Source organism: Hyperolius riggenbachi, chromosome 6, assembly GCF_040937935.1.
Source record: "Hyperolius riggenbachi isolate aHypRig1 chromosome 6, aHypRig1.pri, whole genome shotgun sequence".
Classification (NCBI taxonomy): domain Eukaryota; kingdom Metazoa; phylum Chordata; class Amphibia; order Anura; family Hyperoliidae; genus Hyperolius; species Hyperolius riggenbachi.
Window position 1 is genome coordinate 3,754,526 of NC_090651.1, and position 576,716 is coordinate 4,331,241.

The 576,716-nt window shown below is 49.0% G+C and overlaps 5 protein-coding genes across 11 annotated transcripts; 3 read left to right on the plus strand and 2 right to left on the minus strand.

Moving 5' to 3' along the window:
* Nucleotides 1–4,228: 4,228 nt before the first annotated feature.
* UBIAD1 (UbiA prenyltransferase domain containing 1) lies at nucleotides 4,229–18,002 on the minus strand. The gene is made up of 3 exons (XM_068238764.1): nucleotides 17,793–18,002; nucleotides 9,840–10,459; nucleotides 4,229–6,991 (listed from the first exon to the last, which is right to left on the minus strand). Exons 2-3 carry the CDS (start codon nucleotides 10,393–10,395, stop codon nucleotides 6,504–6,506), a joined length of 1,044 nt encoding a protein of 347 aa, XP_068094865.1. The 5' UTR covers nucleotides 10,396–10,459; nucleotides 17,793–18,002; the 3' UTR covers nucleotides 4,229–6,503.
* On the plus strand, nucleotides 17,948–365,890 carry MTOR (mechanistic target of rapamycin kinase). 6 transcript variants are annotated; one of them, XM_068238758.1, is made up of 61 exons: nucleotides 17,948–18,022; nucleotides 26,663–26,781; nucleotides 81,796–81,980; nucleotides 84,753–84,861; nucleotides 123,909–124,168; nucleotides 126,040–126,240; nucleotides 126,716–126,850; nucleotides 127,921–128,196; nucleotides 128,284–128,392; nucleotides 131,199–131,382; nucleotides 135,107–135,235; nucleotides 135,309–135,553; nucleotides 137,471–137,683; nucleotides 138,877–139,082; nucleotides 139,163–139,285; nucleotides 140,955–141,038; nucleotides 141,531–141,623; nucleotides 141,700–141,834; nucleotides 143,322–143,451; nucleotides 147,993–148,243; nucleotides 148,331–148,351; nucleotides 160,896–160,919; nucleotides 161,781–161,867; nucleotides 164,770–164,937; nucleotides 165,022–165,134; nucleotides 166,177–166,339; nucleotides 166,761–166,853; nucleotides 168,131–168,277; nucleotides 169,895–170,037; nucleotides 170,115–170,277; nucleotides 175,284–175,429; nucleotides 227,129–227,204; nucleotides 229,405–229,544; nucleotides 259,367–259,467; nucleotides 262,542–262,657; nucleotides 274,763–274,840; nucleotides 276,152–276,259; nucleotides 287,306–287,431; nucleotides 289,385–289,516; nucleotides 290,595–290,722; nucleotides 291,013–291,130; nucleotides 300,244–300,438; nucleotides 301,880–301,980; nucleotides 303,025–303,121; nucleotides 305,549–305,647; nucleotides 325,223–325,345; nucleotides 325,588–325,770; nucleotides 326,913–327,047; nucleotides 327,131–327,305; nucleotides 328,170–328,305; nucleotides 328,384–328,531; nucleotides 328,609–328,731; nucleotides 331,113–331,195; nucleotides 332,911–332,983; nucleotides 340,646–340,720; nucleotides 340,804–340,987; nucleotides 348,371–348,436; nucleotides 354,121–354,201; nucleotides 357,366–357,446; nucleotides 358,205–358,310; nucleotides 363,072–365,890. In XM_068238758.1, the coding sequence occupies exons 2-61, from the start codon at nucleotides 26,769–26,771 to the stop codon at nucleotides 363,085–363,087; spliced, it is 7,752 nt and encodes a 2,583-aa protein (XP_068094859.1). In that variant the 5' UTR covers nucleotides 17,948–18,022; nucleotides 26,663–26,768; the 3' UTR covers nucleotides 363,088–365,890. The 6 variants fall into 6 exon arrangements, with proteins under 6 accessions (XP_068094859.1, XP_068094862.1, XP_068094863.1 ...); XM_068238761.1 differs by lacking the exon at nucleotides 26,663–26,781 and having other exon boundaries at nucleotides 17,953–18,022; XM_068238762.1 differs by lacking the exon at nucleotides 26,663–26,781 and having other exon boundaries at nucleotides 17,955–18,022; nucleotides 81,793–81,980.
* ANGPTL7 (angiopoietin like 7) lies at nucleotides 181,367–190,116 on the minus strand. The gene is made up of 5 exons (XM_068242372.1): nucleotides 189,653–190,116; nucleotides 186,169–186,269; nucleotides 184,292–184,486; nucleotides 183,068–183,266; nucleotides 181,367–182,176 (listed from the first exon to the last, which is right to left on the minus strand). Exons 1-5 carry the CDS (start codon nucleotides 190,020–190,022, stop codon nucleotides 182,007–182,009), a joined length of 1,035 nt encoding a protein of 344 aa, XP_068098473.1. The 5' UTR covers nucleotides 190,023–190,116; the 3' UTR covers nucleotides 181,367–182,006.
* A 9,200-nt stretch (nucleotides 365,891–375,090) lies between the features above and the next one.
* On the plus strand, nucleotides 375,091–433,000 carry EXOSC10 (exosome component 10). 2 transcript variants are annotated; one of them, XM_068238765.1, is made up of 25 exons: nucleotides 375,091–375,213; nucleotides 376,722–376,858; nucleotides 378,042–378,165; nucleotides 381,070–381,174; nucleotides 381,365–381,530; nucleotides 383,777–383,885; nucleotides 388,532–388,607; nucleotides 398,583–398,693; nucleotides 402,028–402,171; nucleotides 409,152–409,342; nucleotides 409,420–409,576; nucleotides 412,251–412,399; nucleotides 412,515–412,565; nucleotides 414,939–415,050; nucleotides 416,754–416,801; nucleotides 416,883–416,958; nucleotides 421,353–421,462; nucleotides 421,568–421,663; nucleotides 425,600–425,674; nucleotides 427,650–427,743; nucleotides 428,192–428,265; nucleotides 428,359–428,530; nucleotides 428,664–428,725; nucleotides 430,786–430,862; nucleotides 432,890–433,000. In XM_068238765.1, the coding sequence occupies exons 1-25, from the start codon at nucleotides 375,112–375,114 to the stop codon at nucleotides 432,918–432,920; spliced, it is 2,649 nt and encodes an 882-aa protein (XP_068094866.1). In that variant the 5' UTR covers nucleotides 375,091–375,111; the 3' UTR covers nucleotides 432,921–433,000. The 2 variants fall into 2 exon arrangements, with proteins under 2 accessions (XP_068094866.1, XP_068094867.1); XM_068238766.1 differs by lacking the exon at nucleotides 375,091–375,213 and adding an exon at nucleotides 376,155–376,259.
* Nucleotides 433,001–453,579: 20,579 nt separating this feature from the next.
* Nucleotides 453,580–467,254, plus strand: SRM (spermidine synthase). Its single transcript, XM_068238767.1, has 8 exons — nucleotides 453,580–453,747; nucleotides 455,537–455,657; nucleotides 456,564–456,656; nucleotides 456,839–456,992; nucleotides 458,438–458,521; nucleotides 459,127–459,272; nucleotides 460,413–460,535; nucleotides 462,788–467,254. The coding sequence occupies exons 1-8, from the start codon at nucleotides 453,614–453,616 to the stop codon at nucleotides 462,803–462,805; spliced, it is 873 nt and encodes a 290-aa protein (XP_068094868.1). The 5' UTR covers nucleotides 453,580–453,613; the 3' UTR covers nucleotides 462,806–467,254.
* The last annotated feature ends 109,462 nt before the right edge of the window (nucleotides 467,255–576,716 follow it).

Below are 576,716 nucleotides of genomic sequence, written 5' to 3' on the forward strand. Positions count from 1 at the left end.
CGATTGGGAGGCATTGTGCGGTCCGGCCACTAGGGGCCCTGTGACATTGTACACCAGATACCGCTGCAGTGACACATATGTTACCCAACAGAGGTTGCAGACATCTGTGTTCCTCCGCTGCAGGGCGTGGCATATAATCACCACCACACACAATCCGTGTCTATCTGCTGCAGGGCGTGCCACAGAATCTCCACCACACACAATACGTGTCCATCTACTATGGGACGTGGCACAGAATCTCCACCACACACAATTCGTATCCATCCACTATAGGGCGTGGCACAGAATCTCCACCACACACAATCCGTGTCCATCTACTACGGGGCGTGGCACAGAATTTCCACCACACACAACCCATGTCTATCCACTACAGGGCGTTGCACAGAATCTCCACCACACACAATCCATGTCTATCCACTACAGGGCGTGGCACAGAATCTCCACCACACACACAATCCATGTCCATCCACTACAGGGCGTGGCACAGAATCTCCACCACACACAATCCATGTCCATCCACTACAGGGCGTGGCACAGAATCTCCACCGCACACCATCCCTGTCCATTCACTACAGGGTGTGCCACAGAATCTCCACCACACACAATCCATGTCCATCCACTACGGGGCGTGGCACAGAATCTCCACCACACACAATCCATGTCCATCCACTACAGGGCGTGGCACAGAATCTCCCCCACACACAATCCGTGTCCATCCACTACAGGGCGTGCCACAGAATCTCCACCACACACACAATCCATGTCCATCCACTACAGGACGTGGCACAGAATCTCCACCACACACACAATCCATGTCCATCCACTACGGGGCGTGGCACAGAATCTCCACCACACACAATCCATGTCCATCCACTACGGGGCGTGGCACAGAATCTCCACTACACACAATCCGTGTCCATCCACTACAGGGCGTGGCACAGAATCTCCACCACACACAATCCATGTCCATTCGCTGCAAGGCGTGGCACAGAACCTCCACCACACACAATCCATGTCCATCCACTACAGGGCGTGGCACAGAATCTCCCCCACACACAATCGGTGTCCATCCACTACAGGGCGTGGCACAGAATCTCCACCACACACAATACGTGTCCATCCACTACAGGGTGTGGCACAGAATCTCCACCACACACAATCAGTGTCCATCTACTACAGGGCGTGGCACAGAATCTCCACCACACACAATACGTGTCCATCCACTACAGGGTGTGGCACAGAATCTCCACCACACACAATCAGTGTCCATCCACGACAGGGCAAGCCACACATTCTCCCCCACACACAATGACCACACACAGACACGAGAACCATGGGAAAAAGCCTCTATTTATTTAGACTGTCTCTGGGCTTCAATGCCAACAAGAAAATACAAATTCATTTTGTATAAAGGTTATTCAAACGTGTTGAAAATGCAGCATAGATACAAGTTTTACAGAAAAACTCCAGTCTGGGCCGCGGCCTCTAGTCAATCCACGTAATGTGTGTGCATAAATTGTCTGCACAGCAGCGTGTACTGACATGTGGACAGCGGGTCTATGAATCAACCTGCAGTCACTGCGCGATGCTAGCGAGATATCAGAGAAAACGGGGAAGTCTAATGACTCAATGAGGGGAGGTCCATAACGTGTGTGCACAGCAGTGTGTACTGACATGTGGACAGCGAGTCTATGGATCAACCTGCAGTCACTGCGTGATGCTAGTGAGATAGAGACAACGGGTCAGTCTAATGACTCCATGAGGAGAGGTCCATAACGTGTGTGCACAGAAGATCGCCTGCACAGCAGTGTGTACTGACATGGGGACACCGTGTGATGGCAGCGGAGAGAGCAGGGCATTCTAATAACTAAATGAGAATTACACCGCGTACGTAGGCCCGATGCTTCTCAACCAATCAGACAGGGCCGTCACTGCTGACACTCTGCCTTGTGTATGGTGGCCGATCATGCCCGGTGTCTCCTTTAAGATATCCAGAATGCCAGATATACAGCACCACGGAACATGTTGCGCTTTATAAATGAATAATAATAATAATGATAATAAACTTTCAGCACAGACTGAGGGCACTGCTCCCCACCTTACCCCTCCCACTCTAGGGTGCAGCACATTGCTCCTCCCCCTCCTGTAGACTAGCGAGGCGTCTGCGCCTAACTCTGCCCCGAATTGTTCCCTGAGGTCTGGTTTCCCGATCCTGCAGGCGACAGTCATTGTGTGTGGAGACAGTCAGTGAGTCGGTCATTACTCAGCTTGCACGTTTAACGGAAACCGATAAGCAACAACTGGAGTTGGGAAAATCACATGCTCCTCCTCCTAACTGTGATTGGCCCAGTTCCAATCTGTAAATAGTTTGCATGTAAGCCTGAATTGCTGGCCTCTCATTGGTTCAGCTGATAGTCAGACAGAAGCTGAGCGTTGCGGTGGAACAGTTCCCTGAGGAGTCGCACTATGAGTCCTGGCTCCAGTTACTTCTCAGAGTAACCTGTTTTTTACCTACAGGTTTTCTCTTGGCTAAGTCCTCGTTCACACCACTAGCGCAAAATGGCTGTGCGATCGGATAGCTGCGCCGCTATGACACGATTTTTCCCCAAAAATGCGTGCAGCAGTGCGATAGTGTATCACAATACTGCGCAGCGCATATGATGTGAACGGCAGAAGTGCTTTCTATGCAGTTCTTGCGCTTCGTACACCATACACACTGCCGAGATGTGCACGGCAGTCTGTTCGAGGTGAACAATGTCAACAAGGCCTAATACTGAGTGCAGCAAACTACTTCAGGGTGAGGGAGGAGACACTAACTACTGCAGGGAAAGGAAGGGGAGGAGACACAAACTACTGCAGGTAGGAGGAGGAGACACTAACTACTGCAGGGTGAAGAAGGAGACACAAACTACTGCAGGTAGAAGGAGGAGACACTAACTACTGCAGGGAGAGGGAGGAGACACTAACTACTACAGGGAGAGGGAGGAGACACTAACTACTGCAGGGAGAGGAAGGGGAGGAGACACTAACTACTGCAGGTAGAGGGAGGAGACACTAACTACTGCAGGGAGCGTAAGGGGAGGAGACACTAACTACTGCAGGGAGCGGGAGAGGAGGACAAGTTTGAATAAGCTCGATCCAGGGAAAGCCCAATCCTGGTTAGGAGAGCTGGTGCCGGAGGCAATCCTCCTGGTAGGTACACCACTCCTACCGTCACACTGTGAATAACAACAAAGTAGAAGGAGGCACTCCACTACCTGGAACTTGCGCTCAGTTTATTGCATGTCATGCACACTACACGTTACGGGCTCCGTCCTTCGTCGTGACATAACATGTAGTGTGCATGACATGCAATAAACTAAATGCAAGTTCAAGCCAGTAGAGTGTCTCCTTCTACTTTGTTGCTATTCACAGTGGGAGAGGAGGAGACAAACTACTGAAGGCAGCGGGAGGAGACACTAACTACTGCAGGAAGTGTGAGGGGAGAAGACACAAATTACTGCAGGGAGTGTGTGGAGATGGAGACACAACCCCATGCAGGAAGTGGAAGTGAGGAGACATAAATTACTGCAGCGAGTGGGAGGAAACACAAACTACTGCAGGGAGTGTGAAGGGACGAGACACAAACCACTGCAGGGAGTGTGATGGGAGGAGACACAAACTCCTGCAGGGAGTGGGAGGAGACACTAACTACTGCAATGAGTGGGAGGAGACACAAACTACTGCAGGAGTGGGAAGGGACACAAACTACTGCAGGAGTGGGAAGGGACACAAACTACTGCAGGAGTGGGAAAGGACACAAACTACTGCAGGGAGTGGGAGGAGACACAAATTACTGCAGGGAGTGTGTGGAGATGGAGACACAACCCCATGCAGGAAGTGGAAGTGAGGAGACATAAATTACTGCAGCGAGTGGGAGGAAACACAAACTACTGCAGGGAGTGTGAAGGGAGGAGACACAAACCACTGCAGGGAGTGTGATGGGAGGAGACACAAACTCCTGCAGGGAGTGGGAGGAGACACTAACTACTGCAATGAGTGGGAGGAGACACAAACTACTGCAGGAGTGGGAAGGGACACAAACTACTGCAGGGAGTGGGAGGAGACACAAATTACTGCAGGGAGTGGGAGGAGACACAAACTACTGCAGGGTGTGTGTGTGTGGGGGGGGGGGGGGAGACATAAATTACTGCAGCGAGTGGGAGGAGAAATGATAAGTACTGTATAGGAGAGGCACCATTGGTCCGGGGATGAAGCAATCGCTGCTGCTGCTGCTGTGAAAGAGGCACATGCTATGGCTGTAGGAATGCTGTACGGTGTTGGTGTCACCGGTGGTTGTGATGCCTTGTGGTTTTCCCATCACGGCATTGTCTATCGTCTCTGACGGACGCCGGTACTCATACTGATGGGAGTACCACCCTGGATCCCTCTATCTGCGCCATGCACAGCTATGGGGATTCCGCTGCGTCATCTGACAGAATGCTGCCTCCTCCCCTGGGAATTCAGACACAGACTATTGATTTCAGCAAGCTGTGAGTCCCTGCATGGATTCGAGTGCAGAGAAACACAGAGAGTCGTCCCTGGTGGATACGAGCCCTCTGTGTGACTGTAGTGTGAACACGGCATGTATTTCCCCCCTGCGGTCTGTGTACAGAGACCCGCCTTTCATCTTCCTATACGCATCATTTCCTGTGCAGCACAGGATGTGCAGATTAATCATCACTATATAAGATTCTCGGGTTCAGCACTTCCCCTCGCATGTCCATTCTAGGTAACATTCTATAATACTGGCAAGATGGCTGAACCCAGCAGGAAGTGCCTCCCTTCACTTCCTGTTCACAGCAAGACCACAGGAAGTGCCTCCCTTCACTTCCTGTTCACAGCAAGACCGCAGGAAGTGATGGAATCTGACCAATGGGACCCGAGAGAGCAATTTAAACTGCCTGAACTGTCCCGTTAAATAGAAATGTTTATCACACTTATATAACAACACATTTTTTTTCTAAGTGCTTTATAAAGATCACTGAATCAAGGAGCTCACAATCTAATGCTTCTACTACATTCTAAAGCCTTGCACTGACAACAGAGGTTTACTGGTCATGCATGATTATTTCAGCTGACACTCTGCTGACAGTGACACCTCATGCTTGGCTGTGTGGCCCTATAGAAGCAGGAGGCTCCCCAAAGTGTCTCCCTGCCTGGTGCACGTGCCTGCCGCCTGCCTCAAGTGTAAATCCATCCCCCCTCTGGTGCCTGTGCAGTGTAAAATCTCACCTGTCCCTCTGCTACGACTCCTGGTGGCCTTCTCTGCCATCACCCCGGAGTGGCACCAGGAGTGAGTGTGACATCACACATGCCACGTGGTATTGGGGCTTGGTGCGATGGCAGACATGGGGGTGTGAGTCGAGGCAGCAGGACAGGTGAGATTTTACACCGTGGAGGGGGACATTTACATTGGGGGGGGGGGAAGGCATCGGAAGCGTGGTAGCCAGGACTATTATATTCCAATATAAATTTTATGCTGAGATCTTTTGGGAATCGGCCTGCAGTGTATGGCCAGACAGCAGATCTCTCTTCCATCAGATAGATCTACCTCAGATTTGATCTGCCGACACATCAATAGATCTATGGACACCTTAAGCTGGTTATACGCTATACAGCCAAGATTACATTTACCGCACCTTTGCAGTGGGCAGTGCTGGCTGAAGGGGTATTCCACCTGCTCCCCTCATACTGCAAAGACGACTGTACAATGGATCTTGTATCGCGCATGGCTTGTCCTGGACACCATTCAAGGTCCAGCTGGTGATCTTTGAGGTCGGTGGCACCCCAGGAAACCGGTGATAATCTCCACACTGGGGTGGCAGACAGCAATAAAATCCCAACACCCGAATGCTGCAAACTAGATCTGTCCCACACACGCTGCAATGTGGCTTCAGCAACCGACTACTGCAGTGCCCAAGAGGCATCTGGATTACGTGTACAGATTGTGTACAGCTCATTCTAAATGTCAGTTTTACCACATATTGGTAGTAGTATGCGGGTCTACCTAAACAATCCTTCCAATAAATATGAATAAATACATAAATAAAGGAAAACGTAAGATTGTACAATGCAGATTGTAACGTGTGTGGACATTACACAAGAAGCGGTTCCAGCTCTGTAGTAAGACCAGCAGCGTTTGGTTTAAGGCATTAGGTCGGGGCTTTAGTAGCGCACAGAATACAGGCAGACTGATGGGAAATATAACAAAGAAATGATAGCAGACTCAGAAAGAGGCGGAACACTGAAGGACGCGAGGGAGACTGCGGCTCGGTACTGACCCAGATATCGGAAAACACGCCAATACGCTCTTACGCTGGAGTTTCCTTTCACTATGGACTCAACATGGCTCTCGTTAAGACAAAACAAACCACTGGAAAGACGCAAACACTCATTTAGTGCAACTTGTTAGGTAAGAGTCTTGGACCATCCGCCGTGGTCTACAAAGGGTCAGTTCTGTACTAGAGTTTGGGAAGAGATCCTTGCGGCGACAGCAAGATGCCAAACACATAGAAAAGTCCTACAAACAGGTTGAGCTTGGCAGTCTTCTGACAAATCTTGTTGAAGTTCTGGCTGCGGAACTGGCGCTCTAGAGAGAATGCCATGGGGACGGTGAGGAGAGGCAGCGCCATGCTGATGGTGTAACGGGTGGCCAGGATGCAGAAGAGGACATATGGGAGGAACACCAGCAGATTGTACAGGATGTAGGACAGGGTGGGGCCTATCAGGATGGCCATAGTGACGATGCCGGCTTGCTTGTCGGATTCCATGTCCCGAGTGTTGTTGCTGTGCAGAATGGCTTCGGTGCTGAGAGCCAGGGGCACCGCGTACAGCAAGGGGGTGAGGGACAGATATCCCACCTGCACCGCATGGGCAAACATCACTGCCAACGGCCCAAACGTGATGAGGATGACCAAGTCGCCCAGTGCCACGTACTTGAATCCGATTCCTGTAGGGAGAGAAAAGAGGAGATCTGTAGTAACAATGGCACACAACACTCAATATTCAGAGATTCGGCAGTTATACAGATGCCACAGTCAGAACATTGCACCTGGCCGGACATCTCAGATCGGGAGTGACGCCACGCGGCAGTCTGGGAGGGACGCCACACGGCAGCCCGGGAGGGACGCCACACGGCAGCCCAGGAGGGACGCCACATGACAACCCGGGAGGGACGCCACACGGAAGCCCGGGAGTGACGCCACACGGCAGTGACGCCGCAGGGCAGCCCGGGAGTGACGCCACACGGCAGCCCGGTAGGGATGCCACATGACAACCCGGGAGGGACGCTACATGACAACCCGGGAGGGACGCCACACGGCAGCTCGGTGGGACGCTACACGTAAGCCCGGGAAGTGACGTCACGCGGCAGCCCGGGAGGGATGCCACGTACACATAGTCCGGTCACATGGTACAGGTGCCAGCGGTGATGACAAGAAGACACAGGAAGAGCGCCGGCAGCTAGCTGAGCTTAAAGTGTACCAGAGATCTGGCTATCTAAAGATTTGATACTTACCCGGGGCTTCCTCCTGCCCCATAAACACGTGTGAGTCCCTCGCCGTTCTTTCGCGGACTCCTGGTCAGCCGCGATCAGCTCTGGTAAAAGCTCAGTCACACCAGTCTATGTCTGCTGCGAATGCGCAGCCCCTCACCCACACGCAGGAGACCCAGACTGGATGTGACTGAGCCAGTTACCGGAGCTGATCGCGGCTGTCCAGGAGACTGCGAGAGAACGGCGAGGGACTCACACGTGTTTATTGGGCAGGAGGAAGCCCCGAGTAAGTATTAAATCTGTAGAAAACCAGATCTCTGGTTTAAAAAAGTGATGTATAGTGTTGCGCCTTATGGATTTGGCAGCTGCTCAACCTAGAATGGAGTAATCCCAGACCCCTGGATAGTAAATTGATAAATAAATAGTACTTGGTTGGCGCTCAGGACAGTTAAGCAACAAATTTTAATAAAAACAATATAAATGGTACAGTGGATCTAGAATGTATAACCTTTCATGCAAATGCAAATAGAATTAATGCAACCCACCAATAGATGGGATTCATACAACACACATACTCAAACCCGCATCCACTGCCCTGCTGCAGCAGAAAAATCTAAAAAATATATAAAAAAAACAAGATATGGATAAGCACTAAAAAATCTTGAAAAATATGAACTTCAAATGCTCAAAGATAGTAGCAGATAGTCCTCCTAAGATAGAGTAATAATTGAAGTAATGCAATGAATTTTGCTGGTTGGTAGAACTCTATAGATAGTTCAAATGGAGAACTGGATTCATCAAATGTTAGATCTCTGGTTTACTTTAAGCTCAGCTATCTGCCGGCGCTCTTCCTGTGTATTTTCTTCATCACCGCTGGCGTCTGTACCATGTGACCAAACAATGTGTACGAGGTTACCCACGTACCACCGGGTCACAGGGAGCAAGCGCCCCCGGCAGGCATGGAGAAAGATGCTGGGATACAGGAGAAGGCTCGCCAGCAGACAGGATAGCCTGCACCACTCAGGACAGGCCCGGGGGAGTACACATTACATGGGGGACATGGAGACGCGGGATACAGGAGAAGACACGCCAGCAGGGGGTGGGTGTGCTTGTAACACATTACACGGAGGGCACGGCAGGAATGGAGAAAGACGCAGGATTTCAAATTCAATTAGAGATAAATGTGTCTCTTTGTTGAATCTGTACATAATCGCCAGGTCTATCGGTACCTTTAGAGATTGCAGATTGGTTTGGATAAATTTGCATTGTCAGATATCCAATATCAATCCCCCCTACCCCCGCATGGAGACAGGTCTAGTTGCCCACAGTATAGTTAGCCAGCTATAGGTGCCTCCAGTATAGGTGAGATAGGTAGGTAGGTGCCTCCAGTATGGGTGAGATAGGTAGGTAGGTGCCTCCAGTATGGGTGAGATAGGTAGGTAGGTGCCTCCAGTATGGGTGAGATAGGTAGGTAGGTGCCTCCAGTATGGGTGAGATAGGTAGGTTCCTCCAGTATAAGTTAGATAGGTACAAGTGCTGCCCATAATTATTCATACCTCTGGCAAATTTTGACTTAAAGTTACTTTTATTCAACCAGCAAGTAATTATTTGATGGGAAATGACATAGGTGTCTCCCACAAGATAATAATGAATAATTCTGGACTGGACACTTTTTGCTCAAATGTAAATAAAAGCTGAGAAATGTTATGTATTTTGCCCCCACAATAATGCCTCTTGTACATCGTCCTATTATCCTTTGGGAGACACCCATGTCATTTCCTGTCAAAAAATTACTTGCTGGTTGAATAAAAGTAACTTAAGTTACGTAAAGTAACGTAAGTAAGTTTCCAGGGGTATGAATAATTAATTATGGGCAGCACTGTATGTGCCCCGAGTATAGGCGAGATTGGTAGGTGCCTCCGGTATAGGCACAGCGGTGGGGGAGCAGGTATAGCATAGTTACAACTCACCTTCCTTCTGCAATCCCCCGCAGCCTCCATCTCCTTCCTGTCCCCAGCTTCTGTAGCACTGGTAGCAGCGCCCCCTGTGATTACATGCGGTCATGTCATCACAGGGGGGCGCTGTTAACATTGCGACGGATGCCTAGGAAAGGAAGAAGGTAGAGGCTGCGGGGGATCATGGCAGGTGAGTTGTAACTAGCTATGCCTGCTGCCCCCGCCGCTGCGCCCCGGGCGACTGATCTATTTGCACGCCCATAGAAAGGGGCTGGACGTCCAACAGGAGCTCATCTCACACAAACACCCCAGGAGACACACTGCAGAAAGCAGCATCTTATCATGCCTACCTCCCGTGTAGAGGAAGGAGCCCGACAGCCCCCCAAAGTATATAAGTGCCAAATGCTCCAGCTTCAGCTTGGACAGGAAGTACATGCAGGCAGCTGAAAAACACCCCACCGTGTAGAGGACCACCCCAAACCGCACCACGTCTTGTGGCTCCAGGATGCGGTCCACCAGCGTCCGATCGTCGCTCTTCTTGTGGTCGATGCCTTTGGTGAAGTCGTAATACGTGTTCACCAGATTGCCGGCTCCGTGTACTGCCACGACCGCCACAGCGCAGGCCAGGAACACCACAAAGTCCACTGTGCCTTCAGCCCGATAGGCCAGGGCGGTGCCCAGCACCACGGGGGTGAGAGAGGCGCTGAAGCTCCACGGGCGAAGGGCGAGCACATAGCTCGCACACTTGCGTCTCCAGCCTGCGGTCTGCACCAAAAGTCTGTCGCTGGCGGGCTGGGCGGGGCCATTGCAGAGCGGGGCGATATCTTTGGGTAACTCTGCCATCCCCAAGTCGCTGAATGCCTCTGCGCTGATGCTGACATTATTGATGCAGTTGTCGGACTCCATGATCCAGACCTCAGAATCCGTGGATGGAAAAGGGCTGGAATGTCTGCCGAGGCAAAACTAACACCTGCAAATAACAGAATGTTTCATCAAAAAAGTGGGAAGCAAAATGTCAAAGATTTATAAGACAAAGGAGAACTATAGCGAAAAATTATACATTTAAAATACATATATACTGTATATATCCTCTATAATAAATCCCCTGTGTCCCTGCGTCACACTGCCCCTGTGTTGCTGGGTCCGTGCTTCTTGCTACCGCGCGTGTGCGCAGCACGGACCCAGCTACACAGAGACAGGAGGGCGGGGCCAGGGAGCTAGGCGGGCATTTCAGCGGGCAGCCGGGTGTGTGGCGCGTGCGCAGTACATGCGGCAGCGATAAACACAGACCCTAGACCCCCTTTTTTTTTAAATCGGGCTTGGGTCTGCTAGTGTATATATAAGATGTACATTTGTTCCAGAGTAAAGTGAACTATAAATAACTTTTCTCTTATGTTGCTGTCACTTACAGTAAACAGTAAGTCTGACAGATTTTGTATTAGTCCATCTCCTCATGGAGGATTCTCAGTATTCCTTTTATCCTTTAAAAGAAACACTCCCTGAAAAGTATGTATAAAAAGATGCCAACTGGTTTCCCAAATTGTCTGCACATGATATTGGCAGTTAGACTGAGCAGCTGCCATTCAATACATGCTTTTGAAAACAAAGAAGAAAAACGAACATTCCCCCATGAGGAGATGGACTAATACAAAATCTGTCAGACTTTTAGGGCTGGTGCACACCGAGCGGCTTTTTCAGCGTTTCTGCAGCCGCTTGCGGCTGCGGATCCGCTTGGTCAATGTATCTCAATGGGGTGGTGCACACCAGAGCGGGAGGCATTTTGCAGAAACGAAAAATGCCTGGGTGAGGCATTTTTTGGATTTCGGATGCGTTTCTGCCTCCAATGTTAAGTATAGGAAAAACGCAAACCGCTCTGAAAAACGGCAGTTTAGTAACAGCTTTACTGTAACAATATATGAAATCTACTATACAGAAAATCGCAGCAGCAATCCGCAAAACGCTAGCAAAACGCCATAGAAAAATAAAAAAAAACGTTTCAAAATCTGCTAGCATTTTGCGGATCTGCTAGCGGTTTTTGGTGTGCACCGGCCCTTAGTGCCCTTAACATAGTAGAAAAGTAATGTATAGCTCATTTTACTTTGGAACAAATGTATATTTAATATCACACACATGGATTTTAAATTTTACCATTTTTCGTGAGTTCCTTTAAGCAAACCTGAGCCAGTGTCTCTTATGTCTTATCTCTGGCATGCTGTGTGTACCTGAATGACATTGCTTTTCACACACGGCCATACACACACAAGCCAACCTGCAGGATAGTTGGGCAGGTTGATCCCCCGGTTGGATCTGGCAAACAACCTGTTATCAGTTGGTTGTCTTGTTGTTTGCCCGTTGTACACACACCCAACTGCCGTCCAACAGATCAGGTTTAGAAGATAGTTGGGCAGATTGTTAAAGAGACTCTGTAACAACGAAAACCTCCCCTGGGGGGTACTCACCTTGGGTGGGGGAAGCCTCCGGATCCTAATGAGGCTTCCCACGCCGTCCTCTGTCCCACGGGGGTCTCGCCGCAGCCCTCCGAACAGCCGGCGACAGAGCCGACTGTAACTTCAATATTTACCTTTGCTGGCTCCAGCGGGGGCGCTGTGGCTGCGTTCGGCACGGAAATAGACGGAAATACCCGATCTCCGTCGGGTCCGCTCCACTGCGCAGGCGCTGGAAACTTGCGCCTGCGCAGTAGAGCGGACCCGACGGCGATCGGGTATTTCCGCCTACTTCGGAACCGACAGCCGTCAGAGCGCCTGCGCAGGAGCCGGGAAGGTAAATATTATGTCACCGCTGCACGGAGGGCTGCAGCGAGACCCCTGACGGATGGAGGACAGCGTGGGAAGCCTCATTAGGATCCTGAGGCTTCCCCCACCCGAGGTGAGTACCCCCCAGGGGAGGTTTTGTCGTTACAGTTCCTCTTTAAAGGGAACCTAAACTGAGAAGGATGTGGATTTTTCCTTTTAAAATAATACCAGTTGCCTGACTCTCCTGCTGATCCTGTGTCTCTAATACTTTCAGCCACAGCCCCTGAACAAGCATGCAGCAGATCAGGTGCTCTGACTGAAGTCAGACTGGATTAGCTGCATGCTTGTTTCAGATGTGTGATTCAGCTACTACTGCAGCCAAAGAGATCAGCAGGACTGCCAGGCAACTGGTATTGTTTAAAAAGGAAACATCCATATCCCTCTCAGTTTAGGTTCCCTTTAAGACGTGTGTAGGAGCCTTTAGGATGTCCACACATTACTAGATGTTGTGGATCAATTGACCTTTCCATCTGATAATTTTATTGAATTGGAGGAGACATTATGCTGCATCATGGCCACCAGATCCAGCTTTTGATTGATTTCTGGCCAAAATAGGTCCAAAGGATTGATTGAGAACGCTGAAAAATCTTGGTTGCAATGGCTCAATGAGGTGTGCGGTGGTAACAGCGTTCAATCTCCCGATGACCACCAGAGCCCTGGCTGGTGTCTCTTCCAAGTGTGTGTTCCTCATTGCCCGTGGTGAGTGCTGAAAGCCCCACCCCCTATCCCTGCATGGTGACAGTCTGCACAGCCTCAGCCCTGCAATGTCACTCGAGGGATCTGATCCCTGCCGGGTGACAAGTCTCATGAGTGCGAGGCTTAGGAGTACATACACTAATGCTGGGCATACACGGGTCGATCCGCGGCCGATTAGCCGCCGGATCGACACCCGCCGCGTCCCTGCTCGTCCGCCCGGATCGATTCCCGCTCGTCCCCGCCGGCGCTTCTTATCCTACGCTCGATTCGCCGCTATTGTTCGCCCGCGGTTATCGAGCGCGGAATCGATCCCCGCGGTGATCGGACACGTCGGATATTATAAATCGAGCCATCAGGCTCGATTGATAAGCCTCCCTCGACGCCGTGTATGCCCAGCATTATAGATGGCCAGCAGATTCACTCATTAGATAGATCCCTCTCTGATCTAGATCGGATTGTTCAGTTATCTATTGCCTGTCTACACAATGCACATTGATTTCCAAAATATTCTGGCATGAAATGTATGGACCTCCATGCAGTGCACCCATCTGATCTGATAGTGACCCCCCCAATGCACAGTGGGGGCAGCAGAGTTATGCTGCGCTGATCGGTGTCCATCTTTACTGCACATCAATATTTTCCGACCCACCAATTTTCAGACAAAACCACTGAATTATGAATTGGGCAGCACGTTGGGCATTGATCTCTAAGGCTAATTTCACACCAGGACGTTGCGTTAGAGGGGGCGTTAAGGTCGCATAACGTCCCCCTAATGCAACGCCTGGTGGTGCTGGATCTGGACGTCAGAGTGAGCCGCGTTGTGCAGCTCACTCTGGCGTCAGTGATGCTGTGATGAGCACTCTTGTGCGCATGCGGCATCACGTGGTCCCGCCGGCCAATCGCCGCACAGAGCGGCCGCTCCAGGAAGTAAACACTGCACGTCACAACGTGCAGTGCATATTAATTAGCCATGTGCCCGGCCGCTCTCCGCTCCTCCACAAGATTACTGAGCATGTGCAAGCAGTCTAACGCGGCTCAGCCGCGTCCAAAGTACTGCATGCAGTACGTTGTCTTGTGACGCAGCGTTACAATGTAACGCAACGTCCGCACTGTGAACAGCCCCATTGATTTTTCATTACTGTGCGGTGGGCTGCGTTACAGGCTGCTCTAACGTGCGCCTGTAACGTCCCACTGTGAAAGCAGCCTAAGAGATTGGATGATAATGATCAGTACATGTCCAGCCATATTAATGCCACATGGAAGAGGTAAGATTGTCCAATGTAAATGGGCTGTATGGAGCTATTCTGACATTAATTGTCTTCCTTCACTGAGAGGGGCGGGGGAGAGGCGGAGATCCGCCGCTGACAGACGCGTGTGAGGCAGGGCTGCAGCTCATAGCCCCGCCTCACATGGAAGCGCTCCCCGGAGGTAGCAGGGGGGATCTGCTGAATATAAGCTAAAAAGCCATTTTTAATCCAGGGCTGTGGAGTCGGAGTCGGGCAATTTTGGGTGCCTGGAGTCGGAGTCGGGAAAAAATGCACCGACTCCGACTCCTAATGAATTTGTAACTGTAATTAAAATAGAAAATATGATAAAATGTTCTATTTCTCAGATAATAGTCATTAAAAATAATATATATATACAGTATATATACAGTAATAGCTGTGCATTGATGCTGATTTATGCAAATGTATGCACTCCCTTTGCTGATGAAACCAAATAATTTGATATGTTGTTAAAATTTGGTTTGGTGACTACAAATTAAAGGGTAACTGAGACAGATGAAAAGTAAAGTTTTATACATACCTGGGGCTTCCTCCAGCCCCCTTCAGGCTAATCAGTCCCTCGCTGTCCTCCACCACCCGGATCTTCTGCTATGAGTCCTGGTTTTTCAGCCAGTCAGCGCTGTCCGGCCACATGCCGCTCCCACAGCCAGGAACATTCTGCACCTGCGCAATAGTGCTGCACAGGTGTAGTATGCTCCTGGCGGCGGAGTGTGTGCATGCGCACTACGCCTGACTGGCTCAAGTACCTGGACTCATAGCAGAAGATCCAGGTGGTGGAGGAGGACAACGAGGGACTGATTATCCTGAAGGGGGCTGGAGGAAGCCCCAGGTATGTATAAAACTTTAATTTCATCTGTCTCAGGTTTACTTTGTTACACAGTAGTACTATACTCTACATATGCACCCCCCACAGAGCTTCAGGGAATCCACTGAGAATGCTGTGCACATTGAACACAGAGGTGTTGTCTGTTTACAATCTCCTCATTCCCCTGCACATCACTCTTACATGTTCCCACACTTACATTGCCTAGGGCCTGATCCATGTTCAGATTGTGCATGAAGAATGTGTAATAGTGGAAGAATCCCCCCATTCTCCTGCAGAGTACCTGCACATCATTCTTACATGTACCCACACTTACATTGCCTAGGGCCTGATAGATGTTCTTTGTTCCGGTTTGTACCTTTTACAAGTACTCTTACCAAGGACTAGTTTTAGTCTAAAGGGAATAAATATAGTAGTCTACATATCCTTCTCACTTCAGTTGTCTTGTAAAATTCCTAAGCGTTGGCAGTTAAGAGACGAATTTCAGGTTACATACTTTTAATCAACAAAATTGTAATATGCAAATTAGAGGAGTCGGAGTCGAGGAGTCGGAGGAATCCTAAACTAAGGAGTCGGAGTCGGTGGATTTTTGGACCGACTCCACAGCCCTGTTTTAACCTCCTTGGCGGTAATCCCGAGCTGAGCTCGGGGTATGCCGCCGGAGGTCGCCGCTCAGGCCCTGCTGGGCCGATTTTGTTTCTGAAAAAAGCAGCACACGCAGCCGGCACTTTGCCAGCCGCGTGTGCTGCCCGATCGCCGCCACTCCGCGGCGATCCGCCGCGTGCAGCGGCGAAAGAGGGTCCCCCCAGCCGCCCGAGCCCAGCGCAGCCGGAACAAACAGTTCCGGCCGGCGCTAGGGGCTGGATCGGGCGGCTCTGACGTCAGGACGTCGACTGACGTCCATGACGTCACTCCGCTCGTCGCCATGGCGACGAGGAAAGCGAAACAAGATAGGCCGCTCATTGCGGCCTATTTTGTTACTTTCGATTGCCGGAGGCGATCGAAAGTACGCTTCCGGAGCGCCCTCTAGTGGGCTTTCATGCAGCCAACTTTCAGTTGGCTGCATGAAATATTTTTTTTTTAATTAAAAAAAAACCACATTGCAGCCTCCCTGGCAAAATAAATAAACCGCCAGGGAGGTTAATCTGGCTTCAGACTCTCTTTAAAATACATATAAACACATACAAATAAGAAGGACGTTTCTTCCTGAGTAAAATGAGCCACAAATGACTTTTCTCCTATGTTGCTGTCACTTACAGTAGGCAGAAATCTGACAGAACTGACAGGTTTTTGAGTAGGCCAGTGATCTGAAAAGTTGGCTCTCCAACTGTTAACGAGTCATCAGGGGATATAATGAAAATAAGTGCTACTTACTCGGCTTTGTCCAGCCCCAAGTTCCCAGTATGTCCCTCACAGTCAGCCGTTCGCTGCAGCTGCCTCCCGGTCCCCGGTGATGACGGCAGCTGCGCCTGCGTGAGCGCCGATGTCAATCACCGCCACATGGCTCAGAGCATTCTGCACAGGCGCATTTGTTCTGCACCTGCGCAATACGCTCCGGTCCATGGGGCGGCGATCGACATCACCACTCGTGCAGGCGCAGTACAGGCCGACCTCTAGGTTGGCCTGACGTCATCGCCGGGGACCGGGAGGCTTCACAGGTGAACGGCTGCGGGCAGAGCTGCGGCGAGGGACATGCTGGGAGCTTGGGCCTGGACGAAGCCCCGGGTAAGTAGCACTTATTGTCCTAATATTCCCTGATGACTCTACAAGTCCCACAATGCATTTGCCTTTATGAATCATGACTGTGGCTGTCAGACTCCCACAATGCATCGTGGGACTTGTAGTTCCTTAACAGCTGGAGAGCCAACTTTGCAGATCACTGGAGTAGCCCATCTCCCCATGGGGGTTTTCTTTAATATATTTTAAGTTCAGGTTCTCTTTGAAGGGAAACAGAGAGGAATGCACTGTGAAAATAGAAAAAGATTTTATACATACCTGGGGCTTCCTCCAGCCCCATAAGCCTGGATCGCTCCCACGCCGCCATCCTACGCTTCCTGGATCCGCCGGTACCGGGCCCGTCACTTCCGGCGGGAGTGGCTCCCTCCATACCCCTACGCATGCGGCTTGCGCAGTAGGCAGCCACACGTGTAAGTGTATGGAGGGAGCCCCCTGTAATGCGGAGAATTGGCCGCGTCCGCCGGCCGACTGGCGGTAATGACGGGACCCGGCACATCCAGGCAGCGGAGGACGGCGTGGAAGCGATCCGTGCGTATGGGGCTGGAGGAAGCCCCAGGTATGTATAAAAGCTTTTCTTGATCCTCTCTGGTTCTCTTTAAGCCACACCCCTAATCACGCCCCCATCACACCTCTAGTCACGCATACCATAAAGATTTCATAAGAAAAATATGTTGTTTTATAATTCAAACCACACTGGTTCTTTCTATCCTGGTTCATTTTCCTTCATAGTAATAACATTTTATAATCAGTAATGTATCAATTCAAAGGTTGGGAATAACGTTTAGAGTCAATCACATTTTTAGAAAGAGGGACAGTTGGGAGTTCTGCTGCTCTGCACCCCCCTCCCCCCTGTATGTGGCCAGAGCTGTGATTGGCCGGGGTGTGATGACGTCACAGGGTGCTGCACCACGGCCCGGGCTGCTGAGCCATGTAGTGCTCCTCACTCACCTCCCCTCCTCCTCTTTTCTCTGGACGTGTCCTCCGGAGGCCGCCATCTTCCCGGACACCTCACTTCCGGTCCCCGCCTCAGCCGGAACTGCCTGTCCGCGCTCTGTTCCCGGAGGAAGAAGGGGAAGGGCTACGTCACCGGAAGTGCGGGGCGCGGAGAGGAAGAGGAGGGGGAGGGGAGAGCGATGGCGGAGAGGTGACCGGAGAGGAGGCCGGAGCACCGGGAGGAGGTGAGAGGAGGGCCGGGGAGACCCGCCCACTGACCGGACACACACACAACCCCGCCCACCCCCGGCGCGTGCACCCCTCAAATATACCCTGCAGCCCCCCCCCCCATTCGCCCTGTCCTCCATTATAACCCCCCTCCCCCAACATGCCCCTCACTGACCTCCAGCAATACACCCTGCACCCCCCCCCCCAATCTGCGCTGTGTCCTCTCCATTATCCCCCCCCAGAGATCCCCCGCTGTGCACCCCCCCACTGACCTCCCCTCCCCCTCCGAATATACCCAGCAGCCCCTCCCCCCATATTCACTGTCCTCTCCATAATACACACTGCATGCTGATATCCTACACTGCCCCCTGCACTGATCACACTACTACTGCCCCTGCACTGATCACACATTTCTGCTGCCCCCTGCACTGATCACACTACTGCTGCCCCCTGCACTGATCACACTTCTGCTGCCCCCTGCACTGATCACACTACTGCTGCCCCCTGCACTGATCACACTTCTGCTGCCCCCTGCACTGATCACACTACTACTGCCCCCTGCACTGATCACACTACTGCTGCCCCCTGCACTGATCACACACTACTACTGCCCCTGCACTGATCACACTACTACTGCCCCTGCACTGATCACACATTTCTGCTGCCCCCTGCACTGATCACACTACTACTGCCCCCTGCACTGATCACACTACTACTGCCCCCTGCACTGATCACACACTTCTGCTGCCCCCTGCACTGATCACACTACTGCTGCCCCCTGCACTGATCACACTACTACTGCCCCCTGCACTGATCACACTACTACTGCCCCCTGCACTGATCACACACTTCTGCTGCCCCCTGCACTGATCACACTACTGCTGCCCCCTGCACTGATCACACTACTGCTGCCCCCTGCACTGATCACACTACTGCTGCCCCCTGCACTGATCACACTACTACTGCCCCCTGCACTGATCACACACTTCTGCTGCCCCCTGCACTGATCACACTACTGCTGCCCCCTGCACTGATCACACTACTGCTGCCCCCTGCACTGGTCACACTACTGCTGCCCCCTGCACTGGTCACACTACTGCTGCCCCCTGCACTGATCACACTACTGCTGCCCCCTGCACTGATCACACTACTACTGCCCCCTGCACTGATCACACTACTACTGCCCCCTGCACTGATCACACTACTACTGCCCCCTGCACTGATCACACTACTACTGCCCCCTGCACTGATCACACTACTGCTGCCCCCTGCACTGATCACACACTACTGCTGCCCCCTGCACTGATCACACTACTGCTGCCCCCTGCACTGATCACACTACTGCTGCCCCCTGCACTGATCACACACTACTGCTGCCCCCTGCACTGATCACACTACTGCTGCCCCCTGCACTGATCACACTACTGCTGCCCCCTGCACTGATCACACTACTGCTGCCCCCTGCACTGATCACACTACTGCTGCCCCCTGCACTGATCACACTACTGCTGCCCCCTGCACTGATCACACTACTGCTGCCCCCTGCACTGATCACACTACTACTGCCCCCTGCACTGATCACACTACTGCTGCCCCCTGCACTGATCACACACTACTACTGCCCCTGCACTGATCACACTACTGCTGCCCCCTGCACTGATCACACTACTGCTGCCCCCTGCACTGATCACACTACTGCTGCCCCCTGCACTGATCACACTACTGCTGCCCCCTGCACTGATCACACACTACTACTGCCCCTGCACTGATCACACTACTGCTGCCCCCTGCACTGATCACACTACTGCTGCCCCCTGCACTGATCACACTACTGCTGCCCCCTGCACTGATCACACTACTGCTGCCCCCTGCACTGATCACACTACTGCTGCCCCCTGCACTGATCACACTACTGCTGCCCCCTGCACTGATCACACTACTGCTGCCCCCTGCACTGATCACACTACTGCTGCCCCCTGCACTGATCACACTACTGCTGCCCCCTGCACTGATCACACTACTGCTGCCCCCTGCACTGATCACACTACTACTGCCCCCTGCACTGATCACACTACTACTGCCCCCTGCACTGATCACACTACTACTGCCCCCTGCACTGATCACACTACTGCTGCCCCCTGCACTGATCACACACTACTGCTGCCCCCTGCACTGATCACACTACTGCTGCCCCCTGCACTGATCACACTACTGCTGCCCCCTGCACTGATCACACACTACTGCTGCCCCCTGCACTGATCACACTACTGCTGCCCCCTGCACTGATCACACTACTGCTGCCCCCTGCACTGATCACACTACTGCTGCCCCCTGCACTGATCACACTACTGCTGCCCCCTGCACTGATCACACTACTGCTGCCCCCTGCACTGATCACACTACTACTGCCCCCTGCACTGATCACACTACTGCTGCCCCCTGCACTGATCACACACTACTACTGCCCCTGCACTGATCACACTACTGCTGCCCCCTGCACTGATCACACTACTGCTGCCCCCTGCACTGATCACACTACTGCTGCCCCCTGCACTGATCACACTACTGCTGCCCCCTGCACTGATCACACACTACTACTGCCCCTGCACTGATCACACTACTGCTGCCCCCTGCACTGATCACACTACTGCTGCCCCCTGCACTGATCACACTACTGCTGCCCCCTGCACTGATCACACTACTGCTGCCCCCTGCACTGATCACACTACTGCTGCCCCCTGCACTGATCACACTACTGCTGCCCCCTGCACTGATCACACTACTGCTGCCCCCTGCACTGATCACACTACTGCTGCCCCCTGCACTGATCACACACTACTACTGCCCCTGCACTGATCACACTACTGCTGCCCCCTGCACTGATCACACTACTGCTGCCCCCTGCACTGATCACACTACTGCTGCCCCCTGCACTGATCACACTACTGCTGCCCCCTGCACTGATCACACTACTGCTGCCCCCTGCACTGATCACACTACTGCTGCCCCCTGCACTGATCACACTACTGCTGCCCCCTGCACTGATCACACTACTGCTGCCCCCTGCACTGATCACACTACTGCTGCCCCCTGCACTGATCACACACTACTACTGCCCCTGCACTGATCACACTACTGCTGCCCCCTGCACTGATCACACTACTGCTGCCCCCTGCACTGATCACACTACTGCTGCCCCCTGCACTGATCACACACTACTACTGCCCCTGCACTGATCACACACTACTACTGCCCCTGCACTGATCACACACTACTACTGCCCCTGCACTGATCACACACTACTACTGCCCCTGCACTGATCACACACTACTACTGCCCCTGCACTGATCACACTACTGCTGCCCCCTGCACTGATCACACTACTGCTGCCCCCTGCACTGCTCACACTACTGCTGCCCCCTGCACTGATCACACACTACTACTGCCCCTGCACTGATCACACTACTGCTGCCCCCTGCACTGATCACACTACTGCTGCCCCCTGCACTGATCACACTACTGCTGACCCCTGCACTGATCGCACTACTGCTGCCCCCTGCACTGATCACACTACTGCTGCCCCCTGCACTGATCACACTACTGCTGCCCCCTGCACTGATCACACTACTGCTGACCCCTGCACTGATCGCACTACTGCTGCCCCCTGCACTGCTCACACTACTGCTGCCCCCTGCACTGATCACACTACTACTGCCTCCTGCACTGATCACACTACTGCTGCCCCCTGCACTGATCGCACTACTGCAGCCCCTGCACTGATCGCACTACTGTTGCCTCCTGCACTGATCACACTACTGCTGCCCCCTGCACTGATCACACTACTGCTGCCCCCTGCACTGATCACACTACTGCTGCCCCCTGCACTGATCACACTACTGCTGCCCCCTGCACTGATCACACTACTACTGCCCCCTGCACTGATCACACTTCTACAGTCCCCTGCACTGATCACACTACTGCTACCCCCTGCACTGATCACACTACTGCTGCCCCCTGCACTGATCACACTACTGCTGCCCCCTGCACTGATCACACTACTGCTGCCCCCTGCACTGATCACACTACTGCTGCCCCCTGCACTGATCGCACTACTGCTGCCCCCTGCACTGATCGCACTACTGCTGCCCCCTGCACTGATCGCACTACTGCTGCCCCCTGCACTGATCGCACTACTGCTGCCCCCTGCACTGATCGCACTACTGCTGCCCCCTGCACTGATCGCACTACTGCTGCCCCCTGCACTGATCGCACTACTGCTGCCCCCTGCACTGATCGCACTACTGCTGCCCCCTGCACTGATCGCACTACTGCTGCCCCCTGCACTGATCGCACTACTGCTGCCCTTGCACTGATCACACTACTGCTGCCCCTGCCACAACCCCTGCACTGATCACACTACTGCCCCTGCCACAACCCCTGCACTGATCACACTACTGCCCCTGCCACAACCCCTGCGCTGATCACACTACTGCCCCCTACACTGGTCACACTACTGCACTGCCAAAACCCCTGCACTGATCACACACTGCAGTGTCACAACCCCTGCACTGATCACACACTGCACTGCTATCCTATACTGCCCCCAGCACTGATCACACACTGCATGCTGTTATCCTATACTGCCCCCTGCACTGATCACACACTGCACTGCTATCCTATACTGCCCCCAGCACTGATCACACACTGCACTGCTATCCTATACTGCCCCCAGCACTGATCACACACTGCATGCTGTTATCCTATACTGCCCCCTGCACTGATCACACACTGCACTACCACAACCCCTGCACTGATCACACACTGCACTGCTATCCTATACTGCCCCCAGCACTGATCACACACTGCACTGTTATCCTATACTGTCCCCTGCACTGATCACACACTGCACTGCTATCCTATACTGCCCCCTGCACTGATCACACACTGCACTGCTATCCTATACTGCCCCCTGCACTGATCACACACTGCACTGCTATCCTATACTGCCCCCAGCACTGATCACACACTGCATGCTGTTATCCTATACTGCCCCCTGCACTGATCACACACTGCATGCTGTTATCCTATACTGCCCCCTGCACTGATCACACACTGCACTGCTATCCTATACTGCCCCCAGCACTGATCACACACTGCATGCTGTTATCCTATACTGCCCCCTGCACTGATCACACACTGCATGCTGTTATCCTATACTGCCCCCTGCACTGATCACACACTGCACTACCACAACCCCTGCACTGATCACACACTGCACTGCTATCCTATACTGCCCCCAGCACTGATCACACACTGCACTGTTATCCTATACTGTCCCCTGCACTGATCACACACTGCACTGCTATCCTATACTGCCCCCTGCACTGATCACACACTGCACTGCTATCCTATACTGCCCCCTGCACTGATCACACACTGCACTGCTATCCTATACTGCCCCCAGCACTGATCACACACTGCACTGCTATCCTATACTGCCCCCTGCACTGATCACACACTGCACTGCTATCCTATACTGCCCCCTGCACTGATCACACACTGCACTGCTATCCTATACTGCCCCCTGCACTGATCACACACTGCACTGCTATCCTATACTGCCCCCTGCTCTGATCACACACTGCATGCTGTTATCCTATACTGTCCCCTGCACTGATCACACACTGCACTGTTATCCTATACTGCCCCCTGCACTGATCACACACTGCACTGCTATCCTATACTGCCCCCTGCACTGATCACACACTGCATGCTGTTATCCTATACTGTCCCCTGCACTGATCACACACTGCACTGTTATCCTATACTGCCCCCTGCACTGATCACACACTGCACTGCTATCCTATACTGCCCCCTGCACTGATCACACACTGCACTGCTATCCTATACTGCCCCCTGCACTGATCACACACTGCACTGTTATCCTATACTGCCCCCTGCACTGATCACACACTGCACTGCTATCCTATACTGCCCCCTGCACTGATCACACACTGCACTGCTATCCTATACTGCCCCCTGCACTGATCACACACTGCACTGTTATCCTATACTGTCCCCTGCACTGATCACACACTGCACTGCTATCCTATACTGCCCCCAGCACTGATCACACACTGCACTGCTATCCTATACTGCCCCCTGCACTGATCACACACTGCATGCTGTTATCCTATACTGCCCCCTGCACTGATCACACACTGCACTACCACAACCCCTGCACTGATCACACACTGCACTGCTATCCTATACTGCCCCCAGCACTGATCACACACTGCACTGTTATCCTATACTGTCCCCTGCACTGATCACACACTGCACTGCTATCCTATACTGCCCCCAGCACTGATCACACACTGCACTGTTATCCTATACTGTCCCCTGCACTGATCACACACTGCATGCTGTTATCCTATACTGCACTCTGCACTGATCACACACTGCACTGCTATCCTATACTGTCCCCTGCACTGATCACACACTGCACTGTTATCCTATACTGCCCCCAGCACTGATCACACACTGCACTGTTATCCTATACTGCCCCCAGCACTGATCACACACTGCACTGCTATCCTATACTGCCCCCAGCACTGATCACACACTGCACTGTTATCCTATACTGTCCCCTGCACTGATCACACACTGCATGCTGTTATCCTATACTGCACTCTGCACTGATCACACACTGCACTGCTATCCTATACTGTCCCCAGCACTGATCACACACTGCACTGCTATCCTATACTGTCCCCAGCACTGATCACACACTGCACTGCTATCCTATACTGTCCCCAGCACTGATCACACACTGCACTGCTATCCTATACTGTCCCCAGCACTGATCACACACTGCACTGCTATCCTATACTGCCCCCAGCACTGATCACACACTGCATGCTGTTATCCTATACTGTCCCCTGCACTGATCACACACTGCACTGTTATCCTATACTGCCCCCTGCACTGATCACACACTGCACTGTTATCCTATACTGCCCCCAGCACTGATCACACACTGCACTGTTATCCTATACTGCCCCCTGCACTGATCACACACTGCACTGCTATCCTATACTGCCCCCTGCTCTGATCACACACTGCACTGCTATCCTATACTGCCCCCAGCACTGATCACACACTGCACTGTTATCCTATACTGCCCCCTGCTCTGATCACACACTGCATGCTGTTATCCTATACTGCCCCCTGCACTGATCACACACTGCACTACCACAACCCCTGCACTGATCACACACTGCACTACCACAACCCCTGCACTGATCACACACTGCACTACCACAACCCCTGCACTGATCACACACTGCACTACCACAACCCCTGCACTGATCACACACTGCACTGCTATCCTATACTGCCCCCAGCACTGATCACACACTGCACTGCTATCCTATACTGCCCCCAGCACTGATCACACACTGCATGCTGTTATCCTATACTGCCCCCTGCACTGATCACACACTGCACTGCTATCCTATACTGCCCCCTGCACTGATCACACACTGCACTGCTATCCTATACTGCCCCAAGCACTGATCGCACACTGCACTGCTATCCTATACTGCCCCCTGCACTGATCACACTACTGCTGCCCCCTGCACTGATCACACTACTACTGCCCCCTGCACTGATCACACACTACTGCTGCCCCCTGCACTGATCGCACCACTGCTGCCCCTGCCACAACCCCTGCTCTGATCACACACTGCACTGCTATCCTATACTGCCCCCTGCACTGATCACACACTGCACTGCTATCCTATACTGCCCCCTGCACTGATCACACACTGCACTGCTATCCTATACTGCCCCCTGCACTGATCACACACTGCACTGCTATCCTATACTGCCCCCTGCACTGATCACACACTGCACTGCTATCCTATACTGCCCCCTGCACTGATCACACACTGCACTGCTATCCTATACTGCCCCCTGCACTGATCACACACTGCACTGCTATCCTATACTGCCCCCAGCACTGATCACACACTGCACTGCTATCCTATACTGCCCCCAGCACTGATCACACACTGCACTGCTATCCTATACTGCCCCCAGCACTGATCACACACTGCACTGCTATCCTATACTGCCCCCAGCACTGATCGCACACTGCACTGCTATCCTATACTGCCCCCAGCACTGATCACACACTGCACTGCTATCCTATACTGCCCCCTGCTCTGATCACACACTGCACTGCTATCCTATACTGCCCCCTGCTCTGATCACACACTGCATGCTGTTATCCTATACTGCCCCCAGCACTGATCACACACTCCCCCCACATTGCTTCCATGCCTCATACGTTTGGTTTGTGTTTGGATGAATGTCTCCTGGTTGCAGTCTATTTCTTGTTGATGGTGGAGTGTGTGGTGTTATTGGTGCTGTGTGTGCAGCAGATGAGAGCGGCAGCAGTGGTGGTGTCTCCGGGTCATCACTACAGACGTCACCGCCGGTGTCACAGATCACTAGCCCTGTGTTTTCTCCTGGAATTCTGGTAATGCAGGGTGTTGTGTCAGATCTCAGTGACCCCGGACCAGCCAGCCATGACATCAGCCTCCAGTAAGTCCGGAGTCCTCACTAATGCCTCTTCTGTCTCTTCCTCCAAGGATAAGCACAGTAGACTCGTCGCCCTCTGATCAGGTCCAACCCCCCAGTGGTGGGAACCGCAGCCAATCGCTTCGCCCTGCCAGGTTGATTCAAAACGCCGGCAAAATGACTTCTACAGGTACTCCAGAACCTCGCAGACCAAAGCAGCCGATCTGCTGACTCAATATGCAGCGCATGCCCTGGAGCACCTGTGATTTGTGCTAGCGGGGGGCAGCGCTGCACAAGGATGATGCCGTGTCAGGGAGCCGGTGCAGGGATGCTTCTCTGTGCGTTCCCCTGGCTGTGTGCCCTGACCTGGTTATGTGATACTAGTCATAGATTGTCTGTTATAACCGGAACTGCACCAGCACTGGATTGCCAGTTTCCACAATTTAACACCACCTTTATTTTCCTACAGGTTCCTTCTTTCGCCATTATGAGTTATAATAGGTGATGGAATATATATCCTTCCTCCATGACACAGACGGCAATAAAATCTTTATTTTATCTTTTTGAAAAGTGCAGATGGGTAAAGTCCTATAGACTTTTTTTTTTTTTGTAACTATTATAAGTCTACGGTGGTCCCTGGCCTTTGTAGTCCGCCAGATTGGATATTTTCCGGTGGTTTCTATTGTATTCCCTGGCAGTGGAAACATTCTGCCTATCTCTTCACGTTCCTTAGGACATAATATCCGACTTTGGTACCTTGATCTCTTGCAACTCATTCCGTGATAGATCAGTGATTCGTGGTGGCGATTGTCAAGTTCCTGGAGGAAGATGAGTCGCTTGTGCTGTATAGCGGGGAGCACAACACTGCTGCAGCCAGATACAGTAGTGTGCCCCCTACTGGTCATTACTCTGCACCCCAATACCCCTGAGTTCCCGCCTCTGCACCCTGGTACCCCTGAGTTTACTTCCTTGCCGCCCGGTACCCTCTGTCACCCACTCTGCACCCTGGTACCCCTGAGTTTACTTCCTTGCCTCCAGTACACTCTAAGTCACCCACTCTGCACCCCGAGTTCCCCTATTTGCACCCTGTTACACCCCGAGTTCCCTTCTTTGCACCCCAGAGGAGAAGCAGTCGGTACAAAGCACATCTCCAGACATTTATTGGAAATTATTTTAGGTTTATGTTGTGTTTTATATCTGAATTCCTGGCATACCGCAGATAAACCCTCCCAATTTTTATTGCTGATTGATCGCACATTTATTGAACGTACAAGCACGATTAGATGTTACATTTTATAACTTTACCTCTAGCAAGCCTAAAAAAATAGGTCTCTCCATATTTGTTTTTTTGATTGAAATATTGATGGAAAATTGATTAGGGTTGCATGGACGGATGACGGTTTCTGTTGGCAGAGTGCGATAGATTAGAACGCGGCTAGCGGTCACGAAGCTGTGAAAACTATTAAGCGGTACGCAGCACAGAGGTAGCAGTGCGGTGAATTTTGGATCAGATTTCTGCTTAGTGCAAGGAGGTTGAACATTCAGTGTTTCCCAATCGATTTACAACAAGGGATATCAGCTGTGTACGCATAGCTTTGCTTCATGTAGACCGGACTTCAGGCAAAACCAGTGCAAGTGCAGCTCGATATCTTTGTCTGACCGAGCCAATCGATTAGACGGGCAGGATGATGTGATCATCTCTGAACTCTGTACAGTGTCCTCCCCGATGGGTGGAGCCATAACTCAGTCGGCAGAAAGTAGGTGTGTCTGATAGCGGGCGCTGCAAAGTATTTAGTGTCCCCAATGCCCCCATCTGTGTCGCAAATCCTTCCTGTGCCCCCCCAAACTTCACTAGAGTTTTCTGAGGATGTCCCAACATTCCAGTGCCCCGAGTTGTGTCCGCGGACCACCAGATAACTTCCTGCCTTGCAGAAACAAACTGAAGTGTGACTATTAGCTACATGCTTGTTTCAGGGGTGTGATTCAGACCCTACTGCAGCCAAAGAGATCAGCAGGGATGCCTGGTATTGTTTATAAGGAAATAAATATGGCAACCTCCATATCTCTATCACTCTAGGTGTCTTATTAGTCAGCATTCCGCAAAGGATGTGGTCCTGTTCGGTACCAGGTGTCCTGCAGAGCAGCCTGACACCCCTCTCTGCACACTTTGCTATCAGAATCGGCACAGCAGGGAGTGTGCGGAGGCTGCATGGAAGTTACAGGCATGTGTGCTGGAAGAGTTTTGTACGCAGGCGCGTGTGCTGGAAGAGTTTTGTACGCAGGCATGTGTGCTGGAAGAGTTTTGTACGCAGGCGTGTGTGTGCTGGAAGAGTTTTGTACGCAGGCGTGTGTGTGCTGGAAGAGTTTTGTACGCAGGCGTGTGTGCTGGAAGAGTTTTGTACGCAGGCGTGTGTGCTGGAAGAGTTTTGTACGCAGGCGTGTGTGTGCTGGAAGAGTTTTGTACGCAGGCGTGTGTGCTGGAAGAGTTTTGTACGCAGACGTGTGTGTGCTGGAAGAGTTTTGTACGCAGGCGTGTGTGCTGGAAGAGTTTTGTACACAGGGCAGTGTGTGCTGCAAGGGTTTTGTACGCACGTGTGTGTGCTGGAAGAGTTTTGTACGCAGGCGTGTGTGTGCTGGAAGAGTTTTGTACACAGGCGTGTGTGTGCTGGAAGAGTTTTGTACACAGGCGTGTGTGTGCTGGAAGAGTTTTGTACGCAGGCGCGTGTGCTGGAAGAGTTTTGTACGCAGGCGTCTGTGTGCTGGAAGAGTTTTGTACGCAGGTGTGTGTGTGCTGGAACAGTTTTGTACGCAGGCGTGTGTGCTGGAAGAGTTTTGTACGCAGGCGTGTGTGTGCTGGAAGAGTTTTGTACACAGGCGTGTGTGCTGGAAGAGTTTTTTGTACGCAGGTGCGTGTGCTGGAAGAGTTTTGTACGCAGGCGTCTGTGCTGGAAGAGTTTTGTACACAGGAGTGTGTGTGCTGGAAGAGTTTTGTACGCAGGCGTCTGTGTGCTGGAAGAGTTTTGTACACAGGAGTGTGTGTGCTGGAAGAGTTTTGTACGCAGACGTGTGTGTGCTGGAGGAGTTTTGTACACAGGCGTGTGTGCTGGAGGAGTTTTGTACACAGGCGTGTGTGCTGGAAGAGTTTTGTACGCAGGCGTCTGTGTGCTGGAAGAGTTTTGTACACAGGCGTGTGTGTGCTGGAAGAGTTTTGTACGCAGGCGTGTGTGGGCTGGAAGAGTTTTGTACACAGGCGTGTGTGCTGGAGGAGTTTTGTACACAGGCGTGTGTGCTGGAAGAGTTTTGTACGCAGGCGTCTGTGTGCTGGAAGAGTTTTGTACACAGGCGTGTGTGTGCTGGAGGAGTTTTGTACGCAGGCGTGTGTGTGCTGGAGGAGTTTTGTACGCAGGCATGTGTGCTGGAAGAGTTTTGTACGCAGGCGTGTGTGCTGGAAGAGTTTTGTACGCAGGCGTGTGTGTGCTGGAAGAGTTTTGTACGCAGGCGTCTGTGTGCTGGAAGAGTTTTGTACGCAGGCGTGTGTGTGCTGGAAGAGTTTTGTACGCAGGCGTGTGTGTGCTGGAGGAGTTTTGTACGCAGGCGTGTGTGTGCTGGAAGAGTTTTGTACGCAGGCGTGTGTGTGCTGGAAGAGTTTTGTACACAGGCGTGTGTGTGCTGGAAGAGTTTTGTACGCAGGCGCGTGTGTGCTGGAAGAGTTTTGTACGCAGGCGCGTGTGTGCTGGAAGAGTTTTGTACACAGGCGTGTGTGTGCTGGAAGAGTTTTGTACGCAGGCGTGTGTGTGCTGGAAGAGTTTTGTACGCAGGCGTGTGTGCTGGAAGAGTTTTGTACGCAGGCGTGTGTGCTGGAAGAGTTTTGTACGCAGACGTGTGTGTGCTGGAAGAGTTTTGTACGCAGGCGTCTGTGTGCTGGAAGAGTTTTGTACGCAGGCGTCTGTGTGCTGGAAGAGTTTTGTACGCAGGCGTGTGTGCTGGAAGAGTTTAGTACGCAGGCGTGTGTGTGCTGGAAGAGTTTTGTACGCAGGCGTCTGTGTGCTGGAAGAGTTTTGTACACAGGCGTGTGTGCTGGAAGAGTTTTGTACACAGGCGTGTGTGTGCTGGAGGAGTTTTGTACACAGGCGTGTGTGTGCTGGAGGAGTTTTGTACGCAGGCGTGTGTGTTGGAAGAGTTTTGTACGCAGGCGTGTGTGTGCTGGAAGAGTTTTGTACACAGGCGTGTGTGTGCTGGAAGCGTTTTGTACGCAGGCGTGTGTGCTGGAGGAGTTTTGTACACAGGCGCGTGTGTGCTGGAAGAGTTTTGTACGCAGACGTGTGTGTGCTGGAAGAGTTTTGTACGCAGGCGTTTGTGTGCTGGAAGAGTTTTGTACGCAGGCGTGTGTGCTGGAAGAGTTTTGTACGCAGGCGTGTGTGCTGGGAGAGTTTTGTACGCAGGCGTCTGTGTGCTGGAAGAGTTTTGTACGCAGGCGTCTGTGTGCTGGAAGAGTTTTGTACGCAGGCGTGTGTGCTGGAAGAGTTTTGTACGCAGGCGTGTGTGCTGGGAGAGTTTTGTGCGCAGGCGTCTGTGTGCTGGAAGAGTTTTGTACGCAGGCGTGTGTGTGCTGGAAGAGTTTTGTACGCAGGCGTGTGTGTGCTGGAAGAGTTTTGTACGCAGGCGTGTGTGCTGGAAGAGTTTTGTACACAGACGTGTGTGTGCTGGAAGAGTTTTGTACGCAGGCGTGTGTGTGCTGGAAGAGTTTTGTACGCAGGCGTGTGTGCTGGAAGAGTTTTGTACACAGACGTGTGTGTGCTGGAAGAGTTTTGTACGCAGGCGTGTGTGTGCTGGAAGAGTTTTGTACGCAGGCGTGTGTGCTGGAAGAGTTTTGTACGCAGGCGTGTGTGCTGGAGGAGTTTTGTACACAGACGTGTGTGTGCTGGAAGAGTTTTGTACGCAGGTGTGTGTGCTGGAAGAGTTTTGTACGCAGGTGTGTGTGCTGGAAGAGTTTTGTACGCAGGCGTGGGTGCTGGAAGAGTTTTGTACGCAGGCGTCTGTGTGCTGGAAGAGTTTTGTACGCAGGCGCGTGTGTGCTGGAAGAGTTTTGTACGCAGACGTGTGTGTGTTGGAAGAGTTTTGTACGCAGGCGCGTGTGTGCTGGAAGAGTTTTGTACGCAGACGTGTGTGTGCTGGAAGAGTTTTGTACGCAGGCGTGTGTGCTGGAAGAGTTTTGTACGCAGGCGTGTGTGCTGGAGGAGTTTTGTACACAGGCGTGTGTGCTGGAAGAGTTTTGTACGCAGGCGTGTGTGCTGGAAGAGTTTTGTACGCAGGCGCGTGTGTGCTGGAAGAGTTTTGTACGCAGACGTGTGTGTGCTGGAAGAGTTTTGTACGCAGGCGTGTGTGTGCTGGAAGAGTTTTGTACGCAGGCGTGTGTGCTGGAGGAGTTTTGTACGCAGGCGTGTGTGCTGGAGGAGTTTTGTACGCAGGCGTGTGTGTGCTGGAGGAGTTTTGTACGCAGGCGTGTGTGTGCTGGAAGAGTTTTGTACACAGGCGTGTGTGCTGGAAGAGTTTTGTACGCAGGCGTGTGTGCTGGAGGAGTTTTGTACACAGACGTGTGTGTGCTGGAAGAGTTTTGTACGCAGGCGTGTGTGCTGGAGGAGTTTTGTACACAGACGTGTGTGCTGGAAGAGTTTTGTACGCAGCATGTGTGCTGGAAGAGTTTTGTACGCAGGCACGTTTGTGCTGGAAGAGTTTTGTACGCAGACGTGTGTGTGCTGGAGGAGTTTTGTACACAGGCGTGTGTGCTGGAAGAGTTTTGTACGCAGGCGTGTGTGTTGGAAGAGTTTTGTACGCAGGCGTGTGTGTGCTGGAAGAGTTTTGTGCGCAGGCGTGTGTGTGCTGGAGGAGTTTTGTACGCAGACGTGTGTGTGCTGGAAGAGTTTTGTACGCAGGCGTGTGTGTGCTGGAGGAGTTTTGTACGCAGGCGTGTGTGTGCTGGAAGAGTTTTGTACGCAGCATGTGTGCTGGAAGAGTTTTGTACGCAGCATGTGTGCTGGAAGAGTTTTGTACGCAGGCACGTTTGTGCTGGAAGAGTTTTGTACGCAGGCGTGTGTGCTGGAGGAGTTTTGTACACAGGCGTGTGTGCTGGAAGAGTTTTGTACGCAGGCGTGTGTGTTGGAAGAGTTTTGTACACAGGCGTGTGTGTGCTGGAGGAGTTTTGTACACAGGCGTGTGTGCTGGAAGAGTTTTGTACGCAGGCGTGTGTGTTGGAAGAGTTTTGTACGCAGGCGTGTGTGTGCTGGAAGAGTTTTGTACGCAGGCGTGTGTGTGCTGGAAGAGTTTTGTACGCAGGCGTCTGTGTGCTGGAAGAGTTTTGTACGCAGGCGTCTGTGTGCTGGAAGAGTTTTGAACGCAGGCGTGTGTGCTGGAAGAGTTTTGTACGCAGGCGTGTGTGTGCTGGAGGAGTTTTGTACGCAGGCGTGTGTGTGCTGGAAGAGTTTTGTACGCAGGCGTGTGTGCTGGAAGAGTTTTGTACGCAGACGTGTGTGTGCTGGAAGAGTTTTGTACGCAGGCGTGTGTGTGCTGGAGGAGTTTTGTACGCAAGCGTGTGTGTGCTGGAAGACTTTTGTACGCAGGCGTGTGTGCTGGAAGAGTTTTGTACACAGGCGTGTGTGCTGGAAGACTTTTGTACGCAGGCGTGTGTGCTGGAAGAGTTTTGTACGCAGCATGTGTGCTGGAAGAGTTTTGTACGCAGGCACGTTTGTGCTGGAAGAGTTTTGTACGCAGACGTGTGTGTTGGAAGAGTTTTGTACGCAGACGTGTGTGTTGGAAGAGTTTTGTACGCAGGCGTGTGTGCTGGAAGAGTTTTGTACGCAGGCGTGTGTGTTGGAAGAGTTTTGTACGCAGGCGTGTGTGTTGGAAGAGTTTTGTACGTAGGCGTGTGTGTGCTGGAAGAGTTTTGTACGCAGGCGTGTGTGTGCTGGAAGAGTTTTGTACGCAGGCGTGTGTGCTGGAAGAGTTTTGTACGCAGGCGTGTGTGCTGGAAGAGTTTTGTACGCAGGCGTGTGTGTGCTGGAAGAGTTTTGTACGCAGGCGTCTGTGTGCTGGAAGAGTTTTGTACGCAGCATGTGTGCTGGAAGAGTTTTGTACGCAGGCGTGTGTGCTGGAAGAGTTTTGTACGCAGGCGTGTGTGCTGGAAGAGTTTTGTACGCAGACGTGTGTGTGCTGGAAGAGTTTTGTACGCAGGCGTCTGTGTGCTGGAAGAGTTTTGTACGCAGGCGTGTGTGCTGGAAGAGTTTAGTACGCAGGCGTGTGTGTGCTGGAAGAGTTTTGTACGCAGGCGTCTGTGTGCTGGAAGAGTTTTGTACACAGGCGTGTGTGCTGGAAGAGTTTTGTACACAGGCGTGTGTGTGCTGGAGGAGTTTTGTACACAGGCGTGTGTGTGCTGGAGGAGTTTTGTACGCAGGCGTGTGTGTTGGAAGAGTTTTGTACGCAGGCGTGTGTGTGCTGGAAGAGTTTTGTACACAGGCGTGTGTGTGCTGGAAGCGTTTTGTACGCAGGCGTGTGTGCTGGAGGAGTTTTGTACACAGGCGCGTGTGTGCTGGAAGAGTTTTGTACGCAGACGTGTGTGTGCTGGAAGAGTTTTGTACGCAGGCGTTTGTGTGCTGGAAGAGTTTTGTACGCAGGCGTGTGTGCTGGAAGAGTTTTGTACGCAGGCGTGTGTGCTGGGAGAGTTTTGTACGCAGGCGTCTGTGTGCTGGAAGAGTTTTGTACGCAGGCGTCTGTGTGCTGGAAGAGTTTTGTACGCAGGCGTGTGTGCTGGAAGAGTTTTGTACGCAGGCGTGTGTGCTGGGAGAGTTTTGTGCGCAGGCGTCTGTGTGCTGGAAGAGTTTTGTACGCAGGCGTGTGTGTGCTGGAAGAGTTTTGTACGCAGGCGTGTGTGTGCTGGAAGAGTTTTGTACGCAGGCGTGTGTGCTGGAAGAGTTTTGTACACAGACGTGTGTGTGCTGGAAGAGTTTTGTACGCAGGCGTGTGTGTGCTGGAAGAGTTTTGTACGCAGGCGTGTGTGCTGGAAGAGTTTTGTACACAGACGTGTGTGTGCTGGAAGAGTTTTGTACGCAGGCGTGTGTGTGCTGGAAGAGTTTTGTACGCAGGCGTGTGTGCTGGAAGAGTTTTGTACGCAGGCGTGTGTGCTGGAGGAGTTTTGTACACAGACGTGTGTGTGCTGGAAGAGTTTTGTACGCAGGTGTGTGTGCTGGAAGAGTTTTGTACGCAGGTGTGTGTGCTGGAAGAGTTTTGTACGCAGGCGTGGGTGCTGGAAGAGTTTTGTACGCAGGCGTCTGTGTGCTGGAAGAGTTTTGTACGCAGGCGCGTGTGTGCTGGAAGAGTTTTGTACGCAGACGTGTGTGTGTTGGAAGAGTTTTGTACGCAGGCGCGTGTGTGCTGGAAGAGTTTTGTACGCAGACGTGTGTGTGCTGGAAGAGTTTTGTACGCAGGCGTGTGTGCTGGAAGAGTTTTGTACGCAGGCGTGTGTGCTGGAGGAGTTTTGTACACAGGCGTGTGTGCTGGAAGAGTTTTGTACGCAGGCGTGTGTGCTGGAAGAGTTTTGTACGCAGGCGCGTGTGTGCTGGAAGAGTTTTGTACGCAGACGTGTGTGTGCTGGAAGAGTTTTGTACGCAGGCGTGTGTGTGCTGGAAGAGTTTTGTACGCAGGCGTGTGTGCTGGAGGAGTTTTGTACGCAGGCGTGTGTGCTGGAGGAGTTTTGTACGCAGGCGTGTGTGTGCTGGAGGAGTTTTGTACGCAGGCGTGTGTGTGCTGGAAGAGTTTTGTACACAGGCGTGTGTGCTGGAAGAGTTTTGTACGCAGGCGTGTGTGCTGGAGGAGTTTTGTACACAGACGTGTGTGTGCTGGAAGAGTTTTGTACGCAGGCGTGTGTGCTGGAGGAGTTTTGTACACAGACGTGTGTGCTGGAAGAGTTTTGTACGCAGCATGTGTGCTGGAAGAGTTTTGTACGCAGGCACGTTTGTGCTGGAAGAGTTTTGTACGCAGACGTGTGTGTGCTGGAGGAGTTTTGTACACAGGCGTGTGTGCTGGAAGAGTTTTGTACGCAGGCGTGTGTGTTGGAAGAGTTTTGTACGCAGGCGTGTGTGTGCTGGAAGAGTTTTGTGCGCAGGCGTGTGTGTGCTGGAGGAGTTTTGTACGCAGACGTGTGTGTGCTGGAAGAGTTTTGTACGCAGGCGTGTGTGTGCTGGAGGAGTTTTGTACGCAGGCGTGTGTGTGCTGGAAGAGTTTTGTACGCAGCATGTGTGCTGGAAGAGTTTTGTACGCAGCATGTGTGCTGGAAGAGTTTTGTACGCAGGCACGTTTGTGCTGGAAGAGTTTTGTACGCAGGCGTGTGTGCTGGAGGAGTTTTGTACACAGGCGTGTGTGCTGGAAGAGTTTTGTACGCAGGCGTGTGTGTTGGAAGAGTTTTGTACACAGGCGTGTGTGTGCTGGAGGAGTTTTGTACACAGGCGTGTGTGCTGGAAGAGTTTTGTACGCAGGCGTGTGTGTTGGAAGAGTTTTGTACGCAGGCGTGTGTGTGCTGGAAGAGTTTTGTACGCAGGCGTGTGTGCTGGAAGAGTTTTGTACGCAGGCGTGTGTGTGCTGGAAGAGTTTTGTACGCAGGCGTCTGTGTGCTGGAAGAGTTTTGTACGCAGGCGTCTGTGTGCTGGAAGAGTTTTGAACGCAGGCGTGTGTGCTGGAAGAGTTTTGTACGCAGGCGTGTGTGTGCTGGAGGAGTTTTGTACGCAGGCGTGTGTGTGCTGGAAGAGTTTTGTACGCAGGCGTGTGTGCTGGAAGAGTTTTGTACGCAGACGTGTGTGTGCTGGAAGAGTTTTGTACGCAGGCGTGTGTGTGCTGGAGGAGTTTTGTACGCAAGCGTGTGTGTGCTGGAAGACTTTTGTACGCAGGCGTGTGTGCTGGAAGAGTTTTGTACACAGGCGTGTGTGCTGGAAGACTTTTGTACGCAGGCGTGTGTGCTGGAAGAGTTTTGTACGCAGCATGTGTGCTGGAAGAGTTTTGTACGCAGCATGTGTGCTGGAAGAGTTTTGTACGCAGGCACGTTTGTGCTGGAAGAGTTTTGTACGCAGACGTGTGTGTTGGAAGAGTTTTGTACGCAGACGTGTGTGTTGGAAGAGTTTTGTACGCAGGCGTGTGTGCTGGAAGAGTTTTGTACGCAGGCGTGTGTGTTGGAAGAGTTTTGTACGCAGGCGTGTGTGTTGGAAGAGTTTTGTACGTAGGCGTGTGTGTGCTGGAGGAGTTTTGTACGTAGGCGTGTGTGTGCTGGAGGAGTTTTGTACGTAGGCGTGTGTGTGCTGGAGGAGTTTTGTACGCAGGCGTGTGTGTGCTGGAAGAGTTTTGTACGCAGGCGTGTGTGCTGGAAGAGTTTTGTACGCAGGCGTGTGTGCTGGAAGAGTTTTGTACGCTGGCGTGTGTGCTGGAAGAGTTTTGTACGCAGGCGTGTGTGTGCTGGAAGAGTTTTGTACGCAGGCGTGTGTGCTGGAAGAGTTTTGTACGCAGGCGTGTGTGCTGGAAGAGTTTTGTACGCAGGCGTGTGTGTGCTGGAAGAGTTTTGTACGCAGGCGTGTGTGTGCTGGAAGAGTTTTGTACACAGGCGTGTGTGCTGGAAGAGTTTTGTACGCAGGCGTGTGTGCTGGAGGAGTTTTGTACACAGACGTGTGTGTGCTGGAGGAGTTTTGTACACAGACGTGTGTGTGCTGGAAGAGTTTTGTACGCAGGCGTCTGTGTGCTGGAAGAGTTTTGTACGCAGGCGTGTGTGTGCTGGAAGAGTTTTGTACACAGGCGTGTGTGCTGGAAGAGTTTTGTACGCAGGCGTGTGTGTGCTGGAGGAGTTTTGTACGCAGGCGTGTGTGCTGGAGGAGTTTTGTACACAGACGTGTGTGTGCTGGAAGAGTTTTGTACGCAGGCGTCTGTGTGCTGGAAGAGTTTTGTACGCAGGCGTCTGTGTGCTGGAAGAGTTTTGTACGCAGGCGTGTGTGCTGGAGGAGTTTTGTACACAGGCGTGTGTGCTGGAAGAGTTTTGTACGCAGGCGTGTGTGGGCTGGAAGAGTTTTGTACACAGGCGTGTGTGCTGGAAGAGTTTTGTACGCAGGCGTGTGTGTGCTGGAGGAGTTTTGTACGCAGGCGTGTGTGCTGGAGGAGTTTTGTACACAGACGTGTGTGTGCTGGAAGAGTTTTGTACGCAGGCGTCTGTGTGCTGGAAGAGTTTTGTACGCAGGCGTGTGTGCTGGAAGAGTTTTGTACGCAGGCGTGTGTGCTGGAAGAGTTTTGTACGCAGGCGTGTGTGCTGGAGGAGTTTTGTACGCAGGTGTGTGTGCTGGAAGAGTTTTGTACGCAGACGTGTGTGTTGGAAGAGTTTTGTACACAGGCGTGTGTGCTGGAAGAGTTTTGTACGCAGACGTGTGTGTTGGAAGAGTTTTGTACGCAGGCGTGTGTGCTGGAAGAGTTTTGTACGCAGACGTGTGTGCTGGAGGAGTTTTGTACGCAGGCGTGTGTGTGCTGGAAGAGTTTTGTACGCAGGCGTGTGTGCTGGAAGAGTTTTGTACGCAGGCGTCTGTGTGCTGGAAGAGTTTTGTACGCAGGCACGTTTGTGCTGGAAGAGTTTTGTACGCAGACGTGTGTGTTGGAAGAGTTTTGTACGCAGGCGTGTGTGCTGGAGGAGTTTTGTACGCTGGCGCGTGTGTGCTGGAAGAGTTTTGTACGCAGGCGCGTGTGTGCTGGAAGAGTTTTGTACGCAGGCGTGTGTGCTGGAAGAGTTTTGTACGCAGGCGTGTGTGCTGGAAGAGTTTTGTACGCAGGCGTGTGTGCTGGAAGAGTTTTGTACGCAGGCGTGTGTGTGCTGGAAGAGTTTTGTACGCAGGCGTGTGTGTGCTGGAAGAGTTTTGTACGCAGACGTGTGTGTGCTGGAAGAGTTTTGTACGCAGACGTGTGTGTGCTGGAAGAGTTTTGTACGCAGGCGTGTGTGTGCTGGAAGAGTTTTGTACGCAGGCGTGTGTGCTGGAAGAGTTTTGTACACAGGCGTGTGTGTGCTGGAGGAGTTTTGTACGCAGGCGCGTGTGTGCTGGAAGAGTTTTGTACGCAGGCGTGTGTGCTGGAGGAGTTTTGTACGCAGACGTGTGTGTGCTGGAGGAGTTTTGTACGCAGACGTGTGTGTGCTGGAAGAGTTTTGTACGCAGACGTGTGTGTGCTGGAAGAGTTTTGTACACAGGCGTGTGTGTGCTGGAAGAGTTTTGTACGCAGGCGTGTGTGTGCTGGAGGAGTTTTGTACGCAGGCGTGTGTGTGCTGGAGGAGTTTTGTACGCAGACGTGTGTGTGCTGGAAGAGTTTTGTACGCAGACGTGTGTGTGCTGGAAGAGTTTTGTACACAGGCGTGTGTGTGCTGGAAGAGTTTTGTACGCAGGCGTGTGTGTGCTGGAGGAGTTTTGTACGCAGGCGTGTGTGTGCTGGAGGAGTTTTGTACGCAGACGTGTGTGTGCTGGAAGAGTTTTGTACGCAGACGTGTGTGTGCTGGAAGAGTTTTGTACACAGGCGTGTGTGTGCTGGAAGAGTTTTGTACACAGGCGTGTGTGTGCTGGAAGAGTTTTGTACGCAGGCGTGTGTGCTGGAAGAGTTTTGTACGCAGGCGTGTGTGCTGGAGGAGTTTTGTACACAGACGTGTGTGTGCTGGAAGAGTTTTGTACGCAGGTGTGTGTGCTGGAAGAGTTTTGTACGCAGGTGTGTGTGCTGGAAGAGTTTTGTACGCAGGCGTGGGTGCTGGAAGAGTTTTGTACGCAGGCGTCTGTGTGCTGGAAGAGTTTTGTACGCAGGCGCGTGTGTGCTGGAAGAGTTTTGTACGCAGACGTGTGTGTGTTGGAAGAGTTTTGTACGCAGGCGCGTGTGTGCTGGAAGAGTTTTGTACGCAGACGTGTGTGTGCTGGAAGAGTTTTGTACGCAGGCGTGTGTGCTGGAAGAGTTTTGTACGCAGGCGTGTGTGCTGGAGGAGTTTTGTACACAGGCGTGTGTGCTGGAAGAGTTTTGTACGCAGGCGTGTGTGCTGGAAGAGTTTTGTACGCAGGCGCGTGTGTGCTGGAAGAGTTTTGTACGCAGACGTGTGTGTGCTGGAAGAGTTTTGTACGCAGGCGTGTGTGTGCTGGAAGAGTTTTGTACGCAGGCGTGTGTGCTGGAGGAGTTTTGTACGCAGGCGTGTGTGCTGGAGGAGTTTTGTACGCAGGCGTGTGTGTGCTGGAGGAGTTTTGTACGCAGGCGTGTGTGTGCTGGAAGAGTTTTGTACACAGGCGTGTGTGCTGGAAGAGTTTTGTACGCAGGCGTGTGTGCTGGAGGAGTTTTGTACACAGACGTGTGTGTGCTGGAAGAGTTTTGTACGCAGGCGTGTGTGCTGGAGGAGTTTTGTACACAGACGTGTGTGCTGGAAGAGTTTTGTACGCAGCATGTGTGCTGGAAGAGTTTTGTACGCAGGCACGTTTGTGCTGGAAGAGTTTTGTACGCAGACGTGTGTGTGCTGGAGGAGTTTTGTACACAGGCGTGTGTGCTGGAAGAGTTTTGTACGCAGGCGTGTGTGTTGGAAGAGTTTTGTACGCAGGCGTGTGTGTGCTGGAAGAGTTTTGTGCGCAGGCGTGTGTGTGCTGGAGGAGTTTTGTACGCAGACGTGTGTGTGCTGGAAGAGTTTTGTACGCAGGCGTGTGTGTGCTGGAGGAGTTTTGTACGCAGGCGTGTGTGTGCTGGAAGAGTTTTGTACGCAGCATGTGTGCTGGAAGAGTTTTGTACGCAGCATGTGTGCTGGAAGAGTTTTGTACGCAGGCACGTTTGTGCTGGAAGAGTTTTGTACGCAGGCGTGTGTGCTGGAGGAGTTTTGTACACAGGCGTGTGTGCTGGAAGAGTTTTGTACGCAGGCGTGTGTGTTGGAAGAGTTTTGTACACAGGCGTGTGTGTGCTGGAGGAGTTTTGTACACAGGCGTGTGTGCTGGAAGAGTTTTGTACGCAGGCGTGTGTGTTGGAAGAGTTTTGTACGCAGGCGTGTGTGTGCTGGAAGAGTTTTGTACGCAGGCGTGTGTGCTGGAAGAGTTTTGTACGCAGGCGTGTGTGTGCTGGAAGAGTTTTGTACGCAGGCGTCTGTGTGCTGGAAGAGTTTTGTACGCAGGCGTCTGTGTGCTGGAAGAGTTTTGAACGCAGGCGTGTGTGCTGGAAGAGTTTTGTACGCAGGCGTGTGTGTGCTGGAGGAGTTTTGTACGCAGGCGTGTGTGTGCTGGAAGAGTTTTGTACGCAGGCGTGTGTGCTGGAAGAGTTTTGTACGCAGACGTGTGTGTGCTGGAAGAGTTTTGTACGCAGGCGTGTGTGTGCTGGAGGAGTTTTGTACGCAAGCGTGTGTGTGCTGGAAGACTTTTGTACGCAGGCGTGTGTGCTGGAAGAGTTTTGTACACAGGCGTGTGTGCTGGAAGACTTTTGTACGCAGGCGTGTGTGCTGGAAGAGTTTTGTACGCAGCATGTGTGCTGGAAGAGTTTTGTACGCAGCATGTGTGCTGGAAGAGTTTTGTACGCAGGCACGTTTGTGCTGGAAGAGTTTTGTACGCAGACGTGTGTGTTGGAAGAGTTTTGTACGCAGACGTGTGTGTTGGAAGAGTTTTGTACGCAGGCGTGTGTGCTGGAAGAGTTTTGTACGCAGGCGTGTGTGTTGGAAGAGTTTTGTACGCAGGCGTGTGTGTTGGAAGAGTTTTGTACGTAGGCGTGTGTGTGCTGGAGGAGTTTTGTACGTAGGCGTGTGTGTGCTGGAGGAGTTTTGTACGTAGGCGTGTGTGTGCTGGAGGAGTTTTGTACGCAGGCGTGTGTGTGCTGGAAGAGTTTTGTACGCAGGCGTGTGTGCTGGAAGAGTTTTGTACGCAGGCGTGTGTGCTGGAAGAGTTTTGTACGCTGGCGTGTGTGCTGGAAGAGTTTTGTACGCAGGCGTGTGTGTGCTGGAAGAGTTTTGTACGCAGGCGTCTGTGTGCTGGAAGAGTTTTGGACGCAGGCGTGTGTGCTGGAAGAGTTTTGTACGCAGGCGTGTGTGCTGGAAGAGTTTTGTACGCAGGCGTGTGTGCTGGAGGAGTTTTGTACGCAGGCGTGTGTGCTGGAAGAGTTTTGTACGCAGGCGTGTGTGCTGGAAGAGTTTTGTACGCAGGCGTGTGTGTGCTGGAAGAGTTTTGTACGCAGGCGTGTGTGTGCTGGAAGAGTTTTGTACACAGGCGTGTGTGCTGGAAGAGTTTTGTACGCAGGCGTGTGTGCTGGAGGAGTTTTGTACACAGACGTGTGTGTGCTGGAGGAGTTTTGTACACAGACGTGTGTGTGCTGGAAGAGTTTTGTACGCAGGCGTCTGTGTGCTGGAAGAGTTTTGTACGCAGGCGTGTGTGTGCTGGAAGAGTTTTGTACACAGGCGTGTGTGCTGGAAGAGTTTTGTACGCAGGCGTGTGTGTGCTGGAGGAGTTTTGTACGCAGGCGTGTGTGCTGGAGGAGTTTTGTACACAGACGTGTGTGTGCTGGAAGAGTTTTGTACGCAGGCGTCTGTGTGCTGGAAGAGTTTTGTACGCAGGCGTCTGTGTGCTGGAAGAGTTTTGTACGCAGGCGTGTGTGCTGGAGGAGTTTTGTACACAGGCGTGTGTGCTGGAAGAGTTTTGTACGCAGGCGTGTGTGGGCTGGAAGAGTTTTGTACACAGGCGTGTGTGCTGGAAGAGTTTTGTACGCAGGCGTGTGTGTGCTGGAGGAGTTTTGTACGCAGGCGTGTGTGCTGGAGGAGTTTTGTACACAGACGTGTGTGTGCTGGAAGAGTTTTGTACGCAGGCGTCTGTGTGCTGGAAGAGTTTTGTACGCAGGCGTGTGTGCTGGAAGAGTTTTGTACGCAGGCGTGTGTGCTGGAAGAGTTTTGTACGCAGGCGTGTGTGCTGGAGGAGTTTTGTACGCAGGTGTGTGTGCTGGAAGAGTTTTGTACGCAGACGTGTGTGTTGGAAGAGTTTTGTACACAGGCGTGTGTGCTGGAAGAGTTTTGTACGCAGACGTGTGTGTTGGAAGAGTTTTGTACGCAGGCGTGTGTGCTGGAAGAGTTTTGTACGCAGACGTGTGTGCTGGAGGAGTTTTGTACGCAGGCGTGTGTGTGCTGGAAGAGTTTTGTACGCAGGCGTGTGTGCTGGAAGAGTTTTGTACGCAGGCGTCTGTGTGCTGGAAGAGTTTTGTACGCAGGCACGTTTGTGCTGGAAGAGTTTTGTACGCAGACGTGTGTGTTGGAAGAGTTTTGTACGCAGGCGTGTGTGCTGGAGGAGTTTTGTACGCTGGCGCGTGTGTGCTGGAAGAGTTTTGTACGCAGGCGCGTGTGTGCTGGAAGAGTTTTGTACGCAGGCGTGTGTGCTGGAAGAGTTTTGTACGCAGGCGTGTGTGCTGGAAGAGTTTTGTACGCAGGCGTGTGTGCTGGAAGAGTTTTGTACGCAGGCGTGTGTGTGCTGGAAGAGTTTTGTACGCAGGCGTGTGTGTGCTGGAAGAGTTTTGTACGCAGACGTGTGTGTGCTGGAAGAGTTTTGTACGCAGACGTGTGTGTGCTGGAAGAGTTTTGTACGCAGGCGTGTGTGTGCTGGAAGAGTTTTGTACGCAGGCGTGTGTGCTGGAAGAGTTTTGTACACAGGCGTGTGTGTGCTGGAGGAGTTTTGTACGCAGGCGCGTGTGTGCTGGAAGAGTTTTGTACGCAGGCGTGTGTGCTGGAGGAGTTTTGTACGCAGACGTGTGTGTGCTGGAGGAGTTTTGTACGCAGACGTGTGTGTGCTGGAAGAGTTTTGTACGCAGACGTGTGTGTGCTGGAAGAGTTTTGTACACAGGCGTGTGTGTGCTGGAAGAGTTTTGTACGCAGGCGTGTGTGTGCTGGAGGAGTTTTGTACGCAGGCGTGTGTGTGCTGGAGGAGTTTTGTACGCAGACGTGTGTGTGCTGGAAGAGTTTTGTACGCAGACGTGTGTGTGCTGGAAGAGTTTTGTACACAGGCGTGTGTGTGCTGGAAGAGTTTTGTACGCAGGCGTGTGTGTGCTGGAGGAGTTTTGTACGCAGGCGTGTGTGTGCTGGAGGAGTTTTGTACGCAGACGTGTGTGTGCTGGAAGAGTTTTGTACGCAGACGTGTGTGTGCTGGAAGAGTTTTGTACACAGGCGTGTGTGTGCTGGAAGAGTTTTGTACACAGGCGTGTGTGTGCTGGAAGAGTTTTGTACGCAGGCGTGTGTGTGCTGGAGGAGTTTTGTACGCAGACGTGTGTGTGCTGGAAGAGTTTTGTACGCAGACGTGTGTGTGCTGGAAGAGTTTTGTACGCAGGCGTGTGTGTGCTGGAAGAGTTTTGTACGCAGGCGTGTGTGTGCTGGAAGAGTTTTGTACGCAGGCGTGTGTGTGCTGGAAGAGTTTTGTACGCAGCATGTGTGCTGGAAGAGTTTTGTACGCAGGCGTGTGTGCTGGAAGAGTTTTGTACGCAGGCGTGTGTGCTGGAAGAGTTTTGTACGCAGGCGTGTGTGCTGGAAGAGTTTTGTACGCAGGCGTCTGTGTGTTGGAAGAGTTTTGTACGCAGGCGTCTGTGTGCTGGAAGAGTTTTGTACGCAGGCGTGTGTGTGCTGGAAGAGTTTTGTACGCAGGTGCGTGTGTGCTGGAAGAGTTTTGTACGCAGGCGCGTGTGTGCTGGAAGAGTTTTGTACGCAGGCGCGTGTGTGCTGGAAGAGTTTTGTACACAGGCGTGTGTGCTGGAAGAGTTTTGTACGCAGGCGTGTGTGCTGGAAGAGTTTTGTACGCAGGCGTGTGTGCTGGAAGAGTTTTGTACGCAGGCGTGTGTGCTGGAAGAGTTTTGTACGCAGGCGTCTGTGTGCTGGAAGAGTTTTGTACACAGGCGTGTGTGCTGGAAGAGTTTTGTACGCAGGCGTGTGTGTGCTGGAAGAGTTTTGTACGCAGGCGCGTGTGTGCTGGAAGAGTTTTGTACGCAGGCGTGTGTTTGCTGGAGGAGTTTTGTACACAGGCGTGTGTGTGCTGGAGGAGTTTTGTACGCAGGCGCGTGTGTGCTGGAGGAGTTTTGTACGTAGGCGTCTGTGTGCTGCAAGGGTTTTGTACGCAGGCGCGTGTGTGCTGGAGGAGTTTTGTACGCAGGCGTGTGTGTGCTGGAGGAGTTTTGTACACAGGCGTGTGTGTGCTGGAAGAGTTTTGTACGCAGGCGTGTGTGCTGGAAGAGTTTTGTACGCAGGCGTCTGTGTGCTGGAAGAGTTTTGTGCGCAGATGTGTGTGTGTTGGAAGAGTTTTGTACGCAGGCGTCTGTGTGCTGGAAGAGTTTTGTACGCAGGTGTGTGTGCTGGAAGAGTTTTGTACGCAGGCGTGTGTGCTGGAAGAGTTTTGTACGCAGGCGTGTGTGTGCTGGAAGAGTTTTGTACGCAGGCGCGTGTGTGTGCTGGAAGAGTTTTGTACGCAGGCGTGTGTGCTGGAAGAGTTTTGTACGCAGGCGCGTGTGTGTGCTGGAAGAGTTTTGTACGCAGATGTGTGTGTGCTGGAAGAGTTTTGTACGCAGGCGTGTGTGCTGGAAGAGTTTTGTACACAGGCGTCTGTGTGCTGGAAGAGTTTTGTACGCAGGCGTGTGTGCTGGAAGAGTTTTGTACACAAGCGTGTGGGTGCTGGAAGAGTTTTGTACGCAGGCGCGTGTGTGTGCTGGAAAAGTTTTGTACGCAGGCGTTTGTGTGCTGGAAGCGTTTTGTACGCAGGCGTGTGTGTGCTGGAAGAGTTTTGTACGCAGACGTGTGTGTGCTGGAAGAGTTTTGTACGCAGGCGTGTGTGTGCTGGAAGAGTTTTGTACGCAGGCGCGTGTGCTGGAGGAGTTTTGTACGCAGGCGTCTGTGTGCTGGAGGAGTTTTGTACGCAGGCGTGTGTGTGCTGGAGGAGTTTTGTACGCAGGCGTGTGTGTGCTGGAGGAGTTTTGTACGCAGGCGTCTGTGTGCTGGAGGAGTTTTGTACGCAGGCGTGTGTGTGCTGGAGGAGTTTTGTACGCAGGCGTGTGTGTGCTGGAAGAGTTTTGTACGCAGGCGTGTGTGCTGGAAGAGTTTTGTACGCAGGCGTGTGTGCTGGAAGAGTTTTGTACGCAGGCGTCTGTGTGTTGGAAGAGTTTTGTACGCAGGCGTCTGTGTGCTGGAAGAGTTTTGTACGCAGGCGTGTGTGTGCTGGAAGAGTTTTGTACGCAGGTGCGTGTGTGCTGGAAGAGTTTTGTACGCAGGCGCGTGTGTGCTGGAAGAGTTTTGTACGCAGGCGCGTGTGTGCTGAAAGAGTTTTGTACACAGGCGTGTGTGCTGGAAGAGTTTTGTACGCAGGCGTGTGTGCTGGAAGAGTTTTGTACGCAGGCGTGTGTGCTGGAAGAGTTTTGTACGCAGGCGTGTGTGCTGGAAGAGTTTTGTACGCAGGCGTCTGTGTGCTGGAAGAGTTTTGTACACAGGCGTGTGTGCTGGAAGAGTTTTGTACGCAGGCGTGTGTGTGCTGGAAGAGTTTTGTACGCAGGCGCGTGTGTGCTGGAAGAGTTTTGTACGCAGGCGTGTGTGCTGGAGGAGTTTTGTACACACGCGTGTGTGTGCTGGAAGAGTTTTGTACACAGGCGTTTGTGTGCTGGAGGAGTTTTGTACGCAGGCGCGTGTGTGCTGGAGGAGTTTTGTACGTAGGCGTGTGTGTGCTGGAGGAGTTTTGTACGTAGGCGTGTGTGTGCTGGAGGAGTTTTGTACGCAGGCGCGTGTGTGCTGGAAGAGTTTTGTACACAGGCGTGTGTGTGCTAGAAGAGTTTTGTACGCAGGCGTGTGTGTTGGAAGAGTTTTGTACGCAGGCGTGTGTGCTGGAAGCGTTTTGTACGCAGGCGTCTGTGTGTTGGAAGAGTTTTGTACGCAGGCGTGTGTGTGCTGGAAGAGTTTTGTACGCAGGCGTGTGTGTGCTGGAAGAGTTTTGTACGCAGGTGCGTGTGTGCTGGAAGAGTTTTGTACGCAGGCGCGTGTGTGCTGGAAGAGTTTTGTACGCAGGCGTGTGTGTGCTGGAAGAGTTTTGTACGCAGGCGTGTGTGTGCTGGAAGAGTTTTGTACGCAGGCGCGTGTGTGCTGGAGGAGTTTTGTACGCAGGCGTGTGTGCTGGAAGAGTTTTGTACGCAGGCGTGTGTGCTGGAAGAGTTTTGTACGCAGGCGTCTGTGTGTTGGAAGAGTTTTGTACGCAGGCGTCTGTGTGCTGGAAGAGTTTTGTACGCAGGTGCGTGTGTGCTGGAAGAGTTTTGTACGCAGGCGCGTGTGTGCTGGAAGAGTTTTGTACGCAGGCGTGTGTGTGCTGGAAGAGTTTTGTACACAGGCGTGTGTGCTGGAAGAGTTTTGTACGCAGGCGTGTGTGTGCTGGAAGAGTTTTGTACGCAGGCGTGTGTGTGCTAGAAGAGTTTTGTACGCAGGCGTGTGTGTTGGAAGAGTTTTGTACGCAGGCGTGTGTGCTGGAAGCGTTTTGTACGCAGGCGTCTGTGTGTTGGAAGAGTTTTGTACGCAGGCGTCTGTGTGCTGGAAGAGTTTTGTACGCAGGCGTGTGTGTGCTGGAAGAGTTTTGTACGCAGGTGCGTGTGTGCTGGAAGAGTTTTGTACGCAGGCGCGTGTGTGCTGGAAGAGTTTTGTACGCAGGCGTGTGTGTGCTGGAAGAGTTTTGTACGCAGGCGTGTGTGTGCTGGAAGAGTTTTGTACGCAGGCGCGTGTGTGCTGGAGGAGTTTTGTACGCAGGCGTGTGTGCTGGAAGAGTTTTGTACGCAGGCGTGTGTGCTGGAAGAGTTTTGTACGCAGGCGTCTGTGTGTTGGAAGAGTTTTGTACGCAGGCGTCTGTGTGCTGGAAGAGTTTTGTACGCAGGTGCGTGTGTGCTGGAAGAGTTTTGTACGCAGGCGCGTGTGTGCTGGAAGAGTTTTGTACGCAGGCGTGTGTGTGCTGGAAGAGTTTTGTACGCAGGCGTGTGTGTGCTGGAAGAGTTTTGTACGCAGGCGCGTGTGTGCTGGAGGAGTTTTGTACGCAGGCGTGTGTGCTGGAAGAGTTTTGTACGCAGGCGTGTGTGCTGGAAGAGTTTTGTACGCAGGCGTCTGTGTGCTGCAAGGGTTTTGTACGCAGGCGCGTGTGTGCTGGAAGAGTTTTGTACGCAGGCGTGTGTGTGCTGGAAGAGTTTTGTACGCAGGCGCGTGTGTGCTGCAAGAGTTTTGTACGCAGGCGTGTGTGTGCTGGAGGAGTTTTGTACACAGGCGTGTGTGTGCTGGAGGAGTTTTGTACGCAGGCGTGTGTGTGCTGGAGGAGTTTTGTACACAGGCGTGTGTGTGCTGGAAGAGTTTTGTACACAGGCGTTTGTGTGCTGGAGGAGTTTTGTACGCAGGCGCGTGTGTGCTGGAGGAGTTTTGTACGTAGGCGTGTGTGTGCTGGAGGAGTTTTGTACGTAGGCGTGTGTGTGCTGGAGGAGTTTTGTACGCAGGCGCGTGTGTGCTGGAAGAGTTTTGTACACAGGCGTGTGTGTGCTAGAAAAGTTTTGTACGCAGGCGTGTGTGTTGGAAGAGTTTTGTACGCAGGCGTGTGTGCTGGAAGCGTTTTGTACGCAGGTGTCTGTGTGTTGGAAGAGTTTTGTACGCAGGCGTGTGTGTGCTGGAAGAGTTTTGTACGCAGGTGCGTGTGTGCTGGAAGAGTTTTGTACGCAGGCGCGTGTGTGTTGGAAGAGTTTTGTACGCAGGCGTGTGTGCTGGAAGCGTTTTGTACGCAGGTGTCTGTGTGCTGGAAGAGTTTTGTACGCAGGCGTGTGTGTGCTGGAAGAGTTTTGTACGCAGGTGCGTGTGTGCTGGAAGAGTTTTGTACGCAGGCGCGTGTGTGCTGGAAGAGTTTTGTACGCAGGCGTGTGTGTGCTGGAAGAGTTTTGTACGCAGGCGTGTGTGTGCTGGAAGAGTTTTGTACGCAGGCGCGTGTGTGCTGGAGGAGTTTTGTACGCAGGCGTGTGTGCTGGAAGAGTTTTGTACGCAGGCGTCTGTGTGTTGGAAGAGTTTTGTACGCAGGCGTCTGTGTGCTGGAAGAGTTTTGTACGCAGGCGTGTGTGTGCTGGAAGAGTTTTGTACGCAGGTGCGTGTGTGCTGGAAGAGTTTTGTACGCAGGCGCGTGTGTGCTGGAAGAGTTTTGTACGCAGGCGCGTGTGTGCTGGAAGAGTTTTGTACGCAGGCGTGTGTGTGCTGGAAGAGTTTTCTACGCAGGCGTGTGTGCTGGAAGAGTTTTGTACGCAGACGTGTGTGTGCTGGAAGAGTTTTGTACGCAGACGTGTGTGTGCTGGAAGAGTTTTGTACGCAGGCGTGTGTGCTGGAAGAGTTTTGTACGCAGGCGTGTGTGCTGGAAGAGTTTTGTACGCAGGCGTGTGTGCTGGAAGAGTTTTGTACGCAGGGGTGTGTGTGCTGGAAGAGTTTTGTACGCAGGCGCGTGTGCTGGAAGAGTTTTGTACACAGGCGTGTGTGTGCTGGAAGAGTTTTGTACGCAGGCGCGTGTGTGCTGGAAGAGTTTTGTACGCAGGCGCGTGTGCTGGAAGAGTTTTGTACGCAGGCGCGTGTGCTGGAAGAGTTTTGTACGCAGGCGCGTGTGCTGGAAGAGTTTTGTACGCAGGCGCGTGTGCTGGAAGAGTTTTGTACGCTGGCGCGTGTGCTGGAAGAGTTTTGTACGCAGCATGTGTGCTGGAAGAGTTTTGTACGCTGGCGCGTGTGCTGGAAGAGTTTTGTACGCAGGCGCGTGTGCTGGAAGAGTTTTGTACGTTGGCGCGTGTGCTGGAAGAGTTTTGTACGCTGGCGCGTGTGCTGGAGGAGTTTTGTACGCAGGCGTGTGTGCTGGAAGAGTTTTGTACGCAGACGTGTGTGTGCTGGAAGAGTTTTGTACGCAGGCGTGTGTGTGCTGGAAGAGTTTTGTACGCTGGCGCGTGTGCTGGAGGAGTTTTGTACGCAGATGTGTGTGTGTGCTGGAAGAGTTTTGTACGCAGGCGTGTGTGTGCTGGAAGAGTTTTGTACGCAGGCGTGTGTGTGCTGGAAGAGTTTTGTACGCAGGCGCGTGTGTGCTGGAGGAGTTTTGTACGCAGGCGTGTGTGCTGGAAGAGTTTTGTACGCAGGCGTCTGTGTGTTGGAAGAGTTTTGTACGCAGGCGTGTGTGGGCTGGAAGAGTTTTGTACACAGGCGTGTGTGCTGGAAGAGTTTTGTACGCAGGCGTGTGTGTGCTGGAGGAGTTTTGTACGCAGGCGTGTGTGCTGGAGGAGTTTTGTACACAGACGTGTGTGTGCTGGAAGAGTTTTGTACGCAGGCGTCTGTGTGCTGGAAGAGTTTTGTACGCAGGCGTGTGTGCTGGAAGAGTTTTGTACGCAGGCGTGTGTGCTGGAAGAGTTTTGTACGCAGGCGTGTGTGCTGGAGGAGTTTTGTACGCAGGTGTGTGTGCTGGAAGAGTTTTGTACGCAGACGTGTGTGTTGGAAGAGTTTTGTACACAGGCGTGTGTGCTGGAAGAGTTTTGTACGCAGACGTGTGTGTTGGAAGAGTTTTGTACGCAGGCGTGTGTGCTGGAAGAGTTTTGTACGCAGACGTGTGTGCTGGAGGAGTTTTGTACGCAGGCGTGTGTGTGCTGGAAGAGTTTTGTACGCAGGCGTGTGTGCTGGAAGAGTTTTGTACGCAGGCGTCTGTGTGCTGGAAGAGTTTTGTACGCAGGCACGTTTGTGCTGGAAGAGTTTTGTACGCAGACGTGTGTGTTGGAAGAGTTTTGTACGCAGGCGTGTGTGCTGGAGGAGTTTTGTACGCTGGCGCGTGTGTGCTGGAAGAGTTTTGTACGCAGGCGCGTGTGTGCTGGAAGAGTTTTGTACGCAGGCGTGTGTGCTGGAAGAGTTTTGTACGCAGGCGTGTGTGCTGGAAGAGTTTTGTACGCAGGCGTGTGTGCTGGAAGAGTTTTGTACGCAGGCGTGTGTGTGCTGGAAGAGTTTTGTACGCAGGCGTGTGTGTGCTGGAAGAGTTTTGTACGCAGACGTGTGTGTGCTGGAAGAGTTTTGTACGCAGACGTGTGTGTGCTGGAAGAGTTTTGTACGCAGGCGTGTGTGTGCTGGAAGAGTTTTGTACGCAGGCGTGTGTGCTGGAAGAGTTTTGTACACAGGCGTGTGTGTGCTGGAGGAGTTTTGTACGCAGGCGCGTGTGTGCTGGAAGAGTTTTGTACGCAGGCGTGTGTGCTGGAGGAGTTTTGTACGCAGACGTGTGTGTGCTGGAGGAGTTTTGTACGCAGACGTGTGTGTGCTGGAAGAGTTTTGTACGCAGACGTGTGTGTGCTGGAAGAGTTTTGTACACAGGCGTGTGTGTGCTGGAAGAGTTTTGTACGCAGGCGTGTGTGTGCTGGAGGAGTTTTGTACGCAGGCGTGTGTGTGCTGGAGGAGTTTTGTACGCAGACGTGTGTGTGCTGGAAGAGTTTTGTACGCAGACGTGTGTGTGCTGGAAGAGTTTTGTACACAGGCGTGTGTGTGCTGGAAGAGTTTTGTACGCAGGCGTGTGTGTGCTGGAGGAGTTTTGTACGCAGGCGTGTGTGTGCTGGAGGAGTTTTGTACGCAGACGTGTGTGTGCTGGAAGAGTTTTGTACGCAGACGTGTGTGTGCTGGAAGAGTTTTGTACACAGGCGTGTGTGTGCTGGAAGAGTTTTGTACACAGGCGTGTGTGTGCTGGAAGAGTTTTGTACGCAGGCGTGTGTGCTGGAAGAGTTTTGTACGCAGGCGTGTGTGCTGGAGGAGTTTTGTACACAGACGTGTGTGTGCTGGAAGAGTTTTGTACGCAGGTGTGTGTGCTGGAAGAGTTTTGTACGCAGGTGTGTGTGCTGGAAGAGTTTTGTACGCAGGCGTGGGTGCTGGAAGAGTTTTGTACGCAGGCGTCTGTGTGCTGGAAGAGTTTTGTACGCAGGCGCGTGTGTGCTGGAAGAGTTTTGTACGCAGACGTGTGTGTGTTGGAAGAGTTTTGTACGCAGGCGCGTGTGTGCTGGAAGAGTTTTGTACGCAGACGTGTGTGTGCTGGAAGAGTTTTGTACGCAGGCGTGTGTGCTGGAAGAGTTTTGTACGCAGGCGTGTGTGCTGGAGGAGTTTTGTACACAGGCGTGTGTGCTGGAAGAGTTTTGTACGCAGGCGTGTGTGCTGGAAGAGTTTTGTACGCAGGCGCGTGTGTGCTGGAAGAGTTTTGTACGCAGACGTGTGTGTGCTGGAAGAGTTTTGTACGCAGGCGTGTGTGTGCTGGAAGAGTTTTGTACGCAGGCGTGTGTGCTGGAGGAGTTTTGTACGCAGGCGTGTGTGCTGGAGGAGTTTTGTACGCAGGCGTGTGTGTGCTGGAGGAGTTTTGTACGCAGGCGTGTGTGTGCTGGAAGAGTTTTGTACACAGGCGTGTGTGCTGGAAGAGTTTTGTACGCAGGCGTGTGTGCTGGAGGAGTTTTGTACACAGACGTGTGTGTGCTGGAAGAGTTTTGTACGCAGGCGTGTGTGCTGGAGGAGTTTTGTACACAGACGTGTGTGCTGGAAGAGTTTTGTACGCAGCATGTGTGCTGGAAGAGTTTTGTACGCAGGCACGTTTGTGCTGGAAGAGTTTTGTACGCAGACGTGTGTGTGCTGGAGGAGTTTTGTACACAGGCGTGTGTGCTGGAAGAGTTTTGTACGCAGGCGTGTGTGTTGGAAGAGTTTTGTACGCAGGCGTGTGTGTGCTGGAAGAGTTTTGTGCGCAGGCGTGTGTGTGCTGGAGGAGTTTTGTACGCAGACGTGTGTGTGCTGGAAGAGTTTTGTACGCAGGCGTGTGTGTGCTGGAGGAGTTTTGTACGCAGGCGTGTGTGTGCTGGAAGAGTTTTGTACGCAGCATGTGTGCTGGAAGAGTTTTGTACGCAGCATGTGTGCTGGAAGAGTTTTGTACGCAGGCACGTTTGTGCTGGAAGAGTTTTGTACGCAGGCGTGTGTGCTGGAGGAGTTTTGTACACAGGCGTGTGTGCTGGAAGAGTTTTGTACGCAGGCGTGTGTGTTGGAAGAGTTTTGTACACAGGCGTGTGTGTGCTGGAGGAGTTTTGTACACAGGCGTGTGTGCTGGAAGAGTTTTGTACGCAGGCGTGTGTGTTGGAAGAGTTTTGTACGCAGGCGTGTGTGTGCTGGAAGAGTTTTGTACGCAGGCGTGTGTGCTGGAAGAGTTTTGTACGCAGGCGTGTGTGTGCTGGAAGAGTTTTGTACGCAGGCGTCTGTGTGCTGGAAGAGTTTTGTACGCAGGCGTCTGTGTGCTGGAAGAGTTTTGAACGCAGGCGTGTGTGCTGGAAGAGTTTTGTACGCAGGCGTGTGTGTGCTGGAGGAGTTTTGTACGCAGGCGTGTGTGTGCTGGAAGAGTTTTGTACGCAGGCGTGTGTGCTGGAAGAGTTTTGTACGCAGACGTGTGTGTGCTGGAAGAGTTTTGTACGCAGGCGTGTGTGTGCTGGAGGAGTTTTGTACGCAAGCGTGTGTGTGCTGGAAGACTTTTGTACGCAGGCGTGTGTGCTGGAAGAGTTTTGTACACAGGCGTGTGTGCTGGAAGACTTTTGTACGCAGGCGTGTGTGCTGGAAGAGTTTTGTACGCAGCATGTGTGCTGGAAGAGTTTTGTACGCAGCATGTGTGCTGGAAGAGTTTTGTACGCAGGCACGTTTGTGCTGGAAGAGTTTTGTACGCAGACGTGTGTGTTGGAAGAGTTTTGTACGCAGACGTGTGTGTTGGAAGAGTTTTGTACGCAGGCGTGTGTGCTGGAAGAGTTTTGTACGCAGGCGTGTGTGTTGGAAGAGTTTTGTACGCAGGCGTGTGTGTTGGAAGAGTTTTGTACGTAGGCGTGTGTGTGCTGGAGGAGTTTTGTACGTAGGCGTGTGTGTGCTGGAGGAGTTTTGTACGTAGGCGTGTGTGTGCTGGAGGAGTTTTGTACGCAGGCGTGTGTGTGCTGGAAGAGTTTTGTACGCAGGCGTGTGTGCTGGAAGAGTTTTGTACGCAGGCGTGTGTGCTGGAAGAGTTTTGTACGCTGGCGTGTGTGCTGGAAGAGTTTTGTACGCAGGCGTGTGTGTGCTGGAAGAGTTTTGTACGCAGGCGTCTGTGTGCTGGAAGAGTTTTGGACGCAGGCGTGTGTGCTGGAAGAGTTTTGTACGCAGGCGTGTGTGCTGGAAGAGTTTTGTACGCAGGCGTGTGTGCTGGAGGAGTTTTGTACGCAGGCGTGTGTGCTGGAAGAGTTTTGTACGCAGGCGTGTGTGCTGGAAGAGTTTTGTACGCAGGCGTGTGTGTGCTGGAAGAGTTTTGTACGCAGGCGTGTGTGTGCTGGAAGAGTTTTGTACACAGGCGTGTGTGCTGGAAGAGTTTTGTACGCAGGCGTGTGTGCTGGAGGAGTTTTGTACACAGACGTGTGTGTGCTGGAGGAGTTTTGTACACAGACGTGTGTGTGCTGGAAGAGTTTTGTACGCAGGCGTCTGTGTGCTGGAAGAGTTTTGTACGCAGGCGTGTGTGTGCTGGAAGAGTTTTGTACACAGGCGTGTGTGCTGGAAGAGTTTTGTACGCAGGCGTGTGTGTGCTGGAGGAGTTTTGTACGCAGGCGTGTGTGCTGGAGGAGTTTTGTACACAGACGTGTGTGTGCTGGAAGAGTTTTGTACGCAGGCGTCTGTGTGCTGGAAGAGTTTTGTACGCAGGCGTCTGTGTGCTGGAAGAGTTTTGTACGCAGGCGTGTGTGCTGGAGGAGTTTTGTACACAGGCGTGTGTGCTGGAAGAGTTTTGTACGCAGGCGTGTGTGGGCTGGAAGAGTTTTGTACACAGGCGTGTGTGCTGGAAGAGTTTTGTACGCAGGCGTGTGTGTGCTGGAGGAGTTTTGTACGCAGGCGTGTGTGCTGGAGGAGTTTTGTACACAGACGTGTGTGTGCTGGAAGAGTTTTGTACGCAGGCGTCTGTGTGCTGGAAGAGTTTTGTACGCAGGCGTGTGTGCTGGAAGAGTTTTGTACGCAGGCGTGTGTGCTGGAAGAGTTTTGTACGCAGGCGTGTGTGCTGGAGGAGTTTTGTACGCAGGTGTGTGTGCTGGAAGAGTTTTGTACGCAGACGTGTGTGTTGGAAGAGTTTTGTACACAGGCGTGTGTGCTGGAAGAGTTTTGTACGCAGACGTGTGTGTTGGAAGAGTTTTGTACGCAGGCGTGTGTGCTGGAAGAGTTTTGTACGCAGACGTGTGTGCTGGAGGAGTTTTGTACGCAGGCGTGTGTGTGCTGGAAGAGTTTTGTACGCAGGCGTGTGTGCTGGAAGAGTTTTGTACGCAGGCGTCTGTGTGCTGGAAGAGTTTTGTACGCAGGCACGTTTGTGCTGGAAGAGTTTTGTACGCAGACGTGTGTGTTGGAAGAGTTTTGTACGCAGGCGTGTGTGCTGGAGGAGTTTTGTACGCTGGCGCGTGTGTGCTGGAAGAGTTTTGTACGCAGGCGCGTGTGTGCTGGAAGAGTTTTGTACGCAGGCGTGTGTGCTGGAAGAGTTTTGTACGCAGGCGTGTGTGCTGGAAGAGTTTTGTACGCAGGCGTGTGTGCTGGAAGAGTTTTGTACGCAGGCGTGTGTGTGCTGGAAGAGTTTTGTACGCAGGCGTGTGTGTGCTGGAAGAGTTTTGTACGCAGACGTGTGTGTGCTGGAAGAGTTTTGTACGCAGACGTGTGTGTGCTGGAAGAGTTTTGTACGCAGGCGTGTGTGTGCTGGAAGAGTTTTGTACGCAGGCGTGTGTGCTGGAAGAGTTTTGTACACAGGCGTGTGTGTGCTGGAGGAGTTTTGTACGCAGGCGCGTGTGTGCTGGAAGAGTTTTGTACGCAGGCGTGTGTGCTGGAGGAGTTTTGTACGCAGACGTGTGTGTGCTGGAGGAGTTTTGTACGCAGACGTGTGTGTGCTGGAAGAGTTTTGTACGCAGACGTGTGTGTGCTGGAAGAGTTTTGTACACAGGCGTGTGTGTGCTGGAAGAGTTTTGTACGCAGGCGTGTGTGTGCTGGAGGAGTTTTGTACGCAGGCGTGTGTGTGCTGGAGGAGTTTTGTACGCAGACGTGTGTGTGCTGGAAGAGTTTTGTACGCAGACGTGTGTGTGCTGGAAGAGTTTTGTACACAGGCGTGTGTGTGCTGGAAGAGTTTTGTACGCAGGCGTGTGTGTGCTGGAGGAGTTTTGTACGCAGGCGTGTGTGTGCTGGAGGAGTTTTGTACGCAGACGTGTGTGTGCTGGAAGAGTTTTGTACGCAGACGTGTGTGTGCTGGAAGAGTTTTGTACACAGGCGTGTGTGTGCTGGAAGAGTTTTGTACACAGGCGTGTGTGTGCTGGAAGAGTTTTGTACGCAGGCGTGTGTGTGCTGGAGGAGTTTTGTACGCAGACGTGTGTGTGCTGGAAGAGTTTTGTACGCAGACGTGTGTGTGCTGGAAGAGTTTTGTACGCAGGCGTGTGTGTGCTGGAAGAGTTTTGTACGCAGGCGTGTGTGTGCTGGAAGAGTTTTGTACGCAGGCGTGTGTGTGCTGGAAGAGTTTTGTACGCAGCATGTGTGCTGGAAGAGTTTTGTACGCAGGCGTGTGTGCTGGAAGAGTTTTGTACGCAGGCGTGTGTGCTGGAAGAGTTTTGTACGCAGGCGTGTGTGCTGGAAGAGTTTTGTACGCAGGCGTCTGTGTGTTGGAAGAGTTTTGTACGCAGGCGTCTGTGTGCTGGAAGAGTTTTGTACGCAGGCGTGTGTGTGCTGGAAGAGTTTTGTACGCAGGTGCGTGTGTGCTGGAAGAGTTTTGTACGCAGGCGCGTGTGTGCTGGAAGAGTTTTGTACGCAGGCGCGTGTGTGCTGGAAGAGTTTTGTACACAGGCGTGTGTGCTGGAAGAGTTTTGTACGCAGGCGTGTGTGCTGGAAGAGTTTTGTACGCAGGCGTGTGTGCTGGAAGAGTTTTGTACGCAGGCGTGTGTGCTGGAAGAGTTTTGTACGCAGGCGTCTGTGTGCTGGAAGAGTTTTGTACACAGGCGTGTGTGCTGGAAGAGTTTTGTACGCAGGCGTGTGTGTGCTGGAAGAGTTTTGTACGCAGGCGCGTGTGTGCTGGAAGAGTTTTGTACGCAGGCGTGTGTTTGCTGGAGGAGTTTTGTACACAGGCGTGTGTGTGCTGGAGGAGTTTTGTACGCAGGCGCGTGTGTGCTGGAGGAGTTTTGTACGTAGGCGTCTGTGTGCTGCAAGGGTTTTGTACGCAGGCGCGTGTGTGCTGGAGGAGTTTTGTACGCAGGCGTGTGTGTGCTGGAGGAGTTTTGTACACAGGCGTGTGTGTGCTGGAAGAGTTTTGTACGCAGGCGTGTGTGCTGGAAGAGTTTTGTACGCAGGCGTCTGTGTGCTGGAAGAGTTTTGTGCGCAGATGTGTGTGTGTTGGAAGAGTTTTGTACGCAGGCGTCTGTGTGCTGGAAGAGTTTTGTACGCAGGTGTGTGTGCTGGAAGAGTTTTGTACGCAGGCGTGTGTGCTGGAAGAGTTTTGTACGCAGGCGTGTGTGTGCTGGAAGAGTTTTGTACGCAGGCGCGTGTGTGTGCTGGAAGAGTTTTGTACGCAGGCGTGTGTGCTGGAAGAGTTTTGTACGCAGGCGCGTGTGTGTGCTGGAAGAGTTTTGTACGCAGATGTGTGTGTGCTGGAAGAGTTTTGTACGCAGGCGTGTGTGCTGGAAGAGTTTTGTACACAGGCGTCTGTGTGCTGGAAGAGTTTTGTACGCAGGCGTGTGTGCTGGAAGAGTTTTGTACACAAGCGTGTGGGTGCTGGAAGAGTTTTGTACGCAGGCGCGTGTGTGTGCTGGAAAAGTTTTGTACGCAGGCGTTTGTGTGCTGGAAGCGTTTTGTACGCAGGCGTGTGTGTGCTGGAAGAGTTTTGTACGCAGACGTGTGTGTGCTGGAAGAGTTTTGTACGCAGGCGTGTGTGTGCTGGAAGAGTTTTGTACGCAGGCGCGTGTGCTGGAGGAGTTTTGTACGCAGGCGTCTGTGTGCTGGAGGAGTTTTGTACGCAGGCGTGTGTGTGCTGGAGGAGTTTTGTACGCAGGCGTGTGTGTGCTGGAGGAGTTTTGTATGCAGGCGTCTGTGTGCTGGAGGAGTTTTGTACGCAGGCGTGTGTGTGCTGGAGGAGTTTTGTACGCAGGCGTGTGTGTGCTGGAAGAGTTTTGTACGCAGGCGTGTGTGCTGGAAGAGTTTTGTACGCAGGCGTGTGTGCTGGAAGAGTTTTGTACGCAGGCGTCTGTGTGTTGGAAGAGTTTTGTACGCAGGCGTCTGTGTGCTGGAAGAGTTTTGTACGCAGGCGTGTGTGTGCTGGAAGAGTTTTGTACGCAGGTGCGTGTGTGCTGGAAGAGTTTTGTACGCAGGCGCGTGTGTGCTGGAAGAGTTTTGTACGCAGGCGCGTGTGTGCTGAAAGAGTTTTGTACACAGGCGTGTGTGCTGGAAGAGTTTTGTACGCAGGCGTGTGTGCTGGAAGAGTTTTGTACGCAGGCGTGTGTGCTGGAAGAGTTTTGTACGCAGGCGTGTGTGCTGGAAGAGTTTTGTACGCAGGCGTCTGTGTGCTGGAAGAGTTTTGTACACAGGCGTGTGTGCTGGAAGAGTTTTGTACGCAGGCGTGTGTGTGCTGGAAGAGTTTTGTACGCAGGCGCGTGTGTGCTGGAAGAGTTTTGTACGCAGGCGTGTGTGCTGGAGGAGTTTTGTACACACGCGTGTGTGTGCTGGAAGAGTTTTGTACACAGGCGTTTGTGTGCTGGAGGAGTTTTGTACGCAGGCGCGTGTGTGCTGGAGGAGTTTTGTACGTAGGCGTGTGTGTGCTGGAGGAGTTTTGTACGTAGGCGTGTGTGTGCTGGAGGAGTTTTGTACGCAGGCGCGTGTGTGCTGGAAGAGTTTTGTACACAGGCGTGTGTGTGCTAGAAGAGTTTTGTACGCAGGCGTGTGTGTTGGAAGAGTTTTGTACGCAGGCGTGTGTGCTGGAAGCGTTTTGTACGCAGGCGTCTGTGTGTTGGAAGAGTTTTGTACGCAGGCGTGTGTGTGCTGGAAGAGTTTTGTACGCAGGCGTGTGTGTGCTGGAAGAGTTTTGTACGCAGGTGCGTGTGTGCTGGAAGAGTTTTGTACGCAGGCGCGTGTGTGCTGGAAGAGTTTTGTACGCAGGCGTGTGTGTGCTGGAAGAGTTTTGTACGCAGGCGTGTGTGTGCTGGAAGAGTTTTGTACGCAGGCGCGTGTGTGCTGGAGGAGTTTTGTACGCAGGCGTGTGTGCTGGAAGAGTTTTGTACGCAGGCGTGTGTGCTGGAAGAGTTTTGTACGCAGGCGTCTGTGTGTTGGAAGAGTTTTGTACGCAGGCGTCTGTGTGCTGGAAGAGTTTTGTACGCAGGTGCGTGTGTGCTGGAAGAGTTTTGTACGCAGGCGCGTGTGTGCTGGAAGAGTTTTGTACGCAGGCGTGTGTGTGCTGGAAGAGTTTTGTACACAGGCGTGTGTGCTGGAAGAGTTTTGTACGCAGGCGTGTGTGTGCTGGAAGAGTTTTGTACGCAGGCGTGTGTGTGCTAGAAGAGTTTTGTACGCAGGCGTGTGTGTTGGAAGAGTTTTGTACGCAGGCGTGTGTGCTGGAAGCGTTTTGTACGCAGGCGTCTGTGTGTTGGAAGAGTTTTGTACGCAGGCGTCTGTGTGCTGGAAGAGTTTTGTACGCAGGCGTGTGTGTGCTGGAAGAGTTTTGTACGCAGGTGCGTGTGTGCTGGAAGAGTTTTGTACGCAGGCGCGTGTGTGCTGGAAGAGTTTTGTACGCAGGCGTGTGTGTGCTGGAAGAGTTTTGTACGCAGGCGTGTGTGTGCTGGAAGAGTTTTGTACGCAGGCGCGTGTGTGCTGGAGGAGTTTTGTACGCAGGCGTGTGTGCTGGAAGAGTTTTGTACGCAGGCGTGTGTGCTGGAAGAGTTTTGTACGCAGGCGTCTGTGTGCTGCAAGGGTTTTGTACGCAGGCGCGTGTGTGCTGGAAGAGTTTTGTACGCAGGCGTGTGTGTGCTGGAAGAGTTTTGTACGCAGGCGCGTGTGTGCTGCAAGAGTTTTGTACGCAGGCGTGTGTGTGCTGGAGGAGTTTTGTACACAGGCGTGTGTGTGCTGGAGGAGTTTTGTACGCAGGCGTGTGTGTGCTGGAGGAGTTTTGTACACAGGCGTGTGTGTGCTGGAAGAGTTTTGTACACAGGCGTTTGTGTGCTGGAGGAGTTTTGTACGCAGGCGCGTGTGTGCTGGAGGAGTTTTGTACGTAGGCGTGTGTGTGCTGGAGGAGTTTTGTACGTAGGCGTGTGTGTGCTGGAGGAGTTTTGTACGCAGGCGCGTGTGTGCTGGAAGAGTTTTGTACACAGGCGTGTGTGTGCTAGAAAAGTTTTGTACGCAGGCGTGTGTGTTGGAAGAGTTTTGTACGCAGGCGTGTGTGCTGGAAGCGTTTTGTACGCAGGTGTCTGTGTGTTGGAAGAGTTTTGTACGCAGGCGTGTGTGTGCTGGAAGAGTTTTGTACGCAGGTGCGTGTGTGCTGGAAGAGTTTTGTACGCAGGCGCGTGTGTGTTGGAAGAGTTTTGTACGCAGGCGTGTGTGCTGGAAGCGTTTTGTACGCAGGTGTCTGTGTGCTGGAAGAGTTTTGTACGCAGGCGTGTGTGTGCTGGAAGAGTTTTGTACGCAGGTGCGTGTGTGCTGGAAGAGTTTTGTACGCAGGCGCGTGTGTGCTGGAAGAGTTTTGTACGCAGGCGTGTGTGTGCTGGAAGAGTTTTGTACGCAGGCGTGTGTGTGCTGGAAGAGTTTTGTACGCAGGCGCGTGTGTGCTGGAGGAGTTTTGTACGCAGGCGTGTGTGCTGGAAGAGTTTTGTACGCAGGCGTCTGTGTGTTGGAAGAGTTTTGTACGCAGGCGTCTGTGTGCTGGAAGAGTTTTGTACGCAGGCGTGTGTGTGCTGGAAGAGTTTTGTACGCAGGTGCGTGTGTGCTGGAAGAGTTTTGTACGCAGGCGCGTGTGTGCTGGAAGAGTTTTGTACGCAGGCGCGTGTGTGCTGGAAGAGTTTTGTACGCAGGCGTGTGTGTGCTGGAAGAGTTTTCTACGCAGGCGTGTGTGCTGGAAGAGTTTTGTACGCAGACGTGTGTGTGCTGGAAGAGTTTTGTACGCAGACGTGTGTGTGCTGGAAGAGTTTTGTACGCAGGCGTGTGTGCTGGAAGAGTTTTGTACGCAGGCGTGTGTGCTGGAAGAGTTTTGTACGCAGGCGTGTGTGCTGGAAGAGTTTTGTACGCAGGGGTGTGTGTGCTGGAAGAGTTTTGTACGCAGGCGCGTGTGCTGGAAGAGTTTTGTACACAGGCGTGTGTGTGCTGGAAGAGTTTTGTACGCAGGCGCGTGTGTGCTGGAAGAGTTTTGTACGCAGGCGCGTGTGCTGGAAGAGTTTTGTACGCAGGCGCGTGTGCTGGAAGAGTTTTGTACGCAGGCGCGTGTGCTGGAAGAGTTTTGTACGCAGGCGCGTGTGCTGGAAGAGTTTTGTACGCTGGCGCGTGTGCTGGAAGAGTTTTGTACGCAGCATGTGTGCTGGAAGAGTTTTGTACGCTGGCGCGTGTGCTGGAAGAGTTTTGTACGCAGGCGCGTGTGCTGGAAGAGTTTTGTACGTTGGCGCGTGTGCTGGAAGAGTTTTGTACGCTGGCGCGTGTGCTGGAGGAGTTTTGTACGCAGGCGTGTGTGCTGGAAGAGTTTTGTACGCAGACGTGTGTGTGCTGGAAGAGTTTTGTACGCAGGCGTGTGTGTGCTGGAAGAGTTTTGTACGCTGGCGCGTGTGCTGGAGGAGTTTTGTACGCAGATGTGTGTGTGTGCTGGAAGAGTTTTGTACGCAGGCGTGTGTGTGCTGGAAGAGTTTTGTACGCAGGCGTGTGTGTGCTGGAAGAGTTTTGTACGCAGGCGCGTGTGTGCTGGAGGAGTTTTGTACGCAGGCGTGTGTGCTGGAAGAGTTTTGTACGCAGGCGTCTGTGTGTTGGAAGAGTTTTGTACGCAGGCGTCTGTGTGCTGGAAGAGTTTTGTACGCAGGCGTGTGTGTGCTGGAAGAGTTTTGTACGCAGGTGCGTGTGTGCTGGAAGAGTTTTGTACGCAGGCGCGTGTGTGCTGGAAGAGTTTTGTACGCAGGCGCGTGTGTGCTGGAAGAGTTTTGTACGCAGGCGTGTGTGTGCTGGAAGAGTTTTCTACGCAGGCGTGTGTGCTGGAAGAGTTTTGTACGCAGACGTGTGTGTGCTGGAAGAGTTTTGTACGCAGGCGTGTGTGCTGGAAGAGTTTTGTACGCAGGCGTGTGTGCTGGAAGAGTTTTGTACGCAGGCGTGTGTGCTGGAAGAGTTTTGTACGCAGGGGTGTGTGTGCTGGAAGAGTTTTGTACGCAGGCGCGTGTGCTGGAAGAGTTTTGTACACAGGCGTGTGTGTGCTGGAAGAGTTTTGTACACAGGCGTGTGTGTGGTGGAAGAGTTTTGTACGCAGGCGCGTGTGTGCTGGAAGAGTTTTGTACGCAGGCGCGTGTGCTGGAAGAGTTTTGTACGCAGGCGCGTGTGCTGGAAGAGTTTTGTACGCAGGCGCGTGTGCTGGAAGAGTTTTGTACGCAGGCGCGTGTGCTGGAAGAGTTTTGTACGCTGGCGCGTGTGCTGGAAGAGTTTTGTACGCAGCATGTGTGCTGGAAGAGTTTTGTACGCTGGCGCGTGTGCTGGAAGAGTTTTGTACGCAGGCGCGTGTGCTGGAAGAGTTTTGTACGTTGGCGCGTGTGCTGGAAGAGTTTTGTACGCTGGCGCGTGTGCTGGAGGAGTTTTGTACGCAGGCGTGTGTGCTGGAAGAGTTTTGTACGCAGACGTGTGTGTGCTGGAAGAGTTTTGTACGCAGGCGTGTGTGTGCTGGAAGAGTTTTGTACGCTGGCGTGTGTGCTGGAGGAGTTTTGTACGCAGGCGTGTGTGCTGGAAGAGTTTTGTACGCAGGCGTGTGTGTGCTGGAAGAGTTTTGTACGCAGGCGTGTGTGCTGGAGGAGTTTTGTACGCAGGCGTGTGTGCTGGAAGAGTTTTGTACGCAGGCGTGTGTGCTGGAAGAGTTTTGTACGCAGGCGTGTGTGTGCTGGAAGAGTTTTGTACGCAGGCGTGTGTGTGCTGGAGGAGTTTTGTACACAGGCGTGTGTGCTGGAAGAGTTTTGTACGCAGGCGCGTGTGCTGGAGGAGTTTTGTACGCAGGCGCGTGTGCTGGAGGAGTTTTGTACGCAGATGTGTGTGCTGGAAGAGTTTTGTACGCAGGCGCGTGTGTGCTGGAGGAGTTTTGTACGCAGGCGTCTGTGTGCTGGAAGAGTTTTGTACACAGGCGTGTGTGTGCTGGAAGAGTTTTGTACGCAGGCGTGTGTGCTGGAAGAGTTTTGTACGCAGATGTGTGTGCTGGACGAGTTTTGTGCGCAGATGTGTGTGTGCTGGAAGAGTTGTGTATGCAGGCGTGTGTGCTGGAAGAGTTTTGTACGCAGGCGCGTGTGTGCTGGAAGAGTTTTGTACGCAGGCGTGTGTGCTGGAAGAGTTTTGTACGCAGGCGTGTGTGCTGGAAGAGTTTTGTACGCAGGCGTCTGTGTGCTGGAAGAGTTTTGTACGCAGGCGCGTGTGTGCTGGAAGAGTTTTGTACGCAGGCGCGTGTGTGCTGGAAGAGTTTTGTACGCAGGCGTGTGTGCTGGAAGAGTTTTGTACGCAGGCGTGTGGGTGCTGGAAGAGTTTTGTACGCAGGCGCGTGTGTGCTGGAAGAGTTTTGTACGCAGGCGCGTGTGTGCTGGAAGAGTTTTGTACGCAGGCGTGTGTGCTGGAAGAGTTTTGTACGCAGGCGTGTGGGTGCTGGAAGAGTTTTGTACGCAGGCGCGTGTGTGTGCTGGAAGCGTTTTGTACGCAGGCGTTTGTGTGCTGGAAGCGTGTGTTTGGTTCTTCTGACATGTCTCTGAAAAAGTTTTGAAGAATATTTAGTGCAGGATTTGAATTTGGGAGTGGATCTGGATCTAGAGCTGTGTTAATCTAAGTTAAGTTCTGTGGCTTAGCTTCCCATTACATTTTAGTGATTGTTGCCTCCCCCGCTACATTTTCTATTTTAGTGATTGTTGCCTACCCCGCTACATTTTCTATTTTAGTGATTGTTGCCTCCCCCGCTACATTTTCTATTTTAGTGATTGTTGCCTCCCCCGCTACATTTTCTATTTTAGTGATTGTTGCCTCCCCGCTACATTTTCTATTTTAGTGATTGTTGCCTCCCCCGCTACATTTTCTATTTTAGTGATTGTTGCCTCCCCCGCTGCATTTTCTATTTTAGTGATTGTTGCCTCCCCCCCCCCCCCCCCCGCTACATTTTTAATTTTAGTGATTGTTGCCTCCCCCGCTACATTTTCTATTTCAGTGATTGTTGCCTCCCCCGCTACATTTTCTATTTTAGTGATTGTTGCCTCCCCCGCTACATTTTCTATTTTAGTGATTGTTGCCTCCCCGCTACATTTTCTATTTTAGTGATTGTTGCCTCCCCCGCTATATTTTCTATTTCAGTGATTGTTGCCTCCCCCGCTACATTTTCTGTTTTAGTGATTGTTGCCTCACCCGCTACATTTTCTATTTTAGTGATTGTTGCCTCCCCCGCTGCATTTTCTATTTTAGTGATTGTTGCCTCCCCCGCTACATTTTCTATTTTAGTGATTGTTGCCTCCCCTGCTACATTTTCTTTTTTAGTGATTGTTGCCTCCCCCGCTACATTTTCTATTTTAGTGATTGTTGCCTCCCCCGCTACATTTTCTATTTTAGTGATTGTTGCCTCCCCTGCTACATTTTCTATTTTAGTGATTGTTGCCTCCCCTGCTACATTTTCTATTTTAGTGATTGTTGCCCCCCCCCCGCTACATTTTTAATTTTAGTGATTGTTGCCTCCCCCGCTACATGTTCTATTTCAGTGATTGTTGCCTCCCCCGCTACATGTTCTATTTCAGTGATTGTTGCCTCCCCCGCTACATTTTCTATTTTAGTGATTGTTGCCTCCCCCGCTACATTTTCTATTTTAGTGATTGTTGCCTCCCCCGCTGCATTTTCTATTTTAGTGATTGTTGCCCCCCCCGCTACATTTTCTATTTTAGTGATTGTGGCCTCCCCCGCTGCATTTTCTATTTTAGTGATTGTTGCCTCCCCCGCTACATTTTCGATTTTAGTGATTGTTGCCTCCCCCGCTACATTTTCTATTTTAGTGATTGTTGCCTCCCCCGCTGCATTTTCTATTTTAGTGATTGTTGCCTCCCCGCTACATTTTCTATTTTAGTGATTGTTGCCTCCCCGCTACATTTTCTATTTTAGTGATTGTTGCCTCCCCCGCTACATTTTCTATTTTAGTGATTGTTGCCTCCCCCGCTACATTTTCTATTTTAGTGATTGTTGCCTCCCCCGCTGCATTTTCTATTTTAGTGATTGTTGCCTCCCCGCTACATTTTCTATTTTAGTGATTGTTGCCTCCCCGCTACATTTTCTATTTTAGTGATTGTTGCCTCCCCCGCTACATTTTCTGTTTTAGTGATTGTTGCCCCCCCGCTGCATTTTCTATTTTAGTGATTGTTGCCTCCCCGCTACATTTTCTATTTTAGTGATTGTTGCCTCCCCCGCTGCATTTTCTATATTAGTGATCGTTGAACCCCCCCCCGCTGCATTTTTTATTTTAGTGATTGTTGCCTCCCCCGTAGGGCTGCACGGTTTTTCGGTTCAAAACCGAAACCGCGGTTCGTGCCAAGACAATCTGGTAATCGTCAGTATCCTCGGTTTTTACTGAGTGCTCGCCCGCTGCATGCACGCTTGCCTGGCCCGCCTTCCGCTGTGCGCCGATTGGCCAGAGCCGCCAGAAGCAGTGAATATGCATTATGGTTAATGAGCGGGGAGGGCGGGTCCACTCGAGCGAGCGGCACACCGGTTTACCAATCGCTGGATAGCGATGGAATGACGGCAGCGTTAGGTGGAGCTTTACGCTCTGTACACCTCCGCCTTCCGCTGCCGTCATTCCAGCGCTACCCAGCGATTGGTAAAGCTGTGTGCCACTCTCTCGAGTGGACCCGCCCTCCCCGCTCATTAACCATAATGCATATTCACTGCTTCTGGCGGCTCTGGCCAATCGGCGCACAGCGGTGCAGCCAGACAAGCGTGCAGGCAGCGGGCGGGCACTCTGAAAACTGCAGATAGTGACGATAACTTTATCGTCTTCACGTGAACCACCCCCCGCTGCCCGGCTCTTAAAAAGGAACACCAGTGAACACTGCTGACAGTAGCTGCTGCATGGTTTTTGACAGTTGGTAACAGCGATTTCCCACAATGCAGCAAGGTTCACAGAGAGAAAACTGCCAGGAGTACGTTCTTTTCTTGTTTGAAGGGTTTCACCACAATATCAGCCATATAGAGCCCCCTGATGATCCATTTGTGATGGGGTATCAGCTACTGATTGGGATAGAGTTCAAGAGTCGGAGTTTCTCTGAAAGCAATCGTCCGCCCGCAGTATCTGGCTAAACTATACTGGGGGCATAGTAAATTTAGTGCCAAAGCTTGATTTGAAGAAAAATCGTGAAAAAAATCGAAATCGCAATTTTTGAGAGAAAAATCGCAATTTCAGTTTTTACCTAAAATCGTGCAGCCCTACTCCCCCGCTACATTTTCTATTTCAGTGATTGTTGCCTCCCCCGCTACATTTTCTATTTCAGTGATTGTTGCCTCCCCCGCTACATTTTCTATTTCAGTGATTGTTGCCTCCCCGCTGCATTTTCTATTTCAGTGATTGTTGCCTCCCCGCTACATTTTCTATTTCAGTGATTGTTGCCTCCCCCGCTACATTTTCTATTTTAGTGATTGTTGCCTCCCCGCTACATTTTCTATTTTAGTGATTGTTGCCTCCCCCGCTACATTTTCTATTTTAGTGATTGTTGCCTCCCCGCTACATTTTCTATTTTAGTGATTGTTGCCTCCCCGCTACATTTTCTATTTCAGTGATTGTTGCCTCCCCCGCTACATTTTCTATTTTAGTGATTGTTGCCTCCCCGCTACATTTTCTATTTCAGTGATTGTTGCCTCCCCCGCTACATTTTCTATTTTAGTGATTGTTGCCTCCCCGCTGCATTTTCTATTTTAGTGATTGTTGCCTCCCCCGCTACATTTTCTATTTTAGTGATTGTTGCCTCCCCCGCTACATTTTCTATTTTAGTGATTGTTGCCTCCCCGCTGCATTTTCTATTTTAGTGATTGTTGCCTCTCCCGCTACATTTTCTATTTTAGTGATTGTTGCCTCCCCCGCTACATTTTCTATTTTAGTGATTGTTGCCCCCCGCTGCATTTTCTATTTTAGTGATTGTTGCCTCCCCGCTACATTTTCTATTTCAGTGATTGTTGCCTCCCCGCTGCATTTTCTATTTCAGTGATTGTTGCCTCCCCGCTACATTTTCTATTTTAGTGATTGTTGCCTCCCCCAGCTACATTTTCTATTTTAGTGATTGTTGCCTCCCCGCTACATTTTCTATTTTAGTGATTGTTGCCTCCCCCGCTACATTTTCTATTTTAGTGATTGTTGCCTCCCCCGCTACATTTTCTATTTTAGTGATTGTTGCCTCCCCCAGCTACATTTTCTATTTTAGTGATTGTTGCCTCCCCGCTACATTTTCTATTTTAGTGATTGTTGCCTCCCCCGCTACATTTTCTATTTTAGTGATTGTTGCCTCCCCGCTACATTTTCTATTTTAGTGATTGTTGCCTCCCCCGCTACATTTTCTATCTTAGTGATTGTTGCCTCCCCCGCTACATTTTCTATTTCAGTGATTGTTGCCTCCCCCGCTACATTTTCTATTTTAGTGATTGTTGCCTCCCCCGCTACATTTTCTATTTTAGTGATTGTTGCCTCCCCGCTACATTTTCTATTTTAGTGATTGTTGCCTCCCCTGCTGCATTTTCTATTTTAGTGATTGTTGCCTCCCCCGCTACATTTTCTATTTTAGTGATTGTTGCCTCCCCCGCTACATTTTCTATTTTAGTGATTGCTGCCTCCCCCGCTACATTTTCTATTTTAGTGATTGTTGCCTCCCCCGCTACATTTTCTATTTTAGTGATTGTTGCCTCCCCGCTACATTTTCTATTTCAGTGATTGTTGCCTCCCCCGCTACATTTTCTATTTTAGTGATTGTTGCCTCCCCCGCTACATTTTCTATTTTAGTGATTGTTGCCTCCCCCGCTGCATTTTCTATTTTAGTGATTGTTGCCTCCCCCGCTACATTTTCTATTTTAGTGATTGTTGCCTCCCCCGCTACATTTTCTATTTTAGTGATTGTTGCCTCCCCCGCTACATTTTCTATTTTAGTGATTGTTGCCTCCCCCGCTACATTTTCTATTTTAGTGATTGTTGCCTCCCCCGCTACATTTTCTATTTTAGTGATTGTTGCCTCCCCCGCTACATTTTCTATTTTAGTGATTGTTGCCTCCCCGCTACATTTTCTATTTTAGTGATTGTTGCCTCCCCTGCTGCATTTTCTATTTTAGTGATTGTTGCCTCCCCCGCTACATTTTCTATTTTAGTGATTGTTGCCTCCCCAGCTACATTTTCTATTTTAGTGATTGTTGCCTCCCCGCTACATTTTCTATTTTAGTGATTGTTGCCTCCCCGCTACATTTACTATTTTAGTGATTGTTGCCTCCCCCGCTACATTTTCTATTTTAGTGATTGTTGCCCCCCCCCCCCCCGCTACATTTTCTATTTCAGTGATTGTTGCCTCCCCCGCTACATTTTCTATTTTAGTGATTGTTGCCTCCCCCGCTACATTTTCTATTTTAGTGATTGTTGCCTCCCCCGCTGCATTTTCTATTTTAGTGATTGTTGCCTCCCCCGCTACATTTTCTATTTTAGTGATTGTTGCCTCCCCCGCTACATTTTCTATTTTAGTGATTGTTGCCTCCTCCCCGCTACATTTTCTATTTTAGTGATTGTTGCCTCCCCGCTACATTTTCTATTTTAGTGATTGTTGCCTCCCTCGCTACATTTTCTATTTTAGTGATTGTTGCCTCCCCCCCCCCCCCCCCCCCCCGCTACATTTTCTATTTTAGTGATTGTTGCCTCCCCCGCTACATTTTCTATTATAGTGATTGTTGCCTCCCCCGCTACATTTCCTATTTTAGTTATTGTTGCCTACCCCGCTACATTTTCTATATTAGTGATTGTTGCCTCCCCCGCTACATTTTCTATATTAGTGATTGTTGCCCCCCCCCGCTACATTTTCTATATTAGTGATTGTTGCCTCCCTCGCTACATTTTCTATTTTAGTGATTGTTGCCTCCCCGCTACATTTTCTATTTTAGTGATTGTTGCCTCCCCCGCTACATTTTCTATTTTAGTGATTGTTGCTTCCCCCGCTACATTTTCTATTTTAGTGATTGTTGCCCCCACGCTACATTTTCTATTTTAGTGATTGTTGCCTCCCCCGCTGAATTTTCTATTTTAGTGATTGTTGCCCCCCCCCCCCGCTACATTTTCTATTTTAGTGATTGTTGCCTCCCCCGCTGCATTTTCTATTTTAGTGATTGTTGCCTCCCCCGCTGCATTTTCTATTTTAGTGATTGTTGCCTCCCCTGCTGCATTTTCTATTTTAGTGATTGTTGCCCCCCCCCCCCCCCCCCCGCTACATTTTCTATTTTAGTGATTGTTGCCTCCCCCGCTGCATTTTCTATTTTAGTGATTGTTGCCTCCCCCGCTACATTTTCTATTTTAGTGATTGTTGCCTCCCCCACTACATTTTCTATTTTAGTGATTGTTGCCTCCCCGCTACATTTTCTATTTTAGTGATTGTTGCCTTCTCCGCTACATTTTCTATTTTAGTGATTGTTGCCCCCCCCCCCCCCCCCCGCTACATTTTTTATTTTAGTGATTGTTGCCTCCCCCGCTGCATTTTCTATTTTAGTGATTGTTGCCTCCCCCGCTACATTTTCTATTTTAGTGATTGTTGCCTCCCCCGCTACATTTTCTATTTTAGTGATTGTTGCCTCCCCGCTACGTTTTCTATTTTAGTGATTGTTGCCTCCCCCGCTACATTTTCTATTTTAGTGATTGTTGCCTCCCCGCTACATTTTCTATTTTAGTGATTGTTGCCTCCCCGCTACATTTTCTATTTTAGTGATTGTTGCCTCCCCCCCCGCTACATTTTCTATTTTAGTGATTGTTGCCTCCCCGCTACATTTTCTATTTTAGTGATTGTTGCCTCCCCCGCTACATTTTCTATTTTAGTGATTGTTGCCTCCCCGCTACATTTTCTATTTTAGTGATTGTTGCCTCCCCGCTACATTTTCTATTTTAGTGATTGTTGCCTCCCCCGCTACATTTTCTATTTTAGTGATTGTTGCCTCCCCCGCTACATTCTCTATTTTAGTGATTGTTGCCTCCCCGCTACATTTTCTATTTTAGTGATTGTTGCCTCCCCCGCTGCATTTTCTATTTTAGTGATTGTTGCCTCCCCCGCTACATTTTCTATTTTAGTGATTGTTGCCTCCCCGCTGCATTTTCTATTTTAGTGATTGTTGCCTCCCCTGCTACATTTTCTATTTTAGTGATTGTTGCCTCCCCCGCTACATTCTCTATTTTAGTGATTGTTGCCTCCCCCGCTACATTTTCTATTTTAGTGATTGTTGCCTCCCCCGCTACATTCTCTATTTTAGTGATTGTTGCCTCCCCTGCTACATTTTCTATTTTAGTGATTGTTGCCTCCCCCGCTGCATTTTCTATTTTAGTGATTGTTGCCTCCCCCGCTGCATTTTCTATTTTAGTGATTGTTGCCTCCCCGCTGCATTTTCTATTTTAGTGATTGTTGCCTCCCCTGCTACATTTTCTATTTTAGTGATTGTTGCCTCCCCCGCTACATTCTCTATTTTAGTGATTGTTGCCTCCCCCGCTACATTTTCTATTTTAGTGATTGTTGCCTCCCCGCTACATTTTCTATTTTAGTGATTGTTGCCTCCCCCGCTACATTTTCTATTTTAGTGATTGTTGCCTCCCCGCTACATTTTCTATTTTAGTGATTGTTGCCTCCCCCCGCTTTATTTTTTATTTCAGTAATTTTTGCCTCCCCTGCTACATTTTTTTTTATTGCTGTCTGTGCAAACGCTTTGCATCTACATGGGAAGCACATAGCAGATACACCGAGCTTTACATATAAAGGTTCTTCCTGTCTGCATGGCATCTAAGAACACAAATGATCCAGCAGAAACTGGAACAATCCCCTGCTCTCGGGGTCATATCCGACCATAGCGCGGGATACTGGAAGGTTATTGGCCCACTGGTTGTTCTGTCTCCATCCCACACAGACAACTAGTCCCAGACATCCGGGATTAATGAATAAACCTCTCAATACTCACTTCAGTGGCATTTTTTGCTAATTCTCGCCATGGCCGGATATGACCCGGGTGAACCCAGCAGGTGATTTTTGGTGAATCCAGGTCCATGTTTGCTGGATAACGTCACTGACACGTGGTAAAGCAAAGCATTTCCCTGCGCATCAATCTGTAGGTCTCTCCTCCCACCTTCAGGCACAGAAATCTCACGAATATAACTCAATTCAAATATTACAAACTTCTGATGTGCATATTCCTGTTGTATAACATGTGGCTGAAGCAGCTGAGCTGAAGTACTTCATAGCAGGCTCTGTAAGCAGGAGTGCTGTATGGGAGAGGGCAGAGCACTGATGGACCCCCTCTGAGATTCATCGCAGCCTGCAGTAATGGAGGTTGTGTCTGGAATTGGGAATTAGAAAGACTTCATTCTTATTCTGCTTATTCTTAAGTGTGCTTAAAAATGCTCAAAATTAGTCTCTGGTCTGTAATGCATTTTACCTGCAGTGTTGATTTTAATTATGGTTTAAAACACGAGCTTGTCACTACCATTGTTTACATTATGAGAAACAGTACATACTGGAGGAAGCAGAGATCAGCACACGCTGCAGCTAGTTTGCGATCAGTACAGGCACAGAGTAACGGCTTATACTGTACATACTGGAGGGTAGCAGAGATCAACACACACTGCAGCTTGTTTTCTATTAGTACAGGCACAGAGTGACAGCTTATACTGTACATACTGGAGGCGGCAGAGATTAGCACACACTGCAGCTAGTTTACTATCAGTACAGGCACAGAGTAACAGCTTATACTGTACATACTGGAGGCAGCAGAGATCAACACACACTGCAGCTTGTTTACTATCAGTACAGGTACAGAGTAACAGTTTATACTGTACATACTGGAGGCAGCAGAGATCAGTACACACTGCAGCTAGTTTACTATCAGTACAGGCACAGAGTAACAGCTTATACTGTACATACTGGAGGTAGCAGAGATCAGCACACACTGCAGCTAGTTTACTATCAGTACAGGCACAGAGTAACAGCTTATACTGGACATACTGGAGGGTAGCAGAGATCAGCACACACTGCAGCTAGTTTACCATCAGTACAGGCACAGATTAACAGCTTATACTGTACATACTGGAGGTAGCAGAGATCAGCACACACTGCAGCTAGTTTACTATCAGTACAAGCACAGAGTAACAGCGTACACTGTACATACTGGGGGTAACAGAGATCAGTACACACTGCAGCTAGTTTACTATCAGTACAGGCACAGAGTAACAGCTTATACTGTATATACTGGAGGCAACAGAGATCGCACACTGCAGCTTGTTTACTATCAGTACAGGCACAGAGTAACAGCATATACTGTACATACTGGAGGTAGCAGAGATCAGCACACACTGCAGCTAGATTACTATCAGTACAGGCACAGAGTAACAGCTTATACTGTACATACTGGAGATAGCAGAGATCAGCACACACTGCAGCGAGTTTACTATCAGTACAGGCACAAATTAGCAGCTTATACTGTACATACTGGAGGCAGCAGAGATCACACACTGCAGCTTGTTTACTATCAGTACAGGTACAGAGTAACAGCTTATACTGTATATAATGGGGGTAGCAGAGATCAGCACACACTGCAGCTAGTTTACTATCAGTACAGGCATAGAGTAACAGCTTATGCTGTACATACTGGAGGCAGCAGAGATCAGTGCACACTGCAGCTAGTTTACTATCAGTACAGGCACAGAGTAACAGCTTATACTGTACATACTGGAGGCAGCAGAGATCAGCACACACTGCAGCTAGTTTACTATCAGTACAGGCACATAGTAACAGCATATACTGTACATACTGGAGGCAGCAGAGATCATCACACACTGCAGCTATTTACTATCAGTACATGCATAGAGTAACAGCTTGTACTGTACATACTGGAGGCAGCAGAGATCAGCACACACTACAGCTAGCATACTATCAGTACAGGAACAGAGTAACAGCTTATACTGTACATACTGGAGGCAGCAGAGATCAGCACACACTGCAGCTAGTTTACTATCAGTACAGGCACAGAGTAACTGCTTATACTGTATATAATGGGGGTAGCAGAGATCAGCACACACTGCAGCTAGTTTACTATCAGTACAGGCATAGAGTAACAGCTTATGCTGTACATACTGGAGGCAGCAGAGATCAGCACACACTGCAGCTAGTTTACTATCAGTACAGGCACAGAGTAACAGCTTATGCTGTACATACTGGAGGTAGCAGATATCAGCACACACTGCAGCTTGTTTACTATCAGTACAGGCACAGAGTAACAGCTCACACTGTACATACTGGAGGCAGCAGAGATCAGCACACACTGCAGCTAGTTTACTATTAGTACAGGCACAGAGTTTCAGCTTATACTGTACATACTGGAGGCAGCAGAGATCAGCACACGCTGCAGCTAGTTTACTATCAGTACAGGCACAGAGTAACAGCTTATACTGGAGGCAGCAGAGATCAGCACACGCTGCAGCTAGTTTACTATCAGTACAGGCACAGAGTAACAGCTCACACTGTACATACTGGAGGCAGCATACATCTGAGCACACTGCGGCTAGTTTACTATCAGTACAGACACAGAGTAACAGCTTATACTATACATACTGGAGGTAGCAGAGGTCAGCACACACTGCAGCTAGTTTACTATTAGTACAGGCACAGAGTAACAGCTTATACTGTACATACTGGAGGCAGCAGAGATCAGCACGCACTGTAGCTAGTTTACTATTAGTACAGGCACAGAGTAACTGCTTATACTGTATATAATGGGGGTGACCTCTCAATATTTTAAGGGAGCAAAATTAATTTCTCATACACTGTTCTCCCCAGGCTCTTTTAACCGGGTGCTCCACCCGGCTAATTTTGGTGACCACCCGGCTGACATCCGTTCGCCTCCTCATCCTCTTCCTATGCTGTAAGCAGAGTTGTAACGGCCCTACATTCCCCCGGCCGTGCCCCACCCAGCTACTTTTTCATGCCACCCGGCTGGAAAACATTTCTGGGGAGAACACTGTCATACATTGCTTTTTAGTTCAAGGCCTAGTATTGAGACATTCTAAGCACACTTAATCATAAATACACTGTTGATTTAAATATAGATTATGCAAACCATAAACCCCAACCTGAAAGTGTACCTGAAGTGATGTGGTGTGATGAGATAAACATGTATGTACTGTGCCATGCATACATAGAAGTGGGCTGTGCTCTTTTATCCTCACTGTAAGGGTTAAGAATTCAGAGCTTGACAGTCGTGACATTACTCTTCCTGATAACTAATTAGTGCTCATAAATCTCCTGTGCTGCTCAGAAACAGTCCCAGGAACAGATGAAAATCCAGCTGAAAAACATTCCTATAATTCTTCTCATTCACCAGAGGCAGTAACAACTGTATAACAGGATCTTCAGCTTGTATTCAGAATTAGACTGCGGGATTAGGATACCGTCTGCAGATATACAATTGTTTCTCTCATGCGTTTACTTTCACTTCAGGTTTGCTTTCAGTACCCTGTAATTGGCTTAAATGTTGGTTGATTATAAGCGGGATAAGCTGCACCTTATGCATTAAAGTGTGAGACCTCTGCAGTGCTGCCCACTTACATGGAGGTCTGGAGTGGAAAGGGAGGGGCTTACATGGTCACATGACCAGGGTGGGAGTGGATAAAGCTTTTGTAAGAATTTTTTATTTAAACTATTTGCAGGGTGTTTGGGGGTTTGTGGTATAAATGTGCTGATAAGTCATTGCTTCATGCATTATTCATATTGCTTGTGTTTGTCCTGCTGCTTATGTCTTGTCTAATGATCTCATCCTGTTCTGTAATTCCTCTGTGTGCTTCCTGTGTGGTGAGGAGAGACAGCTGCTCGGTGTGTTCGGTTATATCCTGCAGTCTGTGTGCTTCCTGTGTGGTGAGGAGAGACAGCTGCTCGGTGTGTTCAGTTATATCCTGCAGTCTCTGTGCTTCCTGTGTGGTGAGGAGAGACAGCTGCTCGGTGTGTTCAGTTATATCCTCAGTCTGTGTGCTTCCTGTGTGGTGAGGAGAGACAGCTGCTCGGTGTGGTCGGTTATATCCTCAGTCTGTGCTTCCTGTGTGGTGAGGAGAGACAGCTGCTCGGTGTGTTCGGTTATATCCTCAGTCTCTGTGCTTCCTGTGTGGTGAGGAGAGAAAGCTGCTCGGTGTGTTCGGTTATATCCTCAGTCTGTGCTTCCTGTGTGGTGAGGAGAGACAGCTGCTCGGTGTGTTCGGTTATATCCTCAGTCTGTGTGCTTCCTGTGTGGTGAGGAGAGACAGCTGCTCGGTGTGTTCGGTTATATCCTCAGTCTGTGTGCTTCCTGTGTGGTGAGGAGAGACAGCTGCTCGGTGTGTTCGGTTATATCCGTCAGTCTGTGTGCTTCCTGTGTGGTGAGGAGAGACAGCTGCTCGGTGTGTTCGGTTATATCCTCAGTCTGTGTGCTTCCTGTGTGGTGAGGAGAGACAGCTGCTCGGTGTGTTCGGTTATATCCTCAGTCTGTGTGCTTCCTGTGTGGTGAGGAGAGACAGCTGCTCGGTGTGGTCGGTTATATCCTCAGTCTGTGTGCTTCCTGTGTGGTGAGGAGAGACAGCTGCTCGGTGTGTTCGGTTATATCCTCAGTCTGTGCTTCCTGTGGGGTGAGGAGAGACAGCTGCTCGGTGTGTTCGGTTATATCCTGCAGTCTGTGTGCTTCCTGTGTGGTGAGGAGAGACAGCTGCTCGGTGTGTTCGGTTATATCCTCAGTCTGTGTGCTTCCTGTGTGCTGAGGAGAGACAGCTGCTCGGTGTGTTCGGTTATATCCTGCAGTCTGTGTGCTTCCTGTGTGGTGAGGAGAGACAGCTGCTCGGTGTGTTCGGTTATATCCTCAGTCTGTGTGCTTCCTGTGTGGTGAGGAGAGACAGCTGCTCGGTGTGTTCGGTTATATCCCTCAGTCTGTGTGCTTCCTGTGTGGTGAGGAGAGACAGCTGCTCGGTGTGTTCGGTTATATCCTCAGTCTGTGTGCTTCCTGTGTGGTGAGGAGAGACAGCTGCTCGGTGTGTTCGGTTATATCCCTCAGTCTCTGTGCTTCCTGTGTGGTGAGGAGAGACAGCTGCTCGGTGTGTTCGGTTATATCCTGCAGTCTGTGTGCTTCCTGTGTGGTGAGGAGAGACAGCTGCTCGGTGTGTTCGGTTATATCCTCAGTCTCTGTGCTTCCTGTGTGGTGAGGAGAGACAGCTGCTCGGTGTGTTCGGTTATATCCCTCAGTCTGTGTGCTTCCTGTGTGGTGAGGAGAGACAGCTGCTCGGTGTGTTCGGTTATATCCTCAGTCTGCGCTTCCTGTGTGCTGAGGAGAGACAGCTGCTCGGTGTGTTCGGTTATATCCTCAGTCTGTGTGCTTCCTGTGTGGTGAGGAGAGACAGCTGCTCGGTGTGTTCGGTTATATCCTCAGTCTGTGTGCTTCCTGTGTGGTGAGGAGAGACAGCTGCTCGGTGTGTTCGGTTATATCCTCAGTCTGTGTGCTTCCTGTGTGGTGAGGAGAGACAGCTGCTCGGTGTGTTCGGTTATATCCTCAGTCTGTGTGCTTCCTGTGTGGTGAGGAGAGACAGCTGCTCGGTGTGTTCAGTTATATCCTCAGTCTGTGTGCTTCCTGTGTGGTGAGGAGAGACAGCTGCTCGGTGTGTTCGGTTATATCCTCAGTCTCTGTGCTTCCTGTGTGGTGAGGAGAGACAGCTGCTCGGTGTGTTCGGTTATATCCTCAGTCTCTGTGCTTCCTGTGTGGTGAGGAGAGACAGCTGCTCGGTGTGTTCAGTTATATCCTCAGTCTGTGCTTCCTGTGTGGTGAGGAGAGACAGCTGCTCGGTGTGTTCGGTTATATCCTCAGTCTCTGTGCTTCCTGTGTGGTGAGGAGAGACAGCTGCTCGGTGTGTTCGGTTATATCCTCAGTCTCTGTGCTTCCTTTGTGGTGAGGAGAGACAGCTGCTCGGTGTGTTCGGTTATATCCTCAGTCTGTGTGCTTCCTGTGTGGTGAGGAGAGACAGCTGCTCGGTGTGTTCGGTTATATCCTCAGTCTGTGCGCTTCCTGTGTGGTGAGGAGAGACAGCTGCTCGGTGTGTTCGGTTATATCCTCAGTCTGTGTGCTTCCTGTGTGGTGAGGAGAGACAGCTGCTCGGTGTGTTCGGTTATATCCTCAGTCTGTGTGCTTCCTGTGTGGTGAGGAGAGACAGCTGCTCGGTGTGTTCGGTTATATCCTCAGTCTGTGTGCTTCCTGTGTGGTGAGGAGAGACAGCTGCTCGGTGTGTTCGGTTATATCCTCAGTCTGTGCTTCCTGTGTGGTGAGGAGAGACAGCTGCTCGGTGTGTTCGGTTATATCCCTCAGTCTGTGTGCTTCCTGTGTGGTGAGGAGAGACAGCTGCTCGGTGTGTTCGGTTATATCCTCAGTCTGTGTGCTTCCTGTGTGGTGAGGAGAGACAGCTGCTCGGTGTGTTCGGTTATATCCTCAGTCTGTGTGCTTCCTGTGTGGTGAGGAGAGACAGCTGCTCGGTGTGGTCGGTTATATCCCTCAGTCTGTGTGCTTCCTGTGTGGTGAGGAGAGACAGCTGCTCGGTGTGGTCGGTTATATCCTCAGTCTGTGCTTCCTGTGTGCTGAGGAGAGACAGCTGCTCGGTGTGTTCGGTTATATCCTCAGTCTGTGTGCTTCCTGTGTGGTGAGGAGAGACAGCTGCTCGGTGTGTTCGGTTATATCCTCAGTCTGTGCTTCCTGTGGGGTGAGGAGAGACAGCTGCTCGGTGTGTTCGGTTATATCCTCAGTCTGTGCTTCCTGTGTGCTGAGGAGAGACAGCTGCTCGGTGTGTTCGGTTATATCTTCAGTCTGTGCTTCCTGTGTGCTGAGGAGAGACAGCTGCTCGGTGTGTTCGGTTATATCCTCAGTCTGTGTGCGTCCTGTGTGGTGAGGAGAGACAGCTGCTCGGTGTGTTCGGTTATATCCTCAGTCTGTGTGCGTCCTGTGTGGTGAGGAGAGACAGCTGCTCGGTGTGTTCGGTTATATCTTCAGTCTGTGCTTCCTGTGTGCTGAGGAGAGACAGCTGCTCGGTGTGTTCGGTTATATCCTCAGTCTGTGTGCTTCCTGTGTGGTGAGGAGAGACAGCTGCTCGGTGTGTTCGGTTATATCTTCAGTCTGTGCTTCCTGTGTGCTGAGGAGAGACAGCTGCTCGGTGTGTTCGGTTATATCCTCAGTCTGTGTGCTTCCTGTGTGCTGAGGAGAGACAGCTGCTCGGTGTGTTCGGTTATATCTTCAGTCTGTGCTTCCTGTGTGCTGAGGAGAGACAGCTGCTCGGTGTGTTCGGTTATATCCTCAGTCTGTGTGCTTCCTGTGTGGTGAGGAGAGACAGCTGCTCGGTGTGTTCGGTTATATCCTCAGTCTGTGTGCTTCCTGTGTGGTGAGGAGAGACAGCTGCTCGGTGTGTTCGGTTATATCCTCAGTCTGTGCTTCCTGTGTGCTGAGGAGAGACAGCTGCTCGGTGTGTTCGGTTATATCTTCAGTCTGTGTGCTTCCTGTGTGGTGAGGAGAGACAGCTGCTCGGTGTGTTCGGTTATATCCTCAGTCTGTGCTTCCTGTGGGGTGAGGAGAGACAGCTGCTCGGTGTGTTCGGTTATATCCTCAGTCTGTGCTTCCTGTGTGGTGAGGAGAGACAGCTGCTCGGTGTGTTCAGTTATATCCTCAGTCTCTGTGCTTCCTGTGTGGTGAGGAGAGACAGCTGCTCGGTGTGGTCGGTTATATCCTCAGTCTGTGTGCTTCCTGTGTGGTGAGGAGAGACAGCTGCTCGGTGTGTTCGGTTATATCCTTCAGTCTGTGTGCTTCCTGTGTGGTGAGGAGAGACAGCTGCTCGGTGTGTTCGGTTATATCCTCAGTCTGTGTGCTTCCTGTGTGGTGAGGAGAGACAGCTGCTCGGTGTGGTCGGTTATATCCTCAGTCTGTGTGCTTCCTGTGTGGTGAGGAGAGACAGCTGCTCGGTGTGTTCGGTTATATCCTCAGTCTCTGTGCTTCCTGTGTGCTGAGGAGAGACAGCTGCTCGGTGTGTTCGGTTATATCCTGCAGTCTGTGTGCTTCCTGTGTGGTGAGGAGAGACAGCTGCTCGGTGTGTTCGGTTATATCCTCAGTCTGTGTGCTTCCTGTGTGGTGAGGAGAGACAGCTGCTCGGTGTGTTCGGTTATATCCTTCAGTCTGTGTGCTTCCTGTGTGGTGAGGAGAGACAGCTGCTCGGTGTGTTCGGTTATATCCTCAGTCTGTGTGCTTCCTGTGTGGTGAGGAGAGACAGCTGCTCGGTGTGTTCGGTTATATCCCTCAGTCTGTGTGCTTCCTGTGTGGTGAGGAGAGACAGCTGCTCGGTGTGTTCGGTTATATCCTCAGTCTCTGTGCTTCCTGTGTGGTGAGGAGAGACAGCTGCTCGGTGTGGTCGGTTATATCCTCAGTCTCTGTGCTTCCTGTGTGGTGAGGAGAGACAGCTGCTCGGTGTGTTCAGTTATATGCCTCAGTCTGTGTGCTTCCTGTGTGGTGAGGAGAGACAGCTGCTCGGTGTGTTCAGTTATATCCTCAGTCTGTGTGCTTCCTGTGTGGTGAGGAGAGAAAGCTGCTCGGTGCGTTCGGTTATATCCTGCAGTCTGTGTGCTTCCTGTGTGGTGAGGAGAGACAGCTGCTCGGTGTGGTCGGTTATATCCTCAGTCTGTGTGCTTCCTGTGTGGTGAGGAGAGACAGCTGCTCGGTGTGTTCGGTTATATCCTGCAGTCTCTGTGCTTCCTGTGTGGTGAGGAGAGACAGCTGCTCGGTGTGTTCGGTTAAATCCTCAGTCTCTGTGCTTCCTGTGTGGTGAGGAGAGACAGCTGCTCGGTGCGTTCGGTTATATCCTGCAGTCTGTGTGCTTCCTGTGTGGTGAGGAGAGACAGCTGCTCGGTGTGGTCGGTTATATCCTCAGTCTGTGTGCTTCCTGTGTGGTGAGGAGAGACAGCTGCTCGGTGTGTTCGGTTATATCCTCAGTCTGTGTGCTTCCTGTGTGGTGAGGAGAGACAGCTGCTCGGTGTGTTCGGTTATATCCGTCAGTCTCTGTGCTTCCTGTGTTGTGAGGAGAGACAGCTGCTCGGTGTGTTCGGTTATATCCTCAGTCTGTGCTTCCTGTGGGGTGAGGAGAGACAGCTGCTCGGTGTGTTCGGTTATATCCCTCAGTCTGTGCGCTTCCTGTGTGGTGAGGAGAGACAGCTGCTCGGTGTGTTCGGTTATATCCTCAGTCTGTGTGCTTCCTGTGTGGTGAGGAGAGACAGCTGCTCGGTGTGTTCGGTTATATCCTCAGTCTGTGCGCTTCCTGTGTGGTGAGGAGAGACAGCTGCTCGGTGTGTTCGGTTATATCCTCAGTCTGTGTGCTTCCTGTGTGGTGAGGAGAGACAGCTGCTCGGTGTGTTCAGTTATATCCTTCAGTCTGTGTGCTTCCTGTGTGCTGAGGAGAGACAGCTGCTCGGTGTGGTCGGTTATATCCCTCAGTCTCTGTGCTTCCTGTGTGGTGAGGAGAGACAGCTGCTCGGTGTGTTCGGTTATATCCTCAGTCTCTGTGCTTCCTGTGTGGTGAGGAGAGACAGCTGCTCGGTGTGGTCGGTTATATCCTCAGTCTGTGTGCTTCCTGTGTGGTGAGGAGAGACAGCTGCTCGGTGTGTTCGGTTATATCCTGCAGTCTCTGTGCTTCCTGTGTGGTGAGGAGAGACAGCTGCTCGGTGTGTTCGGTTAAATCCTCAGTCTCTGTGCTTCCTGTGTGGTGAGGAGAGACAGCTGCTCGGTGTGTTCGGTTATATCCTCAGTCTGTGTGCTTCCTGTGTGGTGAGGAGAGACAGCTGCTCGGTGTGGTCGGTTATATCCCTCAGTCTGTGTGCTTCCTGTGTGGTGAGGAGAGACAGCTGCTCGGTGTGTTCAGTTATATCCTGCAGTCTCTGTGCTTCCTGTGTGGTGAGGAGAGACAGCTGCTCGGTGTGTTCGGTTATATCCTCAGTCTGTGTGCTTCCTGTGTGGTGAGGAGAGACAGCTGCTCGGTGTGGTCGGTTATATCCCTCAGTCTGTGTGCTTCCTGTGTGGTGAGGAGAGACAGCTGCTCGGTGTGTTCGGTTATATCCTCAGTCTGTGTGCTTCCTGTGTGGTGAGGAGAGACAGCTGCTCGGTGTGTTCGGTTATATCCTGCAGTCTGTGTGCTTCCTGTGTGGTGAGGAGAGACAGCTGCTCGGTGTGTTCGGTTATATCCTCAGTCTGTGCTTCCTGTGTGGTGAGGAGAGACAGCTGCTCGGTGTGTTCAGTTATATCCTCAGTCTGTGTGCTTCCTGTGTGGTGAGGAGAGACAGCTGCTCGGTGTGTTCGGTTATATCCTCAGTCTCTGTGCTTCCTGTGTGGTGAGGAGAGACAGCTGCTCGGTGTGTTCGGTTATATCCTCAGTCTGTGTGCTTCCTGTGTGGTGAGGAGAGACAGCTGCTCGGTGTGTTCGGTTATATCCTCAGTCTGTGCTTCCTGTGTGGTGAGGAGAGACAGCTGCTCGGTGTGTTCGGTTATATCCTTCAGTCTGTGTGCTTCCTGTGTGCTGAGGAGAGACAGCTGCTCGGTGTGTTCGGTTATATCCTCAGTCTGTGTGCGTCCTGTGTGGTGAGGAGAGACAGCTGCTCGGTGTGTTCGGTTATATCCTCAGTCTGTGTGCTTCCTGCTCAGACACAGATAGACTTGCCTTTTCTTTCTTGTCAGCAGAAGGGGCCCAGGAGGCCACCACTCCCAATACTACCGCCCACACCGAGCCGGAACTCAACTCCAAGATGTCCAGCATTATGACTATGCTGCAGCAATTTGCCAGTGGCCTGAGGAGCCGAAATGAGGAGATCCGAACGAAGGCCGCTAAAGACCTCCAGCATTATGTCACCACCGAGCTGCGGGAGGTAAGTTGTGGTCTGCACCTCATCTGCTAGTTACACTGTAAAGGAGGGGGGACACTGAGCTGAGGGAGGGTTGTCATTGTCTGTACCTCATCTGCCGATCAGGCAGTACAGAGCTGGGGGAGGGGTGCACTCAGCTGCGGGAGGTAAGTTGTGATCTGGGCCTCGTCTGCCTGTCACACCATGCAGGGGGGGGGGGGGGGGGGGGGGGACACGTAGCTCCTAGTGCCTAACACTAAGGCCCGGTTCACACTTGCGGTTGTCTGCCAAACGGACCGGATGACCTGACCGGATCCGGACCGGATCCGGATCGGAACCGTACGGTTCTGATCCGGATCCGATCCGGATCCGGTCAGGTTGCATCAGGTGTCCATCAGGATGCGATCCGGATCCGTTTGGCAGAAGTAACGTAAAACACCAAAAAAAAGTTGGGGTCTGGGAGGTCAGCAGAAGGGGGACCTGTGGAATCAGGCCCTCTGCTGTTTAGCACTCACCTCCACCTGCGACATGCTGCCAACATCTCCGGATCCGGATCCAGCTGTGCTGCTCCACTCCAAAATGCTTGCCCATGTGTCCCCAGCCAATATCGCCGCAAAAATCCGCATAGGAAGTGGGGTAGAACATCCGGATTTCTCAGCCAGTGTGTTGTGCGGCCTCCGGTTCCCATTTGTTTGTATTGGCCGGATGGTGCAGTCCGGCTCCGCCCCGGATACGGCTGCCGGAGGGGCCGGATGAAAAAATAGCGCATGTTGGAACGGAGGCCGGAGTCCGGATCCGGTCCGGCTCCGGTTCTGCAGAACGGACCCATGTGAACGGACGCATAGGCTTTAATTGCTATGCCGTGCGTCCGTTCCGTCCGTTCTGCAGGCGGTGCGGCTCCGGCACGGCGATTCCGGAGGGCCACCGCTAATGTGAACCGGGCCTAACCCCACGCCTCCTAGCGCCTAACACTAACCCCTCGCCTCCTAGCGCCTAACACTAACCCCTCGCCTCCTAGCGCCAAACACTAACCCCTCGCCTCCTAGCGCCAAACACTAACCCCTCGCCTCCTAGTGCCTAACACTAACCTCTCGCCTCCTAGTGCCTAACACTAACCCCTCGCCTCCTAGCGCCTAACACTAACCCCACGCCTCCTAGCGCCTAACACTAACCCCTTGCCTCCTAGCGCCTAACACTAACCCCACGCCTCCTAGCGCCTAACACTAACCCCTCGCCTCCTAGCGCCCAACACTAACCCCTCGCCTCCTAGCGCCTAACACTAACCCCTCGCCTCCTAGCGCCTAACACTAACCCCACGCCTTCTAGCGCCTAACACTAACCCCTCGCCTCCTAGCGCCTAACACTAACCCAACGCCTCCTAGCGCCAAACACTAACCCCTCGCCTCCTAGCGCCAAACACTAACCCCTCGCCTCCTAGTGCCCAACACTAACCCCTCGCCTCCTAGTGCCTAACACTAACCCCACGCCTGCTAGCGCCTAACACTAACCCCTCGCCTCCTAGTGCCTAACACTAACCCCACGCCTCCTAGCGCCTAACACTAACCCCTCGCCTCCTAGCGCCAAACACTAACCCCACGCCTCCTAGCACCTAACACTAACCCCTCGCCTCCTAGCGCCTAACACTAACCCCACGCCTCCTAGCGCCTAACACTAACCCCTTGCCTCCTAGCGCCTAACACTAACCCCTTGCCTCCTAGCGCCTAACACTAACCTCTCGCCTCCTAGCGCCCAACACTAACCCCTCGCCTCCTAGCGCCTAACACTAACCCCTCGCCTCCTAGCGCCTAACACTAACCCCACGCCTTCTAGCGCCTAACACTAACCCCTCGCCTCCTAGCGCCTAACACTAACCCCACGCCTCCTAGCGCCAAACACTAACCCCTCGCCTCCTAGCGCCAAACACTAACCCCTCGCCTCCTAGTGCCCAACACTAACCCCTCGCCTCCTAGTGCCTAACACTAACCCCTCGCCTCCTAGCGCCTAACACTAACCCCTCGCCTCCTAGCGCCTAACACTAACCCCTCGCCTCCTAGTGCCTAACACTAACCCCTCGCCTCCTAGTGCCTAACACTAACCCCTCGCCTCCTAGCGCCTAACACTAACCCCTCGCCTCCTAGCGCCTAACACTAACCCCTCCTACTGCCGAACACCTACCCCTCGCCTCCTAGTGCCTAACACTAACCCCTCGCCTCCTAGTGCCTAACACTAACCCCACGCCTCCTAGTGCCTAACACTAACCCCTCGCCTCCTAGCGCCTAACACTAACCCCACGCCTCCTAGTGCCTAACACTAACCCCACGCCTCCTAGTGCCTAACACTAACCCCATGCCTCCTAGCGCCTAACACTAACCCCGCGCCTCCTAGCGCATAACACTAACCCCTCGCCTCCTAGCGCATAACACTAACCACTCGCCTCCTAGCGCCTAACACTTACCCCTCCTACTGCCGAACACCTACCCCTCGCCTCCTAGCGCCTAACACTATACACCCCACGCCTCCTAGTGCCTAACACCCCTCGCCTCCTAGCGCCTAACACTAACCCCACGCCTCCTAGTGCCTAACCCTAATCCCACGCCTCCTAGTGCCTAACACTAACCCCTCGCCTCCTAGCGCCTAACACTAACCCCTCGCCTCCTAGTGCCTAACACTAACCCTTTTCTCCTCGTGCCTTACACTAATCGCAATGAGGCAGGAAATCCACAGATCTCATTGCAGCCACAGAGGCAAGTGTGGATTATTTCTGAAGTATTGCTTATTCTCGTGTGTCATTCCCAGGTCAGCCAGGAGGAGGCGACACAGTTCTACGATGAGCTCAACCACTTTATCTTTGAGTTTGTTTCCAGCTCCGACGGGAGCGAGAAGAAGGGAGGGATCCTAGCGATAGGTATGTGAGGTTACCTGTCTCGTGTACCCGGCGATTGCCGCGGCTTTCACGCTATTACTCCATGCTGTTACTGTGTGCTTCTCTGCCCAATATTATTATTACTCCATGCTGTCACCATGTGCTTCTCTGCCCCAATATTATTATTACTCCATGCTGTCACCATGTGCTTCTCTGCCCAATATTATTATTACTTCATGCTGTCACCGTGTGCTTCTCTGCCCAATATTATTATTACTCCATGCTGTCACCGTGTGCTTCTCTGCCCAATATTATTATTGCTCCATGCTGTCACCGTGTGCTTCTCTGCCTAATATTATTATTACTCCATGCTGTCACCGTGTGCTTCTCTGCCCAATATTATTATTACTCCATGCTGTCACCATGTGCTTCTCTGCCTCAATATTATTATTACTCCATGCTGTCACCGTGTGCTTCTCTGCCTAATATTATTACTCCATGCTGTCACCATGTGCTTCTCTGCCCCAATACTATTATTACTCCGTGCTGTCACAGTGTGCTTCTCTGCCCAATATTATTATTACTCCATGCTGTCACCATGTGCTTCTCTGCCCCAATATTATTATTACTCCGTGCTGTCACCATGTGCTTCTCTGCCCCAATATTATTATTACTCCATGCTGTCACCGTGTGCTTCTCTGCCCAATATTATTATTGCTCCATGCTGTCACCGTGTGCTTCTCTGCCTAATATTATTATTACTCCATGCTGTCACCGTGTGCTTCTCTGCCCAATATTATTATTACTCCATGCTGTCACCGTGTGCTTCTCTGCCCAATATTATTATTGCTCCATGCTGTCACCGTGTGCTTCTCTGCCTAATATTATTATTACTCCATGCTGTCACCGTGTGCTTCTCTGCCCAATATTATTATTACTCCATGCTGTCACCGTGTGCTTCTCTGCCCAATATTATTATTGCTCCATGCTGTCACCGTGTGCTTCTCTGCCTAATATTATTATTACTCCATGCTGTCACCGTGTGCTTCTCTGCCCAATATTATTATTACTCCATGCTGTCACCGTGTGCTTCTCTGCCCAATATTATTATTACTCCATGCTGTCACCGTGTGCTTCTCTGCCTAATATTATTATTACTCCATGCTGTCACCGTGTGCTTCTCTGCCCAATATTATTATTACTCCATGCTGTCACCGTGTGCTTCTCTGCCCAATATTATTATTACTCCATGCTGTCACCGTGTGCTTCTCTGCCCAATATTATTATTACTTCATGCTGTCACCGTGTGCTTCTCTGCCCAATATTATTATTACTCCATGCTGTCACCGTGTGCTTCTCTGCCCCACTATTATTATTACTCCATGCTGTCACCGTGTGCTTCTCTGCCCCAATATTATTATTGCTCCATGCTGTCACCGTGTGCTTCTCTGCCCAATATTATTATTACTCCATGCTGTCACCATGTGCTTCTCTGCCACAATATTATTATTACTCCATGCTGTCACCGTGTGCTTCTCTGCCCAATATTATTATTGCTCCATGCTGTCACCGTGTGCTTCTCTGCCCCAATATTATTATTGCTCCATGCTGTCACCGTGTGCTTCTCTGCCCAATATTATTATTACTCCATGCTGTCACCGTGTGCTTCTCTGCCCAATATTATTATTACTCCATGCTGTCACCGTGTGCTTCTCTGCCCAATATTATTACTCCATGCTGTCACCGTGTGCTTCTCTGCCCAATATTATTATTACTCCATGCTGTCACCATGTGCTTCTCTGCCACAATATTATTATTACTCCATGCTGTCACCGTGTGCTTCTCTGCCCAATATTATTATTGCTCCATGCTGTCACCGTGTGCTTCTCTGCCCCAATATTATTATTGCTCCATGCTGTCACCGTGTGCTTCTCTGCCCAATATTATTATTACTCCATGCTGTCACCGTGTGCTTCTCTGCCCAATATTATTATTACTCCATGCTGTCGCCGTGTGCTTCTCTGCCCAATATTATTATTACTCCATGCTGTCACCGTGTGCTTCTCTGCCCCAATATTATTATTACTCCATGCTGTCACCGTGTGCTTCTCTGCCCCAATATTATTATTGCTCCATGCTGTCACCGTGTGCTTCTCTGCCCCAATATTATTATTGCTCCATGCTGTCACCGTGTGCTTCTCTGCCCAATATTATTATTACTCCATGCTGTCGCCGTGTGCTTCTCTGCCCAATATTATTATTACTCCATGCTGTCACCGTGTGCTTCTCTGCCCAATATTATTATTACTCCATGCTGTCACCGTGTGCTTCTCTGCCCCAATATTATTATTACTCCATGCTGTCACCATGTGCTTCTCTGCCCAATATTATTACTCCATGCTGTCACCATGTGCTTCTCTGCCCAATATTATTATTACTCCATGCTGTCGCCGTGTGCTTCTCTGCCCAATATTATTATTACTCCATGCTGTCACCATGTGCTTCTCTGCCCAATATTATTACTCCATGCTGTCACCATGTGCTTCTCTGCCCAATATTATTATTACTCCATGCTGTCGCCGTGTGCTTCTCTGCCCAATATTATTATTACTCCATGCTGTCACCATGTGCTTCTCTGCCCAATATTACTACTCCATGCTGTCACCGTGTGCTTCTCTGCCCAATATTGTTACTCCATGCTGTCACCTTGTGCTTCTCTGCCCAATATTATTATTGCTCCATGCTGTCACCGTGTGCTTCTCTGCCCAATATTATTACTCCATGCTGTCGCCGTGTGCTTCTCTGCCCAATATTATTATTACTCCATGCTGTCACCATGTGCTTCTCTGCCCAATATTATTACTCCATGCTGTCACCATGTGCTTCTCTGCCACAATATTATTATTACTCCATGCTTTCACCGTGTGCTTCTCTGCCTAATATTATTATTACTCCATGCTGTCACCATGTGCTTCTCTGCCCAATATTATTATTACTCCATGCTGTCACCATGTGCTTCTCTGCCCAATATTATTATTACTCCATGCTGTCACCGTGTGCTTCTCTGCCCAATATTATTACTCCATGCTGTCGCCGTGTGCTTCTCTGCCCAATATTATTATTACTCCATGCTGTCACCATGTGCTTCTCTGCCCAATATTATTACTCCATGCTGTCACCATGTGCTTCTCTGCCACAATATTATTATTACTCCATGCTTTCACCGTGTGCTTCTCTGCCTAATATTATTATTACTCCATGCTGTCACCATGTGCTTCTCTGCCCAATATTATTATTACTCCATGCTGTCACCGTGTGCTTCTCTGCCCAATATTATTACTCCATGCTGTCGCCGTGTGCTTCTCTGCCCAATATTATTATTACTCCATGCTGTCACCATGTGCTTCTCTGCCCAATATTATTACTCCATGCTGTCACCATGTGCTTCTCTGCCACAATATTATTATTACTCCATGCTGTCACCGTGTGCTTCTCTGCCCAATATTATTATTACTCCATGCTGTCGCCGTGTGCTTCTCTGCCCAATATTATTATTACTCCATGCTGTCACCATGTGCTTCTCTGCCCAATATTATTACTCCATGCTGTCACCATGTGCTTCTCTGCCACAATATTATTATTACTCCATGCTGTCACCGTGTGCTTCTCTGCCCAATATTATTATTACTCCATGCTTTCACTGTGTGCTTCTCTGCCCAATATTATTATTACTCCATGCTGTCACCTTGTGCTTCTCTGCACAATATTGATGAATGTCATTTGTATCCCTGAACAGGGCGAGATGTTTAATGTCCTATAAACCGGACTTTACCAGCAGCATGATCTGTTGTGGGAAAATATCTGCCCTGTGATTGGGTGTTAGGGACGAAAGGTTCAGGTGAAAGTATTACATGTTTGCAGATAATGGTCTGCACCACATCCAAGTATAAATCCGCTTTATTGAAGATCCATAAAATGCTGTGTAGCAGCTACAGCCCGCTGTTTTGGGTTACAATCCCTTTTACAAGCTGCTCAGATTATTATACTGAGCGTCTTGTAAAAGGGGCATGTAACCCGAAACAGCGGGCTGTAGCTGCTACACAGCATTTTATGGATCTTCAATAAAGCTGATTTATACTTGGATGTGGTGCAGACCATTATCTGCAAACATGTAATACTTTCACTAACCCCGTCCTCCCATATCCCCAGCAGTGCATGTTCATCCAGCATTCCTGAGACACCGATTACCCCACCTGGGAATGACTGAGGTTTTCTGCAGAACGTGCACTGTTTTGGACGGGCGGGGAAGCCCTGAACTAATGCTACATACACACTCGAAAGATTAATGAAAGATCACAGACCAATTTTACCCCATCTTTTGCAGGAACTGATCTTTTGCAGATACTGATCTTTTGAATGTGTACAGCATGTTTGTGTGCAGCATCTTGCAAAGATTTCTGTCTGATGGGGAGTGCAGCTCCATAGACTAGACTGTGTAGGTGTGGCTCTCATACTACATGGAAGGGGGTAAGATTTCTGTCTGATGGGGAGTGCAGCTCCATAGAATAGACTGTAGGTGTGGCTCTCATACTACATGGAAGGGGGTAAGATTTCTGTCTGATGGGGAGTGCAGCTCCATAGAATAGACTGTGTAGGTGTGGCTCTCATACTACATGGAAGGGGGTAAGATTTCTGTCTGATGGGGAGTGCAGCTCCATAGAATAGACTGTGTAGGTGTGGCTCTCATACTACATGGAAGGGGGTAAGATCTCTGTCTGATGGGGAGTGCAGCTCCATAGAATAGACTGTGTAGGTGTGGCTCTCATACTACATGGAAGGGGGTAAGATTTCTGTCTGATGGGGAGTGCAGCTCCATAGAATAGACTGTGTAGGTGTGGCTCTCATACTACATGGAAGGGGGTAAGATTTCTGTCTGATGGGGAGTGCAGCTCCATAGAATAGACTGTGTAGGTGTGGCTCTCATACTACATGGAAGGGGGTAAGATTTCTGTCTGATGGGGAGTGCAGCTCCATAGAATAGACTGTGTAGGTGTGGCTCTCATACTACATGGAAGGGGGTAAGATTTCTGTCTGATGGGGAGTGCAGCTCCATAGAATAGACTGTGTAGGTGTGGCTCTCATACTACATGGAAGGGGGTAAGATTTCTGTCTGATGGGGAGTGCAGCTCCATAGAATAGACTGTGTAGGTGTGGCTCTCATACTACATGGAAGGTGGTAAGATTTCTGTCTGATGGGGAGTGCAGCTCCATAGAATAGACTGTGTAGGTATGGCTCTCATACTACATGGAAGGGGGTAAGATTTCTGTCTGATGGGGAGCTCAGCTCCATAGAATAGACTGTGTAGAGTATGGCTCTCATACTACATGGAAGGGGGTAAGATTTCTGTCTGATGGGGAGTGCAGCTCCATAGAATAGACTGTGTAGGTGTGGCTCTCATACTACATGGAAGGGGGTAAGATTTCTGTCTGATGGGGAGCTCAGCTCCATAGAATAGACTGTGTAGAGTATGGCTCTCATACTACATGGAAGGGGGTAAAATTGGTCTGATATCTTTCATTTATCTTTCCAGTGTGTACACAGTGTAACGCACTAGCTTGGGGCAACCTGCTGGTCAGGTGATCAATCTCCCCTCCTCTCCTGATCTCTGTGTGTTTTCCACGCGAATAAATCAGAAAGTATTAGTCTGTTGTCTGTCTAGGCTTCTCGGCATGTAGTGGGCAGCCATGGCATCCTCCATCTATTTCTTTACAGGAACACAATAACACTTCCCTCCACCCCCCAGGACATGAAGCATGGAACGGTGACATCACTCTGCCACAAGACACGCCTGGTGTCTGCACTGCACAACTGGCTCTTGCAGTACTGATCAGCGATGTGTATTAGGGATTTGCTCATTGGCTGGGGAGGAGCAGTGTGTGTGAAGGGTGATCACTGACAGCTGGGCACAGTGTGGCGTACAGACCCCTCTATACCGCCCTCACCCCACCCATACCTGCCTGGTGTTTGATAGTCAGGAGTAGATAAGGTACCCAAACATTACTTGATTTTCCATTGTGTGATAAAGCGGTCGACTTTATTGGGTTGATTGACAGTCGATGGACTGGTAACCCACACACTGCAAGCGATATCCCAGCGATACTCGTCCGCTAATCGAGCTGGCCGACGTTGTGCCTCCGCGCTCTGACACCAAATATCCATTCTGTATCGATCGATGTGTACAGTAGCCAATTCCTTCACGATCTACCGAAGTCTCGCGGATGGAATAGTTGTAACGCTAAATTACCTGCTGATTGGAGACAATATAATTTGTCAAAAATGCTTAGTAGACTGAGAAGCACACGATTCTACAAAGATTGATAACGATTTCCTTTAGGACAGAAATGCAGTCCACGTTTCAGGCTTTAAAGAGAACCAGAGATGAAGCACCCTCTTGTATTTTACCTTATAAATCAGTGGGAACATGACAGTAAACACCTAATCTGCTCTTTGTTTCATTGTTCTCTGTTTAATCTGACTGTTATCACCTCTGATAAGAATCCCCGACTGAGCACTCAGTCTAGCTTTGCTACTGAAGGCTTATAGCTGAGTCTGTCTTCTCTGGTGTCTTTTCAAGCCCAAGCCTGCCCCCTTGTGGCTCTGCTATAATGACTCAGCTATAATTATTCCCTGCAAAGCCAGACTGAATGCTCAGTCCGGGATTCTTATCACAGCTGATAACAGACACTTTTAGCAGTGAGGATGAAACAGAGAGCAGGGTAAGTGTTTTCTCTAATGTTCTTACTGATATATATGGTAAAATACACAAGGGTGCTTTGTCTCTGGTTCACTTTAAGGGGAGCTATGACTGAGAAACCAGCTGTAACAGCACATCCTACTGATGTAAATCCTGGTTCCTCTGCTGGAGTTGATAGAGGTGAATTGGAGGAAACTTCATCTGATGATTCTGGAGCAGGGGTTGAAGAGAACCTGTCCCAACAAGATTCAGATCAAGTTTCCAAAGAGAACAAGATAACAAGATTTTTGTTTAGTGCTGAAGAGGTTACTGAATTGTTAAAGGCTACTGTATCTGAGAGTGAGAGAATTCCGGAAAGCGTGTCGGCAGTATCCATTCAAGGCAAAATATATAAAGGGTTAGGAGCCCCGATGACTAGAGCTGGCCATAGATCCTTAGTGGGTATTATTGATGAACAGTGGGGAAAACCCAGAAAACAATGCTTTATAATTCCAAAACCGTTGAAGAAAAGATTCCTGTGTCACGAGGAGGAAATAGAAAGACGGGACAAATTTCTAAAGCCCCATCTACACGATATGATTCGATTATGATTCTATTCACTATACGATTAAATTCGACATGTCCGATCTGGATTCGATTCAATTTGATTTGCCATTGCAAAACAATGGCAAATCTAATTGAATCGAATCCTGATCGGACATGTTGGATTTAATTGGATCGTAAATAGAATCGTAATCGAATCGTATAAAGAATCGTATCGTGTAGATGGGGCTTAAAGAGAATCTGTATTGTTAAAATCGCACAAAAGTAAACATACCAGTGCGTTAGGGGACATCTCCTATTACCCTCTGTCACAATTTCGCCGCTCCTCGCCGCATTAAAAGTGGTTAAAAACTGTTTTAAAAAGTTTGTTTATAAACAAACAAAATGGCCACCAAAACAGGAAGTAGGTTGATGTACAGTATGTCCACACATAGAAAATACATTCATACACAAGCAGGCTGTATACACCCTTCCTTTTGAATCTCAAGAGATCATTTGTGTGTTTCTTTCCCCCTGCAGCTATCTTCCACTGAAGTGTCAGGCTGTTTCTTCCTGCAGAGTGCAGACAGCTGTGCCTGTATGTAATTCCTCAGTATGTGAAAGCCCAGCCAGCTCAGAGGAGGATTTATCCAGCTTGTAAAAGATAAGAGAGAAGAGAGAAGCTGCCCTAATCTAAATAATACACAGGCAGTGTGCAGAGAGGGGCCTGGAGGGGGGAGATGCATCATAGAACCACAACACTGAAGAACTTGGCAGCCTTCCAGACACAGGCTGACAAGTCTGACAGGGGAAAGATACATTGATTTATTACAGAGATGGTGATAGCAGAAAGTGCTGCAGTAAGCCAGAACACATTAGAATAGCTTTTGGAACTTGTAGGATGATAAAAAACAGGATGCAATTTTTGTTACGGAGTCTCTTTAAGGCCACATACACACATCAGACCATAGTCTTTTGAAAATGTAAGATCACAGACCAATCTTACCACCCTTCATGTAGTATGAGAGCCATACTCTAACCAGTCTTTTCTATGGAGCTGAACTCCACATCAGAAAAAAATCTTTGCAAGATGCTGCACACACAGATGCTGTACAGACACAAAAGATCAGTATCTGCAAAAGATCTGTTCCTGACAAAAATCCATTCCTGCAAATTGCAATGATAGTCTGAGATCTGCAGATCATCATACACACATGATTTAACTGGCATTCATCTGCAGATCAGATCTACCAGGATGGATTTTCAGATCTGCAGATGATTGCTTGATCTGCAGATGAATGTCAGTTAAATCATGTGTGTATGATGATCTGCAGATATCATAGACTATGAATGCAATTTGCAGGAATGGATTTTTGGCAGGAACAGATCTTTTGCAGATACTGATCTTTTGTGTCTGTACAGCATCTGTGTGTGCAGCATCTTGCAAATATTTTTTTCTGATGGGTAGTTCAGCTCCATAGAATAGACTGTGTAGGTGTGGCTCTCATACTACATGGAAGGGGGTAAGATTTCTGTCTGATGGGGAGTTCAGCTCCATAGGATAGACTGTGTAGGTGTGGTTCTCATACTACATGGAAGGGGGTAAGATTTCTGTCTGATGGGGAGTGCAGCTCCATAGAATAGACTGTGTAGGTGTGGCTCTCATACTACATGGAAGGGTGGTAAGATTTCTGTCTGATGGGGAGTTCAGCTCCATAGGATAGACTGTGTAGGTGTGGCTCTCATACTACATGGAAGGGGGTAAGATTTATGTCTGATGGGGAGTGCAGCTCCATAGAATAGACTGTGTAGGTGTGGCTCTCATACTACATGAAGGGGGTAAGATCTCTGTCTGATGGGGAGTGCAGCTCCATAGAATAGACTGTGTAGGTGTGGCTCTCATACTACATGGAAGGGGGTAAGATTTCTGTCTGATGGGGAGTGTAGCTCCATAGAATAGACTGTGTAGGTGTGGCTCTCATACTACATGAAAGGGGGTAAGATTTCTGTCTGATGGGGAGTGCAGCTCCATAGAATAGACTGTGTAGGTATGGCTCTCATACTACATCGAGGGTGGTAAGATTTCTGTCTGATGGGGAGTGCAGCTCCATAGAATAGACTGTGTAGGTGTGGCTCTCATACTACATGGAAGGGGGTAAGATCTCTGTCTGATGGGGAGTGCAGCTCCATAGAATAGACTGTGTAGGTGTGGCTCTCATACTACATGGAAGGGGGTAAGATCTCTGTCTGATGGGGAGTGCAGCTCCATAGAATAGACTGTGTAGGTGTGGCTCTCATACTACATGGAAGGGGGTAAGATTTCTGTCTGATGGAGAGTGCAGCTCCATAGAATAGACTGTGTAGGTGTGGCTCTCATACTACATGGAAGGGGGTAAGATTTCTGTCTGATGGGGAGTGCAGCTCCATAGAATAGACTGTGTAGGTGTGGCTCTGATACTACATGGAAGGGGGTAAGATTTCTGTCTGATAGGGAGTGCAGCTCCATAGAATAGACTGTGTAGGTGTGGCTCTCATACTACATGAAGGGTGGTAAGATTTCTGTCTGATGGGGAGTTCAGCTCCATAGAATAGACTGTGTAGGTAGGGCTCTCATACTACATGGAAGGGGGTAAGATTTCTGTCTGATGGGGAGTGCAGCTCCATAGAATAGACTGTGTAGGTATGGCTCTCATACTACATGGAAGGGGGTAAGATTTCTGTCTGATGGGGAGTGCAGCTCCATAGAATAGACTGTGTAGGTGTGGCTCTCATACTACATGTAAGGGGGTAAGATTTCTGTCTGATGGGGAGTGCAGCTCCATAGAATAGACTGTGTAGGTGTGGCTCTCATACTACATGGAAGGGGGTAAGATTTCTGTCTGATGGGGAGTGCAGCTCCATAGAATAGACTGTGTAGGTATGGCTCTCATACTACATGGAAGGGGGTAAGATCCCTGTCTGATGGGGAGTGCAGCTCCATAGAATAGACTGTGTAGGTGTGGCTCTGATACTACATGGAAGGGGGTAAGATTTCTGTCTGATAGGGAGTGCAGCTCCATAGAATAGACTGTGTAGGTGTGGCTCTCATACTACATGGAAGGGGGTAAGATTTCTGTCTGATGGGGAGTGCAGCTCCATAGAATAGACTGTGTAGGTATGGCTCTCATACTACATGGAAGGGGGTAAGATTTCTGTCTGATGGGGAGTGCAGCTCCATAGAATAGACTGTGTAGGTATGGCTCTCATACTACATGGAAGGGGGTAAGATTTCTGTCTGATGGGGAGTGCAGCTCCATAGAATAGACTGTGTAGGTATGGCTCTCATACTACATGGAAGGGGGTAAGATCTCTGTCTGATGGGGAGTGCAGCTCCATAGAATAGACTGTGTAGGTGTGGCTCTGATACTACATGGAAGGGGGTAAGATTTCTGTCTGATAGGGAGTGCAGCTCCATAGAATAGACTGTGTAGGTGTGGCTCTCATACTACATGTAAGGGGGTAAGATTTCTGTCTGATGGGGAGTGCAGCTCCATAGAATAGACTGTGTAGGTGTGGCTCTCATACTACATGGAGGGGGTAAGATTTCTGTCTGATGGGGAGCGCAGCTCCATAGAATAGACTGTGTAGGCGTGGCTCTCATACTACATGGAAGGGGGTAAGATCTCTGTCTGATGGGGAGTGCAGCTCCATAGAATAGACTGTGTAGAGTGTGGCTCTCATACTACATGGAAGGGGGTAAGATCTCTGTCTGATGGGGAGTGCAGCTCCATAGAATAGACTGTGTAGGTGTGGCTCTCATACTACATGGAAGGGGGTAAGATTTCTGTCTGATGGGGAGTGCAGCTCCATAGAATAGACTGTGTAGGTGTGGCTCTCATACTACATGGAAGGGGGTAAGATCTCTGTCTGATGGGGAGCTCAGCTCCATAGAATAGACTGTGTAGGTGTGGCTCTCATACTACACGGAAGGGGGTAAGATCTCTGTCTGATGGGGAGTGCAGCTCCATAGAATAGACTGTGTAGGTGTGGCTCTCATACTACATGGAAGGGGGTAAGATTTCTGTCTGATGGGGAGCTCAGCTCCATAGAATAGACTGTGTAGGTGTGGCTCTCATACTACATGGAAGGGGGTAAGATTTCTGTCTGATGGGGAGCGCAGCTCCATAGAATAGACTGTGTAGGTGTGGCTCTCATACTACATGGAAGGGGGTAAGATCTCTGTCTGATGGGGAGCTCAGCTCCATAGAATAGACTGTGTAGGTGTGGCTCTCATACTACACGGAAGGGGGTAAGATCTCTGTCTGATGGGGAGCTCAGCTCCATAGAATAGACTGTGTAGGTGTGGCTCTCATACTACATGGAAGGGGGTAAGATTTCTGTCTGATGGGGAGCTCAGCTCCATAGAATAGACTGTGTAGGTGTGGCTCTCATACTACATGGAAGGGGGTAAGATTTCTGTCTGATGGGGAGCGCAGCTCCATAGAATAGACTGTGTAGGTGTGGCTCTCATACTACATGGAAGGGGGTAAGATCTCTGTCTGATGGGGAGTGCAGCTCCATAGAATAGACTGTGTAGGTGTGGCTCTCATACTACATGGAAGGGGGTAAGATTTCTGTCTGATGGGGAGTGCAGCTCCATAGAATAGACTGTGTAGGTGTGGCTCTCATACTACATGGAAGGGGGTAAGATCTCTGTCTGATGGGGAGCTCAGCTCCATAGAATAGACTGTGTAGGTGTGGCTCTCATACTACACGGAAGGGGGTAAGATCTCTGTCTGATGGGGAGTGCAGCTCCATAGAATAGACTGTGTAGGTGTGGCTCTCATACTACATGGAAGGGGGTAAGATTTCTGTCTGATGGGGAGCTCAGCTCCATAGAATAGACTGTGTAGGTGTGGCTCTCATACTACATGGAAGGGGGTAAGATTTCTGTCTGATGGGGAGTGCAGCTCCATAGAATAGACTGTGTAGGTGTGGCTCTCATACTACATGGAGGGGGTAAGATTTCTGGCTGATGGGGAGTGCAGCTCCATAGAATAGACTGTGTAGGTGTGGCTCTCATACTACATGGAAGGGGGTAAGATTTCTATCTGATGGGGAGTGCAGCTCCATAGAATAGACTGTGTAGGTGTGGCTCTCATACTACATGGAAGGGGGTAAGATCTCTGTCTGATGGGGAGTGCAGCTCCATAGAATAGACTGTGTAGGTGTGGCACTCATACTACATGGAAGGGGGTGAGATTTCTGTCTGATGGGGAGTGCAGCTCCATAGAATAGACTGTGTAGGTGTGGCTCTCATACTACATGGAAGGGGGTAAGATTTCTATCTGATGGGGAGTGCAGCTCCATAGAATAGACTGTGTAGGTATGGCTCTCATACTACATGGAAGGGGGTAAGATCTCTGTCTGATGGGGAGTGCAGCTCCATAGAATAGACTGTGTAGGTGTGGCTCTCATACTACATGGAAGGGGGTAAGATCTCTGTCTGATGGGGAGTGCAGCTCCATAGAATAGACTGTGTAGGTGTGGCTCTCATACTACATGTAAGGGGGTAAGATCTCTGTCTGATGGGGAGTGCAGCTCCATAGAATAGACTGTGTAGGTGTGGCTCTCATACTACATGGAAGGGGGTAAGATCTCTGTCTGATGGGGAGTGCAGCTCCATAGAATAGACTGTGTAGGTGTGGCTCTCATACTACATGTAAGGGGGTAAGATTTCTGTCTGATGGGGAGTGCAGCTCCATAGAATAGACTGTGTAGGTGTGGCTCTCATACTACATGGAAGGGGGTAAGATCTCTGTCTGATGGGGAGTGCAGCTCCATAGAATAGACTGTGTAGAGTATGGCTCTCAGTCATACTACATGGAAGGGGGTAAGATTTCTGTCTGATGGGGAGTGCAGCTCCATAGAATAGACTGTGTAGGTGTGGCTCTCATACTACATGGAAGGGGGTAAGATTTCTGTCTGATGGGGAGTGCAGCTCCATAGAATAGACTGTGTAGGTGTGGCTCTCATACTACATGGAAGGGGGTAAGATTTCTGTCTGATGGGGAGTGCAGCTCCATAGAATAGACTGTGTAGGTATGGCTCTCATACTACATGGAAGGGGGTAAGATTTCTGTCTGATGGGGAGTGCAGCTCCGTAGAATAGACTGTGTAGGTGTGGCTCTCATACTACATGGAAGGGGGTAAGATTTCTGTCTGATGGGGAGTGCAGCTCCATAGAATAGACTGTGTAGGTGTGGCTCTCATACTACATGGAAGGGGGTAAGATTTCTGTCTGATGGGGAGTGCAGCTCCATAGAATAGACTATGTAGAGTATGGCTCTCATACTACATGGAAGGGGGTAAGATTTTTATCTGATGGGGAGTGCAGCTCAATAGAATAGACTGTGTAGGTATGGCTCTCATACTACATGGAAGGTGGTAAGATTTCTGTCTGATGGGGAGTGCAGCTCAATAGAATAGACTGTGTAGAGTATGGCTCTCATACTACATGGAAGGGGGTAAGATCTCTGTCTGATGGGGAGTGCAGCTCCATAGAATAGACTGTGTAGGTGTGGCTCTCATACTACATGGAAGGTGGTAAGATTTCTGTCTGATGGGGAGTGCAGCTCCATAGAATAGACTGTGTAGGTGTGGCTCTCATACTACATGGAAGGGGGTAAGATTTCTGTCTGATGGGGAGTGCAGCTCCATAGAATAGACTGTGTAGGTGTGGCTCTCATACTACATGGAAGGGGGTAAGATTTCTGTCTGATGGGGAGTTCAGCTCCATAGAATAGACTGTGTAGGTGTGGCTCTCATACTACATGGAAGGGGGTAAGATTTCTGTCTGATGGGGAGTGCAGCTCCATAGAATAGACTGTGTAGGTGTGGCTCTCATACTACATGGAAGGGGGTAAGATTTCTGTCTGATGGGGAGAGCAGCTCCATAGAATAGACTGTGTAGGTGTGGCTCTCATACTACATGGAAGGGGGTAAGATTTCTGTCTGATGGGGAGTGCAGCTCCATAGAATAGACTGTGTAGGTGTGGCTCTCATACTACATGGAAGGGGGTAAGATCTCTGTCTGATGGGGAGAGCAGCTCCATAGAATAGACTGTGTAGGTGTGGCTCTCATACTACATGGAAGGGGGTAAGATTTCTGTCTGATGGGGAGTGCAGCTCCATAGAATAGACTGTGTAGGTGTGGCTCTCATACTACATGGAAGGGGGTAAGATTTCTGTCTGATGGGGAGTGCAGCTCCATAGAATAGACTGTGTAGGTATGGCTCTCATACTACATGGAAGGGGGTAAGATTTCTGTCTGATGGGGAGTGCAGCTCCGTAGAATAGACTGTGTAGGTGTGGCTCTCATACTACATGGAAGGGGGTAAGATTTCTGTCTGATGGGGAGTGCAGCTCCATAGAATAGACTGTGTAGGTGTGGCTCTCATACTACATGGAAGGGGGTAAGATTTCTGTCTGATGGGGAGTGCAGCTCCATAGAATAGACTATGTAGAGTATGGCTCTCATACTACATGGAAGGGGGTAAGATTTTTATCTGATGGGGAGTGCAGCTCAATAGAATAGACTGTGTAGGTATGGCTCTCATACTACATGGAAGGTGGTAAGATTTCTGTCTGATGGGGAGTGCAGCTCAATAGAATAGACTGTGTAGAGTATGGCTCTCATACTACATGGAAGGGGGTAAGATCTCTGTCTGATGGGGAGTGCAGCTCCATAGAATAGACTGTGTAGGTGTGGCTCTCATACTACATGGAAGGTGGTAAGATTTCTGTCTGATGGGGAGTGCAGCTCCATAGAATAGACTGTGTAGGTGTGGCTCTCATACTACATGGAAGGGGGTAAGATTTCTGTCTGATGGGGAGTGCAGCTCCATAGAATAGACTGTGTAGGTGTGGCTCTCATACTACATGGAAGGGGGTAAGATTTCTGTCTGATGGGGAGTTCAGCTCCATAGAATAGACTGTGTAGGTGTGGCTCTCATACTACATGGAAGGGGGTAAGATTTCTGTCTGATGGGGAGTGCAGCTCCATAGAATAGACTGTGTAGGTGTGGCTCTCATACTACATGGAAGGGGGTAAGATCTCTGTCTGATGGGGAGAGCAGCTCCATAGAATAGACTGTGTAGGTGTGGCTCTCATACTACATGGAAGGGGGTAAGATTTCTGTCTGATGGGGAGTTCAGCTCCATAGAATAGACTGTGTAGGTGTGGCTCTCATACTACATGGAAGGGGGTAAGATTTCTGTCTGATGGGGAGTGCAGCTCCATAGAATAGACTGTGTAGGTGTGGCTCTCATACTACATGGAAGGGGGTAAGATCTCTGTCTGATGGGGAGAGCAGCTCCATAGAATAGACTGTGTAGGTGTGGCTCTCATACTACATGGAAGGGGGTAAGATTTCTGTCTGATGGGGAGTGCAGCTCAATAGAATAGACTGTGTAGGTGTGGCTCTCATACTACATGGAAGGGGGTAAGATTTCTGTCTGATGGGGAGTGCAGCTCCGTAGAATAGACTGTGTAGGTGTGGCTCTCATACTACATGGAAGGGGGTAAGATTTCTGTCTGATGGGGAGTGCAGCTCCATAGAATAGACTGTGTAGGTGTGGCTCTCATACTACATGGAAGGGGGTAAGATTTCTGTCTGATGGGGAGTGCAGCTCCATAGAATAGACTATGTAGAGTATGGCTCTCATACTACATGGAAGGGGGTAAGATTTTTATCTGATGGGGAGTGCAGCTCAATAGAATAGACTGTGTAGGTATGGCTCTCATACTACATGGAAGGTGGTAAGATTTCTGTCTGATGGGGAGTGCAGCTCAATAGAATAGACTGTGTAGAGTATGGCTCTCATACTACATGGAAGGGGGTAAGATCTCTGTCTGATGGGGAGTGCAGCTCCATAGAATAGACTGTGTAGGTGTGGCTCTCATACTACATGGAAGGTGGTAAGATTTCTGTCTGATGGGGAGTGCAGCTCCATAGAATAGACTGTGTAGGTGTGGCTCTCATACTACATGGAAGGGGGTAAGATTTCTGTCTGATGGGGAGTGCAGCTCCATAGAATAGACTGTGTAGGTGTGGCTCTCATACTACATGGAAGGGGGTAAGATTTCTGTCTGATGGGGAGTGCAGCTCCATAGAATAGACTGTGTAGGTATGGCTCTCATACTACATGGAAGGGGGTAAGATTTCTGTCTGATGGGGAGTGCAGCTCCATAGAATAGACTGTGTAGGTGTGGCTCTCATACTACATGGAAAGGGGTAAGATTTCTGTCTGATGGGGAGTGCAGCTCCATAGAATAGACTGTGTAGGTGTGGCTCTCATACTACATGGAAGGGGGTAAGATTTCTGTCTGATGTGGAGTGCAGCTCCATAGAATAGACTGTGTAGGTGTGGCTCTCATACTACATGGAAGGGGGTAAGATTTCTGTCTGATGGGGAGTGCAGCTCAATAGAATAGACTGTGTGTGGCTCTCATACTACATGGAAGGGGGCAAGATTTCTGTCTGATGGGGAGTGCAGCTCAATAGAATAGACTGTGTGTGGCTCTCATACTACATGGAAGGGGGCAAGATCTCTGTCTGATGGGGAGTGCAGCTCCATAGAATAGACTGTGTAGGTGTGGCTCTCATACTACATGGAAGGGGGTAAGATTTCTGTCTGATGGGGAGTGCAGCTCCATAGAATAGACTGTGTAGGTGTGGCTCTCATACTACATGGAGGGGGTAAGATTTCTGTCTGATGGGGAGTGCAGCTCCATAGAATAGACTGTGTAGGTGTGGCTCTCATACTACATGGAAGGGGGTAAGATTTCTGTCTGATGGGGAGTGCAGCTCCATAGAATAGACTGTGTAGAGTATGGCTCTCATACTACATGGAAGGGGGTAAGATTTCTGTCTGATGGGGAGCTCAGCTCCATAGAATAGACTGTGTAGGTGTGGCTCTCATACTACATGGAAGGGGGTAAGATTTCTGTCTGATGGGGAGTGCAGCTCCATAGAATAGACTGTGTAGGTGTGGCTCTCATACTACATGGAAGGGGGTAAGATTTCTGTCTGATGGGGAGTGCAGCTCCATAGAATAGACTGTGTAGGTGTGGCTCTCATACTACATGGAAGGGGGTAAGATCTCTGTCTGATGGGGAGTGCAGCTCCATAGAATAGACTGTGTAGGTGTGGCTCTCATACTACATGGAGGGGGTAAGATTTCTGTCTGATGGGGAGTGCAGCTCCATAGAATAGACTGTGTAGGTGTGGCTCTCATACTACATGGAAGGGGGTAAGATTTCTGTCTGATGGGGAGCGCAGCTCCATAGAATAGACTGTGTAGGTGTGGCTCTCATACTACATGGAAGGGGGTAAGATTTCTGTCTGATGGGGAGTGCAGCTCCATAGAATAGACTGTGTAGGTGTGACTCTCATACTACATGGAAGGGGGTAAGATCTCTGTCTGATGGGGAGTGCAGCTCCATAGAATAGACTGTGTAGGTGTGGCTCTCATACTACATGGAAGGGGGTAAGATTTCTGTCTGATGGGGAGTGCAGCTCCATAGAATAGACTGTGTAGGTGTGGCTCTCATACTACATGGAAGGGGGTAAGATTTCTGTCTGATGGGGAGTGCAGCTCCATAGAATAGACTGTGTAGGTGTGGCTCTCATACTACATGGAAGGGGGTAAGATTTCTGTCTGATGGGGAGTGCAGCTCCATAGAATAGACTGTGTAGGTGTGGCTCTCATACTACATGGAAGGGGGTAAGATTTCTGTCTGAGGGGGAGTGCAGCTCCATAGAATAGACTGTGTAGGTGTGGCTCTCATACTACATGGAAGGGGGTAAGATTTCTGTCTGATGGGGAGTGCAGCTCCATAGAATAGACTGTGTAGGTGTGGCTCTCATACTACATGAAGGGTGGTAAGATTGGTCTGTGATCTTTCATTTTCCAAAGACTATAGTCTGATGTGTGTATGAGCCTTAAGGCTGGACTCCGCTTTATCCCAATACTCTAAAGATGCAGACTTGTCCTTCGAGTACACACGGGCATTAAAGGATCCCCTTGACAAAAAGGTTGATATTTTATCTAAATTACCCCGGGAAACAATATTAATTAATATTTTCTATTTAGACCTAATATTTACTCAATGTGTTTATCTAGAAACATTATCTCTCGGGTAGATGATTTTCAGGAGTTACTAGCAGCAGGTACCTCTCCAGAACTGTTGCTGCAATCAATCTTAATAGTTTCCATGGCCTTAGTCTTTGTCTGCGAAGCTTTGCTGGAATCCCTTAGAGCTACTGCTAAAAGTGCAGCCGTAATGAACTCTTCTCGACGGGTCATTTGGCTTAGACCTCGTTCATATCATTTAGCGCAGATGGATGTGCGATCGGAACGCAACGCGTCCGATCGCACGCCATCTGCGCTACTATGAGCTGCGCTGTAGATCCCATTCATTACAATGAATGGGATCTGCGCTGCGATTACCAAAAATGCGTGCAGCACGCGATAGCGCAATTGCGCTGCCACGCAGCGCATATGATGGGAACGGTAGAAGGGCTGTCTATGCCCTTCTACCGTTCTTGCGCGTCCCACACTATACGCGCTGCCAAAATGCGCACGGCAGCACGTATAGTCTGAGCGAGGCCTTAGAACCTGGGAGGGGATCTGACATCAAAGAACAGGTTATGCGCGATGGAATTTGAAGGAAAATTACTGTTCAGAAAGGACCTGGATAATATATTATCCAGATCCACCGACAAAGGGAAAACGTTTACAGAAAAATGTAAAAAGTTGACCAGAGAAAGTTCTTTCAGTTTACTCCCAAAAGTAATCAGAAAGATAAGGTTAGAAGAGGCAGAGGTTATCCTAGTCCCCCGTGGTGGCCGGGCAGGGCTTGGCTCCCAATAGTCCAATCCCTGGCAGTTCAGGACCTGTGGGTACTTCCTCTCAGACCGCACCTGCTCTCTCAGAGGGGATTCTACCTTCCAGATCCACAGAGGCCACGGCATTTTTACTAGCAATGAAGAATTACCCGGACAAGTGAACGGCACTCGACATCCCAGGCACAAAGGGCTGAAGCATCTGTAGCTCAGATATGAAGAACAGCAACCTGGTTGAATCAGTCAACCTTTATAAGGGGCAGCGTGGTGGCGCAGTGGTGTAGTGGTTAGCGCTCTCGCCTTGCAGCGTTTGGTCCATAGTTCAAATCCCAGCCGGGTCAACATCTGCAAGGAGGTTGTATGTTCTCCACGTGTCTGTGCAGGTTTCCTCCGGCACTCTGGTTTCCTCCCACATCCCAAAAACATACAGATAAGTTTAATTGGCTTCCCCCTAAATTGGCCCTAGACTACGATACATACACTACACTATACATACTGTACATAGACATGACTATGGTAGGGATTAGAGTGTGAGCTCCTCTGAGGGACAGTTAGTGACAATGTACTCTGTACAGCGCTGCGGAAGATGTCAGCACTATATAAATACTAAAGAATAATAATAAAATAGGCCCAACAGGATTGAGCTGCTGTCTAACCAGGACATGTCCTTACGGAGGAAGGTCCTGCAAGTAGTCGTCCCACCCTGAATTGTAACAGCGAGTTCTCTGTGGTCTCTCAATTCCGGGGGCCGGGCTGAAGGATGGGAAGAGAAAATAACTGGTAATAAGTACCGTGTTCCCTCAAAATAAGACCGTGTCTTGCATTGATGTTTGCTCTAAATGTTGTGCTAGGGCTTAAAGGGATACTGTAGGGGGGTCGGGGGAAAATGAGTTGAACTTGCCCGGTGCTTCTAATGGTCCCCCGCAGACATCCTGTGCCCGCGCAGCCACTCACCGATGCTCCGGCCCCCGCAGACATCCTGCGCCCATGCAGCCACTCACCGATGCACCGGCCCCGCCTCCGGTTCACCTCTGGAATTTCAGACTTTAAAGTCTGAAAACCTTTGCGCCTGCATTGCTGTGTCCTCCTTCCTGCTGATGTCACCAGGAGCGTACTGCGCAGGCAGAGACCATACTGGGCCTGCGCAGTCCGCTCCTGGTGACATCAGCGAGAGCGAGGACACAGCAACTCAAGCGCAGTGGTTTTCAGACTTTAAAGTCTGAAATTCCAGAGGTGAACGGGAGGCGGGGCCGGAGCATCGGTGAGTGGCTGCGCGGGCACAGGATGTCTGCGGGGGACCATTAGAAGCACCGGGTAAGTTCAATTCATTTCCCCTACAGTGTCCCTTTAAGTTCCTTTGCTGTGTGTCCCCCCTGCCTTCCCCACAGTGCTGCCTCTGCTGGATCCACCTCTTGTGTGTCCCCGTGTACCTTTAGTGTCCTCCTATCCCCTGAACTCCTTTCCACCCCCCCCCCCCCTCCATGGCCTCCTGGTGTCTTCCGGCGTCCCTCTGCATCCTCCTCTTACCCCTAGCTCCATTTTGCGCTCTCTCCCATGTCCTGCAATGTCCCCTAATCCTCTTCTTCCCCCAGCTCCATGCTTTTGTGTCCCCGAGCTTCAGCCTATGGGGAAGAAGTATAGCAACTTGTGGTTCTGCTGAAGCCGATGATCTCATAGGTTGGACCATGGCTCTGTTATTGGGCTGAGTAGCAGCGAGTGCAGTGATTGGCCCAATGACGGAGCCTTGGAACTGCCCGTGAGACCATCGGCTCTAATAGAAGCACAGGTTGCCGTACTTTTCCCCTTACTGCAGCTAGGGCTTACTTTCAGGGGATGTCTTCATTTCAGGGAAACAGGGTATTTCTCATAATCCTTTACTTCGGCACACTCTATACCCTAACCCTAAGAAATCACTATCAATGGTGAAGGGGCTATTTCAATTTACAATACTATGTGAGTGCGCACCTGGGACAGAATGGTTACTCTGTGTAGGCATGGCTTGGATAAGGGGAGGTACACTTATAGGTGGGGGGAGTATATGCTAATGATTAATCACTAATAGGTCTGTGTTTCCTAATAGGCAGGCGCCAGTGTACTCTCAATTCCGGGTGCTGCAATGAATGGACGGAAGAATTAGCAGAAATACCTATTCCCGGATATGAAACAGGTACCGTATATACTCGTGTATAAGCCGACTTTTTGGGACAAAAAAAGTGGCCCAGAAGTGGGGGCGTCGGCTTATACATGAGTCACTTAAAATTGTCACACACCCCCATGAGTGCCCCCTACCACATGTATCGCAGTGGTGTAGTCCTGCATGCATACTTACTCCCCAAATGCCCCCGGCTCTATAGGAATACTCACAAGTGAGCCAGCAGAAGCCCTATGCAGGAATGCTCACAGCTGAAGCATCCAGTGCCCTTCCGGCAGCACTACAGTTACTGGAGGGAACAGTCTGGACTGAATCCTCCTCCTTAGCTGCAGCGCACAGCCAAAACCCCCAGCCCAGCTCTGGCCGCAGCTCCAGGCCACCCTCTGCAGGATGACAGCGAGCCGCAGCCGCTCTGCCCCAGGAAGCCACCATGATGACAGCACACAGTAATGCTGCTGGATAAGAAAGTAGGCGCCGAGCTGCTCTCCGTACTGCTAGGGAATAGCACCCCCTGCCTCTGTGGTGTCACAAAGTAGCTGCTCTCAGCACTGCGAGGGAACGGCACGCCCCCTGCCTCTGTGGCGTCCCAAAGTAGCTGCTCTCCGCACTGCGAGGGAACGGCACGCCCCCTGCCTCTGTGGCGTCACAAAGTAGCTGCTCTCCACACTGCGAGGGAACGGCACGCCCCTTGCCTCTGTGGCGTCACAAAGTAACTGCTCTTCGCACTCCGAGGGAACAACACGCCCCCTGCCTCTGTGGCGTAATAAAGTAGCTGCTCTCCACACTGCGAGGGAACGACACACCCCCTGCCTCTGTGGCGTCACAAAGTAACTGCTCTCCGCACTGCCAGGGAACGGCACGCCCCCTGCCTCTGTGGCGTCACAAAGTAACTGCTCTCCGCACTGCCAGGGAACGGCACGCCCCCTTTCTCTGTGGCACCACAAAGTAGCTGCTCTCCACACTGCGAGGGAACGGCATGCCTCCTGCCTCTGTGGCACCACAAAGTAGCTGCTCTCCACACTGCGAGGGAACGGCATGCCTCCTGCCTCTGTGGAGCCACAGAGTAGCTGCTCTCTGCACTGCGAGGGAACGGCATGCCCTCTGCCTCTGTGGAGTCACAAAGTAGCTGCTCTCTTCACTGCTAGGGAACGGCATGCCCCCTGCCTCTGTGGCGCCACAAAGTAGCTGCTCTCCACACTGCGAGGGAACGGCACGCCCCCTGCCTCTGTGGCGCCACAAAGTAGCTGCTCTCCACCCTGCGCGGGAACGGCAAACCCCCTGCCTCAGTGGCGCAAAAGTAGCTGCTCTCCACACTGCGAGGAAACTGCGCCCCGTGCCTCTGTGGCGTCACAAAGTAGCTGCTCTCCACACTGTGAGGGAACGGCACACCCCCTGCCTCTCTGGCGTCACAAAGTAGCTGCTCTCCGCACTGCGAGGGAACGGCACGCCCCCTGCCTCTGTGGCGTCACAAAGTAGCTGCTCTCCGCACTGCTAGGGAACAGCACACCCCCTGCCTCTGTGGCGCCACAAAGTAGCTGCTCTCCACACTGCAAGGGAACTGTGCCCCCTGCCTCTGTGGCCTCACAAAGTAGCTGCTCTCCACACTGCGAGGAAACGGCACGCCCCCTGCCTCTCTGGCGTCACAAAGTACCTGCTCTCCACACTGCGAGGGAACAGCACGCCCTCTGCCTCTGTGGTGTCACAAATTAGCTGCAGTCTGCACTGCGAGGGAACGGTGCCCCCTGCCTCTGTGGCATTACAAAGTAGCTGCTCTCCGCACTGCGAGGAAATTGCACGCCCCCTGCCTCTGTGGCCTCACAAAGTAGCTGCTCTCCGCAATGCGAGAGGAACGGCACGCTCCCTGCCTCTGTGGCCTCACAAAGTAGCTGCTCTCCGCACTGCGAGGGAACAGCACGCCCCCTGCCTCTGTGGCATCACAAAGTAGCTGCTCTCCGCACTGCGAGGAAATGGTACGCCCCCTGCCTCTGTGGCCTCACAAAGTAGCTGCTCTCCGCAATGCGAGGGAACGACACGCCACCTGCCTCTGTGGCATCACAAAGTAGCTGCTCTCCACACTGCGAGGGAACGGCACGCCCCCTGCCTCTGTGGCGCCACAAAGTAGTTGCTCTCCACACTGCGAGGGAACGGCACGCCCCCTGCCTCTGTGGCGCCACAAAGTAGTTGCTCTCCACACTGCGAGGGAACGGCACGCCCCCTGCCTCTGTGGCATCACAAAGTAGCTGCTCTCCGCACTGCGAGGGAACGGCACGCCCCCTGCCTCTGTGGCGTCACAAAGTAGCTGCTCTCTGCACTGCGAGGGAACAGCACACCCCCTGCCTCTATGGCGCCACAAAGTAGCTTCTCTCCACACTGCGAGGGAACGGCACGCCCCCTGCCTTTGTGGAGCCACAAAGTAGCTGCACTACGCACTGCGAGGGAGCGGCACGCCCCCTGCCTCTGTGGCCTCACAAAGTAGCTGCTCTTCGCACTACGAGAGAACGGCACGCCCCCTGCCTCTGTGGCGCCACAAAGTAGCTGCTCTCCGCACTGCGAGGGAACAGCGCCCCCTGCCTCTGTGGAACCACAAAGTAGCTGCTCTCCGCACTGCGGGGGAACGGCACACCCCCTGCCTCTGTGGCGTCACAAAGTAGCTGCTCTCCGCACTACGAGAGAACGGCACGCCCCCTGCCTCTGTGGCGCCACAAAGTAGCTGCTCTCCGCACTGCGAGGGAACAGCGCCCCCTGCCTCTGTGGCATCATAAAGTAGCTGCTCTCCACACTGCAAGGGAATGACACGCCCCCTGCCTCTGTGGCATCACAAAGTAGCTGCTCTCCACACTGCCAGGGAACGGCACGCCCCCTGCCTCTGTGGCGTCACAAAGTAGCTGCTCTCTTCACTGCGTGGGAACAGCACACCCCCTGCCTCTGTGGTGCCACAAAGTAGCTGCTCTCCACACTGCGAGGGAACGGCATGCCCCCTGCCTCTGTGGCGTCACAAAGTAGCTGCTCTCTGCACTACGAGGGAACGGCGCCCCCTGCCTCCGTGGCGTCACAAAGTAGCTGCTCTCTTCACTGCGAGGGAACAGCACACCCCCTGCCTCTGTGGCACCACAAAATCGCTGCTCTCCGCACTGCGAGGGAACGCCATGCCCCCTGCCTCTGTGGAGCCACAAAGTAGCTGCTCTCCGCACTACGAGAGAACGGCACGCCCCCTGCCTCTGTGGCGCCACAAAGTAGCTGCTCTCCGCACTGCGAGGGAACAGCGCCCCCTGCCTCTGTGGCATCATAAAGTAGCTGCTCTCCACACTGCAAGGGAATGACACGCCCCTGCCTCTGTGGCATCACAAAGTAGCTGCTCTCCACACTGCCAGGGAACGGCACGCCCCCTGCCTCTGTGGCGTCACAAAGTAGCTGCTCTCTTCACTGCGTGGGAACAGCACACCCCCTGCCTCTGTGGTGCCACAAAGTAGCTGCTCTCCACACTGCGAGGGAACGGCATGCCCCCTGCCTCTGTGGCGTCACAAAGTAGCTGCTCTCTGCACTACGAGGGAACGGCGCCCCCTGCCTCCGTGGCGTCACAAAGTAGCTGCTCTCTTCACTGCGAGGGAACAGCACACCCCCTGCCTCTGTGGCACCACAAAATCGCTGCTCTCCGCACTGCGAGGGAACGGCACGCCCCCTGCCTCTGTGGCGCCACAAAGTAGCTGCTCTCCGCACTGTGAGGGAACAGCACACCCCCTGCCTCTGTGGCATCACAAAGTAGCTGCTCTCCGCACTGCGAGGGAACAGCACAACCCCCTGCCTCTGTGGCGCCACAAACTAGCTGCTTTCCGCACTACAGCACGTCCCCTGCCTCTGTGGCGCCACAAAGTAGCTGCTCTCCACACTGCGAAGGGAACGGCATGCCCCCTGCCTCTGTGGCATCACAAAGTAGCTGCTCTCCGCACTGCGAGGGAACAGCACAACCCCCTGCCTCTGTGGCGCCACAAACTAGCTGCTTTCCGCACTACAGCACGTCCCCTGCCTCTGTGGCGCCACAAAGTAGCTGCTCTCCACACTGCGAAGGGAACGGCATGCCCCCTGCCTCTGTGCCGCCGCAAAGTAGCTGCTCTCCACACTGCGAAGGGAACGGCATGCTCCCTGCCTCTGTGCCGCCGCAAAGTAGCTGCTCTCCGCACTGTGAGGGAACAGCACACCCACTGCCTCTGTGCCGCCTCAAAGTAGCTGCTCTCCGCGCTGCGAGGGAATGGCATGTCCTCTGCCTCTGTGAAGCCACAAAGTAGCTGCTCTCCGAACTGCGGGGGAACGGCACGCTCCCTGCCTCTATGGCGTCACAAAGTAGCTGCTCTCCACACTGCGAGGGAACGGCACGCCCCTTGCCTCTGTGGCATCACAAAGTAGCTGCTCTCCGCACTGCGGGGGAACGGCACACCCCCTGCCTCTGTGGCATCATAAAGTAGCTGCTCTCCGCACTGCCAGGGAACGGCACGCCCCCTGCCTCTCTGGCGTCACAAAGTAGCTGCTCTCCACACTGCGAGATAACAGCGCCCCCTGCCTCTTTGGCGTCACAAAGTAGCTGCTCTCCGCACTGCGAGGTAACAGCACGCCCCCTGCCTCTGTGGAGGCACAAAGTAGCTGCTCCTTTCACTGAGAGGGAACAGCACACCCTCTGCCTCTGTGGCGCCATAAAGTAGCTGCTCTCCGCACTGCTAGGGAACGGCACGCTCTCTGCCTCTGTGGAGCCACAAAGTAGCTGCTCTCCACACTGCGAGGGCACCGCACGCTCCCTGCCTCTGTGGCGTCACAAAGTAGCTGCTCTCCGAACTGCGAGGAAACTGCACGCCCTCTGCCTCTTTGGCGTCACAAAGTAGCTGCTCTCCGTACTGTGATGGAACAGCGCCCCCTGCCTCTGTGGCGCCACAGAATAGCTGCTATTCACACTGCGCGGGAATGGCAGGCCCCCTGCTTTTGTGGCGGCACAAAGTAGCTGCTCTCAGCACTGCAAGGGAACGGCACGCCCTCTGCCTTTGTGGAGCCACAAAGTAGCTGCTCTCCGAACTGCGGGGGAACGGCACGCCCCCTGCCTCTGTGGCGCCACAAAGTAGCTGCTCTCCGCACTGCGTGGGAACGGCATGCCCCCTGCCTCTGTGGCCTCACAAAGTAGCTGCTCTCCACACTGCAAGGGAACGGCATGCCCCCTGCCTCTGTGGCCTCACAAAGTAGCTGCTCTCCACACTGCGAGGGAACGGCACGCCCCCTGCCTCTGTGGCGCCACAAAGTAGCTGCTCTCCGCACTGCGTGGGAACGGCATGCCCCCTGCCTCTGTGGCCTCACAAAGTAGCTGCTCTCCACACTGCGAGGGAACGGCACGCCCCCTGCCTCTGTGGCATCACAAAGTAGCTGCTCTCCGCACTGCGAGGGAACGGCATGCCCTCTGCCTCTGTGGCGCCACAAAGTAGCTGCTCTCCGCACTGCGTGGGAACGGCATGCCCCCTGCCTCTGTGGCGCCACAAAGTAGCTGCTCTCCGCACTGCGAGGGAACAACACACCACCTGCCTCTGTGGCATCACAAAGTAGCTGCTCTCCGCACTGCGAGGAAATGGCACGCCCCCTGCCTCTGTGGCGTCACAAAGTAGCTGCTCTCCGCACTGCGAGGGAACAGCGCCCCCTGCCTCTGTGGCATCATAAAGTAGCTGCTCTCAGCACTGCGAGGGAACGGCACACCCCCTGCCTCTGTGGCGTCACAAAGTAGCTGATCTCCGCACTGCGAGGGAACAGCGCCCCCTGCCTCTGTGGCATCATAAAGTAGCTGCTCTCCACACTGCGAGGGAACAGCACACCCCCTGCCTCTGTGACGTCACAAAGTAGCTGCTCTCCACACTGCGAGGGAACTGTGCCCCCTGCCTCTTTGGCGTCACAAAGTAGCTGCTCTCCACACTGCGAGGGAACAGCACGCCCCCTGCCTCTGTGGCGTCACAAAGTAGCTGCTCTCCACACTGCGAGGGAACTGTGCCCCCTGCCTCTTTGGCGTCACAAAGTAGCTGCTCTCCACACTGCGAGGGAACAGCACGCCCCCTGCCTCTGTGGCGTCACAAAGTAGCTGCTCTCCACACTGCGAGGGAACTGCGCCCCCTGCCTCTTTGGCGTCACAAAGTAGCTGCTCTCCACACTGCGAGGGAACGGCACGCCCCCTGCCTCTGTGGCCTTTTTGTCTCTTTATGGCGGAAGGAGGTTTAAGTCTTTTTTTTAATCAAGAAAATACACATATATTTCTATGCAAGACACGTTTGGACTCAGAATCTGGTAATACCCCAAATAGCAATGAATGAAAGTGGATATGAACTGAGGCAAGCCTTCCAAGGTCTGTGCTGTGATTCGCTGCAAATGGCGGGGGGAGGGGGGGCTCTCTAGGAATGGAAGATGCACGCACAGCTGCGGGGTACTGGGGTAAGTGAGAGAGGCACACACCCATGGATCGCTCTGCCGATGCTGGACTATACTATGCAGGACTACACTACCGCACCATTGCTCAATACATGTGGCGGGGGGGGGGTGCAATCATGGAGCACAGGCTTGAACATGCCTTTAGGCACAGGCCTGCAGGGAGTCTATGCGCTGCCTGCTCTGGTGTGTGTGTTGTGCAGTGTATAGAGTCACTTGTGACTGTTTGGCAGCCCTGGTTCTGCTTTGCTGCCTTAACTGCATTTCACTCTTATACTCCAGTCTATAAACGTTACCTGTTTCTTTTTTTATGGAAATAGTTGGGGGTCGGCTTATACTTGAGATGGCTTATACACGAGTATATGCGGAATTATCTTCCATCCTGTCCAATCATGTAAATTGGTCGATTTTACCAGATATAAGGCAGTTTCCATCAATCGGTCAGAAAGGGACATAATGGATTCGCCTTCGATCAGATACAATGATTGAATGGCCGATTGCACTGGAAAATCCTGTAATGTATGGGCATCTTTAGACAATGTGAGGTGACGAATTGTTGAAGTCCTCAAACCACCCCCAGCAGGCATAATCACAGTCCTCACCCAGGCAATATAATCCATAGCGAGGGGGCGGGACTGGTGATTATACATGGTGACAGGCCCCTCCCCCCAGCAGGCATAATCACAGTCCTCACCCAGGCAATATAATCCATACCGAGGGGGCGGGACTGGTGATTATACATGGTGACAGCCCCTCCCCCCAGCAGACATAATCACAGTCCTCACCCAGGCAATAGAAACCATAGCGAGGGGCGGGACTGGAGATTATATGCGGTGACAGCCCCTCCCCCCAGCAGATATAATCACAGTCCTCACCCAGGCAATATAATCCATAGCGAGGGAGGAGGGCGGGACTGGAGATTATACATGGTGACAGCCCCTCCCCCCAGCAGGCATAATCACAGTCCTCACCCAGGCAATATAAACCATAGCGAGGGGCAGGACTGGAGATTATATGCGGTGACAGCCCCTCCCCCCAGCAGATATAATCACAGTCCTCACCCAGGCAATATAATCCATAGCGAGGGAGGAGGGCGGGACTGGTGATTATACATGGTGACAGCCCCTCCCCCCAGCAGACATAATCACAGTCCTCACCCAGGCAATAGAAACCATAGCGAGGGGCAGGACTGGAGATTATATGCGGTGACAGCCCCTCCCCCCAGCAGATATAATCACAGTCCTCACCCAGGCAATATAATCCATAGCGAGGGAGGAGGGCGGGACTGGAGATTATACACGGTGACAGCCCCTCCCCCCAGCAGGCATAATCACAGTCCTCACCCAGGCAATATAAACCATAGCGAGGGGCGGGGCTGAAGATTATACATGGTGACAGCCCCTCCCCCCCAGCAGATATAATCACAGTCCTCACCCAGGCAATATAAACCATAGCGAGGGGCGGGACTGGAGATTATACACGGTGACAGCCCCTCCCCCCAGCAGGCATAATCACAGTCCTCACCCAGGCAATATAAACCATAGCGAGGGGCGGGACTGGAGATTATACACGGTGACAGCCCCTCCCCCCAGCAGACATAATCGCAGTCCTCACCCAGGCAATATAAACCATAGCGAGGAGGGCGGGACTGGAGATTATACACGGTGACAGCCCCTCCCCCCAGCAGACATAATCGCAGTCCTCACCCAGGCAATATAAACCATAGCGAGGGGGCGGGACTGGAGATTATACACGGTGACAGCCCCTCCCCCCAGCAGGCATAATCACAGTCCTCACCCAGGCAATATAATCCATAGCGAGGGAGGAGGGCGGGACTGGAGATTATACACGGTGACAGCACCTCCCCCCAGCAGGCATAATCACAGTCCTCACCCAGGCAATATAAACCATAGCGAGGGGGCGGGACTGGAGATTATACACGGTGACAGCACCTCCCCCCAGCAGGCATAATCACAGTCCTCACCCAGGCAATATAAACCATAGCGAGGGGGCGGGACTGGAGATTATACACGGTGACAGCCCCTCCCCCCAGCAGACATAATCACAGTCCTCCCCCAGGCAATATAAACCATAGCGAGGGGGCGGGACTGGAGATTATACACGGTGACAGCCCCTCCCACCAGCAGACATAATCACAGTCCTCACCCAGGCAATATAATCCATAGCGAGGGAGGAGGGCGGGACTAGAGATTATACACGGTGACAGCCCCTCCCCCCAGCAGGAATAATCACAGTCCTCACCCAGGCAATATAATCCATAGCGAGGGAGGAGGGCGGGACTGGTGATTATACACGGTGACAGCCCCTCCCCCCAGCAGGCATAATCACAGTCCTCACCCTGGCAATATAAACCATAGCGAGGGAGGGGGGCGGGACTGGAGATTATACATGGTGACAGCCCCTCCCCCCAGCAGACATAATCACAGTCCTCACCCTGGCAATATAAACCATAGCGAGGGAGGGGGGCGGGACTGGAGATTATACACGGTGACAGCACCTCCCCCCACCAGGCATAACCACAGTCCTCACCCTGGCAATATAAACCATAGCGAGGGAGGGGGCGGGACTGGAGATTATACATGGTGACAGCCCCTCCCCCCAGCAGGCATAACCACAGTCCTCACCCTGGCAATATAAACCATAGCGAGGGAGGGGGGCGGGACTGGAGATTATACATGGTGACAGCCCCTCCCCCCAGCAGGCATAACCACAGTCCTCACCCTGGCAATATAAACCATAGCGAGGGAGGGGGGCGGGACTGGAGATTATACACGGTGACAGCACCTCCCCCCACCAGGCATAACCACAGTCCTCACCCTGGCAATATAAACCATAGCGAGGGAGGGGGCGGGACTGGAGATTATACATGGTGACAGCCCCTCCCCCCAGCAGACATAATCACAGTCCTAACCCAGGCAATATAAACCATAGCGAGGGGCGGGACTGGAGATTATACACGGTGACAGCCCCTCCCCCCAGCAGGCATAATCACAGTCCTCACCCAGGCTATATAAACCATAGTGAGGGGGCGGGACTGGAGATTATACACGGTGACAGCCCCTCCCCCAGCAGACATAATCACAGTCCTCATCCAGGCAACATAAACCATAGCGAGGGGGCGGGACTGGAGATTATACACGGTGACAGCCCCTCCCCCCAGCAGATATAATCACAGTCCTCACCCAGGCAATATAAACCATAGCGAGGGCGCGGGACTGGAGATTATACACGGTGACAGCCCCTCCCCCCAGCAGGCATAATCACAGTCCTCACCCAGGCAATATAAACCATAGCGAGGGGCGGGACTGGAGATTATACACGGTGACAGCCCCTCCCACCAGCAGATATAATCACAGTCCTCACCCAGGCAATATAAACCATAGCGAGGGGGCGGGACTGGAGATTATACACGGTGACAGCCCCTCCCCCCAGCAGGCATAATCACAGTCCTCACCCAGGCAATATAAACCATAGCGAGGGGGCGGGACTGGAGATTATACACGGTGACAGCCCCTCCCCCCAGCAGGCATAATCACAGTCCTCACCCAGGCAATATAAACCATAGCGAGGGGCGGGACTGGTGATTATACATGGTGACAGCCCCTCCCCCAGCAGACATAATCACAGTCCTCACCCAGGCAATATAAACCATAGCGAGGGGGCGGGACTGGAGATTATACATGGTGACAGCCCCTCCCACCAGCAGACATAATCACAGTCCTCACCCAGGCAATATAAACCATAGCGAGGGGCGGGACTGGAGATTATACACGGTGACAGCCCCTCCCCCCAGCAGGCATAATCACAGTCCTCCCCCAGGCAATATAAGCCTCTGAATCCATAATAATTTCTCCGATCTCAGGGAATCTGCCGTAGTCAGGCCCGCCGGTTTCTACGATCTTCCCTGATCTCCGGAGTACGGAGGATTATGAGAAACGTAGCCGGGTGGGATAAACAATCCCTTTACAGGATAATGTTAGAATTTCCCAGCCAGAACTCCTGACACCATTTTGCTGGAGTTATAAATGCTTACAGATGTTTCAACAAGTCCTCCGCACTCCTTCCATGAATTAAAAACATCAATCCTTTATTAATAACATCATGGAAAAGTAGCAAATAAGGCAGCATGCAAGCTGACGCGTTTCTGACCCAAGCGGGCCCTTAGTCGTAGCCAGTATAAATGCTTGCAGCTCTCTTGTCACTGTTGTCTTGGAGAGAAGGTGTGTGATTTGGTAAATCATGCTAAAGGGAACCTAAACTGAGGATATGGATTTTTCCTTTTAAAATAAAACCAGTTGCCTGACTCTCCTGCTGATCCTGTGTCTCTAATACTTTTAGTCACAGCCCCTGAACAAGCATGCAGATCAGGTGCTCTGACTGAAGTCAGACTGGATTAGCTGCATGCTTGTTTCAGGTGTGTGATTCAGCCACTACTGCAGTCAAAGAGATCAGCAGGGCTGCCAGGCAACTGGTATTGTTTAAAAGGAAACCTCCATATCCCTCTCAGTTTAGGTTCCCTTTAAGATGGTCAGAATGTTTCTTTATTTGCTAACCGTTGTATTTCCTCCCCTTGATTTGTGAGAAGCCACACGCTGATCTTATGCACAGTGTCATACATAGATCACGTTTTATAGACGTTATACATTCGCCATGCCAGGAGCTCTGCACAATCTCTGCATCTGCACATTTCATTTGCATGTTTATACTAATTTTTTCCATTGACATTTATTTGTATAGTTTTTTTCTTGTAATATTTTATTTGTATATTCTGTATTTTTCATTATTGTTGTATATTCGAAGAATAGAATGCCCAGATTTGGGCCGAGGCAATGTTTACAAACAATGTCACATGATCACTGGGGGCCGCTGTGATTGGCTCTGTACGGAAGCTCCTGGATTCAGCCTGATGCAGATAAGGCAGTGTTTACAAACAATGTCACGTGATCACTAGGAGCTGCTGTCATTGGCTCTGCAGCGGCTCCCGTATTCAGGCTGATGCAGATAAGACAATGTTTACAAACAGGCATGGGCTCAAATTCTGCTTCGGGTGATCCGGATAGTTACTATCCGGATTTCACCCAGTAATGCTGGGTGGGGGGGGTCAAGCTTACCTATCTGACGTCTTCTACGCTCGTCCTTCGGCGCCTCCCACGATGCGTTCCAATCCGCCGTCACGTGATTACAAATAGAAAATGTGGCTGGACTACAGGGCGTGGCACAGAATCTCCACCACACACAATCCATGTCCATCCACTACAGAGCGTGCCACAGAATCTCCACCACACACAATCCATGTCCATCCACTACAGGGCGTGGCACAGAATCTCCACCACACACAATCAGTGTCCATCCACTACAGGGTGGGCACAGAATCTCCCCCACACACAATCCGTGTCCATCTACTACAGGGCGTGGCACAGAATCTCCCCCACACACAATCCGTGTCCATCTACTACAGGGCGTGGCACAGATTCTCCACCACACACAATACGTGTCCACCCACTACAGGGCGTGCCACAGAATCTCCACCACACACAATCCGTGTCCATCCACTACAGGGCGTGGCACAGAATCTCCTCCACACACAATACGTGTCCATCCACTACAGGGTGTGGCACAGAATCTCCACCACACACAATACGTGTCCATCCACTACAGGGCGTGGCACAGAATCTCCACCACACACAATCTGTGTCCATCCACTACAGGGCGTGGCACAGAATCTCCACCACACACAATACGTGTCCATCCACTACAGGGCGTGGCACAGAATCTCCACCACACACAATACGTGTCCATCCACTACAGGGCGTGGCACAGAATCTCCACCACACACAATACGTGTCCATCCACTACAGGGCGTGGCACAGAATCTCCACCACACACAATAGGTGTCCATCCACTACAGGGCATGGCACAGAATCTCCACCACACACAATACGTGTCCATCTGCTACGGGGCGTGCCACAGAATCTCCACCACACACAATACGTGTCCATCCACTACAGGGCGTGGCACAGAATCTCCACCGCACACCATCCCTGTCCATCCACTACAGGGCGTGGAACAGAATCTCCACCACACACAATCTGTGTCCATCCAGTACAGAGCGCGGCATATAATCTACCCCACACTCAATACGTGTCCACCCACTACAGGGTGTGGCACAGAATCTCCACCACACACAATACGTGTCCATCCACTACAGGGCGTGCCACAGAATCTCCTCCACACACAATCCATGTCCATCCACTACAGAGCGTGCCACAGAATCTCCACCACACACAATCCTTGCCCATTTACTACAGGGCGTGGCACAAAATCTCCACCACACACAATCCGTGTCCATCCACTACAGGGCGTGCCACAGAATCTCCACCACACACAATCAGTGTCCATCCACTACAGGGTGGGCACAGAATCTCCCCCACACACAATCCGTGTCCATCTACTACAGGGCGTGGCACAGAATCTCCCCCACACACAATCCGTGTCCATCTACTACAGGGCGTGGCACAGATTCTCCACCACACACAATACGTGTCCACCCACTACAGGGCGTGCCACAGAATCTCCACCACACACAATCCGTGTCCATCCACTACAGGGCGTGGCACAGAATCTCCTCCACACACAATACGTGTCCATCCACTACAGGGTGTGGCACAGAATCTCCACCACACACAATACGTGTCCATCCACTACAGGGCGTGGCACAGAATCTCCACCACACACAATCTGTGTCCATCCACTACAGGGCGTGGCACAGAATCTCCACCACACACAATACGTGTCCATCCACTACAGGGCGTGGCACAGAATCTCCACCACACACAATACGTGTCCATCCACTACAGGGCGTGGCACAGAATCTCCACCACACACAATACGTGTCCATCCACTACAGGGCGTGGCACAGAATCTCCACCACACACAATAGGTGTCCATCCACTACAGGGCATGGCACAGAATCTCCACCACACACAATACGTGTCCATCTGCTACGGGGCGTGCCACAGAATCTCCACCACACACAATACGTGTCCATCCACTACAGGGCGTGGCACAGAATCTCCACCGCACACCATCCCTGTCCATCCACTACAGGGCGTGGAACAGAATCTCCACCACACACAATCTGTGTCCATCCAGTACAGAGCGCGGCATATAATCTACCCCACACTCAATACGTGTCCACCCACTACAGGGTGTGGCACAGAATCTCCACCACACACAATACGTGTCCATCCACTACAGGGCGTGCCACAGAATCTCCTCCACACACAATCCATGTCCATCCACTACAGAGCGTGCCACAGAATCTCCACCACACACAATCCTTGCCCATTTACTACAGGGCGTGGCACAAAATCTCCACCACACACAATCCGTGTCCATCCACTACAGGGCGTGCCACAGAATCTCCACCACACACAATCAGTGTCCATCCACTACAGGGTGGGCACAGATTCTCCACCACACACAATCCGTGTCCATCCACTACAGGACGTGGCATATAATCTCCCCCACACACAATCCGTGTCCATCTACTACAGGGCGTGGCACAGATTCTCCACGTGACGGCGGATTGGAACGCATCGTGGGTGGCGCCGAGGAACGACCGAAGAAGACGTCACGCAGATAAGCTTGACCCCCCCCCCAGCCCGCACAGCATTACTGGGGGAAATCCGGATAGTAATTATCCGGATCACCCAAAGCCGAATTTGAGCCCATGCCTGTTTACAAACAATGTCACGTGATCACTAGGAGCTGCTGTGATTGGCTCTATGCAGCGGCTCCCGGATAATGCTGTGGCAGTGTCTATAAGCAATGTCACGTGATCACTAGGAGCTGCTGTGATTGGCTCTGTGCAGCGGCTCCCGGATAATGCTGTGGCAGTGTTTATAGGCAATGTCACGTGATCACTAGGAGCTGCTGTGATTGGCTCTGTGCAGCGGCTCCCGGATAATGCTGTGGCAGTGTTTATAGGCAATGTCACGTGATCACTAGGAGCTGCTGTGATTGGCTCTCTGCAGCGGCTCCCGGATAATGCTGTGGCAGTGTTTATAGGCAATGTCACGTGATCACTAGGAGCTGCTGTGATTGGCTCTCTGCAGCGGCTCCCGGATAATGCTGTGGCAGTGTCTATAAGCAATGTCACGTGATCACTGGAAGCTGCTGTGATTGGCTCTGTGCAGCGGCTCCCGGATAATGCTGTGGCAGTGTTTATAGGCAATGTCACGTGATCACTAGAAGCTGCTGTGATTGGCTCTGTGCAGCGGCTCCCGGATAATGCTGTGGCAGTGTCTATAAGCAATGTCAGGTGATCACTAGGAGCTGCTGTGATTGGCTCTGTGCAGCGGCTCCCGGATGATGCTGTGGCAGTGTTTATAGGCAATGTCACGTGATCACTAGGAGCTGCTGTGATTGGCTCTGTGCAGCGGCTCCCGGATAATGCTGTGGCAGTGTCTATAAGCAATGTCACGTGATCACTAGGAGCTGCTGTGATTGGCTCTGTGCAGCGGCTCCCGGATAATGCTGTGGCAGTGTCTATAAGCAATGTCACGTGATCACTGGAAGCTGCTGTGATTGGCTCTGTGCAGCGGCTCCCGGATAATGCTGTGGCAGTGTCTATAAGCAATGTCACGTGATCACTAGGAGCTGCTGTGATTGGCTCTGTGCAGCGGCTCCCGGATAATGCTGTGGCAGTGTCTATAAGCAATGTCACGTGATCACTAGGAGCTGCTGTGATTGGCTCTGTGCAGCGGCTCCCGGATAATGCTGTGGCAGTGTTTATAGGCAATGTCACGTGATCACTGGAAGCTGCTGTAATTGGCTCTGTGCAGCGGCTCCCGGATAATGCTGTGGCAGTGTCTATAAGCAATGTCACGTGATCACTAGGAGCTGCTGTGATTGGCTCTGTGCAGCGGCTCCCGGATAATGCTGTGGCAATGTCTATAAGCAATGTCACGTGATCACTAGGAGCTGCTGTGATTGGCTCTGTGCAGCGGCTCCCGGATAATGCTGTGGCAGTGTCTATAAGCAATGTCACGTGATCACTAGGAGCTGCTGTGATTGGCTCTGTGCAGCGGCTCCCGGATAATGCTGTGGCAGTGTCTATAAGCAATGTCACGTGATCACTGGAAGCTGCTGTGATTGGCTCTGTGCAGCGGCTCCCGGATAATGCTGTGGCAGTGTCTATAAGCAATGTCACGTGATCACTAGGAGCTGCTGTGATTGGCTCTGTGCAGCGGCTCCCGGATAATGCTGTGGCAGTGTCTATAAGCAATGTCACGTGATCACTAGGAGCTGCTGTGATTGGCTCTGTGCAGCGGCTCCCGGATAATGCTGTGGCAGTGTTTATAGGCAATGTCACGTGATCACTGGAAGCTGCTGTAATTGGCTCTGTGCAGCGGCTCCCGGATAATGCTGTGGCAGTGTCTATAAGCAATGTCACGTGATCACTAGGAGCTGCTGTGATTGGCTCTGTGCAGCGGCTCCCGGATAATGCTGTGGCAATGTCTATAAGCAATGTCACGTGATCACTAGGAGCTGCTGTGATTGGCTCTCTGCAGCGGCTCCCGGATAATGCTGTGGCAATGTCTATAAGCAATGTCACGTGATCACTAGGAGCTGCTGTGATTGGCTCTGTGCAGCAGCTCCCGGATGATGCTGTGGCAGTGTTTATAGGCAATGTCACGTGATCACTAGGAGCTGCTGTGATTGGCTCTCTGCAGCGGCTCCCGGATAATGCTGTGGCAGTGTTTATAGGCAATGTCACGTGATCACTAGGAGCTGCTGTGATTGGCTCTGTGCAGCGGCTCCCGGATAATGCTGTGGCAATGTCTATAAGCAATGTCACGTGATCACTAGGAGCTGCTGTGATTGGCTCTCTGCAGCGGCTCCCGGATAATGCTGTGGCAATGTCTATAAGCAATGTCACGTGATCACTAGGAGCTGCTGTGATTGGCTCTGTGCAGCAGCTCCCGGATGATGCTGTGGCAGTGTTTATAGGCAATGTCACGTGATCACTAGGAGCTGCTGTGATTGGCTCTCTGCAGCGGCTCCCGGATAATGCTGTGGCAGTGTTTATAGGCAATGTCACGTGATCACTAGGAGCTGCTGTGATTGGCTCTGTGCAGCGGCTCCCGGATAATGCTGTGGCAGTGTCTATAAGCAATGTCACGTGATCACTAGGAGCTGCTGTGATTGGCTCTGTGCAGCGGCTCCCGGATGATGCTGTGGCAGTGTTTATAGGCAATGTCACGTGATCACTGGAAGCTGCTGTGATTGACTCTCTGCAGCGGCTCCCGGATAATGCTGTGGCAGTGTCTATAAGCAATGTCACGTGATCACTAGGAGCTGCTGTGATTGGCTCTGTGCAGCGGCTCCCGGATAATGCTGTGGCAGTGTCTATAAGCAATGTCACGTGATCACTAGGAGCTGCTGTGATTGGCTCTGTGCAGCGGCTCCCGGATGATGCTGTGGCAGTGTTTATAGGCAATGTCACGTGATCACTAGGAGCTGCTGTGATTGGCTCTGTGCAGCGGCTCCCGGATAATGCTGTGGCAGTGTCTATAAGCAATGTCACGTGATCACTAGGAGCTGCTGTGATTGGCTCTGTGCAGCGGCTCCCGGATGATGCTGTGGCAGTGTTTATAGGCAATGTCACGTGATCACTAGGAGCTGCTGTAATTGGCTCTCTGCAGCGGCTCCCGGATAATGCTGTGGCAGTGTCTATAAGCAATGTCACGTGATCACTAGGAGCTGCTGTGATTGGCTCTGTGCAGCGGCTCCCGGATGATGCTGTGGCAGTGTTTATAGGCAATGTCACGTGATCACTAGGAGCTGCTGTAATTGGCTCTCTGCAGCGGCTCCCGGATAATGCTGTGGCAGTGTCTATAAGCAATGTCACGTGATCACTGGAAGCTGCTGTGATTGGCTCTGTGCAGCGGCTCCCGGATAATGCTGTGGCAGTGTTTATAGGCAATGTCACGTGATCACTGGAAGCTGCTGTGATTGGCTCTGTGCAGCGGCTCCCGTATTCAGGCTGATGCAGATAAGGCAGTGTTTACAAACAGTGTGATGAGTGGGTCCCGAGTTTGGGCTGCTCCTGGCGTGTGTGGGGGCTTTTAGCTGTGAATTAAGAGGTTAATTTATATTGCAGCCACTGGAAATGGGTTAAGTGGTTATTCTGACCGTATTATAAGTAAATTCAATTTATTTTCATTTTGTTTTTTGTTTTTCTTTTTGTTTTGAATTCATAACCAGACTAAAGGGTGTTTTTTTTTCTTCTATATATTTGCCTAGAGTTGCACTTTTTTCTGTCCCTCACAGTCAGTCTGCTTGGAGTCGAAGGGGGAAATGCCACCCGAATTAGCAGATTTGCCAACTATTTACGTAACCTCCTGCCCTCCAGTGACCCCGCCGTCATGGAGATGGCCTCCAAAGCCATGGGGCGCCTTGCTATGGCGGGGGACACCTTCACGGCAGAGTATGTGGAGTTTGAGGTGAAGCGGGCTTTGGAGTGGCTTGGAGCGGACAGGAACGAGGGACGCAGACATGCGGCAGTGAGTATAATTCTAGTTGCGCTTTGTGGGCGGGGCTTTCTGGCGTCTGATGGCTCTGGCTGACGGCGAATCCATTGGCTCCTCCTCTTCAGCGCCGGCAGGTACACCTGTGAGTGGACAGCGAGGGTCATGTGCCCACACGGGTTACTGTAGGTTGTAGAGTGGAAGAGCTCCTGTTTATAAATAGAATAGTCACTAAGGTTCTGAATTGGTAGGAAGTGTAACACAAAGAACATGCAGGACATCTCTGGGGTGGATTTAATGATGAACGCTGGGGGGGAGGGAGGGGGGTTGTTTGCACCAATCCATTTCCTCATGGGGGTTTCTCAGGGTTGTGCAAGAGGCTCCTAGGCATAGGCCTGAAGAGAGGTGTGGCCCCAATGTGCAGGAGTCTCCTGGGCAGAGGCCTGATGAGGGGTGTGGCCCCAATGTGCAGGAGTGTCCCGGGCAGAGGCCTGACGAGGGGTGTGGCCCCAATGTGCAGGAGTCTCCCGCGCAGAGGCCGGACGAGTTGTGTGGCCCCAATGTGCAGGAGTGTCCCGGGCAGAGGCCTGATGAGGGAGTGGCCCCAATGTGCAGGAGTGTCCCGGGCAGGAGCAGAGACCTGATGATGGGTGGGGCCCCAATGTGCAGGAGTGTCCCGGGCGGAGCATAGCGTGGGAAGTCTCTGGAGGATCCTCAGGTAAGTGTTTGACTTTTGGCCCAAGGTTCACCTCAGGATTTCTTCTAACACCGGCCAAGTAGAGTGCTGACATGAGGATTTCTCCACTACAAGACTTTGCTGTCCACACATTGTGTCATCTGTAGGGCGACATTTCCATGCATGGGTGCGTACAGGCACGTCCCCTCAGCCACAGCCGAGCCATGCGTTCTATTGCTATGGGGAGGGGCGACAGCCGAGCGATGCCTTCTGTTGCTATGGGGAAGGGGTCAGCCAAGCGATGTGTTCTGTTGCTATGGGGAGGAGGGGCAGCTGAGTGGTGCGTTGTGTTGCTATGGGGAGGAGAGGCAGCTGAGTGATGCGTTCTGTTGCTATGGGGATGGGGTCAGCCGAGGAATGCGTTCTGTTGCTATGGGGAGGGGGTCAGCCAAGCGATGCCTTCTGTTGCTATGGGAAGGGGTCAGCCAAGCGATGCCTTCTGTTGCTATGGGGAGGGGGACAGCCGAGCGATGCCTTCTGTTGCTATGGGGGGGGCAGCTGAGCGATGCGTTCTTTCGCTATGGGGAGGGGGTCAGCTAAGCGATTCCTTCTGTTGCTATAGGGAGGAGAGGCAGCTGAGTGATGCGTTCTGTTGCTATGGGGATGGGGTCAGCCGAGGAATGCGTTCTGTTGCTATGGGGAGGGGGTCAGCCAAGCGATGCCTTCTGTTGCTATGGGAAGGGGTCAGCCAAGCGATGCCTTCTGTTGCTATGGGGAGGGGGACAGCCGAGCGATGCCTTCTGTTGCTATGGGGGGGGCAGCTGAGCGATGCGTTCTTTCGCTATGGGGAGGGGGTCAGCTAAGCGATTCCTTCTGTTGCTATAGGGAGGAGGGGCAGCTGAGCGATGCGTTCTGTTGTTATGGGGAAGGGGTCAGCTAAGTGATTCTGTTGCTATTGGGGAGGCAACTGAGTGATGCGTTCTGTTGCTATAGGGAGGAGGGGCAGCTGAGCGGTGCGTTCTGTTGCTATGGGGAGGGGTGGTAGCTGAGCGATGCCTTCTGTTGCTATGGGGAGGGGTGGTAGCTGAGCGATGCCTTCTGTTGCTATGGCGAGGGGGGACAGCGCTTTTAGTTTAGTGTCTCTTGGGATTTGTCCGTCGTGTGGTATTAGTAGGGCTGCCGTGTGATCTGGCATTCCTCGGTAATCGTTTCTCTGGATCTCTCTCCGCAGGTCCTTGTGCTGAAGGAGTTGGCGGTCAGCGCACCAACATTTTTCTTCCAGCAAGTTCAGCCGTTCTTTGACAGCATTTTCTATGGCGTCTGGGATCCAAAGCAGGCCATCCGAGAGGGGGCAGTGGCTGCCCTTCGAGCCTGTTTGATACTGACCACACAGCGTGAGCCCAAGGAGCTGCAGAGACCGCTGTGGTATCGGGTAAGAGCCTACAAGACCGGGAGAAATGCCGTATCCAGGCCAGTGTATGGGTTCACCCCGCATTCCTGGTATTTAGAGCTGCCGGTCCAACATCTCTGCTCTGTAATGTGATCTTCTATCTGAGTGGAGCAGGTCAGAGGAGCTGCCCTCCAGCTTTCCCAGAGATCTCATATCATAGTGTTTACATAATTACCTTGTGAAATTCAGGTACCTCCCCTTCCCTGACCTGCATACAAACCTGCTTCCTTGGAAACGGCAGCCTGTTAGCCTGGGAGAGGGGAAACCTGCCTTGTCTCCCTGTGTGCTGCTATCATGAAGCCACACCCCACAAACTGTCTCTTGTCTAGTGGCATGCTGGGTGCGGGTCACATGACTGATGTTCTGGGAGTTTATAAAGGTGTTCAGCTTTTGTCACGCCCTCTGCAGGCTGATAACTGATGAAACTTTCCATGCGCTTTAATTGTTCTTCCTGCAGCAAACGTTCGAGGAAGCGGAGCGGGGCTTTGACGAGACGCTGTCCAAGGAGAAGGGGATGAACCGAGACGATCGGCTGCACGGGGCTCTGCTCATCATTAATGAACTGGTGCGGATCAGCAGCATGGAGGGAGAGGTAATACTGGAGAAGTGTCCGTCCTTAAAGCAGAAATCTCTGCAAGCTAAACTAATAACACCGCATACAAGGGATGCGTCAGAGGAGTGCTGGGGACAGAGGAGGTAGTAGGGTCATGTGACACACCTCATACTAGTGTTGCGTCAGAGGAGTGCTGGGGACGGGCGGTACTAGGGTCATGTGACACACCTCATACTAGGGTTGCGTCAGAGGAGTGCTGGGGACAGAGGAGGTAGTAGGGTCATGTAATAGTAGCTTTATGCTGATCATACATCTCTCGATTTATGGCCGGACCAACCATCAGATCAATCCTTCTCTGATCGAATCTGACCGGTACACTGTATGAAATCTATTGGAAATTGTCCTTGTGCTACCAGCCCCCCCCCCCCCCCCCCCCCCTTAAAGGGGCACTATGGCGAAATATTGTAAAGTTTAAAATATGTGCAAACATAGACAAATAAAAAGTACATTTTCTCCAGAGTAAAATGAGCCATAAATAACTTTTCTCCTATGTTGCTGTCACTTACAGTAGGTAGTAAAAATCTAACAGAACTGACAGGTTTTGGACTAGTCCATCTCTTCATAGGGGATTCTCAGCCCGGCTTTTATTCTTTATAAAGATCTTCCCTAAAAAGGATTTAAACCATAATCATGCCCCGCTTCCCTGCTCCCTGCACAGTTTTTTGGCAGTTGTTTCGATTAATGACACCAACAATCTCATTGACGCCGGTGATCATTTGGATTGGTGAATGGGAACTGTGTTCCCTTCACTGATCTGTACAGTAACGGGCGGCGACAAGCGGGAGCGCGCGAGAGCGCACACAGCGACGGTAGACGAATATCTATGTCCCTGAGACTTCAGATGAAGTCCTGCATGGCGTAGATATATTGCGCGCAGTGCAGTAACTATTTAAAAATCGAGTAATGTACTCGAATAGAAAATCTACAGACCCGTCAGTCAGCAGAGAAGTCCTGGTAGTATCTGCACATGAATTCAGCTTAATAACTGTTGCTTTATGTCTGGTGCTGCTTTGTGCAGGCTGACGCTTTACCGTTGTCTCATCCTTCAGCGTCTGAGAGAGGAGATGGAGGAGATCACCCAGCAGCAGCTGGTGCACGACAAGCACTGTAAGGACCTCATGAGCTACGGCCTGAAGCCTCGACACATCACCCCCTTCGCCAGCTTCCAGTCCGTGCAGCCACAGCCCTCCAACGCATTGCTGAGCCTCTTGGGATACACTGGACAGCAGGGGATTCTGGGATACGGGGCCGCGCCCATGCCTGACAGGTCTACTCTAGTGGAGAGCCGGGCCTGCCGGGAACTGGTGGAGGAGAAGTATGATCAGGTGGGCTAGCGTGAGTCGGTGCTTCTCTTGTACAGTTGCAGCCTTTCCGTATGCCGTGCCTTATATTCCTGGGTTTTGTTTTTTTAGATTTGTCGTTGGGTCTTAAAGTGTCGAAGCAGCAAAAATCCTTTAATCCAGATGACGATCCTGAATGTTCTGCCGCGCCTTGCCACATTCAAGCCTTACGCTTTTACTGGTAAATATTGCATCTCGCATAGCCTGCCGTCTGGAGAGGGAAAGTCTACCTCTCACCAGTTCCTCTCAGTTCCAGGCTTTATAGGGAAGGGTTAATAACAGGTCTGTCTCATTGTAGAGAATTCCTCTTATCTCCTGATTTTCACAGCAGATCAGGAACTGAGGAAACCCCTTCAGTGGGGGGAACCAACGACAAAAATAAATACCGTATAATAATTTTTGGGCTTCCTTTTCTTTAATTGCCAGAGCTCTAACTTGCTGAGCCTAGTGTTTATAAAGACATCAAAACCATTGTAAACAGGAACTTTAACCCCCAATAACCCCTTTCCCTTCAGGAAATCTTTACCTTTTCTCTAATTGATCATGGGGGGGGGGGGGGGGGGGATCTGTGTGGCTGATATTGGGGTGAAACCTCTCTTATAAAGCAATCGATCAAATAATCGTCCACTATCGATTGCCTTCACAGAAGGTAAATTTTCTATACAATTCGATTGGAAAAATCGCATTGAGGAAAAAATTGTACCGTTAATGGGCACCTAAAGTGTGATGTCATGACCATGGTCCTGACAGTTTCCTGTCTGTGAACCTTGTTGCGTTGTGGGAAATAACTGCTGTTTCCAACTGCCAAGCAAGCAGCATCTCCCTTTATGTGCGCGTTTGCACACATATATATTTATTAAAAAAACGACCTTTTAGCATATACATTGACCCCAATCACTAAGTTCATCTCATGTCTTTGATAACATTTCTGAGCTGTTTTAACTGTCATCACCGTGGTGATAAAGTATTTATTATTTACGAAAAGCAGTTTACCTCAGGCAAATCTTAAAATAAGGAGTGATTTCAAAAGTTAAGGTTTCAATCCTTAAAATAAGGACACAATTCAAGAGTTAAATGCAGGATGTTAATTCACAGAGAGGAATGCAAGTGTAAAATGTGGGAGGAGTTATTACCTGGAGTATTACTATAGACTGCAGTGTAAAGTGAAGCACTCCGAGCTGTCTGCTTAATTTTTTACTAGTTTATGCAGAAGGGAGAGAAATATACACAGCAGGCACTCGGAGTGGGAGGAAGAGAGAGAGACAACAAATATAAATATATAGACACACACAGCCTATCTCTCTTCTTCCCTGGCTGTCTTACACAGACTAACTGTAATTGTCCTGGCAGGAGAGGCGGTGCTACAAACCTGCCTATGTGTGCTCCCCCCCTCCCTATCTACTACATGTGAGAATAACTACAGAGGTGATAAATTAAGGACTGGATAAGACAACACTCTCACTATGAAAACGTATCACTATACCATATTTATGCAAGCTTCTTTAAGGTGCATGCACACACCATATTACTGCAAACGATGGGTCTGCCAGACCCTCCCGCTGGGCGGACGTTCTGCCGACAGTAGCACATGAGTACGCGCTGTCGGCAGACTGATAAGGCTGTTTCTGAGCAATCCGCTCGTTCTGCCGACAGTAGCACATGTGTACGCACTGTCGGCAGACTGATGAGGCTGTTTCTGAGCAATCCGCTTGTTCTGCCGACAGTAGCACATGTGTACGCGCTGTCGGCAGACTGATGAGGCTGTTTCTAAACAATCCGCTTGTTCTGCCGACAGTAGCACATGTGTACGCGCTGTCGGCAGACTGATGAGGCTGTTTTTTGAGCGATCCGCTCGTTCTGCCGACAGTAGTACGTGTGTACACGCTGTCGGCGGACTGAAAAGGCTGTTTCTGAGCGATCCGCGCAACGGATCGTGCAGAAACAGCCTTATCAGTCTGCCGACAGCACGTACACACGTGCTACTGTCGGCAGAACATTCACCCAGCGGGAGGGTCTGGCGGACCAGTCATTTGCAGAAATATGTTGTGTGTATGCGCCTTTAGTGAATTAGCACTTAAAATAATGATTGCTGAGTGGTAAGTTTTCACTTGCCTTATTATCACCAGCATGTTCTTAGTGAATTGAAGCCATTGTTAGTGGATGTATCTTAGATAAGGGCAGTTAGTGCTGGCTTCTTTGTTGTATGCCAGCAGGAAAGATGACAATGCTCAAGGTGGATTAAACACAAACGAATTATGTAGCGAATATCAACTATTTCTTGATCTCTCTTCTATTTAACTTTGCGATGGACTGATACACTTTTCCCCTACTGAAGGGCTCCGCCCGAAACGTGTGTGTATCCTTATACTCCAATACAGCTTGTTGCTGTTTACAGCCCTCTGAGTGCTGTGTCTTTTGTTCGCATTGTTGCCATTACTGAACAGGAGGGGTGTACCTGTTGGATGCAGAGCACCGGCTGGCCGGTGAACCCGAGTTTGGGAAACGTCTCTATTTTTCCCCTAGTACAATCTTTTGGCAAGGTGCCTCTGTGATTGGTCCGTAGCTAAGAATGGCTCGTTTTTCAGGGCAGCACAAGTTGTGAGTGAATTTTGAGTGTTTGAACCTTTGTAGCAGTCAGAGGAGTTATTCGGCCACCATGAATGTCTGTAGAGCTCTGGTCATCCTGGCAGCACAGCTGGGAAGTACAGAGGCCCGGTGTCTCCTCCGGCAGTCTGTGGCGCTGCTCTCTGGGGAAGATGTGTTGTGTTCTATGTTCTGTTAGTAAGCCTCTTGCCTAGAAGGAATCAGGCTGGTCAGGTTAGTGAGTTGTGGAAACAGACCCGGACACAGTACATATGGACCGGTAAATGTGTAAAGCCCGGTACACACATCCAGCTTTGATTGGCCAATCGTTTAACACTTCGTTAGTATGAGAGCCCTCTGTACCTGCAGCTGATACAGGTTGTTGCTTGCCTTTGTCCCTACAGAGCAGTACCTCCCGGACACCATGGCCCACCTGCTAAGCTGTGTGCGCAAGGAGAAGGAGCGCACTGTGGCCTTCCAAGCTCTGGGACTGATTTCTGTGGCTGTGAGGTCAGAGATTCGCCCTTACCTGCCCAAAATCCTGGAACACGTCAAATCTGCCCTGCCCCCGAAGGACTTCGCCCACAAGTAAGAGTCTGACACATGGACAGCGCTCCATAGTCGTGTGTTCTGTATTATTACTGCATGTAACCCTGTGTGAACAAAATATATATGTTGTGTGTCCCTGGCTGGGGAGGGGATTCTGAGAAGTACTGCAAAGGTTATAGGTATGGGTGTGGCATCCTGCTGCCCCACCCCTTTCCCATTCCTTGTCATAGGAAGAGGTGTGACAGCCTGCTGCCCCACCCCTCTCCCATTCCTTCGCATGGGAAGAGGTGTGGCATCCTGCTGCCCCACCCCTCTCCCATTCCTTGTCATAGGAAGAGGTGTGACAGCCTACTGCCCCACCCCTCTCCCATTCCTTCGCATGGGAAGAGGTGTGGCATCCTGCTACCCCACCCCTCTCCTATTCCTTGTCATAGGAAGAGGTGTGACAGCCTGCTGCCCCACCCCTCTCCCATTCCTTCGCATGAGAAGAGGTGTGGCAGTCTGATGCTCCTCCCCTCTCCCATTCCTTGTAGGAAGTGGTCTGGCAGCCAGACCCTCCACCTCTTTCCTATTCTTTGTTCTAGGAAGGGGTGTGGCAGCCTGCTGCTCCACCCTTTTCCTATTCCTTGTGTTAGCAAGTTGTGTGGCAGCCTTTTGCTCCTCCCCTCTCCCACTCCTTGTTATAGGGAGAGGTGTGGCAGCCTGCTGCTCCACCCCTTTCCTATTCTTTGTTCTAGGAAGGTATGCGGCAGCCTGCTGCTCCTCCCCTCTCCCATTCCTTGTAGGAAGTGGTCTGGCAGCCAGATGCTCCACCTCTTTCCTATTCTTTGTTCTAGGAAGGGGTGTGGCAGCCTGCTGCTCCACCCTTTTCCTATTCCTTGTGTTAGCAAGTTGTGTGGCAGCCTTTTGCTCCTCCCCTCTCCCACTCCTTGTTATAGGGAGAGGTGTGGCAGCCTGCTGCTCCACCCCTTTCCTATTCTTTGTTCTAGGAAGGTATGCGGCAGCCTGCTGCTCCTCCCCTCTCCCATTCCTTGTAGGAAGTGGTCTGGCAGCCTGCTGCTCCTCCCCTCTCCCATTCCTTGTAGGAAGTGGTCTGGCAGCCAGATGCTCCACCTCTTTCCTATTCTTTGTTCTAGGAAGGGGTGCGGCAGCCTGCTGCTCCACCCCTTTCCTATTCCTTGTGTTAGCAAGTTGTGTGGCAGCCTTTTGCTCCTCCCCTCTCCCACTCCTTGTTATAGGGAGTGGTGTGGCAGCCTGCTGCTCCGCCCCTCTCCCATTCCTTCCATTTGGTAGGAGGTGTGGCCCAGGAGCTAGGGGGCAGCAGGGTGGCTTCATCTTGGCTTGAAGAAGAGATGCACACTTTATTCATATGAGGGGTCACATGATCCCGAGTCCCCAGATGACTGGGGGAGGGGAGGGGGGGCAGGGCATTTATTCTTGTAGTTGGAGGCGCACCATTAGAAGAAGAAATGAGCTGATAAACCAATATTTTTTTAAAAAAGTACCTGAACTCATCGAAGGCAGCTGCAGCATGTGAGGAAAGAATCTGAGGGTAAAGTTAAGTTTTGTAAAGAGCAGTTATTACAGCATTTACAGTGTACCTGAGACAAGACATGATTTATACTTGCCTGGGGCTTCCTCCAGCCTCATGAGGACTGTGGGCTCCATCACCATCCTCCCCGGCCGATCCCTTCTACTGTTACTGCTAACATTGTTAGTTTGGCCAGCCGTGCTCTTCTGCGCGTGCAGCCTGGACGTGTGTCGTAGTACTGCGCAGAATGCTGGCTGGAAGAGCTAGCGGCTCGGGGCGCGCATGCGTGGAGCAGCACAACTGGCCAAACTTACGGAGCAGCCAGGGAGGGCGGGGCTGGAGGATGCCTGAGGTTAGTATCAATCATGCAGTTAAGTCTGGTCTCAGGTTTCCTTTAAAGAGGAGCTGTCAGCCATACTGTCTCAGGAAAAAAAACCCACATATATAAGTACTTACTTTTATTTTAGTGATTTTTCTACTGTAAAAAAAAAGAGAAAATCATTCTTAGCATTTCCCATTTTAAGTGTGGCTATTTTGAAGCCAATCTTGATGTAATTTCCTCCCTTACTCTCCTCTGCCTGATTTGCCCGCCCTTCACTATAGAAAGTGCATTGTCTCCGCATGAGAAATATTGGCCAATCAGAGAGGAACAGAGGTGTGGGAGGGGAAAACAGGAGGGAAAGAGGCTTCAGCCAATCAGGCTGCATTAGTTAAGTCTGAGGGGAAATAGAGAAGCAAAAAAAGGACAACCCAGAATGCCCTGCAACTTCCTTTTTGTGTACCAAATTTTGTGTGTACCAAATAAGTCAAGTAAATTTGGGAATGAAAATTTATCAATAAGGAAAGTAATAGTGATTTTATCTTTTGGATTGCCTGGTTAGCATCCTTATTACTTGTTTACCAGATAAAAATAAAGAAGTGATTTTTGATTTTATGCATGACAGTTACAGGATAGTTCTGTGCATTGATTTCTGGTTTGCAGAGAGGCAGAATGATGTGTTAGTGTTGGGTGTTTGTTAGGAAGAAAGGCGCTGTTAAGCTCCATCTACACCATACAATTTTTTTTGTCCGATTCGATTCATTGATTCAATTCAATCCGACATGTCTGATCGGGATTCAATTCAATTTGCCATTGCAAAACAATGGCAAATCGAATCGTGATCAGACATGTCGGATTGAATCGAATCAATGAATCGCACAAAACATTGCAGGGGTCTCCAAACTTTTTCGGTCAAGGGTGGAGTCAACACACTTCAAACTAATGGGGGGGCCAGAGTATACATAATATGATGCAGAAAACATTACATTGAACCTAGGTAGTGTAAGGGCCTGTTTCCACTACACGTAGATTGGATGCAGAAAAACTGGCTCCAATTAATTTCTATGGGCCTGTTTCCACTAAATCCAATTTTTCTGATGCAGATTTTCCCATACGCATTCATTAGAGTCAGTTTGTCTGCATCCAATCTGCATGTAGACAAGACAAGACAAATAACATTTATATTGCGCTTTTCTCCTTGCGGACTCAAAGCGCCAGAGCAGAGCAGCAGCCACTAGGGCGCGCTCTATTGGCAGTAGCAGAGTTTGGGAGACTTGCCAAAGGTCTCCTACTGAATTAGTGCTGGCTTACTGAACAGGCAGAGCCGAGATTCGAACCCTGGTCTCCTGTGTCATAGGCAGAGCCCTTAACCATTACACCTTCAGCCAACTGTAGTGGAAACAGGCCCTAATCTATTACCTGTTAACACACTCAGCCCTTTTGTTCCCATTTAATTAAAGCAGATATTATGTCGCCAGACAGTGAAGCATACTCAGGGGGCAACCTGTCGTCCAATTGGCCAGCAGTGTCACCTGATGCAGAATTGGATTGGAAGCCAGTGAATGACTGCTCGCTGGCTTCTGCAGTATCTGGATGGGTGATGCCAGCGCTGCTGTTCTATATGCGAGACACCAATATTTAAAGATGTAGTGGACCGCATCTATAAATAATACATTTGTGAGTGGGGGGGCCAGTGAAAAAGCCTTGGGGGGCCGCATTCGGCCCGTGGGCCTTAGTTTGAGGACCACTGTTGTATAGTGTAGATGGGGCTTTACAGCACACCAAGTGCTTCATGCAATGATACAAGGACAGAGCATAGATGACGGGCTGGTGACTGCTGCATGTCGCACTCTGCTCTCTACAGAATACTGAATCCTCCTCCCCCCATAACGATCTGTCCCTTCTCTCCACAGGAGGCAGAAGGCTGTGCAGGTGGATGCCACAGTCTTCACCTGTATCAGTATGTTGGCGCGAGCCATGGGCCCCTCTATCCAGCAGGATGTGAAGGAGCTGTTGGAGCCCATGCTGTCGGTGGGGCTGAGGTGAGTATTGTGGCAGTGATCGGTGAGTAATAGGTGATGAGCCAGTAGTAATGTATGCTGCTCCTCTCCCTAGTCCTGCACTGACTGCCGTCCTGTATGACCTGAGCCGTCACATCCCACAGCTGAAGAAGGATATCCAGGACGGGCTGCTGAAGATGCTGTCTCTGGTTCTCATGCACAAACCTCTGCGGCATCCAGGAATGCCCAAAGGCCTGGCACAGCAGCTGTCCTCACCCAGCCTCACCAATATCCCCGAGTCCAGCGACGTGGGCAGCATCACTCTAGCCCTCCGCACCTTGGGAACCTTTGAGTTTGAAGGTAATCGGGCTTTATTCAAATGATTAAACCAGCCCCGCCTTCTCTGTACCCCACTCCTCTCTGTACCCCATTCCTCTCTGTGCCTCCTACCTCAGTGTACCCCACTCCTCTCTGTACCCCACTCCTCTCTGTGCCTCCTACCTCAGTGTACCCCACTCTTCTCTGTACCCCATTCCTCTCTGTGCCTCCTACCTCAGTGTACCCCACTCTTCTCTGTACCCCATTCCTCTCTGTGCCTCCTACCTCAGTGTACCCCACTCTTCTCTGTACCCCATTCCTCTCTGTGCCTCCTACCTCAGTGTACCCCACTCCTCTCTGTACCCCACTCCTCTCTGTGCCTCCTACCTCAGTGTACCCCACTCCTCTCTGTACCTCCTACCTCAGTGTACCCCACTCCTCTCTGTACCCCACTCCTCTCTGTGCCTCCTACCTCAGTGTACCCCACTCTTCTCTGTACCCCATTCCTCTCTGTGCCTCCTACCTCGTACCCCACTCTTCTCTGTACCCCATTCCTCTCTGCACCTCCTACCTCAGTGTACCCCACTCTTCTCTGTACCCCATTCCTCTCTGTACCCCATTCCTCTCTGTGCCTCCTACCTCAGTGTACCCCACTCTTCTCTGTACCCCATTCCTCTCTGTGCCTCCTACCTCGTACCCCACTCCTCTCTGTGCCTCCTACCTCAGTGTACCCCACTCCTCTCTGTACCTCCTACCTCAGTGTACCCCACTCCTCTCTGTACCCCACTCCTCTCTGTGCCTCCTACCTCAGTGTACCCCACTCCTCTCTGTACCTCCTACCTCAGTGTACCCCACTCCTCTCTGTACCCCACTCCTCTCTGTGCCTCCTACCTCAGTGTACCCCACTCTTCTCTGTACCCCATTCCTCTCTGTGCCTCCTACCTCGTACCCCACTCCTCTCTGTGCCTCCTACCTCAGTGTACCCCACTCCTCTCTGTACCTCCTACCTCAGTGTACCCCACTCCTCTCTGTACCCCACTCCTCTCTGTACCCCATTCCTCTCTGTGCCTCCTACCTCGTACCCCACTCCTCTCTGTGCCTCCTACCTCAGTGTACCCCACTCCTCTCTGTACCTCCTACCTCAGTGTACCCCACTCCTCTCTGTACCCCACTCCTCTCTGTACCCCACTCCTCTCTGTACCTCCTACCTCAGTGTACCCCACTCCTCTCTGTACCCCATTCCTCTCTGTGCCTCCTACCTCGTACCCCACTCCTCTCTGTACCTCCTACCTCAGTGTGCCCCACTCCTCTCTGTACCCCCAGCCTCAGTGTACCCCACTTCTCTCTGTGCCTCCTACCTCAGTGTACCCCACTCCTCTCTGTACCTCCTACCTCGGTGTACCCCACTCTTCTCTGTGCCTCCTACCTCAGTGTGCCCCACTCCTCTCTGTGCCCCACTCCTCTCTGTACCCCATCCTCATTATACCTCTCTCTGTACCCCCTTCTCTATCTGTGCCTCTTACCTCAGTGTACCCCATTCCTCTCTGTACCCCCTATCTGATTATACCCATCTCTGTACCCCCAGCCTCAGTATACCCCATTTCTGCCACGTCGCAGAAGCAATGATAGCCCTGTGAGGTTATCGCATTAATCATGGCGCGGTATGTCCTGGCTCCGCTGCATGTGCGTTATCAGCACACCAAGTCTGTGCACATTCATTGTCACCGAGGCATATGGCAGTTGCGCTGTGTGCCTCCCTGTACGGTCGCAGCGTGCAGCACGAAGTTCCGGGACTGTCGCGTTATGATTGCAGAATAAGCAAACCGCAACGGAATGTAGCAAGTGTGGGAGGAGCCTTACGGTGCGTCAGTGAGGACAAATGATCTGTGTAAAGAGTTTGTCAGACGTGTAATGACCGTATACAGATGTGAGGCGCTAATATTCCCGCTGTCCTTCCAGGTCACTCTCTGACGCAGTTTGTACGGCACTGCGCGGACCACTTTCTGAACAGTGAGCACAAGGAGGTCCGCATGGAGGCGGCACGCACCTGTTCCCGTCTGCTCACCCCCTCCATCCAGCTGCTTAGCGGACATGGGCACGTCAGTCAGACCGCCATCCAAGTCGTGGCGGACGTACTGAGCAAACTCCTGGTGGTGGGAATCACAGACCCAGGTAAGGCTGAGCGGCACGGACCGCCATGCTGATTTATTATTTCCTGCTCTGTCCTGTAGACCCCGATATCAGTTACTGTGCGTTGGCGTCCCTGGATGAACGCTTCCACACGCACCTGCTGTTATTTCTCTGATTTTCCTGCTCTGTCCTGTAGACCCTAATATCCGTTACTGTGTGTTGGCGTCCCTGGATGAATGCTTTGACACGCACCTGCTGTTATCGTTATTTCTCTGATTTTCCTGCTCTGTCCTGTAGACCCCGATATCTGTTACTGTGTGTTTGCTTTCTTGGATGAACGCTTCCACGTGCACCTGCTGTTGTTGTTTCTCTGATTGTTGTCCTGTAGACCCTGATATCCGTTACTGTGTGTTGGCTTCCCTGGATGAACGCTTCCACACACACCTGCTGTTATTGCTATTTCTCTGTTTTTCTTCTCTGTCCTGTAGACCCTGATATCCGTTACTGTGTGTTTGCTGCCCTGGATGAACGATTTGAAACACACATTATTCCTCTGATTTTCCTGCTCTGTCCTGTAGACCCTGATATCCGTTACTGTGTGTTGGCTTCCCTGGATGAACGATTTGACACACACATTATTCCTCTGATTTTCCTGCTCTGTCCTGTAGATCCCGATATCAGTTACTGTGCGTTGGCGTCCCTGGATGAACGCTTCCACACGCACCTGCTGTTATTTCTCTGATTTTCCTGCTCTGTCCTGTAGACCCTAATATCCGTTACTGTGTGTTGGCGTCCCTGGATGAACGCTTTGACACGCACCTGCTGTTATCGTTATTTCTCTGATTTTCCTGCTCTGTCCTGTAGACCCCGATATCTGTTACTGTGTGTTTGCTTTCCTGGATGAACGCTTCCACGTGCACCTGCTGTTGTTGTTTCTCTGATTGTTGTCCTGTAGACCCTGATATCCGTTACTGTGTGTTGGCTTCCCTGGATGAACGCTTCCACACACACCTGCTGTTATTGCTATTTCTCTGTTTTTCTTCTCTGTCCTGTAGACCCTGATATCCGTTACTGTGTGTTTGCTGCCCTGGATGAACGATTTGAAACACACATTATTCCTCTGATTTTCCTGCTCTGTCCTGTAGACCCTGATATCCGTTACTGTGTGTTGGCTTCCCTGGATGAACGATTTGACACACACATTATTCCTCTGATTTTCCTGCTCTGTCCTGTAGATCCCGATATCCGTTACTGTGTGTTGGCTTCCCTGGATGAACGCTTCGACACGCACCTGGCGCAGGCGGAGAACCTGCAGGCCTTGTTTGTGGCGCTGAACGATGAGGTATTTGAGATCCGGGAGCTTGCGATCTGTACCATCGGTCGTTTGAGCAGCATGAACCCGGCGTTCGTCATGCCTTTCCTACGCAAGATGCTCATCCAGGTAGGTGATGCTTCGCGATGTTGTGTCTTGGGATCTCTTCTATCTGCTGATCACAATGTAATCCTCTCGGATGTGTTTAGATCCTGACAGAGCTGGAGCACAGCGGGGTGGGAAGGAACAAGGAGCAGAGCGCCCGTATGCTGGGGCATCTCGTATCCAATGCACCACGTCTGATCCGCCCCTACATGGAACCCATACTGAAGGTATACTCACCTCTCCTGCTCTCTCTCTATGGCTACTTCCTCTGTCTCCCAGGCTGCTCATTATCTCAGACTCTTCTGCAAACTGAAATACTGTGTAACTTTATTTATTTTTACTTTTACTGGCACAGTTTGGGACGGCGTGGTCGGTGCTGGCACAGTTTGGGACGGCGTGGTCGGGGCCGTGCTGGCACAGTTTGGGACGGCGTTGTCGGGGCCGTGCTGGCACAGTTTGGGACGGCGTGGTCGGGGCCGTGCTGGCACAGTTTGGGACGGCGTGGTCGGGGCCGTGCTGGCACAGTTTGGGACGGCGTGGTCGGGGCCGTGCTGGCACAGTTTGGGACGGCGTGGTCGGGGCCGTGCTGGCACAGTTTTGGACGGCGTGGTCGGGGCCGTGCTGGCACAGTTTGGGACGGCGTGGTCGGGGCCGTGCTGGCACAGTTTGGGACGGCGTGGTCAGGGCCGTGCTGGCACAGTTTGGGACGGCGTGGTCGGGGCCGTGCTGGCTCAGTTTGGGACGGCGTGGTGGGGGCCGTGCTGGCACAGTTTGGGATGGCATGGTGGGGGCCGTGCTGGCACAGTGTGGGACGGCATGGTGGGGGCCGTGCTGGCACAGTTTGGGACGGCGTGGTCGGTGCCGTGCTGGCGCAGTTTGGGACGGCGTGGTCGGGGCCGTACTGGCACAGTTTGGGTCGGTGTGGCGGGTGCTGTGCTGGCGCAGTTTGGGTCGTTGTGGCGCGTGCTGCGCTAGCACAGTTTGGGATGGCGTGGTCGGGGCAGTGCTGGCACAGTTTGGGTCGGTGTGGCTGGTGCTGTGCTGGCACAGCTTGGGACAGCGTGGTCGGTGCCGTGCTGGCACAGTGTGGGACGGTGTGGTCGGTGCTGTGCTGGCGCAGTTTGGGTCGTTGTGGCGCGTGCTGCGCTAGCACAGTTTGGGATGGCGTGGTCGGGGCCGTGCTGGCACAGTTTGGGACGGCGTGGTCGGGGCCGTGCTGGCACAGTTTGGGACGGCGTGGTCGGGGCCGTGCTGGCACAGTTTGGGACGGCGTGGTCGGGGCCGTGCTGGTACAGTTTGGGTCGGTGTGGCGGGTGCTGTGCTGGCACAGCTTGGGACAGCGTGGTCGGTGCCGTTCTGACTCAGTTTGGGACGGCGTGGTCGGTGCTGTGCTGGCACAGTTTGGGACGGCGTGGTCGGGCCCATACTGGCACAGTTTGGGACGGCGTGGTCGGTGCTGTGCTGGCACAGTTTGGGACGGCGTGGTCGGGCCCATACTGGCACAGTTTGGGTCGGTGTGGCGGGTGCTGTGCTGGCACAGTTTGGGTCGTTGTGGCGGGTGCTGCGCTGGCACAGTTTGGGATGGCGTGGTCGGGGCAGTGCTGGCACAGTTTGGATCGGTGTGGCGGGTGCTGTGCTGGCACAGTTTGGGATGGCGTGGTCGGGACAGTGCTGGCACAGTTTGGGACAGCGTGGTCGGGGCAGTGCTAGCACAGTTTGCGTCGGTGTGGCGGGTGCTGTGCTGGCACGGTTTGGGTTTTTCATGTTTTTTCAGCATCTAGGTGTCATAGAAATATCTGCTTTCATAGCACGAAGAATGAATAGTGATGATATCGGCTGATTGCATTTCCAGCATGCAGATTGTGTCTCACTCTCTGATCTCTGTGTATCTCTCAGGCTCTCATCCTGAAGCTGCGAGACCCGGACCCCAACCCTGGAGTGGTGACCAATGTCCTGGCAACGATCGGAGAGCTCGCTCAGGTAGGGCTTCTGTCCATTTCCTTCCCTTAGTGGGGAGCCGTGATGTTGTGAAACCGACCGATGCATATTGTGTGTGCTCCATGTATGGTTATACAGTATATTCTGTGTATTTTGTGTGTATTCCGTGTATTGTTGTACGATATATTCCATGTATGGTTGTATGGTATATTCCATGTATTTTGTGTGTGTTCCGTGTATTGTTGTACGATATATTCCATGTATGGTTGTACGGTATATTCAATGTATATTGTGTGTATTCCATGTATTGGTTGTACAGTATATTCCGTGTATTGTTGTACGATATATTCCATGTATGGTATATTCCATGTATATTGTGTGTACGCCATGTATGGTTGTATGGTATATTCCATGTATATTGTGTGTATTCCGTGTATTGTTGTACGATATATTCCATGTATGGTTGTATGGTATATTCCATGTATATTGTGTGTACTCCATGTATGTGCTCAGTCTTGCCTCTGCTTTCTGCAGGTCAGCGGGATGGAGATGAGGAAGTGGATGGATGAGTTGTTTCCGATCATTATGGACATGTTACAGGATTCCTCTCTGCTGGCTAAGAGACAGGTCCGCACCATTACCTCACAAGCTCACTGCTAGAATGCATTGAGGCGCAGCGTCTGACTTCTGTTTTGTACTCTAGGTGGCGCTGTGGACACTGGGGCAGCTGGTTGCCAGCACGGGGTATGTAGTGGAACCGTACCGCAAGTATCCCTCTCTGCTGGAAGTGCTGCTAAACTTCCTGAAAACAGAACAGAACCAGGGAATCCGGCGAGAGGTGAGTGATGATGTCACACTCTGGGGGGAGTTCCTGTATAATGACCACATGGCCGCCCTCTTGGGGGAGTTCCTGTATAATGAGCACATGGCTACCCTCTGGGGGGAGCTCCTGTGTTGTGACCACATGGCTGCACCCTGGGGGGAGTTCCTGTATAATGACCACATGGCTGCCCTGTGGGGGGAGTTCCTGTATAATGACCACATGGCTGCCCTGTGGGGGGGAGTTCCTGTATAATGACCACATGGCTGCCCTGTGGGTGGAGTTCCTGTATAATGACCACATGGCTGCACCCTGGGGGGAGTTTCTGTATAATGACCACATGGCTGCCCTGTGGGTGGAGTTCCTGTATAATGACCACATGGCTGCACCCTGTAGGGAGTTTCTGTATAATGACCACATGGCTGCCCTGTGGGGGGAGTTCCTGTATTGACCACATGGCTGCACCCTGGGGGGAGTTTCTGTATAATGACCACATGGCTGCACCCTGGGGGGAGTTCCTGTATTGTGACCACATGGCTGCCCTGTGGGGGGAGTTCCTGTATTGTGACCACATGGCTGCCCTGTGGGTGGAGTTCCTGTATTGTGACCACATGGCTGCCCTGTGGGGGGAGTTCCTGTATAATGACCACATGGCTGCCCTGTGGGGGGACTTCCTGTATAATGACCACATGGCTGCCCTGTGGGTGGAGTTCCTGTATAATGACCACATGGCTGCACCCTGGGGGGAGTTTCTGTATAATGACCACATGGCTGCCCTGTGGGTGGAGTTCCTGTATAATGACCACATGGCTGCACCCTGGGGGGAGTTTCTGTATAATGACCACATGGCTGCCCTGTGGGGGGAGTTCCTGTATTGTGACCACATGGCTGCCCTGTGGGTGGAGTTCCTGTATTGTGACCACATGGCTGCCCTGTGGGTGGAGTTCCTGTATTGTGACCACATGGCTGCCCTGTGGGGGGAGTTCCTGTATTGTGACCACATGGCTGCCCTGTGGGTGGAGTTCCTGTATTGTGACCACATGGCTGCCCTGTGGGGGGAGTTCCTGTATAATGACCACATGGCTGCCCTGTGGGGGGACTTGTATAATGACCACATGGCTGCCCTGTGGGTGGAGTTCCTGTATAATGACCACATGGCTGCACCCTGGGGGGAGTTTCTGTATAATGACCACATGGCTGCCCTGTGGGTGGAGTTCCTGTATAATGACCACATGGCTGCACCCTGGGGGGAGTTTCTGTATAATGACCACATGGCTGCCCTGTGGGTGGAGTTCCTGTATTGTGACCACATGGCTGCCCTGTGGGTGGAGTTCCTGTATTGTGACCACATGGCTGCCCTGTGGGTGGAGTTCTTGTATTGTGACCATATGGCTGCCCTGTGGGTGGAGTTCCTGTATTGTGACCACATGGCTGCCCTGTGGGTGGAGTTCCTGTATTGTGACCACATGGGCCGCACTGAGCAATGTCCTCCTCCCGTCTTCCAGGCTATTCGGGTGCTCGGACTTCTAGGAGCTCTGGATCCATACAAGCACAAAGTGAATATTGGGATGATTGACCAGTCCAGAGATGCCTCGGCACTTAGTATGTCTGAATCGAAGACCAGCCCGGACTCTGGTAAGGATGAAGCTAGCCGTGGCTATTAGTCTAACATCTAAAGAGAATCTGTAAGGAAAAGTGCCTCCATGGAGTACTTACCTGGGGAGGCGGGCCTCTGGATCCTAATGAGGCTTTGCCCGTCCTCCTCCGTCCCTCCGTTCCAGCGCTGCCAGCCTCCGAATATCTGGGCTCCAGGATCGGGACAGTCCTGTGTCAGCCTCGCGCAGTAGTGTTTTTTCTTTGGGTTGAGGCAGAAATAGCCGAGCCTGATCGGATCCGCTCTACCGCGCAGGCACCGTACGGGCTCGTCTACTTCTGCCTGAACCTGAAGGAAAGGCGCGACTGTGCGAGGCACACACAGGATTGCTGTGATCCTGGAGCCCAGCACCGTGGGGATAGCTTGTGGGCAGATCTTCGGTGGCTGACCGTGCTGGGACGCAGGAGGACAGGGGAAGCTTCATTAGGATCCAGAGGTAAGTACCCCCCAGGGGCTCTTTAAGAACCTCTTTAGTGCCAGGTGGTGCCAGTATCCCGCATCTTCACCTTGACCAGTGATAGCGGCCCCTGGACTGGAACAAGGCTAGTGTCTATGCTTTCATTGAAGCCCACCCAGCTTTGGGGACCGCTATTGCAAACTGTTCCTCATCCATCTTCGATGTTTGGTTTTCCTGGGACCCTCCGCATTATGTTATGAGCAGGGGCATGAGCAGCATTATCTGGGTGGACTCTGGAGCATCTTCTGGTCTCCCAGGTGATAAAAAGGGATGAGCCAGAAGCGGTATGCTACCGGCTTGTGTCTGAGGAGACAGTTAATGTACAAATGTACCTCCATCCTTCTGATACTTCCTCCTTCACAGCCAGACTTCTTCCATCCTCCTGATACTTCCTCCTTAACAGCCAGACTTCCTCCATCCTCCTGATACTTCCTCCTTCACAGCCAGACTTCCTCCATCCTCCTGATACTTCCTCCTTTACAGCCAGACTTCTTCCATCCTCCTGATACTTCCTCCTTCACAGCCAGACTTACTCCATCCTCCTGATACTTCCTCCTTAACAGCCAGACTTCCTCCATCCTCCTGATACTTCCTCCTTCACAGCCAGACTTCCTCCATCCTCCTGATACTTCCTCCTTTACAGCCAGACTTCTTCCATCCTCCTGATACTTCCTCCTTTACAGCCAGACTTACTCCATCCTCCTGATACTTCCTCCTTAACAGCCAGACTTCCTCCATCCTCCTGATACTTCCTCCTTCACAGCCAGACTTCCTCCATCCTCCTGATACTTCCTCCTTTACAGCCAGACTTCTTCCATCCTCCTGATACTTCCTCCTTTACAGCCAGACTTACTCCATCCTCCTGATACTTCCTCCTTAACAGCCAGACTTCCTCCATCCTCCTGATACTTCCTCCTTCACAGCCAGACTTCCTCCTTCACAGCCAGACTTACTCCATCCTCCTGATACTTCCTCCTTAACAGCCAGACTTCCTCCATCCTCCTGATACTTCCTCCTTCACAGCCAGACTTCCTCCATCCTCCTGATACTTCCTCCTTCACAGCCAGACTTCCTCCATCCTCCTGGTACTTCCTCCTTCACAGCCAGACCTCCTCCATCCTCCTGATACTTCCTCCTTCACACCCAGACTTCCTCCTTCACAGCCAGACTTCCTCCATCCTCCTGATACTTCCTCCTTCACAGCCAGACTTCCTCCTTCACAGCCAGACTTAAAACTAACCCTCTCTGCCACAACCCCCTCCTCACACACAAGTGGGTAATTTTGTTTCTCGCTCATCCCTACTTGTCATCCAGGAGACCTAAAGGAGAGCGACCTGTCACCTGGGAAGAACTGTGACCACACCTCTCTGTTGATAAGTCCCTCCTCCTCTAGTCTGTCAGGTGATGCATCCCTCTGTCTCCCGCCTCACTTGCACTGCACCTCTCTCTGTTCCTCTCTGCAGTCCCTCCCTCTGTCTCACACCTTCTTGGGACTGGATTAGCTGCATGCTTGTTTCTGGTGTGATTCAGACACTACTGCAGCCACATAGATCAACAGGACAGCCAGGGAACTGGTATTGTTTAACAGGAAATAAATATAGCAGCCTCCATATCCCTCTCAGTTCAGGTGCCCATTAACCATTTCAGCCCGCGGGGATTTTTCACCTTATGCATCAGAGCAATTTTCACCTCCCATTTATTCGCTAATAACTTTATCACTACTTATCACAATTTATTGATCTATATCTTTTTTTTCCGCCACTAATTAGGCTTTCTTTAGGTGGTACATTTTGCTAAGAATGATTTTTTTTATAAATGCATTTTAACAGGAATATTAACCACTTTACCACCGCAGGTGCGTATATCTCCGTCCCTTTGCACAACCTTTAACCATCAGGTGCGGAGATATACGCACCTCCCGCCGCTACGTGCACTCCCGCTCGCTCACTCGCTCGTGCACGCCGCCGCCCGCTCGCCCGGAGATCAATGAACGGGAATAACCATTCCTGTTCGTTGATCTAAGCCCGCCAGCAATGATCGGCTGCTTCTATGAGAAGCGCGCTGCTTCATTGTGAAAAAAAAAAAGTTTCCCAGCCTCCCTGAACTTCCTGCAAGCGTACTTCCTACGCTTGCAGGACGCATTCACAAAAAGTTACTGTGGCCATCTTGTGGCCAAATAGTAAAACTACACCCGAAAGCATTTTTCATATAAATATACATAGTTTTACATTATAAATTAACTCATTACCTCCCACACTCCCCAATTTTTTTTTTTTTTTTGTAATAAAAAAAAAATTACAATAAAAAACATAAATAGTTACCTTAGGGACTGAACTCTTTAAATATATGTCAAGAGGGTATAACACTGTTACTTTATAAACTACGGGCTTGTAATTAGGGATGGACACAAAACTGAAAAAAATGCACTTTTATTTCCAAATAAAATATTGGCGACAAACATTGTGATAGGGACTTAATTTAAACGGTGTAATAACCGGGACAAATATGCAAATAAATTTCATGGGTTTTAATTACAGTAGCATGCATTATTTAAAAACTATAAAGGCAGAAAACTGAAAAATTATTTTTTTCCCAAATTGTTTCCTATTTTCCCATTAAAACACATTTAGAATAAAATAATTCTTGGCATAATGTCCCACCTAAAGAAAGCCTAATTGATGGTGAAAAAACAAGATATAATTCATTTCATTGCGATAAGTAATAATAAAGTTATAGACAAATAAATGGAAGGAGCGCTGAAAGGTGAAAATTGCTCTGGTGCTGAAGGGGTAAAACCCCTCAGTGGTCAAGTGGTTAAGAAAAAATGGAAAAAACAACATTTCTTAGTTTTCAGCCATTATAGCTTTAAAATAATACATGCTACCATAGTTAAAACCTATGTATTTTATTTGCCCGTTTGTCTCGGTTATGACACTATTTAAACTTTGTCCCTATCACAATGTATGGCACCAATATTTTATTTGGAAATAAAGGTGCATTTTTTCAGCTTTGCGTCCATCACTATTTACAAGCTTATAATTTAAAAAATGTTCGTTGTATACCCCCTTCAAATGCATATTTAAAAAGTTCAGACCCTTAGGTAACTATTTTGGTTTTTTTTTTTATTTATTGCAAAAAAAATTTTCATAAAAATTTTTATTTGGGTAATTTTTTGGTGTTGGGAAATAAACAGTTAATTTTTAATGTATGTGTATGTGTAAAATGGCATGAAAAATGTATGTAGATGTAGTTTTACCATTTTGCCACAAGATGGCCACCTTGAGTTGTTTTTTTTTTCCTTGTGCTGATTGGAAGCACAAGGAGGACAGGGACATTTTTTTTTAGAAAAACTGCAGCCTCTGATTAGGGACCGTCGTTTTTTCTGCTGGCAACTTAGATCAGTGAATGGGAACCATTTTCCCGTTCACTGATCCCAGGGCTACTAAGGGACACCACGGGGGCGCGATCGTGAGGATCACGTCCGGGCAGCTGAAATCGTTAAAGAAAAACTGTAATCAAGGATTGAACTTCAGTAGTTGATGCCTCCTTTTCCATGAGAGATCTTTACCATTTCTCGAGTAGATTATTGGGGGGGGGGGGGGGGGGGGATCCTGTATGGCGGATATTTTGGTGAAACCCCTCCCACAGTGTGATGTCAGGACCACGGTCCTGACAGTTTCCTGTCTGTGAACCTCGTTGTATTGTGGGAAATAACAGCTGTTTGCAACTGCCAAGCAACCAGTATCTTGCACTTCTGTGCATTTGTATGTCTATAAAAAAACAACCTTTCAGCCTATCGCAATGTTAGGGGTTGTGGTTATGGATAATGGCAGCTGGTGCTTTCTTGTCTGCCAGTAGTAAAGATGATGCAGGCTCATTGTGGCTCAGACAATATGAACAGACTACATGGCGGATAGCAATCATTTCTTGATCTCTCTTCTATTTTTGTGACTTCTCAGGTTGCAATGTAATGATTTATTTTTCCCCCTTCGGTAACGTTCCTGTTTAAGGCGCGGTAATGCATTACGCGTGGTCTCACTTGTGTCCCCACCTGCTCTCTCTCAGCTGATTACAGCACCAGTGAGATGCTGGTGAACATGGGGAACCTCCCCTTGGATGAATTCTACCCGGCGGTGTCGGTGGTGACGCTGATGCGGATCCTGCGGGATCAGTCCCTCTCTGCGCACCACACCATGGTGGTCCAGGCCATCACCTTCATCTTCAAGTCGCTGGGACTGAAGTGTGTCCAGTTCCTGCCGCAGGTGATGCCGACGTTCCTGAGTGTCATCCGCCTCTGTGACAACAACGTGAGGGAGGTGAGTCCCGCTCTGCTGCTTCTCATAGGGAAATCACACAAATCACATTACTTGTGCTAATAACGGCTTCATATCCTCTCTCCACAGTCTCACCAGCCTTCTCCTCAAGTAAGTCTAATAAAGCGTATATATTCTGGGGGATATGGAGGATGTGTAATGACAAGAGGGGCTCCATACTGACCACAAACTGCAGCATCCTCTGATGGAGGCGGCAGCAAATGGGGAGCGACCCGCCCACAACAGGGCTGTGAAGGAATAACTCTAGTGATGGTCATGTCTACGAGAACTTATGGAGAGCCATGTGATGTTTGATCAGCTGATAGATTTTCAAAACCATGACTTCTCCTAAACCTGACCATCACTAATCAGAGACTTACATATCTTATCAAACTAACTTGCATATCCATCACCTGTCCAGACTGATCACATGCTTCTCCATGATTTCTCCTAGACATGATCATCACTAATCAGAGACTTACATATTATCCCCTGACCAGTGTGGTCAGATGATAAATATGTAAGTCTCTGATTAGTGATGGTCATGTCTAGGAGAAGTCATGGAGAAGCACGTGATCAGTCTGGTCAGGTGATAGCTATGTAAGTCTCTGATTAATGATGGTCCTATCACCTGACCACACTAATCACATGCTTCTTCATGACTTCTCCTAGACAGGACCATCTCTAATAATATGAACTGAAAGTCAAATCTGGCAATTAATTGCTACAATTTTTCTTTATTGGAATACAAGTCATGTTAGGCCTGGTGCACACCAAAAACCGCTAGCAGATCCGCAAAATGCTAGCAGATTTTGAAACGCTTTTTGTTATTTTTCTGTAGCGTTTCAGCTAGCGTTTTGCGGTTTTGTGTAGCGGTTTTGGTGTAGTAGATTTCCTGTATTGTTACAGTAAAGCTGTTACTGAACAGCTACTGTAACAAAAAACGCCTGGCAAACCGCTCTGAAGTGCCGTTTTTCAGAGCGGTTTGCGTTTTTCCTATACTTAACATTGAGGCAGAAACGCATCTGCAATCCAAAATCTGCTGCAGCCCGGGAGTATGCGTTTCTGCAAAACGCCTCCCGCTCTGGTGTGCACCAGCCCATTGAAATACATTACCCTAGCGGATCCGTACCCGCAGGCGGATCGCAAACCGCAGCGGAAACGCTCTGGTGTGCACTAGGCCTTAGTGAACATAATGGGCTTACCTAAACCATGAAGATGGAGTTTCCCTGTGTAGGTTCTGACATACGATCATTGGTTTAACATGTGTTATGCATCCATACATACAGGGTTATCAGCATATTGTCTCTGCTGGTAAATGATGACATGAGCAGGAGGTCTGATGGCGATGAGGCCAGGCTGAACATAATAGAAGTACGTGGATAGGATTGTATGGTCTGTAAATGAGCTGTACAGGGACGGGTGATAAGCTGTACAATGCTGCAGTAACGAGGAGCCTGGAGCAAAACATAACTGCCATGTACCTCCAGATGTAACAACAAGGTAATCCGTATACAGGGGAAACCGCAATATAATGTCCATGCCAGGTAATGCTGTTTCTTCAGAGACTTCAGCTAATCACAATGGGAAGTCTTCAGCTCTTGAAGGAATGACTTAATCAGACAACACAGGAAAAGACGGACAGGTGGAAGACCACGCTGATAACTGTGGGGATATCCGGAGTGCGTGGTTTAGCATGAGGATGTGGTGGGCGTGTCAGTGAGAGACCAGAATGACCAATCAAAAGTCCTTTTGGCAAAATTCAAAGAATGAAAATACCCCTCAAAAAAAACAGATGATGCCCAAGCTAGAGAAGGTAAAATACAAACCAGACCACCAGCAGCGGAGAAGCAGCCCACCAGCAGCAGAGAAGCAGCCCACCAGCGGCAGAGAAGCAGCCCACCAGCTGCAGGGAAGCAGCCCACCAGCGGCAGGGAAGCAGCCCACCAGCGGCAGGGAAGCAGCCCACCAGCGGCAGGGAAGCAGCCCACCAGCGGCAGGGAAGCAGCCCACCAGCGGCAGAGAAGCAGCCCACCAGCGGCAGAGAAGCAGCCCACCAGCGGCAGAGAAGCAGCCCACCAGCGGCAGAGAAGCAGCCCACCAGCGGCAGAGAAGCAGCCCACCAGCCGCAGAGAAGCAGCCCACCAGCCGCAGAGAAGCAGCCCACCAGCCGCAGAGAAGCAGCCCACCAGCCGCAGAGAAGCAGCCCACCAGCAGCAGAGAAGCAGCCCACCAGCAGCAGAGAAGCAGCCCACCCCCACAGACCATCAGACTTCTGTTACATTGATTACCAAATACAACCACCAACATATCGAAATCAGCCCCATCCGCCCCACACAAGGAAGGATCTCTATCTGAAGCCCCTCTTGCCTCAGAAACCAGCACTTAGGTGTCCACACATCAGGAGATTATGGGCAGATTCGACAAAAAGACACATTTATCTGTAATCTGATTATATAAATGTGTCTGTTCGTCAAAGCTGCCTATATTCTGCAGCCCAATTCCTGTCCAATTCCAGCATGAAATCTTCTGCATCGCCGTCGCCCCCGAATGTATAAATGTCCCCCCCAGTGTGTGCATTATACATTACCTGTCCTGTGGCAGCCTTCAACGCGGTGCCCGTAACCTCCGGGAGGCCTCCGTACACACCACTGACGCATAGAAGCGGACGTCAGACGCTATGCGCCAACGTTAGACACTATGCCCAAGTGGCGTGTACGGAGGCCGCCCGGAGGTTACCGACACTGCGCAGCGGCTGACACGGGACAGGTAATGTATAATGCACACACGGGGGGGGGCACATTTATACATTACGGCGGGGTGGGGTTCGTCGTCTCGTCGCTTATTCCGAAATCGGACGCCGTACCTTAGCACATCCGAGCAACCAACTTCGGCCCGACATCTTGAACCATCGACTAACCCAACCAATTTCAGCCTGAAATTGGTCGCATCGCCGATCGGGTCTGCACTTGGCGGCACCGATTTTCAACCAATTCAATAATCGAATTGGATGGTCGATTGGCCACCAAAGTCACCTGATGTATGGGCACCTTAACTGTTATGGTGGCCACTAATGATCCAATCTTTTTCATCCAATCTTACCATTTCTATCTAATACAAGGGAACTGCCTATAGTATCCAATTAAAGGGAAGGTTCAGGCACAGGCATAAAAAAAAAAATCCAAATCCACTTACCTGGGGCTTCCTCCAGCCCGTGGAAGGCCGGAGGTGCCCTCGGCGCCGCTCCGCAGGCTCCCGGTTGCCGACCCGACCTGGCCAGGCCGGCGACCAGGTCGGGCTTCTTGTGCGCTCCAATCTGCGTTTCACGCGGGCGCGATGACATCATCAGGCGTCCTCCGGGCTGTACTGCGCAGGCTCAGTAGTACTGAGCCTGCGCAGTACAGCCCGGAGGACGTCCGATGACGTCAGCGCGCACCAGTGAGACGCAGATTGGAGCGCAGAAGAAGCCCGACCTGGTCGCCGGCCTGGCCAGGTCGGGTCGGCCACCGGAGACCACCGGGAGCCTGCAGAGCGGCGCCGAGGGCACCTTCTGCCTGCCACGGGCTGGAGGAAGCCCCAGGTAAGTGGATTTGGATTTATTTTTTTTTGCCTGTGCCTGAACCTTCCCTTTAATATATTCCATCAGTTTACTCTTTTACAACATAAATCTGGTAAGATTGGATCATTAGTGGCCACCCTTAGAAGGGCCTCCAAACTACATGACACCCTTGTTTATACTGAACACTGACCAGCCCTGGTGGCCACACAATGTATTGAATCCAGGCCTGATGCCATAAAGGTCACAGTGACCTCTTTGAAGGAGATGCTTAGCTTATCCATTTCTGACTAACAAGACCACCTTCATATCCACCTCTACAGGAGTCCGACTTTCCACAAGGGCAATATTTATTGCCAAACTTCCTAAATGTCCTTACCAATCGTCCCTCCAGGGCTCCCGATCTCTGATGTACTGTGAGACCTCTTATAATGGTATTCATTTCATGCTCTGTTCCTATAGACCGGCCTCACATTATAGCTTCTTACAGGCTTTCTCTGTACATCATTATATCCCGGGACAGGGGGTGTGCGCATAGTGCTGTAAGTCACACGTATGTTAAATCGATGATCGTACGGCGGAACCTACTCAGGGAAACAGCACATTTCATGATATATTCCATGATCTGCACTAATATTTGACATATGGATTTGTTTTCAATAAAGAATTGTTTTTTTTAGAAATTCACTTGGAGATTAGAATGACATCCTTGCTGTTTTTAATATTTATTCGCTCTCTTAAAGTCCTGTATGTGGGTTGATGGCCCACGCATTTCCAGTCGCCTCCACTAGAGGGCAGTGATGTTTCTTGTACTAATACACCTGAAATAATATGCTTTGCCTCTGTGTATGTATTTCTTTCTGTGATCTTCTAGCTTTTATAGCTACATCTCTGATCCAGGTTGTTCGTTTGTCTCGATAATTGAGAGCTGGGCGGTTAGCAGTTTGAATTGTAAACAGTTCACCCATTTTTGCGGTGTAAATTGCGTTATTTTGCCTTTGCTACGTTCTGTGGTTCGGGGTTAGATTTTTTTAATCCCTGTTTCCACCAAGTACCTTTTTTATCAACTGAAAAGCCCTTCCTTGTCATCCACACAAGGGCGCAGAATCCCAATTTCATTTGCCAGGTCATTATAGCCACGGAAGGTACTGTTGCTATATAAATCCATAATAATAATGATAGTCACCTTAAAAATATTTGTATGCTAATTAAGTTGGTTTTTTTTGTGTGTTTAGTTTGTAACTGCAGAAGTGAGACTTTGTGCGGGTGTGTTCATTTCCCCTGCTCATCTGTAAAGGAGTTGGTTTTTCTTATGAATTTAGTTATAACTGCAGCATCTTCCGTTGTTTACATGCAGCAGTCTGCACAGAATCCTCATTCCTGCACACCAGCCATTCCCTGCTCTCTGCTCCTGTCAGGCCTCTTTTTCACGAACTGTTTCTAGGCAGTGAAATGCCTCTCAAACTCTCATAACTGCTCACTGCTGCCTGCTATCTGCTCGCTGCTGCCTGGTAACTGCTTGTTGCTGCCTGGTAACTGCTCACTGCTGCCTAGCAACTGCTTGCTGAGCACAAAGCTCAACAGTTGGTGGAAAAGAGGCCTTAGACACCCCGCCGCTCCTGCAGGTTTACAGGACTTAGGAAAAAATTAAATGATTCATATTTTTTATTGTCCTTCATAGCCTTATGGCGCGACTCCGCTGACTGGAGTGGGCTGTGCTTAACTGCCCCTCCCAGTGAGGAGATTTGTGAAGATAAGCTACTGTTTGCTAAGTAAAGGAGGAGGTTCCTGACCTGCAGTGCCACTCATCATGGGCAACACGTTTCCTTCCTTCTCCTCACGTGGGCAAAATATGACCCAACAATGCATAATGTTACCTACAGCCATTAACTATACTGCGATGTAAAGTACACTGCCTTTTACTTAGATTGTTATTTTGTTACAAAGGCAGGTAGGACAACTATATGTTCAGTAAGCAGTTGGGAGTTGTGTTGTTTTTAATGCCAAACAGTAATTCTATATTAGGCATCACTCAAAGCTTGAAATGAAGTCTAGGTAATTCCAGTGCATTCTGGGAAAGGTTTTCAGGAGCGTGATAGAGTGGGGGTGTGGCCTGTGTAGGAATATGAGTTTATGGGTAATGAACACATTTTTATAAAATCTCTCTTATAACTGCAGTTATACTTTATATCAGGATTCTCGGGATAATGTAAGAAGAGCTTGTGGGAAGAGTGGTTTATATTCCCCTGTGCAGAAATGGCGGATACCTCAGTGTCTGTTTCCCAGACCTCCTCTTGTCCGCAGGGCCTCCTCTTGTCCGCAGGACCTCCTCTTGTCCGCAGGACCTCCCATCCCTTATGTTGCTATTATAAGTAGTTTCTCATGTTGGTTTCTTTCCCTGGTGAGACTTGTATGCTAACATTTCCACCCTCGTGACATTCTTCTGGATCCACTCCAGGCAGACGCCAATGACAGTGGCAATTTGGGTTTAGAATCTGACTGGAATTACGAAATCGTGGACGAAAACGTATCAAACTCGTGGCGGCAGAGCAATTCCATGTATTTGCTGTTCCTGGTAGGAGCCGTATGTTGTCTCTGGTCTTCCACCTCTTCATGTCTCTATTCACCAGCACAGAACACGGTTATTACTTCCTGTCTATACTCACCATCACAGGAAGTGGTTATTACTTCCTGTCTATACTCACCATCACAGGAAGCGGTTATTACTTCCTGTCTATACTCACCATCACAGGAAGCGGTTATTCTCTCTGGTATTTGGGATGTGTGTCTGTTGCTTATTCACCTCTAACTGCAAAAAGGCTCAACAACAGATCAAACGTTTGTTTTTAAACCTCTTTTATTTGTTTGTGTTGTCTAAAAAAATACATTTTCTAGGACAACCAACTTTGTTCTTCATGGTAGGTATTACACTGCAAATTCCTAACAAAAAAAAACATTGTATAGTCATACAGGCACATGGCCAGGACCCAGGGACTGAGATTACTATATCAGGATTGGTCATACATTGTATAGTCATACAGGCACATGGCCGGGGACTGAGATTACTATATCAGGATTGGCCATACATTGTATAGTCATACAAGGCACATGGTCTGGACCCGGAGACTGAGATTACTATATCAGGATTGGCCATACATTGTATAGTCATACAGGCACATGGTCTGGACCTGGGGACTGAGATTACTATATCAGGATTGGCCATACATTGTATAGTCATACAGGCACATGGCCGGGACCCGGGGACTGAGATTACTATATCAGGATTGGTCATACATTGTATAGTCATACAGGCACATGGCCGGGACCTGGGGACTGAGATTACTATATCAGGATTGGCCATACATTGTATAGTCATACAGGCACATGGCCGGGACCCGGGGACTGAGATTACTATATCAGGATTGGCCATACATTGTATAGTCATACAGGCACATGGCCGGGACCCGGGGACTGAGATTACTATATCAGGATTGGCCATACATTGTATAGTCATACAGGCACATGGCCGGGACCCGGGGACTGAGATTACTATATCAGGATTGGCCATACATTGTATAGTCATACAGGCACATTGCCAGGGACCCGGGGACTGAGATTACTATATCAGAATTGGCCATACATTGTATAGTCATACAGGCACATGGCCAGGACCCGGGGACTGAGATTACTATATCAGGATTGGCCATACATTTTATAGTCATACAGGCACATGGCCAGGACCCGGGGACTGAGATTACTATATCAGGATTGGCCATACATTTTATAGTCATACAGGCACATGGCCAGGACCCAGGGACTGAGATTACTATATCAGGATTGGCCATACATTGTATAGTCATACAGGCACATGGCCGGGACCCGGGGACTGAGATTACTATATCAGGATTGGCCATACATTGTATAGTCATACAGGCACATGGCTGGGACCCGGGGACTGAGATTACTATATCAGGATTGGCCATACATTGTATAGTCATACAGGCACATGGCCGGGACCCAGGGACTGAGATTACTATATCAGGATTGGCCATACATTGTATAGTCATACAGGCACATGGCTGGGACCCGGGGACTGAGATTACTATATCAGGATTGGCCATACATTATATAGTCATACAGGCACATGGCCGGGACCCGGGGACTGAGATTACTATATCAGGATTGGCCATACATTTTATAGTCATACAGGCACATGAGAGGGACCCGGGGACTGAGATTACTATATCAGGATTGGCCATACATTGTATAGTCATACAGACACATGGCCAGGACCCGGGGACTGAGATTACTATATCAGGATTGGCCATACATTGTATAGTCATACAGGCACATGGCCGGGACTCGGGGACTGAGATTACTATATCAGGATTGGCCATACATTGTATAGTCATACAGGCACATGGCCGGGACCCAGGGACTGAGATTACTATATCAGGATTGGCCATACATTTTATAGTCATTCAGGCACATGGCCAGGACCCAGGGACTGAGATTACTATATCAGGATTGGCCATACATTTTATAGTCATACAGGCACATGGCCGGGACCCGGGGACTGAGATTACTATATCAGGATTGGCCATACATTTTATAGTCATACAGGCACATGAGAGGGACCCGGGGACTGAGATTACTATATCAGGATTGGCCATACATTGTATAATCATACAGGCACATGGCCGGGACCCGGGGACTGAGATTACTATATCAGGATTGGCCATATATTGTATAGTCATACAGGCACATGGCCGGGACCCGGGGACTGAGATTACTATATCAGGATTGGCCATACATTGTATAGTCATACAGGCACATGGTCAGGACCCGGGGACTGAGATTACTATATCAGGATTGGCCATACATTGTATAGTCATACAGGCACATGGCCGGGACCCGGGGACTGAGATTACTATATCAGGATTGGCCATACATTTTATAGTCATACAGGTACATGGCCGGGACCCGGGGACTGAGATTACTATATCAGGATTGGCCATACATTGTATAGTCATACAGGTACATGACCGGGACCCGGGGACTGAGATTACTATATCAGGATTGGCCATACATTGTATAGTCATACAAGCACATGGTCAGGACTCGGGGACTGAGATTACTATATCAGGATTGGCCATACATTGTATAGTCATACAGGCACATGGCTGGGACCCGGGGACTGAGATTACTATATCAGGATTGGCCATACATTGTATAGTCATACAGGCACATGGCCGGGACCCGGGGACTGAGATTACTATATCAGGATTGGTCATACATTGTATAGTCATACAGGCACATGGCCGGGGACTGAGATTACTATATCAGGATTGGCCATACATTGTATAGTCATACAAGCACATGGTCAGGACCCGGGGACTGAGATTACTATATCAGGATTGGCCATACATTGTATAGTCATACAGACACATGGCCAGGACCCGGGGACTGAGATTACTATATCAGGATTGGCCATACATTGTATAGTCATACAGGCACATGGCCGGGACCCGGGGACTGAGATTACTATATCAGGATTGGCCATACATTGTATAGTCATACAGGCACATGGCCAGGACCCAGGGACTGAGATTACTATATCAGGATTGGCCATACATTGTATAGTCATACAGGCACATGGCTGGGACCCGGGGACTGAGATTACTATATCAGGATTGGCCATACATTGTATAGTCATACAGGCACATGGCCGGGGACTGAGATTACTATATCAGGATTGGCCATACATTGTATAGTCATACAGGCACATGGCCGAGGACTGAGATTACTATATCAGGATTGGCCATACATTGTATAGTCATACAGGCACATGGCCGGGGACTGAGATTACTATATCAGGATTGGCCATACATTGTATAGTCATACAGGCACATGGGCAGGACCCGGGGACTGAGATTACTATATCAGGATTGGCCATACATTGTATAGTCATACAGGCACATGGCCGGGGACTGAGATTACTATATCAGGATTGGCCATACATTGTATAGTCATACAGGCACATGGCCAGGACCCGGGGACTGAGATTACTATATCAGGATTGGTCATACATTGTATAGTCATACAGGCACATGGCCAGGACCCGGGGACTGAGATTACTATATCAGGATTGGCCATACATTGTATAGTCATACAGGCACATGGCTGGGACCCGGGGACTGAGATTACTATATCAGGATTGGCCATACATTGTATAGTCATACAGGCACATGGCTGGGACCCGGGGACTGAGATTACTATATCAGGATTGGTCATACATTGTATAGTCATACAGGCACATGGCCGGGACCTGGGGACTGAGATTACTATATCAGGATTGGCCATACATTGTATAGTCATACAGACACATGGCCGGGACCAGGGGACTGAGATTACTATATCAGGATTGGCCATACATTGTATAGTCATACAGACACATGGCCGGGACCCGGGGACTGAGATTACTATATCAGGATTGGCCATACATTGTATAGTCATACAGGCACATGGCTGGGACCCGGGGACTGAGATTACTATATCAGGATTGGCCATACATTGTATAGTCATACAGGCACATGGCCGGGACCCGGGGACTGAGATTACTATATCAGGATTGGCCATACATTATATAGTCATACAGGCACATGGTCAGGACCCGGGGACTGAGATTACTATATCAGGATTGGCCATACATTGTATAGTCATACAGGCACATGGCTGGGACCCGGGGACTGAGATTACTATATCAGGATTGGTCATACATTGTATAGTCATACAGGCACATGGCCGGGACCCAGGGACTGAGATTACTATATCAGGATTGGCCATACATTGTATAGTCATACAGGCACATGGCCGGGACCCGGGGACTGAGATTACTATATCAGGATTGGCCATACATTGTATAGTCATACAGGCACATGGCCGGGACCCGGGGACTGAGATTACTATATCAGGATTGGCCATACATTGTATAGTCATACAGGCACATGGCCGGGACCCGGGGACTGAGATTACTATATCAGGATTGGCCATACATTGTATAGTCATACAGGCACATGGCCGGGACCCGGGGACTGAGATTACTATATCAGGATTGGCCATACATTGTATAGTCATACAGGCACATGGCTGGGACCCGGGGACTGAGATTACTATATCAGGATTGGCCATACATTGTATAGTCATACAGGCACATGGCTGGGACCCGGGGACTGAGATTACTATATCAGGATTGGCCATACATTGTATAGTCATACAGGCACATGGCTGGGACCCGGGGACTGAGATTACTATATCAGGATTGGCCATACATTGTATAGTCATACAGGCACATGGCCAGGACCCGGGGACTGAGATTACTATATCAGGATTGGCCATACATTGTATAGTCATACAGGCACATGGCTGGGACCCGGGGACTGAGATTACTATATCAGGATTGGCCATACATTGTATAGTCATACAGGCACATGGCTGGGACCCGGGGACTGAGATTACTATATCAGGATTGGCCATACATTGTATAGTCATACAGACACATGGCCAGGACCCGGGGACTGAGATTACTATATCAGGATTGGCCATACATTGTATAGTCATACAGGCACATGGTCAGGACCCGGGGACTGAGATTACTATATCAGGATTGGCCATACATTGTATAGTCATACAGGCACATGGCCGGGACCCGGGGACTGAGATTACTATATCAGGATTGGTCATACATTGTATAGTCATACAGGCACATGGCCGGGACCCGGGGACTGAGATTACTATATCAGGATTGGCCATACATTGTATAGTCATACAGGCACATGGCTGGGACCCGGGGACTGAGATTACTATATCAGGATTGGCCATACATTGTATAGTCATACAGGCACATGGCCAGGAACCGGGGACTGAGATTACTATATCAGGATTGGCCATACATTGTATAGTCATACAGGCACATGGCTGGGACCCGGGCACTGAGATTGCTATATCAGGATTGGCCATACATTGTATAGTCATACAGGCACATGGTCAGGACCCGGGGACTGAGATTACTATATCAGGATTGGCCATACATTGTATAGTCATACAGGCGCATGGTCAGGACCCGGGGACTGAGATTACTATATCAGGATTGGCCATACATTGTATAATCATACAGGCACATGGCCGGGACCCGGGGACTGAGATTACTATATCAGGATTGGCCATACATTGTATAGTCATACAGACACATGGCCAGGACCCAGGGACTGAGATTACTATATCAGGATTGGCCATACATTGTATAGTCATACAGGCACATGGCTGGGACCCGGGGACTGAGATTACTATATCAGGATTGGCCATACATTGTATAGTCATACAGGCACATGGCCGGGGACTGAGATTACTATATCAGGATTGGCCATACATTGTATAGTCATACAGGCACATGGGCAGGACCCAGGGACTGAGATTACTATATCAGGATTGGCCATACATTGTATAGTCATACAGGCACATGGCCGGGGACTGAGATTACTATATCAGGATTGGCCATACATTGTATAGTCATACAGGCACATGACCCGGGGACTGAGATTACTATATCAGGATTGGCCATACATTGTATAGTCATACAGGCACATGGCCGGGGACTGAGATTACTATATCAGGATTGGCCATACATTGTATAGTCATACAGGCACATGGGCAGGACCCGGGGACTGAGATTACTATATCAGGATTGGCCATACATTGTATAGTCATACAGGCACATGGCCGGGGACTGAGATTACTATATCAGGATTGGCCATACATTGTATAGTCATACAGGCACATGGGCAGGACCCGGGGACTGAGATTACTATATCAGGATTGGCCATACATTGTATAGTCATACAGGCACATGGGCAGGACCCAGGGACTGAGATTACTATATCAGGATTGGCCATACATTGTATAGTTAGACAGTACGGTGTACAAATTTTTGCTTTTGATCTGTTGCAGCACTTTTTGAAGTTGTTACTTTTGATTTTCATGACACTAATGGAATGTTTTTGCTACTTTTTTCCCCCTCCCCATCGTGATTTCGGCCTGAAGAGGACGGGATTAATGTCGCCTCAGGTAAGCACCCGGAGATCTGTCCATGTGGTCATTCCTGCGTGTGGTGTAGTCTGTCAATGTGGTCAATGTCTTATGCATGTGTGGGGTAGTCTGTCCATTTGTCCCGGTTATTACACCGTTTAAATTATGTCCCTATCACAATCTATGAAGACGATATTTTATTTGGAAATAAAGGTGTATTTTTTTTTCAGTTTTGCATCTGTCACTAATTACAAGCCCTTTTTTGCAAAACTAATAGTAATATACCCTCATGACATACTTATTAAAAAAGTTGAGTCCCTAAGGTAATTTTTTATGTATTTTTTTTTACATAAAGTGTTTTATTTTAGTAACTATGGGAGGGTGGAGGTAAGGGGTTAATTAATGTGTATTTTATTGTAATGGGATTTGAATGTAGGTGTAATTTTACTATTTGGCCACTAGATGGCCTCTCCCAGTTTATTTGGATTGTGTGTGTATTACTGCATACACGCATTACCAGACTCAACGCGTATATACTTTCCCTTTCTGTTTTAATGAACACAGCCTTTCATTGATCAGGGGCAGTCAGATCAATGAATGGGAGCTGTGTTTCCATTCATTGATCGCTGTACTACCGAGCAGCGGGCGGGAGCGCGCGCTGCGGCAGTTGCAGCGGCGATACGTACATATCCTTATCCCTGAAGAAAAGCTGAAGTCTCCGGGGGCGTAGACATACTGTAGCGTATACAGTAATTGGTTAAAAAGTATTAATCATTATGTGCAAACTTTATTTTTTGAACGTTAGCGAGCTCCCAGAATGTATGCTGGGAATGTTGTTTGATGCGCTGTAATGCTCGCTGTGTCATCGCTGTTGTCATTGTCACTCTCGTGTCTCCGCAGTTCATGTTCCAGCAGCTGGGGATGTTGGTGTCCTTTGTCCGCAGTCACATCCGCCCGTATATGGACGAGATCTTTGCCTTGATAAAGGTGAGTTCTGATGATGTCGTCGGCTGACAGCTGTGTGTGCCGCCAGTGTTTGGAATAATGCTGCTCCAAGTAATCCGACTTAAAAGCAGCAGAAAAGGTCGTCTCATTGTCAGCGTGAAGTTCCCGGAAAACTTGTCTGTGGGAAAAGGAGAAGTTGTGACGGTTTTCGGTTCTGGATGTGAATTTCAGTGTGTAACACAAAGCAGAGCCCCCGACTCTTGTGTGACGGATCGCAGATCGGGAAACGCAAACACTGAGCCTTCTGAATACGCATTTCACAGATATGCCACCTGCTCACAGTCTTATTCTACCATAGTCCTACAAGCAGACCTGAACTCTTGCACAGGACTTTGTGACTAATCACCACTGTAATTTGATCTCTCAGCTGTGTCAGCTCAGGAATCTCCTCTGCCATGGCAGAACACCTAATATGTAAACACAGGATGTTAACAATATGCCTGCTTCCATAAAAGCAGGAAGTAGGCACTCTGCAGATTAATTGCAGGATTTCTATCAGCTTTTTCTTTAAACGTTATTATGCCGTTGCTCATCTTTTAGAGCAGAAAGGAAGTTCTGTGTTCAGGTCTGCTTTAAGTTAGCAATATATATTTAAGATTTTGGAGGAAAGCGGGGGGCTTGGGGGAACCCCACCCCAACACAGAGAAAGCACGCAGACTCCATGTAGATAGTGTCCTGCCCCAGATTTGTCATGAAAAGAACCACACACCTGGTAAGTGTGGATGCTGGTGTTGGGTCCTTAAGCACCACTACAATCCAATTCCAATGGAAGGGTCCGCACACAGATTGCTTAAACTCATGCAGATTTATTGTCCCATCATACACACACGTAAAGACATCTGATCGTTTTGGGGCCAACCTGGAATTTGCCCAGATTTGAGCCTTAGACCCAGCTCTGCCCAGATTTGAGCCTCAGACCCAGCTCTGCCCAGATTTGAGCCTCAGACCCAGCTCTGCCCAGATTTGAGCCTTAGACCCAGCTCTGCCCAGATTTGAGCCTCAGACCCAGCTCTGCCCAGATTTGAGCCTTAGACCCAGCTCTGCCCAGATTTGAGCCTTAGACCCAGCTCTGCCCAGATTTGAGCCTTAGACCCAGCTCTGCCCAGATTTGAGCCTTAGACCCAGCTCTGCCCAGATTTGAGCCTTAGACCCAGCTCTGCCCAGATTTGAGCCTCAGACCCAGCTCTGCCCAGATTTGAGCCTCAGACCCAGCTCTGCCCAGATTTGAGCCTCAGACCCAGCTCTGCCCATATTTAAGCCTCAGACCCAGCTCTGCCCAGATTTGAGCCTCAGACCCAGCTCTGCCCAGATTTGAGCCTTAGACCCAGCTCTGCCCAGATTTCAGCCTCAGACCCAGCTCTGCCCAGATTTGAGCCTCAGACCCAGCTCTGCCCAGATTTGAGCCTCAGACCCAGCTCTGCCCATATTTGAGCCTCAGACCCAGCTCTGCCCATATTTGAGCCTCAGACCCAGCTCTGCCCAGATTTGAGCTCTAGACCCAGCTCTGCCCATATTTGAGCCTTAGACCCAGCTCTGCCCATATTTGAGCCTTAGACCCAGCTCTGCCCATATTTGAGCCTCAGACCCAGCTCTGCCCATATTTGAGCCTCAGACCCAGCTCTGCCCATATTTGAGCCTTAGACCCAGCTCTGCCCATATTTGAGCCTTAGACCCAGCTCTGCCCATATTTGAGCCTCAGACCCAGCTCTGCCCAGATTTGAGCCTCAGACCCAGCTCTGCCCAGATTTGAGCCTCAGACCCAGCTCTGCCCAGATTTGAGCCTCAGACCCAGCTCTGCCCAGATTTGAGCCTCAGACCCAGCTCTGCCCAGATTTGAGCCTTAGACCCAGCTCTGCCCAGATTTGAGCCTTAGACCCAGCTCTGCCCAGATTTGAGCCTTAGACCCAGCTCTGCCCAGATTTGAGCCTTAGACCCAGCTCTGCCCAGATTTGAGCCTTAGACCCAGCTCTGCCCAGATTTGAGCCTTAGACCCAGCTCTGCCCATATTTGAGCCTCAGACCCAGCTCTGCCCATATTTGAGCCTCAGACCCAGCTCTGCCCATATTTGAGCCTCAGACCCAGCTCTGCCCTGATTTGAGCCTCAGACCCAGCTCTGCCCTGATTTGAGCCTCAGACCCAGCTCTGCCTAGATTTGAGCCTTAGACCCAGCTCTGCCCAGATTTGAGCCTTAGACCCAGCTCTGCCCAGATTTGAGCCTTAGACCCAGCTCTGCCCAGATTTGAGCCTTAGACCCTGCTCTGCCCAGATTTGAGCCTTAGACCCAGCTCTGCCCAGATTTGAGCCTTAGACCCAGCTCTGCCCAGATTTGAGCCTTAGACCCAGCTCTGCCCAGATTTGAGCCTTAGACCCAGCTCTGCCCAGATTTGAGCCTTAGACCCAGCTCTGCCCAGATTTGAGCCTTAGACCCAGCTCTACCCAGCTTTGAGCCTTAGACCCAGCTCTGCCCAGATTTGAGCCTTAGACCCAGCTCTACCCAGATTTGAGCCTTAGACCCAGCTCTGCCCAGATTTGAGCCTTAGACCCAGCTCTGCCCAGATTTGAGCCTTAGACTTAGCCTTAGATTCAGTGAGGCTGCCTCCATGCCGCATGTGTATTTACTGAAGTAGCTTCATGTTGAGTTCCTAGAATAAGGTCTGCACTGTGTTAAGTAGTCTCATCACTGGAACCCTTCCATTAAAGTGATCAGCTGACAGTAGAGTCATGTGACCTCGTCACTTCTCTGATTGGTCTGCTCAGCGGTTTATAGCGACTGTCATGGCAGTTATACATGTCATTAGATATGGGGTAAAGCATGATGTCTGCTATGCAGCTACGGGCAGCAGTGCGTCTCCTCCGCTGACGTCCTCCATCTTGTTTCCTGCAGGATTACTGGACTATGAACAACCCCATACAGAGCACCATCCTCCTCCTCGTTGAGCAGATAGTGCTGGCGCTGGGAGGAGAGTTCAAGCTATACTTACCTCAGCTTATCCCGCACATCCTGCGCGTCTTCATGCACGACAGCAGCCCTGGCCGAGCCGTCACCATCAAGGTAAGACGAGGATGATCCACTCACTGTCCCTGCGTCAGCGAAGCTCTCGTCTCCAATGTCTTATGTGTGTTATTCCTCTTCCAGCTGCTGAACGCCATCCAGATGTTCGGGGCTAATCTAGACGATTACTTACACCTGCTGCTGCCTCCCATCGTTAAGCTGTTCGACGCTCCCGATGCCCCTCTGCCAGTGCGCAAGTAAGACGCCATTACTGACCAGTGTCTGCCTTATATTCTGTACTTACAGCTCAGAGCTCCATGCCGCACAGATATGTCACATCCGCAGCTCCTGTCGTATAGCACAGACTTTCAGCCTGGAAATACAGAACTATTAAAGTGCTCTGAAACTCTGACATAACATTCAATAAAAATGCGTTTTCCTACTTTGTATTACTCACACAGTTATCATATTTGCTTTTGTGCACACCTAATATTGTCTATTTACAAATTACACGTTTCCAAAATGTAGTTTTTCTTATCCTGAAAGCTGCCATTGCATTTTATTCTTTTTCTATTATAACTGCTTTTTATTATATATTCAAATCTTCTAATGAGCTATTCTGAACACTGTGTGTGCCTGAAGCAGAGACCGTTTCTCAGAGTGTTTGTTTACATTCCATCGTTGATACATTTGTGTTTAACGAGTAAAAAAAGATACTGTTATCTACCGTTTGGATGCGGATTTGAAGCTGAATAGCAGGAGAAAATGCTTTGTTTAACCATTTCAGTGATGTTCTGCTAGAATAGTAGCTTTCAAGCTGTGAGGAATCTTTTAGAACAAAGTAGAAATACTGACTTTCAGACCACTTGGAGGATGCTATATTTATTTCCTGTTAAACAATACAAGTTGCCTGGCTGTCCTGCTGATCTATTTGGCCGCAGTAGTTTCTGATTCACACCAGAAACAAGCATGCAGCTAATATTGTCAGATCTGACAATGTTAGAAACACCTGATATGCTGCATGCTTGTTCAGGGTCTTTGTATAAATGTATTGGAGGCAGAGGATCAGCTGAATAGCCAGGTAACTGGTATTGTTCAAAAGGAAATAAGTATGGCAGCCTCCATATCCCTCCCACTGCAGTTGTCCTTTAAGCCACGCCCACTACTAGAGAAAATTGTATGAAATGTTTATAGTGTGGCGTGCAGGGAATGGATGGCCATTGCTTCTCTCGTTGTTTGAGGGGAATGTCTGTCAGGCTGGCATCTATACAAGGTGAATAAACATGTCTGCTTCCCCAGGGTGGCTCTGGAGACTGTGGATCGATTGACGGAATCGTTAGACTTCACCGACTACGCCTCCCGGATAATTCATCCTATTGTCCGAACGTTGGACTTCAGCCCCGAGCTGCGCCAGACATCTATGGACACGCTCTCGTCACTGGTGTTCCAGCTGGGCAAGAAGGTATGACCCCCATCATTTCCCAGCAGTGACCCCCATCATTTCCCTGGAGTGCCGCCCCGGTGTTCTCCCCAGAAATGTTTTTCAGCCGGGTGGCATGAAAAAGTAGCTGGGTGGTACATGACGGTGGAATGCAGGGCCGGCACAGCTCTGCAAACTGCATAGGAGGAGGATGAGGAGGTGAGCCAATAACAGCCGGGTGCTCACCAAAATTAGTCGTGTGGAGCACCCAGCTAAAAGAGCCTGGAGAGAACACTGCCCCCCATTATCCCATAGAAGTTCCCCCATCATCTCCCTGGAGTGACCCCCATCTTCCTCTGCCTTTCCCCATCATCCCCCTGGAGTGCCCATCCCCCTGCCCCCAATCATCCCCCTTAATTTTTTTAGTTTTGCTTTACTTACATTTGCTTTTTGTTGTTTTCAGTATCAGATATTCATCCCCATGGTGAACAAAGTATTGGTGAAGCACCGGATCTTACACCAGCGCTACGAGGTCCTCACCTGCCGAATCCTGAAGGTGAATACAGAGGTGGCATTCTGATTGGGACACACTTACCCCTCCCAGAATGCATTGCATTTCCAATGTAACCTGTGAGGTCAGCAAGGTAGAGTGCGCCTTTACCCTGACATTAGTCTGCTGCTGGGGGGAGGAGTAAGGCTGACAGTGGGGAGGAGCTCTGACGTAGACCATGCTACTTCATCCTGACATTAGTCTGCTGCTGGGGGGAGGAGCTCTGACGTAGACCATGTTCCTTTAGCCTGACATTAGTCTGCTGCTGTGGGGAGGAGTAAGGCTGGCAGTCAGTGGGGAGGAGCTCTGACACAGACGTCAGTCTGCTGCTGGGGGAGGAGTGAGTCTGGTTATCAGTGGGGAGGAGCTCTGACGTAGAACATGCTACTTTATCCTAATATTATTATTATTATTATTATTAATTGTATTTATAAACCTCCAACATATTACGTAGAGCTGCACAATAGATAAATAGGTTAACATACAGGTAGAACATACGGAAACTCACAACACAACAAGATCTTGCAAATGATTTGATAACCATACAGTGTCATAGGCCAAAATAGAGACTGTTCTAGTCTACAAGAGGGGTTATTGTCAGTAAGATTGCATAATCAAGCTGGAAGCACTAGGGAGGAGGGCCCTGCCAGAGGCTTACAATTCAAAGGGTGGCATTAATCCACTGCTGGGGGGAGGATCTCTGACACAGACCCTGTTCCTTTTATCCTGACATTAGTCCGCTGCTGGGGGGAGGAGTTAGGCTGGCAATCGGTGGAGAGGAGCTCTGACACAGACGTTAGTCTTCTGCTGGGGGGAGGAGTGAGTCTGGCAATCAGTGGGGAGGAGCTCTGATACAGATGTTAGTCCGTTGCTGATGTGAGGAGTGAGTCTGGAAATCAGTGGGGAGGAGCTCTGACACAGACCATGTTCCTTTATCCTGACATTAGTCCGTTGCTGATGGGAGGAGTGAGGCTGGCAGCCAGTGGGGAGTAGCTCTGACACAGACGTTAGTCCGTTGCTGGGGGGAGGAGTGCAGCAGGCAATTAGTGGGGAGGAGCTCTGACGCAGACCATGCTCCTTTATCCTGACATTAAACCGCTGCTGGGGGGAGGAGTGAGGCTGGCAATCAGTGGGGAGGAGCTTTGACGCAGACCATGCTCCTTTATCCTGACATTAGTCCGCTGCTGCTGGGGGGAGGAGATGGGCTGGCAATCAGTGGGGAGGAGCTCTGAAGCAGACCATGTTCCTTCTCATGCTGACGTTTGCTGCTGCTTCTCTTGTAGGGGTACACATTGGCAGACGAGGAGGAAGACCCTCTGATCTACCACCATCGTGCCCTTAAAGGCAATCATGGGGAAACCTTTTCCAGCGGCCCTCTGGACAGCGGACCTATGAAGAAACTGCATGTCAGCACTGCCAACCTGCAGAAGGTGAGTGTACACAGGGCCCTGAATCCTGCCTGAACCATGCTGCAAGTCTGCAGCCTGGATGACACAGAACAATGCTGAGCCTCTTCTGACTTTCTTACTCTCCTGCTTGTCTGTCGGATTTTGTGACTCCCATTTTGAAAACTACTTTTTTACGTTGAATTGAGTTTGCCCCTACCCAATTTTTATGGGACGTGGGTCCAAGCTTTAACACCCACCAAAATGGATTCTAGAACTTGTCACGGTTAACTATTTAAAGACCGCTCCACGCCAATTGGCATGCAGTCCTGGGGCGGGGTTTTGCAGGAGATCGCGCGCACCGATGCACGCACATCTCCGTTTGAATGACGAAGCTCGGCGCCGTCATCAGTCTCCCAGCGGCGATCGCCACTAGGAGACTGTTAGACGGCAAAGCCGCCGTCTATTTACACTGTACAGCACTGCGATCTACAGCATCACTGTACTGGGGACAGCCGTGTGACACTCTGCTGTCCCCTGGGAGATTTTACAGAGCGATCGGCTCTCATAGGCTGATGTCTGAAAGCCGATCGCTGGCATTGGCTGCCGGAGGGAGGGAGGGGTATAAGAAAATACATTTTAAAAAGTAACATTCATTATAAAAAATAAGTGAACAAAAAAAACAAACATGCCGGCAGGGATCAGAGCCCACCAACAGAAAGCTTTGTTGGTGGGCTGAAAAGGGGGGGGGGGGGTGACTTGTGTGCTGAGTTGTACAGCCCTGCCGCAAGCCCTTAAAGCTGCAGTGGCCTAAATGGTAAAAAAAAATATCCTGGTCACTAGGTGGGTGTAAGCCTACGGTCATCAAGTGGTTAAAATGATACCACATGTGGCTCAGTTAGCAACAAACTGGTTCTCTACCACTTCCCTGTGGCAGAGAGCATTCTCTACCGCTACACTGGACATATATATATATATATATACATGTTCTGATGTCATTAAATGGATAAGAGAGTGTCTCCCTATTGCAGGCTGGGGGGGGGGGGGGGGTGCTTAGGCTAGAGTTCTTCTTTAACCACCTTAGCTGTATGGACGAGCTCAGCTCGTCCATTACTGCCAGAGGCTGCTGCTCAGGCCCTGCGGGGCCGATTTTGATAAAATAAAAAGCAGCACACGCAGCCGGCACTTTGCCAGCCGCGTGTGCTACCTGATCGCCGCCGCTCTGCGGCGATCCGCCGCGTGCAGCGGCGAAAGAGGGTCCCCCCAGCCGCCTGAGCCCTGCGCAGCCGGAACAAACAGTTCCGCTAAGGGCTGGATCGGAGGCGGCTGACGTCAGGACGTCCATGACGTCACTCCGCTCGTCGCCATGGTGACGAGGAAAGCCAAACAAGGAAGGCTGCTCATTGCAGCCTTCCTTGTTACTTCTGATTGCCGGAGGCGATCAGAAGAACGGATTCGGAGCGCCCTCTAGGGGGCTTTCATGCAGCCAACTTTCAGTTGGCTGCATGAAATAGTTTTTTTTAATTTAAAAAAAACCCTCCCGCAGCCGCCCTGGCGATCTCAATAACCAGGGTGGTTAAGTGAGTGTCTCCATTTTGCAGGCTTGGGGGGTGGTGTTTCCTTAGGCTGGAGTTCTTCTTTAAGTGAGTCTCCATTTTGCAGGCTTGGGGGGCGACACGCAGAGTCTCCAAGGATGACTGGCTGGAGTGGCTGAGACGTTTGAGCGTGGAACTCCTGAAGGATTCTTCCTCGCCGGCCCTTCGATCGTGCTGGTCGCTGGCTCAGGCTTATAACCCTCTGGCCAGGTGAGTCTCTGTCTGCTCTTCTGAACAGGCTGACATAGAGCAATGAGCTGCTAAACATTCCTTATTCTTCCCCGCAGAGACCTCTTCAATGCCGCCTTCCTGTCCTGCTGGTCGGAGCTGAATGAGGATCATCAGGATGAGCTGATCCGCAGCATAGAAATGGCCCTGACTTCCCAAGACATCGCTGAGGTCACTCAGACCCTCCTCAACCTGGCCGAGTTCATGGAGCATAGTGATAAGGTACGCGGATGTGTGAGGAGAGCGCCTTACTGAGGACTGACGCTAAACGCACACATCATTATCACCAATCAGAGAGCAGGGATGCCTCCGCCTGCCTAATCGTGTGGCGATCACCTCACTGAGGACTGACGCTAAACACACACGTCATTGTCACCCATCAGGGAACAGTGATGTCCCCGCCTGCTCCATCGTGTGGTGATCACCTCACTGAGGACTGACGCTAAACACACACGTCATTATTGTCACCCATCAGGGAACAGCGGTGTCCCCGCCTGCTCCATCGTGTGGCGATCACCTCACTGAGGACTGACGCTAAACACACACGTCATTATTGTCACCCATCAGGAGACTGCAATGTCCCCGCCTGCTTCATTGTGTGGCGATCACCTAACTGAGGGCTGACGCTAAACACACACGTCATTATTGTCACCCATCAGGGAACAGCGATGTCCCCGCCTGCTCCATCGTGTGGTGATCACCTCACTGAGGACTGGCGCTAAACACACACATCATTATTGTCACCCATCAGGGAACAGCGATGTCCCCGCCTGCTTCATTGTGTGGCGATCACCTCACTGAGGACTGACGCTAAACACACACGTCATTATTGTCACCCATCAGGGAACAGCGATGTCCCCGCCTGCTCCATCGTGTGGTGATCACCTCACTGAGGACTGACGCTAAACACACACGTCATTATTGTCACCCATCAGGGAACAGCCATGTCCCTGCCTGCTCCATCGTGTGGTGATCACCTCACTGAGGACTGACGCTAAACACACGCGTCATTATTGTCACCCATCAGGGAACAGCGATGTCCCCGCCTGCTCCATCGTGTGGTGATCACCTCACTGAGGACTGACGCTAAACACACACGTCATTATTGTCACCCATTAGGAGACTGTGATGTCCCCGCCTGCTTCATTGTGTGGTGATCACCTCACTGAGGGCTGACGCTAAACACACACGTCATTATTGTCACCCATCAGGAGACTGCGATGTCCCCGCCTGCTCCATCGTGTGGCGATCACCTCACTGAGGACTGACGCTAAACACACACGTCATTGTCACCCATCAGGAGACTGCGATGTCCCCGCCTGCTCCATCGTGTGGCGATCACCTCACTGAGGACTGACGCTAAACACACACGTCATTCTTGTCACCCATCAGGGAACAGCGGTGTCCCCGCCTGCTTCATTGTGTGGCGATCACCTCACTGAGGGCTGACGCTAAACACACACGTCATTATTGTCACCCATCAGGAAACGGCGATGTCCCCGCCTGCTCCATCGTGTGGCGATCACCTCACTGAGGACTGGCGCTAAACACATGCGTCATTATTGTCACCCATCAGGGAACAGCGATGTCCCCGCCTGCTTCATTGTGTGGTGATCACCTCACTGAGGACTGACGCTAAACACACACGTCATTATTGTCACCCATCAGGGAACAGCGATATCCCCGCCTGCTCCATCGTGTGGTGATCACCTCACTGAGGACTGACGCTAAACACACACGTCATTATTGTCACCCATCAGGGAACAGCGATATCCCCGCCTGCTCCATCGTGTGGCGATCACCTCACTGAGGACTGGCGCTAAACACACGCGTCATTATTGTCACCCATCAGGGAACAGCGATATCCCCGCCTGCTTCATTGTGTGGTGATCACCTCACTGAGGACTGACGCTAAACACACACGTCATTATTGTCACCCATCAGGGAACAGCGATATCCCCGCCTGCTCCATCGTGTGGTGATCACCTCACTGAGGACTGACGCTAAACACACACGTCATTATTGTCACCCATCAGGGAACAGCGATGTCCCCGCCTGCTTCATTGTGTGGTGATCACCTCACTGAGGACTGACGCTAAACACACACGTCATTATTGTCACGCATCAGGGAACAGCGATGTCCCCGCCTGCTCCATCGTGTGGTGATCACCTCACTGAGGACTGACGCTAAACACACACGTCATTGTCACCCATCAGGGAACAGCGATGTCCCCGCCTGCTCCATCGTGTGGTGATCACCTCACTGAGGACTGACGCTAAACACACACGTCATTCTTGTCACCCATCAGGAGACTGCGATGTCCCCGCCTGCTCCATCGTGTGGTGATCACCTCACTGAGGACTGACGCTAAACACACACGTCATTCTTGTCACCCATCAGGAGACTGCAATGTCCCCGCCTGCTCCATCGTGTGGTGATCACCTCACTGAGGGCTGACGTTAAACACACACGTCATTATTGTCACCCATCAGGGAACAGCGATGTCCCCGCCTGCTTCATTGTGTGGCGATCACCTCACTGAGGACTGACGCTAAACACACACGTCATTATTGTCACCCATCAGGGAACAGCGATGTCCCCGCCTGCTTCATTGTGTGGCGATCACCTCACTGAGGGCTGACGCTAAATACACGCGTCATTATTGTCACCCATCAGGGAACAGCGATGTCCCCGCCTGCTCCATCGTGTGGTGATCACCTCACTGAGGACTGACGCTAAACACACACGTCATTATTGTCACCCATCAGGAGACTGCGATGTCCCCGCCTGCTCCATCGTGTGGCGATCACCTCACTGAGGACTGACGCTAAGTACACGTGTCATTATTGTCACCCATCAGGGAACAGCGATGTCCCCGCCTGCTTCATTGTGTGGTGATCACCTCACTGAGGACTGACGCTAAACACACACGTCATTATTGTCACCCATCAGGAGACTGCGATGTCCCCGCCTGCTCCATCGTGTGGCGATCACCTCACTGAGGACTGACGCTAAACACACGCGTCATTATTGTCACCCATCAGGGAACAGCGATGTCCCCGCCTGCTTCATTGTGTGGTGATCACCTCACTGAGGGCTGACGCTAAACACACACGTCATTATTGTCACCCATCAGGGAACAGCGATGTCCCCGCCTGCTCCATCGTGTGGTGATCACCTCACTGAGGACTGGCGCTAAACACACACGTCATTATTGTCACCCATCAGGGAACAGCGATGTCCCCGCCTGCTCCATCGTGTGGTGATCACCTCACTGAGGACTGACGCTAAACACACACGTCATTCTTGTCACCCATCAGGAGACTGCGATGTCCCCGCCTGCTCCATCGTGTGGTGATCACCTCACTGAGGACTGACGCTAAACACACACGTCATTCTTGTCACCCATCAGGAGACTGCAATGTCCCCGCCTGCTCCATCGTGTGGTGATCACCTCACTGGGGGCTGACGTTAAACACACACGTCATTATTGTCACCCATCAGGGAACAGCGATGTCCCCGCCTGCTTCATTGTGTGGCGATCACCTCACTGAGGACTGACGCTAAACACACACGTCATTATTGTCACCCATCAGGGAACAGCGATGTCCCCGCCTGCTTCATCGTGTGTCGATCATCTCACTGAGGGCTGACGCTAAATACACGCGTCATTATTGTCACCCATCAGGGAACAGCGATGTCCCCGCCTGCTCCATCGTGTGGTGATCACCTCACTGAGGACTGACGCTAAACACACACGTCATTATTGTCACCCATCAGGAGACTGCGATGTCCCCGCCTGCTCCATCGTGTGGCGATCACCTCACTGAGGACTGACGCTAAGTACACGTGTCATTATTGTCACCCATCAGGGAACAGCGATGTCCCCGCCTGCTTCATTGTGTGGTGATCACCTCACTGAGGACTGACGCTAAACACACACGTCATTATTGTCACCCATCAGGAAACAGCGATGTCCCCGCCTGCTCCATTGTGTGGCGATCACCTCACTGAGGCTAAACACAAACTGTTTCACTTACCTGCGGCTTCAACCAGCCCCCTGGAGACGTTAATTTATTTCAGTAATTCAACTTTAAAGGTGAAACTAATACATGCAAAGCGAGATATTTCAAGCCTTTATTTGTTATAATGTTGATAATTATGGCTTACAGCTTATGAGAACCCCAAAATCACAATCTCAGACCATTATGATATTGTGAAAAGGTTCAATATCTTAGGCACAAAGTTACATAGTTACAGTCAGTTTGGTTGAAAAAAGACATCGGTCCATCAAGTTCAACCAGAAAAAAAACACCACCCTGAACCTGCACAAATCCCAGTTGATCCAGGGGAAAGGAGAAACCTTAAAGGCCTTGGACAATTAGCTGTAAAAGGGAAAAATTCCTTCCTGACTCCAGATGGCAGTCAGATAAATCCCTGGATCAACTCTCCCGGGAATTGCCTAATAATTATAGCTGTGGATGCCCTTCAAATGCAAGGAAAGCATCCAAGCCCTCTTTACATGCAGATATAGAGTTTGCCATAACTTCTTCCTGAGGTAAGAAATTCCAGATTGTAACCACTCTCACTGTGAAGAACCCCTTTCTAAATAGTTGGCAAAAACTCTCTTCCTCCATACGCAGATCATGTCCCCTTGTCCTTTGTACAACACTAGGGACACAAAGCTCATCTGCCAAGCTTTTGTTGCTTTCTGATGTATTTATAGTTGTTAATCAAGTCACCCCTCAGTCACCTTTTTTCCAAGCTAAATAAGTCCAGTTTGTCCAACCTTTCTTGGTGAGATCTTCCATCCCTGTGATTAATTTATTTGCCTGTCTTTGTATCCGTTACAGAAGGTCAGTGTCTGACTCTAATCACCTAATTCATCCAAAATACCTGCAAAGGGTTCACATTTCATATCTTAGTTCCACCTTTTAAGTTGAATTACTGAAATAAATAGATTTTTGCACAATAGTCTTATTTTCCGAGTGCCACCTGTAAGTGCTGTATGGTTGCATGGCTGGTGACGCTGTATTTGATGGAATAATAGTTGATATTTTTCTAAAATAACATGTTCTCATCTCCCAGTACTCTTCCCGCACTGACAGCACTTTGTGACTGGAGATTTTGGAGATTGTTATTCGGAATGTATGGCTGGTGGCTGGCCCTTGTCTCCATGTTCAGCGTTATCACCTTGTTTTGAATTCCTCGTCTCTGTCCTCCTCAGGGCCCGCTACCTTTACAAGACGATAATGGAGTTGTTCTTCTGGGAGAGAGGGCTTCCAAATGCCGAGCTTACGCCAAAGCCCTGCACTACAAAGAGCTGGAATTTCAGAAAGGGCCCACGCCGGCCATATTGGAGTCTCTTATAAGGTAAGATGAGTTTACGGCAAGCGTGGTGTCTCCAGTTCCCCCCACTGGAGGTTAGACTTGGTCCTTGGTCTAGTTGGGAAGCGTGGTGTGTCTGCGATGGGGGGAACTGGAGGTCTGACTTGGTCCTGGGTCTGGTTGGGAAGCGTGGTGTGTCTGCGGTGGGGGAACTGGAGGTTAGACTTGGTCCTGGGTCTGGTTGGGAAGTGTGGTGTCTCCAGTGGGGGGAACTGGAGGTCAGACCTGGTCCTGGGTCTGGTTGGGAAGTATGGTGTCTCCAGTGGGGGGAACTGGAGGTTAGACTTGGTCCTGGGTCTGGTTGGGAAGCGTGTTTTGTCTGGGGTGGGGGAACTGGAGGTTAGACTTGGTCCTAGGTCTAGTTGGGAAGTATGGTGTGTCTGCAGTGGTGGGAACTGGGGGTCAGACTTGGTCCTGGGACCGGTTGGGAAGCGTGGTGTGTCTGTGGTGGGGGGAACTGGAGGGTAGACTTGGTTGTGGGTCTGGTTGAGAAGCATGGTGTGTCTGCAGTGAGGGGAACTGGAGGTTAGACTTGGTCCTGGGTCTAGTTGGGAAGCGTGGTGTCTGCGGTGAGGGAACTGGAGGTCAGACTTGGTCCTGGGTCTGGTTGGGAAGCGTGGTGTCTGTGGTGGGGGGAACTGGAGGTCAGACTTGGTCCTGGGACTGGTTGGGAAGCGCGGTGTGTCTGCAGTGGGGGAACTGGAAGTCAGACTTGGTCCTGGGTCTAGTTGGGAAGCGTGGTGTCTGTGGTGAGGGAACTGGAGGTCAGACTTGGTCCTGGGTCTGGTTGGAAAGCGTGGTGTCTGTGGTGGGGCGAACTGGGCGTCAGACTTGGCCCTGCGTCTGGTTGGGAAGCGTGGTGTGTCTGCGGTGGGGGAACTGGAGGTTAGACTTGGTCCTGGGTCTCCTCGAGAAGCATGGTGTGTCTGCGGTGGGGGAACTGGAGGTTAGACATGTTCCTGGGTCTGGTTGGGAAGCGTGGTGTCTGCGGTGGGGGGAACTGGAGGTTAGACTTGGTCCTGGGTCTCCTCGAGAAGCGTGGTGTGTCTGCAGTGGGGGGAACTGGAGGTCAAACTTGGTCCGGGGTCTGGTTGGGAATCCTGGTGTCTGCGGTGGGGGGAGCTGGAGGTTATACTTGGTCCTGGTTCTCCTCGAGAAGCATGGTGTGTCTGCGGTGAGGGAACTGGAGGTTAGACTTGGTCCTGGGTCTGGTTGGGAGGCGTGGTGTGTCTGCGGTGAGGGAACTGGTCCTGGGTCTGGTTGGGAGGCGTGGTGTGTCTGTGGTGGTGGGAACTGGAGGTTAGACTTGGTCCTGGGTCTGGTTGGGAAGCGTGGTGTGTCTGCGGTGAGGGAACTGGAGGTTAGACTTGGTCCTGGGTCTGGTTGGGAGGCGTGGTGTGTCTGTGGTGGGGGGAACTGGAGGTTAGACTTGGTCCTGGGTCTGGTTGGGAAGCGTGGTGTGTTTGCGGTGGGGGGAATTGGAGGTCAGACTTTGTCCTGTATCTCGTTGGAGAGCCTGGTTGGGCGGTCCATCGTGTGCCTGTCGGAGAATGTGTGACCTTCTCTGTGACTTCTGACACCTGGACAACCCTTCCTTTAGAAGACCTCCCATGATGGGATCTTCACACATTCCAGGCCTCCTATTTCTGGCATTGTGGTGTCCCCTGACAGCTGTCCCATCCTGCCGGTCACCTGACAGCCCCATACGTCCTGTGTCATATGAGTGCCGCCTGGAGCGGGGGAGGTGCTGTCGGCCCTTGGGAACATATGTCACGGTGACTTTGTGTGTGTTTACGTATATCGCCCAGTAACCACATATATCCCCTGGCATTACCCCGTACTGATAGGAGATGTAGTTTTGTAAATGTCCCCCTTAAAGGACTCTCTTCCTTGTGTATATTTAAAGAATCTGTGTATAAATGTTTGCCAATCTGTATGTGTAACGTGTTTGTTTGCATATGTGCTGCAGTGTGGTTCAAGTATGTGGCCTTCTGTACATACTGACGTTCAGCTAATAGAAACTGTGGAGACTGACGTATAGCTAATCGCATACTACTATTTATCTGTGTTTTCTGTACCACTGAAGGGTTCAGGTTGTATTTGCAGGTTATGCTATGAATGAGTGATATAAGCTCATGTAGTGTAACAGTCACTGTTAGGCGGTGTTTGTTTTTAGGGGGAATACGTTGCCCAGTGTGATTTGGGAGTACAGATTGTGTAATTCTCTTTCGAGGAGGGGAAGATGCTGCCTGATCAAGTTGTTTAGGGGAATATGCTGGCCAACAATGTTTAAGAAGTTACTTTTTTTTTAATTATGTAGGGCAGATATGCTGCCCAATTATGTCTAAATATGTGGCCTATGGATATATCCTGCCAGATTATGTTTGCTTTTGTTTCTTTGTTTTTGCTTTTTTTTTGGGGGGGGGGGGGGCTACTTATTATTATTATGTTGCTTGTTAAAATGATGTTTGGAGAACACACTGCCAAACTATTGCTGTGGTTATAGGTTGCCTAATTATATCGTTAGGGGCAAATATGCTACCTAGCCATGTTGGTGATACTGTTTTGTTTAAATATGTTTGGGAGGATGCACTGACTAATTATCTGTGGGGGATATGTTGACTTATTACGTTTTTTGAGGGATATGTTGGATGACAAGACAAATAACATTTATTTTGCACTTTTCTCCTGGCGGACTCAAAGCGCCAGAGCTGCACCCACTAGGGGGCGCTCTATAGGCAGTAGCAGTGTTAGGCCAGAGCTGCAGCCACTAGGGGGCGCTCTATAGGCAGTAGCAGTGTTAGACCAGAGCTGCAGCCACTAGGGGGCGCTCCATAGGCAGTAGTAGTGTTAGGCCAGAGATGCAGCCACTAGGGGACGCTCTATAGGCAGTAGCAGTGTTAGGCCAGAGCTGCAGCCACTAGGGGCGCTCTATAGGCAGTAGCAGTGTTAGGCCAGAGCTGCAGCCACTAGGGGGCGCTCCATAGGCAGTAGTAGTGTTAGGCCAGAGATGCAGCCACTAGGGAGCGCTTAATAGGCAGTAGCAGTGTTAGGCCAGAGCTGCAGCCAATAGGGGGCACTCTATAGGCAGTAGCAGTGTTAGGCCAGAGCTGCAGCCACTAGGGGGCGCTCTATAGGCAGTAGCAGTGTTAGGCCAGAGCTGCAGCCACTAGGGGGTGCTCTATAGGCAGTAGCAGTGTTAGGTCAGAGCTGCAGCCACTAGGGGGCACTCCATAGGCAGTAGTAGTGTTAGGCCAGAGATGCAGCCACTAGGGGGTGCTCTATAGGCAGTAGCAGTGTTAGGCCAGAGCTGCAACCACTAGGGGGCGCTCTATAGGCAGTAGCAGTGTTAGGTCAGAGCTGCAGCCAATAGGGGCGCTCTATAGGCAGTAGCAGTGTTAGGTCAGAGCTGCAGCCACTAGGGGGCGCTCTATAAGCAGTAGTAGTGTTAGGCCAGAGCTGCAGCCACTAGGGGGCGCTCTATAAGCCGTAGCAGTGTTAGGCCAGAGCTGCAGCCACTAGAGGGCGCACTCTATAGGCAGTAGCAGTGTTAGGCCAGAGCTGCAGCCACTAGGGGGCGCTCTATAGGCAGTAGCAGCGTTAGGCCAGAGCTGCAGCCACTAGAGGGCGCACTCTATAGGCAGTAGCAGTGTTAGGCCAGAGCTGCAGCCACTAGGGGGTGCTCTATAGGCAGTAGCAGTGTTAGGCCAGAGCTGCAGCCACTAGGGGGGCGCTCTATAGGCAGTAGCAGTGTTAGGCCAGACATGCAGCCACTAGGGAGCGCTCTATAGGCAGTAGCAGTGTTAGGCCACAGCTGCAGCCACTAGGGGGAGCTCTATAGGCAGTAGCAGTGTTAGGCCAGAGCTGCAGCCACTAGGGGGCGCTCTATAGGCAGTAGCAGTGTTAGCCCAGAGCTGCAGCCACTAGGGGGCGCTCTATAGGCAGTAGCAGTGTTAGGCCAGAGCTGCAGCCACTAGGTGGAGCTCTATAGGCAGTAGCAGTGTTAGGCCAGAGCTGCAGCCACTAGGGGGCGCTCTATAAGCAGTAGCAGTGTTAGGCCAGAGCTGCAGCCACTAGGGGGCGCTCTATAGGCAGTAGCAGTGTTAGGCCAGAGCTGCAACCACTAGGGGGCGCTCTATAGGGAGTATTAGGTAGTCTTGCCCAAAGTCTCTTTACTGAATAGGAAGAGCCAAGATTCTAACCCTGGTCTCCTGTGTCAGAGGCAGAGCCCCTAACCAGTACACTATCCAGCTTGGATGGAGGGGTGTTTGTTGACAAATCGCCTGGTCTGTGGACATAGTCTTTCGAATGGGGGGGAAGAGATGTTGCTAATTTATGTTTGGGAGAATATAGTGCCTGTATATTAATATTTTTAGTGCAGAGGGAAGGATATTGTCTTTATTTGTGGTGAATATACTGACTATGTGGTTTGAGGCTACATCATTACCTCATATTTTGCGGTTAGTTATCATCATGTGGTTTGGGGGGAAAATGCTGATCAATTATGTCTGGGGGATAATTGTTTTAATATATATATATTGTGTATGTTTGCTTGGACTGTCTGATGAATATGTTGACCAATTATGTGGTTTGAGATAATGAGCTACAGAAATATATTTTGGGTACATGCTGCCTAATTATGCTGTTTGTGGGAAACATGCTGCCTTAGGCTGTGTTCCCATCTGTAGTCGGATCGCACGCGGCCAGCGGGAGCGGACAGTGTAGTGTCTGCAGTGATCCGGCTGGAGCTCTGGGTGGCTGCGTTCCCCCTCTAGGATATACGGGTGACACGTCCGCCTGCCAGGAGTTATCGGAGACTGCACAGAAGTGTGGCCTGCTTACCACAACAGATCGCACGGATCCACTGCAGACTGACAAGTGTGACCGGGGATCTGTATAAAACAGGAGCCATTCACTGTCAGGTGCGTGATGAGCGGTGGATGGACAAATACCTTTCAGCTCTCAGCGCAAGTGGGGACACAGCCTAATGGTGGCCACTAATGATCCAATCTTACCATTTCTATGTAATATAAGGTAACGGCCTGAAGTATCCATTCAGTTTAATCACTCAATTTACACTTATACTACATAGATTTGGTAAGATTGGATGAAAAAGATTGGATCATTAGTGGCCACCTTAAGTATGCTAGGCTGTGCGAGGGGGGCAGGCAGCGCCGGTAGTGAGGCTGTGCTTTGTGTGTTATGGCAAGGAGGGTGTGTTATGTAGTGGGGGTGTATTATTGGCATTTGTACTCTGTGTAAAGCAATCACTAAGTAAGCTCATGGATTTATTCTTGCTTCTTGACTTATACTGTAACCGCTGCTAGGCCTGGGTCCTGTGTTCTTGTAGTTCAGCTGCTTTATACATTCTGCTTACACAGATCTGACTTCTTAACAATCTATAGTGGGTGGAACTTCAGAGTGTGGGAGTATGTGGGCGGGAATTGTTGGGAGTGTAGGTGGGTGTGGACTGTGGGGTGTGCTCTGCTATTGGCTGCCACCGTCTTGGCATTGGGCTACAATGTGTGCAGTTCCCTTTCTCCAGTAACAGCAGAGCTGCGTCCCCTACTGATGACATAAGCAGCCTGTGACCAGGGACACGACGCCCCCTTTCTCCAGTAACAGCAGAGCTGCGTCCCCTACTGATGACATAAGCAGCCTGTGACCAGGGACACGACGCCCCCTTTCTCCAGTAACAGCAGAGCTGCGTCCCCTGCTGATGACATAAGCAGCCTGTGACCAGGGACACGACGCTCCCTTTCTCCAGTAACAGCAGAGCTGCGTCCCCTGCTGATGACATAAGCAACCTGTGACCAGGGACACGACACCCCCTTTAGGTTTTATAGTATCAAATATCTGCCTGTAATCCTCCTTTTGTTAGTTCACTTGACCGCTCAGCTCCAGTAAACCAAGAAACAGAAGTACTTTACATATAAAAAAAACTTTTATTTAACAGTATACCATAATTTTCATTCCAGTTTTATAAAGCAAATAAAAATATACTTTACAGTATTCTAAAGCCATCACATAACGGGAATAATCTATGTACAGTCTCTTTACATGTAGGGTTTATCAATACTGGGGCAGAGGTGGAGCTGTCAAACAGCCAATCAAATCCTGCCATTGGTGTCGCTAGAGGCAACCGTTTGCTTTCTTCCAATAATGGTGAGGGTGGGCTGCCGTCGCCCCTAGTGGTTGTCTTGGGAACTGCATCCTTGATATTGCATTAATATATATATATATATGTACATCTGGAGTCCCACTAGCTGTGTCAGTTCAGTGTGTGCTCCCCTCTAGAGAGTGAATTTGGGGTTATTGCTTGGCCTGGAGGTCGCAGGACATTCTGCATCTCTAAGCGCGGTTTTCTGATGGTTATAAGAGTGATTATGCATCTAGCACACGGCGCTCAGGGCTCCTAGCCGATGCCCCATTCTCCAGGCCTCCCCTGCAGGGCAAGCTCTGTGTGTGTACAGTTCAGGTGGATTCTACAAGGAAAGGAAGGAAAGGGTAGCACCAGGTGGGGGCGCTGTTGAGGTCATTGGCTTCTCCTCTCTGCTGCTCCTCATTGCTTGAAGTCCTGAGGTCGGATCTTCATCTCCACCCTCTTCAGGGAGTAGGAGGAGCCATGCCAGCCGTACCAGCTGATGCCGTCTGAGTGCTTCAAGTGGTCGCCGTTGCGGTAGAACATGCCGTTGAGGTTGGAGTCTGTGCAGCAGTTGTACCAGTAGCCACCTGCGTAGAAAGAGACGGTCAGAGACATGGCACCACCAATAACTATGGTGTGGGCGGAGCTCGCTTAGCTGGTCTAGCCCAGAGCTGCAAAATAACTTCAGTGAAAAATCCTTAAAGAGGGACTGTAACCCACAAAATCACATTTCATTTCCCCACTGCTCTGTGTTTAATATGCAGCCTGCAACCTGACCATGCATAGCAGGCACTCCAATCTATTCAGAAATGTTTCTACTGCAATAAATCTTAACTCAGTCAGCCTGGCTCTATTTGGTACATTGCCAACGAGAAGGAAGCTTCTCATCACCCCTCCCCCCCCCCACATTCCTGCTCCTCACTAATTGGCTGAGGGCAGTTCAGTGAGCTGCGAAATATCTGATCTATGCTGTGCTCACATGTGTTTACAAAGCAAGCTAGCCATGACAGTGCAGATTCTAGTAGATAAGAGTAAGGGAGGAAATGACATCAGGATTGGCTTCAGTCAGAGGGAAGCAAGAGGGCAAATGCCTAAAACAGAATTCTCTTCATTTACTATATAAAATTCACTGACATCAAAACGTGGACAGTACAATACATCTGTTATGTAAATAGAACAAGTAGTTATCTACTTATATATTTGGTTTTTTTTTCCCCTCGGATAATATGGCTGTTTCTATTTACTAGAGAAAACTAGCTGGCGACTGGCAGGTACTTTAAGGTCTTTTCCTTTCAGTGATTGGAGTGTGGGCGGGGACTGTGGAGGGTGGGCGGGGACTGTGGGGTCTTTTCCTTACAGTAGTCAGTGTGGGAGGGGACTGTGAGTTTTTTTCCCCATACATTGATAGGAGTGTGGGCGAGGACTGTGGGGGTGTGCTCTGCTATTGGCTGCCCCCGTCTGGGGGTTGGGCTTCTCACCTTTGCGCAGTCCGGCACAGTCATCCAGGCACTTGTCGTTGTCCTTGTCCTTGGTGCTGAAGGCGGTATTGTTGTGATAGCGCAGGGAGTCTCTGCCGGAGTTGCCGCTGTAGTTGCCCAGGAATAGGCGGTAGCTGTTTGCCTCGTCGCTGATGGAGAACTGCTCGTATTGTGCGTATCGGACATGCCCCTCCCAGTCCTGCGAGGAAACACACAGAAATGTCACACGAGCTGGAGGAGCATTATAAAACCAGCCGGGGGGGACCTGATATCTATTCCCAGCCGGTCCTCTGATAGAAATATCACATAACTGTCATCTGAAGTCTATGGTGGCTCACTCTAGCATTTCACATTACATGTCTGCTGCTGCACTCTACTTCACCAGCAGGGGGAGCCGGAGCCAATGTCTGAAATAACAACTCCAGGTAAAGAGCAGGAACTGCACAAATTCGCCAGCCTTTAAAGCGGATCGGAGTGTAAAAACGAACTATAACAAGTAACTTGTCGATATATCTTATCTAACGTTTAGATAGTTTACTCAGCAAATCTAGCTGCAAACAGCTTCAACAGTGTATGATTATTTCTTCCTGTGATACAATGAGAGCAGCCATGTTCTGCTTCATTACACAGACAAGCTGATAGCATCTCCAGCCCTCAGCCTGTGAAAACTTCACTCCCCTCTCCTCCTCCCCTCTGCCTCTGAAATCTCTGGCTAGTAACCTCCTCCTGCCCAGACTGAGCTCCCATAAGCCCTTGCTACATGGATCTCAGAGTGCCTAGGCACTGGAGGAGCTGTGGGCGTGGCTTGTTTTATTTACAGGGAATTAGGTTATTAAAACAAAACAAGTATTTGGCTTGAGGAATGCCCCATAAACTATATGAAAGGGACACAATTATGCAATGAGTAAAAGTTTATCTCGGATCCACTTTAAGCAGGTGACTATCACCCTCACAGGTCAGCCCGGCAGTAGATCTACAGCCTGGTGACAGTAGGGGGATGGTCAATGACATGCTAAGGATTCCCGAGTTCATGCAAAGTGTATGCTAATGTTATGCAAATGTATGCAGCGTGGGACAGGACTCCCCAGAAGCTGCTGCTGCTCTGATTGGTCCATTATCCAAGTCACATAAATTTCTCCTACAGTCTCTGAACGCTCCGCCCTCTCCCTGTGCGGTCAGCTGGGCAGCGGCCGCCTCACATCACTGCAATGGGGAATATATTACCTCCAGCTCCACTCGCAGGGCTGTCGGCCTTCTGGTCAGACGGTAAATGTGTTCATTGCCCAGCCAGAAGTCTCCGCGGATGTTGCCGAAGCCCTCCCGATATTGCTTCCAGTCTCTGTTGAATGAGGACAGGCCGACTTTCCTGCGCTGGATGAGAGTCCATCCGCCCCCCTGCGTCTCCATGTCACAGAACACCTGACAATACAGAATGACAGCGGTGTCAGCCAATCACACACTGCCTCCTTCTCTGACATCACACAATGACAGCACAGCAGCCAATCACACACTGCCTCCTTCTCTGACATCACACAATGACAGCGCAGCAGCCAATCACACACTGCCTCCCTCCTCTGACAACACAGAATGACAGCGGCGTCAGCCAATCACAAGCTGCCTCCCTCCTCTGACATCACACAATGACAGCACAGTCAGCCAATCACACACTGCCTCCCTCCTCTGACATCACACAATGACAGCACAGCAGCCAATCACACACTGCCTCTCTTTTCTGACATCACACAATAACAGCACAGCAGCCAATCACACACTGCCTCTCTTCTCTGATATCACACAATGACAGCGCAGTCAGCCAATCACAATCCTCCTTCCTTCTCTGACATCACACAATGACAGCACGGTCAGCACAGCAGCCAATCACAAACCGGCATCCCCGTGCCTCCCTCCTCTGACAATACAGAATGACAGCACGGCAGCCAATCACAAACTTTTTCCCTTCTCTGAAGTGCAATCTCTTTACTGCATTCTCCTATAGGTCACTACAGGGCCTCTTTACTGCATTCTCCTATAGCTCAGTACAGGGCCTCTTTACTGCATTCTGCAATATGTCACTACAGGGCCTCTTTACTGCATTCTCCTATAGGTCAGTACAGGGCCTCTTTACTGCATTCTCCTATATGTCACTACAGGGCCTCTTTACTGCATTCTTCTATATGTCACTACAGGGCCTCTTTACTGCATTCTGCTATTTGTCACTACAGGGCCTCTTTACTGCATTCTCCTATAGGTCAGTACAGGGCTCCTTTACTGCATTCTCCTATAGGTCAGTACAGGGCTCCTTTACTGCATTCTCCTATAGGTCAGTACAGGGCTCCTTTACTGCATTCTCCTATAGGTCAGTACAGGGCCTCTTTACTGCATTCTCCTATAGGTCAGTACAGGGCTCCTTTACTGCATTCTCCTATAGGTCAGTACAGGGCTCCTTTACTGCATTCTCCTATAGGTCAGTACAGGGCCTCTTTAAAGTACCACTATAGCGAAAATCGCTAAATTTAAAATACATTGAAATAAGTATTTTTCTTACAAAGTTAAATGAGCTAGAAATGACTTTTCTCCTATGTTGCTGTCACTTACAGTAGGTAGTAGAAATCTGACAGAACTGACAGGTTTTGGAGTAGCCCATCTACTTACGGGGGGGGGGGGGGATTCTTATGGTTTTGTTTATTTTCAAAAGCACCTAGTGAATGGTAATTGCTCCGCCCAACTTCCAAAAATGTGTGAAGCGTTTTACTCTGGGAAAAAAATGTACTTCTTATTTGTGTTTACATGTGTTTTAAATTCTACCATTTTTTCGCGATAATGGCCCTTTACCAGAGAAGTGAGCTTCATATTTCATAAGAAGAGAATTATCAGGAGTTTTACTGAAAAGATTAGTATAAAGTTTTATCTCTATAGACTTTTTCATCTGCTATTATTAGAAGCAGTCTCGGCTAGTACTTTGGATTCGCTTACATTTTATTTGATTTGCTACTGAAGAAAAACAGAAACACTTCCCTGGAAAATAAAAAAACGACTAAAGCTGTAAAGAATCTGCCAGATGTCAGACGGCAATAAATCGAGATTTATAGGATTCCTGTTACCTCGAGCTCAGCGCTCCCCAGAAACTCATCGGCCGGCAGCTTGTAGACACCTGAGATCCTGTAATTCTTCTGGTAGAGGGAGGAACAGTCGTAAACGGCATCTGAAATAGAAAAGAAATATTTAATATGCGATGAAGGAATGACCCTCGGCACAGAAGTAATCGCAGCGTCTCGGATCCCTCCCCGCCTGCTCTAAATCATCGCACTTTGCAGACAAGTGCCTAGAAACCATAGTGAATACTTTGGAGGTGTGTGTGTGAGTCCACCTGTGTCCGCCCCGGGCCAGCCATTCTTCAATCATTGATTTATCCCCTGTCCTCGCCATTCCTCGTACACCTGTGAGACGCGCGATTGGGACACCGCCTCCTCGCCATTCCTCGTACACCTGTGAGACGCGCGATTGGGACACCGCCTCCTCGCCATTCATCGTACACCTGTGAGACGCGTGAGTGGGACGCCCGGCCCACCCTGGTGAGTGAGTCCCGCGCTGCGCCATCTGTCACCATAATATCACAATGATAATGTGTCCTACAGGTGTCTCCCGGAATGGAGAGGGACGAGGTCTTGTCAGATATGTCCTTCCCACAGTGTGAAGCCCAAATGTGTGTAAAGCGGGATTGTCACCATAAAAATCAAATTTCAACAGCAACTGGTCTGAGTGTATTAAGAGATAAAGATGCTAATCCTGCATTCAAAACTTGCAAAACTTTTTCTACTGTTATGATTTGGAGTTATCACATACTTAAGGAGCACTGGCCCTTTAGTAGTGGTGCCAAAGAATTGCATGCTGGGGGTTCTTTTTATCCATAATATATTCCTCCTCTTCCCTTTATTTCCGTGCCAGCTTCTTATCTGAAACCTAATCCCCTACTCAATTGTGTTTACAAGCAAGGCTAAGGTGACTCAGCGATTGGAGGAGACAAGAAAAAAAGTAAAGGGCAGAAATGACATCACAAGTTACCCTTTACTGTGGGCAAAAGTCATGGCCCCCACCAGGAACAGAATTCTCGTCATTTACTATATAATGTTCACTGAAATCAAAACATGGACAGTACAATACATGTGTTATGTAAGTAGATCAAGTATTTATCTACTTATATATGTGTTTTTCCCTCGCATAGTGTGGCTGATCCTCCTGCTTTAAGCCAGAGATGGACAGAGGAACGTGTAGTTCACAAGTCAAAAGCACATTTTTAGGAGTCGGATCCACTGACGACAAGTAGACAAAAACATAAACCTGGGCACTTTGTCCGCCCGTCTCACAGGATTTGCCCACACCTGGCTGTTCTCTGTCTCACAATTTATGCGAAACAGCGAAAAATGGCCTCCAGTTTCAGCCAAACTTTTCCTCTACAGAATTGTTTGGTCACATAATGATTGTAATGATTATTGCACAGATAACACAGAATCCAGAGTCCATCACATACACCAGCCTTTCTACCTTGAAGGAACCCTGAAAATAATGTTTTGATCTCGAGGAACCCCTGCATTTATTTTGGAGGAGGCGTGGTCTTTAGAAGTAGGTGTGGCTGTTTGTCACTACAGTCTATTACACTGCCCCTCCTTATACTGTCTCCTGACCCCCCAATTTAGTGCTTCTTGTTACAGTGCCCCCTATTACAGTGTGCTGTATTATACTTCCCCCACGATCTGGGAAAATGCCAATGAACCCCTGCAGAGTGCTCCAGGGAACCCTGGGGATCCAGGGAACCCTGTCTGAGAAAGTCTGCCATAGAATGAGCAAGCAAATTGTATGTTCTATAGCAGTGATGGCTAACCTTGGCACTCCAGCTGTGGTGGAACTACAAGTCCCATGAGGCATTGCAATACTCTGACAGCTCTAAGCATAACTCGGGGAGGCAGAGGCATGATGGGATTTGTAGTTTTGTCACAGCTGGAGTGCCAAGGTTAGCCATCACTGTTCAATAGACATGTTAGAGGAGTGTTTCTGTCCTGCCTGCACAGTACACAGCCAGTGATAACCAGTCCTTCCTGGTCTGTGGAAGAGATGAGTTTACCCCTGAGGGAGTCTTCTGACACTAATCTCTGTGTACAGGAGGGGGCAAAGCTTTTGGTGGGACTGGAAAGTCCTGGTAATATTGTCAGCAGGTTTCTGCAAGGAGATCATTTGGAGAGACTGAAGCTGCTATTTCGTGTTTGTGCATTTATGCTCTGCTGGCCGACTCAACAGCTCTCAGGATCCTGCTGGGGGCCGGTCGGCGATTCTAACCTGGTCCTGCTAATACTGGGTGACCAAGATATTAGGGGGACACCTTAAGTCTCAAAGTCTTCAGCTGGCCATACACGCATCAATTTTTATCAGCAGATTCAACCACCCCGATCTAATCTACCGATTTATCTATGACGCAATGATCTGCATCTGTCATAATTTCGATTGATTTTTGGCAAAAATGTATCGAAACTACAATTGGACCAGACAGTAAATTTTAATAATCAAAAAAAAGGAATTGCACACCACTCTGGAGGTGCTGGACCAATAAGTAATGCAAAAAAAACCGGAAGGTCCGCACACTCCAAAATTCCAGGTTTATTCAAACAACGTGACAGGAGTCCACGCCATATACCGATGACTCATTTTGGGGCCCCGTGGGGTCCCCTTTGTCAAGGTAACGCAGTACAGAATGGTAACTATTACCATTCTGTACTGTGTTACCTTGACAAAGGGGACCCCACATGGAATAAACCTGGAATTTGGTTCATTTGAGTGTGCGGACCTTCCAGGTTGACGGCCCGTAACGTTTAATAGTGGCCACTAATGATCCAATCTTTTTCATCCAATCTTACCAAATCTATATAGTATCTATATAGTATAAGGGCAAATTGAGTAAATATACTGAATGGATACTTCAGGCAGTTACCTTATATTACATAGAAATAGTAAGATTGGATGAAAAAGATTGGATCATTAGTGGCCACCTTTACACTATCGAACAGTGCAACACTTCAGTTCGATAGATTTTCAAACGTTTTCATGGTGAAATCTATTGAAGATCTGTGTGTGTGTGTGTGTGTGTGGGGGGGGGGGGGGGGGGGGGATTTGATCCCTGTGTGATCAAATTCAGCTCAGAGAGGGACCGATCTGTTGGCCACATTGAGTGGCAATCTAGATCTGTATTGGAATCCTGCCTGTGTTACTGTACAGAATTCAGGGGATAGTAGCTCAATTACTCAATGTAATACTCAATGTAAATAAATTGATTAGAGGAGGGTTTGGGCAAGTAGTTCTTATCATTTTTCTGTGTCATTGAAGAACAGCAATAAGTAGAAGATCATGGGTGGGGGGATTTTTTCATACAATTTTTTTCTAAAACCGTAACATACTATTAGACATATTCACGTGCCAAAAGTGGACTCTAGAAAAGTTAGGCTTGTTACCGTTTAGCTTTTAGATATTTTGGTAGTTATGTCTGTTCATGATAAGCTGTCTATGGCCAGCCTAGTTCGCACCTGAGCATTGTCTTACCTGCTGTGGTCTGAGTTTGGGTCTGGGCCGCTTGCCACTGCATGATCTCGATCTGATTGTTCATCCCGGAGTATTTCTCTTCTGCATCGGTCAGTCGGGTCTCCAGCTGCTTGAAGTTCCCCTCCATCTTCATCACCTGCATCACCACGTTCACCCAGTCCGCCTCCTGCTTCTTCGTCAGCTCCTCCACCAAGCTGCTCAGGTTGGCAATTTGGACTTTGAGATCTTGGACCTCTTGGCAGCAGGCGGGCAGCTTCGTCAGGGCGCTGGGGCCAAGGGGCTTCTTCTTAGGAGGCTTCTGCATCAGGGCAGGGGAGGCTGCCAGAGACACCAGGAAGACGGTGGTACAGATGAGAGAGTAGAAGGTCATTTTGATGTCTAGGTGTTGAGGTCTGTTGTGTTGGTCTGGAGAAAAGGAACTCTCAGCTGTCAGTGTCTCTGTGCTCTGCCGAAATGAAGTTCTGCAGCATCTTAAATATCCCATCTCCTGGAGCACTCTTCCCCCACCCTCCCACCAAAGTGCTCTCCTCCTCCTCCTTCTCCTCCTCACCAGGTGCCAGCTTGCTAATTCAATTCAAGTCCTACCAAAACTGGAGGAGGGGCTTGGCCAACCCATGTGTCTTTCTCCAAACATACAGTCCACATTAACCCTTCAGGGATGGTCAGAGGCATGCAGGAATGTTGAGGCATGCTCATGGTACTTCATGGATAGAATCACTCCAAGTGACATCATGTTTTAGCACCCACCCTATGCACAAAGCCCCCCTTACACACTGGGCATCTGGAAAACCTTGATGTTTGCTCTAGCTGTCCCACACAGAAGCCCGGGAGTCACAGGAAGGGCTTGTTTACCTTTAACACTGGTGTGTAACTATCCCTGTGTGTGATATGTGTCTGCAATGCAGCAATCTGCAGAAGGTTCTGTTAGGATGAGATGATTGCAGAAGGACCAGCATTCCCCACGTGCAGGATCCGCCTCCTGCCATGGCCACAGCTCACACAGCATGCCCATTGGTCAGGATCCGCTTCCTGCCATGGCCACAGCTCACCCAGCATGCCCATTGGTCAGGATCCGCCTCCTCCTGTCACCCAGCATGCCCCACGGGCATGATCAGCCTTCTGCCATGGCTACAGGTCACCCAGCATGCCCCACGGTCAGGATATGTCTCCTGCCATGGCCACAGCTCACCCAGCATCCCCCACAGGCAGCATCCGCCTTCTAACATGGGCACAGGTCACCCAGCATGCACCATGGGTAGGATCCGCTTCCTCCTGTCACCCAGCATGCCCCACAGGCAGGATCAGTCTTCTACCATGGCTACAGGTCACCCAGCATGCCCCACGGTCAGGATATGTCTCCTGCCATGGGCACAGGTCACCCAGCATGCCCATTGGTCAGGATCCGCTTCCTCCTGTCACCCAGCATGCCCCACGGGCAGGATCAGCCTTCAGCCATGGCTACAGGTCACCCAGCATGCCCATTGGTCAGGATCAGCCTTCTGACATGGCTACAGGTCACCCAGCATGCCCCACGGTCAGGATATGCCTCCTGTCATGGCCACAGCTCACCCAGCATCCCCCACAGGCAGCATCCACCTTCTAACATGGGCACAGGTCACCCAGCATGCACCATGGGTAGGATCTGCCTCCCTCACAGGTAGGATCTGTCTCCTCTGGTCACCGAGCATCCCCCACGGGTAGGATCCGCCTCCTGCCATGGGTACAGGTCACCCAGCATCCCCCACGGGTAGGATCTGCCTCCTGCCATGGGCACAGGTCACCCAGCATCCCCCACGGGCAAGATCCGCCTCCTCTGGTCACCCAGCATCCCCCACGGGAAGGATCCGCCTCCTGCCATGAGCACAGGTGGTTTAACAATGGTTAAAGCTCTGGAAACATGAGAAGATTATAGATTGTGAATGCCAGCAGCCTGTAAGCAGTTCTCGGACATTTCCAGCCTCTGGCCAGCTGTAATGTACAGAAGTAATGCGTACGCCGGCCACAGAACAGCAATATACACTTCCTGTAATCTATGGAAAGGAGCTGATTTCTGCTGAAGTGCATCTTCAGTCACAGGAGCAGCAGCAGTGTGCTGTACCGTGTTTAGTTACAATCTCTCCATGTGGCGGGGATGAGATCTGTGTTATTAGCATTGTTTGCATTCTGTCCTCAGCAAATTGTGGTTTAGCCTCATACACGCGGGAAGACAAAATCCTTAGAAATGAACGACGACTCTGGTTTAAAAATCCAAAGTACAAATGAAGGCTTAAAGAGAAACTCCGACCAAGAATTGAACTTTATCCCAACCAGTAGCTGATACCCCCTTTCCCATGAGAAATCTATTCCTTTTCACAAACGGTTCATCAGGGGGCGCTGTGTGGCTGATATTGTGGTGAAACCCCTCCCACAGGAAACTCTGAGGACCGTGGTACTCCTGGTAGTTTCCTGTCTGTGAACCTCGTTGCATTGTGGGAAATAGCTGTTTACAGCTGTTTCCAACTGCCAAAAACCATGCAGCAGCTACATCACCTGCCAGCAGTAAAAATGTCACCATGTAATAATAATGTCAGGATGTAAATCAGAGAGAGGAAAGATTTTACAATGGGCAAACACTGACTAAATCATTTATACATAATTATTGTAGTAGTAATGCAGAAAAGCACAGCCCCACGTGGTAGTCAAGCGGATGTGCAAACTCAGTCACCACCTGAGTATGACAGTAGAAGGAAAGGAAGAGCCGGCACCATCCAATATGCTCTTTTACTTACTATATTTACTATGACGGTCTTTTAATAAAGTAAAAGAGCATATTGGATGGTGCCGGCTGTTCCTTTTGTTCTACAGAATTATTGTAAAAATGAAGCACTTTTTTATTACATTATTTTCACTGGAGTTCCTCTTTAAGTGGACAGACAGACAATGCTTGAACAGTCGACATGACGGATCACATTGGCAGATAGCTGTTCACTGTCAGCAGAACGATTTTTAAACGATGTTTCCACAAAAGTCGATGGCGCCTTTCGCCTACATTCTGCATCGCTGGTTACTGATCGCTTGGCATTTCAGTTGCAGTCTTCTGTTTGCATCACAATTGTTTAAAATATGTTTTCATTTGATTGTAGAACAATTGTAAATCGTTTCACGTTATTCTTTCTTGCTTTAGTCTGGTAGTACGTAGCTTTAGTCTCCTGTCTGTGAGTCAGAGCTGCTTGGTGGTCAGGCCTGGAGTCTACAAGACCTATTAAGGACTCTATATCTATAATACATATAGTATACTATCAGCCTATAATATAGTGCAGCTCCCCCTGGCTGTCAGGCCTGGACTCCACAAGACCTGTGAAGGTGTCCTGTGGTATCTGACTGTATAGCTATTACCGTATATACTCGCATATAAGCCGACCCGCATATAAGCCGACCCCCCAACTTTTCCCTGAAAAAACAGGGAAAAATGATTGACCCCCATATAAGCCGGGGGTAGGAAATGCTGGATTGGTGCAGCCCCCCAGTGTGTCCCAGTATAGCTAGTATAGTGCCCAGTATAGGTAGGTAGTGTCCAGTATAGCTAGTAAAGTGCCCAGTATTGCCAGTATAGTGCCCAGTATAGCCAGTATAGCGCCCAGTATGGGTAGGTAGTGCCTCAGTTTAGCTAGTATAGTGCCCAGTTTAGCTAGTATAGTGCCCCAGTATGGCTAGTAAAGTGCCCAGTTTAGTTAGTATAGTGCCAAGTTTAGCCAGTATAGTGCCCAGTTTAGCTAGTATAGTGCCCAGTTTAGCCAGTATAGTGCCCAGTTTAGCCAGTATAGTGCCCAGTTTAGCTAGTATAGTGCCCAGTTTAGCTAGTATAGTGCCCAGTTTAGCTAGTAAAGTGCCCAGTTTAGCTAGTATAGTGCCCAGTTTAGCCAGTATAGTGCCCAGTTTAGCTAGTAAAGTGCCCAGTTTAGCCAGTATAGTGCCCAGTTTAGCTAGTATAGTGCCCAGTTTAGCCAGTATAGTGCCCAGTTTAGCCAGTATAGTACCCAGTTTAGCTAGTAAAGTGCCCAGTTTAGCCAGTATAGTGCCCAGTTTAGCTAGTATAGTGCCCAGTTTAGCCAGTATAGTGCCCAGTTTAGCCAGTATAGTGCCCAGTTTAGCTAGTATAGTGCCCAGTTTAGCTAGTATAGTGCCCAGTTTAGCTAGTATAGTGCCCAGTTTAGCCAGTATAGTGCCCAGTTTAGCCAGTATAGTGCCCAGTTTAGTGCCCAGCATAGGTAGGTAGTGCTCCGCCCCCCGCTGCTGCTATTACCTGTTTAGGAAGCGGCCGCTTCCTAATCCGCGTTCCTCTTCTTAAGTTTCTTCTCAGAGTATCACAGCAGCGCGCCCGGCGCTGCTGCTGTGACGATGTAGAGTGCAGGAAAGAGCGCGGCTCCCTATAGCGGCGATCTGTATCGCCGTTGCCAAGGGAACCGCTCTTTCCTGCCCCCTGCATCGTCACAGCAGCAGCGCCGGGCGCGCTGCTGTGATACTCTGAGAAGACACTTAAGAAGAGGAACGCGGATTAGGAAGCGGCCGCTGCCTAAACAGGTATTAGCAGCGGCGGCCGGGGGGGGGGGAGCGGGGAGGGGGGAGCCGGGCGCGGACCACCCATCCACCCACCCACCCACCACTAGACCACCAGGGAAGACTCGCATACAAGCCGACCCCCCAACTTTTGACCCCCATTTTGGGGGTCAAAAATTCGGCTTGTATGCGAGTATATACGGTATACATATAATACACTGTCAGCCTATAATATAGTGCAGCTCCCCCTGGTGGTCAGGCCTGGACTCCACAAGATCTGTGAAGGTGTCCTGTGGTATCTGACTATATATTTATAATACATATAATACACTATCAGCCTATAATATAGTGCAGCTCCCCCTGGTGGTCAGGCCTGGACCCCACAAGACCTGTGGAGGTGTCCTGTGGTATCTGACTATATATCTATAATACATATAGTATGCTATCAGCCTATAATATAGTGCAGCTCCGCCTGGTGGTCAGGCCTGGACTCCACAAGATCTGTGAAGGTGTCCTGTGGTATTTGACTGTATATCTGTAATACATATAATACACTATCAGCCTATAATATAGTGCAGCTCCCCCTGGTGGTCAGGCCTGGACCCCACAAGACCTGTGAAGGTGTCCTGTGGTATCTGACTATATATCTGTAATACATATAATACACTATCAGCCTATAATATAGTGCAGCTCCCCCTGGTGGTCAGGCCTGGACCCCACAAGACCTGTGGAGGTGTCCTGTAGTATCTGACTATATATCTATAATACTTACTCAAGATGTCCTCCTTCCACGCTGCTTTCTGTGGAAAACCCAGAAGACTTGGCATGTCTCTGGCCTGGTGTGTATTCAGTAGACGGGGTCAGGCAGCATGTCTCTGGCCTGCTGTGTACGCAGTAGGCGGGGTCAGGCAGAATGTCTCTGGCCTGCTGTGTACGCAGTAGGCGGGGTCAGGCAGCATGTCTCTGGTCTGCTGTCTATGCAGTAGGCGGGGTCAGGCAGCATGTCTCTGGCCTGCTGTGTACGCAGTAGGCGAGGTCAGGCAGAATGTCTCTGGCCTGCTGTCTATGCTGTAGGCGGGGTCAGGCAGCATGTCTCTGGCCTGCTGTGTACGCAGTAGGCAGGGTCAGGCAGAATGTCTCTGGCCTGCTGTGTACGCAGTAGGCGGGGTCAGGCAGAATGTCTCTGGCCTGCTGTCTATGCAGTAGGCGGGGTCAGGCAGAATGTCTCTGGCCTGCTGTCTATGCAGTAGGCGGGGTCAGGCAGCATGTCTCTGGCCTGCTGTGTATGCAGTAGGCGGGGTCAGGCAGCATGTCTCTGGCCTGCTGTGTATGGAGTAGGCAGGGTCAGGCACAATGTCTCTGGCCTGCTGTCTATGCAGTAGGCGGGGTCATGCAGCATGTCTCTGGCCTGCTGTGTACACAGTAGGCGGGATCAGGCAGAATGTCTCTGGCCTGCTGTGTATGCAGTAGGCGGGGTCAGGCAGCATGTCTCTGGCCTGCTGTGTACGCAGTAGGTGGGGTCAGGAAGAATGTCTCTGGCCTGCTGTCTATGCAGTAGGCGGGGTCAGGCAGCATGTCTCTGGCCTGCTGTGTATTCAGTAGGCGGGGTCAGGCAGAATGTCTCTGACCTGCTGTCTATGCAGTAGGCGGGGTCAGGCAGCATGTCTCTGGCCTGCTGTGTATTCAGTAGGCGGGGTCAGGCAGAATGTCTCTGGCCTGCTGTCTATGCAGTAGGCGGGGTCATGCAGCATGTCTCTGGCCTGCTGTGTACACAGTAGGCGGGATCAGGCAGAATGTCTCTGGCCTGCTGTGTATGCAGTAGGCGGGGTCAGGCAGCATGTCTCTGGCCTGCTGTGTACGCAGTAGGTGGGGTCAGGAAGAATGTCTCTGGCCTGCTGTCTATGCAGTAGGCGGGGTCAGGCAGCATGTCTCTGGCCTGCTGTGTATGCAGTAGGCGGGGTCAGGCAGCATGTCTCTGGTCTGCTGTGTATGCAGTAGGCGGGGTCAGGCAGCATGTCTCTGGCCTGCTGTGTATGCAGTAGGTGTGGTCAGGCAGAATGTCTCTGGCCTGCTGTCTATGCAGTAGGCGGGGTCAGGCAGCATGTCTCTGGCCTGCTGTGTACGCAGTAGGCGGGTTCAGGCAGAATGTCTCTGGCCTGCTGTGTACACAGTAGGCGGTGTCAGGCAGCGTGTCTCTGGCCTGCTATCTATGCTGTAGGCGGGGTCAGGCAGCATGTCTCTGGCCTGCTGTGTATGCAGTAGGCGGTGTCAGGCAGCATGTCTCTGGCCTGCTGTGTATGCAGTAGGCGGGGTCAGGCAGCATGTCTCTGGCCTGCTGTGTATGCAGTAGGCGGTGTCAGGCAGCATGTCTCTGGCCTGCTGTGTATGCAGTAGGCGGGGTCAGGCAGCATGTCTCTGGCCTGCTGTGTACGCAGTAGGCGGGGTCAGGCAGCATGTCTCTGGCCTGCTGTGTACGCAGTAGGCGGGGTCAGGCAGCATGTCTCTGGCCTGCTGTGTACGCAGTAGGCGGGGTCAGGCAGCATGTCTCTGGCCTGCTGTGTACGCAGTAGGCGGAGTCAGGCAGCATGTCTCCGGCCTGCTGTGTACGCAGTAGGCGGTGTCAGGCAGCATGTCTCTGGCCTGCTGTGTATGCAGTAGGCGGAGTCAGGCAGAATGTCTCTGGCCTGCTGTGTATGCAGTAGGCGGAGTCAGGCAGCATGTCTCTGGCCAGCTGTGTACGCAGTAGGCGGTGTCAGGTAGCATGTCTCTGGCCTGCTGTGTACGCAGTAGGCGGGGTCAGGCAGGATGTCTCTGGCCTGCTGTGTATGCAGTAGGCGGGGTCAGGCAGCATGTCTCTGGCCTGCTGTGTATGCAGTAGGCGGGGTCAGGCAGCATGTCTCTGGTCTGCTGTGTACGCAGTAGGCGGGTCAGGCAGCATGACTCTGGCCTGCTGTGTACGCAGTAGGCGGGGTCAGGCAGCATGTCTCCGGCCAGCTGTGTACGCAGTAGGCGGGGTCAGGCAGCATGTCTCTGGCCAGCTGTGTACGCAGTAAGCGGGGTCAGGCAGCAAGTCTCTGGCCTGCTGTGTATGCAGTAGGCGGGGTCAGGCAGCATCAGCTGTGTGCAGGGAAATGATGGATGAGGTGACATGTACCACGTGTTGCTTATCAGTTTGCGGAGATGCTTCTATTGCTATAGAAATCCTGCAGCATCTTTTACTGGTCATCCCTCTCCTCCCTCCACAGCCAGGCAGACAGTCATCCCTCTGCTCTCTCCATAGCACAGAGCGGCTCAGGCACAGCCAGGCAGACAGTCACCCCTCTGCTCTCTCCATAGCACAGAACAGCTCAGGCACAGCCAGGCAGACAGTCATCCCTCTGCTCTCTCCATAGCACAGAACGGCTCAGGCACAGCCAGGCAGACAGTCACCCCTCTGCTCTCTCCATAGCACAGAACAGCTCAGGCACAGGCAGGCAGACAGTCACCCCTCTGCTCTCTCCATAGCACAGAACAGCTCAGGCACAGCCAGGCAGACAGTCACCCCTCTGCTCTCTCCATAGCACAGAACAGCTCAGGCACAGCCAGGCAGACAGTCACCCCTCTGCTCTCTCCATAGCACAGAGCGGCTCAGGCACAGCCAGGCAGACAGTCACCCCTCTGCTCTCTCCATAGCACAGAACAGCTCAGCCAGGCAGACAGTCACCCCTCTGCTCTCTCCATAGCACAGAACGGCTCAGGCACAGCCAGGCAGACAGTCACCCCTCTGCTCTCTACATAGCACAGAACAGCTCAGGCACAGCCAGGCAGACAGTCACCCCTCTGCTCTCTCCATAGCACAGAACGGCTCAGGCACAGCCAGGCAGACAGTCACCCCTCTGCTCTCTACATAGCACAGAACGGCTCAGGCACAGCCAGGCAGACAGTCACCCCTCTGCTCTCTCCATAGCACAGAACAGCTCAGCCAGGCAGACAGTCACCCCTCTGCTCTCTCCATAGCACAGAACGGCTCAGGCACAGCCAGGCAGACAGTCACCCCTCTGCTCTCTACATAGCACAGAACGGCTCAGGCACAGCCAGGCAGACAGTCACCCCTCTGCTCTCTCCATAGCACAGAACAGCTCAGCCAGGCAGACAGTCACCCCTCTGCTCTCTCCATAGCACAGAACGGCTCAGGCACAGCCAGGCAGACAGTCACCCCTCTGCTCTCTACATAGCACAGAACAGCTCAGGCACAGCCAGGCAGACAGTCATCCCTCTGCTCTCTCCATAGCACAGAGCGGCTCAGGCACAGCCAGGCAGACAGTCACCCCTCTGCTTTCTCCATAGCACAGAACAGCTCAGGCACAGACAGGCAGACAGTCACCCCTCTGCTCTCTCCATAGCACAGAACAGCTCAGGCACAGCCAGGCAGACAGTCACCCCTCTGCTCTCTCCATAGCACAGAACAGCTCAGGCACAGGCAGGCAGACAGTCACCCCTCTGCTCTCTCCATAGCACAGAACAGCTCAGGCACAGGCAAGCAGAGAGTCACCCCTCTGCTCTCTCCATAGCACAGAACAGCTCAGCCAGGCAGACAGTCACCCCTCTGCTCTCTCCATAGCACAGAGCGGCTCAGGCACAGCCAGGCAGACAGTCACCCCTCTGCTCTCTCCATAGCACAGAACAGCTCAGCCAGGCAGACAGTCACCCCTCTGCTCTCTCCATAGCACAGAACGGCTCAGGCACAGCCAGGCAGACAGTCACCCCTCTGCTCTCTACATAGCACAGAACAGCTCAGGCACAGCCAGGCAGACAGTCACCCCTCTGCTCTCTCCATAGCACAGAACGGCTCAGGCACAGCCAGGCAGACAGTCACCCCTCTGCTCTCTCCATAGCACAGAGCGGCTCAGGCACAGCCAGGCAGACAGTCACCCCTCTGCTCTCTCCATAGCACAGAACAGCTCAGCCAGGCAGACAGTCACCCCTCTGCTCTCTCCATAGCACAGAACAGCTCAGGCACAGCCAGGCAGAGTCACCCCTCTGCTCTCTCCATAGCACAGAACGGCTCAGGCACAGCCAGGCAGACAGTCACCCCTCTGCTCTCTCCATAGCACAGAGCGGCTCAGGCGCAGGCAGACAGTCACCCCTCTGCTCTCTCCATAGCACAGAGCGGCTCAGGCACAGGCAGGCAGACAGTCACCCCTCTGCTCTCTCCATAGCACAGAGTAGCTCAGGCACAGCCAGGCAGACAGTCACCCCTCTGCTCTCTCCATAGCACAGAACGGCTCAGGCACAGCCAGGCAGACAGTCACCCCTCTGCTCTCTCCATAGCACAGAGCGGCTCAGGCACAGCCAGGCAGACAGTCACCCCTCTGCTCTCTCCATAGCACAGAACAGCTCAGCCAGGCAGACAGTCACCCCTCTGCTCTCTCCATAGCACAGAACGGCTCAGGCACAGGCAGGCAGACACGTCTGTACATGGAGAGCTGGGGAGCTGTCAGGAAATGCTTGATGCATGGCTTGTGTACAGCAGCGTTTGGGTGATAATTGCGGAGTTTAATTAAAACTGAGGAGAGGAGCGTATGTCGCTAATTACCCGCAGGGAACAGCAGAGTATATCATTGGTGAGACAGTTTTATACTGAAAATATGCATGTTATTCCTATAACTCTGGAAAATGGGCGCATTGGCTCTTATGCTGGGAATACACGGGGCGATCCAGCGGCCGATTAGCTGCCTGACCGACCCCAGCCGCGTCCCCACTCGTCCGCACGTGAGTGCGGATTGATTACCGCTCGTCCCCACTGGCGTGCCTTATCAGCCGCTCTATTCCCTGCCATTGTCCGCAGGCGGGAATCGAGCGGGCGCGGGTCGAGCAGCATGATCGGACCGGCTGAATATTAGCTGGCCAGATCAGCTGGTCGATACACGGTACAGAAACTTACCGTGTATCCCCAGCATTAGGGGAGTTTTTTGTTTTTGTCTTTTTTTCTAGGATTAGAGTGTAAGCTCCTCTGAGGACAGTCAGTGACATGACTATGGTAGGATTAGAGTGTAAGCTCCTCTGAGGACAGTCAGTGACATGACTATGTACTCTGTAATGTGCTGCAGAAGATGTCAGTGCTATATAAATACATAATAATAATATGGTAGGACATTACACTATGACTATGGTAGGATTAGAGTGTAAGCTCCTCTGAGGACAGTCAGTGACATGACTATGTACTCTGTAATGTGCTGCAGAAGATGTCAGTGCTATATAAATACATAATAATAATATGGTAGGACATTAGACTATGACTGTATTAGAGTGTGAGCTCCTCTGAGGACAGTCAGTGACATGACTATGTACTCTGTAATGTGCTGCAGAAGATGTCAGTGCTATATAAATACATAATAATAATATGGTAGGACATTAGACTATGACTGTGGTAGGATTAGAGTGTGAGCTCCTCTGAGGACAGCCAGTGACATGATTATGTACTCTGTACAGTGCTGCAGAAAATGTCAGTGCTATATAAATACATAATAATAATAATAATATGGTAGGACATTAGACTATGACTATGGTAGGATTAGAGTGTGAGCTCCTCTGAGGACAGTCAGTGACATGACTATGTACTCTGTAATGTGCTGCAGGAGATGTCAGTGCTATATAAATACATAATAATAATATGGTAGGACATTACACTATGACTATGGTGGGATTAGAGTGTGAGCTCCTCTGAGGACAGTCAGTGACATGACCATGTACTCTGTACAGTGCTGCAGAAGATGTCAGTGCTATATAAATACATAATAATAATATGGTAGGACATTAGACTATGACTATGGTAGGATTAGAGTGTGAGCTCCTCTGAGGACAGCCAGTGACATGATTATGTACTCTGTACAGTGCTGCAGAAAATGTCAGTGCTATATAAATACATAATAATAATAATATGGTAGGACATTAGACTATGACTATGGTAGGATTAGAGTGTGAGCTCCTCTGAGGACAGTCAGTGACATGACTATGTACTCTGTAATGTGCTGCAGGAGATGTCAGTGCTATATAAATACATAATAATAATATGGTAGGACATTACACTATGACTATGGTGGGATTAGAGTGTGAGCTCCTCTGAGGACAGTCAGTGACATGACCATGTACTCTGTACAGTGCTGCAGAAGATGTCAGTGCTATATAAATACATAATAATAATATGGTAGGACATTAGACTATGACTATGGTAGGATTAGAGTGTGAGCTCCTCTGAGGACAGTCAGTGACATGACTATGTACTCTGTAATGTGCTGCAGGAGATGTCAGTGCTATATAAATACATAATAATAATATGGTAGGACATTAGACTATGACTGTGGTAGGATTAGAGTGTGAGCTCCTCTGAGGACAGTCAGTGACATGACTATGTACTCTGTAATGTGCTGCAGAAGATGTCAGTGCTATATAAATACATAATAATAATATGGTAGGACATTAGACTATGACTGTGGTAGGATTAGAGTGTGAGCTCCTCTGAGGACAGCCAGTGACATGATTATGTACTCTGTACAGTGCTGCAGAAAATGTCAGTGCTATATAAATACATAATAATAATAATATGGTAGGACATTAGACTATGACTATGGTAGGATTAGAGTGTGAGCTCCTCTGAGGACAGTCAGTGACATGACTATGTACTCTGTAATGTGCTGCAGGAGATGTCAGTGCTATATAAATACATAATAATAATATGGTAGGACATTACACTATGACTATGGTGGGATTAGAGTGTGAGCTCCTCTGAGGACAGTCAGTGACATGACCATGTACTCTGTACAGTGCTGCAGAAGATGTCAGTGCTATATAAATACATAATAATAATATGGTAGGACATTAGACTATGACTATGGTAGGATTAGAGTGTGAGCTCCTCTGAGGACAGCCAGTGACATGACCATGTACTCTGTACAGTGCTGCAGAAGATGTCAGTGCTATATAAATACATAATAATAATATGGTAGGACATTAGACTATGACTATGGTGGGATTAGAGTGTGAGCTCCTCTGAGGACAGTCAGTGACATGACCATGTACTCTGTACAGTGCTGCAGAAGATGTCAGTGCTATATAAATACATAATAATAATAATATGGTAGGACATTAGACTATGACTATGGTAGGATTAGAGTGTGAGCTCCTCTGAGGACAGCCAGTGACATGATTATGTACTCTGTACAGTGCTGCAGAAAATGTCAGTGCTATATAAATACATAATAATAATAATATGGTAGGACATTAGACTATGACTATGGTAGGATTAGAGTGTGAGCTCCTCTGAGGACAGTCAGTGACATGACTATGTACTCTGTAATGTGCTGCAGGAGATGTCAGTGCTATATAAATACATAATAATAATATGGTAGGACATTACACTATGACTATGGTGGGATTAGAGTGTGAGCTCCTCTGAGGACAGTCAGTGACATGACCATGTACTCTGTACAGTGCTGCAGAAGATGTCAGTGCTATATAAATACATAATAATAATATGGTAGGACATTAGACTATGACTATGGTAGGATTAGAGTGTGAGCTCCTCTGAGGACAGTCAGTGACATGACTATTTACTCTGTAATGTGCTGCAGGAGATGTCAGTGCTATATAAATACATAATAATAATATGGTAGGACATTAGACTATGACTGTGGTAGGATTAGAGTGTGAGCTCCTCTGAGGACAGTCAGTGACATGACTATGTACTCTGTAATGTGCTGCAGAAGATGTCAGTGCTATATAAATACATAATAATAATATGGTAGGACATTAGACTATGACTGTGGTAGGATTAGAGTGTGAGCTCCTCTGAGGACAGCCAGTGACATGATTATGTACTCTGTACAGTGCTGCAGAAAATGTCAGTGCTATATAAATACATAATAATAATAATATGGTAGGACATTAGACTATGACTATGGTAGGATTAGAGTGTGAGCTCCTCTGAGGACAGTCAGTGACATGACTATGTACTCTGTAATGTGCTGCAGGAGATGTCAGTGCTATATAAATACATAATAATAATATGGTAGGACATTACACTATGACTATGGTGGGATTAGAGTGTGAGCTCCTCTGAGGACAGTCAGTGACATGACCATGTACTCTGTACAGTGCTGCAGAAGATGTCAGTGCTATATAAATACATAATAATAATATGGTAGGACATTAGACTATGACTATGGTAGGATTAGAGTGTGAGCTCCTCTGAGGACAGTCAGTGACATGACTATGTACTCTGTAATGTGCTGCAGGAGATGTCAGTGCTATATAAATACATAATAATAATATGGTAGGACATTAGACTATGACTGTGGTAGGATTAGAGTGTGAGCTCCTCTGAGGACAGTCAGTGACATGACTATGTACTCTGTAATGTGCTGCAGAAGATGTCAGTGCTATATAAATACATAATAATAATATGGTAGGACATTAGACTATGACTGTGGTAGGATTAGAGTGTGAGCTCCTCTGAGGACAGTCAGTGACATGACTATGTACTCTGTAATGTGCTGCAGAAGATGTCAGTGCTATATAAATACATAATAATAATATGGTAGGACATTAGACTATGACTATGGTAAGATTAGAGTGTGAGCTCCTCTGAGGACAGTCAGTGACATGACTATGTACTCTGTAATGTGCTGCAGAAGATGTCAGTGTTATATAAATACATAATAATAATATGGTAGGACATTAGACTATGACTATGGTAGGATTAGACTGTGAGCTCCTCTGAGGACAGTCAGTGACATGACTATGTACTCTGTAATGTGCTGCAGAAGATGTCAGTGCTATATAAATACATAATAACGTATCCGTATGATGTACAGCAGAATTCTTTGACGGACAGTTTAATCATTTGGATTAGATTGCTCATCAGTTGGGAGTCTATGTACGGCCTCACGGCATAGTTTTAAACAATTATTGCGCATTATTTTATTCTGGCCACATTGCCCCATGTTGAGAATCGGTGTTCCCCTTAAATATACCATACGGGTTTAACTGCCACCAGCAGTCTCTGGCTCTGTGTAATTCTTCAGGGAAAGTAGCGAGTGAATGTCACGCCATCTGGTGGCATCGCGTTTCCTCCACGCTGCCAGCAATAGCAGAATAAGCAGACCTGAGCCCTCCGCCCAACAGGAACACAAGTCCCCGGGGTCCATCGCTGTCCTAAAACCGGCTGAAAAACATTCCCCTCATCTCCGAAGAATGCAAACAGGGAAAACCATCGCCGCTGCCGGAGGAGGACTACTGGGAAGGGGGGGGGGATCAAATCATCCAGGAAATAAAGTCCACGTCTGAAGAGGTATCAGACGCTTCCCGCGCCTTCCAAATCCTTAAAGCATTAAACACCTTGCGGAGGCCGTTCCCAGCACGTCGCGGAGGTGACTGGACACAGGCGGGAATACGCAGTGTGACTCATGCCTTGTGTGCCGTGGCCAGAGTCTCGTGCAGGCGGGTGATTCACCCCTTGTGTGCCGTGGCCAGAGTTCTGCAGGCGGGGGATTCACCCCTTGTGTGCCGTGGCCAGAGTACCGTGCAGGCGGGGGAATTACCCCTTGTGTGCCGTGGCCAGAGTCCCGTGCAAGCGGGTGATTCACCCCTAGTGTGCCGTGGCCAGAGTCCCGTGCAGGCGGGGGATTCACCCTGTGTGTGCTGTGGCCAGAGTCCCGTGCAGGTAGGGGATTCACCCCTTGTGTGCCGTGGCCAGAGTCCCATACAGACAGGCAGGTGATACACCCCTTGTGTGCCGTGGGCAGAAAATGCAACGCGTTTCGCAGGTTTGATCCCGCTTCATCAGGCAATAATAACGTGGCAATAGCATATGTGGTGAGTAGAAGAGCCAGGCACCTCTGTCAATGTTATGCCCATGTTATGTTCTAGATCCGTAATGGCGAACCTTTCAAAGACCGTGTGCCCAAACTGCAAACCAAAACCCCTATACTCATCCCGAAGTGCCCACATGGCAATTTAACCTGAACAGTATACCCAGTAGAGGTATCCAGATGCCCCCATCCAGTATAGGCACCCAGATTCATACTAGTGGCTGTGACTTGTTGTTCAGCCACCCTGATCACCCACACTGTTACCCTCATGGCATTTTTTGCTGATGTACAATTGGTATGGTCCATGCCAAGTTCTCGAGGATCTTCCTACCAAGGTCTCAGGAAGTGATCAAAATTTGACCAGACCACCACTATTCACCCAAAATATGGAGATCAGGTTTTGATAGGAATAGCCACGTGTATTTCCTGTCTAAGATGTTTTTTTTTAATTTAGTATATTTTTTTGCCTTTTTTGCGTTGCGCCTCGGAACATGGAGGTCCAATCATTTCAGCCAACGTTGCTAGTTCCCCTACTTCCGAATGGAAAGAATAATCCCTCAATATCGCTCAACAAAGAGCTCTCAGCTGCCATGTTTGTTAGGAAGGGGTGGAGCTCTCCAGGATGGATGTTTTTCCAGCAGTTGGAACGTTTTGGCTGGTTTATAAATAGCTTACGCACTCTTTGTTCCAAGATGTCTGCCACAGACTGTGTAAAATTGAAGGGAGGTATTGTGCAAGTTGCACTTGGAGCATCATTTCGGTTTACAAATAAATTCGGAAATAATTCTGTGGATGTGACTAGTCACGTAACTTAATAAGATTCTTTCGGACGGTTCATTTCCAGACTTAAATGTCATTCTAGAGGTTTTGTAAAATGCAGCTCTCGTCCTTTTGCCCAGCTCAGTTGGCAGTATTATTTTTTCTCGTGTTGGACCCATCTGTATACGCCAAGCTATCAGGATTGTGTTGAAGTATAGTTATGAACTCCAAACCTTAATGGCCAAGGTCCTCACACATTTTTGGTGCAGCTCAAATGAACACACTGACCCCTGTCCACTGCTGATGGGACTGAATCAGGAAAGGTGTAGTCCATCAAGTAGAACACATTTGCTATTTCTCTGTCAATCCTAAACACTGGCATGGATATGGCCCTCTCATGTGCCACCATCCATTCCTGGAGAGATCTTGAGGTGTTTTGTCCAGCTCGTCGTCCCTTCGTCATTGCTCATATACTGTGTTGTCCTTCATGCTATCTTGAGATGTTGTGTGGAGCGACACATTGGTATGTCCTGCAAACAAACAAGACACCACATCTAAATCTACCTGGATGTTCAGAAGACTTTGTAGGCTCTCTTGTGATTCACCAGAAATATCTGATTAGTTCACAGGACACAGAGTACCATATTTCATCCATTTCTGTTTATTGAGGAATGCAGGCAAAACCCCACATGTAGTGTATGATCTTCATGTATGTTTGTGGATGTCGTTTCCATAGAAACCTCAGGTCAGAGTTCAGAGCTACAAGTTTGGTCATAGCTAAGCTATGTGAGAGTTCAGAAAATTCCAGCTTTACGCGTGACCTTTTCAGAGTTTCCGCATTCACTGGAGATGTAAGACCTGCAGCATGTGTTGTACCTGAACACTAACCATGTGACTGTCATGGCAACTATTCCACATATTGTATAGATCTGTGTAGCCTCCACACTGACCTGACATAACATTACATTTACTGGAACATGACGGGAATAATATTGATTATCTTGTTACTCTGGGGATTATTAGGGGCTGGGCGATCAACTTAAATGGGGTTGATCAAAAGTCGATCAATTAGTAGCCCACACAGTACAAGCGAACGTCGGAGAGTCTCCATGCTCTGTGTCCAAAAATCAGCTGGCTGTTGATCAATATCATGTGAACTGTAGCCAATTCCTTTACGATTGGCCAGTGTCTGCCATCCTGCTCGATCAACACAATTCACCCAGATATCCAATTGTCAATGGCGCATACTGGAACACACTTGATTGTCTCTTAATTCTATTAATTTGTCAAGCAGTTTGGTCGATCGGGCCGTCAAATCGCTAGAAGTGGGATCACCTGTAGACAACCGCAGTCGGTTCTTGAAGATGATGTGTTGAAAGCAGAAAAATAGGAACATTTAAGTATCTGACCAACTTCAGTAATGGCCAAATATTAGATGGCTAGAAAACTGTCCGCTCTAGTGCCCTGCGGTCATTTCCCAGCATGCAGTGGTAGCTCCCAGACGTTCTTCAAGGAAGAATAACTGGCCACAGGATCATGGACATCCAAGGCTCATTGACACGTGGGAAGGCTGTCTTGTCCAATCCCACAGCAGAGCTACTGTTGCACAAGCAGCTGGCCATGAGAGCTAGCTGTCAGAACAGTACATCACAGCTTGTTTACTGGGGCCGTGAAAGTGCAAACCAGTGAAAATGTCCACACTGACCCCTGTCCTCCGCTGAACGTACAGTACAGCGGCAACGTCAGGGTTGGAACTGGGCTGGACCGATGAATCGCTTTTTCTTTGACGGATATATTTCCTGGATCTAAACATCTGTGGGGTAAGTTGAACAAACAAGACTCATCCTCGGAGGCCTCATCGTACAACTTACAGGACTTAGAGGACCTGCTGTTGACATCATGGTGAAGATCAGTGGGTGAGACAAGGATGATCTGCACGATGCTGGGAGGTGGTGGTAATGTCTTTGGTATAGAAATGACTAGCGATGGGCAATAAGATGCTAAAAATTCCAGCTTCTATGCAAATTGTTTGCAGCTTGGAATTGCACCAATCACATAGACTTCCTGTCCTACTTGATTGGTCATGCTTCAAGCGGCCCTAAAGAGAACCCGAGCTGAACCTCGGGTCAAACAACAAATGCTTACCTAAGGTGAGAGAAGCCCATGGGTTCTTCGGATCTCCATCGCTAATTGGGACCTCCCTGTACATCGGGCTGCACTCCCTTGAAGGCTCTGCCGCTCGTTGGAATCCCCCTGCACATCAGAGCCACACGCCTCTTTACTCCTCCGCCTCTCACCGGAACTCCCCTGCTCTTCAGGCCACACCCCTCTTTAATCCTCCGCCTCTCACCGGAACCCTCCTGCTCTTCAGGCCACAAACCTCTCTATAGGCCTCCACCTCTGCCCGGGATCCTCCTGGGCATCAGGCTGCACCCCTCTTCGAGCCTCTGCCTGGGACACTCCTGCACATCGGGTCACACCCCTCTTCAGGCCTCCACTGCTGCCCGGGACTCTCCTGCACATCAGGGCCACACCCCTCTTCAGGCCTCTGCCTCTCACTGGAACCCTCCTGCTCAACAGGCTACACCCCTCTTCAGGCCTCCGCCACTGCCCGGATACCTCCTGCTCAACAGGCCGCACCCCTCTTCAAGCCTCCGCCACTGATCGGGAACATCCTGCTCATCAGGCTGCACCCCTCTTCAGGCTTCCGCCCAGGAACCTCCTGCGCATCAGGCTGCACCCCTCTTCAGGCCTCTGCCTCTTAATGGAACTCTCCTGCACATCGGGGCCACTCCCCTCTTCAGGTCTCCGCCGCTGCCTGTGACCCTCCTGCACATCAGGGCCACACCCCTCTTCAGGGCTCTGCCTCGTGCCAGGACTCCCCTGCACATCAGGGCCACAGGCTCGGTGCTCTGGGTAGCAGGTGTAGCTATGCTCGTCGTCCTGTTTCTGTGGAGAGCCTCTTCTATAGTACAGCAGAGTAACAGTAACTCCTGCTAGGTTAGTAAGATACATAAACATTGCCAGAGTTCAGAGCTTGCTCAGCTAAGCCATGGACACGGATTTAATAAACAATGGCTTCCCTTCTTCTCCAGCCATGCTCTGTGCTCATATTACCATTGGGTCCTCTTGAGTTCCTCATAAACCTCCATGGCTGCTCTTGCGGTTGCCCATATGGAGCAGATTAGACAGTTGCCCTCGCCCTCTGCTTGTAATATTTCACTTTCATGTCTGGCAGATCTCAGCCTGGGGGTCCCCTAACCCTGCTTATCACACAGTTGTCTCATTGTATTCACAGCCTGTGCCTACAAGATCTGCGGTCACCGGGCAGAGGCAGCGCGAGGCACGTCTGGCCGGCAGATGTCGGGAGTCTGACGGGCAGCCTCTCAGGAAGAGGAAATCCGTTGTTTGTTTTACACTTTCTCCAGTCTTGTAGTGTTGAGAAACGGCAGCGGCCTTTCACTCAAGTGTCAAACAGCCGAAGCTCAGGGGCCTCAATCAACACCTCGGCGGTACGAGACTGACAGCCGCTCCACAAGGATGGACGGCTTCATGGATCCCTGCTTTCCCTGCTGCTGTGCTGATCCGCTACTTCTACTGTATTCCGGTTCACGGAAGGAGAATGTTTTCCAGCTGTTATGACTCACATAGCGCTCAGCGATATTGCCCTAACTTCCCCTGCAAGTACCGCGATTAGCACGACCCGGGGTAGTCAAGAAGTGTGACCTTCACTACAATAACTAAGAAGCGTTACCATTAATAATACACATTAACATAGGAACGGACTAACGACTCGAGTAGAGCAGGTCACGAGAACCGCAGAACTTGTGGTACTTGAAAGGCGGAAGTTGGGGTAATATTGCTGGGCTGTTTAGAGAATCAACTCTTTTATCAGTAACATAAAGATGGCAGCTTCTATAGTACTCTCACTTCAAGTTTCTTAAAGGGAACCTAAACTGAGAAGGATGTGGCTTTTTCCTTTTAAAATAATACCAGTTGCCTTGCTGATCCTGTCTCTAATACTTTTATCCACAGCCCCTCAACAAGCATGCAGATCAGGTGCTCTGACTGAAGTCAGACTGGATTAGCTGCATGCTTGTTTCAGGTGTGTGTGATTCAGCCACTACTGCAGCCAAAGAGATCAGCAGGACTGACAAGGAACTGGTATTGTTTAAAAGGAAACATCCATATCCCTCTCAGTTTAGGTTCCCTTTAAATCACACCAGAACTGAGAGGGTTGTGGAGGCTGCCATATTTATTTTCCTTTAAACAGTATTGGCCCTAGACTGATGCATACATTGTATGACTACAGTAGGCAGTGGCGTAGCTAAGGAGCTGTGGGCCCTGGTGCAGGTTTTACATTGGGGCCCCCCAAGCATGCTATACATAACAATTGATACGGGCACCAAAACCTGCAGAGGACAACCGCAGTGTCAGAGGTACAAGAAGGGGATGGGGAACAGTTTGTTAATGATAACCAATATTCAAAGTATCTATAGAAGTGATTATTATCAGCACAGGACCAATAAAGAGCTAATACTGTGTTTGAGGGGTGGGCCCCTCTAGCCCAAGGGCCCTGATGCGGTGGCTACCTCTGTACCCCCTATTGCTACACCACTGCTAGTAGGGATTAGATTGTGAGTTCCTCTAAGGGACAGTTAAGTGCCAAGACCATATATATCTGACAAGATTAGCTGCATGCTTGTTTCTGGTGTTATTCAGACACTATTGCAGCCAACTAGACCAGCAGGGCTGCCAGGCAACTGGTATTGTTTAACAGGCAATAAATATGGCAGCCTCCATGTACCTCTCACTCCGCTTCAAAACCGGACACAGTCAGAAGTATCTCCTCCGCTGTGAAATCCATATACAGTCATGTATTCTGAAACGACCCAGAGAAAATGGCAAATGTACCAACTAAAGTGCCCGGCGATGTTTCGCATGAGAAGTGACTTCTTCGGGGGCCTCCAGAATGATCTGGTTAATTGAGGACTTGTTTCTTGAAAAGTTGAATGAATAGAATGTAGTTAAAATGTGCATGAATGTGGCTCCGCAGAGAAGGAAATGAGAGGGCTGGTTGGGGAATGGTGGCTCCAGGGAGGGATTTAGTGGTGGGATTGTTGGTGGGATGTATGGAGACACGTGACCATCGCTCAGAGGCTGCTTGAAGTGCCATTGACTTTTTGCTCATTCCAACCCACATGGCAGACGATGACGCAGAGTGCAGTTAACGTTTGACACACGACACTACTTTTAGGTTTCATTACAGCTTAATTGTGGCCGATCTCCAGCAGATTGGCGGTTAACCGAGAGATTACTGCGTGAGAACTAACCCTTAGAAGGTAATTACACGCAATGTATGGCATGATTGCTACGATACGGCAACGTTGTGAATGTGAGGAAGGCATGAACCGGATAGATCAGTGAGCGGCTATTGTGGCAAAACAGCGACCAGCAGAAGCAAGTGGGGCAAAAGGAGCGTCCTGTTCCTGCTACCTGTCAAGGTGTACAACCTGCATGGTTCCTGTTATGTGCTTCCATGGTTCCTGCACTGAGTTGTGTGTTTGTATGAGGGGTTCCCGTGGTAGAACCTGCGTGGTTCCTGTTGTACGATTGCACTGAGTTGTGTGTCTGTATGAGGGGTTCCCGTGGTAGAACCTGCGTGGTTCCTGTTGTATGATTGCACTGAGTTGTGTGTCTGTATGAGGGGTTCCCGTGGTAGAACCTGCGTGGTTCCTGTTGTATGATTGCACTGAGTTGTGTGTCTGTATGAGGGGTTCCCGTGGTAGCACCTGCGTGGTTCCTGTTGGACGATTGCACAGAGTTGTGTGTCTGTATGAGGGGTTCCCGTGGTAGCACCTGTGTGGTTCCTGTTGGACGATTGCACAGAGTTGTGTGTCTGTATGAGGGGTTCCCGTGGTGGCACCTGCGTGGTTCCTGTTGTATGGTTCCTGCACGGAGTTGTGTGTTTGTATGAGTCGCTCCCGTGGTGGCACCTGCATGGTTCCTGTTGTATGGTTCCTGCACGGAGTTGTGTGTTTGTATGAGTCGCTCCCGTGGTAGCACCTGCGTGGTTCCTGTTGTATGATTGCACTGAGTTGTGTGTCTGTATGAGGGGTTCCCGTGGTAGAACCTGCGTAGTTCCTGGTGTATGATTGCACGGAGTTGTGTGTCTGTATGAGGGGTTCCCGTGATAGCACCTGCGTGGTTCCTGTTGTATGATTGCACTGAGTTGTGTGTCTGTATGAGGGGTTCCCGTGGTAGCACCTGCGTGGTTCCTGGTGTATGATTGCACAGAGTTGTGTGTCTGTATGAGGGGTTTCCCTGGTAGCACCTGCATGGTTCCTGTTGTATGGTTCCTGCACTGAGTTGTGTGTCTGTATGAGGGGTTCCCGTGGTAGCACCTGCGTGGTTCCTGTTGTATGATTGCACGGAGTTGTGTGTCTGTATGAGGGGTTCCTGTGATAGCACCTGCGTGGTTCCTGTTGTATGATTGCACAGAGTTGTGTGTCTGTATGAGGGGTTCCCGTGGCAGCACCTGCGCGGTTCCTGTTGTGTGATTGCACTGAGTTGTGTGTCTGTATGAGGGGTTCCCGTGGTGGCACCTGCGTGGTTCCTGGTGTATGATTGCACTGAGTTGTGTGTCTGTATGAGGGGTTCCCGTGGTAGCACCTGTGTGGTTCCTGGTGTATGATTGCACGGAGTTGTGTGTCTGTATGAGGGGTTCCCGTGATAGCACCTGCGTGGTTCCTGTTGTATGATTGCACTGAGTTGTGTGTCTGTATGAGTCGCTCCCGTGGTTGCACCTGCGTGGTTCCTGTTGTATGATTGCACTGAGTTGTGTGTCTGTATGAGGGATTCCCGTGGTAGCACCTGCTTGGTTCCTGTTGTATGATTGCACAGAGTTGTGTGTCTGTATGAGGGGTTCCCGTGGTAGCACCTGCGTGGTTCCTGTTGTATGATTGCTCTGAGTTGTGTGTTTGTATGAGGGGTTCCCGTGGTAGCACCTGCGTGGTTCCTGTTGTATGATTGCACTGAGTTGTGTGTCTGTATGAGGGGTTCCCGTGGTAGCACCTGCGTGGTTCCTGTTGTATGATTGCACAGAGTTGTGTGTCTGTATGAGGGGTTCCCGTGGTAGCACCTGCGTGGTTCCTGTTGTATGATTGCACAGAGTTGTGTGTCTGTATGAGGGGTTCCCGTGGTAGCACCTGCGTGGTTCCTGTTGTATGATTGCACTGAGTTGTGTGTCTGTATGAGGGATTCCCGTGGTAGCACCTGCGTGGTTCCTGTTGTATGATTGCACTGAGTTGTGTGTCTGTATGAGGGGTTCCCGTGGTAGCACCTGCGTGGTTCCTGTTGTATGATTGCACTGAGTTGTGTGTCTGTATGAGGGGTTCCCGTGGTAGCACCTGCGTGGTTCCTGTTGTATGATTGCACTGAGTTGTGTGTCTGTATGAGGGGTTTCCCTGGTAGCACCTGCATGGTTCCTGTTGTATGATTGCACTGAGTTGTGCGTCTGTATGAGGGGTTCCCGTGGTAGCACCTGCGTGGTTCCTGTTGTATGATTGCACTGAGTTGTGTGTCTGTATGAGGGGTTCCCATGGTAGCACCTGCGTGGTTCCTGTTGTATGATTGCACTGAGTTGTGTGTCTGTATAAGTGGTTCCCGTGGTAGCACCTGCGTGGTTCCTGGTGTATGATTGCACAGAGTTGTGTGTCTGTATGAGGGGTTCCCATGATAGCACCTGCGTGGTTCCTGTTGTATGATTGCACTGAGTTGTGTGTCTGTATGAGGGGTTCCCGTGATAGCACCTGCGTGGTTCCTGTTGTATGATTGCACTGAGTTGTATGTCTGTATGAGGGGTTCCCGTGATAGCACCTGCGTGGTTCCTGTTGTATGATTGCACAAAGTTGTGTGTCTGTATGAGGGGTTCCCGTGGTAGCACCTGCGTGGTTCCTGTTGTATGATTGCACAAAGTTGTGTGTCTGTATGAGGGGTTCCCGTGGTAGCACCTGCGTGTTTCCTGTTGTATGATTGCACGGAGTTGTGTGTCTGTATGAGGGGTTCCCGTGGTAGCACCTGCGTGGTTCCTGGTGTATGATTGCACTGAGTTGTGTGTCTGTATGAGGGTTCCCGTGGTCGCACCTGCGTGGTTCCTGTTGTATGGTTCCTGCACTGAGTTGTGTGTCTGTATGAGGGGTTCCCGTGGTAGCACCTGCGTGGTTCCTGTTGTATGATTGCACTGAGTTGTGTGTCTGTATGAGGGGTTTCCCTGGTAGCACCTGCATGGTTCCTGTTGTATGATTGCACAGAGTTGTGTCTGTATGAGGGGTTCCCGTGATAGCACCTGCGTGGTTCCTGGTGTATGATTGCACTGAGTTGTGTGTCTGTATGAGGGGTTCCCGTGGTAGCACCTGCGTGGTTCCTGGTGTATGATTGCACTGAGTTGTGTGTCTGTATGAGGGGTTCCCGTGATAGCACCTGCGTGGTTCCTGGTGTATGATTGCACTGAGTTGTGTGTCTGTATGAGGGGTTCCCGTGGTAGCACCTGCATGGTTCCTGGTGTATGATTGCACTGAGTTGTGTGTCTGTATGAGGGGTTCCCGTGATAGCACCTGCTTGGTTCCTGTTGATTGATTGCACTGAGTTGTGTGTTTGTATGAGTCGCTCCCGTGGTTGCACCTGCGTGGTTCCTGTTGTATGATTGCACGGAGTTGTGTGTTTGTATGAGGGGTTCCCGTGGTAGCACCTGCATGGTTCCTGGTGTATGATTGCACAGAGTTGTGTGTCTGTAAGAGGGGTTCCCGTGATAGCACCTGCTTGGTTCCTGTTGTATGATTGCACTGAGTTGTGTGTTTGTATGAGTCGCTCCCGTGGTTGCACCTGCGTGGTTCCTGTTGTATGATTGCACGGAGTTGTGTGGTTGTATGAGGGGTTCTCGTGGTAGCACCTGCGTGGTTCCTGGTGTATGATTGCACAGAGTTGTGTGTCTGTATGAGGGGTTCCCGTGGTAGCACCTGCGTGGTTCCTGGTGTATGATTGCATGGAGTTGTGTGTCTGTATGAGGGGTTCCCGTGGTAGCACCTGCGTGGTTCCTGGTGTATGATTGCACAGAGTTGTGTGTCTGTATGAGGGGTTCCCGTGGTAGCACCTGCGTGGTTCCTGTTGTATGATTGCACAGAGTTGTGTGTCTGTATGAGGGGTTCCCGTGGTAGCACCTGCGTGGTTCCTGTTGTATGATTGCACAGAGTTGTGTGTCTGTATGAGGGGTTCCCGTGGTAGCATCTGCGTGGTTCCTGGTGTATGATTGCACAGAGTTGTGTGTCTGTATGAGGGGTTCCCGTGGTAGCACCTGCGTGGTTCCTGGTGTATGATTGCACTGAGTTGTGTGTCTGTATGAGGGGTTCCAGTGGTAGCACCTGCGTGTTTCCTGTTGTATGATTGCACGGAGTTGTGTGTCTGTATGAGGGGTTCCCGTGGTAGCACCTGCGTGGTTCCTGGTGTATGGTTCCTGCACGGAGTTGTGTGTCTGTATGAGGGGTTCCCGTGGTAGCACCTGCGTGGTTCCTGGTGTATGATTGCACTGAGTTGTGTGTCTGTATGAGGGGTTCCTGTGGTAGCACCTGTGTGGTCCCTGTTGTATGATTGCACAGAGTTGTGTGTCTGTATGAGGGGTTCCCGTGGTTGCACCTGCGTGGTTCCTGGTGTACGATTGCACAGAGTTGTGTGTCTGTATGAGGGGTTCCCGTGGTAGCACCTGCTTGGTTCCTGTTGTATGATTGCACGGAGTTGTGTATCTGTATGAGGGGTTCCCGTGGTAGCACCTGAGTGGTTCCTGTTGTACGATTGCACTGAGTTGTGTGTCTGTATGAGGGGTTCCCGTGGTAACCCCTGCGTGGTTCCTGTTGCATGATTGCACAGAGTTGTGTGTCTGTATAAGGGGTTCCCGTGGTAGCACCTGCGTGGTTCCTGTTATGTGCTTCCATGGTTACCGCACTGAGTTGTGTGTCTGTATGAGGGGTTCCCGTGGTAGCACCTGCGTGGTTCCTGGTGTATGATTGCACAGAGTTGTGTGTCTGTATGAGGGGTTCCCGTGGTAGCACCTGCGTGGTTCCTGTTGTATGATTGCACAGAGTTGTGTGTCTGTATGAGGGGTTCCCGTGGTAGCACCTGCGTGGTTCCTGGTGTATGGTTCCTGCACGGAGTTGTGTGTCTGTATGAGGGGTTCCCGTGGTAGCACCTGCGTGGTTCCTGGTGTATGATTGCACAGAGTTGTGTGTCTGTATGAGGGGTTCCCGTGGTAGCACCTGCGTGGTTCCTGGTGTATGATTGCACTGAGTTGTGTGTCTGTATGAGGGGTTCCTGTGGTAGCACCTGCGTGTTTCCTGTTGTATGATTGCACGGAGTTGTGTGTCTGTATGAGGGGTTCCCGTGGTAGCACCTGCGTGGTTCCTGGTGTATGGTTCCTGCACGGAGTTGTGTGTCTGTATGAGGGGTTCCCGTGGTTGCACCTGCGTGGTTCCTGGTGTACGATTGCACAGAGTTGTGTGTCTGTATGAGGGGTTCCCGTGGTAGCACCTGCTTGGTTCCTGTTGTATGATTGCACGGAGTTGTGTGTCTGTATGAGGGGTTCCCGTGGTAGCACCTGCGTGGTTCCTGTTGTACGATTGCACTGAGTTGTGTGTCTGTATGAGGGGTTCCCGTGGTAACCCCTGCGTGGTTCCTGTTGCATGATTGCACAGAGTTGTGTGTCTGTATAAGGGGTTCCCGTGGTAGCACCTGCGTGGTTCCTGTTATGTGCTTCCATGGTTGCCGCACTGAGTTGTGTGTCTGTATGAGGGGTTCCCGTGGTGGCACCTGCCTGGTTCCTGTTGTATGATTCCTGCACGGAGTTGTGTATCTGTATGAGGGGTTCCTGTGGTAGCACCTGCGTGGTTCCTGTTGCATGATTGCACAGAGTTGTGTGTCTGTATAAGGGGTTCCCGTGGTGGCACCTGCCTGGTTCCTGTTGTATGATTCCTGCACGGAGTTGTCTGTCTGTATGAGGGGTTCCTGTGGTAGCACCTGCGTGGTTCCTGTTGTATTGTTCCTGCACTGAGTTGTGTGTCTGTATGAGTCGCTCCCGTGGTGGCTCCTGCATGGTTCCTGTTGTATGGTTCCTGCACGGAGTTGTGTGTTTGTATGAGTCGCTCCCGTGGTGGCACCTGCATGGTTCCTGGTGTATGGTTCCTGCACGGAGTTGTGTGTCTGTATGAGGGGTTCCCGTGGTAGCACCTGTGTGGTCCCTGTTGTATGATTGCACTGAGTTGTGTGTCTGTATGAGGGGTTCCCGTGGTAGCACCTGCGTGGTTCCTGGTGTATGATTGCACTGAGTTGTGTGTCTGTATGAGGGGTTCCCGTGGTAGCACCTGTGTGGTCCCTGTTGTATGATTGCACTGAGTTGTGTGTCTGTATGAGGGGTTCCCGTGGTAGCACCTGCGTGGTTCCTGGTGTATGATTGCACTGAGTTGTGTGTCTGTATAAGGGGTTCCCGTGGTGGCACCTGCGTGGTTCCTGTTGTATGGTTCCTGCACGGAGTTGTGTGTCTATTTGTGTCGCTCCCGTGGTGGCACCTGCGTGGTTCCTTGTTGTATGGTTCCTGCACGGAGTTGTGTGTCTGTATGTGTCGCTCCCGTGGTGGCACCTGCGTGGTTCCTGTTGTATGGTTCCTGCACGGAATCGTGTGTTTATAAGAGTCGTTCCCGTAGAAGAATTGGAAGCAGGTTTTGTATCGTTTCACAATCTGGGTTTGAGATGGAGAAAGCTTGAAAGTAGTGCTTTTTTCAGACTTTGGTGAGAAATGGGAGCAGCTTTTTTGAGAAGCGTTTTGGCCTGCGGTCTTTCTGGAATACGCGCAACAATGGCGCCACTGTGCAGAATGTGTGCGAGGAGAGGCTGGCAGAGGAGTTTGTACCTTTGGGAGAAATATACCAAGTCTAGTTTATATGACGTGAGTGTTTGTGTAGCTTGTGCTTCCTAGATACTCGACGTTTACAGCGTGTATTGCCTTATTCTAAGAGAACGTGTCATGATGGAAACGTGTGTGCCAACACACATAATCACTTATTCCCGGGCAGTCACCCTCATCTAATGATTTATCCCATTAGTGCAGTCCTGCAGTAGATTGCTGCAGCTGATGTTTAGAAAGAGAACTGGCTGACCACCTCAAAGGAAAAAAGGGGGGAGGCGAATATAGGATGAAACCCAGAGCCAATATAGCAGTAATTTTTTAACACCGATTAAAGTGATCTAACACCCAGCATTTCAACTTTGCTTTAAAAGATTGCTTACAGCTTAGAAACTATTATGCCAGATTTTTTTTTTTTAGCAGAAATTCACTGAATGGATTAAACATGACATTTTAGTTTTGCATTTAGCTAGGAATCCTCCGTGCTGAGGTTTAGATACAAATGTATCTATTTACAATGTAAATAAGCAAACACCTCTCTGAGAGAGCACAGAGGGTTCCAGGCGAACTTTAGGTGGTTCGCGTTCGCCGGCGAAGGTAACCTTTTGCGGAAGTTCGATTCGCCCCATAATACTCCATTGTGCAGAACTTTGACCCTCTACATCACTGTCAGCAGGCACATTGTCACCAATCAGACTACACTCACTCTTGAAGCCCCCCCCCCCCCTTATAAAAGTCAAGGTTCTCCTGTCGTTTTACTCACTCGTCTGCCTACAGTAATTAGTTAAGGGACAGCTGCTGACAGACTCTGCTAGGGAGAGTTTAGTTAGGCTCTTGTAGGCTTGTTCCTAGCTGATTGTTATTACTTATATTTCTCTCCTCCCTCACTCCCTCCTCCCGGAGGGAGGAGGAGGAGGGTTTCATCTTCCAGGGAATTGTAGTATTTCAAAAGCCAGCTTACATACCGTGGCTGGGAATTGAACCCAGGTCGCAGTGTGTGGTAGGTAACTCACTTAACCACTATACCACCAAACACACTACATGCTGAAGCCAGCCTAGCATGTACCATTATGATCAATCAAGAGAAAGGTTAGCTTGCTTAACGATTTGTAGCATGTCAAAAGCCAACTCACATTGACTGGGAATTGAACCCAGGCTGGGCTGGGAATTGAGCCCAGGACTTAGTGTGTGGTAGCTAACTGACTTAACCACTATACCATCAACAGTACATGCTGAAGCCAGTTTAGCATGTACTATTATGATCAATCCAAGAGAAAAAATTAGCTTGCTTAACGATTTGTAGCATGCCAAAAGCCAACTCACATTGGCTGGGAATAGAACCCAGGCCTACCGCTCTGTAGGCTGCTATCCTAACCATTATACCACCAACACTACATGCTGAAACTTCTTGGAGCGGACTTACTTCCTCCCTCCAAAAGACACACATACATCCCCATAAAATCATTCAACAGCAACTGCATGCACAGTCTTTGTGGTACACAGTCTCTGTGGCACAATTGGGTAGCGTGTTTGGCTGTTAACTGAAAGGTTGGTGGTATAAGCCCACCCAGGGATGGCCTTGCCTTTTATGTTCAACAGTTGTCCGAAGAGAACCCCAGATAGCCATGTAGATTCATCTCTCTCTCTCTCTCTAGTAGGGATGGTCACTGCTTTCCGCGGAATTGTATTTTCCACAATTTTAAGTGGAAATTGGTCGTTCCGTTTGGTTGGAACGGAATTGCTTTTTCAACCTGGCGGAATTCCGAAATTGCCTGTGAAATTCTGCCGGTACCCGCTGATGGTTTTAAGCTGAAAATTCACTTCAGTGGCATCAAGTCCTAGAGAGAGAGAGAGCTCATTTTTCTCATTGGTATATCACAATAGTACATGCTAAGCTGGCTTCAGCATGTAGTGTTATTGGTGGTTAAGTGAGTTACCTACCACACACTGAGACCTGGGTTCAATTCCCAGCCCAGCCTGAGTTCAATTCCCAGCCAATGTGAGTTGGCTTTTCATGCTACAAATCCTTAAGCAAGCTAATTGTTCTCTTGGATTGATCATAATGGTACATGCTAGGCTGGCTGCAGCATGTAGTGTTGGTGGTATAGTGGTTAAGTCAGTTACCTACCACACACTGAGACCTGGGTTCAATTCCCAGCCTGGGTTCAATTCCCAGCCAATGTGAGTTGGCTTTTGACATGCTACAAATCGTTAAGCAAGCTAATTTTTCTCTTGGATTGATCATAATGGTACATGCTAGGCTGGCTTCAGCATGTAGTGTTGGTGGTGGTATAGTGGTTAAGTGAGTTACCTACCACACACTGCGACCTGGGTTCAATTCCCAGCCCAGCCTGGGTTCAATTCCCAGCGACAGTATGTAAACTGGCTTTTGAAATCCTACAATTCCCTGGAAGATGAGACCCTCCTCCCTCCGGGGTGAGGGAGGAGGGAGTGAGGAGAGAGTCCTGATGTCATAAAGCAGTGTAGGCCTGCAATTGAACATTCAATGAGATTTCTGACCTTGAAACACTGCTGTGTATTAAATGCAGATTTATTTTCTGGGACTTTTGATGTGTATTTTACTCAACCATGTCTTCCTCCAGGTATTAGACCCCTTGAAACATCTTTTCTATCATTTTTCCAGTCAGCAGAAATTTTTAAAAAATGTTTAAGCTTAAAAACAAGAAGAGAATCGAGAGCCCAATATGGTGCAGTATTGTCAGGTAAAATGAAGAGTTCAATACAATTTTGTGTATATAAACTCACAAACACGGGTTACCCATAGGCAACCACTTTAAATGCAGGTGGGGAGCATTAGGACCTGACCCCACTCAGGTTAAGAAGTCGCTCTCTGTAGATAGTAGATGGGGATGCACCCCTCCACCCAGGGTGGACTAGAAGATCAGCAAAAGCTCTGTATACAGAGGCGCCAGTGTAGAGTAAAACGCTTTAAAAACCGCTTAAAAGCAGAGGGGGATGTTAGGGTGGACTTACCTGCCTCTTACAAAAAAAGAAAACTCACTCGAGTCTCGATAAAATAGAATTGACAAATAATTTATGCAATGCGTTTCGCGGGCGTGACCCCGCTTCCTCAGGCAAAAATGGGAGTACAACTCAGTGGGTCAAGCAATAGGTTTGAGCGCCTCTGAGCTCAAACAGAGGCGCTCAAAGCTATTGCTTCAACAAAATATCCAATGGGCTTGCACACTTAGATACCAAATCTAGTTTATTCGATTGCGTGACACACCATTCCAAAAACCAACTAATCGTTTCGGGGCCCCTCAGGGTCCCCTTTGTCAAGGTAACAGTACAGAATGGACTGTTACCTTGACAAAGGGGACCCTGAGGGGCCCCGAAACGATTCGTTGGTTTTTGGAATGGTGTATCACGCAATCGAATAAACTAGATTTGGTATCTAAGAGTGTGCGAGCCCATTGGATATTTTGTTGTGGACTTTGATACGGCTCAGTACCTCGACTGTGGTGTGCGATCCCACACTCTGTGCATTCAAACCTATTGCTTGACCCACTGAGTTGTGCTCCTATTTTTGCCTGAGGAAGCGGGGTCACGCCTGCGAAACGCGTTGCATTTGTAGAGTTGAATAAATTATTTGTCAATTCTGTTTTATCGAGACTCGAGTGAGTTTTCTTTTTTTGTAAGAGGGAGGTGAGTCCACCTTAACATCCCCCTCTGCTTTTAAACAGTGTTTAAAACGTTTTACTCTACTCTGGCGCCTCTGTATACCGAGCTTTTGCTGTTCAAAATTTTTCGCCTCCCCATTGAAGTCTATTGCGGTTCGCGAAAGTTCGCACAAACCGAAACTTCCGTGAAAGTCGCAAAACGAAAATCGGAGGTTCGCGACATCTCTATCCCAGATAGGCTTTTCAGAGGTCTATTTGCATTCCAAACAAATATACATTTGTAACTAAACCTCAGCACGGATGCGGATTTCTAGCTAAATGCAAAACTAAAATGTCATGTTTAACCCATTCAGTGAATTTCTGCTTAAAGAGACTCCGTAACAAAAATTGCATCCTGTTTTTTATCATCCTACAAGTTCCAAAAGCTATTCTAATGTGTTCTGGCTTACTGCAGCACGTTCTACTATCACCATCTCTGTAATAAATCAACGTATCTCTCTCTTGTCAGCCTGTGTCTGGAAGGCTGCCAAGCTCTTCAGTGTTGTGGTTCTGCTATGAACTCCCCCTTCCAGGCCCCTCTATGCACACTGCCTGTGTATTATTTAGATTAGGACAGCTTCTCTCTTCTCTCTTATCTTTTACAAGCTGGATAAATCCTCCTCTGAGCTGGCTGGGCTTTCACATACTGAGGAATTACATACAGGCACAGCTGTCTGCACTCTGCAGGAAGAAACAGCCTGACACTTCAGTGGAAGATAGCTGCAGAGGGAAAGAAACACACAAATGATCTCTTGAGATGCAAAAGGAAGGCTGTATACAGCCTGCTTGTGTATGAATGTATTTTCTATGTGTGGACATACTGTACATCAACCTACTTCCTGTTTTGGTGGCCATTTTGTTTGTTTATAAACAAACTTTTTAAAACTGTTTTTAACCACTTTTAATGCGGCGGGGAGCAGCGAAATTGTGACAGAGGGTAATAGGAGATGTCCCCTAACACACTGGTATGTTTACTTTTGTACGATTTTAACAATACAGATTCTCTTTAAAAAAAAATCTGGCATAATAGTTTCTAAGCTGTAAGCAATCTTTTAAAGCAAAGTTGTAATGCTGGGTGTTAGACCGCTTTAAGAAGACATGAATAATTATACTCACACTTGTGTAGGACAGCTGTAGGCTAGTGGGAAGAGCAAACCTGACCCCACGCTGGTTAAAAAGTCCCCCTCATATAGACAAAACAGCACGGGGATAGGCCCTCCACACGAGGTAATATGCTTATGTACATGGTTCAGTGGTGCCAAAGTGAAATAAAATTATTAAAAACAGTTTGCTAGAAGAGATAAAGGTAAACTTACCTCCATGGGGGGGAGGGGGGGAGGAATCAATGGTGATATTAAAAACTCTAATTTGTTTGTATATGAAGAGCATAAAAATCACCCTAGTTCCTCGGTTGGCGTGCCTGAGTAGTAGAGCCTAGCGCCTCAGTGGGCGTGCCTGAGTAGTGGAGCCTAGTGCCTCAGTGGGCGTGCCTGAGTAGTGGAGTCTAGCGCCTCAGTGGGCGTGCCTGAGTAGTAGAGCCTAGCGCCTCAGTGGGCGTGCCTGAGTAGTAGAGCCTAGCGCCTCAGTGGGCGTGCCTGAGTAGTGGAGCCTAGCGCCTCAGTGGGCGTGCCTAAGTAGTAGAGCCTAGCGCCTCAGTGCGCGTGCCTGAGTACTAGAGCCTAGCACCTCAGTGGGCGTGCCTGAGTAGTAGAGCCTAGCATCTCGGTGGGCGTGCCTGAGTAGTGGAGCCTAGCTCCTCAGTGGGCGTGCCTGGGTACTAGAGCCTAGCACCTCGGTGGGCGTGCCTAAGTAATGGAGCCTAGCGCCTCAGTGGGCATGCCTGAGTAGTAGAGCCTAGCGCCTCAGTGGGCGTGCCTGAGTAGTGGAGCCTAGCGCCTCAGTGGGCGTGCCTGAGTAGTGGAGTCTAGCGCCTCAGTGGGCGTGCCTGAGTAGTAGAGCCTAGCGCCTCAGTGGGCGTGCCTGAGTAGTAGAGCCTAGCGCCTCAGTGGGCGTGCCTGAGTAGTGGAGCCTAGCGCCTCAGTGGGCGTGCCTGAGTAGTAGAGCCTAGCGCCTCGGTGGGCGTCCCTAAGTAGTAGAGCCTAGCGCCTCAGTGCGCGTGCCTGAGTACTAGAGCCTAGCACCTCAGTGGGCGTGCCTGAGTAGTAGAGCCTAGCGCCTCAGTGGGCGTGCCTGAGTAGTGGAGCCTAGTGCCTCAGTGGGCGTGCCTGAGTAGTAGAGCCTAGCGCTCCAGTGGGCGCGCCTGAATAGTAGAGCCTAGCGCCTCAGTGGGCGTGCCTGAGTACTAGAGCCTAGCGCCTCAGTGGGCGTCCCTAAGTAGTAGAGCCTAGCGCCTCGGTGGGCGTGCCTGAGTAGTAGAGCCTAGCGCCTCGGTGGGCGTGCCTGAGTAGTAGAGCCTAGCGCCTCGGTGGGCGTGCCTGAGTAGTAGAGCCTAGCGCCTCAGTGGGCGTGCCTGAGTAGTAGAGCCTAGCGCCTCAGTGGGCGTGCCTTAGTAGAGCCTAGCACCTCAGTGGGCGTGCCTGGGTACTAGAGCCTTGTGTCTCAGTGGGCGTGCCTGAGTAGTAGAGCCTTGTGTCTCAGTGGGTGTGCCTGAGTAGTAGAGCCTAGCGCCTCAGTGAGCGTGCCTGAGTTGTAGAGCCTAGCGCCTCGGTGGGCGTGCCTAAGTAGTAGAGCCTAGCGCCTCGGTGGGCGTGCCTAAGTAGTAGAGCCTAGCGCCTCAGTGCGCGTGCCTGGGTACTAGAGCCTAGCGCCTCAGTGGGCGTGCCTGAGTAGTAGAGCCTAGCGCCTCGGTGGGCGTGCCTGAGTAGTGGAGCCTAGTGCCTCAGTGGGCGTGCCCGAGTAGTGGAGCCTAGTGCCTCAGTGGGCGTGCCTGAGTACTAGAGCCTAGCACCTCAGTGGGCGTGCCTGAGTAGTAGAGCCTAGCGTCTCGGTGGGCGTGCCTGAGTAGTAGAGCCTAGCGCCTCAGTGGGCGTGCCTGGGTACTAGAGCCTAGCGCCTCAGTGGGCGTGCCTGGGTACTAGAGCCTAGCACCTCAGTGGGCGTGCCTGAGTAGTGGAGCCTAGCGCCTCAGTCGGCGTGCCTGAGTAGTGGAGCCTAGCACCTCGGTGGGCGTGCCTAAGTAATGGAGCCTAGTGCCTCAGTGGGCGTGCCTGAGTAGTAGAGCCTAGCGCCTCAGTGGGCGTGCCTGAATAGTAGAGCCTAGCGCCTCAGTGGGCGTGCCTGAGTAGTAGAGCCTAGCGCCTCAGTGGGCGTGCCTGAGTAGTGGAGCCTAGCGCCTCAGTGGGCGTGCCTGAGTAGTGGAGCCTAGCGCCTCAGTGGGCGTGCCTGAGTAGTAGAGCCTAGCGCCTCAGTGGGCGTGCCTGAGTAGTAGAGCCTAGTGCCTCAGTGGGCGTGCCTGAGTAGTAGAGCCTAGCGCCTCAGTGGGCGTGCCTGAGTAATGGAGCCTAGCGCCTCAGTGGGCGTGCCTGAGTACTAGAGCCTTGTGTCTCAGTGGGCGTGCCTGAGTAGTAGAGCCTAGTGCCTCAGTGGGCGTGCCTGAGTAGTAGAGCCTAGCGCCTCAGTGGGCGTGCCTGAGTAGTGGAGCCTAGTGCCTCAGTGGGCGTGCCTGAGTAGTGGAGCCTAGTGCCTCAGTGGGCGTTCCTGAGTAGTAGAGCCTAGCGCCTCAGTGGGCGTTCCTGAGTAGTAGAGCCTAGCGCCTCAGTGGGCGTGCCTGAGTAGTAGAGCCTAGCGCCTCAGTGGGCGTGCCTGAGTAGTAGAGCCTAGCGCCTCAGTGGGCGTGCCTGAGTAGTAGAGCCTAGCGCCTCAGTGGGCGTGCCTGAGTAGTAGAGCCTAGCGCCTCAGTGGGCGTGCCTGAGTAGTGGAGCCTAGCGCCTCAGTGGGCGTGCCTGAGTAGTGGAGCCTAGTGCCTCAGTGGGCGTGCCTGAGTAGTGGAGCCTAGTGCCTCAGTGGGCGTGCCTGAGTAGTGGAGCCTAGTGCCTCAGTGGGCGTGCCTGAGTAGTGGAGCCTAGCGCCTCAGTGGGCGTGCCTGAGTAGTGGAGCCTAGTGCCTCAGTGGGCGTGCCTGAGTAGTGGAGCCTAGCGCCTCAGTGGGCGTGCCTGAGTAGTGGAGCCTAGCGCCTCAGTGGGCGTGCCTGAGTAGTGGAGCCTAGCGCCTCAGTGGGCGTGCCTGAGTAGTAGAGCCTAGCGCCTCAGTGGGCGTGCCTGAGTAGTGGAGCCTAGTGCCTCAGTGGGAGTGCCTGAGTAGTGGAGCCTAGCGCCTCAGTGGGCGTGCCTGAGTAGTGGAGCCTAGCGCCTCAGTGGGCGTGCCTGAGTAGTGGAGCCTAGCGCCTCAGTGGGCGTGCCTGAGTAGTGGAGCCTAGCGCCTCAGTGGGCGTGCCTGAGTAGTGGAGCCTAGCGCCTCAGTGGGCGTGCCTGAGTAGTGGAGCCTAGCGCCTCAGTGGGCGTGCCTGAGTAGTAGAGCCTAGTGCCTCAGTGGGCGTGCCTAAGTAGTGGAGCCTAGCGCCTCAGTGGGTGTGCTTAGGTAGGCGTGAGGTTCTACTATTGCTCATTGGAGATTTTACGCTCTTTATATACCTGAAGAAGTGGGAACCTCGTCCCAAAAAATGTGTTGTAATATGTGAGAGTTTTAATAATTTATTTGGAATAAAAAAAAATTACAGTTCTTAACCTCACCATTGACGGTTTTTCCCCAAGAGGAGGGAAGTTTACCTTTACCTCCTCTACTTTTCAACTGTTTTTAATCATTTGTATTTCACTTTGGCGCATCTGAACCATGTAAGAATCATACCACTTCAGCAGCTCCCCCAACTGGTAGGAACAAGGAGTCTCTAAACCCCAGGAGGTCCAGAGTTCACTTGAGCCTCTTGGCTTGACAAACTGGCCAGGTTTCTTCCCACTCTGGTCACACCACCGTCCATTGACATCACATTTCAAAATGGACCAGTTAGAAACTGTAAAACATACATGACCACCCAACAGTGATTCAGATCAATGGAATTACAAGTGCCAGCATTGCCTTCAAGCCACCAGACTGACTTCCTACTCGCTCAGCCTGCTGGACAACCTGAAGTTTTGTACAGACACACAACTTCAGCTGGCTGAAAGAATGTGTGAATGTCTCGAACAACGTTGTCCAGACAGGCAGTGAGCAACGTGTACTTTCCTATGGAGAGGGGAAGGGGGGGGAGGCAGGAGTTTGTCCTCGGTGCCTGGGGACAAATCTTTTTGCTGAATAGTTCCTCCATGTCCAGCCGCTTGTTGCCAGGGTTCCTGTACAGACATCAGACTGACGTCTGGGATTATTACGAGCTATTGTTTTGGCCGTCAGAATTGTAATGTTTGTCCTCAGCTTAAATCGTGTCTGACTGCTGATCATTGCCACCAGAGCCGACACCTGTGGAGGAATGAGAAGTCCTAGCATGGCCTTGCAGCAGATTGCCCACCTGTGGTGCACATCACCATGATGTTTCCAGCACCTGGACCTCGCTCTCCTCCAGCGACGCTTGCCTGCTTCCCTAAAATAACATTTTATGACATTGCTGGGATAGTTGTGCATTATTGCCAGTTATATAACATCTGCTTGTCCAGCCTGTGTCTCCAATTGACTAAGAAAACGTTTTATATAAACCCTGGTCTGCTGTGACCAGAATATCTCCTGATGATGTCTGTCTTCTCTCCCTTGTCTCTTCCAGCATTAACAATAAGCTGCAGCAGCCCGAAGCGGCCTCTGGGGTCCTGGAGTTTGGAATGAAGCATTATGGGGAATTGGTAAGTGCGTTCTAGAGTCGCGGTCATCGTATAAATATAACACAACAAAGAGAATATACATAATCTCTGAACTATATTTAGGCAAAGGATGAAATTGATTCCAGAGCTTGGCTGAGAACAGTTCCTAATACATCCAAAAGTTCCATTTCTAGAACCATTCCTGGCTGGCCACATGGAGTAGTCCAGAAGTTAATTGTAACCCAGCTGAGCCCTTTTTGAATGAAATGTTTTTAGCATGCCAAATCAATCACGATCAATTTCCACCAGAAATTGATTGAAATGACGATCAGTCAGCCACATTGTGGCATCAATCTCATCATCAATTAATGACCAAGTCTGCAGGATATCGATGCCACGTATTGATGTATGTGGCATCTCTGGCCTTTAGATGAAAGGAGGTAACATCATAGTGAGCTGTGAGGCAGGAGCATTGGATACAGACCTCCCCTCAGCTTAGGCCTCCTCACAATGGCCTTCTGTGCCGATATCGCTGAGGAGGGCAGCAGTAATGACTTCCTGTGGGGGTTACTGTAACTTACATGTGTTTAGATGACCTCACTTTCTATAGAATAGCCTTGTTGTAAGAAGGACTGCTCTGCATCCACATCTCACACATCATCCGGGCCTTCAGCTCTGCGGTGTCTACTGAAGTTATTCTGGGGGGTGACCTCTGTGTGATCACCTCGCTCTGAACTCCTGTAAGACGATCAGAGGTTACTACAGCTCGAGGATTAGTGGCTGACCACCGACGCCTTCACAAACCGCAGCTTCCCAGGGAAGTCTATAGATCTTAATCCAAAGAATCCCACAAGCACATCAACCACAACCACTGTGACTAGCTCGGCTTTCACTGCTTACACTTCACATCTTCATACACAGGAAGGGAAATGTATAAACATGACATAATACCAGAGCTCTGAAGCCATCCTCCACCGCTCCAGATCTGCAGAGGAAAATACGAGGCTGCAACCTTCTTGTGCAAGTGGCCTCCTCAGTGTGATCTTCACCTGCACATTGCAGGACTTGGGCCGCCCCTTAAAGTCACACATCTGCTGCCAGGTCTCAAGTCCCTCCCCTATACAGTTCCCTGGTATCTAGTGGTCCTCCTCCCTGCCCTATACAGTTCCCTGGTGTCTAGTGGCCCCGTCCCTCCCCTATACAATTACCTGGTGTCTAGTGGCCCTCCTCACTCCCCTATACAGTCCCCTGGTGTCTAGTGGCCCTCCTCCCCTATACAGTTCCCTGGTGTCTAGTGGCCCCTCCCTCCCCTATACAGTTCCCTGGTGTCTAGTGGCCCCTTTCTCCCCTATACAGTTCCCAGGTGTCTAGTGGCCCTCCTCCCTCCCCTATACAGTCCCCTGGTGTCTAGTGGCCCTCCTCCCCTATACAGTTCCCTGGTGTCTAGTGGCCCCTCCCTCCCCTATACAGTTCCCTGGTGTCTAGTTTCCCTTCCCTATACATTTCCCTGGTGTCTAGTGGCCCCTCCCTCCCCTATACAGTTCCCTGGTGTCTAGTGGCCCCCTCCCTCCCCTATACAGTTTCCTGGTGTCTAGCGGCCTCCACCCTCCTCTATACAGTTTCACGGTGTCTAGTGGCCTCCACCCTCCCCTATACAGTTCCCTGGTGTCTAGTGGCCCCCACCGCTCCCCTATACAGTTCCCTAGAGTTTAGTGCTTTCCCCTCCCTTCCCCATATGGCTTCCCTGGTGTTTTTAGGGATTCACATCTAATATAGTTTACCTGGTGGTCTAGAGTAGGCCAAACATAATGCAAAATGGGAAAAAAAAACACTTGTGGGCCAAATTTGAGGTCTCTGCAGGCCAGATTTGGCACACGGGCCGGAGTTTGACATGTATGTTTTAGCCCAACCCCCAAATCTGAACACAGGTTCACGGAATCACCTGCCAAACTTAACCGAAGGAAGCATGCTGGCTACCCAGCCCATTCAGCTCGCTATGCCGCCTTGGCAGTGAGCAGCCCAGCTCCAGGATACTGGGCGTGGCCTCACAAACCTCTTAACAGCCTCCTCTTAGCCTCCTCTTAGCCTCTGGAATCGTTGTACCGGATGCTGAACCCTTCCCTGTGTGTTCCTACCAAATCCAAGGAAGATATGTCCCGGTTCTCTAATAAACTCCAGCATTCTCCAAACACCCAACGATCACTTATGGGTGGAGTGACCTCTTCCCGCTTTCTCTCTGCAGGAGATCCAGGCAACCTGGTATGAGAAACTCCATGAATGGGAGGACGCCCTTGTGGCCTATGAGAAGAAACTGGAGGTGAACAAGGACGACTCAGAACTGATTTTAGGACGCATGCGTTGTCTGGAGGCGCTGGGAGAATGGTGAGCTGACAATCTATTCTATAACACGGAGGGATTTCCCACAGCTGTCTTGTACTGCTCTCGCTAGCAGCGGGCGCTCCAGTTGGTAATGCAGCCACACACAATGCACTCTCACAATCGATACGTTAAAGGAATTCTATCAAGTAACGTTTTTTTGTTTTTTTTAATGGGATGGGAATTGTTTGTGCAGTGCTCCTAACTACGGCTGTATACATTTCACTGCTTCTCTCTTTGTTTACTGTTATCAAATTCCTTTCACACTTCACTGACGGGCAAGGACGACCAGGGTATTGGACCAGTGATGAATCAGAAGGGGAGGGAGGGGGGAATCCCTCTCTCTACATCTGTTAACCATGTGTGTACGTTATACCTTTAGCAGATGACAGGTCTCACTAGCAGCTGCTTTTGTCTCTGAATGAGCTGTCTGCACTGAGAGCAGAGTAAATATATCTTATGTGCAGCATAAACATTTGTAATTGTGTGTGAAACCAGAGGCTTTTATACCAAACCTTTTTTGCTTTCAAAGAAAAACACTCTGCAGTCTTATTTGCAAAGAACAGTACATTTTCATTTTAGAGCACTTAGTTATTGATAGTGTTCCTTTAAAGGAAACCTGAAATACGTTTAATAAAATGTTTCACTTACCTGGGGCTTCTGCCAGCTCCCTGCAGCCGCCCTTTGCCCTCGCCGGTCCTCAACGATCCTCCGGTCCTTCTGCCAGCTCCCTGCAGCCGCCCTTTGCCCTCGCCAGTCCTCAACGATCCTCCGGTCCTTCTGCCAGCTCCCTGCAGCCGCCCTGTGCCCTCGCCGGTCCTCAACGATCCTCCGGTCCTTCTGCCAGCTCCCTGCAGCCGCTCTTTGCCCTCGCCGGTCCTCAGCGATCCTCCGGTCCTTCTGCCAGCTCCCTGCAGCCGCCCTTTGCCCTCGCCGGTCTTCAACGATCCTCCGGTCCTTCTGCTAGCTCCCTGCAGCCGCCCTGTGCCCGCGCCGGTCCTCAACGATCCTCCGGTCCTTCTGCCAGCTCCCTGCAGCCGCCCTTTGCCCTCGCCGGTCCTCAACGATCCTCCGGTCCTTCTGCCAGCTCCCTGCAGCCGCCCTTTGCCCTCGCCGGTCCTCAACGATCCTCCGGTCCTTCTGCCAGCTCCCTGCAGCCGCCCTGTGCCCTCACCGATCCTCCGGTCCTTCTGCTAGCTCCCTGCAGCCGCCCTGTGCCCGCGCCGGTCCTCAACGATCCTCCGGTCCTTCTGCCAGCTCCCTGCAGCCGCCCTTTGCCCTCGCCGGTCCTCAACGATCCTCCGGTCCTTCTGCCAGCTCCCTGCAGCTGCCCTGTGCCCTTGCCGGTCCTCAACGATCCTCCGGTCCTTCTGCCACCTCCCTGCAGCCGCCCTGTGCCCTCGCTGGTCCTCAACGATCCTCCGGTCCTTCTGCCAGCTCCCTGCAGCCGCCCTGTGCCTTCTCCGGTCCTCAACGATCCTCCGGTCCTTCTGCTAGCTCCCTGCAGCCGCCCTTTGCCCGCGCCGGTCCTCAACGATCCTCCGGTCCTTCTGCCAGCTCCCTGCAGCTGCCCTTTGCCCTCGCCAGTCCTCAACGATCCTCCGGTCCTTCTGCCAGCTCCCTGCAGCCGCCCTGTGCCTTCGCCGGTCCTCAACGATCCTCCGGTCCTTCTGCCAGCTCCCTGCAGCTGCCCTGTGCCCGCACCGGTCCTCCGCTCCCCGCCGCAGCTCACTTTCGGTTCTGGCAGTTGATGGCCACTGCGCCACCTTGGCTGCGTGCAACCTCATTTGCGCTCCTGTAGCCGGGAGAAGACTGCGCAGGTGCAGCAGATATTTTCTCATGGCTGTCGGCAATACCGAAACTGCACTGTGGTGGGTACCGGAGGATCGTTCCAATCAAAAACTTCTGTCAAATTAAGTGATCCTACTTTTGCGAATCTAGGTCTGTGCCTCTTATAAATTAAGTGTCAAAAATGTTTTCCGTTTCAGTTTGCGGTCTGCCAGGAATATCCAAAACTAAATGAGTTTAACATTTTTGTTATTTCAAGCCTAAATCTGTTTATTATTAAAAATCTGTGTTTGGCACAAACTGAAACAACTAGTTGTTCCTCTCTCCCTGCACAAGTACTAAACTGCACAGAACAGGAGCCATTGTTGCTTGTTTACTACATCTGCGCTAACTGTGTGGTTTGCCACTCCTACCTCAGCCATCTGTTTTTGAGACATGAATGTTTATGAGGTTTTTGTATGCACAAAGCAAGGTTAGCATGCTGACACAAGGCCTGCTATGTGTACAGAGGAAGAGACCGGCTGCTGCCCACTCCAGGCTCCTCCTCCCTGACTTCCTGATAAGGGGAGGAGTTCAGACTGCTTTCTTAGCTGCTACAGGAGCCAGTCAGCTCTTTCCATATATTTTGGAGGGTTTTTATGCTTCAGATGAAGGTGTTTCTCCGTCGTCTCTCGTTGACATTCTACCCCCGTTCTGCGGCATCGTGCAGACTCTCTGTATGCTCAGCACATGTCCCCCATCTACTCGCATTCCTGCTAGCCAGGTCACATGCCCGGGGCCTGGAACACTCTGCGAGGACGGCGCTGTTATGTAATGTATACAGTCTGTTATATCCTCAGTCTGCAGAGAGGCAGCCGAGATAGAGGCAGAGTCATTCTCAGCATTCCTCTCGGTAAATCCAGCGGACCAGCAGGTGGCGTCTGCAAATAATACATAATTCACTCTCATTCCTCTTATGTTACCAACTGATAAGAAAAAACACACTTAAGGTCCGTACACACGCCGGACTGCAGGCAACGACGGGTCTGTCGTCGCCTCCCGCTGGGCGGCTTTTCAGAAGACAGTCCGGGTTGTGTACAGTCTGTCGGCAGACTGATGAGGCTGTTTCTGAGCGACCCGCCAGGCTGTACACACGCCGGACTGTCGCTGGAACGCCCGCCCAGCAGGAGGTGACGACTGACCCGGCGTTGCCTCCAGTCCTGCGTGTGTACGGACCTTAAGGCTATGTTCACATTATAAATTGCCAGCACTATTGCAAGCACTGAGCGATTTATTGCAATTTTTCTAAGCGCTTTTGCAGATCGATAATTTTTTTTCTCACGTGACAGGTTCTCACTCGCCCGCACCCAGTACAGAGACGCCCGTACACAGCAGGGAGCGCGGCCATAACCTAGCAGAGGGTCTGGTACTGGAGACTGCAGGGTGACAGCAGCGGGGGTCACACTACATCTCACGTGACAGGTTCTCACTCGCCCGCACCCAGTACAGAGACGCTGTACACAGCGGGGAGCGCGGCCATAACCTAGCAGAGGGTCTGGTACTGGAGACTGCAGGGTGACAGCAGCGGGGGTCACACTACATCACACGTGACAGGTCCTCACTCGCCCGCACCCAGTACAGAGACGCTGTACATAGCGGGGAGCGCGGCCATAACCTAGCAAGAGGAGGGTCTGGTACTGGAGACTGCAGGGTGACAGCAGCGGGAGTCACACTACATCTCACGTGACAGGTCCTCACTCGCCCGCACCCAGTACAGAGACGCCCGTACACAGCGAGGAGCGCGGCCATAACCTAGCAGAGGAGGGTCTGGTACTGGAGACTGCAGGGTGACAGCAGCTGGGGTCACAGTACATCTCACGTGACAGGTCCTCACTCGCCTGCACCCAGTACAGAGACACTGTACACAGCGGGGAGTGCGGCCATAACCTAGCAAGAGGAGGGTCTGGTACTGGAGACTGCAGGGTGACAGCAGCAGGGGTCACACTACATCACACGTGACAGGTTCTCACTCGCCCGCACCCAGTACAGAGACACTGTACACAGCGGGGAGCTATAACCTAGCAGAGGGTCTGGTACTGGAGACTGCAGGGTGACAGCAGCGGGGGTCACACTACATCACACGTGACAGGTCCTCACTCGCCTGCACCCAGTACAGAGACGCTGTACACAGCGGGGAGCCATAACCTAGCAAGAGGAGGGTCTGGTACTGGAGACTGCAGGGTGACAGCAGCGGGGGTCACAGTACATCACACGTGACAGGTCCTAACTCGCCTGCACCCAGTACAGAGACGCCCGTACACAGCGGGGAGTGCGGCCATAACCTAGCAAGAGGAGGGTCTGGTACTGGAGACTGCAGGGTGACAGCAGCGGGGGTCACAGTACATCTCACGTGACAGGTCCTCACTCGCCCGCACCTAGTACAGAGACGCTGTACACAGCGGGGAGTGCGGCCATAACCTAGCAGAGGGTCTGGTACTGGAGACTGCAGGGTGACAGCAGCGGGGGTCATAGTACATCTCACGTGACAGGTCCTCACTCGCCCGCACCCAGTACAGAGACGCTGTACACAGCGAGGAGCGCGGCCATAACCTAGCAGATGAGAGTCTGGTACTGGAGACTGCAGGGTGACAGCAGCGGGGGTCACAGTACATCTCACGTGACAGGTCCTCACTCGCCTGCACCCAGTACAGAGACGCTGTACACAGTGGGGAGCGCGGCCATAACCTAGCAGAGGGTCTGGTACTGGAGACTGCAGGGTGACAGCAGCGGGGGTCACACTACATCACACGTGACAGGTCCTCACTCGCCTGCACCCAATACAGAGACGCTGTACACAGCGGGGAGTGCGGCCATAACCTAGCAAGAGGAGGGTCTGGTACTGGAGACTGCAGGGTGACAGCAGCGGGGGTCACAGTACATCTCACGTGACAGGTCCTAACTCGCCTGCACCCAGTACAGAGACGCCCGTACACAGCGGGGAGTGCGGCCATAACCTAGCAAGAGGAGGGTCTGGTACTGGAGACTGCAGGGTGACAGCAGCGGGGGTCACAGTACATCTCACGTGACAGGTCCTCACTCGCCCGCACCTAGTACAGAGACGCTGTACACAGCGGGGAGTGCGGCCATAACCTAGCAGAGGGTCTGGTACTGGAGACTGCAGGGTGACAGCAGCGGGGGTCATAGTACATCTCACGTGACAGGTCCTCACTCGCCCGCACCCAGTACAGAGACGCTGTACACAGCGAGGAGCGCGGCCATAACCTAGCAGATGAGAGTCTGGTACTGGAGACTGCAGGGTGACAGCAGCGGGGGTCACACTACATCACACGTGACAGGTCCTCACTCGCCTGCACCCAATACAGAGACGCTGTACACAGCGGGGAGTGCGGCCATAACCTAGCAAGAGGAGGGTCTGGTACTGGAGACTGCAGGGTGACAGCAGCGGGGGTCACAGTACATCTCACGTGACAGGTCCTCACTCGCCCGCACCCAGTACAGAGACGCTGTACACAGCGAGGAGCGCGGCCGTAACCTAGCAGAGGAGGGTCTGGTACTGGAGACTGCAGGGTGACAGCAGCGGGGGTCACAGTACATCTCACGTGACAGGTCCTCACTCGCCCGCACCCAGTACAGAGACGCTGTACACAGCGGGGAGCGCGGCCATAACCTAGCAGAGGAGGGTCTGGTACTGGAGACTGCAGGGTGATAGCAGCGGGGGTCGCACTACATCACACGTGACAGGTCCTCACACGCCCGCACCCAGTACAGAGACGCCCGTACACAGCGGGGAGCGCGGCCATAACCTAGCAGAGGAGGGTCTGGTACTGGAGACTGCAGGGTGACAGCAGCGGGAGTCACACTACATCTCACGTGACAGGTCCGCACTCGCCCGCACCCAGTACAGAGACGCTGTACACAGCGGGGAGCGCGGCCATAACCTAGCAGAGGAGGGTCTGGTACTGGAGACTGCAGGGTGACAGCAGCGGAGGTCACACTACATCACACGTGACAGGTCCTCACTCGCCCGCACCCAGTACAGAGACGCTGTACACAGCGGGGAGCGCGGCCATAACCTAGCAAGAGGAGGGTCTGGTACTGGAGACTGCAGGGTGACAGCAGCGGGGGTCACACTACATCACACGTGACAGGTCCTCACTCGCCCGCACCCAGTACAGAGACACTGTACACAGCGGGGAGTGCGGCCATAACCTAGCAGAGGGTCTGGTACTGGAGACTGCAGGGTGACAGCAGCGGGGGTCATAGTACATCTCACGTGACAGGTCCTCACTCGCCCGCACCCAGTACAGAGACACTGTACACAGCGGGGAGTGCGGCCATAACCTAGCAGAGGGTCTGGTACTGGAGACTGCAGGGTGACAGCAGCGGGGGTCATAGTACATCTCACGTGACAGGTTCTCACTCGCCCGCACCCAGTACAGAGACACTGTACACAGCAGGGAGCGCGGCCATAACCTAGCAAGAGGAGGGTCTGGTACTGGAGACTGCAGGGTGACAGCAGCGGGGGTCACACTACATCTCACGTGACAGGTTCTCACTCGCCTGCACCCAATACAGAGACGCTGTACACAGCGGGGAGCGTGGCTATAACCTAGCAAGAGGAGGGTCTGGTACTGGAGACTGTTGGGTGACAGCAGCGGGGGTCACAGTACATCACACGTGACGGGTCCTCCCGCACCCAGTACAGAGACGCCCGTACACAGCGGGGAGCGCGGCCATAACCTAGCAAGAGGAGGGTCTGGTACTGGAGACTGCAGGGTGACAGCAGCGGGAGTCACACTACATCTCACGTGACAGGTTCTCACTCGCCTGCACCCAATACAGAGACGCTGTACACAGCGGGGAGCGTGGCTATAACCTAGCAAGAGGAGGGTCTGGTACTGGAGACTGCAGGGTGACAGCAGCGGGGGTCATAGTACATCTCACGTGACAGGTCCTCACTCGCCTGCACCCAGTACAGAGACGCCCGTACACAGCGGGGAGCGCGGCCATAACCTAGCAAGAGGAGGGTCTGGTACTGGAGACTGCAGGGTGACAGCAGCGGGAGTCACACTACATCTCACGTGACAGGTTCTCACTCGCCTGCACCCAATACAGAGACGCTGTACACAGCGGGGAGCGTGGCCATAACCTAGCAGAGGGTCTGGTACTGGAGACTGCAGGGTGACAGCAGCGGGGGTCACACTACATCACACGTGACAGGTCCTCACTCGCCCGCACCCAGTACAGAGACACTGTACACAGCGGGGATTGCGGCCATAACCTAGCAGAGGAGGGTCTGGTACTGGAGACTGCAGGGTGACAGCAGCGGGGGTCACACTACATCACACGTGACAGGTCCTCACTCGCCCGCACCCAGTACAGAGACGCTGTACACAGCGGGGAGTGCGGCCATAACCTAGCAAGAGGAGGGTCTGGTACTGGAGACTGCAGGGTGACAGCAGCGGGGGTCACACTACATCACACGTGACAGGTCCTCACTCGCCCGCACCCAGTACAGAGGCACTGTACACAGCGGGGAGCGCGGCCATAACCTAGCAAGAGGAGGGTCTGGTACTGGAGACTGCAGGGTGACAGCAGCGGGGGTCACAGTACATCTCACGTGACAGGTCCTCACTCGCCCGCACCCAGTACAGAGACGCTGTACACAGCGGGGATTGCGGCCATAACCTAGCAGAGGAGGGTCTGGTACTGGAGACTGCAGGGTGACAGCAGCGGGGGTCACACTACATCACACGTGACAGGTCCTCACTCGCCCGCACCCAGTACAGAGACGCTGTACACAGCAGGGAGTGCGGCCATAACCTAGCAAGAGGAGGGTCTGGTACTGGAGACTGCAGGGTGACAGCAGCGGGAGTCACACTACATCTCACGTGACAGGTCCTCACTCGCCCGCACCCAGTACAGAGACGCTGTACACAGCGGGGAGCGCGGCCATAACCTAGCAAGAGGAGGGTCTGGTACTGGAGACTGCAGGGTGACAGCAGCGGGGGTCATAGTACATCTCACGTGACAGGTCCTCACTCGCCTGCCCCCAATACAGAGACGCTGTACACAGCGGGGAGCGTGGCTATAACCTAGCAAGAGGAGGGTCTGGTACTGGAGACTGCAGGGTGACAGCAGCGGGGGTCATAGTACATCTCACGTGACAGGTCCTCACTCGCCTGCACCCAGTACAGAGACGCCCGTACACAGCGGGGAGCGCGGCCATAACCTAGCAAGAGGAGGGTCTGGTACTGAAGACTGCAGGGTGACAGCAGCGGGAGTCACACTACATCTCACGTGACAGGTTCTCACTCGCCTGCACCCAATACAGAGACGCTGTACACAGCGGGGAGCGTGGCTATAACCTAGCAAGAGGAGGGTCTGGTACTGGAGACTGCAGGGTGACAGCAGCGGGGGTCACACTACATCACACGTGACAGGTCCTCACTCGCCCGCACCCAGTACAGAGACGCTGTACACAGCGGGGAGCCATAACCTAGCAAGAGGAGGGTCTGGTACTGGAGACTGCAGGGTGACAGCAGCGGGGGTCACAGTACATCACACGTGACAGGTCCTCACTCGCCCGCACCCAGTACAGAGACGCTGTACACAGCGGGGATTGCGGCCATAACCTAGCAGAGGAGGGTCTGGTACTGGAGACTGCAGGGTGACAGCAGCGGGGGTCACAGTACATCTCACGTGACAGGTCCTCACTCGCCCGCACCCAGTACAGAGACACTGTACACAGCGGGGATTGCGGCCATAACCTAGCAGAGGAGGGTCTGGTACTGGAGACTGCAGGGTGACAGCAGCGGGGGTCACACTACATCACACGTGACAGGTCCTCACTCGCCCGCACCCAGTACAGAGACGCTGTACACAGCGGGGAGTGCGGCCATAACCTAGCAAGAGGAGGGTCTGGTACTGGAGACTGCAGGGTGACAGCAGCGGGGGTCACACTACATCACACGTGACAGGTCCTCACTCGCCCGCACCCAGTACAGAGACACTGTACACAGCGGGGAGCGCGGCCATAACCTAGCAAGAGGAGGGTCTGGTACTGGAGACTGCAGGGTGACAGCAGCGGAGGTCACAGTACATCTCACGTGACAGGTCCTCACTCGCCCGCACCCAGTACAGAGACACTGTACACAGCGGGGAGCGCGGCCATAACCTAGCAGAGGAGGGTCTGGTACTGGAGACTGCAGGGTGACAGCAGCGGGGGTCACACTACATCACACGTGACAGGTCCTCACTCGCCCGCACCCAGTACAGAGACACTGTACACAGCGGGGAGCGCGGCCATAACCTAGCAAGAGGAGGGTCTGGTACTGGAGACTGCAGGGTGACAGCAGCGGGGGTCACAGTACATCTCACGTGACAGGTCCTCACTCGCCCGCACCCAGTACAGAGACACTGTACACAGCGGGGATTGCGGCCATAACCTAGCAGAGGAGGGTCTGGTACTGGAGACTGCAGGGTGACAGCAGCGGGGGTCACACTACATCACACGTGACAGGTCCTCACTCGCCCGCACCCAGTACAGAGACGCTGTACACAGCGGGGAGTGCGGCCATAACCTAGCAAGAGGAGGGTCTGGTACTGGAGACTGCAGGGTGACAGCAGCGGGGGTCACACTACATCACACGTGACAGGTCCTCACTCGCCCGCACCCAGTACAGAGACACTGTACACAGCGGGGAGCGCGGCCATAACCTAGCAAGAGGAGGGTCTGGTACTGGAGACTGCAGGGTGACAGCAGCGGAGGTCACAGTACATCTCACGTGACAGGTCCTCACTCGCCCGCACCCAGTACAGAGACACTGTACACAGCGGGGAGCGCGGCCATAACCTAGCAGAGGAGGGTCTGGTACTGGAGACTGCAGGGTGACAGCAGCGGGGGTCACACTACATCACACGTGACAGGTCCTCACTCGCCCGCACCCAGTACAGAGACACTGTACACAGCGGGGAGCGCGGCCATAACCTAGCAAGAGGAGGGTCTGGTACTGGAGACTGCAGGGTGACAGCAGCGGGGGTCACACTACATCACACGTGACAGGTCCTCACTCGCCTGCACCCAGTACAGAGATGCTGTACACAGCGGGGAGCGCGGCCATAACCTAGCAGAGGAGGGTCTGGTACTGGAGACTGCAGGGTGACAGCAGCGGGGGTCACACTACATCACACGTGACAGGTCCTCACTCGCCCGCACCCAGTACAGAGACGCTGTACACAGCGGGGAGCGCGGCCATAACCTAGCAAGAGGAGGGTCTTTTACTGGAGACTGCAGGGTGACAGCAGCGGGGGTCACACTACATCACACGTGACAGGTCCTCACTCGCCCGCACCCAGTACAGAGACACTGTACACAGCGGGGAGCGCGGCCATAACCTAGCAAGAGGAGGGTCTGGTACTGGAGACTGCAGGGTGACAGCAGCGGGGGTCACACTACATCACACGTGACAGGTCCTCACTCGCCTGCACCCAGTACAGAGATGCTGTACACAGCGGGGAGCGCGGCCATAACCTAGCAGAGGAGGGTCTGGTACTGGAGACTGCAGGGTGACAGCAGCGGGGGTCACACTACATCACACGTGACAGGTCCTCACTCGCCCGCACCCAGTACAGAGACGCTGTACACAGCGGGGAGCGCGGCCATAACCTAGCAGAGGAGGGTCTGGAGACACTGGAGGGAATCAGCGATGCCTCTGGTACCTGCAGGGTAGTCACAGCACATCACACGTGACAGGTCCTCTTGGGAGCGGGGTCACATTACACCACACGTGACAGGTCCTCTCCTGAGAGTGACAGCTGCCCCTCCAGGTGTGTAGCGCAGGATCAGAATGCAGACAGCGTGTAGCGTGAGGGGATTTTCCATTGGCTGGCATCTGTCAGGTATGTGAGATATGATGGATGGCGTAGAGCTATGCAGGTGCGATATACGCGGTATATATTCCATGTCTGGCCCCGGGATATACCGCTCTTAAAGCTACACTTCATTCACATATGAAGGATACAGCCAGTGATTCCAGGCTCCTGCCGGGGGATCTGACTGTTATTCTGGAATTTGTTGTGCGCCAATGATTTTCTGATAACCGTTATAACGCTCGTCAGGCTCGCACCTTGCAGCGCTGGAGTTATGGCTTCACTTCCAGCTAATATCTGTAGGTGGCTGTACATTATTCCATTTTTTATATATATATATATATAAAAGGCTGAGATTCTCTACATGAATGTACATTTTTCAGAAAATCCAGAAAAAAATGATCTAATAAACTAATGTATGATATTACCATGTCTGTGACCATTTTACATATGGCTACCTGATCTTACTGGACTCAGTGACCCTCCAGCATGGCTGATGTTCCCATGTTAGTGACCATTAAAGACCTGTATAATCACTATCAGAGGGGTGACCTGTAGTGATAGGAGAACTCATGGAGAGGCATGTGATTGGTTTGATCAGCTGATTTGCAAAGCTCTGATTTGTTGTGATCACATCGTGCTTTAGCATATGATCATGACTAGCAAATCAGAGACTTGCATGTCTATCACCTGACCAGACTGATCACATGCTTCTCCATGACTTCTCCTAGACATGGCCATCACTAATCAGAGACTTACATATCTATCACCTGACCAGACTGATCACATGCTTCTCCATGACTTCTCCTAGACATGACCATCACTAATCAGAGACTTACATATCCAGGGCTGTGGAGTCGGTCCAAAAATCCACCGACTCCGACTCCGACTCCTCAGTTTAGGATTCCACCGACTCCGACTCCACGACTCCGACTCCTCTAATTTGCATATTACAATTTTGTTGATTAAAAGTATGTAACATGAAATTCGTCTCTTAACTGCCAACGCTTAGGAATTTTACAAGACAACTGAAGTGAGAAGGATATGTAGACTACTATATTTATTCCTTTTAGACTAAAACTAGTCCTTGGTAAGAGTACTTGTAAAAGGTACAAACCGGAACAAAGAACATCTATCAGGCCCTAGGCAATGTAAGTGTGGGTACATGTAAAAATGATGTGCAGGTACTCTGCAGGGGAAGAAGGAGATTGTAAACAGACAACACCTCTGTGTTCAATGTGCACAACATTCTCAGTGGATTCCCTGCAGCTCTGTGGGGAGTGCATATGTAGAGTAAAGTACTACTGTGTAACAAAGTAAACCTGAGACAGATTAAATTAAAGTTTTATACATACCTGGGGCTTCCTCCAGCCGCCTTCAGGATAATCAGTCCCTCGTTGTCCTCCTCCACCACCTGGATCTTCTGCTATGAGTCCAGGTACTTGAGCCAGTCAGGCGTAGTGCGCATGCACACACTCCGCCGCCAGGAGCATACTACACCTGTGCAGCACTATTGCGCAGGTGCAGAATGTTCCTGGCTGTGGGAGCGGCATGCGGCTGGACAGCGCTGACTGGCTGAATTACCAGGACTCATAGCAGAAGATCCGGGTGGTGGAGGACAGTGAGGGACTGATTAGCCTGAAGGGGGCTGGAGGAAGACCCAGGTATGTATAAAACTTTACTTTTCATCCGTCTCAGTTACCCTTTAATTTGTAGTCACCAAACCAAATTTTAATAACATATCAAATTATTTGATTTCATCAGCAAAGGGAGTGCATACATTTGCATAAATCAGCATCAATGCAGAATTATTTCCACCTCATTGACCATCTCTATTAGTGACACGGCTACACATCAGGCTTTATACTTACAGCATAGATGTTATTTAGTATATATAAGAGATTCCTGTGTACACATCATATATACAGTCACAATCAGATATGTATATCTGACCTTAAAAATACGGGGACTGCTTTATTGAAGCAGCACAAGTAACTAATTTTGATTGGTTTATTTCATTTTTGTGGACTAAGCACAGCTATTACTGTATTTATACTGTATATATACATTACTTTTAATGACTATTATCTGAGAAATAGAACATTTTATCATATCTTCTATTTTAATTACAGTTACAAATTCATTAGGAGTCGGAGTCGGTGCATTTTTTCCCGACTCCGACTCCAGGCACCCAAAATTGCCCGACTCCACGACTCCGACTCCACGACTCCGACTCCGACTCCACAGCCCTGTACATATCTATCACCTGACCACACTGATCACATGCTTCTCCATGACTTCTCCTAGACATGACTATTACTAATCAGGGACTTACATATCTATCGCCTGACCAGACTGATCACATGCTTCTCCATGACTTCTCCTAGACACGACCATCACTAATCCGAGACTTGCATATCTATCCCCTGACCAGACTGATCACATGCTTCTCCATGACTTCTCCTAGACACGACCATCACTAATCAGAGACTTACATATCTATCACCTGACCAGACTGAACACATGCTTCTCCATGTCTTCTCCTAGACACAACCTTAACTAATCAGAGCCTTACATATCTATCACCTGACCAGACTGATCACATGCTTCCCCATGACTTCTCCTAGACACAACCTTGACTAATCAGAGACTTAAATATCTATCACCTGACCACACTGATCACATGCTTCTCCATGCCTTCTCCTAGACACGCCCATCACTAATCAGAGGCTTACTTATCTATCACCTGACCAGACTGATCAAATGCTTCTCCATGACTTCTCCCAGACACGACCATCACTAATCAGAGACTTACATATCTATCACCTGACCACACTGATCACATGCTTCTCCATGACTTCTCCTAGACACGACCATCACTAATCAGAGACTTACATATCTATCACCTGACCAGACTGATCACATGCTTCTCCATGACTTCTCTAGACACGACCATCGCTAATCAGACTTACATATCTATCACCTGACCAGACTGATCACATGCTTCTCCATGACTTCTCCTAGACACGGCCATCACTAATCAGAGACTTACATAGCTATCACCTGACCAGACTGATCACATGCTTCTCCATGACTTCTCCTAGACACAACCATCACTAATCAGAGACTTACATATCTATCACCTGACCACACTGATCACATGCTTCTCCATGACTTCTCCTAGACATGACCATCACTAATCAGAGACTTGCATATCTATCACCTGACCAGACTGATCACATGCTTCTCCATGACTTCTCTAGACACGACCATCGCTAATCAGAGACTTACATATCTATCACCTGACCAGACTGATCACATGCTTCTCCATGACTTCTCCTAGACATGACCAACACTAATCAGAGACTTGCATATCTATCACCTGACCACATGCTTCTCCATGACTTCTCCTAGACATGACCATTACTAATGAAAGACTTGCATATCTATCACCGGACCAGACTGATCACATGCTCCTCCATTACTTCTCCTAGACATGACCATCACTAATCAGAGACTTACATATCTATCACCTGACCAGACTGATCACATGCTTCTCCATGACTTCTCCTAGACACGACCATCACTAATCAGAGGCTTACATATCTATCACCTGACCAGACTGATCACATGCTTCTCCATGACTTCTCCTAGACATGACCATCACTAATCAGAGATTTCCATATCTTTCACCTGACCAGACTGATCACATGCTTCTCCATGACTTCTCCTAGACATGACTATCACTAATCAGGGACTTACATATCTATCGCCTGACCAGACTGATCACATGCTTTTCCATGACTTCTCCTAGACACGACCATCACTAATCAGACTTTCCTACTGTATCTATCACCTGACCACACTGATCACATGCTTCTCCATGACTTCTCCTAGACACGACCATCACTAATCACAGACTTCCATATCTATCACCTGACCAGACTGATCACATTCTTCTTCATGACTTCTAGACACGACCATCACTAATCAGAGGCTTGCATATCTATCACATGACTACACTGATCACATGTTTCTCCATGCCTTCTCCTAGTCATGACCATTACTAGTGTCCAGCCTGGTAGCTGGTTTATTAGGTGCCTGTGGTGAATGACGCAATAAACATTGGAGAAGATTGCAGATTCACCTCTGAAGGCAACTGAAACGGGCAGGAGTAAAAGTCAATAGGCTGTGTGCAGTTTTCCTTTAGATGCAGTTGTGGTGAGATCGGTTTGTGATGAGCAGTCGTGCTATGGACACAAACCTCTGATTACCAGTTTAGGGTTGTTACGGTAATTAACTTTGTATTTTTTACAGACAGATCCTTAAAGTAAAAATTCCTCTTGAAATTGTAGCTGAACACATTTACTATTCTGTGTTCTCCGGGGAGACTTCTGAGAAGTCACTGACTGATTTTACATGTGTGTATATCTGTGTATATACATCCCCCGTGCCTCTGAATGCTGAATATAGGCTGCAGGTTGCTCTGAAGACTACAGGCTCTCCGTCCGCCCATCTGTCTGATTGTGTTTCAGGCTGTGAGCTGCTCAGACACCCAACACAGAAAATTGTTCCTCATCTGTGCCACATTCAGCTATCTGTGCACTACACAAGGTGAGGCAAAGCAGGAGATCCCTCCCCGATAGCTGACCAGCAGCTGGCACTGATAAGTGCGGGCAAATTAAGACATACCTCAGAAAAACATCTACGTAAGGCGGGAAGCACCTGCTTTCTTCATAAAGCTTCACATTCTCGTAAATGCCCATTTGTTATTGTCTTTTCTAGCTCAGACTCAGCTGCCTCTCATTAGCTGAATCTCTCGTATTACAGGTATATGTATCGGTGTTGGGAACTTGCCTAAATGGAAGCCATTGTATGCTGGTGGAAGGCCAGGAATTTGGCTGTTTAGGGCTATATTCAGGCTGGGATCTCAGATCATTCCAGTCATTAGATGATGGAGGAATGCTTCAGGTTCATACCCGCATACAATGTCACTGAGCTTCTTTCACCGGACGCCACTTGCAGCATCTTTGGACTGTCTGTTGCGTAACCAAATTGACGCCTTACTTTTGATATGGCATCCAGTTCCCAGCATCTGAAACACGAAACTAGCCTAAAACATATCTGAATGTGCCTCGTGCAAGTTTCCCAAGATACCTCCCTGTGGGTTCCATGCTTACCTCACCAGCCAGTCATCACAGAGAGGAGACTTATTCATTCATACTGCTCTGGACACAGTGGATCCTACCACATCTTCAAGCAGGAAACACAAGGAAAGTCCATTTGGGAAAGTTCTAGCAGTCCAAAATCTGCTTCATCCTCGAGAGAGGAAAAGATGACGGGTCATCTCGGAAGAGTAAATATTCTATATTTGTGTAGCGCCTCACATAAGAGTATAGTCTTTGTGTGCGATCCAGGTCCTCTCAGGTCCCTCACACCCGGCCTCATTCCCGGCAGGTGTAATAATTCCTTCCTGTCACCTCTGAGTCTGGTAATCGCCGTCCAGCAGTGGTGTGCGTCTCGTCCAGATCTTCCAATAACATCCTCCTCCTCCCTGCTCACACAGATCACCGACACCTTATAAACGCACAGTCACCACAGGAAGCCGAAGACCACGACTTATAAGTCAACTTAAATGCATATAGGTTTTGTAGCGATTGGGATGTACTTTCTATGTGGCCGGCCTTCAGAGTTTAACCACTTCGGATCCAGACCTTGTTTCCCACTTATGGACCAGAGCAGTTTTGACAGTTTAGCTATGTCCTTATTTAAAGGGGAACTTCGGCCTAAACAAACATACTGTCATCAAGTTACATTAGTTATGTTAATTATAATAGATAGGTAATATAATCTCTTACCCACCCTGTTTTAAAAGAACAGGCAAATGTTTGTGATTCATGGGGGCTGCCATCTTTGTCATGGGGGCAGCCATCTTTTTGGTTGAAAGGAGGTGACAAGGAGCAGGAGACACAGTTCCAACTATCCTGTGTCCTGATTACCCCTCCCAGCTGCACACGCTAGGCTTCAAATGTCAAATTCAAAATGTAAAAAAAAAAAATTGCACCAAAACAGCAGAAAGAGAACAACAAAATCAGAAATCCCATCATGCTTTGCACAGCATCAGGGGAAAAAAGCCCGGGCAGTTTTCTTCTGTGCAGCTAAAAATGAGGTTTGTTTAAGAGAAACAAAGTTCTGATGCTGTGAAACTGTCAAAGAAACACAAAGCCTTTTCAGTGCTGCTGAGTCGATTTTTAGTCCGGATGTTCACTTTAATCAGTGATAACTTTATCCCTACTTATGACGCCTTAATATATATTGTTTTTTTTTTTTTTTTCAAGACAAACTAGACTTTCATTGTATGCTATTTTTTCCCTCAAACAATTTTGCTTTCTATACATTTTAATGGGAAAAAGTGAAGAAAAAAAAACACCATTTTTCAGTTTTACTAATTACAGTTTAAAAATAAAAAGAGCTACTGTAGATAAAAAAAAACACAAATTTTGTTTGGCTAAATCTACCGTTTATCACAAAACTTAAATTATGTTCCTGTCGCAATTTATGGTGAGGATATTTAATTTTGAGATAATGCTAAAATGTGTATTTTTCACTATGAGTTTAGAAAATAAAAGTATTTTTAATGGTAAAAATCAATTTTATTTGCTCAGGGTACATATATTCCCTTTCACCCATTAGTGCTGCATCAGATAGTGCTAGAGGTATGAACAGGAGCTAGCTCAATCAAGCACAACTGTGCTTCATCTACAAGACTTATATCTACGTCCTTGTGGCTTAGATGAAGTCACAGAGGACGTAGATATACTGTGGTGGTGGATAAAGTTGTTTAGTAAATTATTTTATGTTCCATACGTCGATTTTATGTTGATAACGTTCCCAGAGAAGCAAAATATAATGATCCGTGTATTGAGTGTTTAGTAAAGACAAATTAGGAGGTGTTACTGCAAGACCTGATCAAGGTGGCTTAGCTCTACAAGACCACTGACGCAGTTATGTCACAGCCAATGGGTGGGGCTCTGACAGGCGCGAGGGTTTGCCCGCCCAGCGAGGGGGTGGGGTAAAGACACCTGAGGAGGTGTTACTGCAAAGACCTGAGCATGGAGGTGTATAGCTACAAGCCAACCAACGCTGTGATGTCACAGCCAATGGGTGGGGCTCTGACAGGCGAAGGTTTTTCCGCCCTGCGGGGGGGGGGGGGGGGGTTGGTAAAGACACATGAGGAGGCGTTACTGCAAGACCTGAGCATTGAAGTGTATAGCTACAAGACAACCAACGCGGTGATGTCACAGCCGATGGGTGGAACTCTGACAGGCGAGGGTTTGCCCGCCCAGCGAGGGGGTGGGGTAAAGACACCTGAGGAGGCGTTACTGCAAGACCTGAGCATGGAGGTGTATAGCTACAAGACAACTAACGCAGTGATGTCACAGCCAATGGGTGGAGCTCTGACAGGCGAGGGGTTTGCCCGCCCAGCGAGGGGGTGGGGTAAAGACTCATGAGGAGGTATTACTGCAAGACCTGAGCACGGAGGTGTATAGCTACAAGACCACTTGATGCGGTGATGTCACATCCAATGGGTGGAGCTCTGACAGACGAGGGTTTGCCAGCCCTGTGAGCGGGGGGGGGGGTAAAGACACATGAGGAGGTATTACTGCAAGACCTGAGCACGAAGGTGTATAGCTACAAGACAACCAACGCGGTGATGTCACAGCCAATGGGTGGAGCTCTGACAGGCAAGGGTTTTGCCCGCCCTGCGGTTGGGGGGGGGGGGGTGAAGACACATGAGGGGGTGTTACTGCAAGACCTGAGCACGGAGGTGTATCACTACAAGACCACTTGATGCGGTGATGTCACAGCCAATGGGTGGAGCTCTGACAAGCAAGGGCTTGCCCGGAATACACAGGCTTTATACTAAGGTTACCCGCGGCACGCCGCCCATATGTATAATCATTATGTGAGCGACTTGCAGCACAAACCCCGCTCTTTCCACTTTTATTGGCAAAGTCCACAGAATTCTGTCTCGTAAACTCGCTTAGTTGTTTTGGATTTGCTAAAGAGGTGAAATGCCAGCTAATCCCAGAACTGTAATCAGGAGAAGTGACTATACGCAGTGTCTGCAAGCACATTGATGGCGAGAAGATCTGATTTATGAGTTATAACAAGTATTTCTACATTTTATATAGAAGAAGTAAAAAGGTTTCCATAGACTCATCGATTTTCCTGTTTGCTGCAATGCAGTTTAGATTCAACTGCTGCTAAATTATTCCCCCCGTATGTCAGATTAGTGGAAATTTTGATTTGATCAAAAGTATCAGTTGGATAGGATGGAAAATGTAGGTGAATTGGGGGCGGAGCAGCCGTGGTGGTCTATAGGCCTGAAGAAGTTGGTTCCATATCTCCACGAAGCGCGTTGCCAGAGTGCAAATACGAATTTTTGAATTAATTCCATTAGCCACCTCCCTTTTCTCCTGTTAATGCAGTTTTATCATTCAAAAATTCTTATTTGCACTCTGGCCTTCTGCGCCTCTTTCCTGCTGTTTACATTCAGAAATTAAGTTTAGGAAAGTTGAGCTGTGATGCTGCGGTGTGATTGGACGGCACTGTGTACAGTAGCTTGTTGTACGCCGGAGAATCCCACAGAGGACTAAATATTGCAGCCTAATCCTTCTCCTTTATGATGTGAGTCTGGTGAAGTGGGCACAGTTGTGATGGTCGGGCAGGCATTGTCCGTGTATAGTGTGCGTGTGTGTGTGTGTGTGTGTGTGTGTGTGTGTGTGTGTGTGTGTGTGTGTGTGTGTGTGTGTGTGTGTGTGTACAGTGTGTTTGTGTGTGTGTGTGTGTGTGTACAGTGTGTTTGTGTGCGTGTGTACAGTGTGTGTGTATACAGTGTGTGTGTGTGCAGTGTGTGTACAGTGTGTGTGTGTGTGTACAGTGTGTGTACAGTGTGTGTACAGTGTGTGTGTGTACAGTGTGTGTGTGTGTGTACAGTGTGTGTACAGTGTGTGTGTGTACAGTGTGTGTGTGTGTACAGTGTGTGTGTGTACAGTGTGTGTGTGTGTGTGTGTGTGTACAGTGTGTGTGTACAGTGTGTGTGTGTGTGTGTGTGTGTGTACAGTGTGTGTGTGTGTGTGTGTACAGTGTGTGTGTGTGTGTGTGTGTGTACAGTGTGTGTGTGTGTGTGTGTGTGTGTGTATGTGTACAGTGTTTGTGTGCAGTGTGTGTGTGTGTGTACAGTGTGTGAGTGTACTGTGTGTGTGTGTGTATACAGTGTGTGTGTACAGTGTGTGTACAGTGTGTGTGTGTACAGTGTGTGTGTGTACAGTGTGTGTAAAGTGTGTACAGTGTGTGTAAAGTGTGTGTGTGTGTGTGTGTGTGTGTGTGTGTGTGTACATGTGTGTGTGTGTGTGTGTGTGTGTGTGTGTGTGCGTGTGTGTGTGTGTGTGTGTGTGGTGGAGTGTGCACAGTTGTCAGGGTTGAGGCAGGCATGGGGGTTGTGTGCGTGCGTGCGCGCGCGTTATTTGGATCAGCATTGTGTGTGTATACAGTGTGTGCGCGCACACAGTTGTCAGGGTTGAGGCAGGCATGGTGTGTGGGCTGCGCAGGTCAGTGACACCGCTGTGAACACAAACATTCAGTAAATAGGGACATGTGTGTCTGTGTGTGTATCTTTCGTCTCCCCGCCTGCTGGGATTATCGCCGTATTCCCGGGACGCACACATGAAGGCCACTTCACAAAGCTTGTTTATCCTGCACAAAGCAGCAGCATGTGAAGCAAACAGCCCTCTCTGGAGCATGAAGCCCAGCTCTCCGTCTGTATATTTACCCTCGTGAGGTCAGATCATCTCGCATTGCATACTTGGCATCGGCACACTCCTCTACTGCAGCACTGCAAGCTCCAGGCATAGATCTGCCAAGCACATTGATTGTCCAGTTTTAAAGAGGCCCTGTAGTGACATACAATAGCAAGAAAAACTATGTGACCCCTTTGGAATTATATGGGTTTCTGCACAAATTGGTCATAAAATGTGATCTGATCTTCATCTAAGTAAATAGCCAATCACAGTCTGCTTAAACTAATACCACACAAATAATTACGTTTCCATGTTTTTATTGAACGCACCATGTAAACATTCACAGTGCAGGTGGAAAAGGCAGTGGCCCCCTAGACTAAAGACATCTCCAAGAGCTGATTGGAGTGAGGTGTCAGCCAGTAGGAGTCCAATCAGTGAGATGAGATTGGAGGGGTTGGCTACAGCTGCCCTGCCCTATAAAACACACATGCCAGTTTTGTGTTTGCTTTTCCCAAGAAGCATTGCCTGATGTGAATAATGCCTCGCACAAAAGAGCTCTCAGAAGACCTACGAGTAAGAATTGTTGACTTGCATAAACCTGGAAAGGGTTATAAAAGTATCTGCAAAAGCCTTGCAGTTCATCAGTCCATGGTAAGACAAATGGTCTATAAATGGAGAAAGTTCAGCACTGCTGCCGTTACTCTCCCTAGGAGTGGCCGTCCTGCAAAGATGACTGCAAGAGCACAGCGCAGAATGATTTCATGGGAAGATACCACAGAGGAAGCCACTGCTGTCCAAAAAAAACATTGCTGCATCTTTAAAGTTTGCAAAAGGGCACCTGGATGTTCCACAGCAGTCCTGGCAAAATATTCTGTGGACAGGTGAAACCAAAGTTGAGTTGTTTGGAAGAAACACACAATGCTCTATGCGGAGAAAAAGAGGCATAGCACACCAACATCAAAACTTCATCCCAACTGTGAAGTATGGTGGTGGGGGCATCATGGCTTGGGGCTGCTTTTCTGTGTCGGGGCCTGGAGGGATTGCTATCATCAAAGGAAACATGAATTCCCACGTTTATCAAGACATTAAGGCCAACTGTCCACCTGCTGAAGCTCAACAGAAGATGGATGTTGCAACAGGACAACAGCCCAAATCATAGAAGTAAATCAATAACAGAATGGCTTAAACAGAAGAAAATACGCCTTCTGGAGTGGCCCTGTCAGAGTCCTGAGCTCAACCCGATTAAGATGCTGCGACATGATCTCCAGAAAGCGATTTACACCAGATATCCCAAGGATATTGCTGAGCTGAAACAGTTCTGTAAAGAGGAATGGCCAAGAATCACTCCTGACCATTGTGCAAGTCTGATCTGCAACTACAGGAAACGTTTGGATGAAGTTATCGCTGCCAAAGGAGGTTCAACCAGTTATTAAATACAAGGGGTCACTTACCTTCTCCACCTGCACTGTGAATGTTTACACGGTGTGTTCAATAAAAACATGGAAACATTTATTTGTGTGGAATTAGTGTAAGCAGACTGTGATTGTCTATTGCTGTGACTTAGCTGAAGATCAGATCACATTCTATGACCAATTTGTGCAGAAATCCATATAATAATTCCAAAGGCTTCACATACTTTTTATTGCTACTGTATAGCAGAATGCAGTCACTTTTATGATCATTATCCTGGTTTCAGCAGCAGCAACACTTTCTATATCTATTTATTGCTTTATGCAGTATAATCTCGTTCTAGTAAGCTCCAAGGGACCAGGGAAAGTGGTTTCCTATATCAGGAGGAGATCTGTTCCTCATCTGTTGTGAAATTTACAAGTCATCTGAGGGTCGCTGTCATCATATAACGAGACTATCGTTCTGAGACATATTAGAGGGGACTGCTGGAACTGTACACAAAGGACTTAAAGGGGCACTATGGCGGAAAACTGTAAAAATGTAAAATATGTGCAAACCTAGACAAATAAAAAGTACGTTTTTTCCAGAGTAAATTGAGCCATAAATGACTTTTCTCCTATGTTGCTGTCACTTACAGCAGGTAGTAGGAATCTGACAGAAGCGACAGGTTTTGGACTAGTCCATCTCTTCATAGGGGATTCTCAGCAAGGCTTTAATTCTTTATAAAGATATTCCCTAAAAAGGATTTAAACAATGATGCTGGCCAGCTTCCCTGCTCCCTACACAGTGTTTTGGCAGTTGCAACTGCCATTCACTAAGTGCTTTTGAAAATAAATCAATCCCTGAGAATCCCCCCATGAACAGATGGAGTAGTCTAAAACCTGTCGGTTCTGTCAGATTTCTACTGCCTACTGTAAGTGACAGCAATATATGAGAAAAGTCATGGCTCATTTTACTCTGGAAGAAATGTACTTCTTATTTGTTTGCACATATTTTACATTTTTCGCCATAGTGCCCCTTTAAGCCTCATCTACACGGTACCATTTTCCGACAGATTGACCGATCTATTAGATAATTTCCAACCGGTCAGATTGGATTGCGATGGATTTTGCAATAGATTTGGGGTACTTAATGCAAAATCTATTGCAAAATTGATCTGAAACAATTTGGACGTCTACACACAATGCAATTTCTTATTAGATCACCGGTCGATCTGATGGAAAATTGTACCGTGTAGATGAGGCTTTCCATCAATCCTTTATCTAGACCCTGTATACATATATACTGGTTATTTTTACTCAATGTTTCCCACCAGAATATCCCCCGCTGGTCCACAGTGCACATGTCAGGGGGGAGGGGTTGTCCTCGCTCCCCGAAGCCCTTTACTCTGTCCTGTTTATGAAGACTCAGCAATGTAGCGTTTAGATGCTGCAGTACAATTAGCTGCCGCTTAAGGGCCTGTACACACTGGCTGCGTTACACCGCATTTTTTAACCCTTTGGTTGTCTAAACCCCCCTTCAAGCGGGATTGTCACCATAAAAAATCAAATTTCAACAGCAACTGGCCTAAGTGTATTAAGTGATAAAGATGCTAATCCTGCATTCAAAACTTTCAAAACTTTTTCTGCTGTTATGATTTGGAGTTATCACATACTTAAGGAACACTGGCCCTTTAGTAGTGGTGCCAAATAATTGCATGCTGGGGGTTCTTTTTATCTATAATATATTCCTCCTCTTCCCTTTATTTCCCTGCCAGCTTCTTATCTGAAACCTAATCCCCTACTCACTTTGGTTTACAAGCAAGGCTGAGGTGACTCAGCGATAGGAGGAGACAAGAAAAAAAGTAAAGGGCAGAAATGACATCACGAGTTAGCCTTACCTGTGGGCAAAAAACATGGCCCCCACCAGGAACAGAATTCTCGTAATTTACTAAACAACATTCACTGAAATCAAAACGTGGACAGTATAATACATGTTATGTGAGTAGGTCAAGTATTTATCTACTTATATGTGTGTTTTTTTCCCTGGCATAGTATGGATGATCCTACTGCTTTAAGGACCAGGCCATTTTACATGTGGGGGGTGCATTTTGGGGGGGACAGGTAGCTGGAGCCCCACTATAGATGGCTGGGCATGGTGTCCCCAGTGTAGCCAGGTGTCCCCCGTATAGCCAGCAGCCTTTACTCGCCTCCCAGGCTCCAGCGATGAGCAGCTCTAGGCCCATTCTGCTCTTGCCGGCATCCTTGCTCACACTGCCCTTAAGTTCGGGGTCGTGGCTTGAAGACCTAATCAAGCCGGGACCCCACACCTACGTCAGAGTGAGCGAGGATTCCGGCCAGAGCGGAGGGAATCAATGATAGCCGGGGGAACGTCAGGAAGATGAGTGGATCCTCTTCTTGCCCGCCTACCGCCGCTGCTCTGATAGTGATCACTACGATCCTCTGGTGATCATAGTCATCAGGAGCCAATCGTGATGGCTGCTGATCAGTGAGGGGAGATGTTAGCTGTCATATGACCGCTTAAACTCCCCTCTCGGGTGCACACGATCGTGTCGGGAGCGGAAATGGCAGGTGGCGTAAATCCTACTCTAGGATATACGCTCAGCGGTCCCCAAAAGGTTAATCAGAAGGTCTTTTGTAAAATTGTGATGTACTGTACACACTGGTGCGATGCGTTTTTAGAAAAATGCAGTCGCAGTGACTGCTGCGCTTTTTAAACTCTGCGCATGAAAAAGAGTAATGCATGTGATTTTTATTGCATTATTTTTAGGTAAACAATCATAAAAACCAAAAGAAGATAGCTGCAGCAAAATCGCAATCCTATCGCAAACGCACAAAAATCGCAAGTAGAATTTTGATTCAAAAAAGCCATTGCATTTGCAATTGCGCTTTGCGATTTTCAGTGTGTACAGGCCCTTCTCTTCATACTGCTCTTATAATCACAGAACAGATTGCTTTGCAGGCTGGTAATGTTTTCCCATTAGATCATTTTCAGATGGGAAATCCAGGTCCTTCCAGATCCGTGTTTAGCGGGCGTCCCCTTTAAGGGAGAGGGGCGGGGCATGCGCTGCCCCGACGTTATATAAGATTGCTGGAGATGTTTGTCCCGCCTGGATTTCTCATCTAATATCTGGCATAATCCTTACATAATAAGGAATACGTACATATTTTCAGCAGGATGTAGCCTGCCTGCCCAGAACTGCAGCAAATCACATTTACCGTCATCCCCCCTCCAGCCTAAACAAGCTCAGCTCATCTTCCTGGCAAATTCCGCGCGGATGACGCCAGCGGGGTGAGAGCGGCGGGTATAGGAACATACTTGTCCCATACAGTCACCTGGCACGCTGTCCTATAGTTACTGGAATCGCCATGGCAACCCCCGGCGACACGCTCGTAGCGCAGTGCATCAGACCGCGGCGGCTTCTGTCCTCCCAGCTGTAGAAGTACAGCCAAGGAAAACATCTCGACTTGAATTAGAGAATGTTATGGAAATTTTCCTCCCTTCTATTTGTTCCCTTTCAGAAGCTGTCAGATTAGCGTGGCAGATCTCTGCGCTTATTCAGACGGGACTTTGTTTTCCGTATTATGATGGGAAAATTGCTCTAATAACATTGAGACCGGCTTCGGCGTTCTCGCAGTAAATCCGCAGCAGGTGGAGATGCTTTGGATCCACGTCACCCGTGAAGGGCCGCGTCGCCTCTTAATAAGCCTCTTTCCAAGACAGGCGGGATTCTTCTGTTCCTCAGACGTCGTATTAAACCTTCCATCCTCTCTTCAGACGTGTGAAGGGTCGGGGCTCTCGTTCTGCTATTGTACCTCCTGACAGGTCTCAGGGCTTGTCTGATGGCCTCCAGGGAATCCGAGATACCTGTGTGACAAAGGGGGGTGATCTCCACCGACGTTCACCTGACTCTACCAAAGGCCAGAAACTGGGAGGGGAGAGGGGCCCCTAGAAAACAGGAGGAAGACATACAGCCTGCGTGAGACAAATAGGTTTTAGAAGCCCACAGAGGCCCGTGAAATACGTTAATTTTTAAAGTATTCTATTAGGGCTCCGACACACTATAAGCGCTTTTTGGCCTCCAGAGCTTTCTGAGAGCTTTTTAAAAAACGCTTCCATTGACTTCCATTAACAATTTTACCGCAATTTTAATGGAAATCAATGGGAGCGTTTTTTCAATTCCTTTCTGACCGCCTAATGCCGATATGTGTCAGGAAGGTGGCTTCCCCAGGACCTCCTAACGCTGAAAAAAGGCATCAAGTCCTGGGCGGGGTTTTACAGGCGTGCACACCCCCGCTCCGTCATCAGTCATACCAGCGGCGATCACCACTAGCAGTCTGTTAGACGGTGAAACTAGGTCTATTGACATTGTACAGCGCTGCGATCTACTGCAGCGCTGTACTGGGGACATCCGTGTGACACAGCTGTCCCCCTGGGAGACAGAGGAGCGATCCCCTCTCATAGGCTGATGCCTGTGAGAGAGGATTGCTCTGATTGGCTGGTGGGGGGAGGGAGGGGAATAGTAAAAAATACATAAAAAAATAGACAAATTTATAAAAAAAAAAATATACAAACATTACTCCATCGATCAGAGCCCACCAACAGAAAGCACTGTTGGTGGGCAGAAAGGGGGGGAGGAGATTCACTTGTGCGCTAAGTGATAAGTCTCTGCAGCGAGCTGTTAAAGCTGCAGAACACTAAATTGTCACTAGGGGGGTGTAAGCCTGCGGTCCTGAACTGGTTTAAAAGCTCTCAGAAAGATCTGGAGGCCAAAAAGCGCTCAGAGAAGCGATTATAGTGTGACTGCGCCCTTAGGCTCAGTTCCCGCATTGGGTATGATTTTTGCAGCTCCAAAAGATGCAGGAAGCAGATCCTAATGATCAAAGTAGGATTCGCTTCCACTTGTTAAAAAGAAACCCCGGATCCGTTAGCCGCAATGCAGAGTTCTGACTGGTAAAATGTTTCAGGTGAGCGGATGCGTTGTCCATAGCCACCTATATTGTGACGCATCCGCCCGCAGGCGTGACCGCGCAGCAGACTGGTCCCCTCCGACACAAACGGGCCGAAACGCTGCACTGCAAATAGGAAGCTAAACATTTGTCTGATTCCTGCTCGTTGTGCATCTACCATGAGGCACCATCTGCCTCCCATTGCCTTCTTCTTCTACCTTTTAAGCAATTTTTGTAGAGTGCGACCAGTCTGCTCCAAAGAATCTAAGTGAGAACGGGATTCCCTCACATGCCCGATACTGTGAGTATGAGTATTGCAGCCCTCACTTGTGTCAACCTTTCACATACACCAAATGATGTATGGAAATACTCTACAATATGGGGCTGCTGGGAACTCTGTGCCTTTCTCTGGAACGGTCTGTGGACTCCTCCAGATGCTTCTTGCCCACAAACGGCTGGCTGTTCTTGCAGTGTGGTGCACATGGCAGGGGCCCCAAGCTCTGTCACCGCCCAGGACCCCCAAACCCACATGCGACACCTAGAGGGGGAGTGCAGATGAGCCCCAGTGCTGCCACCACCAGGCGATTCACCCACACTGCCTCTATATATGCTGAATGCAACACACACAAGAAGCAAATGCTTCTGTCACAGGCGCCCTGGTGGCCAGACCACAAATTGCCTTCCAATCGGTTTTAGCACACAGACCATGCAAACTGTGGTCGCAATCGGTGCACGGAAGTTGACTGAATTTGGGCAGCAGCCCAACCAGAAGGGAGCCTGTGAGGTTACGGTACTTACAAAATACACTTTATTTCAGGGTATCTGCCACCACCACTGGTATGGGCCAGTGGACCCTACTGACTGACTGACTGACTGACTGATCCTGCAAATAAAAACGGGTTAAACACTCTATTCTGTCTCACTAACAACAACAGTAGCGTCTCTTCAGAAGTCTGGGTTCAGTTTGTGTGGCTGAGTAGCAGGGTAGCGGAACAGTGAACGACTTTGATAAAGTCTTTATTCACGTGCAATATAAATAATTAATATATACAGAAAATTATTAAAATCAACAATTATTGAACATTAATAGCCAGTATGAAATAAAAAAGGAGAAAAATACTTAGGGTTTGTGGAAATATATCCGTTCTGGGAAAACTTGTAGAGTTCTTTTTGTTCAGTTTCAGCAAAGTTCAAAGTCCAAACAAAATGGCTACCACTTGTTGCTCAAAGTGGTAGCAGCTTTCAAGAAGGTGGAAAATGGAGGAATGAGGGCCCGCCTGCCAGCCATGTGCTTTTGATGAAGCTGGTTTGGGGGTGTGGCAATGCCGGCCCCCTCTGAATTACCCACCAATGACAGTTCATTCCCTCTGAGAGATTTTAGGTTTAAACTTATAAAATGCCGTAACTCACAAACGATACAAGTCATATTTAGGTGGATAACAGATTCATACTTATCGGGAAATACAGATTAATATGACATCAGACATGGCTAGTGCAGCACACCCAGTACTTGAGAAGGGTCATACCTCAATAACCGGACAGACTATCACAATGAATTTCATATCAGTACGATTGCCAGATTTTGCCGAATTAGACTATATGAATTTTACAGCTGTGCGATGTACAGTTGCCATATAATCGACCAGAAACCATACATCATATGCATTCAGATGGCCCGTGGTCGGTGCCGGATAGTCTGGGTGAAAGCAGGTTGTGAATAAACTCCCTGCTGGGAGTAGCTTCCTTGCTCTCCCTGTATGAAAAGGCTCACCAAACGGAGGTAATTAAAAATACACCTTCTCCGGGATACAGGCCTGGCCCAAGCTAATTAACACATCAAAAGACATCCTGCCTCTAAGTACTGCTAGCCCAGATTGACTGCAGATGCTCCTACACAACCAATCTAGATTCTAGCGCGTCACTGGCAATCGGTGCAATAAACCGATTGCGATTGCATTCTCGTTTCTCACGGCTGTTCCGTGGCACTCCCTCCCAGCCAGCAATCCACAGAGAAGTGTTCTATCAGTTCAGTATCTACAGAAGGAAGAACGCAGAACTTCTGTGAGCAGGAAGTGGTTCTCATAGCTTTGTTTTCAGTTATAGTTTTTTTTTGTTTTGTTTTGTTTTTTATAACATTCCATCATTCTCTAATATGTGCAGTTTATACACTACTCTGCATTATAAATGATTTCACAGAGCAGGCTAATGACCCTTTTGAACTTTCCTCTGCAAAAAAAAACTAAATACAGTGACACACGCTTAAGATAATAAGCTTCAGAAGACAGAGCTCTCTGCTTGGAGAGATCAGTGAAGCTCTTTTGCATAGATAACTGGAGTTTCTTAACTCTTCCTGTACTGGAAACAATATGAGACCCCTATCTCTGCTCCTAATGTTTTATTTCTTAGCTGTACTACACATACAAATCATACACATCATAATCATAATCAAATCATGGGCAGCACGGTGGCGTAGTGGTTAGCTCTCTCGCCTTGCAGCACTGGGTCCCTGGTTCGAATCCCAGCCAGGGCACTATCTGCAAAGAGTTTGTATGTTCTCTCCGTGTCTGCGTGGGTTTCCTCCGGGCACTCCGGTTTCCTCCCACATTCCAAAACACATACGGATAAGTTAATTGGCTCCCCCTAAAAAAAAAAAAAATTGGCCCTAGACTTACACTACACTACTTACACTACATAATATAGACATATGGCAATGGTAGGGATTAGATTGTGAGCTCCTTTGAGGGACAGTTAGTGACAAGGTATATATACACACTGTACAGCGCTGCGTAATATGTCGGCGCTATATAAATACTAAATAATAATAAAAAAATAATAATAAGTTTTATTTTCTCTTCAGATTCCCTTTAATGATAAGCTCAACCTTCTTGTATTCAGTCTGTGCTCCTATATGAAATGTTTTCTCTAGGAATAGGAGAAATGTTTAGTCCAGCAGATGATTGGAATTGACAGCGTTAGTCACTGGTTTTTCCTCATGTCGCCCTCACAGGGGTCAGCTCCACCAGCAGTGCTGCGAGAATTGGACTAACGTCAATGAGGACGCCCGTGCCAAGATGGCGAGGATGGCGGCGGCCGCAGCGTGGGGATTAGGTAAGTGTGTCTGCACAATTACTGTCATCATGTGTGAACAGCTGTCCTAATGACAAAATGCCGTGTGAGCAAATACAAACCGCAAGTAATTACTGAGCGATTCCTAGAAGGCGCCGCCGCCTCTGGATACACAAACGTTTTATCCCCGCCGTTTAATCACCGCCGCATCAGACAAGTTTACCAATCACAGAACAAGAATTATGGATGAAACTGATCACTTTGTGTGGTTGAGGACGTCACATGATCTGCGGCATCCAATCAGAGGCCCCTCCGCTCACATTTATCACGCAGGGCTTTCGCCGATTGCCTGACGACGTTGTTATTCAGTATATAGTTAGATGAAAGGCGCGCGCTCTGAATCCATTACTCAGCTCAGTGTGCAAAGTGTCACATTCCTGCCCCGCTCCCCACTAATTGCTGCGGATTTCCTGAATGAATTCAGTGCGGTTTACGCCCGCAGTCCTCGAGGTGTGGAAGGAAACATTCAGCGGTGGCCACAGGCAACGCAAGGCTCAGCAATACGTGACAAACGCCCGCAGCTGTCACCGCTCTCTGCAGAAGAAGTGGGATGTGGGTGTCAAAAACACCCTCTAGTAAAAAGATACAGGAGACAAGAGTGAGAGCCCAATGGTGTAGTATGTCAAAAACAAAACAATTGAACGTAATAAAAGTAAGACACTACTCACAAAGGTGGGTTGCAGGGGGGCAACCGACCACAGGAAGCAGGTGGAGACAACAAACCCGACTCCACTCGGGGTGGTCCCTAGGGACCTGGATGCGGTCGCTCTCCTTGGTAAAAGAAAGGGGACAGATATCCACCATGGTCGAAGCCACGTGTGGTCTGTACCCACCCCTCAGACGGGTGAGGTAAGGGGGTATGATTGCACAATAAGGGTATAAGAGGCGCCCTGGTGTAATAAAAGCATCTAAAAGCAGTTTAAAAACGGGAAATAAATTTGAGGTGGCTTACCTCAGTGATGAAAAAATCTTTGTATTTTACAAAGGTTTTTATTAGTAGCAGAGGCAACGCGTTTCGCGGGTCAGAGCCCGCTTCCTCAGCCCAATAACAGTGCCAAACTAAATGACAGATTCAGCAAAGGGAGCCTTTTCGTCACTGAGGTAAGCTACCTCAAATTTATTTCCCGTTTTTAAACTGCTTTTACATGCTTTTATTACACCAGGGCGCCTCTTATACCCTTACTCTGCAGAAGAAAGACTAGAAACATTTCATGAAATCTGAGGACCGTAGCGAGACATCAAGCCTCTCACACATGCTGTCTCTCCGTCTGTCACACCTCACATCCTGCCTAGAGAGGAAGTGGACACGTCTCTACGACAGGAAATACAGGAAACCTCTGTCTTGTTATTTCTTACATTAATTTTTATGGATAACTATTATGAAACTGGTAGTCACAGTATTAGGCTAAAAAGGGGAAAATGAAGAAATTAATTTTGGAGAAGACTGAGTCCTTTGTGGAAAATAAAGTCCTTAGTAAAAGTCAATGTATGTAGGTAGGAGAACCAGCTTAGCAGCTATCCCCTCAGGACTCTTTTCAGAAATTGGGAGATCAAAATGGCCGCAATCCCTTTTGAGAAATCTGGTTTGGGAGGCATCCCGCCTGAGTCTTGCCTCCTGCTCAAGTTGGTCATGAATGTATTGTCCTTCCATATTTTGGACCCGCATACACGAGATTAATGCTTTGGCACAACATGCACCCCCACCCACCCCATAGATTTTACAAAATAAATACTGGACCTGGTATTTTTGCCGCTCTGGTGTGACGTTTTTTGTGGGGGGTTTTTCTTATTATTTTTTTTTGTTTTATTTTTGTTTGTTTTTTTACTACAACTCAACGCAAAACACAGTTCATCAGAAAAGCATATTATTTAGTGGGCTGTGTGCAAAATGAAATCACAATTTCTAAAAACCTCTTCTGACTAACAAATATAAAAAAAAAAAGTTTTTCAATATGCCCTTACATTAACATCTCCGCCCATCTCATCACAGCTCTCTGTGATTCTGTGAATATATAGAACAGGAAAGAAGAGCCAGCAGGGGGCAGGTTTGTGCTTTAAAATTACATCAGAGAAGACAGACTCAGCTATAATGATTCCTGAGCAAAGCCAGACTGAATCCCTCAGTCAGGGATTTTATCAGGGCTGATAACAAGCAGGCTGAGCAGTGAACGATGAAACAGAGAGCAGGGTAGGTGTTTTCTCTAATGTTCCAACTGATATATATGGTAAAATACATGAGGGTGCTTCGTCTCTGGTTTACTTTAATAGCATATTCATGATCCATGGAAAATCTGCAACATTTTGATACCAAACACTTATTCCCCTGTATGAAATATGAAAATAAACTAATGTTATAACCAACGTTTGCTCATATTTACTCCCATGGTGCAAGGTGTCTGCATGACAGGCACGACGCCCAGAATTCGGGAAATATTTTTTATAGCGATGCAAATGATTGGTTAGCATATGTAATGTTTTATGTTTTATTCTGTAAACACAGCTAGTTCCTTGTGTGGCTTTCCAGACAAGAATCTGGGTATATAATCTTTTTGGGTGTAGCAGCTATGTGCTAATTGGGGACGCCCTGTTCCTAGGACTCCAGAAGACTTGTGACATGTAGATGACTTTCTAAGACCATCTGCCCTGTTGGGATGCAAAGCCCGCTCTACCCAATCAGTAATAGAGGGTCCCTTCTAGAAGGAGAAGGCCGAGTTGGGACTTGTCAGAGACTGATGGCCATGCTGGGCTCTCAGTCTTTGGGGAGGTGTGACCACAAAGGGCATGAGGAGTTCCAGACATCCTTGTGTTTGCTTCTGGGGCATAAAGAGATAATTTACATATTCAGTAGCGGTGCATTGTGGGTAACCACAGATGTTCACTCTAAGCTGAATTGTTGTAAATTCCTTCTGTTTTAAGCAGGCAAATCACACTTAGAATTGCTTTTTAGTAGGAGGGCTTTTCGGTCTCTATAAATTCCCTATGCTTTCCTTGTGGTTTTGGTTCACTCCAAGCTGCTTGGTTACTGTGTAGTAATACTATTGTCTATCCTCTTACAGAGCAGTGGGACAGTATGGAGGAGTACACGTGCCTCATCCCTCGGGACACCCATGACGGAGCTTTCTATAGAGCGGTGCTGGCTCTTCATCAGGACCTCTTTTCTCTCGCCCAGCAGGTAGAGTACCCCGGTACACAGAGGGGGGGGGGGTTGTTACGCCTCCTAGAAGTTGTTACATCACCAGAGTCAGGTCACTTATTACTTCCTCCTTGTATTGCAGTGCCCCTGCTGAGCTAATCACGTGACTCTCCTCAGATCTCCTCACACTAGAGTCTGATGACTTAGAACTTCCTCCTTGTATTGCAGTGCACCTGCTGAGCTAATCACGTGACTCTCCTCAGATCTCACACTAGAGTCTGATGACTTAGAACCTCCTCCTTGTATTGCAGTGCACCTGCTGAGCTAGTCACGTGACTCTCCTCAGATCTCCTCACACTAGAGTCTGATGACTTAGTACTTCCTCCATGTATGGCAGTGCACCTGCTGAGCTAATCACGTGACTCTCCTCAGATCTCCTCACACTAGAGTCTGATGACTTTGTACTTCCTCCTTGTATTGCAGTGCACCTGCTGAGCTAATCACGTGACTCTCCTCAGATCTCCTCACACTAGAGTCTGATGACTTAGAACTTCCTCCTTGTGTTGCAGTGCACCTGCTGAGCTAGTCACGTGACTCTCCTCAGATCTCCTCACACTAGAGTCTGATGACTTAGAACTTCCTCCTTGTATTGCAGTGCACCTGCTGAGCTAGTCACGTGACTCTCCTCAGATCTCCTCACACTAGAGTCTGAGGACTTAGAACTTCCTCCTTGTATTGCAGTGCACCTGCTGAGCTAGTCACGTGACTCTCCTCAGATCTCCTCACACTAGAGTATGATGACTTAGTACTGCCTCCTTGTATTGCAGTGCACCTGCTGAGCTAGTCACGTGACTCTCCTCAGATCTCCTCACACTAGAGTCTGATGGCTTAGAACCTCCTCCTTGTATTGCAGTGCACCTGCTGAGCTAGTCACGTGACTCTCCTCAGATCTCCACACACTAGAATCTGATGACTTAGAACTTCCTCCTTGTATTGCAGTGCACCTGCTGAGCTAGTCACGTGACTCTCCTCAGATTTACGCAGGCCCCTCACACTAGAGTCTGATCACTTAGAACTTCTTCCTTGTATTGCAGTGCACCTGCTGAGCTAGTCACGTGACTCTCCTCAGATCTCTTCACACTAGAGTCTGATGACTTAGAACCTCCTCCTTGTATTGCAGTGCACCTGCTGAGCTAGTCACGTGACTCTCCTCAGATCTCACACTAGACTCTGATGACTTAGAACTTCTTCCTTGTATTGCAGTGCACCTGCTGAGCTAGTCACGTGACTCTCCTCAGATCTCCTCACACTAGAGTCTGATGACTTAGAACTTCCTCCTTGGATTGCAGTGCACCTGCTGAGCTAGTCACGTGACTCTCCTCAGATCTCCTCACACTAGAGTCTGATGACTTAGAACTTCCTCCTTGTATTGCAGTGCACCTGCTGAGCTAGTCACGTGACTCTCCTCAGATTTACGCAGGCCCCTCACACTAGAGTCTGATGACTTAGAACCTCCTCCTTGTATTGCAGTGCACCTGCTGAGCTAGTCACGTGACTCTCCTCAGATCTCTTCACACTAGAGTCTAATGACTTAGAACCTCCTCCTTGTATTGCAGTGCACCTGCTGAGCTAGTCACGTGACTCTCCTCAGATCTCCTCACACTAGAGTCTGATGACTTAGAACTTCCTCCTTGGATTGCAGTGCACCTGTTGAGCTAGTCACGTGACTCTCCTCAGATCTCCTCACACTAGAGTCTGATGACTTAGAACTTCTTCCTTGTATTGCAGTGCACCTGCTGAGCTAGTTACGTGACTCTCCTCAGATCTCCTCACACTAGTCTGATGACTTAGAACTTCCTCCTTGTGTTGCAGTGCACCTGCTGAGCTAATCACGTGACTCTCCTCAGATCTCCTCACACTAGAGTCTGATGACTTAGAACTTCCTCCTTGTGTTGCAGTGCACCTGCTGAGCTAGTCACGTGACTCTCCTCAGATCTCCTCACACTAGAGTCTGATGACTTAGAACTTCCTCCTTGTATTGCAGTGCACCTGCTGAGCTAGTCACGTGACTCTCCTCAGATCTCCTCACACTAGAGTCTGAGGACTTAGAACTTCCTCCTTGTATTGCAGTGCACCTGCTGAGCTAGTCACGTGACTCTCCTCAGATCTCCTCACACTAGAGTATGATGACTTAGTACTGCCTCCTTGTATTGCAGTGCACCTGCTGAGCTAGTCACGTGACTCTCCTCAGATCTCCTCACACTAGAGTCTGATGGCTTAGAACCTCCTCCTTGTATTGCAGTGCACCTGCTGAGCTAGTCACGTGACTCTCCTCAGATCTCCACACACTAGAATCTGATGACTTAGAACTTCCTCCTTGTATTGCAGTGCACCTGCTGAGCTAGTCACGTGACTCTCCTCAGATTTACGCAGGCCCCTCACACTAGAGTCTGATGACTTAGAACTTCTTCCTTGTATTGCAGTGCACCTGCTGAGCTAGTCACGTGACTCTCCTCAGATCTCTTCACACTAGAGTCTGATGACTTAGAACCTCCTCCTTGTATTGCAGTGCACCTGCTGAGCTAGTCACGTGACTCTCCTCAGATCTCACACTAGAGTCTGATGACTTAGAACTTCTTCCTTGTATTGCAGTGCACCTGCTGAGCTAGTCACGTGACTCTCCTCAGATCTCCTCACACTAGAGTCTGATGACTTAGAACTTCCTCCTTGGATTGCAGTGCACCTGCTGAGCTAGTCACGTGACTCTCCTCAGATCTCCTCACACTAGAGTCTGATGACTTAGAACTTCCTCCTTGTATTGCAGTGCACCTGCTGAGCTAGTCACGTGACTCTCCTCAGATTTACGCAGGCCCCTCACACTAGAGTCTGATGACTTAGAACCTCCTCCTTGTATTGCAGTGCACCTGCTGAGCTAGTCACGTGACTCTCCTCAGATCTCTTCACACTAGAGTCTGATGACTTAGAACTTCCTCCTTGTATTGCAGTGCACCTGCTGAGCTAATCACGTGACTCTCCTCAGATCTCCTCAGGCCCCTCACACTAGAGTCTGAGGACTTAGAACTTCCTCCTTGTATTGCAGTGCACCTGCTGAGCTAATCACGTGACTCTCCTTAGATCTCCTCAGGCCCCTCACACTAGAGTCTGATGACTTAGAACCTCCTCCTTGTATTGCAGTGCACCTGCTGAGATAGTCACGTGAATCTCCTCAGATCTCTTCACACTAGAGTCTGATGACTTAGAACTTCCTCCTTGGATTGCAGTGCACCTGTTGAGCTAGTCACGTGACTCTCCTCAGATCTCCTCACACTAGAGTCTGATGACTTAGAACTTCTTCCTTGTATTGCAGTGCACCTGCTGAGCTAGTTACGTGACTCTCCTCAGATCTCCTCACACTAGTCTGATGACTTAGAACTTCCTCCTTGTATGGGAGTGCACCTGCTGAGCTAGTCACGTGACTCTCCTCAGATCTCCTCGCACTAGAGTCTGATGACTTAGAACCTCCTCCTTGTATTGCAGTGCACCTGCTGAGATAGTCACGTGAATCTCCTCAGATCTCTTCACACTAGAGTCTGATGACTTAGAACCTCCTCCTTGTATTGCAGTGCACCTGCTGAGCTAGTCACGTGACTCTCCTCAGATCTCCTCACACTAGAGTCTGATGACTTAGAACTTCCTCCTTGGATTGCAGTGCACCTGCTGAGCTAATCACGTGACTCTCCTCAGATCTCCTCACACTAGAGTCTGATGACTTAGAACTTCCTCCTTGGATTGCAGTGCACCTGCTGAGCTAATCAAGTGACTCTCCTCAGATCTCCTCAGGCCCCTCACACTAGAGTCTGATGACTTAGAACTTCCTCCTTGTATTGCAGTGCACCTGCTGAGCTAATCACGTGACTCTCCTCAGATCTCCTCAGGCCCCTCACACTAGAGTCTGAGGACTTAGAACTTCCTCCTTGTATTGCAGTGCACCTGCTGAGCTAATCACGTGACTCTCCTTAGATCTCCTCAGGCCCCTCACACTAGAGTCTGATGACTTAGAACCTCCTCCTTGTATTGCAGTGCACCTGCTGAGCTAGTCACGTGACTCTCCTCAGATCTCCTCACACTAGAATCTGATGACTTAGAACTTCCTCCTTGTATTGCAGTGCACCTGCTGAGCTAGTCACGTGACTCTCCTCAGATTTACGCAGGCCCCTCACACTAGAGTCTGATGACTTAGAACTTCTTCCTTGTATTGCAGTGCACCTGCTGAGCTAGTCACGTGACTCTCCTCAGATCTCTTCACACTAGAGTCTGATGACTTAGAACCTCCTCCTTGTATTGCAGTGCACCTGCTGAGCTAGTCACGTGACTCTCCTCAGATCTCACACTAGAGTCTGATGACTTAGAACTTCTTCCTTGTATTGCAGTGCACCTGCTGAGCTAGTCACGTGACTCTCCTCAGATCTCCTCACACTAGAGTCTGATGACTTAGAACTTCCTCCTTGTATTGCAGTGCACCTGCTGAGCTAGTCACGTGACTCTCCTCAGATTTACGCAGGCCCCTCACACTAGAGTCTGATGACTTAGAACCTCCTCCTTGTATTGCAGTGCACCTGCTGAGCTAGTCACGTGACTCTCCTCAGATCTCTTCACACTAGAGTCTGAAGACTTAGAACCTCCTCCTTGTATTGCAGTGCACCTGCTGAGCTAGTCACGTGACTCTCCTCACACTAGAGTCTGATGACTTAGAACTTCCTCCTTGGATTGCAGTGCACCTGCTGAGCTAGTCACGTGACTCTCCTCGGATCTCACACTAGAGTCTGATGACTTAGAACCTCCTCCTTGTATTGCAGTGCACCTGCTGAGCTAGTCACCTGACTCTCCTCAGATCTCCTCACACTAGAGTCTGATGACTTAGAACCTCCTCCTTGTATTGCAGTGCACCTGCTGAGCTAGTCACGTGACTCTCCTCAGATCTCTTCACACTAGAGTCTGATGACTTAGAACCTCCTCCTTGGATTGCAGTGCACCTGCTGAGCTAGTCACGTGACTCTCCTCGGATCTCACACTAGAGTCTGATGACTTAGAACCTCCTCCTTGGATTGCAGTGCACCTGCTGAGCTAGTCACGTGACTCTCCTCGGATCTCACACTAGAGTCTGATGACTTAGAACCTCCTCCTTGTATTGCAGTGCACCTGCTGAGCTAGTCACCTGACTCTCCTCAGATCTCCTCACACTAGAGTCTGATGACTTAGAACCTCCTCCTTGTATTGCAGTGCACCTGCTGAGCTAGTCACGTGACTCTCCTCAGATCTCTTCACACTAGAGTCTGATGACTTAGAACCTCCTCCTTGTATTGCAGTGCACCTGCTGAGCTAGTCACGTGACTCTCCTCAGATCTCACACTAGAGTCTGATGACTTAGAACTTCTTCCTTGTATTGCAGTGCACCTGCTGAGCTAGTCACGTGACTCTCCTCAGATCTCCTCACACTAGAGTCTGATGACTTAGAACTTCCTCCTTGGATTGCAGTGCACCTGCTGAGCTAGTCACGTGACTCTCCTCAGATCTCCTCACACTAGAGTCTGATGACTTAGAACTTCCTCCTTGTATTGCAGTGCACCTGCTGAGCTAGTCACGTGACTCTCCTCAGATTTACGCAGGCCCCTCACACTAGAGTCTGATGACTTAGAACCTCCTCCTTGTATTGCAGTGCACCTGCTGAGCTAGTCACGTGACTCTCCTCAGATCTCTTCACACTAGAGTCTGATGACTTAGAACCTCCTCCTTGTATTGCAGTGCACCTGCTGAGCTAGTCACGTGACTCTCCTCAGATCTCCTCACACTAGAGTCTGATGACTTAGAACTTCTTCCTTGTATTGCAGTGCACCTGCTGAGCTAGTTACGTGACTCTCCTCAGATCTCCTCACACTAGTCTGATGACTTAGAACTTCCTCCTTGTATGGGAGTGCACCTGCTGAGCTAGTCACGTGACTCTCCTCAGATCTCCTCGCACTAGAGTCTGATGACTTAGAACCTCCTCCTTGTATTGCAGTGCACCTGCTGAGATAGTCACGTGAATCTCCTCAGATCTCTTCACACTAGAGTCTGATGACTTAGAACCTCCTCCTTGTATTGCAGTGCACCTGCTGAGCTAGTCACGTGACTCTCCTCAGATCTCCTCACACTAGAGTCTGATGACTTAGAACTTCCTCCTTGGATTGCAGTGCACCTGCTGAGCTAATCACGTGACTCTCCTCAGATCTCCTCACGCTAGAGTCTGATGACTTAGAACTTCCTCCTTGGATTGCAGTGCACCTGCTGAGCTAATCAAGTGACTCTCCTCAGATCTCCTCAGGCCCCTCACACTAGAGTCTGATGACTTAGAACTTCCTCCTTGTATTGCAGTGCACCTGCTGAGCTAATCACGTGACTCTCCTCAGATCTCCTCAGGCCCCTCACACTAGAGTCTGAGGACTTAGAACTTCCTCCTTGTATTGCAGTGCACCTGCTGAGCTAATCACGTGACTCTCCTTAGATCTCCTCAGGCCCCTCACACTAGAGTCTGATGACTTAGAACCTCCTCCTTGTATTGCAGTGCACCTGCTGAGCTAGTCACGTGACTCTCCTCAGATCTCCTCACACTAGAATCTGATGACTTAGAACTTCCTCCTTGTATTGCAGTGCACCTGCTGAGCTAGTCACGTGACTCTCCTCAGATTTACGCAGGCCCCTCACACTAGAGTCTGATGACTTAGAACTTCTTCCTTGTATTGCAGTGCACCTGCTGAGCTAGTCACGTGACTCTCCTCAGATCTCTTCACACTAGAGTCTGATGACTTAGAACCTCCTCCTTGTATTGCAGTGCACCTGCTGAGCTAGTCACGTGACTCTCCTCAGATCTCACACTAGAGTCTGATGACTTAGAACTTCTTCCTTGTATTGCAGTGCACCTGCTGAGCTAGTCACGTGACTCTCCTCAGATTTACGCAGGCCCCTCACACTAGAGTCTGATGACTTAGAACCTCCTCCTTGTATTGCAGTGCACCTGCTGAGCTAGTCACGTGACTCTCCTCAGATCTCTTCACACTAGAGTCTGAAGACTTAGAACCTCCTCCTTGTATTGCAGTGCACCTGCTGAGCTAGTCACGTGACTCTCCTCACACTAGAGTCTGATGACTTAGAACTTCCTCCTTGGATTGCAGTGCACCTGCTGAGCTAGTCACGTGACTCTCCTCGGATCTCACACTAGAGTCTGATGACTTAGAACCTCCTCCTTGTATTGCAGTGCACCTGCTGAGCTAGTCACCTGACTCTCCTCAGATCTCCTCACACTAGAGTCTGATGACTTAGAACCTCCTCCTTGTATTGCAGTGCACCTGCTGAGCTAGTCACGTGACTCTCCTCAGATCTCACACTAGAGTCTGATGACTTAGAACTTCTTCCTTGTATTGCAGTGCACCTGCTGAGCTAGTTACGTGACTCTCCTCAGATCTCCTCACACTAGTCTGATGACTTAGAACTTCCTCCTTGTATGGGAGTGCACCTGCTGAGCTAGTCACGTGACTCTCCTCAGATCTCCTCACACTAGAGTCTGATGACTTAGAACCTCCTCCTTGTATTGCAGTGCACCTGCTGAGCTAGTCACGTGACTCTCCTCAGATCTCCTCACACTAGAGTCTGATGACTTAGAACTTCCTCCTTGTATTGCAGTGCACCTGCTGAGCTAATCACGTGACTCCTCAGATCTCGGCAGGTTCCTCACACTAGAGTCTGATGACTTATTACTTCCTCCTTGTATTGCAGTGCACCTGCTGAGCTAGTCACGTGAATCTCCTCAGATCTCTTCACACTAGAGTCTGATGACTTAGAACCTCCTCCTTGTATGGGAGTGCACCTGCTGAGCTAGTCACGTGACTCTCCTCAGATCTCCTCACACTAGAGTCTGATGACTTAGAACTTCCTCCTTGGATTGCAGTGCACCTGCTGAGCTAATCACGTGACTCTCCTCAGATCTCCTCACACTAGAGTCTGAGGACTTAGAACTTCCTCCTTGTATTGCAGTGCACCTGCTGAGCTAGTCACGTGACTCTCCTCAGATCTCCTCAGGCCCCTCACACTAGAGTCTGAGGACTTAGAACTTCCTCCTTGTATTGCAGTGCACCTGCTGAGCTAATCACGTGACTCTCCTCAGATCTCCTCAGGCCCCTCACACTAGAGTCTGATGACTTAGAACTTCCTCCTTGTATTGCAGTGCACCTGCTGAGCTAATCACGTGACTCTCCTCAGATCTCCTCACACTAGAGTCTGAGGACTTAGAACTTCCTCCTTGTATTGCAGTGCACCTGCTGAGCTAGTCACGTGACTCTCCTCAGATCTCCTCACACTAGAGTCTGATGACTTAGTACTTCCTCCTTGTATTGCAGTGCACCTGCTGAGCTAGTCACGTGACTCTCCTCAGATCTCCTCACACTAGAGTCTGATGACTTAGAACTTCCTCCTTGTATGGGAGTGCACCTGCTGAGCTAGTCACGTGACTCTCCTCAGATCTCCTCACACTACAGTCTGATGACTTAGAACCTCCTCCTTGTATTGCAGTGCACCTGCTGAGCTAGTCACGTGACTCTCCTCAGATCTCCTCAGGCCCCTCACACTAGAGTCTGAGGACTTAGAACTTCCTCCTTGTATTGCAGTGCACCTGCTGAGCTAGTCACGTGACTCTCCTCAGATCTCACACTAGAGTCTGATGACTTAGAACTTCTTCCTTGTATTGCAGTGCACCTGCTGAGCTAGTCACGTGACTCTCCTCAGATCTCACACTAGAGTCTGATGACTTAGAACCTCCTCCTTGTATTGCAGTGCACCTGCTGAGCTAGTCACGTGAATCTCCTCAGATCTCTTCACACTAGAGTCTGATGACTTAGAACCTCCTCCTTGTATTGCAGTGCACATGCTGAGCTAGTCACGTGACTCTCCTCAGATCTCCTCACACTAGAGTCTGATGACTTAGAACTTCCTCCTTGGATTGCAGTGCACCTGCTGAGCTAATCACGTGACTCTCCTCAGATCTCCTCAGGCCCCTCACACTAGAGTCTGAGGACTTAGAACTTCCTCCTTGTATTGCAGTGCACCTGCTGAGCTAATCACGTGACTCTCCTCAGATCTCCTCAGGCCCCTCACACTAGAGTCTGATGACTTAGAACTTCCTCCTTGTATTGCAGTGCACCTGCTGAGCTAATCACGTGACTCTCCTCAGATCTCCTCACACTAGAGTCTGAGGACTTAGAACTTCCTCCTTGTATTGCAGTGCACCTGCTGAGCTAGTCACGTGACTCTCCTCAGATCTCCTCACACTAGAGTCTGATGACTTAGTACTTCCTCCTTGTATTGCAGTGCACCTGCTGAGCTAGTCACGTGACTCTCCTCACACTAGAGTCTGATGACTTAGAACCTCCTCCTTGTATTGCAGTGCACCTGCTGAGCTAGTCACGTGACTCTCCTCAGATCTCACACTAGAGTCTGATGACTTAGAACTTCTTCCTTGTATTGCAGTGCACCTGCTGAGCTAGTCACGTGACTCTCCTCAGATCTCCTCACACTAGAGTCTGATGACTTAGTACTTCCTCCTTGTATTGCAGTGCACCTGCTGAGCTAGTCACGTGACTCTCCTCAGATCTCCTCACACTAGAGTCTGATGACTTAGAACTTCCTCCTTGTTTTGCAGTGCACCTGCTGAGCTAATCACGTGACTCTCCTCAGATCTCCTCACACTAGAGTCTGATGACTTAGTACTTCCTCCTTGTATTGCAGTGCGCCTGCTGAGCTAGTCACATGACTCCCCTCAGATCTCCTCACACTAGAGTCTGATGACTTAGAACTTCCTCCTTGTATTGCAGTGCACCTGCTGAGCTAGTCACGTGACTCTCCTCAGATCTCCTCACACTAGAGTCTGATGACTTAGTACTTCCTCCTTGTATTGCAGTGCACCTGCTGAGCTAGTCACATGACTCTCCTCAGATCTCGGCAGGTTCCTCACACTAGAGTCTGATCACTTATTACTACCTCCTTGTATTGCAGTGCATCTGCTGAGGCAGTCACGTGACTCTCCTCAGATCTCCTCACACTAGAGTCTGATGACTTAGTACTTCCTCCTTGTATTGCAGTGCACCTGCTGAGCTAGTCACATGACTCTCCTCAGATCTCCTCACACTAGAGTCTGATGACTTAGTACTTCCTCCTTGTATTGCAGTGCACCTGCTGAGCTAGTCACGTGACTCTCCTCAGATCTCCTCACACTAGAGTCTGATGACTTAGAACTTCCTCCTTGTATTGCAGTGCACCTGCTGAGCTAATCACGTGACTCTCCTCAGATCTCCTCACACTAGAGTCTGAGGACTTAGTACTTCCTCCTTGTATTGCAGTGCACCTGCTGAGCTAGTCACGTGACTCTCCTCAGATCTCCTCACACTAGAGTCTGATGGCTTAGTACTTCCTCCTTGTATTGCAGTGCACCTGCTGAGCTAGTCACGTGACTCTCCTCAGATCTCCTCACACTAGAGTCTGATGACTTAGAACTTCCTCCTTGTATTGCAGTGCACCTGCTGAGCTAGTCACGTGACTCTCCTCAGATCTCCTCACACTAGAGTCTGATGACTTAGAACTTCCTCCTTGTATGGGAGTGCACCTGCTGAGCTAGTCACGTGACTCTCCTCAGATCTCCTCACACTAGAGTCTGATGACTTAGAACCTCCTCCTTGTATTGCAGTGCACCTGCTGAGCTAGTCACGTGACTCTCCTCAGATCTCCTCACACTAGAGTCTGATGACTTAGAACTTCCTCCTTGTATTGCAGTGCACCTGCTGAGCTAGTCACGTGACTCTCCTCAGATCTCCTCACACTGGAGTCTGATGACTTAGAACCTCCTCCTTGTATTGCAGTGCACCTGCTGAGCTAGTGACGTGACTCTCCTCAGATCTCCTCACACTAGAGTCTGATGACTTAGAACTTCCTCCTTGTTTTGCAGTGCACCTGCTGAGCTAATCACGTGACTCTCCTCAGATCTCCTCACACTAGAGTCTGATGACTTAGTACTTCCTCTTTGTATTGCAGTGATTCTGCTGAGCTAGTCACGTGACTCTCCTCAGATCTCCTCACACTAGAGTCTGATGACTTAGAACTTCCTCCTTGTATTGCAGTGCACCTGCTGAGCTAGTCACGTGACTCTCCTCAGATCTCCTCACACTAGAGTCTGATGACTTAGAACCTCCTCCTTGTATTGCAGTGCACCTGCTGAGCTAGTCACGTGACTCTCCTCAGATCTCCTCACACTAGAGTCTGATGACTTAGAACTTCCTCCTTGTATTGCAGTGCACCTGCTGAGCTAGTCACGTGACTCTCCTCAGATCTCCTCACACTAGAGTCTGATGACTTAGAACCTCCTCCTTGTATTGCAGTGCACCTGCTGAGCTAGTCACGTGACTCTCCTCAGATCTCCTCACACTAGAGTCTGATGACTTAGAACTTCCTCCTTGTATTGCAGTGCACCTGCTGAGCTAGTCACGTGACTCTCCTCAGATCTCCTCACACTAGAGTCTGATGACTTAGTACTTCCTCTTTGTATTGCAGTGCACCTGCTGAGCTAATCACGTGACTCTCCTCAGATCTCCTCACACTAGAGTCTGATGACTTAGAACTTCCTCCTTGTATTGCAGTGCACCTGCTGAGCTAGTCACGTGACTCTCCTCAGATCTCCTCACACTAGAGTCTGATGACTTAGAACCTCCTCCTTGTATTGCAGTGCACCTGCTGAGCTAGTCACGTGACTCTCCTCAGATCTCCTCACACTAGAGTCTGATGACTTAGAACTTCCTCCTTGTATTGCAGTGCACCTGCTGAGCTAGTCACGTGACTCTCCTCAGATCTCCTCACACTAGAGTCTGATGACTTAGTACTTCCTCTTTGTATTGCAGTGCACCTGCTGAGCTAATCACGTGACTCTCCTCAGATCTCCTCACACTAGAGTCTGAGGACTTAGAACTTTCTCCTTGTATTGCAGTGCACCTGCTGAGCTAGTCACGTGACTCTCCTCAGATCTCCTCACACTAGAGTCTGAGGACTTAGAACTTTCTCCTTGTATTGCAGTGCATTGACAAGGCCAGAGACATGCTGGATGCAGAACTGACTGCGATGGCCGGGGAGAGCTACAGCCGAGCCTACGGGGTAAATTTGCCAGTCTTGTGATTATTATGATAATGATGAATGCTTTATGGATGTGTTGGGAGGCAGTGTGTCAGCGTGAGCTGATTGCCCCCTGTACAATGTGCAATGATTGTCGCCTGGTCTTCTGCTTGTGTTCTGGTCCTGTACAATGTGCAATGATTGTCGCCTGGTCTTCTGCTTGTGTGCCGGTCCTGTAATGTGCAATGATTGTCGCCTGGTCTTCTGCTTGTGTGCCGGTCCTGTAATGTGCAATGATTGTCGCCTGGTCTTCTGCTTGTGTGCTGGTCCTGTAATGTGCAATGATTGTCGCCTGCTCTTCTGCTTTTGTGCTGGTCCTGTAATGTGCAATGATTGTCGCCTGGTCTTCTGCTTGTGTGCTGGTCCTGTAATGTGCAATGATTGTCGCCTGGTCTTCTGCTTGTGTGCCGGTCCTGTAATGTGCAGTGATTGTCGCCTGGTCTTCTGCTTGTGTGCCGGTCCTGTAATGTGCAATGATTGTCGCCTGCTCTGCTGCTTGTGTGCTGGTCCTGTAATGTGCAATGATTGTCGCCTGCTCTGCTGCTTGTGTGCTGGTCCTGTAATGTGCAATGATTGTCGCCTGCTCTTCTGCTTGTGTGCCGGTCCTGTAATGTGCAATGATTGTCGCCTGGTCTTCTGCTTGTGTGCCGGTCCTGTAATGTGCAGTGATTGTCGCCTGGTCTTCTGCTTGTGTGCCGGTCCTGTAATGTGCAATGATTGTCGCCTGCTCTGCTGCTTGTGTGCCGGTCCTGTAATGTGCAATGATTGTCGCCTGGTCTTCTGCTTGTGTGCCGGTCCTGTAATGTGCAATGATTGTCGCCTGGTCTTCTGCTTGTGTGCTGGTCCTGTAATGTGCAATGATTGTCGCCTGCTCTGCTGCTTGTGTGCCGGTCCTGTAATGTGCAATGATTGTCGCCTGCTCTGCTGCTTGTGTGCCGGTCCTGTAATGTGCAATGATTGTCGCCTGCTCTTCTGCTTGTGTGCTGGTCCTGTAATGTGCAATGATTGTCGCCTGCTCTGCTGCTTGTGTGCCGGTCCTGTGTGGGGGGATGGTGCTCTGTAATGTGCCTATTTGGCAGGACCCTCCTCCCAGTGTGCTCTTTTCCGCCACCATATGGACTCAGTGACTGGTCTGCTGTATTTATCCCCACATCGTTACATCACTATTTTGTGCTGTTGTTGAATGCTGTAATGCCCGTGTGTACCATTGAGTAATGCTGTCATGTCTCTCCTATCTAATATGTTAGCACCCTATAAATGAAGCGTAATAAATAACTGCCCCTCTCTGTTCAGGCGATGGTGACGTGTCAGATGCTGTCTGAGCTGGAGGAAGTCATCCAGTACAAGCTAGTGCCGGAGCGGAGGGAGATCATCCGCCAGACCTGGTGGGACCGGCTGCAGGTGAGCGTTGCTGCTGTATTCAGTGAATGAAATAACCTGCTATAGACATGTGAGCAGCGCCACCCTCTGGCTGAGCAGAGTCCATGCTTCTTACATATGGCTGCATCTCTGTAATAACCTGCTATAGACATGTGAACAGCGCCACCCTCTGGCTGAGCTTCTGACAAGGCTGCATCTGTATAATAATCTGCTATAGACATGCGGTCACCACAGTGGGCAGCGCCATCCTCTGGCTGAGCAGAGTCCATGCTTCTTACATATGGCTGCATCTCTGTAATAACCTGCTATAGACATATGAACAGCGCCACCCTCTGGCTGAGCTTCTGACAAGGCTGCATCTGTATAATAATCTGCTATAGACATGCGGTCACCACAGTGGGCAGCGCCATCCTCTGGCTGAGCAGAGTCCATGCTTTTTACAAGGCTGCATCCTATACTATAAAACCCAGAACAGACAAAGAGACAAATTGATGGATTGAGGCACCCATTATATAGATAAATATAGTTAAAAATTTGAGGCCCTCGAGTCTTGCGTTCGCTGGCCAGTAGGCACTATTTGTGGGCTTTATTGACTTGATGAAGCAGGAAATGCCCAAGAAACGCATTGTCCAACCCTACGTTTGTTGCTTTGCTGTCTACGGAAGAGGTAAGCCAACCATGCCTCTCCTTTATAAATGTTTTTAACTGTTTTGTATATTTTTGGGTGCCTCCATTCATCATTTGTGTCTTGTAGTTAATTGCTCACCCATCGTCTTGGTACGTTTTAGTGTTATATAGCGGTCTTTATTTATGGTGGTTGTATTACCTGGCTGCGGGAGACTTTTATGGCCGATCGGATATAAGCTGGGAAACGCAGTCACATTTCTGGCGATTTCGGACACACGGAAGGTACAGGGTGTGAATGGAACAGGGATCAAGGCTTCTATTAATAACGCTGTTTACAAGTCTTTCTCTGCGCAGAACATTCTTGGGCCGCCACTCACAATTCTTGCCGCATTTCTGTAATACGCTGAAGCGTCTGCTGCCGTCTTTATTAGGTGTGGATGGCTGGGGGGGTTGGTATTTCTCACCTCCATCAGCCAGATAGATTGGCATGATCTCCACACCAGCAGACCGGGCACGTGGTGACTCTGTGCAGACACATTGTTCCCAGCCAAGTGTCCCGCGAATGTGGACGTCTGGGAACGGCACCAGGGGAGCCCGGCCAGGGGAAACGCAGGCACGCGCCAGAGGGTCGCATCTGGCCAGGGGAAACGCTGGAGCGCGCCAGAGGGTCGCGTCTCTGTCCGCCTGGAAGGTGCATCAATACTATCATCAGATCTGAGGAATGAGCCGCCCAGAACCAACGTCATTCTCGCCTAATAAAGCCACCGTAACGCCTCGTTTATTTAAAGCAAAACTATTGCTTTTCTGGAGAGTGAAAAAACACTACAGGTCAGCACTACATACAGCATTGTAGGGTGTCGGGGTTCCCATGGACACAAGCATTGTGTTGTTGGGTGTCAGCATTTCCATGGAGACAAGCATTGTGTTGTTGGGTGTCGGCGTTCCCATGGAGATAAGCATTGTGTTGTTGGGTGTCGGCGTTCCCATGGAGATAAGCATTGTGTTGTTGGGTGTCAGCATTTCCATGCAGACAAGCATTGCATTGTAGGGTGTCAGGTTTCCCATGAAGACAAGCGTTGCATAGTAGGGTTCCCATGGAGACAAGTATTGCATTGTAGGGTGTTGGCATTCCCATGGAGACGCGCATTGCATTGTTGGGTGTCAGCGTTCCCATGGAGACAAGCATTGCATTGTAGGGTGTCTGGGTTCCCATGGAGATAAGCATTGCATTGTAGGGTGTCAGCGTTCCCATGAAGACAAGCATTGTGTTGTTGGGTGGCGGTGTTCCCATGGAGACAAGCATTGTGTTGTAGGGTGTCAGCGTTTCCATGGAGACAAGCATTGCATTGTAGGGTGTCAGTGTTCCCATGGAGACAAGCATTGCATTGTTGGGTGTCAGTGTTCCCATGGAGACAAGCATTGTGTTGTTGGGTGTCGGTGTTTCCATGGAGACAAGCATTGTGTTGTAGGGTGTCAGCATTTCCATGGAGACAAGCAATGCATTGTTGGGTGTCAATGTTCCCATGGAGACAAGCGTTGCATTGTAGGGTGTCAGCGTTCCCATGAAGAAAAGCATTGTGTTGTTGGGTGTCGGTGTTCCCATGGAGACAAGCATTGCATTGTAGGGTGTCAGCGATTCCATGGAGACAAGCATTGCATTGTAGGGTGTCGGTGTTCCCATGGAGACAAGCATTGCATTGTTGGGTGTCAGCGTTCCCATGGAGACACGTATTGCATTGTTGGGTGTCAGCGTTCCCATGGAGACAAGCATTGCATTGTTGGGTGTCAGTGTTCTCATGGAAACACAGATGGCGGTGGAGGCGGTTCCACAGGCTGACAATGGACACACTTGTGGCGAGATCGAGGTGGGTCTGGGTACAGCAGACCAGGCCTGGAACATGGTGTAATCTCCTGAGGCCGGGCATCAGACAGGACGTTTGTGTAGTATTATGTTCCTCTTGGAATGGTGTCTGGTATCTCCTGAGACTCCGGAGGTGAAATGTCAGTAATGGAGTTCCCTGATCTGCACCTGTGTCTCACGTGTTCCATGGCGCCCTCTGCTGGACTTGTGTATCAGGGGGACCCTGTAAGGCTGGTGGAGACGCAGGTAATGCAGAGCGGAGTCTATAGGCTGCTTCATTTCTACTCAAAGGGACATAAAAAAAAATGCATTATTAAAATAAATCCTCTAATGTGCAGTGTTCTCCTCAGAAATGTTTTCCAGCCGGGTGGCATGAAAAAGTAGCCGGGTGGGGCGGGATGAGAGAATGCGGGGCAGGTGTTTTTCTGCACAACTCTGCTTACAGCATTGGAGGAGGTGAGCTGATAACCAGGGCTGTGGAGTCGGAGTCGTGGAGTCGGGCAATTTTGGGTGCCTGGAGTCGGAGTCGGGAAAAAATACACCGACTCCGACTCCGACTCCTAATGAATTTGTAACTGTAATTAAAATAGAAAATATGATAAAATGTTCTATTTCTCAGATAATAGTCATTAAAAATAATGTATATATACAGTAATAGCTGTGCTTAGTCCACAAAAATAAAACAAACCAATCAAAATTAGTTACTTGTGCTGCTTCAATAAAGCAGTCCCCGTATTTTTAAGGTCAGATATACATATCTGATTGTGACTGTATATATGATGTGTACACAGGAATCTCTTATATATACTAAATAACATCTATGCTGTAAGAATAAAGCCTGATGTGTAGCTGTGTCACTAATAGAGATGGTCAACGAGATGGAAATAATTCTGCACTGATGCTGATTTATGCAAATGTATGCACTCCCTTTGCTGATGAAATCAAATAATTTGATGTGTTATTAAAATTTGGTTTGGTGACTACAAATTAAAGGGTAACTGAGACGGATGAAAAGTAAAGTTTTATACATACCTGGGGCTTCCTCCAGCCCCCTTCAGGCTAATCAGTCCCTCGCTGTCCTCCACCACCCGGATCTTCTGCTATGAGTCCTGGTAATTCAGCCAGTCAGCGCTGTCCGGCCGCATGCCGCTCCCACAGCCAGGAGCATTCTGCACCTGCGCAATAGTGCTGCACAGGTGTAGTATGCTCCTGGCGGCGGAGTGAGTGCATGCGCACTACGCCTGACTGGCTCAAGTACCTGGACTCATAGCAGAAGATCCAGGTGGTGGAGGAGGACAACGAGGGACTGATTATCCTGAAGGCAGCTGGAGGAAGCCCCAGGTATGTATAAAACTTTAATTTCATCTGTCTCAGGTTTACTTTGTTACACAGTAGTACTATACTCTACATATGCACTCCCCACAGAGCTGCAGGAAATCCACTGAGAATGCTGTGCACATTGAACACAGAGGTGTTGTCTGTTTACAATCTCCTCATTCCCCTGCAGAGTACCTGCACATCATTCTTACATGTACCCACACTTACATTGCCTAGGGCCTGATCCATGGTCAGATTGTGCATGAAGAATGTGTAATAGAGGAAGAATCTCCTCATTCCCCTGCAGAGTACCTGCACATCACTCTTACATGTACCCACAGTTACATTGCCTAGGGCCTGGTAGATGTTCTTTGTTCCGGTTTGTACCTTTTACAAGTACTCTTACCAAGGACTAGTTTTAGTCTAAAGGGAATAAATATAGTAGTCTACATATCCTTCTCACTTCAGTTGTTTTGTAAAATTCCTAAGCGTTGGCAGTTAAGAGACGAATTTCATGTTACATACTTTTAATCAACAAAATTGTAATATGCAAATTAGAGGAGTCGGAGTCGGTGGAATCCTAAACTGAGGAGTCGGAGTCGGTGGATTTTTGGACCGACTCCGCAGCCCTGCTGATAACAGCCGGGTGGTCACCAAAACTAGCCGGGAGGAGCACCCGCCTAAAAGGGCCTGTGGAGAACACTGATGTATGAGTTATCGCTGATCTCCTGAGCATGGAAGTACAGAAAGCAAACACTATCAGGACCTCCAGGACTTCAGTCTTATCAGAGACCTCAGGGACTCCCCTTACCCAAAGTACAGAAACTGCCAGACACTACTACGCTAATCCGCTTCAACATCCCGGAAGATAGAAGAGAAATGGGGGGAGGGGAATGTGGGAGGAACCAAGAGCCGATATATTGTAGTACGATTGTGACGCAGCGATTAAGGCGACGGAAATGATTATTCTCACATTTGTGTGGCCACAGCAGGAGGCTGGTGGGGAGAGAAAACCGGACCCCACTCAGGTTAACAAAAGTCACTCTCTGCAGTTATGGCCAAAACAACAAAGGGATATCCCCTCCTCAGGAAAGGTGGGAAACTCGCCTCCTCTCAGGGCCAAAAAAACGTAACAGTAATTTTATCCAAACTCACTGAGGAGCTAGGCTCTACTGCGGTTCATTGGGGGGTTTTAGGAACCCAGTCCCAAGAAACTGCAATCTTTGAGAGTTTTGTTTATTTGGATCAATAACATTACTGTTCTTTTTTTTGAGAGAGGAGTTAAAGGGAACCTTAACTGAACGGGGGGTAAAGAGTTTTACTTACCTGGGACTATTACCAGCCCCCTGCAGCAGTCCTGTGCCCTCGGCGCCGCTCTGGAATCCTCTGGTCCCCTGCTGTCACTTAGTTTCGTTTTTGACGACTCACCAGTCGCCGGCCGCCATGCGTATTATTGGACGCATTCACCAATGCAATTAGCGCTATTGCGGACCGCAACGCGTACAAAAATACGCGTTGCCGCATTCCGCACGCGTAGATATGCGGCAACGCGTATTTTTGTTCGCGTTGCGGTCCGCAATAGCGCTAATTGCATTGGTGAATGCGTCCAATAATACGCATGGCGGCCGGCGACTGGTGAGTCGTCAAAAACGAAACTAAGTGACAGCGGGGGACCAGAGGATTCCAGAGCGGCGCCGAGGGCACAGGACTGCTGCAGGGGGCTGGTAATAGCCACAGGTAAGTAAAACTCTTTACCCCCCGTTCAGTTAAGGTTCCCTTTAAGTTTACCATCACCGCCTCTATTTTTAAACCGTTTTTAATAATTGTATTTCTGGACCACGTAAATCCTTCTAGGTTTGATTTTTATCTAAGTACTCTAGTTACTTTAGCTGCTGGTCTAGAGGTGCGTACACACGCACTACTTCCGCCAACGACGGGTCCGTCAGACCCTCCCGCTGGGCGGACGTTCAGCCGGCAGTAGCACGTGTGTACACGTTGTCGGCGGACTGATGAGGCAGTTTCTGAACGATACGCTCAGCGGATGCACCAGCCTTATCAGTCCGCCGACAGCGCGTACACACATGCGTCTGTCAGCAGAACGTCCACTCAGCGGGTGCACCAGCCTTATCAGTCTGCCGACAGTGCGTACACACATGCGTCTGTCAGCAGAACGTCCACTCAGCGGGTGCACCAGCCTTATCAGTCTGCCGACAGTGCGTACACACCTGCGTCTGATAAGGCTGGTGCATCCGCTGAGCGGACGTTCTGCTGACAGACGCAGGTGTGTACGCACTGTCGGCAGACTGATAAGGCTGGTGCATCCGCTGAGCGGACGTTCTGCTGACAGACGCATGTGTGTACGCACTGTCGGCAGACTGATAAGGCTGGTGCATCCGCTGAGTGGACGTTCTGCTGACAGACGCAGGTGTGTACGCACTGTCGGCAGACTGATAAGGCTGGTGCATCCGCTGAGTGGACGTTCTGCTGACAGACGCATGTGTGTACGCACTGTCGGCAGACTGATAAGGCTGGTGCATCCGCTGAGCGGACGTTCTGCTGACAGACGCAGGTGTGTACGCACTGTCGGCAGACTGATAAGGCTGGTGCATCCGCTGAGCGGACGTTCTGCTGACAGACGCATGTGTGTACGCACTGTCGGCAGACTGATAAGGCTGGTGCATCCGCTGAGCGGACGTTCTGCTGACAGACGCATGTGTGTACGCACTGTCGGCAGACTGATAAGGCTGGTGCATCCGCTGAGTGGACGTTCTGCTGACAGACGCATGTGTGTACGCACTGTCGGCAGACTGATAAGGCTGGTGCACCCGCTGAGTGGACGTTCTGCTGACAGACGCAGGTGTGTACGCACTGTCGGCAGACTGATAAGGCTGGTGCATCCGCTGAGTGGACGTTCTGCTGACAGACGCAGGTGTGTACGCACTGTCGGCAGACTGATAAGGCTGGTGCATCCGCTGAGCGGACGTTCTGCTGACAGACGCAGGTGTGTACGCACTGTCGGCAGACTGATAAGGCTGGTGCATCCGCTGAGCGGACGTTCTGCTGACAGACGCAGGTGTGTACGCACTGTCGGCAGACTGATAAGGCTGGTGCATCCGCTGAGCGGACGTTCTGCTGACAGTCTGCCGACAGTGCGTACACACCTGCGTCTGTCAGCAGAACGTCCACTCAGCGGGTGCACCAGCCTTATCAGTCTGCCGACAGTGCGTACACACATGCGTCTGTCAGCAGAACGTCCACTCAGCGGATGCACCAGCCTTATCAGTCTGCCGACAGTGCGTACACACCTGCGTCTGTCAGCAGAACGTCCACTCAGCGGATGCACCAGCCTTATCAGTCTGCCGACAGTGCGTACACACATGCGTCTGTCAGCAGAACGTCCGCTCAGCGGATGCACCAGCCTTATCAGTCTGCCGACAGTGCGTACACACCTGCGTCTGTCAGCAGAACGTCCGCTCAGCGGATGCACCAGCCTTATCAGTCTGCCGACAGTGCGTACACACATGCGTCTGTCTGCAGAACGTCCGCTCAGCGGGTGCACCAGCCTTATCAGTCTGCCGACAGCGCGTACACACATGCGTCTGTCAGCAGAACGTCCGCTCAGCGGATGCACCAGCCTTATCAGTCTGCCGACAGCGCGTACACACATGCGTCTGTCAGCAGAACGTCCGCTCAGCGGATGCACCAGCCTTATCAGTCTGCCGACAGCGCGTACACACATGCGTCTGTCAGCAGAACGTCCGCTCAGCGGATGCACCAGCCTTATCAGTCTGCCGACAGCGCGTACACACATGCGTCTGTCAGCAGAACGTCCGCTCAGCGGATGCACCAGCCTTATCAGTCTGCCGACAGCGCGTACACACATGTGTCTGTCAGCAGAACGTCCGCTCAGCGGATGCACCAGCCTTATCAGTCTGCCGACAGTGCGTACACACATGTGTCTGTCAGCAGAACGTCCGCTCAGCGGATGCACCAGCCTTATCAGTCTGCCGACAGTGCGTACACACATGCGTCTGTCAGCAGAACGTCCGCTCAGCGGATGCACCAGCCTTATCAGTCTGCCGACAGCGCGTACACACATGTGTCTGTCAGCAGAACGTCCGCTCAGCGGGTGCACCAGCCTTATCAGTCTGCCGACAGTGCGTACACACATGTGTCTGTCAGCAGAACGTCCGCTCAGCGGGTGCACCAGCCTTATCAGTCTGCCGACAGTGCGTACACACATGCGTCTGTCAGCAGAACGTCCGCTCAGCGGGTGCACCAGCCTTATCAGTCTGCCGACAGTGCGTACACACATGTGTCTGTCAGCAGAACGTCCGCTCAGCGGGTGCACCAGCCTTATCAGTCTGCCGACAGTGCGTACACACATGCGTCTGTCAGCAGAACGTCCGCTCAGCGGGTGCACCAGCCTTATCAGTCTGCCGACAGTGCGTACACACATGTGTCTGTCAGCAGAACGTCCGCTCAGCGGGTGCACCAGCCTTATCAGTCTGCCGACAGTGCGTACACACATGCGTCTGTCAGCAGAACGTCCGCTCAGCGGATGCACCAGCCTTATCAGTCTGCCGACAGTGCGTACACACATGCGTCTGTCAGCAGAACGTCCGCTCAGCGGATGCACCAGCCTTATCAGTCTGCCGACAGCGCGTACACACATGTGTCTGTCAGCAGAACGTCCGCTCAGCGGGTGCACCAGCCTTATCAGTCTGCCGACAGTGCGTACACACATGCGTCTGTCAGCAGAACGTCCGCTCAGCGGATGCACCAGCCTTATCAGTCTGCCGACAGTGCGTACACACATGCGTCTGTCAGCAGAACGTCCGCTCAGCGGCTGCACCAGCCTTATCAGTCTGCCGACAGCGCGTACACACATGTGTCTGTCAGCAGAACGTCCGCTCAGCGGGTGCACCAGCCTTATCAGTCTGCCGACAGTGCGTACACACATGCGTCTGTCAGCAGAACGTCCGCTCAGCGGATGCACCAGCCTTATCAGTCTGCCGACAGTGCGTACACACATGCGTCTGTCTGCAGAACGTCCGCTCAGCGGGTGCACCAGCCTTATCAGTCTGCCGACAGTGCGTACACACATGCGTCTGTCAGCAGAACGTCCGCTCAGCGGATGCACCAGCCTTATCAGTCTGCCGACAGTGCGTACACACATGCGTCTGTCTGCAGAACGTCCGCTCAGCGGGTGCACCAGCCTTATCAGTCTGCCGACAGTGCGTACACACATGCGTCTGTCTGCAGAACGTCCGCTCAGCGGGTGCACCAGCCTTATCAGTCTGCCGACAGTGCGTACACACATGCGTCTGTCTGCAGAACGTCCGCTCAGCGGGTGCACCAGCCTTATCAGTCTGCCGACAGTGCGTACACACATGCGTCTGTCAGCAGAACGTCCGCTCAGCGGGTGCACCAGCCTTATCAGTCTGCCGACAGTGCGTACACACATGCGTCTGTCAGCAGAACGTCTGCTCAGCGGGAGGGTCTTGATGGACCCGTCGTTGGTGAAAGTAGTGCGTGTGTACCCGCCTTAGGTCACAGCTATGGTACTCCAGTCCACGATTGGCCATATCCATGCCAGTGTTTAGGATTGACTGAGGAATGGAGGCGTGTTCTACTCGATGGACCACACCTTCTCTGACTCGGGGTTCTTGCACACTACATGCGATTCCGAGCTAGAATTGGTACTGTATGCTGCGTTTTTCTGCGTTTTTCTTGTTTTGATAGCATCCAGGAAAATCAGAACCACAAATCGGATTTGCAGTGTGTAGGCGGCCTCAGTCCCATCAGTAGTATGTAAGGACTGGAGTGTGACATGGAGGCAGTCAGTGATCTGACATCATTGCTCCAGATCAGCATCTGTTCATTGTAATAACGTATTGGACAGGATCCACAAAGCTTTTTCACCGGTTTTCTTCTGTTTTCACCTTATCTATGGTACTTTTTAATCCCCCAAAGAGCAAAAATATAATTCAGGTAAGAAAAGTAATATTGAAATGAAAGTGAACCAGAGATGAAGCATCCCCATGTATTTACCATATATATCAGTGGGAACATTAGAGAAAACACCTACCCTGCTCTCTGTTTCATCCTTCACTGCTCAGCCTGCTTGTTATCAGCCCTGATAAAATCCCTGACTGAGCATTCAGGCTGGCTTTGTTCAGGAATCATTATAGCTGAGTCTGTCTTCTCTGATGTCTTTTCAAGCCCAAGCCTGCCCCCTTGTGGCTCTGCTATAATGACTCCGTTATAATGATTCCTGAGCAGAGCAAGACTGAATGCTCAGTCTGGGATTTTATCAGGGCTGATAACAAGCAGGCTGAGCAGTGAAGGATGAAACAGAGAGCAGGGTAGGTGTTTTCTCTAATGTTCCCACTGATATATATGGTAAATACATGGGGATGCTTCCACTCTGGTTCACTTTAAAGAGTAACTGTCAGGCTGCAAAAGCTAATTTAAACCTCTATTCTCCTGTGTTAAACAGTTTAGAAGGAAGCCAAAAAGGCAATACTGAAGTTAAAAATCTCTCTTACTTTTGATGTGTGCTGAACAGCAAGGCTGTTATTCCCAAACTCTTAAAAGTACGAGAGGCCGCATAACATACTGCAAAGCATTCTGGGGCTACTTCTCCCCACCTTGGGTCCTCCCCTCGGCTGCTAGTGAGAAGTTACAGGCTCAAGTTACAGCAGCTTGTAATGCAGCCCAGCTCAAAGCACTGAAAAATCACAGGGCAGAGTATACTGCATGAGTCCGCTATTGTTCCTAGCCAGATGGCTAATTAATATTCACTGCACAGTAGTGTTGTCCATTAGGATCTTTTTTGTGAGTGGAATCATCAGGAAGCAGGGAGGACATGACGACATGTTTGGCTTCATACAAGACAGACACACATGGAACCTGCCATGAGCTGTCAGGAGCATCATTCTCTGCAAATCCTATATAAAAATTCTGTGAAATCCAAACGTGGACAGTGAAATGCATATGTAATGTAAGTACAGCCAATATTTAGCTACTGATATGTGTTTTTTTTTCTCTGAGACCTTATACCTAACAGCTCCTCTTTAAGTTAATCAGGAACAACTTACTTTGAGTGATTATTATTTTGCTTGTAAATGTGCTGAAAGGTTATATTTTATCAATTAGGTGATGTCATTTATGAGAAGTTTTGTGAATAGAGCCCAATGTGATAGCAGGAAGTGTGACATGTCTGTTGGGTCATGTGATGATGCTTGTTTCCTGTGCAGGGCTGTCAGCGCATTGTGGAAGATTGGCAGAAGATCCTGATGGTCCAGTCCCTGGTGGTCAGTCCTCACGAGGATATGAGAACGTGGCTGAAGTACGCCAGTCTCTGCAGCAAGAGTGGCCGTCTGGTAAGAGCTCTTTCCGAGAATGGTTGTGATTGCATTATGTATGTCCATCAGCAGAGCCTGAGACGATTGGACGGACCTCAACTCCGTGCAGAAAATAAACGCCTGCTCCACACGCCTCCACGATGTGTGTGGGGCGATCTTACGGCACCGTCTGCGTGTCAGGAGTACTTGTTACCAACCCGATACAGAGGCAGCTAGTCTCACTGGAGGTCCCTGGAAAATTCCAAGCTTCAGCCACGCTACATCACTGACAGTTTCCCTGCACTGATTGGCCACACTGGGGTGGCCAGTGAGATGTCAATAAACCTAAATTAGTGGCTGTTTCTTTAACCACCTCTAGTTATAACCAGGGCTGTGGAGTTGGAGTCGGGGCAATTTTGGGCACCTGGAGTCAGAGTCGTTGATTTCATAAACTGAGGAGTCGGAGTTTGAGTCAGAAGATTTTTGTACCGACTCCACAGCCCTGGTTATAACTACTGAAAAAAAAAATCTTCTTAAAGGGAACCAGAGAGGAATGCACTGTGAAAATAGAAAAAGGCTTTTATACATACCTGGGGCTTCCTCCAGCCCCATAAGCCTGGATCGCTTCCACACCGCCATCCTACGCTTCCTGGATCCGCCGGTACCGGGCCCGTTACTTCCGGCGGACGCGGACAATTATCCGCATGCACAGGGGCTCCCTCCATACCCGTACGCATGCGGCTGCGCAGTATGGAGCCGCGCACGTAAGGGTATGGAAGGAGCCCCTGTGATGCGGATAATTAGTCGCGGCCGACTGGCGAAAATGACGGGACCCGGTACCGGCGGATCCAGGCAGCGGAGGACGGCGGCGTGGGAGCGATCCGTGCATATGGGGCTGGAGGAAGCCCCAGGTATGTATAAAAGCTTTTATGTATTTTGTCTCTGGTTCTCTTTAAAGAGTCACTTAAACGAAAAAAAATGATGATATAATGAATGGTTTGTGTAGTACGGATAATTACTAGAACATTAGTAGCAAAGAAAATATTCTCTCAATTTTATTTTCAGTTATATAGTTTTTTTTATTGCATCATTCTCCAATATTTGCAGTTTACACACTACTCAGCATTCTAAATGATTTTACAGAGCAGGCCAGTGAACTTTTGACCTGTCCTCTGCAGATGATAAAACAATACAGTACCAGACACTTGAGATAATAAGCTTCAGAAGACCGAGCTCTCTGCGAATTTGGAAGTCGTGGAGCTCAATGGCTCTTTTGCATAGATAACTGGAGTTTCTTAACTCTTCCTGTACTGGAAACACTATTAGACTCCTATCTCTGCTGCTAATGTTTGGGCTCTCTGCACCGACGTTCAATCCAAGCTGTCTTCCTGTGAGGGATGGGCTCTCGGACATGACCTCAGCAGCGCAGTATAGGCTTCATTTTATGTTGGGTGGAAACCATCACCACCATAGGAAGAAGTATTCATGGCTGGTCCCTGACACTTACATCATGGATTACCGTATGGATTAAGAGGGTGTGTCCAGCGTTTAGATCCTGGTGACACTTATCCATACGTACCTCCTGGCGTTGGTGACAACACGTCTAGGATTGTGTGGTGACATCCATGTGGGATGATCTGTGGACTCCGGATTTGGAAGGAGATCTCGTGTCCTCAGTGGACGGATTTCCCTTCACCTCTCGGGCTGTAAGGTTTTGCTGTACAGTGATCTATTCTTTTATTATAAATTTATAATTACTGTGTCACCCCGAGGAGTTTGGCCAGTTGGCTCAGACCGCTGTAGAAAAACGTGACTTCTGAGCTGTGATGGATTTCTTAGGTAACTGACATCGCTGTCGAAAAGTGAAATTAGCCTTTAAAATGGCCAAATCCTGTGTATAAATGTGTTGAATTAAATATTGCTGGATCCACTGAGGATGACTCTTGAATTTGAGATGTAAAATGAACATTATTTACTTTCTCCCTGATGCAGGCTCTGTCTCAGAAGACGCTGGTGATGTTGCTCGGTGTGGATCCGGCACTGGAGAGTGATCAGCCCCTCCCGGCGGCTCACCCGCAGGTCACCTATGCCTACATGAAATACACCTGGAAAAGCACCCGAAAGGTACTAACCGTACATCTGTGCTTCCATGTCTATGGCGATCACCGCTCCCCCAGCTCTCTGCTCCCCCAGCTCTCTGCTCCCCCAGCTCTCTGCTCACCCAGCTCTCTGCTCACCCAGCTCTCTGCTCACCCAGCTCTCTGCTCACCCAGCTCTCTGCTCACCCAGCTCTCTGCTCACCCAGCTCTCTGCTCACCCAGCTCTCTGCTCACCCAGCTCTCTGCTCACCCAGCTCTCTGCTTCCCCAGCTTTCTCTGCTCCCCCAGCTCGCTGCTTCTGTCTGTGACGGTCACTGCTCCCCCAGCTCTCTGCTCCCCCAGCTCTCTGCTCCCCCAGCTCTCTGCTCCCCCAGCTCTCTGCTCCCCCAGCTCTCTGCTCCCCCAGCTCTCTGCTCCCCCAGCTCTCTGCTCACCCAGCTCTCTGCTCCCCCAGCTCTCTGCTCCCCCAGCTCTCTGCTTCCCCAGCTCTCTGCTCCCCCAGCTCTCTGCTCCCCCAGCTGTCTGCTCCCCCAACTCTCTGCTTCTGTCTGTGATGCTCTCTGCTTCCCCAGCTCTCTGCTCCCCCAGCTCTCTGCTTCCCCAGCTCTCTGCTTCTGTCTGTGATGCTCTCTGCTTCCCCAGCTCTCTGCTTCCCCAGCTCTCTGCTTCCCCAGCTCTCTGCTCCCCCAGCTCTCTGCTCACCCAGCTCGCTGCTTCTGTCTGTGACGGTCACTGCTCCCCCAGCTCTCTGCTCCCCCAGCTCTCTGCTCCCCCAGCTCTCTGCTCCCCCAGCTCCCTGCTTCCCCAGCTCTCTGCTCCCCCAGCTCTCTGCTCCCCCAGCTCTCTGCTCCCCCAGCTCTCTGCTCCCCCAGCTCGCTGCTTCTTGTCTAGAAGCTGTTATATCCTGTAGAAGACGAGCCTAGACACGGATTGCGCTCCTTATGTTAGAGCTGCAGTGATTGGTCACAGATTGGGCTGTATCGAGGGTGTTTGCACTGTGATGTTTGCTCTGTGTTCAGTCATGAGTTCAGACCTCAGTGTGTCTCTTTCGGCCCATTATTTCGTCCATTTGACGTTTTTTTCCCTCTGTTTTCTCCCAACATGCCCCTCGTGCAACGCAGCTGGAGGCTTTCCAGAACATGCAGAAGTTTGTCAGCAATGTGCAGCTTCAGGCTCAGCACGTAGCTGACGACCCCCAGCACAAGCAGGAGCTGCAGAAGCTGATGGCCAGGTAAGGACGTCTCTCCAGACTTGTACGGGCTTCCGGAGCAGCAGACCACAGAACAGCAGGGACTGCTTTACGTCTACAGACTGGTAAACAATAGGCAGAAGCCTTGCTCCTTTTCATGGGGCAGAATCCGTAATAGATTTTAGCTGCATTGTTGGTTAGGGGCAGTTGAGGGATGATTTTTTTTGTACTCACTGTAAGATGATTGGTCCTTTAGATGTTCCGGATCGGCATTTATCTGGCTGGAGGATGTTTGTATTAGTTTGCTGACATCTGACCTCTCTGATTTCCAGGTGTTTCCTGAAGTTGGGCGAATGGCAGCTGAGCTTGCAGGGTATAAATGAGGTCACTATCCCGGATGTGCTGGAGTATTACAATGCTGCCACAGAACACGATCCCACGTGGTACAAGGTGAGATTCACGTATGACTGGTGGGGATCTCGTATGACTGGTGGAGATTCTCGTATGACTGGTGGAGAGTCTCGTATGACTGGTGGGGAGTCTCGTGTGACTGGTGGGGAGTCTCGTGTGACTGGTGGGGAGTCTCGTATGACTGGTGGGGAGTCTCGTATGACTGGTGGAGAGTCTCGTATGACTGGTGGAGATTCTCGTATGACTGGTGGAGATTCTCGTATGACTGGTGGAGATTCTCGTATGACTGGTGGAGAGTCTCGTATGACTGGTGGAGAGTCTCGTATGACTGGTGGAGAGTCTCGTATGACCGGTGGGGATTCTCTTATGACTGGTGGAGATTCTCGTATGACTTTTGGGGAATCTCGTATGACTGGTGGAGATTCTCGTATGACTTTTGGGGAATCTCGTATGACTGGTGGAGATTCTCGTATGACTTTTGGGGAATCTCGTATGACCGGTGGAGATTCTCGTATGACTTTTGGGGAATCTCATATGACTGGTGGAGATTCTCGTATGACTAGTGGAGAGTCTCGTATGACTGGTGGAGAGTCTCGTATGACTGGTGGAGAGTCTCGTATGACTGGTGGAGATTCTCGTATGACTGGTGGAGATTCTCGTATGACTGGTGGAGATTCTCGTATGACTGGTGGAGATTCTCGTATGACTGGTGGAGATTCTCGTATGACTGGTGGAGATTCTCGTATGACTGGTGGAGATTCTCGTATGATCGGTGGGAATTCTCGTATGACTGGTGGAGAGTCTCGTATGACTGGTGATGATTCTTATATGACTGGTGGGGATTCTCGTGTGACTGGTGATGATTCTCGTGTGACTGGTGAGGATTCTCGTGTGACTGGTGATGATTCTTATATGACTGGTGGGGATTCTCGTATGACTGGTGATGATTCTCGTGTGACTGGTGATGATTCTTGTGTGACTGGTGGGGATTCTCATATGACTGGTGATGATTCTCGTATGACTGGTGATGATTCTCGTATGACTGGTGATGATTCTCGTATGACTGGTAGAGAATCTCGTATGACTGGTGGGGATTCTCGTGTGACTGGTGATGATTCTCGTATGACTGGTGATGATTCTCGTATGACTGGTGATGATTCTCGTATGACTGGTGATGATTCTCGTATGACTGGTGGGGATTCTCGTATAACTGGTGGGGATTCTCATATGACTGGTGTGGATTCTCGTATGACTGGTGGGGATTCTCGTATGACTGGTGGTGATTCTCGTATGACTGGTGATGATTCTCGTATGACTGGTGGGGATTCTCGTATGACTGGTGTGGATTCTCGTATGACTGGTGGAGATTCTCGTATGACTGGTGATGATTCTTGTGTGACTGGTGGGGATTCTCGTATGACTGGTGTGGATTCTCGTATGACTGGTGGGGATTCTCGTATGACTGGTGATGATTCTCGTATGACTGGTGATGATTCTCGTATGACTGGTGATGATTCTCGTATAACTGGTGATGATTCTCGTATGACTGGTGGGGATTCTCGTATAACTGGTGGGGATTCTCGTATGACTGGTGGAGATTCTCGTATAACTGGTGATGATTCTCGTATGACTGGTGATGATTCTCGTATAACTGGTGATGATTCTCGTATAACTGGTGATGATTCTCGTATGACTGGTGATTATTCTCGTATGACTGGTGGGGATTCTCGTATGACTGGTGGAGATTCTCGTATGACTGGTGGAGATTCTCGTATGACTGGTGGAGATTCTCGTATGATCGGTGGGAATTCTCGTATGACTGGTGGAGAGTCTCGTGTGACTGGTGATGATTCTCGTATGACTGGTGGGGATTCACGTATAACTGGTGATGATTCTTGTGTGACTGGTGGGGATTCTCGTATGACTGGTGATGATTCTCGTATGACTGGTGATTATTCTCGTATGACTGGTGGGGATTCTCGTATGACTGGTGGAGATTCTCGTATGACTGGTGGAGATTCTCGTATGACTGGTGGAGATTCTCGTATGATCGGTGGGAATTCTCGTATGACTGGTGGAGAGTCTCGTGTGACTGGTGATGATTCTCGTATGACTGGTGGGGATTCACGTATAACTGGTGATTATTCTCGTATGACTGGTGGGGATTCTCGTATGACTGGTGATGATTCTCGTATGACTGGTAGAGAATCTCGTATGACTGGTGGGGATTCTCGTGTGACTGGTGATGATTCTCGTATGACTGGTGATGATTCTCGTATGACTGGTGATGATTCTCGTATGACTGGTGGGGATTCTCGTATGACTGGTTGTGATTCGCGTATAACTGGTGATGATTCTCGTATGACTGGTGGAGATTCTCGTATGACTGGTGATGATTCTCGTATGACTGGTGATGATTCTCGTATAACTGGTGATGATTCTCGTATGACTGGTGGGGATTCTCGTATGACTGGTGTGGATTCTCGTATGACTGGTGGGGATTCTCGTATGACTGGTGGAGATTCTCGTATGACTGGTGATGATTCTTGTATAACTGGTGATGATTCTCGTATGACTGGTGGAGATTCTCGTATGACTGGTGATGATTCTCGTATGACTGGTGATGATTCTCGTATGACTGGTGATGATTCTTGTATAACTGGTGATTATTCTCGTATGACTGGTGGGGATTCTCGTATAACTGGTGATGATTCTCGTATGACTGGTGGGGATTCTCGTATAACTGGTGATGATTCTCGTATGACTGGTGGAGATTCTCGTATAACTGGTGATGATTCTCGTATGACTGGTGGGGATTCTCGTATGACTGGTGGGGATTCTCGTATGACTGGTGTGGATTCTCGTATGACTGGTGGGGATTCTCGTATGACTGGTGGAGATTCTCGTATGACTGGTGATGATTCTCGTATGACTGGTGGGGATTCTCGTATGACTGGTGGGGATTCTCGTATGACTGGTGGGGATTCTCGTATGACTGGTGGGGATTCTCGTATGACTGGTGTGGATTCTCGTATGACTGGTGGGGATTCTCGTATGACTGGTGGAGATTCTCGTATGACTGGTGATGATTCTCGTATAACTGGTGATGATTCTCGTATGACTGGTGGGGATTCTCGTATGACTGGTGTGGATTCTCGTATGACTGGTGGGGATTCTCGTATGACTGGTGGAGATTCTCGTATGACTGGTGATGATTCTTGTATAACTGGTGATGATTCTCGTATGACTGGTGGAGATTCTCGTATGACTGGTGATGATTCTCGTATAACTGGTGATGATTCTCGTATGACTGGTGGGGATTCTCGTATGACTGGTGGGGATTCTCGTATGACTGGTGTGGATTCTCGTATGACTGGTGGAGATTCTCGTATGACTGGTGATGATTCTCGTATAACTGGTGATGATTCTCGTATAACTGGTGGGGATTCTCGTATGACTGGTGATGATTCTCGTATGACTGGTTGTGATTCTCATATGACTGGTGGTGATTCTCGTATGACTGGTGGGGATTCTCGTATGACTGGTGGGGATTCTCGTATGACTGGTGTGGATTCTCGTATGACTGGTGGAGATTCTCGTATGACTGGTGATGATTCTCGTATAACTGGTGATGATTCTCGTATAACTGGTGGGGATTCTCGTATGACTGGTGGAGATTCTCGTATGACTGGTGATGATTCTTGTATAACTGGTGATGATTCTCGTATGACTGGTGGAGATTCTCGTATGACTGGTGATGATTCTCGTATGACTGGTGATTATTCTCGTATGACTGGTGGGGATTCTCGTATGACTGGTGGGGATTCTCGTATGACTGGTGGAGATTCTCGTATGACTGGTGATGATTCTTGTATAACTGGTGATGATTCTCGTATGACTGGTGGAGATTCTCGTATGACTGGTGATGATTCTCGTATGACTGGTGATGATTCTCGTATAACTGGTGATGATTCTCGTATGACTGGTGGGGATTCTCGTATGACTGGTGGGGATTCTCGTATGACTGGTGTGGATTCTCGTATGACTGGTGGAGATTCTCGTATGACTGGTGATGATTCTCGTATAACTGGTGATGATTCTCGTATGACTGGTGGTGATTCTCGTATAACTGGTGGGGATTCTCGTATGACTGGTGGAGATTCTCGTATGACTGGTGATGATTCTCGTATAACTGGTGATGATTCTCGTATGACTGGTGGGGATTCTCGTATAACTGGTGGGGATTCTCGTATGACTGGTGGAGATTCTCGTATGACTGGTGATGATTCTCGTATGACTGGTGATGATTCTCGTATAACTGGTGATGATTCTCGTATGACTGGTGATTATTCTCGTATGACTGGTGGGGATTCTCGTATGACTGGTGGGGATTCTCGTATGACTGGTGGAGATTCTCGTATGACTGGTGGAGATTCTCGTATGACTGGTGATGATTCTCGTATAACTGGTGATGATTCTCGTATGACTGGTGGTGATTCTCGTATAACTGGTGGGGATTCTCGTATGACTGGTGGAGATTCTCGTATGACTGGTGATGATTCTCGTATAACTGGTGATGATTCTCGTATGACTGGTGGGGATTCTCGTATAACTGGTGGGGATTCTCGTATGACTGGTGGAGATTCTCGTATGACTGGTGATGATTCTCGTATGACTGGTGATGATTCTCGTATAACTGGTGATGATTCTCGTATGACTGGTGGGGATTCTCGTATGACTGGTGGGGATTCTCGTATGACTGGTGGGGATTCTCGTATGACTGGTGGAGATTCTCGTATGACTGGTGATGATTCTTGTATAACTGGTGATGATTCTCGTATGACTGGTGGAGATTCTCGTATGACTGGTGATGATTCTCGTATGACTGGTGATGATTCTCGTATAACTGGTGATGATTCTCGTATGACTGGTGGGGATTCTCGTATAACTGGTGGGGATTCTCGTATGACTGGTGGAGATTCTCGTATGACTGGTGATGATTCTCGTATGACTGGTGATGATTCTCGTATAACTGGTGATGATTCTCGTATGACTGGTGGGGATTCTCGTATGACTGGTGGGGATTCTCGTATGACTGGTGGGGATTCTCGTATGACTGGTGGAGATTCTCGTATGACTGGTGATGATTCTCGTATGACTGGTGATGATTCTCGTATAACTGGTGATGATTCTCGTATGACTGGTGGGGATTCTCGTATGACTGGTGGGGATTCTCGTATGACTGGTGATGATTCTCGTATGACTGGTGGAGATTCTCGTATGACTGGTGATGATTCTCGTATAACTGGTGATGATTCTCGTATGACTGGTGGTGATTCTCGTATAACTGGTGGGGATTCTCGTATGACTGGTGGAGATTCTCGTATGACTGGTGATGATTCTCGTATAACTGGTGATGATTCTCGTATGACTGGTGGGGATTCTCGTATAACTGGTGGGGATTCTCGTATGACTGGTGGAGATTCTCGTATGACTGGTGATGATTCTCGTATGACTGGTGATGATTCTCGTATAACTGGTGATGATTCTCGTATGACTGGTGATTATTCTCGTATGACTGGTGGGGATTCTCGTATGACTGGTGATTATTCTCGTATAACTGGTGATGATTCTCGTATGACTGGTGGGGATTCTCGTATGACTGGTGTGGATTCTCGTATGACTGGTGGGGATTCTCGTATAACTGGTGATGATTCTCGTATGACTGGTGATGATTCTCGTATGACTGGTGATTATTCTCGTATAACTGGTGATGATTCTCGTATGACTGGTGGGGATTCTCGTATGACTGGTGTGGATTCTCGTATGACTGGTGGGGATTCTCGTATAACTGGTGATGATTCTCGTATGACTGGTGATGATTCTCGTATAACTGGTGATGATTCTCGTATGACTGGTGGGGATTCTCGTATAACTGGTGGGGATTCTCGTATGACTGGTGGAGATTCTCGTATGACTGGTGATGATTCTCGTATGACTGGTGATGATTCTCGTATAACTGGTGATGATTCTCGTATGACTGGTGATTATTCTCGTATGACTGGTGGGGATTCTCGTATGACTGGTGGAGATTCTCGTATGACTGGTGGGGATTCTCGTATGACTGGTGGAGATTCTCGTATGACTGGTGGAGAGTCTCGTATGACTGGTGGAGATTCTCGTATGACTGGTGGGGATTCTCGTATGACTGGTGGGGATTCTCGTATGACTGGTGGAGATTCTCGTATGATCGGTGGGAATTCTCGTATGACTGGTGATGATTCTCGTGTGACTGGTGGGGATTCACGTATAACTGGTGATGATTCTCGTATGACTGGTGGGGATTCACGTATAACTGGTGATGATTCTTGTGTGACTGGTGGGGATTCTCGTATGACTGGTGGGGATTCTCGTATGACTGGTGATGATTCTCGTATGACTGGTAGAGAATCTCGTATGACTGGTGGGGATTCTCGTGTGACTGGTGATGATTCTCGTATGACTGGTGATGATTCTCGTATGACTGGTGATGATTCTCGTATGACTGGTGGGGATTCTCGTATGACTGGTTGTGATTCGCGTATAACTGGTGATGATTCTCGTATGACTGGTGATGATTCTTGTGTGACTGGTTGTGATTCGCGTATAACTGGTGGGGATTCTCGTATGACTGGTGATTCTCGTATAACTGGTGATGATTCTCGTATGACTGGTGATGATTCTCGTATAACTGGTGATGATTCTCGTATGACTGGTGATGATTCTCGTATGACTGGTGGGGATTCTCGTATGACTGGTGGAGATTCTCGTATGACTGGTGGAGATTCTCGTATGACTGGTGATGATTCTCGTATGACTGGTGATGATTCTCGTATGACTGGTGGTGATTCTTGTGTGACTGGTGATGATTCTCGTATAACTGGTGATTATTCTCGTATGACTGGTGATTAATCTCGTATGACTGGTTGTGATTCTCGTATGACTGGTGATGATTCTCGTATGACTGGTGATTATTCTTGTGTGACTGGTGGGGATTCTCGTATGACTGGTGATGATTCTCGTATGACTGGTGGGGATTCTCGTATGACTGGTGATTATTCTCGTATGACTGGTGGTGATTCTCGTATGACTGGTGATTATTCTCGTGTGACTGGTGGGGATTCTCGTATGACTGGTGATTATTCTCGTATGACTGGTGGGGATTCTCGTATGACTGGTGGGGATTCTCGTGTGACTGGTGATGATTCTCGTATGACTGGTGGGGATTCTCGTGTGACTGGTGATGATTCTCGTATGACTGGTGATGATTCTTGTGTGACTGGTGATGATTCTCGTATGACTGGTGGTGATTCTCGTATGACTGGTGATGATTCTCGTATGACTGGTGATGATTCTTGTGTGACTGGTGATGATTCTCGTATGACTGGTGGTGATTCTCGTATGACTGGTGATGATTCTTGTGTGACTGGTGATGATTCTCGTATGACTGGTGGTGATTCTCGTATGACTGGTGATGATTCTCGTATGACTGGTGATGATTCTTGTGTGACTGGTGGGGATTCTCGTGTGACTGGTGGGGATTCTCGTATGACTGGTGATGATTCTCGTATGACTGGTGGTGATTCTCGTATGACTGGTGATGATTCTTGTATAACTGGTGATGATTCTCGTATGACTGGTGATGATTCTTGTGTGACTGGTGATGATTCTCGTATGACTGGTGATGATTCTCGTATGACTGGTGATGATTCTCGTATGACTGGTGGTGATTCTCGTATGACTGGTGATGATTCTCGTATGACTGGTGGTGATTCTCGTATGACTGGTGGTGATTCTCGTATGACTGGTGATGATTCTTGTATAACTGGTGATGATTCTCGTATGACTGGTGATGATTCTCGTATGACTGGTGGGGATTCTCATATGACTGGTGATGATTCTTGTGTGACTGGTGATGATTCTTGTATAACTGGTGATGATTCTCGTATGACTGGTGATGATTCTCGTATGACTGGTGATGATTCTCGTATGACTGGTGATGATTCTTGTGTGACTGGTGATGATTCTCGTATGACTGGTGATGATTCTCGTATGACTGGTGATGATTCTTGTGTGACTGGTGATGATTCTTGTGTGACTGGTGATGATTCTCGTATGACTGGTGATGATTCTCGTATGACTGGTGGTGATTCTCGTATGACTGGTGATGATTCTCGTATGACTGGTGATGATTCTTGTGTGACTGGTGGGGATTCTCGTGTGACTGGTGGGGATTCTCGTGTGACTGGTGGGGATTCTCGTATGACTGGTGATGATTCTCGTATGACTGGTGGTGATTCTCGTATGACTGGTGATGATTCTTGTATAACTGGTGATGATTCTCGTATGACTGGTGATGATTCTTGTGTGACTGGTGATGATTCTCGTATGACTGGTGGTGATTCTCGTATGACTGGTGGAGATTCTCGTATGACTGGTGATGATTCTTGTGTGACTGGTGATGATTCTTGTATAACTGGTGATGATTCTCGTATGACTGGTGATGATTCTCGTATGACTGGTGATGATTCTCGTATGACTGGTGATGATTCTTGTGTGACTGGTGATGATTCTCGTATGACTGGTGATGATTCTCGTATGACTGGTGATGATTCTTGTGTGACTGGTGATGATTCTTGTGTGACTGGTGATGATTCTCGTATGACTGGTGATGATTCTCGTATGACTGGTGGTGATTCTCGTATGACTGGTGATGATTCTCGTATGACTGGTGATGATTCTTGTGTGACTGGTGGGGATTCTCGTGTGACTGGTGGGGATTCTCGTGTGACTGGTGGGGATTCTCGTATGACTGGTGATGATTCTCGTATGACTGGTGGTGATTCTCGTATGACTGGTGATGATTCTTGTATAACTGGTGATGATTCTCGTATGACTGGTGATGATTCTTGTGTGACTGGTGATGATTCTCGTATGACTGGTGGTGATTCTCGTATGACTGGTGGAGATTCTCGTATGACTGGTGATGATTCTTGTGTGACTGGTGGTGATTCTCGTATGACTGGTGGGGATTCTCGTATGACTGGTGTGGATTCTCGTATAACTGGTGATGATTCTCGTATGCATATTGCTTATTCTGCTCTTTCTTGCAGGCCTGGCATGCCTGGGCAGTCATGAATTTCGAGGCTGTGCTCCATTTCAAACACCATCTTCAGCCTCGAGAAGAGAAGAAGGTCCGGCATCCAAGCAATGCCAGCGCCAACACTGAGGGCAGCGAGAGTGGCAGTGAGGCAGAGAGCCCTGACAACAGCCCGGTCCCCTCACCCGTGCAGAAGAAGCCTTCTGAGGTATTTCCAGTCATATGGGGCTCGGAGAAAACATGGAGGCAGTCATGTCCCAAGGCCCTAAAAAATTTAAAGTCATATCACATTATACAAGACCCTGAACAAAATAGGTTATCCCATGAGGCCGTGAACAAATGGAGGCAGCCTTGTCTAGAGGTTCTAAACACAATGGAGGCTACGAGTAGTGCTTCTCTCCCCACATTATGTGCCCAATAAGCATGGCCATGGGTCCTTGGGGATTGTCAGTTTAGTATGGAGCAGGATTAACATGCAAGATTTCATCCCAGTAATGTTTGATTTGGGGGCAGTTCCAGAACATATGGTCTCCTGCAAAGGGGTGAAACCGTGTGATAGCGGAGGCCCTCGGGGGTCCTATGTCATGGCAGCAGTATTTCATACATGTTCTTGTTAGTTATTACACACATGGCTATCGTAGCAGTATTAGTCCAGAACTACCAATAAACTACTTTAACTTTTTTAGATCTTTAGGGAGACTCCACCTTCCACTTCTTGGCCTAAATGTAGGTTATCATAACGATCTAGGTTGAAAAAAGCCAAATCCCAGGAGTCACTTCCCTGACTGGGTCAGATGGTATTATCTTCCATTCAGCATCCATAGCTGTGGTGCTCTTTAAGGTTAAAGAATCTCCTTTTTAAACGCAGATCTAGAATTAGCCATAACTGCTTCCTGGGGCCAGATTTTCCACATGCCTGCCCTCTGATGTATATTCAGCCAAGTGAGCGCTCCCCTCCCCGGAAGTGCGGGTGTAGCAGGGTTTATTCAAAGTTCTGCTGAGGCTCTGGCCTCCCCCATCAGCATTGCTACTTCCCGCCGCCAGCTGCATTGCTCCGGCCAGCCAGCTGCGTTGCTCCGGCCAGCCACCAGCTGCGTTGCTCCGGCCAGCCAGCTGCGTTGCTCCGGCCAGCCACCAGCTGCGTTGCTCCGGCCAGCCAGCTGCGTTGCTCCGGCCAGCCACCAGCTGCGTTGACACGGCCTGCTACCAGCTGCATTGCTATGGCCCGCCCCCAGTTGCATTGCTACAGCCTGCCTCCAACTGCATTTGTACGCCGCCGCCACCCCCCCCCCCCCCCGCATTGCTATGGCCCGTCCCCAGTTGCATTGCTACGGTCCACCCTCAGCTGTAGCCTAATCGATTGCTGCCGATCTTGGCGTGGGCCTCGGCTGGCAGGCAAAGATTTCCGGAGAGCTTCAGCAGACTTTAGAAATATGGCTGTGTTCCCCCCCCAATCCTGCAGCAGTGAGGCAGAGGCTGGCGTGACAAGCTCTGTCCTTTTATACTACAGGTACTCTTTATTATGTGACAGTGCTGAGGAGTACAGATCTGTGCTTATATATTTTGGGGAAATGATGATTTGTTTGTCTTGTACCTTCTCTCTGAGTTATTTCCCTTGTGGTGATGTAGTGATTGCTTTGTGCACACAGGACATGTCTCACACTCTACTGCAGTACACCGTCCCGGCCGTGCAGGGCTTCTTCCGCTCCATCTCCCTGTCTCTGGGGAACAACCTGCAGGACACACTCAGGTAAGGCTCCCTCTCCTCACCCTCTGCCTGCAGGACAGGCTCATGTAACACTCCCTCTCCTCTCCCTCTGCCTGCAGGACACACTCAGGTAAGTCTCCCTCTCCTCACCCTCTGCCTGCAAGACAGGCTCAGGTAAGACTACCTCTCCTCACCCTCTGCCTGCAAGACAGGCTCAGGTAAGTCTCCCTCTCCTCACCACTGCTGCAGAATCTGGCCTCCTCCAGGCACTCCGTTCCCTCTCTCATTTCCTCTTGGGCATTGCAATGTTTTCCCTGGGAGATCACAGAGTGCAGGATAAGGACACAACCATTTCCTGGATCAGGCTGAGGATATGAGACCTGCTGAGAGCCAACGGCGAGATCCCGGAGCCAGACAGCCCTGCTGGGGGAGGATACAGGCACACGGGGCTCCGAGGGGCACCCAGCACGGCGTGTGACAGTATAACTTCCTGCAGTCACACGAGGGGGGGAGGGAGGGATGTTGGGGAGACTCAGTCACTATATCTGAACCATAACAAAATTCTACACCACAAACAGAGGCGGATTCTGGCTTTTAAGGTGCCCGTACATTACTCAATATTTCTGTCACTTGCAGTAACTAGTAAAAATCGGACAGGTTTTGGACTGGTCCATTTCCTCGTGGGAGATTCCCAGCATTTCCTTTATTTTCCCTGGAACTGATCTGTACATGATGCTAGTTGCTTGCACACTATTTTGGCAGTTGGACTGACCAAACTGCCATTCAATAAGTGCTTTTAAAAATAAAGAAAACCCCAGGAGCAGATGGACTGGTCCAAAACCTGTCAGACCTGTCACATGTTCACTGCCTACCGTAGCTGACAGGACATAGAAGATACATTTATAGTGGAACAAATGTACATTTTATACGTATTCAAACACATGGATTTTACATTTACAATTTTCCATGAAATTGGAACTTTGAAATTCCATACAAGCCAGTGTTTGCCAGTTCCTGAGCAGAACTGTTAGAGATTTGCCCTTCCGCCTACCGGCCACTAACCAGGATGTTGTTGTGTCTTTGCAGAGTTCTCACACTTTGGTTTGACTACGGCCACTGGCCAGACGTGAATGAGGCTCTCGTGGAGGGAATCAAAACCATTCAGATTGACACGTGGCTGCAGGTAAGAGCTTATTTACTGTGATGCCGTAACCCACAGATGGGCCGATCTCCTCCACTCACTGTGGTGCTGTAACCCAAAGATGGGCCGATCGCCTCCACTTACTGTGGTGCTGTAACCCAAAGATGGGCCGATCTCCTCCACTTACTGTGATGCCATAACCCAGAGATGGGCCGTTCTCCACTCACTGTGATGCCGTAACCTAGAGATGGGCCATTCTCCTCCACTCACTGTGGTGCTGTAACCCAAAGATGGGCCGATCGCCTCCACTTACTGTGGTGCTGTAACCCAAAGATGGGCCATTCTTCTCCACTCACTGTGATGCCATAACCCAGAGATGGGCCGTTCTCCACTCACTGTGATGCCATAACCCAGAGATGGGCCATTCTCCTCCACTCACTGTGATGCTGTAACCCATAGATGGGCCATTCTCCTACACTCACTGTGGTGCCGTAACCCAGAGATGGGCCATTCTCCTCCACTCACTGTGATGCCGTAACCTAGAGATGGGCCGTTCTCCTCCACTCACTGTAGGTCCATAACCCAGAGATGGTCCGTTCTCCTCCACTCACTGTGGTGCCGTAACCCAGAGATGGGCCATTCTCCTCCACTCACTGTGATGCCGTAACCTAGAGATGGGCCGTTCTCCTCCACTCACTGTAGGTCCATAACCCAGAGATGGTCCGTTCTCCTCCACTCACTGTGATGCCGTAACCCAGAGATGGACCATTATCCTCCACTCACTGTGATGCTGTAACCCATAGATGGGCCGTTCTCCTACACTCACTGTAGGTCCATAACCCAGAGATGGGCCATTCCCCTTCACTCACTGTGGTGCCATAACCCAGAGATGGGCCATTCTCCTCCACTTACTATTTGGATAGGGAATGTTTCACTTATTACAGAAACATTTTTTCGTAAGAGGCACACAATGTGTTTTCCATAAAGAAATTCAAAACCTGAATTCCTTTGTGCTTCCGTGAGCTGCTGTACAACTTCAGCTACAATTATCATTTAGCGGAGAGATTTAGAGCATGGAGCTGTGGTGTTTCACACTCTGTGACACAATACGAGGCAGAATACAGGCAGCTGGACTTTGTCTGCTCAAACTCTGAGCGGTCACAAAGAGAACAAATCTATCCTGCGTGTTTCACACAAAAAGTACTAAAGGGACTATGCACGCAGAAGCATATTCCCTTAGAGCAGGGGTGGGCAAGCTTTTTGTCTCTAGGTCCACATGGGGTTTTCAAGTTTGACCGAAGGCCTGGACCAGAACAGGAGTGCAGCGTGCATAGCGCACCATGGCAAAACATGGGTTTTTTGTGGGCGGAGCTAACTGTGATGCAACAGCGTAACGCAAAGACAGTGGGCCTGAGTTTTCTACCAAAAGAAAGGCAAATTGACCCTAAAGGTAATTCAAAAACACCCCCCACCCACCCACAAACAGCAAATGGCAGCAGCCAGAACTCTTTGGCACTAAAAACACTGGCACAGGAACAGCAGGCAGACTTCCTCAGACAGCAAGACACATAATGCGGCAGTGTTTCCACCAAAATACACATAATGGCATGATTTGCAAAGATTTTTCACCTGTTTTCACCTTACCCATGTTACTTTTTTAAGCTCCCAAAGGGCACAAATTTAATAGAATAGGTAAGAAAATTAATATTGAAATAATAATAAATAAGAAAGTTACTCAGGGACAGCTTACTTTGAGTGATTGTTTTGCTTGTAAATGTGCTGAAGGGATAACTTAAGTCATTTATGAGGAGTTTTGTAAATAGAGACCATTGTGCCAGTGCATCTCTCAAAATACACATAATGCGGCAGTGTGTCCTCCAAAATACACATAATATAGCAGCGGTTTTTCCACAAAATACACATAATGTGGCAGTGTTACTCCCACAAAATATACATGTTGTTGCATCGTTTCTACCACACAATATACACATAATGCAACAGTTTCCCACAAAATACACATAATGCGGCAGCGGTTATCCCGAAATACACATGAGGCAGCCGTCTTTCAAAATTCACATAAGGCGGCAGCGGTTTCCCCAAAATACACAATGGGGCAGCGGTTTTCCCAAAATACACATAAGGCAGCGGATTCCTCTAAACGTAATGCTGCTGTGTTTTCCCCAAAATACACATAACGTGGCAGTGGTTTTTCCAAAATACACATAATGCGGCAGCAGTTTTTCTCAAAATATAAATAGTGTAGCTGCGTTTTCTCCAAAATGCACACAATACGGCAGTGGTTCCAAACCCCCCCCCCCCCCCCCCCCCCCCCCCCAAAAAAAAAACATAGTGCAGCAGCAGTTTTCAGTGCGGCAGTGTTTTCCCCCCAATTGATGTGTGTATGGCCTGCATTAGAGACTGCAGGGTGATGCTTCACAATTAATAATCTCTCTCTTCTTATCTGTCTAGGTTATTCCGCAGCTCATCGCCAGGATAGATACCCCCAGGCCTCTTGTTGGGCGGCTGATCCACCAACTGCTGACTGATATTGGCAGATACCATCCTCAGGTAATTACAGCTACCTCTGTTACTGGGTTATGTGACTTACATGCCAAGTATCCATAGCTGAGCTTTTCAGCGCTATAGTCTGTCCAGGCACTTACCAGCCTGTATGCCATAGCAATGACCGAATCACCGGGCAGACCAGAGGTAATACCGCTACCTCTGTTACTGATTTATATGGCTGAGCCTGTCAGTGTTACAGTCTGTCCAGTCACCAGCCTGTATGCCATAGCAATGACAGGATCACCTGGCAAACCAAAGGGTAATACCGCTACCTCTGTTACTGATTTATATGGCTAAGCCTGTCAGTGTTACAGTCTGTCCAGTCACCAGCCTATATGCCATAGCAATGCCAGAATCACCAGGAAGACCAGAGGTAATACCGCTACCTCTGTTACTGATTTATATGGCTGAGCCTGTCAGTGCTGCAGTCTGGCCAGTCACCAGCCTATATGCCATAGCAATGACAGGATCACCAGGCAGACCATAGGTAATACCGCTACCTCTGTTACTGATTTATATGGCTAAGCCTGTCAGTGTTACAGTCTGTCCAGTCACCAGCCTGTATGCCATAGCAATGACAGGATCACCAGGCAGACCAGAGGTAATACCGCTACCTCTGTTACTGATTTATATGGCTAAGCCTGTCAGTGTTACAGTCTGTCCAGTCACCTGCCTATATGCCATAGCAATGCCAGAATCACCAGGCAGACCAGAGGTAATACCACTACCTCTGTTACTGATTTATATGGCTAAGCCTGTCGGTGCTACAGTCTGTCCAGTCACCAGCCTGTATGCCATAGCAATGCCAGAATCACCGGGCAGACCAGAGGTAATACCACTACCTCTGTTACTGATTTATATGGCTGAGCCTGACAGTGCTACAGTCTGCCCAATCACCGGCCTGTATGCCATAGCAATGAGAGAATCACCGGCAGACCAGAGGTAATACCGCTATCTCTGTTACTGCTTTATATGGCTGAGCCTGTCAGTGCTACAGTCTGTCCAGTCACCAGCCTGTATGCCATAGCAATGACAGAATCACCGGCAGACCAGAGGTAAAACCGCTACCTCTGTTACTGATTTATATGGCTAAGCCTGTCAGTGCTACAGTCTGTCCAGTCACCTGCCTATATGCCATAGCAATGACAGGATCACCGGGCAGACCAGCGGTAATACCGCTACCTCTGTTACTGATTTATATGGCTAAGCCTGTCAGTGCTACAGTCTGTCCAGTCACCAGCCTATATGCCATAGCAATGCCAGAATCACCGGGCAGACCAGAGGTAATACCACTACCTCTGTTACTGATTTATATGGCTAACCCTGTCAGTGCTACAGTCTGTCCAGTCACCAGCCTGTATGCCATAGCAATGACAGGATCACCTGGCAAACCAAAGGGTAATACCGCTACCTCTGTTACTGATTTATATGGCTAAGCCTGTCAGTGCTACAGTCTGTCCAGTCACCAGCCTGTATGCCATAGCAATGCCAGAATCACCGGGCAGACCAGAGGTAATACCACTACCTCTGTTACTGATTTATATGGCTAAGCCTGTCAGTGCTACAGTCTGTCCAGTCACCAGCCTGTATGCCATAGCAATGACAGAATCACCGGGCAGACCAGAGGTAATACCGCTACCTCTGTTACTGATTTATATGGCTAAGCCTGTCAGTGTTACAGTCTGTCCAGTCACCTGCCTATATGCCATAGCAATGACAAGATCACCGGGCAGACCAGAGGTAAAACCGCTACCTCTGTTACTGCTTTATATGGCTGAGTCTGTCAGTGCTACAGTCTGTCCAGTCACCAGCCTGTATGCCATAGCAATGACAGGATCCCCGGGCAGACCAGAGGTAATACCGCTACCTCTGTTACTGATTTATATGGCTGAGCCTGTCAGTGCTACAGTCTGTCCAGTCACCAGCCTATATGCCATAGCAATGCCAGAATCATCGGGCAGACCAGAGGTAATACCACTACCTCTGTTACTGATTTATATGGCTGAGCCTGTCAGTGCTACAGTCTGTCCAGTCACCAGCCTGTATGCCATAGCAATGACAGAATCACCGGCAGACCAGAGGTAAAACCGCTACCTCTGTTACTGATTTATATGGCTAAGCCTGTCAGTGCTACAGTCTGTCCAGTCACCTGCCTATATGCCATAGCAATGACAGGATCACCGGGCAGACCAGCGGTAATACCGCTACCTCTGTTACTGATTTATATGGCTAAGCCTGTCAGTGCTACAGTCTGTCCAGTCACCAGCCTATATGCCATAGCAATGCCAGAATCACCGGGCAGACCAGAGGTAATACCACTACCTCTGTTACTGATTTATATGGCTAACCCTGTCAGTGCTACAGTCTGTCCAGTCACCAGCCTGTATGCCATAGCAATGACAGGATCACCTGGCAAACCAGAGGTAATACCGCTACCTCTGTTACTGATTTATATGGCTAAGCCTGTCAGTGCTACAGTCTGTCCAGTCACCAGCCTGTATGCCATAGCAATGCCAGAATCACCGGGCAGACCAGAGGTAATACCACTACCTCTGTTACTGATTTATATGGCTAAGCCTGTCAGTGCTACAGTCTGTCCAGTCACCAGCCTGTATGCCATAGCAATGCCAGAATCACCGGGCAGACCAGAGGTAATACCGCTACCTCTGTTACTGATTTATATGGCTAAGCCTGTCAGTGTTACAGTCTGTCCAGTCACCTGCCTATATGCCATAGCAATGACAAGATCACCGGGCAGGCCAGAGGTAATACCGCTACCTCTGTTACTGATTTATATGGCTGAGCCGGTCAGTGCTGCAGTCTGTCCAGTCACCAGCCTATATGCCATAGCAATGACAGGATCACCGGGCAGACCAGAGGTAATACCACTACCTCTGTTACTGATTTATATTGCTGAGCCTGTCAGTGCTGCAGTCTGCCCAGTCACCAGCCTATATGCCATAGCAATGACAGGATCACCGGGCAGACCAGAGGTAATACCACTACCTCTGTTACTGATTTATATGGCTGAGCCTGTCCGTGTTAGTCTGTCCAGTCACCAGCCTATATGCCATAGCAATGCCAGAATCACCGGGCAGACCAGAGGTAATACCACTACCTCTGTTACTGATTTATATGGCTAAGCCTGTCAGTGCTACAGTCTTTCCAGTCACCAGCCTGTATGCCATAGCAATGAGAGAATCACCGTCAGACCAGAGGTAATACCGCTACCTCTGTTACTGATTTATATGGCTGAGCCTGTCAGTGCTACAGTCTGTCCAGTCATCAGCCTATATGCCATAGCAATGACAGGATCACTGGGCAGACCAGAGGTAATACCACTACCTCTGTTACTGATTTATATGGCTGAGCCTGTCAGTGCTACAGTCTGTCCAGTCACCAGCCTATATGCCATAGCAATGCCAGAATCACCGCGCAGACCAGAGGTAATACCACTACCTCTGTTACTGATTTATATGGCTAAGCCTGTCAGTGCTACAGTCTGTCCAGTCACCAGCCTGTATGCCATAGCAATGAGAGAATCACCGGCAGACCAGAGGTAATACCGCTATCTCTGTTACTGCTTTATATGGCTGAGTCTGTCAGTGCTACAGTCTGTCCAGTCACCAGCCTGTATGCCATAGCAATGACAGGATCCCCGGGCAGACCAGAGGTAATACCGCTACCTCTGTTACTGATTTATATGGCTGAGCCTGTCAGTGCTACAGTCTGTCCAGTCACCAGCCTATATGCCATAGCAATGCCAGAATCATCGGGCAGACCAGAGGTAATACCACTACCTCTGTTACTGATTTATATGGCTGAGCCTGTCAGTGCTACAGTCTGTCCAGTCACCAGCCTGTATGCCATAGCAATGACAGAATCACCGGCAGACCAGAGGTAAAACCGCTACCTCTGTTACTGATTTATATGGCTAAGCCTGTCAGTGCTACAGTCTGTCCAGTCACCTGCCTATATGCCATAGCAATGACAGGATCACCGGGCAGACCAGCGGTAATACCGCTACCTCTGTTACTGATTTATATGGCTAAGCCTGTCAGTGCTACAGTCTGTCCAGTCACCTGCCTATATGCCATAGCAATGACAGGATCACCGGGCAGGCCAGAGGTAATACCACTACCTCTGTTACTGATTTATATGGCTGAGCCTGTCAGTGTTACAGTCTGTCCAGTCACCAGCCCATATGCCATAGCAATGCCAGAATCACCGGGCAGACCAGAGGTAATACCACTACCTCTGTTACTGATTTATATGGCTAAGCCTGTCAGTGCTACAGTCTGTCCAGTCACCAGCCTGTATGCCATAGCAATGACAGAATCACCGGGCAGACCAGAGGTAATACCGCTACCTCTGTTACTGATTTATATGGCTAAGCCTGTCAGTGTTACAGTCTGTCCAGTCACCTGCCTATATGCCATAGCAATGACAAGATCACCGGGCAGGCCAGAGGTAATACCGCTACCTCTGTTACTGATTTATATGGCTGAGCCGGTCAGTGCTGCAGTCTGTCCAGTCACCAGCCTATATGCCATAGCAATGACAGGATCACCGGGCAGACCAGAGGTAATACCACTACCTCTGTTACTGATTTATATGGCTGAGCCTGTCAGTGCTGCAGTCTGCCCAGTCACCAGCCTATATGCCATAGCAATGACAGGATCACCGGGCAGACCAGAGGTAATACCACTACCTCTGTTACTGATTTATATGGCTGAGCCTGTCCGTGTTAGTCTGTCCAGTCACCAGCCTATATGCCATAGCAATGCCAGAATCACCGGGCAGACCAGAGGTAATACCACTACCTCTGTTACTGATTTATATGGCTAAGCCTGTCAGTGCTACAGTCTTTCCAGTCACCAGCCTGTATGCCATAGCAATGAGAGAATCACCGTCAGACCAGAGGTAATACCGCTACCTCTGTTACTGATTTATATGGCTGAGCCTGTCGGTGCTACAGTCTGCCCAGTCACCAGCCTATATGCCATAGCAATGACAAGATCACTGGGCAGACCTGAGGTAATACCGCTACCTCTGTTACTGCTTTATATGGCTGAGCCTGTCAGTGCTACAGTCTGTCCAGTCATCAGCCTATATGCCATAGCAATGACAGTATCACTGGGCAGACCAGAGGTAATACCACTACCTCTGTTACTGATTTATATGGCTGAGCCTGTCAATGCTACAGTCTTCCCAGTCATCAGCCTATATGCCATAGCAATGACAGGATCACCAGGCAGACCAGAGGTAATACCGCTACCTCTGTTACTGATTTATATGACTGAGCCTGTCAGTGCTACAGTCTGCCCAGTCATCAGCCTGTATGCCATAGCAATGACAGGATCACCAGGCACACCAGAGGTAATACCACTACCTCTGTTACTGATTTATATGGCTAAGCCTGTCAGTGCTACAGTCTGTCCAGTCACCAGCCTGTATGCCATAGCAATGACAGAATCACCGGCAGACCAGAGGTAATACCACTACCTCTGTTACTGATTTATATGGCTGAGCTTGTCAGTGCTGCAGTCTGTCCAGTCACCAGCCTATATGCCATAGCAATGACAGGATCACCGGGCAGACCAGAGGTAATACCACTACCTCTGTTACTGATTTATATGGCTGAGCCTGTCAGTGTTACAGTCTGTCCAGTCACCAGCCTATATGCCATAGCAATCCCAGAATCACCAGGCAGACCAGAGGTAATACCGCTACCTCTGTTACTGATTTATATGGCTGAGCCTGTCAGTGCTGCAGTCTGTCCAGTCACCAGCCTGTATGCCATAGCAATGCCAGAATCACCAGGCAGACCAGAGGTAATACCACTACCTCTGTTACTGATTTATATGGCTAAGCCTGTCAGTGTTAGTCTGTCCAGTCACCAGCCTATATGCCATAGCAATGCCAGAATCACCAGGCTGACCAGAGGTAATACCACTACCTCTGTTACTGATTTATATGTCTGAGCCTGTCAGTGTTACAGTCTGTCCAGTCACCAGCCTATATGCCATAGCAATGACAGGATCACCGGGCAGACCAGAGGTAATACCACTACCTCTGTTACTGATTTATATGGCTGAGCTTGTCAGTGTTTCAGTCTGTCCAGTCACCAGCCTGTATGCCATAGCAATGACAGAATCACCGGGCAGACCAGAGGTAATACCACTACCTCTGTTACTGATTTATATGACTGAGCCTGTCAGTGTTACAGTCTGTCCAGTCACCAGCCTATATGCCATAGCAATGACAGGATCACCGGGCAGACCAGAGGTAATACCGCTACCTCTGTTACTGATTTATATGGCTGAGCTTGTCAGTGCTGCAGTCTGTCCAGTCACCAGCCTATATGCCATAGCAATGACAGGATCACCAGGCAGACCAGAGGTAATACCGCTATCTCTGTTACTGATTTATATGGCTGAGCCTGTCAGTGCTACAGTCTGTCCAGTCACCAGCCTATATGCCATAGCAATGACAGGATCACCGGGCAGACCAGAGGTAATACCACTACCTCTGTTACTGATTTATATGGCTGAGCCTGTCCGTGTTAGTCTGTCCAGTCACCAGCCTATATGCCATAGCAATGCCAGAATCACCGGGCAGACCAGAGGTAATACCACTACCTCTGTTACTGATTTATATGGCTAAGCCTGTCAGTGCTACAGTCTTTCCAGTCACCAGCCTGTATGCCATAGCAATGAGAGAATCACCGTCAGACCAGAGGTAATACCGCTACCTCTGTTACTGATTTATATGGCTGAGCCTGTCGGTGCTACAGTCTGCCCAGTCACCAGCCTATATGCCATAGCAATGACAAGATCACTGGGCAGACCTTAGGTAATACCGCTACCTCTGTTACTGCTTTATATGGCTGAGCCTGTCAGTGCTACAGTCTGTCCAGTCATCAGCCTATATGCCATAGCAATGACAGGATCACTGGGCAGACCAGAGGTAATACCACTACCTCTGTTACTGATTTATATGGCTGAGCCTGTCAGTGCTACAGTCTGTCCAGTCACCAGCCTATATGCCATAGCAATGCCAGAATCACCGGGCAGACCAGAGGTAATACCGCTACCTCTGTTACTGATTTATATGGCTGAGCCTGTCAATGCTACAGTCTGCCCAGTCATCAGCCTATATGCCATAGCAATGACAGGATCACCAGGCAGACCAGAGGTAATACCGCTACCTCTGTTACTGATTTATATGACTGAGCCTGTCAGTGCTACAGTCTGCCCAGTCATCAGCCTGTATGCCATAGCAATGACATAGCAATGACAGGATCACCAGGCAGACCAGAGGTAATACCACTACCTCTGTTACTGATTTATATGGCTAAGCCTGTCAGTGCTACAGTCTGTCCAGTCACCAGCCTGTATGCCATAGCAATGACAGAATCACCGGCAGACCAGAGGTAATACCACTACCTCTGTTACTGATTTATATGGCTGAGCTTGTCAGTGCTGCAGTCTGTCCAGTCACCAGCCTATATGCCATAGCAATGACAGGATCACCGGGCAGACCAGAGGTTATACCACTACCTCTGTTACTGATTTATATGGCTGAGCCTGTCAGTGTTACAGTCTGTCCAGTCACCAGCCTATATGCCATAGCAATCCCAGAATCACCAGGCAGACCAGAGGTAATACCGCTACCTCTGTTACTGATTTATATGGCTGAGCCTGTCAGTGCTGCAGTCTGGCCAGTCACCAGCCTATATGCCATAGCAATGACAGGATCACCGGGCAGACCAGAGGTAATACCACTACCTCTGTTACTGATTTATATGGCTGAGCCTGTCAGTGTTACAGTCTGTCCAGTCACCAGCCTGTATGCCATAGCAATGCCAGAATCACCAGGCAGACCAGAGGTAATACCACTACCTCTGTTACTGATTTATATGGCTAAGCCTGTCAGTGTTAGTCTGTCCAGTCACCAGCCTATATGCCATAGCAATGCCAGAATCACCAGGCAGACCAGAGGTAATACCACTACCTCTGTTACTGATTTATATGTCTGAGCCTGTCAGTTTTACAGTCTGTCCAGTCACCAGCCTATATGCCATAGCAATGACAGGATCACCGGGCAGACCAGAGGTAATACCACTACCTCTGTTACTGATTTATATGGCTGAGCTTGTCAGTGTTTCAGTCTGTCCAGTCACCAGCCTGTATGCCATAGCAATGACAGAATCACCGGGCAGACCAGAGGTAATACCACTACCTCTGTTACTGATTTATATGACTGAGCCTGTCAGTGTTACAGTCTGTCCAGTCACCAGCCTATATGCCATAGCAATGACAGGATCACCGGGCAGACCAGAGGTAATACCGCTACCTCTGTTACTGATTTATATGGCTGAGCTTGTCAGTGCTGCAGTCTGTCCAGTCACCAGCCTATATGCCATAGCAATGACAGGATCACCAGGCAGACCAGAGGTAATACCGCTATCTCTGTTACTGATTTATATGGCTGAGCCTGTCAGTGCTACAGTCTGTCCAGTCACCAGCCTATATGCCATAGCAATGACAGGATCACCGGGCAGACCAGAGGTAATACCGCTATCTCTGTTACTGATTTATATGGCTAAGCCTGTCAGTGCTACCGTCTGTCCAGTCACCAGCCTATATGCCATAGCAATGACAGGATCACCAGGCAGACCAGAGGTAATACCGCTACCTCTGTTACTGATTTATATGGCTGAGCCTGTCAGTGCTACAGTCTGTCCAGTCACCAGCCTGTATGCCATAGCAATGACAGGATCACCGGGCAGACCAGAGGTAATACCGCTACCTCTGTTACTGATTTATATGGCTGAGCCTGTCAGTGCTATTGTCTGTCCAGTCACCGGCCTGTATGCCATAGCAATGCCAGGATCACCGGCAGACCAGAGATAATACCGCTACCTCTGTTACTGATTTATATGGCTGAGCCTGTCAGTGCTACAGTCTGTCCAGTCACCAGCCTGTATGCCATAGCAATGACAGGATCACCGGGCAGACCAGAGGTAATACCGCTACCTCTGTTACTGATTTATATGGCTGAGCCTGTCAGTGCTATTGTCTGTCCAGTCACCGGCCTGTATGCCATAGCAATGCCAGGATCACCGGCAGACCAGAGATAATACCGCTACCTCTGTTACTGATTTATATGGCTGAGCCTGTCAGTGCTATTGTCTGTCCAGTCACCGGCCTGTATGCCATAGCAATGACAGGATCACCGGGCAGACCAGAGGTAATACCGCTACCTCTGTTACTGATTTATATGGCTGAGCCTGTCAGTGTTACAGTCTGTCCAGTCACCAGCCTATATGCCATAGCAATGACAGGATCACCAGGCAGACCAGAGGTAATACCGCTACCTCTGTTACTGATTTATATGGCTGAGCCTGTCAGTGCTGCAGTCTGTCCAGTCACCAGCCTGTATGCCATAGCAATGACAGAATCACCGGCAGACCAGAGATAATACCACTACCTCTGTTACTGATTTATATGGCTGAGCCTGTCAGTGTTTAGGCCATGGCTGCTGTTATGAGCCTATACGCTATGTTACTGCTCTGATTATTATATATAATGTTATTGCACCTTAGCACACTTGCACGTTAGCACTTTGTTCCCTTGAAAAGGCTTCGATTAGGAAGTGAAACGTCGGATTCTTGGAGGGGTGTAATGCATTATATTGTGTGTGGTTGTGTAATGTATTATATCTTTGCAATGATGAATAGGGAATTAGGGTATAACTCCTCACTATTATGTATTATATTTCACACATCATTGGTCAGACCTGTTGACAATTTAACTGACCGCACCGATACTGAATTTAATTGATTCATTAAAAGTTAGGTTTTATTAGTCCGCTTGTATAGGGAATATTTGTGTTGTTTGATATAAATCAGGTTCTAGTTGTGTCCTCAGATCCTGGTCTATGGCCACATTGATTGCAGTACCTCTAGATCTCCCGTGTCACATGTGTTCCTTGTTAGCCTCAGCTCAGGTCTCTATAGCAGGAAGCAGACAGCCTGGGGAGAATGATGCTGAGCAGACTGGAAACCTGCAGGAACTAACAGCACTCTCTTCTGAGACCGCTCGCCCTTAAACAAGAAGCAGATTCACCCGCTATACAGACTAAAGTGGAATTCTTTCCTGAGTGGAAGATGTCACATCCATCCTTATAATCAAGTCCAACATCAGCCAAAAGATTTCACATTTTATGCAGAGCAAAAAAAGTCACAACTGCCTCACACCCCCTGCTGGCCAGACGGATTAGTGCCTCCCAATCTGCTCAGCACACAGACCATCCAAACACTCCAACTCCACCTTCATGTGCCTTCCCAGCCACTCCCTACTCTGCTACTGCTAACACTCTGGCTCCACCTCCAAATGTCTGCCCAGCCACTTCCTGCTCCACTCTGCTCCTGCTAACCTTCCAACTCCACCTTCATATGTCTCCCCAGCTACTTCCGGCTCTGCTACTGCTGCCCTGCTCCTCTCTGCTCCTGCTAACACTCCAACTCCGCCTTCATATGTCTCCCCAGCCACTCCCTGTTCTGCTACTGCTTCCCTGCACCCCTCTGCTCCTACTAAACACTCCAACTCCACCTTCTTATGTCTTCCCAGCCACTTCCTGCTCTGGTACTGCTTCCCTGCTCCACCTAATATCCCAACTCCACCTTCATATGTCGCCCCAGCCACTCCCTGCTCTGCTACTGTTTCCCTGCACCACTCTGCTCCTGCTAACACTCCAACTCCACCTTCATATGTCTCCCCAGCAACTCCCTGCTCTGCTACTGCTTCCCTGCACCCCTCTGCTCCTACTAAACACTCCAACTCCACCTTCATATGTCTCCCCAGCCACTCCCTGCTCTGCTACTGCTTCCCTGCTCCACTCTGCTCCTGCTAACACTCCAACTCCACCTTCATATGTCTCCCCAGCCACTCCCTGCTCTGCTACTGCTTCTCTGCTCCACTCTGCTCCTGCTAACACTCCAACTCCACCTTCATATGTCTCCCAGCCACTTCCTGCTCTGCTACTGCTTCCCTGCTCCACTCTGCTCCTGCTAACACTCCAACTCCACCTTCATAGGTCTCCCCAGCCACTTCCTGCTCTGCTACTGTTTCCCTGCACCACTCTGCTCCTGCTAACACCCCAACTCCACCTTCATATGTCTCCCCAGCCACTTCCTGCTCTGCTACTGTTTCCCTGCACCCCTCTGCTCCTACTAAACACTCCAACTCCACCTTCTTATGTCTTCCCAGCCACTTCCTGCTCTGGTACTGCTTCCCTACTCCACTCTGCTCCTGCTAACACTCCAACTCCACCTTCATATGTCTCCCCAGCCACTTCCTGCTCTGCTACTGCTCCCTGCTCCACTCTGCTCCTGCTAACACTCCAACTCCACCTTCTTATGTCTCCCCAGCCACTCCCTGCTCTGCTACTGCTGCCCTGCTCCTCTCTGCTCCTGCTAAACACTCCAACTCCACCTTCATATGTCTCCCCAGCCACTTCCTGCTCTGCTACTGCTCCCTGCTCCACTCTGCTCCTGCTAACACTCCAACTCCACCTTCATAGGTCTCCCCAGCCACTTCCTGCTCTGCTACTGCTTCCCTGCTCCACTCTGCTCCTGCTAACACTCCAACTCCGCCTTCATATAGCTCCCAGCCACTTCCTGCTCTGCTGTAATAGGAGCAGATGGATGCATGGTTACTCTGATAGTAACGTGATATTTGGAGAGTTGAGCAGGACAGAGCAGACGAGTAGCCTGTATGCAGAACTGAGGCTTCTGTGCTTTTCTGGGCAGTGATGCTTCTGTCATCTCTCAGAAGGGAAATCAGCAATGCTGTGTTATTTCCAAAACGTCTCTTTTTTCACAGCAGTTACGTTTCATTATATAATGGACTGCAAATTGTTTTTATTGCTGTCTGAGTTCTGCTCAATCTGCTCTCCTGGCCGGGAATTTACAATAAAAGCCGATCCGCTACTCGCTGGGCAGAAATGGAGTGTTTGTGTTCTCGGGAATAAGCAGAGCGCTCAGCAGTAATCACACAGATAACAGACCTTCTGGTTTATGAGGTTCTCTGGTATGTCCATCATCCTCTCTGAATGCTGGAACAGAGAATTATAACAGACCACAATGAACAATAACGCTTCACACTCCTTGCCAGCCACACAGATACTACTTCCCAGCACTCACCATCGGCTGGTCAGGTCTGGTATCTGACACAATGGCATTGGTATTCTGTTGTCACCATCGGCTGGTCAGGTCTGGTATCTGACACAATGGCATTGGTATTCTGTTGTCACCATCGGCTGGTCAGGTCTGGTATCTGAGCAATCGCATTGGTATTCTGTTGTCACCATCGGCTGGTCAGGTCTGGTATCTGAGCAATGGCATCTGTTGTCACCATCGGCTGGGCAGGTCTGGGTATCTGAACAATTCCATTGGTATTCTGTTGTCACCATCGGCTGATCAGGTCTGGGTATCTGAACAATTCCATTGGTATTCTGTTGTCACCATCGGCTGGTCAGGTCTGGGTATCTGAGCAATCGCATTGGTATTCTGTTGTCCCCATCGCCTGGTCAGGTCTGGTATCGGAGCAATTGCATTGGCATTCTGTTGTCCCCATCGCCTGGTCAGGTCTGGGTATCTGAGCAATGGCATTGGTATTCTGTTGTCACCATCGGCTGGTCAGGTCTGGTATCTGAGCAATCGCATTGGTATTCTGTTGTCACCATCGGCTGGTCAGGTCTGGGTATTTGAGCAATGGCATTAGTATTCTGTTGTCACCATCGGCTGGTCAGGTCTGGGTATCTGAGCAATGGCATTGGCATTCTGTTGTCACCATCGGCTGGTCAGGTCTGGGTATCTGAGCAATGGCATTGGCATTCTGTTGTCACCATCGGCTGGTCAGGTCTGGGTATCTGAGCAATGGCATTAGTATTCTGTTGTCACCATCGGCTGGTCAGGTCTGGGTATCTGAGCAATGGCATTGGCATTCTGTTGTCACCATCGGCTGGTCAGGTCTGGGTATCTGAGCAATGGCATTAGTATTCTGTTGTCACCATTGGCTGGTCAGGTCTGGTATCTGAGCAATCGCATTGGTATTCTGTTGTCACCATTGGCTGGTCAGGTCTGGGTATCTGAGCAATTCCATTGGTATTCTGTTGTCACCATCGGCTGGTCAGGTCTGGGTATCTGAGCAATTGCATTGGTATTCTGTTGTCACCATCGGCTGGTCAGGTCTGGTATCTGAGCATTTGCATTGGTATTCTGTTGTCACCATCGGCTGGTCAGGTCTGGTATCTGAGCAATCGCATTGGTATTCTGTTGTCCCCATCGCCTGGTCAGGTCTGGTATCTGAGCAATCGCATTGGCATTCTGTTGTCACCATCTCCTGGTCAGGTCTGGTATCTGAGCAATGGCATTGGTATTCTGTTGTCACCATCAGCTGCTCAGGTCTGGTATCTGAGCAATGGCATTGGCATTCTGTTGTCACCATCGGCTGCTCAGGTCTGGTATCTGAGCAATGGCATTGGCATTCTGTTGTCACCATCGGCTGCTCAGGTCTGGTATCTGAGCAATGGCATTGGCATTCTGTTGTCGCCATCGCCTGCTCAGGTCTGGTATCTGAGCAATGGCATTGGTATACTCTAGTCACCATCGCCTGCTCAGGTCTGGTATCTGATCCAATTGCATTGGTATTCTGTTGTCACCATCGGCTGGTCAGGTCTGGGTATTTGAGCAATCGCATTGGTATTCTGTTGTCACCATCGGCTGGTCAGGTCTGGTATCTGAGCAATCGCATTGGTATTCTGTTGTCACCATCGGCTGGTCAGGTCTGGGTATCTGAGCAATCGCATTGGCATTCTGTTGTCCACATCGGCTGGTCAGGTCTGGGTATCTGAGCAATCGCATTGGTATTCTGTTGTCACCGTCGGCTGGTCAGGTCTGGTATCTGAGCAATGGCATTGGTATTCTGTTGTCACCATCGCCAGGTCAGGTCTGGTATCTGAGCAATGACATTGGTATTCTGTTGTCACCATCGCCAGGTCAGGTCTGGTATCTGAGCAATGACATTGGTATTCTGTTGTCACCATCGGCTGGTCAGGTCTGGGTATCTGAGCAATCGCATTGGTATTCTGTTGTCACCATCGCCTGGTCACGTCTGGTATCTGAGCAATCGCATTGGCATTCTTTTGTCACCATCGCCTGCTCAGGTCTGGTATCTGAGCAATACCATTGGTATTCTGTTGTCACCATCAGCTGGTCAGGTCTGGGTATCTGAGCAATCGCATTGGTATTCTGTTGTCACCGTCGGCTGGTCAGGTCTGGTATCTGAGCAATCGCATTGGTATTCTGTTGTCACCATCGCCAGGTCAGGTCTGGTATCTGAGCAATGACATTGGTATTCTGTTGTCACCATCGGCTGTTAAGGTCTGGGTATCTGAGCAATCGCAATGGTATTCTGTTGTCACCATCGCCTGGTCACGTCTGGTATCTGAGCAATCGCATTGGCATTCTTTTGTCCCCATCGCCTGGTCAGGTCTGGTATCTGAGCAATGGCATTGGCATTCTGTTGTCACCATCGGCTGGTCAGGTCTGGTATCTGAGCAATGGCATTGGCATTCTTTTGTCACCATCGCCAGGTCAGGTCTGGTATCTGAGCAATGGCATTGGCATTCTTTTGTCCCCATCGCCTGGTCAGGTCTGGTATCTGAGCAATGGCATTGGCATTCTTTTGTCACCATCGCCAGGTCAGGTCTGGTATCTGAGCAATGGCATTGGCATTCTTTTGTCCCCATCGCCTGGTCAGGTCTGGTATCTGAGCAATGGCATTGGCATTCTTTTGTCCCCATCGCCAGGTCAGGTCTGGTATCTGAGCAATGGCATTAGCATTCTGTTGTCACCATCGGCTGGTCAGGTCTGGTATCTGAGCAATCGCATTGGCATTCTGTTGTCACCATCGGCTGGTCAGGTCTGGGTATCTGAGCAATCGCATTGGTATTCTGTTGTCACCATCGGCTGGTCAGGTCTGGGTATCTGAGCAATCGCATTGGTATTCTGTTGTCACCATCGGCTGGTCAGGTCTGGTATCTGAGCAATCGCATTGGCATTCTGTTGTCACCATCGCTGGTCAAGTCTGGTATCTGAGCAATCGCATTGGTATTCTGTTGTCGCCGTCGCCTGCTCAGGTCTGGTATCTGAGCAATCGCATTGGTATACTCTTGTCACCATCGCCTGCTCAGGTCTGGTATCTGACACAATTGCATTGGTATTCTGTTGTCACCATCGGCTGGTCAGGTCTGGGTATTTGAGCAATCGCATTGGTATTCTGTTGTCACCATCGGCTGGTCAGGTCTGGTATCTGAGCAATCGCATTGGTATTCTGTTGTCACCATCGGCTGGTCAGGTCTGGTATCTGAGCAATCGCATTGGCATTCTGTTGTCCCCATCGCCTGGTCAGGTCTGGTATCTGAGCAATCGCATTGACATTCTGTTGTCCCCATCGCCTGGTCAGGTCTGGTATCTTAGCAATGGCATTGGTATTCTGTTGTCACCATCGGCTGCTCAGGTCTGGTATCTGAGTAATGGCATTGGCATTCTGTTGTCGCCATCGCCTGCTCAGGTCTGGTATCTGACACAATTGCATTGGTATTCTGTTGTCCCCATCGGCTGCTCAGGTCTGGGTATCTGAGCAATCGCATTGGCATTCTGTTGTCCACATCACCTGGTCAGGTCTGGTATCTGAGCAATGGCATTGGCATTCTTTTGTCCCCATTGCCTGGTCAGGTCTGGTATCTGAGCAATCGAATTGGTATTCTGTTGTCCCCATCGCCTGGTCAGGTCTGGTATCTGAGCAATGGCATTGGCATTCTGTTGTCACCATCGGCTGGTCAGGTCTGGGTATCTGAGCAATCGCATTGGTATTCTTTTGTCACCATCGCCTGGTCAGGTCTGGGTATCTGAGCAATCGCATTGGTATTCTGTTGTCACCAACGCCTGCTCAGGTCTGGTATCTGAGCAATCGCATTGGCATTCTGTTGTCCCCATCGCCTGGTCAGGTCTGGTATCTGAGCAATCGCATTGGCATTCTTTTGTCCCCATCGCCTGGTCAGGTCTGGTATCTGAGCAATGGCATTGGTATTCTGTTGTTCCATCGGCTGCTCAGGTCTGGTATGGCAATGGCATTGGCATTCTGTTGTCACCATCGGCTGGTCAGGTCTGGGTATCTGAGCAATCGCATTGGCATTCTGTTGTCCACATCGCCTGGTCAGGTCTGGTATCTGAGCAATCGCATTGGTATTCTGTTGTCACCATCGCCTGGTCAGGTCTGGTGTCTGAGCAATGGCATTGGTATTCTGTTGTCACCATCGGCTGCTCAGGTCTGGTATCTGAGCAATCGCATTGGTATTCTGTTGTCACCATCGGCTGATCAGGTCTGGGTATCTGAGCAATCGCATTGGTATTTTGTTGTCACCATTGTAGTGATCACGGGATCAGAAGCCAATAGCGATGGCTCCTAATCACTAAGGGGAGATGTCAGCTGTCATATGACAGCTTAATCTCCCCTCTCGGGTGCGCACGATCGCGGCAGGAGAGGAAAAGACAGGGGACATAAATCCTACGCCGCATCAGGCTTAGGCAGCCACAAGCTCGGCGTAGGATTTACTACGGGTGGTTCCCAAAAGGTTAACCACTTAAGGACCAGCCTATTCTCCTATGATCTGTGCTGCGTGGGCTCTCCAGCCCGCAGCACAGATCGTGAATACAGCAGGGCGACCAGACTTCTCCCCCCTTTTTTCCCCACTAGGGGGATGTCCTGCTGGGGGGGTCTGATCGCTGCTGGCTATTTTGGCCTAGCAGGGGGGCTCCTCAAAGCCCCCCTCCGCAGCGATTTTCTTCCTCCCTCCATCCCTCTCCCTCTTGTTGTGGGCGGCACAGGACGGCGATCCGTCCTGCGCTGCCTAGGATAGGCTTCAGCCTATCAGATGCCGGCGATCCCCGGCCAATCAGAGGCCGGGGCAGATCGGCGATCCCCGGCCTCTGATTGGCCGGGGATCGCCGTCATTTGATAGGCTGAAGCCTATCCTACAATGCGCAGGACGGATATCCGTCCTGCGCACAGCACAGCCAGAGCGAGAGGGCGGAAGAGGTAGGGAGGGCGGAAAACGCTGCGGAGGGGGGCTTTGAGGAGCCCCCCCGCTCGGCCACACAGAGCGGCAGCGATCAGACTCCCCCAGCAGGTCATCCCCCTAGTGGGAAAAAAATGGGGGGGGGGAGTCTGATCGCCCTGCTGTATTCACGATCTGTGCTGCGGGCTGGAGAGCCCACGCACCACAGATCTCTAAAACACAGCCCGGTCCTTAAGTGGTTAAACCACTTGAGGGCCGTGGGCTTACACCCCCCTAGTAACCAGTCTATTTTTTACAATATAGGCCACTGCAGCTTTAAGACCTCACTGCAGGGCCTTACATCTCGGCACATAAGTTATTCCCCCCTCCTCTTCTGCCCACCAGCAGGGTTCTCTGTTGGTTGGCTCTGATCCCTGCTGGGACGTTTGTTTATCTTTGTATTGTTTTGTTGTTGTTTTTTTCTTAATAAATGTTACTATGTTTTTTATTTTATTTTTTTTGTTATGCCCTCCCCCCGCCAGCCAATCACAGCGATCTGCTATCCTAGGCATCAGCCTACGAGAGTCGATCACTTCCTGAGCCTCCAGAGGGGACAGCCGAGTGACACGGCTGTCCCCAGTACAGTGATGCCGTAGATTGCAGCGCTGTACGGTGTAAATAGACGGTGGTTTCGCCGTCTAACAGTCTCCTAGCGACGATCGCCGCTGAGAGACTGATGACAGAGCTGAGCTCCTTCATTCAATCAGCGATGCGCGCGCATCTGTGTGCGCGATCTCCTGCAAAACCCCGCCACAGAAATAGACGTCAATTGGCGTGTCACGGTCGTTATGTAGTTAATAACGGTCCTGTTGTGAAACAACCCTCCTAGCAGGGCTGTAGTGTCAGTACATAAACCCCTCAGTTTATGAAACCTCCGACTCCAGGTACCCACAATGGCTCCAACTCCTTAGTCTTAGGGCTGGTTCAGACGGACGTTTGGAGACGTCGCGTTCGTTGGCGTTGCGTTTGTGATGCGTTCAGGCTTTCAGCAGCGTTCGCATTGCGTTCGGATGCGGTCGCGTTTTTTCTTCCCCTAGAGGGACATTACCCGTCGTGGTTAACCGCCCCTGGAAGCAACATGTAGCTTCCAGAGGCTCCTTGAACGCCAGTAAAAATCGGGACCCGAACGCCGCGTTTGTGCAAACGCGCATAAAAGCTTGGTACAAACGCTCCCATTCACTTGAATGGGAGCGTTTAACGCCAAGCCCCGAACGCTGGCAGTAAACGCTCTGCAAACGTCCGTCTGAACCAGCCCTAATACTTACCAGGGCTGTGGAGTTACTACAAAAATCATCCAACTCCTCAGTTTCTGAAACCACAGACTTCAGTGACCCAAAATGCTCCAACTCCACAGTCCTTCCTTCTAGAGATTTCTGTGAGATATTGGTGGGAGGTCTCGTGCCTCTCCCCTTCCCCCTCCATCATGTCTCCTAATCACCATCTATCAGGGAACATCACTGGATAGTCTGCTGAGTCTCTTGATGAGCTCAGGTGGAACGATCTCATTGTCAGTCCGTGTTCTTTCAGCAAAGATTACATGATGATTGCCTGGCATGGTGCTAAATACACATGATGCAATTTCCCGTCCGATTGATGGTAATACGATTATTTCTGACATGTCCGGTCTGATCCGGATCGATAACTGGATCGATTGTGCGAAGTTGTCATGGGTAAATCGATCCCGTTATCGATCGGAAGCCATTTGGACATGTATACACAATACAGCGCTGATTACCCGTCGATCAGATGGAACATTAAGCTGTGTGACCACAGCGTAATATGTGGTAGAGGCCTGCAGCGGGTCATGTACCCGCGGGTTACCCGAAATGTGGGTCGGGTGCGGGTTGTCAAAACAAGCATAAGATTCATAGCTCCCAACTGTCGCTCTTTTGGAGGGATTGTCCCTCTTTGGTTGCCGATCATGTGGTCGATATGTGGTCGGGATCCAGCCGTTGTGGTCGGTGACCGATCATGTGGTCGGGACCCAGCCGTTGTTGCCGGTTACTGATCATGCGGTCGGTATGTGGTCGGGACCCAGCCATTGTTGCTCTCCGCTCCTGGATTGATGTAATCGGTAATAAGGCTTTGCTGAGATATTTGCGGTTTTTAGTGATTACCGTGTAGTCTGTTTCCTCTCTTCTTCATCTGCTTTCCTGTAATTAATGTTCTCTGCATTGCTCTGAGATGACCTTCTGGTTTATGTTTGTGTTTTTGTGATGGCAGATTATAATGTAACAGTCTCCCCCGGATGGTCATTATAATTACAGCTTAGCATTCCTTCCACTGAACGCAGCTCTCGGGTGTAAGGATTGCACGCCTGACATTTCCCCAGCACGGGGTAACCCACATGTGAGCGGATCAGTAACCGTTATTTCTTGTGTCCCTCAGGCTTTGATCTATCCCCTCACTGTGGCCTCTAAATCTACGACCACGGCACGCCACAACGCCGCCAACAAGATTCTGAAGAACATGTGTGACCACAGCAACACGCTGGTGCAGCAAGCCGTGATGGTAAGTCACGCCAAGCAACCCTGATGTGCATGCTGGGGCTTTAATGTAGCGATTTCCTTTACTTAATATCATATGTAATTTGTGTAGATTGTCTTGTTACTATTTACCCCTCTAGGCTATTAATCATATATGGATACTGAAGTTTAATCCTCTGTAAGTCCGGAGAGACACAGATTGTAGAATTCCTCTCCATTGTCTTTAAGTGGTACTTGGCCGCTATAACATCCCTTCTCTGTCTCCAGGTGAGTGAGGAGCTGATCCGTGTAGCCATTCTCTGGCATGAGATGTGGCATGAAGGCCTGGAGGAGGCGTCGCGCTTGTATTTTGGAGAGAGGAACGTGAAGGGAATGTTCGCTGTGTTGGACCCTCTTCACGCCATGATGGAAAGAGGACCTCAGACCCTGAAGGAGACGTCTTTTAATCAGGTGTGTCCTCCTTGCCAGGTCATAATGCGGACAGTGCGAAGGCACCGGCCATGATCAGAGGCCTCCCATAACCTCCTTGCCAGGTTATAGTGTGGACAGTGCTAGTGAGAAGGCACCAGCCATGGTCAGAGGCCTCCAGTGTCCTCCTTGCCAGGTTATAGTGCAGACAATGCTAGTGAGAAGTCACTAGCCATGGTCAGAGGCTTCCCATGTCCTCTTCCCCAGGTTATAGTGTGGACAATGCTAGTGAGAAGGCACCAGCCATGGTCAGAGGCCTCCCATGTCCGCTTCCCCAGGTTATAGTGCGGACAATGCTAGTTAGAAGGCACCAGCCATGGTCAGAGGCCTCCAGTGTCCTCCTCGCCAGGTTATAGTGCGGACAATGCTAGTGAGAAGGCACCAGCCATGGTCAGAGGCCTCCCATGTCCTCTTCCCCAGGTTATAGTGTGGACAATGCTAGTGAGAAGGCACCAGCCATGGTCAGAGGCCTCCTGTGTTGTTGGCCTTTTCATGTTATAGTGTGGACAATGCTAGTGAGAAGGCACCAGCCATGGTCAGAGGCCTCCCGTGTCCTCTTCCCCAGGTTATAGTGCGAACAATGCTAGTTAGAAGGCACCAGCCATGGTCAGAGGCCTCCTTTGTCGGCCTTGTCATGTTATAGTGCGGACAATGCAAGTGAGAAGGTACCAGCCATGGTCAGAGGCCTCCTGTGTCCTCCTTGTCAGGTTATAGTGTGCCATTGTCAGAGGCCTCCTAATGCTCAACCACCCTCCTCCTCTTATTCAAGTGTGCATTTAAAATAATTTTTTCATCATTTTTTAGAGTTCAGATATTAAGTTAATTTTGATGCATCATGGTTTAATTTGAGAAGATATCTCAAAAACAATATCTGACTTACTGGTGCAAATAAATACTGATGCATTATAGATATAATTGCTAAGTAGGCAGCAGATCGTGTAGCATTTCAGAGAACTGATAACTGAAGAAGAAATTGGCTTAGAAAAGGCTCACTATGAAGCAGATCTAAGTTTAGTTGGAAGGGACCTTGTCTCTTAGTTTGCTTGTGTTACAGCTTGTCTGAGATCTTCCTTTGCTTTCCCTTCTCCCCCATTACTTGAACGCCACTCCTTCCTGCCCTGAAGGCCTATGGGAGAGATCTTATGGAAGCTCAGGACTGGTGCAGGAAATACATGAAGTCTGGCAACGTGAAGGATCTGACGCAAGCTTGGGACTTGTATTATCACGTCTTCCGAAGAATCTCCAAGCAGCTTCCTCAGGTAAGCGTCATCCTCAGCCATTGGCTCAGCTGATATGTGGCAGTGCATCATGAGATTACATCTCGTCTTCTTCTTTATTGCAGCTGACCTCCCTGGAACTTCAGTACGTCTCACCCAAACTACTGATGTGCCGAGACCTGGAGCTTGCCGTGCCAGGAACATATGACCCCAATCAACCGATAATTCGTATTCAGTCCATAGCGCCTTCTTTACAAGTCATTACCTCCAAGCAGAGGCCCAGGAAACTGACACTAATGGGTGCGTGATTTTTGCTTCTCGTACTTCTAGTTATATGAGATATCAGAGGCAGCCTGGCCTGCGTTTCTTTGTCAGCCCCATAATTGGTGCCCCCTCCCATATGTTCAGTGGTGTCCCCCATATTCAGAGCTTCTCAGTGCAATATTAGGATTAAGGAGCTGCTGCCATCTGGCTTGGAGAACATCTGATGAAATAGTCACCAGATGGGTAGAATGTTTGTAATATAAAACCTTCCCTGTTGGAGTCCTCAAGCAACCTCACTGCTGTGATAAAGAGAAGTTTGAAACGGGCGTCGAAAAGGCAAAACCGCCCGTGGGTCACTTTTGTCTCCTATTGAGTGTTAGACTTCCTACGGAACATCAGAAGCTTCTAGAGCGTTGGATGTGAATATGCCATCCGCAGGTATTAAGTGGTAATTGCTACAATACGGCCATGTTTGCTGCTGCTAGAAAGACATATTGGGGTGTAACACAAGACAAGTAATGGAATGTGACAGCATGTGTATCTGCTGTTCATTTATCCTGGGGAGGAGGGTAGGTCAGTAGGAGTCCACATGTTCTTATAGACCCTCCACCAGAAGAAGTGTTTCTACCCTTTAAGGTGATGGCTGGTATCAGTAGATGATGGCCACTGAGCTGTTGTATGAAGATTTGGGCCAATTATTTGGACTTCCTGACAAATTTGATTGGCCTAGCTCCAAGCAGCATATAATTTGCATGCAAGCCATAAAAACATCTCATTGACCATCTCTAATGGCTATTAGGACACCAGGTGCCTCTTTGGAAGGAGGACATTTTAAGTTGATACATTAGACAATCAATCTATTGATTCTTTTACGGTACATGTGTTCCTTACTCCCTGCAGGAAGCAATGGCCATGAATTCATGTTTCTGCTGAAGGGCCACGAGGACCTGCGTCAGGATGAACGGGTCATGCAGCTCTTCGGTCTGGTGAACACTCTGCTGGCAAACGACCCGGCTTCTCTGCGGAAGAACCTCAGGTAACACCGGTGAAGCCTCACTGTGGTGAGTAACAAGGAAGTAACTCCAGGTGACAATGTTCTGCTCTATCCCCACAGTATCCAGAGATACGCAGTCATCCCTCTGTCCACAAACTCAGGTCTGATTGGCTGGGTGCCTCACTGCGACACGTTACACGCTCTTATCCGGGACTACCGTGAGAAGAAGAAGATTCTCCTGAACATAGAGCACCGCATCATGCTGAGGGTAGGCTGGAGGTCTCCGTGGGTTTCCACCAGGCCTTGTGTGACAGCAGAGAACTAACGATGGTGTCCTGTTTACAGATGGCTCCAGATTATGACCACCTGACCCTCATGCAGAAGGTGGAGGTCTTTGAACATGCTGTGAATAACACGGCTGGAGATGACCTGGCCAAGCTTCTCTGGCTGAAGAGCCCCAGCTCAGAGGTAGGAGGACATCTTCATGCGGGTGGAATTTGCTTATTGTAGCCTTGTTTTTGTAAGTGTTCTCAGCAGTTTCTTATCTGCTTTTCACAATTTCCTGTCCAAGTTGAAGATAACGGTTCATTGGCACAGTGGGGCGTAGTTTGTTTGGACGCCTCTCCCCCCCATTAGCGGCACTTTGTATGAAGAGCTAATTACGGCCTGCAGTGTTGGGTGGTTTGCTGTTCATATCTGGAATAATTTGCTGCTTTTAGCGGTCTATAATTTACTGGCTGCCTCTGCTGGTGTTTATCACCTTCCTCCCATACAGATCAATTAGCAGAAGACTTCAAGTAAAACTGAAGCAAAAAAAAAAAAGTTGCATACCTAAGGAAGGTTCTGGACCCTATAGAGGCCTCCTGGTCCCCTTGTTCGGGCGCTGTCACTCTTGGTTGCACACATTAGACCAACTGGTCGAATGCGCCTTCGGGGATCCTTGGAAGGATTTGAAAGCACTCGCCTCCCCAAGCTCCTACGTACTGTGCAAGCATTCAGGGACACAAGTGCTTCTGAAGCCTTCCAAGGGCTTCTGGAGGCACCAAAACTGAACCGGGGACAGTGCTGGAATACCGACACCGAGAGAAGACTGGGAAGGCTCTGTGAGATCCAGAGTCTTCCCTCTACATAGTGGACTATCTGACTTTTCTTTTTTTCACTACAAATTACAAAGAATCTGTATATATAAAGGATGCCCCTGGGGGGGGTACTCATTGGAGATCCTATCGAGGCTTCCCCCGTCGTCCTCTATCCCTCAGTGGTCTGGCAAGAGGTCCACAAACGGCGGCCATGTAAATATTTACCTTCCCCGGCTCCAGCGGGGGCGCTGTTGCGGCTCTCAGCTCAGAAATAGATGGGAATAGCCGATGTCGGTCAGGTCTGCTGTACCGCACAGGTGCAACACGCCTGCGCAGTGGAACAAACCAGACTAAGATCGGCTATTTCCGAGCGAGAGCTGCAACAGCGCCACCCACTGGAGCCAGGGAAGGTAAATATTGCTCAATCTGTCAAATTGTAGGCTGTGCATTGCGAGGGCCAGAGAGAGACCGCCGTGGGATGGAGGAGGACAGGGGAACCCGCGATAGAATCCAGAGGCTTCCTGCTCCCGGGATAAGTACCCCTCAGGAGCACTTTTATTTAGTGCAGTGTATCTTTAAGCAGTTGGTAAAAGGATTTGTGACACACCCATTCTTCTGGCTTCATGCAGCTTGAGAGTAGACCCCGATCAGGCTCAGATATTTCCACCTGAGCCGGATCGGAAAGGCGCTACTGCGCCACAACCGACATCCTCGGCTGTGGTTTCGGGGGTGCCAGCACAGGGACAGAAAAGAACAGGGGAAACCACATTACGATCCAGAGGCTTCTTCCCCCTCTTGAGGTAAGTATCTGGGGGGGGAGGCTGTTACAGACAGGGTCTCTTTGTTCAGTGTATGTCATACATATATATATCTCTGAGACAGTGAATCTGCATACATGTTGGAATTAATAGCATCCCATTGACCATCTCCTAAAGAAAAGCTCCAGACCAGTTTCTTCCAGCTTTGGATGAAGTACAGAAAGGCTAAACCACTGTCAGGTTTTTATGGCTATGTGTCCCTGCTAGGGACATTCCCGCCAGTCCTTATTCTCAGTAGCTCTACTGGAAGTGGTTATCCCTTTGCTGATCGCACACAAACCAGCAGACACCGGCCAGAAGATCTCGAGCTCTGGGTTAGAAGAACAGTGAAGCTAGGGCGCACTTCTGCAATTTTATAGGTGTGATGTGCCAGGTCTCTGAGACCCACAGCATGAAGGTCCCAAACAGTCAATGCAAAAGATGAGGACCAGCACCATCAAGATGTATTTAGCTCTTCAATTCATTGCAGACACAAAGACATTCTGCTATAGGATCAACGACGTTTTGGAGGTGGAACAACAAAACCAGCTTTATATACTCTTAAGACATGGGCACTAGCCAATAACATTGTACTTCTGCCATATGGCGACCAATCCCCTTGCGTTCTGTCAAACGAACCTGATGGGGAACCAATGTGTGCAATCAATAGACGTCTCACTCTGGGATGCGATGCTTGCGCCGTAGCGCAACTCGCAGCTCTGAGCTAGAAACTTTAGCTGGAGTGTAGATGTTGTGTTTAGCTGATGTTTGTACTAAGTGCACAGGAAGTGATATCATCTCGCTGCAACCAGATGAGCGGAAAGCCACCCATTCTCTGACTGCGTATGTAATAATGTGGGTGGGGCTGAAGTGGAGCTTTGGGGTTCCTCTCAGTTTCTTGGGGGGGCACCAGGAAAGGTTTCTAGATATATATATATATATATATATAAGTTTATTTTGTCTTCCTTTACAGGTCTGGTTTGATAGAAGAACCAATTACACCCGTTCCCTGGCTGTGATGTCTATGGTGGGCTACATCCTGGGGCTGGGCGACAGGTAGGTGACATGGGTGGGCTACATCCTGGGGCTGGGCAACAGGTAGGTGACATGGGTGGGCTACATCCTGGGGCTGGGCGACAGGTAGGTGACATGGGTGGGCTACATCCTGGGGCTGGGCGACAGGTAGGTGACATGGGTGGGCTACATCCTGGGGCTGGGCGACAGGTAGGTGACATGGGTGGGCTACATCCTGGGGCTATGCGACAGGTAGGTGACATGGGTGGGCTACATCCTGGGGCTGGGCGACAGGTAGGTGACATGGGTGGGCTACATCCTGGGGCTGGGCGACAGGTAGGTGACATGGGTGGGCTACATCCTGGGGCTGGGCGACAGGTAGGTGACATGGGTGGGCTACATCCTGGGGCTGGGTGACAGGTAGGTGATATGGTTGGGCTACATCATAGGGCTGGGCGACAGGTAGGTGACACAGGTGGGCAATGTGCTGTTAGTGGGATGTCATGTTACAGAGATGGCCAATGGAGGATTTATTCTAACACTGAAGGACAATTGAAGTGAGAGGTATATGGAGGCTGCCATATTTATTTCCTGTTAAACAATACCAGTTGGCTGGCTGTCCTGCTGATCTCTTTGGCTGCAGTGGTGTCTGAATCACTCACATGAAACAAGCATGGCCAGAGTTGAATCACACCCGCTGGGCTTTATATTAGAGACACAGAATCAGCAGGACAGCCCTGGATTTGGTACAGCCATCACATCCCTCTGACTACAGGGAACCAAACTAAAACATAAGCTCTGACTGTATTCCACCCACAGCAGTATAAATACACAACAATACCACCTCACTTGATAAATGGGTCGTTGCATCAAATTCAGCTTACACCATCTTTAAAAACACAATGGCATGAAACACACAAACTCCCGACCTACCGGCTGTGACCTTCAGTATGGAGACTGGGATGATGCTGAGCCAGGCTGAAGCTCCACCCACACAGACTGCTGTTAGCTGCTTCAGGTCCAGCCACCATTTGTTATGTGATTTTCAGCTGCTGATGCTGGATTTGACTGTAAAGGGAAAACCCCATGGACTGTGCTCTGCTTACCTGTGGGCCGTGTGATGGGCTGTGATGTGGGTTTGGGTATAATATGGGTCTGGCTGTAATGTGGGTTCAGCAGGGAAATTTACAGCGCTTTCAGACAGAGGCTGTACCCGAATTAGCTATTTGCAAAGATGTGCAGAGCTCCACAATATGGACAATATTACACAACATGCATTCAAAACAGGTACAGCAAAGGAAGGTGTTAGCTTCGGTATAAATTGTGCATATATTATTTATACAGAAGCTAATACCTTCCTTTGCTGTGCCTGTTTTGAATGCATGATGTTTAATTTTGGCCATATTTTGGAGCTCTGCACATCTTTGCAAATAGCTAATTCAGGTACAGCCTCTGTCTGAAAGAGCTGCCAATTTCTCATGCTGTACAAAGGTAACATAAGTATACTTTTTGGCTAGCTGCATTCATGTGCTTCAATCTGCATATTTAGATTAGGAATTAGTACATAATTTGCATCTGATTTGCATTCAAGGCATGTATTTAGCCTCAATGGGGCTCTGCATGCCTCTGTCTGCTTTAATTTCCGTTTGCAGCCATTGTGTGTGGGGTGGCTGGGGGTCCCGGAGCTGTGGGATCGAGGGGGGGGGGGTGGTCTCCTGATCACGGTCACCTGACTTCTTTTTCCTCTCACTTTACAGACACCCCTCCAACCTCATGCTGGACCGACTCAGCGGCAAAATCCTGCACATCGACTTTGGGGATTGCTTTGAGGTGATTACTGATTTATCATATATTCAATCATCATACCTGAGATTATGTGTATTATGTACAGCACTGACATCTTCTGCAGTACGATACATGTCACTGACTGTCCTCAGAGGAGCTCACACTCTAATCCTACCATAGTCATACTAGTCTAATGTCCTACCATATTATTATTATGTATTTATATAGCACTGACATCTCCTGCAGCACATTACAGAGTACATAGTCATGTCACTGACTGTTCTCAGAGGAGCTCACACTCTAATCCTGCCATAGTCATAGTCTAATGTCCTACCATATTATTATTATGTATTTATATAGCACTGACATTTCCTGTAGCACATTACAGAGTACATAGTCATGTCACTGACTGTCCTCAGAGGAGCTCACACTCTAATCCTACCATAGTCATAATCTAATGTCCTACCATATTATTATGTATTTATATAGCACTGACATCTTCTGCAGCACTTTACAGAGTGCATAGTCATGTCACTGACTGTCCTCAGAGGAGCTCACACTCTAATCCTACCATAGTCATAGTCTAATATCCTACCATATTATTATTATGTATTTATATAGCACTGACATCTTCTGCAGCACATTACAGAGTACATAGTCATGTTACTGACTGTCCACAGAGGAGCTCACAATCTAATCCTACCATAGTCATAGTCTAATGTCCTACCATATTATTATTATGTATTTATATAGCACTGACATCTTCTGCAGCACATTACAGAGTAAATAGTCATGTTACTGACTGTCCTCAGAGAAGCTCACAATCTAATCCTACCATAGTCATAGTCTAATGTCCTACCAAATTATTATTATGTATTTATATAGCACTGACATCTTCTGCAGCACTGTACAGAGTACATAGTCATGTCACTGACTGTCCTCAGAGAAGCTCACACTCTAATCCTACCATAGTCATAGCCTAATGTCCTACCATATTATTATTATGTATTTATATAGCACTGACATCTTTTGCAGCACTGTACAGAGTACATAGTCATGTCACTGACTGTCCTCAGAGGAGCTCACAATCTAATCCTACCATAGTCATAGCCTAATGTCCTACCATATTATTATTATGTATTTGTATTGCACTGACATCTTCTGCAGCACATTACAGAGCACATACTCATGTCACTGACTGTCCTCAGAGGAGCTCACACTCTAATCCTACCATAGTCATAGTGTAATGTCCTACCATATTATTATGTATTTATATAGCACTGACATCTCCTGCAGCATATTACAGAGTACATAGTCATGTCACTGACTGTTCTCAGAAGAAATCACACTCTAATCCTTCCATAGTCATAGTCTAATGTCCTACCATATTATTATTATTATGTATTTATATAGCAGTGACATCTTCTGCAGCACTTTACAGAGCACATAGTCATGTCACTGACTGTCCTTAGAGGAGCTCACAATCTAATCCTACCATAGTCATAGTGTAATGTCCTACCATATTATTATGTATTTATATAGAACTGACATCTCCTGCAGCACATTATAGAGTACATAGTCATGTCACTGACTGTCCTCAGAGGAGCTCACAATCTAATCCTACCATAGTCATAGTGTAATGTCCTACCATATTATTATTATGTATTTATATAGCACTGATATCTCCTGCAGCACATTACAGAGCACATAGTCATGTCACTGACTGTCCTCAGAGGAGCTCACACTCTAATCCTACCATAGTCATAGTCTAATGTCCTACCATATTATTATTATTATTTATATAGCACTGACATCTTCTGCAGCACATTACAGAGTACATAGTCATGTCACTGACTGTCCTCAGAGGAGCTCACAATCTAATCCTACCATAGTCATAGTCTAATGTCCTACCAAATTATTATTATGTATTTATATAGCACTGACATCTTCTGCAGCACTGTACAGAGTACATAGTCATGTCACTGACTGTCCTCAGAGAAGCTCACAATCTAATCCTACCATAGTCATAGTCTAATGTCCTACCATATTATTATTATGTATTTATATAGCACTGACATCTCCTTGCAGCACATTACAGAGTACATAGTCATGTCACTGACTGTCCTCAGAGGAGCTCACACTCTAATCCTACCATAGTCATAGTCTAATGTCTTACCATATTATTATTATGTATTTATATAACACTGACATCTTCTGCAGCACATTACAGAGTACATAGTCATGTCACTGACTGTCCTCAGAGGAGCTCACAATCTAATCCCATCAGTGGGAACATTAGAGAAAACACCTACCCTGCTTTCTGTTTCATTCTTCACTGCTCAGCCTGCTTTTTACCAGCTCTGATATAATCCCCGAGCATTCAGTCTGGCTTTGCTCAGGAATCATTATAGCGGAGTCTGTCTTCTCTGATGTCTTTTCAAGCCCAAGCTTGCCCCCTTGTGGCTCTGCTTTCCTGTTCTGTGCATTTGCAGCATTACAGAGAGCTGTGATGAGATGGGCCGAGCTGCTAATGTAAGGGTATACTGAAAAACATTTTTTTTTAATCTATATTTGTTAGTCATAAGAGGTTTTTAGAAATGGTGATTTCATTTTGCACACAGCCGACTAAATAATATGCTTTTCTGATGAACTGTGTTTTGCATGGAGTTGTAGTAAAAAAGCCCACAAAAACCAGCACTCCAGAGCAGCAAAAATACCAGGTATAGTATTTATTTAGTAAAATCTATCGGGGGATATGTTTATTGTGTGCGAAAGCGTTTATCTCTGGTTTCCTTAATGCTGGGTACACACTATGAGATTTTCTGGTCGATTTACTGTCAGATCGATTATTTACAACATGTCCGATTTGCTTTTCGATCGTTTTCCGAGCATTTTCCGATCGATTTCCGTGCACTTTAATAGGAAATCGATCGGAAAATGCTCGGAAAACGATCGAAACGCAAATCGAACATGTTGGAAATAATCGATCTGACAGTAAATCGAGCAGAAAATCTCATAGTGTGTGCCCAGCATTAACATCCCTACTATAGTCAAAGAACTTGCTGGCATTACAATGATTATTCTGTGCAGGAAGCTAAGCAGACATAGAGAGCCGCGGCGGATGCCGGTGATGTGGGTAAATCTCCAGACCTGGAACCGCATCAGGAATGTGAGATTCTAGGAGAGTCCTGTTTGGGATGAGACTTCAGATACAGTATTTCTCCTCAGTTTATTTTCCGTTCAGGTTTAGTAAATGTTGATTTATAATGTCCGCAGCACACATTTTCTGGGCCCGCATTGTTTACATTGGGGCTCTCCGGGGTTCCTCCTTATAAGTAGAGTGTTTGTGGCCCCATATTGTACACACTCCTGTGATCTGTAGTGACATGGTAGAGCAGCCATTTCTTATAATAGCTGGCCTTTATCTGGTGGTGAGGTCATGCCAGAAGGACGCATTATCCAGGAATGGAGCCTTGTGCGCTTGTTGATTGCCAATGCTTGGAAAAACATTGTCCTAAATCTGATTATGGCTCTAAATACTACATATTAAGATGAGGGAAATAAGTGGGTGATGGGGACATTTAACGTGTAGCAGATGGGCAGAGGAGAGGGGGGGAAACACTCACCAATGTTATTTACCAGGCATAGGATCCCGCAGTACTCACACACAACTCTGATAGGCCAACTTGCCGTACATGTTATGGGCCGCTGTATTTCCTGTCATGTGACCTTAGTACCGCAGCCGGGGGTGGATGATTGCTGGGGACACGTTCAATTTCTTGTACAGATCTACTTGTCTCGGTGACCTGCAGCACAGGCTGCAGCCGGTTACAGCATCTCGTACAGATCTAGTTGTCTCGGTGACCTGCGGCCCAGTCTGCAGCCGGTTACAGCATCTCGTACAGATCTAGTTGTCTTGGTGACCTGCGGCCGGTTACAGCATCTCGTACTGATCTAGTTGTCTCGGTGACCTGCGACCCAGTCTGCAGCCGGTTACAGCATCTCATACAGATCTAGTTGTCTCGGTGACCTGCAGCCGGTTACAGCATCTCGTACAGATCTAGTTGTCTCGGTGACCTGCGGCCCAGTCTGCAGCCGGTTACAGCATCTTATACATATCTAGTTGTCTTGGTGACCTGCGGCCGGTTACAGCATCTCGTACAGATCTAGTTGTCTCGGTGACCTCCGGCCGGTTACAGCATCTCGTACAGATCTAGTTGTCTCGGTGACCTGCGACCCAGTCTGCAGCCGGTTACAGCATCTCATACAGATCTAGTTGTCTCGGTGACCTGCAGCCGGTTACAGCATATCGTACAGATCTAGTTGTCTCGGTGACCTGCGGCCCAGTCTGCAGCCGGTTACAGCATCTCATACAGATCTAGTTGTCTCGGTGACCTGCAGCCGGTTACAGCATATTGTACAGATCTAGTTGTCTCGGTGACCTGCGGCCCAGTGTGCAGCCGGTTACAGCATCTCATACAGATCTAGTTGTCTCGGTGACCTGCGGCCGGTTACAGCATCTTGTGCAGATCTAGTTGTCTCCAGGGCTGTAGAGTCGGTACAAAAATCATCCGACTCCTCGGTTTATGAAACCACTGACTCCAACTTCGACTCCAGGTATCCAAAATGGCTCTGACTCCTCGACTCCAACTCCTTAGTCTAATACTTACCAGGGCTGTGGATTTTATGCAAAATTCATCTGACTCAAATTTCCGACTCCTCAGTTTATAATTCCTCCGACTCCAGGAACCCAAAATTGCCCCGACTCCAACTCCCCATCCACAGCCCTTATTGTCTCGGTGACCTGCAGCCGGTTATAGCATCTTGTGCAGATCTAGTTTTCTCTGTAACAACTTGATTTAGGATCACAGCTCATTCATTGGTTTAGGATCACAGCTCATTCATTGGTTTAGGATCACCGCTCATTCATTGGTTTAGAATCACAGCTCATTCATTGGTTTAGGATTACAGCTAATTCATTGGTTTAGGCTCACAACTCATTCATTGGTTTAGGATCACAGCTCATTCATTGGTTTAGGATCACCGCTCATTCATTGGTTTAGAATCACAGCTCATTCATTGGTTTAGGATCACAGCTCATTCATTGGTTTAGGATCACAGCTCATTCATTGGTTTAGGATCACAGCTCATTCATTGGTTTAGGATCACAGCTCATTCATTGGTTTAGGATCACAGCTCATTCATTGGTTTAGGATCACAGCTCATTCATTGGTTTAGGATCACAGCTCATTCATTGGTTTAGGATCACAGCTCATTCATTGGTTTAGGATCACAGCTCATTCATTGGTTTAGGATCACAGCTCATTCATTGGTTTAGGATCACAGCTCATTCATTGGTTTAGAATCACAGCTCATTCATTGGTTTAGGATTACAGCTCATTCATTGGTTTAGGATCACAGCTCATTCATTGGTTTAGGATCACAGCTCATTCATTGGTTTAGGATTACAGCTCATTCATTGGTTTAGGCTCACAGCTCATTCATTGGTTTAGGATCACAGCTCATTCATTGGTTTAGGATCACCGCTCATTCATTGGTTTAGGATTACAGCTCATTCATTTGTTTAGGATCACAGCTCATTCATTGGTTTAGAATCACAGCTCATTCATTGGTTTAGGATTACAGCTCATTCATTGGTTTAGGATCACAGCTCATTCATTGGTTTAGGATCACAGCTCATTCATTGGTTTAGGATCACAGCTCATTCATTGGTTTAGGCTCACAGCTCATTCATTGGTTTAGGATCACAGCTCATTCATTGGTTTAGGATCACCGCTCATTCATTGGTTTAGGATTACAGCTCATTCATTGGTTTAGGATCACAGCTCATTCATTTGTTTAGGATCACAGCTCATTCATTGGTTTAGGATCACCGCTCATTCATTGGTTTAGGATCACCGCTCATTCATTGGTTTAGAATTACAGCTCATTCATTGGTTTAGGATCACAGCTCATTCATTGGTTTAGAATCACAGCTCATTCATTGGTTTAGGATCACCGCTCATTCATTGGTTTAGAATCACAGCTCATTCATTGGTTTAGGATCACAGCTCATTCATTGGTTTAGGATCACAGCTCATTCATTGGTTTAGGATTACAGCTAATTCATTGGTTTAGGATCACAGCTCATTCATTGGTTTAGGATCACAGCTCATTCATTGGTTTAGGATCACCGCTCATTCATTTGTTTAGGATCACAGCTCATTCATTGGTTTAGGATCACCGCTCATTCATTGGTTTAGGATCACAGCTCATTCATTGGTTTAGGATCACAGCTCATTCATTGGTTTAGGATCACAGCTCATTCATTGGTTTAGGATCACAGCTCATTCATTGGTTTAGGATCACAGCTCATTCATTGGTTTAGGATCACAGCTCATTCATTGGTTTAGGATCACAGCTCATTCATTGGTTTAGAATCACAGCTCATTCATTGGTTTAGGATTACAGCTCATTCATTGGTTTAGGATCACAGCTCATTCATTGGTTTAGGATCACAGCTCATTCATTGGTTTAGGATTACAGCTCATTCATTGGTTTAGGATCACCGCTCATTCATTGGTTTAGGATCACCGCTCATTCATTGGTTTAGGATTACAGCTCATTCATTGGTTTAGGATCACAGCTCATTCATTGGTTTAGGATCACAGCTCATTCATTGGTTTAGAATCACAGCTCATTCATTGGTTTAGGATTACAGCTCATTCATTGGTTTAGGATCACAGCTCATTCATTGGTTTAGGATCACAGCTCATTCATTGGTTTAGGATTACAGCTCATTCATTGGTTTAGGCTCACAGCTCATTCATTGGTTTAGGATCACAGCTCATTCATTGGTTTAGGATCACCGCTCATTCATTGGTTTAGAATTACAGCTCATTCATTGGTTTAGGATCACAGCTCATTCATTGGTTTAGAATCACAGCTCATTCATTGGTTTAGGATCACCGCTCATTCATTGGTTTAGATTCACAGCTCATTCATTGGTTTAGGATCACAGCTCATTCATTGGTTTAGGATCACAGCTCATTCATTGGTATAGGATCACAGCTCATTCATTGGTTTAGGATCACAGCTCATTCATTGGTTTAGGATCACAGCTCATTCATTGGTTTAGGATCACAGCTCATTCATTGGTTTAGGATCACAGCTCATTCATTGGTTTAGGATCACAGCTCATTCATTGGTTTAGGATCACAGCTCATTCATTGGTTTAGGATCACAGCTCATTCATTGGTTTAGGATCACAGCTCATTCATTGGTTTAGGATCACAGCTCATTCATTGGTTTAGGATCACAGCTCATTCATTGGTTTAGGATCACAGCTCATTCATTTGTTTAGGATCACAACTCATTCATTGGTTTAGGATCACAGCTCATTCATTGGTTTAGGATCACAGCTCATTCATTGGTTTAGGATCACAGCTCATTCATTGGTTTAGGATCACAGCTCATTCATTGGTTTAGGATCACAGCTCATTCATTGGTTTAGGATCACAGCTCATTCATTGGTTTAGGATCACAGCTCATTCATTGGTTTAGGATCACAGCTCATTCATTCATTTTATAATCACAGCTCATTCATTCATTTTATAATCACAGTTCATGCATTGGTTTAGGATTCGGGTTCTCTGAATCGTCTTCATGTTGTGGAGGGCTAACCATTTTCTTATTATCATCCTGAAGGTGGCTATGACCAGAGAAAAGTTCCCAGAGAAGATCCCGTTCCGACTAACCAGAATGCTGACCAATGCTATGGAGGTGCGTGATGGTTGCTGAGCTGTAAGTAATATGCAATCTGTAGGTTCCTGAGGCGCTTTCATTTGTGGTGGTCTTACCTGCAGGTGACGGGCTTGGATGGCAATTACCGCATCACCTGCCATACGGTAATGGAGGTCCTGCGGGAGCATAAAGACAGTGTCATGGCCGTGCTAGAAGCCTTTGTTTATGACCCGCTCCTCAACTGGAGACTCATGGACAGTGAGTACAAGCATAGTGACGTGGAGGATATGTATTGGGACAGGACCGGTAAGGCTTGCTTACTTCAGGCACTAACACTCTGGATAACTAACACTATCTCAACAATCCCCCATTTTCTCCAGCTACCATGAGGTTACCCATACAATGTGGAGGACAGTCATCTTGGTGGACGTTTAGTTTGTGTGATGTCAGCATGGTCGGGGTGATGGGAAAACATGAGCTGAACAACAGATATTCAAATGTTCAAATCTCCACTGATCCCCGGAAGAAATTCACTTCCACCAATCCAGGCCTATATTCTGCCTGCTGTCAGGGATTCTGGGTAATCACTGGGATTCTGCCTGCTGCTAGGGATTCTGGGTAATCGCACTGTTTTTGCCTGCTGCCAGGGATTCTGGGTAGTGGATGGGATTCTGCCTGCTGCCAGGGATTCTGGGTAGTGGCTGGGATTCTGCCTGCTGCCAGGGATTCTGGGTAGTGGCTGGAACTCTGCCTGCTTCCAGGGATTCTGCCTGCTGCCAGGGATTCTGGGTAATCGCACTGTTTCTGCCTGCTGTCAGGGATTCTGGGTAATCAGTGGGATTCTGCCTGCTGCTAGGGATTCTGGGTAATCGCACTGTTTCTGCCTGCTGTCAGGGATTCTGGGTAATCAGTGGGATTCTGCCTGCTGCTAGGGATTCTGGATAATCACACTGTTTCTGCCTGCTGCCAGGGATTCTGGGTAGTGGATGGGATTCTGCCTGCTGCCAGGTATTCTGGGTAATCACCCAGTTTGTGCCTGCTGCCAGGGATTCTGGGTAATCACCCATTTCCTCCCTACTGCTAGGGACGCTGGGTAATCGCCCAGTTTTTGCCTGCTGACAGGGATTCTGGGTAATCACCCATTTCCTGCCTACTGCTAGGGATTCTGGGTAATCACCCATTTCCTGCCTACTGCTAGGGACTCTGGGTAATCACCCATTTCCTGCCTACTGCTAGGGACTCTGGGTAATCACCCAGTTTCTGCCTGCTGACAGGGATTCTGGGTAATCACCCATTTCCTGCCTACTGCTAGGGACTCTGGGTAATCGCCCAGTTTCTGCCTGCTGACAGGGATTCTGGGATTCTGGGTAGTGGCTGGGACTCTGCCTGCTGCCAGGGATTCTGGGTAATCGCCCAGTTCCTGCCTGCTGAGAGTTGGTTCTCTGTTGCCCAGAACTCTGGACAATTCTGAATTTCTGCTATTGGCAGGTTTTGCTTCGTAGCCGGGAGACCAGCAAAGGAGCCGCCCACTAACTGCACATAACTGACTGTAACATGGGCTTGGCATGACTTGGCTTTGTGCTTCTAGATGCAGCAACTGACCAGCGCTGACTGATGTGCCCTCCTCTCCAGCGTGTGGGATAACCGACTGCCCTGGTCTCATGTACACTGTGTACCTCCCAAGTATAGCCGCCCAGTAGAGAAACGTTTCCCGGCTGCCCAGTGCTCTGTTTATACTGACTGCTGGTCATAAGAAGGATATAGAGAGAGTTTCTGGACAATGTATTGTGTGTTCATGTATCCTTCCACAATGTGTGTCCTGAGTTTCTGCATAGCACGTACTCTGCCCCTCTGCCACCATAAAAAGAACCTGTATAGATAGAAATGGGGGGCAGCCTTTCATCCCCTCCCACTGAAAATGCAAGTTTCCTGCTGCCACATTGCTCTTTCCCCTTGTCAGCTTCCATTTGGTATTTTATTGCTGTCTGTGACCCTATGATGGAGAGTTTCCTCCAAAGGAAGACAAAATAAGAAACAACATCTTAGGAGGCTGGGAAAAATTATGGCTAATGCAAGGTTTCTGTTATTGTCCTCTGACTTCTGACCTGACGACCTGTAGAGCACCAGACCTCATGGACTCTCTGTAGAGCACCAGACCTCATGGACTCTCTGTAGAGCACCAGACCTCATGGACTCTCTGTAGAGCACCAGACCTCATGGACTCTGTGTAGAGCACCAGACCTCATGGACTCTCTGTAGAGCACCAGACCTCATGGACTCTCTGTAGAGCACCAGACCTCATGGACTCTCTGTAGAGCACCAGACCTCATGGACTCTCTGTAGAGCACCAGACCTCATGGACTCTCTGTAGAGCACCAGACCTCATGGACTCTCTGTAGAGCACCAGACCTCATGGACTCTCTGCAGAGCACCAGACCTCATGGACTCTCTGTAGAGCACCAGACCTCATGGACTCTGTGTAGAGCACCAGACCTTATGGACTCTCTGCAGAGCACCAGACCTCATGGACTCTCTGCAGAGCACCAGACCTCATGGACTCTCTGTAGAGCACCAGACCTCATGGACTCTCTGTAGAGCACCAGACCTCATGGACTCTCTGTAGAGCACCAGACCTCATGGACTCTGTGTAGAGCACCAGACCTCATGGACTCTCTGTAGAGCACCAGACCTCATGGACTCTCTGTAGAGCACCAGACCTCATGGACTCTCTGTAGAGCACCAGACCTCATGGACTCTCTGTAGAGCACCAGACCTCATGGACTCTCTGTAGAGCACCAGACCCTATGGACTCTCTGTAGAGCACCAGACCTCATGGACTCTCTGTAGAGCACCAGACCTCATGGACTCTCTGCAGAGCACCAGACCTCATGGACTCTCTGTAGAGCACCAAACCTCATGGACTCTCTGTAGAGCACCAGACCTCATGGACTCTCTGTAGAGCACCAGACCTCATGGACTCTCTGTAGAGCACCAGACCTCATGGACTCTCTGTAGAGCACCAGACCTCATGGACTCTCTGTAGAGCACCAGACCCTATGGACTCTCTGTAGAGCACCAGACCCTATGAACTCTCTGTAGAGCACCAGACCCTATGGACTATCTGTAGAGCACCAGACCCTATGGACTCTCTGTAGAGCACCAGACCCTATGGACTCTCTGTAGAGCACCAGACCTCATGGACTCTCTGTAGAGCACCAGACCCTATGGACTCTCTGTAGAGCACCAGACCCTATGGACTCTCTGTAGAGCACCAGACCCTATGGACTCTCTGTAGAGCACCAGACCCTATGGACTATCTGTAGAGCACCAGACCCTATGGACTCTCTGTAGAGCACCAGACCTCATGGACTCTCTGTAGAGCACCAGACCTCATGGACTCTCTGTAGAGCACCAGACCTCATGGACTCTCTGTAGAGCACCAGACCTCATGGACTCTCTGTAGAGCACCAGACCTCATGGACTCTCTGTAGAGCACCAGACCTCATGGACTCTCTGTAGAGCACCAGACCTCATGGACTCTCTGTAGAGCACCAGACCTCATGGACTCTCTGTAGAGCAGCAGACCCTATGGACTCTCTGTAGAGCAACAGACCTCATGGACTCTCTGTAGAGCACCAGACCTCATGGACTCTCTGTAGAGCACCAGACCTCATGGACTCTCTGTAGAGAACCAGACCTCTTGGACTCTCTGTAGAGCACCAGACCTCATGGACTCTCTGTAGAGCACCAGACCTCATGGACTCTCTGTAGTGGAGTAGGTCTTGGGGACTCTCTGTAGAGCACCAGAGGTTTGTAACTCTGTAGAGCACCAGACCTCATGGACTCTCTGTAGAGAACCAGACCTCTTGGACTCTCTGTAGAGCACCAGACCTCATGGACTCTCTGTAGAGCACCAGACCTCATGGACTCTCTGTAGTGGAGTAGGTCTTGGGGACTCTCTGTAGAGCACCAGAGGTTTGTAACTCTGTAGAGCAATGTTCTCCAACCCTGTCCTCAAGGCCCACCAACAGTGCATGTTTTGTGGAAATCCACAGAGGAAGTTAATCAGCTCTGCTGAGACACTAATTACCTCACCTGTGCATGTTTGTAGTTTTTTGAAAAACATGTACTGTTGGTGGGCCTTGAGGACAGGGTTGGGGAGCTCTGCTAAAACACCAAGATCTTTGGGGTACTCATGGAATTCTTAGCAGGGACAAAGACAGCAACAACAACTTGAGGGTCTATAACTAGTCCTGACTTTATCCTAAAGGAACAAAGTTTAGTCTGAATGGCTGCCTGAAGAAGTGTGCAGAATAAACTTCCTGACCACAGTGGTGGCATGCTGCAAGCTCAGGCCAGGAAACTCGCATCCTTATTAGGAGGGGGTGCAGCAGAGGCAGCCTCCATGTTTCCCTTGGGTCAAGTGTACTTTGTTGTGTATGTACTTTGTGTGTGTGTGTTTGTGTGTGTGTGTTTGTGTGTGTGTGTTTATAGTGTGTGTGTGTGTGTGTGTGTGTGTGTGTGTGTATAGTGTGTGTGTGTACACTGAGTATATGGTGTGTGTGTGTATGTACTGTATGCAGGTGTGTGTGTGTGTGTGTGTGTGTGTGTGTGTGTGTGTGTGTGTGTGTGTGTGTGTGTGTGTGTGTGTGTGTGTGTGTGTGTGTGTGTGTGTGTGTGTGTGTGTGTGTGTGTGTGTGTGTACTGAGTGTATGGTGCGTGTGTGTGTGTACTGAGTGTATGGTGCGTGTGTGTGTGTACTGTATGCAGGTATGGTGTGTGTGTGTGTGTGTGTGTGTGTGTGTGTGTGTGTGTGTGTGTGTGCGCATACACTGTATGCAGGTATGTATGATGTGTATGCACTTGTGTGACTGTGTGCGTGTACACTGAGTGTATGTACTGTATGCAGGTATTGTGTGTGTGTGTGTGTGTGTGTGACTGTGTGTGTGTGACTGTGTGTGTGTGTACTTTATGTGTAGTGTGTATGTGTGTGTGTATACTGAGTGTGTAGTGTGTATGTGTGTGTGTGTATACTGAGTGTATGGTGTGTGTGTGTGTGTGTGTGTGTGTGTATACTGAGTGTATGGTGTGTGTGTGTGTGTGTGTGTGTGTGTGTGTACTGTATGCGGGTAGGATGTGTATGCACTTGTATGACTGTGTGCGTGTTTTGTGTAGAACTAACATGTCCGTCTTGCACACGGTGTGTATGAGCTCTGCATGCTGCAATCCGCATCACACTGTAACCCCTTCATGGCTGAGGCAACGTCACACGAAGGTGACGAGATGTAATCTGCTCATGTTATAATATTTATGTTCATCTGCTAATAACAGCTTTCTGTATTGGGAGGAGGTGGGTGAGATCGGCATGCATGCACATTGTATGCAATCCATCTGCAGGCACCACAATACCACACATACAATCAGCAGGCGCCACAACACCACGCATACAATCAGCAGGCGCCACAACACCACACATACAATCTGCAGGCGCCACAACACCACACATACAATCTGCAGGCGCCACAACACCACACATACAATCTGCAGGCGCCACAACACCACACATACAATCTGCAGGCGCCACAACACCACACGTACAATCAGCAGGCGCCACAATACCACGCATACAATCAGCAGGCACCACAACACCACACATACAATCCGCAGGCGCTACAACACCACACATACAATCCGCAGGCGCTACAACACCACACATACAATCAGCAGGCGCCACAACACCACACATACAATCAGCACGCGCCACAACACCACGCGTACAATCAGCAGGCGCCACAACACCACGCGTACAATCAGCAGGCACCACAATACCACGCGTACAATCAGCAGGCGCCACAACACCACACATACAATCTGCAGGCGCCACAACACCACGCATACAATCAGCAGGTGCCACAACACCACACATACAATCAGCAGGCGCCACAACACCACGCGTACAATCAGCAGGCGCCACAATACCATGCATACCATCAGCAGGCACCACAATACCACGCGTACAATCAGCAGGCGCCACAACACCACACATACAATCTGCAGGCGCCACAACACCACGCATACAATCAGCAGGCGCCACAACACCACACATACAATCTGCAGGCGCCACAACACCACACGTACAATCAGCAGGCGCCACAACACCACGCATACAATCAGCAGGCGCCACAACACCACACATACAATCTGCAGGCGCCACAACACCACACGTACAATCAGCAGGCACCACAACACCACGCATACAATCAGCAGGCGCCACAACACCACGCATACAATCAGCAGGCGCCACAACACCACGCATACAATCAGCAGGCGCCACAACACCACGCATACAATCAGCAGGCGCCACAACACCACGCGTACAATCAGCAGGCGCCACAACACCACGCATACAATCAGCAGGCGCCACAACACCACGCATACAATCAGCAGGCGCCACAACACCACGCATACAATCAGCAGGCGCCACAACACCACGCGTACAATCAGCAGGCGCCACAACACCACGCATACAATCAGCAGGCGCCACAACACCACACATACAATCTGCAGGCGCCACAACACCACGCGTACAATCAGCAGGCGCCACAACACCACGCATACAATCAGCAGGCGCCACAATACCATGCATACAATCAGCAGGCGCCACAATACCATGCATACAATTTCCATGAAGCTGAAATGATCTGCATCTCATTCACCTCCTCCAGCACAAAATCTGCTCGGCTTTTTTGGGGCACAGATGGGGATTTCTTTTGAGGATGGATTTTAAGCTTATTCTGTAATAATCTGGCAATATTTGGGGGGTGGGGGAGTGAGATTTTCTCATTTTTTCTGTCAATGCTTAGCCACCAGAATCCTGTATAGCCTGGATATGGGGTACACGTATTTCTCCTCATTTCTGGGGTAGCAGAGATGTGGGGTGTCTGCAGAATGTGGGCGATTGTCCCCAAATAAGCGTGAGCAGGTTCTCTTCATGTATAAATGCATTTCATTCACAAATGATCACTATAAATACCTCAGAACTTATTTCTCTGCCACACATGGAAATGCATTTATCTGTCAATGGCTTCTGTTGTTTTAATCATCATGTTATTCATTTATTTGCTTCTTATCATTTTATTGTCTTTTATGTCTGTTTTTGAAATGTGTTTGAATGTTTTATAATGTCTCACCGATATGCTGCGTTTCTGGGAACCAATCATATGTGCCACGACTGCATCACACGGCTTCTCATGTCCATAGCTTATCACATGGCTTCACCAGCCAATCAGAAGAGCTCCCGGGACTCAGCTGACCCCAGCAGGAAGTGGCTGCATGTATTTCCTGCAGGAACATATAGTAGCGGGAAAGTCATGCTGGTCCTATTCTGTGCAGACAGGTGGAGGATTATGCCCTCGCCTTTTGCCCCCAGCACCCCCACTAGACGCCCCCTCCCTCCTGACACACAGACTGCACAGAGCTCGGCTTGGATGTAGTAGTGTGCAGCCAGGAGTTATACTCTCCGCTACTTCCAGGGGACCAGTTGTTGGCTGCACTTCCTGTACAACAACAAACATGGCTGCCCCTCCCCCAGTGTGCGGATACAGAGACGCCGGCTCATTTGCAAGTATAATTGTCACTTCTTTCGTCACTTTCTCACTGTTCACTATTATTATTCTTCTCTTCCCGCAGCTACTCTGAAGGGGAACAAGCGCTCTCGCACAAGGACAGACTCCTATTCTGCCGGTCAGTCCGTGGGTGAGTCCACACTGCACACACATTACACAATCTGGGCTGCAAGTCCGCCAGGGTGGAGCGTTCTCTTCACCGGCCACTAAACGTGGCCACACACCATGGTTTAATATTTGTCTGTACAACCGATCATTTTATCTATTTTCAAAAAACATCTTTTTATTGTATAGTTTGTCACCTTACAGACCTGTCCACAGGGGATTGAATTCTCCAGGATTCTACAGACAGGCTGTATTCTTATCTAACTAAAGGGGGCCATACAATAAAATGTTACTTTACGGCAATTTAATAAAAGCAATCTGTTGTACAGAAAAATTGAAAGCTTTTTCTTAATATTCTAATTTCCTCTTTTGTTTTTTGATAAAAGCTTAGGAGTGGTAATTTTTTGCGCGGTGTAGGGTAGAATTTCTTAAAATTGAAGTACCGTATATACTCGTATACAAGTTGACCTCATGTCGACTCCAATATTCAATCCACTTCAGCAGGGAATTTTTTATTGACTCCAGTATAAGTCTACCTAGCAAAGTTAATGGCTGCACTTGGGGCCCAGGAGGGGTTAATGGCAGCACTGGATAAAGTATTGCAGCTACTAACCCCCTCCTGTCCCTTATGTGCAGCCAATACCTTCTCAGTGCCTCCATCTACAGCAATTAGTCACTCCCCCTCCTGCAGCCCAGTATCCCCCCCCCCCCCCCCCCCCCCTTACTTGGTAATTTCTGTGGCCAGGACTTTCACACCTGTGTTCTCTTAGCATTTCCTTTTCTGAAAGTATCACTTACCACTGGGTAAATTGCTGCAAATGGGAATGTCACTATTCGTATTCACATTAGTCTGTGCTCAGTGCTGCCTGTGACTCGTGTATAAGCCGACCCCTATACTTTTATGAAGTCAGGCAGCCCTACATTTCTGGACTTATACTCGAGTATATACAATAGGTGGTTTTGGCGCCAAGCTCTGAAACTAAGTAGTAGAGTACATCAGCACACCAGTCGTAGTTTAGGATGCAATGCACATTTTATTGTGCACCGTTCCACATAAACTTCCGACCAAGGCATGCCCTGTGTGGCCCCCAAAACAATTGTCAGAACTTTATGTGCAATAAATAGTGCACAATCAAATGTGCTTTGCACTACGGCTAGTGTGCTGATGTACTCTACTACCTTGTGATTGCAAGTGGCCCTGCCTTGTGACCGCATCCAGCACCCCCAGGACTTGACGGTACGCCAGCTTTATCTTCAACACACACAAACGCACGGTACACACTGTCCTTGCAGTTCAGGGGCAGCGTGTGGTTGGTTTAGCATTTTATGAGGTACGTTCGGCTGACGGTTCTCTGTACTGGAAGCAGACTCTCCTGTTTTACAGGCCTGTCCACACCCGTCTCTCCGGCGGGATACCGATAGTACGCCACGTGTAGTAGCCGGATCTCTGCTTCTCTCGCTGTGTGGCTGGTGGTGGAATACAAAGCCCAGCCAGCCACGGCCCAATGAATACATTATGAGTGTGTTTCCATATTGTACTATTCTAACTTTCCCCGATATAAGAGCCGTCCGCCAAGAGATCTGCGACGTCTATAAACACAGGTTGTATTTATTAGGCCGTTATATAACCGCCTCACATCTGATAATGGAAGACAGATGGAGGAGTCAGGAGCGATATTGTTGTTACACACACTGTGGGGAAATGTCCGGCATCCACAATCGCTCACTGGTCACGCTTACTTAATGTCACTTTCTCAGTCGTCCGCTGACGGCGGGGGGGACACTGCGTAACCAATCCCTACTGGCTGCTCTAACCCAATACAAAAGCATTTTATAAGGTGAGAGCAAAAAGAAAAATACTTAAAATAATATTTTAAAAAAAAGTGTTACCAGGTCACCAATACAGGAAATAAAAGAAATAAAATCCCAAATTTGACACAGACTGTAATAAAAATATAACAAATGTTTTCCCTTCTCTATCCAGAACTAAATCGTGTACTTTTACAGCAATGACATCTCCTGCAGCACATTACAGAGTACATAGTCATGTCACTGACTGTCCTCAGAGGAGCTCACACTCTAATCCTACCATAGTCCTAGTCTAATGTCCTACCATATTATTATGTATTTATATAGCACTGACATCTCCTGCAGCACATTACAGAGTACATAGTCATGTCACTGACTGTCCTCAGAGGAGCTCACACTCTAATCCTACCATAGTCCTAGTCTAATGTCCTACCATATTATTATGTATTTATATAGCACTGACATCTTCTGCAGCACATTACAGAGTGCATAGTCATGTCACTGACTGTCCTCAGAGGAGCTCACACTCTAATCCTACCATAGTCATAGTGTAATGTCCTACCATATTATTATTATGTGTTTATATAGCACTGACATCTTCTGCAGCACATTACAGAGTACATAGTCATGTCACTGACTGTCCTCAGAGGGGCTCACACTCTAATCCTACCATAGTCATAGTGTAATGTCCTACCATATTATTATGTATTTATATAGCACTGACATCTCCTGCAGCACATTACAGAGTACATAGTCATGTCACTGACTGTCCTCAGAGGAGCTCACACTCTAATCCTACCATAGTCCTAGTGTAATGTCCTACCATATTATTATTATGTATTTATATAGCACTGACATCTTCTGCAGCACTCTACAGAGTACATAGTCATGTCACTGACTGTCCTCAGAGGAGCTCACACTCTAATCCTACCATAGTCATAGTCTAATGTCCTACCATATTATTATTATTATTATGTATTTATATAGCACTGACATCTTCTGCAGCACATTACAGAGTACATAGTCATGTCACTGACTGTCCTCAGAGGAGCTCACACTCTAATCCTACCATAGTCATAGTCTAATGTCCTACCATATTATTATTATGTATTTATATAGCACTGGCATCTTCTGCAGCACATTACAGAGTGCATAGTCATGTCACTGACTGTCCTCAGAGGAACTCACACTCTAATCCTACCATAGTCATAGTCTAATGTCCTACCATATTATTATTATGTATTTATATAGCACTGACATCTCCTGCAGCACATTACAGAATACATAGTCATGTCACTGACTGTCCTCAGAGGAGCTCACACTCTAATCCTACCATAGTCATAGTCTAATGTCCTACCATATTATTATTATGTATTTATATAGCACTGACATCTCCTGCAGCACATTACAGAGTGCATAGTCATGTCACTGACTGTCCTCACAGGAGCTCACACTCTAATCCTACCATAGTCATAGTCTAATGTCCTACCATATTATTATTATGTATTTATATAGCACTGACATCTCCTGCAGCACATTACAGAGTACATAGTCATGTCACTGACTGTCCTCAGAGGAGCTCACAATCTAATCCTACCATAGTCATAGTCTAATGTCCTACCATATTATTATTATGTATTTATATAGCACTGACATCTTCTGCAGCACATTACAGCGGACATAGTCATGTCACTGACTGTCCTCAGAGGAGCTCACACTCTAATCCTACCATAGTCATAGTGTAATGTCCTACCATATTATTATTATGTATTCATATAGCACTGACATCTTCTGCAGCACATTACAGAGTACATAATCATGTCACTGACTGTCCTCACAGGAGCTCACACTCTAATCCTACCATAGTCATAGCCTAATGTCCTACCATATTATTATTATTATGTATTTATATAGCACTGACATCTTCTGCAGCACATTACAGAGTACATAGTCATGTCACTGACTGTCCTCACAGGAGCTCACACTCTAATCCTACCATAGCCATAGCATAATGTCCTACCATATTATTATTATTATTATGTATTTATATAGCAGTGTCATCTTCTGCAGCACTTTACAGAGTACATAGTCATGTCACTGACTGTCCTCAGAGGAGCTCACACTCTAATCCTACCATAGTCATAGTGTAATGTCCTACCATATTATTATTATGTATTTATATAGCACTGACATCTTCTGCAGCACTGTACAGAGTACATAGTCATGTCACTGACTGTCCTCAGAGGAGCTCACACTCTAATCCTACCATAGTCATAGTGTAATGTCCTACCATATTATTATTATGTATTTATATAGCACTGACATCTTCTGCAGCACATTACAGAGTACATAGTCATGTCACTGACTGTCCTCAGAGGAGCTCACAATCTAATCCTACCATAGTCATAGGCTAATGTCCTACCATAGTATTATTATGTATTTATATAGCACTGACATCTCCTGCAGCACATTACAGAGTACATAGTCATGTCACTGACTGTCCTCAGAGGAGCTCACACTCTAATCCTACCATAGTCATAGTCTAATGTCCTACCATATTATTATTATGTATTTATATAGCACTGACACCTTCTGCAGCACATTACAGAGTACATAGTCATGTCACTGACTGTCCTCAGAGGAGCTCACACTCTAATCCTACCATAGTCATAGTCTAATGTCCTACCATATTATTATTATGTATTTATATAGCACTGACATCTCCTGCAGCACATTACAGAGTACATAGTCATGTCACTGACTGTCCTCAGAGGAGCTCACAATCTAATCCTACCATAGTCATACTCTAATGTCCTACCATATTATTATTATGTATTTATATAGCACTGACATCTTCTGCAGCACATTACAGAGTATATAGTCATGTCACTGACTGTCCTCAGAGGAGCTCACACTCTAATCCTACCATAGTCATAGCCTAATGTCCTCCCATATTATTATTATGTATTTATATAGCACTGACATATTCTGCAGCACATTACAGAGTACATAGTCATGTCACTGACTGTCCTCAGAGGAGCTCACACTCTAATCCTACCATAGGCATAGTGTAATGTCCTGCCATATTATTATTATGTATTTATATAGCACTGACATCTTCTGCAGCACATTACAGAGTACATAGTCATGTCACTGCCTGTCCCTCAGAGGAGCTCACACTCTAATCCTACCATAGTCATAGTCTAATGTCCTACCATATTATTATTATGTATTTATATAGCACTGACATCTCCTGCAGCACATTACAGAGTACATATTCATGTCACTGACTGTCCTCAGAGGAGCTCACACTCTAATCCTACCATAGTCATAGTCTAATGTCGTACCATATTATTATTATTATGTATTTATATAGCACTGACATCCTCTGCAGCACATTACAGAGTACATAGTCATGTCACTGACTGTCCTCAGAGGAGAGCTCACACTCTAATCCTGCCGTAGTCATAGTGTAATGTCCTACCATATTATTATTATGTATTTATATAGCACTGACATCTTCTGCAGCACATTACAGAGTACATAGTCATGTCACTGACTGTCCCCAGAGGAGCTCACACTCTAATCCTACCATAGTCCTAGTGTAATGTCCTACCATATTATTATTGTTAGTGGAGAGGCCTGTGCAGTCACATGACACAGAGGTTCAGCAGTGGCTGCCAGTTGTGGAGAGTGCAGATATTCCTGCCAGTTGTGGAGAGTGCAGCCAGTTGCATGTCTCTGCCCTGTGGACAGGTTTCATAGCTGTAGACCTCCTGATAGAGCTTGCGCCCCCCCCCCCCCCCCCGGTGCTCCCGGCTGCGCTGTGTTGTAGATTATCGCGGATGGTTGAGGTGTGACGTCTTTCTGTACATGTAATGATGGCATTTGTTTTCTCAGGAATGTTGGAGCCGGTGGAGCTCGGAGAGACGGCACATAAGAAGCCGGGAAGCACCGTTCCTGAATCCATACACACCTACAGTGAGTTGAATGGGAATGAAGTGCTGTTTATTAATATACTGTATATGCCAATAGTCACCAGCAGGTGGCAGACCTACAGTATCGTTATTATAATTCAGTCACAGATGAAAGGACGTAGGTTAAAGTGCATGTGGCCTGTTTATTGTGGGAGCATAAGGGGTCTACTCATGGGGGGGCGCCCCTGTGTAACCTCACAGACGTGCTGCCTGCCCACACATCGCAGGCCAATTCCAGATAGATTTCAGTATGCTTGTAAATACATCTAGGATCCATGCTGATGCATTTCTGTATTGTTCTAGCAGCACCACCTCTGGCATCTGCCTGGCCACCCCATGTGTTACATTCACAGCTGTCCACCGGCGTGACTCCCGGCCAATCCTCCCCTGCCACGCCCTATCTGCCATTACCGCGACTGTACCACATGGTGCGGGTGTGAAATCACACATACATGATGCTACGTGGTACAGGCGCTCATGGTAAAGGCACAGGTAGTACGGGCACTCATGGTACAGGCGCTGGTGGTAAAGGCACAGGTAGTACGGGCACTCGTGGTACAGGCGCTCATGGTAAAGGCACAGGTAGTACGGGCACTCATGGTACAGGCGCTGGTGGTAAAGGCACAGGTAGTACGGGCACTCATGGTACAGGCGCTGGTGGTAAAGGCACAGGTAGTACGGGCACTCGTGGTACAGGCGCTCATGGTAAAGGCACAGGTAGTACGGGCACTCATGGTACAGGCGCTGGTGGTAAAGGCACAGGTAGTACGGGCACTCATGGTACAGGCGCTGGTGGTAAAGGCACAGGTAGTACGGGCACTCGTGGTACAGGCACTCATGGTAAAGGCACTGGTAGTACGGGCACTCGTGGTACAGGCGCTGGTGGTAAAGGCACAGGTAGTACGGGCACTCGTGGTACAGGCACTCATGGTAAAGGCACTGGTAGTACGGGCACTCGTGGTACAGGCGCTCGTGGTAAAGGCACAGGTAGTACGGGCACTCGTGGTACAGGCGCTCGTGGTACAGGCACAGGTAGTACGGGCACTCGTGGTACAGGCGCTCGTGGTACAGGCACTCATGGTAAAGGCACAGGTAGTACGGGCACTCGTGGTACAGGCACTCATGGTACAGGCACTGGTAGTACGGGCACTCGTGGTACAGGCGCTGGTGGTAAAGGCACAGGTAGTACGGGCACTCGTGGTACAGGCACTCATGGTAAAGGCACAGGTAGTACGGGCACTCGTGGTACAGGCGCTCATGGTAAAGGCACAGGTAGTACGGGCACTCGTGGTACAGGCACTCATGGTAAAGGCACTGGTAGTACGGGCACTCGTGGTACAGGCGCTCGTGGTACAGGCACCTGGGAGGGACATTTAGCACTTGGAGGGTCAGCAGTCGGGGATCCGTCATACATGCCCGTTACCACAGCGCACACGTTCCACCATGTCCAATCATTGCTTTCCACTGATTTTGTCCCAAAATCTTTTAAATCATGGAATGGATGGACATGTTGCGGCACCGCTTCGGTAAAATTATTGAAATGTTTGGTTGATCGGGCTGTGAAATCTGTAGATATATTGCCCCCTGTACAGTAAAGGTCCGTACACACCTCGGACTAACATGGCCGATAACAACTGTCTCAGCCGATAGTCAGGCATGTGTACAGCAAACGCCGACCCCCAACGCACCCGGGGGATCAACTCATCCCCGCAAGTGTCGCGCACGAGCTGCTCTGTTGTCCCTCGTGCCCCCCCCCCCCCGACACACACACACACACACACACACACACACACACACACACACACACACACACACACACACACACACACACACACACACACACACACACACACACACACACACACACACACACACTGTACACACACACACACACACACACACACACACACACACACACACACACTGTACACACACACTGTACACACACACACACACTGTACACACACACACACACTGTACACACACTGTACACACACACACACTGTACACACACACACACACACACACGTACACACACACACACACACACGTACACACGTGTACACACACACACACACTGTACACACACACACACACTGTACACACACACACACACTGTACACACACACACACTGTACACACACACACACACACACTGTACACACACACACTGTACACACACACACACACACACACACACACACTATACACACACACACTATACACACACACACACACACTGTACACACTATACACACACACACACACACACACTGTACACACATACACACACTGTACACACATACACACACTGTACACACATACACACACTGTACACACATACACACACTGTACACACATACACACACTGTACACACATACACACACTGTACACACATACACACACTGTACACACACACACACACACACACACTGTACACACACACACACACACACACACTGTACACACACACACACACACACACACACACTGTACACACACACACACACACACACACACACTGTACACACACACACACACACACACTGTACACACACACACACACTGTACACACACACACACACACACACACACACACACACACACACACTGTACACACACACACACACTGTACACACACACACACACTGTACACACACACACACACACTGTACACACACACATACACATACACACTGTACACACACACACACACACACACACACCTGCACAGCACCTCGTTAGCTACACAGCTGTACACGCCAGCCAACTCTGTCGCTCTAGGGGATCGGATCATGATCTTCCACGAGCAACAATCATCTGCAATGTGTATGCACCTTCAGATGTAGAACAGAAAGCAGATAGTGGTGATGTTTGCAGGGCTGTGGAGTTGGGACAAAAATCTTCCGACTCCAACTCCTCAGTTTATGAAACCACGACTCCGGGTACCCAAAATGGGTCAGACTCAGACTCCTTAGCCTAATACTTAACAGGGCTGTGGATTTTGTATAAAAATCATCCGACTCCTCAGTTTATGAAATCAACGACTCCAACTCCGACTCCGGGTGCCCAAAATTGCCCTGACTCCTCGACTCCGACTCTAACTCCGACTCCACAGCCCTGGATGTTTGCTGTGCAATAATCCTCTGATTCTGTCTTCCCTGCAGTCGGAGATGGTTTGGTCCAACCTGAAGCTCTGAATAAAAAAGCCATTCAAATTATCAACCGAGTCCGAGATAAGCTAACAGGTAAGCTGAGCCCCTTCCTCTGTACCTGACGGATCACTTATCTTATCATGCTGTTATAGACTCACATGAGCGGAGGATGATGGTTGGTGATTATCATTATTCGCATGGCACAGCAATGTGCATTTGTAGTGGAGCCTTCTGGTGTATTTGTCCAGTAGCTGCCATGAGAGATTCTCCTTGTTGTGGGTACTCTTCTGATGATCTCATCGTCATGTGACCGAGCTTTACCCAGTCACCTGACAGGACAGGAGCTCCATGTCTCCTTGTTGTGCGTACTCTTCTGATGATGTCATTGACATGTGACGGAGCTTTACCCAATCCCCTGACAGGACAGGAGCTCCATGTCTCCTTGTTGTGGGTACTCTTCTGATGATGTCAGTGTCATGTGACCGAGCTTTACCCAATCACCTGACAGGACAGGAGTTCCATGTCTCCTTGTTGTGGGTACTCTTCTGATGATCTCGGTGTCATGTGACGGAGCTTTACCCAGTCACGTGGCAGGACAGGAGCTCCATGTCTCCTTGTTGTGGGTACTCTTCTGATGACCTCAGTGTCATGTGACCGAGCTTTACCCAGTCACGTGACAGGACAGGAGTTCTATGTCTCCTTGTTGTGGGTACTCTTCTGATGATCTCGGTGTCATGTGACGGAGCTTTACCCAGTCACGTGGCAGGACAGGAGCTCCGTATCTTCCTGTTGTCTGATAATCGCTTTATGGTCACTCTGCGTTTTGTGACTTTGGCTGTTTGTTTCTCCAGGTCGAGACTTTTCACACGAGGAAACGTTGGATGTGGCCACACAGGTGGAGCTGCTGATTAAACAGGCCACGTCCCACGAGAATCTCTGTCAGTGTTACATTGGCTGGTGAGTCGTCTCAGATATTATATGTTTGATTCTATATGAACAAGGCAGTAACTGGGGTCAGGAGCAGACAGAGGCCAGGACACTGAGCCCTAGAACAAGGCAATAACTGGGGTCAGGAGCAGACAGAGGCCAGGTAACTGGGCCCTGGAACAAGGCAGTAACGGGGGGCCGGAGCAGGCAGAGGCCAGGACCCTGAGCCCTAGAACAAGGCAGTAACTGGGGGCAGGAGCAGACAGGCCAGGACACTGAGCCCTAGAACAAGGCAGTAACTGGAGGCCGGAGCAGGCAGAGGCCAGGACACTGAGCCCTAGAACAAGGCAGGAGCAGACAGAGGCCAAGACACTGAGCTCTAGAACAAGGCAGTAACTGGGGGCAGGAGCAGACAGAGGCCAGGACACTGAGCCCTAGAGCAAGGCGGTAACTGGGGGCAGGAGCAGACAGAGGCCAGGACCCTGAGCCCTAGAGCAAGGCAGTAACTGGGGGCAGGAGCAGACAGAGGCCAGGACACTGAGCCCTAGAGCAAGGCAGTAACTGGGGGCAGGAGCAGTCAGAGGCCAGGACACAGAGCCCTAGAGCAAGGCAGTAACTGGGGGCCGGAGCAGACAGAGGCCAGGACACTGAGCCCTAGAGCAAGGCAGTAACTGGGGGCAGGAGCAGACAGAGGCCAGGACACTGAGCCCTAGAACAAGGCAGTAACTGGGGGCAGGAGCAGACAGAGGCCAGGACACTGAGCCCTAGAACAAGGCAGTAACTGGGGGCAGGACACTGAGCTCTAGAACAAGGCAGTAACTGGAGGCAGGAGCCAACAGAGACCAGGAAACTTAGCCCTGGAACAAGACAGTAACTGGAGGAGTGGGCAGACAGAGACCAGGACACTGAGCCCTAGAACAAGGCAGTAACTTGGCGCAAGAGCAGACAGAGCAGTGTTCTCCCCAGGCTCTTTTAGCCGAGTGCTCCACCCTGCTACTTTTGGTGAGCACCCGGCTGTAATTGGCTCACCTCCTCCTATGCTGTAAGCAGAGTTGCTCACAGAAGCACCAGCTTTGCATTCTCAGCCCCACCCGGCTACCTTTTCATGCCACCCGGCTACTATTTCATGCCACCCGGCTACTATTTCATGCCACCCGGCTGGAAAAAAATTCTGGGGAGAACACTGCAGAGGCCAGGAAACTGAGCCCTAGAACAAGGCAGTAACTGGAGGCAGGAGCAGTCAGAGGCCAGGAAACTGAGCCTTATAACAAATGCAGTGACTGGGGGCCAGAGCAGACAGAGGCCAGGACACTGAGCTCTAGAACAAGGCAGTAACTGGGGGCAGGAGCAGACAGAGACCAGGACACTGAGCTCTAGAACAAGGTAGTAACTGAAGGAGGGGTCAGACAGAGGGCAGGACACTGAGCTCTAGAACAAGGCAGTAACTGGAGGCAGGAGCCAACAGAGACCAGGACAGAGGCCAGGACACTGAGCTCTAGAACAAGGTAGTAACTGAATAAAGGAGTCAGACAGAGGCCAGGACACTGAGCTCTAGAACAAGGCAGTAACTGGGGGCAGGAGCAGACAGAGGCCAGGACACTGAGCTCTAGAACAAGGTAGTAACTGAAGGAGGGGTCAGACAGAGGCCAGGACACTGAGCTCTAGAAGAAGGCAGTAACTGGGGGCAGGAGCAGACAGAGGCCAGGACACTGAGCTCTAGAACAAGGTAGAAACTGAAGGAGGGGTCAGACAGAGGCCAGGACACTGAGCTCTAGAACAAGGCAGTAACTGAGGGCAGGAGCAGACAGAGGCCAGGACACTGAGCCCTAGAACAAGGCAGTAACTGGGGGCAGGAGCAGACAGAGGCCAGGACACTGAGCTCTAGAATAAGGCAGTAACTGGCGGCAGGAGCAGACAGAGACCAGGACACTGAGCCCTAGAACAAGGCAGTAACTGGGGGTAGGAGCAGACAGAGGCCAGGACATTAAGCTCTAGAACAAGGTAGTAACTGAAGGAGGGGTCAGACAGAGGCCAGGACACTGAGCCCTAGAACAAGGCAATAACTGGGGGCAGGAGCAGAGAGAGGCCAGGACACTGAGCCCTGGAACAAGGCAGTAACTGGAGGCCGGAGCAGACAGAGGCCAGGACACTGAGCCCTAGAACAAGGCAATAACTGGGGGCAGGAGCAGACAGAGGCCAGGACACTGAGCCCTAGAACAAGGCAATAACTGGGGGCAGGAGCAGACAGAGGCCAGGACACTGAGCCCTAGAACAAGGCAGTAACTGGGGGCCGGAGCAGACAGAGGCCAGGACACTGAGCCCTAGAACAAGGCAGTAACTGGGGGCAGGAGCAGACAGAGGCCAGGACACTGAGCCCTAGAACAAGGCAGTAACTGGGGGCAGGAGCAGACAGAGGCCAGGACACTGAGTCCTGGAACAAGGCAATAACTGGGGGCAGGAGCAGAGAGAGGCCAGGTCACTGAGCCCTGGAACAAGGCAGTAACTGGGGCCAGGACACTGAGCCCTAGAACAAGGCAGTAACTGGAGGCCGGAGCAGACATAGGCCAGGAAACTGAGCCCTAGATAAAAGGCAGTAACTGGGGGCAGGAGCAGACAGAGATCAGGAAACTGAGCCCTGGAACAAGGCAGTAACTGGAGGAGTGGGCAGACAGAGGCCAGGACACTAAGCCCTGGAACAAGGCAGTAACTGGGGGCAGGAGCAGACAGAGGCCAGGACACTGAGCTCTAGAACAAGGCAGTAACTGGAGGCTGGAGTAGAGAGAGGCCAGGTCACTGAGCCCTAGAACAAGGCAGTAACTGGAGGCCAGGACAGTGAGCCCTAGAACAAGGCAGTAACTGGAGGCCGGAGCAGACATAGGCCAGGAAACTGAGCCCTAGAAAAAAGGCAGTAACTGGGGGCCGGAGCAGACAGAGGCCAGGACACTGAGCCCTAGAACAAGGCAGTAACTGGGGGCCGGAGCAGACAGAGGCCAAGACACTGAGCCCTCGAACAAGGCAGTAACTGGGGGCAGGAGCAGACAGAGGCCAGGACACTGAGCCCTAGAACAAGGCAGTAACTGGGGGCCGGAGCAGACAGAGGCCAGGACACTGAGCCCTAGAACAAGGCAGTAACTGGGGGCAGGAGCAGACAGAGGCCAGGACACTGATCCCTAGAACAAGGCAGTAACTGGGGGCCGGAGCAGACAGAGGCCAGGACACTGAGCCCTAGAACAAGGCAGTAACTGGGGGCAGGAGCAGACAGAGGCCAGGACACTGAGCCCTAGAACAAGGCAATAACTGGGGGCAGGAGCAGACAGAGGCCAGGACACTGAGCCCTTGAACAAGGTAGTAACTGGGTGCAGGAGCAGACAGAGGCCAGGACACTGAGTCCTGGAACAAGGCAATAACTGGGGGCAGGAGCAGAGAGAGGCCAGGTCACTGAGCCCTGGAACAAGGCAGTAACTGGAGGCCGGAGCAGACATAGGCCAGGAAACTGAGCCCTAGATAAAAGGCAGTAACTGGGGGCAGGAGCAGACAGAGATCAGGAAACTGAGCCCTGGAACAAGGCAGTAACTGGAGGAGTGGGCAGACAGAGGCCAGGACACTAAGCCCTGGAACAAGGCAGTAACTGGGGGCAGGAGCAGACAGAGGCCAGGACACTGAGCTCTAGAACAAGGCAGTAACTGGAGGCTGGAGCAGAGAGAGGCCAGGTCACTGAGCCCTAGAACAAGGCAGTAACTGGAGGCCAGGACAGTGAGCCCTAGAACAAGGCAGTAACTGGAGGCCGGAGCAGACATAGGCCAGGAAACTGAGCCCTAGAAAAAAGGCAGTAACTGGGGGCAGGAGCAGACAGAGATCAGGAAACTGAGCCCTGGAACAAGGCAGTAATCAGTATCAGCCTTGATGTTTTTGGAATAAGAGAAATTGCCTTTACACTATTTTTAGTTTTTTACTGTTGTCAGTTTGTGGAGGAATCTTTCTCATTTCATGTTCAGAAAAGAACTGGCTGCCATAACTGCAGGGAGGACGGCTGTGTTACTCAGCAGGGCAGGAAAGAGGTAGATCTTGTCTCACTTCCTTCCCTGGTGACACCGCAAGGTTCACATTACAGTCCTCGGGGACACAGATGGAGCCATTTTCTCTACTAGAGGAGCACAAATATCTGGCCGAGGTTTTACTCTAACCTTTGTGCTCTCTCCCCTACAATTATACACATTGTTATTGGGTGCAGCTTAAACCCCACCTCCAAATGTTTAACTGCCCACTGCCAGAGCCCCTGGGGCCGTAATGAACTGGCTGAGGCATGGCTAAGTGGTAGAAGACGAGGGCTTAAAGGGAGTCTGAAGTGAGCGGGATGTGGAGGCTGCCATATTTCATTCATTTTAAACAATGCATATTGCCTGGCTGTCCTGCTAATCTCTTTGGCTGCAGTAGGATCTGACTCACAGCCCCGAAACAAGCACGCATCTACTGTAATCCAGTCACATTTCAGTCAGCGCACCTGATCTGCATGCTTGTTCAGGGGCCATGGGTAATGTATTCGAGGCAGATGATCAGCAGGACAGCCAGGCAACTGGTATTGTTTAAAAACAAATACAGCAGCCACCATATCCCTTTCACTTCAGGTTCCATCTATGTCTGGGAAAGGTTGATACGGGAGCTGGGAGACTGGATGCTGTAGAGCAAATACTTGTGGAGAAGAACAACACAAGTTGTATTATTCTGTCCATCATGTGGACTTTACATCCAATTTTATTGGTTTCCTGAAGGCGAGTTTTCATTCTCTTCCAGGTGTCCATTCTGGTAGAAAGCCGGTTGTGATTTCTTCTTCCTCTCACCGTTGCCGTAGTTGTCTGGTTCAGTGTAACGGTATAATAAGCTATCGGCAGGAGCCGTCACCCGTGAATTCTGGCAGGATATATCGATAGAGATTACCAGGCCACACCCATCATGCCAACGTGTGGCCTGGACACCAGGCTGCCGGCACACGGCCTACATGGAGAGACCTCTCCAAACGTCGCCTCCTTCCCCGCTAAATGAAGACTGCAGAATCGAAGAAGACAAAACCAATAATGATTGTTGCTAAATGAACTGTACTTGTCATGCGAAATGGGTTTGTTTATATATTATGTTGAATTTTTAAATGTGTACATATACTATTTTTTGAGGACTGCATGGTAATTTAGGACTAAATATTTCAGCCATGTTTTCAATACAAAGGTTCCGAAACCTCTCCTCTCCGGCCTGGAGAGAGGATTATCCACCGACTCAGAGGAGCGTTCAAAGATGGAGGACAGATTGTTAATTACAAAGAGATTGGTAAATGTCACACATCACGGACGCCTTCAGACGGACGCAGCACATTAACGTGACATTTTCCGAGGCCCTTGTTGGGTCTTTTTTTGCAGTTTGAGTCTGAGTGGCTTAAATTGGGCTGGCTAACACGGGGCAAAGATCAGCAGATGTAGGGGCGTGCAATATCGGGACGAGCAATGAACACGACAAAACCCCTGACGCTGCCCCCCTCCCTATGTATACATTGATAATGGATGCCGGCTGTCTGCCCCAACTATATATACATTGATAACGGATGCCGGTTGTCTGCCCCTCCCTATGTATACATTGATAATGGATGTCGGCTGTCTGCCCCAACTATGTATACATTGATAACGGATGCCGGCTGTCTGCCCCAACTATGTATACATTGATAACGGATGTCGGCTGTCTGCCCCAACTATGTATACATTGATAACGGATGTCGGCTGTCTGCCCCAACTATGTATAGTTTGTGAGGGTGGACCTCCGGGGTACGTTACCATGACAATGGAATCAGATGAAGTGTCATATAAGCTATGTTACCATGGCGATGGAATCGGATGAAGTGTTAGATTTTCTGTACAATAAAAGCTTGTGCCTTTTCAGCGGACCTGTCAATAAAATTCCATGAATTGGTGAAGCCCCTCCCATCAGTACGCAGCTCCATATAAATCTGAATTAGAGGACAACCTCTGGGATCTGACACCAGGCAGAATATGGCGTGTACAGTTTACACCAGCTGGCGGGCATGTCATCGCCCCCCCCCCCCCATGCTGGTCCGAGCAAGAGACCAGTAGAGAAACTGCTCCAGTGGTCATTGTGCTGTCTTTAAAGAACAAGCGACACCCATGCTAACCTAGAAATAAACCACACATATATAAGTAGATAAATACTACTTCTACTTACATAACAGATGTATTGTGCTATTCACGTAATGATTCCTGTGAATTTTATAAAGGAAAAGCAGAAAATCCTATTCTAGGCAGTGGCCATCTTGCCAAGCTAATGCTGACATCATATCCTCCCTCAGGCTCTTGTTTTCCCCCCTCCCTTCTCTTGCTCATTGTGTATTCATTAGCTGCCCTCCTCCCAGAGTCTTCAGACACTCCCACTGAGGTGTATACTAGGAACTGCACTGTCTATTTTTCTATTTACACATCCAATCACTGAGTCACCTCAGCCTTGCTTGTAAACACAAGTGATCAGAGGGTGTTTCTGATAAGCAGCTAGGCAGGGAAATAAATGGAAGAGGAGGAATATATTATAGATAAAAAGAACTCCCAGCATTCAACTCTGTGGCACTGTTTGGCACTAGGGCCCGTGCTCCTAAAGTATGTTATAACTGCAAACCATAACAGCAGAAAAAGTTTTACAAGTTTTGAATGCAGGATTAGCATCTTTATCACTTAATACACTCAGACCAGTTGCTGTTGAAATTTGATATTTATGGTGACAATACCGCTTTAAAGACAATAGAATGACTGGGTCCTGCCTGGAAGTTTACATGACTAGATCAGGAGGTGTACAGATCATCTCTGTCCATCACTGGCAGGTACAGAATTACCATATTTGGAAACGGTTATATAGTAGGCCGGACATCAGGAAAAAGCTCCACCCCATCTTTTGCTTGCCCCGCCTCTGGCACCCACCACCACTTTCACCTTATTTTCTGTAGGAGTTAAATACGTTGCTTGATTTTTGTAAAATTAACAAATGTAAATACAGTTTTCTATTCATTTATCTGAAGTCGTGGCCTGTGTGACAGCTGCCAGTACAAATGAGGGGAAATGGATCTGCAGCAATAACTGATATATCTGGGGCGATGAATCCTAGTATACCTGCTTGTTACATGGCTGTAGATCACTGCTCCAGGGCGTCGTCATGTGATTTCCTGTCTGAGCCAAAGATCACATGATGCCCAGTCTGCAGGCGGAACACTGCAGGGAGGGGGAGGAGCAGAGACACACAAGTATTATGCATATTTAGAAATGGTGGCCTCCAGTGTACATAAAGTGTAAGGCATTGTAAATAGAGGCAAGGTAAGACTTACAGATGAGATTATCGACTTTATGCTGACCACACTGACACATATCGACTGCTTTCGTAACCATGACCAGATCCCTTCATCCTCCATCATGGAAACTGCCCTCATCTGTTTTTCTTTGCTTGGAAAATTGAATATTGAGCAACGGAATATTTATCCTGACTTATAAATGTTTATATTGATTTTATTTTTTCCTTACTGTTCTTCTGTAAAGTTCCTCAGCCTAAATAAATGGATTTCTTTCTCTGCATTCGATAACTCTGTGGTAGGACAAACTGGGCGACTTGCATGAATGATAATGTGTTCCTTAACAACCAATCAGAGTGTTCTCTGTGATTCTGGAAAGTAGCAGGAGAGTGTAAGGAATGGGAACGCCGCTAGCCATACATTCACAGAGTTCAGATCGATATATAGAACATATGCATATGAAGAAGCTAGCACATCCAGGAATTACTGTATTTTCTGGACTAGAAGACTCACTTTTTCCCGCCAAAAGTGGGGGGTAAAGTCACTGCGTCTTATAGTCCAAATGCAGGGAGTTCCTGACTTGTGAATGCTGCCAATACGAGCGCCTCCAACCTGCCGCAATGTCGGGGCCTCCCTGTACTGTGCCCATGCAGAGGAGGACACAGGGGGCTAAACCGAGGACACGGGAACACCAAGGGGAACAGAGGAGGACACAAAGGGGCATAGAGGAGGACACAGAGAGGTACAAGGGGGCATAATCCACAAGATGCCCCCTCATCATGGATGCACCAGGTTTAGTGTCTTTTTTCCGTTTTTTTTTTTTTGTGTGTGTTTTTTTTTTTTGTCCTCTAAATCTAGGTGCATCTTATGGTCCGAAAAAAATGGTGGCATTATGTTGCAAATAAGCCAACGTTTCGAAGTCACGCAGGGCCCCATTATCAAGACACTTGTTGCTCTGGGCAACAACCTGTGTGTCGCCTCAGGGTAAACCTAGAAGGTTAGGTGGGGAGTCTCTGCTCTTCTTCTCACTCACAGATGTGATGTGCATCCAGCAGGCGGCTACAGCTGTAGCCTAGAGCAACGTGTGCCTTGATAAAGGGGCCCTGTGTGGTTCCGAAACGTTGGCTTATTTGCAAAATAACAAAGATAATTCTTAGATGTGCTAGCTTCTTCATACGCAAATGTTCAACAAGGGGCGTCATCCCCTTTTTACAGCTACAGCACTCCCTGTGTGAACTTAAAGGACAACTGAAGTGAGAAGAATATGGAGGCTGCCATTTTTATTTCCTTTTAAACAATACCAGTTGCCTGGCAACCCTGCTGATCTATTTGGATGCAGTAGTGTCTGAATCGCACTAGAAACAAGCATGCAGCTTATATTGTCAGATCTGACAATAATGTCAGAAACACCTGATCTGCTGCATGCTTGTTCATGGGCTGTGGTTCAATGTAGTAGAGGCAGAGGATCAGCAGGACAGCCGGGCAAGTGGTATTCCTTAAAAGGAAATAAAAATGGCAGCCTCCGTATACCTCTCACTTCAGTTGTCCTTTAAGTGGAATCCTAGTGTGTGCGAGACAAAAACGTTGTATATTGATGAGATATAGAACAATTTTCTTTTCTTTTTTTTTTTAATCAAAAGATAATTGATGTTGATGAAGCCCCATACATTGGTGGTGATACTGAGTAGATTTAGTCCTAATTATCGATTGAATACTTGCTTTGATCTCTCAAAATTGCAATGAGAATCGATGTTAAAGCGCATGGTCAGAAAGTAAATCGATCGGACAGCTGATTTCTGTGCAATCGACATTTTCCACCCCGCTTGATGGACAGGATTTCAGTTCTCAGCCTGATATCGATCACATTTCATCATTTGAACAGCCGGAAGTGTATTTGTTTCAATTTAAAGAGTACCTGAGCTGAAGCTGGGGTACAAAATGATATACTTACCTAAAGAGTGGAAGCCTCAGAATCCTATGAAGGCTTTGCTCTGTATTCTAATGTTCCCCTGTTGCTGAGCACCCCCCAGAATATTAGGGACAAGGCATTGTCGCTAATCCCATCAGGGCTGTACAGATCATTTTCCTATAGCACGGCCACGCAGTAACCGACCGAGCCGGCCTGCGCATTCGTAGCAAGCCAGGGCCGCGGGGTCCGTGTTACTGCGCATGCGTAGCAAGCCAGGGCCGCAGGGTCCGTGTTACTGCGCATGCGTAGCAAGCCAGGGCCGCGGGGTCCGTGTTACTGCGCATGCGTAGCAAGCCAGGGCCGCGGGGTCCGTGTTACTGCGCATGCGTAGCAAGCCAGGGCCGCGGGGTCCGTGTTACTGCGCATGCGTAGCAAGCCAGGGCCGCGGGGTCCGTGTTATTGCGCATGCGTAGCAAGCCAGGGCCGCGGGGTCCGTGTTACTGCGCATGCGTAGCAAGCCAGGGCCGCGGGGTCCGTGTTACTGCGCATGCGTAGCAAGCCAGGGCCGCGGGGTCAGTGTTCCTACGCATGCGCAGCCATGCCGTAGAAAGGGGCTGTGCTCAGTGACTGGAGCACAGAGTAGCTAGTGGAGCCTCAATAGGATAATCCTATAAATCAATTAGTTGCAGCGCTGATCAACATTAACAATCTGTTCAAGGTAGCAGCCAGGAGAACACCGCAGAGAACTCACACTTCTGATAGAGGAACATATAAAAAAATGATAAAGCATCTCCTGCGCTTGTATTTAACTACTTCCATACCAGCACTCTCTGCCCCCTTAAAGTGAACCAGAGATGAAGCACCCTCATGTATGTCACCATATATATCAGTGGGAACATTAGAGAAAACGCCTACCCTGCTCTCTGTTTCATCCTTCACTGCTCAGCCTGCTTGTTATCAGCCCTGATAAAATCCCCAACTGAGCATTCAGTCTGGCTTTGCTCCGGAATCATTATAGCTGAGTCATTATAGCAGAGCCAGAAGGGGGCAGGCTTGGGCTTGAAAAGACATCAGAGAACACAGACTCATCTATAATAATTATATAGCAAGGAAATGAACAGCGCTACTTAAAAACAGGCAAGTGCCTACCTGCAATAGAGTGCAAGCTCCACTTGTGGGATATAATACACACCGAGCATACACATGACCTGTCTACCACTGGAGAATGTTGGTTTCCTGTAACAGCTTGCATGCAACCTATTAAGTACTCGTCCCTCCCACTGCGAAGAAGTCAATCCTCCATGGGAGGGGCCTAACACTAACTAAATCCTAACCTATGTATATGCATAGCCTGGGTGCGGCAAATCAAGTAAAATTGAAAATTGCGCAAAAGGTGGATCAGCGCAACACCAGGCCGCCTCCGAATGGCCTCCATCAGAGATGCGCTGAGCCCCCCCAGGAACTACAAATGCACCTTGAACCCAAACAGAAGCTCTGCATATACACCAAAAGCATGGCTGTTAAGTGGGAGCAGCTGACCAAAAACGAATTAAATTAGTACATAGCAAGGAAATGAACAGCGCTACTTAAAAACAGACTAGTGCCTACCTGCAAAAGAGTGCAAGCCCCACTTGTGGGATATAATACACACCGAGCATACACATAACCTGTCTACCACTGGAGGAGGATGTTAGTTTCCTGTAACAGCTTGCATGCAACCTATTAAGTACTCGTCCCTCCCACTGCGAAGATTGACTTCTTCGCAGTGGGAGGGACGAGTACTTAATAGGTTGCATGCAAGCTGTTACAGGAAACTAACATCCTCCAGTGGTAGACAGGTCATGTGTATGCTCGGTGTGTATTATATCCCACAAGTGGGGCTTGCACTCTTTTGCAGGTAGGCACTAGTCTGTTTTTAAGTAGCGCTGCTCATTTCCTTGCTATGTACTAATTTAATTCGTTTTTAGTCAGCTGCTCCCACTTTACAGCCATGCTTTTGGTGTATATGCAGAGCTTCTGTTTGGGTTCAAGGTGCGTTTGTAGTTTCTGGGGGGGCTCAGCGCATCTCTGATGGAGGCCATTCGGAGGCGGCCTGGTGTTGCGCTGATCCACCTTTTGCGCATCTATAATAATTCCTGAACAAAGCCAGAATGAATGCTCAAGTCGGGGATTTTATCAGAGCTGATAAGAAGCAGGCTGAGCAGTGAAGGATGAAGCAGAGAGCAGGGTAGGTGTTTTCTCTAATGTCCCCACTGATATATATGTTAAAATACATGAGGGTGCTTCGTCTCTGGTTCACTTTAAGGGGGCAGAGAGTGCTGGCAGGGTAAAACGGTGCTTACCGACGAATCACCACAATCATCTGTCTACCCTTCCCCGCCGGTGACACAGTTCTGTCCCCGCCGCAGGTCGCTCTCTCCGCCATCGCCGGTTAGGAGCCGCTTTTATTGCCTCCTGGCGCTGTCAATCAATGTAAGCCAATGGGGTGGGCTTACAGTGATGACAGGACCTGACCGGCTCGCACAGCTCTGCCAGCATATAGGCGACAGGGCGAGTGATCTGCGGCGGGGAGGGCGCGGTGGAAACGCACGGCGACCATTGTTGAAATCTACATCCTGTCAGATCCACGCAGCTACATGCAGGACGTTGGTTTCAGCTGCATCGCTCCGGAACCGGTTAAAGAGAATCTGTAATAAAAAATCCCTCTGGGGGATACTTACCTTGGGAGGGGGAAAGCCTCTGGATCCTAACTAGGCTTCCCCCATCCTCTTCAGTTCCTCCTGGGAAGTGCGGTGATGTAAATATTTACCTACTGCCATCCTGCGCAGGTGCACTATCCGCTCTTCATTTGGGTTAAAGATCTGAGATGAAAAACTAACTATAACAAGTAACTTGTCTGTATATCTTATCTAATGTTTAGATGGTTTACACAGCAAATCTAGCTGCAAACAGCTTCTATAGTTTATGATTATTTATTCCTGTGATACAATGAGGGCAGCCATGTTGTTTGTAAACATTACACAGAGGCAGGCGTATCTGTATCTTGAGCCATCAGCCTAATCCCCTCTCCTCCTCCCCTCTGCCTCTGAAATCAATAGCTAGTAACACCTCCCCCTCCTCCTGCCCCCAGACTGAGCTCCCATGAGCCCTTGCTACTGCCAAGGCTCTCTGAAAACCTGTGGGCGTGGCTTTTTTAGTTTATAGGGAATTAGAGTATTAAAACAAAAACAACAAGTATTTGGCTTGAGGAATGCCCTATAAACAATAGGAAAGGAACACAATTATGCAATGAGTAAAAGTTCACCTTGGATCCACCTTAAGGCCTGAAATAGCCGAACACAATCGTATCTGCTCTACTGTGTGCAGGCATGAGTCCTTTGCGCCTGAGCTGGCTGAGCAGTAGAGCAGATACGATCGGGTTCGGCTATGTGTGCCTAGCCTGAAGGAAGAGCCGGTACCGGATAGGTAAATAAATCACTGCTTGTCAAGCTTACTGGGGGAGGTTTCGGGGGAGCCAGCGCTGGATTCCCCCAGGCTACAGAGGTCAGGGAAGCCTTATTGGGAGCTGGAGGCTTCCCTCTCCCGAGGTGAGTATCCTCCAGAGGGTTCTTTTTTTTTCCCTTTACAGAGTCCTCTAAGATAAACCAATAATTTATTGCACTAAAATGAGTTGTATATAATTGACAAGAAACATTGCTGTAATCTATTCAAAAATACACATGCAGATCCAGAATACACACCTCTGAGGCACTCACCACACACTGCCTGCTGTATCTCCAAGATCTGAAAGTCCAAAAATAAGTATACTGTAGCCAAGCATGCTATGGCAAAATTATAAAATATCATAAAAATCTTCATTTACTCACAAAACCGCAATGCTGAATAATCCCATTGGAATCGATGTCCGGCAGTCCTTACGTTTGCTGGCAATGTTGCGCCTGTATCTCAGTATCTGTAATTATTCCGGAATCCGCTGGAGATGAGAATTGCCGCTTCCACTGACTAAGCGGCTCAGACGCAGTTCCGAGGCCAGGAGCACTGATCAGTGCAGCGTTGAGCTGGCTACGAGGCCTGGAAGTCCTAAAGTGTTGGCGCTCAATCTAGAGCTAATAGCCTACTTTCAAGAGGTATACGCTTCCCTTCGTCAGGGCATCAATCAATAGGATCCTGAGGCTTCCCTCTCTTTAGGTATCTGATTTTGTACCTGAGCTTCGGCTCAGAATCACTTTAAGAATCAAATCTTAAAGGGTACCAGAGCTGAGTTAATATGAAGAATGGATACTTACCCCCCGGGGCTTCCTCCAGCCCCATAAGCATGTGTGAGTCTCTCACCGTCCTCCCGTGGTTTCCTGTTCAGCCGCGATCAGTCCCGGTAACTGGCTCAATTGTGTCAGTCTGGGCTTACTGCGCATGTGTGTATCTCCTGTCCATGCGCAGAAGGCCACAACTGTCACGACTGAGTTACCGGAGCTGATCATGGCTGAACGGCAGACCGCAGGAGGACGGCAAGGGACGAGCTTATGGGGCTGGAGGAAGTCCCGGGTAAGTATCGATTCTTCGTATGAACTTGGCTCTGGTTTACTTTGAGGTCGATCAGACCAAAAAATCGGTAAGTGTATGACTAGCTTCAATGAACACGTGGATCGTTGCTCTTTCAGATTCTCTTGCTGAAGATTTACAGTGTACCTGAAGTGACCTGAAAACTAACAAACATGACATCAATGCAGATGCTAAGTGACACGCTAATCTCATCAATCTGCAAATGTAATGCAATATGTAAAACATGGACCTGGAGCAATCAGATGCTCTCCCTGCTTATTTGGACTGGCACTACTCAAATGTGGGAATGTACTGTGATTTCTGCCCTTTCGGGATTAAAACCCGACTGCGTCAACTCCGTCATTTTTTGTGGGACTTTTGGCATGGATCCCCCTCCGGCATGCCCCCCTCCAGGTGTTAGACCCCTTGAAACCAGTTTTCCATCACTTTTGTGGCCAGAAAGAGTCACTGTATGTTCCTAAATTCACCTGCCCTTTGAAGTCTATGGCGGTTCACCTGGTTCGTGTGAAACTTTTTCCGGAAGTTTGGATTTGACGTTCGTGAACACAAATTTGATGTTTGCAACATCTCTACTTCTGACGTCTCATACAACCGCTGACACCTCATACAGCCTCTAATTCCTCAAACTGTTTCTGATGTCACATACAGCCTCTGGCGTCTCATACTGCCTCCGATGTCTCATACAACCGCAGATATCTCATACAATCACTGACATCTCATTTAACCGCTCACACCTCATACAGCCTTCGAAGCCTCATACAATCGCTCACACATCATACAGCCTCCGAAGTCTCATACAATCGCTGATATCTCATACAACTGCTGACATCTCATACAGACTCCGACATCTCATACAACCACTGGCGTCTCATACAGACTCCGACATCTCATACAACCGCTCACACCTCATACAGACTCCGACATCTCATACAACCGCTTACACCTCATACAGTCACTGACATCTCATACAACCACTGGCGTCTCATACAGACTCCGACATCTCATACAACCACTGGCGTCTCATACAGACTCCGACATCTCATACAACCACTGGCGTCTCATACAGACTCCGACATCTCATACAACCACTGGCGTCTCATACAGACTCCGACATCTCATACAACCACTGGCGTCTCATACAGACTCCGACATCTCATACAACCACTGGCGTCTCATACAGACTCCGACATCTCATACAACCACTGGCATCTCATACAGCACCTCACACATCTCTGATGCCTTATATGGCCTCTGGTTTCAGATAATGAGGATGCGATAAATATTTTGGGTTTTCATGCAATTTGAGATTAAGCCATAAGGTGGCCACACGCCATACAATTTTTTTAATATCTGTTCAATTCAAGAATTGCAATCAATTTTTCTGACTGATTGTAACATTTCAAAAATATGACCAATGTACCACACACCTATGTTCACTTACTTAGAGATTCACTTGCCTGGGTCTTCTACTAGCCGCCTGCACTGGTCCTCTACGACAGTGTTTCTCAACATTTTAATGGTATGTACCCCTTTTAAAACCCTGTACTCACCAAGTACCCCCTGGCATAGTAAACATTATCACAAGTACCCCTTGACAAATATATACCTAATAGTAGTACATGATAATTGGTTCTAAACAATTTCCAAGCATTTACTATTGCTTTTAATCAGCTAAAATACTAATTTGTTGTTTAAATAAGATTGATCGTTTTTCTAAAACTCAAAATTTGTTATTCTTGGTTAAGTATATCAAGCCTGAGTACCCCCTGGAACCATCAGAAGTACCCCCTGGGGTACGCGTACCACATGTTGAGAACCTAGGCTCTACGACACTCCGTTCCCGCGCCGCGGCTTCGTTTCGGTTTTGCCGGGAGTCAGCTGGCCATGCATATCCTTGCTCGAAATCCCGTCTGCAGTAGCGTTCTGCTCAGGCGCAGTGGCCCACCACTCCCAGTCAGCAAATCCAAGCGTAAGCTGTGGCGCAGAAGCAGAGGACTGTAGAGGACCGGCATAGGCACAGGAAGGCTGCAGGGGGCTGGTAGAAGCACCGGGTAAGTGAAATTCTTTTTGTAAAGTTGGCTTAAAGTAAACTTTACAAAAAGAGAACCTGAACTGAAAATAAAAAGTGAAAATAACCATACACCAGTCATACTTACCTCCTGTGTAGTCTACTCCTCAATCTCTTTTTCCTCTCCTGCGTCCCATTTGTCCACTGTGATCACTGGATTTTTCCGTCCTCCATTTTAAAAATGGCCATTACCCCATAACGGCTTCCTGGTCAGCACACTGTTACACTGTAATATCACCCACTGGAGCCATAGAGAAACATGGACATTATTTTGCTTATTCAGTTGTAACTGACAGCTGCTGATATATAACTGACAGCAACTGGTATATTTCATTTCTGACAAAATGTTGTCAGGAGTGAAATGGAAGGGATCCCTGTAAGAAGAAAATAGTTAAATTCTGAGAGGAACTGATGGCGAGGTAAGTATGTAATATTAATTTGCAGCTACATCATGTGTTTATTTTACATAATTTTACTCACTTCAGGTTCCCTTTAAAGGGAACCTTAACTGAGAGAGATATGGATATTTCCTTTTAAACAATACCAGTTGCTTGGCACTCCTGCTGATCTCTTTTGCTGCAGTAGTGGCTGAATTGCACACTTCAGTCAGTGCACCTGATCTGCATGCTTGTTCAGGGGCTGTGGCTAAAAGTATTAGAGACACAGGATCAGCAGGAGAGTCAGGCAACTGGTATTATTTTTAAAGGAAAAATCCATATACTTCTCAGTTTAGGTTCCCTTTAAGAATTAGCAGGAAGTAAATTTGGGTAATTCTGCATAATAAAACAAATAAAATCTGCATAATATTTGCATGAAACAATCATGACATGGAGCCTGGGCTGGTTGTGCAGTGACTGTAGCTGGGGATGTCAGATCCGGGGTGTGGGTAAGTTGCCCACAGTAAAGATGGCGGCCGCAGCGCGCGGTGACGTCACTAGGAGGCGCGCTCTCTCTTCAGCGGAAGCGGATGGTCGGAAGTAGCATGGCGGCGCCGGGGGCAGCAGCGGCCGGAGAGATGGAGGAGACCGGAGCGATCCCGGGCTTCCCCGACACAGACTCCTTCATCAAGGTGTGACGTCACAGCCACGTGACTGCGGGGGGGGGGGGGCTCATGTGGGGGGAGGGGGTAATGTCAGAGGATATAATGTTACTGTATGTATAATATGGGGCCCCAATAATGGGCGTGGCTCTCTGTATCATGAGTCTGGAGTGTGGACTGTATGGGGGAGGGGTGTATATATATCATATGGGGGGGGGTCATGTAATGTTACTGCATGCTGGGAGGTATAGAGCAGTATAATATGGGGGAGGGGGTCATAGAAGAGGCTATAGTGTCATGTTACTGTGAATGGGGGGGGGGGTACACCTGGGGGCAATACTGGGAATATATATTAGTCTATTTTGGGGGTCATATAAGAGGAAATAGTGCAATGTTACTGTGTTTTGGGGGGTACACCTGGTAGTAAGATGGGATATATATATATATATTCGGGTGAGGTGGTCATATGAGAGGTTATAATGTAATATCAATTGCTTGTTACTCTATATTGGGGTACAGCTGGGGTAATATTAGGGATGGGAAGTTATATAAGAGGGGGTAATATTACTCTATATTGGGAGCTAGTCTAGGTGACCCGCTGGTACAACCCCATAGATGTCTGCTATCCCAACTGATGCAGAGCAGTGCTTTTCAGCGCTGCTAGATTTGGGCGCAGCCGGCGCCTCCATAGACTACAATAGGAATCATTCCTATTGCAGCGCTCAGTGAGTAACGTCAGAAGACGGAGCCGAAGTTGCTTAAAAACACAATAATTCGGCCTCCAGCAATCGCTGCCGCTGGAAGCCGAATTATTTCATTCCCCCACTATCCATGGCGGCCTGGAGGGGGAATAGTAATTAAATCGGCCCAGACTTGTGCAGCAGCAGGGTCAGCCATATACCGGCTGTATCCTGCGCCCAAGTCTACTGGTGCCGATTTCAAATGTACTCCAACTGATGCTCTAACTGCCATTCCAACTGCCGCTCCAACTACTGCTGTAACTGCTACCTCAACTGATGCTCTAACTGCCGCTTCCTGCGTAAAACTCACCGCTGCTAATGCAAAGCTCCCAGCAGGTACATCCATACATAGAGCATTTCAATTCTTGAGTCACATGGCAGGACCCCGGCCTCAGCTGCTGCCGCCGCTCTCCCAGCTTTACTAAACCAAGCGGATAGTGTTTAATCATATGCCATATTTGGGGCCTATTTCCACTAGTGCTGCATCAGTTTTTCTGCATCCAGATTTCTGGATGTGGCTGTTGTGTTTTCCTGTGGGTCACGCCCACTATGTTATGGAGGGGGGAGGGGAAAGGCCATGTGCGTTGCTTTGAGGCCTGTAGTGAGGTTCCAAGCTGCATACATTTTTGCAATAAATTTTCATGCAAGCCAGAAGTATTAGTGTCTTATCGGCCATCAGCCTGTACAGAGTCACTCTGCATATATGGGGGGAGGGGGTGCAGTGTAACATTCTGCGGATATTGTGGTAACTGCAGTTTTATCCACATATATGTGACACTCTGTGGTTTGTCCCTCCAGTACGCTCTAGGAACAGTGGTCTCCGCCACCAAAGCTTCCACCGGTCTTCCGCAGTGTGGAGATGAATTTGATTTCTATCGCAGCTTTCCTGGTTTCCGCTCCTTCTGCGAGTCGCAGGGCGATCATCTGCTTCACTGGTACGTAATAATAATCTGAACGCGCTCAAGAGGCCACCTTGTTAGGGAGTCTTGCCTTGAACTCCTTACTGAATAGGTACTGACCCTATCCAGGATTCCAACTCTTGTCTCCCATGTCAAAGGCGGTAACCAGTACACTATCCAGCCACTACACTACGTTATCTGGTGGGGGAGATGCAGAATAGGGGGGTACAGGGGTAATAGGTGGGGTATAGAGTAAACCTCTGGTGAAGGTGCAGCATAGGGGTGTATATAGGTAGGGGGGAATAAACCTTTGATGGTGAAGATACAGGATAAGGGGCTTCCAGAGGTAGAAGGGGGGGGGGGGGTGTCTCAGAGTTCACGTAAAGTTCATTTTCCAGTCTCGCAAAGTTCACTATCTAGTCACACAAACTTTATTCAGAGTTCACTTTTAAGTCAGTCAGCGAAGTCACAGCACACACTACACATATAATAATGCAAACCGTTACACAAGTCCTACACCATTCTAGATGTGTATATATATCTATTTTTAATTCTAGTTGTACTTGAGATCACCTAATGACAACTTGATAATAAAGATTAAATGTATATTTGATGGGATTAGAGTAATCTGACATTTACTAAGTTGTTTTTTTTTTTTACTTTAAAGCAACTCTGAAGCAGAGCTGTAAAAGTTAATATTCACCTATGTAGAGGGAGGCTCTGGATCCTGCAGAGTCTTCCCAGTCCCCTCGTCCCACCACTGTTTGCCCCGTGGCAGTGGTGTAGCTAGAGATTATGGGGCCCCATAGCAAAGCTTTGATGGGGCCCTCAGATGGAGGCGCTCTTAAGCAACCCTATGGATATGAGTGAACTGGGCAATTTACATTCCCATGAAATCAAGACTACGTATGGTCCATGGGCACTGAGGCAAAGTCAGAGGGTGGAGTCACCCAAGAATGTTAATACTGAATACATCAGGTATCGCCCCCCCCCCCTCTCATCTCCAGGCCCCCCCCCCCCCTCTGCTCCAGGGCCCCCTAGCAGCTGCTATGGCTATTGCTAGGCCCCTGCGCTGTGGATCCAGAGGGTTCCCTCTGGGCAGGTAACTCATTTCTGATTTACTTTTATACAATATGAAGCTTCTCTTCCTTTCCTTTGTATTTTCTTCTTCTAACCTCCTGTTTTCCCGTCTTTTGGGTGCGCTTGTCCCTGTGCGCAGCATGAGCCAGATTATGCAGTATCACGGCTGTCGCAGCAACATCCGCGACCGCAGCAGAGCTGCCATCCTGGAAGACAAGTTTGATCTGCTGGTGGATGCCAACGATGCGGTTCTGGAGAGAGTGGTGAGTTGTGTGATCCGTGTGTAGGCAATGGGGGCAGCGTAGTGACTGGAGGTACCCAGAGGAGCCTGGTACACACATCCAATCTTGGCCAATTTCACTGCCTCCGAGTAGTACGAGAAATTACCTACACACCCTGATCACAGTATTCACAATCTGTTAAAGGACCTCTGTTGCGAAAAATCTTAAAATTTAAAATGCATGTAAACACAGACAAATAAGTACGTTTCTTCCAGAGTAAAATGAGCCATAAATGACTTTTCTCCTATGTTGCCGTCACTTACAGTAGGTAGTAGAAATCTGACAGAAGCGACAGCCTTTTAATTAACCCATCTCCTCATGGGGGGTTCTCAGGGTTTTCTTTATTTTTAAAAACACTTAGTGAATGGCAGTTGCTCCATCCAACTGCCAAAATGGTGTGCAGCGAGCAGGGAGGCTGACCAGCATCATTGTATAATTTTTTTTTTTCAGGGAGTGTCTTTATAAAGAATAAAGGCCATGCTGAGAATCCCCCATGGAGAGATGGACTAGCCAAAAACCTGTCAGTAATGTCAGATTTCTACTACCTACTGTAAGTGACAGCAGCATAGGAGAAAAGTCATTTATGGCTCATTTTACTCTGCAAGAAATGTACTTCTTATTTCCATGTTTAAATTTTAAGATTTTTGTGACCGTTCCTCTTTAACCCTCATTCTGCATGGAGGTGGTAAAAGTGGCCAATAAAGATTGGCTGTGTGAGTGAACGGTCATACGGCCCAGTGGATGTCTGTTCACGTCTGGGAGCCTCAATCGGTCGGGGTGAGGATGGGGAGAGGATCGCGTAATCCCCGGAGGTGGCCAGCGAGGTGCAGGAAATGTACAAAACAGTCCAGAGACTTTTGGGGTTTTTCACAAATGATCCGATTCACAGAACCAAAAATTCTGTGAATTGGATCTTTTGTTACCTGTCTACATTTCATGGCTGCAATCGAGGAGAATTTGTACTTGTGAAGAATAAAGACTGATGCTGTTCCTTTAAAAAAAAGTGACAGTTTCCAGACTGTTTTGTATATATCTGCTGCATAGTGTTGTGGGGTGGAACTGTACTAGTGTGTTTTATTTCAAGTTATTGAGATGCAGAACATGTTAGTGAAGCGGTGCGTGTATAATGTATATAGCGTGTATAATGTACAGTGGCTTGCAAAAGTATTTAGCCCCCTTAGTTTTCCACATTTTGTCACATTACTGCCACAAACATGAATCAATTTTATTGGAATTTCACGTCAAAGGCCAATACAAAGTGTTGTACACGTGAGAAGTGGATCGAAAATCATACGATTCCAAACATTTTTTACAAATCAATAACTACAAAGTGGAGTGTGCGTAATTATTCGGCCCCCTTTGGTCTGAGTGCAGTCAGTTGCCCATAGACATTGCCTGATGAGTGCTAATGACTAGAGTGCACCTGTGTGTAATCTAATGTCAGTACAAATACAGCTGCTCTGTGACGGCCTCAGAGGTTGTCTAAGAGAATCTTGGGAGCAACAACACCGTGAAGTCCAAAGAACACACCAGACAGGTCAGGGATAAAGTTGAGACATTTAAAGCAGGCTTAGGCTAGAAAAAGATTTCCAAAGCCTTGAACATCCCACGGAGCACTGTTCAAGTGATCATTCAGAAATGGAAGGAGTATGGCACAACTGTAAACCTACCAAGACAAGGCCGTCCACCTAAACTCACAGGCCGAACAAGGAGAGCGCTAATCAGAAATGCAGTCAAGAGGCCCATGTTGACTCTGGACGAGCTGCAGAGATCTACAGCTCAGGTGGGAGACTCTGTCCATAGGACAACTATTAGTCATGCACTGTACAAAGTTGGCCTTTATGGAAGAGTGGCAAGAAAAAAGGCATTGTCAACAGAAAGCATAAGAAGATCGTTTGCAGTTTGCCACAAGCCATGTGGGGGACACAGCAAACATGTGGAAGAAGGTGCTCTGGTCGGATGAGACCAAAATGGAACTTTTTGGCCAAAACGCATAACGCTATGTGTGGCGGAAAACTAACACTGCACATCACTCTGAACACACCATCCCCACTGTCAAATATGGTGGTGGCAGCATCATGCTCTGGGGGTGCTTCTCTACAGCAGGGACAGGGAAGCTGGTCAGAGTTGATGGGAAGATGGATGGAGCCAAATACAGGGCAATCTTGGAAGAAAACCTCTTGGAGACTGCAAAAGACTTGAGACTGGGGCGGAGGTTCACCTTCCAGCAGGACAACAACCCAAAACATAAAGCCAGGGCAACAATGGAATGGTTTAAAACAAAACATATCCATGTGTTAGAATGGCCCAGCCAAAGTCCAGATCTAAATCCAATCGAGAATCTGTGGCAAGATCTTAAAACTGCTATTCACAAACGCTGTCCATCTAATCTGACTGAGCTGGAGCTGTTTTGCAAAGAAGAATGGGCAAGGATTTCAGTCTCTAGATGTGCAAAGCTGGTAGAGACATACCCTAAAAGACTGGCAGCTGTAATTGCAGCAAAAGGTGGTTCTACAAAGTATTGACTCAGGGGGCTGAATAATTACGCACCCCCCACTTTGCAGTTATTGATTTGTAAAAAATGTTTGGAATCATGTATGATTTTCGTTCCACTTCTCACATGTACACCACTTTGTATTGGTCTTTCATGTGGAATTCCAATAAAATTGATTCATGTTTGTGGCAGTAATGTGACAAAATGTGGAAAACTTCACGGGGGCTGAATACTTTTGCAAGCCACTGTATATAGCGTGTCACACAATTTATGCGAGCCGCTATGTAAATTGTGTAAATGCCGGCAATCTTAATGTTCCGTGTCTGCTCCCCTATATCTCTGCTACTCCACCAGCACTTGTGTCCCCCAATGACCGGTCCTCTTTCTTTCAGGGCATTTTATTGGATGAAGCCTCTGGGGTGATTCGGAATCAGCAGCCTATTCTACCTGCCGGGCTTCAGGCCCCAAAGACGATAGTCTCCAGCTGGAACCGCAAGGTGAGCCGATCTCAGCGTCTAGGTATCCCCCGGGGTCACGTCTGGCCTCTGGTATTGCTGGAGTGTTCCTGCAGCTCGCATGTTTCATTTCACTCTCCCTGCTCAGAATCGGGGTATCCCCCGGGGTCACGTCTGGCCTCTGGTGTTGCTGGAGTGTTCTTGTGTCTCACGTTTTATTTCACACCTGCAGACCACTGATTCCAGCAAGAGAGGGAAGGCGGAGACTTTCCGGCTGCTTCATGCAAAAAATATCGCGCGACCCCAGCTGAGATTCAGAGAGAGAATTGACAACTCTAACACGCCGTTCGTTCCGAAGCTCTTCATAAAGCCGAATGCTCAGAAACCGCTGCCTGAAGGTGAGCTCAGTGCGCAGAGTGATCATTCTGGCTCCTCCTCCTGGGAGGGGACTGTTCCTGGCTCCTCCTCCTGGGAGGGGACTGTTCCTGGCTCCTCCTCCTGGGAGGGGACTGTTCCTGGCTCCTCCTCCTGGGAGGGGACTGTTCCCGGCTCCTCCTCCCGGGAGGTGACCCAGCTGTGTGTGCGTATGGTTCAGCCGCCAGCTACAGCCAATACTGGTGATAAATTCACCTCGCCAGCACTATGTTGGTTTTCTACATTCCTTTCCTTTCATTAGTCTTTAATGGGCTCTTTAACCGCATTAAAGGGACTCTGAGCTCCTCTTATGGGGTATGCCTTTAACCTCCTTAGCGGTATCCCCGACACTGTGTCAGGCATACCGCCGGCTGTCCCCAGGAGTCCCCAAGTATAATTTTTTGCGATCGGATAGTTGTAATACCTTCAGCTAGCACTAGGCTAGCTAGCAGTGGTGGCCGGCATCCTTAGATTACTTTTGATCCCCCCGATCGCCGCTAAATACGTAACCCCCTCCCTGGATCCAGCGACGGCGCAGCCTCCCTGCACATCTCCGGTCCTCTCTATGTTCGATCCTCCCCATAGAGAAGAGCGGAACTGTCCGGAGAGGCTGCAGCGATCGCTGGATCCAGGCGGGGTAATGTATTTAGCGGCGATCGGGGGCATCAAAAGTAATCCAAGGATGTCGGCCACCACTGCTAGCAAGCCTAGTGCTGGCTGAAGGTATTACAACTATCAGATCGCAAAAATGATACTGGGGGACTGTCGGCTGCAAATCCTCCGGCGTGCGCAACGCCCAGGAGGCAAAGCCAGATGACTTCCAACAAAGTCGTGCTATGACCCCTCTGGAGGAGCCTCTTGCAATGGCCATGCGTGTCACTTCCTCTTCCTGCTTCATTCAGTGATGCACTTGTCTAACAGAGAAGACAGGGGTGACCCGGAACTTATAACATAGCCGAGATGAAATCGAAAGAAAACTGTTTGATGTATAGCGGCGATTCAGGTATCAAATGAAAGAGGAGAGCACAAGCTACAGAAAGGTATGCATCTTTAAGTACTTTGCAGTACTGGTCGGAGTCTTTATGGCATGCCCATGAGAGGTGCTCGGAGTCCTTTTTAACCGGTTCAGCACCACAGTGCCGAAAATCTCATGCATCCGAGCAACGTTCACTTCCCATTCATTCGCCTATAACTTTATTGCTACTTATCACAATGAATTGATCTATATCTTGTTTTTTCCGCCACCAATTAGGCTTTCTTTGGGTGGTACATTTTGCTAAGAATTATTTTTTTCTAAATCCATTTTAACAGGAAGGTTAAGAAAGAAATGAAAAAAAAAATTCATTATTTCTCAGTTTTTGGCCATTATAGTTTGAAATGAATATACGCTACCGTAATAAAAACCCACACATTTTATTTGCCCATCTGTCCCGGTTATTACACCGTTTAAACGATGTCTCTATCACAATTTATGGTGCCGATATTTCATTTAGAAATAAAGGTGCATTTTTTTTCAATTTGCGTCCATCACTATTTATAAGCTTATAATTTTAAATAATATAATAACATACACTCTTGACATGCATATTTAAAAAGTTTAGACCCTTGGGTAACTATTTATGTTGTGTGTTTTTTTTTTTTTTTTTTTTTTTTTTTTTTAATAAATGTATGTGGGTAATTTTTGGTGTGGGAGGGAAACTGCTTATTTTAAATGTAAAATATTATAATTGTTTAATTTAAAATGTATGTGGGTGCAGTTTACTATTTGGCCACAAGATGGCCACAGTGAAAAAAGTCCTGGATGCGAACGATCTCGCATCCAGGAACTTAAAAGCAGAGGAGAAGTTTCCTGGGGGCAGAAATACCGTGCTCACTGGATAGAAAGCGTCGGTATTTCTGCGGGGAAGTTAGATCGGTGAATGGGAATTATATTCCCATTCACTGATCGGGGGGCTAGCGGCAGGAGTGCGCCCGATCGCGCGCACTATGCGGCGGGAGCAGCAGTGCCTATCTGGACGAGGAAGCTCGTCCAGATAGGCCGAACTGGTTAATTTGCCATGCCTGATTCCATTCCCTTTCCTGACACTGGAAGCTGGACACACGCACAATAATGTCCTTTTTAATGTTTCCCCGGAGTATTGTAGCCGCTGGGATGAGGTATTGTTTGCAGCAGTTTTGAGTATTGCCGCCTCCCTGTATGACGGATGACTGACGCCCTCTCCTCTCTCAGTGCTCAGGAATAAGCGAGAGCGCGAGCAACGCCCCGAAGACCTGGACGTCCCCCCGGCCCTGGCGGACTTTATCCATCAGCAGCGGATGAAGCAGAGTCACGAGGACATGTAAGTCACGCCTCCACACAACACCCAGCCTGAAAACCGTTTACTGTATATACTCGAGTATAAGTCTAGAAATGTAGGTCTGATTCACTTCATAAAAGTATAGGAGTCGGCTTATACACGAGTCACAGGCAGCACTGAGCACACTGAGTAATGTGTGTACTAATAGTGACATTCCCATTTGCAGTAATGTACCCAGTGGTAAGTGATACTTTCTTGATAAAGGAAATACCAAGAAAACACAGGTGTGAAAGTCCTGGCCACAACAATTAACGAGGAAAGGGGGAGGAATACTGGGCTGCATAAAAGGGAGTTAATAACTGCAGCACTTGGGAGCCTGGAGGAGGTATTGGCTGCACATAAGGGACAGGAGGGGTTAATGGCTGCAATACTGTATGCAGTGCCGTCATTAACCCCTCCTGAGCCCCAAGTGCAGCCATTAAGTTTGCTGGGTAGACTTATACTGGAGTCAAAAAATTCCTCTGTCTTCTTTCAAAGGGAGGGGCGGGGAGAGACGACAATCTGTGGTGATTGAACGGACTGGAGGCAGCGCTACAGTGAAAAGCTCTACCTCCTCCAGTAGGTAACGGAAGATTCTGCCCGGGGGATTTCGGGGGGGATAGAGACCTCGGACGGCTGCAGGGATGCGGCGATTCATCTTGGGCGATAGTCCTGAAGAGGATTCTGGGGGGAAAAAAGCATTTATTTTTTTTCCTCGCTTCAGACTCTCTTTAAGAGGGTTGAATATTGGAGTTGACTTATACACGTGGTCAACTTGTATTTGAGTATAGAGTATATACGGTAGTATCTCTTTTGTGGCTTTATTTCTATCTGTCTTCATTTGGAAGAATTTGCCGATTTCCCTATCTTGAAAGTCTGATGGTTTTATTTTCCCAATAAATGGAGACAGCTGAGTAAGCTCACTGCAAAAAGCCATCGTTCTGGAGAAGCAAATCAGTCCGTATTCCAATCATCACACACGGAGAAGATAAGGAGATCAGGCCCCGATTCAGTTCCTTTTTTCATTTATTTTTTCTCCTGGGAGATAGTTTTTCATCTTCTCTTTAAAATAACTGCATAATTTTGCAATTGAAAATGTACCAACCAGTAGATGAAATATTCAATCAAACTTATGCTGAGTATTTGCTTGCTGGTGGTTTATAAGGCGATTTATTGACCAGATGTGAAAATCTCACCTGGAGAAAATTCAGGAGATAAAGGTAGCTGCATCTGGCCCAGGATTCTCCTGTGAAAACCTCCTCAGGATATTACAGCTGTTAGTGCTCCTGTTTGATGGTTTTTGTTATCCTGGTTTTCTGACTTCCTGTATTAATGCAATTCCTAAACTTACTGTGGTGGAACTTTCGGCATCTTTAGAGTCTTGTCTCTGTCTTTATTTAACTTTCACAAGATGGAGAACACCGTGAATTGTTATGATTTTTGTATTTAGACTTCTCTCGGTTCCACAAAATGGGCAGATTCTGGACAGAAATGCAGCCAGAATTGCATCACAGAAATTGCACCCGCAGGCTGAGCTGTCTGTGGGGAAGTGGGTGTTCTTCCCGACCGTAAAATCAGAGTTCCTTACTTACCCTCCTTAGCGGTGTGCCCGACACTGTGTCAGGCATACCGCTCTGTGGCCCCAGGAGTCCCCCATAATTGTGCAAATTGACTGTAAACGCTCTAGCTAGCACTAGGCTAGCTAGTAAAAGTGTCGGGCACCCGCCGCTCCCCTGCGATTTCCCCGTTTATACATTTCCCCCCCTGGATCCAGCGATCGCACAGCCTCCCCGCACAGCTCTGGACCCTCTATGGGGAGGATCGGGTTTGCGCATGACGTCATCTGCAATCCTCCCATAGTGAAGACCGGAGCTGTCCGGGGGGGCTGCGCGATCGCTGGATCCAGGCTGGGTAACGTATAAAGGGGGAGCGGCAGGGATCAGAGGGTGCCGGAGAGTTCTAGCTAGCTAGAGGGTTTACAGCCATTAGGCACAATTCTTTACTAATCGGGCAAAAAATGACAAAACCTCCTGAGCGGCGAAACGCCCAGGAGGTTAAAAAGGAACTCGTGTAAATAATAAAGTGCTTCATTTTTACAATAATTCTGTATAAATGATTTAGTCAGTGTTTGCTCATCTTAAAATCTTTCTTCTCCCTGATTTACACTCTGACATTTATCACATGGTGACATTTTTACTGCTGGCAGGTGATGTCTGTGGTAGTAGCTGCTGCTTGCTTTTTTGGGCAGTTGTAAACAGCTGTTATTTCCCACAATGCAACAAGGCTCCCATAGTGTGATATCAGTACCTCAGTGCTGTGAGGCACTGACATCACACTGTGGGAGGGGTTTCACCACAATATCAGCTATACAGCGCCCCCTGATGGTCTGTTTGTGAAAAGGAATAGATTTCTCATGGGAAAGGGAGTATCAGCTACTAATTGGGATGAAGTTCACTTCTTAGTTACGGATTCTCTTTAAGCCTTCTAATGACCCCTGTGATGCGCAGAGGTGCAGGGGGAGTGACAGGCACACAAGTCTCAGCATGTACATTTGGGAAACGTGTTAATACGTGAAGTTATGAGACAAAAACTTTCAGGCACAGGAAGCTTCTTCCGTCAGGCAGTAGCCATGCGCATTGCAGAGCTGCTGGGACTGGAAAGCATTCAGCGTGGAACTGACCATCACCACATCTCACCCTGTTCACTGCCACTATAACTTATACACTGTCCTTGGTTTGTGTCTTATCATATTGTCAGTCCGTTAAAGAGACACTAAAGCGGAAAAAAATATATGATATAATGAATTGGTTGTGTACTATGAATAATTACTAGAAGATTAGCAGCAAAGAAAATATTCTCATACTTTTATTTTCAGGTATATAGTGTGTTTTCTAACATTGCATCATTCTATAATATGTGCAGATTACACAACACTCAGCATTCAAAATGATTATTTCAGAGCAGTCTGTGAACTAATGACCTCTCCTCTAGTAAACAGTTCACTTACAGTTGAGATAATAAAAGTCAGATAACAGCCCTCTCCACGACTTTGAAAGTCGTAGAGCTTAATGACTTTTTTTGCATAGAGATAACAACTGGAGGTTCTTAACTCTTCCTGTACTGGAAACAATTAGACTCATGTCCCTGCTCTTAATGTTTTATTTCTTAGCTGTACTACACATACAAATCATATCATTTTTTTTTTCGCTTCAGTGTCTCTTTAAAGAGAACCCGAGGTGGGTTTGAAGAATATTATCTGCATACAGAGGCTGGATCTGCCTATACAGCCCAGCCTCTGTTGCTATCCCAAACCCCCCTAAGGTCCCCCTGCACTCTGCAATCCCTCATAAATCACAGCCACGCTGCTGACAAACAGCTTGTCAGAGCTGGCTGTGTTTATCTCTATAGTGTCAGTCTGCTGCTCTCCCCGCCTCCTGCAGAACTCCAGTCCCCGCCTGCATCCCTTCCCTCCCTGCTGATTGGAGGGAAGGGACGGGGGCAGGGACCGGAGCTATGCAGGAGGCGGGGGAGCAGCTGAGACTGACACTAAAGATGTAAACACAGCCTCACAGCACGGCTGTGATTTATGAGGGATTGCAGAGTGCAGGGGGACCTTAGTGGGGTTTGGGATAGCAACAGAGGCTGGGCTGTATAGGCAGATCCAGCCTCTGTATGCAGATAACATTCTTTAAACACACCTCGGGTTCTCTTTAAGCAACTGCCAAGTCACATTCTTGTAAAAGTGCCCATTAACAGTACAATTCCTTCAGATACGATGTTTCCACGCAAATTTTTATGATTGAATTACATAGAAAACTGCCATGTGTGGCGCAAAGCGATGTGAAATTCTTTGGTCAAATGCAAAAGGAAAAATATCGATCCGAAATTTGGATTTTATGATCAAATCAGAATGTAAATTCTTCTTAAAGGATACATCCAGGGAAAACAAATCCCACTTGCCTGGGGCTTCCTCCAGCCCCTGCAGCCGTCCCGTGCCCTCGCAGTCACTCACTGAGCCTCCAGGCCCCCGCCGCCAGCTAGTTTCTTTTTTGCTGACAGGGAGTCGGCGGGCTTTCTACGCCTGCACAGGCCTGGCCACGCGTTTCCTCCATGTTCCTGTCCTCAATAGCGTCCTGCACTATAATAGGATGCTATTGCGGATGGGAACGGGAAGAAAAATACGCATGGCCAGGCCTGTCATCGAAAACCAAACTAGCTGGCGGTGGGGGACCGGAGGCTCCGTGAGTGACTGTGAGGGCACGGGATGGCTGGAGGGGGCTGGTAGAAGCCCTAGGATAGTAAAGCTGATTTTTTTTTTTTTTTGTTGTTGTTGTCCTGGCTTAAGTGTCCCTTTTAAGTGTAAACTTGTTTGGCCAAATAAAATTGATTCTGAAAGTCTGTTAAACACACAACCAGAACCCAAACAGCAGCACTCCCTGTGGGCGAGATGATCGGAGCAGAGATGTGTGGTCTGCAAGCAATAGCGGAAACGCACTGCCCATATATAGAGCCAATAATGTGTTCCTGCAGGATGGGGTCACATTGTCAGATACGTGACAGACACGTTGGCTCTCCATCTGACACAATGAATTCTCAGTCTCCAGTAATGGCAGATGAGTTATTCCTCCATCTTCTCTGTCATCCTCCAGGTTTGCTCATCCATATCAGTACGAACTGGATCACTTCGAGCCTCTGGAGTCCAGCATGGAAAAGCCAGACATTCAGGTGAGTGCAGCGACCCTTGGCTGGACCGTCTGATATCTCCGTAATTTGTATAGTGATCTTCTTCTTACATCTTTAATCAAAAAAACATATTACAATAGAATAAGCAATACTACAAAAGTAGTACAAATACATGTTATCAAGTACACAAATACATGTAGGATAAATATTGCAATCCAGTACTAGCACATCATAACGGGAGCTCAGGCCAGAGAGAGAGAGAGCCCACGTGCTAGGAGAATATAACAACCTGTATAGACACATCAAACATTTTCTATGTCTTTATCCTTTCAGAGCGGTAAATAAGACTACCCGGAGTCCCAAGAGACAGTCATCCAGGTAGTCTGTTAGTAAGAAATTATAACCTACTAGTACACCCAGCCCGTTTAAAAACAGGCTCTAGGTCTACGGCTGCCGCCGCCGCCATGTGCGTGCACGCAACCGCCGCACCAGGCGCGCCCGCACCCGCCCACCTCGCTTGCCTGCACCCGCCCACCTCGCTCGCCCGTCCAGCTCCTTGGTCCCAGCTGTCCGTTACTGCGCGCATGCGTAGTAACAAAAATCCTGGGACACAGGGACAAAACTGCTGGACGCAGCGACACTTAGCTTTTATTCGGTAGGATAATATTATAAAGATGACCCAATGATCAAATTTAGGAGTATTGATTCACATAGCCCCAGTTTCAGGGTCATCCTGATGAGTTATGATAGTCATAGAAAGGAAGAAAAAAGCCAGAAATAGAGGAGGGAATGAAAAGTGTCTAGATAACCCAAGTCTGGTTTGACGCTGTAATGTCCAGTCAGATTGGAATTGATCAAGATTCAGTCTTAAGGTAGCCATACACTGGTCGATTTGCCATCAGATTCGACTAACAGATAGATCCTCTCTGATCAAATCTGATCAGAGAGGGATCGTATGGCTGCCTTTAATGCAAACAGATTGCGAATCGATTTCAGCATGAAACCGATCACAATCTGGAGCAGCCGCCGCTGCCAGCTATACATTACCTGATCCGGCCGGCACGACTTCCCCGGTCTCCGCTGTCTACTTCTACGCGCTGGTCTCCGGTCCGGCTGGCTTCACTGAACTTCCTGTCCAGGGGAAGTTTAAACAGTAGAGGGCACTCTACTGTTTAAACTTCTTACCGGGACAGGAAGTTCAGTGAAGCTGCAGTCCTAGAGCCCGGAGTGGAGAAGACAGTGGAGACCGGGGGAGTTGTGCCGGCCGGAACAGATAATGTATCTCAGCTGTATTGCGTCGGGCATTCGAAACGCCGCTATCGACGCTCTCCCAACCCGCCGGCGATTGATTAAAAATCTTGCGCACGGACGGATCAACGGGAATCGACAGGAATGATTGATTTCAGACGGAAATCGATCGTTCTGTCAGCGTTTGCGCAACGATTTCAGAGCAGATTCGATCAGTGATCGAATCTGCTGTATATCAGTGGGAAAATTGTTAGGTGTATGGGGCTCTTATAGCAGTCACCCAGTAGGCCAATTATTCATACATTGTCTGTATTCCTCATATTCAAGCCGGGGGCCCAGGTACGGTCCAACTGTTCATTATCATCATACAAGGAATGGGTGAGATACTCCATCTGCCTAAAATGTTGCATCTCTTTCAGCCATTCGCCTATTGAGGGAGCCGGTGTAGACTTCCATTGGCGTGCTATGAGCAACCGGACCGCAATAATCAAATGCTTAGACAGATATTTTTTTTTTTTTTATATTTTCCAAGACCACTAGGTGTATTATGGAGTAAACTAGCGGATCTAAGTCCGGGCTCTAGGTCTGTGCTTTTCGCCGCGCGCTCTTCTCCCTGTCCCCGTCCTCCTGTCTCTGTGTAGCTGGGTCCGTGCTGTGTACATGCGCAGTAGCAAAAAGCACGAACCCAGCTACACAGAGACACAAGTTTTATTATAAAGGATAGTAAGTTGGATCAAAGGAAGGGTCTATCCCAGTGATTTAAAGAGTAACTGTCAGGCTGCAGAAGCTAATTTAAACCTCTATTCTCCTGTGTTAAACAGTTTAGAAGGAAGCCAAAAAGGCATTACTGAAGATAAAAATCTCTCTTACATTTGATGTGTGCTTATCAGCAAAGCTGTTAGACCCAAGCAGGACGCAAGCCGCATACCATACTGCAAAGCATTCTGGGGCCCTCCCCTCGGCTGCTAATGAGACGTTACAGCAGCTTGTAATCAGTCCAGCGCGTAGCACTGATAAATATCCGGGCAGAGTACACTGCAGGAGTCCGCTATTGTTCCTAGCCACATGGCTGATTAATATTCACTGCACACTGTGTTATTCAGTACGAGCTTTTCTGAGATCAGGAAGCAGGCAGGACATGAGGACACATTTGGCTTCATAGGAGACAGACAAACATGGAACCTGCCATGAGCTGTCAGGAGCATCAATCTCTGCATATACTATATACAAATTCTGTGAAATCCAAACGTGGACAGTGAAATGCATATGTAAAGTAAGTACAGCCAATCTTTAGCTACTGATATATGTGTTTATTTTCTCTGAGACCTTATACCTAACAGCTCCTCTTTCAGACATGATAGATCTCACCGATCCCCCAATATGCAGTTAAAGCTGCCCGGCTCCAGTAGATAGGCAGAAGGGTCCCTGTATGTGTAGCACGTCGTCAGCACAATGGGCTGATATTTGGGCACATCCTATGGAGTCTGGCTGAGGTACGATACTATTGTGTAAGTCATTTATATCCTGACTCCTGTATCTGTGTAGCAATTGGCACTTTATGGGATAGAAGGGTTATCTTCTGCCATTGGGTATCTGAGCTCTCTGTCCAGGGCTGCTTGCCACCTAGAACATAATGAGGTTCCAGACTCCTGATTAACTATCAGGGGAATGTGCAAGGTAATGTGCAAGGTAATGTGCATGTTTCACTATGGCTCAAGTGAGCAATATAACCGTTTAACAGTGTGCATACCAGGAAGCTGTTATGGGGTAATGGCCATTTTTAAGATGGAGGACAGAGAATTCCCTTGATCACAGTGGACAGACAGGACGCAGGAGAGGAGAAAGAGATTATGAGCAGACTACATGGGAGGTAAGTATGGCGTGTTTGTTTTAGACTTTTTTGAATTTTTAGTTCAGGTTCTCTTTAAAGTTGGATAACTGCCCATAAGTAGAAAATTCCTTTAACAAACTAGGGAGGGAAATATGCAGATTCGTAATATAAAAAAGTAAATCGTTCTTTGTACTCGGCAATGTTGTGCTCCTCAGATGGGAGTTAAAGACCCTGTATATCCCTATTCCCTCTTATATTGCGCAGAAGAGGTTCTGGGGTGAGGGCAAAGATAAACCGGGAAAGAGGGCACCCTTGTCGCGTCCCGTATGAGATCCGAAATGCGTCAGACAACTCCCCGTTTATCTTGATACGGGCAAGTGGACCTGTATACAGGGCCATCATGTGGTTATCATAGAGTGAGGCAAACCAATATGCTGCACAGTACTGAGGGTGAAATCCCACTGGATACAGTCGAAAGCCTTCTCCGCATCTGTTGATGGAAGCATCATAGGTAAGGCCTTCGACCGCGCCCAGTGCAGTGACCCGATCGTCCTGATTGTACAATCCCTGGCCTCACGTGTAGGAATGAAGCCGGTCGTAATGTATCAGGCTCTTCATATGTGGCGATAATCTGTTGGCCAGGATCTTATCATAGAGATTTAAGTCAAAATTGAGCAAGGCTGTGGGGTGGTAGTTTGAGCAAAGTGCTGCGTCTTTGCCTGTTTTATTTATAGCGGTTTTTAAGGGCCACTATTGCGAAAAAATTGTAAAATTTGAAATTCATGAAAACACGTACCGTATATACTCGTATACAAGCCGAATTTTTCAGCACAAAATATGTGCTGAAAAGTCCCCCCCTTCGGCTTGTATGCGAGTCAGCTGGCTGTGCTCCCCATTCCCCTATGTCCTCGCAACATGATGCGTGCGGTAGTGAGCTGACAGACCTTTCTGAAAGCGTGCGGGATTACAGAGAAGGGACGCAGCCTCTTCTTGCCTTTGAAGTTCGGAGGATTGCACTCTCTCTACTCCCCCCTCCCTCCCCCCTGTGATGTAGTCGGGAAACTCCTCTCTGCAAGGCTGAGCTGCTAGGAGTCAGACTCGGGACATGTGCTTTGTGTGACAGGCAGACACTCACTGAGATTATACTCAGCGCTGAATACGACCGTGGCTGCAACTCCCTGTCAGTGCTTCTGACATGGTAAGGAGTTACAGCCACAGCCGTATGCAGCGCTGAGTGTCTGCCTGTCACACAAAGCACATGTCCCGAGTCTGGCTCCTAACAGCTCAGCCTTGCAGAGAGGAGAAACAGCAATAAAAAAACCCACAAGAAACAGACTTTTCCCGGCCACATCGCAGGGGGGAGGGAGGGGGAAGTAGAGGGAGTGAATTCTAGGGAACTTCAAAGGCATTTATGGCAGGCAGGGGCCGCATGAATTTTTCCCAGCAGGGGGGGAGGGAGTTGGGTGAAACACTATGACAATCTTCTAGAGCAGGGATGTCAAACCGGTCCTACGAGGGCCGAGGTCCTAGGTCCTCACACATTTTTGACACAGCTCAAATGAATTGATGGGACTGAATCAGGAAAGGTGAGGTCCATCAGGTAGAACACATTCCTCTCTTTCTCAGTCCATCCTAAACACTGGCATGGATTTTGGCCCTCCAGGCTTGGAGTTCGACACCTGTGCTCTAGAGACTACATCTCCCTGCATGCTTTGCTGACCCTGCACATACTCAGTACTATACAAGATGACAGGAAAGCAGCATGTGAAATGCAAAGGAGATGATGTGGGCTGTGTGTCTCTAGGGCTAAGCAGTTATATTTTCTGCCTGCAGCTTTGCAGTTCCAGGGGAAGTTCTCAGTGCCCTGGTGAGTCCAGCTTCACTTAATCATACTTTGGAGTAAATTCCCTTATAGCAGAATTCACTAGACAATCAGCAACAGTCATTTGACAGTCCAAATTCCAGGGTGTGAAAGATCTGTCTTTGGCAATGTCCCTAATTTTCAGTAGGATTTGTATCAAGAAGAGGCTGGCCACTGGGAGCTAAGCAGACGTGAGGGGCACTGACAATTAGCAGAGATGTGGGTGCACATCTGGCTATGGGGAGTGGGGCTGTCTCACACTGGGGGCCCACCTGGCTATTTATACTGTAGAAGGGGCTATACTGGGGAGGGGAGTGATACTGGGAAGGGGGCTTATATGGGGGTCAACCACTTTTTCCTGATTTCTGAAGGAAAAGTGGGTACCTCAGCTTATATGCGAGTATATACGGTAAATAAAAAGTACATTTTTCCCAGAATAAAATACTAAAATGTATTATTAATTACCCTTTTCCTATGTTGCTGCTAGAAATCTGACAGAACTGACAGGTTTTGGACTAGCCCATCTGCTCATGGGGCTTCCTGGGGTTTTCTTTATTTTCAAAAGCACTTTGTGAATGGCAGTTGCTCCATAAAACTTCCAGAATAGTGTGTGTGGTCGGAGAGATGAGCTAGTCAAAAACCTGTCAGATTTCTACCTACTGTAAGTGACAGAAACATAGGAGAGAAGTCATGTCTGGCTCATTTTACTCTGGAAGGAACACACTTCTTCTTTGTGCGTGTTTACATGTATTTTACATTTTTCGTGATAGTGGTCTCAAGCTGTTACCATTGGTTGTTGTAATCTTCCTAATGACACAACCGGGCAATAGAGGCTTCTCTTTCAGAATTCACCCAAGCGAGGCTCCTGAGAAACGCAGATATCCTGAGGCGTAAACTGACGGGCACATCTCAGTTGGGAATATATGAACAGACAATGGCCTCAATTCACTAAGCTTATCTCCTGTCTTTAAAGGGGAACTTCAGCCTAAACAAACATACTGTCATCAAGTTACATTAGTTATGTTAATAAGAATAGATAGGTAATATAATCTCTTACCCACCCCGTTTTAAAAGAACAGGCAAATGTTTGTGATTCATGGGGGCAGCCATCTTTTTGGTTGAAAGGAGGTGACAAGGAGCAGGAGACACAGTTCCAACTATCTTGTGTCCTGATCACCCCTCCCAGCTGCACACGCTAGGATTCAAATAGCAAATTAAAAATGTAAAAAAAAAAAATGCACCAAAACAGCAGAACGAGAACAACAAAATCAGAAATCCCATCATGCTTTGCACAGCATCGGGAAAAAAGCCCGGGCAGTTTTCTTCTGTGCAGCTAAAAATGAGGCTTGTATAAGTGAAACAAAGTTCTGATGCTGTAAAACTGTTAAAGAAACACAAAGCCTTTTCAGTGCTGCTGGGTCGATTTTTAGTCCGGAGGTTCACTTTAACCTCCCTAGCGTTATGGACAGAAATGTCCGTTCAAAAAAACATGCTGTGAACAGTATAAACATGCATACACATCAATACTCTCCTGCACTGTATACTAGACCCTTGCTTGACACATTTTGGCAAGTTACAGGAAAAAAAAAGTTTTAAAAATAAATTTTATCACTGTTTGCACAGAAATCCTGGGGAAATTGAACGCTGGGTAGGTTAATAACTCTTCTAGAGTTGTTACCATGGTGATAAGGCATGTAGTATTCAGGAAACATTTTACCTCAGGCAAACCTAAAGTTAGCTCTTCTGTCTTTAAGTTAACTCTCCAATCCTTAAAATAACTCCAGAGTTAAAGACAGGCGTGTCAAAATGACTACAGAGGAGGTAAATTAACTACAGAGGAGGTAAATTAACTACAGAGGAGGTAAATTAACTACAGAGGAGGTAAATTAACTACAGAGGAGGTAAATTAACTACAGAGGAGGTAAATTAACTACAGAGGAGGTAAATTAACTACAGAAAATTAACTACAGAGGAGGTAAATTAACTACAGAGGAGGTAAATTAACTACAGAGGAGGTAAATTAACTACAGAGGAGGTAAATTAACTACAGAGGAGGGTAAAATAACTACAGAGGAGGTAAAAGAACTACAGAGGAGGTAAAAGAACTACAGAGGGGGTAAAAGAACTACAGAGGGGGTAAAAGAACTACAGAGGGGGTAAAAGAACTACAGAGGGGGTAACTTAAGGAATGAAGATATAAAATAACTCTCACTGTGTGGAGGTAAGTTTTCTCTTGCCTTATCTCCAGCATGATCTTAGTGAATTGAGGCCAATGTCACAGTAGCTGCTGCAGTTTTCGTTCCATAAGACACGCCTAGATTTAGAGCACAAAAACCAGGAAAAAATATTCTCTTCCTGGTGCGTCCTAATGGCACAGAGGCAGTGTTCTCCCCAGAATTATTTTCCAGCCGGGTGGCATGAAAAAGTAGCCGGGTGGGGTGAGCTGAGAGAATGCAGGGCCAGTGCTTCTGTGAGCAACTCTGCTTACAGCATAGGAGGAGGTGTGCCAATGACAGCCGGGTGCTCACCAAAACTAGCCGGGAGGAGCACCCGGCTAAAATCACCTGGGGAGAACACTGCAGAGGGATCTTATATAGTGTCTCCCCTCCTAACCTAACCCTTCCCCCGCGCCCAGTAGCAGCACATGGGGCCAGGTCTGACCCACACACTGTGTCTGAAGTGAGTAATATAGTAGAATCAGTGCAAGGGAGAGAACTACCATGTTTCCCCGAAAATAAGACACTGTCTTATATACATTTTTGCTCCAAAAGATGTGCTAGGGCTTATTTTCAGGGGATGTCTTATTTTTTGGGGGGAAACACTGGTTGTTTTCTTATACAAAATGTATATACTGCATGCCATGCTGAAACACAAGCAGCATACACAGAGCTTGTGGTTTGCAGAAATTGGCTCTCACTTACAAGAAACTGATTCTGCTGCTCATGTGGGTAAAGATGGCCATACACTCGTTAGATTAGCAGCAGATAGATCATTGGATAGATTTTTGATCTATCTGATGCGTTCAGGAACATTTTTTACTAGGAACAGATTTCCAATAGATTTCAGTATTGTGCCATCAGATTTCCATTAGGTCCAGTGCAAAATAAGCAATCTCAACAGATCAACCTAGATTTTCCAGCATGTCAGATCGATCGAAATCAGCCGCAAATCATTCGGTCAATCGATTTGTGATCGATCGGCCGCTAACAGGCTCAGTGTATGGGCCCCTTAAAGGGACTCCGAGCTCAGAAAAAAAAGGAAAGTTGTACTCACCAGGGGCTTTTTCCAGCCCAGTGCTGGTCGGGAGGTCCCACGCATGCGCAGTACTTTCACGCCGGCCGCCGTGATGACGCGAGGCGGCCGGCGTGTGACGTAATCCGCGTCATATGCGGAAGGAGCAGCCCGACACTCAGGAGAGTGTCGCCCGGGCTGCGGCCTGTCAGCCATTCCGGAGCGGGGAGAAGAAGAGGAGCCAGGACCCCAGAGCTGTGATAGGATAAGCTGTGTGTCCTGGGAAGAGGTGACGTGCTGCTGATGCTTATCAGTACAGATCAGGAGGGATGGCTCCAACACAAACACACATTGCCTGACACATATACAGGACTGTAGAACTCGCATTATACTGCTGCTCTCCTGTATCCAGGCTTTGTGTTGAGCGTGACTTGCTGGTGTCATGTGGGCTGCTGCCAGGTAGGGCTTACATTCGGGGGAGGTCTTAATATTTCAAGCATGCTAGGATTTCCTGCTAGGGCTTATTCTCAGGGGATGTCTTACTTTAGGGGAAACCAGGTAGTTGGGTTGGTTGTTGGTGGGCGATAGTAAGAAACAGAAATTTCCTGGGCCTGTTTCCACTACAATCTGCGCACTGGGCTGTGCTGAAGAAAAATCTGCAGAGCAGAGACATCAGAATTTGAATGTAATGTAATTATTAGGAAAATCATGTGTTTTCGCCAATCGAATTCTCCACGTGAATCTGCGTACATTTTAATAAAAATCACACAGGCACTGACATGGTTAAAAACGCATATTCAGAAAATTATGCAAAACCACATGCATTTCCGTGTTAAAATACGCATGAGTACATGTACGAAATACACGTTTTCCGCAACAAAATTGCAGCGCACTAGTGGAAACGTAGCCTGAATGAATGAAGCTCGCAGGGTAATGTAGCTTTCTAGCGGCAGCGTGCGATCTCGCTGGTCACGGTGATCATGCTGCATCTGTCGTCCGCACAGAACTCCTTCCTGTCCATTCACCTCCCCTATTGCCTGCATTGTGCATTTCACAGGCTTCACATTCACCACAATAAACAAGGCTTTAAGGAAAATTTAACTTGAATAAGCAGTGAGCAGATTAAGTAACGGTAATGTGTGACCTGTGAGGGCCGGTCTCCACTCGTCAGTGTTTCTGAGCATTTTCTGCACAGGGAATCTGCAACCAATGTATTGGGCAAGTTCACACTTGAGTGCGTTTTTCACCTGAAGAAAATCGATTGAAGGCAATGCAGCCCTGCCAGAGAAGTTGTGCAGTAAGATGGCCGTCTGGCGTGTGACGCATCAGCGGGGCCTTTATGTGGCGAGGAGGGGAAGACTCGGCTGTTCCGCGGCTCACACCGCAATTCTCAGCGATTTGTGAAGGAATGTGCGTTCCTTCCAGCTGCATCGCTCCGGAAAATGCTGCAAGCTGGACGACTGAACCTGTTCTGTGGGAATGCCCTCCTAGGGTTACGTTTACAGGGGGTGATCTATAAACAGCTGTGCCAGTTCTGCAGCGAGGCGTCTCCCCAGGACTGAGGGGTGGAGCCTCCATATACTGCGCTCCGGAACCGGCATTGTGTCTGCAGGGAGGAGTCTCCCCAGGACTGAGGGGAGGAGCCTCCATATACTGAATGTCACTCAGAATCCGGTATTGTCTGCAGAGGGCTCCGCAGCTCTGGTCGTGGAATTATTGGAGTATCTGTAGAGGAGTTTGGCTCATTTATACTCGTGTGATACCAGTTTATATACGTGAGAGTTTTATGTTTGTACTTTATGATGTCATATATAAAAAAATTATTATTCTGTCTGATCTCTTCCAGCCTGCGCTGCCCCCTAGTGACGTTCCATGTCACTATGTTAACACCCTGGAGGCTCTGGTGGAGATGAATGAGAAGCTGCTGAGATGCTCGGAGATTGCCTTGGATCTGGAGGTGAGAAGTCGCTGTGTGTGTAATGCCTGCCGATGCCATGGGGGGGGGGGGGCCTGAGCCGCTGCATCCTGTCCCCATGGCCCCTCCCCCAACCTCCTGCTGCCAGGTCCTGACCCCATGTGACCTCCATGCCTCTCCCCTTCCTCCTGCTGCCATATCCTGTCCCCATGTGACCTCCATGCCCCTCCCCAACCTCCTGCTGCCATATCCTGTCCCCATGTGACCTCCATGCCCCTCCCTATACCTCCTGCTGCCAGGTCCTGACCCCATGTGACCTCCATGCCTCTCCCCATCCTCCTGCTGCCATATCCTGACCCCATGTGACCTCCATGCCCCTCCCCAACCTCCTGCTGCCAGAGCCGGTCCCCATGTGACCTCCAGGCCACTCCCCAACCTCCTGCTGCCAGGTCCTGACCCCATGTGACCTCCATGCCTCTCCCCTTCCTCCTGCTGCCATATCCTGTCCCCATGTGACCTCCATGCCCCTCCCTATACCTCCTGCTGCCATATCCTGACCCTACGTGACCTCCAGGCACCTCCCCAACCTCCTGCTGCCAGAGCCTGTCCCCATGTGACCTCCATGCCCCTCCCCAACCTCCTGCTGCCAGATCCTGACCCCACGTGACCTCCAGGCCCCTCCCCAACCTCCTGCTGCCAGAGCCTATCCCCATGTGACCTCCAGGCACCTCCCCAACCTCCTGCTGCCAGAGCCTATCCCCATGTGACCTCCAGGCCCCTCCCCCAACCTCCTGCTACCAGGTCCTGACCCCATGTGACCTTTAGGCCCCTCCCCAACCTCCTGCTGCCATATCCAGTCATGTGACCTCCGGTGCCCCATATTTTTTCCCTGGCATCCTGTGGCTGGAGACTATCATTCGTGTTGTGCCCCCCCGCCCCTCTGTGCCGACGATCTCACATTTGTAAGGGCATATAGAAGTTTTGCATACAAATTTCACTAACTGTGGAAGCTGTGTTAGCAAGTAAAAGCCACTGGCTGCTGTGTTGTAACCAGTAACATTTGATTTTTAGCTAGTGTGGCTTCCAGTCTTTCTCCAGTGTATAAACTGAAGGATGATTGGTTGCTAGTGGCTTTGATTTGCTAGCATGGCTGATGGCTTCCAGTCTTTTTCCTGTGTATAACCTGATAGATGATTGGTAGCTAGTGGCTTTGATTTGCTAGCGTGGTTTCCAGTCTTTCTCCTGTGTATATCCTGATGGATGATTGGTAGCTAGTGGCTTTGATTTGCCAGCAGGGCCATGATCTCACTATGGTAGATTTTCATGCAGTATTTATGGCATAAGCGTCAGTATTTCTCCTGTGTATAACTGACAGATGATTGGAGCTAGTGGCTTTGATTTGCCAGCAGAGTTGTGATCTCCCTATGGTAGATTTTCATGCAGTATTTATGTTTCAATAATTTTTATTGAACAGTTTTTGAAATTTTTACAACAGACTTAATGAATACGTCTTATATATCTTGAACAAAATAATATATATTACATACATAATCATATATATATATATATATATATATATATATATATATATATATATATATATATATATATATATATATATATATATATATATATATATATATATATATATATATATATATATATATATTCAGAATCTCTTGTTATTGATATACAAAGTCAATGTACATACAAGTCTGATTAAGCTATGTTTCTACAACTCTATTTTGTATGTAGTCCAGAACACCATAGTTCAATATATTCCTCAAATGGATTCCGCTCAACCTGGGAAATGGGGGATTAAGACCACCCTACAGAGATCCCAGGGAGCCAAGCCATTTTTCTATAGACAAAGTGTCCGACTGCCAATGTTGTCCACCTAACTAGATGATTGACCAGCAATCATGCAGTATTTATGGCTTCAGTATTTCTCCTGTGTATAACTGACAGATGATTGGTAGCTAGTGGCTTTGATTTGCCAGCAGGGCCGTGATTTCCGTATGGTAGATTTTCTTTTACAAAAGTTTTATTAGAGAAAGCTCAATAGAACAACAACAAATTAGCAAATATCAAAACCACATTATCAGCGCAACCAAACAATCATGAATCTGTGGAACAATATGTGTGTGTCGCAGCCAAAGTCCAACACTTCAGTACAGCGTTTGAGTCAATATCGAATAAAACACTTCAGCACAGGCTCACTTATGTCCACCACCGAGAACACCATAAAAACAGATGCGCTTACCAGATCCTTACAGACCTTAACTACAGGGTCTGTAATAAAGCTTTATGAGGTCAGCAGCAGGTGTCTTCACAGCCGGCCTCCTCTCCAGTTTGGACAGAATAACTCAAATCATCATATGCAGTGTTTCACCAAAATTAGAGGCATGCAAAAAAACAATGCACATCTAAGCGTATCTGTAGCAATTTTTAATGTAGCGCAGTAAAAAACAGCATAAAAAGTTTTAAAAGGGGTCACTCACATCAGGGTCCTTGTTACAGGGACCCAAGGAGCTCCTGAGGAAACTTTAATAGTGAAACCGGTCGAGTGAGGTGGACGTGTGGCTGGACGACGTCCCATGATTTATGTGCTGTCTTCTCTGTGGGTCCCTGTAACAAGGACCCTGATGTGAGTGACCCCTTTTAAAACTTTTTATGCTGTTTTTTACTGCGCTACATTAAAAATTGCTACAGATACGCTTAGATGTGCATTGTTTTTTTGCATGCCTCTAATTTTGGTGAAACACTGCATATGATGATTTGAGTTATTCTGTCCAAACTGGAGAGGAGGCCGGCTGTGAAGACACCTGCTGCTGACCTCATAAAGCTTTATTACAGACCCTGTAGTTAAGGTCTGTAAGGATCTGGTAAGCGCATCTGTTTTTATGGTGTTCTCGGTGGTGGACATAAGTGAGCCTGCGCTGAAGTGTTTTATTCGAAATTAGCAAATATGCCAATAGTAAGTCACAGGATAATGATTGTACTGAAAACAGAGATATTACTATTGACAAATATTAATACAGCATGTTCAAAATTATGCCTAATGACAGAGGCCCGACTAATAGTCAGCCTAAGTAAACAAGAAACAAAGGAGTAATTGGGCAATTGGGTACGTCCCCAGTGAATAATAATCATCTGTTTATAATATTAAACATCCATGAACATTTTGGAGAGAGACCAGTCATCCCAGTTATAGTGAAATTTGGGCAAGATATGATGTAATGAGTGATGGATGAGATCCATAGTGCGAACGTCTTCAACTCTAGTTAAATTCCGTATGGTAGATTTTCATGCAGTGTTTATGGCGTCAGTATTTCTCCTGTGTATAACTGACAGATGATTGCTTCCTCTCTCTCAGCATCACTCGTACAGGAGCTTCCTGGGCTTTACATGTCTGATGCAGATCTCCACCCGTACTGAAGACTACATTATAGACACCCTGGACCTACGAAGCGACCTGTATATCCTGAACGAATGCTTCACCGACCCCAACATCGTCAAGGTCAGTCCGTGGAATCCCATCAGGCATTGTTCTGTCACTTATTGGCTGTTTAGCTGTACCTATAGCGTACATCACTGGCACCTGGGGCTTGTGTGATCGCACCTTTACTTTCAGAACCGCCCGGTGCCCAGTGCACTCTATACATTACCTATCTGCGGCCGCTGCTTGCTCGGGGCTCCCTCCGCCATACACTCCCCCTTACTAGGCATCCACATGGGCAGCGGGTGGACGACGGAGGGAGCCCGGAGCAGGCCGCGGACAGGTAATGTATAGAGCACACTGGGCATAGGGGAGCACAGCATTGGGTGTTCCGTCGCTCGTCCCGGTATCACTCGCCATTACTGCCACGCACCCAATCGAGCAAGTCTTCCCTACATCTTGCAGCATGTCCGACTGATTAAAGGATACCCGAGGTGACATGATGAGATAGACATGGTATGTACAGTACCTAGCAAACGAATAACTATGCTGTGTTCCTTTTTCTCTTTCTCTGCCTGAAAGAGTTAAATATCAGGTATGTAAGTGGCTGACTCAGACAGGAAGTGACTACAGTGTGACCCTCACTGATAAGAAATTCCAACTATAAAACACTTTCCTAGCAGAAAATGGCTTCTGAGAGCAGGAAAGGGATAAAAAGGGGAATGTCTTATCAGTGAGGGTCACACTGTAGTCACTTCCTGTCTGAGTCAGGCCTTATGCTGGGCATAACCAGAGTGATCCGGCGGCTCGACTCCCGCCACGTCCCCGTGGCCGCCCGGAAAGATTCCCGCTCGTCCCCGCGGCGCTTCCTTATCTTCCACTCGATTCCCTGCTATTGTCCACCCGCGGGGATCGAACGCGGAATTGATCCGCCGCGTGATCGGACATGTCGGAAATTATCAATCGAGCCATCAGCTGCTCGATTGATAAGAAAGAAGCTCACCGTGCATGCCCAGCATGAGTCAGCCACTTACATACCTGATATTTAACTCTTTCAGGCAGAGAAAGGAAAAAAAGGAACGCAGCCTAGTTATTTGTGTGCTCAGCACTGTACATACCCATGTCTATCTCAGTGTAATGAATAACGGAGATGCCGCCACATGGGCAAGCGGCATGGCGGCTTCTGCCGCGCAGCTACATGCTGCTGGTTCGCCTGGTCCTTCTATTGCACACAGATTGAGAGCTACGCGCACGCATGCCAGGCGACAGGACCTTTATGCTAGTAGAAGGGGAGTCAGCTGATCAAGCCGATCAGCTGATCCCAGCTATGCTCCGGATTGGCTGAGTGACTGGGGCGGTGCTGTGGAGCGCTCTGGGTATTTATAGGGCTTGCCTGTCAGTTGCAAGTTGTCTGCTGTTGCGAATGCTTACGTGTGAGCGCTCAGACCCTAGTCAGATCTTATAGTGTGTTAGAACCAGCCGGAGCTGGGAATTCACACTTAGTCAGATTCCGTTGATAGCCTCTATTGTATTATTGTATTGTGAGACTTGTGTACCATTCTGTAGACTAGTTCCCAGGTGTTGAAACCAAGGACTTCACACCTAGACTAGGATATTGCTATATTACTACTGTTTATCTGTTATGATCTCTTGCCTTCCTGACTACTCTCTTGCTTACTAATTCGGTACTTCCGCCTATCTGACCACTGTTGCCGACACCGCCTGTACCTGGATATCGAATCAGTCTTCCGCCTCTGTACTTTCTGTCCATATGTTGCTGACCTTGCTTGTCTGATCTTTCCGGCTGTCACCTAACCCTTAGGTGAACAGCCTTGCTGTACTGTCTATGACACCTGCTCCTCAGGTGTTCATTACTACAAGCACAGTCTTATGATCCTGCTCCTCAGGAGATTATCTTGCAGCACAGTCAGTGGTCCCTGTCCCTCAGGGGTCCACTGGCTGCAGTACAGTCTGATTCCCTGCTCCTCAGGGAATCCTTGGCTGCAGTACAGTCATAATCACGCTTTCCACCAGTTAACACTCTTGCAGCACAGTCAGTGGTCCCTGCTCCTCAGGTTCCACTGGCTGCAGTACCATCTGAATTCCCCGCTCCTCAGGGAATTATTGGCTGCAGTACAGTCTGTACTCCCTTCTCCTCAGAAGATCATTTGGCAGCACAGTCAGTGGTCCCTGCCCCTCAGGGGTCCACTGGCTGCAGTACAGTCTGTATTCCCTTCTCCTCAGGGGATCCTAGGCTATCGCTTAGTCTTGATCACCTGCTCGTCAGGTGATCATATTCTCAAACTCCGTCAGTGGTCCCTGCTTCTCAGGTGTTCACTGGCTGCAGTACAGTCTGATTCCCTGCCTCTCAGGGAATCATTGGCTGCAGTAGTGTCTGTATCTCCTGCTTCTCGGGAGATAACCTCTCTGATTACTGTTGCACAAAACACTATATCACATTGGGTGTCCTGTGTCTAGCTATACTAGTATTATTGGTGATTCTGCAGATCACCACATAATCAGGTATAGCATCTGTATTATTGGTGATTCTGCAGATCATCACATAATCAGGTATAGCATCTGTATTATTGGTGATACTGCAGATCACCAATAATCAGAAAAAATCTGTGTTGCTGACACCAATCGTTACACTCTGTATGTCACTTCGGGTATCCTTTAATGCGACTAATTTCAACCCGAAATTGGTCACATTGTCCGTTAGGCATACACTTGGCGGCACCGATTTTATAATAATTGAATTGGATGGTCGATTGGCTACCAAGTCACCCGATGTATGGTCACCTTAAGTGACAGCGACCTAAGAAAACATTAATTTGTAGTTAGAGGAACTGTGGTGAAAATAAAGTAATTAATACCATTTTTTTTTTACAATATTTATATTTTATTTAGTCTGTGTTTGTTCATTGCAAAATCTTTCCTCACTCAGATTTACATTCTGACATTTATCACAGGTGGCAACATCTTCAGTCCTGTCAGGTGATCTCTGCGGAATGTTTACTGAGTTCTAAAGCCAGTACAAAATTTACCTGTGCTACCAGAATGCTGGGGGGGGGGGGAGAGTAATACCACACAAATAATTAAATGTTACCATGTGTTTATTGAACACACCATGTAAACATTCACAGTGCAAGTGGAAAAGGCAGTGGCCCCCTAGACTAATGAAATCTCCAAGAGCTGATTGGAGTGAGATGTCAGCCAGCTGGAGTCCGATCAATGAGATGAGATTGGAAGTGTTGGCTACAGCTGCCCTGCCATATAAAAAACACACACCAGTTTTGGGTTTGCTTTTCCCAAGAAGCATTGCTTGATGTGAATGATGCCTCGCAAAAAAAGCTTTTAGAAGACCTATGAATAACAATTGTTGGCTTGCATAATACTGGAAAGGGTTATAAAAAAATATATCTCCAAAAGCCTTGCTGTTCATCAGTCCATGGTAAGACAATGGCCTCAATTTGCTAAGCTTATCTCCTGTCTTTAATAACGCTTCTAGAGTTGTTACCATGGTGATAAGGCATGTACTATTCAGGAAACATTTTACCTCAGACACACCTAAAGTTAACTCTTCAATCCTTAAAATAACTCCAGAGATTGGCCTCAATTCACTAAGATTGTTGTGAAATACCACAAATCGATGTCTTGGAAGTAAAGTATTGGTTTATTTACTGTACAGGAGACATGCACTGAATCATAGCAAAGCAATGTCTAACTTGCAAAGCTCATAACAGAAGTTATATACCCCAAATTACACATTACAATCATTCCTCCTACCAATAACCTGATTGGATCCTCACACAATCTCTAAGTTAACTATTGGAATACAGAATAGAGCAAAAATGAATACATGAATACATATTAATATTTAAGTGGATGAGATCAGTCAGTCGTTAATTATTATTAGAGGTATATGTTTCATCCGTAGCTTGTTTAATTTAAGGCTAGTTTGACTGGTGAGATTCACACAGCGCCATCCTTATCTACAAGACAGACAAATCATCCCTAGTAGCACATTCCAAACCTATGAAAACATGTGAAAGAAGAGAACTAGTCTTATGCTGTATAGAACAAAGGGAGTGTGGCAAAATGGCTTACAGGTGGCCATTTTATTTATCAATTTTACTTCAAGATCATGCTGGAGATAAGGCAAGAGAAAACTTACCTCCACACAGTGAGAGAGTTATCTTATCTCTTCATTCCTTAAAGGGAAGGTCCAAGCAAAATAAAAAAATGAGTTTCACTTACCTGGGGCTTCTACCAGCCCCATGCAGCCATCCTGTGCCCTCGTAGTCACTCACTGCTGCTCCAGTCCCCCACTGGCAGCTTGCCGACCTCGGAGGTTGGCGGGCCGCATTGCGTAAGTTTTTACGCATTCCCGCTAGTGCAGTAACATTAACACATACATTTTTACGCGTTACTGGTTCAATGCGTAAAAATGTACGCATTGAACCAGTGACGCGTAAAAATGTATGTGTTAATGTTACTGCACTAGCGGGAATGCGTAAAAATGTACGCAATGCGGCCAGCCGACCTCCGAGGTCGGCAAGCTGCCAGTGGGGGACTGGAGCAGCAGTGAGTGACTACGAGGGCACAGGATGGCTGCATGGGGCTGGTAGAAGCCCCAGGTAAGTGAAACTCATTTTTTTATTTTGCTTGGACCTTCCCTTTAAGTTACCTCCTCTGTAGTTATTTTCACACGCCTGTTTTTAACTCTGGAGTTATTTTAAGGATTGAAGAGTTAACTTAGACAGAAGAGGTAACTTTAGGTGTGCCTGAGGTAAAATGTTTCCTGAATACTACATGCCTTATCACCATGGTAACAACTCTAGAAGAGTTATTAAAGACAGGAGATATGCTTAGTGAATTGAGGCCATTGTCTATAAATGGAGAGTTCAGCACTGCTGCCGTTACTCTCCCTAGGAGTGACCGTCCTGTAAAGATGACTGCAAGAGCACAGCACAGAATGCTCAATGAGGTGAAGAAGAATCCTAGAGTGTCAGCTAAAGGCTTACAAAAGTATCTGGCATAGGCTAACATCCATATTAGCTAATCTATGATCCATGATACATAGAACACTAAACAAGAATGGAGTTCATGGGAGGATACCACAGAGGAAGCCACTGCTGTTCAAAAAGAAAAAAAAAAAATGCTGCACGTTTAAAATGTACATAAGAGCACCTGGATGCTCCACAGCAGTCCTGGCAAAATATTCTGACAGATGAAGCCAGAGTTGAGTTGTTTGGAAAAACACAATCCTATGTGTGGAGAAAAAGAGGCACAGCACACAAACATCAAAACCTCATCCTAACTGTGAAGTATGGTGGTGGGGGCATCATGGTTTAGGGCTGCTTTGCTGTGTCAGGGGGCCTGGAGGGATTGCTATCATCAAAGGAAACATGAATTCCCAGGTTTATGAAGACATGAAGGCCATCTGTCCACCTGCTGAAGCGCCGCGTTGCAACAGGACAACAACCCAAAGCATAAAAGTAAATCAACAGAATGGCTTATACAGAAGAAAATACGCCTTCTGGAGTGGCCCAGTCAGAGTCCTGACCTCAACCCGATTGAGATGCTGTGACATGACTTCAAGAAAGCCATTTACACCAGATATCCCAAGAATATTGCTGAGCTGAAACAGTTCTGTAAAGAGGAATGGTCAAGAATTACTCCTGACCGCTGTGCACGTCTGATCTGCAACTACAGGAAACGTTTGGTTGAAGTTATTGCTGCCAAAGGAGGTTCAACCAGTTATTAAATCCAAGTGTCCACATACCTTTTCCATCTGCACTGTGATTGTTTACATGGGGTGTTCAATAAAAACATGGAAACATTTATTTGTGTGGAATTCGTTTAAAGCGGATCCGAGATGGAAAACTAGCTATAACAAGTAACTTGTCTATATATCTTATCTAATGTTTAGACAGCAAATCTAGCTGCAAACGGCTTCAAAAGTTTATGATTATTTATTCCTGTGATACAATGAGGGCAGCCATGTTCTGTTTGTCACAGGCTGAGGGCTGGAGATGCTATCAGCTTGCCTGTGTGTAAATTGTCACCTCCCTCCTCCCCTCTGACTGTGAAATCTCTGGCTAATAACCTCCTCCTCCTACTGCCCAGACTGAGCTCCCATAATCCCTTGCTACAGTGCCTTGGCTCTCTGGAGAAGCTGTGGGCGAGGCTTGTTTAGTTTATAGGGAATTGGAGTATTAAAGAGACTCTGTAACATTAAAAAGATCCCCTGGGGGGTACTCACCTCGGGTGGGGGAAGCCTCCGGATCCTAATGAGGCTTCCCACGCCGTCCTCTGTCCCACGGGGGTTTTGCTGCAGCCCTCCGAACAGCTGGCCGACAGACCCGACTGTCAGTTCAATATTTACCTTTGCTGGCTCCAGCGGGGGCGCTGTGGCTGCTTTCTGCTCCGAACTAGACGGAAATACCCGATCTCAGTGTAGTCCACTCTACTGCGCAGGCGCCGGAAACTTGCGCCTGCGCAGTAGAGCAGACCCGACGGCGATCGGGTATTTCCGTGTAGTTCGGAGCCGACAGCCGTCAGAGCGCCTGCGCAGGAGCCAGGAAGGTAAATATTGACGTCATTTTTCTCGGAGGGCTGCAGCGAGACCCCCGTGGGACGGAGGAGGACAGGGGAAGCCTCATTAGGATCCGGAGGCTTCCCCCACCCGAGGTGAGTACCCCCCAGGGGATCTTTTGACGTTACAGATCCTCTTTAAAACAAAACAAAAAGTATTTGGCTTGAGGAATGCCCTATAAACTATATGAAAGGAACACAATTATGCAATGAGTAAAAGTTTCTCGGATCCACTTTATGCAGACTGTGATTGTCTATTGTTATTACTTAGATGATCAGATCACATTGTATGACCAATTTGGACAGGAAGCCATATAATGCCAAAGGCTTCACATACTTTTTCTTGCAACTGTATGTGTGTGTTACCTGTTTCCTGATCGTGGTCCGTTAGGGGGAGGGCAGATGGTCTAATTAAATGGAAATACTTAGTTGACCATGGTGTTGATGGGACGGTTTTGCAGGTGCTGCACGGAGCGGATTCGGACATCGAGTGGCTGCAGAAAGACTTTGGCTTGTACGTTGTGAACATGTTTGACACCCATCAAGCATCTCGCCTGCTGAACCTGGAGAGGAACTCTCTGGACCATCTCCTGAAGCACTACTGCAAGGTGGAGTCCGACAAGAAGTTCCAGCTGGCGGACTGGAGGAGCCGGTGAGTTACCACCCAGCATGCCGTGCATGTGGCCATTGTGGAAGGGCAGCTGATCTGATTGGATGTGTCTGTTTCAGGCCGCTGCCGCAGGAAATGATTGAGTACGCCCGGGCGGATACACACTATCTGCTGTACATCTACGATCGCGTGCGGACCGATCTTCTGAACGCCGCTAACGGCCAGAGGAACCTCGTACAGCTTGTGTGGCAGAAGAGCAAAGAGCTGTGCCTGAAGGTGAGAATCCAACCCGCCAAACTCTGCCTGATATACGGAGCTTCTCCCAGTCAGCAGAGAGAGACGGTCTGTAATCACAGCTCTGCTAAAGGGCGACTGAAGGGAGGACACGATGGAGGCTGCCATGTTTATTTCCTGTTAAACAATGCCAGTTGCCTGTCAGCCCTGCTGGTCTGTTTGACTGTAGAAGTGTCTAACACCAGAAACAAGCATGCAGCTAGTCAGATCTGATTATGTCAAAAACACCTGATCTGCTGCATGCTTGTTCAGGGGCTGTGGCTGAAACTATTAGATGCAGAGGATCAGCAGGGCTGCCAGGCAACTTGAATTGCTTAAAAGGAAATAAACAAGGCAGCCTCCATATCCCTCTCTCTTCAGTTGTCCTTTAATCTCCTTAACGATAATCACAAGTCCAGCTCGGGGTGGAAAAAACAACCCGGGAGCGGTATCCCCGAGCTGGACTCGTGATAGCCGCCAGAGGTCTGTGCAGAGCAATGGAGCGCAGCCGGCGGTTTTACTCGTCTCCTGGAGGATCCCGATGTCGGCCGTCATTCTTCCTCTCCACGGAGCCTCTGCTTCCCCCTGCTGAGATTGTTGTCATGACGGCATTGTGATCTCACTACAGGGCAACAGCACCACCCGGAGGATGGAGGGAAAACTGCAGCATTGGATCACCGGGAGGAGAGTGCTGGGCTGCTGCAGATCTCCTTAGCAGCATGATTTTTTCCCCCCAGGTTTTAGGGTGTAAAAGGCATGCAAAATAATTGCACCGCTGTAACCCTAAAATCCGGAAAGAATCTGATCGCCAAGAGATTGAAAGGAAGTCAGAGGTGTAGATCTAAGTAGATAATTGCCACGTTAGAGGGCGGCCTCTGGCTCCTCCCCCCCCCCCCCTCCGCTGCTCCAGGAGACCCTCTTGTTGGCCGCACTCCTCTGTGTACGGCCGCTCTATGCAGGCACCAGTAGGGTTCACACCTGTGCGGTAGCAGGAAGCTGCTCCTTCCTATTACTGGCGCTTGTACGCTGCAGTCACGCTTGTGTATAGAGGAAGCAGGGCTGCGAGGAACCTGTCTGACAGTATTGTGTGCAATGGACCCCAGCGCTGGAACAGAAGGGTGCGATAGTATTTGGGGAGCCTCCCTCTCCTGAATTAAAGGACACCCAAGTGAGAGGGATATGGAGGCTGCCATTTTTTTTATTTTTTTTTAAGGTATACCAGTTGCCTGGCTGTCCTCCCAATCAGAGCCTCTAATACTTTTAGCCAGAGCCCCTTAACAAGCATGCAGCAGATCAGGTGTTACTGACATTATTATCAGATCTGACAATTTAATCATTGAGAATAAATCCTCAGTGGGTAATTGTGAGCCCCTCCATAGCGGAGATTGTGGCCTCCCGGTGTCGCCCCGGCAGCTGCTGCTATCTGCACATTCTTCTGTTAATGCATCTGTAGTAAAATATACAGTAAAAAAACTATTTTCCCAGGGGAGTAATTGGCAAAAGTTTTTGTATAATAACCCTCTCCAGACCGCCTAGCGCTGGCAGCCCCAGGACCCGCCTAGCGCTGGCAGCCCCAGGACCCGCCTAGCGCTGGCAGCCCCAGGACCCGCCTAGCGCTGGCAGCCCCAGGACCCGCCTAGCGCTGGCAGCCCCAGGACCCGCCTAGCGCTGGCAGCCCCAGGACCCGCCTAGCGCTGGCAGCCCCAGGACCCGCCTAGCGCTGGCAGCCCCAGGACCCGCCTAGCGCTGGCAGCCCCAGGACCCGCCTAGCGCTGGCAGCCCCAGGACCCGCCTAGCGCTGGCAGCCCCAGGACCCGCCTAGCGCTGGCAGCCCCAGGACCCGCCTAGCGCTGGCAGCCCCAGGACCCGCCTAGCGCTGGCAGCCCCAGGACCCGCCTAGCGCTGGCAGCCCCAGGACCCGCCTAGCGCTGGCAGCCCCAGGACCCGCCTAGCGCTGGCAGCCCCAGGACCCGCCTAGCGCTGGCAGCCCCAGGACCCGCCTAGCGCTGGCAGCCCCAGGACCCGCCTAACGCTGAAAGGCATCAAGGCCTGGGGCGGGGTTTTGCAGGAGATGCGTGCTCATCTCAGCTTGAATGAAGGAGCTCAGCTCCGCCATCAGTCTCCCAGCGGGGGATCTCTGCTAGGAGACTGTTAGACAGCAAAACCGCCGTCTATTTACATTGTACTCCGCTGCGATCTACGGCAACGCTGTACTGGGGACAGCTGTGTCACTCGGCTGTGCCCTAGAGAGGCTCAGGAGCGATCTGCTGTCATTGGCTGGTGGGAGAAGGAGGGCGGGGGTAAAAAAAAACAAAAAACAAACCATGGCAGCAGTGATCAGAGCCCACCAACAGAAGTCTCTGTTGGTGGGCAGAAAAAGGAGGAGGGGGGGGGGGTCACTTGTGATGTGTGCTGAGTTGTACGGCCCTGCAGTGAGCTGCAGTGGCCTGAATTGCAAACAATAGTCTGGTCACTATGGGGTGTAAGTCTATTGTCCTGAAGTAGTTAAAGCGCCCCAGACTGACAGCAGGAAAATGGGAACTTTTACGGCAATGAGTGCTTTCATCTTCAGTGAGGTGGAATTGTCTCTTCATGGCCGGCGGTGGCCCAAATAAAACGCATGAACTCCTCACTGTCCAAATCTGAAAGGAACTAAGAGCTTGTTTGTTGTGTGCAGAGATTTGTGAAGCCGTTGTACACGGAGGACTCGTACCTGGAGCTGTACCAGAGGCAGAAGAAACATCTCAACACGCAGCAGCTGGTGGCGTTCCGTCTCCTGTACGCCTGGCGAGACAAGATGGCGCGGCAGGAGGATGAAAGCACGGGGTGAGGCGCGGAAGGGATGTGGGCGGGGCCTTGTGGGGTGGGTGGGGCTTGAGTCGGATGGGCGTGGCCAATGTGGGAAGCTCTGGAGTCACCATATTCTCTACTCTTATTTCAGATACGTCATGCCCAGTCACATGCTGCTGAAGATCGCCGAGGAGCTGCCCAAGTAAGTCTATAATCACCTGGCTGTAACTACTTCAGGATCCCTGGTACGCATATCCTCACCCCTGTATATTTCATGTGCGGATCAGGGATGTAGAGATGGGTACTGTTAACTTACCGCCGCGTTCACGATCCCCACCCTGTTTTCGTTCACAAACATCATAAAATTAAAAATGCATATAAACACGTGTGTGTGTGTGTGTGTGTGTGTATAGTGTGTGTGTGTATAGTGTGTGTGTGTGTGTGTGTGTGTGTGTGTGTGTGTGTGTGTGTGTGTGTGTGTGTGTGTGTGTGTGTGTATGAAGTAAATTTCTTCCGGAGTAAAATGAGCCATAAATTACTTTTCTCCTATGTTGCCGTCACTTACAGTAGGTAGTAGAAATCTGACAGAACTGACAGGTTTGGAACTCCATTTCTTCATGGGGGATTCTCAGCAAGGCCTTTATTCTTTATAAAGATATTTCCTGAAAAGGAATTATGCAATGATGCTGTCCAGCCTTCGTGCTCACTACACACTTTTTTGGCAGTTGGACGGAGCAACTGCCATTCACTAAGTGTTTTTGAAACTAAAAAAAAAAACATGAAAATCCTCCATGAGGAAATGGGCTAGTCCAAAACCTGTTGGTAATGTCAGATTTCTACTACCTACTGTAAGTGACGGCAACATAGGAGAGAAGTCATTTATGGCTCATTTTACTCTGGAAGAAACATACTTCTTATTTATGTGTTTATATACATTTTTAATTTTATGATTTCCATGATAGTGGTCCTTTAAAATCAATTAAAACAAATGACACACCAGAACACAGCATGTGTGGGCAATAGAATAGGTAACAAGTGCCTCACTTCCAAATACACTTCAGTGACCCCGTATGCTGCACAGGTTACCCATCTGGCCGCACACTGGAGCCCAGTCTGCATAATGAGGACCCGGATCCATACATAATAACAAAGTGCTAATAGTGCTACTGGTGCAAAGGCCCAACATGCAAGGGGGGATAGAGGAGGTGATAAAGAATCATTACAAGTATGCCCATAAGCAATGAACATGAATATAAAGTGCATATGATGAACCGTCAAAAAGATGGGAACCGAGCAATACCGGTAAATGAGTGGTATACACACAAATCCCTGGATACAATCAACAGCAGCCACGTGGTAAGGGTGGAGGGAGGTGTACCACGTGTGGCATGATCCACGTGGCCACTTCGTCAGGAGCAATGTATTATGGGTAAGGATTGTTTAAAGTGGACCCAAACCAAACATTTTTTTAATTCAAAATATTTAGTTGCACCACTCTGACACATACAAAGATAAATAAACACTCCGTCAAGCCTATGAGCATTTCAGTGCATGCTTTTCACCCATCCCTTTTCATAACTAGGGTTATACAGGTGGCAGCCATTACTTCTGAGCTTAGTAGGAGGTTTTAGATCATGGGTGTGTTTGTCATCAGCTACCCTTCCTTAACAGGGGCGTCGTCTATGTACACAAGCTGAGATCACCTCCCTTGTGACATCATCAGTAGCAGCCTGTGTTTTGTTTTTGATCTCCACCGGAAAAATCCCAGCAATTTGAAAGGAAGGGAGAGGTTCCTCCAATAAATGTAAAATATTTTATATTTGTCATCATGCAGCTGAAAAAAGGCTGCTATTTATTATTATAATTTAGAAAATAAATTTTATTTCTGAAATCTTGTATTTTTGGTTTGGGTCCACTTTAAATACCTGGAGCGCTGAGTTTCCGCCTGTGCTGATAAGAGCAAATAACAAGCCGTGTCGCAGCTGGAGCGCAGGAGAAACCGCGCCCACAAGCTGCAGTTGCAATTGAAGTAGTCAAGCTCACAGCCAGGAAGTCAGAGGCGGTAGTATGTCACCGCAGGAAGTAACAGTACCGCTGGTAGAAGGCCTGTGTCTGTGCGGTGCTGTAGTGTTAGCAGGGTAAGTGGCTGGAGGTCCAGCAGGGGGCGCTGAGGGGATTTTGTGCAGCAGCTGTGGACGATCTGCTCTCTCCCTGTATATGAGCACAATTATTACTGCTATGTTTTTTAGCACTGACCACGGCAGCTTTCTTAATAGACGGATAAAGCATTTTACCCTTTAGAATGAACCTGTGTCCAGTTATGTGAGGAGTGAGACCTACATGTACCCTCCCTCTCTCACTAAGCTCCTCCCAGTGGCCAGCATATTTACTCATGTGACAATGGTGACAGGATTACAGTATATGGCCAATCGGATTAGTGAGGAAGGGACGGGGCAGTTTATGACTCAGGTCTGGGTGTCGCTCTGAAAGCTGCATGTTTAGAATGCAGCCTCTCCTGCTGGTTGCTGTAGTGCAGATGCTGTATGTGTGATCTGTTTTATCTTTTTGTCTGCAGAGAGCCGCAGGGGATCATCGCCTGCTGTAACCCTGTACCGCCTCTCGTGCGGCAGCAGATAAATGAGTTGGCTTTGCTCGTCCAGCAAGCCAGAGAAGTGCCGCTGCTGAAGGTACGTTTCTTCCTGTATTAGGGTTTACACTGCTTCTCATTAGGACTAGAAGAATCTGGGGGGGGAATTAAGGAATGAGGTGTGTACACACATCCAATTTTGATTGGCCAATTTTACTATTTTATTGTAGTATGTGAGCTTCCCTACACAAACCTTTCATATTTGTTGGCCCTCCTAGTACAATGAAGTGGCAAAATTAGTCTGTCATTAAAGGGACTCTAAAGCCTTTAAAAATAAAAAATACTAACCTAAGGAGAGGGAAGGCTCTGAGCCCTATAGAGCCGCCCTGTTCCTCCTGTAGTCCCTCGTGCCACCGATGGCTTCCCCGGTAGCAGTTTTATCCGACTGATGGGTCAGGGGTTGCTCTCTGCTGCTTAGACAGCCCAAGTGCTCCCAAATACCGGGCAGCTCCGTACTGCGCATGTGCCAGCCCGCACTCCCGCGCGCGCACTGTCGCACGCTCCCGCACTCTGGCACGCTTGCACACTCCGGCATGTGCAGTGCGGAGCTGCCCATATTCATGAGCACTCTGGCTCCCAAAGACTTCCAAGCCTCCCGCGGCACGATATTTGAACGGAGGATCCTGCGGTGGAACGAGAGGAACAAGAAGGCTCTTTAGGATCCAGAGACTTCTCTCCATAGGTGAGTATCTGTTTTTTTTCTTTTTAAATGCTTCAGACTCACTTTAGACAAAAACATCATACACACATCCGATTAATCAGATCGCTGTGACTGTCATGGGGAATACCAGCAGGCAGCAGATACAGATATAATGCTAGGTACACATGATGAGTTTTTTAGTTGAATTTCCGTCAGATTGATTCTCCGCTCGTTTCTCTTATCTTTACTTATCAATTTCCATTCACTTCTATGAGAAATCAACCAGAAAAACGATCATTTATTATCAGACATGCCGGAAATTATCTATCAAACCGTCTATCTGCCGAGGAATCGTATGGTGTACCTAGCATAACACGGATAAGGGATTATATTGTCCTGTAGCTTATCAGTCTGGCGGCTCAGTGCTATACACTCTGCACAAGGGCCAGATCAGACGGGCGGCGTTCCGGCATCTCATCCATCTGATGCTGAATGCTTCTGTGCCCCTGAGCAGAAAAGCGTTTGATGTCGGTTCCCGGTTTTATTGCATCACGTTTTGAGCCCCTAGAAGGATACGTGACCGTGAACGCAGCAGAAGCTGAGAACTACACGCTGTGTCGGAAAACTCAATCAGCCGGGGCACTGGTGCAATCAACGGCAGACACATCGAGATGAACCTTTCCGTTCATCTCCTTGCTGGGCTTGTTGGATCTCGGCGCCAAACGACGTGGAAAGACGCTGGCGGCAGCATGTGGATTACAGTTGTGAGACTAGACCAAACATGTAGCTAGCAGAAGCTATCCCCAATATGGAGGAAGTTATGCTATCATAGATGTGGGTGTGAAGGTGTGCTGGAGGAGAGGTGTCGGGGAGCAGCAGGAGACATGGGGAAGCCGACAGACCAGCAGGCAGCTCTAGAGAACATGAAGATAATACACACCCAGATGCATTGTGCTACAATCAGTAATGCTTGGAAATGGCATTGTGAATAGGGAGGGTGGTTTGGGGTGGATTCCATATAGTAATGCAATGAGCACCAGTTATCACCTGCTTATCCTGGACTGCTGATTAGAATATTGTTTACACATTTCTCTCTCTTACAGTCAGAATTGAGCTCCGCGAAGAAGAAAGGGCCCCTTCCAAACTTTGAGGTAAGTCACGCCTCCTTATACTGATGACCTGTATGCCACGCCCACTCCCTCCCCCGCCAATTATCTCCTCTCTTCCCTCAGAGGACCGAGAGCTTGCTGTTTGGACCTCATGATAAGACCTATTCCCTGTATGCACATAACCCCTACACGGGGGCAGGTAAGGCCTATTATTATTATTGATTTATAAAACGCCAACTTATTCCGTGGTGCGGTACAAAGTAGGGAACAAACATGTGGTACATAATACAGACAATGGTGTACACCAATATAACATGAGTAAAATGTATGACAGATTCCAAGACACAAAAGGGTGAGAGCCCTGCCCTTGTGAGCTTACAATCTAAAGGAATAGGGAGGAAACAAGAGGTAAAGTAATGTACAATATATATACTTAGAGGCAGTGGGTTTTTAGGTTATTTAGTATGTATAACAGAGGTTATAGGGGAATGGCCTAAGGTAGAGCAATTTGCTTGTCGGGAAAAGGGAGTTTTGAGGGAGTGTATAAAGATTTCAAAGGTTGGAGAGTGACGAATGTGTTTAGGAAGAGTATTCCAGTGGAGGGGTAAAACATGTGAGAAATTTTGTATATTTGAAAGTGAGGAGGTAATTCTAGAGGACGACGAAAGAATGTCGTGCGCTGATCTGAGATTACGATTGGGTTGGTATCTGGAAATTGAGGATATGTACCGGGGGGAGAGATTGTGGAGAGCTTTGTAATTTAGGGTTAGGAGTTTGAACTGGATCCTCTGGGTAATTGGCAGCCAGTGAAGAGCCTGACAGAGAGGAGCAGCAGAGGAGGAGCGAGAGGAGAGATGAATGAGATAAGCAGCTGAGTTCAGTACAGATGGGGCCAGTCTGTTAAAGGGACTCCGAGCTTATAAAAAAAAAAATGAAACTTGTACTCACCTGGGGCTTTCTCCAGCCCAGTGCTGGTCGGGAGGTCCCACGACGGCGTCCTGGCTTCTCTCCTTCTCCCTGCTCCGGAATGGCTGACAGGCCGCAGCCCGGGCGACACTCGGCAGAGTGTCGGGCTGCAGCTTCCGCGTATGACGCGGATTACGTCACACGCCGGCCGCCTCGCGTCATCACGGCGGCCGGCGTGAAAGTACTGTGCATGCGCGATTAAAGCGCGCATGCGCCGTACTGCCACGCCGGCCGCCGTGATGACGCGAGGCGGCCGGCTTGTGACGTAATCCGCGTCATACGCGGAAGCTGCAGCCCGACACTCTGCCGAGTGTCGCCCGGGCTGCGGCCTGTCAGCCATTCCGGAGCGGGGAGAAAGAGAGGAGCCAGGACGCCGTCGTGGGACCTCCCGACCAGCACTGGGCTGGAGAAAGCCCCAGGTGAGTACAACTTTCATTTTTTGTTATGAGCTCGGAGTCCCTTTAAATGGTAGTCCACAAAGTAGAACATGTATTAACATTTTATTGGTGTCCTGAGTGAGAAGGTGGGATATGAGAGATGTTTTTGAGGTGGAGATGACAGGAGCTGGTTAGGGAGTGAATGTGAGGAATAAAAGAGAGGAGTCAAATATCACCCCTGAGCACGATGCTTTGGGAGTGTTATCTACATTATTTCAGGTAGAGTGGTAGCCCAAGACTGTGGAAAAATTAGTTTTGTTTTACTCCTAATAAGTTTTTAAGAAGCAAAAGGTCGTTAAAGAGGATATAGCAGACAGTTTGGAACACGTGTGAGGGGGGGAGTTTAGGTCTGGGGCCTAGAGGAACAGTTGTATATCATCTGCAGATGATGGGCATTGAAAGCCAAATGAGTTGATTAAGTTGCCAAGACCGTGCATGTAGATGGAAAAGAGGAGGGGACGGGACAGAGCTTTGAGGTACCCCCACAGAAAAAGGAGGAGAAGAGATCTGCGTAGGAGACTGTGAAGAACCTTCCAGAGAGATAGGCCACATTTACACTTAAAGGGAACCAGAGAGGAACCTTCATTAAAAATAGAAAAAGCTTTTATACATACCTGGGGCTTCTTCCAGCCCCATAAGCCTGGATCGCTCCCACGTTGCCAGCTTCCTGGATCGGCAGTACCGGGTCTCGTCACTTCCGGCGGACGTGGCCAATTGTCCACATCACAGGGGCTCCCTCCATACCCGTACGCATGCGGCTGCGCAGTATGGAGCCTCACGCGTAAGTATATGGAGGGAGCCCCCTGTGATGCGGACAATTGGCCGCGTCTGCCAGCTGACTGGCGGTAATGACGGGACCCGGTATCGGCGGATCCAGGCAGCGGAGGACGGCGGCGTGGGAGCGATCCGTGCGTATGGGGCTGGAGGAAGCCCCAGGTATGTATAAAAGCTTTCCCCCAACCTCTCTGGTTCCCTTTAATCAGTTGGTATGCGTTAGTGCGCGTTGGTACGCGTTTTTTCCATAGCAGTACATTGGGAAGAAGATTTCAGTTAAAACGTGCTAAGTGTGAAAGGTGCCATAGGAAAACATGGGCATTACTTTGAAAATCCGTTTTCTTTCAGTTATAACTGAGAGCAACTGAAGAAGTGTAAAAGGGGCCATAGGATGATAACCAGGAGACAGCGAGGCCCTTTATGATTATAGATGAAAGTATCTGTAGTAGTAAGATGTGGCCAACAGTATCAAATGCTGATGACAGGTCAAGAAGGATGAGTATGGAATAATGGCCTTTGGATTTAGCTTTAAAGAGTAACTGTCAGGCTGCAGAAGCTAATTTAAACCTCTATTCTCCTGTGTTAAACAGTTTAGAAGGAAGCCCAAAAGCCATTAGTGAAGATAAAAATCTCAGTTACCTTTTGATGTGTGCTTATCAGCAAACTGTTAGACCCAAGCAGGACGCAAGCCGCATACTATACTGCAAAGCATTCTGGGGCCCTCCCCTCGGCTGCTAATGAGACGTTACAGCAGCTTGTAATCAGTCCAGCGCGTAGCACTGATAAATCTCCAGGCAGAGTACACTGCAGGAGTCAGCTATTGTTCCTAGCCACATGGCTCATTAATATTCACTGCACACTGTGTTATTTAGTACGAGCTTTTCTGTGATCAGGAAGCAGGCAGGACATGACGACACATTTGACAGAAAAACATGGAGCCTGCCATGAGCTGTCAGGAGCATCTATCTCTGCATATACTATATACAAATTCTGTGAAATCCAAACGTGGACAGTGAAATGCATTTGTAATGTAAGTACAGCCAATCTTTAGCTACTGATATATGTGTTTATTTTCTCTGAGACCTTATACCTAACAGCTCCTCTTTAAGAAGATCATTGGTCACTTTAGTAATGGCTGGTTCTGTGAAGTGCTTAGAGCGAAAAGTCAGCCTGGAACTGATCAAGCAGGGAGTTAGCAGATAAACAACGGCTTAATTTAGCACGTATGTGACGATAAATTTAGATGCAAATGGGAGAAGTGACACAGGGTGGCTGCTGGACAGTGTGGCCGGATCTGGAGGTGTGTATTAAGTAGTGGAGTGCTCTGTATTTGCACATAACCCCTACGCTGGTGCAGGCAAGGCCTAGGATGAGATGTACTCCCTATATGCTCTGTATTTGCACATAACCCCTACGATGGTGCAGGCAAGGCCTAGGATGAGATGTACTCCCTATATGCTCTGTATTTGCACATAACCCCTACGATGGTGCAGGCAAGGCCTAGGATGAGATGTACTCCCTATATGCTCTGTATTTGCACATAACCCCTACACTGGTGCAGGCAAGGCCTAGGATGAGATGTACTGCCTATATGCTCTGTATTTGCACATAACCCCTACACTGGTGCAGGCAAGGCCTAGGATGAGATGTACTCCCTATATGCTCTGTATTTGCACATAACCCCTACACTGGTGCAGGTAAGGCCTAGGATGAGATGTACTCCCTATATGCTCTGTATTTGCACATAACCCCTACACTGGTGCAGGCAAGGCCTAGGATGAGATGTACTCCCTATATGCTCTGTATTTGCACATAACCCCTACACTGGTGCAGGTAAGGCCTAGGATGAGATGTACTCCCTATATGCTCTGTATTTGCACATAACCCCTACGATGGTGCAGGCAAGGCCTAGGATGAGATGTACTCCCTATATGCTCTGTATTTGCACATAACCCCTACACTGGTGCAGGTAAGGCCTAGGATGAGATGTACTCCCTATATGCTCTGTATTTGCACATAACCCCTACACTGGTGTAGGCAAGGCCTAGGATGAGATGTACTCCCTATATGCTCTGTATTTGCACATAACCCCTACACTGGTGCAGGTAAGGCCTAGAATGAGATGTACTCCCTATATGCTCTGTATTTGCACATAACCCTACTATGGTGCAGGTAAGGCCTAGGATGAGATGTACCCCCTATATGCTCTGTATTTGCACATAACCCCTACGATGGTGCAGGCAAGGCCTAGGATGAGATGTACCCCCTATATGCTCTGTATTTGCACATAACCCCTACTATGGTGCAGGCAAGGCCTAGGATGAGATGTACTGCCTATATGCGCAAACTCCTGCACTGAATGTTTGGTTTACAGTTTATAAAATGGATTGGCTAATGTATATTACTGTTTCCATAGCCGTGCCAGTGACAGAAGGTACATTGTTTGGTGAAGAAGCGCCACCGGAATCGGCAAGACTGCACAACCCGATCGCTGTGCTGGACAAGCCCAGTATTCCCATATTTAGAGTGAGTGTTCCACCTGCAGCGAGGGGAGGGAGACTGCATGAAGACTTGTAGTAGCCCCTCTGATGTCTTCAAGTGAAAAGTTCACCAATTCTCTTTTCTTATCAGGATCCTGAAGACAAAAGAGGTGACGAGAGCAGCCACTCGCTAGCCAAGAAAAAGGCGCAAAGCATCATGGGGTCTTTTGACAACCCCTTCAGAATGGTGAGTGGCTTGCGCTGGCACGCTGACGCTGAATTCTACTTCTACCGGATATACCGGATACATGAGTGGCTTCTACATGCAGCGCTCCAGGCCTTAAAGGCCTGTGTACACGAGGCGATCCAGCGGCTCGATTAGCCGCCGGATCGCCTCTTCTGCATCCCCGCGCGTACCCGTTCGCTGCGCGTGTGCCGGATTCGATCCCCCGCCCGGCGCCGCTTATCTTCCGCTCGATTCCCTGCCATTGTCCCCTCGTGGGGAACGAGCAGGGAATCGGCGGTGGCGAGATCCGTCCTGTTGGATCTTATCAATCGAGCCGCATTAGCGGCTCGATTGATAAGTAACATCGCTTTGTGTAGACGGGGCTTAAAGGCTAACTAGAGAGTTGGCGAACTACCAGATATGTGTGAATGCGCCAACCGGCCACATCTTCTGACACATAGTTTAGTCTTGGAAGGAAATATGGCATGTGGCCTATCTGGCGTGAGAGAGGCATGATGACTTTAAGCTTGGTTTCTATGTGTAAGAAATAGCTGCCACCTGTTGCTAATGTCAGGTAACATTACGACGTATGTTCAGTGAGTGCCGCGCCGGGCTCTGATCCCTCCCGAGTGCCGCGCCGGGCTCTGATCCCTCCCGAGTGCCGCGCCGGGCTCTGATCCCTCCCGAGTGCCGGGCCTGGCTCTGATCCCTCCCGAGTGCCGGGCCGGGCTCTGATCCCTCCCGAGTGCCGGGCCGGGCTCTGATCCCTCCCGAGTGCCGGGCCGGGCTCTGATCCCTCCCGAGTGCCGGGCCGGGCTCTGATCCCTCCCGAGTGCCGGGCCGGGCTCTGATCCCTCCCGAGTGCCGGGCCGGGCTCTGATCCCTCCCGAGTGCCGGGCCGGGCTCTGATCCCTCCCGAGTGCCGGGCCGGGCTCTGATCCCTCCCGAGTGCCGGGCCGGGCTCTGATCCCTCCCGAGTGCCGGGCCGGGCTCTGATCCCTCCCGAGTGCCGGGCCGGGCTCTGATCCCTCCCGAGTGCCGGGCCGGGCTCTGATCCCTCCCGAGTGCCGGGCCGGGCTCTGATCCCTCCCGAGTGCCGGGCCGGGCTCTGATCCCTCCCGAGTGCCGGGCCGGGCTCTGATCCCTCCCGAGTGCCGGGCCGGGCTCTGATCCCTCCCGAGTGCCGGGCCGGGCTCTGATCCCTCCCGAGTGCCGGGCCGGGCTCTGATCCCTCCCGAGTGCCGGGCCGGGCTCTGATCCCTCCCGAGTGCCGGGCCGGGCTCTGATCCCTCCCGAGTGCCGGGCCGGGCTCTGATCCCTCCCGAGTGCCGGGCCGGGCTCTGATCCCTCCCGAGTGCCGGGCCGGGCTCTGATCCCTCCCGAGTGCCGGGCCGGGCTCTGATCCCTCCCGAGTGCCGGGCCGGGCTCTGATCCCTCCCGAGTGCCGGGCCGGGCTCTGATCCCTCCCGAGTGCCGGGCCGGGCTCTGATCCCTCCCGAGTGCCGGGCCGGGCTCTGATCCCTCCCGAGTGCCGGGCCTGGCTCTGATCCCTCCCGAGTGCCGGGCCTGGCTCTGATCCCTCCCGAGTGCCGGGCCTGGCTCTGATCCCTCCCGAGTGCCGGGCCTGGCTCTGATCCCTCCCGAGTGCCGGGCCTGGCTCTGATCCCTCCCGAGTGCCGGGCCTGGCTCTGATCCCTCCCGAGTGCCGGGCCTGGCTCTGATCCCTCCCGAGTGCCGGGCCTGGCTCTGATCCCTCCCGAGTGCCGGGCCTGGCTCTGATCCCTCCCGAGTGCCGGGCCTGGCTCTGATCCCTCCCGAGTGCCGGGCCTGGCTCTGATCCCTCCCGAGTGCCGGGCCTGGCTCTGATCCCTCCCGAGTGCCGGGCCTGGCTCTGATCCCTCCCGAGTGCCGGGCCTGGCTCTGATCCCTCCCGAGTGCCGGGCCTGGCTCTGATCCCTCCCGAGTGCCGGGCCTGGCTCTGATCCCTCCCGAGTGCCGGGCCTGGCTCTGATCCCTCCCGAGTGCCGGGCCTGGCTCTGATCCCTCCCGAGTGCCGGGCCTGGCTCTGATCCCTCCCGAGTGCCGGGCCTGGCTCTGATCCCTCCCGAGTGCCGGGCCTGGCTCTGATCCCTCCCGAGTGCCGGGCCTGGCTCTGATCCCTCCCGAGTGCCGGGCCTGGCTCTGATCCCTCCCGAGTGCCGGGCCTGGCTCTGATCCCTCCCGAGTGCCGGGCCTGGCTCTGATCCCTCCCGAGTGCCGGGCCTGGCTCTGATCCCTCCCGAGTGCCGGGCCTGGCTCTGATCCCTCCCGAGTGCCGGGCCTGGCTCTGATCCCTCCCGAGTGCCGGGCCTGGCTCTGATCCCTCCCGAGTGCCGGGCCTGGCTCTGATCCCTCCCGAGTGCCGGGCCTGGCTCTGATCCCTCCCGAGTGCCGGGCCTGGCTCTGATCCCTCCCGAGTGCCGGGCCTGGCTCTGATCCCTCCCGAGTGCCGGGCCTGGCTCTGATCCCTCCCGAGTGCCGGGCCTGGCTCTGATCCCTCCCGAGTGCCGGGCCTGGCTCTGATCCCTCCCGAGTGCCGGGCCTGGCTCTGATCCCTCCCGAGTGCCGGGCCTGGCTCTGATCCCTCCCGAGTGCCGGGCCTGGCTCTGATCCCTCCCGAGTGCCGGGCCTGGCTCTGATCCCTCCCGAGTGCCGGGCCTGGCTCTGATCCCTCCCGAGTGCCGGGCCTGGCTCTGATCCCTCCCGAGTGCCGGGCCTGGCTCTGATCCCTCCCGAGTGCCGGGCCTGGCTCTGATCCCTCCCGAGTGCCGGGCCTGGCTCTGATCCCTCCCGAGTGCCGGGCCTGGCTCTGATCCCTCCCGAGTGCCGGGCCTGGCTCTGATCCCTCCCGAGTGCCGGGCCTGGCTCTGATCCCTCCCGAGTGCCGGGCCTGGCTCTGATCCCTCCCGAGTGCCGGGCCTGGCTCTGATCCCTCCCGAGTGCCGGGCCTGGCTCTGATCCCTCCCGAGTGCCGGGCCTGGCTCTGATCCCTCCCGAGTGCCGGGCCTGGCTCTGATCCCTCCCGAGTGCCGGGCCTGGCTCTGATCCCTCCCGAGGGCCGGGCCTGGCTCTGATCCCTCCCGAGGGCCGGGCCTGGCTCTGATCCCTCCCGAGGGCCGGGCCTGGCTCTGATCCCTCCCGAGGGCCGGGCCTGGCTCTGATCCCTCCCGAGTGCCGGGCCTGGCTCTGATCCCTCCCGAGGGCCGGGCCTGGCTCTGATCCCTCCCGAGTGCCGGGCCTGGCTCTGATCCCTCCCGAGTGCCGGGCCTGGCTCTGATCCCTCCCGAGGGCCGGGCCTGGCTCTGATCCCTCCCGAGGGCCGGGCCTGGCTCTGATCCCTCCCGAGGGCCGGGCCTGGCTCTGATCCCTCCCGAGGGCCGGGCCTGGCTCTGATCCCTCCCGAGGGCCGGGCTCTGATCCCTCCCGAGGGCCGGGCTCTGATCCCTCCCGAGGGCCGGGCTCTGATCCCTCCCGAGGGCCGGGCTCTGATCCCTCCCGAGGGCCGGGCTCTGATCCCTCCCGAGGGCCGGGCTCTGATCCCTCCCGAGGGCCGGGCTCTGATCCCTCCCGAGGGCCGGGCTCTGATCCCTCCCGAGGGCCGGGCTCTGATCCCTCCCGAGGGCCGGGCTCTGATCCCTCCCGAGGGCCGGGCTCTGATCCCTCCCGAGGGCCGGGCTGGGCTCTGATCCCTCCCGAGGGCCGGGCTGGGCTCTGATCCCTCCCGAGGGCCGGGCCGGGCTCCCGCTGTAGCACAGGGCTGAGTTTGGACCCCTCTAGTGGCTGAGAGATAACAGAATGTAGCTGTGATATGAGCTCGGAGGGCGCACCACGTCTCAAGCTACCAGAGATTTCATGCGACATTCTGCCAATATCTGCTTGTCTGAGGCCCATTTCAGTCTTTTTTTCTTCTCTTTGCAGTTCCTGCCGACTGACGTCCGCGGTGCTCACGCCTCACAGCACGCGAAGCTGGACCCCAGCACCAAAATGTTTGAGGTGAGTCTAATTCACTTTACTGTCCAGAGAAAAAATTTCCTCACAAGCTGTAAAAGTCCAAATGGAATTGTGAAATGAGTGAGTTTAACCGCAGAAGGAAAACCGCTCACCATTGTAGGACGGCCATGTTTTCCGCTGAAGGATGTAACACTGTTTAAAGTAGACCAGTCACAGAACATTTTTATTGCATTTTTCTCCTGGCGGACTCGAAGCACCAGAGCTGCAGCCACTAGGGGGTGCTCTATAGGCAGTAGCAGTGTGAGGCCAGAGCTGCAGCCACTAGGGGGCGCTCTATAGGCAGTAGCAGTGTTAGGCCAGAGCTGCAGCCAATAGGGGGCACTCTATAGGCAGTAGCCGTGTTAGGCCAGAGCTGCAGCCACTAGGGGGCGCTCTATAGGCAGTAGCAGTGTTAGGCCAGAGCTGCAGCCACTAGGGGGCGCTCTATAGGCAGTAGTAGTGTTAGGCCAGAGCTGCAGCCACTAGGGGGCGCTCTATAGGCAGTAGCAGTTTAGGCCAGAGCTGCAGCCACTAGGGGGCGCTCTATAGGCAGTAGCAGTGTTAGGCCAGAGCTGCAGCCACTAGAAGGTGCTCTATAGGCAGTAGCAGTGTTAGGCTAGAGCTGCAGCCACTAGGGGGCACTCTATAGGCAGTAGCAGTGTTAGGCCAGAGCTGCAGCCACTAGGGGTGCTCTATAGGCAGTAGCAGGGTTAAGGGTTAGGCCAGAGCTGCAGCCACTAGGGAGCGCTCTATAGGCAGTAGCAGTGTTAGGCTAGAGCTGCAGCCACTAGGGGGCGCTCTATAGGCAGTAGCAGTTTAGGCCAGAGCTGCAGCCACTAGGGGGCGCTCTATAGGCAGTAGCAGTGTTAGGCCAGAGCTGCAGCCACTAGAAGGTGCTCTATAGGCAGTAGCAGTGTTAGGCTAGAGCTGCAGCCACTAGGGGGCTCTCTATAGGCAGTAGCAGTGTTAGGCCAGAGCTGCAGCCACTAGGGGTGCTCTATAGGCAGTAGCAGGGTTAAGGGTTAGGCCAGAGCTGCAGCCACTAGGGAGCGCTCTATAGGCAGTAGCAGTGTCATGGAGTTTTGCCCGAGGTCTCCTTACTGAATAGGTGGTGGCTTACTGAACAGGAAGAGCAGAGATCCAAACCCTGGTCACCTGTGTCAGACGCGGAGCTCTTAACCAGTACTCTATCCAGCTACTATCTGTGGGAGAGTGCAAAGGTTAGATACTTACCTCAATGGATGATCCTCTCCGACCCACCACTGCTCGTTAGGATCCTCCTCTTTTTCGTGGCTGCGCTCTCATCCATGTACAATCACGGCTGTACTGCGCATGCCCACTCACAGGCCAGCGCAGTAGCACAGAGCCGCACGGTGCCTGTGCTCGTACACAGATGGGAGCGCGGCCGTGAGAACATATTCGGCACGCTCTTGTTGAGTATGGTCAGAGGGTGCCGACGCTGGATCGGTGGGATGGATGAGGAGTCTTTCCTCTACTGAGGTGGCTATCCATCTTTTTTGTTTAGTTTTTTCCCTCACAGGTACACTTTGTGTGGTGAACTGCTGGTTTGCCGGAACTTTCGCTTGTTGAAGCAGTGGCTTGTGTTCCCAGCCGTACTGATGTCAGCGGGATGCTGGGAAACAGGTCAGACACTAGTCATGTGGCTCCCAGTCACATGATCACAGCGGCATACTTCCTGCCTCCCTCTCTTGCCTGGCTGCGGGTTTTGTAAGAGGGTGTTATAGGCAGGTTCAGCATCCCACACACTTTATACACAGTTTTGTGCTTTTATCCATTTTTTCCTGTGTTTGCTTTTGGCTTTAGATAACCTTGTGCATTACCATAGCCATAAAATGGTCTGATCCTTCGAGGAAATTTTTTTTTTCTCAAAGTTGGTCTGCAATGGTTGTAAGATATGCTGTATCTACTGCTATGCTCATTTGCCATAATGTCTCCGCTGTTGGATTGTGTCTCGTAGATCAGTAACCGCTGGAAACTGGTCAGCATCGCACAACAGGAGCGGGACGCAAAGGCCAAGGCGGAAGCCAAAAAGAAGAGGCAGGCGGAGAAAGGTGACAGAGTCAGAATGAGGGGGGAGTGGTTCTGACTGAGAATGATGACTGCATCAGAATGAGGCGGAGTGGTTCTGACGGAGAAAGGCGACAGCGTCACAATGAGGGGGGAGGGGTTCTGGCTGAGCAAGGTGACTGCGTCAGAATGAGGGGGAGGGGTTCTGGCTGAGAAAGGTCACTGCGTCAGAATGGGGTGGAGGGGTTCTTACTGAGAAAGAGGACTGTCAGACTGGAGGGAAGGGGTTTTGACTGAGAAAGGTGACTGCTTCAGAATAAGGGGGGGGGGGGATTTCTGATTGAGAAGGGTGACTGCGGCAGAATGGAGGGGTTCTGACTGGGAAAGGTGACTGCGTCAGTATGAGTGGGAGGGGTTCTAACTTGCTTCAGGGGAGGTAACTATTCATGATTCATTTCGAGTATCCTTCATCCTATGTCTGCTCTGTTACAGCCGCCAGGGAAAAAGCCAAAAAGGATTTTAAGAAGAAAGCAGCCAGTCAGATTTCTGTGCGACAGCAGGTGGCAGTAAGTGAGGCTACATTACAGCTACACTCATGTTTGTTACTTTTGTTGTTTACTAATCGATTGATCTGCCACCAATCTTCAACCCCCCCACAGGAGGAGGAAGCCAGCCGGAAGCGGGAGAGGGTGCCCAGCGAGCCAGGGGAGCAGACAAAAAAGACCAACCAGAAGAGGGTGAAACATGCGGCAGAGGTGAAGGCAGAACCGGATGAGGATGCAGCATTCACGCCTTTCGACTACAGCAAAACAGATTTCAAGGTGTTTGCAGGTAGGTGACGCGGTCTGTCTTCGTCAGATGTATATGGGCGTGTCTTCTTGGTGTGTGGGCGTGTCTTTTCAGAGCAGCTGATTCCGCTGGCCTGAGCTCTGCTAATTCCTGGAATATTCTATTCTCCACGCAGGCTGCAGCAAGGTGAAGGGACGCCCCGAGTTTGACCCCAATAAACCAGCACAACAAGGAAAAGTAAGTACCAGAAGGGGAGGTACTTCCTGAAGACGCGCCCCCTAATTATGGAGGTGGTCCTGCTTATCTATAAGGCCTGGAACAAGCAGGCAACCAGTGGTGGTCTAACCTAATCTCAATTAGGGATTGTCAATGAGATGCAAATCATTCTGAGTTCATGCTAATTTTATGCTAATGTATGCAGCTCGCAAATGGACCCATAAAATTAGCATGAAAGCAAACCTGAAGTGAAAATATTTATGAGATAATTGAGTGTAGATGTAGTACTAACGGTATATAGAACATTCATGACCTAGAACAGAGTTTTTGTTTTAGTTGAAAGGATTTCCGAGGCGAAGTTAAAAATCTATTTTTTACTCCTCTGGTGCTTCTTCCAGCCACGAGCCGCAGCTCCGGTGGTCCTCAGTGTCCCTGCTGGCCCCCCGCAATGATGGCGACCCAGCGTGCAGGTGCAGAAGAGCCGACCCCACTGGCGGGTCGCCATCATTGTGGGGACATCGAGGACCACTGGAGCCGCTGCTGGGGGCTGGAAGAAGCACCAGGGGAGTAAAAAATAGATTTTTTTAGTCCTTTTAACTTGTTGCCAACCGCTCCATGCCAATTGGTGGGAAGTCCTGGGGGCGGAGACTGCAGGGGATCACACGTGCCGCTGTGCGCATCCCTGCGTCATCAGTCTTCCAGTGGCGATCACTACTAGGAGACTGTTAGACGGCGAAACCGTCATCTAGTTCCATGGTACAGCCCTGCGATCTACAGCAGCGCTGTACTGGGGACAGCCATGTCACTCGGCTATCCCCTGGGGAGGCACGGCTGTCCACCTGGGAGGTTTACAAGCGATCGCTGTCATAGGTTGGCGGGGGAGAGTGGGTTAAATAAATAGTACATTTTATTTAAAAAAAATATATATATATATATACATAAATAAACAAACATGCTGGCAGCAATCAAAGCCCCCAACAGACATCTCTGGTGGGCAAAAAAAGGAGGGGGGGGGGGGGGGGTGGAGAATCACTTGTGTGCTATGTTGTGCGGCCCTGCAGCAAGCCCGTAAAGCTGCAGTGGCCTGAATTGTAAAAAATAGCCTGGTTACTAGGGGGGGTGTAAGCCTACGGCCCTTAAGTGGTTAAAGGACATCTGAGGTGAAAATAAACTGATTACAAAAACAATTGTATCTATTCTCCTCCTCCTAAAAAGGACTTTTTTTTTTTTTTTTTTTGCTATCCCAGTGTTTTTTTTTTTTTTTTTTATATTTAAATCTAGTTTTTAAGTTTTACTGTTTTGTTGTCTCTGCTCAATGACACCTTCATTGCAGTATGCCAGAGCTCAAATCTATGCATTTTTTTTACCATTTTTATCTCTCTTCTGCTCCAGGAAGCCATTTACTGACAGGAAAGTATTTTATGGCTGTTATTACTTATCAGTGAGGTTTATTCTATAGTCTGACCCGGACAAAAACTGTCACTTGCGTAACTCTTTCAGCCAGAGAAAGAAAAAAAGGAACACAGCCTAGTTATTTGTGTGCCTGGCACTGTACATACACATGTCTACCTCATCATGTCACCACCTCAGATGTCCTTTTACGGGCTGAATTCTAAACAGCAGCCATGACAGTCCGAAAATCTGTTCATTCAGCTGCAAAACACAGAAGTGCTGAAAAGTCCATTGTTTCCTCAGCCAGATAGACATTTTTTTTGCCTTCTATTTACTTTTCAAGACAGGACGAAAGGAAAATACCCACTGCCGACTCTTTTCGCCTGTTGGATCGGGATCCGATTTCTCGGGTGACATTGCTGGGCTAACAGTGACAGAGGCGGGGTCAGCTCTGTAGCCGATGATGCGCTCTGTTGCTATGTGGGGGGCGGAGCGACGATGGACTGGCGTAGATTCAAATCTGTCTAGCGTGTATGGGAAGCTTTAGTTGTAGATAATTGGGGGGGGGGGGGGGGGGTCGGAGAGAGTTCGTTTCCTTTCAAAATGTGCTGCTATTATTTTCTAGAGAGGCATGATAGAATGTGTGTTGTGCAGCCCTCTTTCTGATATGTGAAGTCCTTCCTCCACAGCAGAAGAATCCCTCAGGCAGGAAAGCACATCAGGGGGGCAGCAAGAGTATGTCCTTTATGGGAGGCAAATCAGACAGGTGAGTATCTGCTGCTACCCTGTGTGCTGAACCAGCCAATCTCAGCCTGGGAAACCTGTGCAGCCTGCACCCCCACCCCCAGTGTAATGTACACTCCTGCCCCCAGTGCAGCTTGCACCTCTGCCCCCAGTGTAATGTACACTCCTGCCCCCAGTGCAGCTTGCACCTCTGCCCCCAGTGTAATATATACTCCTGCCCCCAGTGCAGCTTGCACCTCTGCCCCCAGTGTAATATATACTCCTGCCCCCAGTGCGGCCTGCAACCCCGCCCCCAGTGTAATGTATACTCCTGCCCCAAGTGCAGCCTGCACCTCTGCCCCCAGTGTAATATATACTCCTGCCCCCAGTGCAGCCTGTAACCCCGCCCCCAGTGTAATGTATACTCCTGCCCCAAGTGCAGCCTGCACCTCTGCCCCAAGTGCAGCCTGCACCTCTGCCCCAAGTGCAGACGTGCAGACTGCACCTCTGCCCCAAGTGCAGACTGCACCTCTGCCCCAAGTGCAGACTGCACCTCTGCCCCAAGTGCAGACTGCACCTCTGCCCCAAGTGCAGACTGCACCTCTGCCCCAAGTGCAGACTGCACCTCTGCCCCAAGTGCAGACTGCACCTCTGCCCCAAGTGCAGACTGCACCTCTGCCCCAAGTGCAGACTGCACCTCTGTCCCCAGTGTAATGTATACTCCTGCCCCCAGTGCAGCCTGCAACCCCGCCCCCAATGTATACTCCTGCCCCCAGTGCAGCCTGCAACCCCGCCCCCAGTGTAATGTATACTCCTGCCCCCAGTGCAGCCTGCACCTCTGCCCCCAGTGTAATGTATATACCCCTGCCCCGGTGCAATATTAACCCCTGCCCCGCTGTAATGTATATACCCCTGCCCCGGTGCAATATTAACCCCTGCCCCCGCTGTAATGTATATACCCCTGCCCCGGTGCAATATTAACCCCTGCCCCCGCTGTAATGTATATACCCCTGCCCCGGTGCAATATTAACCCCTGCCCCCGCTGTAATGTATATACCCCTGCCCCGGTGCAATATTAACCCCTGCCCCCGCTGTAATGTATATACCCCTGCCCCGGTGCAATATTAACCCCTGCCCCCGCTGTAATGTATATACCCCTGCCCCGGTGCAATATTAACCCCTGCCCCCGCTGTAATGTATATACCCCTGCCCCGGTGCAATATTAACCCCTGCCCCCGCTGTAATGTATATACCCCTGCCCCGGTGCAATATTAACCCCTGCCCCCGCTGTAATGTATATACCCCTGCCCCGGTGCAATATTAACCCCTGCCCCCGCTGTAATGTATATACCCCTGCCCCGGTGCAATATTAACCCCTGCCCCCGCTGTAATGTATATACCCCTGCCCCGGTGCAATATTAACCCCTGCCCCCGCTGTAATGTATATACCCCTGCCCCGGTGCAATATTAACCCCTGCCCCCGCTGTAATGTATATACCCCTGCCCCGGTGCAATATTAACCCCTGCCCCGCTGTAATGTATATACCCCTGCCCCGGTGCAATATATATATATATATATATATATATATATATATATAATATATATATATATATATATATATATATATTTATTTTTATATATATATATATATATATATATTTTTATATATATATATATATATATTTTTATATATTTTTATATATATATATATATATATATATATATATATATATATATATATATATATATATATATATATATATATATATATATATATATATATATATATATATATATATATATATATATATATATATATATATATATTTTTATATATTTTTATATATATATATATATATATATATATATATATATATATATATATATTATATATATATATATATATATATATATATATATTTTTATATATATATATATATATATTACACCCCTGCCCCCAGTGTGATATATATACCCCTGCCCACCTGGTCTTAGCTGCCATTTCTCCCGTTACAGATATTTGAGAAAGATGCAAAACATGATATAATGGCTGCTTCTTTATTTTTTAGGGGTTTCAGGCACAGTTGGCCGAAGAGATGAGCATCAGACGCCATCTATGGACGTGCAGAACTTGTTCCTTCCTTTTTGTTTTACTTTTATTAAAGAACTTTAATACCGTTCCTCCTGTGTGGATCCTGATCTCTGTTTTTATGTCACATCTTTCTTAAAGGACAACTGAAGGAAGAGGGATATGGAGGCTGACCTATTAACCACTTCACCCCACAGGCTACCCTTTACCGTTACCGCCAAGAGCCATATTCACCGGTCAGCGCTCCTCCCATTCAGTTGCCCATAACTTTACCACACCTAAATGATCTATCTCTTAGGTTTCTTTCGCCAGAAAAATACATTTCTCCTATTCCATCCACGATAGTTTTACAATAAACAAAGCTACTATAGATAAAACCCACATTTTATTTGCCCATTTGTCCTGGCTAGTAGTATTTATTGCGCAGCACTGGACAATAAATACATACAATGGTACAAAAGATGACGGACGTAACAAGTTTATACCACATAGGACAAGGCAAATGGTACAAGATACACGATCATGTAGAATACACTAGGGAAGGGAGAGGGTACAAGATACATGATCATGTGATTTGGGCTGGTTAGGTAGGTCCAGTAATACAAGCATGAGGCTGTCATAGAAAAGGAGCACACCATCATGTAGAATACACAAGGGAAGGGAGAGGGTACAAGATACATGATCATGTGATTTGGGGCTGTTAGGTAGGCCCAGTAATACAAGTACGAGGCTGTCATAGGAAAGGAGCACATAATCATGTAGAATACACTAGGGAAGGAAGAGGGTACAAGATACATGATCATGTGATTTGGGCTGGTTAGGTAGGCCCAGTAATACAAGTACGAGGCAGTCATAGGAAAGGAGCACACAATCATGTAGGATACACTAGGGAAGGGAGAGGGTACAAGATACATGTTCATGTGATTTGGGCTGGTTGGGTAGGCCCAGTAATACAAGTATGAGGCTGTCATAGGAAAGGAGCACACCATCATGTAGAATACACAAGGGAAGGGAGAGGGTACAAGATACATGATCATGTGATTTGGGGCTGGTTAGGTAGGTCCAGTAATACAAGTACGAGGCGGTCATAGGAAAGGAGCACACCATCATGTAGAATACACTAGGGAAGGGGGAGGGTACAAGATTCATGTGATTTGGGGCTGGTTAGGTAGGTCCAGTAATACAAGTACGAGGCTGTCATAGGAAAGGAGCACACAATCATGTAGAATACACTAGGGAAGGGGGAGGGTACAAGATTCATGTGATTTGGGGCTGGTTAGGTAGGTCCAGTAATACAAGTATGAGGCTGTCATAGGAAAGGAGCACACCATCATGTAGAATACACTAGGGAAGGGAGAGGGTACAAGATACATGATCATGTGATTTGGGCTGGTTAGGTAGGCCCAGTAATACAAGTACGAGGCTATCATAGGACAGGAGCACACCATCATGTAGAATACACAAGGGAAGGGAGAGGGTACAAGATACATGATCATGTGATTTGGGCTGGTTAGGTAGGTCCAGTAATACAAGTACGAGGCGGTCATAGGAAAGGAGCACACAATCATGTAGAATACACTAGGGAAGGGGGAGGGTACAAGATTCATGTGATTTGGGGCTGGTTAGGTAGGTCCAGTAATACAAGTATGAGGCTGTCATAGGAAAGGAGCACACCATCATGTAGAATACACTAGGGAAGGGGGAGGGTACAAGATACATGATCATGTGATTTGGGCTGGTTAGGTAGGCCCAGTAATACAAGTACGAGGCTGTCATAGGAAAGGAGCACACAATCATGTAGAATACACTAGGGAAGGGAGAGGGTACAAGATACATGATCATGTGATTTGGGCTGGTTAGGTAGGTCCAGTAATACAAGTACGAGGCTGTCATAGGAAAGGAGCACACAATCATGTAGAATACACTAGGGAGGGGGGAGGGTACAAGATACATGATCATGTGATTTGGGGCTGGTTAGGTAGGTCCAGTAATACAAGTATGAGGCTGTCATAGGAAAGGAGCACACAATCATGTAGAATACACTAGGGAAGGGAGAGGGTACAAGATACATGATCATGTGATTTGGGCTGGTTAGGTAGGTCCAGTAATACAAGTACGAGGCTGTCATAGGAAAGGAGCACACAATCATGTAGAATACACTAGGGAGGGGGGAGGGTACAAGATTCATGTGATTTGGGGCTGGTTAGGTAGGTCCAGTAATACAAGTATGAGGCTGTCATAGGAAAGGAGCACACAATCATGTAGAATACACTAGGGAAGGGAGAGGGTACAAGATACATGATCATGTGATTTGGGCTGGTTAGGTAGGTCCAGTAATACAAGTACAGGCTGTCATAGGAAAGGAGCACACGATCATGTAGAATACACTAGGGAAGGGAGAGGGTACAAGATACATGATCATGTGATTTGGGCTGGTTAGGTAGGCCCAGTAATACAAGTACGAGGCTGTCATAGGAAAGGAGCACACAATCCTGTAGAATACACTAGGGAAGGGAGAGGGTACAAGATAAATGATCATGTGATTTGGGCTGGTTAGGTAGGCCCAGTAATACAAGTACGAGGCTGTTATAGGAAAGGAGCACACCATCATGTAGAATACACTAGGGAAGGGAGAGGGTACAAGATACATGATCATGTGATTTGGGCTGGTTAGGTAGGTCCAGTAATACAAGTATGAGGCTGTCATAGGAAAGGAGCACACTATCATGTAGAATACACTAGGGAAGGGAGAGGGTACAAGATACATGATCATGTGATTTGGGCTGGTTAGGTAGGCCCAGTAATACAAGTACGTGGCGGTCATAAGAAAGGAGCACACGATCACGTAGAATACACTAGGGAAGGGAGAGGGCACAAGATACATGATCATGTGATTTGGGCTGGTTAGGTGGGTCCAGTTATACACGTACAAGGCTGTCATAGGAAAGGAGCACACAATTATGTAGAATACACTAGGGAGGGGAGAGGGTACAAGATACATGATCATGTGATTTGGGCTGGTTAGGTAGGCCCAGTAATACAAGTATGAGGCTGTCATAGGAAAGGAGCACACTATCATGTAGAATACACTAGGGAAGGGAGAGGGTACAAGATACATGATCATGTGATTTGGGCTGGTTAGGTAGGTCCAGTAATACAAGTACGAGGCTGTCATAGGAAAGGAGCACACTATCATGTAGAATACACTAGGGAAGGGAGAGGGTACAAGATACATGATCATGTGATTTGGGCTGGTTAGGTACGTCCAGTAATACAAGTACGAGGCTGTCATAGGAAAGGAGCACACGATCATGTAGAATACACTAGGGAAGGGAGAGGGTACAAGATACATGATCATGTGATTTGGGCTGGTTAGGTAGGCCCAGTAATACAAGTACAGGCTGTCATAGGACAGGAGCACACCATCATGTAGAATACACTAGGGAAGGGAGAGGGTACAAGATACAGGATCATGTGATTTGGGCTGGTTAGGTAGGCCCAGTAATACAAGTACAGGCAGTCATAGGAAAGGAGCACACGATCATGTAGAATACACTAGGGGAGGGAGAGGGTACAAGATACATGATCATGTGATTTGGGCTGGTTAGGTAGGTCCAGTAATACAAGTATGAGGCTGTCATAGGAAAGGAGCACATGATCATGTAGAATACACTAGGGAAGGTAGAGGGTACAAGATACATGATCATGTGATTTGGGCTGGTTAGGTAGGTCCAGTAATACAAGTACAGGCTGTCAAGTTTGCCTTAGGCAGCAAAAAGTCTGGAATCGGCCCCGGGCGGGAGCGCGCACCGGCTGCTGACAGACAGGATGTACTGGTACATCCTGTTTGTGCTAGTCAGGCAGAATCTGGACATATCCTTACCTCCTGATTGCGGTAACAGGTTAAACTTTATAAAGTGTTATTATGCAGCCCTATACAATAGACTGTAGACATCACAATGTTACACAGGGCTGTTGCGTTAACCATTTCAGCCCGTGGGGATTTTTCACCTTATGCATCAGAGCAATTTTTACCTCCAATTCATTCGCTAATAACTATCACTACTTATCACAATTTATTGATCTATATCTTTTTTTTTTTCCGCCACTAATTAGGCTTTCTTTGGGTGGTACATTTTGCTAAGAATTATTTTTTTATAAATGCATTTTAACAGGATTAATAAGAAGAAAATGGAAAAAATTGATGAATTCTCAGTTTTCGGCCATTATAGCTTTAAAATCATCCACACTACCATAATTGAAACCTATGTATTTTATTTGCCCGTTTGTCTCGGTTATGACACCATTTACATTTTGTCCCAATCACAATGTATGGCGCCAATATTTTATTTGGAAATAAAGGTGCATTTTTTCTGTTTTGCGTCCATCACTATTTACAAGCTTATAATTTAAAAAATGTTCGTAGTATACCCCCATCAAATGCATATTTAAAAAGTTCAGACCCTTAGGTAACTGAAAGGTTGTAATAATGTGCTGCTTAAATCACCCCGATATTAAAATATATACAGCACATCACAATTTCTTAAAAATGACATCATTGCTTCAACTAGTCAGCAGCACATTCCTCCAGACAGTGCTTTACAGATACATTAATAATTAACACTCTAGAAGTTCCAGGCACCTGAATACAAAACCTGTATTTCAATACCCAGTTGGTATATTACCATACAAGCCACTGTGACAGAGATCTGAAGACTCAGACCTATTCATGCATTGTTGTTAAAAAACCTGGTCTATTGAGAAATTAACACATGTAACAAAGTCTACCTCTGCCAGTTGTTTACAGAATAACAAATCCTATTGTCTCTGCTGTCTGTACCATGTCTATGCTATTGTTTCAAATATTTTCTATGTGCACTCCGGTCTAATCTGGTTTTTCCCTAACATCAGGGTGTATATAAGATTGACCTGTAAATAAAGATTTCAGATGCTGTTCCACCAATTTAAGTGTTTGTGGTTCTGTATCTCCCAGCTGGAAGAGAGGGTATTCACTTGGATTGGGGGAGAACTTTAACCTGGGTTGCAGATTATTCTGCTAAGTCATCTTGTAGCTGCCTCCGCTGAAATTAAGCTAACAGTTTGGTGTCGAGAAGTTGGATCCGCCATATACAGTATCGGGTGAGTAATTCTATTTTTTGATTACCACCCTATACTGTCAGAGCGGATTAATAGAACCCGGAGGGAAAGTGCTTCTGTAGCGCCTCTCCCAGGAATCTGATATTCCTAAAGTAAATAGCGGGTCTGATGCCCCAATTAAGAAAGCAGTACTGTGTGTCTAAGTGAATATTCTCTCTAAACCTTGTATATTGTTGTATAGTCGCTTAAGTGAATTTTAGTTATTGCATGTTACTGTATAGATTTGTGTAGATTGTATGTGAGGTTAAGCTGAGATTGAAGGTATAAACTTGTCCACAGAGGATAGTTAAGAATCACATAAGCTGGAGACCAGGTTTGCCAGTAAAGTCTAATACTGACGTCACCATCCCTAGATAAACCTTCAAACTCAGCTAATCTCACTCTATTTTTTTTTTAGCTTAGCATAATGGGAAAGTCTCAAGGTAAGGAGACTCCAAGGGTTATTTTTGATTTATGATGTATCATATTCTGTGATGCTGTTTAATGCGGATATATAGATTTGTAAGTTTTAGAAAGAATCATGTTCCACAATTTGCTTTGAATCTTATTTCTGACTAACTCTATTTAGGAGTTTCATTTTTTTTTTCTCGGAGACACTCAGCAGTTGCAGGTGTCTCTCTGGACCAGGACATTTTGAATGGGCATTGCGGCCGCAGGATAACTTTTTTTATCAGTCCCTCCAAAATGTTCTGGCCTGGCTACTAGATGTTTCTGAGCCTTTTCTTCTAATTACTATAAATGTGTTTGTCTATCTCCTCTCACTGTAGTTTCTGTGGAACTGTGATTTAAATTGCTTGTGTATGACTGGTTGCACTTTTTCAGCTAGGTTGTACTTTAAATATGCATCTCTGGACATCTGCTCAGAGTTGTTGCAGGTTTCTACCCCCTCCCTCCATGTATTGGGAGAGACTTGTGTTAATGCTTTTGTTTTTTCTCTTTCCTCTTCCCTGAAAAGACTGGGGGCAATGAGGAGAGTGTCAGGAAACAGAAACAAAAGAAGATCCCAGCTATATGTTGTTTGTCTGTTTGTGTATGTGTCTGTGCACAGAGAGTATCCAAATATTTTTTTTAGAGTTAGGAATAAACCTCTTAATTTAATTGATCGTTTTTTTCTACAGTCAGAAAAGTCAAAAGCTAAATTATTGTTGGAGTCTAAGGTATGCGGACTGTGGTTATGTAAATGTGCATGTGTTGTCTTTCTTTGTCTACTATAGGAGAGGGTTTGTAAATTGTCTTGAGGCAAGGCAGGTGAGATTGAATGTGTAATTGGTTTTCACCTCATATAATGAATGACCCATGCACAAAGTTGCTGGCCATTGTGATGTTTTGAATTTAGTGTTTTGCAAAGGAAACAATTTATTTCGGGTGAACCAGATGTAACATGTCTTAAAATTTGTAATTTAAAGTTGGTTATAAAAAATTAACATACGGAAAGGCATGTTCCATCTGAAGTTTTTTGTTTTTCATGTGGGTTTTTTTTTGTCAGGTATTTTTGCATATACCTGAGAATTCAAAGCACACAACAGTTTTGCTGTCAATGGGTGAATTAGGTTTGTAAATCTTCCAGTAGGAATTAAGTTGCTGTGAATGAAATGTAATCATTTTAACTTGAGCTTGCACTCATGCCGATATGAATGTAATGTAGAGATTGTGTCCAAAATCATCTTGCTCAAATTACTAGAAGTTATGCTCATGCCAGGTTTTCTGTTCATATTGCCAAGAATAATGCAAACAATTGTGTGAATGTTTGGGTACGTGTATAATATTAATGGTGATGAGTCCCTTAAGCAAAGTGACATACTTATATTTTTTCACTTGTAATTGTGTAAAATTCTAACAAATGCTTTTACAGCAATTTCTTTGTTGGTTTCTGGTCTGTCTCTGGTTACAATCTGAGGGGTGTGGGAAACAAACCCTGGTGTTGTGCATTTGGGGAGGGTTTTGAACAGCAGACGTTGACCCCCTGTACCACCTACTGTGCACAGGGTGAGATGGGGGGCCAACTAAACCTGCAAGTGGCTGAATCACACAGCCTCATAACCGGGCCCACATCAGTGTTCTAACATGCCTGGAGAGGGTGGAGACAAATATGTCATGTAAAATACTTATTGGTTGATTTGATTGTAATTGTCTCCATATGTCTGTTTGTATTGATACTGTGCTGTATAAAGCAAGGTCAGAGAAATGTGTTTAAGTGTCAGAACTCTATAGTACTAGGATTTACAGACAGTATGATGTTAGTCAAAAATATTGTTACATAGCTACGCATGTGGTAAATAGGTTGCACACACCCACTAAGCTGTTTAACTTCTTATTACCATTGAGGACCTCTACATAACTGCTTTGATTGAGACTGAGCTATCAATTACTTGGCTCATGCAGTTTGACAAACCTTGAACTCTTGTCTGATTCATCTTTACTAATTTGCCTGCACAAGTGTTCTTTATTACCTGTTCACTTGGAGACCTGCCTGTGATATCACCTGATTATGGAATACTTTGGAGATCATCTGATATGATTCTCCTGCACTGATGCAGCCCTAGAAGGATGACCCTCTGCTGTAAGGATGAGCCCTTCCTGCACCTGCCCTCCTCCTGTGTTGGTGATGGCTGCTTCAAGCCTTTCTTTTGTGTCATCCTTTGGGAAGAACTCCGCCTCTGCTGTTGCAACTGTGAGGTTTCTCAACTGGGATGAGAAGTTGAGTCTGCCCTTCCCTGCCTTCTACAACCTGGCTGCAATTGCTACGTCCTTGTTATAAATCTGTTTCCATTTCTTTTGTGGGTGCCCAATGCCATACAATGAAACTGCTAACAAAAAGGCACTGGGTGTAGCCACGGTGATTACACGGCCAGCTCTCAGCCGCCACTGTCTGTTTGCCCCGAGACAGTGAGAGCTTGGCAGAAAAACATCTGCATTCATCATGAGGGCTTGTGGTGATGAATTCACCGTCCTCCTTCACCCTTCAAATGAACAATATTCTACTCTGCAATAATGAACTGACATTTCCTGGACCCACTCGAGGATCATTTTTTTTCCAAAATGCATTAAGGAGTTCTAACCTTATGGGTGAGGTGTGGCTTTAGGCAACCTGTTACAGTTTACCACATTCAGTTTTCCATTAAGTTATGCAGGGCTAGATTAGGATGATATACTAGCAAAGCTAACTACTGTTAATTCATCGTGTAGTTGTGTAACCCTTTAAACTGTATATTGTATTTGTGTACCAATGACAACACTAACTCATTGATCTCTAACATACATAGAGCTGTGCATAGTATCTAAGTGATCCCGCCCTTTCCTTTAGAAAAGGTTGGGATCAAAGGTTGGGTTGAAAGGTTGTAATAATGTGCTGCTTAAATCACCCCGATATTAAAATATATACAGCACATCACAATTTCTTAAAAATGACATCATTGCTTCAACTAGTCAGCAGCACATTCCTCCAGACAGTGCTTTACAGATACATTAATAATTAACACTCTAGAAGTTCCAGGCACCTGAATACAAAACCTGTATTTCAATACCCAGTTGGTATATTACCATACAAGCCACTGTGACAGAGATCTGAAGACTCAGACCTATTCATGCATTGTTGTTAAAAAACCTGGTCTATTGAGAAATTAACACATGTAACAAAGTCTACCTCTGCCAGTTGTTTACAGAATAACAAATCCTATTGTCTCTGCTGTCTGTACCATGTCTATGCTATTGTTTCAAATATTTTCTATGTGCACTCCGGTCTAATCTGGTTTTTCCCTAACATCAGGGTGTATATAAGATTGACCTGTAAATAAAGATTTCAGATGCTGTTCCACCAATTTAAGTGTTTGTGGTTCTGTATCTCCCAGCTGGAAGAGAGGGTATTCACTTGGATTGGGAGAGAACTTTAACCTGGGTTGCAGATTATTCTGCTAAGTCATCTTGTAGCTGCCTCCGCTGAAATTAAGCTAACAGTAACTATTTGTCTTTTTTTTTTATTATTGTAATTTTTTTTTCTTCATTAAAAATTTTATTTGGGTAATATTTTGGTGTGGGAAGTAAACAGTTAATTTGTAATGTCATTATATGTGTAAATTGTAATGTAAAAAATATGTAGATGTAGTTTTACTATTTGGCCACAAGATGGCCACCTAGAATTTTTTTTTTCCCCGCACGCTTTTTGCTAAGCGGAAGTACAAGGGGGATGTGGAAACCATGTTCCCATTCACTGATCCCAGGGCTACCGGGGGACACCACGGGGGCACGATCGCGGCACCGCAGCAGAGCACGTCCGGGCGACAGAAATCGTTAAACAATGGTACACATTGACTTCAATTCACAGAAGGAATTTCAGTAGTAGAAAAAAAGTTGGAATTTTTACAGCAATTCACCATGATTTTACCGACCTTGAGTGTTCGGTAGGAGGTGTAAATTGATGCAGAGTGTTTGATGAAAAAGTTTGTGAAACTGTTGGTAGTTGGTTGTTATTAATGAATTGCAAATTTTAAAAATACTCCCCCAAATCTCTGATCATTTATACTTCCAAGTTGCAGCTGCTCAACCTGTTCTGATAGTAATGTAAAGGTGGCCATACATGTAGAGATGTTGGGCAGATTCAACCAAGTCTTTCTCTAATTTAATCTGATTAGAGAGAGATCGGTCGGCTGCCCTTACTCCACAGGCCGATTCCTGATAAATATCAATGTGAAATCGCTCAGGAATCGGCCGCGTCAGTTGCCACGCCGCTGCCCCCCAGTGTAAAACTGTACTCCCGTGTGTGCATTTATACATTCCCTGTCCTGTGTCGCCCACTGTCATGATATCGCAGCTAGTTATGATGTTGGGATAATACGGAAGCCATATGCTTCATTTTTCTGCCTGTGTCACGTGTATGTCTGCTACGAGGAAGCTGTTGCCTTGGGTGCTAGCCTGGGGCAAGGAAATGGCTCATTAGGCCACTAGCAGTCACCTTTGATCTGCTGTCTCAGGTGGGATTGTCTGTGAAACTACATTTGCTTTGTGTCCCTGGGGTAGCAGGGAACTGCTAATTAGCAGCCACTTGAGGAAGCTAACACAGGAATGTGTGAAATTTGCATACGACAGCCTACTGGAAGTGGGTGAAGGGTTGAAGTCCTTTTGATACAATTTGTACCTCTGGAAATTGAATTGTGTCTGAGATTTAATTAAACTAGTCGTCCCCCCCCCCCCCCCCCCCCCCCGTCCAACTGGGCTTGCAGCCTCAAGGCAAATATTCCAGCATAAAAGACTGGGGCAGATACCGAAAATCAGTTCACTTCTGACTGTAGCTGAAGCTGGACTCCTGGTCCAACCAGAACAGTGTCCGTCAGGGTTGCCAACCCAATTTCAAATTTTTGACGGACAAAAGGCCCAAAAAAGCAGGACACACAAAATTTTGGACGGACAGGGGGCGGAGTCATAAGCGCACTTTTAAGTAGAGTTGTGTGGGTGGGGCTAAGCTCTGGGCATTATTATTTTTTAGTATTTATATAGCACTGACATCCTCTGCAGCACTTTACAGAGTACATAGTCATGTCACTGACTGTCCTCAGAGGAGCTCACAATCTAATCCTACCATAGTCCTAGTCTAATATCCTACCATATTATTATTATGTATTTATATAGCACCACCTAACACCTTATGCAGCACATTACAGAGTACATAGTGATGTCACTGACTGTCCTCAGAGGAGCTCACAATCTAATCCTACCACAGTCAGTCTAATATCCTACCATATTATTATTATGTATTTATATAGCACTGACATCTCCTGCAGCACTTTACAGAGTACATATTCATGTCACTGCCCTCAGAGGAGCTCACAATCTAATCCTACCATAGTCATAGAGATCATCCCCTGTGCATAAATAAAGGCTTGTGGCACCCCCCCTAAAACACACGGTATACGATTACCCTTAAAGGAGAACTGTAGAGAGAGGTATATGGAGGCTGCCATATTTATTTCCTATTAACCTTCCTGGCGGTAAGCCCGAACTGAGTTCGGGCTATGCCGCCGGAAGGCACCGCTCAGGCCCCGCTGGGCCGATTTGCATAATTTTTTTTTTGCTGCACGCAGCTAGCACTTTGCTAGCTGCGTGCAGTGCCCGATCGCCGCCGCTACCCGCCGATCCGCCGCAATTCCTCTCGCCGCGGCCGCCCCCCCCCCCAGACCCCGTGCGCTGCCTGGCCAATCAGTGCCAGGCAGCGCTATGGGGCAGATCGGAGTCCCCGACGTCGGTGACGTCATCCCGCCCGTCGCCATGGCGACGGGGGAAGCCCTCCAGGAGATCCCGTTCTTTCAACGGGATCTCCGGATCTCCGATCGCCGGCGGCGATCGGAGGGGCTGGGGGGATGCCGCTGAGCAGCGGCTATCATGTAGCGAGACTTTGTCTCGCTACATGAAAAAAAAAAAAAAAAAAATTTAAAAAAAAAGATTTGCTGCCCCCTGGCGATTTTTTTGCAAACCGCCAGGAGGGTTAAGCAATACCAGTTGCCTGGCAGCCCTGCTGATCCTCTGCCTCTAATACTATTAGCCATAGCTCCTGAACAAGCATGCAGCAGATCAGGTGTTTGTGTCATTTTTGTCAGATCTGACATGATTAGCTGCATGCTTGTTTCTGGTGTGATTCACACTACTGCAGGCAGATAGCTCAGCAGGACTGCCATGCAACTGGTATTGCTTAGAAGGAAATAAATATGGCAGCCTCCATATACCTCTCACTACAGTTCTCCTTTAAGGAGAGGCTTGCTTCAAATTATAATGGTCAAATGTGCCTGGGTGTGGGGGAGCACTACACTGTGATTGGAGGATAGGATACAGAAGCTCAGTGATGCAGACCCCAGCTTCTTCAGCAAATATTAGAGATGGGAAGTTCGGATCTTTTCAATGATCCGGATGATTCGAATCGGATCATTGAAGAGATCCGGATCTTTGATCCGAATCTCGGATCATTTTACTACCGGAAGCATTCGGGGGTGAAATGAACAGCAGGACAGGTCTGTGGACAGGGAAGGGGAGGGGGGTGGACACACAGAGAAGGGGAGAAGATGGACAGAGGGCAGGGAGTGGATAGAGAAGGGAGGAGGGACGAGCAGAGAGCAGAAATGTTTGCACACAATACCCACATGCTGAAGTCATATGCTTTACATATATTTCACCTATATGCTCATCTGTACACTTTGAAAGAAAAGGTCGCACAGTGAAAGAAAGCATTCCCAGAAGATAAGTGCAGCTGTTTAGTGCCGAGTGCAGGAGGATCATATTGCCTTTCAATCACACTGTCTGCAAAGTTACTGAGCTGTGCTGAGCCAAAAGCTTCCCATGTGTTCACTGTGCAGCACTACGGAACAGCCAGCCTATAATGAGCAGCACGTTATAGCCAGTATGTGTGCTCTACACATATCTGGCAGTGGCACCCATGTCCCCTCTCTCTCATCTACCTCTCTCCCTGCAAGGCTGCCTCCCCTCCAACTGAGCGATCCATCTCTGCTCTGCTTCCAGGACCCCGCTGCCCGCTGAGAGGGGGCGTGTCGCTCCTGGCCCCGCCCCTTTTGCGATCCGAATCGTTCATTTTGATGATTCGGATGATCGACTCATAAAATAGATTCGGATCAAAGATCCGAATCGTTCATGATCCGGACAACACTAGCAAATATAACTTAATAGGAGCTTTCTGATCCAGCTGGGGAAGAAACAGCAGAGTAGTAGAGGTGATTTGATTCAGCATCAGAACAGAGGAGCAGTGCACAGCAACCAGCAGCACACTGTGCATTCTGCTATGCTGCAGAAAGTAAAAGTGCATTGCACAGTAAATCACCTCTCCTACTCTGACTTACAGTATTTCAGTTACCTGCTTCCTGGGGAAGAAGGGAGACTGAGGAAGATGGAGAAAACCTCACACATTCCCTGACTAATTTACACACCCTGTCCTGACCGACTCCCTGACCCTTCATTTCTCTGCAGTTCAGCATGCCATGCCACATTCTTCTTCAGTTCAGACTCACAAACTTTCCGAGCTGCTATGAGTAATGGGGCCATGGAGGAGCCTACCTGAATGACTGAGAGAGTCTGAGGGGCGAGGGATGGCTGATGAGGGCGGGAATCTCTGAAACACACACGTTCCCGGCAGAGATATGGAGAATAGCTGCCTGTCTCCCTGGGGAGAGAAGTCACAGCAGCTCCTCCTGCAGTGCAGTCTCCCTGGAGGAGTCTGATGATCAGAGTCCAGGCTCAGCACTGACTTTGCTGTGCTTGCTTCAGACGGGACCAGAAGTCACGTGCTCGCTGAGGAGCGTGTGGAGCGTTGAGCTGGCTGTACTGCCTCAATTGACAGGAGATACATCATGCAAGGCTGTCACTGATTGGAGGGAGCTCAGAGAGGGACAGAGCAGCGCTTCTGGCTCAGCTGCTGTGATCTGGATCATTGAGAAAATGATACATTTTAAACGGACGCCTGTTGCAAAGTACGGACACTGAGTTTTGGTGGTCATTAGGACGGACTGTCCGTCCAAATACGGACGCTTGGCAACCCTGGTGTCCGTCCACAAAACCCAAGTCCAAGGTTCTTCTATCTTGATCCCTGTTATTTTGGTAAGCAAATAGCCTTGTGTGTATCTTTCTTTATAACTTTTATCTTTGTAACTTTTATCCTTGCAACTTTTATTTTGTAACTTTTAGGGCTCGTTTCCACTAGTGCGGTGCGAATCACCGGGATTCTACCGCTAACGAAATCGCATGCGGATGCGATTCCGCGTGCGGTTTTTGCCGCGATTTCGCATAGGCAGGGTATATGCAAATTTAACCATGTCACTGCCTGGTTCAATTTACATTAGTTTTCATGCGAATTCGCATGCGAAATCGCAGCAAAAAACGCATGCGCGTTTTCCCTATTAAATACATAGCCTGCGAATCGCCTGCATTCCTCACGCAGGCGAATTCTGCAGGCTCTACCGTGCAGAAAAATCCTGCACAGAAAAATGCACGAAAAAACTGACAAGTGGAAACAGGGCCATCCACTTGTATTGGTTATGCGAATCCGCATGCAGAAAACTCATGCGGATTCGCTCTAGTGGAAACGGGCCCTTACTGTTTTTTGTAAATCTTTTGTATATATTATTTTCTGCCTTGTTCCACTTTTTTCCTGGAATATTAAATTATTTAATAAGTTTGACTTCTGCTGTACTAAACTAACACTCATAGCCTAGAAGAGACTGAAGTGTAACTGTGTATAAGTCCATGCCTGATTGTACGTTTGGGCAACACTACCGTATGAGATTGTAATTGCATTGTGTGTATGGGGCTAACAGTATCGTTCGGAACGACTGTTAGTGGTTTTGCTGCACGACAGTGTAACTTGCATTACAAGTCAGTGCCTGATTGTGCTGTGTTACTGCACAACTGTAGTGTGTGTGTGTGTGTGTGTGGGGCGCGTTCCCGTATTCGGCCTAAAGCGCACAGCTGACCCGAATATGAAAACTCGGATTGCGCGCTGAGCACTCGACAGCCGAGTGGACGTGTCTAGCAACAGCTAGTGGTGGCAGTGAGAAGTTTTCTGAGGGGTCACAGCCTTGTTTTAGCTTGACTAAGGCTGCTTCCCCTCTCGATCTGGTCAAACCCGCAGTCGGGAACCGTATACGCAGGTGTGCCGCGGGCCGGTTCCTGACACCCACCATGTGGTGCCTATCTGTCTTCGGAGTCCGCAGATTATTGTAGGTAGGTTGCCAGGTCTAGGTGCCCCCAGTATAGACTAGCTAGGTACAGATGATACCCAGAATAGAGCTAGCTAGGTACAGGCGTCGTCCGATATAGGCTAGCTAGGTACAGGCGTCGTCCGATATAGGCTAGCTAGGTACAGGCGTCGTCCGATATAGGCTAGCTAGGTACAGGCGTCGACCGATATAGGCTAGCTAGGTACAGGCGTCGTCCGATATAGGCGCTAGCTAGGTACAGGCGTCGTCCAGCATAGGCTAGCTAGGTACAGGTGTCGTCCAGCATAGGCTAGCTAGGTACAGGTGTCGTCCAGCATAGGCTAGCTTAGGTACAGGTGTCCCCCAGTATAGACTAGCTAGGTACAGGTGCCCTAGTTTAGACTAGCTAGGTACAGGTGTCCAGTATAGGCCAGCTAGGTACATGTGTCGTCCAGTATAGGTTAGCTAGGTACAGGTGCCCCAGTATAGACTAGCTAGGTCCAGGTGTCCAGGTTAGGCTAACTAGGTACAGGTGTCCCCAGGTTAGGCTAGCTAGGTACAGGTGTCCCCCAGTATAGGCTAGCTAGGTGCAAGGGTCCCCCCGTATAGGCTAGCTAGGTACAGGAATCGCCCAGGATAGGCTAGCTAGGTACAGGTGTCCCCCAGGATAGGCTAGCTAGGTACAGGTGTCCCCAGGATAGGCTAGCTAGGTACAGGTGTCCCCCAGGATAGGCTAGTTAGGTACAGGTGTCCCCCAGGATAGGCTAGCTAGGTACAGGTGTCGCCCAGGATAGGCTACAGGTGTCGCCCAGGATAGGCTAGCTAGGTACAGGTGTCGCCCAGTATAGACTAGCTAGGTACAGGTGTCGCCCAGTATAGACTAGCTAGGTACAGGTGTCGCCCAGTATAGACTAGCTAGGTACAGGTGTCCCCCAGTATGAGAGATGATGTCATATGGCGTAGCTGAGGAACAAGAGAGCCACTTGTCGGCCGCTAATAGGTGGACGCAGAGTGGTTAAAGTGAGTCCCAGCTAAGGAGAAGTAAGGTTCTTGGTCCTATAGAGCCCTCCCGTTCCTCCTATGGTTCCCGCATTCCAGTGCTAGATCCCCATTAGCAGTCTCCGACCGATGGGTCAGGGACTGCTCCTCACTTCCGCTGCTGTGGGAGGCTTTGGAATCAGCAATTTTCGGGAGCCTGAGTGCTCCCAAACGACGGGCAGCTCTGTACTGCGCATGCGTGAGTGTGAGAGAGTGGCCCGACTTTGGGAGCACTCAGGCATGCGCAGTACAGAGCGGCCCGTCTTTGGGAGCACTCGGGCATGCGCAGTACAGAGCGGCCCGTCTTTAGGAGCACTCGGGCATGCGCAGTACAGAGCTGCTGTCTTTGGGAGCACTCGGGCATGCGCAGTACAGAGCTGCTGTCTTTGGGAGCACTCGGGCATGCGCAGTACAGAGCTGCTGTTTTTGGGAGCACTCGGCATGTGCAGTACAGAGCGAGTTGGGTTTCTTTTTTTTTTTTTTGGGGGGGGGGGGGGGGGGGGGGGGTTATATACTTCAGACTCCCTTTAAAGCAAACCTGAAGCAAAACTAAAAGTATGAGATACTAAATTGTATGTTGTTCAGCTAAGAAAAGTCTCATTGGTTTCCAGGTCATGAAGAGTTAAGAATCTGTACCCGACACCTATGCAAAAGAGCTTCTCTGAGCTGCTCGACCCAACTTGGGTTGCAGACAGTCCTGATTTCTGAAGCACTTTACCTACTTGGCGGTACCCCCGGGCTACACTCGCCGCAGAGGATTTTTCTGCCCCGGGAGGGATTTTTTGAATAAAAATTGTAGCCTTTGTAGCTAGCACATCGCTAGCTACCATTGTCCCTCAAGTCCCTCCACTCCTACAACAACTTTAATTAAAAAAAATCCCTCCTGCAGACGCAGCCTCAGAAACTGCGTACCGCCAGGAGGGTTAAACAGCCAAGAAACAGTGAGAGACAGGCTGAAGAAAATGTTTTACTGCAGGAAAGTTCAAAGGGTCATTAGCTCTGCTCTGTTTTAGTAGGTCAGCACCAATTCAGTAGGAGACCTTGGCCACAACTCACTAACACTGCCACTGGCAGGACATTACACTATGACTATGGTAGGATTAGAGTGTGAGCTTCTCCGAGGACAGTCAGTAACATGACTATGTACTCTGTAAAGTGCTGCAGGAGATGTTAGTGCTATATAAATACATAATAATATGGTAGGGCATTAGACTATGACTATGGTAGGGTTACAGTGTGAGCTCCTCTGAGGACAGTCAGTGACATGACTATGTACTCTGTAATGTACAAGATACAGAGGCGCCAAAAGAATAAAAAGTAATTAAATGAACTTAAAAAACCAACTGGTTAAACAGAGGAGGCAGCGGTGGTCTTACCCCCTCCAAACAGACACAGGCAAGGACTGCGATTCAGACAGTCAACAATTTATTCGGAACTCCAAAAAACAATGCAACGCGTTTCACGGGCCATACATCCCGCTTCCTCAGGCAAAATACAGTAAAAGTCACAGCATCTGTATTATATCAGCGAGCTCGGCGCCTCTGTATCTTGTACACTACATTGAGTCCACCCTGGGTGGAGGGTTGTTACCCTATTTTCCTGTCTACAGAGAGCGACTTTTTATTCCTGAGTGGGGTCAGGATTGTTCTCCCCACCTGCCTATACAGTGGTTGCCTATTGGTAACCCTGGTTTGTAAGTATAATTTTAACTTCTCATTTATTTTGTTGTCCCCAAGACGAATTACACTATTGGGGCTCTTGGTGTCACTCTGCTTTATTTTCTTTCATGTACTCTGTAATGTGCTGCAAAAGACACCAATGCTATATAAGTACTAATTAAGGGCTGGTACACACCAAGAGTGTTTCTGAGCGGTTTTTAAAATGCTTGCTGGTGGAAAACCGCTTGGCTAATGAAAGTGAATGGGTTGGTGCACAGCAGAGCGGCTCGTTTTTTTCCACAAACGCAAACTCGGGGGCTGCAGCATTTTTTAGATTTCTGAGACGTTCCTGCCTCAGTGTGTAAAGTATAGGAAAGTGGAAAACCGCTCTGAAAAACGCCAGATCAGAGCAGTTTTCCAGGCGTTTTTGTTACAAAAGCTGCTCAGTAACAGCTTTACTGTAACAATATTTGTAATCTGCTGCACAAAAACACTATGCATGTTTAGAAAACCTCTCTAAAGACTCGTTCACACTTGAAATTACATAATGTGAGCTCTTACCGATAGCGTTTTTGCAGGAGTGATTTTTCCTTGATAAATGCAGAAAAAACACTGGACAAAGTAGCAGTTTGGGAGTGATCACGGTTAGCGGTTTTATACATGCTAACCGCAATCGCTCCAGAATTGTTGCCAAAACGCTGCAGGTAACGCGGTTGCAATTATCGCTAATCGCAAAAGTCCGTGATTGCGGCAGTGAGAACACTGCTATAGGGTACAATAGGACTAACTTTTAAAAACCGATAGCGGTTAGTGGGAATCGCGTGATTCCCGCTTAAATCCACCCTTTCCTGACCTCTGCCACCACCAAACTCTTCATCCATGCCCTCATAATTTCCCGCCTTGACTACTGCAATACCCTGCTGTCTGGTCTCCCTATGACCCGAATAGCCCCGCTGCAGTCCATCATGAATGCGGCAGCCAGAATTATCCACTGCTCCCATCGCTCCACCACGGCGATCCCCTCCGTGAATCCCTCCACTGGCTTCCTATCCAGTCCAGAATCAGATTCAAGATACTGTGTCTGACTTACAAATCTGTCCACAAAACCTGTCCAACCTACATTTCCGATCTTACTCAGAGGTACACACCTAGCCGCTCACTCTGCTCGTCCAATGAACTTTGCCCGACTGCCCCCTGCATCACTTAGTCCCATGCATGCCTACAGGACTTCTCAAGAGCTGCTCCAACACTATGGAACTCCCTACCTCCACCCATTAGGGCAGCCCCCTCCTTCAACAAGGCCCTCAAAACTCACCTTTTTACTCTGGCCTACCCCCACTTCACTGGTGCTCTAAACCCACAGCTGGACTCTGGTTCCCTACCTTTCGTGTCCCTACCTCTCCATCTAGATTGTAAGCCTTTGGACAGAGTGCTCCTCGTTATGTGTCCTACCTGATCACGCACCTCCATTACCATACACCCATCCTATGGATCTGAGTGACCCTAACTTGCCTAATCTCCATGCTCCCATCCAATGACTGACTAAGCATTACCCTGTACTCATACTGTGCTGCGTGATCTGGTTTTTCTTGTTTTCCTGTATTGTCATATTGCTACCCCCTAAATATTGTCTGTAACCTAAACGAATGTCCAGCGCTGCGTAATATGTTGGCGCTTTATAAATACAACAAATAAATACAATAAATAGATGTTAAGGGGCCTAAACATGCCTAGAATCGCTGTAAAAATCTGCTTCAGAAACGTTTGCAGATCTGCTATTAGGGCTGGTGCACACCAGAGCGGATCTGCAGCGTTTTTTTTAAAACACTTGCAGGGGGAAAACTGCTTGGCTATTGTTAGTCAATGGGATGGTGCACACCAGAGCGGCTTGTTTTTTCCACAAACGCAAACTCGGGGGCTGCAGCATTTTTTAGATTTCTGGGGCCAAATATTCCCCCAAAAAATAAAAAGTTAGATACCTGTATAACTTTGGTGGACACGGAGGACGCCGTCCGCGTCCTCCGTGCCGTTCCGCTGGGTCCCCGCCTCTCAATATCCCCTCGAATGGCTCCCGACCCCACGGCCAGGGTTGGGTTCTGCTGCCTGTATAAAGATGGCCGTGGCTGCGCACTCCGCATGGCCACTACTGCGGCTGCGCAGCTCTAGGGCCAACCCCCCGATCCACGCTACAGGAAACAGCCTGTTCCGTGGATCGGGGAGTTGGCCCTAGTGCTGCGCAGCCGCAGTATTGGCCATGCGGAGTGCGCAGCCACGGCCATCTTTATACAGGCAGCAGAACCCAACCCTGGCCGTGGGGTCGGGAGCCATTCAGGGGGATATTGAGAGGCGGGGACTCGGCGGAACGGCATGGAGAACGCGGACGGCGTCCTCCGTGTCCACCAAAGTTATACAGGCATCTAACTTTTTTTTTTTTATTTCTTGGGGGAACATTTGGCCTCGGAAGTCCTTTAATGTTAAAGTATAGGAAAGTGGAAAACCGCTCTGAAAAATGCCAGCAAAATCGCTCCAAGCAGGTTTTGATGAGCGATTATATACGTCACATTGAAGCGCAGACGCTAACAAAATGCTGCATGTCCTGTGCTGGTGATTTTGCTGATCCCAGATTCCCAATCACTTCTGTGGAATTGGCACCATCCATTTCCATTGGCAGAGCGTTTAGGGGAATCACTCTAGTGGTCTCCAGGCCTGAGACAGCCGCAGTGTTTGCAGATCTGCTGGCGGCCTGAGAGGTGACGTGTGACAAGCAGCAGCTGCGCTCTGTGGAGGGGGATGGGAGCTCCTCGCTTCTCCTGCACGCTGCTGGACACACAGCCTCAGCCTGGTGCACAACTACAGCGGAAGTCTCAGTGAAGCTGCTGGCGAGCAGGAAGTGACGCCGGGGTCAGGTGCTGCGGACGTAAGCAGAGAGGGGCGTGGCGGGAGGTCTGCCCGCAGTAAAGATGGCGATGGAGGCGGTACGCGTGAGTCCGCTGGGCACCACGTGGCGGATCAGCCTACCCCGCTAGGCGCCGGCCCCGCCCTTCGCAAGCTGCTGTATGACAGGCTGCGGGGGGCGGGGAAGCAGGTTAGTGTGAGGCGGGGAGGGGCAGCAGGTTAGTGTGAGGCGGGGAGGGGGCGGGGCAGCAGGTTAGTGTGAGGCGCGGGATGGAGCGGCCGGTGCAGGATGGATGGTTCCGGGAGACGTGCGGCTTGTGGCCGGGGCAAGCCATGTCCCTGCAGGTGGAGGAGGTGCTGGAGAGCCGGAGGAGCCGCTACCAGGAGATCCTCGTCTTCCGCAGGTCAGAGGCCACTCCCCCCCAGCAGCACCATGTGTGTGATGTACTTTATATATATCTCCCCCCATATGGCAGCCCCTCCACCCCCTGTATATATATATACACACACTATATATCTCTCTCTCTCTCTCCCCATATGCCAGCCCTGCAGCCCCTCCACCCCCTGCACTGTTTTCCCCCCAGGCTCTTTTAGGCGGGCGCTCCATCCGGCTAGTTTTGCTGACCACCCGGCTGTTATCACCTCTCCTAACAGGGATCTGGCTGCCTGAATGCGCCTCCCCCAATGCAAAAATGCCTGGTCCTTAAAGCGAGTCTGAAGCGAGAATAAATCTCGCTTCAGAGCTCATAGATAGCAGGGGCATGTGTGCCCCTGCTAAAACGCCGCTATCCCGCGGCTTAACGGGGTTCCCTTCACCCCCAAATCCCCTCCATGCAGCCGGGGAGCGCTTCCGCATTGGGGCAGGGCTAACCGCCGCAGACCTGCCCCACGTGCGTCTGTCAGCGCGTATCTCCGCCTCTCCCCGCCCCTCTCAGTCTTCCTTCACTGAGAGGGGCGGGGGAGAGGCGGCGATGCACGTCTGATAGACGCGACTGGAGGCAGGGCTGCAGCCGTTAGCCCTGCCTCCACTCACGACCAAGTCTACGACCAAGCATTGCGGGGGTGGGTTTGGGGGTGAAGGGACCCCCGTTTAGCCGTGGGATAGCGGCGGTTTAGCAGGGGCACACATGCTCCTGCTATCTATGAGCTCTGAAGCGAGAATTATTCTCGCTTCAGAGTCTCTTTAAGGGAGATTAGGTGGCCAGTTCCGAAACCTATCCACAGCATTAGAGAATCCACATTATTTCTGGTATTATGCTGATCAACCAGTTCTTTAAAGAATACCGGAGCTGGTGAAATTAAAATATTTTATACTCACCTGGGGCTTCCTCCAGCCCCATGAGCAGGGGTGTGTCCCTCACCGTCCTCCCGGGGGCCTCCATTCTCCAGCTAGCAGTCCCGACAATTGGCTCAGCCGTGCCATTAGAGGCAGAGGATCAGCAGCACAGCCAGGCAAATGGTATTGTGTGAAAGGAAATAAATGTCGGCCTGCATATCCCTCTCACTTCAGTTGCCCTTTAATTAAACTTCCTAGGTATCATTGTGTTAGAATTGCAGCTCACCTTCTGCAGGCTGAATAGTGTGCTGGTTAAAGGCTCTGCCTCTGACATGGGAGACCAGGGTTCGAATCTCGGCTCTGCCTGTTCAGTAAGCCAGCACCTATTCAGTAGGAGAACTTAGGCAAGTCTCCCTAACACTGCTACTGCCTATAGAGCGCATCCTAGGGGCTGCTGCTCTGGCGCTTTGAGTCCGCAAGGAGAAAGCGCGATATAAATGTTCTGTGTTTGTTTGTTTGCAGTCTTTCTCTGTCTGTGAGATCACACAGCTTATCTATTCAGCACAGCACACGTTTATCATTCTTAGCACAGATCCTGGCCTATAGCAATGCTGCTGGTCTCTGTTGTCCTCCTCTCCAGTGGCCCTGGGGGTTTCCCAGAGTGTCCAGTTTCCTCCTGCAGGATGAAGCTGTGGAGTGTAGCGGTGTATGCCGTCTCTTGTCAGACAGGCAGAGCCGGGAGGTTCGGTGTGCAGATCGGCGGTGGTACATCTAGGCAGTGAAATGTCAGCTTTGGGTGGGGGGCGGTTTATAAGGACGCGGTCTCTGTTACTTGCTTCTCAGCTGTTGGGGTGCCTTTGCTCTTCTCTGATGTGACCCCCATCATTGCCTGACTGTGTGGTGTGATTTATCTGCAGCAAGACGTACGGCAACGTGCTGGTGCTGGACGGATTGATCCAATGTACCGAGAGAGACGAGTTCTCCTACCAGGAAATGATCGCTAACCTCCCGCTCTGCAGTCACCCCAATCCACGCAAGGTGAGTATTATCCTGGCTGTCGTGTGGCTTTTAAATGAACTGGCAGACTTCTGCATGTGGATGCAATTAGGGCTGTGGAGTCGGTACAAAAATTATCCGACTCCAACTCCTCAGTTTATGAAACCGACCAACTCCAACTCCAGGTATCCAAAATTACTCCAACTCTTTAGTCTAATGCTTACCAGGGCTGTGGATTTTGTACAAAAATCATCCGACTCCAGGTACCCAAAATTACTCCACCTCCAGGGGCTTGATTCGCAAAGCAGTGCTAACCTACTTAGCACGTCTAAAGTCTTTAGACGTGCTAACCAGGGTGCTAAGTAGGTTAATCAATTGAGAAATCCGGTGCTAACCTACTTAGCACCCTGGTTAGCACGTCTAAAGACTTTAGACGTGCTAAGTAGGTTAGCACCGCTTTGTGAATCAAGCCCCTAGACTCCACAGCCCTGCTTGCAATGAGTGCTATTTTGATACAATAAAATTCATCTTATCCTTTAGTTGAGCTGTGAACCTTTTTTCTTAGCTATATTGTGATGCAGTCATGTGGCTGCCATGTTCTGTCTGTCACCGGGAGAGAGTTAGGATAAGAGCACATGTGACATTTGGTTACTCTGGCATAGCTCTGTGGTTACCTGGATCACCTGAAGTCCCAGAGCAGCCCCGTGTTTGCTGCCAGTGCCTGTACTGCAGACCACAGCTACCCATTGTGGCATGTCTGCCATAAACGTGGTATCCCCGCTGCATCATGTGACCATTTCCTGTGGGGCGTGGTGGATACAGGAAGGGCCTGTACAGGCATGGGGGAATAACATCAGATGAAGTGTTTAGTGCAGTCTCCGTGATTTCAGGCGTTTACATGACGTTACTGCTCATCGGCTGGCCTCATGTGTGTTTGCTCTGTGACAGGTTCTCATCATTGGCGGAGGAGATGGTGGAGTCCTGCGAGAGGTGGTGAAACACTCGTCTGTGGAGTCCGTAGTGCAGTGCGAGATCGATGAGGTAAGCCTGACATCTGCTGCGTAACCATGGTGATGAGCTAAACGCTAAAACACTATGCAATCTTCCTGTCAGATCGATGGGACGATCAGTCGTTTCCGGCATGTCCAATCTGCTCCCCATCGAGAAAGCGATGCGTTATTTTTCCCAGCCCCTCACTGAGCTCCATCTCTGTTCCTTCGCAGGAAGTCATCAATGCCTCTAAGAAGTACCTGCCTGGCATGGCGGTGGCGTATTCCAGCCCCAAGCTGACGCTGCACGTAGGGGACGGCTTCCAGTTCATGAAACAGAATCAGGACGCCTTCGATGTGATTATCACAGACTCCTCTGACCCTGTGGGTAAGTCACTTTGTGTGCAATGTGTGTATGGTGCCAGCAGGTGGCGCTCTTCACCCTGTAAACAGAATAGCCAGACAGCTGCACTATGAGATTGTAAGGGGGCTGAAATGTAGCCACATACTGGTAAGTGGCTGAATAGTGTACTGGTAAAGGGCTCTGACACAGGAGACCAGGGTATAAATCTCAGCTCTTCCTGTTCTGTAAGCCAGCATTTATTCAGTAAGGAGTTCTTGGACAAGACTCCCTAACACTGCCTACCGAGTGCGCTCTTGTGGCTACCTTGCCAGCGCTGTGAGTCCGACAGGAGAAAAGCGCTACACAAAGGAATTAACATTATTATACTTGCCTCGTGGTTGTGGGTCTGCATGGGCGAACTGACCATCTTTAGTAATGGTCCAAGCCCCTCTGCCCATGTGCCTGTATCTGCTGGTCAGATTAATGCAAACATGTAGCCTGCTTGTTCTTGTGGTGCGACCGTCGTCGCGGTGTCTGTGGAACTGGGCGGAGTCGCCCCTCTGGTACGTCGGATCTTTATTTAGCACCCTTCTGAGGGATTATGCCAATCTTTCTGCATGCTGATATACCTGGGAGCATGCGGGATAAAGGACAGATCCATTTCTAATCTGGAAGTGACTGAGTAACATTACAGTGTATGTTTTGTTAGTTTTTTAAGGTCCGTACACACGCCGGACTGGAGGCAACGACGGGTCCGTCGTCACCTCCCGCTGGGTGGGCGTTCCAGCGACAGTCCGGCGTGTGTACAGTCTGTCTGCAGACTGATACGGCTGTTTCTGAGCGATCCGCCCGGCGGACCTTTAGGTTCATCTTCTAAAGTTTAGAATCTAAACCCTTGTCGGGCTTGTAGAGAGGCGTGGCCACGTAGAGGCGTTTGTGTCACCTGTGGCCACGCTAAAGGCATTGCTCGCTCCTAGTCTCTGATCTTCACGTGGATGAGATGATGCTGTGATCTGTAGTATAAAGTCCGTTATAATTCAGCAAGTATATAAGGGGATATTGTGGATGGTTGAGTCATGGCGCATGAAGGAAACCCTCGCACCGCTGCTGGCAGTTCTGCACTTTGTGGCAGGTCACGTTATGTGGCTGCGAGTTTTGTGTCTCTGTATCGGTGCAGGCTGACACTAGGGGAAGAGGTTTCTCTGTCTCACCATACAGGACGGGTCAGTCACATTTATGGCCGGGTAAATTGTTGGGAAAACTGTGCGGAGCCAGTTAGACAGGAATTTCTAGCTGAGCTCTGTGATATTTCTCAGGCACCTTCCCCTCATTAATGGCCTATTACACAGGTGCCAGACACTAGGCCGGAGGACACCAGTCACCGCCTGGAATCCTGACTTTGCCGCGCGCGCTAATGCTTAGTGAAATGAGCCCCATGCCTCCCCTCCAGGGACCTCCAGCTGTGATGTCTTATCTCTCTCTGCTCACAGGTCCTGCCGAGAGTCTTTTTAAAGAGTCCTATTATCAGCTGATGAAGACTGCGCTCAAGGAGGACGGGATCCTCTGTTGCCAAGGTAACAGTACATCCGAAATTTAAAGCAACCTAAGCGAAAAATAAACATATGAGATAATTGTATGTAATAGTAGTAACTAGAACTTTTCTGGAGTCTCATATTGCTATTTTCAATGTAAGAGCTGAATTCTAAACAGCAGCAGCCATGTCAGTGTGACAAATCCTCCTTCATTCAAACTTTACATCCCTGTCTTATCAGCAGTGTTTCCTCAGCCAGATAGAAGTGTTTTGGCATTTTAGTTTTCAGGAAGGCTGAAATTTACTTTGTTTATCTGCTTTATTGCAGTGCAAAAAAGGACCTTGGACAAAATAAGATTAGCAGTAGTACTATATGTACCCATGTTTATCTCACCATGTCACATATCAGTTGAGGTAATATATGTGGGCGGCACTATCTGCACAGAGTTTGTATGTTCTCCCCGTGTCTGTATGGGTTTCCTCTGGACACTCTGGTGTCCTCCGATAAAAAAAAAAAAACATACAGATGAGTTAATTGCCTTCCCACTGATTTGGTCCTATAATAACTTTGTTTCCGGACGGTAGGGGCTCATTAGCTATTTTTTTTTTTTTTTTTTGCTCACCCTCTTGCCGCCTTGTCTTTTCCAGGCGAGTGTCAGTGGTTACACCTGGACCTCATTAAGGAGATGCATCAGTTCTGCAAGTCTCTGTTCCCTGTGGTGGAATACGCTTACTGCACCATCCCTACCTACCCCAGCGGGCAGATCGGGTTCATGCTGTGCAGCAAAAATCCTGTGAGTAACTCTGACACCACTGTGCTGTACTGCTCTGCTATAGGCCATGCCTCCTCTGTGCTGTACTGCTCTGCCATAGGCCACGCCTCCTCTGTGCTGTACTGCTCTGCCATAGGCCACAACCCCTCTGTGCTGTACTGCTCTGCCATAGGCCACGCCTCCTCTGTGCTGTACTGCTCTGCCATAGGCCACGCCTCCTCTGTGCTGTACTGCTCTGCCATAGGCCACGCCTCCTCTGTGCTGTACTGCTCTGCCATAGGCCACGCCTCCTCTGTGCTGTACTGCTCTGCCATAGGCCACAACCCCTCTGCTGTACTGCTCTGCCATAGGCCACGCCTCCTCTGTGCTGTACTGCTCTGCCATAGGCCACGCCTCCTCTGTGCTCTACTGCTCTGCCATAGGCCACGCCTCCTCTGAGCTCTACTACTCTGCCATAGGCCACGCCTCCACTGTGCTCTACCTCTGCCATGGGCCACGCCTCCTCTGTGCTCTACTGCTCTGCCATAGGCCACGCCTCCTCTGTGCTCTACTGCTCTGCCATAGGCCACGCCTCCTCTGTGCTCTACTGCTCTGCCATAGGCCACGCCTCCTCTGTGCTCTACTGCTCTGCCATAGGCCACGCCTCCTCTGTGCTCTACTGCTCTGCCATAGGCCACGCCTCCTCTGTGCTCTACTGCTCTGCCATAGGCCACGCCTCCTCTGTGCTCTACTGCTCTGCCACAGGCCACGCCTCCTCTGTGCTCTACTGCTCTGCCACAGGCCACGCCTCCTCTGTGCTCTACTGCTCTGCCACAGGCCACGCCTCCTCTGTGCTCTACTGCTCTGCCATAGGCCACGCCTCCTCTGTGCTCTACTGCTCTGCCATAGGCTACGCCTCCTCTGTGCTCTACTGCTCTGCCATAGGCCACGCCTCCTCTGTGCTCTACTGCTCTGCCATAGGCCACACCTCCTCTGTGCTCTACTGCTCTGCCATAGGCCACTTCTCCTCTGTTCTACTGCTCTGCCATAGGCCACGCCTCCTCTGTGCTCTGCACAGCTATAGGCCACTGCTCTGCCATAGGTTTTTTTGTTTGTTTTTATTGCAGTGAAGCTCATTGGTCGTTTTTTACTCATCACTGCTTTTAACCCTTTACTCCACAGAAAACGAGTTTCCGGGAGCCGGTGCGGCAGTTGTCTCAGGAGCAGGTCGATGAAATGAATCTGCGATACTACAACTCCGACGTCCACCGCGCAGCATTCGTCCTCCCAGAGTTCGCACGGAAAGTAAGAAACCTCTTAAGTCCAGTAGACTTTTAAGTCTACCCGAGGCCACATGTACCGTGCAAAACATGAATTGCCAAGACGCGTTTATTTTCTATTTCTGTGTAAAAGAGTTAACCTCCAGGCATGCAAGTGACGGCAGGAGATAAAGGTCAATAGTTCATATTTTAAGCTTCACGACATTTAAAAGAACGCTTTAACGAAAGGGATATGGAGGCTGCCATATTTATTTCCTTTTAACCATTTCAGCCCACTGGTATTTTTCACATTTAAGCACTCCTCTCATTCATTCCTCAATAACTTTGTCACTACTTATCGCAACAAAATGATCTATATCTTGTTTTTTCCACCACCAATCAGGCTTTCTTTGTGTGGTACATTATGCTAAGAATTATTTTATTCTAGATGCATTATAATGGGAATAAGAAATTTTTTTAAAAAAAATCATTTTTTTCAGTTTTCAGCCATTATAGTTTTAAAATTCATGCTACAATAATTAAAATCAACACATTTTATTTGGCCATTTGGCCCGGTTATTGCAACGTTAAAATTATATCCTTAGTATAATGTACGGTGACAATATTTTATTTGGAAATAAAGGTGCATTTATTTTGGGCACGCGGAGTCGGAGTCGGATGATTTTTGTACAAAATCCACAGCCCTGTTAAAGGACTTACGAGGCCTGTGTGCTAATAAAAAAAGTTAGATACCTGTGTCCGTTTTGTGAGGCACGGAGGACGCCGTCCGCGCCCTTCGTGCCTTTCCGTCTGGTCCCCGCCGCTCAATAGCCCCCCCCCCCGAACGTCCCCTGACCGCGCGTTCCGGGTCGGGCTCTCCAGACTGTACAAAGATGGCGGCCGGAGCTGGCCGCGGCTGCGCAGTCCGCATAGCCGCGAGTGCGGCTGCGCAGCTCCAAGGCCAACCCCCCGATCCACTTAACAGGCTGTTTCCTGTAGCGTGGATCGGGGGGTTGGCCTTAGAGCTGCGCAACCGCACTCGCGGCTATGCGGACTGCGCAACCGCGGCCAGCTCCGGCGGCCATCTTTGTGAAGGCTGTAGAGCCCGGGCCGTGCGGTCGGGGGGATACTGAGCTGCGGGGACCCGGCGGATAGGTGATAGGTCTGTCAGAAATCTGCCGTCGCACACACACGACCGCCCCTTCTGGCCCCGTCCTCCTCCGGCTCTCGGCAGTTTCTCTTCGTCCTGTCCCTGCACATGCGCAGATGCTAAAAAGCACTGACACACGGACAGACGCAGGGACACTTGCCTATTATTAGGTAGGATTACACTCTGCAGTCATGGCAATATCACCAATCCCACCGGCACTGTGTACTGCATGTCCTGCTATAAGTGCGACCCGCGGTACTCAACTGGCATGACTGTTGCTATGGTAACGCAAGCTGTTAACACTAGTTAGTAATGCGCATTGCCATAGCAACTGGTGCTAGTCCAGTACCGCGGGTCGCACTTAAAGCAGGAATCTCGGTGCAATGTCTGTGCAATCCAGCCCATTGCCTCATCCAGTCAGCACAGGGGCAGATCTGATAACGGTGTCTGAACGATTTTAGGAAACAATTGAATTGAGCAATTTCTGTCTGAAATAATGATTTTGATTCGATTTAAGATTTCCTTCAAATCAAGCTTTGTTCGCCTCTGTGCCTCTCTGTCCCCCTCTCTCTTTGTGTCCCCTCTGGGTCTCTCTCTGTGCCCCGTCCCCCAAGCTGCAGCAGTGCTGGGCATACCTTCCAGCACGAGTCCAGCGATGCCCATCTATCCACTCCTCCTCCTGCAGGCTGTAATGCACGGCATACTTCCTGTAGGTCATGTGACACACAGGAACCAGGAAGTATGCCGTGCACAAGAGTTGGCAGACAGCGAATGAGGATGGAAAGCGTTGGACTCCTGTCAGAAGGTATGTCCAACACTGCCGATGCTGCGGGCTGCACTCGCCGGGACTTGGGGGACGTTTGAAGCTGTTTCTTCAAACTTCCCCCATGTGGAAATAACGTCATTGCAGAAATTGTCACTTTGCCGGTTCCAAAATTTGTGAGCTTGGTGATCACGATTTCGATTTAAATTCGATTTCTCTTTCAGGCATAATGTAGAGACTGATCTGTCCGGCCGCGTTTCCCTTCCCTTGTGTAAAGCTGCTGCTTTTCTTCACATCAGTTGTCTTGTCTGGCTGACTGTTGCGCGAGGCGGCTGAGCGGAAGCGATCGTCACGGTGCTGATAATTGTTGTCCTTCTCTTCTCAGGCTCTCAGTGAAGTGTGAAGTGGCAGCCAGTCTGGTGCCTGTCTGATCAGAAGCTCCAGACGGCCTCCTCCGCAGAGCGAGTCCTCCGTGTCCCGTGAGACTGGCATGCTGGACCTGCCCTTCTCCGGATCATCGCTCTACACCAGTGCTGGCAACTGTGATCTGTTATCTCTTCTCAGGCCTAGAAACGATGGGTACAAATGTTACAGTGCATTGTCCGCATGCTGCACTCCTCCTCCCTAACTTATATACGCTCCTCCGCTGAAGCCCCTCACATTACAGCCGCTTCACCCTCCACGGAAACGCATTTCACTTCTGAATAGTTTGGTAAGGGGTTATTGTTGGCTGCTTCCCCCATCTGTGAGAGTTTCCATCACTTCCTGTGCAGACAGGAAGTACGGTTTACTAAGGCCTTTTTTGTGTTTCCTGTGACAGGAAATCTACCGGAAGTGATGTGGCATAAGATGAATATGATCTAGCACTAATGCTAATCATACTTCGATCTTCCCTGTGTTTACTATTGTTGAAAGGGTTAATAAATTATACTAATGAGGTTAGAATACTTTTGAATGTCTGTGCGCACACACCTGATAACCGGACAGGGATAAACGAAACAATAGGTTATCATTTCCTTGTATAGGAGTTGCATAAACAGTAGCCATGTCTGTGTGACGTCATCAGATTATATCTTCAGGTTTTTAACCTTTTTTATGGGAATCTGGGGTTCCAGGAAAGAACTATTCAGGATGAGTTCTACAGATTATTCTTATCTCACATTTATTATTGGCTTTGCTTTGAAGTTACACCGTCCCAGAGATGGGAAATCTCTCCAACCACTTTCCAAACTATATCCAGAACTAACAAGGGAAAAGTATTCCCGGCATTGGTTCTCATAGTGAAATGTATGTTTTTACATTTTTCCTACGTTTAGACTGAAGCTAACTGACCACCTTTACCAGGACATTGCGTTGGTTAATGAGATGCTAATTATTAGAATCCGCAGGAAGTACATTTGATTGGGCCAATGCCGAGCGGTTTACATGATGTGTGTAATCCGGGATTGTTAGCCTCTCTGGTGACGAGTACAGATGTGGCACAAGTCAGTTCATATGCTTCATGCAAGCTTCTAGAGGGCACCATGTATGGAACATACCATCGCCCAAGATAGACCCGCCCTCTGTGTGTCCCATACATGGCTCCTCCCATCGCCCAAGATAGACCCGCCCTCTGTGTGTCCCATACATGGCTCCTCCCATCGCACAAGATAGACCCGCCCTCAGTGTCCCATACATGGCTCCTCCCATCGCACAAGATAGACCCGCCCTCTGTGTGTCCCATACATGGCTCCTCCCATCACCCAAGATAGACCTGCCCTCTTGTGTGTCATTAACATGACTCCTCCCATCGCACAAGATAGACCCTCCCTCTGTGTCCCATACATGGCTCCTCCCATCGCAAAGATAGGCCCGCCCTCCGTGCGTCCCATATATGGCTCCTCCCATCGCACAAGATAGACCCGCCTTCTGTGCGTTCAATACATGGCGTCCTCCCAATTGCATAAGATAGATCCGCCCTCTGTGCGTTCCATACACGGCTCCTCCCATCACACAAGATAGACCCGCCTTCAGTGTGTTCCATATATGGCCCCTCCCATCACACAAGATAGACCTGCCCTCTGTGCGTTCCATACATTGCTCCTCCCATCACACAAGATAGACCCGCCCTCTGGGTATTCCATACATGGCTCCTTCCATCGCCCAAGATAGACTCGCCTCTGTGCGTTCCATATAAGGCTTCTCCCATCATACAAGATAGACCCGCCCTTTGTGTGTTCCATATATGGGTCCTCCCATCGCACAAGATAGACCCGCCCTCTGTGCGGTCCATATATGGCTCCTCCCATTACACAAGATAGACCCTCTCTGTGTGTTCCATACATGGCTCCTCCCATCACACAAGATAGACCCGCCCTCTGTGTGTCCCATACATGGCTCCTCCCATCACACAAGATAGACCCGCCTCTGTGCGGTCCATACATGGCTCCTCCCATCGCACAAGACAGACCTGCCTCTGTGTGGTCCATACATGGCTCCTCCCATTGCACAAGATGGATGCCCAGCGTCTGCCTGGAACCAGGAAGTGGTGATGGAAGTGATGCGCTCTTGAATTGGAAGCCTCCATGAGTTTCCTGTGGGCGGGGTGCACAGCTGAGGGTCTGAAATCAAAAACATTTTAATGAAATTGGGTTTTACTGCATTTACATTTTCAAGTGTAAATTTTACATTATTAATTGCGTTCGGCATTAAAATGAAAATGTTTATGAAATGTTGGCCGTGTGCGAGGAAAAAAGCAGCACAGAATCAGGAGTGGACACACAAAATAAAATCCTGAATTGCGAGCTGCCTGTAGACGTAGTACGTTCTGTTTTCGTACGATGCACCCAGTCCTTGGCTGCTGTCACACGGCGTCCGTCTCGTCTTGTTCTAACAGACATCACAACCGCATCCTCATGCAATTATAGGTCTATAGGTTCACATCCGCAGTGTGGCGGGCTCTGCTGGAATAACGAGCAGCATGCAGTGCGTTTCCCAGGTAACGTGTAGTTACAGTGGCAGTGAAGCATACTGTCATTGTGCTGTATGTGTCATATCGCATTTGTGACGTGTGATGCGGATATTTGCCACATGCGTAATGTGAAGGGAGCCTCAGAGAAGCCTGAACAGAGTCCTGTGTGATGTCTGTCTGGGCCTGATCCATTTCTCATTTTCTCCTAGGAGATCATTTTTCCTCTTTCGTCTGTTTAAAATAACTTTTCAGCACTTAATAATTGAAAAAGTACCAAAAAGTGGGTGAAAAAGTACTGCCAAAATGATTCCGAGTATTTTCCTGCTTGTTGGTGGCTTAGGACAATTTATGGATAAGGTGTGGAGACCTCACCTGAGGGAAAAAGTGAATTGGATCGTCCTCTGATTTCTAGTCTATGCTTTTCTGTTCCCCGCTAGAACTTGCCCAGCTGTTACCCTCAGCAGGTGATCTGAATTAGCAACCAGTGGAAGCTTAGGAATAAAGCTGGCTATCCCCCCCCCCCCACTAAAGTCCAATCACGTTACTCTTCATTAGCGTGTGTGGTATCTAATGCTAGTTTTGGAATCCCGTTTGCTGAGGACATTGAAAGGAACATTTATTGGTGCCGTACACTATATGATGATCCACCTATGGATTTTTCTCATGGTTTTATGAAATTGTGTGACCTCCATCTCCACCAGTGGCATCAGCCATCTCCATTCCTCTTCCAGCACCTCCTGGAAAGGGTGAAAAAGCCTCCATATTCCTCACTGAAGAAGCCCACAAGCATTAGGAGCTGTGATGGGTCACTTTGGAAAGTGTTCTATTCCTCCAGCCACGCCCTATTGCCTGATGTCATGAAAGGAGACCTCCGAGTTTCTGTTTAGTTCAGTTTTAGCCTCCTCTGTCACAGAAGAGCCTCATGTCATGTCTGAGGGATCTACCATTCAGGACTTGTGGTTCCATTACTGGTGGACACAGATGGGCTGAACCATCTACTGGCTTCCTGTAAAGTGGAGATTAGATCACAGGGTCTCTCAAACGTGTCCTCCGGTTCCACCAACGGAGTGCTGGTAAATAGGGATGGGGGTTGAGATGCAAATAATTGAGTTATTGCAGTATTATTAAAATTTGGAATGTTAAAGTATGCAGTTTGAATATGGACCAATCAGATTTCACCTTTTCAAGTTGCATAAATTTGTATTATTTGTCTCTCACTTCCCATCCCTAGTAGTAACTCCACAAATAACTGCGATGTAGACATGGTCTGTGATGTGCTTACATGCAAATTGTATGCACCTTGAAATTGGGCAAGAGAAAACTGGGAAGAAGTATATGTGATAGGCCCAATTCCCAGCTGCATATGATTTGCATTACACTTGTAAGAAAGCTGTAATTATCTCTGCTTAGACATGGCTTACCTTTCCTGTGACCTGCAGGCCGTGGTGAGTATTGTGCTAGCAGAGAGATTGGTCTAGCCCCACCCACGTTCTCAGGGAATCTCTTCCTCTCACCCACAATGAGAGGGGTAAGGGGCTGCAAACTAATGGCTTAAGTACTGGAGACGTGATCTGCTAGTAGATGGTTCGGTCCATCTATCCCGATTCCTTTTTCTGTATTGGTTACTGCCAGCATCATCAGTATCATGTATATGTTACCTATATCTATTTAATACCAGGTCTAATCCAAGTCACTGACCCTGAAGCTGCTAATCCCCCATTCTGTGGCTGGTAATTTGCATAGACCTCTCTCCATATTCCTCCAATGGTTTGATCCTGGCTGCTTTGCCATGGGAGGGGTCAGTTGAATGGGATATAGGGGTGTTAGAGGTTTGGGGTTATCTGTAATCAATGGATATTATCTGTCAGTAATAAAGCAAAATTAAAAGAATTAAAAAAAAAAGCCACGTTTTGCTGTCCTTATTCTGGCTGCAATGCGAGTCTGTCGCAGAGAAGAACTTTCCGAGTGGTACGGATGGTCAACGTGATGCAGATAATTCCAAGTTCATGCAATATTATGCAAATGTATGTAGCTTGAAAATGGACCCACCCGGCCAAGGTGGAATTCTGTTGGTACATTTTTGAGTTGGAGGTGACAGGAGCTGGTTAAGGAGTGAATGTGAGGAATAAAAGAGAGGATTCAAATATTACCCCTTAGCACTGTGCTTTGGGAATTGAAGTTATAGGGGTGTTATTAACATTTATTGTTATATCAGGTGGAGGGGTGGACAGGGATAGTGGAAAAATTAGTTCTGTTTTACGCATATTAAAGGAGTCTTTAGGGGAAAAAGGATAAAATAAGTGGTACTTACCGGGGGCTTCCTCCAGCTCCAAGCTCCCAGGACGTCCCTCGCCGCAGCTCTCCCCACAGCCATTCGCCGCAGGTCCTTCCCCGTCGATGACGTCAGAGCGACCTCCAGGTCGGCCTGTCCTGCGCCAGTGTGAGCGGCGCTGTCAATCACCCCCACGTGGGCCGGAGCGGACTGCGCAGGCGCAGAACTACTACCACCTGCGCAGTCGCTCCGGCCCACGTCGTGGTGATTGACAGCGCCGCTCGCGCAGGCGCAGTACAGGCCGACCTGGAGGTCGCTTTGATGTCATCGCCGGGGACTGGGATGGACCTGTGGGGAGAGCTGTGGCAAGGGACATGCTGGGAGCTTGGGGCTGGAGGAAGCCCCCAGTAAGTACCACTTATTTTATCCTTTTTCCCCTGATGACTCCTTTAAGTTTTAAGAAGTGAGAGGTCATGAAAGAGGATATAGCAGACAAGCAGTCTGGAACACATGTGAGGAGTGCGTTTAGGTCTGGGGACAACCGAAGAGAGAGGTATATGGAGGCTACCATATTTATTTCCTTTTTAGCAATACCAGTTGCCTGGCAGCCCTGCTGATCCTCTGCCTCTTAAGTGGTATCGAAAACCAAAGAAGTTTATTAAGTTGCCAAGGCCATGCATGTAGATGGAAAAGTGGAGGGGGCAAAGGACAGAGCCTTGCGGTACCCCTACAGATTTAGAGGTGAGGTGATCTGAGTAAGAGTTATGAGTAATGTTAGTACATGGATTAAGGATGAGGATAGCTGCAGAATGAGATAAGAAGGGAAATAAGATCCAAGGAATGCTTGGTTAGATGAGATAAGAGAGGAAAAAGAATGTTCAGAGAGTGGAGAGAGCAGACTGAGAGTAATCGAGAAGTGAGGTGTGGATGGAATTAGAGTGCTGTGTGGAAAAACCACTTTAGATTTTGTCAATTTTATCAGTGAAGTATGTGGTAAATCTTCAACTGCTAAGAATGAAGAAGGCTATTTTGGGATAGGTTATTAAATTGGGTTTTGTGACTACAAATTAAGGTATGCAGTAGCACTATTCTCTACATATACACTCCCCACAGAGCTGCAGGGAATCCACTGAGAATGTTGTGCTCACTGATCGCAGAGGTGTTGTCTATCCACCATAAACCTGGTTCAGATTGTACACGAAGAATGTGTAATAGAGGAAGAATCCCCTCATTCCCCTGCAGAGTACCTGCACATCACTATTACATGTACCCACAGTTACATTGCCTAGGACCTGATCCATGTTCAGATCATGCATGATGAATGTGTAATAGAGGAAGAATCCCCTCATTCTCCTGCAGAGTACCTGCACATCACTTACATGTACCCAGAGTTACATTGCCTAGGGCCAGATCCATGTTCAGATCATGCATGAAGAATGTGTAATAGAGGAAGAATCCCCTCATTCTCCTGCAGAGTGCCTGCACATCACTCTTACATGTACCCACAGTCACATTGCCTAGGGCCTGATCCATGTTCAGATTGTACATAAGGAATGTGTAATAGAGGAAGAATCCCCTCATTCTCCTGCAGAGTACTTGCACATCACTCTTACATGTACCCACACTTACATTGCCTAGGGCCTGATCCATGTTCAGATCATGCATGATGAATGTGTAATAGAGGAAGAATCCCCTCATTCTCCTGCAGAGTACCTGCACATCACTTACATGTACCCAGAGTTACATTGCCTAGGGCCAGATCCATGTTCAGATCATGCATGAAGAATGTGTAATACAGGAAGAATTCCCTCATTCTCCTGCAGAGTACCTGCACATCACTCCTACATGTACCCACATTCACATTGCCTAGGGCTTGCAGATTGTACATGAAGAATGTGTAATAGAGGAAGAATCCACTCATTCTCCTGCAGAGTGCCTGCACATCACTCTTACATGTACCCACAGTCACATTGCCTAGGGCCTGATCCATGTTCAGATTGTACATAAGGAATGTGTAATAGAGGAAGAATCCCCTCATTCTCCTGCAGAGTACCTGCACATCACTCTTACATGTACCCACAGTCACATTGCCTAGGGCCTGATCCATGTTCAAATCATGCATGAAGAATGTGTAATAGAGGAAGAATCCCCTCATTCCCCTGCAGAGTACCTGCACATCACTCTTACATGTACCCACACTTACATTGCCTAGGGCCTGATCCATGTTCAGATTGTGCATGAAGAATGTGTAATAGAGGAAGAATCCCCTCATTCCCCTGCAGAGTACCTGCACATCACTCTTACATGTACCCACAGTCACATTGCCTAGGGCCTGATCCATGTTCAGATCATGCATGAAGAATGTGTAATAGAAGAATCTCATTCTCCTGCAGAGTACCTGCACATCACTCTTACAGGTACCCACCGTTCTATTATCTAGGGCCTGAGCCATGTTTAGATTATGCATGAATAATGTGTAATAGAGGAAGAATCCCCTCATTCTCCTGCAGAGTAGCTGTATATCACTCTTACATGTACCCACAGTTACATTGCCTAGGGCCTGATCCATGTTCAAATCATGCATGAAGAATGTGTAATAGAGGAAGAATCCCCTCATTCCCCTGCAGAGTACCTGCACATCACTCTTACATGTACCCACAGTTACATTGCCTAATCCATGTTCAGATTGTGCATGAAGAATGTGTAATAGAGGAAGAATCCTCTCATTCTCTTGCAGAGTACCTGCACAAGATTGTATTTAATCGATTCACAGCATTAAAGTATCTAACTTGCGATCATGAAGGTCCTGAAGGGAGGAGGAGGACATGTCAGCCTAGTGAACTCTTGTGTCAGTCTTGTCAACCATGAAAATACTGTAAGGTTTTCAGTAATGTGCAGCCTCCGTGGTCTGATGGTACAGCCCACATATTGCAGAGAACAACTGGTGCAAGTAACTACATCAACAACATATTTTGTATTGCAGTTCATGAACTGACTCACAAGAAAGTTACCACCAGAAGTGGACATCACAGATCGGGAAGAAAATGTAATGAACACTATTTGCAAGTAATTAAACCCCATCAGTAAAATCCTACCATGGACAGCCAGTTGGGAGAATGACTATAGCAGAAAAGACTTGGACACCTAGCGCTGGGCACCTCTGCTGCCAAACCTGACACCCTGTGAAATTATTATTTTATTATTATTGATTTATAACGCACCAACATATTCCGTGGCGCTGTACAAAGTAGGAAAGAAACATGGGATACACTAATACATCAAATACAGAATTGGTAGTGAGAGGACAAAAGTAATGATTAAAATGTAAAACAAAGTCCAAGACACAAAAGGGTGAGCGAGCCCTGCCCTTGTGAGCTTACAATCTGAAGGAATGGGGGTAAACAATAAACATACCTAGAGGCAGTGTTTTAGGACATCTAGTAAGAGTACAGGGGAAGTGGCCGAAGGTAGCGTATACTTGTTGGAAAAACTGAGTTTTGAGAGAGTGTTAATGGTAACAAAGGTTGGAGAGTGACAGATGTGTTGTGGAAGGGAGGGGTGAAGCACATGAGAAGTCTTGAATAGATGAATGTAAGGAGGTAATTCCAGAGGAGGACAACAGAAGATCATGTGCAGATCTGAGATTACGATTGGGTTGGAATCTGGAAATTGATGCAATGAATGTGTTTGCATGTCTGCACTATGCATGTTACAGGGCCAGAGTTAGGACACCTATGTTTACCTGGGTACTTCTGCGCAGTATAGGTGACTAAGCATAAGAATGCATTCTTCTGTGAACTAAAACCCTGGCTTTTAATTTAGCTGTAGGGATAACAGTTGTGCCTGGATGAGTAAATCTGTGAATGCATTTGTTTGAACATTTGCATGTGAGAGTGCGAAGGGTTAATTGATTTTTGCTGTTTCTAGCCACACCCCCTTCAGCACCTCCCTTTCCCTAATAATTTATTTAATGTCCTAACTAGAGGCGATGTGCCTGGATATATGTATGTTTATTCTGATCATTGACCCCTGTGGCTAGGGTCCAATTCGGTGCACTCCCCCTTCCCCTGTATGTTTGTCAGCATGCAGACAGCTTATGCTGGTGTATGCGCATGGTGCACATGGACACATAACATTAGCTCCCTTGTGCGATGGGTAGGATGCACTGTCTTTCCCAGGAGAGGAAGTTAGGATGTGTGCTCCTAATCCATTGATAGGTTTGATGCAATGAATGTGTTTGCATGTCTGCACTATGCATGTTACAGGGCCAGAGTTAGGACACCTATGTTTACCTGGGTACTTCTGCGCAGTATAGGTGACTAAGCATAAGAATGCATTCTTCTGTGAACTAAAACCCTGGCTTTTAATTTAGCTGTAGGGATAACAGTTGTGCCTGGATGAGTAAATCTGTGAATGCATTTGTTTGAACATTTGCATGTGAGAGTGCGAAGGGTTAATTGATTTTTGGAAATTAGTGAGGATATGTACCAGGGAGAGAGATTGTGGAGAGCTTTGTAGGTTCGGGTTAAGAGCTTGTACCCGGATCCTCTGGGTAATTGGCAGCCAGTGAAGTAACAGAGAGGAGCAGCAGAGGAAGAGCAAGAAGAAAGATGAAAGAGATGAGCAGCAGAGATCGAAGGAGTGCCAGTCTGTTAGTTACTAGTCCACAAAGTAGTATGTTGCAGTAGTCCACGTGAGATATTATAAGAGCATGTACTAACATTTTAGTTGTGTCTTGAGTGAGAAGAGGTCAAAGGTTCTCATTAACTCTTTTATCAGCTTGTAAGATGTGCAAACTTTTCTGTTTATCTTCAGTACGGTATTCAAAGCTCCCGACCCTCTCATTTTCCCAATCAGAATATCATTGTGATTTAAGGCATTGCTTAATCTTCTTAAACTTCTGATGCAAAACCCCTTCATCTGGGCATTTTTGGCAGACCCTAGTGAACTCCCCCACAGGGGTCCCTTAGTGTGGGAAAGGTGACAGCTGGATTCTCTCAAGGTTAAATTTCCACCACCTTTGAATACGCATGATGCATTTTCCAGTCCGATCAACAGGAATTGGACGATTGTTTCTGTCATGTCCGATCTGCCCCTGTTTGATAACGGGATGGATTTTCCAAACTTATCACGGTAAAATTGATCCCATTATCGATGCAGCCTATTGTCAGATTACCCGTCAATTGGATGGAAAATTGCAATGTGTGTACCCAGCATAAAGGTTTTACCAACCTGTAGAGTGATATTTAAATAATTGATAACAGGATCCCAGCCAAAGGTAAACAACAAATTAAGATCGTTGTTGAAGTAGCCCTGAAAATCTTATATTAACCATTTTAGCCTTTTGGATGTGACTGTCACGTTCAAAAGGCTGCTGCTGTGCCTCTGCGCGCTCCCGCGAGCGATCACATGCCCCCGTGCCGCCCCCCGTTAGCCCGGAGATCAATGAATGGGGACATAGTACTTCTTTGAGAAGCTGCGATCTTTCTGAAGTAAAAAAAAAAAAAGTTTCCCATCCTCTGACTTCCTGGAAGCGAGAGTGCTCACTTCCAGGACTAAAAAAAATAAAATTTACTGTGGCCATCTTGTGGCTAAATCAGTCTTTCTCAACCTTTTTACCATGGAGGAGCCCTGTAAATAGCTTTTGGATCTCAAGGAACCCCTGCAAACAATTTTTTGGTTTCGAGGAACCCCTACATTTATTTTTCAGGAGGCGTGGTCTTTAAGTAGGTTAGGCTGCTAATTTCACTATCTCCTATTACACTGCCACTCATTATACTGTCTCCTGACCCCCCCAATTGAGTGCTTCTTGTTACAGTACCACCTATTATGGTGTGCTCTATTATACTTCCCCCACGATGGGGTAAAATGCCAAGGAACCCCTGCAGAGTCCTCAAGGAACCCTGGGGTTCCAGGGAACCCTGGTTGAGAAAGCCTGGGCTAAATAGTAAAACTACATCTACATACATTTTTTTTATGAAATAAAAAAACATTATTTGATTTAAAATTAACTGTTTATCTCCCACACTAAAAAATACCCAGATACAATTTTTAATGAAAAAAAAATTACAATAAAAAACAAATAGTTACCTAAAGGTCTGAACTTTTTTAATATGCATGTGAAGAAGGTATATAACAAAACATTTTTTAGATTATAAGCTTGTAAATAGTGATGGACGCAAAACTGAAAAAATGCACCTTTATTTCCAAATAAAATATTGGCGCCATACATTGTGATAGGGACATAATTTAATCAGTGTAATAACCGGGACAAATGGGCAAATAAAATACATAGGTTTTAATTATGGTAGCATGTATTATTTTAAAGCTATCATAGCCGAAAACAGAAATAATGATTTTTTTTTCCATTTTTTCTTAATATTCCTGTTTAAAATGCATTTAGAAAAAAATAATTCTTAGCAAAATGTACCATCCAAAGAAAGCCTAATTGGTGGCAGAGAAAACAAGATTTAGATCAATTCATTGTCACAGTTAGTGATAAAGTAATTGCCGAATAAATGGGAGGTAAAAAATTCCTCGGATGCATCAGGTGAAAAACGACTGAAGGCTGAAGTGGTTAAATCTCCAGGGTAATGCCACACAACTAATAAAGTGATGTACCCCTTGTACCATTCACAAATGGTCAATAAAGGAGTTCATTTCCTCAAAGATGTGGAGCTCCTCCTGTCAGACCTTATAGAGATCGGCCAGTGAGGGTGGCAGCTTCAACCCCATGGAAGCTCCTTCTTCCACCCCTTATAGAGATCAACCCCCATGGAAACTCCTCCTTCCTCACCTTATAGAAATCAACCCCCATGGAAGCTCCCCCTTCCACCCCTTATAGAGATCGACCAGTAAGGGTGGCAGCTTCACCCCCATGGAAGCTCCTCCTTCCACCCCTTATAGAGATCAACCCCCATGGAAGATCCTCCTTCCACCTCTTATAGAGATCAACCGTCATGGAAGCTCCTCCTTCCACCTATTATAGAGAGAAACCCCGATGGAAGCTCCTCCTTCCACCCCTTATAGAGATTAACCTCCATGAAAGCTCCTCCTTCCACCCCTTATAGAGATCAATCTCCATGGAAGCTCCTCCTTTCACCCCTTATAGCGATTGACCGATGAGGGTGGCAGCTTCACAGCCCTGAGAAATCCATCAACCACAAAGTATTTAAGGGTCAGAGATACTCAAGCACCAGAAAAATAAATGTTTACAAATTCTGAGGTTCAGGTTATGCAGTTTACCTGAATAGTGGAACTCCAGAAGGTAGAAAGTGCCAGATATAATGGGGTGTTCAGAAATATCAGAACAATAATAACCCACAAAAGCTGTGATTGCCATTTCAATTCCTCAGAACAACTTTGTACCTTGAATGTAGTCGTTCTGTTAAAAGCTGTAACTGCTCAGCTGCTCCGCCAGCCAGAACTGACCCCCGGGGAGCGTCTGTCTTCTGTATCTTGGGCAAGTGAAGAAAGATGGGAATAACGGCATTTAACTCTTACATATCCAGATAATCTTAAGAGAAGAAAAAAACTAATGGGCTCTCACCAGAAATCAGCAAGGTTTCCACTCAAAGCCTGGAGTATCTGAGCATCAACAAGTTGCCTCCATCCTGTAGGTATCTCTGTCCAGAATGACTACGGAGCCCCTCCTTATCTAGACTTGTCTCGGGACTTTAGTAGTTAAATTAGTGACTGTTTCCACGCAATATTGGAAAACAATGGTTGTGCTCCTTGCACTAATGAGATAAAATTCAGGATTGGTAATTAGGATGGGCCTAACCTCATGCAAGTCTACATTTTCTAAAGACAACCGATCTGCTGGAAACTACACGTCAGGTAAGGCAACCACTTGAAAAATTCTATCACCATCATCTAGACTAGAGCATTAACCACTTAATGAATCTGAGGCAGTATATCTACAACCCGCGGGAGGACTCCTCCCATTCCAGGGGCATAGATGTATGCCTGCCGCTCTGCGCGCTACCACTAGTTCTCGTCACCGCCCGTTAGTAGACACCACCCATTAGACCCGCAGGAGGACTCTTCCCATTCCAGGGGCATAGATGCATGTCTGCCGCTCTGCGCGCTACCACTCGCTCTCGTCACCGCCCGTTAGTAGACACCGCCCATTAGACCCGCGGGAGGACTCTTCCCATTCCAGGGGCATAGATATATGTCTGCCGCTCTGCGCGCTACCACTCGCTCTCGTCACCGCCCATTAGTAGACACCACCCATTAGACCCGCGGGAGGACTCTTCCCATTCCAGGGGCATAGATATATGCCTGCCGCTCTGCGCGCTACCACTCGCTCTCGTCACCGCCCGTTAGTAGACACCGCCCATTAGACCCGCGGGAGGACTCCTCCCATTCCAGGGGCATAGATATATGCCTGCCGCTCTGCGCGCTACCACTCGCTCTCGTCACCGCCCGTTAGTAGACACCGCCCATTAGAGCCGCGGGAGGACTCTTCCCATTCCAGGGGCACAGATATATGTCTGACACTCTGTGCGCTACCACTCGCTCTCGTCACCATCCGTTAGTAGACACCGCCGCTAGACCCGTGGGAGGACACCTCCTATTCCAGGGGCATAGATATATGCCTGCCGCTGTGCGTGCTACCACTCGCTCTCGTCACCGCCGGTTAGTAGACACCACCCATTAGACCCGCGGGGGGACTCTTCCCATTCCAGGGGCATAGATATATGCCTGCCGCTGTGCGTGCTACCACTCGCTCTCGTCACCGCCGGTTAGTAGACACCACCCATTAGACCCGCGGGGGGACTCTTCCCATTCCAGGGGCATAGATATATGTCTGACACTCTGTGCGCTACCACTCGCTCTCGTCACCGCCCGTTAGTAGACACCGCCCATTAGACCCACAGGAGGACTCCTATTCCAGGGGCATAGATATATGCCTGGCGCTGTGCGCGCTACCACTCGCTCTCGTCACCGCTCGCTAGAAGACACCGCCCATTAGACCCGCGGGAGGAATCGTACCATTCCAGGGGCATAGATATATGCCTGGCGCTGTGCGCGCTACCACTTGCTCTCGTCACCGCCCGTTAGTAGACACCGCCCATTAGACCCGCGGGAGGAATCGTACCATTCCAGGGGCATAGATATATGCCTGCCGCTGTGTGTGCTACCACTCGCTCTCGTCACCGCCCGTTAGTAGACACCCCCTTTAGACCCGCGGGAGGACTCCTCCCATTCCAGGGGCATAGATATATGCCTGGCGCTGTGCGCTCTACCACTTGCTCTCGTCACCGCCCGTTAGTAGACACCGCCTTTAGACCCGCAGGAGGACTCCTCCCATTCCAGGGGTATAGATATATGCCTGCCGCTCTGCGCGCTACCACTCGCTCTCGTCACCGCCCGTTAGTAGACACCGCCCATTAGACCCGCGGGAGGACTCCTCCCATTCCAGGGGCATAGATATATGCCTGGCGCTGTGCGCGCTACCACTCGCTCTCGTCACCGCCCGTTAGTAGACACCCCCTTTAGACCCGCGGGAGGAATCGTCCCATTCCAGGGGCATAGATGTATGTCTGCCGCTCTGCGCGCTACCACTCGTTCTCGTCACTGCCCGTTAGTAGACACCACCCATTAGACCCGCGGGAGGACTCTTCCCATTCCAGGGGCATAAATATATGCCTGACACTCTGTGCGCTACCACTCGCGCTCGTCACCGCCCGTTAGTAGACACCCCCGCTAGACCCGTGGGAGGACACCTCCTATTCCAGGGGCATAGATATATGCCTGCTGCTCTGCGCGCTACCACTCGCTCTCGTCACCGCCCGTTAGTAGACACCGCCCATTAGACCCACAGGAGGACTCCTATTCCAGGGGCATAGATATATGCCTGGCGCTGTGCGCGCTACCACTTGCTCTCGTCACCGCTCGCTAGAAGACACCGCCCATTAGACCCGCGGGAGGAATCGTACCATTCCAGGGGCATAGATATATGCCTGGCGCTGTGCGCGCTACCACTCGCTCTCGTCACCATCCGTTAGTAGACACCGCCTTTAGACCCGCGGGAGGACTCCTCCCATTCCAGGGGCATAGATATATGCCTGCCGCTGTGCGCTCTACCACTTGTTCTCGTCACCGCCCATTAGTAGACACCGCCTTTAAACCCGCGGGAGGACTCCTCCCATTCCAGGGGCATAGATATATGCCTGGCGCTGTGCGCGCTACCACTCGCTCTCGTCACCATCCGTTAGTAGACACCGCCCGTTAGACCCGCAGGAGGACTCCTCCTATTCCAGGGGTATAGATATATGCCTGCCGCTGTGTGCGCTACCACTTGTTCTCGTCACCGCCCGTTAGTAGACACCCCCTTTAGACCCGCGGGAGGACTCCTCCCATTCCAGGGGCATAGATGTATGCCTGCCGCTCTGTGTGCTACCACTCGCTCTCGTCACCGCCCATTAGTAGACACCCCCTTTAGACCCGCGGGAGGACTCCTCCCATTCCAGGGGCATAGATGTATGCCTGCCGCTCTGTGTGCTACCACTCGCTCTCGTCACCGCCCATTAGTAGACACCCCCTTTAGACCCGCGGGAGGACTCCTCCCATTCCAGGGGCATAGATGTATGCCTGCCGCTCTGTGTGCTACCACTCGCTCTCGTCACCACCCCGTTAGTAAACAGATCAATGAATGGGAACAGAGTAAACTAGCAGCTCAAGTGGCTCCATGCTACTGTTCAGATGCAATTTCCCTCATGCCAGAAAAGTGTGGCCCCGATCTTCCGGAAGGTCCCAGGGGAGGTCCAGAGGACAGAGGGGAAAGACTCTTGAACAACTAGAGGTTTCCCTCTCCTTAAAGCGGACCCAAACCAAACATTTTTTTTAATTCATAATATTTAGTTGCACCACTCTGACACATACAAAGATAAATAAACACTCCTTCCAGCCTATGAGCATTTCAGTGCATGCTTTTCACCCTTCTCTTCTCATAACTAAGGTTATACAGGCGGCAGCCATTAGCAATTCCTCCATTGCCGGACACCCCCTACTCCACCAGTCTGCCGGATTCTGTCCCGGCAATATGAAAGGAAGGGAGGGGTTCCTCCAATAAATGTAAAATATTTTATATTTGTCATCATGCAGCTGAAAAAAGGCTGCTATTTATTATTATAGTTTTGAAAATAGATTTTATTTCTGAAATCTTGTATTTTTAACTTGGGTCCACTTTAAGTACCATAAGTATTTGATTATGGTACTTAACAGCTCCTCAACAAGATCAATCTAACAAACTTAAAACAAGGAACACCAAGAGCCCCAGTAGTGTAATATGTACTGGTAAATGGTTACTAGATAGAGTAAATATTAATACTCACAAACCAGAGTTACCATTAGGCAACCACTGTAAAGGCAGGTGGGGAGATTTTCCTGACCCCACTCAGGAATAAGAAGTCGCTCTCAGTAGATGAGAAAAAGGGGGTTCAACCCAGTATTATGCAGGAGTACAGAGGCGCCAAAAGGATAAAAGGACGTGAAATGAGCTTAAAAACCAAATTCTTGGTGAATAGAGGAGGTAGTGGTGGACTTACCTCCTCCAAGTAGACACACAACGACTGTAGTAAAGACAGTCAATATATTTTATTTATGAACTCCAAATATGCAACGCGTTTCGCAGGTTTCATCCCGCTTCATCAGGCAATAACAGTGGAGCAATAGCATATGTGGTCAGTAGAAGAGCCAGGCACCTCAACCTCCTTTTGGTGCCTCTGTTCTCTTGCATAATCTAACAAACTTGTTGATGTCCAGGAGGGTTTTGAGCACCTCCAAATTGTTAGTTTCACGAGAGTGTGACCGTATATAATAATTATAACCTCAGATATAGCAGACTGGCGATCAGAGATATTTAGAAAGCTACTTGCTCTGCTGGATCTACTCCTATGCAAAATCGGTTTAGGGGATTTGGGACCAGAGTCCAATGTCCCCATTGATTTAGCACCTTGCATTTATAGTCATTACGTTTTGTTTGGTTCATTGTATTTCTGGAAGGTCTCACATTTGATTATTTAATCCCCATCATTGGAAATTTTGCAATCTGAAATCCACCAATTTGTTCTCCTATGATATGATCGGTTTCATCAAACGCAGTGAACAATCAGTAAGGATCTCTTTACGCTCGGGTGAATTGCTCTGCTTTGACTGTAGGAGGAACTCTCTTGGTGCGTGAAATCACTATGGACAGTCTTTTCAGCTGTGAATTGTTTTAAACTACTTAGGCCGCACCACACTGGTTTTCTGAGATGGATAAAAAGATAAGTGAACCTGAAATGACATGATACTAGCCCTACTAAGGAGTTATGTGAAGTACCTTTCTATTTTCCAGTACAGCAAGAGTTAAAATATTTGGGTGGTTATCTATGCAAAAGAGCTTCTCTGACTTCTCCACACCAAATTAGTTAAAGTCAGTCCTGATTTCTGAAGAGCTTAAAGGGGAACTTCAGCCTAAACAAATATACTATCATCAAGTTACATTAGTTATGTTAATTAGAATAGATAGGTAATATAATCTCTTACCCACCCTGTTTTAAAAGAACAGGCAAATGTTTGTGATTCATGGGGGCAGCCATCTTTGTTATGGGGGCAGCCATCTTTTTGGTTGAAAGGAGGTGACAAGGAGCAGGAGACACAGTTCCAACTGTCCTGTGTCCTGATCACCCCTCCCAGCTGCACACACTAGGCTTCAAATGCCAAATTCAAAATGTAAAAAAAAAAAAATTGCACTAAAACAGCAGAACGAGAACAACAACATCAAAAATCCCATCATGCTTTGCACAGCATCAGGGGAAAAAAGCCCGGGCAGTTTTCTTCTGTGCAGCTAAAAATGAGGCTTGTACAAGAGAAACAAAGTTCTGATGCTGTGAAACTGTTAAAGAAACACAAAGCCTTTTCAGTGCTGCTGAGTCGATTTTTAGTCCGGAGGTTCACCCAAGAAACAGTAAGAGACAACTTGAAATAAGGTTTTACTTCAGGAAAGTCTGAAGGGTCATTACTTCTGCTTTGCTTTGCTTTGCTTTACAGCTTAAATACAGAGTGTGGATTCTAAACTGCATATATGACAGAAGGATGCAATGTTATAAAAGAAAAAAAAGCTATATAACTGAAAATAAAAACATGAGACTGTTTTCTTTGCTACTAATGTTCTTTTCATTATTCATACTACGCGCTGGAGCCCAGGTGATGCAGGGCTACGGTGACCCCTGCATGAAATACAATTTGCCAACTGTCGTAACTTGCCCTCATTAGGGAATTAAGTAGTTTTTCAGGGTGACCAGAGATGCATTGCACAGCAGCCATATCAGTGTGAGGTACAATCCAGTGCACTCAGCTGCCAACAAAAATAAATCATGATCATTTACATCATGTTCATGTTCAGTTCTCTTGTTATCAGTGGTGTCTGCTCACTCATATAAAATACATTTGCTTTTGTTTACTCTTCAGGAGAGACTGGGTCTCATTTCACCTGTTGCTTTATTTGCATACAAATAACACTGCTCTATTACATTTTTGAATACAGAAGAAAAATAGACTTTTGGATTCTATGCCATAGGAGAGGCCACGCCTACCGCCAGTGACTGGGTCAGCAGGGCCTGCGCTTGTCCTTCTCGTAACAGTAACTCTTATATATGTAAGGGCTGGTGCACACCAGAGCGGTTCTGGAGCATTTTTTTAAACACTTGCAGATGGAAACCCGCTTGGCTAATGAAAGTGAATGGGATGGTGCACACCAGAGCGGCTCGTTTTTTCCACAAACGCAAACTCGGGGGCTGCAGCATTTGTGCAGATTTCTGAGGCGTTTCTGCATCAATGTTAAAGTATAGGAAAGTCTCTGAAAAACACTAGATCAGAGCGGTTTTCCAGGCGTTTTTGTTACAGAAGTTGTTCATGTTCAGTAACAGCTTTACTGTAACAATATATAAAATCTGCTACACAAAAACCCTCCAAAAACGCTCGGCATGTTTAGAAAATCTCTCTGACGGCCCATTCACACTAGATCGTTTTGGCACGATTTTGGCAAAATGCTCAAACGCTAGCGCTTTTTAAAAGTGCTAGTGTAATGAAACCCTATGGGCCTCTTCTTACTTGGGCGAAATCGCCCAAAAACGCTAAACACAAACGCGTAGCCTGCATCATTTTCAGGCGATTTCCCGGCGATCGCGCTTTAGTGCTATAGAAACGCAAAACGCGATCGCTAAAAAATCGCCAGATGTGAATGGTGATTTTTTTTGGGCGTGAATCGACAAAAACCACTAGAGCAAAACGCTAGAAAAATCTCTAGCGATTTGCGATCAGCACGTGTGAATAGGCTCTAAACATGCCTAGAATCGCTCTGAAAAACCTTCAAGAACCTCTAGCGTATGCAGATCCGCTAGCGGTTTTTGGTGTGCACTGGCCCTATATTATAGTCACAAATTGTGTACTGTCTGCTATTTACTTGCGCAGACAGCTCACATTAATTCTAATGTCGTTTAGTGAGCATAGCCCTGTGTGACATGCCAGTTCAGTTTTAAGAAAGCATTTTATTTAACTTAATACCGCAAAAAGTTTTGTAAAAAAGGTTTTGCAAATCCCCATCCCCCCGTTAGTGTGAAGCCTGATGATTGGCTACCTTTCAGCAGGGAGGCGTGGCTTCGGCTAACAGAGCAATCACTCTCCCTCTTCATAGCCTTGTGACGGAGATGGGCGTGGCTCAGGCTGGGCGTGAGCTGGCAGCAGAGGCGTAGCTATGAGTGTACAAGGTGGTACACATGTCCCTGGCGCAGCATCGTGAGGGCGCTCAGTACAGCCGCTGCACCCCCACGCGTGAGAGGCAGCTCGCCGGTTGCCCACAGTGCCCCTGCTTCCCCCCCCGCAGAGGAGTACAGAAGCAGTAACAGCAGCAGAAAAAAACAGGGCACACCTGGCTATCTATAGGGGGGACCCACCTGGGGCACATCAGGCTATCATAATGGGAAAGGGGGAAGATTTGGCTATCTATAGGGCGGAAGGGGGCACATCTGGATTTCTAAACAGCATTTGTACATTTGACGCCACCCATGACCTTCACCCCATTCTGATGCGTGGCCACGCCTGTTTTGATGAGCGGGGGCACACAAATGTTGTCCCCGGGTGCTGAAAACCAGAGCTGGGACAAGGTCCTCCAGCACCCAAGGCTGAGACACCAAAGTGCGCCCCTCCGTCCCTCCCACCCCAGCTGTCACACACTGATTGCTATTAGACTAAGAGGGCCACAGGGCCCACAACCTCCCCAACACCTTAATATCTAGTTATCTGGCTTGCAGTCACTGCTATGTGTCCCCTTTTTTTATTTCTTTCTGCTTCATACACAATTAGGAATGACAGCTGAATGAATTGTGCGCCCCCTCCTACTCTGCGCCCTGAGGCTGGAGCCTCTCCAGCCTATGCCTCGGCCCGGCCCTGCTGAAAACCCTAGCTACGTCTGGCTGGCAGCTGCCATGTGCAGGAGATGGGTTCTTTTTTGTTATTTTTATAATACAGCTCTCTTTTTTCTTTTACAAAACTTTTTTCATGCACAGTTAATTTGAAGCCCTGTTGGGTGAAGTGAGTGGGTGAGCGCTGTGCATGATTGGGGCGATACGACCGCTCTTTACATTCTTCCTGTGAGGAGCGGCTGGATAACGATTTGTAGAATATTTCTCCCGCTTCCCCCAGGCCTCAGCATTATCTCACATTATTCTGTAATATATGTAGATTCAGTCAGACTGACTGTCCTCCTCGCTGTCCGCCATCGTCATCTGTGACAGAACTGCTGAATTATTTAATGGTTAATTATGAAGGACAGAAGGGCTGCTGGTCCGGCAGGTGAGAGGAGATTGGATCCTGAGGAACGAGCTGGAACTATCTCCTGAGGATTAATGACTTCCATGTATCCGGCCGCGGCAATCACAGGAGACCAACTATCCAAGTGTCTTTCCCATTATCATGCTGGATATCCCATCATCCCCCCAGAGTACTTATGCATCCTTGCCTTATATGAGTATTCATCTATCTATCTATCTATCTATCTATCTATCTATCTATCTATCTATCTATCTATCTATCTATCTATCTATCTATCTTTCTTTCTGTCTGTCTCTCTGTCTATCATCTATAACAAACAGACTCTATCATGTATCTATCATCTACAATTATTATTTATTTATGTAATGGTAACATCCTCCATAGTGCTGTACAAAACAAATATTGGGGAGCAAAAACTCATGATAAGTGCAAGACTCTGTATTAAGCTCCATACACAGGCTCAACAGCGTTTTTTTTATGCTTTCATAACTTTTGTTGTGAAACAAGTTGAAACACCTAAAAAAAGTATTTTGCTATTGTTCAAACAGCTGATAAGACTTATAAGAAGTCAATCTAAAGGCTCATACACACACTGGATTATTAGGAACGACGGTTCCGTCAGACCCTCCCACTGGGCGGGCGTTCCAGCGACAGTCCAGCGTGTGTACAGTGAGTCTGCAGACTCCGCCAGGCGGATCGTTCAGAAACAGCCTTATCAGTCTGCAGACTCACTGTACACACGCTGGACTGTCTGCTGAAAACCCGCCCAGCGGGAGGGTCTGACGGACCCGTCGTTGCCTGCAGTCAGGCGTGTGTACGAGGCTTAACAGTTGGATTGACGTCTTATCAGCTCTTTGAACAATAGCAAAATACTTTTTTTTAGGTGTTTCAACTTGTTTCACAACAAAAGTTATAAAAAAAAAGCATAAAAAAACGCTGTTGAGCCCGTGTATGGAGCTTAATGAGGACATCCAGCAATTCAACAAGTACTTACATAGCTGATGTGTGGCGTGAGACATCCCCAATACTGGTACATGTTCATAGGATAAATGACAGTAGAAAGGGAGGAGGTCCCTGCCCAGGATGCCGGGTATGTGCTGCGCGGCGACCGCATCACTCACCCACTCTCACCAGCCACATGTGAAGTCCTGCTTCCTCTCTGACTACAGCAATGCATCATGTGACCCAGCAGCACGTAACAGGTCACATGAGGCACCACTGCAGCCATGGATACAGGACGCTGGATGGGCGGATACAGGACGCTGGATGGGCAGATACAGGAGCTGGATTTGTTCCCATCGCTGGAACACTGAGAGCAGGTGAGTGAAGTGGCGCCGTGCATCTAGGGAGGGGGAGATGTGGGGGGACATTTGGGGAGGGGATCCACTTATTGCTGCCCTCTACTAGTTGCCGCCCTGAAGTACGTGATTCACATTGCTTCATGGATTGTAGGATCCTCTGAGGACAGTCAGTGGCATGACTATGTACTCTGTAATGTGCTGCAGTAGATGTCAGTGCTATATAAATACATAATAATAATATGGTAGGACATTAGACTATGACTATGGTAGGATTAGAGTGTGAGCTCCTCTGAGGACAGTCAGTGACATGACTATGTACTCTGTAATGTGCTGCAGGAGATGTCAGTGCTATATAAATACATAATAATAATATGGTAGGACATTAGTCTAGTACTATGGTAGTATTAGTGTGTAAGCTCCTCTGAGGACAGTCAGTGACATGACCATGTACTCTGTAATGTGCTGCAGATGTCAGTGCTATATAAATACATAATAATAATATGGTAGGACATTAGAGTATGACTATGGTAGGATTAGAATGTGAGTTCCTCTGAGGACAGTCAGTGACATGACTATGTACTCTGTAATGTGCTGCAGAAGATGTCAGTGCTATATAAATACATAATAATATGGTAGGACATTAGACTATGACTATGGTAGGATTAGAGTGTGAGCTCCTCTGAGGACAGTCAGTGACATGGCTATGTACTCAGTAATGTGCTGCAGAAGATGTCAGTGCTATATAAATACATAATAATAATATGGTAGGACATTAGCCTATGACTATGGTAGGATTAGAATGTGAGCTCCTCTGGGGACAGTCAGTGACATGACTATGTACTCTGTAATGTGCTGCAGAAGATGTCAGTGCTATATAAATACATAATAATAATATGGTAGGACATTAGGCTATGACTATGGTAGGATTAGAGTGTGAGCTCCTCTGAGGACAGTCAGTGACATGACTATGTACTCTGTAATGTGCTGCAGAAGATGTCAGTGCTATATAAATACATAATAATAATATGGTAGGACATTAGACTATGACTATGGTAGGATTAGATTGTGAGTTCCTCTGAGGACAGTCAGTGACATGACTATATACTCTGTACAGTGTTGCAGAAGATGTCAGTGCTTAGACTATGACTATGGTAGGATTAGAGTGTGAGCTCCTCTGAGGACAGTCAGTGACATGACTATGTACTCTGTAATGTGCTGCAGGAGATGTCAGTGCTATATAAATACATAATAATAATATGGTAGGACATTAGTCTAGTACTATGGTAGTATTAGTGTGTAAGCTCCTCTGAGGACAGTCAGTGACATGACCATGTACTCTGTAATGTGCTGCAGATGTCAGTGCTATATAAATACATAATAATATGGTAGGACATTAGACTATGACTATGGTAGGATTAGAGTGTGAGCTCCTCTGAGGACAGTCAGTGACATGACTATGTACTCTGTAATGTGCTGCAGAAGATGTCAGTGCTATATAAATACATAATAATAATAATATGGTAGGACATTAGGCTATGACTATGGTAGGATTAGAGTGTGAGCTCCTCTGAGGACAGTCAGTGACATGACTATGTACTCTGTAAAGTGCTGCAGAAGGTGTCAGTGCTATATAAATACATAATAATATGGTAGGACATTAGACTATGACTATGGTAGGATTAGAGTGTGAGCTCCTCTGAGGACAGTCAGTGACATGACTATGTACTCTGTAATGTGCTGCAGGAGATGTCAGTGCTATATAAATACATAATAATAATATGGTAGGACATTAGACTATGACTATGGTAGGATTAGAGTGTGAGCTCCTCTGAGGACAGTCAGTGACATGACTATGTACTCTGTAATGCGCTGCAGAAGATGTCAGTGCTATATAAATACATAATAATAATATGGTAGGACATTAGACTATGACTATGGTAGGATTAGATTGTGAGCTCCTCTGAGGACAGTCACTGACATGACGATGTACTCTGTAATGTGCTTCAGGAGATGTCACTGCTATATAAATACATAATAATAATAATATGGTAGGACATTACACTATGATGATGGTAGGATTAGATTGTGAGCTCCTCTGAGGATAGTCAGTGACATGACTATGTATCCTGTAATGTGCTGCAGGAGATGTCAGTGCTATATAAATACATAATAATAATATGGTAGGACATTAGACTATGACTATGGTAGTGATTAGAGTGTGAGCTCCTCTGAGGACAGTCAGTGACATGACTCTGTACTCTGTAATGTGCTGCAGGAGATGTCAGTGCTATATAAATACATAATAATAATATGGTAGGACATTAGACTATAACTATGGTAGGATTAGAGTGTGAGCTCCTCTGAGGACAGTCAGTGACATGACTATGTACTCTGTAATGTGCTGCAGAGGATGTCAGTGCTATATAAATACATAATAATAATATGGTAGGACATAAGACTATGGTAGGATTAGAGTGTGAGCTCCTCTGAGGACAGTCAGTGACATGACTATGTACCCTGTAATGTGCTGCAGAGGATGTCAGTGCTATATAAATACATAATAATAATATGGTAGGACATTAGACTAAGACTATGGTAGGATTAGAGTGTGAGCTCCTCTGAGGACAGTCAGTGACATGACTATGTACCCTGTAATGTGATGCAGAGGATGTCAGTGCTATATAAATACATAATAATAATATGGTAGGACATTAGACTAAGACTATGGTAGGATTAGAGTGTGAGCTCCTCTGAGGACAGTCAGTGACATGACTATGTACCCTGTAATGTGCTGCAGAGGATGTCAGTGCTATATAAATACATAATAATAATATGGTAGGACATTAGACTAAGACTATGGTAGGATTAGAGTGTGAGCTCCTCTGAGGACAGTCAGTGACATGACTATGTACTCTGTAATGTGCTGCAGAAGATGTCAGTGCTATATAAATACATAATAATAATATGGTAGGACATTAGACTAAGACTATGGTAGGATTAGAGTGTGAGCTCCTCTGAGGACAGTCAGTGACATGACTATGTACTCTGTAATGTTCTGCATGAGATGTCAGTGCTATATAAATACATAATAATAATATGGTAGGACATTAGGCTATGACTATGGTAGGATTAGAGTGTGAGCTCCTCTGAGGATAGTCAGTGACATGACTATGTACTCTGTAATGTGCTGCAGGAGATGTCAGTGCTATGTAAATACATAATAATATTATGGTAGGAGATTAGACTATGACTATGGAAGGATTAGACTGTAAACCCCTCTGAGGACAGTCAGTGACATGACTATGTACCCTGTAATGTGCTGCAGAAGATGTCAGTGCTATATAAATACATAATAATAATATGGTAGGACATTAGACTATGACTATGGTAGTATTAGAGTGTGAGCTCCTCTGAGGACAGTCAGTGACATGACTATGTACTCTGTAATGTGCTGCAGAAGATGGCAGTGCTATATAAATACATAATAATAATATGGTAGGACATTAGACTATGACTATGGTAGGATTAGAGTGTGAGCTCCTCTGAGGACAGTCAGTGACATGACTATGTACTCTGTAAAGTGCTGCAGAAGATGTCAGTGCTATATAAATACATAATAATAATATGGTAGGACATTAGACTATGACTATGGTAGGATTAGAGTGTGAGCTCCTCTGAGGACAGTCAGTGACATGACTATGTACTCTGTAATGTGCTGCAGAAGATGTCAGTGCTATATAAATACATAATAATAATATGGTAGGACATTAGACTATGACTATGGTAGGATTAGAGTGTGAGCTCCTCTGAGGACAGTCAGTGACATGACTATGTACTCTGTAATGTGCTGCAGAAGATGTCAGTGCTATATAAATACATAATAATAATATGGTAGGACATTAGACTATGACTATGGTAGTGATTAGAGTGTGAGCTCCTCTGAGGACAGTCAGTGACATGACTATGTACTCTGTAATGTGCTGCAGGAGATGTCAGTGCTATATAAATACATAATAATAATATGGTAGGACATTAGACTATGACTATGGTAGGATTAGAGTGTGAGCTCCTCTGAGGACAGTCAGTGACATGACTATGTACTCTGTAATGTGCTGCAGGAGATGTCAGTGCTATATAAATACATAATAATAATATGGTAGGACATTAGACTATGACTATGGACGGATTAGAGTGTGAGCTCCTCTGAGGACAGTCAGTGACATGACTATATACTCTGTACAGTGCTACAGAAGATGTCAGTGCTATATAAATACATAATAATAATATGGTAGGACATTAGACTATGACTATGGTAGGATTAGAGTGTGAGCTCCTCTGAGGACAGTCAGTGACATAACTATGTACTCTGTAATGTGCTGCAGAAGATGCCAGTGCTATATAAATACATAATAATATGGTAGGGCATTACACTATGACTATGGTAGGATTAGAGTGTGAGCTCCTCTGAGGACAGTCAGTGACATGACTATGTACTCTGTAATGTGCTGCAGGAGATGTCAGTGCTATATAAATACATAATAATAATATGGTAGGACATTAGGCTACGACTATGGTAGGATTAGAGTGTGAGCTCCTCTGAGGACAGTCAGTGACATGACTATGTAATCTGTACAGTGCTGCAGGAGATGTCAGTGCTATATAAATACATAATAATAATATGGTAGGACATTAAACTATGACTATGGTAGGATTAGAGTGTGAGCTCCTCTGAGGACAGTCAGTGACATGACTATGTACTCTGTAATGTGCTGCAGAAGATGCCAGTGCTATATAAATACATAATAATATGGTAGGGCATTACACTATGACTATGGTAGGATTAGAGTGTGAGCTCCTCTGAGGACAGTCAGTGACATGACTATGTACTCTGTAATGTGCTGCAGGAGATGTCAGTGCTATATAAATACATAATAATAATATGGTAGGACATTAGACTATGGCTATGGTAGGATTAGAGTGTGAGCTCCTCTGAGGACAGTCAGTGACATGACTATGTACTCTGTACAGTGCTGCAGGAGATGTCAGTGCTATATAAATACATAATAATAATATGGTAGGACATTAAACTATGACTATGGTAGGATTAGAGTGTGAGCTCCTCTGAGGACAGTCAGTGACATGACTATGTACTCTGTAATGTGCTGCAGAAGATGTCAGTGCTATATAAATACATAATAATAATATGGTAGGACATTAGACTATAACTATGGTAGGATTAGAGTGTGAGCTCCTCTGAGGACAGTCAGTGACATGACTATGTACTCTGTAATGTGCTGCAGAGGATGTCAGTGCTATATAAATACATAATAATAATATGGTAGGACATAAGACTATGGTAGGATTAGAGTGTGAGCTCCTCTGAGGACAGTCAGTGACATGACTATGTACCCTGTAATGTGCTGCAGAGGATGTCAGTGCTATATAAATACATAATAATAATATGGTAGGACATTAGACTAAGACTATGGTAGGATTAGAGTGTGAGCTCCTCTGAGGACAGTCAGTGACATGACTATGTACCCTGTAATGTGCTGCAGAGGATGTCAGTGCTATATAAATACATAATAATAATATGGTAGGACATTAGACTAAGACTATGGTAGGATTAGAGTGTGAGCTCCTCTGAGGACAGTCAGTGACATGACTATGTACCCTGTAATGTGCTGCAGAGGATGTCAGTGCTATATAAATACATAATAATAATATGGTAGGACATTAGACTAAGACTATGGTAGGATTAGAGTGTGAGCTCCTCTGAGGACAGTCAGTGACATGACTATGTACTCTGTAATGTGCTGCAGAAGATGTCAGTGCTATATAAATACATAATAATAATATGGTAGGACATTAGACTAAGACTATGGTAGGATTAGAGTGTGAGCTCCTCTGAGGACAGTCAGTGACATGACTATGTACTCTGTAATGTTCTGCATGAGATGTCAGTGCTATATAAATACATAATAATAATATGGTAGGACATTAGGCTATGACTATGGTAGGATTAGAGTGTGAGCTCCTCTGAGGATAGTCAGTGACATGACTATGTACTCTGTAATGTGCTGCAGGAGATGTCAGTGCTATGTAAATACATAATAATATTATGGTAGGAGATTAGACTATGACTATGGAAGGATTAGACTGTAAACCCCTCTGAGGACAGTCAGTGACATGACTATGTACTCTGTAATGTGCTGCAGAAGATGTCAGTGCTATATAAATACATAATAATAATATGGTAGGACATTAGACTATGACTATGGTAGGATTAGAGTGTGAGCTCCTCTGAGGACAGTCAGTGACATGACTATGTACTCTGTAAAGTGCTGCAGAAGATGTCAGTGCTATATAAATACATAATAATAATATGGTAGGACATTAGACTATGACTATGGTAGGATTAGAGTGTGAGCTCCTCTGAGGACAGTCAGTGACATGACTATGTACTCTGTAATGTGCTGCAGAAGATGTCAGTGCTATATAAATACATAATAATAATATGGTAGGACATTAGACTATGACTATGGTAGGATTAGATTGTGAGCTCCTCTGAGGACAGACAGTGACATGACTATGTACTCTGTAATGTGCTGCAGAAGATGTCAGTGCTATATAAATACATAATAATAATATGGTAGGACATTAGACTATGACTATGGTAGGATTAGAGTGTGAGCTCCTCTGAGGACAGTCAGTGACATGACTATGTACTCTGTAATGTGCTGCAGAAGATGTCAGTGCTATATAAATACATAATAATAATATGGTAGGACATTAGACTATGACTATGGTAGTGATTAGAGTGTGAGCTCCTCTGAGGACAGTCAGTGACATGACTATGTACTCTGTAATGTGCTGCAGAAGATGTCAGTGCTATATAAATACATAATAATAATATGGTAGGACATTAGACTATGACTATGGTAGGATTAGAGTGTGAATTTTTATTAAAGTAAATCGAAGCATACACAAATAATAAATAAGGTTAAAAGGTATGCCATGATAAGGCTGAAAGGATAACTCCAATGCACATAATATAAAAAATAAGGTATGCAATAAAACACAACAAATCAAGGACAAGCTTTATCCCATGTATATTCCATGTATATATATAGAAAGGAAACAGAACAACACTTGCACTGTACCATAAGCAATAAAAGAAAACAACACAATGTACCGTATTAGGGGAGACACCATTCACTACCATCCATACTAACATAACCAACATAACCACAAAAAATACAACATATCCCACTCCAAAAAAGTGAAAGACAGCACCAACAAAACACCATACACACCTCACACATACCATGGGACTTTTACGCCCAAGAATACCCAGCAACATAAGACTGAGGACAAGACACAGGACAAGACAGAAACTAAAATAATACCTAAAGACAAGACAACACCTCACCTACACATAAAGAGAAACACAAAGGGATGCTCCCTGTGTGCCTGCGGCCAATACTTCAAAAATCAAGAAAAATCAAAATCTAGGGTGAAAAAAGAGAAAGAGACAGTAAGCTGCACCCAGGAGAGATTTCCACCAAGTCAAGGAGGCTTGATATTCTGCCACGCCAGAATCCAAGCCCCTCTCCCCAGCTTCTTCCTCTCCAAGTACCGAATGGTTCCCACCTCACCGAGAATAGTGCTCACCACCACCTGGACGGGCAAGTCTTTCTTCCTAATAGCTAAATCACACCGTGCTAACCATAAGTGTCTCCTGACCACTAGACTAACTATATACAAAGTGCACAAATCATAACCCTGGCGCTGATTAAAAGCTCCATAGGCCCACTCGGCATAACCAAGATGCGCCAGAAACGGGATATTCAGAACCCTCCCCACCTGATTATAAACTTCTACATTAAAGGGACATGACATCAAGAAATGGTCCATGGTCTCCTCAACAGCACACCCCTGCCGAGGACAACCACGTTCCTCCACATCCCGATACTTCATGAGCCCTCTAACGTAAAGCTTGCCCTGGAAGGTAAGCCAGGCGATGTCCCACAATTTGTTCGGAATCCGCGGCGAGTTCAACAAACGCAATCCCTCCTCCAAAATTGTGCCTGGGCAATCCCTCAAGGCCAGTGAGTCAGGAAAGTAGGAGTCCACCACCCATGCCGACAGGGCTTTCCTGTCGACCGATTTGATGTCCTCCACTGTCAATCCCCACTGCAACAGTTTCTTCAAACACGGCAAGACATAGGCCGGGAGGTAGCCATGACGCCTCCTCAGATTTTTCACTGGGCCACCGCTCTTCCATTCCCCAAGGTAAGGCTCACACCAAATCTGAAAGATCCCTACCCAACCAGGCGGGTTCTCCATTAACATACTACCAATATTGTACTTAATAAAAATTAAGGAGAAGAAAACAATCGGGTTGACCATGCCTAGGCCACCCTCCCGTCTAGTTTTATAGGTAATATTTCTACGCACATGGTTTAGCTTGTTTCCCCATAACATCTGGAAAAACAAGCCATTGACCCTGGTATACAGGGATGCTGGCAAAATCGTGACGTAACTGACATACAACAATATTGGTATCAGGTAAGTCTTGATCAGGTCAATCCTTTCTCTATAGGTCAAACTCCAACCTTTCCAGCGAACCACTTTCCTGTCGACATCTGATAGTTTGCTAACCCAATTTCGCAGGCCATAATCGCCTGGGCCAAATTTGATGCCGAGAATCTTGATTTCATCCTGAGGCACGGGAAAGGATCCGGGAAGACTAAAGGACTCTCCATCTTTGCCCATCCAGAGAGTTTCACACTTATCCGGATTAATCTTGGAACCAGATGCCAATGAGTACCGGGTGATCTCTTCAGCAACCACCAGCGCCTCCTTTGCATCCGAGACCACCACAGTGACATCATCAGCATATGCCACCACCTTCAAAGATGAGTTCCCAGAGATGCCCACCGGAACCCCACCAAGCATGCTGCCCTCTAGCCTTCTCACGAAGGGGTCGATGGCGAACACGTACAGCAGGGAACTCAGCGGACAACCCTGGCGGACCCCCGAGCTCACCTCAAAAGGCTGGCCTATCCATCCATTGATCAGCATAAAACTCTCAGCCTCCTTGTATAAAGTTCGCAACCAATCTACAAACCTCCCCTGCAAACCATACACAGTAAGTAGCCGCCACAGATACTTGTGATTGACCCGATCAAAAGCTTTGGACTGATCCAACGTCAGCAGGTACTTTCCCCAACCCTCAGCTCTGCATCGCTCCAGGACCTCCCGGACAGCTAACAGTGCTGAGAGCGTGCTCCTTCCCACAACAGAGCAGTGCTGATGGCAGGAAAGCACATCTGTCACCTGGGACAACCGCCAGAACAAAATTTTCGCCAGGATCTTCCTGTCGACGTTGAGAAGGCTGATGGGACGCCAGTTCTCAATCATCTCCGGATCACGACCTTTTGACAGCAGGATTACCGCAGATTGCCTCATGGAGGGTGGTAACCGACCCTCAGCAAGGCAATCATTAAGAGCTCCAGCCAATTGAGGAGCCAGAATGGACACAAAAGCCTTGTAAAACTCAGCCGTCAGTCCATCTGGACCCGGGGTCTTTTTAGGCGCAAGGCCACCAATGGCTCTTGCTACTTCATCTGCAGTAATCTCCGCTGTCAAGTCTATGGCAGAAATATCAATATCTCCCAGACCCGGTGTGGAATCCAAGAAGTCTTCCATCCTTGTCTGGTCAAGTGGCTTCTCCCCAAGCAGATCAGCATAAAACTCTCTAGCGATGGCTAGGATCTCCGACCTGGACTTTGCCAGAGACCCCGAACCATCCCTGAGACCGATGACCGTCTTAAGTGCTGAACTTTGTTTAAAACTCTGGTAAGGGTCAGGCGAGTGGTACTTACCATGATCCCTCTCCAAAGCCAAAGAAGCCAGCCGGTCGTATTGCTGCTGCTTAAGGCGAAGTTTGACCTCAGAGATCTCCCCCGGATCTCCGCCCTCAGAGACAAGGATAGTCAATCTCTCCCTTAGAGCCTGGTAAGCCAAGTTTCTATCAACACCTCTACGGGTAGCTAGACCCTTGAAAAATCTGACAACACGTTTTTTGACCTCCTCCCACCACTCAGACCTATTGTCAAAGCAGTCCAGGATGGAAACTTGTGCTTGAAAAAACTCCTCAAAGGATTGTCTCACCTCATCTTCCAGCAACAGGGACGAATTCATTCTCCAGATACCCCGACCCCTGGGAGGAGCATCCGAAGCATTTAAGCCCACCGACAGAATAAGGTGATCCGAGAACTCCACCGCCAACAACTTAGGAGTTGAAGTGATGAGGCCCTCTGAAACAAAAAATCTATCTATCCTGGACCTACTACTACCTCTCTGAAAGGTGAAACCTGTGAGACCTGGGGAGTGACGAACGTGCACATCCACCAGGTCGGACTCAGTAACTATCTTCACTAAAAACCTGCTATCTACACCTATCCGGACTTGGGCCCTTGCCCTGTCCATGGCCCTAGTGATGGTGTTAAAATCACCACCCAGGATCACTGGATAGGCTGAAAAAAGGTATGGCCTGACCTGTGTAAGAAGGCGCTTTCTCTCCCCCTTAAATCTGGGGCTGGCATAGATGTTAATAAGCCTGAGATCCTGCCCCCTCACACAGACGTCTAGGACCAGACACCTACCCATCTCCACCTCAATTACCCGCCGGCAAGTTACCATGTCGGCCCTAAAGAGGACCGCCACACCACTACCAGGCTCTCCCGCAAGGGACCAAAAACTCGGACCGGACACCCAATCCCTCTCAGCCAACCAGAGGTCGGCTGCAGAGGTGAGTCTGGTCTCCTGCAGGAAAAACACATCAGCCTCATGGGCAGCCAAAATCGAAAAAGCCAATTTTCGAGCTCTGGTCATTTTGATACCGGCAACATTGATTGTAGCCAATATAAGTGGTGGGGGAACCGCCATCAGGGTGATTAAAGCTTCCCTTTATCCTTCTTTAGACGAAGACAAAAACCAAAGCAAAAAGACAACGTCTACAAAAATAAACAGAACACAAATCACAATGCCGCCCCTACGGAAACAGGACTTTCCACCACCATCTCCTCCTCTTCGGAAGCAAGAGGAGAAGTGGCTAATAACTCATACCTGTTGGTCAGGTTAATCTCCTTGTCCCTTTGTCTCCTTAGGTAGGCAGCTGTCCTGCTTGCCTCTCTCGGATCCTCAGGGAGACCCCTACACAGGGGTTTAACACCCCTTTTCTTTTTGGTTTTAAATCGCTCCTCAAGGTAGAACTTATCTTCCTGCGAGAGGTGTTCCCTTTTCCAAGGGGCAAGGGCCGCATCTGTAGGACAAGGGGCCGAAAAGGCATATCCAGAAGGAACAGGGCCAGCCATAGTAAATCCACTACTAATGGCTGACACGGAGGGGCGGGTGGGGGGGGGGGGGAGTGAACGAGACAACAACAGGAGGGGCGGGGGGGTCCGGGGCAGTTGGAATGACAGGACTAGGAGGGAGGGGGGACACTGCAGGAACCAAGGGGGCAGGAGAAGGAAGGGGCTCTGCAGAAACTGGAGGGGCAGGAACTGAAGGGGCAGGAGTGGAAGGGGGCAAAGTAGAGCCACCAACAGGAGGAGCGGTGGCAGGGGGAGCCCTTGTCTTCCGAGAGAGAGACTTAGGCGTTAGAGAGCGACCCTGAGGAGCAGCAATGAGGGGCCGAAGGCCACCATCTCTCCTACTCCTTGTGGGTTTGAGTCGCTGCTCCTTGGGAGGAGGGTGACCTCCGCTTTTTGGAACAGCACCCCGGGCGGGAGCCGATGACTCAGGCCCAGGCTGCCTATCAGAAGCCATGTCAACTGAAAGAGGACCAAGGGAAGGGACTACAGAGGACGGATTCACACTAGACGTAGACACGGTAGGAGCTGGGATAGACTCAACACACACACTAGGATCAGCCACTGAGACATCTTGGTCCTCTACCATAGTAGTCAACATGGCGACTTTCAGATCCGAGGGCATCGTCGCCCAGGAGGTCGGGCACTCTGTGTAGGGATGACCGAATTCAAAGCAAAAATTGCATTTAATTCTCTTGCAAGACGACGCAGAGTGCCCGAACTCCTGGCAGCGACTGCACCTCGGATCCGGGCAGCCACTGGCCAAATGTCCCCTCTTGCCGCACCTGTTGCAGGTCCTGGGTTGGCCCGGGTAATAGGTTATAACTTTGTCCCGCCCTATGAGGGCGGAACGGGGAATATGGGTGACGACCCCCTCCTTTGTACGGAGCCGGATCGCCACCTCATACTCCCCCCACCAGATCCCGAGCTCATCCAGGACCCTGTGCGGCGGGGACATTATGTCCGAGTAATGTTGGACCCAAGTCATCAGGTCCCGCACCGGAATGCTTTCGTTCTGCACCACGATGTGTGCCTTTCTTTCCAGCGTTTGCCTGGATAGGGGAATGACTTTAAAGCCATGCCATTCATTACCATCTGAATGCCTTAAACGCTCCTCGAGAAAGGCTTCCATGCCATGCTGGGAAAGAAAGGACACATCGTAGTAAGGCGGAGGGTCCCCTGGAGCCAGGATCGCAAAGAGGTCTGCCGGCCTTATCCCCAGATCAAGGAGGTACTTTACGAACTGTTTTTTGTTCGGGATAGGAGTATGCGTATGGTCCCACTTGAGGCGGATCACGTTCCTCCGACCTGGGGTGCCATCTTCCAATCCTGTCTCCAGGGGAGCCAACACCCTCCTACCAGGAGCAGCGCTCCTAACCACTCTTGAATAAGACACCGGCCGAGCCGCTGAAGTACCCTGGGCCGAGGCTGCCAGAGGAGCAAGCGCCCCAGGATTCTGGGCAGGACCCAACTCAGGGAACCCAACTCTTATCACACTTTCCAACTCTGGCAGCCCCGGTCCAGCCACAACATCCCTCCCAACATCCACCACAACATCATCACCAGTGTCAATACGCACATCCGCATTAACACCTTCCCTGCCAGCATCAACTGTGGCTGTAGGGGTTTCAACACCTGTCTGGCTTAAGCTGGCTGCAGTGGAGACGGGGGGAGGGGGGGACCTATACCTGGGGGCATTCGGCCCGAGCCCGAATATGGCCTCCATCCACTCCATCTCCCCTGAGAAGGAAAATCTCGTAATCGTATCATTACGGACCGTAAATTTCTTTCCATCTGCTCGAAACTCGAGCTGGAGGCCACATTGGGGGTCGCCCGAGCCTACCAGGTGCAGGCCCCCATAGTAACCCCCCGGCTCCACCGCCATAACAACAGCCTCACCAGAGTGTTCGTTCACGACTATTAATCTGGTTTTCTCTAACCGGTATGTCATGTCAGTGGTTTTAAATTCTGTGACAACATCGCCACTTACAACAGGGGGGGGTTCTGGGTATCTATCTGTCTTTTGCTTCTTTTTCCCTCCTTTTTTACTACTCTCAGATATTAGGTCTGAGAGGAGGTTTCTCTCAAAAAGGGAATCAAGATCCCTATATCCATCACCTCTCTTCCCGGAGACACTTCCCCCTTTTTTCTGCACCATTAGAATCTCCCCACCCTCATTCTCCTGCACAAAGGCGGGGGGACCCTCTTCACCCTGAGCACCTTCTCCACCTTGAGAACCCTGAGAAGATATATCAGTCTCCTCCACCACTGACACTTTCCCACTTTTCCCCCTCCTCCCACCAACATCAATGCGTAATTTCTTAACTTTGCTTACTCTATTTTTCCCTTTTTTCTTAATCTTTTTCTTAGGCAGTTTATCAGGTAAAGAGGATTTCATCTCACCTATCCGGTGCTCAGTGTCCTCGTCCCCACTCTGCGCTTCAGAAAAGCTGGAGTTGCCCTCCTCAGCAGAGGTCTGGAAGAATTCCTGAGCTAGCTGATCAGCGTCGCTCTCACTTATTCCAGCAGGCTCAAGCTGCTCTGATCTGTCATTCTGAAGAACATCCTCGTCCATAAACTCCTCCACGGTCAGGTCCATTTCCAGACTTGGTTGCATGGCCATACACAAGACTTCTCTGCTTTGCTCTTTGCTGAGGGATGAGTTTATCAGACCTAGGAAAGCTGTCCCGCTCTCGTCCAGGTCCTCCCGCAGCATTGTGGTCGTGGTTGCCAGTGCAGCTCCAGGTTGTCCTCTCTGGGCTCTAATACCATCCTCCTCCTCATTTGCATCATCGCCGCCCACAGCAGCCGTCTCAGCTTGCACTTCACCGCTTGGCAATTGACTTCCTGCATCCCCTGCCTCCAACAGTGGTGTAGATGCATCCCCTGCATCCCTTTGCTGCATTCCGCCTTCTTCCTCATTCATCCCTATGGAGATTCCGTCATCACGGCAGTTTCCGCATCCATCTCCATCCACAGTGCTGGTGATTCCGTTTCTATGCGGACTCCCGGCTGCGTCAACCGCATTGGCCTTACTGATGATTCCACCTTCATGCGGCTTCTCGGTCGCGTCAACCGCATTGACATTGCTGACAATTTCGCCTCCATGCGGCTTCTCAGTCGCGTCAACCGCCATAAAAACTTCGCCTTGACGCGGAAATACCGCCGCGTCAACGCATACAAACTTTCCGCGTTCCTCTTCATTGCTTTCAATGGTGGTTCCGTATTCAGACAGAACGGCAGCCGCTGACGTCACATCCGCCCCGCCGACCGGAAGCTGGCTCGGCGTGGACGGGGCACCTCGCGGCGAGCCGGCGCCATCTTGCTTGAATGTAATGCCAGGTGGGGAGCTTTCCCACTGACCCTGGGCGCACAGCCCCGCTCCCAGCTTTACCCCAGACCCTACACCGGCCACCATAGGTGACCCTGATGCAAGGACCAGGGGTCCACCAGGAGCAGAGACCATGCGAGCACCCAGGGAGGCCCCTGCAGCTGTAGCCACACCACCACCTCCACGTAAGTTAGAGGGGGGCATGCCAGCCACAGCCACAGCGGGGACAGCACCGGCACCGCCACCCACTACCCCACCGAGGGCCCCAGCAGCACCCATGCTACCAGGACCCCCAGCAGCAGGGGTAGCGGCACCAGCACCATCAGCACTCACCTGGGCACTCGCCACAGAGCCCGGTACCGGCATCCCTTGCACCTCACTCGCACAGCTGCCCTCCATGGGGTCTTCATCACATACCCTCTGCCCGGGTGGGATGGGAGACTGGGACACTTCCTCCTTCACCCAAAGTGGTCTCTCCGGGGGGGTGCATTCCTCCTCTACAATCACGCACTCATCATCCGTGTCGCTGTCATCGACATACTGCTCAGGTAACAACATTTTTTTAAATCGCTTCCTGTATCCCAATTGCTCGGCAAAGGGACCGCCAACTTTTTCAAGTTCTACCAACCTTGATTTCTGCTGTTTTATCTGTTTCCTCAGCTCTAACATCTCTTCGTCCTGCCACAGCATTTCAGGTTTCCACTTGATGCCATAACGGAATCTCGCCCTTGCAAAGTTATACCTCAGCTGGCTCAGGGTCTCTTCGCAGGTCTTCGCGGCTTTGACCCAGGCTATAGCGTTGTTGGCGATATCCCCTCCTGAGGAAACCTCATCATCCCCTAGGTAAGTTGATGAAGCCGTAGGGGGGGAATGAGCTGGCCGCTCCATGGCTGGAGCGGCCAGTTAGCTTAGGGTAAGCCCCTGCCCGGCAAGGCTCGGAGCAGGGACTTCAGGTGAAAGCTGTGCCCAGAAAAGATGCTCCAAGGCTGGATCCGGCTCTACAGGCAAAAAGACCTCCCCTGGAAGTCCAGGAGCTCTCTCAACACACGTCCTCCTCCTCCTATGCTAGGATTAGAGTGTGAGCTCCTCTGAGGACAGTCAGTGACATGACTATGTACTCTGTAATGTGCTGCAGGAGATGTCAGTGCTATATAAATACATAATAATATGGTAGGACATTAGACTATGGTAGGATTAGAGTGTGAGCTCCTCTGAGGACAGTCAGTGACATGACTATGTACTCTGTAATGTGCTGCAGAGGATGTCAGTGCTATATAAATACATAATAATAATATGGTAGGACATTACACTATGACTATGGTAGGATTAGAGTGTGAGCTCCTCTGAGGACAGTCACTGACATGGCTATGTACTCTGTAATGTGCTGCAGGAGATGTCAGTGCTATATAAATACATACTAATAATAATAATATGGTAGGACATTAGACTATGACTATGGTAGGATTAGAGTGTGAGCTCCACTGAGGACAGTCAGTGACATGACTATGTACTCTGTAATGTGCTGCAGAAGATGTCAGTGCTATATAAATACATAATAATAATATGGTAGGACATTAGACTGTGACTATGGTAGGATTAGAGTGTGAGCTCCTCTGAGGACAGTCAGTGACATGACTATGTACTCTGTAATGTGCTGCAGAAGATGCCAGTGCTATATAAATACATAATAATATGGTAGGGCATTACACTATGACTATGGTAGGATTAGAGTGTGAGCTCCTCTGAGGACAGTCAGTGACATGACTATGTACTCTGTAATGTGCTGCAGGAGATGTCAGTGCTATATAAATACATAATAATAATATGGTAGGACATTAGACTATGGCTATGGTAGGATTAGAGTGTGAGCTCCTCTGAGGACAGTCAGTGACATGACTATGTACTCTGTACAGTGCTGCAGGAGATGTCAGTGCTATATAAATACATAATAATAATATGGTAGGACATTAAACTATGACTATGGTAGGATTAGAGTGTGAGCTCCTCTGAGGACAGTCAGTGACATGACTATGTACTCTGTAATGTGCTGCAGAAGATGCCAGTGCTATATAAATACATAATAATATGGTAGGGCATTACACTATGACTATGGTAGGATTAGAGTGTGAGCTCCTCTGAGGACAGTCAGTGACATGACTATGTACTCTGTAATGTGCTGCAGGAGATGTCAGTGCTATATAAATACATCATAATAATATGGTAGGACATTAGACTATGGCTATGGTAGGATTAGAGTGTGAGCTCCTCTGAGGACAGTCAGTGACATGACTATGTACTCTGTAATGTGCTGCAGAAGATGCCAGTGCTGTATAAATACATAATAATAATATGGTAGGACATTAGCCTATGACTATGGTAGGATTAGAATGTGAGCTCCTCTGAGGACAGTCAGTGACATGACTATGTACTCTGTAATGTGCTGCAGGAGATGTCAGTGCTATATAAATACATAATAATAATATGGTAGGACATTAGACTATGACTATGGTAGGATTAGAGTGTGAGCTCCTCTGAGGACAGTCAGTGACTTGACTATGTACCCTGTAATGTGCTGCAGAAGATGTCAGTGCTATATAAATGCATAATAATAATATGGTAGGACATTAGACTATGACTATGGTAGGATTAGAGTGTGAGCTCCTCTGAGGACAGTCAGAGACATGACTATGTACTCTGTAATGTGCTGCAGAAGATGTCAGTGCTATATAAATACATAATAATAATAATAATAATAATAATAATAATAATAATATGGTAGGACATTAGAGTATGGCTATGGTAGGATTAGAATGTGAGCTCCTCTGAGGACAGTCAGTGACATGACTACGTGCTCTGTAATGTGCTGCAGGAGATGTCAGTGCTATATAATTACATAATAATAATATGGTAGGACATTAGACTATGACTATGGTAGGATTAGAGTGTGAGCTCCTCTGAGGACAGTCAGTGACATCACTATGTACTCTAATGTGCTGCAGAAGATGTCAGTGCTATATAAATACATAATAATAATAATAATAATAATAATAATATGGTAGGACATTAGAGTATGGCTATGGTAGGATTAGAATGTGAGCTCCTCTGAGGACAGCCAGTGACATGACTATGTACTCTGTAATGTGCTGCAGGAGATGTCAGTGCTATATAAATACATAATAATAATATGGTAGGGCATTAGACTATGACTATGGTAGGATTAGAGTGTGAGCTCCTCTGAGGACAGTCAGTGACATGACTATGTACTCTGTAATGTGCTGCAGGAGATGTCAGTGCTATATAATTACATAATAATAATATGGTAGGACATTAGACTATGACTATGGTAGGATTAGAGTGTGAGCTCCTCTGAGGACAGTCAGTGACATCACTATGTACTCTAATGTGCTGCAGAAGATGTCAGTGCTATATAAATACATAATAATAATAATAATAATATGGTAGGACATTAGACTATGACTATGGTAGGATTAGAGTGTGAGCTCCTCTGAGGACAGTCAGTGACATGACTATGTACTCTGTAATGTGCTGCAGGAGATGTCAGTGCTATATAAATACATAATAATAATATGGTAGGACATTACACTATGACTATGGTAGGATTAGAGTGTGAGCTCCTCTGAGGACAGTCAGTGACATGACTATGTACTCTGTAATGTGCTGCAGAGGATGTCAGTGCTATATAAATACATAATAATAATAATAATAATATGGGAGGACATTAGTGCTGTATAAATACTCAATGATGATATTACGCACACATGACACTATGCTTACATCACGGAAGCACTGCTGCACTGCAAACACATAGGAGCCATTATAATAACAGTTTTGTAGAACTGATTCGCAATCTGACAGGAAGTCTGGTGAAAATCGTGTGAACCTGTCAGTGACTATTTCCCTTGTCGCAAGCAAATACAGCTGCTTTATATCGGCCCTGCACTATTATCAGTGAAAGCCTCAATATATATCGCCCTGATATCTGCTGCTCCTCTGGCTGCCACTTTATACCTCAGGATATTAGATCAGCAGGAATCTTCCCTAATAGCGATTGATCAGATCGCTGCCGCTGGCAGTTTTGTATCACGTGGTGTGGAGCAGAGATACGTGGCGACCAATCAGGCTCTGCACCCGCCCACGACGCCACTATTTCCGCACGTAACCGAGAAAATAACGACCTCTCTCAATTAGCGTCCGTTTGATAAAATGATCAGAAATCAGCTGAGAAGGTCCTCTTCCTTCATAGATTTCCTTTACATTTAATAATTTAATCAAATAACTTGTAATCTGTTTAAAAAAATCAAATGTTGTGTGAGAAACCTTCGCGTCATCCGACCTCATCGTTCTCTTCCATGCAGAATGTAATTATCAGTATTATTAGACCTTTCCACTGACTCCAGAGGGATTTATAACATGTAAAATATGAGTTATACTGTATGTGTCAGCATGTTCTATATTCATAGCCTAATCTGAGAAATGCCAGCGCCGATAGCTGTGGTGATAGCTGTGCCGATAGCTGTGGTGATTGCTGTGCCGATAGCTGTGGTGATTGCTGTGCCGAAAGATGCACCGATAGCTGAACCGATAGCTTTACCAACAGCTGTACCTATAGCTGAGCTGATAGCTGTACCATTATGGTACCCACACACAGTACAATAAAAACATTTGATTTTCCTGTTTTTTCGACCAAAATGATCGAATCAAATGAAAGTTGAAAAGAATCTTTTTTTCGATGAAAAAAAAAACCAAATGATTATCCCGTTTTTTCTAGTAGGGTTTCATTTTTCTGGATTTTCGGGGTGAGATATAGTACTTTTTTTTCCAACTGAAATGGTGTCTATATATTCTGGAGAGGTAAGCTATTACCTCTCTTTTTATTATATAATTTTTTATTTGCATTTAAAAATTCCAAAATAGAACATACATTGGGCGCCTCCATCCTACCCACTATCACTACCAATAGCTGTCCTGATAGCTGAGCTGATAGTTGTACCGTTAGACATGCCAATATATGTGCTCATAGCTGGACTGATAGCAGTGCCATTAGCTGTTCTGATATCTGTTCTGACCCCAGACACTAACAAGCTTCTCATCCATGCCCTCATCATATCCTGCCTAGTGATGGGCGAACACCTGGATGTTCGGGTTCGGGAAAGTTCGCCGAACATGGCCGAGATGTTCGGCATGTTCGGGCCGAACCCCGAACTTTCCGAACATCCAGCTTTTGGGGGCCCTATGGGGTCGCAGGCATAAGGGGGGAGCATGCCCCGATCGCGGGGGGGGGTCGGAAATTCCCCCCACCCCCTCCGCTAGCGCTCCCCCCTCTGCCCGCTTCCCCATAACAAAGTTTCAAGAAGTACCTGCTGTGTCCGGTGGTAGTGTGGGTGGCTGGCAGTGGGCGGCACTATGCAGTGACTGAATGAGGAGGAGGAGTCCGGAGAGTGACGCGTTGAGGGAGGCCGGGCAGCGGGCGGTTCCGCCCGCTGCCCGGCCTCCCTCAACGCGTCACTCTCCGGACTCCTCCTCCTCATTCAGTCACTGCATAGTGCCGCCCACTGCCAGCCACCCACACTACCACCGGACACAGCAGGTACTTCTTGAAACTTTGTTATGGGGAAGCGGGCAGAGGGGGGAGCGCTAGCGGAGGGGGTGGGGGGAATTTCCGACCCCCCCCGCGATCGGGGCATGCTCCCCCCTTATGCCTGCGACCCCATAGGGGGGCCGTATTCGGCCGAACAGGGCCCTGTTCGGCCGAACAGGGGCCCTGTTCGGCCCTGTTCGGCGGCCATTAGAAGTTCGGGGCGAACCCGAACTTAAAAGGCCGAACACCATCAGGTGTTCGGCCGAACGCGAACATCACCCGAACAGGGTGATGTTCTGCAGAACCCGAACAGTGGCGAACACTGTTCGCCCAACATTCCTGCCTGGACTACTGCAATGCCCTACTATCTGGCCTCCTCTTGAAACGCAGCAGCTAGACTCATCCATCTTTCTCACCGCTCTGCTGCCACTTCTCCCCTCTGCGAAGCAGCCCTACACTGGCTCCTTATCAGCTTCAGGATCAGCTTTAAGGTTCTGTGCCTTACCTACAAATCTGTGCACAAGACCTGCCCAACCTACATTTCTGAGCTTGTCTACAGATATATACCTGCCCGTCCCCTCCGGTCCTCCAATGATCTCCGCATGCATTTCTCAATCCCATGCACGCCTACAAGACTTTTCAAGAGCTGCCCCCACACTATGGAACTCCCTTCCACTCCCCCTCAGACTCGCTCCTCCTTCTTTCAACACCTTCATGCAGGCCCTCAAAACACATTTCTTTAAAATGGCCTACCCCACATCTACCACACTCTAACTCTCTCAGTCAACCACCTTTTCCACAGTCCTACCTTATGTGTCCCCCCCCCCCCCACCCTTTAGATTGTAAGCCTTTGGCAGGGCACCCCCTCCTTTAGTGTGTCCTTCTTAATTTTGCTATCCCAACTCTAACACACTTCTCAGGGACTAACTCGGACTTGATTTGCCGGGTCTCTGTAAAACGCATTTTATACCCTGATTGTATGTATAACCTTGTGCTATGTTGTATAACCGTTTGCTACCTCTCTGTCTGTCACCCCTTATTACAATGTATGTATCCCTGTTTATTGTCCAGCGCTGCGTAATATTAGAGATGTAGCGAACGGTTCGCCGGCGAACAGGTCCAGGCGAACATTGGGGGTTCGCGTTCGCCTGCGCCAGGTGAACTTTTGCGGAAGTTCGATTCGCCCCATAATGCACTATGAGGGTCAACTTTGACCCTCTGCATCACAGTCAGCAGGCACATTGTAGCCATTCAGGCTACAGTAAGCCCTGGAGCCCCCCCCCCCCCCCCCCCCCCTTATATAAGGCAGCCTCCGGCGGCCATTACAGTCACTCGTGTGCCTGCTAGAGAGAGGAAAGGGACAGCTGCTGCAGACTTTTTCTCCTAGGGACAGATTAGTTAGGTTCTAGGCTGCTTTGCTTGCTCCTGACTGATTAATATTGCTTTTAATCTGAAGCATGCACCCAGGAGAGGATATAAGACGTGCTGCGACCCTCAGTATCTCTGCACATTATACTCCAGTATATCTACAGCAATAGAGTCAGCACCGTCCAGTATTCTTATGCTCTTTTATTGGTAAAATAGCATGATGTATGCTGCCAGCGACAGCCCTGCTGTTTCGATCCGCAGACCTTTTTCAAGATGCACATACTGAACAGCTTGAAAAAGGTCTGCGGACCGAAACAGCAGGGCTGTCGCTGGCAGCATACATCATGCTATTTTACCAATAAAAGAGCATAAGAATACTGGACGGTGCTGACTCTATTGCTGTAAGTATTATTGCTTTTAAAGCACCCAGCAACAGCTCTTTTCAGAGCTCAACCTGTACTTTTTTTTTTCTGTGTGTCAAACTGACACTTTTGTTGCATGCACAGCCTTGCTAATTGATAGTGTGTGTGCCACTGCCAGCAGCCCAGCACATTCAGTGACTACCTATGTGTGTGTGACAGGGAGCTGCACATTGTACTACCCAGTACTGCATATACCCCAGTACCTGTTGTGTTTACTTAACCCACCTCATCACTGCATATACCTAGCTTTGTGTTGAGTAAACCCAGCTCACTGCATATACCTACTACCTGTTGTGTTTACTTAACCCACCTCATCACTGCACATAACTACCTGTTGTGCTGAGTGAACCCAGCTCACTGCATATACCTACTACCAGTTGTGTTTACTTAACCCACCTCATCACTGCATATACCTAGCTTTGTGTTGAGTGAACCCAGCTCACTGCATCTAACTACCCAGTACCTGTTGTGTTTACTTAACCCACCTCATCACTGCACATAACTACCTGTTGTGTTGAGTGAACCCAGCTCACTGCATATACCTACTACCTGTTGTGTTGAGTGAACCCAGCTCACTGCATATACCTACTACCTGTTGTGTTGAGTGAACCCAGCTCACTGCATACACCTACTACCTGTTGTGTTTACTTAACCCACCTCATCACTGCACATAACTACCTGCAGTGTTGAGTGAACCCAGCTCACTGCATACACCTACTACCTGTTGTGTTTACTTAACCCACCTCATCACTGCACATAACTACCTGCAGTGTTGAGTGAACCCAGCTCACTGCATATACCTACTACCTGTTGTGTTGAGTGAACCCAGCTCACTGCATATACCTACTACCTGTAGTGTTGAGTGAACCCAGCTCACTGCATATACCTACTACCTGTTGTGTTGAGTGAACCCAGCTCACTGCATATACCTACTACCTGTTGTGTTTACTTAACCCACCTCATCACTGCACATAACTACCTGTTGTGTTGAGTGAACCCAGCTCACTGCATATACCTACTACCTGTTGTGTTGAGTGAACCCAGCTCAATGCATATACCTACTACCTGTTGTGTTGAGTGAACCCAGCTCACTGCATATACCTACTACCTGTTGTGTTTACTTAATCCACCTCATCACTGCACATAACTACCTGTTGTGTTGAGTGAACCCAGCTCACTGCATATACCTACTACCTGTTGTATTGAGTGAACCCAGCTCACTGCATATACCTACTACCTGTTGTGTTTACTTAACCCACCTCATCACTGCACATAACGACCTGTAGTGTTGAGTGAACCCAGCTCACTGCATATACCTACTACCTGTTGTGTTGAGTGAACCCAGCTCACTGCATATACCTACTACCTGTTGTGTTGAGTGAAACCAGCTCACTGCATATACCTACTACCTGTAGTGTTGAGTGAACCCAGCTCACTGCATATACTTACTACCTGTTGTGTTGAGTGAACCCAGCTCACTGCATATACCTACTACCTGTTGTGTGAACCCAGCTCACTGCATATACCTACTACCTGTTGTGTTTACTTAACCCACCTCATCACTGCACATAACTACCTGTTGTGTTGAGTGAACCCAGCTCACTGCATATACCTACTACCTGTTGTATTGAGTGAACCCAGCTCACTGCATATACCTACTACCTGTTGTGTTTACTTAACCCACCTCATCACTGCACATAACTACCTGTTGTGTTGAGTGAACCCAGCTCACTGCATATACCTACTACCTGTTGTGTTGAGTGAACCCAGCTCACTGCATATACCTACTACCTGTTGTGTTGCGTGAACCCAGCTCACTGCATATACCTACTACCTGTTGTGTTTACTTAACCCACCTCATCACTGCACATAACTACCTGTTGTGTTGAGTGAACCCAGCTCACTGCATATACCTACTACCTGTTGTATTGAGTGAACCCAGCTCACTGCATATACCTACTACCTGTTGTGTTTACTTAACCCACCTCATCACTGCACATAACGACCTGTAGTGTTGAGTGAACCCAGCTCACTGCATATACCTACTACCTGTTGTGTTGAGTGTAGAGATGAGCGTAATGACCTAATTACGATTTTGCGAAATTTCGCGTAATTAGTGTAATTACGATTATGGCCGTAAGTACATAATCGTAATGAAGAAGGATTTCGCGAAATTTCGCGTAAGCGTAATTTTCGCGTAATTTTCGCATTACAGTCGTATCATGCCGTAATTTCGCATTAAACGCTACCGTAATTTCGCATTAAACCGTAACGCTCCGTATAATATAAAAAAGCCGCCGACTTTAAGGGTTAATAGCAAAGCCCCCTTAAATGTTAAGAGCCTCAAATTTGGAGAATATATTAAGGAGATCAGGAGGAATAAGAGGAAAAATTTTTTTTTCAAAAAGACCTTATAGTTTTTGAGAAAATCGATGTTAAAGTTTCAAAGGAAAAATGTAAACATTTAAAAACCCGCCGACTTTAACGGTTAATAGCAAAGCCTGCTTAAAGTTTAGGAACACCAAATTCCCAGGGTATATTAAGGGGATCAGTGGGAATAAGAGGAAAAAAATTTTTTTCAAAAAGACCTTATAGTTTTTGAGAAAATCGATTTTTAAGTTTCAAGGGCGAAAATGTCTTTTAAATGTGGAAAATGTCAGTTTTTTTTGCACAGGTAACAATAGTGTATTATTTTCATAGATTCCCCCAAGTGGGAAGAGTTTTACTTACTTCGTTCTGAGTGTGGGAAATATAAAAAAAAAACGACGTGGGGTCCCCCCTCCCAGACCTCTTTAACCCCTTGTCCCCCATGCAGGCTGGGATAGCCAGAATGCGGAGCACCGGCCGCGTGGGGCTCCGCACCCTGACTATACCAGCCCGCATGGTCCATGGATTGGGGGGTCTCGGAAGGGGAGGGGCAGCCAAGCTTTCCCCTCCCCCTCCGAGCCCTTGTCCAATCCAAGGACAAGGGGCTCTTCTCCACCTCCGATGGGCGGTGGAGGTGGAGGCCGCGATTTCCTGGGGGGGAGGTTCATGGTGGAATCTGGGAGTCCCCTTTAAAAAGGGGTCCCCCAGATGCCCACCCCCCTTCCCAGGAGAAATGAGTATAGAGGTACTTGTACCCCATACCCATTTCCTTTAAGAGTTAAAGTAAATAAACACACAGACACTTAGAAAAAGTATTTTAATTCAACAAAAAACATAACCACGAAAAAAGTCCTTTAATATTCTTAATTAACCATTAATACTTACCTGTCCCTTTAAATAAATGATCCCTCGCAATATCCTCGGAAATGTTCTATCAGTTACAATGTAACAAAGTTATTACAATGTATCAACTTTGTTACATTGTAACTACGCCGCACCCGACGTCACTCACCGCCGCCGCCGCCACCGCGTCTGCGCTGCAGGACCCGACAGAGCTCTGAGCTATAGCTCAGAGCTCTCTAAGCATCTTTGTATTTGGGCTCCAAGGAGCCCCATTGGTCCTTAGCAGACCAATGGGGTTCCTTCTGATTTGAAGGAACCCCATTGGTCTGCTAAGGACCAATGGGGCTCCTTGGAGCCCAAATACAAAGATGCTTTAGAGAGCTCTGAGCTATAGCTCAGAGCTCTGTCGGGTCCGTGCAGGACGCTAAGTCCCCGCCGGCTCCGCTGCCCTCCCCGCCTCTCCCACATGTCACCCACATGTCACCCACATGTGGGTGACATGTGGGTGACAGATGTGGGCGGGGTGGACAGCGGGAGCTGCGGGGACTTAGCGTCCTGCACGGACGCGTATGCGGCGGCTGAGCGGCGAGTGGCGTCGGGTGCGGCGTAGTTACAATGTAACAAAGTTGATACATTGTAATAACTTTGTTACATTGTAACTGATAGAACATTTCCGAGGATATTGCGAGGGATCATTTATTTAAAGGGACAGGGAAGTATTAATGGTTAATTAAGAATATTAAAGGACTTTTTTCGTGGTTATGTTTTTTGTTCAATTAAAATACTTTTTCTAAGTGTCTGTGTGTTTATTTACTTTAACTCTTAAAGGAAATGGGTATGGGGTACAAGTACCTCTATACTCATTTCTCCTGGGAGGGGGGGTGGGCATCTGGGGGACCCCTTTTTAAAGGGGACTCCCAGATTCCACCATGAACCTCCCGCCCAGGAAATCGCGGCCTCCACCTCCACCGCCCATCGGAGGTGGAGAAGAGCCCCTTGTCCTTGGATTGGACAAGGGCTCGGAGGGGGAGGGGAAAGCTTGGCTGCCCCTCCCCTTCCGAGACCCCCCAATCCATGGACCATGCGGGCTGGTATAGTCAGGGTGCGGAGCCCCACGCGGCCGGTGCTCCGCATTCTGGCTATCCCAGCCTGCATGGGGGACAAGGGGTTAAAGAGGTCTGGGAGGGGGGACCCCACGTCGTTTTTTTTTATATTTCCCACACTCAGAACGAAGTAAGTAAAACTCTTCCCACTTGGGGGAATCTATGAAAATAATACACTATTGTTACCTGTGCAAAAAAAACTGACATTTTCCACATTTAAAAGACATTTTCGCCCTTGAAACTTAAAAATCGATTTTCTCAAAAACTATAAGGTCTTTTTGAAAAAATTTTTTTTCCTCTTATTCCCACTGATCCCCTTAATATACCCTGGGAATTTGGTGTTCCTAAACTTTAAGCAGGCTTTGCTATTAACCGTTAAAGTCGGCGGGTTTTTAAATGTTTACATTTTTCCTTTGAAACTTTAACATCGATTTTCTCAAAAACTATAAGGTCTTTTTGAAAAAAATTTTTTTCCTCTTATTCCTCCTGATCTCCTTAATATATTCTCCAAATTTGAGGCTCTTAGCATTTAAGGGGGCTTTGCTATTAACCCTTAAAGTCGGCGGCTTTTTTATATTATACGGAGCGTTACGGTTTAACACGAAATTAAGGTAGCGTTTAATGCGAAATTACGGCATGAACGAAACGCGAAATTTCGCGTTGAAAATTACGCTTACGGTATTTTCAATTACGATTTTAATGGCAATTTCGCTACGCTAATTTCGCATCGTAATCGCAAATTTCGCATGCGTAATTATAGTAATGCGAAATTACGAAAATTTCAGCTCAACTCTAGTTGAGTGAACCCAGCTCACTGCATATACCTACTACCTGTTGTGTTGAGTGAAACCAGCTCACTGCATATACCTACTACCTGTAGTGTTGAGTGAACCCAGCTCACTGCATATACTTACTACCTGTTGTGTTGAGTGAACCCAGCTCACTGCATATACCTACTACCTGTTGTGTTGAGTGAACCCAGCTCACTGCATATACCTACTACCTGTAGTGTTGAGTGAACCCAGCTCACTGCATACACCTACTACCTGTTGTGTTTACTTAACCCACCTCATCACTGCACATAACTACCTGTAGTGTTGAGTGAACCCAGCTCACTGCATATACCTACTACCTGTTGTGTTGAGTGAACCCACCTCACTGCATTAAAGTACCTTTACTGTTCAGTGAACCCAGCTCACTGCATATACCAAGCATCCCTCCGAGATGGACAAAATGGACAAACCAGGTAGAGGAAGAGGTAGAGGCAGACCCAGAGGAAGGCCACCAGGCACCGGCTGGTCTGTGCGAGGTGGTGTTGCTCTGATTTCGTGCGGACCTGCCCCAAAATACAGTGCTCAGAAGAAGGCACGTGCCATCACTTCCCAAAATCGTGAGGAGGTGATTGAGTATTTAACACAGAACACCTCATCTCCCGCAGCCACCAGCGCTACAACAAGCACCACATCCACTGCATTTGACACTTCGCAGGAGTTATTTGGTGGTGGTGGTGAAATCACTGATTCCCAGCCACTACTGCCACAACAACAAGAAGGCGCAGGTACACCACCTCATATGTCTGAGTTAGGTGGCGATAGTATGGACGTAACGTGTGTGGATGGGGATGATGGTGGACCACCTTAAGTTGGTGCACTTGAGGAGGTGTCTGAGGAAAGCGCAGCTGGCCAGGAGGATTATGATGACGATTATACGGATACCACATATGTTCCCGGTAGAGGAGATGACCAGGGGGACAGTTCAGAGGAGGAGTCAGAGAGGAGTAGGAGGAGACGACTCCATGATAGAAGCAGAGGGAGCTCGTCCTCAGAAACAGCTGGGGGCAGTGTCCGGCGCCATGTATCGCCAGCTATGGCCAGCCAGCACACATGCCCTTCAACGTCAGCTGCTGATGCCACCGTAGCGCCATCACCCCAGGGGGCTCAGTGGTTTGGAAATTTTTTCATGTGTGTGTCTCAGATCGGAGCAAAGCCATCTGTTGTCTCTGCCAGCAAAAATTGAGCCGTGGAAAGGCCAACTCTCACGTAGGGACAAGTGCCTTACGAAGGCACCTGGAGAGAAGGCACAAACAGCTATGGCAAGAACACCTGAGGAAAAGCAGCACCCCTCAAAAGACAAGCCACCCTCCTTCTCCTCTTCCTCCTTCAGGTGCATCGTCTTCATCCACTTTCTCCCTTACACCTTCACAGCCACCCTCCTCCTCACCGCCTCTTCCCTTCAGCAGTTCCTTCTCCTCTGCCCACAGCAGTACCCAGCTGTCCGTGAAGGAAGTATTTGAGCGGAAGAAGCAAATGTCTGCCAGTCACCCTCTTGCCCGGCGTCTGACAGCTGGCGTGGCGGAACTATTAGCTCGCCAGCTATTACCATACAAGCTGGTGGAGTCGGAGGCTTTCCGTAAGTTTGTGGCCATTGGTACACCACAGTAGAAGATACCAGGCCGCAATTATTTTTCACAAAAGGCCATACCCAAACTCTACCGTGCAGTTGAGAGGCAAGTGGTGTCATCTCTGGCACACAGCGTTGGGTCAAGGGTCCACCTGACCACGGATGCCTGGTCTGCCAAGCACGGGCAGGGCCACTACATTACATACACAGCCCATTGGGTCAACCTGTTGACCGATGGCAACAAGCAGGGAGTACGTGGCTGCGCAGAGGACCGACTTGTCACACCTCCACGGCTTTCAGGCAGGCCTCCAGCCACCTCCTCTCTACCTGCTATCACTGCTTCGCTGTCGTCATCCTCCTCCTCCTCCTCCTTGGCTGGTGCCGCCATCTCCTCTCCAGCTACACAGCCCCAGCACCCCAGGGCCTATGCTGCATGCCAGGTACGACGGTGTCACACAGTGTTAGACATGTCTTGCCTGAAAGCGGAGAGTCACACTGGAGCAGCTCTCCTGGCTGCTCTTAACAAACAGGTGGAGCAATGGCTGACCCCGCGCAAGCTTGAGATCGGCAACGTGGTGTGTGACAACGGCAACAATCTCATTGCTGCGTTGAATTTGGGAAAGCTGACACACATACCCTGCATGGCACATGTGCTGAATCTGGTCGTTCAAAGATTTGTGTCCATGTACCCAGGCTTAGAGGACGTCCTGAAGCAGGCCAGGAAGTTGTGTGGGCATTTCAGGCGCTCTTACAAGGCCATGGCACGCTTTGCGGAGATTCAGCGTAGAATCAACTTGCCGGTGAGACGCCTGATTTGCGATAGCCCGACTCGCTGGAATTCCACCCTGCTGATGTTCTCTCGCCTGCTAGACCAGAAAAAAGCGGTCACCCAGTACCTGTATAATTACAGTACAAGGACACAATCTGGGAGGATGGGGATGTTCTGGCCCAACAACTGGACACTGATGCGAAATGCATGCAGGGTCATGGAGCCCTTTGAGGAGGTGACCAAACTGGTGAGTCGCGATGAGGGCACCATCAGCGACTTGATCCCCTACGCTTACTTCCTGGAGTGTGCCGTGTTTAGAGTGGTGGATACAGCTGTGGAGGAGCGTGAACAAGAAGAGTTAGGGCAGCAGGAGTCGTGGAAGCCATTTACACACGAACCCGATGTTTCCACAACACCGGCGGCAGCACAGAGGGGAGAGGAGGAGGAAGAAGAGGAGTCTTGTGGGGAAGGGGAGGAGTCAGACTCTGATGATGGTGACAGGGCCGGCCTTAGGTTTTTCAGCGCCCTGAGCGTAACCAGATTTTGGCGCCCCCCCCCATTCATCCCCATCGCATTGCGTGCATATAATAGGCAGATCCCCCCTTAGTGTATATAGGCTACTAGTCTTGCATATGTAGGCAGATCCCCCTTTAATGTATATATAGGCAGATCCCCCTTAGTGCATATAGGCTTAGGCTACTAGTCTTGCAGTTACAGATCCCTTTTAGTGTATTTAGGCAGCCGATCCCCCCCTCCCCTCTTATGCTGGGAATACACGGTTCGTTTTTGCCTTCGTTTAAACCTTCGTTTCGATTGTGCCTTTTGTCCTTTTCGATCCCGAAATAATCGGTCATACGGTTAATATCACCACCCACGGTTTCGTTTTTTTTTTCGATTCTGATGGTTTCGTTTTTCCAATGATCGAAGGCTGCAAAGAAACGAAACGAAAATCCCTTTTTACAGGGACGGACTAGCATAAACGAATATATAATCGATCTGAACAGCCATCAAGCCTACCAATGGCTCGATTAGATGGATAAAGAGAGATAATATCAAACATGTTCGATCACTAGTCGTTCGTTTTTGGGGTCTATTAATCGAAACTATAATGAGATTATGACTATTTTCACATACGTTTTCAACACTCGATTCGTTTACCGAACGAATCGAAGGTTTAAACGAAGGCAAAAACGAACCGTGTATTCCCAGCATTAGTGTATCTAGCATAGGCATATTCCCCCTTTAGCGTAGGGAGGTTGGGGAGCCTTACTTTTTGCTGGTCTTATATTCTTACTGTCTGCAGAGCAGTCTGCAGACTCAGCGCCATCAGATAATTCATCAAGTAGTCACATGCCATCAGATAATTCATCAAGTCGTCACATGCCATCAGATAATTCAACAAGTAGTCACATGCCATCAGATAATTCATTAAGCAGTCTCATGCCATCAGATAATTCATCAGGTCGTCACATGCCATCAGATAATTCATCAAGTAGTCACATGCCATCAGATAATTCATCAAGTCGTCACATGCCATCAGATAATTCAACAAGTAGTCACATGCCATCAGATAATTCATTAAGCAGTCTCATGCCATCAGATAATTCATCAGGTCGTCACATGCCATCAGATAATTCAACAAGTAGTCACATGCCATCAGATAATTCAACAAGTAGTCACATGCCATCAGATAATTCAACAAGTAGTCACATGCCATCAGATAATTCAACAAGTAGTCACATGCCATCAGATAATTCATTAAGCAGTCACATGCCATCAGATAATTCATCAGGTCGTCACATGCCATCAGATAATTCATCAAGTAGTCACATGCCATCAGATAATTCATCAAATCGTGGCATGCCATCAGGTAATTCATCAAGTAGTCACATGCCATCAGGTAATTCATCAAGTAGTCACATGCTGCCCAATAAAAATAAAGCTGTAACAGTCAACCAGATAAAATAATTAAGTAGCCAGGTACCTCACAATAAACAAATTACATAGACAGATGCCTCAAGATAAAACAATTTAGTAGCCAAGTCCACCCTGGATACATAAATTAAACAGCCATGTTCACCAAATAAAATAATTAGATAGCTATGTGCCCATACATATCAGTAGGTAGAAAAATGTGCCCCTAGATGTTAGGTAGCCATAGCGGACCCCCAATTGCTAGCTGGGTGCAGGGTGTTTGCTGGGTGCAGGTTAGGGCAGTGTGCAGGCTGGTGGCTGGGTGCAGGGCAGGGTGCAGGTTAGGGCAGTGTGCAGGATGGGGCAGGGTGCTGGTTAGGGCAGTTGTGGCTGGGGCAGGGTGGGCAGTTGTGGCTGGGGCAGGGTGGGCAGTTTTGGATGGAGCAGGGTGGGCAGTTGTGGCTGAGGCAGGTGGGTGGGCAGTTGTGGCTGGGTGGGCAGTTGTGGCTGAGGCAGGGTGGGCAGTTATGGCTGGGTGTGCAGTTGTGGCTGGGTGGGCAGTTGAGGCTGGGTGGGCAGTTGTGGCTGAGGCAGGGTGGGCAGTTGTGGCTTAGGCAGGGTGGGCAGTTGTGGCTGGGTGGGCAGTTGTGGCTGAGGTAAGGTGGTAAGTTGTGGCTGGGTTGGCAGTTGTGGCTGAGGCAGGGTGGGCAGTTGTGGCTGGGTGTGCAGTTGTGGCTGGGTGTGCAGTTGTGGCTGGGTGGGCAGCTGGGGCAGGGTGGGCAGTTGAGGCTAGGGCAGGGTGGGCAGTTGTGGCTGAGGCAGGGTGGGCAGTTGTGGCTGAGGCAGGGTGGGCAGTTGTGGCTTGAGCAGGGTGGGCAGTTGTGGCTGGAGCAGGGTGGGCAGCTGGGGCAGGGTGGGCAGTTGTGGCTGGAGCAGGGTGGGCAGCTGGGGCAGGGTGGGCAGTTGTGGCTGGAGCAGGGTGGGCAGCTGGGGCAGGGTGGGCAGTTGTGGCTGAAGCAGGGTGGGCAGTTGTGGCTGGAGCAGGGTGGGCAGTTGTGGCTGGAGCAGGGTGGGCAGCTGGGGCAGGGTGGGCAGCTCGGGCAGGGTGGGCAGCAGGGGCTGGGGCAGGGTGGGCCGTTGTGGCTGGGTGGGCAGCTGGGGCAGGGTGGGTAGTTGTGTCTGGGTGGGCAGCTGGGGCAGGGTGGGCAGTTGTGGCTGGGTGGGCAGCTGGGGCAGGGTGGGCAGCTGGGGCAGGGTGGGTAGTTGTGGCTGGGTGGGCAGCTGAGGCAGGGTGGGTAGTTGTGGCTGGGTGGGCAGCTGGGGCAGGGTGGACAGCTGGGGCAGGGTGGGTAGTTGTGGCTGGGTGGGCAGCTGGGGCAGGGTGGGTAGTTGTGGTTGGGTGGGCAGCTGGGGCAGGGTGGGCAGCGTGGGTAGTTGTGGCTGGGTGGGCAGCTGGGGCAGGGTGGGCAGCTGGGGCAGGGTGGGTAGTTGTGGCCGGGTGGGCAGCTGGGGCAGGGTGGGTAGTTGTGGCTGGGTGGGCAGCTGGGGCAGGGTGGGCAGCTGGGGCAGGGTGGGTAGTTGTGGCTGTGTGGGCAGCTGGGGCAGGTGGGTAGTTGTGGCTGGGTGGGCAGCTGGGGCAGGGTGGGTAGTTGTGGCTGGGTGGGCAGCTGGGGCAGGGTGGGTAGTTGTGGCTGGGTGGGCAGCTGGGGCAGGGTGGGCAGCGTGGGTAGTTGTGGCTGGGTGGGCAGCTGGGGCAGGGTGGGCAGCTGGGGCAGGGTGGGTAGTTGTGGCTGGGTGGGCAGCTGGGGCAGGTTGGGTAGTTGTGGCTGGGTGGGCAGCTGGGGCAGGGTGGGCAGCTGGGGCAGGGTGGGTAGTTGTGGCTGGGTGGGCAGCTGGGGCAGGGTGGGTAGTTGTGGCTGGGTGGGCAGCTGCGGCAGGGTGGGTAGTTGTGGCTGGGTGGGCAGCTGGGGCAGGGTGGGTAGTTGTGGCTGGGTGGGCAGCTGGGGCAGGGTGGGCAGCGTGGGTAGTTGTGGCTGGGTGGGCAGCTGGGGCAGGGTGGGCAGCTGGGGCAGGGTGGGTAGTTGTGGCTGGGTGGGCAGCTGGGGCAGGGTGGGCAGCTGGGGCAGGGTGGGTAGTTGTGGCTGGGTGGGCAGCTGGGGCAGGGTGGGTAGTTGTGGCTGGGTGGGCAGCTGGGGCAGGGTGGGTAGTTGTGGTTGGGTGGGCAGCTGGGGCAGGGTGGGCAGCGTGGGTAGTTGTGGCTGGGTGGGCAGCTGGGGCAGGGTGGGCAGCTGGGGCAGGGTGGGTAGTTGTGGCTGGGTGGGCAGCTGGGGCAGGGTGGGTAGTTGTGGCTGGGTGGGCAGCTGGGGCAGGTTGGGTAGTTGTGGCTGTTACAGACCTCAGATCTCGCGGCGACCGGTCCCCGCAGCCTGTCCCCGCTCTTCTCATGGTGACTGACAGACCTCAGATGGCAGCGACAGCAGAGTCACAGGCCGTGCACGCTACCCGCGCTCAATGTACTCCAAATACGGAAGTGACGTCAGAGGTTAATGACGTCACTTCTGCATTTGGAATATATTCAACGTGGATAGCGTGCACAGCCAGCAAGTTTTTGTCGCTGCGGTCTGAGGTCTGTCGGGGACAGGCGGCGGGGGCAGAGGCGGCATCGGGAGGGGAGGCATGGCATGCTCTGAAACCCACAGCGGCAGTTTGCTGGTCTTCGCCCCCAGCGGCACCAAGGGGCGAAGCAAGACGCTCAGCGAGACGGACCCCATCTGGAGCCTGCAGCAGCAGCCGGATAATGTATGCGGCCAGGAGCGCCCCCTGGAAGCCGGCGCCCTGAGCGACCGCTCCGGTCGCTCAGGTCAAAGGCCGGCCCTGGATGGTGATGATGAGGAAGGTGTTTCTGTGGAAGAGGAAGAGGCGGCGGAAGGAGAACAACCGCGGCAGCCATCACAGGGGGCTTCTGCTGCTCCACGTTCCCGTGGTATTGTTCGTGGCTGGGGGGAGGAAGAGGAGTTGCGTCCCGTCACTGAGGAAGAGCAAGAGGCGATGGAGAGTACGTCTGCATCCAGCTTTGTGCAGATGTCCTCTTTCATGTTGTCCAGCCTGTTGAGGGACCCCCGTATCAAAAAACTCAAGACGAATGACCTGTACTGGGTGGACACGCTACTAGACCCTCGGTACAGGCACAAAGTGGCGGACCTCTTAGCAACTCAACAAAAGGTGGAAAGGATGCAGCACTTGCAGAACAAGCTGTCGATGATGCTTTACAATGCATTTAAGGGTGATGTGGCTGCACAACGCAATCAAGGTACCACTGGCAGTAACCCTCCTCCTCCCAAGTCCACGCAGGCAAGGACAGGACGCTCCAGCGATCTCAGGGTGATGTCGGACATGCGGACGTTCTTTACTCCAACTCCTCGCCATAATCCTTCCGGATCCACCCTCCACCAACGCCTGGACCGGCAGGTAGCCGACTACCTGACCTTGAGTGTGGATGTAGACTCTGCGAAAAGCGTCGATGAACCCTTGGACTACTGGTTGCGCAGGCTTGACCTGTGGCCAGAGCTGTCCCAATTTGCCATACAACTTCTCTCTTGCCCTGCTGCAAGCGTCCTGTCAGAAAGGACCTACAGTGCAGCTGGAGGCATAGTTACTGAGAAGAGAAGTCGCCTAAGTCACGACAGTGTTCAGTACCTGACCTTTATCAAAATGAATGAGGAATGGATCACGGAGGGCTACTGCACGACCGAAGACTAAAGGCTCCTACACACATCAGACTATGGTCTTTGGAAAATGAAAGATCACAGACCAATCTTACCACCCTTCATGTAGTATGAGAGCCATACTCTACACAGTCTTTTCTATGGAGCTGAACTCCACATCAGAAAAAAAATCTTTGCAAGATGCTGCACACACAGATCTGTACAAACACAAAAGATCAGTATCTGCAAAAGATCTGTTCCTGCCAAAAATCCATTCCTGCAAATTGCAATGATAGTCTATGAGATCTGCAGATCATCATACCCACATGATTTAACTGACATTCATCTGCAGATCAAGCAATCATCCGCAGATCTGAAAATCCATCCTGGTGGATCTGATCTGCAGATGAATGTCAGTTAAATCATGTGTGTATGATGATCTGCAGATCTCATAGACTATCATTGCAATTTGCAGGAATGGATTCTTGGCAGGAACAGCTCTTTTGCAGATACTGATCTTTTGTGTCTGTACAGCATCTGTGTGTGCAGAATCTTGCAAAGATTTCTGTCTGATGGGGAGTGCAGCTCCATAGAATAGACTGTGTAGGTATGGCTCTCATACTACATGGAAGGGGGTAAGATTTCTATCTGATGTGGAGTTCAGCTCCATAGAACAGACTGTGTAGGTGTGGCTCTCATACTACATGAAGGGGGTAAGATTTCTGTCTGATGGGGAGTGCAGCTCCATAGAATAGACTGTGTAGGTATGGCTCTCATACTACATGGAAGGGGGTAAGATTTCTGTCTGATGGGGAGTGCAGCTCCATAGAATAGACTGTGTAGGTGTGGCTCTCATACTCCATGGAAGGGGGTAAGATCTCTGTCTGATGGGGAGTGCAGCTCCATAGAATAGACTGTGTAGGTGTGGCTCTCATACTACATGGAAGGGGGTAAGATCTCTGTCTGATGGGGAGTGCAGCTCCATAGAAAAGACTGTGAAGGTATGGCTCTCATACTACATGAAGGGTGGTAAGATTGGTCTGTGATCTTTCATTTTCCAAAGACTATGGTCTGATGTGTGTATGTGGCCTAAGTCAGTCCTCACACACAGCATCTCTGCCTGCAGGCCGCTTGACTGCCTTCTCCGCCACTGCCAACAGGGTCCAGGACTCTAGGCGGATTCCTGAATTTTTAAGGCCGCTGCTAGCAGCGGCCTCTACACTAATTTTTCTGGTGCGTGTACACGTGCCCATCCCCCTTCGTGATCATTACCTTGCTGCGGTGAAGGGGCTTGCGCATCACAATGAAGCAATGACCACCGGCTATTTGAGTGTCTCGGGTGGGGGTGGCACACAAAAGATAATAAGGTCGTTGCTTCATCGTGATATTTGGAAAAGAAGCAGGCGGTTTACTTCCGGCAAACAGAAGGAGCGATCAGTGTGGCAGGGTAGAAGAGGGGAAGGATAAAGGTGCTGCTCTTGGTATCCACCTCGGTGGCAAAAGTATCTGTGTTTGAGACAAGAAGAGACAGAGCGCACTCAGGGGAACAGTACAGCAGTAGATTGGGTGAATTCAGAATAATCTCACCTCTAGAAGTTGCTGGCGAGCCTGTACAGGAGTAGCCAGCGTGTCGGCTTCTATCCCTCTAGCCAGGGATCAGGCACAAAGGCAGCTGGATTCCTCTTTCACTCAGCGGATGGTTGTTGGCAGGCAGCGAGCGGCTCTGAAGTTGTGCACCCTGTCTGTGTGCGAGTCCGCTATATGCGGTTGCACAAACAGATTGTGGTGGATTTCAAAGCATCAGCTCCAGGAGTGAGGGATCTAAAAGCAAAGCTCCACGCTGCTCCATGAGTCTTGCACAGGCAGTTCACGGGCAGTAGGAGTGGTAGTCTGATTGTAATGCAGCAATGCGTGTAGGAAAGAAGAAACGGCGGCTGCCGTATAGTGTTAAGATTTATTAAAATATATTGCAACGCGTTTCAGGAGACCAAGTCCTCCTTTCATCAGGCAAAAAAGCTTAACACTATACGGCAGCGAACCGAACCTTCTGCGGAAGTTCGCGAACCCGGTTCGCGAACCGAAAATCGGAGGTTTGCGACATGTCTACTTAATATATTGGTGCTTTATAAATCAACAAATAATAATAATAAATGTATTGATAGCTTTGCCGATAGATGTACCCATAGCTGTGCCGATAGATGTACCTATAGCTGTGCCATTAGCTGTGCCTATAGCTGTGCCATTAGCTGTGCCAATAGATGTACCCATAGCTGTGCCGATAGATGTACCTATAGCTGAGCCACTAGCTGTGCCTATAGCTGTGCCATTAGCTGTGCCGATAGATGTACCCATATCTGTGCCGATAGATGTACCTATAGCTGTGCCATTAGCTGTGCCTATAGCTGTGCCATTAGCTGTGCCGATAGATGTACCTACAGCTGTGCCGATAGATGTACCCATAGCTGTGCCTATAGATGCACCCATAGCTGTGCCATTAGCTGTACCGATAGATGTACCCATAGCTGTGCCTATAGATGCACCCATAGCTGTGCCATTAGCTGTGCCGATAGATGTACCCATAGCTGTGCCATTAGCTGTGCCGATAGATGTACCCATAGCTGTGCCATTAGCTCTGCCTATAGATGTACCCATAGCTGTGCCATTAGCTGTGCCGATAGATGTACCCATAGCTGTGCCATTAGCTGTGCCAATAGATGTACCCATAGCTGTGCCATTAGCTGTGCCGATAGATGTACCCATAGCTGTGCCTATAGATGTACCCATAGCTGTGCCGATAGATGTACCTATAGCTGTGCCATTAGCTGTGCCTATAGCTGTGCCATTAGCTGTGCCGATAGATGTACCTATAGCTGTGCCATTAGCTGTGCCTATAGCTGTACCGATAGATGTACCTATAGCTGTGCCGATAGATGTACCCATAGCTGTGCCTATAGATGCACCCATAGCTGTGCCATTAGCTGTGCCGATAGATGTACCCATAGCTGTGCCTATAGATGCACCCATAGCTGTGCCATTAGCTGTGCCTATAGATGCACCCATAGCTGTGCCATTAGCTGTGCCGATAGATGTACCCATAGCTTTGCCATTAGCTGTGCCAATAGATGTACCCATAGCTGTGCCATTAGCTGTGCCGATACATGTACCCATAGCTGTGCCATTAGCTGTGCCGATAGATGTAACTATAGCTGTGCCATTAGCTGTGCCTATAGATGTACCCATAGCTGTGCCATTAGCTGTGCCGATACATGTACCCATAGCTGTGCCATTAGCTGCACTGATATCTGTACTGATAGATGTACCCATAGCTATGCCAATATCTGTACTGACAGCTGTGTGGTTAGCTGTTCCGATAGCTTTGCCGATAGATGTACCGATAGCTGAGCTGATAGATGTACCGATAGCTGTTCCGTTAGCTGTGCCAATAGATGTACTGATAGCTGTGCCGATAGATGTACCAATAAATGTGCAGATAGATGTACTGATAACTGTGCCGATAGGTGTACCGATAGCTGTGCCAATAGATGTACCGATAGCTGTGCAAAAGGTTCTTTCTTTCAACAAATCTTTTGTGCTACAAGTGGCTGGATAGTGTACTGGTTAAAGAGACACTGAAGCAAAAAAAAAAATATGATATAGTGAATTGGTTGTGTACTATGAATAATTACTAGAAGATTAGCAGCAAAGAAAATATTCTCATACTTTTAAGGTAGCCATACACTGGTCGATTTGCCATCAGATTCGACCAACAGATAGATCCCTCTCTGATCGAATCTGATCAGAGAGGGATCGTATGGCTACCTTTACTGCAAACAGATTGTGAACCGATTTCATCCTGAAACCGATCACAATCTGTTGTGGTGGTGCTGCCGCCGCTCCCCCCCCCGCCGCATACATTACCTGCTCCGCTGGTGCGACTGCCCCCGGTCACCGCTCTTCTTCTCCGTCTCCGCTCTGGTCCGCTCTGGTCTCCGGCATGCTTCCCTTCTTCCTGTCTGGGGGAAGTTTAAACAGTAGAGCGCCCTCTACTGTTTAAACTTCCTGCCGGGACAGGAAGAAGGGAAGCATGCCGGAGACCAGACCAGAGCGGAGACGGAGGAGAGCGGAGACTAGGGAGTCGCGCCGGCGGAGCAGGTAATGTATGCGGCTCTATTGCGTCGGTCGTCGGGCACTCGAACGCCGCTAGCGATGCGCTCTTTACCCGCGGGCGATCGACTGTTATTTTCCGCACGGCGCGATCGACAGGATCGGACGGAATGGATTGAAATTCAGCGTGTAGCGTGAACGATTGGCAGCAGATTCGATCCCAGTGATCGAATCTGCTGTCGAAACAGGCGCAAATCGGGCCAGTGTATGGCCACCTTTATTTTCAGTTATATAGTGTTTTTTCTAACATTCTATAATATGTGCAGATTACACAACACTCAGCATTCAAAATGAGTCTTTCAGAGCAGTCTGTGAAGTAATGACCTCTCCTCTGCCAGAGAAAAAGTAAACAGTTCACTTACCAGTTGAGATAATAAAAGTCAGATAACAGCCCTCTCCACGACTAACTTAGTAGGAGAGCTTAATGGCTTGTTTGCATAGAGATAACAACTGGAGTTTCTCAGCTCTTCCTGTACTGGAAACAATTAGACTGATGTATCTGATCTTAATGTTTTATTTCTTAGCTGTACTACACATACAAATCATAATATCATCTTTTTTTTTTTCGCTTCAGTGTCTCTTTAAGGGATCTGTCTCTGACACAGGAGACTTGGGTTCGAATCTCGGCTCTGCCTGTTCAGTAAGCCAGCACCTATTCAGTAGGAGACCTTGGGCAAGTCTCCCTAACACTGCTACTGCCTATAAGGCGCGTCCTAGTGGCTGCAGCTCTGGCGCTTTGAGTCCACCAGGAGAAAAGCGCGATATAAATGTTCTGTGTTTGTTTGTTTGTTACAGATTGTGATTGCTGCAGCAACCGTACTGCAATGCGCTTGTAACTCTATCTACACCTCCTGCACACATTACAATGCGATTATCATGCCTTCAAGTGCGTTCGTTATTTTTAACCAAGAAGGGAATAATACTTTCTGCGCAAGTGCAAAAGCTCAACAAATGCAGCAGGAGCGTCATTTGGGATCGTGCAATATTGGATCACAAGTTGTCCTTGTGCTTTCACATGAACCAATTCTGATTTGCCCAACTGCCCTCCCCTCCAGGAGATATAACTGCTCAGTCTTCAAGCCTAGATCTTTAACATGTAAAATCAAAGTAAAAATATATATTTATCGTTTTATATACAATCGACCTTTTGAGTCAACTCTTGAATCGAATTGAGAGAGAATTGATACACATTTTAAGTCAGCGATCAATCAAAAAATATAGATATTAGTGAGATTATCAAAAAAACACTCGATAGGTCATGTCGGAAAATTTCAGTCGATTGTACAGGTATCCGCTGTCATTCAGGTAAGTCTCAATCGATGTAAGATCGATTCCTTGTTTCTGAACATACATTTTGGCAACGATCGCACAAGTGTTTGGAGTGATTGACATGCATATAGATTGATATTAGATCAATATTCTGCTAGCAATCTACCAGATATCACTTCTAACAAGTGGTGCAAGCTTCGACCGTTATTCTATCGATATTCCATTTTCTGAAGCAAGCATCAATCGACATATTGATCGCCCATTAATAGATCAGTGTATGGGCAGGTTAAGCATACAAGATTCCCGGAGATGTAGGATTATTTCTATAGATTGGATTGTTTAGCTCATTGGTTTAGGTTCACTTCAGGCTGACGATGGTCGGCGGTGATTCCTGCTGTGTGGCTGGCATTTACAGAGCATCCAATCTCGGCCAATCACCGACAAGTTTTACCACCTCCATATAGTAGGAGGGTCAACAGATTTTGAACACAGTAAAGGCAACCATACATCTAGCTATTCTGATTTCATCGACAAAGCGATGGACTTTATTAAGGAATCGTCTTCAGTATGGTTGATCGATTGACTAGTAACTCACACACTACAACCGCCATCCTTTGCATTTCACCTTCACTAATCGATCTGACCGATGTTGTGTCTCCATGCTCTGAATGCAAAAATCGATTCCTGTGTGATTGACCGTTATTTGGCATCCGGCTAAGCTGGTCGATTCGACATGAAATCAGCTACGATTCATCAATTGGGAATTCTGGAACACACTCGATTGTTTCTTGATTCTATAAAATGATCGAATCGCATGGTCGATCATACAGCTAAATGGCTTGAGGTCTGCTCACCTTTAACCCTTGGTTTAACTTGGTTTAACCCCCTTGCCGTTCCAATTCTGACGGCAAGGGGGCAGCGCAGCACTTTTTTTATAATTTTTTTTTAAAAATCATGTAGCGAGCCCAGGGCTGAGAAGCGGCATCCCCCTACCCACTCCGATTGCCTTCGGCGATCAGAGTTAAGCTGGCCACTAACGGTCCAATTTCTAGTGAAAAATCGTTCGAGCGATCAGAAATTCTGATCGGATTGGTTGTAAATAATCTCTATTAGTGGACACAATCGATTATGAACGAGTGAAAAAAATGTCGCCCGAATGAATTTTCGTCGAACGAAAATTTGGATTTTCTTGGTGGTCATGATGGATAGGAAGCAATGATTGGTTAGTTGATGGTGTAGTGAACGATTTTTCGTCCGATCAGAATTTCTGATCGCTCGAACTATTTTTCGCTAGAAATTGGACCGTTAGTGGCCAGCTTAAGCAGGAAATCCCGTTCAGAATGGGATTTCCTGCTGGGCTTCTCCGGTCGGCAAGGCGACCGGGCGGGATGACGTCACCGACGTCATGCACGTCGGGACGTCAGAGGGAATCCCGATCCACCCCTCAGCGCTGCCTGGCACTAATTGGCCAGGCTGCTCAAGGGGTCTAGAGGGAGGGCGGCGCGGTGGGTAGCGGCGAATCGGCGGCGAGCGGCGGCGAGCGGAAAATGCACGCAGCTAGCAAAGTGCTAGCTGCGTGCTGTAAAAAAAAAATTCTGAAAATCAGCCCAGCGGGGCCTGAGAAATCCTTCTGCGCAGGTTACCCCAAGCTGAGCTCGGGATAACCGGCAAGGTGGTTAAGAGCGCTTTTTGTAAAATTTTGATTTGATATACAAGCAATGTCTTGATAAACAAGCATAAAAATAAGTATCCCTGTGCCACATCATCACTACTGAGCCGATAGTTCTTCTCCCTTTGGTGCCGCAGCGTTGTACTCAAAGAGACTCTAACAAAAAAAAGTTCCCCTGGGGGGTACTCACCTCGGGAGGGGAAGCCTCAGGGTCCCAATCAGGGCCGTGCAGAGGATTCTCAAGGGGGGGTGCTCAAATTTTAAAAAGGGGCCCTAATCGATAAATCGTGCTAAATTGTGTATGTAATACCCCTTCTCCAGAAAGCACTAGGCAGTCATAACCCCACCACCACCACCACCACCACCACCACCACCACCACCACCACCACCACCACCACCACACACACACACACACACACACACACACACACACACACACACACACACACACACACACACACACACACACACACACACACACACACACACACACACACACACACACACACACACACACACACACACACACACACACACACACACACACACACACACACACACACACACACACACACACACACACACACACACACACACACACACACACACCTTTATAGAAGTATCAGGCAGACTTTGTGTCTTCTTCCAACCAACTTCTTTGGTGCCACCACCCTCAAATCAGCAGTCATAGGTGCGCACTATTAGAGTGGGCACAGTGGAGCCTGATGTTGGCATGAATTCACCTTTCATTACTGGGACCTCTGTCCCTCTAGATCAGCACCCAAGCTTCTTTTCAGGCAAAGAAGCAGTGGTTGCCAATATGCAGTGGTTGCTAAGCATTAGTAGATGCAAAACTGCAGTAAGTGCCAAGGTGCAGTGGGTGCACAGATGCAGTGGGTGGTAAGACGCAAAGGTCCAGTTTGTGCTAAGTTGCAGTGCTTGCCGATGTGCCAAAGTACAGTCCGTGTCAAGCTGCTGTGGGTACCAAGGTCCAGTTTGTATTGGGTGTTTATTTGCAGTGGATGCTATGCTATATTGGGTGCTGAATGAGTAGCAGAAGGCGATAAACAATAGTGGGTGCCATGTGAGTGCTAATTGGTACAGGGAGCCATGTGAATGTTGGACATGAGTGAGCAGGGAGTGCCATGTGTGGTCTGGATGTGTGCCATGTGTGAGTACTGAGTCTCATATGGGTTCAGACCAAGGGTGGGTACTGGTTGCTATTTGAGTGCTGGCCATGGATGGGTACTAGGTGCATATAATGGGTTTGGAACTTTGTGCTGTGTGAGTACTGTGCCATGTGGGTGTTGATTATGGGGGTTATAGGGTGTCATGTGGGTCTTAGGTGCAAATACTGAGTGCCAAGTGGGTACTGGGAGCAAGTACATGGTAACATCTGGGTAATGGGTGCTGGCTAGTGGGGTATTTGTTGTCATGTGAGTGCTAAAGGCAGATGCTGGGTGCCATGTGGGTTCTGGGTGCTGGCACAGGGTGTCATGTGCATTCTGGCTGTATGGGTTGGTGTCAAGCATCATGTAGGTGTTGATTGCAGTTACTCAAGCCCTTGTGAGTTCTGGGTGCAAGTACTGGATGTCATATGTGAGTGTTTGGTGTGAGTGCTGGGCACCAAGTGGAGGCTTAGTGCAACCTGGAACTATTGCAGATGAAACATGTGGGTGTTGGGTGCAGGTACATTGGTGCGAATACTTGGTGCATTGCCTGCACTAGGTGCTAGCTATGGGTGGGCATTGTGTGTCATGTGGATTCTGAGTGCAGGTACTTTGGGTGCTGGTACTGGTTTATGTGAGTTTAGATAATGTGCAAGTACTGTGCCAAGTGGGTGTGAGTACTGGGTGCCAGCTATAGGGTGAATGATGCAAGTACTAAGTGCCATATGGAGGTCGGATATAAGTATTAGGTGAAAGTTGCTTGGTGCAAGTACTGGGTGCTTGCTAGCTATAATGGGGGTTACTGGTTGAGTGTAATGTGGGTGCTGAATATTGGTGGGATTGCAGTGGGTGCAGGGAGTGGGCGGTCACTGTGGGTACTGCTATGAATAGCATAGTTGCTGCTAGGAGAGGTAGAGGTCAGTGTGGTTGCTGGGGGAGGTAGAGGTCAGTGTGGGTGCTGGTGGAAGGGTAGGTCACTGTGGGTTCTGTGGAAGGAAGAGGTCAGTATGAGTGCTGGAGGAAGGGGAGGTCACTGTGGGTGCTGGGAGAGGTCATTGTAGTTATTGGAGGAGGGAGTAGTTGTGGATGCTGTGTGTTGGGAGTGTGGGCGCTGCTTTTGGGATGGGAGGTCCCTGTAAGTGCTGCAGGGGACAGGAGGGTAGCCTCTGGGGGAGGGAAAGATCACTGTGGGTGCTGGGGGAAGGATAGGTCAGTGTGGGTGCTGGGGTAGGCAGGATCACTGCTAGATTTGGGGAAGGAGAGGTGATTGTGGGTGGTAGGTGAAGGGAGAGGTCACTGTGGGAGGGAGAGGTCACTGTGGGTGCTAGGTGGAGGGAGAGGTCACTGTGGGAGGGAGAGGTCACTGTGGGTGCTGGGGGAGGGAGAGGTCACTGTGGGTGCTAGGTGGAAGGAGAGGTCACTGTGGGTGCTAGGTGGAGGCAGAGGTCACTGTGGGTGCTGCTGGAGGGAGAGGTCACTGTGGGTGCTAGGCGCAGGGAGAGGTCAATGTGGGTGCTAGGTGGAGGGAGAGGTAACTGTGGGAGGGAGAGGTCACTGTGGGTGCTGGTGGAGGGAGAGGTCACTGTGGGTGCTAGGTGGAGGAGGAGGTCACTGTGGGTGCTAGGTGGAGGGAGAGGTCACTGTGGGTGCTGGGGAAGGAGATGTCACTGTGGGTGCTAGGTGGAGGGAGAGGTCACTGTGGCAGGGAGAGGTCACTGTGGGAGGGAGAGGTCACTGTGGGAGGGAGAGGTCACTGTGGGTGCTGGTGGAGGGAGAGGTCACTGTGGGTGCTAGGTGCAGGGAGAGGTCACTGTGGGTGCTAGGTGCAGGGAGAGGTCACTGTGGGTGCTAGGTGGAGGGAGAGGTCACTGTGGGTGCTAGGTGGAGGGAGAGGTCACTGTGGGAGGGAGAGGTCACAGTGGGTGCTGGGGGAGGGAGAGGTCACTGTGGGTGCTAGGTGGAAGGAGAGGTCACTGTGGGTGCTAGGTGGATGGAGAGGTCACTGTGGGAGGGAGTGGTCACTGTGGGTGCTGGTGGAGGGAGAGGTCACTGTGGGTGCTAGGTGGATGGAGAGGTCACTGTGGGTGCTGGTGGAGGGAGAGGTCACTGTGGGTGCTAGGCGCAGGGAGAGGTCACTGTGGGTGCTGGTGGAGGATGAGGTCACTGTGGGTGCTAGGTGGAGGGAGAGGTCACTGTGGGTGCTAGGTGGAGGGAGAGGTCACTGTGGGTGCTGGGGAAGGAGATGTCACTGTGGGTGCTAGGTGGAGGGAGAGGTCACTGTGGCAGGGAGAGGTCACTGTGGGAGGGAGAGGTCACTGTGGGTGCTGGTGGAGGGAGAGGTCACTGTGGGTGCTAGGTGCAGGGAGAGGTCACTGTGGGTGCTAGGTGGAGGGAGAGGTCACTGTGGGTGCTAGGTGGAGGGAGAGGTCACTGTGGGTGCTGGGGAAGGAGATGTCACTGTGGGTGCTAGGTGGAGGGAGAGGTCACTGTGGCAGGGAGAGGTCACTGTGGCAGGGAGAGGTCACTGTGGGAGGGAGAGGTCACTATGGGTGCTAGGTGCAGGGAGAGGTCACTGTGGGTGCTAGGTGGAGGGAGAGGTCACTGTGGGTGCTAGGTGGAGGGAGAGGTCACTGTGGGTGCTAGGTGGAGGGAGAGGTCATTGTGGGTGCTAGGTGGATGGAGAGGTCACTGTGGGTGCTGGGGAGGGAGAAGTCACTGTGGGTGCTAGGTGGATGGAGAGGTCCCTGTGGGTGAGGAAGAAGTCACTATGGGTGCTTGGGGAGGTAGAGGTCAGTATGGGTCCTAGGTGGAGGGTGAGGTCAGTATGCCACACTAGGATTCCTATCCAGACCTCTTCACCTGAAAGTGCCCCAGGAGGAGGCGGAGCTTCTCGCGGGTGGGCGGGGCTTACCGCGGTAGGGGGTGGGGCTTATTTTGCGCGATCAGAGGGGCCTTTTTTACTGATTTTAAAAAGGGGGGGTGCCTGGGCACCCAGAGCACCCCCCTCTGCACGTGCCTGGTCCCAATGAAGCTTCCCCCTCCCCTGTAGCTGTAGGCAGTCCAGCGCTGGCTCCCCCGAAGTGTCCCGGAATCCAGGCCTAACAAGCGCTGATTTATTTACCTTTACTGGCTCCAGCGGGGGCGCTGTTGCGGGAAGGTAAATATTTACATCCCCGCTGTTCGGAGGGCTGCAGCGAGACCCCCGTGGGACCGAGGAGGACGGGGGAAGCCTCAACAGGATCCGGAGGCTTCCCCCACCCGAGGCGAGTACCCCCCAGGGGAACTTTTTATTGTTACAGGTTTTCTTTAATTGTAGTTAATCTGAGTGCAGAGACTGAGCAAAGTCACATTTCCATGAAATCCCCAAAAGTAACTGTCAGGGCCGGCGCTTCCGTAAACACAAAGGGGGCAATTGCCCCCAGGGCCCTTAGTGCTGTTGGGGCCCCCAGTTCTCCCCCTGACTTTTGCTCACTGGAACCCCTGCAAAGTATTGTCAGCATAGAAATTCCCTTGTCCTGGCGCATTGCTCCGTCTGTGCTGCCCGTCTTCATCCCTGCTGCTGCCCGCCTCTTCTCCATTCCACAATAACAATAATAATATGAACATTTGTATAGTGTTTTTCGCCTGTTGGTCTCAAAGCGCTCAAGAGCTGCATCCACTAAGGACGCGCTCAAGAGGCCACCCTGCAGTGTTAGGGAGTCTTGCCTAAGGGCTCTTTACTGAATAGGTACTGACCCTAGCCAGGATTTGAATCTCAGTTGCTCATGTCAAAGTCGGTGTCCTTAACCGGTACACTGTCCGGCCAATATCATGTCATGTGCAGGGTCACTGAGGAGAGGAGGAAGACAAGAGGGAATCAATGGTACAGCACGCTGGGACAGGTAAGTTACTAGGCTGACAAAAACGGTGCAGGTGCCCCAGGAAGCGAGGAGAAACAGGGGTGACAGCCAGCTTGTGGGCCCTGTGCAGTAAATTTGCAGCATGGAAGGGGGGGGGGGGAGAAGGCAGGGGGGCCCCCAAGATTAGCTTTGCCCCAGGGCCCCATTGTGGCCTGAACCGGCACTGGTAACTGTCACCGGATAAGTTCCTTGTTTAAGCCACACAAACAAAAGGTTTGGGCGAGCCAACAGATGGCAATGATTCCGTTAGTTATAGTGAAAGTCTTGTTTGCATTTTTATTTTATACTATTTTACTATAACTGTTTTTGGATTGTGGAACGAATCTCCTGGGTTTCCATTAATTCTTACGGTGAAAGTCGCTTGGATTGCAAGCATGTTTCTGGAACCAATGATGCTCACAAGCCAAGCTTCCTGTATAATGCACAGATTGTGTAAGTAAACTCTCATACTACACGGAAGTGGTAAAAGTGGCCAATCATTGACCAATGAAAATTGGCTGAGTGTACCAGGCTCAAAGGCTCGGAAACGCGGGAAGCAAAAATCGTTCAAAACAAACGATAAATGGCTCCTCTTTCATAGATCATTCAGAAATAAATGACGGCTTAAACGATCCACAAGGGTGCTCAGCGCTTGAAATGACCGTCAAGACAGATGACTTCAGCAGATAATCATTATAAGTCAGCAGTGTGTACAGAGCTATGAAGGATTATTAAGCAATGTGTCTGTGATGGACGGAGCGGCAGACGCAGTCCGGGAATGTCTCCGCTCTCTGCTCCTGCATTGTCTCTCTGCTCTGATCTGCTGGGACATTCTATTGTTCCATTATTGGTGTGAGGACGTCACATATAGAGCAGTATAAGAGGAGCGAGCTGTGCTGCCTGAGCTCAGTCCTGTCATCCCTCCTCTCTGAGCAGCCTGAGCTCATTCCTCTGCTCCCTGAGCTCATTCCTCTGCTCCCTGCTCTCTGTGCTGCCTGAGCTCAGTCCTCTCATCCCTCCTCTCTGAGCAGCCTGAGCTCATTCCTCTGCTCCCTGCTCTCTGTGCTGCCTGAGCTCAGTCCTCTCATCCCTCCTCTCTGAGCAGCCTGAGCTCATTCCTCTGCTCCCTGCTCTCTGAGCAGCCTGAGCTCATTCCTCTGCTCCCTGCTCTCTGCGCTGCTTCTGCTCCTCTCTGACGGCTTGTGCCACCATGCTGAGCTCTGCGGGGACTTTTCTGCTGCTTCTCATCTGGGGGTCCCAAGCATCATCCCAGCCAGATGACAGGAGGGGGACACTGGGACACAGCCAGGTGAGTGACCCCCACTGACACCCACCACCCCAGCATGGTGTAGATCATCTCATTATCCAGTCATCACTGATAAGGGGGTCCCGGCTCTGACCAGGGGGGGGGCCATCGCCAGCACAGGACATCTAATCACAGCCATCATCTGTTTTCACTGACAGAATAACAGTCAGAGTCATTCATGAGGAACTTTCTCTGGTTTTCATGCTCGCTGTGCAAAACTTTTACGGAAAACAAAAGTTTGCCTTCTTAAAACAGAAAGTATTTGCAATTATTTAGGTTGGACAACAATCATTTTACGAGACTTAAATATGGGACAAAAATCAATTCTTCTCGCCAAATCAATCCCCTTCATCGAATCTGATGGAAATCTATTGCCCACCACAACATGATGGATCAGCGCACGATTGATTGGCGGGGGATTGATTGGTGAGGTAATTGATCGGCAAGGGATTGATCGGCTCAGGAATGAGTGACATAGGAATGATCAGTGCAGGATTGAAGAGTGCAGGATTGCTCGGTGAGGAATTGATTGGCGAGGAATTGCGTGACAGGGGATGGATCGGCACTGGATTGATCGGCACTGGATTGATTGACAAGGGATTGATTGGCGAGGGATTGATCGGCGGGATATTGATCAGATTGTTCGATGTAGGATAATGTTTTGCATGATGGATTGGCGGCTGTTCGGTGCATAGCACCACAATGAATTCAGCAGCTAAATGCTGGTAGATTAATTAATGCTTGATAGATTTCTGCTGAGATGTAACTGCTACAGTACAGCAAGGTGTCTGTACAGCACTCGGCACCTGAGGAATCGAGTCCCAACACCTTTATACATATATAGACAGTGTCTCCTGTATCAGGTCAGATTGTACAAGGAGCACTTCTGTATACTTGCTAAGATAACAGAATAAACCAGCTGGCATCTGTTTATATTGAGAGTATTATGAGCAATCACTACGCATACAGTGGCTTGCAAAAGTATTTGGCCCCCTTGACGTTTTCCACATTTTGTCACATTACTGCCACAAACATGAATCAATTTTATTGGAATTCCCCCTGAAAGACCAATACAAAGTGGTGTACACATGAGAAGTGGATCGAAAATCACACATCATTCCAAACATTTTTTACAAATAAATAACTGCAAAGTGGGGTGTGCGTAATTATTCAGCCCCCTGAGTCAATACTTTGTAGAACCACCTTTTTCTGCAATTACAGCTGCCAGTCTTTTAGGGTATGTCTCTACCAGCTTTGCACATCTAGGGCTCGATTCACAAAGCGGTGATAACCCAGTTAAAGACTTTAGGCGTGATAACCATTTTTATCATGCCTAAACTCAGTTTAGGCATGATAAGTTTAGGCATGATAAGTTTAGGCATGCTAAGTTTAGATAAGTTTAGATCGCTTGCAAAGTCCCGCACGCAAAGCAGCGCCATTAAATTCTATGCAAAGTGCACCAGACTTTGCTACCGCAAAACTTTTGATCAGCTGTGCACTGCGGTTCTAACCCAGTTGGTGCTTAAACTTATCATGCCTAAAAACTTATCACACCTAAACTTATCACACCTAAACTTTTCATGCCTAAACTGAGTTTAGGCATGATAAAGGGCTTTTCACCAGGGTGCTAACTGTTAGCACCGCTTTGTGAATCGAGCCCCTAGAGACTGAAATCCTTGGCCATTCTTCTTTGTAAAACAGCTCCAGCTCAATCAGATTAGATGGACAGCGTTTGTGAGCAGCAGTTTTCAGATCTTGCCACAGATTCTCGATTGGATTTAGATCTGGACTTTGACTGGGCCATTCTAACACATAGATATGTTTTGTTTTAAACTATTCCATTGTTGCCCTGGCTTTATGTTTAGGGTCATTGTCCTGCTGGAAGGTGAACCTCCGCCCCAGTCTCAAGTCTTTTGCAGACTCCAAGAGGTTTTCTTCCAGGATTGCCCTGTATTTGGCTCCATCCATCTTCCCATCAACTCTGACCAGCTTCCCTGTCCCTGCTGAAGAGATGCACCCCCAAGCATGATGCTGCCACCACCATATATGACAGTGGGGATGGTGTGTTCTGAGTGATGTGCAGTGTTAGTTTTCCGCCACACATAGGGCCTGATTCACAAAGCGGTGCTAACAGTTAGCACGCTGGTGAAAAGCCCTTTATCATGCCTAAACTCAGTTTAGGCATGATAAGTTTAGGTGTGATAAGTTTAGGTGTGATAAGTTTAGGCATGATAAGTTTAGGTGTGATAAGTTTAGGCATGATAAGTTTGAGCACCAACTGCGTTAGCACCTCAGTGCACAGCTGATCAAAAGTTTTGCGCTAGCAAAGTCTGGTGCACATCGCATAGAGTTTAATGGCGCTGCTTTGCGTGCGGGACTTTGCACGCTATCTACACTTATCTAAACTTAGCATGCCTAAACTTATCACACCTAAACTTATCACACCTAAACTTATCACGCCTAAACTGGCTTTTCACCAGCGTGGTGCAATGGTTATCACGCCTAAAGTCTTTTAGGCATGCTAACTGGGTTAGCACCGCTTTGTGAATCGAGCCCATAGTGTTTTGCATTTTGGCCAAAAAGTTCCATTTTGGTCTCATCTGACCAGAGCACCTTCTTCCACATGTTTGCTGTGTCCCCCGACCCCCACATGGCTTGTGGCAAACTGCAAACAGGACTTCTTATGCTTTCTGTTAACAATGCCTTTCTTCTTGCCACTCTTCCATTAAGGCCAACTTTGTACAGTGCATGGCTGATAGTTGTCCTATGGACAGAGTCTCCCACCTGAGCTGTAGATCTCTGCAGCTCGTCCAGAGTCACCATGGGCCTCTTGACTGCATTTCTGATCAGCGCTCTCCTTGTTCGGCCTGTGAGTTTAGGTGGATGGCCTTGTCTTGGTAGGTTTACAGTTGTGCCATATTCCTTCCATTTCTGAATGATCACTTAAACAGTGCTCCATGGGATGTTCAAGGCTTTGGAAATCTTTTTGTAGCCTAAGCCTGCTTTAAATTTCTCAATAACTTGATCCCTGACCTGTCTGGTGTGTTCTTTGGACTTCATGGTGTTGTTGCTCCCAATATTCTCTTAGACAACCTCTGAGGCCCTCACAGAGCAGCTGTATTTGTACTGACATTAGATTACACACAGGTGCACTCTATTTAGTCATTAGCACTCATCAGGCAATGTCTATAGGCAACTGACTGCACTCAGATCAAAGGGGGCCGAATAAATATGCACACACCACTTTGCAGTTATTTATTTGTAAGAAATGTTTGGAATCATGTATGATTTTCATTCCACTTCTCACGTGTACATCACTTAGTGTTGGTCTTTCATGTGGAATTCCAATAAAATTGATTCATGTTTGTGGCAGTAATATGACAAAATGTGGAAAACTTCAAGGGGGCCGAATACTTTTGCAACCCACTGTATATAGAGCTGGACAGGCTTAATGCCCGGTACTACACACGATGCAATATTCTGTAAGATTCACGGTGAAATCGATAATTTCCGACAGGTTCTGACAGGTCCAGTCTGATTTCCAATTGTCCAATTGTTTTTCTGAAGGATTTTGTATAGAAGTGATCAGAAAATCGATCAGAAAAATGATCGGAAATCAGACCTGCCGGAAATGATTGATTTGCCTCATCTATCTGATGTGAAATTGCATTGTGTGTACCAGGCATAAGATCGCCATACATCTCTCGATTTTGCGACCAGTCGACTATTCTGATTCGTTGATTATTATCGAATTGGATGAAAATCAGCGTCGCCAAGGGCACACCTGATCACCAATTCATCAATGTTGGGCTTAAATTGGTCACATGCATCGATTGGACATGCTGGAAAATCTCGGGTTGATGTGCTCGATTGGGTGCGTGGCGGTAACAGCGTGTGATAATTGTGATTGACAAACGCGATGGAAACCCCCACCTCCATGTAGTATGAGAGCTTATCTACACAAACGCAATGGAAACACCCACCAGGTCCCTCCAAATGTTAGAGGGATCCCCCAGTCTCCATGCATTAATGCTTTACCTGTGTCACACCATCCCCCTCAGTGACCGCCGCTGTGTCCCCGCGCTTCTTCCTCACGTGGTCACAGGCGTATTGCATGTGGGGCATGAGTGATGTCACCAGCGACCATGTGGGGTACCAACGAGGAAGAAGAGTGCAGTCACTCGGGGGACGCCTGACACAGGTAAAGCATCAATGCATGGGTGCTGGGGGGGACTGCCTAACATTTGGGGGGGGGGGGCGGCAGGGGGTTCCATGGTGTTTGGAGAGAGAGAGAAAGAGAGAGAAACACAGATGTGGAGCGAGAGGAGAGAGAGAGAGATGTGGAGAGACAGAGAGGCAGAGAGAGAGGAGAGAAATGTGGAGAGAGAGAGAGGTGCAGAGAGAGAGGAGAGAGACAGAGAGCGAGAGAGAGAGAGAGGAGAGAGACAGAGAGAGATGTGGAGAGAGAGAGAGAGAGATGTGGAGAGAGAGAGACACAGATGTGGAGCGAGAGGAGAGAGACAGAGAGCGAGAGGTGGAGAGAGAGAGAGAGAGAGAGAGAGAGAGAGAGAGAGAGGTGAGAGAGAGAGAGAGAGAGAGAGAGAGAGGTGGAAAGAGAGAGAGAGAGAGAGAGGTGGAGAGAGAGAGAGAGAGAGAGAGGTGGAGAGAGAGAGAGAGAGAGAGAGAGAGAGACAGAGAGAGAGAGAGAGAGAGAGAGAGACAGAGAGCTGTCACAACACTGTGAGGAAGAGGACAGAGTGACAGGGATGCCGGGATGGTTCGGGGACAATAGGAGCCACCTGTGGCCACAATTTGATAAATGGACTGTTTAGGACTGAGGGAAAATCACTTTTCACATCAGCCTGAGTGCAAATAGCTTCTTCCTCCTATGGGGGGATGATTGCAGTAAGGCAAACGATGTTCCCCTCCACAATCCCAGACATTTAACAAGGGGACCACTATATACCCCCCTCATAGTGAAATGAGTGCAGAGGTACTAATGTTCCCCTTATCCATTTCCATAAAGAGTTAAAAATGACATAAAAACACAACAAGAACAGTATTTTGTTATTCTTGTTGTTGTTCCGTTGTGTTGGACTCTTGTGACCCCATAGAGCACAGCACGCCTGTCCCCTCTATCTTCTGCCTCTCCAGGCTGGTCCAAGCTCATGTTTGTTGCTTCCATGACATACCTCCCAACTTTTAGAGATAACAAAGAGGGACAATTAAGCCACACCCCTGCCACACTCCTAATCATGCCCCACCTACATCCCTAGTCACGCCCCCGGTGCACCCCCTAGTCACGCATACCGTACAGATTTCATAAGAAAAATATGCTGTTTTATAATACAAACCACACTGGTCCTTTCTATCCTGGTTCATTTTCCTTCATATTAACATTTGCAAAGAAGAAATATATCAATTTAAAGGATGGGAATAGCATTTAGAGTCAATCAATCACATTTTTTAGTAGAGAAATAAATATATTTACATAGATCTGTACATGAGTCCTTACTGAGGGACAAATGAGGAAGAAAGAGGGACAGAGGGATTGAGTTCCCGAAGAGGGACTGTCCCTCCAAAATAGGGACAGATGGGAGCTGTGTCATGACACTATCTAGCCATCCCATTCTCTGCTGTCCCCTCCTCCTTCTCCAATGAGTCCCGCCTTCTCATTGGGGGCCTGATTCACAAAGCGGTGATAACTCAATTATCATGCCTAAAAGACTTTAGGCGTGATAACCTTTGCACCGCTGAGTTAGCACCGCTTTGTGCTGGTTATCGCGCGCAAAGTCCCTTTGCACGTGCAATCATGCAATCCCGCGCACAGCGCCCATAGGGTGTAATGGGCGCATCGTGCGCACTGCACCGTGCACCGCGCGATTCACACAAAACTTTGCGCGTGGGAATTTCGCGCGAGTTTCATTTTCTCACGCCTAAATAAAGGGCTTTTCACAGGCGTGCAAACACTTTGAACCGCTTTGTGAATCAGGCCCTATGTGTCCAAAGTATTTCAGCTTTAGTATTGCTCCTTCCAATGAACATTCAGGGTTAATTTCTTTAAGAATTTACTGACTGGATCTTCTTGCAGTCCAAGGGACTCTCAGAGGTCTTCTGACTCTTCTCCAGCACCACAATTTGAAGGCATCAATTCTTTTGCACTCAGCCCAACTTTTCCCACACCAATATCCTCGGAAATGGTCCCACGCCAATATGCTGAGAAATGGTCCAACACCAATATGCTCAGAATTGGTCCCACGCTGCTATCCTCGGAAATGATCTAACGCCAATATCCTCGGAAATTATTCCATGCCAATATCCTCGGAAATGGTCCCACACCAATATCCTCGGAAATTGTCCCACGCCAATATCCATGGAAATAGTCCCACGCCAATATCCTCAGAAATGGTTACACACCAATATCCTGAGCAATGGTCTCATGCCAATATCCTCAGAAATGATCCCATGCCAATATCCTCAGAAATGATCCCATGCCAATATCCTCGGAAATGGTCCCACGCCAATATCCTTAGAAATGGTCTCATGCCAATATCCTCAGAAATGATCCCATGTTAATATCCTCGGAAATGGTCCCACGCCAATATCCTCTGAAATGGTTCCACACCAATATCCTGAGCAATGGTCTCATGCCAATATCCTCAGAAATGATCCCATGCCAATATCCTCAGAAATGATCCCATGCCAATATCCTCGGAAATAGTCCCACGCCAATATCCTTAGAAATGGTCTCATGCCAATATCCTTAGAAATGATCCCATGTTAATATCCTCGGAAATGGTCCCACGCCAATATCCTCTGAAATTGTCCCACGCCAGAATCCTTGGAAATGGTTCCACGCCAATACCCTCTGAAATTGTCCCACGCCAATATCCTCAGAAATGGTCCCACACCAATATACTCAGAAATGGTTCCACGCCAATATCCTCAGAAATTGTTCCACGCCAATATCCTGGGAAATGGTCCTGCACCAATATCCTGGGAAATGGTCCCATGCCAATATCCACGGAAATGGTCCCATGCCAATATCCTCGGAAATGGTCTCACACCAATATATCCTCGAAAATGGTCCCACACCAGTAACCTTGGGAATGGTCTCACACCAATATCCTCGGAAATAGTCCCACTCTAATATCCTCCTAAACAGTCCCACGCCAATATCCGGGGAAATGGTTCCACGCCAATGTCCTGGGAAATGGTCCCACGCCAATATGTTCATAAATGGTCCCAATGCCAATATCCTCCAAAATGGTTCCACGCCAATATCCTCCAAAATGGTTCCACGCCAATATCCTCGGAAATGGTCTCACACCAATATCCTCAGAAATGGTTCCACACCAATATCCTGGGAAAAGGTTCCACACAAATATCCTCTGAAATTATCCCAAGCCAATAGCCTCAGAAATGGCTCCATGCCAATATCCTCGGAAATTGTCCCACACCATTTTCCTTGGAAATTGTCCCACGCCAATATCCTCAGAAATGGTCCCGCGTCAATATACTCAGAAATGGTTCCGTGCCAATATCCTCGGAAATTGTTCCACACCAATATCCTGGGAAATGGTCCTGCGCCAACATGCTTGGAAATGGTCCCGCTCCAATACCCTCGGAAATGGTCACATGCCAATATCCTCAGAAATGGTCTCACACCAATATCCTCGGAAATTGTCCCACGCCAGTATCCTTGGAAATGGCTCCACACCAATATCCTCGGAAATGGTCCCACTCTAATATCCTCGTAAACAGTCCCACAGCAATATCCGGGAAAATAGTTCCACGCCAATGTCCTGGGAAATGGTCCCATGCCAATATCCTCATAAATGGTCCCACACCAATATCCTCGGAAATTGTCCCACACCAATATCCTCGGAAATTGTCCCACACCAATATCCTCGGAAATGGTCCACACCAATATACTCAGAAATAGCTCCACGCCAATATCCTTGGACATTGTTCCACACGGTTCCATGGCGCGCCAATATCCTCGGAAATGGTCTCAAACTAATATCCTCGGAAATGGTCTCACACCAATATCCTGGGTATAGGTTCCACACAAATATTCTTGGAAATTATCCCAAGCCAATATCCTCAGAAATGGTCCCACGCCAATATCCTCGGAAATGTTCTCACACTAATATCCTCGGAAATGGTCTCACACCAATATCCTCGGAAATGGTCCACACCAATATACTCAGAAATAGTTCCACGCCAATATCCTTGGTCATTGTTCCACAGTTCCATGGCGCGCCAATATCCTCGGAAATGGTCTCAAACTAATATCCTCGGAAATGGTCTCACACCAATATCCTGGGTATAGGTTCCACACAAATATTCTTGGAAATTATCCCAAGCCAATATCCTCAGAAATGGTCCCACACCAATATCCTCAGAAATGGTCCCACACCAATATCCTCAGAAATGGTCCCACACCAATATCCTCAGAAATGGTCCCACGCCAATATCCTCAGAAATGGTCCCACGCCAATATCCTCAGAAATGGTCCCACACCAATATCCCCTGGATTGCTTGACTGAAGATTCCTGACAAACATCAGCACACACGTCACTGCAAACTCCAGCGAAGTGTCTTTAAAGTGAACCAGAGACGAAGCACCCTTGTGTATTTTACCATAGAAATCAGTAAGAACATTAGAGAAAACATTTACCATGCTCTCTGTTCCATCCTCACTGCTAAAAGTGTCTGTTATCTAGCTGAGATAAGAATCCCGGACTGAGCATTGATTCTGGCTTTGCTATAATGACTCAGCTATAATGATTCCTGAGCAAAGCCAGCAGGGGGCAGGCTTGGACTTGAAGACAGCAAAGAACACAGTCTCAGCTATAATTATTCTGTAGCAAAGCCAGACCGACTGCTTAGTCGGGATTCTTATCTTAGAGGTGATAACAGGCAAATTAAACAGAGAACAATGTAACAAAGAGCAGATTAGGTGTTTACTGTCATGTTCCCACTGATTTATAAGGTAAAATACATGAGGTTGCTTCATCTCTGGTTCTCTTTAACTGAGCTGCCAGGCTCCCCACTGGCCCTTTAACAGACCAATGGGAATCCTCCCTGAGGATATTGTTGTGGGACCATTTTCAAGGATATTTGCATGGGATCATTAAAGGTAAATATGTATAAATATATTTCTCATTATTGTGTTATAATAAAATCACAAATAATAAAATACTTTTGTGAAACTTGAAGTTTGGAATTCCGTGGAATTCGATTGCTCATCCCTATGGAAGACGTGATGTCTGTAGATAATGTATGGAAAATGAATAGCACTTGTTCTTGGATAAGATAATGGCTGCACAGTGGGGACCCCATGTGGCACTCAGTGGGGATTGCAGTGTCAGTTCTTGCAGATAGGGGGAGCAGAGTGACAGGCTCACCAGTGTATTATTGTTATTATTTATTAGATTTATATAGCGCCAACATATTACGCAGCGCTGTGCAATAAATAGGCTTACAGACAATGATAACGGGGTGACAGCACAATACAGGTAATAGCAATAAGATACACAACACAATGCAGACAGTAGTACAATGCCAGATCATAAACTGGAGTGGTAGTGGTAACAAGTTCCAAATTCTGGGTAAAGTGCACACAGACCAGTCTGATACACAAGGGGAGAGGGCCCTGCCAAAGGCTTACATTCTAGAGGGAGGGGTTGGTTGGTGACACGAAAGGAGGGGGTGCAGCAAGAAGTTATTGGCAGAAAGGATTAGGGCAGTGTTGAGTTGATGTAGGCCTCCTTGAAGAAGTGAGTTTTGAGTGCTTTTTTGAAGGTGGGAGCGAGCCTGATGGGCAGTGGGAGAGAGTTCTACAGGATAGGGGCAGCTCTAGTGAAGTCCTGTAGTCGTGCATGGGAGTGCGAGATGCGTGGGGTGGTTAGGAGGAGGTTTTTGGAGGAGAGAAGTTGGCGGCCAGGTGTATATCTGCTGACCAGGTCAGAGATGTAGGTTGGGCAGGACTTGTGTATGGATTTGTAGGCCAAACATAGGATCTTGAAGCTGATTCTGAAGTGAATTGGAAGCCAATCAAGGGATTTGCGTAGGGGAGTCGTGGAGACAGAGCGGTGGGAGGAGTAGATGAGTCTGGCTGCTGCGTTCATGTGTACTCACAAGTGATATTTCAGGTATAGATGGAGTGGAGGTGGATCTCCCAGCTATCTTCACAAGATGTTTTGGAATTTCAGAGGCAACACTCTCCGGCATATTGCTTGACTCTGTTGTTGTGAAGTTTTGGATATTCTTGGGGTGTTACTAAACATTCTGCCATATTCTTCATCCAGAAAAGGGGAAGACAAATCTAGCGGGGGGAGGGGAAGTTACTTGCGACCGCCGTAGTAGATCTCCAGGTGTGGGAACTAAGACACAAAGATCTCACCACTGGAGTCCCTGAGTCTGGTTGTACACTGCCGACCTGCTGGTGCAATGCAAAGTACATTATTTCCGTGCACCGCAATACTAAAAACAGCCTTCAGGGATTTCCACGTTAATATGCGGTTATCCCCTTCCTGGCCATAGCAGGAAATGAGGCTCTCTCTCTAACGCCTGTGGCAGAAATACGATTTGCGTGGAAGTGTAATGAAAAAATAGGCTTCTGCGCATGCGTGGCACAACGTAAAAACTTTCTTAAAAGTCTGCGTTGCCATAGACTTACATGACTTCCGGTCCGCTGGAAGCCCTCAGGGACTCCAGTCTGCCGAAGCCCTCCAAAGACTCCCAAAGGGGTGGACTTTCAATGGGGGCCAGCGGTGGACTGAGGGCATGAAGATTGGGATTATTAGAGCTAGAGCTTTCTCTCTTTTTCCAGCTTATGTCACATTTGCTTCGCTCTTCAGCTTCCACCAAATGCTTAAAGAGACTCTGAAGCGAGAATAAATCTCGCTTCAGAGCTCATAGTTAGCAGGGGCACATGTGCCCCTGCTAAACCGCCACATACGCGCCGCTGAACGGGGGTCCCTTCACCCCCAAACCCCCCACTGCAACACTTGGTCGCAGGCTTGGTCGCTCCTGGAGGCAGGGCTAATGGCTGCAGCCCTGCCTCCATTCGTGTCTATCAGCCGCGCATCGCCGCCTCTCCCCCGCCCCTCTTAGTGAAGGAAGACTGAGAGGGGCGGGGGAGAGGCGGAGATACGCGCTGACAGACGCGTGTGGGGCAGGGCTGCGGCGGTTAGCCCTGCCCCAATGCGGAAGCGCTCCCCCGCATTACGGAGGGGATTTGGGGGGACAGGGACCCCCGTTAAGCCACGGGATATATATATATATGAGGTCTGAAGCGAGATCTATTCTCGCTTCAGACTCTCTTTAAAGGAACACCATCGATCTACATATTTTTTTCAATTGAGATAGGAATTGTTTGGGAAGAGCTGCCAAGTACTGGTGTATACATTTCACTGGCAACCTCTTTGTTTACTGTTATCAAAATACTTTCAAACTTTACTGACGCCAAAACTGACGGCAGAATGAACCATGATGGGAGGGGGAATTCATCTGTTAACCCTGTGTGTAACTGTGTGTGAGAGCGAAAGCTCCAAACAGCTGCAGCTTCTGTGTCCTGTGTTTCTGACTGAAGTGTCTGAAGAGAGCAGAGGAAACTTGCTATGAACATTTGTAATGGTCATTGGTCACAGCTTGTCATACTATTTTTGCTTTCTGAGAAAAATACTCTGTAGTCTGATATGCAACTCTGGCTGTGCATTGAAGCAGACTCTGCAATTGATTTGTCCCAATATAGCTAAATCCTACTCTCAATAAATTTATAAAGCTTTTGCCTCTGATATTTAACATGAAAAGTAGGAAAATGTGTACACAGCTACTTAGACATTATTTGTACACTGTCATTTTAGAACACTTGGGCATTGATAGTATTCCTTTAAATCTCAGTGCTGGGCGGAGCTATCCTCTGATTTTCTATGGCGCTCTTTGGAGTGACGCATCTTTGGAGTGACGCATCAAAGATTTCCATCGTAAGACAAATTCTGAGAAAAGTAATTTAAAGTTTTCAGTCCTGACAGCTGGCAGACAATTACTGCAGCTCCCTCAGGTGAGAACGATTTATGGTGGTTAATCTTCCACAGATTGCCGTATTTATCATCAGCTAAAAAGTACAAATATGGTGTGATGAGATGATAATGGCAGACCACACTAAGGGACCCTCCTGAAAAAAAAAATCATTGTTTATGTTATCAGTGTTTCATATCTCACACCCCCCACCTGGGGAAGGTAAACGGCAAATACCTGAGGAAAAGGGCCGGATTTGGGCCGGAAGGGGCCTAAAATAAATCTGCAACTTTAAACAAAAAAAATTATTTGTACACCTAAAACAAATCCTAAAATAAATCTGAACTGTTTCTACTTCCTGATTCATGGAAGCAGACATATTGTTAACCTCCTGTGCTTTCAAATGGCCTCATCTGCCATCTCTGCCATAGGCAGTCATGTGGCACAGGGGAGAGATGAGATTACAACTTGTGATTAGCCACAGATGAGGGGGAATTAGGCTAAACTCTCTAAATACATACAGGGTGCATTCCTCTGTGTATTTCTTCAGTCCTGTGCAAGAGTTCAGCTCCACTTTAAGCACTCTGCAACTGAAAAAAGTACCAAAAAGAAGGTGAAATATGTAAGCCTTGTAGGCTGGGAATCCTGGAGGATATTTCATGTGGAAAGCACAGCCAGATCCTTTTACTTTTCCTTCTATTCTATGCTAGGAAGTCGCTTATCTTCAAATAGAAGCTGCCTCATGTTCTGTCTACGGATGACTGGAACATTTTAGTTTATGGAGCCTTGTCGCTATATAAGGTCACATATCAATGCCTTAATCAGTCCAATAAGTTTGATAAAGTTGGAGGAATATAGGTAGATACATCTGAAACAACTATTCTGAACCTTTATATAAATATTACTGTCCAAGATTTGCAATTGTAGTTAAAGGACAACTGAAGTGAGAGGTATATGGAGGCTGCCATATTTATTTCCTTTTAAGCAATACCAGTTGCCTGGCAGTCCTGCTGATCCCCGCCTCTTATACTTTTAGTCATAGCCCCTGAACAAGCATGCTGCAGGTCAGGAGTTTCTGACATTATTGTCAGATCTGACAAGATTAGCTGCATGCTTGTTTCTGGTGTGATCCAGACATTCAGACATTACTGCAAATAGACCAGCAGGGCTGCCAGGCAACTGGTATTGCTTAAAAGTAAAATAAATATGGCAGCCTCCATATACCTCTCACTTCACTTAAAAGGGAATCTGAAGTGAAAATAAACTTAGGAGATAATGAATGGTATGTGTAGTACAGCTAAGAAACAGAACATTGATAGAACAGATATGAGTCTCGTATTGTTTCCAGTACAGGAAGAGTTAAGAAATGTCACTTGTTATGCAAAAGAGCTTCTCTGAGCTCTCCGAACAAGATTGATCTGCTACAGTCCTGTCGCACTTAAAGGGAAGGTTCAAACTACTTAAACACAAAAAATCTACTTCCCTTGGGCTTTCTCCAGCCCCTGGCAGCCATCCTGTGCCCTGCCGCTGGCGAGGTCAGGATCTGCACCGGAGGGGACCCCGAGGCACCGACTGGGCACAGGACAACTGCCAGGGGCTGGAGAAATCCCCGGGTAAGTAGATTTTTTCAACACAATTTTTAACCCTTTAAGTCTGCCTAGATTATTAAATGTAGCTTTTAGGGGAACTGAAGTAAGAGGTATACCGAGGCTGCCATATTTATTTCCTTTTAATCAATACCAGTTGCCTGGCAGCCCTGCTGGTCTATTTCTCTACAGTAGTATCTGAATAACACCAGAAACAAGCATGCAGCTAGTCTTGTCAGATCTGACTTTAACCTGCTGAGCGGTCTGGACGAGCTCAGCTCGTCCAACACCGCCAGAGGCTGCCGCTCAGGCCCTGCTGGGCCGATTTCCACCAAATAAAAAGCAGCACACGCAGCCGGCACTTTGCCAGCCGCGTGTGCTGCCTGATCGCCGCTGCAGCGCGGCGATCCGCCGCGTGCAGCGGCGAAAGAGGGTCCCCCCAGCCGCCCGAGCCCAGCGTAGCCGGAACAAACAGTTCCGGCCAGCGCTAAGGGCTGGATCGGAGGCGGCTGACGTCAGGACGTCGGCTGACGTCCATGACGTCACTCCGCTCGTCGCCATGGCGACGAGGGAAGCGAAACATGGAGGGCCGCTCATTGCGGCCTTCCGTGTTATTTCTTGCCGCCGGAGGCGATCGGAAGAACGCCTCCGGAGCGCCCTCTAGTGGGCTTTCATGCAGCCAACTTTCAGTTGGCTGCATGAAATAGTTTTTTTTTTATTTAAAAAAACCCCTCCCGCAGCCACCCTGGCGATTTAATCAGAAAGCCAGGGTGGTTAAAGTCTGAAACACCTGATCTGCTGCATGCTTGTTCAGGGGCTATGGCTAATAGTATTAGAGGCAGAGGATCAGCAGGGCTGCCAGGCAACTGGTATTGCTTAAAAGGACATAAACGTGGCAGCCTCCATATACCTCTCTCTTCAGTTCCCCTTTAAAAATCCTCATTACTGCATGATATATGATTACAACAATTCAGGAGTAGGATTATTGGTATACTGGCATATATATCTCCGCAGTTATTGTCTACTGTATCACTGGAGATCATAAATCAACCTGACTAAATCGTATTTACATAAAGACCCCCCATAACCTAACATGTTTCACCCCCTAAAAGAGAGGCTTCATCAGACGATAGAGTACCCAGTGCAAGGGTGCAAAGTGTAACAGCATTCACAAATACATAACAACAGAGTAATCAGCTAGAGCCATGTGCAGCGACTGCTGAAAGAGCATGAGAGCACATTGCTTCCTCTCCCTCTCTCCCTCCCTTCCTCTCCCGGGCCGCCCTCCGTGCTCCCCCCTCCGAAAGCAGAGTGCTGTATACAGTCAGCAACTCACCTTCCTGCGTTGCCACTGGTCTCCTCCCCTGCATAGCTGGGGTACACACACTCTACTTCCTGTTTAGCAGAAAGTAGAGCGTGTATACCCCAGCTATGCAGGGGAGGAGACCAGCAGCAAGTGATGCTGCGCTCACTCTGCAGTCGGAGGGGGGAGCACGGAGGTCGGCCAGGGAGAGGAAGGGAGGGAGAGGTCAGGACACCCTCCCTGCTGAAGACTCCCCCCTCCATTATGGGGGGGGAGGGCACCCACCTATCTATCAAACCTATATTGCGGGTACCTACCTATTTAACTTATTCAACTTAGACTGGGGGCACCTACTTATCTAACCTTTACTGGGGGCAGCTACCTATCTAACCTGTACTGGGGGCACGGTCACCTACCTATCTAGCCTATACTGGGGGCACCTACTTATGTAGCCTATAATGGGGGCATCTACCTATCTAGCCGGGCCCTACCTATCTAACCTATACTGGGGGCCCTACCTATCTAACCTATACTGGGGGGGCAGCTACCTATCTAACCTATACTGGGGGCCCTACCTATCTAGCCTATACTGGGGGCCCTACCTATCTAACCTATACTGGGGGGCAGCTACCTATCTAACCTATACTGGGGTCACCTACCTATCTAGCCTATACTGGGGGCCCTACCTATCTAACCTACGTTGCGGGCACCTACCTATATAACCTATACTGGAGGTACCTACCTATCTAACCTATACTGCAGGCACCTACTTATCTAACCTGTACTGGGGGCTCCTACCTATCTAGCCTATCTGCAATTAATACTCCCTTGCCCTTGGTGCATTTTAGCCTAGAAACTGCCCTAGGCCCGGGGGAGGCAGAGCTTTGTGCTGTAGCTCTGCCTCCAGTCCAATCAATCTGCGCTGATTGCCCCCTCTCCCTCTCAGTGAAAGAAGACTAAGAGGGGCGGGTAGAGGCGGAGCTTTGGGCAGTAGCTCTGCCTCCAGTCCAATCAATCTGCGCTGATTGCCCCCTCTCCCTCTCAGTGAAAGAAGACTAAGAGGGGCGGGGAGAGGCGGCGATCAGCCCAGATTGACGCAAGTAGAAGCTGAGCTACTGCCCAAAGCTCCGCCTCTACCCGGAAGGAGCCCCAAATCTTCCCCCGGGGAATTCGGGGGGATTAATTGAGAGTTCAGCCGCGGGGATGCGGCATTTCAGGTAGGGCATTAATAAAAAGGACTGTAAAGTAAAAACAGTGTTTTTGGGAGGCTTCAGACTCTTTTCAATTCATTTTTCTGTGGACTGAAGCCTTTGTGGCAGCTGTTATTCACCATTAATCTAACCACGTTTCCTCTCTGCAGGATCTCAGCTCACTACAGGAAGATCTTCTGTTAAAGCTGCTCTCTGGTTGGACGGACAGCCGGGAGGCGGAGTCACTGGAGGTGGAGAGAAGTATTGCTGAACCAATGGAGACTAAGAACATCATCCCACCCATCAAATTCCCACACCTGCCCCTGAGGGAGCGGAAGGCCCCCTGCAAGAACTTCTTCTGGAAGACCTTCACCATGTGCTAGAAAACTCCCGCCACTTTATGCATAGATTGTCATGAGGACTGTATATAGCGCCACCCTGTGGGGATTTGTCAATTTCCATATTAAACTCCTGTCATTCAGCACTGAGGCTCTGATCTGTTTTCTGATTCAGTATGTGAGAACCTCTGAAGTTTAATTCAGGCTCCTCCTACAGGTCCTGGGGTGCAACAGCACCTCCAGTCACTAAACTGTGCTACAGGAAGACTCCAACCACACTGCACTGTGCTGCTGGAGGACTCCAACCACACTGCACTGTGCTGCTGGAGGACTCCAACCACACTGGACTGTGCTACAGGAAGACTCCAACCACACTGCACTGTGCTGCTGGAAGACTCCAACCACACTGCACTGTGCTACAGGAAGACTCCAACCACACTGCACTGTGCTGCTGGAGGACTCCAACCACACTGCACTGTGCTGCTGGAGGACTCCCACCACACTGCACTGTGCTGCTGGAGGACTCCCACCACAGGGATGACTCCAACCAACGCGTTTCACAAAGCTGTCCTGCTTCTTCAGGGCTATGACAGTAAAGTGCTGGGGACTAGAACATATAGAGGCGCTCGAGCTGGACTACATCCCAGCCATCGGCACTTTATCGTACATTTGAAACATTCCTCTGTGTAATATGCCCGGTGTTTATCTTCAGAGGGAGGGAAGCCAATATTACCTCTTCTTTTAAAAGCGCCATATTCCCTGTAATAATTGGGGTGCGCTTATTCGCATCCTGAGGATCCGGGCGTCTCAGGGTGGAGGCTGGTTTCCCCTCTGTAGGCTCGCATCGTGGTTTCATCCGTTCCACCCCACTCGTGAGAGCAATTTATTTACACTGTAATCATTTGGTCGTTTCATTTACCGCACTATTGGCTCCTGGTCTTTGTTTTCTTTGGTTCCTGGTGGTCTGTGAAGATCATCTGGTTCCCACCTGGGACCCATCACATGTATTCCTCTCTCTATCACTGGTACTGATGAAAAGCACATTTGTCATATACAGTGGTTTGCAAAAGTATTCGGCCCCCTTGAAGTTTTCCACATTTTGTCACATTACTGCCACAAACATGCATCAATTTTATTGGAATTCCACGTGAAAGACCGATACAAAGTGGTGTACACGTGAGAAGTGGAATGAAAATCACACATCATTCCAAACATTTTTACAAATAAATAACTGCAAAGTGGGGTGTGCGTAATTATTCAGCCCCCTGAGTCAATACTTTGTAGAACCACCTTTTGCTGCACCTACAGCTGCCAGTCTTTTAGGGTATGTCTCTACCAGCTTTGCACATCTAGAGACTGAAATCCTTGCCCATTCTTCTTTGCAAAACAGTTCCAGCTCAGTCAGATTAGATGGACAGCGTTTGTGAACAGCAGTTTTCAGATCTTGTCACAGTTTCTCGATTGGATTTAGATCTGGACTTTGACTGGGCCATTCTAACACATATCCATGTTTTAAACAATTCCATTGTTGCCCTGGCTTTATGTTTAGGGTCGTTGTCCTACTGGAAGGTGAACCTCCGCCCCAGTCTCAAGTTTTTTGGAGACTCCATTCCAAGAGGTTTTCTTCCAAGATTGCCCTGTATTTGGTTCCATCCATCTTCCCATCAACTCTGACCAGCTTCCCTGTACCTGCTGAAGAGATGCGCCCCCCGAGCATGATGCTGCCACCACCATATTTGACAGTGGGGATGGTGTGTTCAGAGTGATGTGCAGTGTTAGTTTTCCAGCACACATAGCGTTTTGCATTTTGGCCAAAAAGTTCCATTTTGGTCTCATCTGACCAGAGCACCTTCTTCCACATGGTTGCTGTGTCCCCCACATGGCTTGTGGCAAACTGCAAACGGGACTTCTTATGCTTTCTGTTAACAATGCCTTTCTTCTTGCCACTCTTCCATAAAGGCCAACTTTATACAGTGCACGACTAATAGTTGTCCTATGGATAGTCTCCCATCTGAGCTGTAGATCTCTGCAGCTCGTCCAGAGTCCCCATGGGCCTCTTGACTGCATTTCTGATCAGCGCTCTCCTTGTTCGGACTGTGAGTTTAGGTGGACAGCCTTGTCTTGGTAGGTTTACAGTTGTGCCATATTCCTTCCATTTCTGAATGATCACTTGAACAGTGCTCCGTGGGATGTTCAAGGCTTTGGAAATCTTTTTCTAGCCTAAGCCGGCATTAAATTTCTCAATAACTTTATCCCTGACCTGTCTGGTGTGTTCTTTGGACTTCATGGTGTTTTTGCTCCCAATATTCTCTTATGGCCCATACTCACGAGGGACTTTTGTCGCCTCAACACGCGGCGCGCGCGTGTTGCGGCGACAGGTCGCCCGTGAGTATGGGCCGCGCGCACCCCGAACTGTCGCCCGTCGCTGATGTCGCCAGGCGATTGAAAAGTTCAATCGCCTGGCGACAGTCGCCGCCGCAACTCCGCCGCAGCTGTCGCTATTCCGCGTGAGTACGCGGACTAGCGACAGCAACCTCCATTGAGGTACACAGAGCTTCCGGCGGGGGGAGGAGGAACGTCGGCGACAGCTTCCGTCATGCCGCTGGTCCCTCTTCCGCGTGTGTACGCGGAGGGACCTGGCGAGGAGCTGTCGCCGGCCTGTCGCCCACACGCTCACGTGTGCTGGCGACAGGCAACATTTGCTGCCCGTGAGTATGGGCCATTAGACAACCTCTGAGGGCGTCACAGAACAGCTGTATTTGTACTGACATTAGATTACACACAGGTGCACTCTTTTTAGTCATTAGCACTCATCAGGCAATGTTTATGGGCAACTGACTGCACTCAGATCAAAGGGGGCCGAATAATTATGCGCACACCACTTTGCAGTTATTTATTTGTAAAAAATGTTTGGAATCATGTATGATTTTCGTTCCACTTATCACGTGTACACCACTTTGTGTTGGTCTTTCATGTGGAATTCCAATAAAATTGATTCATGTTTGTGGCAGTAATATGACAAAATGTGGAAAACTTAAAGGGGGCCGAATACTTTTGCAAACCACTGTATAAACCTGCCCAGAGCAATGTTTCCCTAGTGGTTATGCCCAGATGTGCCCCACTGGCTGCTACATATGGCGGTGGGTGTAAGACCGTGTCCCTAACCTGACCCTAACCTGTATGGCACATGTGCAAGTAGCCACCAACTCCTCCTCCTTATCTGCAGCTGCACAGAGCCAATCAGGCACAGATCTCTGCACCCACCTGAGACCTGGAATGTGACATAAAAGAAATACTTGGGATATGGAATACTTGAAGGTGTGTAACAACTGCCTGGAATGGGAGGCGGGAAATACTCGGGGGAAGGGGGGGGAGTAAAGTTGTTACACACCTCCAAGAATTCCCCACCTCCCAGCTGTAAAGGCGCATACACATGCCGTATTTTTACAAACGATGGGTCCGTCAGACCCTCCCGCGGGGCGATCGTTCTGCCGACAGTAGCACGTGTGTACAAGCTGTCAGCAGACTGATAAGAGCGCCATGCGGATCAGTCAAAAAACAGTCTTATCAGTCTGCCGACAGCTTGTACACTCGTGCTACTGTCGGCAGAACGATCGCCCCGCGGGAGGGTCTGACGGACCCATCGTTTGTAAAAATACGGCATGTGTATGCGCCTTTACAGCTGCCTGCAATGGGAGGTGGGGAATTCTTGGAGGTGAGTAACAGCTGCCTGCAATGGAGGTCGGAAATACTTGTTCCAGGTGTGACTTCCGCTGGCTGCATGCTTATTCCAGGTGTGACTGCACTGGCCGCATGCTGGTTCCAGGTGTGACTCCGCTGGCTGCATGCTTGTTCCAGGTGTGACTCTGCTGGCTGCATGCTTGTTCCAGGTGTGACTCTGCTGGCTGCATGCTTGTTCCAGGTGTGACTGCACTGGCCGCATGCTGGTTCCAGGTGTGACTCTGCTGGCTGCATGCTTGTTCCAGGTGTGACTCTGCTGGCTGCATGCTTGTTCCAGGTGTGACTCTGCTGGCTGCATGCTTGTTCCAGGTGTGACTGCACTGGCCGCATGCTGGTTCCAGGTGTGACTCTGCTGGCTGCATGCTTGTTCCAGGTGTGACTCTGCTGGCTGCATGCTTGTTCCAGGTGTGACTCTGCTGGCTGCATGCTTGTTCCAGGTGTGACTGCACTGGCCGCATGCTGGTTCCAGGTGTGACTCTGCTGGCTGCATGCTTGTTCCAGGTGTGACTCTGCTGGCTGCATGCTTGTTCCAGGTGTGACTGCGCTGGCTGCATGCTTGTCCCAGGTGTGACTGCGCTGGCTGCATGCTTGTTCCAGGTGTGACTGCGCTGGCTGCATACTTGTTCCAGGTGTGACTCCACTGGTTGCATAATTGTTCCAGGTGTGACTCCGCTGGCTGCATGCTTGTTCCAGGTGTGACCCCGATGGCTGCATGCTTGTTCCAGGTGTGACTCCGCTGGCTGCATGCTTGTTCCAGGTGTGACTCTGCTGGTTGCATGCTTGTTCCCGGTGTGACTCTGCTGGGTGCATGCTTGTTCCAGGTGTGACTCCACTGGCTGCCTGCTTGTTTCATTATAGTCGCTGTAAAAATTGCAGCGATTTTTCGTGTATGCGATTGCACGATTTTTACACGATTTTTACTGTGATTTTAATGAAAGTGAATGGGAGCGACTTTTAAAAAGTGCTCAGAGAGTGCTAATCAATCACAAAACGCTCAGAAAAGCACTAGTAGCGTGGCTGAGCCCTCAAGAGGGGGAGGGAACACAAGAAAGTTAATAGTGAACACATCAAGTACTCTGCTCCAGGGCCCCCTCTGCTCCAGGGCCCCTAGCAGCTGCCTGTCTATGTGTATTGAGGCCTCTGATTGGTTCCTTCCCCCTCCGCGGGCCGCTCGTCACAGACATCACAGCGGCTGATGATGTCACTGGTCGCCATTCCCGGGCAGATCTGTGCAGAACCAACAAGCTGTGACTGTCACTCGTCACCGGGTCCGACCACTAATGAGTCCTGATGGCCCATCGGGAAGATCTGATGAGCCGCGGCTCCCACTTCTCTGAGCTGCTAATTACCTTTCACAGGAGCGAGATGAGATGTCAGGATGGAACATCGCCGCTCGCCAAATACGCTCCTCCATCTGCAGATCAGGAACAGCTGGAGAATAAACTGCAGCGTGTGACACCACTGACACTGCATCATCACGGAGCAGCCAGTATGAGTACCCCGAGTGTCATCACACTGCACTATACTGGGGCAACTATACTACCTACACTGGGGGAAGCTATATTACCTATACTGGGGCAACTATACTACCTATACTGGGGCAACTATGCTACCTATACTGGGGCAACTATGCTACCTATACTGGGGCAACTATACTACCTATACTGGGGAAAACTATACTACCTATACTGGGGCAACTATACTACCTATACTGGGGCAACTATACTACCTATACTGGGGCAACTATACTACCTATACTGGGGCAACTATGCTACCTATACTGGGGCAACTATACTACCTATACTGGGGCAACTATACTACCTATACTGGGGGCAATTATACTACCTATACAGGGGCAACTATACTACCTACACTGGGGGCAACTATACTACCTATACTGGAGCAACTATACTACCTATACTGGGGAAAACTATACTACCTATACTGGGGCAACTATACTACCTATTCTGGGGCAACTATACTACCTACACTGGGGCAACTATACTACCTATACTGGGGCAACTATACTACCTATACTGGGGGCAATTATACTACCTATACTGGGGCAACTATACTACCTATACTGGGGGCAACTATGCTACCTACACTGGGGGCAACTATACTATCTACACTGGGGCAACTATACTAGTACATACACTGGGGGCAACTACACAGAAAAGACATTTGTGGTTATTTCATTATAAATGTTATGTTATATTTGTCTGACTTACAAGTGCCTCTTTGATTTAATTGTAAACAAGATGACTGAAATTATCAAAATCAATGTCAAACTTAAAATAATTTTGAACACAACGGTATACTACCTACAATGGGGCAACTATACTACCTATATAGGGGGCAACTATACTACCTATACTGGGGCAACTATACTACCTACACTGGGGGCAACTATACTACCTATACTGGGGGCAATTATACTTCCTATGCAGGGGCAACTATACTACCTATACTGGGGCAACTATACTACCTATACTGGGGGCAACTATACTACCTACACTGGGGCAACTATACTACCTATACTGGGGCAACTATACTACCTATACAGGGGGCAACTATACTACCTATACTGGGGCAACTATACTACCTATACTGGGGCAACTATACTACCTATACTGGGGGCAACTATACTACCTATATTGAGGCAACTATACTACCTACACTGGGGGCAACTATACTACCTATACAGGGGCAACTATACTACCTATACTGGGGAAACTATACTACCTACACTGGGGGCAACTATACTACCTATACTGGGGGCAATTATACTTCCTATGCAGGGGCAACTATACTACCTATACTGGGGCAACTATACTATCTATACTGGGGCAACTATACTACCTATACTGGGGCAACTATACTACCTACACTGGGGCAACTATACTACCTATACAGGGGGCAACTATACTACCTATACTGGGGCAACTATACTACCTACACTGGGGGCAACTATACTGGGGGCAATTATACTTCCTATGCAGGGGCAACTATACTACCTATACTGGGGCAACTATACTATCTATACTGGGGCAACTATACTACCTATACTGGGGGCAACTATACTACCTATATTGGCGCAACTATACTACCTACACTGGGGGCAACTATACTACCTATACAGGGGGCAACTATTCTACCTATACTGGGGCAACTATACTACCTACACTGGGGGCAACTATACTACCTATACAGGGGGCAATTATACTTCCTATGCAGGGGCAACTATACTACCTATACTGGGGCAACTATACTATCTATACTGGGGCAACTATACTACCTATACTGGGGGCAACTATACTACCTACACTGGGGCAACTATACTACCTACACTGGGGGAAACTATACTACCTATACTGGGGGCAACTATACTACCTATACTGGGGGCAACTATACTACCTATACTGGGGGTAACTATACTACCTACACTGCCTAGCAAGGTATATTACATGTACTTCCATATAAGGAAATGGCTACCCGTAGGCTAGGTGCACACATAGCAGGAACGCTAGTGTTGCGTAAAACGCTGCGTTTTATGCACCAATGTTACTCAATGGAGCGCATAAAAAACGCATGGGTATGCATTTGCACTTTGGTGTTTTTAAAATCGCTGCTTCCTGTTGTCTTCCTAGTGGTTTGGATAAATGCAAATATAATAACGCATGCAAAATGCATATGCATTTTGTATATGCGAACCGCAAACATATTAAAACGCAGGCAAAACGCTTGACAAACGCATTTGTGTAAAAAAAAATGCAAACACAGCAAAAACGCACAAAAAACGCACAGAACATAAAATGTAAACATGACATATAATGCAGCCCGTCACGTTATGTTATGTGCGCCTCTAACACTTGTGTCATTTCCACCGAGTTCCAAACCTGACTGCTGCGTTTCTGTGATCTACTCTGTTCTCTCTCATGAAGATATGCAATATTAATATCATCTATTTCTGGGTTCCTGAGAAATTGTTATTTCTCTTTTATTCCATTTGCCAGGATTAATTAAACACGGATGTAGCCAGTAGACTTTTCTAGAATTCTTCTGCTACACTTGTTGGTATTTTTGTTAAAACCTCATTACCCTGAAAGTTTAACTTAAAGGAAACCTAAACTGAAAAGGATATAGATTTTTCCTTTTAAAACAATACCAGTTGCCTGGCTCTCCTGCTGATCCTGTGTCTCTAATACTTTTAGCCACAGCCCCTGAACAAGCATGCAGATCAGGAGCTCTGACTGAAGTCAGACTGGATTAGCTGCATGCTTGTTTCAGGCGTGTGATTCAGCCACTACTGCAGCCAAAGAGATCAGAAGGGCTGCCAAGCAACTGGTATTGTCTAAAAGGAAACATCCACATCCAGTTTAGGTTCCCTTTAAGGACCGTAGGCTTACACCCCCCCTAGTGACCAGGCCATGTTTTACTAATTAGGCCACTGCAGCTTGAAGGCCTCACTGCAGGGCCGCACAACACAGCACACAAGTGATTCCCCCCCCCTTTTTCTGCCCACCAACAGAGCTTTCTGTTGGTGGCTAGTGGGCTTTGATTGCACCCTCAATGTTTATTTATTTTTATATAAATATTTGTTTCTTTATTATTTAAATAAATTTAACTATTTCTTTCTTTTTTTTTTTTACCCTTCCTCCCCCCACCGGCCAATCAGTGCGATCGGCTGTCATAGACTTCAGCCCATCCCCTATAGGGAATCGATCTAATACAATCAATATTGTGATGCAGGGGTGTTGCTAGCCCCAAACATCAGTGGCACGTCCCCCTGGGGTGCCCCGAATGTCCCACAGGCAGAGTCAGGCAGCTGGCGGCAGTACTCACCTTTGGCTGCTTAGTCTCCAGGTTTCTCCCCCTAGTGACGCTGAATGAATTAGATTCTAGAGCACCTAGCATCTGTTTCTGGGATTATAGGGGGAGAATCGCAGCTACAGAGGATGTCTTCATACTTGAAGAGCGGGAGCATGGGAGGGGGTCCATTAGAAAGTCAGGGAATGCTATGGGGGGGGGGGGGGGGGACTGCCAGATAACCTGGCAGCAGTGGCGGCAGCCCAGCACACCCAGCAGAAAGCCAGACCAGCCAGCACAGAAGCCAGCTAACTCTGCCTACTTATGTTTAAGTGACACTGACTATATATTTTTTTTATTAATGGAGAGGGTAGCTTCATCCAATATTTTTTTTTTGTTCAGGCCTACTAAGACTGCTGTTAAAGTGGTCTGTAAGCCAGCATTTCTACTTTTCTCTAAAAGATTCCTCACAGCTTGAAAGCTACTATCCCAGAAAAAAATTTTAGCAGAACATCACTGAAATGGCTAAACAAAGCATTTTCTCCTGCTATTCAGCTTAAAATCCGCATCCAAACTGTAGATAACAGTATCTTTTTTACTTGTTAAACACAAATGTATCAGCATTGGAATGTAAACAAACACTCTCTGAGAAAGTGTCTCTGCTTCAGGCACACACAGAGTTCAGAATAGCTCATTAGAAGATTTGAATATATAATAAAAAGCAGTTATAATAGAAAAATAATAAAATGCAATGACAGCTTTCAGGGCAAGAAAAACTACACTTTGGAAATGTGTAATTTGTAAACAGACAATATTATTTATGCACAAAAGCAAATATGATAACTGTATGAGTAATACAAATTAGGAAAACACATTTTTATTGAAATACAATAAATACAATAAATAATAATGTTATGTCAGAGTTTCAGACCACTTTAAGTTCATGTAAATTTGACTCCAACTGTGACCACACCCACATTCTAGTGCATAGCCACACCCATTTTTTGAATGGATTCCCCAAAAGTGCCCCTGATCTCTTAGGATCCTAACAACGCCCCTGCTGTGAAGGCTTAGCATGCAATCAGCTTCTGTATATGTACATTTTAAAATATGTTGTTTGTGAATAAAATCTATGATTTTAATGTCTATTAATGATCTGAGTCAATACTTACCTCATTTCCATTTCTGAACATAATATCAAGTCTGTTTCCCCTGTAAAGTCCCAGATCGCCCAAGATAAGATTAGCAATGTGTATGGAATGAGGGGCAATCTAATATTCTCTCACTTAAGGGGCCCATACACTGGTCGATTTCAGCCATCAATCGATCGATTAATTCTATGGAATCGATCAATCAGAAATCGATTTAATCTGACAGGATGAAAAATCTAGGTCGATCTGCTGCTGCCAGCAGATGGATGGCTCATAGAGTTGCATAGGGTCTAATGGTACAATAATGCATTTAGATCAATTTCCAGTAGATTTCATTCTGAAATCTATTGGAAATCTGTTCCTAGTGTGTGGCACACATCAGATAGATTCCTCTCAGATTAGACTTGACAGGCATCTGCCAGAAATCTATCTGATGGTCGAATCTGCTGCAAATCTATCAGTGTATGGCCACCTTAAGACATATTTCTGAGACCCTGTCGGGCACCAAGGTACTGAGCATTTTGTTTCAAAAATCACTTACAGAAAAGGAAAATTGACTAGGAACCACATGGCACAAAGCTGACTAAAACCAACAGAATAAAATAAACAAATTTATTACAAAAAATCGGATTAACCCAGATCTTCTGTGGATGTCGGCTTCCTCACATCATTCTGTCTCTTCATGTAATCTCAGACACACTGGATGATGATGATGATGAGACCAGGGCTCTGAGGGGGCCATACCATCATTTCCAGGACTTCTGCTTCTTCTTTACGCTGAAGACAGTTAATGATTTTGGCTGTCGTTTGGGGTAGTTGTCCTGCTACAGAATAGATTTGAGGTCAATCTTACGCCTCCCTGATGGTATTACATGATGATTAAGTATCTGCCTGTATTTCTCACCATTAAGAACACCATTAATCCTGACCAAATCTAAAACTCCATTTGCAGAAATGCAGCCTCAAACGCCTAAAGAACCTCCACCATGCTTCACTGTTGGCTGCAGACACTCGTTATTGTCCCGCTCTCCAGCCCTTTGATGCACAAACTGCCTTCTGCTACATGTTTCAAATTTTGACTCATTTTTTCTGCACCCCAGTTCCTATGTTTTTGTGCATACTTGAGTCGCTTGGCCTTCTTTCCATGCTGGAGATATGGCTTTTTGGCTGTAACTCTTCCATGAAGACCACTTCTGGCCAGACTTCTCAGTAGACAGTAGATGGGTGTACCTGGGTTCCACTGGTTTCTGACATTTCATAGCTGGTGGCACTACTGGACCAATTTCGAAGGGTGACAAGTTTCATGTGTCTTTCATTTGCTGCACTAACTTTCCTTGGCCGACCACTGCATCTACCATCCTCAACATACCCTATTTCTTTGTGCTTCTTCAAAAGAGCTTGAATAGCACATCTTGCAGAAGCCATTATCGGCACTGAACTACCATCACTGGGACTCGTGTATAAGACTCACTGTATGAGAAGGGCCAAAAACATTATCAAGGACAACACTCACCCTGGAAACGCCTTGTTTGAGCGCCTCCCGTCAAGTAGACGTCTTAGATCAATCCGCATACAAACAGACTGAAAAACAGCTTTTTCCCATCTGCCATAAACTTGATGAACTCTGAATCCTCTGAAAAAATGAACACTGTGTACAAATTGTTTAAAGGAGAACTGTAGTGAGAGGTATATGGAGGCTGCCATATTTATTTCCTTTTAAGCAATACCAGTTGCCTGGCTATTCAGCTAATCCTCTGCCTCTAATACTTTAAGCCATAGGCCCTGAACAAGCATGCAGCAGATCAGGTGTTTCTGACAAATTAAGACAGATATGACAAGATTAGCTGCATGCTTGTTTCTGGTGTGATTCAGACACTTCTTTAGGAAAATAGACCATCAGGGCTGCCAGGCAACTGGTATTGCTTAAAAGGAAATAAATATGGCAGCCTCCATATCCCTCTCACTACAGTTCTCCTTTAAGTATCTGTAATACCTGGCATACTTGTATAAGTTCTTCTCTTTCTACCCTTGTTACTATCACTATGTTCCCTGTATGCACCATGAGGTTGTTATGAAAAGTAATTGCGTTGAGTCACACAAGGACAATAAAGTGCTTGATTCTTGAAACCCCAGTCTGCTTTTAAATCTGTCTGGAAGAGACATTGCTGATGCAGTATAACTATGGTGTGTCCTGTTATTGTGCTCAATCTTGCCATGACATGAAATGACCTCGCCTTGGTAGCAGAGTTTGGCTGCTCCTCACCCAGTTTTAAGCCTCCTACACAGCTGATTCTGTTTCAGCTAATGTCTGTTTAGTCCTACGTGTGACAATGATGATCATTAGCACCTGTTTGGTATAATTGGTTTGCCGTACACCTGACTATAATCCTACAAAATCCCTAACTGTGCAAGGGTACCTATAAGAATTATATCAATAGAGTGCTTAGGGGCCCCATGTAACACTCAGACTGGGGCCCCAGGCTCCTTAGTTACGCCACTGGGGCCCACAGAAATGTCCTGGATTCCTTATATACAGTATATCGCTGACATCCTGTATTTCTCACACTGTGCAGAGGACATGGGCACTGCGTAATATAAATAATAACAGTTCACATATCGATAGATCCAGCAGTGCGAGCTCCCTGGCCCCCGAGGACAGCCAGGCGTTATCTGTAGAAATGATGACAGATGGACCGCACACAGGAATACAGAACCTTTCAGGATATACGAGAGTCCTCAAATGGAAAAATAATGAGCTCTTTGCACAGAGCCAGACCCCTCAACTTCCATTTATCAGCCCCAATTTCAGGTGATTACAATGCTGTTAACAGCAGGCGAGAAATAGAGGAAGATTAATATTATTTCACAAACAGTTATGTGGTTACGTTACTCTTCTCACTGCTGATCTGCAGATGATTCGCCGCTCGCGTCCGCAGCTCGCCATCCGTACAAACCGCAACTTTACCGGAGTACGTACGGGACCGCATCTTCTCACCCCTGATCTGCAGGTGATTCGCTGCTTGCTCGCGTCCGCAGCTCGCCATCCGTACAAACCGCAACTTTACCGGAGTACGTACGAGATCGCATCTTCTCACTGCTGATCTGCAGATGATTCGCCGCTTGCGTCCGCAGCTCGCCATCCGTACAGACCGCAACTTTACCGGAGTACGTACGAGACCGCATCTTCTCACCGCTGACCTGCAGAAGATTCGCCGCTCACATCCGCACCTCGCCATCCGTACAGACCGCAACTTTACCGGAGTACGTAGGAGATTGCATCTTCTCACCGCTGACCTGCAGAAGATTCGCCGCTCACATCCGCACCTCGCCATCCGTACAGACCGCAACTTTACCGGAGTACGTAGGAGATCGCATCTTCTCACCCCTGATCTGCAGATGATTCCCCGCTCACATCCGCAGCTCGCCATCCGTACAGACTGCAACTTTACCGGAGTACGTAGGAGATCGCATCTTCTCACCCCTGATCTGCAGATGATTCGCCGCTCACATCCGCAGCTCGCCATCCGTACAGACCGCAACTTTACCGGAGTACGTAGGAGATCGCATCTTCTCACCGCTGACCTGCAGATGATTCGCTGCTCACGTCCGCAGCTCACCATCCGTACAAACCGCAACTTTACCGGAGTACGTAGGAGATCGCATCTTCTCACCGCTGACCTGCAGATGATTCGCCGCTCACATCCGCAGCTCGCTATCCGTACAGACCGCAACTTTACCGGAGTACGTAGGAGATCGCATCTTCTCACCCCTGATCTGCAGATGATTCACTGCTCACGTCCGCAGCTCACCATCCGTACAAACCGCAACTTTACCGGAGTACGTAGGAGATCGCATCTTCTCACCGCTGACCTGCAGATGATTCGCTGCTCACGTCCGCAGCTCGCCATCCGTACAGACCGCAACTTTACCGGAGTACGTACGAGATCGCATCTTCTCACCCCTGATCTGCAGATGATTCGCCGCTCACATCCGCAGCTCGCCATCCGTACAGACCGCAACTTTACCGGAGTACGTAGGAGATAGCATTTTCTCACCCCTTATTTGCAGATGATTCGCCGCTCGCGTCCGCAGCTCGCCATCCGTACAGACCGCAACTTTACTGGAGTACGTAGGAGATCGCATCTTCTCACCGCTGACCTGCAGGTGATTCGCTGCTCACGTCCGCAGCTTGCCATCCGTACAGACCGCAACTTTACCGGAGTACGTAGGAGATCGCATCTTCTCACCGCTGACCTGCAGATGATTCGCTGCTCACGTCCGCAGCTCGCCATCCGTACAGACCGCAACTTTACCGGAGTACGTAGGAGATTGCATCTTCTCACCCCTGATCTGCAGATGATTCGCTGCTCACGTCCGCAGCTTGCCATCCGTACAGACCGCAACTTTACCGGAGTACGTACAAGATCGCATCTTCTCACCTCTGATCTGCAGATGATTCGCTGCTCACGTCCGCAGCTCGCCATCCGTACAGACCGCAACTTTACCGGAGTACGTACGAGATCGCATCTTCTCACCTCTGATCTGCAGATGATTCGCCGCTCACATACGCAGCTCGCCATTCATACACACCCAACGCGAGCAATTTTCCTGGGATATGTATGAGATCTAATCTTCTCAGGGATGTCACAAAACCTGAGCGGCGGTTCTTGCCTTTTTCATGATTGCTAACTCAGTAAAGATCCGGCCTTTAAAGCGTTGCTATCATATAAATCCGGCATAGCGGGGTCTGAACCCTCTATAACAGTAATTATAGATTCATGGTGTACCTTGAAATGAATCAGAGCACTCAGTATATGATTTTATATAAAAAAAATATTTGCTTATCATACAGCATATATACAAAATATGAACAGTTCCAAGTAGCGTTTCCTTCTAACAGTATTCCATCTTATCAAGGCTTTATAGCCAAGCGATCATCAATCTTCCAAGTACATTCAAAAAAGAATTATAACAGTTGTGTTATGTAGAATAAGATCAAAAGTAGTCTCATCTGTATCAATAGCTGTGTAAAAAAAACTTGTAGTAATCTTGAAAAAAATAACAAAAAAAGTCTAAAAGAAAATAACAAAATAACGTCTAAAAGAACTTCTTGCTAACAACTTAACAGAACTTAATACTGAATTATTAGTAAAGTAAATCACCAGAATATTAAGCATATTACCCCTTCTCTGTCATCTCTTCAGCATCTAGAGCCACGTGTGGGAAGGTGGCTTCTGGCTTGTAGCTGAACAGGTGTCTTTCAGGAGAGATTCAGTCTGGATGTCTCTGAATGGCTCTCAAACCACCAATTTTATACACAGTGGATCCAAAATTGCTGCCTGATTTGGAAATTCCCTCAATGTCTGGCCCTGATTGGCTGAAATGTTATCCTGTTTTGAATACCTAAGCCATAATATTTTTTATTTACAAATTCCTTATTTCACTTATCTGTGAGAATTTACACAGTTTGGTATATTTACACATGCTGATACAGTGGGATGCGAAAGTTTGGGCAACCTTGTTAATCGTCATGATCTTCCTGTATAAATCATTGGTTGTTACGATAAAAAATGTCAGTTATATACATCATATAGGAGACACACACAGTGATATTTGAGAAGTGAAATTAAGTTTATTGGATTTACAGACAGTGTGCAATAATTGTTTAAACAAAATTAGGCAGGTGCATAAATTTGGGCACCACAAACAAGAAATGAAATCAATATTTAGTAGATCCTCCTTTTGCAGAAATCACATCCTCTAAACATTTCCTGTAGGTTCCAATAAGAGTCTGGATTCTGGTTGAAGGTATTTTGGACCATTCCTCTTTACAAAACATCTCTAGTTCATTCAGGTTTGATGGCTTCCCAGCATGGACAGCTCTCTTTAACTCATGCCACAGAATTTCAATTCTATTCAGGTCTGGGGACTGAGATGGCCATTCCAGAACGTTGTACTTGTTCCTCTGCATGAATGCCTTAGTGGATTTTGAGCAGTGTTTAGAGTCGTTGTCTTGTTGAAAGATCCAGCCCCGGCGCAGCTTCAGCTTTCACTGATTCCTGGACATTGGTCTCCAGAATCTGCTGATACTGAGTGGAATCCATGCCTCCCTAAACTTTGACAAGATTCCAGTCCCTGTACTGGCCACACAGCCCCACAGCATGATGGAACCACCACCATATTTTACTGTAGGGAGCAGGTGTTTTTCTTGGAATGCTGTGTTCTTTTTTCCTCCATGAATAACACCCCTTGTTATGCCCAAATAACTAAATTTTAGTTTCATCAGCCCACAGCACCTTATTCCAAAATGAAGCTGGCTTGTCCAAATGTGCTTTAGCATACCTCAACTGACTCAGTTTGTGCTGTGGGCGGAGAAAAGGCTTCCTCTGCATCACTCTCGCATACAGCATCTCCTTGTGTAAAGTGCGCAGAATGGTTGAACGATGCACAGTGACTCCATCTGCAGCAAGATGATGTTTTAGGTCTTTGGTGCTGGTCTGTGGGCTGACTCTGACTGTTTTCAGCATTCGTCACTTCTGTCTATCCGAGATTTTTCTTGGTCTGCCACTTCGAGCCTTAACTTGAACTGAGCCCATTTCCTCAATATGTTCCTAACTGTGGAAACAGACAGCTGAAATCTCTGAGACAGCTTTCTGTATCCTTCCCCAAAGCCATGATGGTGAACAATCTTTGTCTTCAGGTCATTTGAGAGTTGTTTTGAGCCCCCTATGTTGCTACTCTTCAGAGAAAATGAAAAGGGGAGGGGAACTTACAATTGACCCCCTTAAATACTCTCTCATAATTGGATTCACCTGTGTATGTAGGTCAGGGGTCACTGAGCTTACCAAGCCAATATGAGCTCCAATAATTAGTTCTAAAGGTTTTGGCATCAATAAAATGACAAATTTATGCACTTGCCTAATTTTATTTAAACAATTATTGTGCACTGTTTGTAAATCCAATAAACTTAATTTCACTTCTCAAATATCACTGTGTGTGTCTCCTATATGATGTATATAACTGACATTTTTTATCATAACAACCAACGATTTATACAGGAAAATCATGACGATTAACAAGGTTGCCCAAACTTTCACATCCCACTGTATTTGCTTATCAGGTCACTTTGACGTAGTTGTTTAAAAATGGACATCACCAGCCATCTTGAGCCGCTGATTGACTTAATTGCCCCAGACATTAGGACTTTTAAGGACTTTTAAATATTAAACAATCTTCATTCTATATCTTTTTTTTCACAATTTTAAGCTTTATTAAAATATAAAATAAGAACAAGGCAGAATGAACAATATACAACACACAATGCCAGATAACAGGATTTGGCAGCATGGGTATTCCAACAATATTCCAGGAAAACACACATAATGGAAAAATACACGTCAAGGAAAAAAAAACAGACAAAACTGTCCAGGAAGCATAAAGTAACAGTTGCAAATCCTTCTCAGTTAACAACGGATTATTAGCTGATTATATATCACTTAGGTGTGTTCAATAGCATAACAAACGATTCTAACAACAAGTGTATCCATGAATATGTTACGGCCAGAACCCGAAGTGTGGCCACTTCTAGTTCTGGCCAGCCACTTCGGGTTCTGGCCGTAACATATACAAGATACGAAAAAAAAAAAAGGAGGGAAAGAAAAGAGGGAAAGAATATGCGGAATGTCATGAAGAAGACAGTCAAAGCCATCAGAGGGAGGGAACATATTCATTTGGTTAAGAAGACATAAGGTTTTTGTATTCATCAGTGCACTGATATTCAAACCACCCCATCCAAGTCACTGAGTGTTTCTCATTCTGATCATTTGACATATGTATCAATGTTTTCCATACTCTCACTAAAGTCAACTTCTCTAATCCAATCCTTCAGCGATGGTGGAGTGGAGTAGAAGCTTTCCATCTCGCAGGGATCAAGGCTCTGGCTGCGTTTATCATATGAATCACAAGGGATCTCTTGTATGATTTGATAGATTCTGAATGGTTTAATTAATGGGCAAGACCAGAATATATGCAAGATTGATCCTCCAGAACGGCCACATCGCCAACATGAGTCAGGGATAGATGGGTATATTTTGTGTAAGGATGATGGAGTCCTGAACCATTGTGAAATGATTTCATAACCCATCTCTTGGGTATTAACATTTAGGGATCCCTTGTGGTTCAGTGTGAAAATCTTTTGCCATTGTTCATCATCCAATACAGTTCCCAAGTCCTCCTACCACTGTTTCTGAAGATTAAATTTATCTGTGTTGGGGGTTTGCACTATCATCTGGTACAATATACAAATTAAAGCAGACCCAAACCAAACATTTTTCTTTAATTCAAAATATTTAGTTGCACCACTTTGACACATACAAAGATAAATAAACACTCCTTCAAGCCCATGAGCATTTCAGTGCATGCTTTTCCCCCTTCTCTTTGCATAACTAGGGTTATACAGGTGGCAGCCATTAGCAATCCTCCTTTGCCGGACACCACCTACTCCACCAGTCTGCCGGATTCTCTCCCGACAATATGAAAGGAAGGGAGGGGTTCCTCCAATAAATGTAAAATATTTTATATTTCTCATCCGGCAGCTGAAAAAAGGCTGCTAATTATTATTATAATTTAGAAAATAGATTTTATTTCTAAGTGTCCAGATTTCTCCAAAGCTACTATCAAATCTTCAAATGGAGTGTTTTTTCCCGATCAAATTTTTGTTTGAGAGAGTTTAGGAAGTGTCTGATTTGGAAAAATTGCCACTGGGTTACCTCTCTCAGCACAGATATCTCAGCAAAGGACTTGACTGTATCCCTAGAGATAACTCTAGGGCAACCACTCTGGGGACAGTCTCTGAGGAATGGTACGTCAGAAGCTGGTACAAAAGCTAAATTGTCACATAAGGGGGTGATCTTACTTGGGAAGGAAGATAGACCGAAAGAAGGAAGCATCTTTCTCATAGTTTTAATGGTAGCCAGTAGTAAGGGATTGATCCACGTCTTTTGAACCGCACTGGGGATGTCAGACCACCCAATATTTTGTGCCTTTCTCTCTGCAGTTTCTTGTTCAATTAATACCCATTTTTTTTGGTCTCTTATAATTGGATCATTCAACAACTCTGGAAAGTTGTGATGCTACATGATAAGCAAAAAGGTCAGGTAAGGCAACTCCCCCATTCTCTTTGGCTGAGGTAAGTATAGTTGGTTTTATTCTAGGTGGTCTGTCTGTTCCCATTCTATCTATATTTTATGACGCACCTCTGATAATATCTCTCTCTACTACTCTGAGATTGTATAACGGCAGGTCACAGCGCTTTGAGTCCCCAGGGAGAAAAGCGCCATAAAGATATTATTGTTATTGTTACTAATTAGTTTGAAATGTGTCTGTCCTTTTTGTGAAATTGAGTTGGCCATTTTGACCCAGCAAAGCACATAGACCTGTAAGTTACAGTCTCCAGTGATCGAATGCTTATTTAAACACTGTAACTGTTCTTATTATTATAGAATTATAAAATAACCTGTATACTAATCAGTTATCTAAATAATTTAATTCTATAATAATTTTATAAAAAGTACAAATATTAATTTTCTATATACATTTTATAAAGGTTATAAAAACCGCCAGGTGGTATCATAAGACAATAGGATAAACCTTTGATAGGTTTAATGTTTGCATTCCAGAATGTCTTATTTCAGTTCTTTCTGCTGAACCAAGGACATACTGTAATAACGTACTTTCTAAAATGCGTTTCAGAAGCTTGCTTACAGACTCCAGTATTTAAATGTATTTCCAAGTAATGAATTATATTCAGGGGCATAACAATAGACCCTGCAAGGAATGCAGCTGCAGAGGGGTCCAGAAGCCCCGGGGGGGCTCCATGGGGGCAGAAGTTTTTTTCCCTGTCCTGAGAGACTGACAATTAAGGGTGCAGAGAGAAAAAATGTTCTGCTCTCTGCATACTTGTTCTAATGACTGCATCTGCTCAGCCACTGATAAGGAATCATAAAATGTTTTGTAGGAAAAGATTTGTAGATGGTTCCTATTCAGTGTTCAGCAGGGTCTTGAGTACAGCACCCAGCCCCCCAACCTCTCTACCCCTCCCCAAGTGCTGTGTACTGTAGTGATGTGGGGAGGAGTCAGCAGAGCCCCGCCCCCAGCCTTTCCACCCCTCCCCAAGTGCTGTGTACTGTAGTGATGCTGGAGGAGTCGGCAGAGCCCCGCCCCCAGCCTCTCCACCCCTCCTCAAGTGCTGTGTACTGTAGTGATGCTGGAGGAGTTTGCAGAGCCCCGCCCCCAGCCTCTCCACCCCTCCCCAAGTGCTGTGTACTGTAGTGATGCTGGAGGAGTTTGCAGAGCCCCACCCCCAGCCTCTCCACCCCTCCCCAAGTGCTGTGTACTGTAGTGATGCTGGAGGAGTCGGCAGAGCCCCGCCCCCAGCCTCTCCACCCCTCCCCAAGTGCTGTGTACTGTAGTGATGCTGGAGGAGTCTGCAGAGCCCTGCCCACAGCCTCTCCACCCAGGGCCGGTTTAAGCAGCAATGGGGCCCCAGGGCAAAATAAACCTGGGGGGCCCCCCAACATATACCCCGGAACAAAAATCGGCATTAGGGGACCTTTTTTGCAGCTGGTATAGTCAGGGTGTGAAGTCCCAATCGGTCAGAGCTCCACATTCTGGCTATCCCAGCCTGCATGGGGGACAAGGGGTTAAAAAGTTTCAGGAAGGGGGACCCAACATAATTTTTTTTTTTAAATTCCCACTCTCTAAACATAAAAAAAAAAAATTGGAAAAATAGGAAAAAATGCCAGGGATCTTCATACAGCCATATTGCGGCTGCATAGCGATCCCTGGCCAAAGCGCTGCGGCTGCGTATGGACCCCCTGGAAACCCCGTCAGGAAATTTATTGCGCTTTCGTTTGATGCATGTAAAATGACACTACCGTTAGGTTTGCTACTAAAAGAGACATTTACCGCATTTAAAAGTATACTTTGTTCCTTCTAAACTTTAAAATTGATTTTCTCAAAAACTATAAGGTCTTTTTGAATAATTGTTTTTTTCCTCTTATTCCTAATGATCTCCTTAACATATCCTGCAAATTTAGGGTTTCTATCATTTAAGGTGGATTTGCTATTAACCATTAAAGTCGGCAGGTTTTTAAATGTATTTTTTTTCCTTTGAAACTTTAAAATCGATTTTCTCAAAAACTATAAGGCCGATTTGCAAAAATTTTTTCCCCTCTTGTAGCCACTGGGGGCCCCTACAAGCTCTGGGGCCCTGGGGCAGCTGCCTCCTTTGCCTTAATGGTAGCGCCGGCCCTGTCTCCACCCCTCCCCAAGTGCTGTGTACTGTAGTGATGCTGGAGGAGTCTGCAGAGCCCCGCCCCCAGCCTCTCCACCTCCTCCCCAAGTGCTGTGTACTGTAGTGATGCTGGAGGAGTCTGCAGAGCCAGTTCTGCTGCATCAGAGATGGACAGAGTGAGTGTAATAAGCTGAGGCTGGGAGCACTCGTCTGTCGGTTTTCTGAATGGGACAACACATCTCAGGTTTCCTCCAAACAACACACTGAGGAGTAGATGGGGGCCCTGGGGCAAGGTTCATGCAGAGGCCTATCTAGGGAAAACAGCACCTATGGCAAACATTGAAATTCACCCTGTGACAGGAAGGGGGGGGGGGGGGTGTCCCCTCAAAATATTTAACGGGTAGTCTCGGTTAAATTGTTTGTGTGGAAGCTAAAGTGAAGCATGGCCTGTAACAATGGAAAAATCGCTATAGGTCATCCTATACATATTCCCCAAGTAACAGGCAGCTTGTCCCCCCAAAAGATTTAACCATGCAACAGAATATCCCCCAGATAAAAACTAGAATCTGTATGGAAAACACCAGGGATGCTACAGGACAGCTCCCCTAGTAAGTGGCGCCTATGGCACATGCCCTATCTGCACCCCTGTAGATACGCCTCTGGGTTCTTGGTGGCATCTGGGGACCCCCGATTGCTCATCTTTCAAGTGACATGGATATAGGGATACTAATGTTATGTACCCCTTATCCATTTCCACAAAGGGTCAAAGTGTAAATTTCTCCCAGCGTAATATGTGCTATAAATTACTTTTATTCCATGTTACTATCGTTTACAGTGAGCAGTAAAAATCTGACATACAGTGATGTGAAAAACTATTTGCCCCCTTCCTGACTTCTTATTCTTTTGCATGTTTGTCACACTTAAATGTTTCTGCTCATCAAAAACCGTTAACTATTAGTCAAAGATAACATAATTGAACACAAAATGCAGTTTTAAATGATGGTTTTTATTATTTAGTGAGAAAAAAACTCAAAACCTACATGGCCCTGTGTGAAAAAGAAATTGCCCCCTGAACCTAATAACTGGTTGGGCCACCCTTAGCAGCAATAACTGCAATCAAGCGTTTGCGATAACTTGCAACCAGTCTTTTACAGCGCTCTGGAGGAATTTTGGCCCACTCATCTTTGCAGAATTGTTGTAATTCAGCTTTATTTGAGGGATTTCTAGCATGAACCGCCTTTTAAAGTCATGCCACAACATCTCAATAGGATTCAGGTCAGGACTTTGACTAGGCCACTCCAAAGTCTTCATTTTGTTTTTCTTCAGCCATTCAGAGGTGGATTTGCTGGTGTGTTTTGGGTCATTGTCCTGCTGCAGATCACTTCAGCTTGAGTTGACGAACAGATGGCCGGACATTCTCCTTCAGGATTTTTTGGTAGACAGTAGAATTCATGGTTCCATCTATCACAGCAAGCCTTCCAGGTCCTGAAGCAGCAAAACAACCCCAGACCATCACACTACCACCACCATATTTTACTGTTAGTATGATGTTCTTTTGCTGAAATGCTGTGTTATTTCTACGCCAGATGTAACGGGACACACACCTTCCAAAAAGTTCAACTTTTGTCTCGTCGGTCCACAAGGTATTTTCCCAAAAGTCTTGGCAATCATTGAGATGTTTTTTTAGCAAAATTGAGACGAGCCTTAATGTTCTTTTTGCTTAAAAGTGGTTTGCGCCTTGGATATCTGCCATGCAGGCCGTTTTTGCCCAGTCTCTTTCTTATGGTGGAGTTGTGAACACTGACCTTAATTGAGGCAAGTGAGGCCTGCAGTTCTTTAGATGTTGTCCTGGGGTCTTTTGTGGCCTCTCGGATGAGTTTTCTCTGCGCTCTTGGGGTAATTTTGGTTGGCCGGCCACTCCTGGGAAGGTTCATCACTGTTCCATGTTTTTGCCATTTGTGGATAATGGCTCTCACTGTGGTTCGCTGGAGTCCCAAAGCTTTAGAAATGGCTTTATAAACTTTACCAGACTGATAGATCTCAATTACTTTTGTTCCTGAATTTCTTTGGATCTTGGCATGATGTCTAGCTTTTGAGGTGCTTTTGGTCTACTTCTCTGTGTCAGATAGTTCCTACTTAAGTGATTTCTTGATTGAAACAGGTGTGGCAGTAATCAGGCCTGGGGGTGACTACAGAAATTGAACTCAGGTGTGATAAACTACAGTTAATTTATTTTTTAACAAGGGGGGCAATTTCTTTTTCACACAGGGCCATGTAGATTTGGAGTTTTTTTTCTCACTAAATAATAAAAACCATCATTTAAAACTGCATTTTGTGTTCAATTATGTTATCTTTGACTAATAGTTAACGGTCTTTGATGAGCAGAAACATTTAAATGTGACAAACATGCAAAAGAGCAAGAAATCAGGAAGGGGGCAAATAGTTTTTCACACCACTGTATCTGACAGGTTTTGAACTAGCCCATCTCCTCATGGGGGATTTCAGTACTTGCTTTATTCTTTACAAAAGCACTCCCTGGAAAAGATCTATACGGATACGGATGGCCTGCCTACTTGCTTTACACTACGTTGGCAGTTAGACTGAGCAACTGCCTTTCAAGTGCTATTGTAAATAAAGAAATTCCTGAGAATACCCCACAAGGAGATGGACTAGTCCAAAACCTGTCAGACTGTTGCAATCTATTGTAATTGGCAGTGATATAGGGAAAAAATACAATTATAGTGCATTTTAATCTGTGACAAATGTATATTTTATGCATACGCTATTCAAATTTTACCATTTTCCCGTGATAGTGATGCTTTAAAGGGGACCTGAACTCTTGCACTGGACAGAAGGAAAACAGCACCCTGTATGTATCTGTCTGTTTCTAATCACTAGTTGTAATTTGATCTCTCAGCTGTATCAGCTGACTGCCACAGCAGAGCAGCTAATTTGTAAACACAGGATGTGAACCCTATGTCTGCTTCCATGAAAGCAGGAAGTAGACACACTACGGATTTATTACAGGATTTGTGTCAGCTGTAGCAAAGAAATAGTTTTCTTTAACCCCCTTGCCGTTACAATTCTGGCGGCAAGGGGGCAGCGCAACACTTTTTAAAAAAAATTTTTCTAAATCATGTAGCGAGCCCAGGACAAGCGGCATCCCCCCACCCACTCCGATTGCCGTCGGCGATCAGAGTAAGCAGGAAATCCCGTTCAGAACGGGATTTCCAGCTGGGCTTCCCCGGTCGCCATGGCGACCGGGTGGGATGACGTCACCGACGTCATGGACGTCGGGACGTCAGAGGGAATCCCGATCCACCCCTCAGCGCTGCCTGGCACTGATTGGCCAGGCTGCGCAAGGGGTCTGGAGGGGGGGGGGGGCAGCGTGGCGCGGTGGGTAGCGGCGAATCGGCAGCGAGCGGCGGCGATCGGAAACTGCACGCAGCTAGCAAAGTGCTAGCTGCACGCAGGAAAAATTTTTGTGGGGAAAATCGGCCCAGCGGGGCCTGAGAAATCCTCCTACGCAGGTTACCCCGAGATGAGCTCGGCAAGGAGGTTAACGGTTATTATGCGGTTACTTATCTTTTAGACCAGAGAGGAATTTCTGAGTTCAGGTCCACTTTAAATATAAACATAACACCAAGGTCCTGTATTGCTTAATTAGCTATGAATACTTACCTTTTATTAATGATCCGACAACAATATCCTTACAATCAGAATTGAGACATTTTACGTGAAGTTCTGCATAAGTGAAATTAGCACTTTACGATAATCACTATTCAAAGCCTTGCACTAGTGTTGGGCGAACACCTGGATGTTCGGGTTCGGGCCGAACAGGCCGAACATGGGCCAGATGTTCGGCATGTTCGGCCCGAACGCCGAACTCAATGGGAGTCAATGGGACCCCCGAACATGCCCATTTTGGGGGCCCTATGGGGTCGCAGGCATAAGGGGGGAGCATGCCCCGGTCGCGGGGGGGGTCGGAAATTCCCCCCACCCCCTCCGCTAGCGCTCCCCCCTCTGCCCGCTTCCCCATACAAAAAGTTTAAATCAAGTTCAATAGTACCTGGGCTGGTGGCATTGGCTGGCAGTGGAGTGAGGAGGAGGAGGAGTCCGAATAGCAGAGTGACGTTGAGGCCGGGCAGCGGGCGGTTCAGCGCTAGTACCCTTGTGGTACTTCCGCCCTTTCTCTGACCTCACGTCCTCTGCGTGATGACGCATACGAGGGTACGCGTGATGCGTACCCTCGTATGCAGAGGACGTGAGGTCAGAGAAAGGGCGGAAGTACCACAAGGGTACTAGCGCTGAACCGCCCGCTGCCCGGCCTCAACGTCACTCTGCTACTCGGACTCCTCCTCCTCCTCACTCCACTGCCAGCCAATGCCACCAGCCCAGGTACACTACTATTGAACTTGATTTAAACTTTTTTTATGGGGAAGCGGGCAGAGGGGGGAGCGCTAGCGGAGGGGGTGGGGGGAATTTCCGACCCCCCCCGCGATCGGGGCATGCTCCCCCCTTATGCCTGCGACCCCATAGGGGGGCCGTATTGCGGCCTGTTCGGCCGAACAGGGCCCTGTTCGCCCGAACAGGGGCCCTGTTCGGCCCTGTTCGGGGGCATACAGAAGTTCGGGGCGAACCCGAACTTAAAAGGCCGAACACCATCAGGTGTTCGGCCGAACTCGAACATCACCCGAACAGGGTGATGTTCTGCAGAACCCGAACAGTGGCGAACACTGTTCGCCCAACACTACCTTGCACACATGTATAATTAACCTTGTCCTTAATGATTATTAATGGATGGTTAGGGTGACTGTGGATATGGAGCACTGTACAGACACTCCGTTTGGAGTAGCTACACGCCCCTGTCACACCCCTAGTCACGCATAATATAGGATTTCATAAGAAAAATATATATATTTACTGTACATAGAGCTGCACATCTGTCCTGAAAGAGAGACAAGTGAGGAAGGAGGGACAGGGCTCCCAAAGAGGGACTGTCCTGCCAAAAGAGGGACATTGGAAGCGATGCTTTTGTCACTTCAGAACGGAATTCTGTGGCATTAAACTGAACATAAATCTCGCCGCACATCCCGCCGGCCGACCACCAGAATGAAAGGCATGATGGGTTTCTGCCATTACCGTTCCGCTATCTGAAGTGTAGAACAACAAAAATCCTATTTCAAAACAATTTCAGTTCAGCTGCGTGACTTTTATCTCCGGAGACGTTTGTAATTTTCCAGTGTGTGATCCATTTAATCTCCATTTAAACCTTGACTGATTCCTGGCAGCTCAACGAACCCAAACTCTCCTACTGTGACAAATGTTCCAGGGTATGCAGAAAATACACCCTCTGTCCACTAGGGGGAGGACTATCAGCAATTACACCTTCTCTCCACTAGAAGGCAGACTACCAGCAATTACACCCTCTGTCCACTAGGGGGCAGACAACCAGCAATTACACCCTCTCTCCACTAGAAGACAGACTTCCAGCAATTACACCCTCTCTCCACTAGAAGGCCGACTACCAGCAATTACACCTTCTCTCCAATAGAAGGCAGACTACCAGCAATTACACCCTCTGTCCACTAGGGGGCAGACAACCAGCAATTACACCCTCTGTCCACTAGAAGACAGACTACCAGCAATTACACCTTCTCTCCAATAGAAGGCAGACTACCAGCAATTACACCTTCTCTCCACTAGAATGCAGACTACCAGCAATTACACCCTCTGTCCACTAGAGGGCAGACTATCAGCAATTACACCCTCTCTACACTAGAAGGCAGACTACCCGCAATTACAACCTCTGTCCACAAGGGGGAAGACTACCAGCAAATACACCTTCTCTCCACTGGAGGACAGACTA

Bases quoted from the DNA above. Each gene is read 5' to 3' on its own strand.
- UBIAD1 (XM_068238764.1), bottom strand. From the start codon at position 10,395: ATGGAGTCCGACAACTGCATCAATAATGTCAGCATCAGCGCAGAGGCA. The intron at 6,992-9,839 runs GTAGGCATGATA...CTCTCCCTACAG, and splicing joins CTCCTTCCTCTACACGGGAG to GAATCGGATTCAAGTACGTG.
- MTOR (XM_068238758.1), top strand. The intron at 166,854-168,130 runs GTGAATACAGAG...CTTCTCTTGTAG, and splicing joins TCACCTGCCGAATCCTGAAG to GGGTACACATTGGCAGACGA. The intron at 170,038-170,114 runs GTGAGTCTCTGT...TCTTCCCCGCAG, and splicing joins GCTTATAACCCTCTGGCCAG to AGACCTCTTCAATGCCGCCT.
- ANGPTL7 (XM_068242372.1), bottom strand. From the start codon at position 190,022: ATGACCTTCTACTCTCTCATCTGTACCACCGTCTTCCTGGTGTCTCTG. The intron at 183,267-184,291 runs GTAATATATTCC...GTTTCCTCGCAG, and splicing joins CCCTGCGAGTGGAGCTGGAG to GACTGGGAGGGGCATGTCCG. The intron at 182,177-183,067 runs GTGAGAAGCCCA...CTTTCTACGCAG, and splicing joins CTGTGCCGGACTGCGCAAAG to GTGGCTACTGGTACAACTGC.
- EXOSC10 (XM_068238765.1), top strand. From the start codon at position 375,112: ATGGTCGGAAGTAGCATGGCGGCGCCGGGGGCAGCAGCGGCCGGAGAG. The intron at 416,802-416,882 runs GTAAGTCACGCC...CTCTTCCCTCAG, and splicing joins GGCCCCTTCCAAACTTTGAG to AGGACCGAGAGCTTGCTGTT. The intron at 421,463-421,567 runs GTGAGTGTTCCA...TTTTCTTATCAG, and splicing joins CCAGTATTCCCATATTTAGA to GATCCTGAAGACAAAAGAGG.
- SRM (XM_068238767.1), top strand. From the start codon at position 453,614: ATGGAGCGGCCGGTGCAGGATGGATGGTTCCGGGAGACGTGCGGCTTG. The intron at 455,658-456,563 runs GTGAGTATTATC...GCTCTGTGACAG, and splicing joins GTCACCCCAATCCACGCAAG to GTTCTCATCATTGGCGGAGG. The intron at 456,993-458,437 runs GTAAGTCACTTT...CTCTGCTCACAG, and splicing joins AGACTCCTCTGACCCTGTGG to GTCCTGCCGAGAGTCTTTTT.